This window comes from Adelges cooleyi, unplaced genomic scaffold (genome assembly GCF_023614345.1).
Source record: "Adelges cooleyi isolate 19-005CV unplaced genomic scaffold, UGA_ACOO_1.1 ACOO_flye_CR_arks_rails_tigmint_CR_PRNA_9, whole genome shotgun sequence".
NCBI classification, from domain to species: Eukaryota; Metazoa; Arthropoda; class Insecta; order Hemiptera; family Adelgidae; genus Adelges; species Adelges cooleyi.
Genome location: NW_026096579.1, coordinates 12,614,264 through 13,108,795, shown reverse-complemented (window position 1 = coordinate 13,108,795; position 494,532 = coordinate 12,614,264). Strand labels below are relative to the sequence as shown.

General features: G+C 32.2%; 17 protein-coding genes and 1 long non-coding RNA gene across 55 annotated transcripts; 11 read left to right on the top strand and 7 right to left on the bottom strand.

The window, feature by feature from the left end:
• Window positions 1-7,718: 7,718 nt before the first annotated feature.
• On the top strand, window positions 7,719-35,380 carry LOC126846601 (tropomyosin Per a 7.0102). Of its 15 annotated transcripts, XM_050586233.1 has the most exons (10): window positions 7,719-7,859; window positions 8,044-8,307; window positions 23,039-23,172; window positions 24,997-25,114; window positions 28,902-28,972; window positions 29,392-29,467; window positions 30,328-30,390; window positions 31,594-31,663; window positions 32,504-32,582; window positions 33,950-34,383. In XM_050586233.1, exons 2-10 carry the CDS (start codon window positions 8,068-8,070, stop codon window positions 33,951-33,953), a joined length of 855 nt encoding a protein of 284 aa, XP_050442190.1. In that variant the 5' UTR covers window positions 7,719-7,859; window positions 8,044-8,067; the 3' UTR covers window positions 33,954-34,383. The 15 variants fall into 15 exon arrangements, with proteins under 15 accessions (XP_050442190.1, XP_050442192.1, XP_050442187.1 ...); XM_050586235.1 differs by lacking the exons at window positions 24,997-25,114; window positions 28,902-28,972; window positions 30,328-30,390; window positions 32,504-32,582; window positions 33,950-34,383 and adding exons at window positions 25,345-25,462; window positions 28,507-28,577; window positions 29,960-30,022; window positions 34,970-35,380; XM_050586230.1 differs by lacking the exons at window positions 24,997-25,114; window positions 28,902-28,972; window positions 30,328-30,390; window positions 32,504-32,582 and adding exons at window positions 25,345-25,462; window positions 28,507-28,577; window positions 29,960-30,022.
• Window positions 35,381-37,010: 1,630 nt separating this feature from the next.
• On the bottom strand, window positions 37,011-44,116 carry LOC126846600 (protein regulator of cytokinesis 1-like). 6 transcript variants are annotated; one of them, XM_050586222.1, is made up of 14 exons: window positions 43,964-44,116; window positions 43,659-43,880; window positions 42,192-42,357; window positions 42,028-42,126; window positions 41,764-41,907; window positions 41,567-41,686; window positions 41,340-41,492; window positions 41,073-41,237; window positions 40,784-41,007; window positions 40,575-40,722; window positions 39,788-39,946; window positions 39,588-39,716; window positions 38,960-39,130; window positions 37,011-37,909 (listed from the first exon to the last, which is right to left on the bottom strand). In XM_050586222.1, the coding sequence occupies exons 2-14, from the start codon at window positions 43,697-43,699 to the stop codon at window positions 37,667-37,669; spliced, it is 1,962 nt and encodes a 653-aa protein (XP_050442179.1). In that variant the 5' UTR covers window positions 43,700-43,880; window positions 43,964-44,116; the 3' UTR covers window positions 37,011-37,666. The 6 variants fall into 6 exon arrangements, with proteins under 6 accessions (XP_050442179.1, XP_050442180.1, XP_050442177.1 ...); XM_050586223.1 differs by having other exon boundaries at window positions 43,659-43,796; XM_050586220.1 differs by lacking the exon at window positions 43,964-44,116 and having other exon boundaries at window positions 43,659-43,946.
• Window positions 44,117-44,248: 132 nt separating this feature from the next.
• Window positions 44,249-44,867, top strand: LOC126846603 (uncharacterized). The gene is made up of 3 exons (XR_007686908.1): window positions 44,249-44,421; window positions 44,556-44,691; window positions 44,771-44,867. It is a non-coding gene; the product is annotated as an uncharacterized LOC126846603 (long non-coding RNA).
• A 1,915-nt stretch (window positions 44,868-46,782) lies between these two features.
• On the bottom strand, window positions 46,783-50,833 carry LOC126846284 (protein regulator of cytokinesis 1-like). The gene is given in 14 exon segments (XM_050585574.1): window positions 46,783-46,914; window positions 47,582-47,633; window positions 47,635-47,720; window positions 47,797-47,934; window positions 48,006-48,164; window positions 48,587-48,734; window positions 48,796-49,019; window positions 49,085-49,249; window positions 49,352-49,504; window positions 49,579-49,698; window positions 49,776-49,919; window positions 50,040-50,138; window positions 50,204-50,369; window positions 50,793-50,833. Coding segments are annotated over 14 exon segments (1,827 nt in total).
• Window positions 50,834-54,615: 3,782 nt separating this feature from the next.
• Window positions 54,616-61,184, top strand: LOC126847222 (tropomyosin-1). 3 transcript variants are annotated; one of them, XR_007687002.1, is made up of 11 exons: window positions 54,616-54,757; window positions 58,577-58,716; window positions 58,787-58,912; window positions 58,988-59,121; window positions 59,196-59,313; window positions 59,394-59,464; window positions 59,550-59,625; window positions 59,690-59,752; window positions 59,860-59,929; window positions 60,185-60,455; window positions 60,987-61,184. XR_007687002.1 is itself a non-coding variant. In XM_050587366.1 (10 exons), the coding sequence occupies exons 2-10, from the start codon at window positions 58,603-58,605 to the stop codon at window positions 61,067-61,069; spliced, it is 855 nt and encodes a 284-aa protein (XP_050443323.1). In that variant the 5' UTR covers window positions 54,616-54,757; window positions 58,577-58,602; the 3' UTR covers window positions 61,070-61,184. The 3 variants fall into 3 exon arrangements, 1 of the variants encoding a protein (XP_050443323.1); XR_007687003.1 differs by having other exon boundaries at window positions 54,625-54,757; window positions 58,581-58,716; XM_050587366.1 differs by lacking the exon at window positions 60,185-60,455.
• A 2,647-nt stretch (window positions 61,185-63,831) lies between these two features.
• On the top strand, window positions 63,832-71,276 carry LOC126846773 (synaptotagmin-4). The gene is made up of 9 exons (XM_050586562.1): window positions 63,832-63,986; window positions 67,274-67,527; window positions 67,592-67,701; window positions 68,844-68,963; window positions 69,037-69,253; window positions 69,342-69,500; window positions 70,126-70,252; window positions 70,365-70,558; window positions 70,857-71,276. Exons 1-9 carry the CDS (start codon window positions 63,911-63,913, stop codon window positions 70,977-70,979), a joined length of 1,380 nt encoding a protein of 459 aa, XP_050442519.1. The 5' UTR covers window positions 63,832-63,910; the 3' UTR covers window positions 70,980-71,276.
• A 3,659-nt stretch (window positions 71,277-74,935) lies between these two features.
• Window positions 74,936-84,803, top strand: LOC126846510 (neuroendocrine convertase 1-like). The gene is made up of 14 exons (XM_050585984.1): window positions 74,936-75,035; window positions 76,037-76,216; window positions 78,575-78,673; window positions 79,496-79,648; window positions 80,336-80,485; window positions 81,206-81,374; window positions 81,613-81,785; window positions 82,581-82,790; window positions 83,007-83,107; window positions 83,322-83,543; window positions 83,656-83,819; window positions 83,924-84,057; window positions 84,120-84,245; window positions 84,322-84,803. Exons 2-14 carry the CDS (start codon window positions 76,046-76,048, stop codon window positions 84,349-84,351), a joined length of 1,902 nt encoding a protein of 633 aa, XP_050441941.1. The 5' UTR covers window positions 74,936-75,035; window positions 76,037-76,045; the 3' UTR covers window positions 84,352-84,803.
• A 657-nt stretch (window positions 84,804-85,460) lies between these two features.
• LOC126846575 (neuroendocrine convertase 1-like) lies at window positions 85,461-103,449 on the top strand. 2 transcript variants are annotated; one of them, XM_050586166.1, is made up of 14 exons: window positions 85,461-85,532; window positions 88,744-88,877; window positions 88,967-89,083; window positions 89,144-89,248; window positions 94,009-94,125; window positions 95,595-95,744; window positions 95,956-96,121; window positions 97,170-97,342; window positions 98,589-98,801; window positions 101,136-101,236; window positions 101,367-101,585; window positions 102,673-102,833; window positions 102,889-103,022; window positions 103,294-103,449. In XM_050586166.1, exons 2-14 carry the CDS (start codon window positions 88,764-88,766, stop codon window positions 103,387-103,389), a joined length of 1,866 nt encoding a protein of 621 aa, XP_050442123.1. In that variant the 5' UTR covers window positions 85,461-85,532; window positions 88,744-88,763; the 3' UTR covers window positions 103,390-103,449. The 2 variants fall into 2 exon arrangements, with proteins under 2 accessions (XP_050442123.1, XP_050442124.1); XM_050586167.1 differs by lacking the exon at window positions 98,589-98,801.
• A 5,913-nt stretch (window positions 103,450-109,362) lies between these two features.
• LOC126846875 (ankyrin repeat and death domain-containing protein 1A-like) lies at window positions 109,363-153,935 on the top strand. 3 transcript variants are annotated; one of them, XM_050586714.1, is made up of 14 exons: window positions 109,363-109,456; window positions 126,414-126,546; window positions 127,212-127,315; window positions 133,501-133,599; window positions 134,246-134,344; window positions 138,325-138,528; window positions 142,977-143,174; window positions 145,833-145,931; window positions 146,410-146,508; window positions 146,637-146,735; window positions 147,245-147,340; window positions 147,418-147,634; window positions 149,112-149,240; window positions 152,781-153,935. In XM_050586714.1, exons 2-14 carry the CDS (start codon window positions 126,441-126,443, stop codon window positions 152,858-152,860), a joined length of 1,629 nt encoding a protein of 542 aa, XP_050442671.1. In that variant the 5' UTR covers window positions 109,363-109,456; window positions 126,414-126,440; the 3' UTR covers window positions 152,861-153,935. The 3 variants fall into 3 exon arrangements, with proteins under 3 accessions (XP_050442671.1, XP_050442668.1, XP_050442672.1); XM_050586711.1 differs by having other exon boundaries at window positions 109,392-109,762; XM_050586715.1 differs by lacking the exons at window positions 133,501-133,599; window positions 134,246-134,344 and having other exon boundaries at window positions 109,392-109,762.
• Window positions 153,936-155,852: 1,917 nt separating this feature from the next.
• LOC126846881 (uncharacterized) lies at window positions 155,853-159,810 on the top strand. 5 transcript variants are annotated; one of them, XM_050586727.1, is made up of 8 exons: window positions 155,853-156,002; window positions 156,346-156,390; window positions 157,937-158,061; window positions 158,130-158,228; window positions 158,360-158,506; window positions 158,789-158,946; window positions 159,018-159,154; window positions 159,227-159,810. In XM_050586727.1, exons 2-6 carry the CDS (start codon window positions 156,387-156,389, stop codon window positions 158,888-158,890), a joined length of 477 nt encoding a protein of 158 aa, XP_050442684.1. In that variant the 5' UTR covers window positions 155,853-156,002; window positions 156,346-156,386; the 3' UTR covers window positions 158,891-158,946; window positions 159,018-159,154; window positions 159,227-159,810. The 5 variants fall into 5 exon arrangements, with proteins under 5 accessions (XP_050442684.1, XP_050442682.1, XP_050442685.1 ...); XM_050586725.1 differs by having other exon boundaries at window positions 155,853-156,169; XM_050586728.1 differs by having other exon boundaries at window positions 155,853-156,190; window positions 159,018-159,113.
• Window positions 159,811-161,118: 1,308 nt separating this feature from the next.
• On the top strand, window positions 161,119-162,807 carry LOC126846879 (GPI mannosyltransferase 2). Its single transcript, XM_050586721.1, has 2 exons — window positions 161,119-161,259; window positions 161,337-162,807. Exons 1-2 carry the CDS (start codon window positions 161,239-161,241, stop codon window positions 162,651-162,653), a joined length of 1,338 nt encoding a protein of 445 aa, XP_050442678.1. The 5' UTR covers window positions 161,119-161,238; the 3' UTR covers window positions 162,654-162,807.
• A 2,300-nt stretch (window positions 162,808-165,107) lies between these two features.
• LOC126846871 (semaphorin-2A) lies at window positions 165,108-413,061 on the bottom strand. 3 transcript variants are annotated; one of them, XM_050586705.1, is made up of 18 exons: window positions 412,705-413,061; window positions 372,647-372,737; window positions 342,891-342,939; window positions 307,898-307,934; window positions 289,753-289,851; window positions 220,303-220,390; window positions 201,200-201,251; window positions 180,323-180,382; window positions 172,608-172,715; window positions 172,253-172,523; window positions 168,785-169,015; window positions 168,449-168,685; window positions 168,163-168,339; window positions 167,969-168,093; window positions 166,820-166,971; window positions 166,547-166,738; window positions 166,208-166,454; window positions 165,108-166,145 (listed from the first exon to the last, which is right to left on the bottom strand). In XM_050586705.1, exons 5-18 carry the CDS (start codon window positions 289,835-289,837, stop codon window positions 166,062-166,064), a joined length of 2,109 nt encoding a protein of 702 aa, XP_050442662.1. In that variant the 5' UTR covers window positions 289,838-289,851; window positions 307,898-307,934; window positions 342,891-342,939; window positions 372,647-372,737; window positions 412,705-413,061; the 3' UTR covers window positions 165,108-166,061. The 3 variants fall into 3 exon arrangements, with proteins under 3 accessions (XP_050442662.1, XP_050442663.1, XP_050442661.1); XM_050586706.1 differs by lacking the exon at window positions 307,898-307,934; XM_050586704.1 differs by lacking the exons at window positions 289,753-289,851; window positions 307,898-307,934; window positions 342,891-342,939; window positions 372,647-372,737; window positions 412,705-413,061 and adding an exon at window positions 255,031-255,552.
• Window positions 413,062-414,513: 1,452 nt separating this feature from the next.
• LOC126846876 (uncharacterized) lies at window positions 414,514-417,579 on the bottom strand. 2 transcript variants are annotated; one of them, XM_050586717.1, is made up of 3 exons: window positions 417,258-417,579; window positions 415,736-415,916; window positions 414,514-415,636 (listed from the first exon to the last, which is right to left on the bottom strand). In XM_050586717.1, the coding sequence occupies exons 1-3, from the start codon at window positions 417,339-417,341 to the stop codon at window positions 414,561-414,563; spliced, it is 1,341 nt and encodes a 446-aa protein (XP_050442674.1). In that variant the 5' UTR covers window positions 417,342-417,579; the 3' UTR covers window positions 414,514-414,560. The 2 variants fall into 2 exon arrangements, with proteins under 2 accessions (XP_050442674.1, XP_050442673.1); XM_050586716.1 differs by having other exon boundaries at window positions 414,514-415,916.
• Window positions 417,580-418,267: 688 nt separating this feature from the next.
• Window positions 418,268-421,136, bottom strand: LOC126846874 (uncharacterized). Of its 2 annotated transcripts, XM_050586710.1 has the most exons (3): window positions 421,004-421,136; window positions 418,861-419,917; window positions 418,268-418,772 (listed from the first exon to the last, which is right to left on the bottom strand). In XM_050586710.1, the coding sequence occupies exons 1-3, from the start codon at window positions 421,088-421,090 to the stop codon at window positions 418,675-418,677; spliced, it is 1,242 nt and encodes a 413-aa protein (XP_050442667.1). In that variant the 5' UTR covers window positions 421,091-421,136; the 3' UTR covers window positions 418,268-418,674. The 2 variants fall into 2 exon arrangements, with proteins under 2 accessions (XP_050442667.1, XP_050442666.1); XM_050586709.1 differs by having other exon boundaries at window positions 418,268-419,917.
• Window positions 421,137-421,840: 704 nt separating this feature from the next.
• Window positions 421,841-435,753, bottom strand: LOC126846869 (myogenesis-regulating glycosidase). Of its 3 annotated transcripts, XM_050586699.1 has the most exons (13): window positions 435,476-435,753; window positions 427,625-427,777; window positions 426,990-427,111; window positions 424,853-425,003; window positions 424,649-424,786; window positions 424,251-424,564; window positions 423,929-424,145; window positions 423,561-423,831; window positions 423,306-423,496; window positions 423,060-423,228; window positions 422,679-422,990; window positions 422,404-422,612; window positions 421,841-422,305 (listed from the first exon to the last, which is right to left on the bottom strand). In XM_050586699.1, exons 1-13 carry the CDS (start codon window positions 435,620-435,622, stop codon window positions 421,988-421,990), a joined length of 2,712 nt encoding a protein of 903 aa, XP_050442656.1. In that variant the 5' UTR covers window positions 435,623-435,753; the 3' UTR covers window positions 421,841-421,987. The 3 variants fall into 3 exon arrangements, with proteins under 3 accessions (XP_050442656.1, XP_050442657.1, XP_050442658.1); XM_050586700.1 differs by lacking the exon at window positions 427,625-427,777; XM_050586701.1 differs by lacking the exons at window positions 421,841-422,305; window positions 422,404-422,612; window positions 422,679-422,990; ... (7 more) ...; window positions 426,990-427,111; window positions 427,625-427,777 and adding an exon at window positions 430,699-433,408.
• A 1,706-nt stretch (window positions 435,754-437,459) lies between these two features.
• LOC126846868 (zinc finger SWIM domain-containing protein 8 homolog) lies at window positions 437,460-451,364 on the bottom strand. Of its 4 annotated transcripts, XM_050586696.1 has the most exons (25): window positions 450,408-451,364; window positions 448,322-448,737; window positions 448,068-448,241; window positions 447,851-447,987; window positions 447,578-447,773; window positions 446,860-447,096; window positions 446,659-446,788; window positions 446,463-446,593; window positions 446,225-446,373; window positions 446,013-446,149; window positions 444,163-444,656; window positions 443,925-444,095; window positions 443,548-443,864; window positions 443,270-443,475; window positions 443,049-443,193; window positions 442,490-442,976; window positions 442,103-442,231; window positions 441,710-442,030; window positions 440,478-440,591; window positions 440,223-440,406; window positions 439,983-440,148; window positions 439,769-439,918; window positions 438,366-438,416; window positions 438,188-438,282; window positions 437,460-438,115 (listed from the first exon to the last, which is right to left on the bottom strand). In XM_050586696.1, exons 1-24 carry the CDS (start codon window positions 450,556-450,558, stop codon window positions 438,222-438,224), a joined length of 4,854 nt encoding a protein of 1,617 aa, XP_050442653.1. In that variant the 5' UTR covers window positions 450,559-451,364; the 3' UTR covers window positions 437,460-438,115; window positions 438,188-438,221. The 4 variants fall into 4 exon arrangements, with proteins under 4 accessions (XP_050442653.1, XP_050442652.1, XP_050442655.1 ...); XM_050586695.1 differs by having other exon boundaries at window positions 437,460-438,282; XM_050586698.1 differs by lacking the exon at window positions 438,366-438,416 and having other exon boundaries at window positions 450,408-451,362.
• On the top strand, window positions 451,117-454,404 carry LOC126846878 (translation initiation factor eIF-2B subunit gamma). The gene is made up of 8 exons (XM_050586720.1): window positions 451,117-451,742; window positions 451,815-451,969; window positions 452,506-452,674; window positions 453,122-453,317; window positions 453,403-453,691; window positions 453,765-453,991; window positions 454,056-454,159; window positions 454,224-454,404. The coding sequence occupies exons 1-8, from the start codon at window positions 451,583-451,585 to the stop codon at window positions 454,274-454,276; spliced, it is 1,353 nt and encodes a 450-aa protein (XP_050442677.1). The 5' UTR covers window positions 451,117-451,582; the 3' UTR covers window positions 454,277-454,404.
• Window positions 454,405-457,609: 3,205 nt separating this feature from the next.
• LOC126846870 (uncharacterized) lies at window positions 457,610-493,357 on the top strand. The gene is made up of 6 exons (XM_050586702.1): window positions 457,610-458,166; window positions 480,625-480,766; window positions 482,960-484,147; window positions 486,335-486,433; window positions 486,505-487,245; window positions 492,004-493,357. The coding sequence occupies exons 2-6, from the start codon at window positions 480,653-480,655 to the stop codon at window positions 492,250-492,252; spliced, it is 2,391 nt and encodes a 796-aa protein (XP_050442659.1). The 5' UTR covers window positions 457,610-458,166; window positions 480,625-480,652; the 3' UTR covers window positions 492,253-493,357.
• The last annotated feature ends 1,175 nt before the right edge of the window (window positions 493,358-494,532 follow it).

The following is a 494,532-nucleotide window of genomic DNA, read 5'->3' as shown; positions in this document are numbered from 1 at the left end:
ATTTCCAAGTGTAACTATATGTAAATGTAAATAAACGAGTTTGATAGATTTTTAGCATTTGTTAAACGTTAAATAATGTTACACAAAAAAAATGTTACCTATGGACCAAGATCTATAAATAAGAGTTCTGATAGTGAAATATTTACCTATTCTTATTATAATTAAATTTGTTAATAATTTATCATCACACAACCATGTGTGATTCTATTGATTGGTAGTAAATTATATTATGATGACTATAATTTTTTTATCTGATGTATTGTCAATATTGTGTGTGGCCCATGTAATATTATCTTATCTGTGATCTATCTTCCATTATTTATAATAATTTTGTATTTTTTTTTTTTTTATCTAGTATTTAAAACTTATGTTGTATATACTATATACTTATAAAGAAGCATAATATTGTTATTGATTTTTTTTTTTAATAATAATATATGTCTTATATGTATAGGAAAATAATTAATTAATATTCTGTAAATATAATAGTGGCTCAAAACTTACTGTATTCATGATATATTATAATATTTATTTCATTTCATTTATAGTCATTAGGCTACGAAATCATAAAAATATTTATAATAATATGGTATATTAGTATTATGTAATTTAATTTTTAATGTACAGATAAATTATGAGATCCATTTTGTAAATTTATTTTTATGTTCATTATATACCTACATAATATACATGTTATTATAATAGAAAAACTTCTTTTTAATTATTTGTCTTTCTTATTTATTTTACGTTTTAATGCCTGGTGTTAAAAGTATTGCTAAAGGGTAGAGACATTTTGTGTTATGCAATTACGATGCTCAGAATGTTGTTAAATTATTGTTTAATTTCCACCAAGCATAGAAGCTGTTTGTACCATCGGTCATCGAATTACTTCTCTGGTATAAACATTTATTGATACTATTTATCTTGTCTTATGTTGTTAAATTAAAGTCAGGTACATAATATATTTTATTTATTTATTCGCTAAATTTTACATGCTGCCAAACCAGATATTTTATAAAATTTTAAGGTTTATAGTATTTATTAATTATTTTTCCATTAATAAGTTTTTGGTTGAACTACAATGTTAAATACCTCCTATTTAGAAGAATATTTATAGTTTATTTTTTGTTGAGAATCATTAGTGATATTATTCACAAAAATGCCCACTGATGCATAATTTCCGTGAATTTAAATTTCGGATTATGCTTGAACAATAAATTGTTATGCTTGGCTATATTATTTATTATAACATGATTCAATTTTACTAAATACTAAAATCTAAAGAAACAAGTTTTTTTTTTCATTTTAATAGTTTAAGTTGGTAAATTATAAAATTAACAGCTATCAAACCTGTCTTATCGAAGATTGACAGATAGAATAACACAAAATTGCTAAACACTTGATTTGCAGAAATGATTTCTTATTTACTGTAAAAATCCATAAATATAAGAATTTTAAACATTTTACATTTTTTACAAAAGTACCAACAGAAAACCCGTTTTTTAAAGGTGGTATTATTAATAATATTCTCTGGAGTTTTTCTATACCAGACATGGCACCTAGTCCTTAAGGCTTAGAACTATTTGATTTTATTGTTAAATAAAACATCCCAATCGCTGATGAATAAAAAAACAATTAACTATTTTAATAAGGGTACTTATTATAATATAAATAAACACTATACAAGTGTATACAATTTTGCAAAGAATAAAGATATCAAATTATTTACATAATATATCAAGGTCTATAACATCTGGCGTGAAAATAATTTTTTACAGATATTTTTTTCTAAAATTACCATTTACGAAATACAAAAATAGACTGTGACCCATATAAACATATGAGTAAAACTGTGATATGTGTTCTCGCAACATAATCATTTAAAGTCTTACTTAATAGTTAATTTTAAATTTTATAATAGGTTTTGTTTACTCGTACAGTTTTATACGTAAATATTAGGTTTTTAAGGATTCAGTGACATCATATTAATAATCCACAAATGTTTTTTCTTTCTACGTTTTCTGATTTTTATTTCTTAAAGCGCAAATATATCAACTTTTAGGTATTTATATGAAATAATAATAATATATACCGATTCGTTGAACGACCATAACCAGTTAATTCGAATTTTAGCAAAAAATAAATTTTAACTGATAGCTATCCTCTTCCATCTCCTTTTTGACTGTCCTTCCCTATATTCCGAAAGAATTTATTTTTTTAATTTCCTTGCCTCGCATGGCATCTCTAATCCTAACCCAGTTCTCATCCTTAATTCCCGTGTTGTTCCTGTAACTAATGCCACGATATCCTTCATCCTGAGCTCTGGTTATTCTATATAGTTTTATTTATTTTTAACTTAACTATACTTCTTGTATTTTATATTACATTGTTTGTACATTTCTTTATGTACACGTCACCTATTGTAACGTTTTTCTAATTTGGTTATATAATATTTTGTAATTGTTGAGCCATCATATTTTTTTTAATAAAGGCTATTTATAAAAAAAAAAACTGATAGCTATAGATCTGATTGAATAATGAAGGATTATCGTTAAATATTGCAAGAGCTTCATTAAACCTAGTTCATTAACAAAAACCTTTTTGTATATTTTACAATACCTAAAGTTTCGGTACTAATTTTGAAGTCCACAAACTGTACAACTTTCAGAATCATGGACTCCGATCAGAGTAGGCAAGGGTGGCATGCCCCTCCTGGATGGATGCGAGTATGTATAAGAATAATCACTAATTATTTGATAACGACTTGAGCAAAAGTTTGATAATTCTTAATTCACTATATGATTGCCCCTCCAGCCTCATCCCTGGAAACTATACAATGGACGCCCTTGATTGTAAATATTAAATTCTTTAAATTTAATAAATTATAAAAGATGTTTTTACTTTTTACTCTAAAATTACTCAAGAGTTTATAAACCCCCATCTGCATGACAATTTTTTTTACATACAAATGCATTGGTGGATAATTGGAACGCTTGTTTTAATACCTTCGAAGCTAAAATTTCAACTAATTTGTTATGAGAAAGGAATAGCCTTATTCTTAATATGATAAATATTTAAAAAAAAAAAATGGAAATTTGCTTCCTCCCTCCCCTCCACTTGTTTAAATCAGAACGGTGACTGACAGGGTATCTGCCCGAACATGGACTGTTGTCCGACCAGGACATGTATAGATTGGCTTGCAGTTGGATATCGGCCTGTAATAATGCTACTTTTTGGGTCTGGCCGGCAGAATTTTTAACCCCGCCTTTTCAAAACTTGAAATTGTGTCACTGCAAAGTGCAAATATAACCTTTAGTAGTGCAATAGTTAAATTTTTAAAAGACCCAGGCATACGTAATATTAACTAAAAGTGACTTCTAAAGCAATGTCTTGTACTTCGTATGTGCTTGTTTTCAAACAATAAGATAATAAAACACAACAAATATATATTTTAAGTCAAGACATGAAAATCGGATTGGATTGATTAAAGAACAATATGTAGAAAAAGAGTATTAGGCAAAATAATCAAACTACAGAGATCTCATTTCTAGAGAATTTTACGAACTGCCAATCTATTGGAAATGTAGGTAAGTATATCAAAATCGGATTACTTTAAAATAGAGATGTTTTATCTTGGATATCAATTAATAATGTTAATTCTTTTCGATTCGAAGACTTATTGAGTCAAATGTTTGCTTTCTTTATTTTTTAGTTTAATTATTTATTACTAATATTGTATTTTGTCTCTAGAGCATACTTTAGCATAAACTTTAAGGATTGATAATGAATCCTTGTTTGTTTATCGAATTAAAATGCCTATATTATAAGTAACTGACGAAGTATAACGACATTATTACCCCAAATAGTCACAAAAATGTAGCTATACACAAATCATAACATTTTAATTTTAATTATCTTGATTCATTCGCATTGATTTGATTATCAATATTCACTCTAGTCGTATTTCATCGTTTAATAACGTCCCTACATTCTGTAGTTCATAAAAATAGAGAAAATTATTAAATTTACCGAACGCCGCCCATGAGCACATTTCTGACATACATTGCGTGTAACGATTATAAGTCGTATGTAATGTCTTAATCATACAATTGTCACGGTTTGTCACTTGTCAGTAGACCCGATCGAATGTTGTGTCAACTCGTCTCGCCGTCGCCGGACGTAGCAAATAACCTTCTTTTATGAGGATTATTTTTCATGTAAATTCGTTCTCACAATAGAAAAAAAATGCAAGTACAACAATAAATATATATATATATATATATATATATTTATATATTTAGGTCTTATACGCCGAGAAAGAGGATGGACGACGTGAATTATTAGTTGCCTACCTGTCGCTCCAGTTGCCAGCTTATGAGAATCCAAAACAGCCGGTGATAGTTGTCCGCGGCGCAACACAAAACCAATAAGAATATTTTGTGCAATTTTGTAACCATAAAAGGTATCAAACACGACAACACAAGTACGGTGACTCACGTTTACAGTAGCCTTCGTAATAATATATTATTATTATATTATATACTATACATACGTATATACGCGCGCATGATCTCTGTTGGTTATTATTGTCAATACGCGCGCAAGCATGTTAATATGTTATATCGGATTTGACGTCAAAAACCCTAACGAACACACACATGAACGTACACGAAGGACGATTGTGTTCTGGAGGGACTGTAGAATACTTCTTAAACTCTCTCTGTGTGTATGTATTTATTATAATGACAAAACAAAGAAAAAAAATGTTTCATAATTAAGCGAACCCGGACAGTTTAGTGTAATAATTGGGTGAGCTAATGGGGATCCGCCGAAATGTCGTTTGAACTGTTTAAATAATAGGTACCTACCGCATAAGGCTTAAACAATAACAACGCCACTTTAGGGCATGGGTTTACCGCACGTCCATGGCCAATGTAGCGAGTTTATTTTGCCAATGCAAGTGTGACAATCGATCGGCTGCGCATAATGTCTTATGAAAGATATAATATTTCCCTGTAATACCGAGGCGCACGAAAATTACATAATTATCTGAATTTTGCCAATAGGCAATAACTATCGCTAAATGAAAGAGCATAGATTTACCATATTAAAATTACATATTACTTAATAACTTCTTTAGACTTTAATAGATAGTACTTAGTAGAGACTGCACGGGCCGGATACAGACAATAATAATCCAGGCCAAACTGGCCTCAATAAAATTAAGTAGGACTAGCCTGGATTTTTAAAAATTAAATTGTTTTTTTATACAAATCGGATCAGGTAATTTTAAACAAGTTCACGGGCTAGAACGTATAAAGAAAACTTTCCTAGGCCAGACCTGACATAAGAAAAAACAAAATTTTGACCAATTAGGGGTTCATATTTTTAGGCCCGAGGACGTGTCCACACAGTTATAAATTATTATATCATTTTAACATGTAAAGTATAATATTTAAACTATTTATACAATTTTAATTATATTAATCGCTCGTCAATTTCACACAATTTGTCTTTCAATTTTTAACATTTTTCAAATATAAAGAGGACACCACTCCGTCCATTTAAAAAAAAGAGTAAAAGTATAGGCTATTTTCGCAAAAACTCAATTTAGAGCTTGAATATATAGTATAATATAGTATATAATATAATATAGTATAATATAGTATATAATATAATATAGTATATATATATATATATATATTATATAGTGTATATACTTATTAATATAGTAATGAAGATTCTTTATCGATTGTCATTTTTTTATCAGATTAACGCAGTCATTTCTATAGGATAAATTACAATTTTTTTTCTATCAAAACTGCTTTGCGAGATACAAACTTATTAGGACAATACTCACAGAAAAAATTACAACATTTTGACAAAACATAAAATAGAACATTATCTGTGTTTAATAAGCAAATGGAAAAAAGAAAAAAATCAATCTTTACAAATTAATATCTTGGATTGTGTTAAATTTAAAAAAAATAAAAATCGCTATGACGTAGGTAAAGTTCTTCTCAGTGTACTGAACAAATTTGTAATACTACTACAAGTAAAACACAACAAACCTTGTCCTCCGCACAACAAGTTTTGCGGCCAAAATACAGGTCCAGCTTTTACACATCAGCCATATTAGTGTTATAACTTGTAAACGTTTGATGGAATAATATTTTACTATTTTATTCGTGGCTTTAATTCGGTTCACAATAACTCAAATGGATTTCCTCGTATCGACTTTTCGTTTTTTTTGGAAAATTCTTTATTGACCACAAACGACCGCATAATAATACGTTAAAAAAATATCCTTAGGTATAATAACGCTTACGTAAACGAAACGCTCCACAGCGTGTAACGATATGATAGTAAAAAAAAAACAAATAACCATAAAACTATATTGAAAGAATAAAACAGTATTATAAAAATATTAAGTTTATATGCCCGATTCCCAGTAGTTATGCGTACTTAAAAAAACTTTATTTTCTTAAATCATGCGTTTCTAAGCTGTACTAGGTATACAAATCGCGGAGATGGGTAGGACGTAGGTACGTGACGAGCGTTGGGGTCATAATAATAATAATAATGGTTCATTCTTATTATTATAAGTATTTTTTACTAACCCACTAATACTGCAGTTAGCTACGAGTAATATTATATTTTACGTGAGCCTCATTTTTTTAACAGTAGAACAATGATAAATTAAATTAACGTAGTTTAAGCAAACAACCTATACATTTTAGGTATTCGTCTGTGCGTACCTCTAAAGAGATAGTGTTGTAATTGTGACTTAACCAGTGGTTAATTTAATTCTAGTATTTATTATATAATTTGGAGTATTGTTTATGGGAAGTCTTACGAGCTACTAGTATAGGTCAGACTAAAGAGAAGCATTCGTATCTTGAAAAAATTTAATTTATAATATTTGTTAATTGAAGAACTTATAATGTATTTGTTGTTGTGGAAGAAAATCAATATCTTCTTCGTGCTTATTAGGTAGCACTCTTTCATAAAGAATTTATAGCATTGTTAGAAATAGGGAGGGCGGGGCTTGATAAGCCTGTTGAGCCATAGAGTATTACTCTATGTGTTAAGCTCCTCAAAAAAATATTGTAAATGTGAATTGGATAGTTTTATACATATTATTAAAATAAAAAAGTAATTGTAAAACAACATCTCCTGTCTGCGTTCCGTCTGTAACAATAATTCATGACACTATCAGCATCGGTGATATTGTTAGGCCTAATTTTAATTGTTTTTCACACGCTAATTATTATTTTCAAAATTATTATTATTCCATAATATTAAAAATTAGTTTACGAGGAGTAACGTAGTTCTGATTCATTATTAACTCAGAAGTCAAAAATTAAATCCATATATAAGGTGTCATTATTAATTTAAATTGTCAGCAAAAATAAAAAAGCATAAACCGAGATATTAGCTAATGTGATTGCCCAGAATATTGATTGATGCAGTACAAATGCGAGACGTGCCATAATCATAGAATATTAGAATATGTGGAAGACGCTTAAATAGTCATTATCACACTGTACGATATTATGTCATCCGACATCCAGGACTGGAAAGTATATCGTTTGAGGCGGTTTTGGGACGTCCCAAAAATAGACAGTAGTTTAGACGGCAGTCCCTCTCCCCATACCCCCCAGTGGGCTAAGGCCAAAAGAAAGCTGATCGTCTTCACGCGGTCATCCCCACCCCGCGCTCGACGATCGCGCTCGCGTCGAGGACCCGCTCAACCATCGGTCCGGTTTGATTCACTAGTCGACAAGTTCAGTGCTAACGCGTGTGCTTACGGGTGTTAAGTGATCGTAGTATTCGATTTTCATTTTTCTCGTGAATAGGTAAGAGTATAATTTGATTACTAATTGAAACAGTAGTACATTAATTATATACAATAATAACAAAAATAGTATTATACTATCAAATAACAAACATAATACGTTATTTGTGGTTTATATTGTTTTTTAAGTAGAAATATCTTACATATAAACTTAACGAATTTTGTATTTACAACAATTATTGCAGCCGGTAAGAAAAAAACCATCCAAAATGGACGCTATCAAGAAGAAGATGCAGGCAATGAAGCTGGAGAAGGACAACGCTATGGACAGGGCCCTGTTGTGCGAACAACAAGCCCGTGATGCCAACTTGAGGGCCGAAAAAGCCGAAGAGGAGGCCAGGGCCCTGCAAAAGAAGATTCAAACCATCGAGAACGAACTCGATCAGACCCAAGAGCAGCTGATGCAAGTCAGTGCTAAGCTCGAGGAGAAAGACAAAGCTCTGCAAAACGTAAGTGAATTTTTCGTTTATTCTAACTGATCGGAAACATTGTCTCAAGGTAGACGTCTTGAGATTTATCCGCATAACTCGCATACGACGATATCGTCCTCAGACATAATTGTCGTATAATAGCCACTCGTGAGTCGATACTATGTACAATACATATTTTCTTATAATCCTACAGAATTATATACAAGGCTGTAATTCGACTGAATCTTCGGGGTAGTTTTTAAAATTTTGATGAGTAAGAAATAAAGTACAGCATAAATGTACGCTAAATTCGCCTATATGGCGTTATATATAATAATATGAAGCTATTATTAAAAAATAGTTATTGACACAAAATATATCCGAGGGAGGGGTTTTTACTACCAAACCTCTCTCAAATATGAAATTAATAACATTTTTGTGCAGTCTGACGAATACTATACAAATCATTATTAAACACGCTGATTAAGATTTTAAATAAAAGTATTATACTCAATAACATATGTATTATCTAATATCCCCGCTTTAACATGACTCACACAATCATTATTCAACATCGCTTGTTTCATGAGGTCATATTTTGTCTAATGCATTTTTGACCATTTAAATTCGGTTATTTTTTTCCGTATATATTGCAGTTTTGACAATCATAAAACCGCTGAACAAAACCGCTTATTCTTTATATATTATATTATTTGTATATATATTTGTATATATATTCACCCACTCGACAGAATTATAGTTTTTTTACATTTTAATAATCGTAATCGTCTTTTGAAAATAAATCAGTGTTGGGATAAATATCATAATTGTATAAACTCCTGTGTATTTAGTACAGTATTTCACTGTACGCTGTTAAGTAATGTAATATAGACTATAGTAGGTTTATAATGCCGCAACGACGGCGACAACCGTATGACATATTATTATTATACTGGTTTCGGCTTCCATTGTCGCATACCAACCAAATTTTGTAAATAAAACCCGTCAGTATGCGTTTTTATCGAATACCGTCATCGGTCATCGTACAGCCATAAAAAAATATTAGTTTTCCATTTCCTCCTTGTTCAAGCTCACACGTTTCTTGCGGGCTTACCTAAGCGTACATTCCTTACTTATCAGTTTTAACCTTGGATATCCCAATAATAGGTGCCCTATCTGCCTGTAAAATATGAAACAATAATGTTTTGCTTTTTTGTCACGTTCTCGTGTAACATATTTTTACAATTTTCCCTTTCAAAGGCACTATCCGAATCGGCATTCGTGTAATAATAATTGGTAATACTATAATGCCTACACCAGTACCAGCTTTTTGAAAATCATACTCATATGCATATAACATGCAAAGGCCCAGTCGCGTTTATCATAATTATATGTATTAAATTACATATTTTGTGACAATTTATGGCTTTACATAAATAATAAAGACATTTGGTTCACCGTCGTGTGGGGGTTTAAACGAAACATTATGGCAAGTACCATTTGTGGGTAAATATTATATTTAGAATTTTCTGGTGGGACGATTATACGGCGAATGTTGGACGCCAGCCACGTATATCGTTTTTCGGAGTGTTGAGAATGTTTCTACTATGTTTATAACCCAATTTTCCGAAAATAATGGCCCTAAACAACAGATCATGTAAATAAAAATACAAAAATGAACTAATGTTGATAACTCTCATAAGTCAATAAAATTTCATGTTTTCGCAAATTACCTTTCAGTAAAAATGTTCAAAACAAATTTAGAACATTTCTTAGTATTATTTTGAAATACTGCTTTATTTTTTTTTTTATCAAAAAATTAAAAAAAACTCCTAAAGGTATTGTTAAAAAGTACAACGTGGATGACCTAAAACAGCGTCACATGCTTTTTTGCAATTAAATTCTAGAAAAAAATGAAATTTACATTTTTACACAATTTTGAGGTAATCTAAACATCCGCTCCAGTTACTCCGTTTCGCTCATTTATTAACATAGGATTTTATATAGTACCGATATTAATTATGATATAATTAGGTATAAAATATTCGGTAAGTAAGTTGTTTAATTGAGTTGTCCAACGAAGCATGTACATTTCCATTCCTATTAAAAATACATTCATTTAAAATTTGGAAAATCTCTAATATTAACAGATATACAAGTCACAGACAATGTAGTATAAAAATCAGAGAGAGAATTCAATTTTGCTTAAACATTTTGCATTGGTACGTCATCTGGAGCTGCATTGATCATGCTTGAGCTGCTTGTTAATTTTTTTGATTGAGGGACATTACTACACGTTGCGAATTTTCCTATCGAAAAAAATGTATTAAATATTTCAGTGAGATAAATAGCTTTACCGTTCACTGTCTGATGAAATTTAGTCAGTATGTTTCCATTCGGGCTAGCCAGGCGGTGTGCAAAGACAAGCATGCTGCGTTCCGGGCAAATTCTAAAATTAGAGAGCCCTCCTCGCGGATCGAGAATAGATCACCGTCCAAGTATATGTTACACGGTCACCAACCGCCTCGTGTGCCAAATACGGACTTGCGGCGATGATTTTGCGTATGCATACACTGTGTGTAACTTAATACCCTCTCGAAGGCACATTATCATTGTCAAGTGTACAATATAATAAGTAATAGCATACCTAATACAGTTTCTCAGGTCCACGTTGTACCGCTACCTGGTCGTTTTACTAATAAAAATAAAATAATAATAATAAAACGTCCGTGTGAAACCCAATATACTCGTGTTTTTGTGTTTAGGTATAAAAGTGTTTTTAAGTTATTAATTTCCAGGGTTCGAAAATGAAACAAACCTACTTAAGCTACGTTTCTACATTTGTTAGACTACAAGCACCGTCGTTACTAAATTACGGTCGGTCATTAAGACTTAATTATACTTGTAATGTATACGTAGACGGTTACTTTATTCAGACCATTTACTTATATACTTTACTAGAATACCTACTTTTTACACAACGTTATAGTAAAAATTAATAACTAGTTTTAGTAATATTTATTACAAAATATAAATATTAACTTTTTTTTAACGATCACCATTGCACAGATTATTTTCCCATAAAACGCCAATTATCATAAATACATCTATAAAATCTGCATCATCAAGATTTCTTTTTTAGTAAGTTACAATTTCATTAAACCCTGTTCTTATTACATTTTTATTGGACGGAAGAACAAATCCACAAACACAACTAATAATTATATTATTCATCGAATCCGATAACTCGCAATGGCACACTTTTTAAAATTACTTTATGAAAATTTAAGACAAAAATAAGTAGTAGAATACTATAACAGAAAGAGTCATAAATTAACGTAGAATAACCTCCTCCTCCCTTGGACAAAAAACCATGCTCTGCTTAATATTATTATTTTGTTTTTGGGGAGAGGGGTTTGTTTGAAATAAAAAAATTGAGCACAGGTGCGTTAATGTGTTTGTACAAGTGAATAAAATATGTAGATATTTAAAAAAAAAATAATGCCATTCGAATAAAATACTTTATTAGCGAGTTTCATTTTGGTTTAAATTTATCCGTAAACAAAATCACACCACTTTATTTTATCAATTCAGAGAAAATTAAAAATATTACTTATGTGTACGTTTTTCCGTGACACTTGTTTAGATTATATTTTTATAAAATAGCTTTTTTTAATTTTATGGCGTTGGATATACTGTATTTGTATCTTATATTATTATTATTAAAGTGTTAGTGAAAATAGTGACATACTTAATACTTATTATATTGCCTTGTTACTCATTTTATTTGCACGAACAACCATAACTTGTTTTTACCTAAAAAGGCTTGTTAGTTGTTCCCAGTGATGTAAACAAAAGTTAAAACGTACTTTAAAATACAAATACAGTTTAAAATTGTATAACTTAATTATTGTTTTTAAAATAAAAACACAACTACTGTCTTACAATTGACATTTTTTTCCTAATGAAGGGATTAAAATCAGAAGGGCATTAATGATTGAAAAAATAATTTCAGGAGAACAAAATGAAATTATATATTCAATTTTTCATTACTTCATTTATAGAAATAATCCAATGAACTAGAAAGAGTTATAGATCTCTTTCAAAAATAGAAGAAAATCAATTTTTAAACAGTAAAAAAAATTTCTACCGTATAACCCAAACTTAATTTAGAAAAATAAGTCACCTGTACACTTGCACTCTGTTGGTTTTCGTTAGTCGTTACTTACTTTGATGTAATAATATCCAAAAATTAAAAAAAGTCATGACATTTTTAACAGATCTATTCAATTTTAAAAAAGAAACTATGCTACGAATAAAAATAAAATAACTAAGCGAACGTAGTTTTTACCCAGTTACGAAAAAAGACAAATGTGTATGGCATCATATATTTAGCAAATTCTCTGAGTAGAAACAACTATATCGGTGACTTGTATTGATCTTGTTCAGTGTTCTTCTGTCATTGTCTTCCGGAAATCGCACCAAGTATAGTATTCTTCTTCGTCTCCTTCGCCTTCATCCCAACTTTAAGATCAGCCAATCTTGTTCTAAACTTCCGCCAGACACGATCTCCCACGTCGTCCTCATATATTTCTCAACCTCGCCCAATTACTTCTTTTTCGGCTACCTCTTTCCTTCTATGTGTATTTTAGTTACCATTCATACTGCTTCGGATTTCTCTCTCCTCATTACATGCCCAAACCGTCTCAGTCTATTTTCTCTCATTTTGTTCGTTGTTGAAGCCACGCCTATGCTACCTCTTATGTTCCTTATCTAAGTTCTTAGTTCCTTGTCCTATCTTCTCTCGTCAATTCACTCATCTACCTAAGCATTTTCATCTCCGCTATATTCATTTTCTGTTCTATTTTCCTGTCTACCACCCAACACTCCGAACCATACACCATAGTCGGTCTCACCACACTCTTGTAGAACTTCCTTTAAATCTCATTAAAATTATTATTTTTCTTGTCATATAAGACACCTGACGCTTCTCTCCATTTGATCTAACCACACTTAATTCTAGTGCTACTCTCCGTTCCTTAAGCCTATTGTTAACTATGTATAGTATTATTAATATAATTTGTCATAAGCTATGTGAGTTCATATTTTATTAACAGATTACATAGTAATATTATTTTAGCTTTGAGTTTTTCCATTGGTATAATAAAGTAAAGATAAATAGACAACATAAAGTAAAATTAAACAACAATTTGTTTTATTCTAGTTGTGTATTGTCACATATTTATAAACACCATTGCCAAACATCAGTCACCTATATTTATTTTTATAGTACATCATCAACAAGAACCCTATTACCAAAGACGTATATACTTTTAGAATTATATTATTATACTATTCTTAGTGAGCAATTTGTGGGAGCGTAAACGTAAATTTGAGTGAATTGAACAAATGCATTAAATAAATATGCCCCTGATATGTCAATGTGATGCAGCACATTATACTAGTATGCCTATTTATTGCTGATATAAATAAAAAGTTTACCATTTGGTTACGCTATTGATGTAAAAATATTTATTATTATTACTAATATTTATATAGTACTAGCTGCTCAGACTTGTAAAACCTTCGACTCAATTGATCTGGAGATCCTAATTTTTATTAGATGTTATTCTAGATATTTTTACCCCTAAGTTTTAGATAATTGTTTTAATAGTATTTTTATGATATTGGTGTTAGTACATTTAGAGGAACTTTTTTTTATTGTATAGGTATCTATACAATTAATGTAGGTATGTAAGACAAAAATTAAATGTATTAAAGGAGAATAACCGAATGAAAATTACGCTATGTGACAATCTCGCTTGTTTTAAGAAATGTTAACAATTTTTGTTTAACGAAGAAACTAATTTAAATGTTAAACCATGTACAACCAGTTAACATTGTCAATTGATATAGCGTATTATAGCTTTGTTATAGCTAGTAAATCTCTACGGGTGTTCAACTATTTGACACATTTAACCAAATTTAAAAAAAAATAATTAATAAAGTTTGACAATATAATTATGACTCATACTATAAACTACAAAAATAAAGATAAGATTTGATATCGCATTAATGCCGTACCTAGGTATTCACCTTAGTGATATGCATAGGTGTAGCGTAAGATAAAATATGATCAAGATACTGTAGTCGATATATAACTCAATATCCTAACCACAGAACAGTGGGTGGCAAAGCCCCCAACAGATTCTACCCCAGGTGCATTTATAAATGTATAATACAGTACATTATATTATCCAAAATCTAAAGAAAAATAAACAGATTAGGTTCACTTTCAATAAAAAAATTAATGTTACAAAAATAAATCAACTTCTTATAAATAAAGAATAAATTCATTAATAAATACTATAGGTGTTAATAATTACACCGTACATAAATTATAAATAACTACATTTTAAAAATCTTAACAATAAACACTAAGTTTAGTAAGAATGGAGTCGTCACTTTAATTGGTTACAATTATTTTTTTATTATATTTTGATACCTTTATTTTTTTATTGTTGAAGAATAGACTTAAATATTTGATAATATATTAGATTATTTTGATAAGTAGGTTTTATAAAATGAAATTGGTATTCGAAATAATACAATATAATCAATAGTCTAAGTATTGTTTTAATGAGTTATGAGACTTAGTCATTTAAAATGAGGTACTAATATTATTGATTATGCGTCTATGACGTTTATTATCTAGTCAAGATAGTTCATGGTAAATATTCATAAGTCGATGTCACGACAAAGGTCATCTTAAACATATGACATGAAATCATATAAGAAAAACATAAATAATATTTTTCAAATTATTATTACACTATCTATGCACGAATGGATTGTTAACTAATTTAAAATGTTTTTTTATGTTCTTTCGAGAAATGTATTATAAATTCGTATAATCAATGGTTCAACGTAATTAACTCCTGTAGGTTGCATCCTTTTACAGTTGTGAAATGTATTCACTATTTGTGTACGTACGAATTTATTGGTCATTCGGTAGTTTTTCATATTTCTATGGCTCCTTCAATTATTATGTGGTGCAGTTCTTTCCCATGGACCATAATGTAAAACATTTCTTAACGCATTTTCTTTGTTGCAACTTATATTTTTTTCTTCCCCGACGCGATCTTGGTGAGAACTTCTTCATTTTTCTATCTGACCATCTGATTTTCTCCACGTGTCCCCATCATTTTAATACAAATTTCGGGTACATTCGATTATAAAAATATCAATTTTTCGATTTTGATATAATGGTACCATTCAAACATTGATTAAGTACAAATTTGTATTTAATCAATGAATCAATAGAACATTGAGATTTATATTGTTGATGTTCATTTGGTAAAAAAAAGGTACAGCCAAGCGGTTTTAAGACGGTTGACACATCACGCATATATTTATACGCGCGAACTTACTTTATTTTTTATCTGAAAAAAATTTCATACATTGATAAATTAACTACTACTAACTACAATTATTCCCACGTTCCTTTCATATATTTTATTCTATGGATATATTATAAATATTGGTTATAGTTTAGCCTTTAGGTACATAATATTGTCTATTGATGATGTATTACATAACCTTGATCAACGTTATGTTTTTTTAACTAGGCTTTCTATGACAATACCTATTAATATAATAATTATTAACAAATCATATTTCATAATTAATTTTGTAAAATAGTCACAAACCCTCGTACAAGTGCGGCCGTGGTCTGACTACTGGCTTACCTATCTAATTTATAATGACAATGACACATTGACACTTTATCAGAACCGGAAAGGTCTGTGAGCACATTTATACAAATAATAATTGCATTGCCCAAGTGCTGAAGGTGTACAGTTAGTTGGTAATAATATTTTCTTCCGTGTTGTTTATAAAATAGTTCTATTTGTTTTTATGGATTTGTTTATTAATTTACGAAAGATAATTTATTGAATTATAAAAAGTTTTTTTTTCAGTTATTATTGTAACAAATAATAAACAACAATATTATTATACTTGCTGTTTGTTCTACATTAAATTACTTTTGCTCAATACTACATACTATACATATTTTAATCATCCAAGCTAACAAATATAAAAACTCGTAAATGTTGTATTACATTATATTGTATTTATCTTTGTTTTTGTGTTAGATTACTATCATTATTTTATTATGTACTAGGTAGATATTACATTATAAAGGTTATGAATGACTATTCATCATTTTATGTTAGAGTGATGCAATTAAACAATATGGTATTAAATATTTTATTTTTGCATTTAACCAATGTTATAAGTTGCTTTTTGACCGCTAAAATACTCCAATGAAGTTATCGCATAATAATTAGATTGTAATTTGATAGTATTACGTTTCTATTCTGAATTAGCGCTTGCTAATATAGTATTAGGTGTTTGTATAATGTATAATCTAGTACGTTGTCAAAGCCTTAGATATATTGTTTATTAATTAACCTTTTTTGTCAACGCGCCAATAATAATATAATAATAATATTATATTGGTCGAACGTCATGGTTCAGTGCCAACAACGTGACGTTGCTTTACATCGGTCTATTTGCACGCGAAATATTATCATGATCACATGCCGTTGCGCATAATAAGCATACTGCTTTTTGTATTAAATTTCATTCAAAACGATAACAACGATTTCTATGTTAGTCGCTAACTAATCGGGTTTATGATAATGCGATTACTTTGTACACAAATACATATTACAACAGTCAACACTATTGTTTTCCTGACCGAGGCCTGACTACAGCTGCAGCTGTCGAGTGCGACTTTAATTTTTATAGTAGTCCTAAGTAAAAAACACAGTTGTTCTTATCAATTACGGGATTCAATAGTACTACGGCGGCGACGGCGTTAACGAATTGGAGAGAGGGAAAAAGACGGACGGAGATCAACAGGCCAGACGGCACCAGTCGTCTTGGTACGTTTTTTGAATAGTAGCCAGCAAAACGACACGGAACCGAAGCGGCGCGTACACCATACGCACAGCGTTTACTGCGGCCACCGGCACTAGGCCGTCGACCGTGTGAGAGCGCTGCTGTTCCTGTATTGTATTGCGGTTACCATGGACCGCGGACGAGGCCGGCGGACTGCCGGGACCGACCGGCGCCCTAGGGCCCGGGGCCGGCGGCCGCCGGTAGACCAACAACAGCCGCTACCCCAAAGGATTGTAATAGGAGCGGAAACAACGACCACGACTGCGGGCCCCGGCCTGTACAGGCCACCTGCAGACAGAACCAGGCTGCTTCTTCCCACGCCCAAGTGCGAGAGGACCGATGGCGACGGTGTCGAAGACGGAGCTGGCGACGAGACTGAACTGCTGGCCAAACTGCGGTGTCCAAGCGAGAGTGCCGAGGTGATAGCCGAACGCGAGAAAAGACGTCGGAAACGATGTCCCGACTATCCTGGGCTGGCGCTGTCCAGCTCTGTATTCAGCACCGAGACGGGCATGAAGTTTAGCATCATCAGGAACGAGCTGCACAACGTGCTCAAGCCGCAGCTGCGACGGGTAAGTCGACGGACGGAGCGGCATGTCGGCTATTTGTAGCGCAACACAGCTGACTGCGCCGGATGATTGTTCCGTAGGTGGGAGATGGAAACGCACAACGTGGAACCGCGGGTTCTCAACACCACCAATCCAGGCTGTATGGTCTGTTTCTCCTCGGCCATTTTCTTTATGAGATAACTCCTAAGCTATCGTATGTTTCTCGGAATTTTCTACAATTATTCATTTCGGTTCCTAGGGTATTTTTGACAAATTGTTATAAGAATTTTGATAACCACTGGCCCATCATACAGTCAACACGTATAATTAAACTCTAGGCGTGGTGCCAACCATACATGTATTGTAGATACTAGATTCCACTGCTGCATTCCGGATTGTATGCGGGGTTGACTGCGTTTAGTTGCACAGTCATCAACATTCATAATAATTTTCGGCAATACAGAGGTCATTATACCACCGAGTGTTGAATAATTGTAAATCATTCATACTCCCTTTATAATTCAAATAGTTTTCAATATGCTTGTTTGTCCCCGCCTAAAGCCACACGTCATATGGTTTAGTAAACCTACCTTTAATGTTTTTAAGTAGTTAGGTGTCCGGGGTAAAATTAACTTTTCAGAGTATTTTATATTATAAAACTTCAATAAAGTCTCTAGGGGCGAGACGGGGTTTGTTAAAAATGATTTGCGTTAAAAATTTAAATTATAACTCGATATAACTAACAACTAGGGTTACTTATAATAAACAATATAGTAAAGTGTGTATAAGGTATCACTTGGGGTACTAGAGAAGTATAGGACCCGAATATACTGGGATATATCCGTTGTTCTTCTCCATCCTAAAAGTTCTGATTTCTAATTATTGTCATTTTAAATTTTGTTTATCCAGTTCGTAGGGTAAGAATTGAAATACAGTGTTGACTGCATGCAAGAACTAAGAACGTGTTTGCTTAATTATGATGCGTAAAAATATAATTTTATAGTTACTAGTTGCAATTTAATGAGTTCGAGGCGTATTATAATAATACAGATCATTTTACTGATAGATTATGTTTAATGTACTGTTAATTGAGGTTACATTTACGCTTAATTTTGTTTTATGAGGTCCGGAACGCAGAACGATAATTGAAACGGTTAAAAAAACATTTAGTTGATACTTGAGAATTGTTTAATGTGTGTTACATAGGGGTTGTGCTAACTAAACAACTGGATATAACAATTATTCATTAAAATTATATTACCTAATAAATATTGTTAAAACTCAGCTCTCAAATGTTTAAATTAATACAGATAAATCAATGAATTAAATTTATAGATACTCAAATACATTGTTTTATTCGTTTGCTTCTCTGGCGAGGAATTTATTACAAAAGCATATTTGATACATTCCATTACGATACAATACGCTGGTATCTATGATTGGCGATAATTGATTTTGCCTTTTAATTAGTTTCGTTGTACGATTATCATGAAACGACCTAACGTATTCAATACTTATTTCCAACAAAATCTGATGTACTATAATATTATACATAGGTATAGATTACCGTTGTACCCAATTGCCTCGTAAAGTCCTTTGCTGATAACAGACTTGATACTTGAGATTTAAATTATTATTAATTTTATGGTGTTTCGTTCGAGTCATTTCTATACTTGTGAATTGTGACTTTCATGTTCATAATATATCATTTGCCCAAAGGCTGCCGTTAGTCGTTGTTGTATTGGACGATCGTGTAACCCTTACCAAATATGGTATGATGCATGAACCATGTACCTATGTATAAGACAATGACTTGCGAAATATCGCCATTCGCCGCCAATACTGACCTAATGCGTGATATTTTGGGGGCGAAGTGTAATTATAAATATAGTGTAGCGGTGTTTTGATTGTTTGAGTATTGCCGTCTATGGACTGGACTCTTGTCACCATTCACCCTGTAGAGGGGAGGAGGAGAAGGAGGAATCGCGCACGGACGCGTGACGCATACACGGGGCGCGCGCACCATCGGCGTGTTCGTGCGTAAAACCAGTTTAATGCCGGCGTGGATGTAACCAATGAATTTGTTATTATTATTATTATTATTTGCCGTGTGCCGCCGGTCAACGCCAAATACGAACAAAATTACCGCGCTCTCGTCGCTCCTCCTTCGACAGGTCGCGAAAACCGGCAACGTCGCCCGCAAGGCCGCCTCCGACCCTCGCCCCTCACTGCCGGCTATCACCTCCTCCTCCTCCTCTTCTTCCTCCTCCGCGCCACTTTAATGTATGTTTCTGTCGGCTGAGCGTATGTATGTGCGAGTATGACCCGTCGGCGGCGTACAAGTATAATATAATATTATGTATTATATAGGTATTGTATTCGCCCGTAGTCCGAACCACCGTCCTCGGTCCTAGCCGGTTGATTACAGAACGCTCGGTTCGGTGTTTCGTGTTATAGTGACTAGTGTGTGTGTGCAGTGTGGTGTATGTGTGGCTTCCACGAAACATTGTGCGATCTGTAAACGTTTTTAGGTGCTCTTGAGCTGATACCAAGTGTGTTTTTTTCCAATTCTCTCCCCGTTACCAGGTAGAGCTCAAGTCGAAAATCCTCGAGGGTGCGGTTTGCGTTTGTTAGTTACCGTTCGTTCCGCGTATCCTCTTGCCTAAGTGTTAACTCATAATATTATTTACAATAATCATGACTACCATACAACAAGGGTCGTTGTTGGACGTGTTGAAGAAAAAAATGCGTCAAACCAAGGAAGAGATGGAGAGGTATAAGGAGGAGTGTGAGGACTTCCATAAAAAACTCCAAATGGAGGTCATGAGGCGCGAAGAAGTACGTCTTGCTTATTCTTATAGTAACTTAATATTATAATATCATTTTCTATGTTAGGTATAAGTATTTTAAACAAAAGTTTGTGTATTCTTAAACTTACCTGCCTTCGGTTCCAAGCGATAATGACTATCGTTGAGAACCTAACTAGGCCATCACTATCCAAACTGGGTACCTTTAATAGCTATTGATTCTTTCTATAGCAGTTTATTAAAAACAAAAAATTGATTTTATGTAATTTATTGAAATAATTTTATATTGTTAAATTGGGTTTCTGATAAAAATAACAGTATACACATTTGAGTATGACGATGTACTTGAACTTCGTATTTTCTATATACGTTTAGTAACAATATTATAGTATGATCTATAGTCTAATAAGAAACTTAGGAACTATAGTTTTACTATATGTAACATGAAAGTTAAATGAAATCATATTTGGCAAATAAAGCATATTATGTGTTAATCAGTAATCAAAATGAATGTTAAATTAAGTTGAAGCCATATATTTAACTTGGCATATAATATAAATAACTGATATTTAATACTGATACTTTTTTTAACTTAAATATTTTTTGACATCCTTAAAATGCTAGAGTTTTAGTAAATAAACCTTTTTTGACATCCTTAAAATGCTAGAGTTTTAGTAAATAAACCTTTTTTGACATCCTTAAAATGCTAGAGTTTTAGTAAATAAACCTTTTTTGACATCCTTAAAATGCTAGAGTTTTAGTAAATAAACCTGTTAAGTAATAATAGTTCCGTGTTTGAAATTGTGTATCTATATAATTTATAATTCATTTTATTAACAATTTGACATTTAGATTTAGTACATTTACTTAATTTTATCTGATGAGATAACATTACTGAATGAACTGTACCTTATGATCCAAGTAACATAATTTTTATTTCTTCCATTTCAAATCTTTGGAAACTCTACATTGGGGTCAATGTCCTATTCTATGTTTATTATAAATATAGTAATTTAAAAGGTTTTTAATATTATCAAATGTATGTTTATGAAAAAATAAGCTGTCATCATATTATACGGGTCATAGATATTTATATAAACATATTTCTTGGTAATGACTTAAAATGCATAAAATGTAGATTATTTTTTGCTGCGTATTAATTTAAAATAATTTAATAGTTTTTGTAGTATATACTTGGAAATGTAGCACTGTTAAACATTATTCCCTTCCATCACCAACAAGTTAAATTACATTTAGAAAAGTGAACTAATTCATAGTACTACTGTATACTGGGTAGTTTTTAATTATATAATTTGTTTACCCATGCCTCAATCGGTTATACTCTTATTATGATAAATACCAAAATTTAATTACCTACAAGTTGTAAAGCTATTAGTCTAGAATAGACTAGCATAGTATTTTTTTTTATAAATTTATTACAATTATAATTTCGAAATACGAGTTATTAAAGTGCTTTGTAAAAGTTCTCTAGATTTCCTTCTCTAGTTGTACCAAAGGCCATATCCAACATATTGTTTTAATTACTGTTCCTGTAGAATAGCGTCAAACTTAAATTTAATTTTGAGTGGAAGGGTTTTTTTTTTGAGCGTTAAGTTAAAATAAAAAACAATTTTGTTTTAATTTATTGTATTTTAGAAGGAATTGGTCTAGTGCAGGGATCTAGGATTATTTTATGGATCTATGATTATTTTCGTACCTTATAACTTATTTTGGTGCGACACCAAAAAACAAAATAAATTCCAATTTAAAAACAATTGTTCATCATTATTCTAGTACCAAATTATTACCAAATAATGATTTAAATCAAACAATTAAAATAACAAAATGATAAACTTAACTGATTTTTGGAATGAATATGTTCATAATGGTTAATAAGTTAAATATTATTATATTAATTATAGTTGTTGTTTTCAATTATTTACCATCTGTTGATCTGTTGTAAAAAAAGTATAGCTGTAATTCAATATTTTACTTCATAAACTTTTAAATATGGTGTCTAAATATGGTGTCAAATCTGTATTTTGGGTTTATCATGAATAAAAATAATAAAGTGAATACCTTAATATAGGAGTGGGATTGTTTAATGGCTCTGGAGCACAGTGAATTAAAATTAAACCAATCATGCAAGGTTGTAAATAGGTTGGTTAGGCACGATAAAATATTTTGTTACCCAACAATGGCTCTCCATGTGTCAAGTATAAAATATCTGCTCTTTATCCAGGAAGTTACGGCCTAGGTTGGGTTTCCTGTCAATCTGTTTTTACATATAAAATAAAAATATGTACATATACCATGATCCTATAAACTTGCAGTAAAATATTTAAAAAAACAATTTGAATTGTACAATTATACCTAATAGAGTAATTAAAATAGTATAATATTACACATTAAATTTATACTAATAATTTAATTTTTTATATATTTCAGGCTGAAAGTGAAGTGGCTGCACTTAATAGACGTATCCAATTGCTCGAAGAAGACCTAGAAAGGTCTGAAGAGCGCTTGGCCACGGCCACTGCAAAGTTGGCCGAGGCATCTCAAGCGGCTGACGAATCTGAGCGGTAAGTCTTTTTAGACATTTTGTCAGCGGTTTCACAATTTCAGGTTCTTTGACAGCAATTTATTTATATAAAAAAATCATTAATGAAAAACAATGTTCAAAACCTATAAAGAATTTTTCATAGAATTTGATTTGGTGGGTTAATGGATATAATTACAGTTGGGCAATAGAATTTGATATAATCATCTACTAAAGTACCGTCACGTCGTATTTAATCTATAATACTTGAAAGAGTATCAGGGGTGCAATTTGGCTTAAAAAAGTCAGGCGCCTTAATCACCAAACAAATTACAAAGCGCCTATCCCATGTAACTTAATATAAAAAAAAGTAAAACATTATGGGGGTGTTAAGCACACCCAAGCCCCTTCAAATTGCACCTATTGTAAGTGAGTTGAATTTATATTTAATTTATTAACGTTGTGTTGTATGTACCTAGTATAACCTTTAATAATGTTTTTATAAGACCAAATGATAAATGTCATAAAACTAATTATTTATTATTATTCTAAGGGCGTCATTTCAATTTTCTTTAAAGAGACAAAAATGAAAGCTTAAACATTTTTAAACAATTTTTTTTTTAGTATGTGAAGTATCAATTGATCTTAGGATTATTGTTAGATTGGGTGACATAAATTTACGAATCAATAATTACTCCATTCTATAACAAGAAAATAAATACTATCAATTAGTAAATAAAAATATGAAGACAACAACAAAATCTCAAATCCTTCAAATGACGCCCTATTTTAAATTTTGAAATGTTTTGTGTGTTCAAATTTTTGTACTTGTGTTTGATAGTTTTTGGCAAATAACACAAAGACAAATTAAAACATAGTTCAGTTTGTATTGAGATTTTGATAAACTAATTATAAAAAGTTATCTAATTATATACAATAGTTTTATTAAATTTCAAATTATTAGAATATAAATGCGAATGGAAAAAATAATTTATAATGTGAGAATAAAACAGTTAACCCCCTTCCTTGCAAATATAAAAACAAAATAGTTTTATCATAGTGGTAATTTTATTAAAAGAACACTACACATCATTTTTTGTGCAAACAAGGGTTAGCGTTCCTTAAACATCTTCAAACATATTTATTATATAAACTTGATACTTAAGGCCTTCTCGAAGTTTTTTCTAATAAATTATAATATTTGAGTAAGAAATGAGCAGTTTTATTCTAAATGTAAATCTACCCAAAATTAAAGTTTTGAGACTGTAGATTTTGACATGTACATATGTTATAAGAAAATCAGTTTTCGAACATTGAATTTTAAACATTTTTAAAGTTGTCAAAATGGTTTTATTAAAAATGACTGTGCCTAAATATTGTATACAATATGTACGTTGACTTCAAAACTGCTCAGTTCTTAAGGAAAGTGCATCTCCTTAAACATATTTTACCCACAAATAAAAGGGTTACAAATTTGGAAGAAATTAATTTTATACTCCTAATATTAAAAATTGTTAATAAACTCCACAAAAGCTTCATAAGCAATAAGTTTTCGTTTTTAAAAAATTGCCAAATTTATTTATATATTTACAAAAAATGTATATTTTTTTTAATATTCAGAATCAATGAGGGGGAACTGTTTGTCACTTAACTATTTCCCCTCAATTTAAATACATTTGGAAAGTATACTTTTCAATATAAGAAAATAAAATATGTTAGAACATAAGTATGTACTAACCTTATTTGGCTCTTAGACAGTTCTAAGATAGTTAATTATTATTAACTATTTAGTTTTGCATGCTTATCCATTTAATAATAACCTGTGTTTGTGCATCTCTTTGATGTTTTGAAATTTATAAATTAAAAGGATTCGTAAAGCTTTGGAGAACCGAACAAATATGGAAGATGATCGAGTAGCCATACTTGAAGCTCAATTGGCACAAGCTAAACTCATCGCCGAAGAGGCTGACAAAAAATATGAGGAGGTAAAATAACAGCTTTAGTGTGGGTTTTATTTACTAAAAACCAAAACTTCTTACTCCTTTTTGTTCCTAATAAATACAAACACGACGTGACTTTGTACGGTATAATATAGGTAAATCACAATAATAAAAAAGGTAATAGGTTAGGCACACAATCATGTGGTACTGGTTATAAATAAATGTTGTGAATGCATAATTCGATGAATAGGGAGTAACATTTGGGATTTATACAGTGCTCGTAAGGTGTTGGAGAACCGCAGTTTGGCTGATGAAGAACGTATGGATGCATTGGAAAACCAACTTAAAGAAGCTCGTTTCTTGGCTGAAGAAGCCGATAAGAAATATGATGAGGTGAACGATAGTGTGTTACTAACACTGTTGATGAATCGTTATCTCACTTGAAAATAATTTTAACTAACTAAAAAATGTTGTTCTAACTAAATACTACCTGGTTTGAATATTTAATAAATTAACTATTGGAAATCTATGAATGAATGAATAAGTTACTGAATGGAAAATAACTTCAAAATGTTTAAAGAAAAAAAATGTTTACATTGGTTGTTACATAAGATGAGCTTGATAGTTGCCATCATTGAGCTAATGATATTAGGTGTAATAATTTATTAATGTTGAGTCCAAGTAATTGTTGATGTATTGTTAAATCTAAAATATATTAATACATTTATATTTTATATTACAGTTTTTTTTTAAATTGTTTTTATCTATAATTTGTAAGAGTTATTATAAGCATTACTAACTTGTTAACTACACTCCTCTTTAATAAATCTGTAATTCAAACAAAATTTATTTTAGATTTACGTATTGTATTTCATAAAAAAAATATCAAAATATTCAATGTGAATTTGTACATGCAAATATTAAAATCTAAAAATCTTTATTAATAAAATATATTATAAGGTACATGTGTAATTACTGATAAATGCAAAAAATTGTAATTGACTTATGACGTTTATGTAGTTGTGTTTTAAATAATATATAAATATTTTAATCAATGTTTTATTAAAAAAAAAAAAAATGTATTGGCCATCATCTTACTTTATAAAATTGGGAAAACTTGTAGGGTAATAAGATGGCATACTTAATGTTTTATTTATATACATTTTATTATATTTGTGTCAAAATAAATCAGTATTTTTTTTTGCAATATTTTGAATATTCATTTATGTGGTAATTTAATGCAATGTGTATAAAGAATACTATTTGTCATTATTAATACTCAAAATAAATGAGTAGTCTTTAGCTCAGTTAGTTCATCACTAACTTTGGTTTAGTTTACAGAGTGAACTTAAAAATACATTAATGTCTTTGAACTCAAATTTCTCATGATTTTATTTTATTTTTACAGCAATGCCATAGTTAATTTTTTAAACACATTCTAACACACCTTATTGGTATTAAAAATCAGCATAATATCAGCAACGTAGCTAATTATACACGTTTTTTTTTTATGTGAGTGCATTTTAAATTACATACTTACTAAAAATTTGAATTATTAAACATAAATTAAATTTTATTAATTTTAAAATTCAGTATTAGAAATATTATAAAAATATATATTGGAATAAATAAATAAATAAATAAATAAATCATAATATAACAAGAAGACATAACAATGAGATTCACTAATATAATAACGTCAGGAAATAGTATGAACTTTACACCAAATTATTAATGTTGGGCATTTAAAAGTTATGTAATGTTTATGCTATATAATTGTTTTGAACATAATTATTGTTATTTAAAACTTAGAATTAAAACAAAGGCTTTCAGAATAATAGAACGGTTCAATTACTAATATTTAATGCTTTTCTTCTATTAAATATGGTATAGGAATTCTTTATTTGAATTTTTAACAAATAAATCATAGTTTGAATTGCATTACCTTGTTATACTGTTTGTTAGAAATACAAAAATAGTCGGAAAAATAAAAAGTAGTATGTAAAAAAATATAACTAATTAGTATTTAGCAGAATTTTTTTTAATTGGTAAAAATTATTAAAATTTGAGTAATAGTTGTTAAATGAGTTATTTTAATGTTTTTATTACTGTGAATGCACCTATAGCGTACTAGGTCAAATTATTAAAGCTTAAAAATATAATGATATGGATAAAAAAAAAAATAATGAAATTGTGTAAGAAGTACAAAAAGGTACAATTTTTTTTTATATATATTTATATGTTTATTAATTTATTAAATATATATTAATATATATGTATATATATTTGCAGTATATATACATATATACATGGTGTTATTTTAATAAAATACAACTTATCTGCATAATTATTTTGATTGTCTGGAAAATCTACTGCTGACAACTACTGAACAAAGAATATATTACAAGATACCATCGTGCCTAAAAATTTGAATATAAAAAATGTTTTATATTTTTCTTCTTCAAACATGTATTAAAAAAATATTTTTGATTAAAGCATTGCAGTTGATCATCACTTGTAGTTTTTTTGATGTTGATTTTTATATTTTTTATTTTATAGTTGTTATATTAAATGATAGTACGTCACACGAGTACCTTTCCGTACAATATTAAAAAGCACCAACTATTTTTCAAATAAGTTATATATTTAATTTTGAGCATAAATTGCTTTACTTAATTTGATTTTTTTATCATACTTGAGTTGACATATTAAAATTGTTCCTTATACTTGTAATTTATATCATAATAATTATCCTAAGAGGTAAAATTAACATGACTCATTAATGTATATCTATAAAAAAAAAGTACTCATGGTTAATGAAGTTCATTGAATGTGTAACTTAAATAAAATAAAATTACACATATTTTTTATGAGTAACCAAAGCTTATAGTTTTAATTAAATGCAATTATATTATAATACTTGGCAAGTTCACTGTTACCATAAATCTATAATATTACGTGTGCACAGGAATTTTGTTTAGGTTCTGAAATCTTAAATTTACCCCAACCCTTCAAATGTGCCCCATCAAATGTATTATTTTCATTCGTGTTTTATTGATTGTAGTTTATTTTTTGCAAAACTTAAATTTTGTTTTAAACTTGTATAATATCAGTTAGCTGATTGGGTTAAAAGCGTGTTCAAGCACACAAGGAACACCTTGTGTCTTTGTTTATAAAGAAATAATAATGATTATAAACTATGTTAAGTTGTATTTAGTATTAAGATAAACAATATACTTGGATTCAATATTTAGATTTTATTATAATACTAACCAGTAACCCGTGTTGAAGTGTTCTGTTTTTATAATTCCTTTAATTGAGTTCTAACATTACCTTTACTCTTTATGATGATTATCTAATTAGTTTTAGATATTGTATCCGTTGTTATTGTAAATACTTTTATACCTAATGAAAGTTTGGAAATTTATTGCGATTAGGTAGCGCGTAAACTGGCCATGGTTGAAGCCGATCTGGAAAGAGCTGAAGAACGTGCTGAATCTGGCGAATCGTAAGCACGGCAAAGAAATTAATAAAATATACAGGAAAAACTTGGATAATTTTTACGATTGCGATTCTTATTGCTTAAGATTGAACGCTTAGATATTTTGTTGCGCGTTTTATTTTCTGGGCTTATTTACTAGATTTTTTTGTTTTGATAATTTTATTTATTGGCTCTCAATACCATTTTTTTTTTTTTTTTTTTAATTGTGTTTGTATGTTTTTCATTTCCTACACTTCCATTATACATTATCCTAACCTAGATTTGATTTTTATTAACATATATGCTTTGCATGCAATTTGTTTCTATTGTTCGTTTTGATTGTCTCATTAGGTTGGCCGTAAATTAGTCATGATGGAACAAGACTTGGAAAGGGCTGAAGAAAGAGCTGAACACAGTGATGCGTGAGTATTAAGTCATAAAAACTAAATATAAGAATTATCAGAAATCACTTAAGTGAATATAATTTTTACTTATGTGCTTGTATAATTAGATGATCATTATGATAAGTAAGTAATCTATGTGTGAATTTGCTTATTAGTTTGAAAAGTGTGTAGTAATTGATTAGCTTATTATCGCAATCAAAAATAATTACCAATATTTCCTTTAATTAAAAAATAAAATTGTAAAACACTCTTCTAAATTGTTTTATTGAATTCAATTTTAAGAGTCGAATGGCCATTTTTACCAGTGTAGCTAAAAAATTAAGTGTTTTAACAACGCTATAATTAATGACTAAACTCTCTTAAATGACAACCTGGTAAAAATGGTGATAACAATATTTTTGAAAATGTATTTACTAATATTTTACTTGGTGTTGTAGAAAAATTGTTGAACTAGAAGAAGAACTGCGTGTTGTTGGCAACAACTTAAAATCCCTAGAAGTTTCTGAGGAAAAGGTAAACGTATACAATTTGAACCTAATAATTCAGTTACTTAATTTTAAGTTTACAGAAACAAAATATAAAGTAATCACATAGTTTTTTATGACAATAAACATTTTTTGTATGCAATTTTATCTAAAAATATTTTATAGTTATAAAAGTATACATAGATATACATACACAATATATATATACACATATATACATACACAATATATATATACACATATATACGTATATGTATGTATACATATTTTCATTATATCTTGCCCGCAATTAGTATACAAATTTAATATATAATAATTTTTATAATAAAAATTAGTATGTATCTAGGATTTTTAGATAATCAATATAGACTATTTGTATCTATTAAATCTCTTTGTACATTTAGAACATAAAATAATTATTTATATAATATATTAGGGCATAGCAATTATTTTTTTAATTAAAAATCGCATTTTATAATAATAAAAAGAAACAAATATTTTAACTTATGGTTTTGGACAGGCTAACCAACGTGAAGAAGAATATAAGAACCAAATTAAGACTTTAACCAACCGTTTGAAGGAGGTATTAAAACAAACAAAAAAATATAGCATTTTGTGGTTGCATAATTTTTAAAAACACATTTCATAACCTAAGCACAAAAATAGTCTACTAAAAAATGTGTGATTTTGTTTTTTTTAACACTCACTATAAAAAAATACTTAACTACATCCCACATCACTCTCAAGTGAAGTCGAATGACTTGAGTTTTTGATACTATTGTAACTGTTTTTTTATTTTTGTGACTAACTTTTGTTTTTTGTGTTTTTTTGTATTGTCTACTGATTGTACACGCTTAACTCACGCTACACATGGCACGTGTAAAATAGGCCACACAAAGGGAAGAAACATTTGAGGAACAAGTAAAAGGTCTCAGTGCACAACTCAAAGAGGTAAAAAGGACCTTAACAGATATTGTCATTAATATTAAAAAAAATTTTTAGTAGTTTAAAAACAGAACAGATTTATAATTAAGTTAATTACAAATGTATTATTCCGGTAATTTTTTTAAATTTAAAACTGCATCAACACACATTTATGAAAATACATCAGAATTATGATAGTATATTATTTATTCATTAAATAAATAATTTGTTCCTTACATGGTAACACATTTCTATTTGTTTGACAATTATAAAAAATAAGCACAGTGGGGTCAGAGCATACTGAGGTCTATGAAGTCACACTAAAATAAAAAGATGCTTTGATGTGAATCTGTTGATGGTATAAATATTACATTTTGGTAAAAATCATTGTGTAAAATGATGTGCTTAAAAATGTATTTTTAGTATTGGGGTGGATATGATTAGGCCGTTAGGGTTGATTGTCTAATTGTTTTATAATTTACAATAATTTGTTGTCCTTGTTACTCATATGTCTTAATCAACTATTTAATGAAAGTAGTTTTCTGATACCCATGGTAAATTCATTCATACACAGCAACTTAAATTAATACAGCCAGTGTAGTTTCTCTTTTTATTTTGGTTTTTTCACTCTAGATCAACCTTTAGACTAATTTTCAGACCTTAGACAAACCTACACTCGAAAAAGTGAAATTAAGACAACATTTTCAAGGGGAAAAAGTTTTAATTATTTTTAGGGGTTTTAACATAGATCAATATTACTATATCTTGAAAGTATTCTGTACAAATTTGGAACTATTTCGATTATTTTTAAAAAGTTATAGTATGCTGTAATTTTAAGTTGAAAAATATGTAGATATTTATATTAAGTAGAAGGTAAATTTAAAATGTTGACTCAATAAAGTATCTTTTAGGTACGATTTCTGATTTATAGATTCTCTGCCTAATGAAATCGGTTAAGAGGCTTAGCATATCATGCTAAGCTTAGAATATCATGGGTCCTGGCACTAAAGTTAACATGTAAAAACACATAATTGTAAAAACAATACCTTCTCAGTTTCACATCAAAGTTAAAATTCTTAAATTTTTTTTTTTTTTTTGTTAACAATATTGCTATAAATTTGCATGTTTTTTTTAGTTGCGTGAAGTTTAGTTTAATTAACAAAATATATAACTACTTAATTATATTTAGCATTTAATAACAAGTTTAAGCACACAATTTCTTAATTATAGGCTGAAGCTCGTGCTGAATTTGCTGAACGGTCTGTACAGAAATTGCAAAAAGAAGTCGACAGGCTCGAAGGTAAGTTTTATATTTTACTAGAACATAACCATGACTATGTTTTAGGATTGATAAAATTTAATGAAAAATTAACAATATCTAAATTTAAAAAAAAAAAAGACAATTATTTGTTGAAAAACAAATGTAGTAATTACTTTATTTAATTTCAAGATTACACATTGATCCTCGGTCATAATACGTTATTGGCAATAATTTTGGCCCCGGTTGCTAAAAATTGTTTCATTTTAGTTTGTCTACACAATATTTATATACCAACTAGGTTAAACCGTAAGGCTACTTCCTGTTGTGTTAAACTAACTAATGTATTTAATAATATTCAAAAATATTTGTATGTAGTATGTCTTAAGGTTTCTGAAGATATATCATAGACTACTTTTCAATCCTTATCAATGAATATTAAATACAATTAGAAATATTTGTGTTAGTCTTTTAGAAAATATTAAAGCTGGTGGGTAAATTTAAATTTACATATCGGTATTTATGCATCTAGAATGCGTTGCTGTGTTAACATTGTACAGATGTCCTAATGGTGTTGTTTATTGACAACAGATTGTTAATAACCCAATAACAATAAAAATAATTTGAAGATTTTGTGTCCTTAATCTATAATTACCATTGATGTTTATGAACATTGAGAGCAAACTAATAATAATATCCTAAATGTACTCGTATTGTTTTCAATTAAACATGGCTTGTTTGCACAGTAGTTATTTTTTTTATCAAGTAGTTGATTTATTAGATATTGTTTTATTTTTTGTTTTGTTTGTTTGAGCATGTTAGCTAATATTTTGTTTTTATGTGTGATGCGTGTCTGCGTTTTTGACGGATCCAACACGACAGATGACCTTACTGGAGAGAAAGAAAAAAACAAGCATCTACAGGAAGAAATGGAAGCCACCCTGCACGACATCCAAAACATGTAAAATAACATACCTTCCTTCATTTCCCCCCTCGTCCTTCTTAGTGAATTTCCTATTCCTCATTAAAATTTGTTTTATTTATTAATTACAATTAAAATTTGTTATTATTCATTTTATAACATTCCCTCCCCCTACACTCAAATACTAACTACGTTATTTGCACAGGTTCGACTACACATTTTATATTTTTATAATGCACTTATACTTTTCATTGAACTAACATCCTATCATTCTTTTATTTTATACTTCATTTTTTTAGGCTTTAATCAAATTTTATACTTTTTATAAGTGGAATCAATCAAGGAAATAAAGGAATTTAGTTAAACTTCTTTACTATATTATATGCCTTGATGTTTCTTAATTATTTATAAGCATTTTACTTTAAGTCTTAAATTAAATTAATTGTATGTCTATATGGGCTAAACATTTTTCTATAATAAAAACTAAAAGGACATATCTCTTCCATATTATAACTTTATTTTTTTTCTTTATTTTGTTTACTACATTAGTTGAATAATAATAAATAATAACACCTATTAGATTCTTATTGGGACACCTATATATTAAATAGTAAACAGCTATAATTTTGTAGTAATAAAGTATTAAGTATCAGAATTTGGTTTAGGCGAGAATAAAATACTTTTAGAATAGACTAACACAATTAGTGAGCAATCGACATAATGACAAAATAAAATATTTATTTAGTATTAATTAATACAACTTTTTTGTTAAATAACTACTTTTATCAAAGTTTTGGTTATATTAGCACCACTGCTTTGTCAACGATTTAACTCAAATAATGTTAAGCATTTAATTTGTGATTTATTTAATAAATTTATATTATAATTTTTTTTTTATTTATAAAAAAAATATTATTACAAATAAAAAAAGGTTTTTCTATCTTTTTACTATTTAAAATTATGATACCAAAAAAACCTCTTTTCAAATTTAAATTCTATAAATAGAAGTTGTGGTGCACTTTTTGTTTAAGCATTGATAAGTACGTGAATATTCTAATTTTCTACTAAAAACTTATCAGAATATTCTTAAATAATTATTCATTAGTAAAACAAAAGAAAATTTGAAAATGTTAACTGTAAACCAAATTTTTCATAAGTTAATTTAAATAAGTAAAAAATTAAATAATACTAAATTAATACATTTAATAATTGGTCGAATATTAACACATTTCCATTAAATATCATTTGGATTATATATTGTATTATCTTATTTATCCTTTGCATTGGTTCAGGCTTTATTCACTTCTCATCAATACTATCCTTTCTTACTTATTTTATGTATTATTTTCTTCACACGTGCAGAGATGGTTAGGCATTACTGATTCCATAACCAATTTGCTTTTCAGATGAGTTGGTCGCCGAAAAGGAGAGATACAGGGACATTGGAGACAGTTTGGACCTTGCGTTTGTCGACTTGTATGGCATCTAAACACAAACACCACACATTTACACATAATATACATACATCATCCTTTTACACATACGCATAGTTTCCATCCGTTTTCTGTCTCGTATCTCCGACCACACTCCCTCACTACATTCCCTTAAAAAAAATATAAAAGACAAAAACAAAAATACAGCTACTACTAACACCGTCCACAAATAATAAACTACTCGACACAAAACTCATAACTTTAGCTAGTTATTATTTTTTTTTTTTTGTGAATTGTATAGCTTACGATTTATTTTTTTATTTTGGCTTTGTTTTACGCTTGTAGACAAGTAAATCGCTACAGTGACCTAAAATTATATAAAAAAAAGTAGTACAGGTTTCAGTCATTTTTTAGAATAAAAAAAAAAATTAATAATATTGTAAAATGTATTTAAGTAATTTATATAAATTGTTTTCACTAGACATATGTGTCTGTTTGAGTATAGCTAATATATTCAAAAAAAGATAATTTTATTTTGCTTTAATAATAATATTATTTTTTATAAGACATTTAAATGATACATAAATTAACTATACCCTAACAAAAATGTAATGTCTATTTGATGATGTATTGTGATTTATTTAATGCATTGTTATCGTTATTAGTCAAATAACCTTCATACAATTTTTTTTTTAAATAGCAAAAACATTTTTTATCATACATTGCTGTACTTGTACGTTTTTTTTTTATTGTACAGACAATTTTGCATTAACACTAGATGGTAATCACCGATATAAAATAACTTATATTATGAATTATTATTACTACTATATTTTTTTTTACATATATTTATTGTCATCCCAAGTGCTATATATTATATTTTACCAATAAAGTAATGTAAAAGAAAAAAAGAAATCATATTCTTATTCACCAGCAAATTAAAGAAACATAAATTATGTGTTTTCTGAATTTTCGGTTTGTTTTGTTTTCCAGACGAATTGGTTCACGAGAAAGAGAAATACAAATACATTTGTGACGATCTTGACCAAACGTTCTCTGAACTCGTTGACTAATGTGTTAAAAATTGACCACAACAATTTTATTATTATATTAAATGACAAAATCCAAGATCAACCATTTTTGTTTTTGTTGTGTTTTGCACTGTTTTATCAGCTTGTTTATTATTTGTATTCAGCCTATTATCTATTATTATTATTATTATATTATTATTGCCGAATGATTATTTTTTTTATTGAAAAAAGTAGATTTCAGCACAATGCATCTAAAGTTTTTCTTGTCATGTAAATATTTAACTATGTTGTTATAACAAACAAACTGATTCAGTTGTTTTGTTGGAGCTACAAGGAATATACTCAAATACATAATATACTGTCTAAAACACCACCGAATGCGTTTTTTATGTTTTATTTTGAACTTGTTTTAGTATATTTTTGCATGGTTTCACCTTCGTATTTTTCCCTTTTAATGTCCTTCCACGCTGTCTATTTTAAAAGTATAAATAAATTAAAATGCAGTAGGGTTCATTGTCTTTAAAACATCATTGACCAGAATTTTTTTTTTATAAATATTGATTTTTCTCAAATCATTCAAAAGTAAATATTCATAATATTCATGTTTAGTAGAATTTTGATAAAAATGATCGAAATTTAAACATTCTATGAGGTGCTATCCATTTTTTGTAAAGTATGGTTTTTGTTAAAAAATACAAAGAAAATCCAGTCGAATGTTACTGTCGACTTTTTAGTCCAATTTAAATACATAAGTTGCACATTAGGACTATTTGCAATAATGGGCTTCAATAAAATAATGTCTACAGAAAAAAAATAGTTGCGTTTAGTAAAAACCAATGTTGTAAATGAGTCTATACAAATTGTACAGGATAGCAATTAAATAATACTATGAAATATCTAGTTTCCACGTATATTATCATTAATATTGAAATGATTAATTAAGATAAAAAATGATAAATTACGATTGGTGTAAAAAACAGGTAATGTGAAGCACTATTAATATATTTGTATTTATTAAGGTAATGTTACTTGTTCTACTTTGCATAATAAAAACAAAAATTCTAGAACACTAAAACACATACTGCCTAACGAAAACGATCGTGTCTCGATTTTGACTTATCGCCATCATCTAATAGTGGACATATGGATATCTCCCACGAAAACTGCCGCAGTCTTGGCGTCTAAAGATATTAAGAATAAATTATTTTTATAATGTCTAATAACATAGAAAACATATACATTTGAATGTTTATTTTATTCACCCTAAAATATGTTAAAGCTCACTTTTACTAACACCGATTCGACCTTCTTCGTTGGGAGCAGTTGCGCACTCCTTATAATATAACACTTCCAGATTAATTTAGTAGGCCCCCTTGTGTTTGTTATTGTTTAGTGTTGTTGCCTTTGTTATAAGAATGAGGTATATTTTAAAATTCCTGATATATTGATTATTAAATAACCATATTAAAAATAATAGTGATATGTTTACTAATATTTTTTTTTAACATGTTTTAGAGAAACTTGACACTGCTAAACAGGAATATCGCGTGATTGCTGACCAAATTGGTCAAACTTATGATTTGGCTGCATATTAACCATAACACAAAAGAAAAAAATACAATCGTCGCTTAAAATAAAACTCAACAAAATAAAGTCGATTTTGTATTTTTCTACTGCTTACTGCTAAACATTTTTTTTTCTTCTACTCAAAATATTTATTCATTTGAGCTTGTAACACTAATAAATTACATTAATTATGATATTGAAGCACAAAAATGGGGTGTAATACTTTAAATTAGTGATCATCTTTAAACAATTTAAAAACCTGTTTTGAATATTTAGATGTGTAAATGTTTGATATTCCAACACTTTCAAATATGCACATTGTATGAAGTATACAAATAACATAAGTACACATAAATTAGCATATTAAATATAATTTTATGATGAAGGTTGTTATTGATTAATATTGTATTTAATACAGTCCACCAATTGGTATAATATAACAACTAATTCTCTTTTTTATTTTAAAACTCAGTATAATCTTAATATATAAATATAATATAAAATCAGGTGATAATCTTATATACAGTTTACTAACATTTTACATGTTATGATTATAAAAATATTAATAATACTGTTAAGTTTTTTTTATTAATTTTAATAAATACTACAACTTTAAATAATTAAGATACATTTCATAAAAAAAAAAAATTAAAAATAAACATATTATAGTTACAGTAAAACCTAAAAAAAAATTATTGCGTATTTGAGTGCTTTGAATTTTTGTTACTCGAAAAACAAAATCTGACACGAGACAACATATTATATTTTTATAAAAATAAGTATTATTAGTGAAATGTCCAATATTAAACTTACAAGATGTATTTATAATAAAAACAATTAAACAATAAATTCACAATAGAACAAAATACAAAGAATGGTTGATGGAACATTAGTGATAAGTCTCATGATATAAAATTTTATCAATATACACATTTAACAACCTACGTTATTATGCAGAAATCAAATACACAAAAAAGAACAACCTTAACGAAATCATATTGATAAAAAATTAAAAATACATACAAAAACCCTGGTAATTTGTTAAAACCGAAACTAAAGAACAGATGGTTATATGAAATATAAAAGAAATAAGTTAAAATATAATCGGTAATTTGTTATTTATAGTTCGAGTAAGCTTGGTAACTGTACGAGGATTGACAGCTCTCCCAGGAGTCGTTCGTAATGGAGTTTTTGGCGTGGATGGTAGTGGTAATTTTGATCCTTTTACAGGAGTTTTCGCAAATGGTTTTCGAGGAGTATATCGGGCGTTTGACTCTTTCAGGATATGCTTTGAAGTCGGACTTAACAACATTTGTTTTGGGTTTTCAAGGTGTTCCTAAAATTATTTTTAAGCTCAAAATTCAAATCTCTCATATTTGTATAGAAAAGATTATGCATAAATGTTAATTATTAAATAGCAAATTCAAAAATGCATTGTCATAATAAATGAAGGGCAAGGGGGAAGAATGGTATTTGTCATGTTCATCAGTTTTGAGTTAAGGAAATTATTGCTTGCAGTCTGCTTTTTTTCACGTTTTGGATTAATAAACCAGACAAAAATTCAACTACTTAATATGGTCTGATTTTAATTCTTTAAAGACAAAGAGTTATTTTTGCAACTTGACTAGGTTATGTAAGAAACAGAATGTTGATTTTTTGCTTCTTTTATGTAAAAAATTGGGTTTTAGTATTGAACAAATCATAAATTTAATTTACTATAAAAAACTGAAATTTTTAAATAAAAATCGGCTTCCTAGATAACATAGTAAAGTAGCCAAAGAACTCTAATCTTTTAACAGAATTGAAATTGCACCATCCTTCTATGTAGTCGACATTTTGTTTGGCTCGAAACTTAGACAAATTAACCGATAAATTAATTGACACATCAAAATGTATTAAAACCTCATTTTTTCTTAAATATTGCCTATACAAAACTCCTTAAAAACAGATCGCATACAATCCTCTAATGGTACCACTCAATGGTACATTAGCACTATTACTGCTTTCGAAATCCATTCAGACAAAAAAAAAAGGTTACTGTGGGACAAACTTGGCGCCTGAAAAACGGTCAACACAGATTTGTACACATAAACTAACTTTGTTTTTGTTCTCCTGAAAAATTGTCATTAATGGATTACTATCATTCTTTCCTGGTGCCCTTCATATTCTTTGATAAATAATAATAAATAATATATCATGCAAATTGTTTTAATTAAGTTAATCTAGGATAAAAATAATAAAACAATTGGCAAAACAGGTTTTACATAAACTAAAAATTAATTAAATTTGAATAATAAAAAAAAATGAATAAATAAAAAAAAGCGATAGTGAAAAATTCACACCAAAAGAAGTGATGTGGAACGCATTGATCTCACGTAAATCAAACCTGAAAGGTCGCATAGGATTCTACAGACACATTTTCATCATTGGATCCTCGCTGAAATGTCATACACGGTTGGTTTGTAGTTAAATTAATATCATTTAACTTGGTCGAGTTTAATGGTACCAGTGTAGCAACATTTGTGTTTTTAGAAAACAACTCCCTTCTGGGTGTTATCTAAACAATAACAATAAACAAAACAAAAAAGATTAGTGACAATTAAATTAAATGTATCAATCAAAAGTATACTTACACTAGGCAGAACCTCGTTTATTTGACTTAGTTCAGATAATTATATATTTCAAAATATTCAAGTGTCAGTGTAAAATACTTTCAAATAATCTCTTTGGCACTTATTAGACAAATGCTGATAGACAACCATTTATTATTAGTTTAGATAATATATATACAATTTTCAAAGGTCTGATAAACGAGGTCTAACCAATGAAGTATAATTATTCTTAATATATTATTATTATATAAAATAAAAAATAAATAACATAGGAAGTGTACATAATAATTATACGGATAGTGTACAATGAAGATATTAAGGTTAAAATTATATGCAAGTCAGAAATAAAATAGTCATTAGTAAGTTTAATGTGCTCTTGGGGTCAATATCTTATTTTGTTACCACGGCTTTATGGTCCACGCCGATTTTACGGACCTTAGATGCGTGGCTTCCAGATGTTGTGACTATCTTTCTTTTGTTGTTAGCCAAAGCTTGTGGCGTTTGAACTTTATTGAACATTTGAGTTTTAGGCTGCAATATAAGATTAAATATTTTTTTGAATTATTATAAGTTTTTATAATGAAAAATTATTTAACTGATACCTTTGTATACTGTGGTGTTTTTTTAGTGTTTTTCATTTCAACCCACTGTGTTTCAATTATGTCCAACAGTCTTTTGTCTTTATACAAGAAATTACAACCATTTTTCTGTTCATAAAACTGTATTAAGCCACGAAGTTGTTTGTCCACTTTTGGCAATTCCTATAAATTTAATTTTACCATTAAAACATTATACTGGTCACCAGTTATAATGTAAATTGCTCTTAAGTTCATTTTTTATATTATACAACTAACTTAATGCCCTAATACATCTTCATCACATTGTTCATTTTCTGTTCTAATATCTTATAACGTTTAGAACTTTATAATATGACATAGCTCACAGCTGTTTTAAAAAAGTTAAACCAACTAATATAATTTTACCATAGAATGTTGTTGTCCATTCTTCCCATTTACTTATTTTTTTAAAGTAATGATATTAACGATGTTATTTTTATTAACATCGTTCTATTATATATTATTATCAAACATATATTTATGAATTAATTGTTAGTTTTAAATTGTATTTGATATTAATTTTAGACTTTATACATCTAAATAGTTTGTATTATATGTAGAAAAAACTGTTAAAATGTTGTTGTTAAACATAGTAAAAAAAAAAAAATCAATAAAATATTTAAAAAACCTTTAACCACAAAAAAAATAAACTCTTCATGATGACAGCATTTCTAGTAAAATACGCTTTTACACTTAAGTGTATTATTTTGTGTGGTTAAGTTTAATTTACTAAAGTAATTAAATAAAGTATTTCAACATTTAAAAATATTACTTTTTGAATAAGCTTTCGTTCTTTTTCTTCTTTTAATAGTTGGCCACCTCTATTTTGCCACAAGCGAGCGGGGTCGTTAGCTTGTTCTTGCATCATGACCATTTTAGTCCATAATTTATCTCGTTCTTCGATTAAGTAATAAATCTCTCTGTAAAGAAAAGTTATGTTTACAATATTTTCCAATTAGCAAAATTGATTTTTTTATTCACTTGTTATCATTATAAAATTTCTTAGCTGCTTCTACTTCCAAATCTAATAAGTCCATAACATCTTCATTGTATTCAGGGCTATAATATATTTGGCATTCTTTCCTTTGATGCTCACCATAATGACATTTATCCCATAAGTCATTAAGTTCAGAACGAAGATTTTCAATAAATTGTTTGATGTTTTCTTTTTTGAGCGTCTCACATCTCTCAACTTCAGCTTTTAACTAGGAAAAAAAATTATTTGTCAAATGTTTATTATACATATATTTTTTTTTCTCTATAAATTTACCTCTTGTATTACTCTCTTGCCGAAACCTTTTTTGTTACTGACAAATTGTTCTCTGTAGGTTACATCAATTTGTAGCCTATCCCACAAAGAACTTAGTTTTGTACGTAATTCCATAGACACACATTTTTGATTTTCTGTCTGTTCTTCGAGACGTTTTATTAATTTCTAGAAAGAAAACATAATATATATATATATTAATCTTGTGTACAAAATTATTTTGGGTCCGAGATTTCGCATAAATGTTACATTAACTTAATTAATGTTTACCTGAAGTTCATCTAAATTTGACTTAGATAATATAAACTGGCTCGGATTACCCAAAACCAATTTATCAAAACTCAGTATTGCCGTTTCTTCTAACGATTCCATTAATGATTCTACAATAGCTTTATGCTCCACAAAGATATCTCGACGTTTAATCTTTAAAACATAAGAGTACAAGTACATCAATATAAATAAGTGTCGTGTTGTTTTACCTTACACATTTACTTTACCTGTGTATTTTTCAAATCTACCAAATGATGTTTAATAGTATCTAATTGTGTTGCAGAGGGCATACTTTTAATGCCCGCAAATTTTGGTTGCTCGCCCAATACGTTGCATACTTTTATTTCCTATTTAATATGTAGTTTGGATTATATTTTATTGGATAATAAAAATAAAAATTGTAGATCAAGAAAAATGTATTTACTTCATCTTGAAGTCTTTTTAACTCTTTCATACGTTCTTCTTTTATTTTTCTACATCCCTTCAATGCTTTATCAATATTTATTTGAACATCAATCAAGGGTGTAGCATCATTATGATCATCAATAGGAATGCTCATCTGAAGTTCCTATGGGTATATGAATAAATTATTTATTAATTATAATGACTAAAGCTCAGTTGCAAAAATAGAAATAAAATACATAAAATATAAGACTTAAAATGTTTAATCCATTTTTAAAAATCTTACCTTTTCCAAAATATCTTTTTCGACCAATAAATCTTCAATTTCTTTTATAATATTTTGTTTGTCCTTGTTAGATTCTAAAACTACATCGTCAAAGAAAGCCTAAAAGACAAAATAATAATGTTTCAGCATGACATATGTTACAGTAAGTTATGTATTTAATTTACGGTAATATGGTTCATCAAGTGTTCATGTATTTGGTTTATTCCATTCGTTTTTTCTTCAGAATAAGCACCATAAATGATGTCCAAATTTTTCTTCACTTTCATGATCTCATTCTGTGAATATGTATGAAGCTCATCCAGAATTATTTGAATTTTGTTAGAATCTGGACTAAACATTAAACAATACAATTATTTGAATAAATGATTGAAACTATTAAAGATAATTTTATTTTCATCAAACATAGATATACTAAACAATACAATTATTTGAATAAATGATTGAAACTATTAAAGATAATTTTATTATCATCAAACATAGATATACTAAACGAATCTAGGATAAAAAATGTCAAATGTAAATATTGTAGGACCCCTAGCGTAACAATAATAAACAAATGTCAGTCAAACTAACAGAATACCCATTATTTAAAATGGTATAGGTAGTTTTTAAGCACCCTTAATATTAATAGTATCAATTGTGTGAAAATGCCTCTTTAATCTAATAATTGAAAAATGCCTTTGAACGATGTACCAAAGTCCATTATTCAGAGAACTTCCTCCTATTTGTCACTTTAAGAGCCCTCGGGAGGAATTTGGATTTTAAGGGTCAGAGTACAGACATCTTCAAGTGTCAGTCTGTTTTGAAATGTTTGTGTAAATTCATTAATAAACGATATAATTCATAACTCAGTTCAGTGTTCTATTTATTTACTTTATTAAAACTACCCATATTCAACTTTGGCACATATTCGGTATTCTTATTTTAAGTTTGTCAATATTTGTGTTTATGGTTTCATTTTAATTAATTGTGGTAGTATTTAATTTGGAATAAAATACACTATACCGGGTTCCTTTTTTAAGCCATTTTGGGCGAGAAATCCGTGGCACCCCTCGTTCAAAACTTATAGCTATTGATCATAGAAAATTATCAATGTGAAAGATGCCTGCTCCATAATCCAGTAGTAGCGAATCAACTGTCAGCTGCAAGCTATTATAGTATGCCCACTACTTTAGGGATTCCCTACGCCTACCAAATTTAGGAGCCGATTCTAGTCTCAAACCTTCAGAGGAAAAAATTGCTTATCAAAAAGGAAAAAAAAAGCTAACATGATACTGCAGTGCAAACAGACACCCACCTAACGAGTAACGATTCTAAACCAATACTTCCCATCCACCCTTTAAAATAAAAAATTAGAAAGTAGATATAAATTAGTAAAGACAGAAAATAATTTGTTGTGATAAAAAAATCATTATTATATAGTGTTATTAAGCAAAAGGGTGTGTTTTTCAACCTGCAAGGGTTTATCGCACAACAATACTTTATAGTTCAAGTAGCTATAACTTTTGAACTAGGAAGAGGAATCCGTAGATTTAATGAGAAGTTCTTAACTCAAACTAAACATACTATTATTTTTCAACAGAAATAATCGAATAATATATTATTATAGCATAACGAATGTAAGAACTTACTCATCTTTCAACAATGGCGATCCAAACATCATAGACGACATTTTGATTTGTAAAATAACACACGAAATACGAGAAAATCAAAGCCAATAATTCACATTTCACAATACACAAACCAGTAGAAAATGAACGGTGTTCTAACTAAACGATGTACAGTTCAAATTAATATTTTAAACGGAACGGAATATTTAAAACAATATTATGCCATTACATTTAAAATCGAAACTGGAAATACACACGCACATACACACCAACAAAATATTATAAATAACAAATAATGATGTATAAACTATAAACTGAAAACTCACGTCTCCATTGGTGGTGGCGAAATGTCGGTTTTTTATTGTAACGGTTTTTGGTTCAAACGAGTAACAACAAAGGTGTTAGCGTATCACCGTTGAGCGACGTTGCCATTTTCACCTCATTTTCAATTATTAGTGAAACTAATCATATTCTAAAAAATACACATTAATGTAAACTAATAAAAATTTTGCTTATTGACCAACGCTATTTTTTCTGTTTGTTTGATTTAATAAAATTATATCGATTTATATATGGTTTTTTTTTTTACAGCTGTTACTTCCTAGTGTTAATAATATTTAGTTCTCAAACTAACAGAGCGCGCTAGCAGCAGCACTGCAAGCGCGCCGCCAAAATCCACTTTTAAAAATCCTAAAAAAAAATGTTGAACAATTTCTTTCGAATTTTAAACATCTATCGTCTAGACTTTAACTTATTAGAACAATGTAACTCCTATCCATAATCAGTAAGTAAACTGTAGATTGTTAATTGAATAATAATAAAATACAATAACTATGACATTATTACTTAGTAGTTAGTAGTACAATTATAAAATGTCTTTGTTATGATCGACATAGTAAGATTATGTGATCATTATAGACTAAGTATATTGTGAGATTGGCCAACTCTTACAAAATGTTCCAGCTACAATAATTGTTGTTACTTGTTGGAGGTCAGTTTTACAGCTTTTGGTGATCAGATGCCCATTCCAATACAGATTTTCAAAGTAGTAATTGTAATAATTGTATTTTATAAAACATTTTATGCCTATCGAGTATCAAATTTGACAATTTATCAATTTTTTTCTCGTATAGCCAACTGAGACAGCCCATTGAGGGGAAAAGAGAAAGTAACCCCACCTCCTTTAGTTTCGCCCCGGATTCTTACAATGCGATCCATACATACTGATACTCTACAGCCATTAAGTGTATAAAAAATAAATTGTTCATTAGGTAATATTAGTTATTACTTATTATGTTAATGGTTGAGGCCTGAGTGTGGTTACTTAGTACATAATATATATCATATTATTATACTGTATATGAAGGATCTACTAGAGGTTGCTTTTATTTATATCATAATTAAAGTAAATTATTATACGCGAATGGCGAATTGTATATATTGTTTTGTTTTTCATATTTATATACAATGGCGAGGTACTCATTAATAGACATGACCTACTTGATAACAGTAGAAAAATAAAAACATATTTAATTTTATAGATTACAATGAGTAAAATAATAAGAAAATGTTAAACATTTTATTTCTGGATTATTGCGATTATTTTGTGTATTTATTTTAGGTGTAGTTAAGTTATATTTCGACAAGTTGCCTAATAAATTTATTTTTTACTTTCCGTCGCTTAGTTTTAGTATTCGCATTTACGTATTTATTTCATACAAGATTTAATATAGCTATTAAATGTTATTACGGTTTTATTAATTAAGTATTTATTAATACAACTTTTTTTTTTAATAACTACTTTTATTAAGTTTTAGATATATTGGCACCATTACTTTTTCAACGATTTAATTCCAAGTACTTTTAAGCATTTAATTATTGATTTAAAATATGTTTTATTCCTTATAATTTTTTTATGGTAAACTTAACATTTTTTTTTTTTATTTATAAAAATTTTTATGTCCTTCCACACTGTCTATTAACTATTTTAAAAGTATAAATATACTCAAATGCAGTAGAGGTTCATCGTCTTTAAAAAATCATTGACCAGAAATTTTTTTTATAAATATTGATTTTTCTCAAATTATTCAAAAGTAAATATTCATAATGCTCATTGCTCATGTTTAGTAAAATTTAGAATTTTGATAAAAATGATCAAAATTTAAACATTTTATAAGGCGCTATCCATGTTTTGTAAAGTATGGTTTTTGTTATAAAATACAAAGATACTCCAGTCAAATGTTACGGATTATTTACTTTTGAAAGATTTGAGGAAAATCAATATTTATAAAAAAAAATTACTGGTCAATGATGTTTTAAAAACAATGAACTCTTACTGCATTTGAATTTATTTATAATTAAAAATATATATTTAATATATAGTCTACAGAAAAAAATAGTAACTAGTTGTGTTTAGTAAAAACCAATATAGTAAGTGAATTTATAAAAATTGTACAGGATAGTAATTAAATAATATTATGAAATATCTAGTATCTATGTATATTATTGTACTATACGTAAATTATTATTGAAATGATTAATTAAGAAAAAAATTGATAAAGTATAATTGGTGTAAACAACTGGTACTGTGAAGCACTATTGGTAACCGCTGTTAAAATATTAACATATTTGTATTTATGTAGTATTACTTTTTCTTCATCGCATGGGTTTTGTAGGAAAAAATACCAAATTAAAAATAAATATTATAGTTACAGTATAACTTAAAAAAATGTTATTATGTTTTGGAGTGATTTGATTTTTTGTTAGACGAAAAACAAAAATTATGACATGAGACAACAAATTATATTTTTATAAAAAAGTGTTATTAGTAAAATATCCAGTATAAAACTTACAAGTTGTATTTATAATAAAAATAATTACACAATAGAACAAAATTCAAAGAATAGTTGATGGAACATTAGTAATAAGTCTCATAGTATAAAACTTTAAAAAAATTAACAATATTCACATTTAACAACCTACGTTATTATGCAGAAATCAAATACACAAAAAAGAACAACCTTAACGAAATCATATTGATAAAAAATACATACAAAAACCCTGGTAATTTGTTAAAACCGAAACTAAAGAACAGATGGTTATATGAAATATAAAAGAAATAAGTTAAAATATAATCGGTAATTTGTTATTTATAGTTCGAGTAAGCTTGGTTGGTTCGCAGAATGGGTTTTCGAGGAGTATATCGGGCGTTTGACTCTTTCAGGATATGCTTTGAAGTCGGACTTAACAACATTTGTTTTGGGTTTTCAAGGTGTTCCTAAAATTATTTTTAAGCTCAAAATTCAAATCTCTCATATTTGTATAGAAAAGATTATGCATAAATGTTAATTATTAAATAGCAAATTCAAAAATGCATTGTCATAATAAATGAAGGGCAAGGGGGAAGAATGGTATTTGTCATGTTCATCAGTTTTGAGTTAAGGAAATTATTGCTTGCAGTCTGCTTTTTTTCACGTTTTGGATTAATAAACCAGACAAAAATTCAACTACTTAATATGGTCTGATTTTAATTCTTTAAAGACAAAGAGTTATTTTTGCAACTTGACTAGGTTATGTAAGAAACAGAATGTTGAGTTTTTACTTACGAACTAAAATGTTTTAATAAAAATCGGCTTCCTAGATAACATAGTAAAGTAGCCAAAGAACTCGAATCTTTTTACAGAATTGAAATTGGACCATCCTTCTATGTAGTCGACATTTTGTCTGGCTTTTAGATCTAAAATAAACCAAAATGGTTTTTACTCTTAGAAAAAATGATTTAAACTAAAAATAATAATTGACACATCAAAATTTATTAAAACCTCTTTTTTCTTCTCAAATATTGCCTATACAAAACTCCTTAAAAACAGATTGCATGCAATTATCTTAAGGGTACCGCTCAATGGAACATCAGCACTATTACTAAATATTTAAATAAATCAAACCTGAAAGGTCGCATAGGATTCTACAGACACATTTTCATCACTGCATCCTCGCTGAAATGTCATTTAAATTGGTCGAATTGAATGGGACCAATAAGGCGATGTTTGTGTTTATAGGAAACAACTCCCTTCTGGGTGATATCTAAACAACAACAACAAACAAAGCCAAATAGATACATGACAATTAAATTAAATTTATAAATCAAAAGTATACTTACATTAGGCAGAACAGCTTTATGGTCCACACTCATTTTACGGACTTTACAAGCTTGGCTTCCAGGTGTTATGACTAACTTTCTTTTGTTGTTAGCCAAAGCTTGTGGCGTTTGAACTTTCTTTAACAATTGAGTTTTAGACTGTAATTTATGAATAAATATTTTTTTGAATTATTATAAGTTTTAATAATGAAAAATTATTTAACTGATACCTTTGTACACTGTGATGGTTTTTTATTGTTTTTCATTTCATCCCACTGTGTTTCAATTATGTCCAACAGTCTTTTGTCTTTATACAAGAAATTACAACCATTTTTTTGTTCATAAGACTGTACTAAGCCACGAAGTTGTTTGTCCACTTTTGGCAATTCCTATAAATTTAATTTTACCATTTTATTTATTCGTATGAATTAACTTATACTGGTCACCAGTTATAATATAAATTGCTCTTAAATTCATTTTTTATATTATACAACTAACTTATTTCCCTAATACATATTTATGAACTAATTGTTAGTTTTAAATTGTATTTGATATTAATTTTAGACTTTATACATCTAAATAGTTTGTATTATATGTAGAAAAAACTGTTAAAATGTTGTTGTTAAACATAGTAAAAAAAAAAAAATCAATAAAATATTTAAAAAACCTTTAACCACAAAAAAAATAAACTCTTCATGATGACAGCATTTCTAGTAAAATACGCTTTTACACTTAAGTGTATTATTTTGTGTGGTTAAGTTTAATTTACTAAAGTAATTAAATAAAGTATTTCAACATTTAAAAATATTACTTTTTGAATAAGCTTTCGTTCTTTTTCTTCTTTTAATAGTTGGCCACCTCTATTTTGCCACAAGCGAGCGGGGTCGTTAGCTTGTTCTTGCACCATGACCATTTTAGTCCATAATTTATCTCGTTCTTCGATTAAGTAATAAATCTCTCTGTAAAGAAAAGTTATGTTTACAATATTTTCCAATTAGCAAAATTGATTTTTTTATTCACTTGTTATCATTATAAAATTTCTTAGCTGCTTCTACTTCCAAATCTAATAAGTCCATAACATCTTCATTGTATTCAGGGCTATAATATATTTGGCATTCTTTCCTTTGATGCTCACCATAATGACATTTATCCCATAAGTCATTAAGTTCAGAACGAAGATTTTCAATAAATTGTTTGATGTTTTCTTTTTTGAGCGTCTCACATCTCTCAACTTCAGCTTTTAACTAGGAAAAAAAATTATTTGTCAAATGTTTATTATACATATATTTTTTTTTCTCTATAAATTTACCTCTTGTATTACTCTCTTGCCGAAACCTTTTTTGTTACTGACAAATTGTTCTCTGTAGGTTACATCAATTTGTAGCCTATCCCACAAAGAACTTAGTTTTGTACGTAATTCCATAGACACACATTTTTGATTTTCTGTCTGTTCTTCGAGACGTTTTATTAATTTCTAGAAAGAAAACATAATATATATATATATTAATCTTGTGTACAAAATTATTTTGGGCCCGAGATTTCGCATAAATGTTACATTAACTTAATTAATGTTTACCTGAAGTTCATCTAAATTTGACTTAGATAATATAAACTGGCTCGGATTACCCAAAACCAATTTATCAAAACTCAGTATTGCCGTTTCTTCTAACGATTCCATTAATGATTCTACAATAGCTTTATGCTCCACAAAGATATCTCGACGTTTAATCTTTAAAACATAAGAGTACAAGTACATCAATATAAATAAGTGTCGTGTTGTTTTACCTTACACATTTACTTTACCTGTGTATTTTTCAAATCTACCAAATGATGTTTAATAGTATCTAATTGTGTTGCAGAGGGCATACTTTTAATGCCCGCAAATTTTGGTTGCTCGCCCAATACGTTGCATACTTTTATTTCCTATTTAATATGTAGTTTGGATTATATTTTATTGGATAATAAAAATAAAAATTGTAGATCAAGAAAAATGTATTTACTTCATCTTGAAGTCTTTTTAACTCTTTCATACGTTCTTCTTTTATTTTTCTACATCCCTTCAATGCTTTATCAATATTTATTTGAACATCAATCAAGGGTGTAGCATCATTATGATCATCAATAGGAATGCTCATCTGAAGTTCCTATGGGTATATGAATAAATTATTTATTAATTATAATGACTAAAGCTCAGTTGCAAAAATAGAAATAAAATACATAAAATATAAGACTTAAAATGTTTAATCCATTTTTAAAAATCTTACCTTTTCCAAAATATCTTTTTCGACCAATAAATCTTCAATTTCTTTTATAATATTTTGTTTGTCCTTGTTAGATTCTAAAACTACATCGTCAAAGAAAGCCTAATACACAAAATAATAATGTTTCAGCATGACATATGTTACAGTAAGTTATGTATTTAATTTACGGTAATGTGGTTCATTAAGTGTTCATGTATTTGGTTTATTCCATTCGTTTTTTCTTCAGAATAAGCACCATAAATGATGTCCAAATTTTTCTTCACTTTCATGATCTCATTCTGAGAATATGTATGAAGCTCATCCAGAATTATTTGAATTTTGTTAGAATCAGGACTAAACATTAAACAATACAATTATTTGAATAAATTATTGAAACAATTAAAGATAATTTTATTATCATCAAACATAGATATACTAAACGAATCTAGGATGTAAAATGTAAATATTTTAGAGCCCCTAACGTAACAATAATAAACAAATGTTAGTCAAATTAACAGAATACCCATCATTAAAAATTGTATAGGTCGTTTTTAAGCACCCTTAATATTAAAAGTATCAATTGTGCGAAAATGCCTCTTAATATATTATTATAGCCTAACGAATGTAAAAAAAGGTACATAGCAAAGTAATTCTAGTTTCTTTTGACAAAAATATGTAAGTCATGATTTATTTACAATGATTATCAATATTAGGTGTAACCAAAGACAAATAGAAGTGTAGTTTTTAGGTGCATATTTAATATTTATTGCAACTTACTCATCGTTCATTAATATCGATTGAAACATCATAGACGACATTTTGATTAGTAAAATTTCTCACAAAATACGAGAAAATGAAAGCCACTAATTCACATTTCACAATAAACAAATCAGTAAAAAATGAACGGTATTCTAACTAAGCGATGTACAGTTCAAATTAATATTTTAAACGGAATATTTAAAACAATATTATGCCATAACGGTTTAAATCGAAACTAAAAACACACATGCACAAACATGGCTTAAATATAAAAGGGTATTGCATATCCCCACTTTATTTTATATTATAAATTCACAAAATAAGGTTTGTTATGGTGTGCTATTTACTAACTCAGTATTGTCAGTGCCGGCAAGCTGTGAGACAAAATATGGGAATTTGAACTCCACAAAAGTTAAGAATAAAAGAGGTGTGGCAATTATTTTTCCCAGTAATTATTTTTACTAAAATATTTCTTTCCTACTAAAATGAAATACATAATATACCTAAGCTGTTGAAGATAAGAATACCCTTCATATGGCATACCTATTTATTAAGGCGTTCGGTATAGGGGATATTTTTCATATCACAATATATATTACTAATTAATAACTAAAACTGTATGGTAAATATATTATTTAATAGCACAGTAATAAAATATCTTTGTTGTGATCGAAATAGTAAGATTATGTGATCATTATAGACTAAAATTAATGGTTTGACACTGACTAATATATATATATATATTATAGTTTTGAACTAAGATTTTTTGATAAATAACTTACATGTATATGGACCCCTTGGTGTGGACTAAAACTTCGTTACTTTGAATTTAAAGCTTGTCATTTTCTTCTCTGTTATTAGATAGATATTTACTACATCAGGTATTACATCATTGGGGCGTTAAGTAAGGCATATTGTGAGATTGGCCATTTCTAACAAAATGTTCCAGCTACAATAATTGTTGTTACTTGTTGGAGGTCAGTTTTACAACTTTTGGTGATTAGATGCCCATTCCAATACAAATTTTTAAAGTAGTAATTGTAATAATAGTATTTTATAAAACATTTTATGCCTATCGAGTATCAAATTTGACAATTTATCAATTTTTTTCTCGTATAGCCAACTGAGACAGCCAGTTGAGGGGAAAAGAGAAAGTAACCCCACCTCCTTTAGTTTCACCCCGGATTCTTACAATGCGATCCATACACAAGGGCGTATTTATGTGGGTGGTAAGGGGGCTCCAGCCTCCCGAAATTGGTTTGTCTGTCTAGGATGTGAATTGTAGAAATTTAATATGACTTTGTATGAAGTATCTACTAAAGGTTGCTTTTATTTATATCATAATTAAAGTAAATTATTATACGCGAATGGCGAATTTTAAATTATGTTTTGTTATTCATATTTATATACAAAGGCAAGATACTCATTAATAGACATGACCTACTTGATAACAGTAGAAAAATAAAAACATATTTAATTTTATAGATTACAATGAGTAAAATAATAAGAAAATATTAAACATTTTATTCCTGGATTATTGCCATTATTCTGTGTATTTATTTTAGCTGTAAGTTGGATTTCGGCAAGTTGCCTAAAATGTATTTTTTACTTTCCGTCGCTTAGTTTTAGTATTCGCATTTACGTATTTATTTCATGCAAGATTTCATAATAGCTATTAAATATTATTACGATTTTATTTTATTAAAAATTTAGCCAATGAGCAATTTCAACTTAGAATTGCATTAACATAGCCCTATGGTTTTATGTATAATGGTCATCTAAGATGAATTAATTTTTAGTAAAAAATAGTTGAAACTTTTTACCAGGAACAATTTGCTTATAAAGTACATTGAAAGTATTATTGTACTTGGATCTTAACATAGCCAACACTGAGTCGACAAGGCTTTAAAGATTTTAATATTTTCGTTATTAATAGGCCTTAGTAATTTTGTTTAGTGTAATTTACACTAAATTTAATAATTGACTTAGTATATAATATATAATTTACGTATAATCACAATTTAAATATACATTGTTTATTTTGCAGTTTTAACACTGTGAAGTGTGAATCTAGGTATAGGTTTTAACCTATACAAAATAGACGTTAATATTATAGTTTTTTTCACAGTTATCTTAACAGTTTTTATACAAAAATACTTGGTGTAATGTTAGAAGAATAGGAACAGCAGCCAAAAATATTAGTAATATGAGGGTCAAGCATGATAAAACATATGTATACAACCGAATATGTTTGCATGGGCTTGTAAATATATACTGTTACCCATTAATGTTACACTTTTTGAGTGAAATAAAATCTTAAATATTGAAGATCAACAAATTGGCTAGCCAAATTAATATTAAACAATTTTATAATATATTTCAACAAATTCCGTTGTGTTACTTTAAATTTTTTGCTCTACATGAATTTTATCGATTTCGTATAGAGCAATAAGGAATGACGCCTTATATTAGGTATTTATAATACGATTTGCCTACTTTGCAAACGAAAACATAGTGAATACTAAATTATTTTGAATAAATTGCCACTCAAAACTTCTAAATATTCATTATGCACACCGAACTACATTTCGTAGTTCCATTAACATGACAAAACAAATAATGTTTCGATGACATTTTGGAAAACAGATTTTAAATTATCGTAAAATTGTTTTTGAATCCCACCTTTTAAATTTTTTTAATGTTGAATTTTACATCACTAAAATTCTACTGGTTTTAACTAAATTTACCTAGTAATAAAATAAAAATGGAGATAGTAGGATCCCTAGAAAACTTTACACAAATTCCAGCCTCTTCTTAGAAATTCATTATTTTCCACAGGTTTGATTTTTACAACTCATAAAACTGAATATTATTGATATTTTTTATCTAAAAAATTAGCTCTAGAAATAACAGTGGATAATTAGTCAGTATTAATGGTAGATAATCAAGTAGAGGCGGATAGGATATATTTTTATCACCGAGAAAATTGGTATAATATTAAAAGAGAATCAAAGCTACTTTAAAGTGCACGGGACCTACTCATGGGAGGGTTTGCTATTCATCCATTTTTAAACCCACACAAAATGTATTCGTTTTTATTATTTTTATTATGCACATTTAGTACACTTTTCAAATTTTAAATCAAACCATAAAATTAGATACTTTTTGAAGCTTAGAAAATGTAACCAATATTAAAATAAAATTTATAAAAAGTGTAAAGCCTGTATTTATAAAATTTGTTAATACAAACATGCGGTTTTATGAATATTATGTCAAATACCCAATAATAATTCATCGATTATTATTTTGGCGATTGTGATTTTAGATTTATCTTTATCTTTAAAATTTTATGGGGAAATGTTTTAAAACTATTATATAGTAATAGGTAATACAATTAAGCCCTTGTGTTTTTTTTATGTGTCGAGTAGCGAACACTGTATAGTATATAAATGTAGGAAAAACCAATCGAGAAAAGGGCCTACAGGGATTTGCCCGGTTTACCGGTAGGCTTATCCACCTATCAAAATGCTCGTAAAAAAGAGAATAATAAAATGCCACAGTTGAGTAGTTTAATCTGACAGAGATTTTCTTTAATGTAAAATGAATAATTATACCTCAATAACTGTGCTATAGCGTATTTGTACTTTTTGGGAAATTGAAAACAATTGTATAAAAGCATTTTGAAATACCCAAACGCAAAAATTTAACCCTGTAATTTTCTCCGTTTATATCCCAGTTAATGTAGCTATATAAAGCTTACTGGTCACACAGATCACTTTACTAACGGTCTCTCCTGGCTCGTCTTCGCACTCCTACTCCCTTTAACCCCACTCTTATTTGACGAATTCAATGGTGGGATGCACGTGAGAGTGAAGAAGGGACATAGTACGGATTTGGAATCACGCATATAGAACAACAACAGTCCAGGATCAGCTGCCCACCGACGTCAGTGGTACCGTCCAGATTTGGTTTATTTTTCGGAGGTAACTTCAAACAATTTTTTATTTTCTACCACTAACTTTCAAATAATTTTTTTATTTTATTAACGACTGAATTGATTAACACAAATCGATAATCTTGAATTTGCCTATTTCAATAATACATTGTATAGAATTAGATCATTATAACCTTAGACAACTATGTTAAAATATATATGTATGATTGAGGTACTCACGAATTTTTAATTGGATAATACTTTTTATATTTAGATCCGTTTCAGGGTAAAATAGTTTTAAGTACTTACCTGCCATTTTTCATATATCTGTTGGCATAACACAATGTAAGATAATTATAAAATAAGTTTAGATTTAGAACGACAAATTTGGGACCAATAACGAGTGGTTAGTTATGTTTTTCTGTAATAACTTGTAGTGAACCGGGATTGCAATTTTACAATTTTTATTTTATTTTAAAAATCACAAGAGTGTCAACTTGATCTTCTATATTAACGTCCTACAGTGAAGGATACATAATATTATTTAACTTGATGATTTAGTTTTGTTCGGTTGCAAATTACTGCATATATTTTCTGACTCTTTTATTGTAGAGTTTCGAACTTATCGAAAGCAATACGGTTAATTTTGTCGTAAGGCGTGGGCTAGCATCCAGCGCAAAAGATATTTATTATGACTAAATCTATATTTAAGATTTGGCGATGACACATATTATAATGATATTTTTGTTCAGCACACAGAACCTAATTACTACACCGTTGACCCCTGTTTACGCAATAATTTAGTATGACTTTTGACAAAAGCGTAGCATGAGGGTTAAATTTGTTTACTTCGTACCTAGGGGTTTTTTTTTTTTAATTTAATACTGTAGTTACAGTTTACCAATAGTCCTATGTGTATTTTTTTGTTTAGTATTGTGTTATTGATTGGCGTGTTTTTTGTTTCCTAATGCGATTATTGCAATGGCCAACTGGCGTTTGAAAAGGTTTTGTAATTAAAATCGAAAAAAGTATATAATTAGCAAGTCAAATTTTGACGAGTGAGGGCGGTGAGGTGCGCAGTAGGAATTTGGGTCGGCTTAGCACATACCATACCACTACGGTGGCGCGTGACTATTTTTAAACGTCCGCTGCGTGGTGCCGCGCAGTGGTATCGGTTTACCCACTGTAAATGGCGGCACCAGACTGCTTTATTTTTTTATTTTATACTTGAACATTAGCAACTTTGCTATTTTTGTCTGATTCCACGAGAGCTTGTTTTTTCTAGACGGATAATTACTAATAAATAATAAGGGAGAAAGCATGTTTATTTATAATTTGTAAACAATTTTTTAAATTTTAATTTTATACAAATACACATTTTTAAATCGATTATAAATATTAAAATACCTTTTTAATAATTAGTAGTATACAACATTATTATATACAAATTGTATGTACCTGTAGTAGTTGTATAATACAAGTATACAACCGATCAACGTTTCAAATTAATTTTAGGTACCTACGTTCTATTTAAATATATTTGAACAAATGTATATTAGGACAAACTTAATAACCAAATCATTTAATAACAAGTTATTAACGCCAAACAATCAAGGAAAACTATAATTATTTAACTATTATTTTTAAAGTACCTTATGAAAATAATAATAATTAATACTAATGCAGCATAAATGAACAACTAGGTACCTATCTAAAAATGATACTCCTTTCGGGTTATTTTTCAAATTAAAAAGGTTAGGGTTGTTCTAAGATTGGGGAAGAGGTGACGTAACGTTATGGAGTATCACTCTTTGTAAAAAAATATTTTATAATGGCTTTCGAATCATTTAAAATAGAAATGAAAATATATTATGCATCCATAGTTTATTGACCGTGGCACTAATTTACGATATTTGATCTCAATTTATTATTGTTATTTGTTTAAAAAATTTTTAAGTTTAAATTAAAAAGTAATTGTATATTTTTATACTTGTGAACTGTTTGTAGTAAAACTGTGGAAGGCTTATAATTGTATAGATATTATTTAAAAATTACTATTATTCCGATTTATACGCAGAAAATAATACATAGTTGGTCTAATTATAATTATGGTTACATAACTACATATAGGGCCATATATTTGAGCCATCTAAGTTGTTAGTTAAAGCAACTATGCATTTAGTTGCCCTAACTATTTAGTTGGTTATTCCAACTAGAAATGTATGTATTAACCATAATTTTAGTTGGACTAACAATATATTTTTCTGTATTATATATTTTTTTAAATAACTGAATTTTTTACAACAGTACAATATTTGGTAAATTAAAAGTAATTTATTGCCGAGACTTAGTGAAGATTTGAGGGGGCGGCTTTGAGAAGATGTATCCTTTCTAATATACAAATAGTCTATAAAAAAAGTTGAAATAGTTAATGCAGCTCAAAATCCATTTGATTATTTTACACGTTGAATATTAATAATTAAAGAAGAACATGCAGGTCTTAAAAATGGGGATGAATAGCGTCATGTACAAGACCATATTATTATAATATTATACACCTAGCAATCATTTTCTTTTTTCCAACTAGAAAACACTTAATAGTTAATACCTATTATAATGACAATAAATCTTAATATTGTATCGCGTTATAAACTCAAATTAATATAATTAATTCCTCAATCAATTGTTTTTATGTCCCTATTTATAATACACTACTGTAATACACTACAGTATTGTCTTTGGGCGTCTATTTACAAGTAAATAAATAAAAATAATTAATATACTAAAACATATTTTTATAGACGTAAACTAGTGCAAACATGTGTATAAGAATTTTATTATAATTTGTCTAGTTCTATTAATACGCTATTTTTTAAAATAACTTGACCTACAAACGGTTTTGTATCGTTAGTTAAGAAAAAACAGTTTTACAAATTTCATTAGCGTGTTAACGTTACAAGTACATAGTCTCTAACTAGAATGGATTTTTAGATTGATAACATTACATGTTATACATGCATTTGAATAATTAAAATATAAACATATTATATAGAAAGAATACAATAAAACACATTAGTTAAAAAAAAATATATATTTATGTGTAATACAATTATATCCTATAACGTCACGTATTGAATAACCGTTTTTAATCATGAATTTGTATTTAATTAGTTATATAGAAACATTTTTATTAAAAGCGTTTTCGTTTTAAATCAAAATTAGTCTATGACAGCATTTGACTATTTCGTGTTATTTTTTTTTTTGAACATACATTATAGTTTAAATTAAATTACTGTTAACTGTAAATGTACGTAGCCGTATTGTTAGGATTTTAAATTAATTATTTTACACAACATTATACGACCTAAGTTTTTTATAAGATCGCCTGGAAAAACTGTGCCATAAATAAAGATTAACAAAATGTATCAAATTATAAATAATTAAATATAATATTTATTTGTATTATGGACAATGAACATTAAAAAAATATTTTTTTAGTTAGTCATTTACTTGTTAAAATACAGTAATTAATGATAGAATGGAATAATTTATTTTATAAAAAGTCAACAAAAAATGTAGTGTAAAATAATTTTTTTTTATATCTACATAATAATATCCATTTGCAAGGACTTACTAAACACACTAAAATAGATACACACGTAAATCGTACATTTAGTTTAATTTTTAACGAAATAAGTAGAGCTTGTACAAGGTGACAACATCTGTTTCGTAATGTCACGGGAATTAATACTTTGACTACCAAGTGCGACGCTTTTTATCACTGTTCAAAACATTTTGATACTAATTTTAATCTAACAGTTACAAAACATTATAAATAAACCTACAAATCAACAAATAAACCGTTTAGTTAGATAGAAAGAACAAACATCCAAGATGGACGCGATTAAGAAGAAGATGCAGGCCATGAAAATGGAGAAGGATAGCGCCATGGACAAAGCCGACACTTGTGAAGGCCAGGCCAAGGACGCAAACCTTCGTGCAGATAAAGTATTAAATTTTTAATGGAAAATTACTGAATATAAGTGTTAGTATTATAATTAGAAAATTTTATACTTAGGTTAACGAAGATGTGAGAGAATGTCAGAAGAAATTGACTCAGGTAGAAAGCGATTTGGATACCAATAAAAACAAGTTGGAAGAAGCTATTAAGAATTTAGAAGAAAGAGAGAAATCGTTGACTGCTGTAAGTTAATTCGCAGTAGTTATTGTTAGGTTAGTTAAAATACACACAATTTGCTATAAATAATTATTTTTAAAGGCCGAAAGCGAGGTTGCTGCCTTAAACAGAAAAGTTCAAATGATTGAAGAGGACCTCGAAAGATCCGAAGAAAGGTCTCAAGCTGCTGCCTCAAAATTGGCTGAAGCTTCTCAGGCGGCAGATGAGTCTCAACGGTATTTTTTTAATAGAACTATATAAATGATATAAGCGATGTATGGAAGATCTATAATAATGTAATTGTTTCCAGTATGTGCAAAGTATTGGAAAACCGTAGCCAACAAGATGAGGAACGTATGGATCAACTGACTAACCAATTGAAGGAAGCAAGACTTTTGGCTGAAGATGCTGACGGAAAATCCGACGAGGTAAAACTTATCTAGCACCTATATGACACCTATAATAACCGAATGTTTTTTTTTTTAACAAAATCGCTTATAAATTAAAGGTTTCAAGAAAACTGGCCTTTGTTGAAGATGAACTGGAGGTTGCTGAAGACCGAGTAAAATCTGGAGATTCGTGAGTAAATTTTGATTACATGTGTATAATACTCATTAATTAGGTTGAATGGTCCAATTGATTTAATATGAATGTCATATTTTAGAAAAATCATGGAATTGGAGGAAGAATTGAAAGTTGTAGGAAACAGTTTGAAATCATTGGAGGTTTCAGAAGAAAAGGTTATAAGCAATAGAAAAAAGTAATTATTTTTGAATTGCCTACTAATCAAGTATATTTATATAGGCCAATCAAAGAGTGGAAGAATATAAGCGACAAATCAAACAATTGACTGTCAAATTGAAGGAGGTAATTACACTTTTTTATTAATGTTGTTATTGTAACGAAAAAAAAATGATATTAATTCAAATTTCATTAGGTATAAATATACATTTTACATATATGGTTTTTTTTAGGCCGAAGCTCGTGCTGAGTTTGCTGAAAAGACAGTCAAGAAATTGCAAAAAGAAGTTGACAGACTTGAAGGTCAGTTAAATAGTTTAATTAAAGACCTCTTAATCTATATAATATTAATAATTATCCAAAATGATTTGAAAAGGATATTTTAAATATTTTATTTTTCGCGGTTAACTTCAATTATAATTTTGGTTTTTGAAATTTAAAATTATATTAGTGGTACATTTTGCTATTGCTTTTTTATTTTGCAACAACTATCAATGCTTCTTTGTTACGTCGATTATGTAGTTTTGTATGTTTGTACACTGATGTGTTGTTTTTCAGATGATCTTATCAAAGAGAAAGAAAAGTCCAAAGACATCACAGATGACTTGGATTCTACATTTGCTGAACTCACTGGCTACTAATCTAATAGGATTTGTCTAACATTATTTTTTTATTAATTTATAATTATATTATAACTAAAACAAACGTAGTTCTTTATAAAAAAAATGCTTTTTTAAATTAATTTTTATTATTTTATTTTGCTTCTTTTTGTTTTATTGCGATTTGTCTTCTGGTTGTTGCTGTACAATTTGCTTCTATAATATAACAGGTATAATACTAGTTTAATATTATTGAAGACATTTAAATTTAATAAAATAAGTAGATTCCGATATAAATTAAATTTTTATTAAATAAATTAACAACACAATTGTTGTTAATTGAATCAAATGTTGTCAAAATGAATTGTTTGCAATTCATTTTGAGAATTTGTATTCTGTTAACTAATTTATCAAAGTAAGTTTGTGTTTCAATGTTCGTAATAAATATAACTTACATTAATTACAAAGTTTTAATGATAAATGTGCGTAAAAGGATATTTTTATTTGACAATAACTAATAATATATGATTGGCGGAATTGTATTATATTTAATTATTATTATTACTATAAAGAACATTTAACTACATTTATATACATAGGTATATCATTGTTTTTGTTCTTATACATCAATATTTTTTGTTTTATTAACAATTTCGCCAAGCTTATTACATTTTTTTGAAAATATGTTTGATATGATGTCAAGATATGACAAGTTTTAGAAAAGTTTGATATTATTTTAATGGATATGTACCGTTTTACAGATGAACTCGGCCTCAACAAAGACAGATACAAGTCTTTGGCTGATGAGATGGATTCCACATTCGCTGAATTGGCTGGATACTAATCCGGTTTTGTCAAGAAGGTTTACGTTTGAAATACATTACTACCACAAAGATTTTATCAAATATAATATTACCATCGTCGAATTTATTAATAAACCAAAAGATATTACAATAATACATGTATTGTTAGATTATTTATTGTTTAATAAAATGCATAAACTTATATATCATAGCATGATCACATTAACCAATTAACCCCAAATTAAACATATTACATTTATTATAGTCTTATTATTAGTAAATAATGTACATTTTGTTAGTTTTAAATCATAAGGAAGCTTTCTACCTAAACAATATATATATATATATATATATATATATATATATATATATATATATTTTATTTTTTAATCCTTAAATTCACAAGTTGGGAGCTGCATAGACTTTCAGATTCACGTGTACGTATTGAATATGTATGCATTATAATTATGTCTAAATATAATAATTATTTTAGGTTATTTTTATTAGGTTTATTTATCTATATCTATAATATTATTTAGATGTGTATGATTTATGTATAATTTATAAAGAACTCTCTTGAAATGTGCTTTATAGCTGTTGTTATAGTTAAATGAGAAAAATGATTTGAATTATTCGGAGAATATAATGACAGTGATACCTTTGTGTGAATGACACTAAAGCACATCAATGTCTCACATTCGTGTTAATTTATAATGAAAACGAGTTAAACTAGTCATATCTATATAAAAATACTAATACAAATACAAATTGTATTGTTGTATTTTAATAATCAATAGACGTAATTTGCAGTGTTTGTTAATTTGTTTCGTTAAATTATTGTTACTTACATGTTATTATAATGTTTTTACTAAACATAGGATTTTTTGTTTAATTAATTTTGCGTGAATAAACTTACCTATGTTTCACATGGCTGTTGACAATACATACATATTACACACACATACACAACTGTTCAAGTGTAATGTATTCAATTTCTTTTTCATACCATTTGTATAATACAAATATTTTATTTGATTCTACTTTTTGTTTCTTTATAAATTGCTATTAATTCTAAATAGTGCACGATTGTCTTTTAATATTAGAAGATAATGGAGGTAATTAATTTATACAGACGATTAATTTTAATTTGTAATTGTAACGTGCTGCCTGAAATATCATTTGTTTTAATAATATAAACAAATATATTCTAACGCAGTACTGCTTGCTATTTAAATAGTTTAAAAAATGTATTTACAGAACATAGAAGTACGTCAATTAGAATTTAAAAGAAACTGGCGGACTATGAAAAAAAAATCAGCCAAGTACCTGCCTCGCCTGACCTTACACTACCCTCCATAAAATTTTGTTTAACTATAAATTATAAATCTAAAAAATTATCATTATAGGTTGAAATGGAGTTTCTTGGTAATATTTAACTATGGGCAACGGTGGTTGGCTATCAAACAGAATAGGCATTATTTAAAATAAGTATCTGAAATACTCTTCAGTATGTTATTGTATTTGTGTCTCAAAATACTTTTGTTTAAAATAAATAAAACTAAATTTATTTCAAATTACCTTACATCATAATAAAAACAATGTCATAATAATGTTTTTAAAACTTTCTTAACATTTAAAAAACATGTTGTGTATAATATTCTTATTTTAACCGTCTAACGTTGGTTTTTTTAAAATATTGCGAGCTATTTCATTTTTGTGTAGATTGATCTCGTATTGACCATAGTAAAATATATATTCAAGTTATTTCATTGACGTTGTTGCCCGAAAGTGCTTACCTTAAATGGACGTATAGAACTGTGAAAAATATAACCGTACTATTATAATTTCTACTAACATTAAAATCGATGAAATTATCAATTATTATAAAGCTATATATACAAGATGAAAAAAAAATGTTACAATACGATTGTTGTAAATTTGTTGTCTTATAAAGGGGATTGGGACTATTTTTTTACTACAACGATTTATAAAGTGGCGTGCTAAAATCTTGTTTTTATATTCTAGCAGCTTCTTATAAAATAAAAGCAGAGCTTACCGACTAAAGCGGTCTGAGAATACTATTTTAAAATCACATGCTACCATGTTAACATGGCGTGTTTCTTAATTCGCTACGAAATGCAAATAGAATAGCTTTTGTCCTCTGAACAAATACAGCAACTCCCCGAAGAATGTAATAATATCTACGTTACGGTTGGGCGACAATAGGACGAGTCTATATTTGTTTTGAAAGACAACCATTAATCAACCAGTAAAACCGCGCAACTAGACCTACATTTTAAGGAGTGCTAAAAACTATGTATACCTGATTAATCAAAATTCTTATCTTCAATTTTCAAACTATAAGATATAATATAAAATATTTGAAAACAAAAATATTCTAAAATAACAAATTTCAACTGAGTATGAACATTATTAAAATTTTATGCGTACAAATCAAGGAATGGGGCTCGAATTTTTGGGAGTGCTAATTTTGAGTCTGGGGGTAAAATTTAATAGAAACAAAACTTGTTTTTCGAATTATAATTATTCATATAATAATAATAGTTGTATTCGTTTTATCACATTTTTAAACATCTACCTCGATCTAGTCCGACACTGTCGTGCCTTGTTTGTGTTATCCGAAATACCGTCTGGCCACGTTTCCAGCGTTTACGTTTAACAAGTGTGTTTAAGGTTGAGCGTGTGACGCGCTTGCCCGTTTTCCACGGGTGGTGGCCGCCACGCCGGCCGGGTGAGGATCATTCATTTTATTGAACGCACCCCCACCCGCCGCACGCCATTGTATTGTGTACATCTCTTGGCGTAGTTGTTTGGTAGCTTTTCAGCGCACCATACACGCCTTGTCGCCGTACCCGTCCGCTATGCCTGCTACGGGTTTTGTTAACCCAGGCCTTGAGCTGCCCGTGGCTAAGAAAACCGAGTTCGACGCGTTAACAAGTAAGTGCCAAATGGTCGTCTCGATTCAGATTAAAAACGACATACCTAACATATTATAATTACATTGAGATAACGTTATAATATCATAACAAGAATATTAATACACCTGAAAAACCATATTACCTCTCGATTACCGTCTTCCCTTTAATACGAATGTACGCGTATGTTCGATGCATAATATTATACTTATCGTGTTGACGTCAAATATATGGTTTTGTACTTTCCGACTTTCAAAAGTATTATGATAAATAGACAATTAATAACCGAGACAGTTACCTTAATACAATAACGCACAAAAAATAATATTATAACAATAATGTGAGAACTAATCTTTTTCTATGTCAAGTAGCTTATTTAGTTTGGTTTTATATGCATTTATCACTGATTATATTATTTTCTTTTGGAAACTTGCGCCTGTATAGGAAAAAATAAGTAAATAATAAATAAATATATATAATATATTATATACAGACTACAGTGGTGTATTAGTAAATAAATTCGTGAATAAATGCCCTTTTTTAAACTATAATTACTAAAAAAAATGTGCTTGTTCCGCTCGAATTTCAAAATGTTCTCCTTCATTTAACTTAAAAAATACTTTTTACAGTATGCTTTCAATATAGTCCACATTTTAAATTTATTTAATATCCTAAAAAAAAAAAATTTTAATTTTTCTTTTTTTAAATTAATAATGTTATTTATTTTGTGCACGAACTTGTGTTTACTTTTATGTTAATCAATAGGTGTACCTAATTTAATCAATTAAAGAAAGTAAACAAAAAAAAATGTTTGATGCACATCAACTTCAGGTACCGTTTAATATTTTTTAAAATAAATAACAATATTCCACAACTGATAAATCCATATACTAGCCAATATTATTTGTTGTCTAACTGTTTAAAAATTGTTGATAATTTTTCAGTCATATTCATATTTTTATTCTAGGCTAAGTTAGATGAGTAAAATTCATTTTTTATGAATTAGGCAGGATTTATATTTAACTGAAATTATTTTCATTAATTACTTACATAGTGATTTTAAATAAAAATATAATCTTACCTATATTATAACTTTTAATATAAGATTACATATATTATAATAATATATATGTTATAGTGTGCTAATAGAGTTTTAAACAAATAGAATAACTTGCAGATTTAACGAACACAGCCTCGCGAAGTATGATCTAAAAAGGAAGTCTATAATCAACCATTTGTCGATAAATAGAGTATTACTGATAACGTTTGACCTTATTGCACTTTAATAGTTGTTTTCATGGATTACAAATGTTGTGTTAGTATAAAAATGTATACTGTTATTTTTATAAGTAGGTTAACTATAAAATAATATTTTGAACAAAGCTATCCGACGCGGGTAGAAGAACATTTTTGCTTTCAAAAATTCAATCTATAATTTAGATAATAATCGTATCTTGGTCGTTGTTGGTTCTAAACGATCAGTAGAAAAAACTTTCGGTCTCCCGTTGAGATTTTATTACCATTACTAGTGTATTAGATGGATTTTCATTTAAAGGAAATTCATGTAGGTCGTTAGTTCAAATGGGAGTGCTAAAAATTCACAATCTACCCCATTGATACTTTTCATGGTTTTATATTATAACATGTCCAAAAGTTATTGGTTATTAATCGACAATGTATTTTAAGATAAAAATATGATTACACAGTATCTATTTCTTTTAATAAATTAATGAATATTACACTATATTGCCAGCATAGTTGGCGTTGAAGCATTATTTAGATAGGCAGTGTAGTTGTTAATAATTAATCGCAAGATGTGACAAAAAATAAAAAACATATTGTACAAACAATACTTTTTTAGCTCATCATTAGCGTTTAAATTAAATTAACCACCAATTGGGTATACTATTTAAAAGTAGTATCTTCTTAGTGTTACAAACTTTTTTTTTGTATTGTCTAAAGGCTTCGTCTTGTCGCTTCAACCAATCTTCTCTGTTATCTGCTAGTCTTTTCTTGTCTTTATAACTTGCTAGAGTTATAAACAAACTATTAAAATGTTTAATAATTTTCTATTTATTGGCAATATAATGAATAGGTTTTCTGAATAAATGCTGTAGGAAAAATTATATTAAAATGCGAGTTATTTCATAAAAATGTGTAATAATTATATTTTCTTATTTTTATTGTAACGCGCTGATGTAATTAAAATTATGGTCAAATTTAGCTCTTGGCCCTATTTATTATCATTTTAAACTGTTAAAAAAAACGGTTTTATTTTAATTTTAACCGATTGATGTTATTAAAGTACTGAAAGCGTATCGGTGTATGTGTTTTGAAAATGTATAGCTAATCTCTTTTTTATAACTTTTTCAACTTTTTTAGCTTTTACAATCAAAATTTAATTTCTAAATGTATTTTTCACGTTAAGAACTACCCGAAAAAATTATTTTAGAACAAAAAAAAAATCATGCATTTTAGAGTTATCACTCACAATTTAATATTGATACTTTATTGTATGAAATTGTATTTTAATTAAATATATTTTCATATTTATCTTTTGTAGTTGAGTTACTTAATTTATACTGCCTGTACCGTTCAAATAGGTTTTAAAACAATTAAAAATAATAATAAAACATGAAAATGTATTAACTAGTTTATCTTGCTGTTTAAGATCTCCTTTAATATTCAATGACAAATGTTAACGGCATAATACAATTATTAAGCAAAATTACTCAAATACTTGGGGAAATTATACATTTCCACTGTTAAAATAGTTTTATATGTTGTGTGCCTGATTAGTTTAAAATATTTTATTTATGACCAAAATGATAGTAAAAACCAGTTTAAGACATTATGTTGTTGTCGTTGTGTACTTAACATACATATTAATGCCTATTATTATAATATACACGGCACATAGCAATTTTAAAATATAAGTATTTTCCAAAACGTTTCGATGATGTTCGGTAGAAAATATTATAAATATAATAGTTGTTTGAAAAATTATGTTTAAGAAATAATGTCATCAACAAATTATTATTCAAAATAATTAAAAATATATATTTGCTATATACATGTATATAATATATTAAAATGTATATAAATATACACGTTAAAATACCCAATAAATGAAAACGTGAAAGGAAAGGCTCTTGCCGGCATCACAAATTAACATAGCTTTAGGTATTGATTTTCAAGGAATAATGTCCAAATCAAATGTACATATGAACAAAATTTAAATATATATATATATATATATACATATTAGTCAAGTCGTTAATCGTTATACATTTTCAAATTTGTTTTTAGATTATGGAAGTATCGCGTTTATAAGTGCATGTGCGGCTACATTTTTCGCCATCATATTGTTTGCTTGTCACGTGTGCGCCAAAAAGAAGTTACTATGGTTTAGAAGTAAAAGTAAATTGCCGACAGCTGCATCGGAACCGCATTTGGCTTTTTATCATCGGAAGCCAACTACAGCTGTAAAGGCTGTTAAAAATACATCTGGATCGCATTATCTGAAGAAAAGTCCAAGTCCGACAGGCAGTAAAACCCCTGTTGTACGGTTTATTTCTGAAATAGTATTTACAAAGGTGTTAATTTTTTATTTACATTATTTTCCAGGGCGATGGAAGCGTTAGTCCCGCGGGATCAGAAAAAACTTCAAAACATTCCCCAACCATAAGTCCTACTTGTGAACAAAAACCCGTGCAACCTCCAACACATGCTTTATCGTAAGTTGACTAGTTTATTACTTAATATACTTCTGTTGATTAGTATTGAGTATCTAAATCGAAGTAAATCAATTGTATTAGCAATGGAATTGGTTGATGTTTAACCGACCAGTTGTAAATATTATTCATATATTATAACTGTTTCACAATTTTTATAATAATAATCACATAAAATAAACATAATAATATAATAATTAACAGGATAAAAATAATATGGAACAATGAAACTTATATACTCAACAAGTTAAAATAATAATCTCTGTAATTCCCGACCAAATGATGCTAATTGATCAAATATTTCATTTTTAAAAATAAATTAAATTAAATCATCTTCTATATATAAGGACATCAATGGTTCAAGATGCTCTTGACTACCTAAGTTTTGTTTAAGAATGTTTAGTTTTGAAACGCACATTCTGTAGCTATTATTTCTTCATTAAATTCCCGATATACAGATATACATCTTCTTGGGGTAGAAAAGCTAGAGTATTGCTCTGCAAACGGTTTCAATTCAACAAGTAATGTTTTCCGATCTACTCTAGCCAATATAGTTTTTTACGTAGCAAGTTAGATAGAAATTCTTCTAATGAAAGTGAAGCTATTGTTTTATATTTTGAAGGACCCAACCAAGCAATGTCCATTAACAACTTGTTTTTCTAAGGCCAATTATTAACGAGTTATCGTTGTGTTTAGCCTTGGTGATCGTGACCAACGCTTATCTCATTTTTTCCAAGTATTTATATTAATTGTATTGTTTGATTTTGATCAAGAGAACGAAAATGTATTAACTATAGGCCATAGGGGTAAAACCTAAGTTTTATTATATCACGTCAACAATATTTCAGTATTAACATTATAATAACATTATTTAAAATTATTTCAGGAATTTCCTTTTTTTTCTTCTTTTTTTTTTACCAAAATAAATTGAACAATAATTAATATAATTTTTTCTATTGGCGTGGTCCCGCGGGGACCCTATTTTAAGAATAAATAGGGCAAAAATCTCAGGGTCCCCGGGTATCCGGGGGGGCCATACAAACACTGGCTACAAAGATTTAAATACCACGAATGTCAATTAATAAAAGCTCATACTATTGTTAATTGTTTACTGTTCACTAAAGTAATGTTTTCTATTTTTATAGAGTTGTTCATGAAAATGAAATAGACAACAAGTTATCGTCAAAAAACATTAATTCTCAGAATACAGAAACAGGGCTAAATGACGGGACTGGTAAAATGGGCGTGCTGTTTTTCAAATTACGGTTGGTGTATATTATTTGTAATCAATCAAACATCGACATTATTATTAAATCATAATAATGTTATTATTTACAGGTACAAGAAAGATAAAAAAGTTCTTCTAGTTAATATAAACAAATGCATGGACTTACAACCAAAAGATAAAAATACTGGTACGAGCGATCCTTACGTGAAGTTGCAATTGTTGCCCGATAAAGAACATAAAGTCAAGACTCGGGTGCTAAGAAAAACAAGAAATCCAGTATACGACGAGGACTTTACATTTTTCGGAATACAAACTAATAAACTCCAAGTAATTTCTAATTATAATACATATATACAATCATACAAAAATATTTACACACACACACAAATATTTATACATGCATTTATTTTTCCAGTCTTTGACATTGCACTTTGCCGTTCTCAGTTTTGATCGTTACTCCAGGGACAGTTTAATAGGCGAAGTATTTTTCACTCTAAACGAAAAAGGTGTGCTCGACTCAATTGAAAAAGAACAAGTATCCTTTCAAAAAGACATTGTTCTTCGCAGTATCAAAGTATGTGATATGTGTATGCGTTTATAGAAATAAATGATATTCATTAAAGAGTCACTTATAATCCATATCTAAAGCAATTACGTTGTAGGTATAAGTCGATATTTTGACACAAAACAAAATTAATCGAAGTAGCTAAGATCATTTTTCTAATGATTCCTATTTTAAAGTGTTTAAATCATCTTTGGCTGGAGAGTTAAATGATTCTTTGGTCTTCACACTAAGGACATGAATTTTTTTAACAAACCTAATTTTTTTTAATGTTATATGAAATGATTGTCTTACGACATAAATTTAATTAAAAAAAACATTTAAAAAATATCAATTCGATATGTATAATTGTTAACTATATTATTAAAACCATGTATTCAAATTCTATAGATCATGTAAGCATTACTGCTTCCACCAAACCTTACTATCGATCTCGATTAACTGTTATTTATATTCTTGATGGTCTGTACAAGTTTTTCTATATATACCTATATATAGAATTATATTTTGAATATGAATTTATAATGAAAAGTTAAATAACCATAGCTTTTAAATAATAAATATTCCATTTTTTAGTTATGAATTATGTTTACAATATTTTAGACTGTCTTTTAATAATAAATAATTTGTTTTTTAGCAAACACAAATTGCAAATCGTGGAGAGTTATTGGTGTCTTTGTGTTGGCAACCCGCAACAAGACGAGTTACGGTAGTCGTTCTAAAAGCTAGAAATTTGCCAAAAATGGATTTAACCGGATTAGCTGGTAAGTTTTTTTTTTCATTTATCTTGTTGATTATACAGGTTAAATATGGTTTATAATATTTATAGAATTAGTCTTTATACAAATACTTGTAAAAATATGTTGTATTTTTTAGATCCATTTGTAAAAATTAACTTCTTGGTGGATGGCACGCGTATTTCTAAAAAGAGAACACATATGAAAAAACGCACTTTAAATCCAGTTTACAATGAGTCGTTTGTATTTGATTTACCAACATCAGTGGTTGATTTGCAAAATGTGTGCATAGAGTTTTGCGTTTTCGATCATGACAGAGTTACTAAAAATGAAGTAAGTCACAAATCTAAAGTATATATATGAATCATATAAATCAAATGGAAGAAACCAAATTATTTTGAAGCTACTATCAAAGTTCTCCAGCGATTTCGATCTATAAAATCCTGAGTCATTGCCGTTTCATTTCATTTTTCTACATCCTTTGCACTCGTCCTACCTTCCTAGTAGGAGACTTTTATATGGCTTACTGTGTCTATTAAATGTCAAAATTATATGGACGATGAAATAGTTAATTGAGATTCATAATAATTGTATCTGTTGTAGTATCTAATTTTTGTTTTTATGTATTTAGATCATCGGGAGAGTGTTAATGGGACATCCAGATAACCCATGTGCAACGGCAGAACGTCACTGGAAAGAAGTGATGAATGCTCCACGAAGACAAATTGCTGACTGGCATAAATTAGTCGTTTGAGATTTGAGTTGAAAAGATATCAAAATAACAATACCACACCGGGTCATCTCAAATTCTTCTTATATTTTTGGTTTAAAAATCCCATTTTTTTATTTACATACTACTAAACTCGAAGTGCTTAAAAACAGCGTTCGAATCATAACGTTATATAATCCAAACTCTGTTTATAGCCATATCTTCCATAGTACTCTGTATGCTATGCACACTAAAAAAAAAATGTCCATTGTACACCTACTATAGAAAAACATACAATACATTCCTATATTGTTTATTAAAGCTTATGGTCACTACTTTTTACATTGTCACATGACATACTATTTCATATTACTGTTATCATAATATTGAGCTATACGTAAAGCACATAAACATGACATTATTATTTCGTTTAGTGTGACATCCTATTGACTTCATCGTAACTCTTAAAAACAGGGTGTGAAAACTAAAGCTATATAAGTAGAAAATTGGTAAAATTTGGCGGAGTAAATATAAGTAAATATCTAACCTAAGGCTCCTTATTATACCACTATACCTATACGAGTTTTGTGTTTTCTTAATTTGATAATTATGCTTTATGTTAATAAATACATATTTTCATGTATGAAAATAAAAACACAGAGTTATTATAAAACTCAAATTTAAAAATATTGATTACCGGTGTACCGATTCAGATAGCATCCTACAAGAGACAAAAGTTATAAAATAATAAACGCACAAATTATAATTGTTTTTCCAATTTTATCAAGCATTATACTTAACTAACTTAACTTAACTACTTAAAACAATTTTAACTATATAATGTCTCTTTAAAGTTCTGAAAATTAAACATTTGATGTACGTTAATTAAAAATAATATATTATACAAATTTATAAATGAAAAATAGTAAACAATTATTAATTAAATCTATTTTCTTGTCAATAATGTAATGCTATATAAAAAAAATGTAATTTATATGGTAGTATTATGTTTACCATTAAGGAATCAGAAGCATTTGTATAATATTTGATACCAAATGTGTATGTGTATTATGTAAAATACAATATATATTTTTTCCAGAGATATATTAAAATTATTAGTTTTGTAGAATTTATAATGGATTTAAAAAATAATAATTTAAAAAAAAATTGCCTATTTAATATTAATTGAGGGTCAAGTTGGGGTAATTGGGGTAATTTTAAACAAACGAGGCATATGTAATTGACATTTTTTGTATAGAAAGAATAAATAGTGTTCCTTTTTTATTTAGTGATGTGATATATTAACATCTTATAGTAAATAGTATGGTGTTGAAATTGAAAAATATTGATTAATTTATTTAAAAAAATGCATTTACATTTTCCCCATTCGTTTACAATTCCCCACTTGACCATATTCTTAAACCATATAACTTTGTTAATTAATGTCTTGAGTTTTTAAACATAACATTCTTAAAGTTGTATGCCTTTTATTTTTTGTAGAATAGGTAAATAATCTAAATTATTATTATGGAAAATAGTTTATTAACATAGTTAGTGATATTTTAATACAAACGTATAACTATATTATAAAAAAAATATATAACTATAGTATACAACGTATTTGATAAATTAAATAGGTACCAATATAAGTCTGTGGTGTTTGGATAAAAGGTCTTAAGTCCCAAAGTTGCAAAATGGGGTTAAATATATTATAAGGGATGAATTGTTTTTTTTTCTCATGTAAAATATTGTAGTCAACTAGTTATACATTTTATGTTTATTGTAAAAGTTATTTAAATATAATTTTTTTCCTCAAGTTTTATTCAAAGTCGAAATTAATTTTACTACAAATAGTTATTTTGAATATAAGACGTTTTATCAGAGCACCACAGAATATTAAACCTTGAATATACCAGATTATACCAGAATATTATACCTTGAATATATTAGTACAGAATTGTACTAATATATTCAAGTATACTAGTATCTTTATGTAGTACATGATATAGTTATAACATTCAATTATGTCTATATTTTATTTAATATTCAAACAATTTACATGAAACGTTATATTATGATGTTACGTTAATTTTACCGTACAATTCTGAATTTATAATTTACTTTCAATACTTCGATGGCTAAGAGTCCAAAAACTGTAAGTCCCAAATACTTAATTTTATAGAAAAGTAGTTTAAAGTTTTTCTAGTTTTTGACAAAAATAACAAGTCCGAACTATTTATATTTGTCCACTTAATATTTAGGTCACGATAAAATAATTATTGTAAGCCCCATTAATTTAGGATTTTTAATTTGTAAAACCAATCTTGCGCTATAAACACAACAACTTAAGTATCAAAGAGCCATGTTAGCAGTGGTATTTGAAATGTAATATTCGGTCCAATTGTAAAGAGGACTCAGATTAACCCAATAGACTAATAAAATGATTTTAAGAAAAATTGGACTTACAGCTATTGGCCTCTTAGCCATCAAGTCTATTCTTAACAAAAAAAAAATATTACAAAAATGTAGATTGATAAACATTTGTTTAGAGTTAATTTTTGTTTTAATGCACGCTATTCAATACATACCAAATTATATTGATAAACTAAAGGGTAATACTTTTTTGAGAACTACATGTCATGGAATGTAAATCAAACATTAGCTTCTTTAATTCTATTCCATTTTATATTAATGAAATAAAAAAATATATATTGTGGCTTACGTTGAAATAAGCGTATCCTTGCTGTTAAACATCTTATTTAATAATAATTAGTTCGATGAGATGACTTGTGTTGTATCTATTGAAAATACTACTTTATTACAGCAATTTAAAATTCGACGAACACTAAATTTTACTTAAACTACTACTTATGCACAAAGTCCTATAGTTCAATTCATATAATAGTGAAAATTATTTAGGGACCATGCTACTAATTGTATTCTTTAAAAATAAATATATTAGACATTAGTTGTTATAAGTAGTTGTTATTATTTAACCATAACGTGTATATATTGTAAACTATGTAGACTATAATTAATTTTGTTGCTAAATAGTGATTAATAATATCTCGGTAGTAGTCCAAATGATAATTAGAAATACATAGTTTTTATAGGTTTGCTACGCTCAAATAGTATGTAAATATTTTTCTTTTTTTTTCTCATCCCTATAAGCTTTTCAGTAGTAGTAAAATTTGTGTGAAAAAAATAAATCTAATGTGAATTTATAAAACATATGTAAGTATAAAAGGTTTCAAAATAATTTGCAATTATTTCATTTTAATAATTACAAATTATAAGGATTTGTGATATTTTACACTTTCTTGCTGAAATAAAGCTAAAATAAAAAATCCACATTATTTTTACGTTAAATAAAACTAAACTCTTACACAAATTATAAAACTAAGATTTCGAAACTAATATTGAAATAAAGAAACTAAATTTGTATAGTTATAATTGTTATACAATTATTTTTGAATTGGATAAACATGTATAATGTACTAGAAAAAGTAAAATAAAAACAGCTAGTGTTTATTAATTATAAAGGTCATTGCCGAAAAAAACTATAAGTTTTAAAGAAAGTCTAAAACCAGATTAAAAATTAGATTAGCATCCTACTTTAGTGAGTTGTATTGGCTTTGTTACAAAATAGGCAATTTTTTTTGTACGGTGTAAATGTTATCGACTGATTGTGGAGCTTTTCTAAACACAATCAATCAAACGTTTATAATTAACATCAGGTAATTATGTTATTTTACCAAAGTAAAACAGCACAGGATGACATTCAGACTATGAGAACAGATGTGTTTAATAAATTTAATGTACTTTAAACACGACACCAATTCATCACAATGATACAGAGCGAACTGAATAATAATAATGTAACGCAAGTGTATATTTTAATGATAATATACATAATACATTGAAAAAAAAACTATCAAAAAAATAAACAACTCGTTTATTTATATATATCTATATACATATATAAGACAGTATAACACTATAAACTTTTATACACTTACGATCCAAACCATAAGAGTAATTAATGTGCTGTGTTATATCAAAATAGTGTTTACTATTAAAGATTAAATTTTATATATTTTAGTAAGTATGAATAATATTTATTTACTTCGTTTAATTATAAGTGTACATAGTTAATATATTATGCACATGAAATGTTACTACTACAACTACTACAGAGAGGACTGACATGGTGTAGAGGAAATGGTTGAAACACTTTGAAATTTTAATTTTGAATTAAATATAAATATATCTAATAAAAAAAAAATATTTTACTTAGATAAACATTAAAGCGTTTTACATTTAATTGAAAAAAAGTAACACATAATGTATAGCTATTCCAACTAGTACCCCACTAGATCTCACGGTGCTTGATATCTATGGCATGGCACCACAATATGTTTCATGTATGAAACCATATTATAAAATTGGTTTTTTAAAGTTGTTATAAAATGTCCAAAATCGATGAAAATTCTACATATTTTATGGAGTATATCCCAAATGTGTAAAGAGTATGGTTAATTGTAAAGCTTCAAATTCAAAGTACGACTACCACTTTTCCTTCTGAGGACTTAAAACGTAGGTAAAATTAGTGAATTTCTTAAACATTTGTTCTAGACTTACCAAATCGTATATAAAATCCTAGTTATTAAATTATTAACTTATTTTTTTTTGAGCTTAATACTCGTTTAGACATAAAAGTCTGGCGTGTGATGTATGAAGTTCTAAACTCTCAGTTGTGTAGTAACTCTGCGGAGACCCGCAAAGGTTAAACTATCGTTAGATAGTACATTACTTATATACATTACTATTATTACTATACACTTACATTGTGCACGAGAGCAACCTTAGAGGAATTGTACTAATTCTAAGGGACGATAATGATAGACAGGGTAATTTTATTTTCGGATAGATAACACATTTTAACTATTACCTTTTTTATAATGTATTATATTTTTCTACTGTTGACGATCGCTGTGATGTTTCTTTTAAATAATAGCATTAAAAAGACTGGGAGAAAGAAACACTAGTTTTTTTAAAATGAAAATATAAAAAATGTCAAATGTCTTGTTTTTTATTTACAGTTTCCAAGCATGGAATTGAAATGGCAACTTATTTTGCTGGAAGTAATTATACATTTATTTTTTTATGTCAATTCGGATGGTGTTAAGCATTGTAACCAAAAATGGATTGTACACGTACCTTATGGAGAAATATTAGCAAAAGAAATTGCAAAAAAATATGACTTGGATTATGTCGGACCGGTAACATTGTATTTAATTAAAGCCTAGAAGATAATATTGATTGCAATGCTTATTAATCGTTGATTAAATATTTTACCGAGTTGACGACTTTGAAAATCTAAAAGTATAAAATATATTATATTGTGTACGATTGCTAATCAATTTATGTGCTACTTACTCAAAAGCCATTCTAGAAATATTGTGGAATGATACAAAAAAACATAATGTACATGAGTTTGTACGTTTATCAATAATAATAAAATCGTATTTTGTTGTCTAATGTCTTCTGCACTTAGTTAATTTAACAATAAATTACTTAGAAAATGTTGATAAAATTTAAAAAAAAATAGTTGAACACAGATTTTTGAACGGGTAAACTATGTGGTATACATTTTAAACTAGTTACTCAAAAAGTCTCGCAGTATAGAATACTCGTTTATTTTTCTTTTCAATTTCCCACTAACATAAAAGAAATTGTTTTTAAAATTATCACAACAGTGCATTGATAATGGAATTTAACTTCTATGTAGTTATTTAAACAATACGAATTTTTCAAGAGATTTTATTATTTGTGCACCGGCTTGATTATATCGGTTTAATGTACAACTAACGACAACCAAACGATAATAGATTTTTTTTATTTAGAGTATTATCATTGCGTATATATTGTAGTGCAATATATACTCAATGGTATTATTTAGCTATTTTATGCATCATTACTGTTCTTCCGGTCCCGTGCGCGCGAAACGGTGCATTTATATATACATATATATATATATATATATATATATATATATTTTTTTTTGTTTACGCCAACGCCAAGTAGTTTTTTTGCGAGTGTATAAAAAATACCGGTCGGTAATAATTCTGGTTGGTAGTTGAATTTAATCGGGAATGCATAAATCCACTGGCGCAAAGGTGTCTAAAAAACAAATGAAAAGCCGAACTTTTTTTTTATTTCAAGGCTGTGGGAACGCGGTCGATGAGCGTTTGTCGTTACGCGGGCGCCGGAACGTCCAGCGGAAGCGCGCGCAAGTGGCCTTGTGACCTCGACCCCGGATGAGGACGCCAGTACTAGGGTCCCATGTTGCACCCTCGCGGCTCCGCGGCCCGGTATCGAGGTCAACGGTCCTCGTTGCGGCACGTTGGCGTCCCGCAGCGTGCCGCCGCCATTTCCTTTTAACCAAACGAGCTTTGGCCACCAGGAGCCCAGGCGAATTTCACATGAGTTTTCCACGCGCGCATTTCCCGAACAACCCTTGTGAGCTTTTCCCCCGCACCGGATTTAACCCTGGTGACCGGATTCCGAAGTGCAAACCCTGAGAACCCCAAATTTGACTTTAAAGCCGACTCTAGTTACCCAGGTCGTTATTATATTTTATAGTGGCACTATATCATAAATTAAAACTTATGAAAAAGAAAAAAAAAAGTGCTATATATTTTATTAGAACGGTAAACAATAACCGAGCATTGTAGTCAATTACAGTTAAATATGTATAATATACGATATTTTTGGATTTATTCTCAAAATCGACAAAGTACGTTGGGTCTTAAATAAAGTGTTACATAATATGATGTTGATAGATTAAGAATATACAATATGTAACGATTGTCGGTAAACATGTTTTTTTTGTAAAATATACATCGATTTTATTACTTATAAATTATAATTTATTTATTTCTAACGGACAAAACAAGTCACAAAGCGGTTCGTCAGAGTATTATATTCGTTGTTATCGGATAATAAGTGATGTGAACTATTGTAGATTATCCGCAAAAACCTTTGAGAACAGTTTAGCGAAAAGAACATATCGTTTACCAAATGTATTTTGAACAACAAAGTAGATATAACCTAATGGGTTTCTAATCATAATCTAAAATCTATTGATTTTAATACACGCGTAGGTTACACACACGTTGGTGGCTAGGTACGAAACGCAAATGATTTTTATGTTCAAAACGATTTTAAACATTTGTATTAATCAGTTCCAGTTTCTTCTTATAATATAGTACATTTATATACACTATATAATATATTATGTATTAATACGGCTATGGAACCTAACCCTCGTAGTGTGAATTAGCATTCTTTATTAAAAAAACTTCCTCCCTTCTGTGAGGTCAATGACAGTAAGGAGGGAATTGGGATTGTTTCCACCCATGCTCCCTTTTGTATACATACAATTGATGTTAGTATTATTTCTATTTGGCACCCTAATATTCCTCTACAAAAAAAATGATCGTTTGTGGTAACGCTAAACTGGATACTATATCTCATCCGATACTTATTATTATACTTACCTAGAATGTTAACTAGGTATTTGTATAAAATGTACCTAATATTATGTTAGGTGGCTTATATATTTGTTTGACTTACAGGTTCTTTACCAGGATCGTCAATATTATTTCCAAAAACGAGATTTATCTTCAAACGAACAACATGAAAATATAATTGATTTATTAAGAAATGAGGAACACGTATGACTAAAAGTTTATTAGATAATGATTGTAATAATTTAGGGTACTTATAATTAATGTATTAATGCGTGTATAACCCGTAGCAATTAAAACTTTTCTTGTAATTGACATTTTTAATTTAAGAAATCTTAAATGAATTTGTATATTTATGAAACAGGAAAACATTTTAACTTAAAACTTTTGAAACCCCTCTGTAGTAATGCTCGTTACAATATTTTGGTGTGCTGTTTATGACGTGATACAAAACGAAAATATGCGAAAACCGTTTGATTTCTTATGATCTAATAATGTAACAGGAAGAACTTAAAATTGTTTACTTTATATAAATATTATATAGATGAGTGGCTTAACAAATTAAGTGGTGAATTTTGAAAATTAAGTAGTGACTCATATATTTTAAACAATATTTAAATTTGACTATAAAATGATTTGTTCATAAATAAATACATATTTAAATGCTTTGCGGAGAGTTCGTTGGTACGCACAGATTAAAATGTTTACCTAGTAATGTTTTAGTCTATATTGGACTCGTTCGTCAGTTGATTCGAATGGTTTATTTATAGAGTATGAGTTATAATTGGGTTATAAGTATATTTTTTATTATTCTAGATAATAAATATAATAATTATTATTATTAAAGTTAAATAAATAATTCACATTTAATTATTATTTTAAATGATGTACAATTATGTATATAAACTTTAAATTTACCATTATTATTTTTAATTCACTTCTATCTTTAACCAACCTAAACAATATAAGAAATAATCGACCATTTTATTATAAAATCTGTATTTTCATTTTTACCATTACTTTATTTAGCTCACAACAGTAAAGCAAGAATGTGTGAAGGTTAGAGCATACCGCGGTACTATAGACACATCTTACTACGGTAGGCCTCAGTCAGTGATGCGAGGGAAGAGTTCCTATGTAAATGCATTTAATGATAAATATTGGAAAAGTTTGTGGTATTTTGTAAGTAAATGCATATGTTTTAATTTAAATGTTTATATGCGAATTATTAGTGTACTTTCAGTTCGTACAAAGCTAGCAAGTTAAGTTCAATTGACTATAACTTTGTGTTTGATCTAAATTTCCTTATTAAGTTTTTATGATTTTTTATTACATTCTCAGTTAAACGAGATAACATGTGAATTGTCATTGCATTCGAATTCAAAATATTCAAATTAATTCTTAATTGATACAGCTAAAAAAAAAATACTAGCAAAAAATAATGATTTTTGTGAAAATTATATTAGTGTGGTTCCAACCCTACTTATAAAAATTTGGTATCAGAACCAGCCACAATTCAAATTCAGTTACATATCTCATACCCAGCAATGTGATACATTTTCCAAAAATCATTAAATTTAATGAGGCAATTTTCATAACCCTCCGGTTTTATTAAAAAAAACCATCGTCACATTAAATGTTAAAATGCCCCAAGACCTATAAATTATTTTTTATTATGAAAATTTAATATTAAAGTTTAAAAGATTTTTTGAACAAAAAAAAAATTTTTTGCGGATTTTGTAATTACTGAAATTAATTTCGTATATTACACTTTATTTTTAAAACAAAAGTTAATTTATATAAAATATACATTTTTACATCTCGCAGCAAGCTTAATTTTCCCATTATTATATTAACTGCAAATTTCAGCAAGATTATCGTACTAGTGATAATCAATCCGTGAGGGACATGAATATAGTACCAGTTTATTATGAGCTAGAAATCACTGGAGCCGGTGTTAATATTGCCGTACCGGATGATGGCTTACAGTACTGGCATCCAGATATATTACCAGCCTTCGTAAGTATAACACACTCACACACACACACACACATATATATAATAATAGATAATTTTTACGATTATTTACAGTACTATAGTATCTATTATAATAGTTAATTACAAATTCTCGTAGAAACATATTTAAACAATACATACTTAGTTGTTTGAACTATAATGTTTACAATTTAAAGTTTAAGGATAGGTTAGAGTTAAAAGATGAATTTATTAGTTTTGTTATCTTTGAAATTTCTTTAGAGCAAATTAAAATATTTATGAGTTAAATGTTTCTATACAGATCGTCGTTTGACGAACGTTTTAGAAGTGTGTTAAGGAGCCTTTAATTTGTTCCAGTTAGAAACAAAACATTTTGTTCCTAAGTATTTATTAAAAGTCAGAAAGTCCGTTTAAAGTACTACAATACGAATTTTATAACCCAAAAATCTCCATTTTAAAAAATTAACTTTTCTATTTTTTTCTCTTAAATTTATTTCTTTAAGTAAATCTGAAAAGGAAATTTTTTTGTTTAGGATTTGAAGTTTTATACAAAAAAACATAATGGTATGACCGATAAAGTCACTACTTTTCGCAAAATTGAGGAAGGAAGTCAGAATAGCCCAAAATAGTTTTTAAGTTTGCAATTAATTAATTTTTAAAATTGTTATAAAATGAGTTAAATAAAGAAATTGTTTAAAAGTGTTCATAAATATATTTTGTACGTAAAACAATTTTTGTTTTCAGAATCCTGATATAAGTTTTAATTTTATAAATAATGACAAGGATATTGCACCGACGAAAAACAGTTATGGAGAATGGCGATCTCATGGTACAAGGTGCGTTGGAGAAATTGCAATGCAGCCTAACAATGACGAATGTGGTGTTGGGACAGCTTTTGGTGCTAGTGTTGGAGGTAAATATTAGGCTACAATTTTCACAGTTTGATTTGAAAATATGTACATATAAGCCAAATAATGTCCTAACTATCCTTGCTTAAAATAGCGAGTATATACTTTTTGTTTCTTACAAAATCAATAACAGATAAATACACGTAAATATATATTATATGTATGTAGCTCAGTATAAAAACTTTTAAGTGATAACTAGATATAACCAAGATAATTTAATTAAAAACATTTTTTTCGTTTAAGGAATCAAATTTCTAGATGATCAGCCAACAGATGTAAGAGAAAGTAACGCTCTAAAACACCGTTATGATATCGTAGACATTTACAGTAATTCTTGGGGACCCTCTGATAATGGCTATTTTATGGAACATATAAGCGATTTTGCAAAAGAGTCACTTTCTTTAGGCATACACCAAGTAAGAAAATTATCAAATTATATTAAAGTAGTTGATATTGATTCAGTCATAAAACTAAACAAAAAAAACCTTATTAAATTACTAACACCTTTTCAGCTTCGCATCAAAACTAAAAAATAATATCGAAATAAATAACGTTTTTGATATTTATGAATTTCTTCATATTTATTATTCTCCATTATTCAAACCAAATAAAATTAGGTTTAGTTACTTGGGTATATAGAATTTTAATTACATGTATTAACAATTTTACCATGTTATTATATGCTTATGCATACCCAGCCGTTTCTATATTTCCTTAGATAATTCTTTATAGTATTTGTACCTCAGTTCGATCGGTACTTAAAAAAAATGACGAATTTATCCAAGGTTTGTGGGTAACTTTTATTTGTAAATATATTTTTATTTCTTTATTTGGCAGTCAACTGTTTAAATTACATTAACGCATGGTTCAAAAGTTTTCAGTAATCTCCTCTCATAACAGTATAATATTCTAATGTGTTTTGTGGAATGCCAATTTATTAAAATGGTATAACAGTATGTTTCATTGTAAGTAATAAATATGTATAAGCAAATAAATAAATATTTACCATAGAATAACTTTAAGTTTCTTATTCATAGATGTAATGATAATTGTTGTAAATGACTAACTAACAAAATTATATGGGTACTGCTAAGAAATAAATATCAATGTAAACATAATTTAAAATATGGACGTCACAAAAATTGTTTTAAATTGATTTAACTTTGGTTATAAATTAGATGAGAGATAAAATGTGTTTTATGGTTTGACAGGGTCGTGAAGGAAAAGGTTGTATTTATGTTTTTGCCGCTGGTAATGGGAAGCCAGATGGAGATAATTGTGCGGCTGACGGTTATGTAAACTCTTTGTATACAATAGTCATTGCGAGCGCTGATGATGGTGGTAGGGTTACACATTACTCAGAAAGATGTCCAGCTATAACGGCCACGGCTTATAGTGGTTCAGGACTGACACAAAATGTGGTATGTGCTGATTTTTCTTTAAGTTATAAAAATTAATAAAATACAAATACAAAGACCTCTAATCTATAAGTATAGAAATATATATATTTATTATTTAAATATTACCTAATAACTGAAAATAAAATCTTAATGAGTTTTCAGGGCTTAAAAATGTGAAGCGAAATACCTAGTTAATGGGGTTTTCAATTTGATTTGTTTTTTTAAAAACGTAATTAGGTTACCACTGATGTAGGAGGTGGCTGTACATTAAAACATACAGGAACTTCGGCAGCGGCACCCTTAGTATCTGGAATTATAGCGCTGGCTTTATCTGCAAAGTAAGTTCATAATCAGATTTTGAGGTAAAAACTAGTCAAATAAAATATTAATCATACACTTCACTATGCGAGAGTCCTTGGTGGGCGCTGATGATGGTAACAATGTGGTGGAGGGTATTTTAAATATTTTTCTGAAGTATAAATTCCATCCGTTTTTTGTTTGGGTTTTATCTAGGTTAAAGTAGTTATTTTTTAAAATGTTTTTGTTTCATAGTCCATCGTTGACGTATAGAGATGTAAAACACTTACTTGCATGGACATCCCAAATAGCACCGTTAGAAAACAACTACGGTTGGATTAGAAATGCAGCTGGATTTTACTACTCTTTAGATTTTGGTTTTGGTTTAGTGAATGCTTATCAGTTGGTCAAACAAGCTAAGAACTGGGTGAACGTGCCAAAGATGGCGTCGTGTGCTCTACGTATACCTACTGTCAGGTAGGTATATTCTAGTGACCCAATCACATTGGATAACACAATCAAATTTGAGAAATTATTTTGTTCAAATTATTCATAAAAATGTATTCATATAATGAATTTATATGTTTAGAAACTTGGTTGTAGAAAGATCTAAAGCCGCTCGTATTCGTGTAAATTCGGAAGGCTGTAGTGGTTTGCCAGGTGAAATAAATTATTTAGAGGAAGTACAACTAGTGTTATCTATGGTCTATCCGAAAAGAGGAGACATTCAAATATCCATGAAATCACCACAAGGTAATCAGAATGAAATCTTTAGTGTTTGTTTGAACACGAGTATCTATGTAGATTTTTCTATTATATTTAATATGTCTCAACGGTTTCTAACTAATTATGTCTAGGCACCGAAATTCATATTCTAGAGCCCCGCCCAAAAGATACTAACCCTACAGGTTTAAGAAGATGGTCTATAAATATACTTGCTCTCTGGGGAGAATCTCCAAAGGGAAATTTTACCATTGATGTTTTTGATCAGGTGAATAAGTTAATATTTATTATTTTTTTTAGTTGTTTGTAATTTGTTATAATTTTTAATAGACCGGTAAAAAGTCAAACAAAGGAAAAATTTTAGAGATGAATTTAGTTATGTATGGAACTAAAGAAGCACCCCAAGTTTATTCTAAGGGTTATCGTCCATATGATGCTTTCACGTTATTAAAACGCGTTAGTATTTTTCTAAAAGGTCAAATATGTAATTTAATTATAACTAATTATTGTTAAAATGCATTTTTGTTTATAGGATAATAAGTCGAGGTTTCCTGATGTCTGAACTAAAATGTTTAACCTGATGAGTCATCATTGATGACGATACAGATACTTAGAACACTTTAGGCATAAATTCTAAATGTTAAATAGTTGATCAGTTGAATAAATCAAACATAATCTTAAGATACCTTGAAGTATGAAAAATATTTAAAAAAAAATCAACTGCACGAAAAAATTACTTCTCAAAATGAAACAAATTACAGACTACAGTGCAATAAAATTATATTTTGAAATTGAGCAATAATTATAACCCGTGTGTACTATGATTAACTTGTTAATAATAAAATAATGTAATCCTGTATCAATATTAGGTCGTAAAATCGAAAGTTTATTGATAATTGAGTATTATAATTTAATATAATATATTAATCATTATTGTAATATTTTAAAGGTTTATTGGCGTCACATAACATTAATATGTCTTAAAAATGTGTAGTACGTTATTGTTTAAAGTGTTTCAACATTAATATTTTATTTTATGTATGATCGATATGGTCATGACACTTCTTGTTATTTCACACGATTTTATTTGGTAGATTTTACTTTTGAAATGTCAATATATATAATATATATATATACATATTTTTTTGTGATATTAAATAACATAATACTTACTTATTAAACAGTAATTAATATTCTAATTCCTTAGTTATTTATTTATACTGCCACATTGGTTTTACCCACTCCCAAACAAAGTTGCTTTCAAAAAAGCAAAGTTGGGAGGGGATTAAAAACAAACGTGATAAATTGAGATCACAATATATAAAAACACTACGAAAAAAAAATTAAATTTCTTATTTTAATCCTATATGACATATTGGGTGGTTCACCCTGTGTATGCGAAACATTTCAACTTAACTACTTCAGTTGCAATTACCGTATTGTTTATGCATATTATTAACTAACGAATGCACAATTCGACCATTTGTTGTGTTTGGCGTATTGGGCTATACCTATATATGTTGTTAATAAAAAATTAAATAATTGTTTTCATACCTTATATTAGAAAAAACGGTTGCAGTAATTTAGCGTTAGTAATTAACGTACACCTAAGTAAATATGAGCTGACAGGAGTCATGACGATTATGTGATAGCTTGCTATATTCACCAGTAGTCTGGTCGAGAAACAATTCATTCTGATGGTTAACACTGCGTTAATGGATTTTTATACCGTCTCTCATACAGGTAATACACGAATTACATCTATTAAACTAGTAATCTAGTAAACTATTTAAATAATTTCTAATTAGATAAGGCTCTTTCGAGTAATAATTATTTCAAGTATTATAAAAGTTTTTTTTGGAAAATTTTAAACTGAATCTCGCTATCAATTTTTGGTATAACGTCATATTTTTAAATTTCACGTAAAGCTTATCGATAATATTGTGAATATATAGTAATGTATAGTATACCTACACATGAATGCAATTGAAATAATAATCAATTTTTTTTTTTAATAAGCGCCAAATATTACCTTAAATAATTTAGATTCTAAATCGGAGGTGGACTAAAAAACATGACAGGCCTAATAAACCAAAAACATAACAAAACGATTACAAACACGTTTATTACATTCATATGTAATAATTATTCCTGTTAATATTAATCAACCGTTCCAAATATAATCGTTCTAAATTGTTATTTAAGCCTACCACGAATAATATAAAATGAAATAGGTTAAACATTATTTATTAAATAGATAATAGTGTGTAATAGCTAATATTTTATTATTTTTGTATTTAAAATTTTCACGACAAAATGAAAAGTAACTTATTTATTTGTAAGTAGTAAAAAATAATTAATTCGAAAATGTCCAGCACATTCTTCGCTCTAACCGCATTTTTCGTGTATTAAATGTTTCAAAATTAGGAAGAAACGTTTGTTACTGCTCCTCGCATTTATTTTTTACATTAAGTTTCAACCAGGCTGGGTACCGGATTATTCCATTCCGACCTTTGTGGAACAATACATTTTTTAACATAGTTCCGGATTACTTAATTGGAGCAATATATTGTTTGGGATTACTCTATTCCGACCTTGCCGGAACAGTACATTTTTAATGTCGTTGGCTATATGTTAACTTTATTAGTAGGGTTAAGATGTTAATACAAACGTAAACAATAGAGTAAAAGCTATTCCGTATTAATCCATTTAGGGAGTAACACTGAAATACTGTTCCGGAATGCTCCATTAAAAAAAATTGTTCCGATTCCCAGGTTTGAAGCTATATTTAAATTTCAATATTAATTTTTATATTTATAGTATAAAGACTTGTGATCAACTACTCAATCCTACGTTTGACCTTTTGTGTTGTGTATCAACCAAAATTTAATATTTTAAAAATTATGTTTATCGATTAACGTAAAATTGTATAATTTATAAACGTTATTTTAATTCATTAGACCTTAATTTTTGTTGAGATATTTTTTATTTATTAAAAAATAAATAAAAAATATTATGTTTTAAAATATTAAAAATATTATATTGGGAAGTTAACTTCTTATAAAAATAAATTTTTAGCGTTCATTTCAATAAATAATACTACTTGAGAATTTTTTTTACGTTTGAGTGTTAAGTTTTTAATTCGAATACTTCTATTTTTGTCATGGAAATATATTTCAAAACTTTCCGGAGCACGCTTTTTAAAGACCGAACCAAAGATTTAAAAAAAAAGCAGAGCAAATAAACAAATAGCCCTATAAAAATACACTAAGGTGCCAAAACTTTTTACTTGGGGTAAACTTTTGTTAGGACATTGACAGGGTTTAAGCTTAGAAGGTTGAATCTATAAATAAATCATGGACCTATACTTTTTGTTAAACATTTAGTGAAGGAAACCTTGTTATTTTATTTATACTTTTTATCGGCGTGTGAGTTCAATTTTGAAATATTATATACGACTCTTTCTTTTTAAATCAACTTAGGTATAAATAAATAACTAATAAAGATTAATAATTAAAATTAAATAAAAAGTAGAAAAAAAAGCTGACACTGTTTTTTTTTTTTTTTTTGTGAAAAATTAATTTAGCATCAAATATTGCTGTAATGTTTCATTGTTTTGACCAATATTGAAGTAGTATTTAAGATGTATGCTTAAAAGACATAAAATATAATATAATATAATACTCTTTCATTTGCGAATATTTTACGGTAAATGTATTCTTATATTTTATTAATTTATTATACTGTTGTTCGAAATACCCAACTAGGGTCCTAGTTATATCATCAAGTTACCTATATTTTTCAACTTAAACGTTAAACATACAGAAAATGTATTGAATTTTAATTATATTTTTTTATTGTTAAAAATACAATTTAGAAAATATCCATTATTATTTAGGCAAGGATGAAATGCGTCACGATTTACTATAAGTCCAAAGGGTTGTATTGGTTATGGGTGAATCGGTTCATTCTATTGAAACAGGATTACAGTAGGAGTTTGCCTTATTATACATATGCCATAGAATGTATATATGTCTGTGGGATTTAATATTTGCTTGACTTGCCAATATGCAAATATTATAGGATTTGGGACGAGATAAATTATTTGTTTATACTTCATAAAATATAATAACATACACACGGTGCAGGATTTTAAGGTTCAAGTTTATTATAAAATATCAAAAATATCTTTATTAATAATCCATGACTGAAAATGTACAAACTTAGCACTTGAAACTAGGTACGTTATTAAAACTAGAAATGTTTAAGCAACTCAAATGTATGTTTTGTTTAATTACACCATGTTCATCATACTTTCAAAAGTCTTTAAACTCATAGAGAATTATATTTTCATCAAGTCACGACATATTTTTTAATAGATACAGCTAATAAAAATCCAGAACTACATATATCAATAAAAACAGTGTCATGCCAATATTGTGCTTAAAATCGTATTTTTAGTAAAGGGTGGATACGATTAGGGTGATGATGGTTTATTTATAATAATTTGTTGCTATTGTTTCTATTATATTATTGTAATTAACAACTTAATAAAATTATTTTTCATATAACTGTTAATTCACTCTCATATAGTAACCTGGATATTTACTAAGTCTAAATATATTTTCTCCTTTTACATACTATTATTCTCTTTTATAAATTTAGTTTGACCTATAAAATTTAAAAAAATGCCTTGATATGATCTATTTTAAAACAAATTTTTTGAACGAACAGTTCAAAAAGTGAATTCAGTAAGTATGAATTTGTTATTAATATTATTTTTGAAAGTGACTTTAATATACTATGATAACAGATTTAACAAATTTTGAAAATTACATTCTTATGCTATTTGTATAAGATGAACAATATTATTTTAGTTGAAGAGTAAAATAAAAACTTAACCGTAACCTTAAACATGTGGACCTTGGCCCTACTTATACTTATATGATTTTAGCTAATTGAAGTTTTTCAAGAATGAAGACATTTTTTAGAATGAAAGTTTCTTTTCTTTTTTTGTGTTTGTTTGGATACGCCCAATTTATTGTTGGCAATTTTTTAATTGCACCAAATGAATTATTAACTTTACATGTAAGTATAAATTGTACTTGCTGTATACTGTGTTTGCTGTATTTAACTTTAGTAAAAATTAAAACTTGTTTTCAATTGTTTATTGTTAGCATCACGGTGGCCACGATGTAAATTATTACACGAACACGTGGTATTTCTATTCCCCGGAGAATACTGAAAAAATAATAGAATCCATTTCAATTCAAGGGTTTACAAATCTCGAACAGGCATGTAACTAATGAAAATGTAATTACTTTTTCAGTGTATGAAATATTTATTTCAAATAGGTCGAAGGCGTGCCTAATGTTTATAAAGTACGAAAGGCTGATCATCCAGAAAATAATGACCATCATAGTAATGACATTACTAGAACTCTAGAAGATTACAAACAGGTAATTTTATCTTAAACATAAAATATGATTTTTCAAACCAACTCAAACTAAAACCAACAAATAAAGTTTATATAAGTAATAGCCTGAGTTGCTGAACCTAAAAAAATGATTTTGCTATTTACTTTTGCCAAATGTCACATTGTGCCTGCCTTTTTTTTTTACTTCCTCATTAGATTCTTTAAAAAAACTGTTTTTATTTCGTTGATATTATATTTTACACGTACGTGTCGCATAATTAATTTACAAGCCAAATTTTTGGTCAATAATAGTTGTTTTATTTTAAACATATTAATCTTCGTTACGTTCGCCGACTTTAGTATATTATTGCTTTCGTATCACTTACATATATGTCGTACTTGCTGAAGAAACTAAGAAATACGGTCAATTTAAGTGAATTTTACAAATCACACTCCATTATTGTATACTATCGATTATCGGCAATTGATTAAACTCTGGTCTCGGAAACTTGTGTAATTTATGGCATCTGAACATTGTGTGACCGACTGATTAGTCTTAATCTCAATTAAATCAGTAATTAATTTATTGAGTTAGTAGTAATTAAACTTCACAGAAAATGTCTTTTTCTCAAGAGATGATTAATCAAACCATTATTATACTCTTTTATTCATCAACAGAATATATAAATACAATTTTGATTTTGTCAGCTTCAATTTGTCATATATTATAGTTTAAACTTATATAGGTACGTTTCTTCACTCAGCCGGAGCTATACCCTTAAAGTTCACGAAGTCATCCGTTTCGACACTATTTTGGTGGAATATGTATACATAGGCGCTAAAAGCACCCTCTTCGTCATTTTGTATTGACGTCACACTTTGATAACGACAATGATATTATAAGATTAAAATCTTTTCTTTCTTTTTTTCGCAGCAAAATGTAAAAAATGAACTACCACGCAAAAACATCATCTCCTACAATGCATCAATTTTTAAAATATATTTCCATACCAATAAACTTTACAACCTTACTCAACGATACATCAAATGGGAAAATCATTACACAGTTTAATGAACAAAACTAATTCGTTGTCTCCGAAAAGCGTAACTTTTACTCGAGAAGCTATAATAGATTATACAGCCTTTTAAGGTTTTGCTTAGGATGCCTCAAATACAATGCTAAACATTTATTCGCAATTATATTTATACAATAATAAATAAATTTCCTGTTACGTCGATAACTGCATGACCAACAATAATATGGTAATACAGCTTAACGATATTTTGTAGGCTTTCTCTTGGATTTATCTTGTCATCAAATTTATAGAAGCGTTTAAATTAATGTTGATAATTATACTTACTGCCATTGTTTTGTACAAATGAAGCTAGAACACTATTAACATTGAACCGTATATTACTTTGAGACGGGGGGAGTAGAGTTTAAGACCGTACCCTCAATATTTTTTAACTCTGTACCGTTTGTGATGTTATAAAAACACGTGAATACCAATTGATTTACTTCTTATGCACAAGAAAACTGAAGTAAAATGTATGTACATTATACATTATAATATTACATGTGATAGATAGAGTCCATTAAGACCTGGCTATGCTGGGAATCATGAACGGTAAAAAAATCTTACCAGATAAATTCACTGTAAGTAGAGGGAATGGTTGATAACTAGCCTAACCTAACCTTAGGAAAAAGAAACGTATAATGAAAAAGGAGAAATCATGCATTATTAACAAGGTATTGACCATAGACTCGAAATATATGCTGATGAAAGTTGTAGAACATTTTTTTTAATCTATTTTTATTGACGCATTTCAATAGTAGAAGTATTATTTGTATATCTACATAATTATTAAGTAGACTTTTAACAATAGACTTTCTGCTGCAGATCAATGTAAAGTAGACATTATAATATATACTTACTGTCACGAACCCTTCTATTTGTAGACGTCTTGACCTTGAACCCTTTGTTATACTCATGCTCCTCATGCTCATGTTGTACTCCTATTATTTTTTATATATTTACAAGGAATGTTGACAAATATGGAAGTTACGACGATTCCTGGAAACTTAAGGAATCATTGATTTTCTTGACTTTTGACAACATTTCATATTTTAGGCGATGTTATCATTAGTTATATCTAGTTATAGGTAGTTATTTTTTTTTAATTAATTTTTTTTAAATGATTATCAAGCCTCGACTACAGGGTCCTTGGTGTACAGTATATGGTATATAATATAATATAATAGGAAAATTAAAAATACACAATAGTTTTAATTAGAGAGAATAAATTAGATTTTTTAAGAAATTGTATGGTGTTTCGTTCTGTTTGAATGTTAGAGTGAAGTGCTGCCTGGAGATGATCTGGGGTGTTGAATTCCGTTCGGAGGTCTTCATATTTCTTCTAAACCTGAATTCCAAAAAATACGCCGAAAAAATTAAAGAAAGAATAGTTTTACTTTACTTTTTGATAGGAGTTAATATTATTTTCTTGAAAAAAAAGATGTAAACTTTAAAAAATGTTTATTAAGTTTAAAGGCCAATACCTTCTCTGCTACGTATCGAAGTAAAAAAAAATAAAAGTTTAATAATGATAGTTCTAATAACAAAATGCTTATATTTGATTTCGCTATCATTTTCTGTTGTTGTTAGGAAGTGATAGAAAGTACTAGGCAATGATACATATCCTTACTGTCAACATATCCGTTAATATTTATGTACAAATATGTACATAAATATTAAACATATATATATGTATCTTTAACTTTCAAAATGGTCTAATGATTTTGACGAAATGTAGATAATATTCTGTTTAGAGAACTATAAAAAAAAGTTCAATTTTACAACAGTGTTATATTATATTTTAATTAAGTAAGTTTAAATTTGAAAATTAGTAGTAAATAAACTTTGAAAAAGCTTTATGTTGCTTTTCTAACTGAACAACTCTGGGTCTTTTGGTACTAATAATATAGAAGCTAATATAATTAAATGGAACATGTTAATAATTGTATGCAAAAACTTCTGGTAGTGCCTAGTAGTTGAGTTGTCCACAGTTGTGTCATTACGATTCATAATTGTAATTTTCTCTTGATAAAATGTTTAACACAACTCACTATTGAATGAATATTAAAGGTACTGTAAATCATGTTTATTGTTTCACGAATAATAAGATCAGGTGTTTAGACAATAGCGCGTAGAAAGAATGGATATTTAATTAAAATAATACTACCCTTTTGTGTAAACATTAAATAGATAAAAATAAAACAATAAAAGTAAGTCGAGGTAAATTGTTTATTGTTGTGGACAAAACCTCCTTAATGTTATTAAAGTCTAAATCATTTATATTACAATAATTTTTTTTTTATGAATTTACAATGTAGATCTTATGTAAATTAAAGATTTATAAAGTACAGTAATATGCTTATCTGTAGATTGTAATATTTAAACTTTTACGAGATATTGACATTAAAAAAAAAAAAACTTATAGGTGTTTTTTCTTTAATGGTTTTTTAATAAACGTAAAAAATATCTACTCTTGTAATAATAATGAATCCCTATACAAATGCGTGATTTATTACACCGGCAAACTTTTCCATTTCTATTTATATGAAAAACGCCTTGGCACAATATAAACAATAGAAATTATATCCCCTATGTTTATGGTTTTTCACAGGATTGTACAATAACGTAATGTCACCGTGGGAATAATTATAAACTCGGCTATTTAAATGGGGAATTTGAGGGTATCTTCTTTTGTGTTGTTTAAAGTACTCGAAGTAATTGCAATCTCGCTTGGCATCTTTTGCGCATAAAAAGAAAAACTAACTCCCAGAAGATATCCAACGCCCATACGGATAGAATATCCCTATTTTGGTATCGTACTTAAACAGTGCACTTACATTGGCATAACGAATAAAGTGTAATTACGCTGTGCCGGTTTTTGTTATGCAAATTTTGATATTACTAAAAGTTAATCAAGAGTGGGTGATGCATTTATTATAACAGGCTATTTATTAGAAATGTATAAAAAAACCAACTTATAACAAATTAACATTTTATTATTTGTATGATACGCGTTTTACCAGCTGTATAATTATTTTTAAAGTGATTCGTTTCAGAGGACGTTATACTAACTATTTATTTATTTATGGGTTCGGTATTTTTCGCTAAATTAGTTAAAGCTAAAACTATTTATTAGTACAGTAATTATGATTCTTAATTGCCACTTAATGTTTTTTCTTACGCCCCCACAGCGTCCGCTAATACCATTTTTCGCTATTTCTTAACCAAACCACGTCGAAGCTACGTCGAATGCGTTTTATTCAGCCCAAAATAATTTTAAAACAAAAATTACTATTATGAAATGAAAAGATGGTGACGCTGTGGAGCAAATTTCGTATTATCTTATTATTATATTTTGCATTTGACTTGATGTTTAATTATCATAAAATACATTATTTACTTTTTCAAAACTAAAATCATTTTTCTAAGAAATATTTTCTAAAAGCGGTTGTGAATATTTCATAGTAGGCGTTTAAACATCTTCTTAACCACAAATTGTACATTTTCTCTTATTGTCTAATTGCGTCCACGTGTAAATTTATTAGCATAACTAATTATACTTTGTATCAGGAGCTTAACCTAAGGTCCACATTAATGTTTGGGATGATTGATTGTGAATGTTATTATCAGTCCGTCGTTTCAATAACATAGTACGGTCAACAAAACTTTTTTTTTTGTTTTTAATAAATATGATCAGCTGGCTTAGCTAAACGGACAAAACTTTCAGGTGATTTGGGTCAAACAAGGATTTACGAGAAATCTGCACAAAAGAGGACCTATAGATGCCCATAGCAGATACGAGCGATATTTTAACGATGAACTTTGGAGTTTGCAGTGGTATGAGGTAAATTTAATGATGATATTGTGTACAGATGAATACACATGACGATAAATCGTCCGTTAATGTTCGGTGCTTTTTGAATTTTATATTTTCCACTGATAAAAAATAGGGTTTATGAATAATTATCCAAGACATAACTTTTAATGTTAATTTTATAATTTGTTTCGTGCTCGGCAATAGAATGTTTTACTCTTTTGCATACACTTCAGTGTAAAACAAATTAAAAAGTAAAAGCGTTTCGTTAATGTATACAAGATATTATTCGTTAAGGGAAATTAACATTAACGATATTTATTTTTTGAAAACGATAATTTGAAAATAATGAATTCAATTACCCAAACATTTAACAAACTTTTTTCAAATAAATATGAAATTATAATCAACTATTCAAAACACTATAGTGTATTTTATAAATACGAATGTAATAAAAATGGTATACATTTAAAATAATTGTATGGAATATAATTTTTATGCTATTTGTTTTAAACTATTAATGCACAATTTTTGTTTTGTTTTGCTGCAGATCCATCAATTAGTTTTAACCACATGACAGGTCTCTTTACATATACCTCTTTTATATATTTCCAAAGACCGGTGATCGGTGACTCCATTATGTAAATGTGATGTTAGATGTATTTCAATTCTTGTTTGTATTTTTTTTTTAAATATCTAAATTTGATATTATATTATAACTATACTTGAGTCGACCTATAGAATTTGATAATCTCATTTATTCTTTATTAATATCTTTAGGTATAGTTTAGTTAACCATGAAAACCGTTTTTTGATAAAATAAAATAAATTTCGGAAAGACTAAATAATCGATACATTTTGCATACAAAAATAATTGAGAAACATGACCTAATTTATATTCTCAGAAATCTTGATCTTATTAAAAAATACTTTTAACCGGAATTGAGGTATGCGAGGGATCCCTACGAGGGATATTTTAATTAATTACGCAACAGCAGATATATTATTATGTTTCGATAACTGACTTTATACATTTATATTATGTTAGTTTAATACATAACTCGATTTTTTAAGGAAAAGATTAATGAGTTTTTCTTTAAATATAATGAAGGTTCAGACTGAAAAGGTTAAGAATAATAGGGTATTTATACATTTAGGGTTTAATGAAAATACAATATTAAAAAAAAAGTTTATCTTTTCAACTGTTAAGTAGCTGATATTATTTTTAATCAGTACGAATTTTTTTTATTGCGCAATATATATTTTTTACTTGTTATGTTTTTGAGAGAAGTCGTTAAAAGTAGTCGGTGAAGAAGTATTGTGTAAGAATATATATTATATTTCAATAATAACTTACACTATTTTTTTAATTATTGTCAACTTGCTAGTAATTAGTATACATCCAAGTACATAAAAATAATATAATAAGCGCGTGACTTTTATAGGTATGCATTTAAGTTAAAAATATTGTAAAACGGTATAATTCTATTATGTTTTAGCAAGATTACCGTAGTGATAACGACTCGCCACGGTTAAACATGAACCTAGTACCTGTGTACAATGAACTTAAGTACACGGGCAAAGGAGTTCGGGTTGCAGTTATTGATGATGGATTGGAGCACACTCACGATGATATTAAAGATAATTACGTTTGTATAAAATACCATTTTTATATAATATGTAGTATATTAATATTTTTCAAATTTGAAACATAAACTTTAATTTTATTCAATTTATCGCATTGTTAATAATTAGTTTATACATTCTTCGGGCGATTAGAACGCTCTAATATATTATATTGATACTGTTCACTTAAATCATAAGCTCATGTTCAAACTACAAGCAAAATCATTATTTCAGGATAAAGACATTAGCATTAATTTGAATTGGAACAAAACAGACCCAATGCCCAGGTATGGTGAATTTTTGGAAAACAACCATGGGACGAGGTGTGCCGGAGAAATAGCGATGGCTGCAAATAACAACAAGTGTGGAGTTGGGGTAGCTTACAACGCAAAAGTAGGCGGTTAGTCAGTTTTCATAGATGTTATAGTTTTAAGTAGAATTTTTATTTATTCAACATTAATCGGTTGTATCGTTGTCTGAAATTCTGGTGCGCCTTAAGGAGAGCGCACTTCTTCCCGCTATTATTTAATTTATTCGTGAATGATGTTAAAGTTATTTTTTATGATTGATTGGTTTTGTCTTTCTTAGGTGACTTAAAATGATTTAAAATTGTACCTTTTCTCAATGACTGTCTAAAGTTGCAATGTAACGTGTTTAGTTTTATTAACTGGTTTGGACTTCAATGTCAAAAAAAAGTTTTTCCATACATTTTCGCATAAAAGAAATCATTGTTAAAATTTAATTATAGCATCGGCCATTCGTTCATTTAACTGTTCGTATTGTTAAGGACCTCGGGATTTTATTTTCTTCCGACCTTTCGTTTAGTTGGTATATTAACGTTATACGTAATAAAGCCTCTAAAGTGTTGGGGGTTGTTTGAAGAAACTCATTAGGTTTTAATGATCCAATAGTTTTCAGAACGCTGTATTCTTGTCTAGTTAGGTCGATTTTAGAATTTGGTTGTGTAGTCTGTAGTCCCCTGTCCCACACAATTTCAGTCGATAATTCAGAAGTCAAAAATAAGTTACGCACGATTAAAATGTTGTGTGAAATTTCATCTTCCATCAATAGTTGACAAAAGGAGTGCGTGCGATGCTACATTTATTTATACATTGGCAAATGTACTCATAAACTCTTCAGATTTGCATAGTAAACTTAATTTTGCTGTACTAAGCTATAACAGAAGATATAATAAATTTAAATTTACTATTCCCCAACATTCCTACAACTATGGTTATACTTTAATCCCTACTTAGTCTAATGCGGGTAATTAGTAGTCTAGTTGAATTTGATTTATTCCATGGTATTTTTAAATATTTTTTACTATATACTGTTATTGTAATTATTGTTTTCTGTTATTCTATTTTGGGGTAATTATCATTATAACGATTAACGTGAGTAGTTAAAAAAATATCTACAATCACTTTTAGTTAATTATTGAATTATAGGAATCGTATTGCTTGACGGTAAGACCAATGACGAGTTGGAAGCAAGAGCTTTAATACATGCCTTGAAATTGGTTCATATTTATAATGGATCTTGGGGACCGAAAGACAACGGCATGTTAGTTGATGGACCGGGTCCTATAGGACAATTGGCATTTCACATTGGAGCTACTATGGTAATCATTTTTAGAGCCTAGAGATTGTAAATTTTACTATAAAATATGAATATTATACAAGATCAAAAAAATGTATACCTTGTACGGTTGATACTGGTAACAATTTAACAGACAGGGAGACGACAAATGATTCTAAATAAATCTACTGATAATACAAGAGTAACATATAAATATATATTCAAGGCAGGCCGAAAAAAGCGTGGTTGTTATTATAAATAGAAAGATAAAAATTGATTAATTAAAATATAGAGAATAAACGAAACAAGGAGAAAAAGGATTTGAACTGGTCGGGGTTCGGGGCCCTAATTGTATGGGATTAACATGTATGTAAATATTTTGTTAACAAAAAATATCCGCGAGGATTTCAAAATATTATTGATTTAAGTCATGAAAAAAGACAGTTAGTAGGGTAAAATTTGAGTAATATTTACCCAAAAGAATACGGTTATTTTTCCATCTCTAATCACTATTATTTATATAGATAAATATATACCATAGTTACAAATGCGCCACAGCATTTTTTGTCAGATTTTTGTAAGCTGATATATGTGTATTTCAAGCGCCGGAAACAAATATGTGAGGTATGGCAATAGCGTTATTAACGTTATAATAGCTCAATAAAAAATATGAAAAATTAAATAAACGCAGAAGGAAAAGTTATTTTGGTCCACTCTACTAAAAGCTTGTTTTGTTTGAAGTTCTCGAGTGAATTTTATTTATACAGTCACTTTGCAGATTTCAACGACAATCTGTCATCATATTATGAGTATCTCATTTACCATGATATCGGCCCTCTATGTTCGGTCTTTATGTTCTATTGAAATCGGTCATCTTGTTCTTCACTATACCTAGTGTGGCCAAGATTTTCAGGGAAATGGTACTTGATACTTATGAGTTATGAGGATGTCCACTATTGAAGTATTGAAATATCACCTTGGAAGTATTATTTTAATTCCTTTTTTTTATTGATTAACTGTACTATTAAGTAGTTATAATAAATAATTGATGAGACTAAGAGAAAAATAGATGGGATAATTGAGAGGATAGAAGAAAAAAATTAGATGTGGTACAATACATTGGGAGTTCAATTAATTTAGGTGAAAAGGAAAAAGAGAAAAAATCTCTGTAAAATATTATCAAATACTATCAAATATTTGTTTAGTCATGCAGATGTCCGAGCGAATTCAGGTGCGCTGCTTATGATATAAGGTATTTAAGTGAGCCATTTTTTAAATTTTTTGTTTAGGGCCGAGGTGGTAAAGGCGCAATATATGTATTTGCATCTGGAAATGGTCGTTTGTTGTATGACAATTGTGCTGCAGACGGTTATGTGGGAAGTATTTACTCGTTGGTTATCGGTAGTGCTACGCATGAAGGCAAAGCTCCTTTGTACGCCGAACGATGTGCGGCTGTTATAGCGACTGCATATTCCGGCGGTCTTATCGATGACATCAAAGTTGTAAGTACATGTAAACGATTTTAGATTTAATCATCTAACGAATTGTACAAACACAAAGTAGGTATTAGATATGGTTGAAATATTGTACGAAGTAAGTGTATACGTTTGAGTTCAATTTGTTTTTTTGCAATCGTAAACCTAATATTTGTACTACATTTTGATTATATTTGAATAATACCAACATTTTTGTGTTGTATAGTGAAAGAAAGTAAGATGCTAAACTCCATAATACATATAATATTTTACAAGTAAATTTTTAGGGTGGTACGAAAGTAGGTCGAGTAGTGAAACGGATAACAAATATTTAACACCTCTCGTCACGCGTAAATATTACTGATATAATATTAATGATAAATAAACTGGTTTCGGTCCGGACCAAAAAGTTCAGTAAGATATTTTTTAAATGTTAAAAATGAATAAAGCTTAAAATAATATAGAAGTTAATCTACTAGGGAGGACGCTACACCACGTATCTATTAAGGAATAGAGTATAGGCAATTTTTCGCAAAATCTTAATTTAGAGCTTAAACTAGCACAGATACTTATAGAAGAAAAAATTATATTTGGACTAAAAAATATCCTAAATAACTAATATTGTTTTATGTAGGCACTATTTGTCATACATTTTTTTTAAAATATGTTTCCTACAAAACATATGTTATTTAAGTTTCTACGTTTATTATAATTACTCTATCGACTTTGTAATACTTGAAATTCGGAATTCCTATTTTGCTTCAAAAGTTGTTCAGTTTACTATGGCGTCCTTTAAATGGTTTCTGAGAAAAACCGCGAATATTTAAAAAAAAAATTAGCGCTTGACCCTTAATTTATCTTTTGGTATTTAATATTTCTAAAGGTTAATTATGTAATCAATTATGGTTCACTAATTAAATTACACAACAACTATACTACAAAAGAAAGCACATCTATAGGTTATTAACACAATTATTTTGTTTTAAAAAAATGTATTAAAACCTTGTTGATTATAGTTTGGGTCTTTCAGATTTCCAATTAGAAAATTAGTGTAACACAATGTACAAATGCGTTAAGTCTCAATTCAGCTAATTAAATTATGGAAAATGTGTACAACTATTTAATTAATTTTTTAATTAACATTATATAACAACATAATATATTTCGCCTCTAATGTATTTTTAAGCAACACATATTATATTAGTGTTTTAAAACTATTCATTTTTGTAAATAAACTATTTTTAATATTATGCCGTCATAAAATTAAGTTCTCCAACGTTATTGAAATTTGAGTCACGTAGGAAATAATCCCTGTGCTACATATACATAAAAATTAATGTTGTATTTAATGAGCAAAAGGGCTACAGTTAAATGTATATAGTATATTTTTTTCTATCTATTTTCTCGATTAGAAATGTTGTTGTATTAATAGGAGTTTGATTGCTTCCGTGGCAAGCAGATTTTTTAGTTGTACTCGCCAAATAATATTTCTATCAAATAAACAGCCTATGTTTAATATTAAAAACAAACAGAAAAGTATTGTTTTTAAAATACTTGTTTTTTTGTTACATCATTAAGTAGTACGGTTGTAGGAAATGTCGATTTTAATCAAGCAGAGTGGCGTTTACTTGAAATCCATTAAAAAAATAAATCTATTGTTTATTAAGTGATGTACATTTTTAGATATATGTAGTATGTGTGTATAGTTTACCTACTAGTTTAAGAAAAAATACAGTTTTTTTAATCGATTTAGTAAATATTTTTAAATATATATTTATGAACATAATATGTGCTATAGATATTAGATGTACACAATATTTTGAATCATGATAAAAGACCTGCATTGCACCAGGCCACCATATAAGTATAGAATACCTTTACTATACGAGTATAAATGTTCCACTAAGCCCAACTCGTAAAGGGCGATGAGTACACTTGCTATTATCGTTTTAAAATAAATTCAGTTTACCTTCCTGCATCGATGAACGACAATAGGGAAGACGATCAATATCATATTATATTATGTAACGCTATAAAACCTCTTGCTTCAAAATATAAAGTATTCTGTATTCTGTAGTTATACGATATGCTCTTTACAAAAATGGTTATAAAATATCTTACCATATTACTCTGTAATATCGGTCGTGTTAAGGTGTAAGTTTTTACGATTGACATAAGAGAAATAATTTTGTTGAATTTAATATTAATATTTATTTGTAGCTTCTGCTTTGTCAAATTTCATGCTCAAGGTCTAAATAGATAGTCATAATTAGCCGTAGGTACAAGATAAAGCATATTACCTAATGATGTACGATGATCATCGTTTTACTAATATACTAACTAGCAGAATAAACTATATAGGTTACATCAGATATCAATAATACTTGTACTACAAGGCATACCGGGACCTCGGCTGCAGCCCCATTAGCATCTGGAATAGTGGCCTTAGCACTGGAAGCCAAGTACGTTTATCTTTACTATTTCTATTTCTAGAAAAAAATAATTGGCCATCAAAATATATTTATATTTTTGTTTTACTAAAATGAATAACGTGTATGACTTGGTAATATTTTTTTTTGCCGGTCAGTATAGCGAAGAGTTGACCTGGAGAGACGTTCATCATTTGTTAGTAAGGAACTGTGAAATTGAACCTTTGTCAAAAAATGAAGGTTGGAAAGTTAACGCAGCAGGCTTCCATTTTAATCCTCAATTCGGATTTGGTCTAATAAACGCTTATAGCCTAGTGAAAGAGGCAATGTCTTGGAAAAATGTACCAGAAAAGACCATATGCGCAGTTGAATTTTTGATTCAGTAAGTTGAAATTTGTTTTAAAATAAACGGTTGACATTAGACTTAGGTACAACTGTTGTTGTGTAGCGTTAATTAATAACAGGGTAATGCATTTAGCGTTATGTGTTTAAGCTACATATTAATATGTATAAGCAACCTGTGTCTTTAAGGACTTTTGTATAATATATTTTGTAAGATAATCTTTATGGAAGATAAACTCGTTTATATTCGTGTTTTAATAAGTTATCTTGAATATAGTTTAAACAAAATTAAGCCTATTCTATTGTCTACACAGTTGAATCTAAAGCAGCGGTTTTAGTTGACATTTAAGCGTTTCGTATAGACTTAGTAATAAATTAAAACTTATTCACTGAGCTAAACTGTAGGTTAGTTCGCAAAACCGTTTAAGATGTAAATAGAATTCCAAACTGTATAGATTATCTGACAGCTATTACGTGTTCGTGTAAATACGAATCGATAAGCGAACGTTTAATTTTGTTCGAGCAATCAGTTAATAACCCACAGCTGGTTAAAAGTTTTTCCATTAACAAATCCCACCACTTGCTCGGTATACCTTTATATATAGTGGTTTATTTTAAGCACTGTCTATGAGCTTACATCAAAGGAAAATGGTTTTAATTATCTCATATTACACAAAAAACTTAAAAGTAAGGCTTTGAAAATGTATACTATTGCCAGGAATATTAAAACTAAACTAAAACGATGAAAAAAGACTAGATTTTAATGTTTATGTTTAAATTGTTTATATTTAAAATCTTATAATAAATATATTCTTCCCGTAAAGAACAGTTTCAATAAAGATCATTTAATACAGATTGTTAGTTTAATACATAATTATAATATTTATACAAATCTGACGTCAGTTTAAAAATTAGTGTTAAAATTATTATAACACAACGTCTATAAAATAACGTCCAAGAAACACCTAAAGTCTAGTTGGCGACGAACAAAATACTTTCAGTTAAAAGCCCGAAATAATGATTTCAATAAAATTGTACTCTAATCACGTTAAGATTAAAGACACACGTCTTTGTGAACAAGTAACAGCAATTTTTTTGGTATGATAATATGTTAAAACTGTTTTTAGTGATAACTTCGACAACTTCGGTGGAGGTAAAAGCTTTGTTAAGTCAACAAAATCAGATGGTTGTAACGGAAACGTCAAATATTTGGAACACGTTCAATTGAGTATTAGTATTCAGTACCCAATTCGTGGGCTGATTGAAGTGGATCTAATGTCACCAAACGGTAAGTGATGCTATTAATTTTCGTTTATATATGCGTATAACGCCTGCATGCGCAGGAACACTGTGCAAAATGATGGAATCCCGGCCTTTGGACGTGTCGAATGAGGGGTTTATCGAGTGGAAAATCAAATCCTTGCAATTTTGGGGTGAAAACCCATTGGGCGAATGGACAGTGTTTGTTAAAGACGAGGTAAAATTAATGGAAATTAAAATAGCGTGGGTGGAAGAAAATAATTGATTTAAATTAGAAAAGTGTGACCGTATAATATAATTAATTATTATTATAAAGCCTAGAAAAAAGCAATTTATGACATTTAAAAAAATATATATTATTATACAAACGCTGTGTGTATTACAGACATTATACATTTTCTTCAGTTCAAATTTTTCTATAAAAATCAAATGAGTATTATTTTTTTCTTTTTAAATTTATTTGGAAAAAAATCAATTACTATTTTTAGATTCCTTTCGAAGGTCTCAAGTTAGTTGGACAAGTTGAAAAAGTCACACTGATTTTGCATGGAACACTGGACTACCCTTATAATGTGAATAAGTAAACCATTTTGATAAAAATGTATACTTGTTGTAGTAAAACTAAAAATAACATGAAATAATAAATAAACAGATAATATTGGCATAAACATTATTGATATTTTTTTTATTGTATTGTTATATTAGTGAGTTCGTTGATTGCACGTGAAAGTCAAAGTTCTTCGCCTTTTTTTAAATTATTACTGAACTTTAGGTTTTTAATTATCAGCCCATTGCAATAGATTCTAAACTATTTTAGTAGTATATTGCTAACGTTACACGTATAATATCGTTTACAAGTATGGAAGGAATCATATTATAAAGACAGTTTTTCAGCCGAGTCTGCAACCACGAAAGATCATTTTCATGTCTCGTTGAAGTACCGAATAAATTTGGAGTAGTGGTGGAATTATAGATAATGATATAGTAAATTAACGAGCGGTAACAAGCTAGTATAATAAAACGTCAAGTTTCTGGCTAAAATTGTAGTGTTTATTGCTGGCTTAAAACAATTCATAGAGAAATTGGGCTCTTAAACTGTTTTGAATTTATTATTTAGTTCTAATTTGAACGTTGAACGTACAACATATCTCTTATCTCAAATCAGATAACAGCGTACCAGATTAACATTCGAAATAGATCCGAAATGGTCATTCCGATAATTGTCTTTCGTCGTCGCTTCGTAGTTTTTGTTACATTGCGGCGCGTAGCAGCGTAACGCTTTTTTGGTAACACTTTGTTTCGGTTATTTACCGGCTAAATCTCACCCTTATCTCCTACCCCCTATTCCACCCCTATCTCCCGTCCCCAACCCTTTCGCTTTTTTCTTTACGCCTTTTTCGTTACGCTCTTTTGGTAACGCTTTTATGGTAACGCTTTAATGGTAACGCTTTTTTCGGATATTTGCCAGGGTTATGTGCCAGAGCTAAGACATGAAAATGTCAATATAGCATTGTTAGTATTTTGTAATTATTGGACTTCGCTAAAAGGGCGGAAATGCGTGGTCGGATATATAACGCATACCATATATATTACCTACTTAAAATTAAAAAATAATATTCACTGTTCAGTCAGTTTTAAGTTTTGTTTAATTTATGTCTATACATAAGCATATATTAACACTACGCATATTAAAAAGTTATTACACACGGTTTAGTTTGCCTTTTTTTTATGTAATTTTAAAATTTAAAACTAATTAACAAATATTCTGTTGAACCTGCATTTTGACATCAAATATTTATGACCTTTAAAATTTAATATAAAATGAAAAAGGTATTAATTATTTAGACCTACAGTAAAAATGGCTGATCGTAGAAACCCGACTGAGTATAAAAAAAAAATATTGTTAAAATTAGCCCATAGCTTTTAGGTAAGCCCGAAGCCTTGGAATATTTACTAACTAGTTTTATTTACTATTAATGACTTTAATACTAAATATATTTGAACATTATATCATATTTAGACTTTTGTATTAATCGATACATTTAGTGAACGATTTCGAGGTAATATTTACTGAAAAATAGTACAAAGTTTAGGTTAAAATCTGAGACGTTTTATAGTTATTCGAAAATGATATATTAGGTTTTATTACTTTCTTTGCTTAATTAATTGACTAATGATAATTATATAAAGAAATATTAAATCGTTTGAAAGTCAGTTTTTCAAAAACTAACCGTTCACCTAGATCATCAATATTGGAAAAGCTATTAAGTAAGGGAATTTATATTGTGGCTAAATGGCGCGCAAAGGTAAACATAATTATATTATACAACACCACCTCTCGTACAAGTTTAATTAACTTTGCCTATCAGACAACGTTTTCCATATTCATATTTACCGCATGCGAAGTATCCGTTTATATTATATTACCATAGGTATACGCAAGTAAATATATATTATATAACAAAGTAAACTTGGTTATAAATAACCTAACCTAACCGAGATATTAAGTATTTTTTGTTATATTCTTAGTAAAATTGATTATGTGCTCCGTTCTGAAATTTCAACCTTCGGCTTTTGCCGGATTGTGTTATTTTACTTGTTATTCGAAGAAGTCAGCAGCAGACAATTTCAAAGGATTTCGATTTCTTGACATCGTTTGTAATACGATAAAAGCACATAAGTAAAGCTTTTAAATAATATACATAAGTTATAATTTTGCCTCATTAGTTTTTGTCACATCATTAAATCAACAGATAAACAATATAAAAAAGTTTTATTTAGGTTTAGGTATTTGTATTTTGTGTTCCTTTGTAACAATTATTATTAACTAGGTACATTACAATAATCAGTCTTCAATTTGTATTGTATACGTTTTTGAAGAAACTTTTTATTGTTATGTATGAATTAAATTGCGCTTGCGTTGTTTGCACAATATATTAATTTCGCAAGAATGATAGATACGTGGATTTTGTTGCCTCTATATTGGTTTTAATTAACAGGTTTATCGTTGTGAATTAAAATTTTAATGCAAGTTTAGTGTATTGCCGGAACGTGGACATATTATTATCATGTGTGCTATTGTTGAACAAGATTAACATTACAATATTGTCGTATCATCAATTACAAACGTGTCACCTCCGACCGGTTACGTTAACTAATTTTACACATTAATAACTAAATAGGACTCACTTAATATATTTTGTTTATGGGTTGTAGAACAATAGCGAGAAATGACAAATTGTACGGGAGCGATTAATTAAAATGAAAAATATTTCAGCTTGGTGCAGAAAATAATATGTTTGTTTCATCTTCAAATTGCGTTTACAGTTTTATAAATCTGACGGGTTAGCTTTATGGTTATTGTTGTTTTATGACTATAACGCGTTATAATAATACTTTGAACACAGAACATTGAACTCGGGTTCCATTTTATTAACCAATTTAATAAGGTGTCTATGACTATGATAAAACATATCATTACATTTTTGGTTCGATTTTAGCCACCATTTTTATCGACTTTGCTATATTTCAATTTAAAGATTACTAAAGTACGAGAAAGAACGGTTTGAAATATAACTATTTTAAAATATGTTGCACACAATGGTTCGTCAGAATTGTTATTATTTTTATTATTGTCTACTGTCTAGTTCGATAATTATTGTAAGAATGAAGTCATATGCGACCTGCACTTTTAACAATAAACAACAATGTAATACTAATACTAATCTTAACCATCTTTGTTAATAAAAAAAAAGTTATAGTCGTAGTTTTATTACGTATTGCATACGTGTCAAATGTAAGCTTAATAAAATTTAAAAGATAAAAGTATAACATTGTTAGAACATACATACATGTACTACGTTTACATGTGTAGTTAAAATCAGTTCAACTTAATCTGAATTAGTCAGCTATAAAATTTAAAAACCACGAAAAAACTTCTTAAATGAGTTTACTATAATTTATTTCAAATAATTCTGATCAGTTGACATTAATTCACATTTGAAATTCTGATTAAGACTAACTCCGAGAGTTAGAAATGCATTAAACGGATAAAAGAGTTAGGATGTAATAAAATATAGGTAAAATCTATCAATTTTTACATTTTTTATTAAATATAAAAAATATGAATTAGACAAATGCGAATTATTCTAATTCAATTTTACCCGGGCGTGTAAACATACTAACTAAATTGTTTTGTTTTATTATTAATATTATTATTATTGTGGTTTTTTATTCAGTTAAGGCTTCAACGCAACTACTAAACTGTTTCTATACACGAACACTGAATACATACATCTCATCCATATAAATTACATATACATTTTTGAACCTATAAAGAAAAATATAAAAAGGAAATGCGAGGTAGTTTTATAGTTTCCTTGAGACTATTTACCTGGAATAGTGTTTATTACAATAACAGAATTTTTACGAATTCCAGTGCCTTTATAAATTCAAATACATTTTCACACGTTGGTAGGAAAGTGGAAATTTGTTGCTATCACTATTGTCAAAATACTTACATTTTAGCGTCGGCGAAAAACTGAGAATGTATATTACTTTGACAGTCGTGTGATTTTTATGTGTCTGCAATCTGCATACACAATACACAACAGTCTAGAAGTCTAGAGGATTTTACACATATTATGAATAAATACGATTGTGTTACATGAACAGATAATATCATGCGCCAAAGGTGTTATAAAAACTGAAAAAAAGTCGACTTTTTTTAAAAAAAAGACCTAAGGAAAAATCCTTAATAATGTACAAATTTTACAAACTTGAACTTTGGCATGATTGTTTAACTTTATAATAAATAATAGATAAGTTGTCGGTTATTACTTTTAGACTAGTGGGTATTCAGTTCTAGTGGTAATCTAAGGGAGTGGACACATTTTTTAAAAACCTAAAAATTAGATGCTTATTTATACGCCACTTTGCCACTTGTTTATTAATATGCCTCTATTTAATAATAGCTTAAAAAAACGCCTATTTGTCGTAACGCCAATGATAGGGATCCTGATAATTTTTAATAAAAAATCTGCCATGAAGTATAATTAAAATAATAATGCCATGAAGTGAGTGAACACTATAGAAGAGTAGGCTATCTGGCTATGTACAAATGTTTTTTTTCTAGTGAAAAATAAAATAAAGAACTCTATACCTATATGTAGTGCCCGTTCCGCTATTTTAATGGGCAATTGGAGTGACTGTAGACATTACTACACTTTCTAGAAGAAAGTGGTAAACTTTAACAACTTATGCTTTTGTGAAGTACTATCCGAGTGTATAGAGGTTCGCAGTATGTGACCATTGAAATGGCTGCGGTAACGCCGTCAAATGGTTTTTACTAGTAAAACATCCCACTCTTTTTAAATCGAAAAATGGTTTCATTTAACTCTTTAGATACACGCGGTAAAATCGTCTTACGGATATTGTACTATGTTACACTATATAACACTATAGTATGATAATTATTGGGTAATAAAAAACATTAAAAATGGTGCTGAATAAAAGTCGCTCTCTATAACATACCATGCCCCGGATATTGATAAAAATAAACACGGGAACATACTTACCAGTGACAAGTATCTTTTTGTGGGAAAAGTTATCGCACAAAAATGCGGCGGCCATCGTCTTAAATCTACACCACTATAATGTTAACAATTACATAATGCTAAATAAATTTTACAAAATGGCTGTCACATTTTTGTTTACAATGAAAGTTACCCTTCTGCTAGCGTCTATTCTGTGATCGTACCCTCGACGCGAAGTCGAGAATATATTTATAATTCGTTCTTGTAGTTGTTACCTAAAGGAGAATAACACTTAAAGTTGCATAATTTATGAATACCGTGTTTTCAACGTCACGCCGAAAAAAAAGGCGGTAACGTATGGCCTATAAATTCCGAAATAGAATTATATGCGCTATATATACATGTATAGCTATATTTTTTCCCCCTTTTTACCCACATAATCCCGGACGTTTGATTTCCTCTCTCTCTCTCGGTTAGTATAAACGTTGGGAAACCCGTGTGTTCTCTCCGTGGCAGGATATTGCGATTGACGTCGTTTTACGTGCGGCTTTCCAACAAAATACCAACAACGCATTCCGGCCGGCGGTGAGACTAAACACACCGAGAGCTGCACGACCCGTATACAATAACACAGCAGCACGGCTATAGACCGAGGCGTTCGGTGGCTTTGAGTTTACCCGGGTGCAATAAAAACACGGGTTTTGCCTTTCCAATTAAAAGGAGCCTGAGCCAACTAAAATAGCCGTAATCTCTTTGGCCGGCCTTAGCAGCAACACATTCATTTTTACACGGTCGGGCCTGCTCTGCTGATCGGGTCGCAGGTTCTTCGAGATGGCTATTGTTTTTCACGTACACATTTGTCTCGTCCAAATGCGGAAACGACGAACCCTTGCCCTTACTCTCCCCTTATTTCTGGCTCTTTTTCGCCCCACGGCCGTTATCGCCGCCGTCCACCGCGTGTCGCACCGAATAGAGTTCGCTGATAGTACGGCCGCGCGTACACGGTCTACCCCGTCGTTCAGTCAGACACGGTACCGCAGTCGTCGGGCAACAAATATCCGTCGCCAGTCATCACCGCTTTCACGGGTCGTCGTTACGCGAAAAAACAAACAAACGGGTACGTACTTAACATATGCCGTATGTGTTTGATTAAAAAAATACAATATAATATTTGAAAAAAAAAATACCCCGCGTTACGACCAATATATATCCACGGAACTGCCGTTCGTGACCGATCGGTTGTGTCCGACCGTGTGTATGCCGTCCGGTGTCGTCTTCGAACGGTGGTTTTCATATTATATTGTATTAATATTGACATAAAAAAAAAATTAAAAAATATATTCATGTCGGCCCGCCGGTAAAAGGTGCCTTTTCGCGTGTCCGCCAAGAGACGAGGCGGTCTGAAATATTAAAAAAAGCGTCCGTAAGTTTGTTTCCGTCGATAAGCTATTTGTAATATCTAATATTAAATATATGTAAACCTTTTTTTTTTTTGATAATGTATGTACTACCGTGTCGTGTACCTACATAATATATGAATACCTAACAAGGCAAACACAGGTATTTAACGTATGCGTGGTTATTGTTATTATCGTGTATTATTATTATTATTATAGTTGACCCGGGACAACGTCGATACAGGTATAGGTTAATTATTATATTGAAAAGGGTATGACACGAAGTTATTGGAATTTTTCGACAGCCCAAGAATATCTACTGTTCCGACGGTGTTAAAATGAAATACTAATAATAATAATACGGTAACAAGTGAACTTTTATCTTAAATCAATAAAAAAGCTTATCACAAAGAGAAAAAAAAAGGTAGGTATTTGCGTGAAGATAAATTATAAATTATAAATCGGATGCGAAACGAAATACACCAAATTGACAAAATACACAAAAGTTCTCGAAGAACCTTTTGTAATAATTCGCCTAATGGATTTAAATATTACAGAAGAGCGATTAAGCGGTAATAACAATCAAATCAATTAATTGAACGCCGATAATAATAAATTGATGCCGATTGTGTACTAACCGTACCGTACCGAGTGCGATGGTTATAAGTATAATATATAATTTATTTATTTTATTATCAAACACTGTATAAAGCATCGGTTTTGAGGACATTTCTTTCATCTCGGTTTTTCGAGACTTGTGATTTTTTTCAATTGATCTAATGTTATGAGCACCAAAAACCGTCATCGGTTATTCTCGAACCCACAAAATATGTAATGACCCGTAATCTGCTCATTATGTCTAATGATAATTATTAGATGTGCGGTACGCACGGCTACATCGGGGAAACATTCTAAAAAGAAACATCATGCTATGTAAATACATAATATCGAGACCTTTTCACTTGTCAATTCGAGTTTAAAACATATACAACATAACAGAAATATTTGTTTTATACTGCCCAAATAGAGTATCATTTTATAATTATTAACCGTTAAGATAATTAAGTTTTTATTGGCGGTAACGAGAAGGGTCTTTAGTCTCACAATGACAGTAATTGATAAAACAACTTTCGATAGGTATTATGACGACGTTTATTCACCAATAGTTTGAGTATACTAAAACTTTGTGTTATAACTGTATAAAATGTAAATAAATTTAAATGTAATATTCGTTTAAATTCAAAAGAAGCATTGGAAGTATTAATGTTATTCAATATAATGGTTTAGTGTTACATTATAATATTGAAAAAACCAGACCATTTCTGCTTTTGTACATCCCAGGTATAAACTTCTATGTGATCAAAACAGTTTTCTGACAATGTGCCTACTTTGATTGATGGCTTATTTTTGTATTTAACAACAATATTTTTGTTGAGATATTATATATTACGATTTAATCATAATAAACCAAAACAATTTATTTTAATTAAGTACAAATATTTTTCTTAAAAAAAATGTATGCTCAGAAAAATACTGCTTAGTATTGATTTATAATGGGAAAATGAATTATTTAGTTTCAATAAGACAAATATTACTGTTGATAAATATCTCATGCAGTGACGTTGTCAAACTTTAATAACTATTTACTATTAAGTATCTTCTGGGAATTAACATACTACTAGCATGTACTACTTTGAAAGTTTTAACGTCCTAGCATAGATTAAATGTATATACACACATATATATATATATATATATATATATATATATAATATATATTTGGTCTATGGTCTTAGTTTAACATACTTTTTACTAAATGACCTAATTTACCAAGTTTGTTTAGCTTTGAGCTAAGCTATAAAATTATATTGAATGACGTAGTATTATAAACAATGTACAGCAAATATTTTACAGTAATTATATGATGTATACTAACTTATATAATAAAGGTTGAAGAAAAAAAAACTTATTTGTTTATCACCTTATTCTTCATGTGGCATCAGAAGTTTTCTTGGATGATTTGATCACTTTCAAGTTTATTCATGCCTATAAACAAGTGATCTCTCCAATTACAATGAGATATTTTAAATTATTTTTAACCTGGATTTTGTTGTCTCAATAATTTATACGTTTTTCTATTTTTTTTTTGTACAATTTTGGGAGTTCTACTAGCTGAATTTTATTATTATTTTACTATAAAAGGTCAAATCAAGTTAAGCTAGATTTGTCAGAAAAATGAGATTCTCGTAACTTTTATTTCATATAATTTTGGTCTGGATGGATTAGGTCTTGCACACAAATTAAAACCTTATTGATTCAAAATGAAAATTAGATTGTCATTAAAAAAAAAAAAAAATCTTAACGATTTAAGTACACAATAATCATAATAGCAGTTAAAATATTGGATTTTTAACAATTTTAAGAAAGAAAAAAAAAAACCGAAAAAATTTCCATTTTTTCTTTTTTTTTTTTATCTACATTGAAGTTATTGACATTTATGGCACCGAAGAATTTTTGTTTCACCACAATTCTTCTATAATTTATTATTGTTATTTGTACTTTCATTTTATCTTAAAAATGTACTATCAATTAATCTGGAAGTAATAATACGGTTTATTTATTTTGTAAATTAACTGTAAATATTGTTTAGCCTTTGTTTCAATATTTTTATACGTTTTCGATTTCTCTTAAATTTAATTTACATATTAAAAGATATTTTGTAGATTTGTTTTTACTTGAACGCTTTATGAAAAAAATTTAAATATTAGCTCATTTTGGTGTAGAATAATTTGATATGCCATTGTTATATTCTTGAACTTGAATTGTTAATTAGTTTATTAATTAAAAATTAAAATTAAATATACTTACATTTTATACAGACTTAGCATAAAATGCACATTATATATTATAAAGTATTATTATTTCCGTTTATTTATTTATTTTTTATTGATTATTAGTTGTTTATAATAATTAAATTTCATACTTACGCCTTTAAAAAAAATTATTATAATTGAGACGCCTAGTTTCAAAACCAGATAAAAGCAATTTTTGAAACAAATAACAAATAATTTCTTCAGATTTCAAAACCAACCCAAATTTTTCCTAAAACAGTTTGAGTTAGTTATAACTTATAAATTGTAATGTTTATTTAATATTCAATAATAGTTACATACCATATAATACAGTGTGGCCAATTAAAAAACAAATACGCTTTCGAAATTTTTTTTTAGTCGGTTTTGAAACTAGACGCCTCATTATTAATAATAATAATGTTTGTATGTCGAACGGCACTTTATGTAGGCAATTATTCAACCGTTATGTATACAAAATTTCAATGATTGCATATCTTTACAAAAAAAAAATGTTCTTGCAAACGAAACTTTTTATTATTGGAAAAACATTATTGCAAAAAATAATTGCGACACGCTCGAAAAGTATTGTAATAGTTATATTACATAATAAAATATGAAAATATAAATGACGCACTTAAAAGCAAACAGACAATTTTAATTAAACCAAACGCATCAGTTCAATAAAAGATACGTCATTTGGATGACGTTAATCGTTGTTACCTAATCAAACATGATTCCGTTTGTATACAGACTTGCACAAACAAAATATATCGTTTACCTATTCAAAACCTAATTAGTTTTCTCTTTACACATTTATAATAGCTAGTAAACGCATTGTACGTATTTAATAATGATATATACTTTTTTAAATTCAAATAGCATTTGTTGATTAATTAAATTACATTTATATACAATACAGCTAATCCCAATACTGAATACACGTTTTTCTATATTTTTTTTTTTGGGGGGGGGGCGTATTTCATAATTATAGTATTTAAAATTTCGCTCTATGATAGTCGGCAATTTGTATAGTGGATTTTTAGTTATGTTTAGTAAGAAAAAACTTGCTGATTTTAATTGTAAACGACAATATTTTTAAAAGTATCTTTAACGAGGTCTTTCATAACGAGTGAGTTATTAATGTACATTTTTATTATATCAAGAAATTAGTGTTTTAGACTTTTATTTTCAAAATTGAATAATAACGCTTGCGATGGAAGAAGTTGTATTATATCAATAATTCTGGGTTCGACATTTTGACGTCTCTAAAAGAAAATCTTACTAAATATTTTACTCTACGGCGGTGTTTACTTCCGGACTTTCAGACCTTTTGACAAGTTTATAAAAAACAACAGCAAATTCTTGATTATATTAGTATTTGAGTTTGACATTTTCGTTTATTTTATCACATTAAAATTATTTAAAAGTCATAACCGTTTGATGTAGATACTGAGGTATATTAACAACACATAATAATCGAAAAGTTCTATGGGATTTAAACGAGTATAACTTGATTTAGAGACAAGCGCGAGGTAAATACAATTAAAGCCTGTATTACTTTTTATGTAATATAACTTAGTATAGTTAACTTACAAAAGTTTAGTTTTATACAAACAAATTATTTGTATTATAGTTAACAATTAATTATTTATGTATTATACAAATAATAATTTCATTGACAAAAATTTCATTGAAAAATAATTTGATTAAAAAAATACATCATCAAACCAATGATTTCTTAACTTCGAATCAAAACTATAGAACAATTAATTTCTCTGGAAACATTGGTACTTTATTATTTATACATTTTTATTGAAGAAAGTGACTTTTAATGTTCATTGGTGAGAGAACAACAGAAATAAAACCAGAAATGCTTCTTTAAAAACTAGAGCACGTCCCGAAAAGTTATTATATGCCTCATACAAAAGCAAAATTATATTTGCTCAGGTCTTTCCGTGGAAAAACTTTTTCCGCCGGTGGAAAAACCTTAGAATTTATCATCGACAATAAACATTTGTTTTGTTTAATACCTGGGGAAGAGCACTAACCTTGAAGTTGATTTTTCCATTACTCTAAGTTTGTAGCACCGCAGCAGATGACATATAATGTGTGAAATTGTGGGCGAACATAAAAAAAAAACATATAAATCGTGGGAGAATGACAAATTTAGGATTTTCCAGAAGTCTAAATATAGTGGGTGAAGCACTCGTATTTTATAACGCATTGTGACTAAATTGAAATTTAAGGGATTTTAAAAATGATCTCAGTCAGAAATGAAGAAACCGACGAATTTATAGTAACAAATCTCTGTTATTTGTCTTTGTCTAGTATTCTTTTCTACTAACTGTAATCTATTTTATCTACACGTGTATATTTAATTTTTACTGTCAAAATATAACGTGTAGTATGTGTAATACAACTTGGCTATTTAAAATATATTTGGTATGCTTTATAGTTTATTTTTGCACTAAACATGTATACTGTAGTGTTATTATTAATCTATAAAAAATGCATTTGGCAAGAGCTCATGTTTTGGAAACAAAAACTTGTATTATTTTACTTTAAATAATATTGACTAAAATTTAAACTATTATTATAAAACCAAGATCATACTATATAATATATTAATACAATTATTATAGTATACACGTTTTATTATAGTTTGACAATTATTAACACTGGGTTTGCTTATGGTTCCTCTAAATCAAATAAACTACAGGTATATACTATATTTGTCTTAGTACCGAGGCTTAAATACTCTCCGTTTTTATTACCGAAATTGCAACCTTGTTAAGCACAGTAGTCGAATATATTTCCGTGGAACTGTTATGCCAAAGTGTCTAAGTCTGCGGGTACGTTAACTAAGTCCTATGAAGTTATATTGTCCATTTTCATAGCATAAACTATAAATTTGCTTGAATGGCAAATGAGGATATACCAGACATTGAGTAATGACATCAAATGAAGGTAGTGCCAACGGATTTTTCGGATAAACAAAGTAATTTGTTTTTCAAAAAATAAAAGAAGAACTTATTTTTTTAGTGTTTATCAATTCAATTAAGTAATATTAATAAACTATTGTACGTTTAATATTAAATATTTGTATTTTAATACTAGTTATAATGATGTTAATGAATTGTGTAGATATATTCAATATTATGTTTTAAGCCACTACGGTAGATGGCGTTGAACTAGAAGCCTATTAACGGATAAATTTTATTTTCGACCTAATTTTTCTCGACGAAATTAAATTGTTAGGTACTTATCTTAGGTATGTAATTACGTTAATGTAGTTTTTTAAATAATTTATCAGCATCATATAAAATTTTAATTTTCCATTAATTATCTTTTACTACGTTTTCCCGCGTAGTTAGAATAGGTTTAATTTTTAAAAGATATAAATAGTTAATTTAGTTTAGGAAAACATCCAATTTATTTTGGTAATTAGGATGATACCACTTGTGGTGGTTTAAAAAATATTTATTATATTATACAAAATACATTTAAGAAAGTCATAATCTTTAGTTCGGCTTCCCTGTTAAATCGGTTTATTCTAGGAATCTTCAATCTAATCATGTAAACGTAGGTATGTTGTATGTTATGCAGTTCAAATTAAAAAATATGTCTATTGGTTATGGTTTAATCGTTTCAAAAAAAAAACTAGGACAGTGGTGACGGCTATACGGGTCTTGTTTTCTAAAAACTATTATTTTTGTAAGCAATAAAATTGCTTTCAAGGAAACGTTTCCAAGAAAGACTGTAGATAGTGAAGAAAACTGTTTTTAGTTGGTAAAATAAGATAATTATTACTATAAAGACATTTTAGAGTTAGTTAAATGCTATTTCATTGTTTTCTCAATAAATAATATGTTCCAACTTTCATTACAGAATGTCGGAATGTTTTACAATAATAATTAGTTTATTTATGCTACCTACAGTATTATATAATGTTAGTCCAAAAACTACATTAAAAAGGGATGTATGAAAAAAATGTCTATCCCTTCCGAGAAAAGTGTTACCTAATGATATTTGACTGACTTACGCTCGTTGTTCGGTTAGATTATATCATATAATTAAAAAAAAAATGAAATTTCTTTGACCTTTTTCGTTTTTGAGCATATCTAATAATGTTTACAATTAATATAACATGATTAAAAGGGTGTTTTACTTGATTTTGATAGAAAACGCATAAGATTTTATGACTTTTGGCCTTGTAAAGTATTTTTTTAACGATATCTGGCCTATAGAATATTATGCACTATTTAGAGCATCTATATATATATATATATATATATATATATATATATATATATATATATATATGACAAAAATCAATACAATACTGGGTTCAGACACAAAATATTTTTAAAAAATCACACAAATACAAAACCAATACTTTGAATAATTTCTTCCACGTCGAAGTTAAACAAATTAATCGCGGAAGGAAATGTATTTAAAATTCACTTTACGAACAACGTAGCCATAGTGAATTAATTTGTTATAAAAGTTTCACCGGATTATTCGAAATAATTTTACAATCGAGAACTCGGATGGGGTTTGTTGGGACTCTTATTAATACAAATATTATAATTTATCGATTAATCTCGATTTTAAATGAAAGACATTTTTCGCGGACCGTCTTGGCGATTATTAGTAAAAAAAACCTATCGTCCCGTGCGGCTTGTTTCCACAACTTAGCCATTGTTTCGGTGTGTCGTCCACCCTGTATCAAACCTTGTCGACTTCACGTCGAAGCTAGAAAAAAAACATTATTTTAATTCCTATCAAGTATAAAATGTACTTCACCGCTCTTTGAACTGGATGAGATTTGAAAATCGCTCCTAAAAAAATGGAATAGGTAGGTGAAATATTAAAAGATTCAATTTTACTTAAAAATTCTCTAAGTCATTTAAAAATGTGTATTTTTACCGCGTTTTCGAGAGGATTTTATAACACTTATTGTACACAAAATACGAGTAAGGACTTGACTGCGTGGGATACGTTTTACTCTGCAACAATCACATTTAGATGCCCTAAATGACATTTACCATAATATTAACGTTACATTCGGCCACAACAAGACTGTTAAAACTCACTTAATGCAATAGGCAAATACGCCTATTTTCTATACATACACCTAATGAAGTAGGATGAATTTTTAGAGGGAATATTATACAAATTTTGTTAATAAAAATAAAAGTAAAAAAAAAAAAATGTAGCAACATTTTTAATAAAATAAAAATGTCTTTCTTTTAGATCATGGTTTTAATCAAATGCTGAATTTATTGAAAAAAAGGAAATGACGTCCGCTCCGGTTTCATAGTAGGCGTTTTTGCCCCAAAAACATCATAAACTGAGTAGCTGTCTTAACAAGAAAAATAATGAAAACGTTGTCGAGATGCTGTGATAGTTTAATAAAAGAAACATTGGTATTAAATTTGAATTCCGGATATTCCAAACTGTTTATTAGAACTTTTTTTTAACCTAGACTAAGTAATAAATCTACTGTTACAAAACATGTATCTTTACATCAAGGTCTTCAAAAGGGTTTTTAGAGTAATTTTTTGTTGGAGCCCTACAAATAGGTTTTTAATAAATATATTAAAAATACTTAAATTTAAAATTGTAAGAAAAAACTTGATTTCCTTTTTTTTTTTAATGTCGCAACATTACTTTTTGTTTCATCAGCGATGGGATTTGAATATAAATCTCAACAAATTAGAGTAATTTTTTATTATTCTTTTGAACCTGTTTGCTATGATCCAACATAAAGCTCAAAATAGCGAAACGTCAGCTAACTAATGACAACATGAATGGATCCGAAATTGATCAAACTAATTTATTATTTGAATCACAAATTGCAGAAAACTGACAAGCTTATTAAATAAAAATGTTCAGGAGATATAAATAACTGTCTTAGCAAGTCAGGAAAGAAATTTGTTTTAAAATTACTTTATTATCCACCCTATTTCAAAAAAAAAAAAAATCCTCTCCATATTTTTCAAAAATTAATATGAGGTGCCATGTTAATTGCAAAAAATCTCCCCCTTTCTATATTTGACCATATTGACCGCATTTAAAATTTTCGAGATCACAATAACAAAAGATACTTTTTTTAAAATTAAAGTTCAATTTATATTTTTTAAATTATGTGTCTAGAACTAATAAATCTTATTTATAACAAAATTCTAATCTTTAACTACACTGAACATTTTAGTGCAGAAGTGGGACATGTACTGGACTTGTTTCACTTCTGCACAGAACATTTACTTCAGTGGCTGATATTTCCATTACAGTCTGTTGGACTAGCCACGTTTTTACGCAGGACATGTAATTAAGGTAGAGAAATAAAAATGCGGTGATTATTCAATTTCGTCAGAAATTGGCCATACCCTTTCTGCAGCTGGTGATCCATTTTACTTAATAAACAATCTTTTTAAATGTTTTTTACGTTCTTTATTTGTATCTCGACTAGTTACGGGTATTGGGTGGATTTTATTTGGCGTTTTGGGAATTACATGTGATGAGATGCACGTGTGCCTAACGTTGACCATTATAGTTTAAGAGGGAGTGGGAGAGAGGGTTAGATATATATAATATATATGTGCTTTCCCTCGACGCCGTCAAGTTGACGGTATCCCATACAAAGAAACCAACAGTCGCTGAGCATAGAACTGTCACCTTCGACTCCCACAGGATTTAGCTATATATTTTCGTTGAAAACATACTTATATAATACAGAATATCGATGTACTTCTTTAAAATAACGTGAAACAGCCGTACGAAAATAATATTCATAGATAATACTTATGCAAATCGAGATTTGTCGACTGTTGTTTCATTCTCTTTTCTTTATTGATTTTTATTCTCCAACGTTTTAGAGCAGTTTTGTTTTAATGAAATTATTTTATTTTATTGTATTAATTAAGGGTTCCAGTATCTTTATAAAGGCCCAAATTATACTGCGATACAATTAAGATAATAATACTTTGGTATAATTATTAAGAACACTCTTATATTCCACATAAAGGTTTGGCGTATTTTTGTTGTTTGTTATTAAAATACATTGAAAAAAAACTAAAAACACGCACTCTTTTTTTTCCATATTTCTTTCGGTCAAATCAATTATGTAATATGTTAACTATTTTTTATTTCGTATGGCATGTCATTCAGTTGAATATTATGACTTTTATACTTTCTATAGTCTATAGTCAAACCATGTTAAGTTCAATATGATGTAACTTTTTTTAGGAAAAGCATAGTTCTAACTGTATTATTTCATTTTCAATACCCGGCGACAACCAATTTAACTCGCCAATTTATAACTCGAAATCATTTGTTTTAATAGGTACCCTTTTAGTTTACTGTTACTATTTTATGGAATAAAAAATTTGGCAAGTGTTATTGTTATTGGGTACTTGTGAATTAATGTTGTTTTATTTTTTGGCGGGTAAGTGGGCTTTGTTAATACCGCACTCACACAATATGCTGGTTGGCAGGTCTTTTGGAAACAAGTGGGTTACAAATATTTCACTTGAGTGACACATTATTATAGTACGACTTACTTAACTTTTGCTTTATGGCTTTTCGATTTCATATATAATAATAAAATAAACGCGTGTGCTTTTATAAAAACATTGGCTTGAATATTTTAATTGTCAAAATATAATATTATATTATACAATAGAATACGTTATTATAAACAAACCTACTATAAATCGATATTATATCCGGTCTGGAAAATCAATAATTTTCAACTAGATAATAATATAAAGCACCGCGGTTACTTTTCTTTTGAATTCCAAACCTAGCATCTATGGTCGCGTTACAGCAGCCCCCGACCTACGTCAGCTCGTCCAACGGACCGTAAGCGTTGAGGGTATTTGTGAGACCCTTGGAAGAGAAGGTGTACGACGTAGTGCGATGGGCCGGGTATGCGATCCGGTTCGAAGAAGCTACCGGCCCGTACACAAAACGAACAAGCGGAAAAACTTGAACTTTTCGCGGTGGACACGATGCACATCCGCAGTCCATTAGCCAATTGTAAGTTCACATAGTTGTCGGGGTCCGACCGGTGTTTGGCCGGTGGATTTATAAATTTGTACGCCACTGTGAAGCAGCAACATTTTGTAAGAAAATTTTCCACCTTTGACGATAAGTGTTTTTTCGTTGTGAACGTATCGTAGGTAACAAAAAAATACACCATTGATTTTACGTTATATTATCATTATTAAACAATAAAAAAACGTATAGTTGTTTGTTTAATTTTTAGTACTGTTGAGCTTATTGAAATAAAGTAGGTCACATTTGAGTTGTCCGTTGGTTCAAAATGCTAAAAGACTATCATATATGTAAACGTAGCATGTCGACGTAAACACATGTCGACGAGTAGTCAAAAGTCATTTTAATTCAATTATCGCAAATTAATTTATAATTAGTCAAAAGCAAACGGATATAATAAGGCCTGCCTGACATATCTCGTTTGTTAGTTGACAGCAGAATCAATTATTGCTAAGCACGTTGTTCCTCGTAATTCAACTCAAGTATTGTTTTCGCTTGTCAGTTACAAATGAAAGCTATATTTAGTTGTGGAATTAAGAACACGAAAAAGTCATTATTGAACGAATGCAAAACGACGGAACAAAATCATACTATAGACGATGAAAAAATCGAAAAAACTAACGTCTAACTTTCAATGAAAACACAGTTTATGACGAGGAATTTAGAGGCACTTTAAACGGGACATTAAACCTTAATGGTCAGCAAACAATACGAGAAAATAGTATCGTCATGTGTTATGATATAGCGATGATGACTCAATAAAAAAAAAATACTTTAACGAGGGTAATTTCAAAGTAATATAATACACATATTGTGAGTGTACAATATAATGTATAAAAGGAGTATTATTTAAAACATAGGCTTGACGATTGACATTATTCTTAATTGAACAAACAAATTGGGTTAAAATTTGAAGTGCTCGATTATAATTAATATAATACTGTTGCACGATAGCACGTCGTCTGATTTAGAATAGTGGACCGGAACCCTGACCGTTCAAGTCTGGTTTTTTTGATGTACCAAATTTTAGTTTGACCTACATTTACATGTTTTACCAGCCATAACTCAATTTTTCTTCGGTTAGCTATTACACCGGGCTTCATCCGGTCAAACATTTATTATGTATAACCATGCTAAAAACCTATTTAATTTTTGACAAACAAAGGATAGCTTTTTATAGCAGAGCCACATGTATGTACCACAATTACATGCGGTAACGTTCATACGACATCAAAATAGAACCCCTGGGAGCTGGGTTACTGTGTTCTACTCAAAATGGATCATTCAAAATGTTTAACTTAGTGTTATTTTATCAGAAGCTATTGAAGCTTGAGCCTTCATGATATTTTACTGTACAAAGGGCAACCCCGAACTATGACTTCAGTCCGATACGGCACCGAACGGACAGGACACAAATTTAGCTATAAATATAAATTAGGAGGATGACTCAATTATATTTTTTTAACATAATTGTATTATACGATAAAGCTTATGATACTTTTTATTGTATCATATCAATTAATATTCCCTGGACACCTGGCTAGACATTGACAAGCGAGGCTAGAGGCGGAAAAACTTGCAGTTTGTATTATTAATGAGATATTTAATAAGTAGTTCATCTAACTATGTATAAAATAAATTGGTTTTATTAGTTCCAATCGTTATTTCATGACTGCGTTTACTTTTTGTTAAATCTTGAACTTATGTATCACATTTATAAGTTTGCTCATTTTTATCTTTAGCTGACGGATAAAAATTTGATTTGGCGACTTAGGATTACCGCGGACTGTCAACTTATCGCTGACTGAACAATTTTGAGCTTCGGGTAAGGAAGGTACCTGTGTCTTTTTTCTAGACAGTCGCCTGCTTACACGATTCAGAAATTACCCAGTTCGTATATAATGATCAAAATACGATTACAGCTGCTGCCGCATGTGTTCAAAATGCAGTCTATAGAAATAATAATATAATGTTATATTGTAGATAGAACTCGCACTTAAAAATCAACTAATGACTTATGTAGTATCATTAATGTAACTTTGTATTACCTATACTTCTAAAGCAAGGCTTGAAACTATAATACAGCATAGTCTATATAAATTATTAACTGAAATAATTAACATAGTTAAAATCTAAAGTAATTAAAACAAAAGTTGAAACATAAAACACAAAAATATAATTGTATATTCAATTATGTAATCATTTTTTTTTACAATATAATGCAAGGGAGATATAATATATTAATAAGTGTTAGACGGCAATATATACCTCTATTTAATAAGTTATATTAATATGTTTACTGACACATTTTATTATTTTGGCTAAATAGAACTGAATAAATATCTGAAATTAAATATATATAACAAACCTAAACCGTATAATGTTTTGATTATAACCCATGCGTCTTTAGGTATTTGCATTATCTTTTGTGACTGTTAATATCATATATTATACATGTAATTATTTGTACTAGTCTTCTCTTTGATCTACTTACAGGTTTTCCATCCCCATTCATTTAAGTACTTCAGACTTCAAAATGGCTTAACTCAGATTTTTTAAAGTATCATCATAACATTTTCCACCCACGTAAGCAAGTATTTTACATTTACTGATATTTTCATCATCGCCTCTTATATTTGTATCAATCAGCACTTATTTGAAAATTTTATAAATTCACTGTACTTAACAAAGAGGTATCTTTAATTATTACATATTATTCAATAAGTTAAAAATGAATCGTTTTATTATTGTTTATAGTATACATTTTATGTTTCAAACCCGTTTTGTTGATATTCATTTGTTTATCTGTACAAAAGATTATGATAAATTACTTACAACCACAGCATTTTGTTAAAAGGCTGCGTCTTCATCGATTGTGTATGTTATTTCATTGTTATTTTATTTATAACCCGAAACTTTCAATGCTTACCTTCGTTAATTAAAAGAGGAATAAAGAAAATAATAATCATCGCATGTTGTTGAAATTCCCAGACGATCGATCCGGGAAAGAACATCTGACGTGGATTAACTTTGAAATACGACACTGATTTGTTGTTTCTCGGATGACCTGCTTACTATATTATTCAAAATATGAAACACTATCATAGTATAACCCAGTTTAAAATTACAATTCAAGTTTAAAATATAATTAATTGTAATTTAGACCTTGAACATTATTATACGTCAGTGGTGCTGATCAACATGTCCATGTATTGCGATCGCAACGTAACACTGTAGGGTTGGGTGGGTGTATAGATCATGGTAAAAGCTGGGTACCATAGTCTTATAAATAAAAAATAAAAATAATTTTTAATATTATACTCCCAAATAGTTTTTACGTTGTCCAGACTCGTGTAAGTATATATGAAACGTGAAAAATAACTTATGCAATCACTATTAAAATATAAACCACTGAATTCAGTGGTGGTTTTTAGTATATATTTTGACTGAGGCGGCAAAATATAAATTACAACCGTATTAACAAACAGGCCTACATTGTTTTAGCAGTCCACTTTTATCATGACCGTTCCAACGTCGAAATGGTGTTTCTAAAGGTTTCATAGTAAAATTATTGTATTTAAGGAGATCGGAAAGCGCCAAATTTTATACAAATAAAGATTAAAACAAAAAGTCACTTTTTGAAGCGTCTACTGTTACTAGATACATTTTTGGCAAATATTGCCCATCTTTTGCCTTTAAATCATTTTAATTATCTTTAAATATTTTGTGTTAAATTAAAACACTTGGCATTACAAAAATATACAGAAAACAGTACCATCAGCTAGCTGATAACTAGTGACACCTACAGCTTGTTATAACGATAACATGTGTTTCTTTATCTATTATCTAAATTAGTATCCTTTTCGCATTTCCACGGTGTAAAGAAGATGTCTTCTTATATTATATATATATATATATATATATATCGTAAATTAAAAAGTGTAAGTAATAGAATATTAATAAAATTGACTAATCGACGTACACGCGTTGCTCTTTAGTTCAACGTCACTCAATGTTTGCGGAAATCAGTAGATAAAATATTACCTATACTCACTTATTGCGTTAAGTTTTGGACGCGTACAAAGTGTCTCGGTTGTATTTTTTTTCCACCTCATATACCGTACAAATCGATTTACAACTCTTTATAAAAAATTGTTATTTTTCGCGATAAATACAATTATTTGTGAAATCGAAAATACACACTGACTAAAATCATGTTGCTTGTAATAACAAATATTTGCTTTTTTTTTTTGTTGAGAAATCCAACCGCAAGTGTACAATACATTAATCTCGTTCGGTTTAACCACAACAGAGTTTATAAAATGCAAATCAATATTTTAATTACAAGCTTATAATACGTTATGCGCTAAGCTGATTTCAGGCAGTCAACTCCCTGCATCAGTCATCGCGAAATAATATTTGGGACCGCCACACTAATATGTTTTATTATGCGAACTTTTAAATTAGCATATAATGCAACAAAAAGTGATTTTGATTTTCGATATTTAGTCGTAAAAAAATTCTTCTCAGAAATGTTTAGCTTTGGTGCGAAACTGAGAAGGTATTTTGTCTGGAGCTTTTATATTAATTTAACTAACGGCGGAGTCAGCAAGCAGAGTTATAGAAGTTTAAACTAATTTATTTGTGGACCTTTTTTATATATCATTTTTTGTTTTACTTCCGTTGCATACTTTTAGATTTGTATGCGGGTTTTTTTAGAAAACTTTAGATTAACTTTAAAACTTAATTTTTAATTTTTTTATACAAATCAATGTTTATTTTATGAAAAATATGCACAAGAAGGTTCTTTCTAATTATTGTTTAAGATTAAAAAAAAAACTGTGGTTTTAGACTAGTGCGTGTACCGCGTACGGCTTAAATTTACATTTTTTTTTCAAGCCAAAAAATATATAAATACTAATAGTTATAATCATTATACAATAGTTAAATTTAAATTCACATTAAAAATAACTGGTTTAAACAGTCGATTATAGAGAAATATGTAAACTGTAGTGGGCACACGTTCCGCATCATTGGTGTTGAGGCACAATAATCACACTGCAGTAAATGGGTTAAAAAAAAAAATGAAAACTATTTTTATAAATGCGACTTAAGCGTTGAACTAATACTGTTCGGGTACCTTGAGTGTAAATAATATTCTAAAATTGGCCAACAGCCAGTTAACTGGAAAGTGGTATGAATTTATTGCGATGCTTTCCTATTTGAATAGTCCTTACATTTTATCGAAGTTTATTTAATAGCGATTATACATATGCGTTGAAAATATACCTTTATAGTCAAAGGGAGCCACACACGCTAATTCTTAAACGACTTTTTACAGTAGTTGTAAAGTTTTTAATTTATGGAAACATGACGTATAAAAGAATATTATACACTGTACGATTTGATTTATCAACGCAATAACCGACGTTTTGTTGTCACCCCTTTTTTCTGTTTAAATTATTTTAATAAAAACTTATTAAATTACAGTATAAAAAAACAGACAATGTACGTCAAATAAGTTTTTTTTTCAGTGTCACAAAACTTTAAAATTATATTTTAACGCTAAGATAGTCTGATAAATAAAAAACTATAAACTACCCATAAAGGTTCCTCATTACTGTTCCTATTTGGTTAAGGGTGTATTTAAATATTTAATTATTTCACTATAACAACCACATGGGTTGCTTAAGTTATTTCTAGATTTATAGATATTAATATGTAATATATTGTACGCTTAATGATGTTTAATATTTATTTCTAGGGCAAGTCCAGGTAATGCTGGTAAACGATGCTTAGAGTAGACGACTGTGTTGTATTAAGAAGAGTGTCTATGGGCGGCGGAGAAGAAAATCCCGAACCACCGACCGAAGCCGGAAATCGACGCGCTAGCAGCGGTTAGTGCGTTAACTTAATTAATAATTGAGAAGATTAGAAAACCTCGAGGGATATGAGTTTAATTTTAACAAAATTAAGTGCAAAATCTTTTTTGCAGTCATTTATAGTGGTATTTGTATGAAGACAATTTTGGCTATTCAGTCAGCAAGCAACAGTGATTGAAATAATCATATTTATTATAAATACGCAATAGCCTCCATACAATGACTATCATTATTTATCATAAATGTATGTAATTTTTTTTACACAGAATACAGATTGTGCTACACATATTTAAGCATAACAAGGGAGAACTGGGTTGGGGAAAGTTAGACTTTTTAAAATCGCCTTCAGAATTTCGGTAAAAAAAAATAATTTCTTGGAGGTTAGGCCTAGTGGGTTGCTAATATTTTTTGAGATAGTGAAGAAGTAAAAAACGATTTAAACTTCCCTAACTCTAGTGCACACAATGCAAATTCGAGCGTTAAAACTGCCTTTAGTAGATATAAAAATACCTGGTGGCATATACCAAATAATATTATAATCTTTCAAAAAGTTAAAGACCTTTCTTTTAATTGTGTTTTCCAAGGACTGCATAATTAGAAAAGAGTGTAATAATAATTATGCAATCGCGTCGACTATTTACAACAATAATAATATTTGCTTGATTAATTTTGATTTTTAGCGTTGAAAAACGAGTTACTACTGCACGAGGCAGTTATAAAAAATGACCCGGAAGCAGTAAAAAAAGTAATCAAAGAGCCTCTAGATGTGAATTCTCGAAACAATGTAAGTACCGCATTTCAAACATTTTGTTGACATAAAAAATATAATTAAACTAAACTACATTTTTTTTTTACAAAGTCATGTTTTATTTTTATTTTCTACGCGGTAGATTTTTTTTTTTGTAATGAATAAAGCACTTTTTTACTATTTATATGCTTAAAAGTTTCACTATTCAATATTTGTTTAATGTTTTTGCCGAGACAGATATCGTCATTTGTTTTTTACCTACTGATGTATAACCTTAAATAATTAGATAAACGTTATACTAATCTAGTCAATAGAAAAACTAAATGTTTTCATAATGTTTGCAGAACGTTTTTAAACATTTCAAACATTCTAGAGTAAAGCAAATAAGAGCTTCATCAGAGATACGATGTTATTATTTCTTATAAAAATGTTTTAGGTAAGTTTGAACGAAAATAGGAAATAGAATAACACGGGAAAAACATTTCCATACATTTTCCCTAGATATACTCAAATGTATATTGTTTTTGATGTAGTTCTGACACCGGTCTTATCCGAAAACAACTTATATTAAGAAAACAATAAAATAGACAAATGACCAACTCGACAACAGTTTTTGTTGTTTTACAATCAACGAGTTTTCATATACATTCTAAAACTGAATACAATGGTCGGTGTATTATATGAGTTATGGAATTCTTGTAAGTTGTTACACACAAAATGATAAATACGGGTAAAATAAGGAAAACAACCGAATAGGCTTATTGTACGGACGTCTAAGTAATTTTTAAAAATTTTAATGTTTGATAATTCATCATGACATAACATCAAAATATAATTTAAATGTCCTGGCTAAGCTAACCCCAATCTTTATTAAAGATCCAAATTCAACAAAACAAATTTGATGAAATTATGGATATTTGTTTAGTATTGTTAATATTTATCACCTTTAAATTCAAGCTTCCTTCACATGTTTTTTTAAAAACATTGTTATTGAAATTATAAGTCTTGGCATTAAAGTAGAACATGACGTTTACATATGGTTAAAGAAGATAAAGTAACTCCGCAAGTTAGACACGTAGGAGGTTGTTCTTTATTCATTAAATAACAGCGCGTAAGCCTTGTATATCCAATTTTCAGCCGGTTTAAAAGGGATTCTTGTTTTCTTTTTTAGTGTGACTTTTTGGGGCGATGGGAGAATTGAATTTTTTATTCAATTGGGTTTAGTGCTTTGTATGTGTAAATTAGATTGCAAGTTTAGAGATACTTTATGTTACATGAATTTTAATCTTACGGCGTGATACAAAATACATATTATTATCAGGTGAGGACACAGATTTTATTTTCCGGAGATTCATAAATATTTGGAACAAGCGTAATATGTTTTATATACGGTATATAGTTCCACTTTGACTTAAGTGCAAAATATTATAATACTGCGCTGTTCTATCATTGTTAAATAATTTTTATTTCATTTTAATGGGCAAAAGTGTTTTTGAATCTTTTATTATGGAATAATAGCTAGAATAAGATAAATTATATAGGACTCAAAAACAGTAATTTTTCTTTGGCTAATGTTTTTCAAAATACCTTTAGTTTTGTTTTTCCGTCTATACATTAATATAAGACAATTGGTAATTGTACAAATTGACGATTGTATACTAACAAATCGTTTGGTATTTGAGTTGGTTGGCTTAAATGTGTACAGACTGTGTTTTTTCACAGGATCATTTCTCAAAATGATTGCAGAGTGTATACTACTTTATAGTAGTATAGTTAGGGTAATTTCAAGGGTCGTCAAATGCTATGAGTTATGTAATTATGAAGTAAATTTCCAAAGAAAAATATATTTCTTACTACTTAGGGTCGGTAAAAACAAAGTACGGTATTGTAATACCTACATATAAATAAATGCCTATTATTAATATTAATTTTTTTGTAGCAACATTTTGATTTTTCAACTTGTGCGTTTATGCTTTCTTCGCGTGACACTGCTCATCATTTTTCTTATATTTTCAATACTTACATAACATCATGGATTATAATCACAAGTCTTTATAATCAATGATAACATTCTGAAAAAGAGGCTTTTTACTATTTGATATCCTTTTTCCCCTCTTTTGCTCAGAAAATATATTTTTTCTTTTAAAAGTCAATTACTTTTTTGTTATATACATTTCAAATTATCGTTATAACAATGATTGTATTAAATAGTATATAGTAACGCTTATTGAGTTACTGACATTAAAGATTAGTAATTTCTAAAATTAAAAGTATAGAACAAAATAATCTAACTGTATTGATTTCATTGTACTGGCAATATTAATATAAAAAACAAGGATTTGCGCCCGAATGATTTATTCGGGTTATGGTTAAAAAAATTGTGTTGATAAATAAAAAATTATTAATTAAAATATATATTTTTAAATCGAGTGCATATAACTATATGACATACTATTAATATACGCAATGTTAAATAAATGTATGTACCTAAGAAAAGTAAAAAAGAACAAAAAATAAATCAATTATTAATAATATTATTATTATTATTATAATTGTGTGATTCAATACAGAGAAAAATAAGAAAGGTGGAATATTAGTTTAATTTTATAATGTTTGCAATTTTTAACGAGATATTATTTAATTTTTACGATAATACACTTTTACTGACGTTGTACAAATGGTAGGCAAAAAGTTTTAACTTTATTTTCTACGGTTCATTGCAAATAGCTATGAAATATGATGTAGTTATAGACCAAGTTTCATTATCATACATTATTTTTTCGGTTAATTGGGAACTCATTTGCTGGCTTTTAGCAAATACGGGACAACCCATTTTCTAGATCATTTATTTTTCGGTATATCCGACATAATACTCTGGTGAACAAACTTTCCGGATATTTATGTGCGGAAATGAAGCAAGTTTTTCTCGTGGTTATTGTTATTTACAAAAATGCCGTTTATTTCTGTTCTAATAACATCATAGCTGAATAGTTTCTATTGTATTCCAAAACATGTTAATCAAAAAAAAAAAAATAAAAGCGGGGTGAAACTTGACAGAAAGTAAGGTGTTATCCGGTTAAATGATTTACGACGATAAAATCTGTAAGTCTAGTCATAATAAATTAAAAACGTGTATATTTTATTGATCCAACGTGTGCGGCATACAATTTATTCGCGCCATGCTATAGCTTGTCGCGTTTAGAATATTACAGCGCAAAAACATTAAACGGTTGGTTGGTTCTGTTGTACATGATTCAACATACATTAACAAAACATTAACTTTGTCCAACCTAAATAAATTATGTCATTGATTTATTATTACAATTTCAGCAAGATCAATACATATGATTGTAGTTGTTAAATTATTGATGACTCAGACGTTCTAACACGGAACACATAAATATTCAGTAGGTAATTATTTACGCATAGTATTTTCTTTTCTTATAAAAATAAAACACACATTTTCATTAATACGATTTTCATTTTTCATTAGTATTACATGATATATCCGTATTTGAATGCGGGCTGCTAGATAGGAAATTGAACTATCAACAATCTAGTGCGTACTAGATTATTCCCTTTGTACATTCAGTTTAGCATTTGATTTAGATTGAATTAAATTAGCATTGTGCATTCAGATTAACAATGAAATAATTTATAAAAAATGCATATTTTTTTCAACATAAAAATAAAAGTATCTTACTAGTCGTATCATTAACGTATAATGGTTGTTTTTATTATGTTTTGGTATTATAATTTAAATATGGCATCGTCATACGTGTATTAAAGAGGAGGTAAATATGAAAAAAATGTTTACCCATATTTACCCCTCTTGAATGCACGTTAACTGCACCCCTTCATCTTTAACAATAGGTTGGCAGAATATTATTGCATCATAAAAATATTATTAGGTAGGTATAATATAACGAGAGAGAGCATACTTATGTAAATATCGCTCTCTATGCACATGTCAGAGGACTTAATCAAAATGACTATGAATACAGCCAAATTAGGTTTACATTATGTTTTGACAAAATAAAAATATTAATAACAAATGCTTTATAAATTTAATAGTTATTATATTATTAATAATACATGAATTATTTTAAATCCATCAAAGATGTTTAAATACTTTCCATGAAACAGTTAGAAAATATTATTATGTCTACTTCTGAATTGTTTTGTAAAATAATTCTTATATTTTGTAGTCGATTAATAATTAAATTACTACAAGTACTATAGTAGGTATACTTACTGGTTATATTAAACCATAGATCAATTTAATTTTGTATTTCACTGCGAAAAATGTGTCTTATATTTTCCGCTCTGTATCTGGGCTTGTTTGGATAATGCGTAAATACGGCCCTTGGTGTTTACTCTAGTTCATGCTACACGTTACCAATATGAATTCCTTATATTTTTCTTCCATTTTGGTTATATTGATTCGTGTTTATTCTTGAAATTTCACGCACGACTTCATTACTTGATTTTTTTTTAAACTAATATAAAGACTTCTTTTATTCGATTTGTACGAGGTACGATACAGATTTAGTTACTCAATTTCCGGTTATATTATTTCCTGTTTTTATTGAAACATTTGCATTCGTTATTAACGATGCCTTAATAGCAATTGATTGACTTAAAAAAAATACAAATTAGTACTAAGGGTAAGTAAGTAATTAAGTTATAATAGTTCATTACTGTTTAGATAACGTGCAGTACCATTATAAAATACATTTTAAACACATAGTTTTTATCAAAATAAACATAATCTTAAAAACGTTATTATATTTAAATATCAACATAATTTGTTGTTACTTGTCATACCTTATTTTTATATTATATTAACTAAATAAAGAGCTATTTGAATAAACAGTAGTGTTAAACAAAATAGAAAGTTTCACCGTTGTTTGAAATATGTACATTATATGTATTATGAATATTTTCAATGTATTACTTTTATCGTCATTAATGAGTTATACTTACAGTATACAAGTTATAAGCAATGAATAACTATACTACTTATAACACACAAATAATACATGTATTTACCTAAAAATTAATTAATCAAAAAGTCCTTTATAGAACCGTAATCATAATATATTTTTAAATTGTTGTATTTTATTTCCCTAGACATTCAAAACCCACACAAAAAAAAACGGTGTTTACAGCCTTTTTTTTTGTAGCAGTAAATTTTCAATTACATTTAAAATGTCTAAACATGTATCTCTCAGAATTGTCTTGCCTTAAACTAATTAAATCACACAAGATAAAAGTCTGCGTTGTAGACAAATTACAAAATGAAAAAACACATTCCGCACATTTAATGTCTCAACAAAAGACTTTTCGGCGTATAACTATTTAAATTCTCCAGGCTGCATCTTATTTTTATAATCAAATGTAGCGGAAGATAAGGCGGCTTTTATTTTAAGATAAGAAAATAAGTTTTAATTTCAGTCTGGTAAACCCATTTTGCCATTTTATCAGAAATCCTCTTAAAAAAAAATTAGTTTTTTTTTAAAGAAATAAGCAAAAATAAAGTAGATTTGGTTTTATGTAAGAAAAAAAAGTACCTAATATTTATTTTATTCTTTTTTTAAAAAATTTTTATTTTTTACCGTATTTAGCATAATGTTTTAATTGTAAAATCGTTTATTAATAATATTGTATACAATCGTATTTACCATTTAAATAAATAAAAACAAAGGAGTGATTTATACTTCAGTTATAATTGTAATTCTTTAATAATGAAAATATTTTCTTTCAAATACAATAAACCAGCAAGTAAAAGCTGCTATCAATTATTTCACAAATCATTGATAATAATTGCTTTTAAAATCAATAACGCGAGTCTTTAATGTATATTTAATCAAGTTAATGTACTGTATCAAATATATTCTGTAAAATGATTCCTTTGTTAAGGTACTTGAATATTTGATTTGCATTTCAAATAATATCAAATAATTTCCCAAAATAACAGATTATGTTTTTCTTTTATAATAGATAAACTGTTATGGAAGTCATTAAATGAAAGAAAATATAATAATAGTATTAAAAATTCAAAGTTCTGATTTTTTTTTTACCAATTATGTTTGTACTATTTTTACTGTGTACAATTTATAAGTATTTAACAAAAACGTAAAATCAAAATTATTTTATTGTATTCTCAAACTATTATAATTAAAATGTGTTATTAGGTAACAATTTATTTTTATTTTTAGTATGGCAGAGCTCCCATTCATTGGGCGTCTTCCAGAGGAAATATTGAAATCATGGAAATGCTTATCAACGCCAGTTGTGATATCGAAGCTAAAGACAAAGTAATATTATTTTATAATTATGTTACAACATAAATTACTCAAAAACATTGTATATAGTTTTTAGTAAAAATAATAATTATGTGTATTTTTCACGCCAATAATACTATAAAATAACAAGTAGTATAGGTAATGAAAATGTCTGTCTGAAGTGCAGAAAATATCTTCTCAGATATTATTGTAAGGATTTATTTTTTTGAAATAACCACTAATATATGTTTTGCATTGCTTTTATGTCCCTTGAGCTTTTGACAACAACCACTGTCAATTTTATTTTACCTTTTTTGAATATATTATTACAACGGTATCTTTCTAGACTTTACAAACGAATAAAAAACACTTACAGAAATATTTCTTTTCGTTTACATGGTTATGAAAATGTACCCATGTAGCGGATTACAATTGTATTTTTATAAACAGCTTACAAATTCATCTTGAAATAATATTACCATTGAGCCAGAACTGAAATAGTTTATTATTAAACAATTATTGATTACACGATTTGGTATTGTTCTAATATTAGGTGGTAAAAAAAAAATGATTTGAGCCGCAATTAAATTAAATCAGCACTGAGATTTTTGTTGTCTTTTACATGGAAAAATCACTCCTACCATATATTTATTTCAATTGATTCTTGAACATTTTTCAGTACGGTATGCGACCTATCTTGATGGCAGCGTGGCATGGTCATACAGATGCAGTGCAGATGTTAATCAAATATGGTGCTAGTGTTAATACAATAAATAAAGTGAGTGTAAAGTATTATGTTGTAATAAAAAGATAAAAAAGATTAGTAGATTAGGACAAGAGTAATAGAATCAAAATCTTTTAATATTAATAAATTAACTAGGTGGTGTGGACTAGTAGTTAATATATTTTTTGTGTTTTATGTTAAAAACGTCTAGAAACTTTTAAATACTGTGAAAACGATAGTATTTCAATATAAAACTGAACTGACATTTATGTGGCCTGTTGAGTTAACGTACTTTGCAAATTTAAATGTATCTCAAAATTGTAGTTTTTGAAACGCAATTCATAATTATTAATTATAGCTTACTTCTATTTTGTCTTTAAATATTCAAATGCAATATTTTTTATTAAAAATGTGTGTAATAAAATAAAATAAACTACAAATCATTTAATTATTTTGGATAAAATACCTTAAACAGTCCATCTGTAATCTGTTTACAATTATCAGTGCAAAACTTATTTTGGCCTACTTATTGCAATATTATTATTATTATTGACAACAATGACATCAAACAGTATTTTTCTACAAACAAAAATTTGTATTGAACTCACGTCATGAATTTTACTTAATATCCTGTTTATTTTTTTATAGTGAAAACATTAAATAACTGTATCGTAAATAGAGTTTTAAATGATAAACAATTTAAAAATATTTGCGTATGATTTATTGGTTAGGTATACCAAACATAAATTCCAGCACAACTGTAATAACTATTGTTCAGTGGAATGTAATTTTTTTTATATTAACAACACCATACGATTTTTTTTTAAATTCAATTAAAAATAATTATTGTTAACGATATTTCTAAAAAAAATACATTTTACCCTATGTTTTTTTTAGCACTAACTCGCTATGTGTAGTTGTTATTTTAATGAATGCGGTTCTTTAAAATGATATCGTACAGATTAAGCCATGATAAAAGTGTAATTTGTTAGTGAAATACATTATGTTATGTGCAGTCATTTGTGAATGTCGCTTTTGACAAATAGATTTATCATCGAAACGAAACTAACCAAACGTTATCGGCCATCAAAATCGTACCAAACGTGAAAAAAATCACCCGTTTGAAAAAGGAATTTTTGCTATTAGTATTATTATTATTTTTTTTTTTTAAAGTTAATAATATTCAACTAATACGGATTTTGCTATATGTACGCACGTACGTGTCTGTGTGAACAATAACGACAATGCTTTTTAGCGAGTAAACTATAATAAAGTAGAGTGTACATAAATATTGTTCGCGTCATCTCAAAATAAGCTCAGGCTGTTGATAAAGAGCTCGTAAAGCTTAGGTTTTTTAGTAGTAGATATATATATATATATTGTACATATGGATTTAGTTTTTATCTTTAGCGCAACTAACTATAAGCAACGTACCGCGTGGCAACATTTTACTATATAAATAAATAAAAATATATATGTTTATAAAAGACTTGTGTGAGAATAAGTGGCATTATCGATCACCGTTATTAAATTGTTCGATAGATTGTAATTATTATTACATTAAGTACTAGTCGACAACTTGTATATAATAAACCTATACAAAAACTTGCAAAATTGGAATTATGAGGTAAGACTATTCAGATAACCTTTCTATAGTAGGTACAATTTTTACACGAGGATAAAAGGAAAACCTTAGCAATAGCAATAAATCAAATCAAGTATTTTTTTAGATAAAGTTAACCGGTCAATAGGTTGTAGCTTCACTAACCAAGGTATCAACGTGATTTAGAATGCAAAAATGAAGCGCATTATTTAAAAAAATACTTTGAGCAGACAAATAAGAAACTCACTAATAAGAACAACTTAGAAGTGATGTCAGGAGTTTTTAAAAAAAAAAGTGGTTGGCAACATAAAAACATGTCATAATGAGACAGAAATTATTAAGATGTCGTTAGTCGTTACCCGGCACTACCGTCGAAGAAAAAACGAAATTTTGAAGTGTGAAAAATGTCATGGTAAGCCATTGAAAGTTGAAGAAGATTGTTGTAAGTTAGTGGATAGACAGAATAATAGATATAAATCAAGCTCATAAATGGAGAAAACTATAGAAATACAAATAATGGAGCCAACAATGAAAACCAACAAAAACATTCCTGATTTCAAAATGTAAATAATAATATACGACACTTTTAGTTAAGTATTTATTAATTATAAGTTTTATAATAAATCTGAAGTGGAATAACTTAGAAACAAGCATAATTAATATTTAAAAAAAAAAATAGTTTTATAAATTAATTTATTCGTAATGAATATAAATAAATTACGTTTAGTCAAAGTTTTCTATAAGAATGTACATTGTGGTGAAAAATAATACGACTCTATCTGATAAAGAAAAAATACATGTATGTAATTTATAGAACCGTGCCATGTAAAATAGCACTTATTTTACACACTAAATGCATAATAGTAAATTATGATAAGTATATTTATAAAATATTGAACATTCAAAAGTGTGTTCAGTTTGGCACTTACATCATTTTATCAAAACTGGTATAAAGTTTGGTGCTTTATGCACACGTTGACGTCTTTACTCGCTATATGATAATGGTTTATTTGGTTGCCACGTGTATTGATGTATTGGATCGTTAGTCTTAGATATCATTAAGAGTGTATAGTTAAAAAAATATGTTGAATTGAAACTATTTATTAAAGTGAATATTATATTCTTTGAAATTTCCCTGTAATATATCAAACTATGCACATTTTAATACTAATGTGCTAAAAAAAAATCGTCATTTTGTACATGCATTTTTAACATTTTTTTTTTTTAGAGGTCATCGATTTAATATTATAACACACTGTTAAGTGGGATAACGTGCACAAGATTTATTAGTACCAATATGGAAATCGGGTAAACGAGTTTATTAAGAGTTGAGCATAAATATTTACTTGATACAAACACTCCAGTTAATGCGTGTACCGTCTTTATCATCTAAACCTACATAAGACGTATCGATTCATATTGGTTCATTACACTGTAAACTCGGGTAAACATACCAAGAAATAAACGCTCTCGATAATAGGGGTTCGACGGTAACGCAACTAATCTTCGAATTAACGGTCCGGCGATTTCTGAAATAAAACCTCACAATACGCCATATTATAGTCTGTCGCTATCACAGATACTGATAAATTTAACTGTGATATATGTATATTGAATATTGCGTTTTATGTTTTAATTTGCTTCTTGAAGCACAGTGAGGGAATGTATAAATTTGATTGAAGTACAATTTAATAATCTGGAACAACACAGTTCAATGAATACCATGTACTATTATTATAATCAACGCAAATCGAAGGTTGATGCTAACATAGTTTGCATGTGAATAGCTTTATAAACCCACGACGAACGCCTTAATATTATCAAATTAACTTAACGACATATTAACACTGGCGAAGAGTCAACTATTTCAGCCACTAAGCATAAAGTAATCTGTCATACCGTTGTAAAACGGTAAAATAGATGAATCAAAGTCGCCATTTTCCTAATAACAATGTCCTTGTACCTTAATATAAGTAGTTTGGAGACTCCGTCGCGTCGGTGGCATAGTTGTCGAAAATTCAGAAGTAAAGGCCAAACCTCGTACATTGTTTTACAAAGCCATGAAAACCAAAGTTGTTCAGTATTTATGTGTTTCAACTCAATGGCTTATTGAGTAAAAAATTACCAAATTTGTTTCCTACTTTCATCGTTGTATTTTAAACAGTAGTTTTTTTCTATCCCAAAACGTTTGTAATAAAACAAAAAAGTGTCATTGTCAGAATAATATAAAATAGATAAGGAAATAGGTGTAAAATTAGTAATACAAAAATATATACTTTAAAAAGCGTTGTTTAAGTATAGAAAACGGAGTGTACATAGGAATTGGATATTTTTCTGACTAGCCAATATCATATTTTATCATAAAACCAATGTAAAACGAGTGTCGTTATAATACAGATAAATAATAACGTAATTTTTTAAATATTTTCAGAAACATTATACACTGTTAATGTGTGCGGCTAGAAACAACCGATTGTCTGTCGTGAACTATTTGTTGGACAACATCGAAGACGTTGGCTTAGACGCATTTGATACGGATCATCAAACAGCGCTTCACCATGCTGCCATATCTGGTCACACCCATGTGGTGCGAAGATTAGTACACGCAGGGGCGAATACGAGTACCACGAATAAAGTAAGGAATCTCTAATTGAACTTTTTTTTTGTTCTCTAAAATAAACTATACAATGGTGGCTTAAAAAAAAACAATACTCCAGAAAACATTCCCAAAAGCGTTTCGATGTTACACCAGAACGTACATTTATTATCCATTAACGCATAACGTTTACGTTGTAAGTTCGAGTTTCAAGTTATTATCAGTAAGTAAAAGAAAGCCAGTACAGTGGGGACTAGTAGGTCACAGGTTTACAGGAATTATTATAACTAAAAGTGATAAAATCACTTTTAAGTAAACGCTTTGATGTTATTATGTGGATAGTAGGTTCAAACCAGTACAGTCCAAACCAAGCACATCGTAGTAAGAAAGTGTTAGACGTAAATCAGCAGTAGTAGTAAGTGAGTATAAGTAAGGGAGGTCCAGTGTTTGCAGATAAAAATAAAAATATCGATAAAATCTTTACAGCTAATGGAAAATTATGTGCTTAAAATTAATTTTTAGTTTTAGGGTTGATCGTTTGTCCATAAAAATGTATTATCATAGTTACCCTTAGATCATAAATAAAAAAATTATGAAAATCGTTTTCGGATACCTGTTGAATGTTGAATCACTCACGCATAGAAACCGACTACAGTTTAAATGTAATTTTCCTCTATTTTTTTTTTGTTTTTTCCTCAATTAAAAAAACAATGACTACAGATGTTTGAGAGGATTGTATACGTTATAGTCCCATGCTAGATCTACTTTCGGTCTAATTTAAAACCATAAAACTTCACCTAAAAAAGCGAAATTAAGAAAAAGGTTTAGAAGTTGTCGTGGGTACTGACACAATTAAAACATCATTGTAAATACAATATCTTCTCAGCTACGAATCGGGGCCAATATATTTCTATATAATATAATAAATTCAGTGGCTATGCCTAGAGTACTTTATATCCAATTTCAATATAATATATAATCTCTCAGTCATTAAATCAACTATATCTACCTACGATGTGATAATAATGAAAAATAATGTTTTGTACTGAGAATGATGATTTTAATATTATCACACGAATTCGAGTACTTTACGGTTCGTGCGTAAGTCATTCTGGATGGACACGTAAATGGTATCTGATAAAAAGTAATGGCTGCAGGCACGCATACTACCGGATGATCTATTTTATGTTAAAGACACGACGAGACTTTCGCGGAAAAAAATACAATTTTATAGTTTTTCTTAAAACATTTTATTAAAACACCGTGCAATATTAAATATATTACCATTTAATATTAAAAAATTAGCAAATATTTACCTTTATTAATATTTTCCAGAGCGCCATCAACTTTTGAAACTAACGTAAATATTTTATTAACTTTTTAAAAGAAGAATAATTTGCTGAACATTTTGAATGATCAATAATCCGTTTTCGTTAATAATTTAAAATTAATCAGAGTTTAAAATATAGGACGGGAAATGGTGTGTGGTTAACTAATGCAAAAAGATAAATTTAATACTAATTGATTCTGTATTGAAAAAAAAACCCCGACTTATACTTTAAAAGTAATTATTCAAAACTGACTATCGATCATTTAAAATGTTCATCAAATTATTTTTATTTCAAAAAAATAATTAAATATATACGTTTCCACTTAAGTTTCAAAAGCTGATAGCGCTCTGGATAACTCTAAAACAGGCAAATATTTGGTAGTTTTATATGTAATGTTAAAAAAAAAACATAACAAATTATTTTTTCAAAAAGAAGAACTTCAAAATTGTAATCATTTTTTTAGAAAATAGATTACCATACATTAAATTACCCTGTATGTATAGTTAATATATGTGAAAAATAAAGAGCTAAAAGGAAATACAAATGTTTAACCTTCATAATAATAATAAATAAAACACGATAATGTACAGTCGAGTCGCAATTCATAAAAAACTCGATTACTTGAAGCCCATGCCCTAAATTTAGTTTCACTATAATCATTACAGGTATTCCGTATTTTGTGGGTTCGAATTGTTTTACCCCCCAAAGTGTGCCATTCTTGTCATTTAAATTTAATTACATTAAGAAAGTTAAAGCAAAGCGCATTCGGAAAAAAAAAACATTTTAATTTCATTAACAACAATTGCTGAGATAAAATTAATTTAACGAGCGGTAGACAATGTGGATGGGAATAAAAATAAAACATTTCAAAATAGTTTAGTATACTTGTAAGTAGTACACTATAAGTTAGTACACTTATCATCTATCCGGGGGATTAAGACATTTAAAAAAAAGTACACATAACATTTAAAAAGCTAAACAATTAATGCATGTTAATTTAAAGATACTATTGAGAATGTTAAGAAAATAATATATGGAGGTAGGTGAAAAATAGAAACATGGTGTTGTTTTTAAATAGATAATTTGTAAATGTATAATCAAGTGATTTCAACTCAATGATAAAACAATTCTTTTTTAATGAGAAAATCTTGGAAGTAAACAAAATAAAGAAAGAGTCAAAATTTTAAAATATTTGAAGTATATTCAAATATTAAGGTTAATGAAAAACATAAACCATTTAATTCCTTAAGAAATCAACTGGAAATACTGTGTAATCTCATTGATTAAACATCATTTTTTAATTAATAATAAATTAACTATTGAAAAATTCATGAAATAACTTGAAGGTGATTTTTGGTTTCTTAGACTTTGAGTTTATATTTATATTGTCTGTACTTATAATACTGGTTGTATATATTTTTGTTATGATAAGAAAAAAAACAACTTTGTAAAAAACTTCAAGTACAAAATATCATGTTAGTCAATCGCGTTTAATAGCGGTACATATGCACTACAATATAATATAGTCTCTAAATTCTCAACTCATTTAACAGGAATAAAGGTTGTGTTTCTAAAGTATATTTATTTCATGACCAAAGGGCAAAGGGGATTGACATATGGGCATTAAATACAAGCCAACGACTGAGTGGAGAGTAATATGACCCCGGCCTCGGTGAATAATGACTGACACCGTCTCTGGTCACTAATCACGTAACAACCAACAGCAGACTAATTATAAAGCTGCTAACGGAAAACGCCTACTCCATCAAATTTACAAGAAAAGGAAAACAACGGCGTTATAAAATTATTAGTTTTATTAGTGTTTTCGCTGTGGTAATGTGAAACTTACATTCAGTTTATCAGATTAGATTACATTGTGATTTGTGAATAGTTCTATTTTTTAAACTGTCTAAAGTCTTTTGTATTTAATCGACCGGTAGGTTTGAACTATAGATTTCAACTAACAGCTTGGAATACAATGTCCTAAATTGAATGACTATTAATCATTGCAAAATGTTTAGACCTGTGTCCTACCCCGTCTAAACTTACTTGAATGGTAGGTATTATGCACAACGTACGATTTGTTTTTACTCGACTAAACACAAAAAGGTTGGTTGTTTTTTTGTCAACTTAATCAAATTTTTACTTCTCCAAGGCTAATTTATTTGTCGTAATAAACTTAACTTATATTTTTCTGAATTAATTCGATGAATAAGAAACACAATATTCTATGAATATTCCGTTTTCATCATGGTAATCAGTAAAACTCAATGCAAACTAAACAGTCATGTTTAAAAACTCTTAAACATTACTCTAAAATGTTTTAACATATTTTAATTATTTTTTTTGCTTAACGTTTAAATATCCTTATTAAAGAGCTCGTTATACTAACAATGTCAAGACAAGCAACTTGAGTTATAACATCAAAAATTAATAGGCATGTTAGGTAGTCCTTAATTTTTAATAAATAATTATAAGGGTTAATTAATTTGATGTCATTAACAGTAACATAATACCTATATAATCATTTTGGTTTAAACATGTTTTATATAGTGTTAAAACTTGTGAAAAGTATACTAAAATTAATATACAACATTTTTATGTCATTTGATGTATTACTTATTGTTATTATTAATGCAAAAATATTGTCAAAACTTTATTGTTTTCAATTGTTTTTTTTTATAACTATTATACTATAATCTATATTCACATTTTTTTAATATATACCCTCTAAAAGGAAGCCCAAGTTCACATAACGTCATACCATCATGTTAAAATATTGCATTGTAATAGTATATTGTAAATGGCTTGGAGTTACATTATAAACTTTACAATTTACTAAAACAAAATTCCACTATCCATCATTTGCACAACTATGAGACATAATATTTTGTCATTTTTAGAGAATATAACATAGGGAAAAGTGTTGTAAATACAGCTGTTTAATGTTTTCATAAAATACTTTATTACTTATATTAAACGTGTAATATTATGAGTTTAATCACAAGCCCTGCGGCGTTACTGAATAATTATTAAGTTGTACGCACACAGCTGTTTCCCTAAATAACTTTAGCATTCCCAAAACGTGAATTCCTCTGGAAGAGGTACTTGAAGTTTAAAGTTTGAATTTATATTTAAATTGTCTTTAATTTACAGCAAGGAAGAACACCACTTCATTCGGCATGTGAAAAGGGTCATGTGGATGTCGTGGACTTTTTACTTGGTCACGGTGCTGATATGTTAGCTAGAGATGAGGAGCAAAACAGTCCGTTACACGTAGCTGTAGAAAACAAGCAAACCCACGTAGTCCAAATGTTATTAGAAGCAGGCAACCCTACGAATCTAGAAAATAGTGTAAGTATTCAAACGGTATTAAAACACCAATAATTGTTGTATGATTGGAAAAGTTTATTTTCAACAAAATGTTCACTCTTGAACATTTGCACTTTAATTACAAATACATTTAATTTAATTAAAAGCTGAACGTCAGTGACTCAAATATAAATGAAAATAAGACAATGGTAATTTAATGATATTTAACAAAATTAACTTAACCTCACCTCATATATAACTTAAAATATTTATATTTCATGTAAATTAAACATTGTCGTTATATTTTCAAAAGTATTTACTGAATATATTTAAATACGATGAAATAAAACAAAAAAATAATTCTGAAATAAAATCATCTGAAACGTGACTAGGTTTCATATCTCGTGTGAGCCGCTATATTATTATTGTTAGATTTGAATATTTAAATACTACCGAGAAAGGGACAAAAAGTGATGACTAAAAGGGTTAGTTGTAAACTATTCTGTCGTTTGTTTGAAATGAGTTATTGTATTGTTCAACGCTCTTTGACGTTCAACAACAATTTTCTCTATATTGTTCAAGTTTGTTGATTAAATAAAGTCTATCAAAAAACAATACAGCCAAAAGAACAATACAAAAATATTAAATTAAAAAAGTAATTAATTGATTTTAACGAGTCGTTGTAAGAAAAACAAAACGTTTATTATCATAATACAGTAGTTTATTGATATATCGATCTCTACTGTCTAAAGTGTATCACTATATTGTCCCTTTGTTATATCTAATATAGCTTTTTTTAACTATGTAGGAGCCATTATGTATTTAATTGGTGGTCTTTATAATTAATATAATAATTAGCATATAATAACTATTCAACATAAATGTTTCTAATTTTTTTGTTTTTTCCTTGTGTATTTGTGTTCATCTACTATTTATTTTTAATTAAACTGTCAAACTGTCATTTATTCTAAAATCTAGATCTTGTTTTTGTTATTAATGTAAAATAATATTCAAGAACATTGATAAAATCATAGGCACTAGTAAACAACATTATACCTATTTATTATCATTCGCCGACTAATGAGTTTAGACACGCTATTTAAAGTTTATGTGCCCAACTATAATGTAAACATGTTAATGAATAAATGTATTTAGATATTGTAGAAACAAAATACAAGTAATTAACTGAAAACAGAAAGTGGTTTTGAAAGATATTATACAAACATTTCTACATAAAGTATTTACCATAGTGCTAAATGAGGATAAATGCAAAACTACAATTATCTTTTAAACTCATGTTGGCCTACATTTTAGTTTTAATTCAAATTTACTACACAAACCAAAGTACTAATCAAAAATATATTGAGTTTTAACAAAATAAAATTCGGTGGTGTTAGAGAAAAACGGGTCAAGTCATAAAATTGTGATTTTTGGGTTGTGTACCAAACTTGTTATGGACTTTATTAAAACTTGTTAAAAAAAATTGTTTTTTGTTAAAAATACTGCAGATAATTCTATGGTAATTAAAACCATAAATTGTTTATGGTCAAAAATCAAGTTAATCACTAATAAACCATACTAGTTTGGCCAACCGCCAATTGGAAAATAAATAAATTATTCCATTTTGTCCTAACATCACAGAAGGACGGCTTATATAACTTAATATCTATTATTTTAAGGATACCACCATGATTAATAGTTGCTTAGGTAATAAAGGATGTTTTGTTGAATTCATGACAATTATTTTGCCGCTAAGTCGAAAGCGATTAAATTATTTAATTTTGGGCCTATCTGCTGATAATTAAAATAATATAAACTTAACATATTAAGCAAATACCATAATAAGAATTTGAAATTATTATCCTCTGAATTTATTTTTAAGAGTATTTTACATACGTTATCAAAAGTCAAGCATACAGTAAACAAATGCTATGGACATTTTAGCTTGTGGCAGGTAATATTTCACGATTTTTTTTGTGACACAAAATCAGTGTACTGACTGATTTATTATATTGACGTAGTATTTTCAAAGAGTTTTTTTTAAAAATTTGTGCTAAAAATTATTATACATGTACCTTTTAGCGATAATATTTCAATAGCATTGTACCACTTTACAACTAGTATTATGACACAAGTACCAAATAATTGAATATTGACAATGGTTGGCTACAGTTACCAGTATTACTTACTAAAAACTTGTTTTATGTACCATGTTACCGTACCAAAAGCTTCTTCGAATAACTTTCTCTGTATACCATTTAAGAATTAATAAAAATCATTATCACGGAAATATTGCTTTATTATTGTTTTTTCATTTAATTCAAGTAAATTAATTAACTGAAAATATGAACACAGACACAATGACGATTAACTAAAAAAAAAGGTTTAGTTTACACATTTGTTTTTTTTTTCTTTATTAATATATACACAATCTGTACCGTATCTTCTTTATTATAAAAACTTTATTAAACCGAGTTGGTAGATTTGGCTATTTTAAAAAAAATACTTGATTAATTATATCACTTGATTACATCCAGGGTTAAATCGCTTAATGTATGCACATACAAATTAACTGATAATAAGCGCAAAGCAAATAACAAATATTATGGCTGTATAAATAAATTACATATTATAATGCGAGTTCAAGGATTATTTTCCAGCTTGATAATCGTGCTTTATATATTATTTATGTTTATTTAGAAAGGTCTGACTGCTCTCCACATAGCCAGTAGCCACGGATGCCGAGGGATAGTCGAAATGCTTTTAGCAACAGACTGTGATACCGACCGACAAAGCAAAGTAAAATACTGTCATTACTTACAATCAATTTTGAATTTGCTAGTGGCGCGCGTATAGAGATATAGGCACGTCGGTTGACACTCCTTTTACAAATAAATAGTGTTTTGGGTATTTCGAGGTATAATTTAAAGGGCCAAAGGACGGTCTTTTGAGAATAATATTCACCACTTCATCTCAAATGTCAACATACCACAGTGCGACATTGGATTTAGCACAATAAGGTGCAAGGGTTCGATTCTTGTATACTACAAGCATACATTGTCCCCTCATTCCCGTACACAAGCCCTGCTAATTTGTAGGGATAACACCATAAGTCAGATCGTTATCCTAAAAGTGTGTTTAAAATATTCATGGGTATGGGAGTGTTAATAGATAAAAATCATGTAAATAAAAACATTAGTGTGTGCCACCGAAAACCATACTTGTTAGAATTATGCCTTAAAAAAATAATTAAAAAATAATGTTTAAATTTTGACAGAACGGAAATACACCTTTACACATGGCTTGTTTGTCAAATAATGTAGTGATCGCCGAAATACTCATTAATAAAGGAGCCAATCTTAACGCACTAAATACGGTAAAACTATGTATTATATGTCATATATATGTTCCATATGTTATATTTTTATTAATGTTCAATTATATAATATGTACATGACATCTTGATAATTTCTAATAATGTTTATTTTTAATAATATTTTACAGAGATTACAGTCACCAATACATATCGCAGCGGAACAAGGGTACTCAGAAATTTGTAAATTATTATTAAGTGCTGGAGCAAACATCGAACAAAGAGAACAAGTAAAATATAATTTCTCATTTAAATCACGATTTAACCTATATTGAATATATAAAAAAAAACATATTAATAATATACTTAAATAAAAATGTAAAATAAAAATAAATATTAATAAAACATCTAAAACAATAGGGGTTTCCTAAAACTACATTAACATTAGTTGAATCTGTTCTGATTTGTATAATATAAATAACACATTCGATTTTCAAAAAATGTTAGTTCATCTAATTTTAGTATAGTACAAACATATATGCTCCCATAAGTAAGCATAATAAAGTACTTCAATATGCATTATAAACGTACACACAATTTTGACTAATCAATTTAAAAACCGTTAATTTTTCGTTTTTTTTGTTTGTTTGTTATTATTACATTAAACATTAATTTTACAACCTATGTTTTACCATCATAGTTTTGTTTTATAATAAATAAATAGTAAATCTGTAAATATAAATATGACTGCACGTTAGTAGATATAGCATACATAATAAATTGATGTTTTGAAATTCAGGGTGGGAAAACGCCACTGTACATAGCAGCTAGAGGAAGTTTCACCGCCATAGTAGACATGATAATAAAGACAGCTCGTCTGGAGTATACGCCAAAGGTGAAAAATTGTAAAACCTAATAAATTACAGACAGTCGTGTTTATATTGTAAGGACGGATTTGTATTTTTCTATTAGAAAGGAACCGTACCGAAAACGCCTGAAGAACGAAGAAAGTGGAAATGCAATCCTGATTTAGACGTTTCAATAACACTACAGGAGACTGATGAAAATTTGGACATGATTTTACAAAAGTTGGCACACAAACAACTGAGTCCCGGGGAATGGAAAAAACTGGCTCATTTGTGGGCGTTTACCGACGAACAAATCAAAGCCATAGAACATCAGTATACAGGTACATTAGTAAATGATTTAATGGCATTCAATGTGTTAATTACAGCCAATATTTAAATAACAATATTATATTTGAAGAAACACAAAATATAATTTAAATTACCTAACTTGTACCCAATTTTAATAAATATTATACCTAATAGTTTTGATTTACTAAACAATTATATTGAGATTTCGATTCTGGTTTATTAGATATAAAACTTAATGGCATTAACGAGGACTTATGATTAGGTTTAAAATATTCATACATAGCATGTTGTATGATAGAGATTATGTTATGTTATTTTTAGTTTACTTTATTTTTTATAAAGTTTAAACTATATCCGAATGTATAAAAAAGTGATTCGACGGAGAAGAACAAAAATATTCAAACAAATTTGACTGTTTTGAAGTCCATTTCGTGGGTTTATAATGGTTTTTTCATGTCACAAGATTTGCTGACGTTTCCCTTTTTTTATTATGTATTTTTCAATCATATTTCGGGTAGATTCCGTGTTATGTATTTGAGTATTCACCCAACAAATAACCTTCCAATCCCAAACAAAATACACGGATGCGATTTTTTTTTTTTTTTAAACAAAATTACCAAACTGTTTCACTGAGTGAAAATGAAACGTAAAAAAATATTATAAAATCCTTATTTTTTTCACCAATATGAATATGGAATTTCTATAGCTGCTTAAATAATAAAGAAATATACGTTATACATGATTATTATTATTAAAAAATTAATGAATGGATATTGTTTTTAAAAAAATAACAGAAGATAAAAAAATAATAGTTTTAAAACAAATTACTAAATAAGAATTAAAAATTTAGTTAAAGTTTATAATGTTGTATGAACATCATTAAAATACATTCTATAATTAAATTCTTTACAATTATTTCAGACTTCAGTCATAATAATATCGTTTATTTTCATACTGTTTTCTTCTGTGTAGACTTTCTTGTTTTTTAAATCTATGATCTATGTTTTACACTTTTAAATTACCTAAGTTTTTAATTATAATAAAAAATGACAGTAGTGTGTTATTTATCTTTTAGTAATATTAACAGCTATATAACTTTTTTACAAATATACAGTTAGTTCTAGAATGACTGATACCGCCTACAATATTCATATAGTTTTGATGAAAAACAAATATTGAAAACGCTTTTATTTTTAAGAAGTGATATATAAATGAATTTCCCCATGTTGTATAATTTGTAATTTTTACATTATTTTTGATACATATTTACTTGTAGTAAAACGAATGAGTTTGATTGACTTTTGATTGATTGTAAATAGTATAAACTATATTCATAAAAATAACAAGGTACATAATATAATAGCTTTATAAAAAGATATATTTTGGACAGTTGACAACTGATCTATTAGCTTTTATTAAAACTCTAAAATGTTAATTGGTCGATATTTTATATTATAATATACTTTTTAATAAAATATAACATACGTGATATATTATTATTATTTACAGGTCCTTCTAGTTACAAGCAACATGGTTACAGGATGTTAAGAATTTGGGTAGACAGTTTAGGTTCTGATCTTGATCCAATCGACGAGCTAATTGATAGTCTTAACACTATTGAAAAAAAAACTCTAGCCGGTAAATATATTTTGTATTCTTAAAAATATGATTAGGTTAATTTTATTTAAAAATTAACTCATTTTTATACGTACAGCAGTACATACTAACCTACCATTTTACCCATATTAAAAGCCTTATTTAAATATATGTTATGCCTGAGGTAACAAATGTTAAAACACAACCAATTCAAATTTCCATAATTTTAAAACTCTTAAGTGATTAGCATAATAACTAGACTGTATCCGAAAAAAAAAGTTTTTTTCTTATAGGTCTGTATGTAAATGTAATATAAAATAAAATATTATATTATAATAATATATTGTATTATTAATTTAATATATTAATGCTAGAAAATTCAATTAAAAAAAAAATTTTTAATAAATTTGAATTGTCGAACGAATCCATTAAAACAATCGGTTATGATTTTTCTCAATATTTCATATGTATAATACAATTTTTGAATTTGATTTAAAGAGCCGAATTTAATAATTAAGCAACAGTGTTATCAGCATTTTAATCTAATTATTTACTTAATTTGCATTAAGTTTTAGTGAAAGCGGATTAACGACTGCTAACCAATGCCGTGTGTGAACCTAAAATAGGGGTTTAAACAATTAAATTTGAATATAAAAACTATGATTTTTTCTAATTGTGTGGTTTTTGTAGTAATTATAAAAAATCACAACGTTTCATCTATTATAATATGTATTGACGTTGTTTAAAACGCACTGCTTGTATCGTTTAAACCTTATCATTTCTAATTCCGTACTATATAAAAAGTAAGCGTTATCTTCTCTGATCTGACATTGCAAACAAACTTAACACACAAAAAACTGGTAGTAGTAGCACTAACAGCAAATGATTATTTACCTACCACGTTGGTAAATACGATTACTGCACTAAATAAACAATTTGAATTCCAATGGGACATGCTTCAAAATATTACCAAGAAATCCATCAAGTGAAAATAACTTCTGAATACTCTAAACATTTCAGTGGGTTAGCAAATACACTTGCTGCACTTGGCAGTTCTGAATTAATATTTGAAAATATATTCATATTTCACTACATTGTTCATGCCTGCAATAACTTATCGCAATCTTATCGGTTTATTTGATATTAAAGAACGGAATAATTAATATAACCAGAAACACCTTCAAATTCAATTACCAAACAGGTAAAAATACTGGAGCTGCACATAAACACACAGCCTCCCTTCAACTTCTTAATAATTTACACAAGACGTTTCAGAAGACTGAAGCTGTTTGTCTTTGTCTAATTAGATTAAGAATTGAGGTTACTTAGTACTTCACCTGAATTCCCCAAATGTTTTTATAAATATTTTTACTTCTTGTATGCATATTCTCTTTGGTATGTATTTATAAGCGCGTTGAATGTCTAAATACAAATGCCCTTAGGCGATAAAAAAGAAAATTGTTTTTAAAAAATACTAAAAATAGAATACAAAACATTTACCTAATTTTGTAGCTAAAAAAAATATTAAACCAATAATTTTGAAGACGTGTCATTTTTTAACATATTAAGTTAATTTCTACTTAAAACTAACTGCAGTACAGGATTAAATAATTTACTGTTTTCGAATTAAATTGATGTAATATTTATGACTTTGACAGACCCTTGGGCAACGCTCGGGTATGAATTTTAATAATTTAGTTCACATAAATAATAACGTAGGTTATAAAATATTTACACATGGTTAGCTACAGTTAGGAATACGGAATAAAATTAAAAAATGAATTAATATATTTATTTATTTACTTGATTTAGTATACTATATATTTTGTTCATGTCGCAAATCATAGACCATGTACAGATAAAAGATATAATTTTTATTAAAACTAAATATAGTTTATCATTTTATTATAGTTTCATATCTCTTATGGTTGGATATTAAATTAATATTGAGTAAATTTAATTTGTTGAGTGTCTCTTACGTTCTAATAAATTCAATGTGGATGGCTAATGGAGTGTTCATTGGTTAATTGTATTAAATTTAATACTCAACACTTCTCGAAGGGAATACTGTTGTCAGTTGAATACATTATAATTAGCTGTGCATAACCGTTAATACGATAACGTTTCATAGACCAAACTGACAATTATGACATGTAAGTAAAATTAATAGCCTCTTAATAACTAAAGTCTATTATGTGATTATTTTTATTAATTTCAAGGACGCAGATTCCAAAATTTATATGTAAAACCTGCCAACTTTTTTTTTGCTAACTTCCCTATTTTGTTTGTAATACTAGTTTTAAAAAATCAGAAAAACATTTAAAATTAGCAGTACACACTGTTAGTGTTAGTGTATTATTGTTAATAACCTAATAACTTAATTTTTATGTTTTTTAATTACTTAAATAAAAACATAATGAATATTTATATAAAAAAGCGGACATTGTTCATAGTATAGGTATTAGGTAGTATTGTTTTTTTTTTTTTGAGTCTATGACCAATTTCATTACCGTCAAAATAGAACGGTTTAGTTTTTATAATATTATTATCATAAAGTAAATAAATAAATGTAGCCAAAATAATTGCGAATAGACGCTCTGATAGTGTAATAAAAAAAACCTATTACCAATAAAGTTTCCTCATTATTGTACTAGTAACTAGTAATGTACACAATATGTGTACTACAAGCTTTTAAGGCCTCAGTTGCAGAAGATTTAAAAATGATTAAAGCTATATGCTTTGTATATGGTATAGCTTTGTTATATTATAAATAATTTATTATTATACACGTGAAGTTTAATTATAAATTGGTTTAATTTTTTAAGCACATTATTGTTACAAACTATTATATTATATTATATAATAGTATTATACTTTCAATTAAGAACTAAATTATAATTATGGATTTGGGTTTGATTACTCTTAAGTATAAGTAATTTAAATGCTAATAAAAGAAAACAGTTTTTGTCTTTGGAAAAGTTTTCTTTTTCTTAAGAGTAGGTATAGAACCCGGTCTGGACATTATTTAAATGACAATTTAAATACCTAATTATTTAAGACACATTAATAATCTAAAAAAAAACCTTAAGTAATTAATAAAATTGTATTCTTATTCAAACGTATATCTAAATAATTATTTCAAATAATTGTTTTATTTGGGAGAATTTAAATAAAAAATAAAAAATAATTTAATTAAAATTTATACTACAAAATTATATTAAATTTTTTCATTAAATGTCCAAGGCCATAATACTTCAAGTCATGTCATTAAATTACAAATTAATCTCATATAGACTGTAAGATTTAGGTGTACAAATTTAGGTACTATATTAATTGGGATTTTTACTTATTCCTATACAGCATGTATAATATAAAATATAAATGTATTTCTAAGAAAATAAAAATATTTCTACAATACACTGCGAGTTTTAAAGAAATATTATAAGAAATAATTTATAAGGTATTATGTTATTATGTCTATATTTTTTTAAGACCACTAAAATAACTTGATTAATTAATAAAGATATTATATTATTATAACATTTATGTAATAATAATAGGTATGTTTTTTTTTTAATTCAGATGCGATTTGCAAGAAGCTAATAAGACAAAAAGAGAAAAATGGAACAAAACCTGACGTCAAAACTTGTGTAGTTTCATAAACGTATAGTGAAGATAATACCTGCCGATTGTTTAACGTCCAAGTACACTTTTACTGTACTGGTTTTTAACCGGACTTTGTAAATTGTATTATCATAAATAATGTGTCAAAATATTCTTAAAAATTATTTTTAAAACTGTAAAATTGTTGTGGATTACCCAATAATTATGTCTTCAAAGTACATGTTATCATATCAAGTTTTAATTTATAATGACTATGATTATTATATTATATTCCATTTGGTTTGTTTATTATAACTTGTATTAATAGTTACCTGTGGTCATTGTTTATGAAACATGATACATTTAATTTCCACCTAAACCGGTTTTCAAGACGCGTATATTGCTCAACATTTAAATTTATTAAGTTTTTATTCTTAGATTAATAATAACCCATTTGTGGTACTTAATATTTGTATCATGTTTTTACCATTAAAATCAAAACAAGCTTGTTCTCGTAGAAACCATATCCCTTGAATACAAAATGCACTATATAGTATTTGCCCGTTATGTTCCCCTATAAAACCATAAAAGCTCTAAGCTAAATTTACATTCAAAATCAATCACAAAAGTTACATACGATTATTACATTTTTGTAAAAAAATAACAAGGTCCAACAAATAAGTAAAATTTTCCTTTTCGTTGCAACTTTTAAGATTTCTCAGCAAGTTTTTTTCACTGCTAACTCCATATTTGTTTACAATTTAAGTAGGTGTACTTGTAAACATAAGCAAATGTATAGTATTGTTATTATTATTAGGTACTTCTAAGTAATCGAAATCCACAATTTTGAAAATACCTGCATGCCATGTGTCCTATTTTCTTTTTGTTTCATGGTTTGCTAACTTAATTTACAGCTCCATGCAAACAGTTTGTTGTAGTCTCAAAGGTGCTATACATTCAAACCTATTCCGTCCTTTATTCTAGCTACCTCTCAGTCCCTTGGCTACTATAAAAACTTTTGAAGCCAGTAAAATATAGCACAATATTTCTATTAGTAATTTTATCTTCGTGAATAAATTACCAGCCAAATCGTTTTTTGATATGCTATTCATCTTGAGCAGCTTATCCCAATTTTTGTACTCTTATTTTATTATTACATATTTTTTTTTTGTTAACTAAAAAATACATTTAATTAATTTTTAGAAGATGTACTAGGTTAAAAAAAACTACTATATACTAGGTACGATGTACTAGGCTAATATAATTATTAAAAAAATAGTTTTATTTGTAATGTTTTAAGTGTTGTTCATGAATTACTATATATATTTATTAACTTATAATTTTTAGATTCAAAGATGAGCTAAATGTATTTTATTGTGTACCTATTGTAATTTTTTTCTCCAATAAAACTGACGGTGTTGATTGTCTAGATGATATTACTTTACATTAAAAATAATTTGCTTTTACATTTTGATTTAAAAATTATTTAATTGTTTAATAGATTTAGCAAGGCGTTATTATTTATCAAATGTACAACATTTTGTATAATAACTTAGTAGGAAATAGGTGGAATTTTTGAGTTCGTTTATTAAATTATTTTTCGATTTTCAGAAGGTAGGTTGCAATATAATTAATAATGCAGTTTTACAAGGAATGACTGCCAAGAACTCAGGCTTCGGAGAGCCATTTATAGATAAATATATAATGAAATAAAAATGGGACTTACCGAGAAATTAATCTAAGATAGGATGGAGGATGGTTTATAAATAATGGACAGGTTAGGTCAAAATGAAATATATTAGTATAGTTTGTTCCGTTTACTTATTACAAATCTACTATTATATTATTATAATTTATAATTATAATATAATATTAAATATATTATGTATATGACATACATAAGTATATTAGTAAATGCTTCGGTATGTTAATTTAGCGTGATCATTATTTATTCTATATGCTTACTATAAAATTATTTATTAAAATGATCTCCAAACGTAAAACCAATATTTAGTGAACCTAGTATAATTGAAATTTATAATAGGGTTTCTACAAATACCGACTTAATGATTCTTATACGGAAGCTGTCTTGATAAATTTTAATTTTAACGCTTACACAAATTTACCTTATTACGCTATTTGTTAAAATTAAAAAAGAACATAAAATTCCTTATTTCATCCTTTTTTAGCCTGATGCATTGGCTACTTAAACAAATTATTTGGTAATTAGGGATTTTTTAATTATGGAGTTAAAAAGAACATTAACGTGATCTCTCTAAAATGGACTTTTAAGTTCACTAAATATTATAATACTAGGTTATATTAAAAGTGAATTATTAGATTTTATAGTTGATATATTATCATCCTTAAAATTATGAAGGAATTTAATACATTCAGATAAACATCAGTTATTGGGGGGTAAATCTTATAAAAAAAACCTAAAATTAGTATGTTAGAAACTGTTCTAGTATGTTCATTTTCATAATTATGTGTTTATTAAGACTCTTGGCACAGAGTTGTATTTTCTTTGGCTTTTAAAATATAAGAAATAGATATTATGGCTTCTAGAGTCATAATAAAATGTAATTAATTAAAAATTAATAGGGTCGCGGTGAAAACCCGTTTTAAATATTTAGATGTCAAGTGTTTTGATATTCAAACACTTTAAATATGCACATTGTATGAGGTACACAAATATAATATATGTACATGTCATATATTAAAGATTATAAAAGCTAGAAATGTATATGAAAGGAAACTAAATTTACAATATCAAATTGAGTCAGTTCACAAATTTCCCATACAATCTAAATTAATTAAATTAGCATATTTAATACATTTTTATGATGAAAGTTAACGATAAATATTGTATTTAATACATTCCACCAATTTATTTAATATAACAACTAGGTACTTCTCTTTTTTATTTTAAAACTCAGTATAATCTTAATATATAAATATTAATTTATTGATATGATTAGATAAATCTTATCTGTGGTCGAACCGGCGACGGTGAGCGTTATCACATTGTCGTATTTTACCTTCCTTATATTTAACTAAGTAATAAGTATAGTTTATAGTTTATAATAATTAATACACAGAAATAGAATAATGGCTTTTACATTATTATTTATTATTTATAATATTCTGTTGGTGTGTTTGTGCGTCTGTATATTCAGTTTCGATTCAAACCGCATTGGTGTAAGGTGTATTTTGTTTTTGTGCAATGTGAATAATAAATTAATAATAACGAGAAAATCACTCGTGGCTTACTACAAACTTATGAACAGAAACATAGTTGTAATTTCTTGTACAAAGACGAAAGACTGTTGGACAAAATTGAAACACAGTGGGACGATTTTCTCGTAGTTTGTGTGAAATTTCAGTTGGTTTGTGTAAAATTTCTGTCATAAATTTGTAGAATAACAAAATACGAGAAAATCAAAGACAATAATTATTATTGTTTTCGATTTTCTCGTAGTTTGTGTTAAATTTCTGTCATTTAAATTTGTCGAGTTTAATGGTGCGACATTTGTGTTTTTAGAAAACAAGTCCCTTCTGGCTGACGATCGCCTTTGTTGAAAAATGAGTAAGTTCCACATTCGTTATGCTATAATAATATATTAGGTATTCAATTATTTCTGTTGAAAAATAATAGTATGTTTAATTTGAGTTAAGAACTTCTTATCAAAAAAAATCATTACCTCGAAGCCCAGCTCCTTTTTTTTTTATGCAATTGTTTGTACTACCATTCTATAGTGTTCTTAACACTGATTACGAATCTGAAGTTAAAAATCTACAGATTTCTCTACCTTGTTAAAAGGTTATAGCTACTTGAACTAAAAAGTATTGTTGTGCGATAAACTCTTGCAGGTTGAAAAACACAGCCGTTTGCTTAATAACACAATATAATAATTATTTGATCACAATAAATTATTTTATGTGTCTATTTCTAATTTATGTCTACATTCTCATTATTTTATTTTAAAGAGTGGGTGGGAAGTATTGGTTCAGATTTGTTAGGTTGGTGACCACTTGCACAGCAGTATCATGTAAGCTTTTTTATTCCTTTTAGATAAGCTATTTTTTCCTCTGAAGGTTTAGGACTGGAATCGGCTCCTAAATTTAGTTGGCTTAGGGAATCCATAAAGTAGTGGGCATATTGTAGTAGCTTGCAGCTGACAGTCGACTCGCTACTACTGGATTATGGAGCAGGCATCGTGCGCAATGATAATTTTCAAAGATTGAGTAGCTATAAGGTTTGAACCAGAGGCGCCAGAGGATTCCTTGCCCAAAATGACCTTAAAAAAACGTACCCGGTAAAGTGTACTTAATTCTACCACATTCTTTTATAACTTTCTACATTTCCCTTTGTATCGTTCAATATGGTAAAAATAGCCACAGAAATATCCAATTTTATTTATTGTTATATTTTAATATTGAGGGCCTTCACTGATTTATCAATAATAAAAATAATGTGTAGATTGCTGGCAGCTAATAAGATAACCGATTACAGACATTTTATTACAATTATAATGTATATATACACACACAAATATTGACAAACTTTAAATAGGAATACCGAATATGTGCCAAAGTCAGATATGGGTAGTTTTAATAAAGTAATTAAAATGAACACTGAACTGAGTTATGAATTATATGTTCTATTAATAAATTCACACAAATATTTCAAAACAGGCTGACACGAAGATGTCTGTACTCTGACCATTTAAATCCAACTTTTCAAGAGCTGCTCCCGAGGGCTCTTATATAGGCAAATAGGAGGAAGTTCTCTGGATAATGGACTTTGGTGCATCATTCGGAGGCATTTTTCAATAATTATTACCTTAAAGAGGCATTTTCGCACAATTGATTTTATTAATATTATAGAGTGCCTAAAAACTACCTATACAATTTAAAATGATGGGTTTTTTGTTAATTTGACTGACATTTGATTATTATTGTTACGCTAGGGGTCCTACAATATTTACATTTGACATTTTTTATCCTAGATTCGTTCAGTATACTTATATTTAATGATAATAAAATTATCTTTGACCGTATCGATAATTTATTCAAATAATTGTATTGTTTAATGTTTAGTCCTGATTCTAACAAATTTCAAATAATTCTAGATGAGCTTCACATGAATTCAAAAAACGAGATCAAGAAAGTGAAGAAAAATTTGGACATCATTTGTGGTATTTCATCTGAAGAGAAAAAAAAACAAATACATGAACACTTGATAAACCATATAACCGTAAATTAAATACATAACATACTGTAACATACAAACTCAAGCTAAAACATTATTATTTTACCTTTTAGGCTTTCATTGATGATATAGTTTTAGAATCTAACAAAGATAAACAAAATATTATCAAAAAAATTGAAGATTTATTGGTTGAAAAAGATATTTTGGAAAAGGTATAATTTTAAAAATGGATTAAACATTTTAAATCAGGGCAGCCTATATATATTTTGTGTACTTCATTTCTATTGTTGCAATTGAGCATTAGTCATTATAATTAATGAATAATTTATTCATATACCCATAGGAACTTCAGATGAGCATTCTTGTTGATGATCATAATAATGATGCCACGCCCTTGATTGATGTTCAAATAAATATTGCTAAAGCGTTGAAGGGATGTAGAAAAATCAAAGAAGAATGTATGAAAGAATTAAAAAGACTTCAAGATAATGTAAATAAATTTTTCTTGATCTACAGTTTTTATTTTTATCATCATACATTTTTTTTAAATTTATGATTTCTTTTTTTCATCACAACTTTTTTAAAACAGCCGTGAGCCATATCATTTATTAAGTTCTAAATGTTATAAGATATTAGAACAGAAAATGACCAATCTGGTGAAGATGTATTAGGTCAATAAGTTAGTTGTATATTATAAAAAATGATTTAAAGAGCAATTTACATTATTACTGGTGACCAATATAAAGTTTTAATAGTAAAATTAAATTAATAGGGATTGAAAAATGTGGACAAACAACTTGTGGCTAACTACAAACTTATAAACAGAAAAATAGTTGTCATTTCTTTTACAAAGACGAAAAACTGTTGGACATAATTGAATCACAGTGGGACGAAATGAAAAACAATACAAAATCTCCACTGAATATAAAGGTATCAGTTAAATCATTTTTCGTTATTAAAACTTATAATAATTCAAAAAAATATTTATTTTTAAATTACAGCCTAAAACTCAAGTTTTAAATAAAGTTCAATTTACACAAGCTGTTGCTAACAACAAAAGGAACATAGCCACAATATCTGGAAACCACGCATTTAAGGTCCGTAAATGAGCATGGACCATGAAGCAGCTCTGCCTAGTGTAAGTATACTTGTGATTAATTAAATTTAATTGTCACTTATCTATTTCGTTTTATTTGTTGTTGTTGTTCAGATAACACCCAGAAGGGACTTGTTTTCTGAAAACACAAATGTCGCTGTATTGGTACCATCATATTCTACAAATTTATGACAGACATTTTACACAAACCAACTGAAATTTCACACAAACTACGAGAAAATCATCCCACTGTGTTTCAATTTTATCCAACGGTCTTTCGTGTTTGTACAAGAAATGATAACCATTTTTTTGTTCATAAGATTGTACTAAGCTACAAGTGATTTTCTCGTATTTTGTGAAATATTCACATTGCACAATAAACAAAATACACCTTATACCAGTACGCTTTGAATCGAAACTGGAAATACACACGGGCAAACTCATTTTTAATAAATAATCAGGGTTTTTGTATAAATTTTTTATTTTTTTGTCAATATGATTTCGTTAAAATTGTTTTTTTGTATTTGATTTCTGGATACTAACGTAGCTTGTTTAATGTGTATATTAATAACTTTTTTAAAGTTTTATGTTATGAGACTTATCACTAATGTTCAATCAACTATTCTTTGTATTTAAGTATATTGTGAATCTAATGTTTGTTTTTTATTATAAATACAAATTGTAAGTTTAATATTGGACATTTCACTATTAATATTTTTTTTATAAAAATACTAGCTGCCTGTGTACCCGGCTTTGCTCGGGTCAAAAAATATAATTGTAACAAAGTACTTACAAATTACCTATACACCTATGTATATTTTTTATTTGCTTAAGTTGTATGATAACTTAAAATAGATTTAAAAAATGAAGGCATCATTCATATGAGTATTATATTAAATGTGGAATTTAGGTAAAATAACCAAAACAATATTTAATTAATATTACTTTTACTTTTTTTACTCTGGGTAGGTATTTATTTAAAAACACTATTACAAAATTATGATTCTAAAATATATGTGTGGTATATAATCGTTAAATGCTTGCAAACTTAGTCTCAAGTGATGCGATAATGAACGAACAGCATTTCATTTATCTATATATATATATATATAGATAATTTGTTGTATCATGTTTTAATTTTGTTTTTCGCGTAACAAAAAATCAAACTACTCAAATACATAATAACATTTTTTTAGGTTATACTGTAACTATATTTATTTTTGATTTGGTTTTCTTTTCTATGAAATGTATACTAATTATTAAAAGTGGTACTATTAATTAATATTAATACAAATAACTAAACAGTATTATTAATATTTATATATTAAGATTATTCTGAGTTTTAAAATAATAAAGAGAAGTAGTTGTTGTATTACACCAATTGGAGGAATGTATTAAATACAATATTAATCATTGACCATCATAAAATTATATTAAATATGCTAATTTAAATAATTTGGGTAATTTGTGAATTGACTCAATTTGATATTGTAAATTTAGTTTTCATTTAAGTTTCTAGCTTTTATAACATGTATATATTTGTATACTTCATACAATGTGCATATTTTAAGTGTTGGTGTATCAAAACACTTGACATCTAAATATTTAAAACGGTTTTTAAAACTGTTTAAAGATGATCACTAATTTCAAGTAAAAAACCCCATTTTCGTGCTCCAATATCATAATTAATGTAATTTATTAATGTTACAAGCTCAAGTGAAGAAACATTTTGAGTAGAAGAAAACAACTCTTTAGCAATAAGCAGTAGAAAAATACAAATTCGACTTTTGTTTGTGTGATTTTTATTTTAAGCCACGATTGTATTATTTCTTTTGTGTTATGGTTAATAATATGCAGCCAAATCATAAGATTGACCAATAATTTGTTCAGCAATCACGCGATATTCCTGTTTAGCTGTCAAGTTTCTCTAAAAACATGTTAAAAAAAAGTGTTATCATAAAGATAACAAATAAAAACTAATATGTTATCACTTATCAGTAATTAGATATGTTGTTCAAAAATCAAAATAACGTTGCTTATAAGTGTTAAAATTAATATCTTTCGAGTATTGTGTTCTACGTTGTTGATGAAATAACATATAATATAACACAGCACGTTAGTATGAAATGGAAATGCGCAAAAAAAAGGTAGTAGCGAAATTATTTACTTATCATGACGTGTTGCTTGAGTTTATCTAGTTCAGTTTTTTTTCTTCTAATTTTAGGGCGATCGACTCGATTCAGAAATTTGCCGGAACACTATTTGGCGCTTAGCAACATATAGTCGCCTAACAGTGGTGCTGCTGCAGTATATTTTTAACATTCTCATTGCAGATCACAACGCTGAAGGCGTATTTATATCGCCTATATTAAGGCATGAAGATACTACAGCTGTTGGTTGTGTGATTACCCATTTACTGGGTGGTTTTCTCCGCTGGGACGCTCAGTATTTTTTACATATATTCAAATATGGCTATACTTATGAAAACACATTGGCGTTTTTTCCATTTTACCCGTACACGGTCCGATTATTAACATCTTACGTTCCTGGTAATTCTGTTACAGTCTTCCTTGTTGCAGGTGTTGTCCTGAACAATATTATATTTATCGTCACTGCTGTCATTCTATTTGATTTGACATTGAGCATGCACAGAAATGCAGTATTTGCCTATAATTCAGCAGTATTATTTTGTTTAAATCCAGCAAGCATTTTTTTCTCGGCCCCTTATTCGGAATCGTTATTTGCATTTGCCACATTTCATGGGATGTACAGTATTTTAAACGATCAAATCTGCAGAGCGTCAATGTTTTTTGGCATTTCTGCCATGACTAGATCGAACGGTATTCTTAACGTCGGTTTCTTTCTTTACATAATGATCCATTCTGCTGTAAAAAAAAATAAGATAATGCTAAAAGGATTTTTAGGTCTTTGTTTTGTCTTGCTTTGTTTTTCGTTTTTTCAAATATATTCGTACTATAAATACTGCATTTCACAGGAACCCATACAGGATATTGATGTAATCGAATTTGCCAATAAAAATAATCTCCTGATGCCAAATAACCAGACAATGTTATCGTGGTGTGGCAACCGCTTGGCGTATTCATATGTTCAAGATAAATATTGGAATGTCGGTTTTTTGCGATACTTCCAAATTAAGCAAATTCCTAATTTTATTCTAGCTTCTCCTTGCATATTTGTAATACTCAATTTTGGATTTAAATACTTCTTAAACAATGTTCATGCCTTGATAAACTTAGGTAAAGGCAAACCGGAATTTCCTTATATAGTACATGCGGTATTCTTGACAATATTTTGTTTGTTTTTTATACATGTTCAAGTCACCACTAGGATGTTAGCGTCGTCTAGTCCTGTTTTATATTGGGCGAGTGCATATTATTTCAAATTTCCCATTTTTTTAAAACGAAAACTCGCCTTTAGTTGTATATTTAATGATAAAAACTCGAGCTTTATTTTTTTGTACTTTATTTCATATTTTCTTTTTGGTACTATTCTTTTTGTTAATTTTTTACCATTTACATAAAAAAACATTTATTTAATAATATATATATTAATTTGGTTCTCTGTTATAAATTACATTTACATATTGTTGTTACTATAAATTAATTTGATCTCGATAAAATTATAATTATATGTATTTTTATAATATTTTAATAAATGATATTTTAAATGTTTTATATTTTAATAGTTCTTGAAAATAACCAGTTAATATTCTTAAGGCTCCTACAAGTATGGGTACGCAACATTTATAACTTAAAAATAAGATTAACTAATAAATTACTGTACCATAAAATTATAGTTTCAAGTAAGAAAATCTTACTGAAGGTAACTTTTTTATAACTAAAAATACTGTTTTAAACATGTACAAAAAATGAATTTAGACAAACATTTTTTTAACTTAGATAGTTTAAAAATTTATCGTTTAAAATGTATTTTAAATCACTTCTTTATTCAAAAAATATTTAATCAAGGTCCAAGTCGAGCAGTCTGACCTAGCTTAGGGTTTGACCTAGCTGTATATTTATATACAGACTGCATAATATTTAAAATTATAAACATTTAAAAAATGTGATTTAAAATAATACATAAGGAATAAAAAAATGTACTCATAAAAAATAAATATTTAGTTTGATAAAATAATTTGAAACAAAATAGTAAATAACTGTGTTATAAATAATCAAAATAGAGAATTGATTATATTAAAAATAATTTTTAATTAATCTAATCTTGTAAATAGTTATAAGAATAATGTCCAAATCTCATTTCTTAAGGTAAAATGTATTGAAAAATTGTAATTGATGTTTTATTGATCATCTCCAAACTCCAATAAGAGGTAACAAAACGACGTTTTTTTTAACTTTAAAGTTTTGATTCCTAAAAGTATCTTCTGGTTCTTTATTATTTGCAATTTAATGATGATAGATGTCGGTTTAACAATTTCAAATGTATTTGAATACAACAAAAATGATTAAAAAACAATTGCGTTATTCTTCAATTTAAAGATAGCTTAGGGCCTTAAACTCATTGTGAACAGTCTTTCTTCAAAACAACATTATTATTTTTTAGTACATTGTTTATGGTATTCTAAGCTTATAATAATTAATGTATTTTTTTACGAGTGGTGCTGTACAGTGTATAATTTCTATCAAGTTTAGTTTTAAAAGTAGACTTTATTGTTACTTATTCTTGCTAAGAGATGGCGCTATGTGTAATGCATTGCAAAATATTAAGGATTGCTTAGAACAGGGCTCTAGTAATATTTTACTTAAATTTAGTTTCAATCTTAATAATTTAATAATAGTATGTGAAGATATAAGATGTGTACGTATTATGTACTCATGTATAAAAAGGTCTGCTTTGTACTGAGCTGAAATAAAATTGATTGAATATCCAATGCAATTATGTATTGTCTAAATATCTTAACCATATAAGGTATTCATTTTAAAGTGAATGAATACATTAACATTAGTATAATTCAAATAAATTTGAAAAAAATTAAGACATTGCAAAATGCAACATTATAACTTTAAACAAAAAATTGTCTACATATATTCTACCAAACAGAAAACTAACACATTAAGATATAAATGTTCTTTCTTACAAGTATCTTCTTTCTGTATAATTGGTGTAACCACCCGCAATATAAAAATATCTAATCCAAAAATGTCGCAAGGTTAATTTGGAAATTTATTTTTTATAACATGTTCCAGTGTTTATAATCAGATGGCAATGATAATCTTCTTTATTCTTTAACGGTATTATGTAAAGAAAAATACTTTTTGTACAATTTTTTTATTCACTACTTTTTCCTTCATCATTTTATTCAATTGCTTTTTCATACCTTAAATAGATAAAATATAAATTGAAGTTTTTTTTATAAATTTTGCAAGTACACTGCACAAAAATTCTTGATTGACCGTAAATGGAAGTATTCAAGATTAATCGAAGATACACGAACATATTTTTTTTTTAGTGAGGGATAATTTTAAAATATTTTGGACTGACCTAGTGCAAATGTGTAGTTTTGCTTAGGGTTATCTTTTTAAAAATTTTCACACAAACGTACTGTATTAGTTAATAATATAATAGGACAAAAATAAATAAATAAATAATAACCATTAATTTTTCTGAAAAAAAATATTATTGATTCTTACTAAATATTTTTTGTTTACAAAAACAAAAAATTCTAATTAGTCTTACATACACATTAAAAATAATTATATTCAATACAATATTCTTATCAATACTAAAAAAAAAATGTACAACAATGAATTATTCTTATCATTACTTATAAAATATTTTTAACAAGTATATTTAAACAATTTCTATTTACATATAATAGAAAATTTCATTGTTTCTAAAAATGATCGTGAATTATACATGAATGTATAATGTTAATAAATCTATATTATAATAAAACACATATTTTTTTTTTTTTTGGATGGAATTTGAAGAAAATTAGTGATATACGACAAAACTAATAGGTAAAGTTTAAGTACAAGTTAACGAGATGAAAAAAGTTTTTTTATGAGATGTAAATATTGAAAACAAAAAATTCAATACATATTATATGATAAGCAATTTTTTTTTTCATTGGTATTTTTATTTTTACAATATAAATTTGATGTAGGATGCCTATGCTTTCTAAGACTTGAACTATAATTTAGGCACAAAGGGAAAACTTATTTAAATATAATTTATTTAATTTATATAAATGATAAATATACCTACTTGTTTAAGTGATCGGTCACAATAATTTGAACATACTATTCACTAGGTAGGTACTTATAGAAAATACATAAGTAGGTAGTTGTTGATTGTATTACGCTAAAAATGGATGTCGAGAAACCTAGTATTATTGTCGATATCAATAATTAATAATAATAATAAAGGTACATTTAATTTAATAATAATCAATAAATACAATAATGTTTTTAATAGGTCTACGCGCTAAATTTGAGTGAAAAATCTTCGCGACAGTGTATTGCTATAATATAAAGCACCATAAACTGTTTAATAATAATAGCCACACGTTAAAAATGAAATAATAAAACGGGAAGAGATTATGCCCAAATCGGTGTCCCGTTCGAACGGACAGAGCACAAATATTTTATAACGTATATTATTTCATTAAAATAAAAATAGTAATAAATTAACAACTACATTATCACAGAAGATAGTAGATAAAATATGTTTATATCGTTAAAAAGTTTCGATCGCCGTCTGTCGATTCCCGAAGCTTAGGCAGTCTGTATGTATTTCTAATAATTATTAACATTAAAAGAGTACAATCATAATATTATTATGTCCTATCTATATAGCCTACAAATAGGTAAAACGTTGAAAAACCGTATTTTAAGAAACTACCCAGACGACGTCATACTGTTTTTTTGTTGGAGGTATTGGGAGATGGTAAGATGACGGTGGATGCTTACAACGTTGGGCTTGAGTTTAATTCGTTTGAAATGAGACCTTGGGAGATGCCCGTTTCGTTTTGCCTCGAGCTACTGCATTGCTACACAACGAAGACACAACACGATTAGATAATTTCATTTCAAATAGTTCAAGTCAACTTACAGCTTGTTTTTTCTCCCATGATTTCATGGCGCTCTTGTATTTCTGGAATTCATGGCACCAGTCCGAGTACACCCGGTGGTAGTCCAGGGACCGAGCTGGAGGCGAACATCGGTGGGCGTCTACGGTCAAGTTGAACGTGCACAACAGCGCACCGGCCAGCTGACAGTCATAACGACCACCGTCTTCTTCGGATGCACCCACGATGACCATACCGCCTTCGACGGTCGCAATGTATTTTTCAACGCGACTATAAAGCCAACAAATGACAAAAATTATCAACTACAGAGTGACAAAAAAGTGACGATAATTGCGGCGATAATATCAATAGTATAACAGTACCTGAACGACACCATGTAGCGACCCTTTTCTTTGCTGTGATGATACCAGGTGACGGGGTACACCTTGAGCACTTGGGGCATTTTGACGAAACAGCTAAGATGCACGCTTTGCCCGAACGTCACCGTCAGCCTCTTGTTGACCACGGAGCTTTCGCACACGCTACGCGACGAGTTGGTCACGTCTTGAAGGAGTCTACAAGGACAAGGGCGCGGAACCGGTTGAGTAAAGTTTACAAAAACAAATTGCACGGATGTCTTAGAGTGTAATAGTTACCCGGGTTGATAGGGTTTGCAGGTCTTAGTCTGTTTATCCCAGCCGCAGTAAGGGTCGTGAACGCATCGCAGACAGCTGTCGTACCGGTGTGTACACATGGACAAGTAGATCTGCCTGACGCTTTCGTCGGACGCCACGTACAAGGCTTTGTGCTGTAAACAAATAAATGCATTTTATATTATATCCCAACGAAATCAACTAAAACAAATAACAAGAAAGCGTCGTTTGGTTGGTTTTGGGATCTGCCGGACGTTCGAAATCGTAGAGGACAAACTGACTGCCGATTTTGGGGTCTTACGGACGTGCGATAATGTAATTTGATTTCTGACCCTTCTCTGTCGCCAATGCGGAATACATAATTTAACTGCATTCACGAAGAGAAGCAATGCTGCGGATCAGCTTTGTTCGTCGAACGGTGCCCGAAACCGGGAAACCCGATCAGAGATTACCACCACTTGACCGAGGGTCTTATGTACGAGAAAACAATAATCATATTTCCTATTACAAATAGGCTATGAGCCCAAGTACATTTATTTATATATATATCATATTTGTATGTATCAGACAAGAGAAAATGGATTCGGCGGCGGTGGTTTTGGGCGTCGAGTGTCATTCGCAGGTAACGGCAGCAGGACAATAGATACCACTTGGCAAAGGCGCGCGAAACCGATGAGTCACGACGTTGTTTGCAGGCTTGTTAACGGGGGATTACTAATCGGTCTTGTACATCATTAAAAGCTGGTAAGACCGATTTTTTCCACCCTCGTTACCGCTAACTACAACACCAACGGTCAGCGGTGCGCTAACAACCTTATAGAGACGAATGCTTTCTGACAGATCGTCAAAGTGAATGTTTGGCCAATCTTTAGCAGCACAAGAAAGACGACAAATTCGTCAGAACGATTGAGCCACATAATATCGTCGATATCGTTTGATGGATTCGGATTACAGACTTTTAAATTACAATAATTCGTTATCCTTGTCTCTGGTTCCAAAATCACGATTGGGCGTCGCGCATCAACGCCTCCGAGGGTAAAAATATTATTACATTACCGTCCCCTATTAAATTGGTATACAACAATACCAGGAGCGTCGAGGGCGATGTAGTCGACGAAAATATTGTATACCTCTTACAATGGACGTACGAACCTTTTTTGATATTTCCATGGCTGTGATGGGTAGTCCAGGCATGATGTCGAAGATGTCGAGGAGAGCCGATCCCGGTATTCCTTCGTCGTTGTACCACTGCACCACTTTGTACACGCGGCCTTCGTCTAAAAACACAATTCATATAAGTAAAAGCGGATGATACAAAATACACATTTACACTGGATGATGCTTACTGGTAGCGGCGTAGTAGACGGTGTAGTGCAAATGGTTACCGAAAACCACGTAGTCCAGGACGTCAACCACGAGCCGGGTGAAGAACAAGTCACGCATGTAGAATACAGGCTGATTGTCTTGGTGAGCTACGGCTTCGTCCATGAGCGGATGGCCACGGATGAAATTCAAAACTGAATCTAAATAATAAACAATAATATGATCGTTCAATCGAAATTCTCAGACCAACTTTGAGTGAATAATAACATATCCATAATAAAAAAAAAGGATTGGCTATGTGCTTGTTACCCGGTAGAGTCTCGGTGTCGTTGACGCACTGTCCGGGTCTCGGTTCGGGTACTTTGGTGGTCAATACCGGTAGCCATGCCGATGTCGAGCTGGCCTGCTCCTTGAAACGACCAGTGAACGCGTGTTCGACGTCTTCCAGACGGAACGTACAAATAGCAGAGCCCATCAAACCCGTGGTGGAAGTAGTGAACACGCCGTAGAAGAGAGAATCGTCGCCCGGCACCTTGTAAATGCTTTCTGTGCGACAACATAATTACAAAAGCGTTAGAACCATAAACTATTATGTGTTGGTGTTAAGGGATATTTGTTAACAAAATAAAAAATAAAAATACTCACGAATCTCGTTGAAGTAGAACGGATACTCGCCGGGAATGGAGCAGTTCAGTCTGGCCTTGAGGTAAGTGGCCCAGTTGTGGTTGAGGATGTTCTTGCCGCCCGTGTCTTTCTTGCACACTCTAGCTACCCGAGAAAATATACTCTTGCCACAGTTGATGTACTCGACGGCGGTCTCGCGGAAGAAGAAAAACACATATTGGCCTATCTCGTATGAACCCACAAAGTCCGGTTCTGTAAATAAACAATTACACTACTTTAGCGGCGAAAATACAAATTTCAACTCTCGTTCAAACATAAACAATTTGTTGTAAATATAGATTTTTCTAAATCGCAACGTGTCAGTATCGAGTGGGTTCGACGGCAAAGAGCTAATTGAGTTTTGACTAATTCGGCGGGTCGATTGGCGAATATTAAAAAATATCATCTGGGGTGACTTTCGAGGGGTTAAAGTTAGCTTGTGTGTGTGTGTCCACCGCTAGGTGTTTTCGAGGGTATTTCGTACTACACCCATGCGCACATATACATGCATGCAATATTATACAGACGGGTTTTGCGACAGCTGGGGTGGTCTTTGATACAGTCACTTCGTTTATGCTCGGCCGAGCGTGTGACAGTTTTTTTTCTCTCCTTCTCTCTCGTAAAGGGTGAGCCCGCGTTATCTTCGGGAAGTCAAAAAATATGAATCACCGACGAATGTTCTTCGAGTCGGGGGAGGGGTGGGGGACGGTCGCAAAACATACGAGACTTTGTGTAGAACCTGTCTGCCCGAAAAGCCCTGGGATTCACGTTTTTAACCACCCGTATGTACACACACTGTATACATACATAACGATATTATATTAATTGTTTTTATCATCGTTATCAGCTACAATACCGGCAAATTGCGCACTTGCCAGGCTACTGCAATGACACGGGCGATTTTAATCGCAAACTCCGTCGCCGCTATATTGCCTACACAATAATAATAACAGTAGGTACATGTGTATTGAAGCGGTTCACCGGGTGTAAGCGATTCGTCGGTTCATCTCGACACAAAAGCGGGTCCTTTGAACTTGCCAACTACTACTATAGTGTTGCTGACAAATTACTATATGGATGGTGTCTCGCAAACGATTACCGACACACGTAAAACGGATTTGCATAATTCTCGCACAGCCGCTGTAATCCTGTACTCCGCCATATTGTCGGTTAGCTGTTTTTTTGCCCGAGGTGTTTTTTAATTTTTTTTAATAATCATCAACACCGTATGCACGTCGGTATAACAGTGCACGTAAACCGGGTTGTGTACATAATATCAACACGGTTCTTGCTACTTGGACCCTTATACGCGGTGTTTGCCTACTCGGGGCTGAGTATGATATTATTATATACTGCGATATAATAGACAATCACGGGAAAACGACGCGACGGCGGAAAGGGTGACGTCGGTTCTTCTGACGGGGTTCGCCAACGAAATATATATATATATATATATAATATCGGTTCGTCATCTCCATTGTGTTACGTTTTGAAGAATACCATAGAGAATAATGTTTGCCGCTATTAGTTTGATTTGTGTGTGCAATCGATCGTGGCGGGATTCGAGATTTCGATTTAAAAGTTTGCTAACCAAAACGCCAAAATATGTCCGCATATAGACGGAATAACATAGTAAAGAAGTTGGTCGGTTTTTCTTTTGAATTTGAAAAAAAAAATCCGTCAACAATAACGACAAACAATATAAAAAGTTTTCCCCGTAGTAGTAATCCAAAGATTGGAGTAGTTTATTTTCCATCTCGACGCTGTCGGTTTGTTCGAAATGTGACATTTTTCTTCGCGTACAAACAATATTTATAGTTTTAATGTTTTTTAAACACACTTTTCGATTTCAAAAAACTATTTCCACCGTTCCGAGAACCTGTAGTGAAGAAAGTATTTTGTGAAAATCTGAGCGTTAGCAAACGAACGATTTGCAATATGTTATGTTGTGAGCCTTTTTCCGATTTCGTTAATAATTGTCAGTTAATAGTTGTGCACTTTTAATACTATATTTATTTTCTCAGTAGGGGTAAAAAAAAAAAAAGCTTGAAATCTGTAGTAGAATAAATGGCGATCCCTTTATTTATTGGCGTCCGGTGTATTTTTTCTGCATTAAACTATAAGGTCATTTAATTTAAACGTCGTCTTAACGGAACGTAAGTAAAGAATCTCCTTTAAAAAATATAGTTGTTGACATTTGAAAAGGGGGAGTTGCCAGCTCGAATAAAAGAATAATTCGGATATGTATTTTTGCTCGACTTTAAATTCATTTTATGTTCTATGCGAATATCTTGGAGGATTAATTTGAAGTCGTTTCACTTCAGTCTTTACCCTCGTCTAAACGCTTTTATAACCCCCGTACCGTAGTAGTTTTGAATTAAGTTTGGCCCGAAGTAAACTGATAGTGTATTTAATCCCGAGTTGATACATTTTTAATAAGTTTAAGTACCCTTTAAATCCCGCACAACCGCTATTGTTATTGGACGATTACCGTAATTGCCGCATCGTGGAAATCTTCTTTTGTACAGCAGGTCTAAAGACTTCCATTATCACGTTTATGGGCAATTCGAAAACCTGTGCCAAATTTACAAGGTTCTTAACTAGAATTAAACGTATTGTAGAATGGAAATAAAAAGGCGAATTCCTATGCAAAAAGTCGCAATCAAGTCTTAAAAAGTCAAAATTTGGCACTAATTTTTTTTTAATAGCACCTGAAACATTTTCGGTTTACCAGTTTTGTGTAGAGAATAAATAAAACACAACAACACATTTGTGAGTAAATACTAAATAGCAACTACGGTGTATCGTAATATTATGTTTAAAAATTTAACCCAGAATAAAAAATTCACCGTAACAGCTATATTCGGAGTCCTGTAGACTCCTTAAGACGAAAAACGGAAGTGAATTTTCCCCGTATATCCCCGTGCGGTGGCTGTTTGTGTGTACGGAAGACTTAGACCTGTACGGAAGTTGTGTACAGACACAGTGGCCACCGCCGCCGTTTAAGACCGTCGAATTAACAAAATACAAGAATGACGGGAAGACGGTCGCGGTGGGGGAGAACATCCCGTAGGAATCTAACCGAAGCGCCAGCGGAGATCTCTCTGCACGGCAATTTATCACCAGCCTCGCACTGTCACGTCCCGTCAGTTATCCGACAACGACGGATTATACACATGCTGAGGCCACGGGCCCGCATTACATATATGCGGCAGTGTAGTTCTTAAGACGTTTCCAACTTTTTCCGAAAACCTCCCCCCGAGGCGAATCCGGAGCCGCGCGTTTTTATCCTTTGGTACGTGTTTGCGTTTCGAAATTACACGAGCCAGCGCCAAAAGATTTGCATTTAAAAGCAGAAAAAAAAATGTTATCAAGTCATCGCTTAAAAAAGCGGGACACAAAGATTGTGAACCGAATCTTAACGGTCGCACGGACGAACTATGTACTTACTGTCGAGCCAGTTGGAATCGTATTTCAAGGTGCGCTTGAAATTGAATTCTTTGCGTCCCGTTGTCTGGTTGAACATGTCCGTTCGGAAAATGACAGTGTCGGCCTTTGTGAACTCTGCGTTGGTGCCACTGTACAGAGCCGGTAGATTGCCCGGATTGCCCTTTTCCACCCAAATGGCCGTGGAGTTGTCGAGCGGATCGTACGGGCACTTGGCCGTGCCTATACCCACGCCGGGCACGTACTCGTGTCTCGGCAGATGCGTCAGATTCGACTGCAACGATAAATTGCAAAAATATAAGAAAAAAAAATAAAGCCAATGTTCAATTAGTCATATAACATTGTACGGTGAACTCACGTAGACCACGTAGTCTTTGGGGTTGTGTGCGTTCGTGCCACACACGTATATCCGACTGCCGTCGCCCATGGGCTGGATGACTCGAATGTGATTGCGGCAATCAAAATTCTGTAAAAAAAAAAAAAAGAAAGTACAAAACATTAAAATGTATAATATTACGATTGATGGTTCTTTTTTTTTTTGCATTTTCCGGGGATCGCTTTGATCCGAGACGACAAATGACGGCGGCGAGGTTTGATTAAATTATTTTCAAGCAATCTTAAATGTGTATAACAAACCAAAAGGAAAGTTGAAGTTTCACGAGCCGTGACGGCGGCATACCGACACGGACAAGGCGAAAGGAAGAAGACAAATGGAAAACGGCATGTCGTCGTCGTCGCTGGTCCTCTTATACGAATATGGATTAGGGTAGCTCTGCGTCTCGCGACCACTCTATGCGATTGGGGTCCAGACTACATAATTACTTTGCAACTTTGCTGCTTCTTTTTATTACCATCTTTAGTAACCCCCTAAAATGTACACGCTTTCAAACAACTAATCCAGCTTTGTGTCCAAGACATAGTACAGAATTATAAGTCGTTTTCAAAACAGAGAATATAATTTTGGTAATTCCTCAGGTTAACCTTCAATACAGATATACGAATTGAAAAAACTACCATATTTTTATTAGAAGTTTTAACATTAAAAATATATATGTTTAACGATATACAAATGTGTTAAATACATGTTAGTTTCGTACAAATTATCCAAAAAAGAGTAAATGTAACTAATGTAATAAACGTCTGCTAACATGTAATTATTTCATGTTTTAGATTGAGTAGGTGGTAAAATAATACAATTATGTATTTTACAATTACTGACCAAATGAATAATAGGTGAAATAGCTTTCAATTATTGTTATTGAACAGTAAGTGTTCTTTTTCAGACCTTATAGTGAGTAGTTTTTTAATAAAAAAAAAAGAAATACATAGAATTATAGACAAATGTACATTAGCGCGGTGACTGATTAAAAATGTCCACATCATTTGCGCCAATAATGAATGTGACACCGCGCTATGACAATGCAAATAAGTCTAACGTCTTCATCTCTCAAAAAAGTTGTAATCAGCTAATGGACGTTGCTTTGACCTGTTCACGCGTTGTTTCCATTTGGAAAACTCATTTATTTTTCTATCCTTATTTTTCATTAGCACAAGTCGATATCGTCGACACGAGAAGTGAGTAACTAAACGGTTTCTCACGTTCTAGAACGATCGTTTTTCAATTTGACTACCTGTAAATTTACTTGAAGAGAAATCATGATTTATCACGCTCAAATGCATTTTGTTTATACATATTATTTATAAATTGTACTGTTAATTATTGCGGTAGAATTCAATAATATTAAATAGTGATATGGTTTTTATTACTTCAACTAAATTTGGCGTGCTGCTATAACTATATAATTATTAATTTTTGATAGACTGCTAGAGTGCTAATGGCTTCAAATAAGGAAATAAATAATTATAATTTTATTTTATTTATGATTTCTTTGGCCAGGTTAAAAAGTGTTCTAAATAATGTTGTTTAACGATTTATACAACAATTTTCGTTTAGTGGTATTGTAATTAATTTTTGTAAGAATATTTATCTTGCACTCTATTGCCCATTTGGATGTAAATTTATTATTTTCAATAATTAAAAAACATAAATTATAAAACAATGGTTGTAGTGTGAATGTCGGATGTAAAATGTACACCTTTTTTTTTCTTATGTGAAATTATAATATGAATTCGGTATATGAACGCCGAACGAGTTACGATCGAACGCAAAATTAGCGAATATGCGAATATTTAGCTTAACTTCTATTATTATATTGAATAATTATTATTATTAACGTGCGAGTGGTGTTTGCAAACTTCCATTGAATTCAATCGGTCGGTCTGGCGAATAATTCCGAGCGGATGTTTTGCGTTGTTGAACCCGGCATCGGTCGGGTGGTAGTAATAACATTATCGGTAAGTCGTTTTTTTAATAACCTCACTCACATGCATTCATATTTCATACATTACACACTGTAATGCGATCTTCCGATCCCGTTTCGCCCGATAACCGCACACGGCTTGCCGATGGAAATATATAGTGTATAATAATATATTTGCCGGCTAAAACGGAAAATTTCAATAACGTGCCGGCCTCGGGTACGACTGCCGGGAAATAATATTATAATAATAATGATATATATACGACCTCGGCGGCCAATCGTAAATAATGATAATAACAACTGGGAAAATGATTATCGTTTATCTCCAAAGGCACGACCGACCTTTATAGCGTTACGCATACCGTCCGTCCGACCATACAGCTAAATATTGTAATATTTCCTGCAACGTGGTGGTGTACGATCGCTTTTTGAACGGTAGGCAGGGTGTAAAAGGGGTAGTAAAGGTGATTTGTGAATGGCAGACCTCGGGGGTAGCGTATTGGCCATTACAATCGGAAATCGTATTCAAAACGTTTTGCGTCGGTCCGGTGACAAACCGCCTTGACCGCCACCGCAAATCTTTATTTATAACCTCCCCATCCCCCCCCTGGGGAACCGTAACAGTAATTATTATTATTATTTTACAAAATCTGTCGACCGGGATCAGGGCAATGCGCAGGGCAGGCTATATGGCCGACCATTAAAAACAACGCCACCCGCTAATGCTGACAGCAAAGTGTCGACTGTACACGTTTAAAAATGCATAACAATTGTATACAGTGTGTCCCGGAATGATACTGGTTCGGCAAAAACATACTTTAAATGGTTTTAATAAATTTGTTTTTTTCTACTAAGAATAAACTTTAACCGGTGCTTATAAAAAGAAACAGCCGTTTTCAATTGTAAATATATTCAATTTTAACGAATAACTAATAATGTTTTTAACAATAATATTGTAAACACCGCATAAGTCGCTATGAAACATACTGTATAATGTATAATATGTACCATCCACGTGCGATGGTGCTAGTTTTGAAACTTTATACTTATGGGTTTTTAATGCCGCTAAAAGGCAATAATGAAATAATTATTGTGTGAAAATACCAAAGCCATTTTCTGTATCGTTAAATATTTTACGTTGGTCATTTTAGTATAAGCATATTATATTAATATCTAATTGTACAGTTAGCTACTTGTAAGTAATAACAAAATTTGATTTTGGCGTAGAATTATAAATGGCGGTTGCTTCACGATTCGATATTTATTATAGCTAATATAGTTACTAATTTTCTGCAGAATACTTAAAGAGTACAGGGAAAAAAGTCACTATTTTTAATCTGACAAAAACATGTTAAAAAATAAAGAACAGTTTCGTTTCGTATCAAAACATATTATTTTATAACAACAAAATGGCCATTTTTAAAAAGCGAGCCTACTTTTTTTCATTCATTCATTATAACGAGCGTCCATAAGTACCTCCGAGTTATAATTTCCAGTTGTAAGCAACATGTATTTTTCTACCATAATTGATGCGCCACAAAAACACGTCTTATTTGTTCTGTGTAAAGTTTAAAATATAATAACAACAGAAACGCGTTTTTTTTGCAGTTGTAAGTTAATTATGTTCGAGTAATATAGTGCGAATTCTCGGAATTTTGATTCACAACTATGCGACGGTAAACAAACTGAACTTGTCAGCTCCATGCTAAATGTAAGTGGAATCTATAAAATTATGTTTGTATAAAGTGGAGTCGCACAAGACGAATGTTAACGTCGCCGCGTTGAAATATTCAATAAACAAAATTGGTGTGTACTCGGTTTCCTTTTCGAATCGATTTTGGGAAAATATGCAATTTGAAACAAAAGAGTAAAACCTCTTTAATTCAATCGGCATGGCGGTCGCCTCTTTTGTTGTCAAAACCGAACAAAAGATTGCCAGTGGTCTTTTGAAAGTTCGATTTACAATGAACAATCGTTAGGAGAGAGAACCAATTAACGCGTGTGACTATTTTTTTTTTTCGTAATGGTCATTAAGTTGGAAAATGTCGGAACTAATCGGAAAAAGAGTAATAGCGTTGAGTACTGAATTCCTCCATGGATCAATAGACACTAGAGACACTAGAGTTGAGTCAATAGATTTTGGAAAAACCAATATCCTTTAACTGTTGTAGATTCTTATATAAAATAACGAACGTTGTGTTAAACGCTTTTGTCGGTCGCTTAACAAATTTTAAAATCAAGCCTGGTTTTTAGACATCTTCCCCAATGAAAGTGACAAAATAACTTTGAAGAAAACATTGGTAAAAATTCATAGTTGGCGTAAAAAACATTTAATATCGACAAAAACCGTTATAAAGACAAAATGGCATTACACTTGAATTACATTTTAAGTGATTTATAGTATTTTTTTAATAAAAAAAAATGTTATTATTAATAGTAGATATTTATTCAATCTAAATAAAACTACGCTCAGTAATGTAAGACTTCACATTATTTGACATGTTTTATGGAAAGTGTACATATATATGTTGGGTAAAAAGTTACGGAAAGTCTAAACATTATACATAATATACTAAGAATACAATAAAAAAAACACATCTTTGAAAAATGAATATATTTTATCTGAGCTTCACGTCAGAGTTAAGAAGATAAACAATACAATTCGATTAAGATATATTATGATTGCATGGTAAGACAAAATTGATTGGTAAATATTTGAATTTACACAGCAGGCGTTGCCTTTTAATCCCGTCAGGCCGAATCGTCTTCATTCATTAGTCGGACAAGCAGAAAATGGCAAACGATTGAGTTTACTCAACTATAATAATTTTACATTTTCAATTGGTTACCTATAGTACAGTCGATGCTATACATAGTGACTATTGTTATATTTAGTATTAGGAATTTATGTAGAAAACGACAATATGTACTATACCTACTATTATTCCCATCCAGCCCGTCGGAATAGTTGTTTATATTCAGATTATTTGTCAACTATTCGAACCATCCGTCATTTTCACAACCTGATTTTCACTTAATTTTTCACAACCGTACCGTCTGCCGCTTGGAACGGGTGAACATTTTTTTCGCACCCTGTCACGGATTGTTTGTGAAATTATTTGACGACGGCAAACGTTTTATTATAAACGTCCTCGCTTAACTGCTAGACACACATAAAAGGACGACGGCAATAGAAAGGAAAAATTGGGTTCGTGCTTGTTACGGTGTCAGACAGTCGTTCCGGGTAAATTATCCGACTTCGGGTACTAAAGGAAAGCACACGAACACACGTTGACATAAGCCGCCATGCCTACCTTGCACAAAAATGATAAAGAAAGAAACGAACAAACGAATAGGCATTGCCATTGCGGCAAATTATTATTTGTACTACTATTTAAAACTAATATCCAAACGATTATTGTACGCGGTGAATTCCTTTTGGGCAGACATAAATTGTCGTCCCTAAGTGAGAATTAATGTTGGACTTGCGGTCGTTCAGAACGAAATGGCGGACACATAAAAAAAGTTAATAGCCATATATAGCGTGGACGTTTCGCAGTTGTAATTCGTTTTATGTGGTCGCTGATTGCTTGCTGTCCCGGTTTCTGGACACATTTTGCGCTTCAAAAAAAACTAACGACAAAACACTATCCTTCTCCACCGAGTCTTATATAGAATCCCGTTAAAAATAATAAAAAAATATAACAATAATAATAATTGCACCCCCTTCGACCGTTTATTGTGGTTTTATTTCTATTCCCAGTTGACAATACGTTTGGGTGTACATATATAGCTATACATACAGCGTGTAGCATATAAATAGGTGCTCAAAAATATGTAAATGTTAATAAACGTCGACGGGTGAAATTCTATCAAGAATATTATCTAATTGCCCAAGAAACTACTTGGAAAAGTATATGGATACTAGTGTGTACACACCTTGGCAAGGCGTTTCGCGCGCAGTAAAATGCCGGCGTTATAACTTTCGTATTAACCTTAAGTACAACGTGGCCGCCGCACAAACTTTACCAATTTTCCAACTTGCCGCTGATCGTACAATTTTATTGGTCGTTTCCATTATGTTAGATCCGAGTTCCGTCTTAAACTCACTGATACTTTTAGCAGTGGCAATAATACTTTTTATTTATTTTTCAAATTACCACGATACAAACTACAATACACCGTGCCGACTGTGGGGATGTATGGTTGTTTAAAGTACGCTAAAACGATACCGGAACCGCAAAAAATTACCCCGATGACTTTCCAAAGTAAATAGAGAGCTTGTGAAAACATTCGGCACCCTCGGCTCGTGATACATAATAAACAATGACATAAAGACAACGGTCCCCTACGTCGAACGGGCAAACATATTTTCAATAAGTATTCGAACAGCGATTTTAAATCACTATTTCGTGGATTGAGAAGAACATTATTCAATATTGAAAATTCCACCGTGTTTAAGACATACTTTTATGCGACAATCGACATCTATAAGACCACCAACTGTAAGCGCGTTACGATATTTTTTGCCTTGGGCTTTATATCGAGAAATATACGGCGATTTTACATGTAAATTATAAATAACACAATAAAAACCCGAACAAAAAAGTATTGATATAGAGACAAAATCGACGGGGTACGATCGCTTTCATATATTACTTACTACGGACCGAAACTTCCACGAGTTCCAACCGGATAGTGGCCGCAGTAATTTGCATAGCAATAGGTACAACCCCATGCAACAACATTGTTCTGTACTTGACGGGCAAAAGCCCCTTTGGCCTAACTTTTGCATCCCTCTAACGTTATTTTATTATTCAGAGAGTTTCGGAAAGTGTGTGATTTGCGCTCGTCCTTCGTCAATAATAATAATACTCTACTGCCTCCACTGACGGCCCTAACCGTTTCGCGTTCGACTTGTGTGTGTGCGTTTAACCCCTCGAGGGCGTCCGGGTATTGTTCTCCGAGTCCAAATTAAAATGCTAATTGCTTTCGACGGCCAGTGCCAATATGGCCGCCTCGTACGTCTTTCTTCTTCTCTAGTACAGACTTAATTCGATCACCGACTGTGTTCCTAGAGAAGCGCGGTCGCGGAGTTAAGAATTTAATAAACCGCAAGAACCCCAAAATTGAATTATCGACATCCGCCGTGAACTTGGACGTCGGATTTCGGTAATGGATTTCGCGTAGAGCGCTAAAAGTTATTTTAGAAATTAAACCGAGGCCTAGTACTTATAATCATTATTGTAATATACACGAGCAACCCACAGCAGACACGTACGCGTAACCTCCAAAAGGATCTAACCAGGAGCTTTGTTTTTCGTTACACGGTTTGCTTGTCCATGCATGGGCTTTTTTATTATTATTATTATTTTTTTTTTGTTTCACACATTTACGTTTGCAGCAAACTCCTTTGTACCGCGTCTAGCCAGAGATATTTATTACTCTTTGTCTCTGCGCGTGGATTTCCAACGTACACATACACGGAAACGAAAAATAATTCCGTCTTTTCCTTGGTTTTCTATTGTTATTGTAAACATATTGCTCCCACTCTTGTCGACCGTGTTATACCGTGGAAAAAATAACCGCAGGAGGAAAGGACCAAGAACAAAGCTTCGGGTCGTGCACGGCCTACACTCGTTTTGCCCGAACTATTTACTTCACACCACAGCGCATATAAAAGCCGTATTGTTATTGTTGTTACTTGGAGATTAAAATACAATTATTATTGTTAAAACTAGTCTATATTTACCTCAGATTTGCCTCTTGACGTACAGCCTATGACGTTCGACGGTTCCAGATTAATCGAATCCTGAAACAAAAACAAACACAATTGTTAGCGTATACTGTACTTGACGACATATTATTATTATTACTATTTTGTGTACAATAAAAATAACGTCGCGATATTAGTTTTAATTTGTAAGTATATCAATAGTTTTACCCTTATTCCCTAAAATGCGTTTTTAAGGAAAAATGTGTAAGGCAACACTTCATACACTACATGTCAATTTGTATACATTATTCATCGCCTTTAACATTGGGAATAATCCTTTCCATATCTATTAATTCCTCGCTTGTTTTTTTAGTTATGTGTTGTAGATAATCTTTTTGCGTTTCTACTTAAATGTGATATTTTCTGCCCCTCGTTAGCCAAGAATATACAAACCAAACCATAACTTTAGTAGGGGTTTGTTCTGGAGTTGTATACATATATTTGTTTTTTTACACACCGCATCGGGTTTTATCTTAGATTATTAAAAAGCTCTTTTCTCAGACGCCTTACCGTATGCACTCCTTCCTCCTCTACCACCGTCCACGACCGATCCATGTCATGTATGTATTTACCTCGTCTTTGGCAAATGTGTCGCAATATATTATTGCTTTTGTCGTAGTTTGTTGTATTTTTTTCACCGCCAATCTCACATATTTTTCTTCCGTCGTTCATTCTTTTTTCTTTCAATCATTCTCTCTCTCTCTCTCTTTCTATCCCTTACCCATCACGAGTGGTGCACTCGAACCGAACGAATAGAAATTTGAATATTTGAATAGATTTACTCTATTACGCTCGCGTCGTCGAGTCATGTTTTTCTCGTTTGACGACCAACATTATTCGTTTTTTCGAACGCGGGGCCTAACAAATGTTATTTGAAATCTTATCCGTGTGAGCTTTATCGAAGGAAAATTTCTCATCGCAAAACGGCCGTCGCTCCACAAACGACATCCGTGATCCCGGTACGCGTTTTTCTGTACACACCATCATCGTGTGTATCATATAATATGTACACTATTGTATACTACACAAGGCGCACAACAGTTGCTAAATCGCACATATATTTTTCATTCGACGAGGAATACATTTTTAATAGAAAATAAAGATATACATGTTATATATGGTCCTGACGGCATGTGCGTTCGGACAAGAAAACCCGAGTAATACAAACGGTCGGTGTTGTGATGATTAATCACTTTTGCAAAACCGATTCGCGCGTAAGACGCCCGTCTTATGAACTAGCCATTGCAAAAAAAAAACAAAATTAGGTCGAGTAGATAGTTTACTCGTGGGTTAAATGCACGCTTGACCCGCCACCGTACGTTAACACGCAGCTGTGAAACACACACGAGCCTAAAGGTGGCCAATAACCCGCGTGATAATTGAAAATGGTCAAAATCCCGCAAAGCCCCCTTCCCTTTACTAATCCTCGCCTCTTATCCGGGGTCCTAGTACTCTGCCTGTCCTATATTACTCCAGAAACGGGCCCGCAAAATCCCGCAGGTCCCGTCACGTTTTTCTCGGGGGGTCTCGGGGGCCCCCGTACGCGACTTATGTTTTTCCAGTCAGACGGATCTTCTGATTAAATTTATTCGGTGTACCGTTGGCGGCGGCAGGCAGTAATCAAATCGGTTGAATAAATATTTGGGTCGAAAAGGGTATAGGTATATGCTCATAAAATTACACTAGGCTGGGATGCATGCACACACACAGTGCTGTCGACAAGACAGAGGCAAACAAAAACCTATAATAATAATAATATCATAATACTATATAATATAATATTATATATATATACATATATTACGATGAAAAAAAATAAGCGGCCTAGTGTTTGTCCATTGGCATGGCAACCAAAGATAAGCACGAGGATTATGTTTACTTAGATATAGTATTAGCTTTCGGGGGGTGGCGAAGGGAAGAGGGGGGAGGGGGTAAAACGTCAGGGAACGCATGATAGATTTGGCCGGGCATCTCTCTGGAGAAGTTACCGCAGTGGCGTTTACGAATACCGGGCACGTCGAATTGTTTGGAATTACATTTTTACACATCCGGCCAAAATGATGAATTTGCCCGAATCGACCCGAGGAGTAGAAATCCACTCGGACTGCGAAATATGATAAAAATCTACCCCCCCCCCTCCCCCCTATGCTGCTCGTTGTCACTCAAAATGGAAACGTCCAGCCTAATTTACTTACATTCGCTAAGCAAAACACCGCCATGAGTGCTGGCTCAAGTTCGAGTTGCTGTCGAGTTTCTTATAGTATGTGCTTTGACGAACGCGTCTCTTACAGGGTTGATGGATACAAGTTAAAATCAATGCGTTGTTCTGGTAATTTTCAAGCAAGAACTATACAATATTCATGTTATTGGCGGCGAGAATAACATCAAAAGCGTTTGTTTTATTATGGTGCATTTGTTTGCGTTTTAGATGTTTAAATAATGGAATTAAATAAAAAACTGACAAGAAACAGTAGGTAGCGTGGAAAATCAATAGCAATATCTTTTGCCCTCCGCCGCCGACGGCTGCCACGTATGTGGTAACAAAAATATAAATAAATAACCGGTGGCCGTGTGGATAAGCGCAATGGGCATCAACCGAACGTTATTAAATATTTTTATTGTTATTATTCACACCGTTTCGGCGAGCACACGTTTTGTATTAGTCACAGTTGGTAAACCGACTTTCAATATTTCTTCCCCTTTTTGCCACGATCATTGATGTGTGTCTACCGGGGCGTGACTACACAACATGAGTCGTTTTGTAGTCGTCATTGCCGTCGCCCGTGTACTTACACCGAACGCTTGGATACTTGATTCGTTTTTTAAGGGAGACAAGTGAATAATATATTTTTCGATTCACGGGAAGGGAAATTGAAAAAAAAAACACTGTTAGGCCGTGTTATGTCAAATCGACCACGGTTTTTGTAGTCATACATGTATGTAGCATATTTTCTTGTAAAAAACCTAAGAATATGATGTTTAAAATGACAACTGATTAATCGCGGGCCTTAGTTTCCCAAAAACTATAATAAGACAAAAAATTAGTGCGAAAATGTGTACCTTTAATTGGTACACAGAAAATATCAATTTGGTAGTTAAATAATATTATGAACAATAATATTTTCCAACTAATTAGCTTTGCAATTGCGGGATTATATTATACAACAAAAAATTACCAAATATTGTTTCGACCACGGTTCTAAACGACAGAAAAAAACCATGAAAGTCAAAATTTGACGTACACGTAATTATAGTTTAGTGTGTGTACAAAACAGGATTGAAACTTGCAGTGTATATTTTTGACAGTGCGAGTCAGAGAAAAGTTTATCCGGAGCTTACTAATTTAAGTCTGGAGTTTGACATTTTTGGACGTTTTAATAGAGACTGCAATACAATACAACGAATCTCAGTTAGAAAAAAATGACATAAACATCTCATTAATAGTTTGTAGAAAAGAATCTTATTGTCATATGATTTATGGCTTAGAATAATTATTTTATTTATAATTACTACTACCTAATTAAAAATGTTTTCGTTTAGTCAAACATATAATTATTTGTAAAATATTTGCAAAATCCAAAAACACTATGAGTGCTAATACACTAGGTCGTATTAATTAAAAGTTTGTATGTTTAAGCTAATAGAAATTAATTATTGATGTTTTGATTGTACATGGAATTATGAGAAAACCCGACTATACCCCTGTAAATCCTTGGAAATTCTAACCCCTTTCGGTCTAGGGTTATAAGGAAGCACTGACCAGCAAAGTCGTTCTGTGAGGTCGACCCGTACACGAATAAACGATAATAATTATTAGAAAATCAACAGCATTTATTTTAGACATAAAAGTATAATTTTAAACAGCTTGGTAAACGTACTTATTGTTTTATAACAGAATTTATAAATAGGGAGATATATACTGACGAATCTTTAATAATTTAATTGCTAATAGTTATTAATACCGGTTGATAGGACGTTTAATTATACATTTTCATAATTATCCAACAGTCACATTATTAAATCCCACAAAGCTATACAACAAACAAATCAAATGTCTTCTTTTTATAATTCGGTTAACTTGACAAGCCGTTGACTGTCTTGTTATTGTTACCAGAGTTGGGCATTTTTTATTCGAATAATCCCATTTCATTCGACCAAATCTAAGATGATTTCTCGGAATAATTTTCTTATTCTACCAAATCCAAAATGATTTATGCGAATACATTATTCGAATAAAAATATTATTTAAATAACTATTTAGATAAAAAATGATCTAAATAATGTCCAACTCTGATTATTACACGTGGCTCACAATCGTTTTGTGTGTTCTGTGTAAAGAAAAAAATGTACAAGACTTTAAAAAACCGATCGAATGGTGCTTATGACGTTCGTGAGAGCATGCAGACGTTTTTTAGAAAAATAATTATTAATAATAATATGTATATGAACACGTCATACAATATAATATAGCTCGGCGTAGACGGCCGAGAATGCGTTTGAGTTCTTCTATTTAAAACCCGTCAAAATGAACGCGCCGGAGGAATTCAAATAAACATATTATGCAAATCGGCGTCGACATGAATTAATAATAAAAATGTTTTATATATATCAGGAAACCCTTGTAATTTGTCTTTTATACTGCTTTCGGTGTTCTTGTAGGAATAGTCAATAGTTGAGAACCGTGGACATGTACATGTAATATTATAATGTACTACTATTTACCGGCGTACAGCCGTAGTCGTTTACTTTTTTAATATTGTATTACAACGATTATAATAATAACAGTATAATTGCGCCGATTTGCACAGGGTAACGCGTCCACGGGGAGGGTGAAGCGTTTGGGTTTAATAATTAAATTTCCGACCAGGTACACCGTATGATGGTCGGTCGGAACACGGGACTCTCCGGCTGTCCGTATACGAACAATGTGTTCACCGGTTGTCCAATAGTAATAATTATAAATGCAACGGACCCGGGTTTACCGTAACGCCTAGGCCCTTCCGAAAGGGGATGAAATAATTAACGGTTAACCGGATTTGGCCGGTTTGCACACCGATCAACGTCGACGAATGCAAAACAAAATAAAAGTAACATATTATTATAGTCTACATTGAAACATACAGTTTTATACATCATGCTGTATATTCTAAATATATATATGTATCCAAGTTCTAAAAACGTCACACTCGAGCCGTTATTTTAGCCTATCGGAAATATCATAAATCTCATTTGTGTAGGCGCTGTTTTTTTTTTTTTTTTACCATTGCAATACACCGTCAGCTACTTTAAATAACGACACAGTCTCTCGGATAGCCGCATACAAGAAGCGTGTATGTATAAGGAAAATATAAATAAATCGAACGATTGTGTAGCGCTGGTTGTGTTGTTCGTCGTAAATATCCTAAGTCGACCCGATGCACTGCACAGTATATAATAATAATAATAATACAGTAGTTGTTGTGCGCGTTTGTCGGAAATAATAGTACAATAACATTATGGATAGTAGTAACGTTTGAATGCGAACCAGAAATTCTGCCCTGCCAAGGGTGTCCGGAACCTTTGTTTTTATAAGTTCTATTTACACAGGAATCGCACGGTGTAGATTATTGTCAAAACTGCACGATTAAGTCCAGAAATACAGCGACAGACGATCCTATGTGGACGATGCAAGCTATAAAGACTTTGGACGAGGCGATTGGCAAAATATGTCGCTCAGTTGACGACTTCGAACGTGTTAATTGTTATTAACCGGCCGTATATCAAAAAGGGGGTCGCGACCGCCGGTTTTCTAATCTGCGACCCGGGGGGGGTAGAGGGAAAAAATAGCAATATAAATAAAAGCCACAGTCTTATTTCCTCTCTTTTCGCCCTACGACTTACCCGCGCGTACCGCGTTTGAGTTGTTATTTATTTTTTTTTCTCTTATATTTATGGCCCGTTCCGCCGACTCTTTATTACATACATTAATTTTGGAGCAGCGAGAATACCCGACCTATTATACTACCTACTAGTATACTCCTCGGTGGCTACTATAAAAATGTACGTTGAAAAATGAAAATCGCTGTGGTGGTGGCGGCGGCGGCGGCGACGACGGGCGAAAACCTCGGTGTCGTTCTCATTACACGGTTTTTGAATTATGCACCACAAAGTTTACCTAATCCCTTGCGAGTGTAAAACATCACGGCACTCGTCGGCATACCGGAGGGGTGGGGGGGGGGGTGGTGCGGCGTTTTTGCCAAGACGTTGTGCTCGGGATCGAATTTGTTTGCTGTCTGCTAAACAAAAACAAACGATAACGGCCGTAAGGACTTCGCCAAACGCATACAAACGGCCGTGTAATTATTTAGAATATCATAAACACCGTTTTGCCGGTGGTCCGCCGCGCGGTAGGTGCATCATCATTTCCCGGGTTAAAACTTTCCCCCCTCCCACTTTATACAACTCACGCTGCCTATACGAATGTTGTAATGTCGCCGGTGAAAAAATCCGGTCGGTCACGTTTTCGCCGTGTGTCAAATTTATATTAATAAAAATATAGCGCCAAACCGCAAACAAAGTGTTATTTTGTTTCGGAAACTTTTTAAGCAAATCCACCTTGGAAAAAAGTTTTGCCTATTGAACTAGCTATATTGGTTAACACGCCCTCCCGGAAGTTTGCAAATAAGAAGAACCCAGCCTTTATATTATTATAATTTTTATCATTTTCAAACTTACTATTACATATTATTATATTTTTTGTCGTTGTAGAGATTTAAAAAATATATTGTTACTGATGTACGCGTTTCTGTCTGCGTTGGACTCGACGAAAAGTTTTCCACCTTTATTCCGGCGCTCGCCAGGTGTGAAAAAGGGAGGGGACAACCCGAAGGGGGGGGGCGGACACAGTTAAAAGGACATAGGTCTAAAGGTCGTTCACACCATACGGCGCGCGCTGCACAAATTTCTCACGGGAAACTTTAAGTTACTTTTACTTAATTCATTTTTTTTTTTTGGAAAAACTTTCGGTCGCGAGATAATTGTTTACAACTACACCGCGTGTCGTCCAGTAACACTAAGAGGTGTGTACACATTTACACGTGATCGACCCAACGAAATCCTACCCGTGTACCTTATTTGAAGGTCGAAGGGTAAACTCGATCAATGGCAACAACTAGAATGGGTCGTTGTGAAAAACTATGTTTTGGAATGAACCAAACTTTTGAGTTAATGGTTTTTGTTCGACGGTCGATATTTTATAAGAAAAACCATCAAAGTGATACCCAATCGTGTCCCACTAAGATTTGATGTGTTGCTTCAGTTTCATTTAACGAAATGTCTGTGTACGAGTGTTTATAATAGTGAACGGGTCTTCATTTGAGTTAAGATCACATCACTGATATACAGGATTCGTTGTGGGTGAAATGACTGTGTAGGCGACGACGACGGAGACAACAGCAGCTGTTAACAGTTATGCGTGCTAGCCGACTAACCATAGGACAGGTCCGTGATTTACACAAACGATATCATAGCTATAAACGATGTCGAGTAGCAATCGCAAGGCTATTTTGGACTTGGCAACTAGAAACTACGTTAGTAGCGGAGGATTGGTGTGAATTATAAAACGCAGGGTTTCAAAGCATGTGGAAACGGGATGTAGTAATACGGAAGAGAAAAAAAACCTAAAAGTGATTTCAATTCAAACGGGCCTATCGAGGCTACGCTGAGTTTAATCATATCGGCTTTCCGTTACACACACAAACACACGCGTTCGTGGAAAGAAATCCAAGTGGTTGCCCGGAAAGGGGTTGATTTACCGTCGTTTTCGGGGGGAGCATGTATTTCTTTTTTTTTTTTTATCGAATTCCCCTTAGAGCACACCCGCCGCCACCAGGTGGGTCCAATTTGAAAGCCGGCCAAAAGCGGACGATGCCAACCCAGGATTCCCTTGTCGTCCGATACATTAATTGTATACCTCGCCGGAGGAATTAGATTCGATGATTAAACACATTCGCGCCAAGCTATAAGAGACCGACCGGCACGAGACTTCACCGGCCCCAGACGACAAAGAAGGGGCTACAGAGCACAGAGGGCGGCCAAGCAGCAGAAACAATCGGATTACCCGTGAAACTTTTTTAAACTCTCCTGTACATGTACGTATAATAATTATTATACACGTGTAAATATATGCAACGCGAAACGAACAAATTTATTATTCAAGTTGCACGCCTCGGAGAAGGGTTCGTTAACGAGTTGCGATTCATAATAATTTTAAGTTAATAAGCCGACCATCCGATGAACCGTGTAAAACTACAGCGGTAATTTCGGCGAAACTACCACCATCCCCCACCCTTTCATAGTGAGAACTGGAAAATTATTGACCTCATTAGAATTCTGCAGGAGAAATATTAGTGCCGGCGCACAAAGCAAAAAAATTCCTACAGCGTTCATCTTTTTTTTTATTTTTAAATTAATATCATTAGTTTTTCATATATAAAAAAAAAAAGAGGAGGGACCCAAACTGTTCATCCAGTTGCAAACTGGTGCAAAATATATAGGTACGAGCCCATAATAATATAATTGTCGCGTTGATTCGACTGTATTAGTTTGTTAGCCGTTTAATGGATTTTCATGCGGTCGTTTTGATATTTTCTTTTCGAATTATTACTTACAATCGGTACGTTTTGACTGAATGTTGGGCTGTTAAAAAGGTATCAACAATATTTTAGTACACTCCTGACCCGTATCTAACCCTCATTTGTCTTGTACCGCGTGCACGTAAATTCCCAAAAAGTTCCGGTAACTCCGCTCCATTGCCGTGGTTAACCGTTCACACACACCTTTTTTTCGGTCGCCTATGTAATTAATACATTCTGTGATACCGACTTCATTAGCCGTTAGCTCGTTTACTGTGTCAGCCTATACATATAGGTAAGTAATTACCCGCGAATACGCGAATAAATCACCATGATCGGCCATCGGCCGGTCGCATTATGTTTTTGTTTTATAATATGTTATCATTCAAATCAAACGAGCGGACGACAAATAATTTATATTTAAATTAAACAAACACCGTCCACGCCGAAACCAATAATTATATATCATTAAAGCTTAAGGCTAGCCTTATGAATACACAAAGCTAAGGGGAACACGTTTTATTACAGCCGGGAAACGAGATAGGATCGGACGGCGTGTGAACCGTCAGGTATTTTCAAGTAAAAATTTAAATAATGACTTAATTTGGTCGGCCACATTTGGCCGAATGTACATACATAATGTTATACGAACCGCCTCTTGTCCGTCGGTCGTTACGCCGGGGTTGATTTCGACGGGGGCGGGATACGACTCTATATTATGTTGGGACTGAGAAATGTCGAATGAATATAATATTATTTTATTTTTTATTCGAAAACTAACAAGGGGTAGATGGTTGTGATTAAATTCCCACCTTCCTCCCCTTGCCGAAAAAAAAGCCCCGGCTAAGTATTATCAGTATTTTATAATATAATAGTATTACTTTAGTTGGGCCGCCGGTTAATAAATAAGTGTTTGCTAATGAACGAAAACGAGATTTGCGCTTCTGGAATACGGCCAAAACGGTTATTATCGTAAAAAGGACTAATAAAACCGAGTGAGTTTGTATTGTATATAACACCGTTACACGAGTTACCGGAGGCGGCAGTAGGGAGGCTATAGATACCGTTTATATTTTTAATCTCGAAACAGCGCCGCAGTACAACTTTTGGCAGTAAATTGAAATCAACATAATCGAGATTCGCAAATAATGTTTATGAGGGTTTATTTTTTTAGTTTTAATTTTTTTTTAGTTCACAACCCGAGTTGTTTATAACCAAAATCCGAGTACCTACGGTAAAAAAAAAAAGGAAAAAGTTAACTTTTATCACGAGAACAAGTGTTTTAAAACCGCTAATTTATGTACTCATTACATTTTACCGCTGCTTACAACCACTTCAATTACACGGTGCGGCACTGTACAAGCGTAACGGTACGTCTAGGGAAATATACTACCAAAGTGGTTAGGAAAAACTGTATTATTTCTGTCCCTGTTTCTAAACAACAAAAAAGGCATGTTGGGTGAACAGTTGTACACCGTGTGCACCCTTAGAGTAGACATACGCACCGGTAAAAATTATTCCGTTTAACGTCCATACAAAAGAAATGTATGCAGTTGTTGCGGATATCCTTCCGCTGTGGGACACGCCAATGAATTATTCTGATACGGCACAAAAGTACAACCTCAATAACATGTAAATCGCGTCGTCCACAGTGTCTTTTAGGTCGAGAGTAAAGCGATGCGGGGCGACGGATGGGAAACCACGGTACAAAGGCCGTGGTTGACAATGTTTTATTCAAAAGATGACGTTGACAAAAATCGTGCCTACAAAATAACGGCAGTGTCGCCGACGCGGTACGGCTTAATTTCGGTATAATATATGTATTTATTAGTTTTCTTTTTTGACCACACCCCGGAAAATACAACGTGAATACATTAGGTCGGAATTAAAGGGGGTGCAAGAAAAATGTGTGTTTGGACAACGACAAAAAACGGTATAGTTTAACAACACTGTACGTAGCCCATTTATATTATACTAGGTGAATTAGGAAGATTAGGAATATTGGTGCGACGTCCCAATTTACATACTATACACAGCTTGTCAGTTTGAAAAAATCGTTCTACAATTGTAAGTTTTGTTTATTATATGCTTATGCAGCGGTCGCAATATCCATTTAGAGTCTGTGATCGGTTTGATAGTATAGTAAAAATAAATGTATAGTTATTTTTCGACGAACAGTTAACAGTGTTAGTCTGGTTAAACAACATCCGGTGTTTTTATTAATTTACTTTGTATACAACATTATAACAGCTGTACCGTGGGTTTAGTTGGTCGGAAGTTTTTTTTCTTACAGTCTGTATTGGGTGGCACGTAGAATTTTGGATACAAATTTAATTATGTATAAATATTGTCCGATAGAAAACTCCGGTAATGACGTTGGCGAGAATTCACAAAAATTAACGCGCCTCGACGATTTTTCGAAATTATTGATGTAGCACAACAACAACGAGGTAAGCCTAACGTAGTGTAATCAACGAACGTTCTTCGTTTTGCCTTACTGGCTGTTTGACGTGCAAATAAACCACCATCACCGCCCCGTCGTCGTCGTCATCAACAGTAAAAAGGAGTGGAAGAAACAACACACACAAACACACACACACACTGACACTTTGAACAAACCTTTTAAAAGGTAACGCGAAAAAAAAAATATCCTGAGGGTTATGTTTGGCAATCCGGGACGTTGTTTTCGCGCGTGACTACCTTGATTTCCCAAGCGATGCGCGGCTGTTTGAGTATACCGTACACTTGTACAAATTTATATATATTTAACTTGGTGTGCACAGTCACCGAGGTAAGCAAAGCAAGAGAGCTACTGATCCGACCGTGAACGGATAATGAACTGGAATGTAATAAAATGGCGACAATAATGTGTACATTGTGCGTACACACACAACAGTGTTCTTCAGCCACCGTAACAATACTGAAATCACTTTTATCTCACATTATTTATAAGTTTGTTTAACTAACCTTTAGAGAGCCATGCATCGTTGCCGCGATGGCGTCATAATAATAATTGTCACCTTTAAATTTTATTTATCGCTTCAAAAAAATAGCATTTATTTCGGTTTAATAATATGAGCTGATTTCAAGTTTATTTGTACGTCATTAATACAATCTAATTTCTAAGTATGTAATTTTCGAAGGGCTATTGCAGTTTTCAAAGTCTTAGGTTTGTTTTTTGTTAAAAATAAAACTTAAAAATATTAATAAATATTTTGTTCGAAACTTTGATGAAATTATAAATAGTATTCCTAAGTTATTTTAGCTCGATAGAACAGATGAATATATTATAATATAGTTAGTAGTAACAGCTAAATTATATTATAGTTTGAAAAAAAAATGTAATTAATTTTGTTCTATAGATATTCGCAAAACCCATTAGTAAGTTTTCCTTTAAAATTGTCTGTGTCAAATTATTATTGGACGATAACCTATCTATCTATTTAGTTATATAATATTGTTAAATCAATTATCTTCCCTAGTGAGTGCAAGCCTCCAAACTATATTGACAAAGCCATTACAAATTGTATACGCTCAACGTCGGTGAACAATTTAAGAGTAAAATTCTGGTAGTAGTACGGACAAAAAATGATAAATATCAATGGTGTAAAAGAGTTTGGCGAGCTATTGTCGTAGGTAGATAATAATATTGCATAATACATAAGTATATAAAAAATGTGATAAAACGAGAACTATTCGTATAATGTGTTTATAAGAAGAAATAATGATCGGACAGGAGAAAAAAGATAAAAATATTATTAGCAAGTGGAAATTTTGCCGATAATATATCGTTATTTTACACACCCTCACACATAAATGGATATTCAAAATCCGTTTTCCCTAGCAAGCTGCACTTTTTCGTATACGATATTCGTGCTAACTGGACGAAACGTCGGCTTAAGCATCGACCCCTCGAATAAAAAAAAAATAAATATAATATACATTATATACACAGCGTACACCTAAAATTTGTGGGGGGGAGATTGCGGGATGTACATCGGTTTAATAAGCTATTCGTTTAATTTACGGCCGCTCTACATATATATATATATATATATATAATATTAGGTGGATTTTTTTCATAGTAAGGATTGGAGAGAGGGGAGGCGGTATGCAATGTGTGCCCGTGCAAAGGCAGTAAAATATTCGGAGTCGCTGCCGAGTAGGGTAGGTACACGGTTCTTCCTAAGCAGAAAAAGGGGCTATACGACAATAATAATTACAATAAAAGCTTCGGGACGTTTATTTATCGTGCGGATTTCATGCCAATAAAATTGTATTTACTCTATTGAATATCGGCGGGGGAAGGCGAGCAAATATTAGTTGACCTCCCTCCCCCCTTGGGCTCGCCATCGTAGTCGGTGTATTAGTGTCGTTACCATTTGCCGGACGCTGCGGTTATTACTGTTGCCGTTTATTGGGTTGTCGGTTAATGATTTTTGCGGTTGTTTAATGTTATTCCGTTTAGGGGGGGTTGCAGCTTTAAACGAAAATCCAAGTGATTCATTCAATTAGACGTTGCACATTACACTATACAGAACACACGTGGCTCTTTCGTCGTTTCTTTATAGCATCGACCATTAGCACATAGATAGACTTAGAATATGAGTATATTGATTAACCAATGGAAAACGGAATAAGAAATTGTAGGTGCGCAATAATTGTACAGTGGACAATGAATAAGTGGATAGAAGCGGCATATCCGGTTGTATGTAAGGATAAAAAAATATCACGACAGCACGCGAATGATAAATCTATTATACATCAACGGTAAATAAAATTAGATTAGAGGAATAAAGATTTGAGGTAACCGTGGTGATAGCAGTGTAACGAAATAGTTGAGGTCTGACTGATGGAGCGGATCATTTGTAGCGAAAACGTGCAGTACACGCTGGATAATTATAAGTTAGACTTGAAAGTTTTAAATATTAAATTCTATAAGGTAATCACGGTGTACGACGATAAAATATTATGTTTTTCCAAAAATATTTCTACGTCACTGTGATTATTTGGAAATGTAAACAATTTTGTATAAAACAGGAATGAAGTATATTTTAAGTATTTAATGGTGTACAAAATTAGAAACGGAAAGTATAAACCGTACGCCGAGTAGCAGTGGAGAATACGTCGTTAATGTGTGCAATTAATTTTAACGGCAGCATACCGTTTGGTGCGATAAACGGGCGTTACAATAACGATAGTAGTAGTAATTAGATATAAAAAACACGCCTAAAAACGTAAACGCCAATCTGTTTTTTAATACAATTAAATATTTTAACTGTTGAACTTTGCGAGACCAGTAAATCACTTGCGAGCAACAAAGTCCGAAGAGAGCTTAATTATAACGTCACAACGGCGCCACAGTAAGTAATGCGAGCAACGGATGTAATATGGTTAACAACGACGTCACAGACAAAAAAAAAATGGGAAAACGGGGCAAAGTAAACTCATAAATATGTAAAAAGTAAGTTGTACTTCCCAGCGAGTAAACCGATTATGATGTTCTGACAAATTAACAAAGTTTTTCCGTGGATTATTAAATTAACATATTTATAACAAGTGTACACGTCTACTCTAATACGATTTAATAAGTGGACCGTGGCCCAGACGATTCGGCCAAAAACCCATGGCCCCACAGCAAATGTGGTAGGAATACAGCCACTAGTTAGGACTCTGCCAGTAAGTCACGTGCGGACAAGGGAAGAAACATCTGTCTATATATGTACACGATACACGTCCAGGAATAATATATACGTGCTCGGCGAGCGTTTAAAAGGAAAAAAAATATCGTTTTCGGGGTAGAAGAAATAATTAATCGCGTTATCTCGGGCGCGAAACCGAATCACCAGGGCCCCAAATCGAAAGCGTGGCGGGCTCGCGATCTGAGGTTATTTCTGAGCTAATGGAGCACGTATATAGTTGCTGTCGGTCACCGTTGATAAATTATTATTACCGCCGTAACGGTATGAAGCGAACCAAAGATATTTTCTTCCTTTGCCCGTATGGCGCGCTCGCAATAATAGGGGGCGGAATCAATCATATCATTATTGTATAATAATGTACGTGTGCGTTTATTCGCAACCCAGATGCAGTGTGTGTGTGTGTGAGTATAGATATACATATGTAGACTTTGTATCGGAGCGACGCCGGCGGGAATTCCAATAAACGAGCGCCGAAGATCGTACCCGAGCGGCCAATTTTTACTGAGTGCCCCCCCCTCCACGATCATGGTCATAATATTTGCAATAATAGCGAGAGGGACGGGCGGAGGCATAGCGCTGGTAAAAGAGCAATAAACGTTCTTCATAAGGTCCCGACTAATTTAATATGAAGTCCGCAGTACTGCGGAAGGTCTGCCGGGCAATGTGCGTCGTATTAATAACGAGAAGGGGGGGTTCTCTTAAAGATTTCGATAACATCGGTCGAATAAATCGGCCCGTTTAATAGCTGGCTAAGGCTAGACGAGAAAGGAAGTCTTTCCCTTATCAGTATGCGAATCTCTTTTTCTGCCGGCGCCGTCCGGCCAACGTTTCCCGCCCCGTGCAGACCAATAAAACCAACCGACATCCATATCGAATCGATGTATACACTTTACGATTTGAGCTTTATACGTCACCATCGCTACTTTTGCGCTGGTAGTGATCTACATTTCTGAGAGCCAAGAGCCGCCTACTATAGCGAAAAACATCATTTATAATAATTATTTATAACAAGTCTGACTCGTTTGGCCCATTAAACTAAACGCCCGCTACTATGATTGTTCGTCATATCTGAGGGGAAGATGGTGAGAGAGGCTCGACAAACGTTTTCTAAAATAGCCCAAAAGTACATAATATCGTGTTCTCTACCCTATAAGATACGAGAAAAAATAACAATTGTTACCGAAGTTAACCAGTGACAAAACATATAATTATATGGTTGTTTTTTTTTTTTAATCTATTTTATCGAGTAAATGATCTTAATAAAATATTTGTTTTTCTTATATAAGTCATTTTTAAGTCACATATCATATACCACATTAACTCAAATTATAGGTATAATAGTTTAATGCATAATGAAATGTTAACTATAATATTACCCATATTATGATTTTTGGGATTTTTTACTCATCAACAACATTTCAAACTAAAGTACCTGTATGAATGTTACCGTGATAGATATACAAGATAAATATAACCACAGACCGTAATAAATAACGAAGGAAATCTGTTACTTTTATTTTTATTTCCGTTTGAAAATTTACATCCGGCGAAACTAATTTGCAACAAGTCTGTTTCCTTTTTGATACTTTTTCCAGTTTTTTTTTTTAACTTACATATATATTTTCATTTTCTCAGCCGCAGCTCATTTCCTGACATTGCGGTTCATTTGGCTTTTGACTGTTACAAAGAGAAATATAGTCGGAACGCAAAACCACACTCCGTCTCTCTTTTTATGAGTAAAAAGGATAGTAATAACAATACAACGAAACCGTACATATACAATCAAGAATTTAATAAGTTAATAGTAGAACCTACACAAAAAAAAATGTTGACGTACAACGCGATTTCACATAAGCATTGCCGAATTCAAAAGCTTTTTTGAAAAAAATTTGCCAATGCAAATAGTTTCTTTTTTTTTTTAATCTAGAAAAAATCTGAGAGTTAGTCAATGGTGATTTAATTTTGAAGAGAAAACATTCCCTCTTTTTTGTTTCATATCCTTTTTTCTCTTTAATTTTTCAACGGTGCAATATCACAGCCTGCGCACGACTAAAGGCCGATTCGTTGCATTGCGGCAGTGCAAGCACAAGTGTATCATTAAGAGGAATTGTCCCGGGGATCACTAATGAACTCTTTATGGACACCCTCGAGTTTAAAATGCACACGTACCAGAGATAAGGTGTAGCACTGCGGGGCGATTTTCGCTTGACGGAAACAGTAGACTACTCTATTGCATTGTAGCTTTGAAAATTGGTTAAATTTATTTACTCACGTTCCACGCGGCGTGTAGTGTTTTTCACACTTGTTAAGTTTCTGAGTTATAATATAAAAACAAATAAAAAATGTACAACCATTGTTGTAATAAAAGAACATCAAAAACTAACCGTGTAATTTTGAATTATTGTTAATGACACGGGTTTATTGCAGCTACAACAGAGTCGTGCAAGTTTTCTAAATAAAGTTTGGTGAAGCGATTTTAAATTATAAATTTTTGAGGTAGAAAAATGTAACTAAAAATATTACACTGTTCTGCAAGAACGTACATAAACGATAAATTTATATTTTATATTTGTTGGTAAAAATATCTTTAAACCGTTTCAAGTAATCGTAGTTTGGTGGTGAAATTTTGCCTATAAACTATGTAGTTCCAATCGATAAGTAATATAATTTATGAATTCAAATACAATATATATATATGATTGACAAGATGTTATATAGTAAGTCTTACACACACCCCAGAGTTTACGCACAGCAAGTCGTTTATCTCGAGTATGTACTTATATAGTTAAGACGACGGTTGTTGAACTAACTAATATAGAGCGATTGTGTGCGGTGAAAACCGACCGGATAAGCAGACCGAGCGGTGTATAACAGTAGCTCGTCATACTTGGAGTAAAACGTGTGTAACTTTAGCAAAAACTTAAGTTTTGCCGTTAAACGCATGCAAATGGATGTCTATGTGTGTATGTGTGTGTTCGTGACACGAACAGAGTTTTGCCCGTGGCAATTCTGACGCCTTCTGATGCCACGGGTAGGTATAGTACTCGCTATTAAAATTCGTGTACTTGGTCTAACTTCGTTATGGAAATCGGCCAATCGCAATTTTCGTCGTTCACGCGGCGCGCCGGCAGCGAAATTCACCAAATATTCAATTTACAGCGAGCGGAATACAGAAAGCCGGCGGCGGCGACCGAACATAATAATATGTACTCCTCGAACAATATATAATATATATATTTTTATTTTATTATGTAAATGTGTCGGTTTATTCCGTTTTTGGATTTGGAGTAATTTTAGAAAAATGGCAATAACAGTATACAGTATACACGATCCATAATACAGCGTCCTTGTCGGCGAAAGCAATTGTTTTGCTATTATGATTTAACACCACGTTAGGTTATTGAATAATATTATTTTCCTGCCCGCGTTATCGCGTTAATTATTTAAAAAATTCGAATGTGACACACTGACGGTAACACCATCGCGTCGCTTCATTACAAAAACGACATACACCCCGACATGGCAAACAAATAAACGCCATATATGAATAACATAACAATAAAAGCTTTTGCAAAAACGACCAGCCGTTGTTTGTACAAAGGCCATGCCTATAGCGGAGTGCATTTAACGTTGAATATTATAATAATACACCACGTCACCACCACCACCACCGCCGTATAGAACGCGATGAAAATACAAAAACCCCATATAAAAAAAAAACACAAAAATACAATACAATTCTAATGGAGTACGTGCAACAAGTGCATAAACGTTTTCAAGTGAATTATTCTTTAGTTGAGAACTATTTTTGTATTTTACCAATTTTTTCCCCAGAACGGACAGGGTGTATTTTGATAAGACTCAAAACGAACAATAATCAAATATTATAATTTCGCGGCAAACATTACCGTTTCAATTTAATACAAGGGCAAATATTCCAACAAAATTTAATAAATCAATATCGACTAGAATACCTATTATAATACCCACTAGTTATTCGATGAGTACTTATATACTATTATGCGCTTAACAAAATAATATTTTGTTTTAACGTTAACAAATGTGTACTTAATAATGTAACGTGTACACAGCATATTAAAATGTATTGGAAACGTCGCTTTTTAACGGTATAGTTCAATTCAGCCTCATTTTTGTTTCTGTTATTTTTATAATATTTCAAATATTAAAACTACGCCATTTAGGATAAAAAGAAAATATCATCGACGAGGCCAACAATGATCTATAATGGAAATGAATGTTGGACATTGAATAATTGAGCTAAAAATTAAACTAAAATAAGAACCTTAAGATGGATATGTGAAGTAACTAGATAGGTAATTAAATAGGATAAGAATAGAGTTTATAAGAGGTATTTGACACTGAGGTTGTCTGCCAAAGTTAAAATTAGAGTAGATATAGCAAAAGTGACGGATAGAGAAACGTGGAGACTGGAGAGAAGGGAATAGGAGGCATCTTTTTTCAGTAGTACAGGATAAAGCGAATAATGAGAAAAATATTATAATATATTAAAAAAAAATAACAGTGTATAGTTTATCTCTACATACAAAATACTTGAAATTAATTCTTTATAGATTGGGAAACGGTTGGTAGTGATTCGTGAATCGTTTTCTCGCAACTGTTTCTTTTTTTAAAATTATAAATTCAGAAAAAAATGAAAATTAACAACCGGTCACCAAGTAGAACATCGGTCTTATATGACATTGTTACCCTTGTTATTGTTATACTCGACGACAGTGCAAAACCGTTTCACACGGTTTTCTTTTTCTGTTGCTGCCAGAAATCCTTGCTACGTGTATTAAGCAACGGTAGATTTTAACACCGGACTTACTCGAGTGCACACATATTGTGTATTATGTCGGCTGAAACTATGGAAAGTTTTAGAGGTAACCAACAGGCAACAATATTATATACGACCGTGAAAGGGGTCGCGGCTACAACGGGGTAAACCCCGTTACGGAGACTTTGGCGGACCTAACTTTTTATGGTGCCACGCGAGCTGACCCACCCCGAACATATTATAAAGGAGAGGAGGGCACATAGTTTGGCGGCAGTGGGGCCGTTACGTATATCACCGGGGATACCTCTCCTGACACCCGTTAGACGGGAGAAGGTTTAAATGTTTAAGAACGCGCGTATTGGCCGTTTTATGGATTTTCGGTAACACGCCGCCAACCTTACACATACACTCAAACCGTTATGCGAACCGATGACCGTGTAATATAATAATTCTTCAAAGGGTTGGCCGCATAAAATATAAAATATATAGGTATCCCTTTACCCATCAGAGTATCAGCGCAACCGTATTACTATAATAATAATTATTATTTTAATTACGATTTATAGCGCTACTATTACAGGTACAGGTGTATCATAATAATATAACACTTGGGGGATATTAATTTGTAACAGCAAAAGGGTATATCTATAGAATATGACAACGCTTCGGTTTTGTGCACTCGGTGACACTGCGCGTGTGAATTTAATTGAATAAAAGTTCAACGGGGGAAAAAAATGACCCGAAAAAAAATGAGTTTTTACTTTTATCATTCTTTTTTTTATTTTTAATATAATACACGAAACGCATACATATACGCGTATTCTATTATATTAATAACGATAAATGGCACAGCGTTTGAAATTTATTACCTCCGCCAAACCCTCCTGTGGAACGGGAACGTAAATTCAAAAATTTTCATTCTCTCCCGCTTTGCATCCGTTCCGCACTACTATAGTGATTTATGCTTAGCAATTACATGCGGTCAAAGGCGGCTCACCGGGCCAGAGAATGCAATTAGGTTGCACCGTTGATGTATGGCCAAAGCGAGAATTTTGAAGATTTTAATTTGCTGCAATTGCTGCTGCTTTGCCGGTGTGTAAATGAGAGCGCGGCCGTTAATTTTCGATGTTCTTTCAGCTCCAAATTAGTAACCGAGCGCCGCTCTGCCCTTATATTCGGATTCCATTGCCACCCTCTCAGTCGTCGGATCCCCTTTTTACTCGACTGGAGTTTGTTTTTTTTTTCCCCCGAAAAGTTATTAGCCTTAATAACTCTTTGAAAAACCCTTCAGGTAAATAAATAATTTCCTAAAACAATTCTCAGTAGAAATTAAGGAGAATTGTTGAAACAAAAGCGGATATTTAGATTCTCGTTTATAATTTTTAATTTAAAAACTAATTATTTTGTATGTTGGTTCGTGGCGTATAATAAATATAATTTTCGGAAACGCTTAACGATCAAATATTTTACCTGGATCATTGTATCACATGCCAAATAATGATTGTGCTTAATTTTTATAAATACTGGAGAATTATAAAATATGTTTCTCAAAAGTTGTTTAAAATAAAAAAATGGCATTATATTTTATTAGTTTATTATAAAACTTAACTTTGTATGTATAGACTATAGACAAACATAAATTCAATAATAAAAACTAAGCATTAAAAATGCATAGTTAACTGGATAAATACTTAAGTTATCGCTTTTTGCCGAATATTGAAAACTATCGTCGTGTACTTACTTTGCAACTGGAGTGGCTGATGTTGCTTAGATTCAATCTGTATACGTGATCCCTGAAACAAAACCAACAGACCTTATTAATTGATGAATGAACGCTTTTGGGCGGAACGTACACCGTCAAAAGTGATTAGCGCTGTAATAGACAAGGGACTGTCACTACTTAGGCAAAACTTTTTGGCCTTGCAGGCGAAGGGTCTGTCACCAAGTTCATTGCACCGTCTTCGGAGTAAGTTAATTGGACGGGACGATAGAATAGCTTCAAAATGTATGCGAAACTCACAGAAGTGAATACAATGGGTCGCATGTAGGCTGTATCGAGCAAGCAGTAATCGGAATCCTAGTTCAACTCATGCAATATATTAAGTGAATCATATTGGAATGCTGTAGTATGTATAATATGATGTATGTATAAGTGGTTGAAAGTATTCGAGAACTCGAATAATCAAACTTTCGAGTGGCGTATCTTCAGTTGCATAATTGTATAACACATAAATGAATAGAATTGCATAATTAAAAATAATAATTGATCAATACGATATTAATTTATAGACAGAAAAACGTGTAAGGGTAGTTTTTGTAAAAATAAAGCAAAAATGTGTTTTATAATGTGACAGCACAAGCTATCAGAGGGGTGACTTGAGCCGATCATCAAATGCGATTTTCAGTTTTTGTACATAATTATATTACATTAAATAAAATTATTATTTTATAATCAGCAAAGTTCCCAGATACTTTTTTTCAATTTTATTATCTACTATAAATAATTTGCTAAAAGAGAGATTTTAAGCGTCTGCGTAGATATTTTATATAGCCCAGGCATGTTTCCAAAACTGTAACTTACATTATTAAAAACACAGTTAAAAGCTAACCTCGCTAGAACTAGAAATACGAGATCAGCTGTAAATAATAAAGCGAATAAAACAATATTGATTAGAAATTGTTTTTTGCGTTTTACTTTAGTATTTCACCGTTTAATGGCGGCAAATGTATTTCGAACAAAAATCATGTCAGAAACTGCGACCACACATTGTGAGGTCCACTAGATAAATAAAGGGTGAAAGCAATCTAGTATAGTGTGTATTATGACTCTCAACAGTGCTTCAGCCGTTATCACACCGTGTACGCTATTACGCTAGAAAACGCGTTATTTTTTTTTTTTACTAAGTGTTTTGAATTCAAACACCCAGACACAAACACAATGGCGTTGTAGAGAAGAAAAAAAAACGTCGACTTAGACTCACACATACACTTCCACTTGATCGAGTCGTGTGACCTATCTAGACACGCTTAACACGTTTTATGCAATTCCGAAAAAGAATAATACCGCATTTTCAACCGAGTTATTTACCGTGTGTTTTAAACGGATTTTTTTTCTTTGCAGACTTTTTTCCCGACTGATGGAGCTGTAACGTCGCCGTATGCTTTTGCCGGAGATCGATAACGACCCCCAAAACGCCATTACTAACATACGGTCCTCCGTGGTTTGTACAATTATTATTATTTAATTACGCGTTTTCCAAACACACTTGGTCGTTTGGTCTTACACAACGGGAACAGTTTTGGCGCGTGTGTGTGTGTGAAAATTGACGAGGAATTTTTCTCGGTTCGACAATTCGGCGGGAGGGGGAGGGTGATACCACGAGACCGGCGGAAATGGGGCATTTTAAAAGCGGCCTTTTGTAGTAGACACAAAACGTCATAACGACACGACTTATAAATCAGCCGCAGACCCTATACGTAGTATAGCCGCTCTCCTTAGTGGTGAGAAACCGAACCGGGGGTCGACCGAGGGGTACAATAATATGGCAATACCGGATAAGTCGAGAAGACGACGGCGGAGACGGAAAGACGCGGAGGGCGACTGTTTAATTTCACGGTTCGACTGGCAAACTCTGTGCCACTGTGTGTGTGTGTGTGTGTGTGAGGCTGGTTGTTAAGTCTGCAGAACAAACGCACCGCCAATGATGTAGCTACGATCTGCCCTGGGTCGGGGATAGCGGTTACGGTATATATATATATAAGTATATATATTTAGGTCTATGACAAGATACCTTTATTCTCGGTCGACGACGGCCAAAGAGAAACTTTAGGATACAAACTTGCCACCATTGAACGCGTTCGACGAGTATCGCATTAATTAAATATAAATAACAAACCTAAGTGTGTCGTCAAACACACTTAGTGCGTTTATCGATAGTTATAATACACTCAAAAGCGTCCCCTCATTACATTCCTCGAGCGTAAGAATAATATATCTAATTCGTTCAAATACATCTAAATACTGTCGTAAACCGAAACCAAGTTAATGCTGTCTCGTTTTTGTACGTTAAGTTCAGTTGTGGGTCCATGCACTCAGATCTGTGGGTCTATTGTGCGCATAAATATAGTTAAAATCTATACGCAATGCGGTAGTCTAACTTACAATTATTAGTCATGCCGCACAAAGCAAATTGTAAATGTTTTATTACCAAATAAACTTTTTATTAAATTAAATAGTTAGATTCATTTTATTTTGGATCTAAATTCTGTAATAATTAGTTTGTACATAGGTACTATGTATATACTATGTTTGTAGGTCTGTAGTCTAGTATGTAGATTATATGTATGTTGTTCGTAAATTAATTTTTTTTGTACTGGTTTAATTGTTTTTTATTAAGGTTAAAAACTTGTATTATATTTTAAATATCTTGACTGTAAAAAGAATAAAAATCTTTTGCCTACCTAGAAAACAAACGAATGTATAAATGCAAATGGTATTGTAACAAAACATTATTTCTAGTTTTTAAACGCGAAACACCTTTAAGATGTGGTTTTTTCGGTCAAGATCAGATATTTTCCCTCAGATAAGTCATAAGTGAATTACGCTGTAATAAAAGGGTAAAAATAGGGGCAAATCTACATATTGTTATATAAAATATACATAATTTTATGTTGCTCTAGTTAATTGTTAGTACTTTTTATCAGAACGGTGAAATGGTTCTGTTTAAATTTCAGGATATACTGCCGTCAAGGAAGTAAACAAAGTCATAATAAAAAGCAACATAAAACCTCCCGTTTACAATAAAAAGTACTGTCAAGATAGTTCAACTGCTAGTTTGTATACGGCCTATAAAACAAATTAAAATTGTGTCTGTGTACAGTGTATGTGACATTGAACATAGAACCCTATTGTCAGACGGTAACCCCTGTAAGAGTTATGAGAGAAGATAAAAAGATTATTTTAAATAAAAGCCATTCAATATATTAAACGATTTGGAAATCACATATTATTGATATTGAACAAATACACGCTTAAAGGAAAATGACAGTAAATTGCAGAAGTCAGTGCTATTAAATAAAAAAATGGTTAGTGAAATGTTTGCATCGAGGAAAGATTTTAATCTAACCTACTGAGTGCAAGATCCTATAACAAAACTATAACTATATTAAGTGTGTGATTATAATTACATATTTTAAGTGTTAAAAAAAAAATGCAATTATAATATACTGTATGTTAGATTTTCTTAAAATAAAAAAAAATACTTTGTATAATTAAAAGTATTAAAAAAAACACAACAACAATTAAAACATGGCATTTCTTTTGTTCCAGTTGTGTCGTTTTCCTATTGTATTTTTGTGTAATGTGGTTTAACATAATATGTTGAAATCTTAATATCGACGTAAGTATGTTCCACTTAATGCGAGTTCAACACGATAAAGTTGTGCCTAGTATGGCGAGGGCGCGTTTTTGTAATTCTATTTAAACTCTATGTAGATCTTAAGGGGTTGTTGCAGCACTAATGTAAAGCTTGACGGAATCTTTTGTACGAGATTATCTCGCGACACATTAGTTACATAACAACAGTGAGGGCGCCGTTCGTTTATGAATGCTACCGTGAATAAATTTAATTTGCGCGACCCATTCAATAATAATTCAGAGTAGGCGATAAGGCGCAAGTAGCAAAAGGGAGAAAGCGCGGCATTAACGAATGCTTGAGCGCATTATTTTTGTCGACTTTAACCGGAACTGACAATATTTTTTTGTGAGCAGACTCGGGCATAGTGTTTTTTAGTAGCACACTTGAACTCCTCCGACGGATGTTGTTATTATCATCATCATCATCGACTGCGTTTATTCGGTTCGTCGCCACGCCGAGAAGATACGTACTTGCCCGTCTTTTAGTAATATATTTCGAAAACTTATCGCTTGTATTTAATGAACGGGACACGCGATAATGTCATTGTTTTGAGCGATACACTCTTGTCGGTAATCAATGAACCCAACAACAGGTGACGACGGCCGGCCAGAACTCTTACCGTGGCCACATTGAAATCATATAATATTTTATAACGCGGAGAAGAGCCGAAATAGTAGTACTTTGCGGGCACTTAACGTCATCACGTTTGCTTAATACGCCGGCTGCGAGCATTTCCGTGTAATACCTGATGCGTTTTCGGGCGGAAAGCCACCAATGTAATCAGATTTGTCTGGGCCAAGTATAAGCCGTGGAACCGCGCGTTCGCGTTAGCTACTGCTGCCGCCAGAGTAATATCTAAAAACGAGTATTACGTGTGTGTGTGTGTGGGGGGGGGGGGGGGGGGTGAGGTGACGGTAGTGGGCACTAAGCGCATTTTCGCAAAAGTAAGTACCCACGCGACTTTAATGCCCCGGGGAACCGAATACGCCGTCGGGTTACATTTCACGTAGGTATACCTAATCGGAATGTAGGTATACCATTCGAGTTTTGTATCGAAGCCACCGTTAATATTATTATTATTTTCGATTAATTCTTAGAAGATACTGCGAATTGTACTGCGGAAGAAGAGAATAGAGATATTTTATCCCTGCGAATACAATATAATATGCCCGTCTCCGTTGACCGTTGAATAATAAATGACAGTGGCAAATATCGCACGGCACCGGATGGTACCGTTTTTTTTTGTGCTAACGGTCGACCACAAGTGTGTTTTAGGAAAAACCAAGGAAAACCGAACCTGACGTTATTAATATTCAGTGAACTCTACGCCGACGATCGCGTAAAAAGGGTATGGGGGAAAAAAAGGCATGCACGAAAGTCCCAAAGGGATTACGATACGTCGCCACATGAACGCATTATTCCGCTTATTTTCCTATCCAATCTTCCTATTATCCGTGACAATTTTTTAGTGTCTCTGAATGCGCGACAGTCCGTTATAAATATTTCAATATGCTCGGGCGTTTTCAGACGTGGTATATGTTTACCGGAAAAAAAAAACTATTTTTGCGAAGAACAGTAGACAATCGCTCGAATTTGTCGAGCTATTAATAGCTGATGAGACTCTGAGCGAGATATTCAAGTAGGAGTAGCGCGAATGGGTAGGCCGGGTGGAGTGTACATTTCCTGCTTAGCCAGAGAGTCTTAACTGTAATCATTGTTGTTATATACTGTGTTATCCATAGCCGTTGAGCCGATTAAACGCAATCAGGTTAAAAGGAGCAACTAGCGTTAGACGGAAGAGGCAAGGCGGTTAATTTGTGGTGAACATCATACCGTGCGGACGGCGGGGAGAGATGGGTTACGGCCGAATACATAACCAACCACGCCTTGTTCTATTCTCTAACAAACACCGTTAAACAAATAAAGGACATAAATTCCGAATGATTTACACGGTAAACGCCTTTTGCCGATACTTACCGGGCAACGCATAATCGACACCGGCCATTTCCTGAAGGGTTCTATTACCATCATCGTCAAGGCGTACTGCACTATACGCCATCTAAGTATACATATCAATCGGCCATAGACTACCACCGTCGCCGCCGGCCTTTATTATACATAGTAGCATGCCGATATAAGAATATTATAATTTCTAATGGCGGGACGGTAATAAAATAAGACGCAGCGCGTGAGAGAAATATACAATATCGCGTGTTCGATCGCATTAATTCTGTAAAGGTACATGGTATATATTTTAGTGGCAAGACTCACCAATGCGTCAAACTTTATTATAATAATATCTCCAAGCGCAATACAAAAACAACTATATGGTATGGTACAAGAACAACCTTTGTCGAACACGCGTAATTGTTTTAACCGTTGCGATAAAAGACACTTCGCCGACAGCTGCAGTCAGATATCGTTTTATGAAAATGTAATTGCTTGGTGTATAGTCATTAAAACTAAAATGATTATACACCACAGAGACGATCGCGGGTTGTGTGCTCAGTTCTAGACGATTGAGTGTTTACACAGGCCGACAAACTCTCAATTATCTGAAACGCTGAACACGAGAATTTCGCTCAAAAGTTAGCGCAAACAATTCGAATTGTGATTCGACAAACCCACTGTTGGAATTCGCTACCTGACAATTATTGTTGTTGTGTTTTAAAAGCCAACCTTACATCTATCTAAACATGCGAATTGTTTGTAAAGGATCGACAGTTTGTTCGCGTTTCCTATTTCGCGATTATAACGATCGGCGTTATAGGCTTAAGAAAAATACTTTGCTCGGGCGGACATCTTATAGTCCTCGTTCGCCGAGAGAATAGCAGTGCGCAGAAACGGAAACGCATTACAATCGCATGCGCCTGCGCAGTCAGGAGTAACGCATTCATGTACACCGTCGTATTTCTATGCCATCCGAGCATTGTCAGGCTGCAAACGGAGTTTTAAGTTTCACTTAGCCGGCATCAAAGCGACATTCATTCCTTGGGGGATCGACGAAAAAGTTTTCTATATAATTATTTTAATCGCCATTTTATAATTAGAAAAATCCGGTCCTGCGGGACCGTGAACGGATACAGAAGAATTAAATACTCGAAATCACCGTCAATTCTATGGCGTTTTCCAATTAAAACCGTAGGACAATCTAAAACGCATTTGGCCAACTTTTATAATTAACAAGTGTTTTTATTTAATTTATTTTGCTACTCGAAAACATGTTACAGACGTTTACGTCTGGTAATTTTTTGTTTTACTAACGGAACTTTAGAAACGTCCAAAGCTACAAAAAAACATTATATATAATATAATATATACCTATATTAAATACACAACACCTAATTCTTCATGTTGACTTTTATTCATTTTATTAAAAAACTTTATCCGGTCAAAAACAAACTTTTAAATTTAAATAAAGTTTTTTTTTTTAATTATCCGACTTTCTTTCACGTCTCGCCCACTCTTCCTTACACGCTTTTAAAATTAATGGTCCCAAGCGTGTACGCCGCCGCCGGTACCATTGTACAAAGTGGTAATGATTTATACGGTAGGTAAGGTCGATAAAAATCTAAGTGAAAATTCTTAAAAAAAGTTCCAGACATATTTTATGCGCGTGAGTCGCAGAAGGAGCACGACAAAAAGTGAACAATTAAGACCCACTCGTTATCTGATTTCATGGAAATAATAACAAAGTGAATCCGAACGAAATGTCGTAATAAGTTGAAGACGGCTAGCCGTGTCGTTGTGTAACACCTTATTAATATACAAGAACAGCTAATACTTAAGCTCAAGGGTACAAATACAAACGTTTTAAATGTTATTTATTTACACGTTGACGAATGCGTTCAGAGAACACATCAATTTTTTCTCAAGGAAATCGTTGGCAATCCATCCGCGTACTGCGACCGACTGCGTGCACGACAATATAGTTTCGGTACATTTACCAACCACGTCGACCCCATTTCGGTCTTAGTCATTATTCGGACGAATAAAAAAAAAAAAGAACAAACGGTAAAACCAGAAGGTCGGCGGGAGTGTTTTGAATAAAAATAAAATAAACCCTGAAAAATAGCAAACGGGACCCCGTCGGCACTGGCTTGTAGTAGTATTTTTTCGCCGTGAATAATGTTGTCCGGGTACATCTGCTGAATGTTAAACAGCCGTCGCGCATCATATGAAAATACACAAAACGTTATTTGTATTTATATACATCTAATTTATATATATTTTTTTTCCGCGTAAAATTATATTATTTTGTTCCAACTGTTCTTCTGGTTTTGTCGATGTTGTCGATCGGACAATAGAAGAGAAGGGCGGGCAAAAAAAAGAGAGGAAATTAACTCTCTCTTATCCGTCCCTCTGCTGCTTTGTTTTTTATGTTCGGGAAATTTAACACTACAGTCGATTTTCACGACCGATAACGATGGGGGTCGAGGCTCGATTTCCAATGTATATATGTTATATACCACCACCAAAAATACTATCAGTCCGCCAATACCGATGTAACCCTATACAACGGCGCGCAAAGTAGTATATTTTTTAGTAATTGCGTGACTGCTGTGGCAATAATAATAATAACAACAATGATTATGATTATACCCGGACTGTACTTTTTTTGGTGGTATCATTTTACCCTGTGCATACCCCCACCCCCTCTTGCCCTTAATATCATCCCGTTACCCGCTGTCGTTGGAAAAACATTCCCAAACAAATAATAATTATAATTATTACCGACGCACTACCGACCCGTAATAGCCGGTATTATATACATATATATTTATAAATTGTTGCGGAACACGAAACGCTATGTTGGCCATAACACTGGTAACAATATTTTGCACTCAAAACGCACACATATCCGTCGTTTGGGTCGAGCCCATAGACCGGCTATTTTTGCCGGTCATTATTTTGATTTGTTTTAATGGCTTTTGGAAAACCGACACAGAGCAACATCGGCTCGTTTAAATCACTATGACCACCAACCAATTCGGATCAAAGGACGCGACGACACGATTGTATATTTTAGCCGATGATGTATTTTTTATTTTTTTATTAACAATCGCCGCTAATAATAATTTATACATTATGATGTTGGTCAGAGTCATAGCCTTTGTCGTTACCCTTACGGTAACAGCTGTGATATCACTCGAATAATTAGAGAATTAAATGCTCAAGTGGGCCTTTTTGTTTCAATTATCGTAAGTTTCTAAATTGCATATTATTTTCTTTCCCGGAATAACCGCCGAGTCGCACCGTTAAAACGTATCTCTGTTTCGAATTTCGGCTTTAGTCTCAGTCAAACGGCCCGGAAGCGTTGTTAATCGAATTCAATTCTCCAATTCTCCCCCGTTGAAGCGTTTCTTGGCGAAATTAATAGTATCAAATATATGCACAGGGTGGTATTATAGAAATCGTGCATTAATTTTGAATTTTTAACTTACTCGAGATTAATTTACATTTTTAGTAAAATATTTGCCCAGTATTTTACCAAGACCGTTGTGGTTGAAAGTTTGTAAAAACACATTATGGGTCTCCAAAAGAAAATAGCGCGTTAGGCGAATTACGCGCTCAAGTATTTCCAGTTGATTTTAAACGGGAGATAACGATTCTTTGAAAATCACAATTAAGATTGTCCGGGGTATCGTTCTTGAGGATTTCTCTGTTTTTGGTAGCTAATGTTGAATTTAGCAGACATTCGCTTTTTAGTCTGTGACGTTAAGTAGCGCTAATTGCACCGGAAAGTTGTGATGGATAGAGTTTTTACTTTTTACCATTCTCGGTGGATTTAAAAACTCTTTTGTCTCTAGAAAATTCAACTGTAACAACAACCTGTCAGGTCGAGACTCGAAAAAAAAGTTTCACGGAGCGATACAAAGTAATTTTTTTCCCCGCTATTGCTAAGTATTTAATAGGTAGACGGCTTATACCGACAAACTATCAACGGCACACATCGTCGTCTGATTAATAGTTCATACAAAGGTAAAACAGGGTTAGGTGGCGTTCACATAAGAAAACCGTTGGGCAAAGAAGAACTCTGCGTGAATATAAATTACCCAAAACGTTTTTACCAGCGAAACTTGGCCCGTTGTAGTCGAGATGGAAGAAGCCTGTCAAAACTTATGTGTACCACGAGTAACGATCAGTACTTGTACCTATTCTACTTAAGTATTTTAGTAAATGAGAGAACAAAGTGTAAGCAATAATTAGAAAATAAGAATTTTATTAAAAAAACAAAACATTGTAGATATTAAAAAATGTGATGAAGAATGTGTGTAATCAAATATATTTTGTAACATTATATTTTTAATTAATTTGTTAACAAAAAGAGTGTGTAATATATAATATAATCAGGAACTTTCGTTACTTCATACACAGTTTGTCATTATTGAGTTTAAAAATGCACATTGAATTGTTTGCAAACAGTATTGGACGAGTCGTGAAAAAAAAAGTAATTTCGAAAATGTTCAGATGAAATCAAAATTTATTGCGTTTGCATTGAACGGTATTTTTGACGAACACGGTACATTTGTTTTGGCGGGTACTGTGAAGATTTATGAGCGACTCGAAATCTGTAGCGCGGGCAATATTTCAAAGGAGTTTGAGAGTCAAAAGTAAAAAGTAAGTAATAAAATCGAAGAAGTTGTTAAAAAAGACGTTGGCAAAAGTTTAGCCCCGAGTCCCGTGTATGCCGTGGATAAATTTGATATCAATATAATAAAGCTGGCCACGAAGAGAAAAAAAGTAAGAACTCACTCTCCGACGTTTTACCCTTCGGTCGCCAATTACACCGTGGGTTCTTCATTTTTTTTCTTTTCCCTCTTGAGTGCGTTATGTGCTTTTGACGCTTTGACAGCAGAGGAGACGGACAAGCGGCAGAGTCGGCCTCGCACGGAAACCGTTTTCGGACGTGTATCGACTTAACGAACACAGTACACGGCGGGCATGTCGTACAATACATATATATATATATATATATATATATAGGTATACATAACGGTCCTAAACACAAATATACTTTGCGATCCGGTCACGAACATTAAAAATTACCTCACACCTCCCAGCGCCACACCATCGCAGCCCAAAGGACTCGGTGGAGTTTTAATGTGTAGTGTCAAAAATGTGTAAGGCTCGAGGTTGATGGGCGTAGTTCCAGTATTATTTCACTTGGCCAAACACGGAATCAAAAATAGAAAAAAAAAAGTTAATCATAGACATACCATCAACAAAGAACAAAGGCTTGTTCCATCGACAGAACATAATATAATGGTCGCCAGAATGTGTTATTTGAACCGATTTTAGCCGCTAGAGATTTGTCACACACTCAATGACGACTGTTAGCTTTGTACTGTTAACGCGTGTCAACTCAGGCTCGCCGGTTTAGTCGTGACTTACATACATAGTTGAGGAGTTGTTATGGCAGATGTTGGTCACAAACTTCACTATTAGTGCACGGTATTCCTTTGAGAAAGATGTACGTCTACGCATACACTAATATATATATACCAGTTCAATTGTTTAAACGATAATTGTAGCTTAATATATCGTATTTGCTATGTCTGTTTTTCTAATACGTTCTGATAACAACGACGGCACTATACCACAGCTCTTGTCTTGGCATGGCTCAAAATTAAGTGGCAAACTATTTGGGACAAGTTACCCAATTGGTTGTGTTAGTCAGTGCACCTATTTCGAAGTCAGTAGGTACTATTGTAGTACATTATTAATAAAGTAACTAACAATTAATAGAACCATGGTGAGTATTGATTTTTTTTGTCAAAAAAAAAATTATTAATTAAAAATGGTTATGTTGCCAACAGTTACAAATTACCAAACTCTTAAATAAATCTACTACCAACATAATATTTTCCTCGGACTAATTATTATCATTTGTCGGCTAATACCGGAATATCTAATAACTGTGAGACAGAATAATAAAACATTTTGAATTTCCATAATTTAATTATCTGAGAAATTATTATAAAACTGGTAATTTAGTTACAAATATTAACATTTTTAATTCGTTTTCATAAAGACTTAAGAGTTAATTTAAAAAGCTTAAAAACTGTTTTAGTGTAAAAAAAGAAAAAATATTATTGTAAAATGTATACCTAACGGTTTATTTTATCGAAGCTTAAAATATATCATATACTATCATTTCAAACTATGGCATCTACTCAGGTAAAACGCTAAAGAAAACTTTATAAAAGCTTCATAATCGGCTAGTAGTTGCTCGGTCTGTGTTAATAATTATCGCATTAGATTATCCACTGGCGTTATTTAAAACAACGTCCGCTAAAGTTTTCACTTCATAAACACGAGTGTACTAACATTCAAAATTAATTATAATCCACTGCAGAACTTAAGATAATAATATACTATTAAAACAATTTGCCTAACTTTTATATAAAACTATAGGGCTTGCGATAGCTCGAAAAGTTTCCATGACACCGTCAGTACCACAGACGTCAGCCAAATATTCAAATCAGTATGCTCGGATGATAATTGCTAACACCATAAACCTAGTAAACTATTTTAAAACTAAGCTCAACATTTCAGTCGGCCCTTTTCACTTCACAACGGGCAACTGTTAAAAGTACTGTTTTGATTGTACCGTATTACCACTATGTAGCTTTGACCAACATTACCCGCAAAACCATGTGTGTAATACATGCATATTTTTTTCTCCTTTATCTACGAAAAACCTTATTTGTTTTGTAATACTTCTGTGCGATGTCTACGACAGCGTGTCTAAGTATGTTTTCGACATAACCAGTTATATGGCTCTGTAGTCGTTCAGTCATAACGCACACTATACTAATACAAAATCTAAACGCGCTCTAGCACTGCCACGAACATTCGCATTCTTTTGGGATATATGCTGTAATCGAATCACTGAGTTTTCTTCTAGAACACTGGACGTGTGCCCGGAATCGTTAAGACTTTAAATCTCTTGGCTAGGTACCCCGACCCTCCCCGTCTACCACTACCGCGGTGCAAGTCCGTACACGCTGCGGAAAATCTCCGCGCTGTTTTTGACCTTCTCTTCTTACAGAGCACGTATGTATGCGCTCTGGTCTAAGACCCGTTGCTGGCCCGCGTTAATCAATCCTGTATACCGCAGTACTGCCACCATTTCACTGCTGCCTCTCGAGTGCCTGCCAATTTTCCGACTAATACCCGATGCGCGATTGGATTGGAAATATCAAGCTTTGTTCGCCAAAAAACATCACCAGTGTTACTCTAAATGATTTACAGCATTACAGTGTACCGGATAACTGAACGCTTTGAATAGGTACACGGATCTACCGTTTAATGATCATGAATAAATTTCAGTACCACGATTTTGTTACATTTGTTTAATATCGTGTACGGGGAAATTGCGACACAGATCAAAAGACAAAATACCAATATTGTTGTCTTTCCACGTATCTGCCTATCCGGTAAAAATCGTGAACAAAGAAACAATGGTTAGACAACGCTATAAAATAGCGCAACGCTAAAGAGATTGCTGGCTATCCGCGGTATAATAGTCGAAAGACGGACAAAGTATACACAAAAATATGTCTCAAAATGTACATTTCTAGAACAAAAGTATATTATGTTAGTTAAGCGTGCAATAATGTAATAAAGTTTTATACCCAAATTATAATATGTAATTGAGCAGCATAATATAGTGCAACGGTTGCTAATGAATAAACTAGTTTTTGAGTCTAAAATGGCCAATCTCACTTTTTGTAACATTTGACAAATGAGCTTTTAAACTTTTATTTTTTATGAGGCTCTGTATTTTTTTTTTTTAGACCTGCATAAGTTATTTAATTTTTGCTTCTAGAGTGTCATTTTTTTACAGTATATAAAGTACGTTTTAGTTTTATGTGTGGTGAATTATAACTAGTTTATACCAAAAAATGTATATTGGCCCTTTTAGACCCAAGGGACAGTCATTATTATTAGACTATTACTTATTTAATAGACTAATAAGTATTAAAACTTCACTAATACAATCATTAAGTTTTGATTAACACCTCTTTTGTATTCTGGTTGCACCGTTTAAGACGGTTTAACGGCTAAAATTTGGTATGAATTAACACAATATGTATACTATAGTGTAACCGTTTTATATTCAAGAAACTATTTAATCGCTCGTCGAGTTTTGATTAAAATACTTAATCTTGGTTAACAATTGCCGGTATGTCGAATTAAACGGATTAAAGTAATAACTCGATATTTAATTGTATACAGTCTCTCGTTTCCATACTGTGCGCGTCGTCCCTGTGGTGTTTAACTTTATCGAGCGGTAAAATTACTCTCAAGTAAACTAATGTATACATTTCCGCTAGAATGTTAAATAATATTATGCTAAATAACTACTACTAAATAACTCCGCTTTAAATACTACTCTAATTAACCTATATTTAATGTACAATTTTTATCAGAAGCGTTAATATCGAATAGGTGTATGACGAAAAGCAAGATTATTAAAGAGTGTTTCAATCAGGTAATTTTTTAAAACATTTTTACTTCCATCCCTTTACAATACTGATTAGTGTTAACCCAAAGCAATTCCATTTGAAATGTTTTAAATCGTATTATTACATTATACAACTGTCGAGCGGTCGTGAACATTAATAATAATATTTGGCCGCGATAAAGGGATCGTTAATACGAAAAAGACTGTGCGCAGTGTTTATAACAATCGCTCCTCTTTTTGTTTTCGGCTAAGATAAACAATGTGTTTCCTCTTTATATACATTGTTCGGTTTGTGTTACATTGCTTCTTTCTCTGTACGCCGAACATGGCGATACCACCGTATTGTTTAAGTGGGTTGTCGTATGAAGGCACGAAATAAAGAAACAAGTGTACCATTTTATAACCCTAAAACAATAGTTATATGCGCGCAGAAGAAATATATAGAGACAGAGCAGCGGTAGAAAACTTTTCCGGTTATCTCCTCACTACCACCACATCCTCCTCGTCCACCACCCCTACGACAACGGTTTTCTCCCTATACACTAACCCTCGGCCAAAAACGTGCGGATTGATACGAAAAAAAAAGTAGGGTCCGTTTCCGAAGAGTCAACTCGGTAAGCAATATAAGAGTAAGTATACACACACACATACTGGCGAGTGTATAGCAGGAAAATAAATCTGCGGCCAGGAACCGGACCTTCCGTTTCCGGGCGGACGACCAAAACGCATATGGCAGAGAAGAAGGACGACCTCGAGGGGGGGGGGGAGGAGCTGCTGTGGGCGAAAGGATTTATGAAAAAATAAAAGTTTTTAACGGAACAACTTTTATCGGCAATCGCGTACTTGGTTTTACGGCTTTTATATTATGTGCGTATGAGAACGACAACAGAGCTGACGGATAACGTCCCCTGAGTACGATGTCTTGTCTTTCTGCTCATTTCCAGGCAGCGTCCGGGTTGACTGATTTTTGGCGTCGCCCCAAACACCGCCGTTCTATCATTATGCTTTTCTGTGTGAAACCAAGGATAACACTTTTGGCATTATCTCGAGTCGCGGACAACGACAATGGACTTCAACAACAATTATTATACTTACACAGCGTGTACGCCGCGGGGCGGTTTTGCCCACAACGTATAATAGGTATAATCTTAGCAGGGCAAAACACAAAAATACATAATATATAATATTATTATAAAAGACGTTTGAGAAACGTCTCGGCGGTTTCTCGTTCGACTCGATGCGTTTACCGACAAACAGTGCTCCTCCGGTAATAGGATGGACTGTATTTTGGACTCCTGTAATTTCCTTTATCGCGTATTATACCCTATTATAACAGTATTATTATTATTATTATTATTATTATTATTATCATAATCTTAATCGCGCCAACCGTTTCGGTCGCAGTCGGCGTGCGTACCTTTTTATCCCCCCGTTCAAAGGCGGAGGCGGAAGGCTTAAGACAAAGAGCCCAGGGACGAGAGCGGCGGGTCGTGGCATAAACCAAGACATAAAAAAAACTGGGCGCGTTCGGTCGCGGAATGGCCGTTAATATTATCTGAAACGCCACTAAAATTCGAGACATTAAAAGAAAACCAATGAAACCCACCAACGGACTGTGCGGACCTTTTCTCCACTCACTTTAGACAAACGCGTGCACCCCATAAAAATATAATATATAATACCATCACAAAGCAATGGAGTTTACATAAAAAGCGCGCTTAAAAGGTTCGACGGCGATCGTTTGACTTTTATCATTACGCCGACGACCGTCAATCGTAAAAATATTATTTACTACTATATGGCGCACGATGAATTATTGTACTCGGTGTACAGTTTATTATGTGCCGTTTGTATATGTATAAATACATTGTAAATATATATGAGTTGTATTTTACCGGCCAAAAGCTAAGCCCGGACGATGGTACAAACATAATAATATACCTAAACTCGAAGTAGAACTGACATAACGTTCAAACGGGGGAAAAAAATAATACTATTATTATGTACTATTTTTATTTTAATTCGACGGGTTTGTATCGTACAAAGGAAATTGAAAACTGTGTTTTTCCCCTTTGATTTTCGATCCGTACGCAAATGTTTTTCAGTCCTAACATAACATAATATATATTATTATTATAACGCGGCCGGTAACCGATTTCGATCAAGTTTTGCCGTTTTAACGTCACAGCGCCGGGCTCGTGTAATTTAGTCACGCGATCACAGACCAGATGTAAAAAACGTCGGCCCGGTCGGTTTTTATGCACCTATTTCGCCGAGAAAATTACAAACGAAACAAATCCAAACTGAGTAGTCAATTTCCTATTATATTATTTATACACTACTGCACTGTATATATTTTTTTTTGCGTTGGAAAATCAATGTGCCCGTTCGGTTTATCGCAATTTGTAGGCGCCCACGGTAAACGCTATAACAATAAAAAACAGTTAATTTTTTTTTCGAATATTCGAATCGTATACAATATTGTGCATCGCAAAGCGTTTCAATGATTTATCAGGCAAACGGTGGAATGTTATGCGCGGGGATTAAGCATGAACAAACTCATCGAATTCGACAAAAAAAAAAGGGTGAGTGACGCGCATTTTCATATAGGTATATTTTAAAATAGTACATTTAATATTATATTTCTGTTGTTCTATCCGCTAAACAATACATAACATGCATCGTCAAATAACAGCTGGTTTTCAAAAACATCTAGACTGTTTAGCATTAAAATTACTAAGAACAAGATAATTTTATGTGGTAGTTGTTGGTGCTAGTGGCATACAACTAGAAAAATCGGTAGAGAATGGCATTTTTTTTTTACTCAAATAACCTGTAAATCACTTTATTGTTGTTGTATATACATACAAAACAAAAGAGAGGTCGTTGATCGCATGACGTTTCCTCACATAAATAGACATATCGTCTTAATCTATCCCAAAGCTAATACATTTTAATTGCGCCACTGGGTATCATAATTTGAAAATCCCAACTCGACGACTACTAAGCATACACATCCATACATAATGCACACACGCGGTCGTTATCGATTTCTTTTTGGTAATGAGATGCTTTGAGAGAGGTTTTTTTTTATCGCACCGCTTTACCGACGACACAAAAAAATACTACTGTCGCATATACACATTGTTTGAAATGCTAATAGCGCATTTAGCCTTTGGCGACCTTTCCGTGTTGACATTTTTATTGCGCGCCGGGGCAGCGTTTTTGCCGACCCTATACGTTAAGTAAAGCAAACGGTTATTCATTTTTTCTTTCCCTTTCTTTCTTTACCGTTTCTATAGCCAAACACAGCACATAGGGTGTCTAGGCCCTACCGTATAAAAAAAACATTGGAGCGGTATTACAAATTAAGTTTATGTTTTTAAAAACTTACACGATCAGATGATTTTATTTAATAATTTCCTTTCATTTATGTATAATATATATATTTCTATATAATACGTCCATCTCTTCAGAACCCCTGAACAGATCAAGCTGAAATTGTTAGCACTTATTCGTCAACTAGGACGACCCCGCAGAACGAACAGCTACATAGTAATATATATATAAATGTAATTGCGTTGTTTTGAAAAATGATTGTAAGGTGAGATGATTACCACCGTTTTGCAGTACACGCGAATTTTTGTAAATGAACTGAGTCAAATTATTTTGTTTCTACCTAAATAAAGTTATTCATACAATGTATGATATTATTATACATAGCTTTTAAATTGATATCAAACTTTGTTAACTTAAACGTTTTAGCCAATAACAAATGTTGTTGGTAGTATTATGATAAAATTAAATCGAAGTTTTGAGGTAAAAATTAATAATTTATCTATTGCAACCAGGAAGCGGCTAGTGAGTAAACACTCCCGAATTGTCTTACACAGTACGCTTTGCGAAAGACAACAGATGTCCTTACCGTACGTTATTGCGTTTCTTCGTTTGTACATTATAGCCGCTATAACATTATCTCATTCTCTGACGCTTTCTTGGCGACATACACACGAGCACAAGGGTAGAATAATATTTCAGTTTCCTTAGGGGGACGTCACGTATCGTTAAGCAAACGCACCGAGACTTGTGTAATTCGCCGGGCTCGCGTTCCGGATGCCAATGTACCGGCGGTCCTAAGGGGAATTCGGATTATTGAAATTCACGTTAAAAGCACACAGGCAGGTACTTATATGTAGGAAAAATAATAATATAATATGAAAAAAGAAACCGAAAAAGATTATGTTACCAGCCGGGTACGCGATACACGCGCGTTCGTGGCTGCATGCGCGGATACTTCAACTTGTATATTTGGTCGAATAAGCTGTATGCTCGAACAATATAATGCCGGCGTTGTTCAAAGGCCGCGTCGAGTTAAATCCGTTTGGCAATATAAAAACATCAAAGGCGAAAATCATCGACGATAAAATATTTCTTTCAGAGTACCTACCGCACGCAGAACGCCCGTCAGAGTCAATGCGATATAATATTTTATAATATTATTTTAGATATAAATCATACTTTTTTATTCGACGGTTAGGGGTGCCGTGAAAATTGCGTTGTTCGCGCATGAAATATTGATGATTCGGTAAAACAAACCGACTGTTGACACAACAATTATTACCGTAGTATGCTTTATATATTGTGAAAAAGGCGTTTTCAAAACACACACGACTCGATCTGAATATGTAACACGTTTAGTAGAAAACCGTTGTGTTTGCACTTTCGCCTTGTAATTCTGATTTCTGGCAAGATGTACACATGGGGTGCCTAACTAAAGGTTAGCTCGCAATCAGTGATGTGCCAAAAAAACTCAATAATAAGCTGACTTGACGACCGTAATTCACTTTGGCCGAGTCAGGCGGTTCAGGCCGGCTCCAAACATGTTGAACTCGTTGTTACACCTAGGTGCAGCGGTCATGGGAGGGTTCTGAGAATGACAAATGTATAACTTACATGGCACCGACGTATAGTGTGTCACGACTTTCGTCCAAGTGAAAAGTCCTGTAGTACATTCGGCCGCAGGATAACTCTCGTACGTGATCTGTAACAGACAAACAAACGACCTGTAAATTTATGTTCACAACGATAACAGTAGAAACAAAAAAAAACATTATTAAATAATAGTCTTTTTTTTTTTTTTTACATGGTTTTGCCGTTGCACTCATTGATACACTATTAGAAGTGTTTAAATTTGTTTCTAAAAATTTGCAGACCGTGACCGTTGATACTCACTCGGCATGTAAATATTAACCATGACGTCACATGTCTCAAAATGCAATCGGTGTGACTGCAGATTCAAGCATGAATTCGTATAACAATACCATAGATTAGATAAAAAGAAATTATCTTATCTGTGATAATATAGTCAGTTATCATTTAAATATATAATCTATAATATGATAATATAGTCTGTACAATAATATTGTAAAATATCTAAGCAATAATTTTTATCAATTTATGAGACTACACTGATATCTTTGCGAGTGCCTAATCGGTATTTTTAAAAATGTCAGCCTTTGTTTTCGGCCGAGTGAGCAACCGGTTTTCATAAATAGTCTGTACCCAAACCTTTTCCAGCGACCAAATCAATCCAACCTATGCGATTATATACAGACTAAAACGTAATTGCAATGTAACATCTAAGAACCGAATTAAACGGTCGAAATCCGAGTGGATTTAAGTGTAGTGTTATTACATTACATGAGAAACGTGTAATGCGGCGTTTTAATGTTTTCTTTGCAAGACACCACGGGCGATTTCGAGGAATTAAAGCGGCACTTTATAAACTTTCTTCCGGCAATCCGCCGGGGATTAGCGTGCAATTGTTTTTTTTTTTTATACAAGTCACATCGCAGTGTGCAGTACGAGTACCTGTGTTATTGTATACTGTAGCCGAAGACATTTTGTGGTGCACGACAGAGTTTTCGAAAAGGAGCTACTCTCGGTGTACTTGCGGGTATACGAAACTGTATGCGTTTCCATACCTTCGAGACCCCATCGAAAGTTTAAAATTTAGTGTGCGCAAAGCGGGCGCGCGGTCTTTAGTAGTTTAAAACAAAATGGTGACTATTGAGCCGAGTTGTTGCAGTTAAGGTCGGATAAAAAACGACACCGCGAGAATGTTTCACGTGTACTTTGCCCGGTCGGGGCGGTTCGAGAATTGGGTAGCTCGATTAATTTATGATTGAGAAGTTCCGCCCGGTGTTTTTGCCCCCACGCCATGTAAATTAGTGCACCGAACGCGTCTGAATATATTACCGGCACCGTCGTTTGATCGGGGGGAGGGGGGATTTTGTATAGAGGTCCCCGGGGTGCAGTAACGCCTTCAATTATTATGTGCATGTGTGTGTGTTCTCGGCACAGTCGGGGAGACCCGCAAAAGTTTTATAACTTGGCGGGCACACACACCCACGAGGTAAGCTTCTAGCGCGCTTATGTCGTCAACTTAAAAAAAAAAACAACACATATTGGTACTTACGGGGGAAAGGCAAGAAAAAAAAAATTGTACACACAAAATACAAACAATAACAATTTATCATAACGCGCACCTCGTTATTTGCAGTATTATATTGCGGCCGCGGTAGAGTATCGAGAGGGCGAAATCTTATTCTTTTTTCCCCATTCGGAAAGATGGGTGGCTCTCTCTCTGGCAACGGCACAGTTTTCATTTTTTTTTGCTCGTAAAAAAGAGTTTGCTCGACCGATCGAATTAAAAACAAACAGAGTTTGTGGCACTCGTGGCACTGCTATTAAATAGTTAATTTATCGTTATTTTATTTTTATCACTCATTATTATTATTATTTTTTTGCTGTTGCTATTATAATGTCGTTAAGCGTAACCCTACCACCTACCGTGAACTGTATATTGCACAACACACTAACGGCCTCTAGGAATTGCCAGTCAAATGACATTACGGCCAAGTGTAATAGTTATAATTTAGATTTTGATTGACCGAATAATATATGGACTCGAGTCAGGCGAAGGGTTGACAGCGATTATAAGGGGCAAGTACGTACACGTTATCGTTTGTTTTAAAAAATTACTTAAAATTATCCGTTCGGCGTGTAAATGTATAGTCGACATTATACCGTTTGTTAGGGTTTTATATAAATCCTGTTTTAAAGCAGTTCATTGCTAAACGCATTAGGAACCATAATTAGCTGACGACCACACGGTCGATATCGACGATTGGCTATAGCGGTTGATTTTAGTTAATTTTTAACTTGACCCAAAACTTACCCCTATTCAGAATGGTCGTCTTTGAAAAATTAATTAGGTTCATCGTGTTAGTTCTTAATAATTCGTTTGTTCGGAAACGCGACAGAGAAAATGTATAGAACTCTATGGGAGAGGGAGGGAGAGGGAACTCGATAATATTTTTCAAATAATATCTATTACAACGAAGTTCAACGAAAACGCCAGTAGAGGCCGAGTAGAGTGTATGTAGGCGTAGACGGCTTATGTTAAAGAGTGTATTATATTTTATCGTTTGCTTGGAATATATCGTTATGTACACATATTGACAACGTCAATTGAATGACCCAACCGTAACGGGTAGGCGCACTTCAGACGCCACGTGATTAATATTGAAAAACGACCGAAGGCGTTTATATAAAAGTCTCATAAACAGTTTAAGTCGCCGCGAAAAGACAGTTGCGCCTGGAGTGCTTTGCCTATATTATATATTTTATTGTAGCGCCAGAGCATTGTAATGTATATGCACATGGACCGTGACGTGTTGTGCTTGGCTATGTGTAAAAAGTCATCCATAATAAGAACGTATTCCCCACTTGGATAGGCTCAATATTTCGGGTGCCGTCTAATTTACATGTCTCCCTTGGAACAACTTTTATTATAATTTTTTTTTCTCATACATCTTACTATCCGACCGCGGTCGTTAAAGTAGGGGACGCGCGACAACAGCTATCAAACGTGTTATCCTGGAAATATTTCACTGTGAATTTTTTTATTTTCTGTTCGCCAAAGTTTTAAATCGTCCAGCCCGTGTCGTACTGTGTTAGTGCGAAAAGAACACAACACAGTGTGACATTGGTGAGGTAATTTCAAAGCCTCAAAGGGGGTCGGGACTCGCAGGAAACCGACAAATGTCGCACGTTTTCTATAGGGGCATTTTTTCCTATTATATTTTTTACGTTATGATTTTCAACTGTGCTGATGAACTTCCTTTTGCTCCTGTGTTATGTTTACACACACGGGTGACCGAAAATCGTTGCGTTCAATCAAAACCCAGTAGTAATAGTCGCCGGGGCAGACGACCCAACACTGTGTTGACACAATGTGAACGGGGGACGAAAAATATCTGACAGAACGAATCAATACTTGTATGTACATAGCACATAGCTACGTAGTTATCTCTCATATATTATATTGAATAATGAAAACTGCGGTGGCGTGGAAGGGCTGGGTTTTAAAACGCGTCCGGAACTAAGGGGGACGTTTTTTTTTTTTGACAACGTGGAATCGTTACAGCGTGATCGTCAAAGAAGGGGCGAACAAGAAAAGACGGGAGAATAAAAAAGGCCAAAGCGAATAAAAGTTTTCTTTCGGCGGAGGACGTGACTTACGTCTCGAGATAACTCAAAAACCGACTGAACGTTATCCGTCGACACCGCAAAAGAACTCACGCTTAATAGTCGGTGGCCGCTATGTATTATTATTGTATTACCCCCCCCCCACAAGTCCTATTTCAGTAGTGCCTGCGGTCCCTTATAGTGATAGACTTGATAGACTTGAACAATCCAATAACCTCAACGCGTTAATCTGACTGGTCCCAAATTGGTCGCCAATGATGTTATCGCCGTCACTTCACAGAATTCGGCAAAAGTGTCAGTTAAGCCGTTAGACATTAGACGAATACCGCTTGGAAGTGCACGCGAGAACATCTAGGTTACCGGTTAAGAGAACAATGTTGTCTGTAGTTAAATTTTGTTAAATGCGCTAATCTAGGTGAAATAAAACAATTCATAAGGCTTTGTGAAAATTTCTATAAAAAAAAAAATAGTAGGCATAGTATTCAGATTACAGCTAATAACGGTATTCTTGAACAAAAGACTTGGTTATGAAAGAGATATGGACCATATCAGACAAGTGAAATTAATTTTCAAAAGGTTCCTTGACTCTAGGGAACCGTAGAAAGTATTGAGCTACGGTTCCCTGGACATTTTTTTTTCTAATCTCGGGAAGAGAGTAAGTTGGCATTCCATCAGTGTATGTGTGTTCGTCTGTGCAATCCCCATGTCCGTCGATCAGCCTATGTGGATTTTCCCCTGAAGTTATACCAGTTTGTCTGTTCGTTTGTCTAGATGAACTGATTCAATTTTGGTGGCGATTGGATGGTTTTGAGGCTGAGGTAATATAGTGGCAAGGATTTTGACAGAGGGTTTTTTTTTTACAAAAACCGTATAATTCCTAAGTATAATATAATTTACCCGAGATAAAGCTCAGTCGAATGTGGTATGCATGGCGGCACCACCATGGCGCGTAAAGTAAGTTATAGCGGAAAAAAATTAGTTATTTTTTTCTCCATACAAAAACGCCAACTTTGCCGGTTCGTTGACGGCTTTGTGAAATCATTTTCTAGTGGCGGCTGAACTTTTTCCCAGACGCGTATCTGCGGTACATCGAACAAAAAAATGGGTGTTTTTTTTCCGTCTCACGCGTGTGTAGAGCGCTGAGACTTTTTACAACATACACATATCGCGCAAAGTCTGAGGGAAAAAAATAATTACCCTTTTATACTTGGCCAACAATAATCTAGCGGCCGGTAACCGAGACAAGGAGTGAATGGACACGAATGAATATCTTGACTAAGTAGTCACGTTTTTTTTGGCGCATCGTGGGCCGTTTGTTATGGCACAACCGCTATCGTTACAACTACAATTACCGCGAAAGGAGCTTATAGAGTTCATAACATAATAATATACAAACCCCGGTATTACACAAAGAAAAGCTTTTTTGACGGTTTACACGTGTAGACGATCATAACATAAAACACTGCTTTGAATTGAATATTCAAATTTTCACTACTTTAGATTTAGACGCACTTCTTAATCAGCTCAAAGTACAGAATGGAAATAATTTAAACATATCATAGCTGGGACTTGGCATTGGCCAGGTTTATAACATAAATCATCATAAAATACAAAAATGTCATTGGAATAAATTCTGGGTGTAGAACCCTACTATACAAGAAATACAAATATTAAGGGTGAATTTACATAATAAATTATTTTAGCCCGGTTGAGACCAATTTGATATAATCACTAAATTTGTGTTTCTACTTAAAACACAATAATTAAGAGTTTGTTATGAAAATAGATTTTTCATATTTTTGGGAATTTTCATATTTCTTAAAACCCTGTTAGTTTTTTGTTTAAATGAGCGAAAACATTTTTTTTTTACCTTTAGGTTCTAATAAAATTATGTCCAACCATTTTTTTAAATTTAGTTGCCGATTAATTTCGTTAAAGTTAGGCATATTCGAGTTTTTTAAGGTGTTAAAAAAATGACGGGGGTTCCTAAGTTAAAAATAAAGATCACCCTAATATGTAGTTATCATTTTTCAAAACCTAACCAGTGTACATTTGTCGAATAAACGGCGCGGCATCGAATTTCTTTGACAGGCTGCGGCGACATCGGACAAGAGGGAAAATGAATACTTATGGCTATAGGTGTGCCGCCGGTATAAATTGAGATAAATTTGCGGGGCATCCACAGGTGCTTTGGATTCCTAATGAGCCCTGGAAATACAAAAGCATTTTCTCGGCGATCTCGGAGAGAGAAAAGATACTGCATGTGGTTGTTTATCGAGGGTACACCGGTAAGACATAAATCTTTATTTACGATCCCCGTATCACCGGCTCCCGCGTTCTGCCCTTCTTACTTAGGAAACGTAGCCGCCGCCACCGCCTACTTTGGATCCACCTCGCGTGTTATTCATAACCCGATTCACGTGCCTTTCCGCCAAGGGTGAAAATACAATATATATATAGTACAATTGTAGTTATACTATTTTCATTTGGCGAAATTACAATTTCATATGTGTATAAGAGATAAACAGAGACGGGGAGTCACTGAAAAATTCGCCAACTATGTCGAGCGTGGCACGCTGCAATAAAGGCTGTGCATGAGCCGGAAAAATGCTCACTTGTACTCTCTTGCGAGCCGATTGAACCCTACCCACTCTTCTTGTACATACGGATGCCATTACGCTTCAAAAGCCGCCTAGCATTTTCTTAAATCCTGTGTGATACGGACAGATGAAGATTCCGGACCATCTGCCGTTATTTATTGATAATATATATTTTAGATATTTTCTATCCCTTTTAACTAAACTTTTGTACGAAAAAAAAATATTAACAAAAAAAAAACCGTTAGATACAGATCAGGTATAGTTTTGCAATAACGAGAGAAGAAAAATTAATCTTTCCATGTACTGCGTATCATGTCAACGAGAAACCATAAGACCTTGTTCGTATTTAATTACAATCAGTATGGGAAAAAAAATATGTTTATGCAATACGTCGTCACTTTGAATTAACTACAAGGTATATTGCGACATTCTAATCATGGAGAACTAACAAAACGTTATTGGAAAACTTAAGTGAAATACTTAAGTAATCGGTACCTTATAAACTATATAATTGTACGTTTGGTTGTACGGCCACACATTTGGTTTAATCACTGAAACAAAATTATGTAATCAATGTCTTCCATGTGGGCATTGAGAATTAAAACGTAATTAAATAATATTATCATTATACTATGCTGTGAAAATGGTTATTTATACAAAGCCGTTGTTTTAATTTCGTGGCATTTTTTTGTTTTAAGTTAAAACATCTAAACAATGCGAAAAAGAAACTAGAACTGCGGTTCGAAACTTCAAATGCATAACTAAATAGACGTATAAGATATGAGTATGTATACTGGTCATGCGGTAGACGACGGGTCATAGGGGGAGGGAGGGGGTGATTCTCAGAAGAACCATTACCGGAAGTATGTATCTATGTTAGTTTGAACTTGGTAAAACTGCGCAAAGAAGTGCAGAAATAATGGCGTTCGATGAGGGAGAATTTGAGTAACGAACATAATAAATACAAACAAGTATAAATACGATGTAGTCAATGTTTATAGAAATAAAAGTGTATAAATGGTTTTAACGGACACGAGGCGTATTTGAGAAACTGTACGTCATACACAATAACAGTTTATATTAACAGAGGGCGAGAGCAGGAAATGATAACGTCTTAGAGGGCGTTATTGTATTTACTTGGCGGCAACGTATAGTATATGCGCGGGCGTGTGCGGATCTGTGTGTTTGTCAAAAGTGAGGGTTAATAAGAAGCCGGTCTGATGTTTGTTCGAATAAAACGCAACACTGGGCTAGCGGGAAAAGTTTAACAAAACCGTGCGGACATCAAAGGGGAGCTACATAAACGCGGTAGTCGCATAGCAGCAAAAGCCGAAAGCGAAGAGGGACCGTTGGGAGAGCGTAGGGAGAGGGGGGCACAACAGGGAAAGGAAAACATAAGACATGATGGTTTTTATATTATATGTTTTCGGCAAACTACTCACGTCCGGCGGCCGTGTCCGAGTTTAATTGTTTCCAATACGCCTTACGGACACTATGGGAGGGATGTCATATTATTGTCCCACACAACCTCTCTCTGTTCATAATATTAACACAAAATATAATATACAGTTATAAAGTGTGGTACATGCGGTGACAATACAGTGACATCTCCGATAAGATGGTTTTCGTCGAGTTTAGCCAAGTGCTCAGTCGGTCTTTATCGTATGAGACACGTGTTCCGAGTAAATGTTTTTTTTAATATAGTCGAACGATAAATAAAAAACGCATTCCAAAGTTGTTAGGGTTTAATTACATTAACGCTCGATCAGGAGTTGTGTTTGGGTTGGTTATAGTAAAACACCAATATAATAACTGTTATACTCTACTCTCGAGTCACACTCTACATTTAAATGATTTACTAGACAACGTTATACCTACTATAATAAAGCACACCATTTGGTAGAGCTAAAATAATAGCGTGGCAATGCATCATGATAATTCCAATTGATTTTTATGACCAATTTGAGGGGTATCAAAACAGCCTATTAAAAAAGAACGCTATAAGCACACATAGAGTATAGTGGATTTATTCAAACATAGGTACATCATTAAATATGATACATATTTTTTTAATAGCGTATATATTATGAGTAAAATATCAATTAGCTTAACGATGTTCAAAGGGTGTTTTTACATTAGATGGGATAAGGGTATGGGGAAATAGTCCCTTTAAAACGCGAGCAGGCGAAACGCCCATATTATATAGGGTGAGTCATTAACTATGAAACAGTACACACAAACATAGTATGTAAACCAGCTAAATTATTATATAATTGGGATGTTTTATTAAACTAGACCATATACGTCGATAATTTTTATTTTTTAAGTGAAAACTGTGGTTATTTACAGTTATTTAAAAAATAAGCGGCCAAAAAGTGTACCTACATAATATATTTAAAACTGTATACAAGTTTACGGATATGCAGAAACGAAATTTACCCCCGAGTCGGTGTGATGGAGACAAAAAATTGTTATAGTAAATTCCAAAAGGTCAATAGTTATGCTACAATAATAAATGTACATATAGCTGTTATATGTATGCACTGAAGTTTATCGTATGGTTGAGCCTATATAGGTTTACGCCATAGGTACGGCCTATCAGCTATGGTAAATAAATTATCGTCATACGTACAAAAATGAATTCGGGTACTTTTGATGTGGCGCACAAAGAAAGAGCACTAGGATCCGAGTAAATTACATTATTGAAATTATTAAAATTGGTAAAATTATTTTTTTGAACCCGTCACAGACATAATAAAACCTACTCGAAATCATCTGGCTTCTTCTTACCTACACTCCGGTCACTTTAAGAAGATACCCGCGCAAAAACTGAAACGAACCACAAAGCGACCCGAGTATACCCAATTTGTTTTAATCCTAGTAATTTTCTCCTTTTGATAATGTATCCTAATAGTTGGCAATCGCTGGTGCCCAAATTGTGCGAAAATTGCCCAATCCAAGCGGTCTATTGGGAAGTAATAAGTATTATTGTTGTACCTACCATTGTGTCGCGCCGTCGCGTCGTAGAGGCCCGTAAATCACAAAATGGGTTTCGACAACCATGTAATGTACTTATATAGATATATATTATAAAACGTATTGCGCTTAGTTCGATACGTCTACCCGAAAGCTATATCATATACGTATGGTGGTGGGGGGGGGGGGTAGTATCGATAGGGCGTTTTAATCCGTATTAGATTGCCATCGCAGAATATGTGTGTGTGTGTTTTTTTTTGTTTCTATTCACACTTGTGACCCTATTTAGTCGTATAGGCCTCGTGCACGGGTTTACCGCACTGCTTTTGCCCCCCCCCCCAAGACGGAGCAGCGCCGTTAGATCAAAGGCAGAGATACCTGAACAGCGTTTTTTTTTTTTTTTGAGGGGAATGTCGTTCCCGACCGAGATAATCTGGTTTTATCGAACAACACCCGTCGTGAGCAAATTTCCTATGCCAGTGTGAAATTTATAGCTTCTCACGGGAGTTTGAGGCGACGGCTTTGCAATATTACAAAGCGTAACACAAGGGAATACACCAGGGAAACAAACCAATAAGACAAAACGGAATAAAAATGTCGCGGTCGAGTATACAAGTCAATACAATATACATAATACAATAATAAACATCATCCCGGGTGAAGTGCATAGTAGTATATTATATTAACTATCCGCATGTTGTACTATGCTGTGAACGAAAAATATCCAAGATTGAAAAATATATAATGTTCTGGGTGTCGAAAAAACGTTGAATATCGCGTTACGCGTTTGGCCCGAGGTGGAAAATGGACGTGTGTAATGTGCGCGAATATGTGCCGTGGGTTGTGTAGGTAGTGTGCAAAAAGGCTCGTCAAGAAGTTTCTTTTGGTTCTCTCTTTTTCTCTTTTTTTTTTCTTTTGTCGACTACTGATCTTCTTTTACTCGAGAAGTACAAAAAAATCGCGCGACCTTTGATCGCGGACGTGTATAACGCGCAAAGCAATTTACCCGTAATAGACCTGACCTTTTACACACCAAAGTGTAATATACATAATATTATATATATATATATGACGACACTATATTCGGCCGAGAGAATATTATAAAGGAAATGTTTTAAACGAGCCGGCAAAAGATCCAACGGTCCAAGTGTTTTGGGACGGTTTTAAATTGCTCCGGGCACTCACCAAAAGGCTCGGTTTTTTTTTTTCGTTAAACTTTTATTGACAGCGAATAAGCGTGTGCGTTATTCGACTATTCGCGATGGCCGATAAACGATGGGATTTTTTTTTTGTTCTATAAAAACAGCTTAAGAAATATTATCACTTGTGCCGTTTCGAGAAAAAAAAACCGTCGCGACGCGACTAAATTAAAAGTAATACGATTATTTCTGAGCTATTTTTTTAATTTACAAGGAGCGCATACACCGTTTAATAGGGTTTTTTTTTTAAATTTATATATTGCAATTAAAAAGATGAATTAAACGATGAACTTCCAGCTGGTTAAAAATGGCCTGGCGATAAACGTGGTGTCGGCCGAGGGGTAGTTTTTTCTCGGTCGTGTGTCATTGTTTGAGGATTATTTACACCGACCGCGGTAGATTTTTTTTTTAATTAACGTTCAAATTAAACTTTGCCCAGCTCCGACCGGTTTCCGGTTTAGTGCCCACTCCACTTCCTCGAACGGTAATAATATATTATGCGATTGGCTTCCACTAATATACGGTGTAAAAAAAAAAAAAAAACACAATTATTCCCCAGCATATTCCCTCAAGTATATTCTACCGCACTTCATAAATTGCAGCAACCGACCACCTAATAACTACAGTAACGTAGATCATTGCGGGACGCTAATATATATATTTATATAATTAAAATTGTATGTTTATACAAGATGCATTAAAACAGTCTGAACGAATAACCCAAAGTTGATGGATTTACTTGAGTAATACAGTTATGAATCACACATAATAAGATTGTATACATAAAGAGACTCGGGACACTTTATTAACCAAAAATAGTGTACCATAAGCACATTGTCTACGAACCCACGATCAGTTATTGGACTTCGCCGGCGGCGACCACTCAGACCGTATCATGTGCGTTAATCCTGTAAGCCAAGCAAGCGGGAAAAAAAATTGATATCGTTAACCATAAAAGGAAAAGTAATGTAATTTAAAGAAAGTATAATCGTTATGACCCAAACCAAACGAGGGACGAACGATGTAGCTTATAGACGAGGACAACGATTAAAAACAACCGGCGGTCATATAATATGTTTTACAATTATTTTTATATCTCGCTAATTGCGCCCACCGTGGGGTTCCTATTTAATATGCTATTCGGCTCACGGACGTTACATTATAAATTAAACGGCGGCTCGTTATCTCATAAAAATGACATTAAACAACGTTTCCTTAGTCATCGGATGGGTAAAATTATTTTCTGAAGGTGTAACGCACCATTAAACATATTAATTAAAAAGATAGAAGAATGATCGGCGAAGTTGATCATGGAAAAAATGAAAACAAAGTCAAAAGAGACATAGAATATATGTATTGTGCGGAAAAGTGTAATGGCGTTGAAGGATTGAAGTAATCAGCAGGCCCCGGACACTGATAAGTGATAACAAATAACACAGTTATGATGCTTATCATACAAAAACGCGGCTACCACTATATTGTTTTGTCTATACATTATTATTATTTGTTGTGTATAGATACAACATAGTAAAATAGTAAATAGTCCGTCACAATATGGTCACGTCACTCTATTGTTTATATTGAAAGTGACCCTTCTATGCTTTCGCCTACTCTGTGTCACCGGTTGTAAAGAATAAGGAGGAAAAAGATAAGATGTACGCGTATGAAAAACGAGTAATGTTATTAACGTCGTCGGATGATTAAGTGTGTATGACTGTAGTTTTTTTTGTGTGTTGATTAGAGACAGCTGCGATAAAGTTCGACGATAGTCTATTATATGAGAATTCAGGCAGTATTGGAATAACTTGGACCTTAGTTGGGTACGGTTGTGTGGTACGAAACCTCATAGATGAGCGCGGTTCAATGTATTGACGCTTAGGTACCATTTTGTCATATACGGGCTGACACGCACTATTTGGATCAATCGCCGGACAAATATAGGATAATAGAGTGGTGGCGTTGAAAAAACATCCCGAGACCGTAGGCGTTCCGGCCGCGGGGCTTCCTTAATAGGCTCCATAAATCGCGGGTCGGGCCGCATGCGAAGACCAAAGAGAGATTCTCTCGCCTGTGCTGTGTTCCGTTCGCCGCCGACACCCCTTCCGCCTATTCCGATTAAATCTCGGCCGTTTTTATGGCTTCCGCTCATGAGACGTCGTATGGCCAATCTACCGGTTTGTTCCGGCAGCCGTTAAGAGGGTTGGCTTGTTTTCCAATAACACCGTAGGCGCTACAGATGAGAAAAAGGAAGAAGACGCTGCGCCCGTGTGAAGGGGCATTTTCAATAATAACTCTTATCGAAATTCCGAAAATCCGTTCGGTCGTGACAACGTTGTGTGTGTGTGTGTGTGTACTTATATACTTCAGAGGGATTTGGTGTCGCAGCTATAAACCCCATAAACAAAGTTCAAACGATTTTAAACCCGTTAACGCGTGGCACTTAATAACATTACACGACGAGTGTCGTTATATGATCAAGACGACGTATTGTCCGTTTCGTGGATCCGTTATTTACTTATCTTGTAAGTCGTAACGTAATACGATAGCGTTAAACGCATATGAATAATAATACAAACGCATTTTCGGTTAGTTCAAACAAGTATGTTAATTCGAGACGGCCTCTGAACCGAGTAGGCCGGTCTACCGCTAAAGAAAAAACAAAATACAGACGTTAATACAGTAGTGTATTATAATTGAAAAGAGAAAAATAATTTTAAAAAACTAACATGACTTAGCCGAATGGCAAAAAATACAAAACAATGTGTCATTACCGAGAGAAAAGCTTTTTGGTGTTTTCTTCGGGCTCTCTTAATAGAATTACGAACGATTTTCTTTTTATAGTCGGCGAATAAAAGATTTTGGAAAACGTTATAAAACAGTACCGAACGGCTGCCATAGGTAGTATATTTATGTGTACTCTCCGATCAAATGCTGTGCAAAACGAATTTATTTATTCCGTTTTCAGATCATAAGTGTTTTTTGTTTTTCTTTTAGATTATCTACAATTTCCGGTAAAAATCATAATTCATCTCTTACTACGCCACAATTCCCGGTAGAGCTTTCGAATGCCACGTTATGCGCCAAAGGGAATCTGCTGCTCGACAGAGGTACAATACTCTCTTAGCGTTGTATTTGTATCAAACGCCCTTATAATGATATAATAATAAAACGGGAGTTCAAATGTATAAAACGCCGTGTTTGCTGCACAGACGCCGCGTTTTTATGGTAATGGAACTTTCCGGTAACCCACGGCGGCGAATGAGGTGTTACGCGAACAAGCAGTGGGGCAAAAGGGCGGTTAAGTCGGATAGCCTCTCTCCGTTTTACGACCGAGCTGGGAAAAGTAGACGTATTTCTTCGAGTTCGCCACCTCCCCGGCAGCAGCATATAGTGGCGGTGTCGGCGATCGACAAGAGGATTCGTTTTGGAAATTTCAGATGGGAAAAGTTTCCGGATAGCGCGTTGTAATTACAGAGAGAAAGGCCCGGGGAGACCGGAGCGCGGTGGGGCCAGCGGGGTGGAACCAGTTAACTCCCCGCACAGTCAGAAAACATAAGGTCCCTCGTTTCCCACCCCGTCTTGTTTAACCTTCTTCAAGCATATACACATGTATACACACACACCGGCTATAAAATCTCAAACAACATTACATAGCGTTTTGGACGACCGGCAATTAATTGGCAACACTTCGACCGACCAGACAACCATCGCCGCGTGTAATTTTCTAATTTAAAGTTTTAGGTAAAAAAAAAAAAATGCATGTAATCATATGTGTACAAAACTACTGCACGCGCGGTCTACCTAACACCGCTTTTATACTTTGGAGTTTGGCCAACGGATCATATAACAGTTTATTACAAATAGTATTTTTTTTAACTTTATATTTGGGCATATATTATAACTATTGACAGATATTTAATGCATTTATACGTTTAATCATCGGTTTTTTTTTTAATGTAGTTGTTAATACTTCTTTCACATGGCCACGGTTGGCAATTTTTAAGTATTAGAAATATACATCCAGTTGAATCCCTAAACCCCACCCTTCCTTACGATTATTAGGCCCAATTGATAACGGTTATCTTTATGAAAAATCCGTGACTTGGTATTTTTCGAATCTTATTCTAAGGGTTGCGTTCACCCTCTCTCGGTTAGTGTTTTAACTTTAAAACGTTATAAGCGCATTTTAATTGTCTCGCCGTTTAATTGCTATGCCGCGTTATTTATGGCGACTAATAAGCTATAAAAATAATAACAGTTGATAATTGCCTTAAGAAAATTAAGCACATTAATGACATCTGTTCAACCCTTTTTCCAAAACAAAGACGGCAAACCGTCCGGCGCACATTGATCGTGAGATTCCGTTTTAAGCCAACTCTTTAATTAAATATCTGACGGTATATGTGTCAATTGTAATTAATACATACCTACATTACAGACTAATTAATTAGTTCACTATGAAAGATTAAAGCTTAGTAAATTCGTCGAATAATATAGTTTATTTTTGTTAGTATTTAAAAGGTCCTTAATAAAATGTATGACTACTATTCTGGGCTTTGTCACTTTATGCGACGATATGAACAATAGGTTCCATTTGGACGTCACGTTAAAATTACATTAAGAAATTAAAACGTCCTTATGACTGTATGCAAAATTATTACATTTAACAATACAATGTGTAACATATAATTATATTAAATTAAATATGTTCTGAGCAGGATCCTCGTGCGGCCAAATTTAGTAGATTATTTTGACATTTTCAAGAGGGTAAGAGGGTGCATTATATAGTTGAATGGATTTACCATATAAGAGTTTGTAGCAATGTTTTCCCCCTTCAAATTAACCTACTTGAATATTGTCGTTAAACATACTTGAACTATTGTAAACATACAAAACGTAGTATAGAGTTGCGGGACGAAAACATATTTTATTTTCAAAATTATAATAATATATTATACAGGTACTACGGTCTTGGAGTGCCTCCTCATAAATAGCGTATTTCTTACTGAAACGAGTATTTATTATTTTTTTTTTAAACAAAATTTGTATACAATTATTATCATTATTTATGTCATAATAATATTTCCGTCCAACGGAGTATAATATATTTGTATAACGACAACGATTCTTGTTTATGGCGAGTGGCGAAAAGGAAAAAACCCCATATCTGTGTGGTTTTACTTCCCTCTCTATGGGCCTAAACCCTATTCATTGACCCTCTTGGTGAGCGACAGTACGAGGTGCGGGGCAAAGGATTAGCGTGCTGCCACCGTCAACGGTCGCCCTTAAAGAGCTTTGTCTCGATGAAACGTCATTAACGCCGCGACATGGAAATAATCCACCCGAGCAAAATAGCTGGTAAGTTTTAAACTCTGGCACGCTTTCCAGTGTATTCTACTTGAATATACAATATTCGAATACTAAGTATTCAATAATTGAGTAATAATATAAACGCTATCGTGGACGGTCGAAATAAAATAATCAAGCAAAAATATTGCTGTGACTGTGTTGGTAACTATAATAATGAAATACTACGATTAATGGCATGGTATAAAGTTTATACTAACATTAACGAACAGGAAATAATCCATCGAGTTTGTTAATTGTACACACAATTCACAGTCGTATCCGCTTATTTAGTAGTAATAATAATAGAGAGAAAACTCTTGAACCGTATTTGCTTTAATGTACATTCTCTTTGAACTCCTTTAGCTAAGATTGACACACGAACGCGAGTTCCAATAGTTTTTCTTCTGGCTTAAGACAAGAAGTTTGCCTATGCACTTAGTACATAAATACTTCCACTACAGACCATCGTCACGATGGCTATTAGAATTTCAGGGCCTTTCAGCGAGTATTTACACACACTGCACTGTGCCCGTTTGCAAACAACAGCTAATACCTTCGATTTCATCGAGGTAACGCCATTGTACATACATAACATGTATGTATATATACCTAACATTATATTATTGTGTTAATAAAGGTGATCATTTGTATAATGATGCTTCGGTATGAAGGCGGGCGCCGTTTTATTGATCACAGCGAAATAAACCATAATAAAATATATCCCCTTTTTGCATTTCGTTCAAAACCGTTTAGCACTTGAAAACAAAATATGAAAATGTGTTTACCAAATTGTGTCTCACGAGCCTAAAGTAGAACAATTTTTCTGTTTTTGCATACACAATTTCTTAAAAGCTCTTCAATTAAGCATGTCGAGTAAAAATTGTAAAGCGTTCAATATAATATTTTGTAATCAGTTAAAAAGGTTCAACTCTGTTCTATGTAAACAAATCCAACGCCGTCCGGCGATGAATCTGTTGTTACTGTTATTATTATGGCGATCAACGCAATACAGTAGAATGTATACTATATACCTACTATATGGACCTTCTGGCATTATACACATAAAGTACACACACACACTCAGAAGAGTGTATATTATGTATTTATATACCGTTCTAAATCTCTTAGCGAATGTCGCCTAAGTATAATATGTGTACGGGTACACAGCTGCGACTCGAGCTCGTTCGCATTCACAACCGAGCAATTATAATTATTACTATTACTATAAGTTGCAAACGTTTAGTATTCTCTCTCGGATGTTCTCGCAGTACATATAAATCTACTTTGCTCATGGCCAGAAGGAAATCGGCGGGAAATAATTATTATTGTTATCAAAACACACTTCTGGAATATAACAGATAAAAGCCTCCTTCTCGAGATACTGAACCCCTGTCGCCCGGACAAAGAAAAACGGAGCGGATTTAAATCGAAATCGATTAAAAATAAGACGGCAGTTCGTCTGCTGCGAATAAACGACGACCGTCGATTCCAGAGCGAACCTATTTACACTTGAAATTTGATTCTAGCGCCACGATAACGCGGGCGTTAAGGTTGACGGGTACTCGTTTATAATCGAACGATTCGCAAGCAAAGAAAAGAAAAATGGTGATAAATTACAACTTTTCGTACATAATCGTTTGAAGCTAAAATAAAAAACAATTTCAGGGCAAAAAGATACACACCGTAGTAGGCACTCGGCGAGTCCAGCAGTTCCAAAACTGGCATTGTTTTTGTGTTTTCACGACAATCTTGCTAGGCGGTGTGCAACGCATTATTATATGGTGCAATTTTTTTTTTATATAAATATATATGATAAATGCGGTACAATACAAAACGTGTCTCCGACCACAGGACAGGTGTGTACAGAGTGATTTTCAAGGGGAAAGCGGGGAGAACGTCCAAGCGTCGGTGACAATCGGTCGCCTAAACGCACAGGGCGGAGGGGTGGAACGAATACACGTGTTAACGTCTCTCTCGGGTTACACTTTACAAGTGACTTGACAAATTGCCGGCACCGTGACACGACCACCGATAACGCTTCCCCGACCTGGTTGATCTATGTACATATACATTGCATTCCTTGTGTATTATTATTATTGTACCTACCGTATTACGGTGCTTCTGTATTATTACATAAGACACGCATATAATAATATATATTATAGCACACAACGGTTTCCATTCGACCCGACCGAGTAAATCAAAACCGGCGACGTATACCCGAAATTGCCTACCTATAATATTTGTATTATTACTATTGTTCTATAAATGCCATAACGATACATATTCCCCGCCGTTATTTCGTTATGGAATTATTTTCAAAAATAATCCCCGCATCGCCAGGGTTAGACATCAGCTGCCTAATATTTCTTGCCTTATACAATATCTCAACCATACGCTTAAGTTATTATATTATTATGTATTTTAGTATGCCCTTTCCAATAATTCCCGTGCTTGGCGCACGCATCAGGTCGCTTTTTCGTTCTTATATATTATTATTTATACATAATATTGCGTTTGTTTTATTGCTATTCGTATATAATATCATTCATTATCATGATAAACCTTTTACGTTGAGCGTCATCAGGCGTGTACGCTACGCTCTGTTCGCGACTCGGTAAACAATTATAATAATTAAGTTCTCGCTTTATTATTGGGTACTTAGGGACTTAGGCGACGGCACCCGGCCGTTGTGTAATATTTGTTCGAGGATTTAAACGCAACACATTCGATCTACCGTCGCCTCGGCCGCAACACAATGTGAACATAACAACGAGGATGCTTCTGATAATATTGTTTACCGTTTTATGTAAATCTTAGTGGTGCCGGCCGCCGTCGAACGCACATAATGAACGGGGACGCGAAGTTAATATAAAAAGTTACATAGTAAATGACAAAAAAGGGACGCGATGGATGGTAAATAAACATTTAAAAAGAGCTGCACGCCAAGAGCAAAAAAAAAACCCCCCTATCATTATCTGCCGCCGCTCGCTAAATATAATCGCCAATAAACTTTTCCCGCGACCGATTCCAATCTGTTGACTTCTGCTCGGGTCTTATATTATATTGAAAAATCCTCCAAACGCCAGATGTCGTCGTCGACGGCCGAAATGAAAATATTTGTCTTGCCCCACCGCCAGTATTCTCCTCCCCCCAGTTTAATTAAATCAAATACCATATATATAATATACAGAGTGTGTGTGTGCAGAGCTTAGGCGTCCCTTCCGCGTTAGGGCGCTCTTGCGACACGGAGATCATAAAATATTTTCGACAACGAATTACCATCTCTCTGTCTCTCTCTCTTGAAAATCATTAGCTCTATTTGTTGTTATATTATAATATTCTACAACAGCGATACCGAACGATTGGCGAACAGAAATAAAACACCCTAAATTTGGCGGACTGACAAACAATATAGTCGAGGGTGTAAACTCAAGCTGAATTGGTTTTGTGCTTAACCCTGTACCAAAATCGTCCTACGTTTCGCGATTGGTAAATTACAGACAATCCGTAAACGCCGTCGCTGTTGTTTGTAGCGGAATCGATTTAAGTCCTAGCCGGGGAAAAAAAATTGACCAGACCAATAACTGCGAAACGGGATCGGCGCTATATATTTTTGAGGAATATTATCGAAAACGCTATATATATATATATATATATATATATATATATACATAAACTCTACGATTGGGTGGCGGCGAAGAAGACCGCGGGGTGACAGAATCGAATTAACTCTCCAAATAGGTTTTCTGAATTTGTAAATAACGGCGGCGGCGGAGGGCGTCCAATCTCGACACACGAAAGGATTTTGAGGGGAAAGACGAGTGTCGGGGGGGGGGAGGGGAAGGGAAAGGGAAACCCGAGGGTACTGTTCGTAATTGGAGGAGTCAAGATCGAGAGCGAGCGGTACTGTAGTGTGTGTTGTCGGAAATACTCGCTGCCCTGTGGAACACCGTGGTGGCGATAAAAATGAGAAAAAAGCCTTTCAAAGTGACAAAAAAGTAATCAAATTTTGTAAATAAAAGCGCCCACAGCGGCGCAGATAAAACCTGCCGCGCCGGGCAGGAGAATACCTCCTCCTCGCGTTTGATTTTCTTTTGTGCCGGTCGTTCGCAGGAAAATCCGGTAAAAAGTATGTATACTTTTTTAAGTAAAAAAAAAAACACAATGAAATATTATAAATTGGTAGGCCTTTACCCCTTGGTGGACTATCGATTCCGGCCGTATCCCCGGCTCTTTAGCGACGGATATCATATTATTATTATCGTTGTTGCTGTTTGGGGCCAAAGACAAAAATACACGCTAGCAAGTCTTTGCTATTGCCGATCCACCGTCGTGTTAATATTGTTATGAAAAATCATTTATCACCGTCGAGTCGTACCCAAAAGGCCCAAACCGACAGTGCATGAAATCCGTTTTACTCGCAGCGTTATCGGAGATCACATCAAATAGTCGCCTCGTTCGTCTGCTCTACATCGCTTCTATTGTACAATATATAAATCTGAGTTTGCCAGTGCGTTGGAGCGCATTAAAACGTGTTACAATACATTATTACGTTAAACACATGGGCCGGAAAACGTCTCGAGTAGAACACAACGATCCGTATAACCTCCGTATGTGCTCGAAAAACAGCCAGACACGAGAATTGAAAGCCGGTAGTCATTGGCTTTAGTTGGTAGAGTTAAAAAAGTATAATTTGTTAGAGACTCGACCGCTGTAAAAAATGCCATAACGGCGGTATTGAGACGATACACATAGGACGGGGTATAATAAATTGTTATCAAATACCATCAAATTGGTATAAAACAAAATGGCCATGCACACATATCATGCTGATTTATACATCTGCAGGTGGGATTATTTCCAGGAGCTCTTCTGTACAGATGGTTTTCGTAGATGGTTATACTGTTATATAGCCCCCACAGTCGCCGATATAAAGAAACGGTGGAATACCTCGATACCTGGATACTTTTATGTGATAATTTGGAATGCACGGGGTCGTGTGCACCGAACCGAGTATTTGGGGATCGTTGGAAATGTGGTCTTATACTACAGTGTTGTGTATACGATTCTTTTGAACCGCAGTAACCATACCGGTGTAGCTGAACCTACGCCGTCGTGTACGAGGACCAACAAAAAAAAAGAAATAATGCCGACTTAAAAGCCATAGAAAAAAGGCTAGACGATTCGCCGGGTCGACGTCTATGTCGGGCGAAGGCAATTAGTGTATTAGCACAAAATAAAAGGACCCGCGTCACATAATAAACCGTATAATATACTTTTATAGTCACTGTAATAATTACCGACCTTACTATACACAATATTGATATTATAGTATGTACACGCACAAGCAAATAAGTCGGAAAACACGCCATTTTTTTTTTTAATAATAATTATTACAATTATTACCCGAGTATCGTATTATTGCGTGTTCACCCGGCCCCCTCCTTTTTTTTCTGTCAATATATAGTACAGTCTGCAAAAAAACAATGAAAAATATACAAGTACATTTATTATGTACCGCATGTACACGGTGTGTGTGTAAAAATTGCACCGTTTACACACCGCATAAAGGTGGTAAAAGGTCTCGTACAATCGATATCATATTATTATATAAACACATACACTACACGTGTGTCCGAAGTCGTAAGCGTTGACAAATTGTATGCGATATCTATTTGGGCGGAACAAAACAAATTGTTTAAGTTAGTAAATTACTCATACCGATAAATTGCTTTGACGCAAAATCCAAAATACCTACCTTAAAATAATCATTTAACTCCGTCGCTAAAAATCCTCGGTTGTAACCGACTGACCTGTTTATTTTTTTCTTCTTGTTGTATTATGAAAAAATAAGTTAAACCGTCTGTGTATAGGGACGGACAGTCGGTTGTCCCGTGCATTATCATAATGACTCCTGAGAAAGGAGTTTCCTGTGTTCCATTTTTCTTTTTTTGTATTATTTTCTCTATTTTTTCCCTCCGCGCGCCGGGTGACATTGTCGAGACGGCCGATTTGTCAAATTTAAGGCCGACGTCTCAGGGTTAAAGCCTCTCCTCTCTTTCTTTTTTATCCCATTCCTCCTGCGGGGTTGTATTTTATTTTTATTTTTATTTTTTTAACGCGCGTTTTTCACAATTTCCACTACTCCGAAATGACCCGGGCAAACACCACCGGCTCCCCCGCAACCACGACGGGGGACTTCATCAAAATATATTGCCGTCATTACTCAGCCGTCTTTCCGAATTTTCCGCTCTCCGATTCCGTCTGATGGATTCGCACCGTTATGACTATAATGTGACTATATACTCACACACACACACACACACAGAAACATTCCGCCACATCAGGACTTTTATCCCCCCCTCTCTCTCTCTCTTTCCCACCCGCCCCTGGAAAATCGAACCTCGTACGAAACAGAGTCGTGGAGACTTATACGGCGACAATCTCGACAAAACATTCGTTTGCCACTGATCGACGGCCGCCAGCAATTGTTTTATTACTTTTATTATATTTGATTTTCGTCGATCCAACGTATCGCGATTAGGAGGGCGCAGAGCTGCCAAATGTAACGCCATTTGTTGGCCGGAAAACAAACGGCCGCGTATTATACTTACGACTGCAATATTAAAGAGTCCCCATATCGGGGTACTACTGTAATGGAAGCACCACGACACCCTCGGCGGCGTTGGGCTGCACACCAGATGAAACTAACTAAGGGGTCGAGGTCTAAATACAGAGTGACTTTAAGACGGTTACGTTGGTATAATATGGTGCGGTACCTCGTAAACGGCACCGGAAGACAAACCTCGGTTGTGTGTATCCGATTGTGTGAAATATGGCGTTGCCATAGTGCGTTGTTTTAGGCAAAGTGTGAATTATCTCGCGACGACAATGGAGAACAAGGTTTCTCGTCATCGGCCCCGGAGTCTCATTAATACTGATTAATTTCATAAGCCCTCCAAGACAGAGATACGGCAAAGTTTCCCAAAAACCCTTACACGGGTTCGCCTGGGAAAGTCCCCCCAGGGAACGCGCGGAATCGTAACGAATTCCATACCGGCAACTTTATCCGCCAGCTTCTTCGCTTTCGGTTACAATGACCGACCGGCCGACAATGATCTCCGTAAACGACCCGCACTCCTCGTCTTAACTGATCTCCCAATCGCCACGAGGATATTCTGTTGTCGACGGTCGTCTTCGAGTTATCGTCGGTTAACTATATTACACCATCGAAGGGCGGAAAGGGATAGTATATAAAGACGATGCGCCTTTTCCCGTCGAGGCCGAAATAATACGCTTATGGACGCTTTTTCCAGAAAATACATATATAACTCTTATTAAAGTTGGCAGGGTGGGCTGTTTGAATATTGTGTAATTGATAATAACATATCCAACTGGATTTTATGATCAATTTTTAATATGGCATCATGAGAACGTGATGTGTGCGCCAGAGAATCCCCTGCGTGAGGTAAAATAGCTTTTGGACTGCTGGCTATACTAAATCTTAGAAACTAATGATAGCATAATATCAAGTTTCTGCGCGCCAGAAAACATTTTTTTTTTCAGATAACAGACGTGTCTCTGTCGTCAATACGCCCAGGATTCTGAAACTAACAAATGAATAGTATAAACAATGTATTACGGACAGATAGATGTCTTGTGCGCTACGCTTCTTTTAGACGTTAATCGTAACGTATACATACTGATAAACAATATGGCTCTCTGTTAAAGACGAGCGAACGAGCAAAGGTATGTCCCTCGGGGAGCCCAGTTCTAGGAGGGCTGCTATACATATACCTACCGCGATACAAATTACTCCCAGACGTGCTCTCAGTTTTATTTGCTGACTATACTACTCTAGTTCCTCTGAGGCGCCATTATTTTAGTACACGCACAAACTGTAACGCATCTTTTTCTTTCAAACCTCCTGCACGGGGCACAAGACCTGTACAGTCTGTAAACCGAACTGTAAATAAATAATATTTTACTATAGCCAAAAGTTAATTCAGTTCGAGATAATTTGTATTCTTTTACTGTGATCCGAGCCTCGAAAGTTCGCTTGTTTTGTTAATGATAGTTACCCATAGAATCCTATGATATATCATTACAATATTAACCATCCACCATTTTATGTAATATCAATAGCGTAAGCTATATTATTATACACTGGCTGTTGTCCTAGCAAAAAGGCAATTGCTACATTACCTAGTGGTGTCATACTATGAAAAGAATAGTGGGGATAAAACAGTCTACAGGCAGCATAGCAACAGTGGATCAAACAACATCGTTACCAGCATGCATCACAGCCCTGAAGATGGAAAATTAAAGCCAATATGTAAATATAGGTGCAACTGAAAATATTAAAAATTATTTGTCAAATAAACCTATTTGAATGGAATGGGTATTATTTTTTTTTTTCACAGCTAAGAACGTTGTTATTCTTCACCAATTAAAATGACATCGGCTTACAGAGGGCAAATTTTGCACACTTAGCCGATGTAAACGAAAACCCTCATCTTTCTCCGATGATGCGACCTCCTACAGTACGAGAGGGGCAAAGGGGGGGGGGCCCGAATAGAGTACACAACCCAGGGGCCAGGTCGTTAACAGCCACCCAATCCATCAACTTCTCCACCCCCGGCCGACCGTTTGCTTGACCAGCCGAGTATAATAACGGGCGGCAATTAATTAAAATTCTCAACCCAAGGGTCGCCGCAACCGCCGCCGCTTTGTTTTCACGATGACACCGCCAAAGTTTACCCCCCCGGCCTCCCCTAAAACCGTCGCCGAATATTGTTTTGTTGTAGAGCTTTGCGAGTGCTGTCGTCAACGATGCCGGTGGATTTTTCACCCTTCATGCCCACGTGAATAATAGTATTATTTATATCGCGCGGGATTTTTAAAATTTTGTTTTTTTGTTGTTTTTTGATCATTCAATATGTACTCGGTCTCGAGCCATGTCAGAATAACAGACGGAGAAACCCCAGAGGCGAGTGATGGACGGTTACATCGTTGAAAACACGATCCCCATTGATGGTATTGCAGTTGTATAAATTACATAGAACACATATATTAACATACATCCACACGTGTACATGCTCATCACCGTAAATATGTATCTATATAAATACATATAGCTGTTAGTGTAAATATGCACGGACCCGTTTATGATAAAAAAAATAATAATAATTTTGAGGGAGAACAAAAATGTTATATATTTATTTTGAACACGCGCTAGTTAGAGAACTAACGAAGCTATTGAAAAATACATGTAACCGTAATGATTAATGATAATGAAATTATATAATAAAAAAAAATTAACTTATTGGAGTAGGAACTACAATGGTTTAATGTAGAAATACATTTGAAATTGTGATACAAGCGAACACAATTCAGCGTTGATATCCAGGTCGATGATCATCCATAAGGAAATATTATTCTTTAAATAATTCATGAAAATATAACAATTAACGCATTTGTGCGCGTTAAGCTAAAATAGTAACAGATTTTGTTTCATAAACAATGTAGGTCACAAAGCAACAACGAAGAGGCCAGTAAACTTACTCTTTTTTTATGCAGAACAAAAGACTACCCTAGCATAAAAGAGTGCACTTAAAAAATTACATGTTTCTATATATTTTGCTTTTTCCGAGTAAATACATTTTTTACATCATGCCGTCCATATCAGGTAAGTGAGGGGTAAACGAAACGACGCCCAAGCGAGTCAGCGTCATTTCCATTTTTTTTAAGTTTACCGTACTGTCTGTGTCCCGGTTTATTAATGTTAGGTCAAAGTGATGGGTATCCGCGTCAGTCGGGCGGCAGACGGCTTTTTAAAAGAAATGAGATTTAAATTATTAATAAAAAAAAAAAAAGAAACTAAAGTAAAAAGAGGGGGAAAATACAAGACCAACACGAGACGAGCGGAGGTAGCTTTACCCTCACGCAAAACCCCACGAGACCTTTCAAGGAGCAGCCGCAACATGCCCTCCTTCACGTCTCCCCGCCTTGGCCAGAGATCCTTTATACGAATTAAGATGGAAGACGAGTGCGGTCGCATTTTACTAACACAAAAAATTACATGCATGCGTATTTATTTTATACCCTAGAATTCTTCACGTGTCGTTCCAGAAGTACAGAATAGAGATTGTGCTGCGTCACAAACATAAGACTTGAGTAAACCGCGGTAATAATCTAATTTTTCAATCAACGACAGCATACTCAGATCATAAACTAATTTTTAAGTGTTTCACAAAAAGAGGAAACGGAATAAAAGAAAAAAAAAATTGGTGTTGGACAGAAAATCAAGTTGTCTGGGCGGTTCCCCACGTATACCGGTATACCGTCAACGACAATAATAATAATAATGTAATAAGATTATAATAGTGGTGTGTGGCGCACGGTCGACAGAGAGCAGACAATGGTACACTCTGACCGTCGATACTCGGGTGGGTTTTGTTAATTGAGCGAAGAAAAAAATATGATGTAAAAAAAATATATTTTATATATATACTAAAAACCGTCCTCGTTCATTGTTACGGGGGGACCTTGTTACACACGACGGGTGTTATTCGCTGCCGACGGCCACGCCGGTTTCATGATGTCTTAATTAGAAACCTGTCTACTCTCTTGAGCAGGTATATAAAATAGGTATAATAGGTATACACAGCATTATGCACACAGACACACCCGGCCACAGACGTCCTATAATAATAGGTTCCAAAGTCGTGTGCGTCGGCCATTTTGATTTTGGTCATAGCATTTGTGCTCAACCACCGCCATCGTTCCTCCAATACCTACCTACCTGTGCCCGTATACCCATGTACTGTACACTGTAATAATACTTTTTCTTTCTCTCCGTCCAAAGACCAAAGTAAAGCGTTGGTTCCACTCGAAACGGAGAGATTTATATCATTGGATTTGCATACCAGCAGTTAGCCCGTCGATACATCAGAGCGAGAGAGTGGGACGGAGGGGTGAGTGAGAAAGAGAGAGACCTAAGGAGAAAAAAAAACGATCTATTCGACCCGAAAGGCTATGCGGCGGCAGCGATTTACGACTTGGAAGGATACGGCGGAGGCAAAACTTCTGGCGGACCCCCAAGGGTAACGCGCGATAAAATCCCTTTCCATTGACACACAAGCGGTAGAAAGTTTCTGGAGATCCAAACGGAAAAAAACAACAAAACACATACCACCTTTGTGTACGTTGTGTTTGGACGGAATGGCTATACATTTTAGCTACGGTGTAATTGACGGTGTGGTAGGTACGCCGACGGTGAACGGGCAGGCCATTGTACCGCACACGATCGTTCTACAGTACAGGTATATATAATATAAACGCATACGCACACATTGTATTATTTCCCATCGGGTGGGGATAAATAAAACCTCGACAAAGAGCTGGTATAACCGGCAAAATTAAAAAAAAAAATCAGGTACATTTATTCTGGACCAGAGTGTCGGAAGAAACGCACACGGTAATGATTCAATTAATGTACAGAGCGACCGAACACTTTTAACGTGGCAAGTTAAATTAAGATATTATTATGTTAACAACAACAGCTGTTATCCGAATCAACATTAGTGTTGAGTGCTAGAAAAATTACTTAGTCAATACATTACAACTACGCAAGAGTTAAAATGATAATTAATGAACGTTATAATATTCGTATAATCGCCAATGCGGTAGAAACAAATTGAAACTAATATTAATGGACTTTATCGTTAGCCGTAATCCCGGTAGGCTTAAGACGTATTTTTTATGGTCCAAGTTGCCCATTCGGCATGTTTTTATTTAGATATACGTTTGACAAAACGTAAAGACAGAGAATGCACTGCTGGTGCAAAAATGTAACTATATAAAAAATGTATTACAACACACTCAAGACCAGTCTACAGTAGAATCCACTAACGTTGGCTGGCCAAAAAATCGTGTGCACCACTGTAAGTACATGACGGGCGAATCAATTGGCGGCCATAGACCGACAATTTCATTAACAGGGATTTGAATGGTCGTTTGGAATTCCGGTCAGGTACCCGGTCGGTCGGTGATTGCTCTAATTACGGTCGGCGAAACGTCAACCGGCACTGTCCTCGAAACGATAATTGCCTCCTGGTTCGATTGTGTTAGGTTAGGGGGGGCCGGATCTCATCCCCACGCAAATTCCTTTTGGACTTAACGGTCGCCGTTACCGGCCGGAAAAGAGCAAATCGGCACGAGGAAGCGCATTTACTATTCCACGTGCAGCGTTCGGCGACTGCCGCCGCGTTTCCTGCACAGTCTACCAGAAACTTGCACACACCCCTTCAACCAGGGTATCTCTTACACGGAGGGGGTGGGGGGGGGTTCAGAGTCTGATGCATTTAATACATATATACTACTATTTCATCTTTATCACATTATTTTACATAACAAAAACGTTTGTTCGCTATTGATCGTGTGATCTATGAATACGTCATGTCTTGGACTTAGAAAAGAGCCATCGTTCGTTATGATATTATGTATATGAAAAATACGGACCCAGGGAGTCGACGGGAAAAAAAAATTCCAGAACGGCTATCGCAGAACCGGTTTGGCGTTTGTCCAGCAGGTTTGTTGTGTACAGCTGCTGCTGCTGCAACGCACACAGGTCGGTCGGACTCTTGACATATCTTTCGGTCGAGTGTATTTAATCGGTCCGAGATTGTTTGTTTATTATTTATTATTATATATTCCGGACTATGGGCGTGTATTGTTTTTGTAACTCTCGACGCAATTCTTTGTCCGGGCCCGTAGAACAAACGAATTATAATAATATTATTGGCGTGTATTGTTATGGAGTCTTGTCTAATAACGTCGGCACCCCTTTGTATATGATTTTACACAGTGTCAAAAGCACGGCGCTATATTATTTACTTATGGTAAAACGCGAAAATAACGATGCACGTTGTCGAGGGCAGATGATTATGATGATGATGATGAGGATGTTATACTATCTATGCCCGCGGTGGGCGTACGAGGTGAATACATCGTCTTAACTCGGTGTGTCTGTGCGTGTACTGTATATAGATACCTGTTGGCCCCTTGCGGTCGGCCAACTGCGCAGGGGTTCCACCAATGCTCTATTCACGTGACGTACTGTAATAATTAAAACGTATATTGTACCAAGCAACAACAGCTATAATACTACATGTCGTCTAGAGAGGATCTGGTGGCGGCAAAGCAGGTTTCTTTTTGTCGTCCCGCCTCAATTAAAAACTTGTAGTATGTTTATTTCAATAACCTCCCATTTAATTATCACGTTAAGGATAGCCTCCACACTAGGCGTTTATCACGATTTAAGATAATTTAAGATCTTACATCGTGGCGTTTATTAAGGCGCATCGTATACAACTACAATTATATGTAAACTCGCATATATTAGCATAGCAAAAAGACATAAGGCTGAATTATGTTTGAACACGGACATCACTATCCGAACAACCCTAGTGGTAATTGATATTTTTTAGAATACAGAAATAAATAAATGTTAATTAAATCGTATTGTAATTATGAAACGTTTTTAAATTGTAAACTACATGGAATTTATTCAAATCGTGATTTAATCAGCGAGAAATTGACTGTGCGATAATATTATAGTAAACGAGTTTTTTTATGCCAAATGTGTTTAGTTTGCATAATTATTGAATTAATATTAATACTATTATTATTATTCGCTACTACCATTGAAATGTATTCAAACACCAGTTATTGAACAACAAAAACGTTGAGTGTTATCCGTGTGTCAATTTCCTTAACTAATACCGAGATCTATGATAATGACCGTCGAATTGATAACCTAGCTACGATCTTAATATAATTTTAATTTTTAGTTAAAAAGGTATACATTTTCAGTAGGTACAAATAGTTGTATCTATTTTATATATACAGTAATAATAAAACAAACCCGAAACGTAGCGGATGCGTTTAGTAGTAATATAACAGCCAAAAACATGCGTTTCAAGCCGGAAACGGTGTAAATATGGCGTCGTCGGTTTTGTTATATATGTGTATTAAAATATAATAGCAATAATGTAATGGAGGTGATGGTAGAAGGGACGAAATGTTAGCCAGAAACGGTGGTGTTCGGTGTTAAACAGATGTTACACGCGAGAATCCATCAATGCAAGACTTGGGGTAGTATATATAAAGTAATATTTGTATATTGTACAGTCAAAAACCAAACCATAGGTATTCAAAAGTCACACACACACACCCACATAATGTACAGACATAAAACTATATAATATCTATAATAGTGTATATAAATACATTATGGTGATTTTAGCCGTCGCCTACAACTGTGTGTTTATTATAATTAATGGGATACATTATTAATACACTCTGCGCATTGTCGTCATCGTGTAAGCGCGTTAACACAAAAGACCAAACGTTCACCTATTATACGACACACGAAGCTTATTATTTCAACGATCCCGACAATTATTAATTGGCCGGAATTTTTGAATATCGTTATTTTAATAGTGTACTGCCATGCAGATGACAGAGTTTTGATATAACATATACATACACACATAATAATTGAACTACAGGCCGTCGACGAATGGATGCGATTCGCTCGTTAAATATATTAAAATAAATATGTGTATATTTTTGTCTTTATTTTAATAATATATTATTAATTTAAAATTAATTCAATAAGAGCTGATATGATGGCATTTAACAGACCGCACTTAAACGCCAAACACCCGGACACACCGATTTAGGTAGGTACTCTGATTCAGCTTGTGGAAAAATAATACTCGTTTGATGATTTTAATAATACCATTGTTGTTATGTGTTCAACAAAGCCGTGTAGAGTTCCCGATAATTAACAAGCATACAAACACAGTTTTACATGATTATTTTTAAAGAGTCAAGATATATTATGATACTAATATACAATAGCTAATAAACAAATGATATAATAATAATAAACTCATAATGCCCCTCTATTATTGCGCACGCATTCGAGTAATTATTATTATAATTACTATTATTAATTATAAGTATTTCCATTAAACGCAAATATTAAATTATACATTTGTAAAATTTAAATTACAAAATATCTACGAAGAAAATTTGATAAAATTAGGTATTCCGGAAACACAAAAGACGTACTTAGACGGTGCAATTAAAATTTCAAGACATAATATTATAATATTTACATTTTAATTATTTTACTTTATTCAAAGAAAACAAGTTATTCTACTTCTTCTCCCCTCTCGCTTAATTCTGTTGCCATAATATCCGTATTAAATGTTGGGCGTATTTGTATACAAATACATTTTTTTTTCGAATATTGACTGGAAAATAATTATAATAATATGTCGTTAAGATACAATTACATCGGAATAATGCTAAACTCCGTTTATATTCACTCCATCCGCTTCCAATAGTAACACACCCCCACTTTAGTTTGTTTTACATAACAAGGTATAATATATTAACATATTATTTTATAATGTAATATAGTTTTTAAATGTATTAAACATACATTTCTGTGAAAATAAGTATTAGCCAACCGAATACGTATAATTATAAAAATGTCCAAAACGAAGTTAGTAAAATAAGCATTTGCAAGAACCGAAAGCCGAAAAATCCTATTAACGATAAACAAAATTGTTTAATTTTGTTTTAAACACGATTAAAACCGCTGTATTAAATGAAACATTAAAAAACATAACGATATTGGCAACAATTTTCGGTTTGATAGCCTGGTGGAGATTTAATTATTAGCCAAGTGTAATAATTTAAAGCTGAATTAGGTACACCGTTTTCCGGTACAATTAAAACTTTTATACTATTATTGTTATTAAAATAATAATAATAATGAAATAGAATCGTTTTTTCTATGGAATTCTATAAAACTAACTGAATATCATTAAGTATAATTTAATTTGGCGCACGGAGGACGGACGACGATAATTAGGCCGAAATCAGCGGTCCGATATTTAATTATAGTGACTACCCCCAACCGTGACGCTACACAGAGGGTTGAAATCCGGAGAAATGTATAATATTGAAACTTAAGCCCCCGCGGGGGCACCGCGGAAACACACAGCAACGTACAATATATATATTTTGCTAAAAAGCCAACCCTGCATCTGTAAAACAATACCGAAACCAGTGATAATAATATATTATACGATACTAAGTAATATCATTAGTATATAGCAAAATTTATACATTTTGTTTTTTACAAACATTAATAACTTATAAGCCACGTAGTCATGCGATTTTCAATACGTACATAATAATATTGGGATGTGTTAAATGTACCGTTAAGTGTAAACTTAGGCCAACTATAAAAAAATGTAAGCGTTTTACAAAATATAATCACCGACAGAGTATAATACAACAACGGTCTAAATAATACAAGTGTGGGCGACCCTCAGAGTTAAACGCGCCAAGAATAAGACGATGCCGGTGTTCATTATGTGTGTATGTGTTGTGTATAATATATTATTAGTATATATGTGTTGTTCTCATCTTGGTCGGCGTAGCACCAATTACCATAAACACACACAACCGTTGACAAGGCATACGGCGACTCAAGTCTTGCTATGTGTAAATCTCATAATGTAAATTATAAATGCGTTTTCCTTGTTTGCAAAGCAATCGCCAAACGTTTTCACTAGAAAGCCAGAAACCGTTTAGAGACGAGCAAAAACAGACACCGCTCAGTTTAACAAAATTATTGAGGTTTTTTCATGATAATTTGAAATACAAATTGACTTTTCAACACTGAATTATTATTAAAAAAAAATAGCCTTTATATTACAGATGAATGTTTCAAGAAATAGATTTTCCAAAAACTGTTTATACTTTATACTGAGTACTGTACAGAACATGCGTATGAGACCGCAGCATACCATAAGATAAGCCGGTAATTTTTCATTTAGCTTCGATGCTTGGCCGAGAGATATTTGAAGATAATTTTATTGGAAAACACAAGCTTAACTACTACTAACTTTCCGGAAGAGAATAATATAATATAGTATTATTACAACCCTTTAACGAAAGAATGCAAATACCTCAGCCCCTCTGTCCGTCTTTGCCGTGTACAATGCTGCAGCAGCATTGCTATTTTATTTTATTTTGTCGAGCAAAAAATTCTATACGTTTCTTGAAAGGAAACGCGATACGATCAACAAACATGCCACACAAATATTATATTATATTATAAGCAGTATTTTAAATTATTATTGTATATTATTTATAATGCGGGTAGAAATATAAAAAAAACACTAATTTAAACGGAGTACATTTTATCGCGCGGATTAAAAAATTAATAACACAAAAAAAAAACGTAATATCCATTTGAGGTATTTTTTTTAATTTAAAATTAAAAAAAAAAATCTGTAAACGAATGCACAACAACTGGCACTAAGCCATCGAGACTACACGATAATTAGAAAATAAAATAAAAATACATATTTTTAATGCGTTCAAGCGAAATTTTGGTTTTTTGATAAAGCCTGAACGATAATACGGTATTGACGCCGTATATACTATATACTATCAACAATGGAGCTGTCTTTTATTTTATTTTTTTCATTTCCTCTACAGGGTCAAGGAAGACGACTTAAATTCTATTTCGACAGACAAAAACCTAGGCATATACGCATGCACAATAAAGTGGTCGGCGATTGAATTAAATTATTTTGTGTCCGTATTGTGTGTGAAACGCTCGTCCGACCAGTTCTAATGAAGCCGTTCGGCATAATGAATGCCGCATTTACACAACACCTTGCCACGGTCGAGGACCCTCTTCTACAATCTACTATATAATATAATAGTGATTTTTTTTTTCCAATGCGTCTTGTTCGCAGGTTTAAATTGCAAGCACAATGAAAACCGACGCCGCTGTCGAATGGGGTAGGTACGCCCCTCGTTTTGTACGTCCAATGCTCTTAAACAGGGGAAACATGTATATTTTCGCATTTTGTCTCCGCTATCCCGCTGACAAGCGATTAACGAGTCACTAACAGCCAAACAAGCACGCGTGTTCTCAAGGCATTCTATCGGCGCGTTCCTACAAGCATAAGCAAGTATGTACGGCGGTGAGTACAATAATAAAAGGCGTCACGTCGCTAAAAAGAATTCCAACATACCGAGATACTATAGAACGTGTATAATATTATAGTGTCCGTATCGTTAAAGAATTATAAAACATATTTTTCAGCTGTAAAAAAAAAAATGGGTTGTCGAGTCAGCTTAAAATGAATGTGCAGAATGCCAGTGGGACCTTAACACCGCTGTTGCACAGTAAGAAACTGACCAAAACAATTACTGTAAGAATCATAGCAAATGATTTGGATATAACCGGGTTTATCATACCGATAAGTAATTCTCGCAGTCAGACGGCGGATTGCAACTTGGCATTTTTTATAATAATTTTGTATTTTATGATAATTTTTATCGGCTTTAATAACAACTAATGACAGTTATACTATTTTCTGTATTTATTGAAAACTGTGGTTGAGAAAAACTAAGAAGCCTTTCATGCGATCATAAAGTACCTAAAATTGATAATAAAGGACAATAAATTTTCAATTCGACTATTATGATTTTGGAAAATGTTTATTAGATGTAATTCACAAAGTTTCAATTAAAAACTGTAATAAAATGAACCCGTATGTGAGTCGAGTTTGGTGTCTTTACAGACATATTTTTTGGTTAAAATAAAATAATTTCTAAGACAATATTATTTGTTTTGGATTTTTCGAAACGTCCCAGCGGGGGGTACACCGTAAACGAGTAGTTTCACGAGGATTATGTCTTTTATTATTTGTCAACGTACACCTGTAGCTCCAAGGACAAAGACATGCGACGTTCGAAGGCTTCTACGACCCCTCTAGGACAATATTGGAGTGTAGGTACACAAAAAAAAAACGCTTGTCCTTCATGATCATGTACCTACAGACAGAGCAATGTTGCATTGTTGTACCCAAAATGAAATATTATTGTCGACTTACTTTTGTGATGCCTGATGTGCCTGGGACGGACACAGCACGGCTGTTCGAAGTAAGCGGCGAAGAAGTTATCCACGACGGATTCCCGTTCGTCGGCCAGTTCTTCGGCCACCGCGGCCGTTAACAGCCACAGACACAGGCAGACGCACGCCGACAGCCTGACGGCCGTCATCGTGCACCTTTTGCGCATAGCTGTATGCAGTAAGCAAGGTATACACTTATGGTCCGAAATCCGAGTGTAATATATTATCTGGAATTGGCGACCAGAAAAAAAAAAACTACCGCTCAAACCTCCACCGAGCTGGGTAAACGCGACCGCATCGTTTGTTCGTCCGCAAAAAACAAACCCACGGTTTTACCACGGCGAAAACACAGAATTTTGGTGATAACAAAAAAATAATAATCAGAAAATCACACAAGACCACGTTCACACGACCACACACAAAACCAAGACGAAGACAACGGACAAGTACTGTCGGACGGGCAACAGCGCGACACAGCGTAACTGGACGCCGAATGGTCGAGGGTCGACAAGGTACTCCGGAGCCGGGTGCCGGCACGAGGTACGGTCGGCCACGATCGGCAGCCGTCGTGGTTTCTTCGGTCCGCCTATCGTGCCACACGCCGGCCGTCGCTACAGAGTGTCGTGACACCGTCGTCGTCGGTTTTACCTAACATGCCTATTTTCTCCTTAGCGCTATTCTACTTACGAGGATGGGTAGGTAATGTACGGCTCAACAATAATACAAGCCTACTTGAAAAAAACAATTTACTAATGAGGGATAGAGCCAGGATAGGTCTGACGCCTAAAGGGCTCCCAAAAAAAAATGTGTATATTTTACACAATTTTACGTATTATATAGCGCGGAAAAGAAAAAAAATAGGTTAGGTAAAGATTGGCGAGGAGGCATTCCAAAGAGGAACAACATCAGTGATAACTGATAAAGAATAGACAAATTAAAAAATGTAGAATAGTCGGTCATAGTATCGCAGTCTAATTGTTTGTTTGTTTTCACTGTAAGGTTATTAAATTTATATTAATAAATAGGTAGCAATAATAAGTGGGGGAAAATAAAATAATTTGTATTTTTAAATATACTTAATTTATGTATATTATTGTGAATTGCTGTAATATAGAAGTTAACAATTTTGTTGTCGCTATATTTTCAAGAATCAAGTATATGAAACCATACTTCGATATATCGTTGTAAGTAAATTTATTATATCAGACAGTAATTATTTTTGTTCCAGGTCATTATATTAATTGCTACGGATGTATGTCGTTGTATGTTGGGTGAACGGTTATTTCCAAGAAACAAGCGGAATTACACTACACATAAATGAAAATGGATGTTTGAATTTATTAAATTTTTTACTTAATTTGGGAGTGGCGCTTATAACAAGAAAGTTTGATCAAATAATAGTCTGAAATGGCTTGAAAATGCTTAAAAAAGAGAAAATAAGAATGATCAAAGTTTTCAAAACAAGAGTATGCAGACAAAAGACCTTGTGAGTAGATATGATGAATAATGGAGATATGGAGATGTACGGGCTGTGGAGTGTATTGGGTAATGCAAGGAAGCAGCAACGGGTGAAAATAAAAGAGCTAAAGGAGAGACCAACCGCCAATGCCACTTGTATGGAATAAGAAGAAGAAAAAATGTATTTTAATAAGTTTTAACAAACAATATAATATTATTATAAACACAACGACTTGCATTGACCTGGCTAAACGGGCTATTCAAAAGAGTAATAGATCAATCATTAATTGTTAAAAGGAACTATACTGGTATAAATGTATGTGTGTTGTACAATATAAATAGAAGTTTTTCAAAAGATAAAATTAAGGTAGGCTGTGTCGCCTACACAGCCGTGGGTATTTGGGCGTGACGACGTCTGCCCGCCACAATACTACAATTAGAAATGTTTTCCTAAATGTATCAAAGTATAGGGTTTATCGTGACACTGGACACATTTAAAAATTAAGTGTATCTTAAAAGGGCTATAATTGTTGTAAGCCGCTTCAGTATTATTTAAGTTACAAACTAAATGGCTAGATAGCTCTGCGGTCAAAATGTAAATCTTCTATTATTTCACTCACTAAATTTATTGAAAGCACTAAATGAATGGTGGTGGCAATAAACTAAGTCTTTGAGTTGCCTTGATGTAGAAATATTAAATATATAACTTTTAGTTTACCAAAAACGACTATTCATAATTTTGTGATGCTAAATTTTCGTGTATGTATAAGACTGCGGCAAGTAAGACGTTGACACATCAAAAGACATGTTAACATCATGTACTGTTTGAGTATAATATTTTGAAACAAAGTTGATGAAAAGAGCACAAAATATTCAAAGAATTCGCGACAGCCAAATATTTAAGCGAAGGTTTTGAGAAGTAAACTTCTGATCTTAAGGTACTTTTCAGAAATACCTAACGTATAGCTTAAATCAAATAGTTCTATTAGCGATGGAAGTTATTCTTTGTACATAGTGCCTTTTGGGTTATAAGAGAAATTAAAATAAAAAAGAACTCCGAATGAAGTAATAGTTATATTGTTTTAACTTTGATGTAGAGCTGAGAAGCTATTGTTTTAAAGAAATTGTATCAAAACCTTCTTGTTTTTGTTCAAATTCTCTGTATCCAAAAAATCTATAGCTATACATTCCTCTCTTTTAATTATAACATACACAAATTTCTATTTAGCATAGCAATTATTCTAATATAGATTTTTGGCAATATATATACATTTATATTTAATATTAGTTTGGAAAACTGTCGATGAAAGTTTTATGATTTGAATAAATGGACAATTAGTTAATTATAATGTACATACTAAGATCAGCACCCTACCACTATGTTATACTGAAAGCAGCCTTATACATATGTATCGTGGATTTGTAACAATAACAATTTTTGAATGAAAGACCTAATGTTTATTACTTCCTCTCAGATATTTACACTAAATCCGTTTTATGACTGTCGAAAAAAGTATCTCTACGTATATCACAATAGCTTTGAATGCCTATAGCCCTCCGCCTCGCGGGCGCCCAATATGTTTGAGGAGGGAGTTTTGCGACTTTATTTTATTTTACTTTGGCCAGCCTCCATTGTCGAAAGGTTCTCTAACTAATTTATTAACTATATGGCAATTTCTAACAAAACTTTTTTGCTAGTATTTTGTACAATGGGAATTTTTTTGTAAAGGGCATTTATTTTTCTTGCCGTGTAAGTTCTATTACCCATTCATTCGCATGATCCATATAATATAAACACACTGCACGCCAATAATACTATTAAAAGTATCTAGGACCAGTAGGTTCAAATAAAACTTACTCTATGCATGTAATAACTAATAAGTTAAAATTTATATTTTTCATTTTACTTTTAAACAATTACGTGTGCTGAACTTTTGGTATTGTTGTAAAATAAGGTAATTTGATTTTGTTTGTTATTTCCAGTTTTGTTGGCGTGTATATTATGAAAAACATCACGAATCAAGAATTTGATTATAAATACAAAAAATTGCAGGCATCCATAAATATAACAGTATGTTTGAACTGAGTTTGTAAAAGACAAAATTCATTTCAAAACCCGGTGTCGTTGTAACTGAATTACCGGCGAATAAGTACGGATCAATGAGATCAATGAAACTGTCTACATACATGTATGGTTTTATTTTGTTAAATATAATATTACCCGACCAAAGTTTAAAACTAAAATTAAAAAAATGTATTTTACTAACATATTGATGTTAATATTATTTTGATAAAAATTATACCCTAAAGCTAATACGAGTTAACCCAAAAAATAAGTCGCCATGATTGAATTAAAATCTTTTCACCAAAAATTACCTATATTTTAAATAACCACGGACGGGGCTATGTTATATAAATAATAAGTACCTATTGTAAGTAGGTATATTAAAAAAAAATCATCTACCTAATATTGAAATTATTCGAGTAAACAATATTGCATAGCGAGTATTGTCTGCCGAGGTAGGATTAAGTTTTGAATTACAAACATTATCACAAACAAATACCGGAGAACGCTCTTAAGATCAACTCCCCGCGTATACAGACAGAATGAATACGCGGTCTATTCGTGTATTTATTGTCTAAGACGGTGATAGTAATAATAATAGTATATGTTCCTTGTTCGAGTGGAGGACAACACAACGTTTAATAAACAATAATTGGGCCGTGCAAGAACAATACATTAACCGTGGCTCGCGCTAATAATTCACATATAACACATTGCCCGACGACCGGCGGTGACGGATCAGCCCAGCATTAAAACTTCACCTACCTCGTGCAATAATTCAAACTTCCAATGTAGTAGACCGTATGTGATAATTATCGCGACTATCCGCGGTCGTTCCCGCGGGATACCGCAAATTCCCCGCGTACCCGATGTACCGGTGCGTCCCCTTTTCTCCCGCCCGATCAAAAGTTCACGGGTCAGCCTCACCCCCCTCCAGATTTCTGGTGCAGGTCACCCATTAATCTTTCAGAAATAACCGTGTCACGCACACGCTTGGTATTGTATTTGCGCCATGGCGGCCGATCATAAGTCCCGGAAACTAGCGTACCTACACACATATTATTATGTTGTTATAATATATAAATCACGGTCAAATAAATTTGGCTGCGAGCGATTTGTTTATTTACCACTTAACCCGAGTACAATAAAAAAAAATATTAATCGTATAAATTAACAGAAGCCTCCGCCCCCCCCCTCCACCGATAAAAACGGTCGGACAGGTGGAGTGGTCCAAGGAGGATGTGGGTCGGACATTACAACAGCTGTAAGTGGAATTCGCTGACCACACTCGGAACGAAAAAATTCACGATCCGGAACTTTCGTTACATTAACGCAGCACTCGCACAAATATATATATATATATATATATATATATATATATATATGGGTACGTCCAACCTAAACGGCAAACCGTATAATAATATACGGTTCACCCGAACATTCCACACTGTGTAATACAATAAAATAATAATTGTAAAACAATTCTATGCAATAGTATATTGCCTTTTATTCCTGTGTACCTACTGAACAACATATGTATAATTCATGTACTGTAGTTAACCCTCCGATAATCACCTGATTTTTGGTCACACTTAAAAAAAAAAAATTACTGATCTACAACCATCCGCCTAACGACGGTTAAGAAAATATTTCATAATTGAAGTAATTTCAAAATTGATTAAAATTAAAATTCAATACATACTGTACATAGAAAAATCCTTTGCTATACAAACATGAAAATTCGTTATTTCCTTGATCAAACATTCAAAAAGTCTCTAGGATAATTTCCTGGAATTAATTACTAATCCGTCCGACGTTTGTTCTAAGCAAATTTTTATTTAAAAAACCCTATTCCCAAAACTCCATTTTTAATAATAAACTATATTTTGTTTGTATGTAATAATTGTACTAATGTAATTAGCACAAATGTTATTGTTTTTTGTTATCTATATATTATATCACATTTTCGATACTCCTATAAATTACTTTTTTTTATTTTCTAAATAAACGGAAAACACAAAATTATATTTGACTGAATGGGTTGAAAAAAACGTTAATTGTCCAAAGGCGGTCAAAACAAAATAACAGAAATCAACTGACGACTTGTCCTAAACTTTTTTATTTGTTTTTGTTTTGTGTTCAGAATTACTTTGCAACAACGTCGTTTGTCTTAAAAGTATAAAATATTCGACTTAAGGTGACATTTGTGGTGTATAATGTAATGTACAATTATTACCGATAAAAGTGTGTGAGACAAACGCGGCAGTTTAAACCAATTATTTTAATGTCGTTCGGTGTAGTTCGCTTTTACGAAGAAGTACTTTACATTGTGACTTTAATACACGCCATCGACGGCAGCGACGGCAATTGACTATAAGTATTTTGTAATAAAAATAGAACCTTTTTTTTGTCCTTTTAGAATTTGTAAGTATTGGTACAAGTCCAAAAAATAAAAAAAAGGAGAACAAGGAATGAAAGTAAGAAACATTCCTTCTTTCGGATCGGATTCCTGTATTCGAGCCAAATATAATTCCACGGAAATCATAAATACCGAAACCTTAAATAATTGCAAGTTATTCCTCCCCTTCCAATCTGGCATCTATAATATCATAGGTAAGTACGCCCTTTAGGTATTTCGAAAAAACTAAACAAATATTGGCATATTTTACAGAGAAACTGTTGGGTAAAAAAAACCCCTATCCGCTGCCATTTGACGGCAACAAGAACGCGTTATTATAATAACTATTTTTTATTTTAAGATCCCAACCGAGATGTTATAGTTTTGATTAATGCGGGCAATATAAGACGACGTGCGAGTCGTGAGTAACACGTGTGACGCCAGCCAGACATTGGCAGATGCGAGTAACACGAACAAGACGGACTAGCTTAATGATATTAGTAAACCGCAAACAGTAGAGAGTGGCAATACAATTAATTATGTAGCCGTTCTAGGGAGAGTCCTAAGTCAAGAGCCAAGTAACACGAGAGACCACAGTGGAGAAAATTAACGTTACTCGCTATACATATTATAATATTATTACCGCGTTTTTTATTGCAAAAAAAAAATTCAAAATTCAGATTCGGAGTGCGAGAGTCAATTTGCGCCTCGTCAATGAACGAACGTGAAGCACCGTGAATATTTAATCAGTCTGCGGCAGCCCACGAACACGCAAACGGGTCATCAGATAATATATTATGGAAAATGCAAGAGCAACGTCCCGGGAAGAACAAAGGCCCGTGTACCGGTCGAACCTCGGCCCAGACAGCTTGGAGTACCCGACATGTCTATAAAGTGGTTCATAATGACGTCGGCTGAACTGACTTTGATACACTAGTAAAACGAAACCGTCACGTTTTGTCACAAGCTGACCTACATCGACAAAACCAAAACCTATCGTTTCGTACCGCCATTTTTGACGAGTCATTTACCATCATGATAGCACACTGTAAGCTTACAAAATCCATGTACCTGTGATTGTGGCTTTTTTTGCCCCTCTCCTCGTCACTGGGACTTTTTAATCGACTGCACTTGGCATATTATGCCTACATGTATATATTATATTGTGTTCAAACACTTTGGACGATAATGTAAAACACTCGGCTACGCGGTTTGTTGTATTGTTACACTATACATATTATATAGGCGTTTGCAACATACCGCCGACGAAACGGTCAAGTAGGCGTCGCGTTGACCTCGGTAAAAGCTTCTTGGTACTCAAAATTTGCGTTTATTTCTTCTTTCTTTTCCTACAGACGGAAACCGTTGTAACAATCGAGTAATTGGCAATAGTAGCACCAGCCGTTTATGCACCCTCTGACGTACAAGCTGATACACCGCAAATGCGAAAAAATTACCCTATCGTATTAGTATGGATTAAATCTTTAGTAAAAAATGTGCTAATATATAGTAGGAATAATTGAAATTCTTCTCTTTGAAACCACGCCGTTGTATTGTGGCAAGTTATTTGTCAAGTATTCAGGATTTGTACGCAGTATAGCTTAGACCGAATAATTTCAATGCTAATTTGCCAAATATTATTTAAACTTGGGATGGGCACTGGACACTAGACGCTAATGAAGTATGGAAAAACTATATTCTTAAAAATCTTCACCCGTTCACACTGTGGTCTTACGTGGTAGACAACTCACCTGAAACAAAACAAGATATCACTTAATTAGAGAAACAATTATTATTGTAAAACAAAAATACTAATGGTCGATAATGTGAATTTTTTTAAAGAACAACTACAATATTATAGTGTGTTTCAGAGCGGGCGGCAACGGTAAGACGTGACAAATTTGTCCGTATTTGTTGGGTCGTTTCAAACTTGGCAAGCACATTACTTAATTTCCAGCAGCAGATAGAGCGTCGTGGCGTATTACAAGTCGGACGGTTAAGTCCATTGTGTAAGCTCGGCGGGCTTATGCGTTGCGGAGTTGCGTACAGACGACAAGTGACCATAATAATACCATGCATGCAATATGCATGAGTTTATCGTCGTGGATGATGTTAAATGGAGGGTAAAAGATGCGGTGTCGGACCATTATGTGTATTCGCCGCACCGAAAAGTGCACGGGGCGCGCTTAAGTACTGTGCACGGCACTCCGAAGACGTCGTCCGAGCAAAACTTATTTCACCCGCGTCCGAGGCTCTTTAAATCTGCCGGCCAAAACTTCCGGTAAAGGCCGCGAGGAGATTTCAATTTCAAATTCGCGACGGACCCGAAAAAAAGTCACCTGAAAAATATTGTTCTCCCCCAGCACTTTATTTCAGTAGCCGTCTAATCCTTTCCCGGCTACAAAGTTTGTTCAGGGTTTCTTTTCTTTGCTCCGTCCGCCATCGAAATATTCCATTTACTGCTGCGTGGTCGTATGCTATATTATATATATATATATGTACATTGCACATATGTGTGTGTGTGTGCGGATTATACGGCCAACGGAAATCCCTCGAACGAAATGAAGAACTCAAAAGTTGAACCACGCTACCAACGGTCGGCGGGTAAAAAGAAAATAATACACCGCTTTCGTTATTTTCATTTTTGCGGGACAGTTTTTTTTTTTCCAGTCGATATTACTTCTACTGTATATAAAGTATAGAAACCTGCGCTTTGCGCCTGAAATGGATAATCCGATTTTTTTGGCAGAACAAACAGAAACACCGTCTATCATATTTATAACTTAAAATGCGTTTCCACTGACGACCCGTCCCGAAAGAAACCGCCTCAAGATGGCAGCGTTGGGCCTTCAACACGGTTGTTATGATGAAATGTCAAGTTCTTACGGTACATAATATTTTCAAACCTGCTCGTTAAAAGTTTTTGGACGCGCGATAAGTTTTTTGAGATCGTTAAGGTGTAAAGAAATATTGTTAACGCGCATTTTTAAGATCTCCAGGTGTTATATACTTATAATTACAATAATAAAATAAATGTGATCATGTTTTTCCTGTATTAACACGTTGTACATTCTATGCAGCTACATAGCTATAGTGTCTTTGTTGTTTAAACAATTATTCATTAACCGTTATCACAACACATTTTGTTGCTCAGCATTGTTTCTTTGCTTAAGAGAATTTTCAGTGTCTAACCTGGCTGCGATTCGTCAAATGCATAACGTGACATGTGTGTAAACTAAACGTTAACATTATGTTTTTAATATGAAAAATATATGAAAAATAATGCGTCAAATGTGTATACTAAACAATGACTTTTGGTTTTGACGTAAAGAAATTTACTTCCTTCTATATTTTATGCTTTGCTTTTATTTTGTCGAGTTAAAATCTTGGCGGTACAAATCTGTTTTGGCTCGAGAACAACGTGTTAAATATATAAATATGTGCACACAAACGAATCAAAAGAAACCGTCGACGGTGCAAAAATACAACAAACATGATATTATACTTTCTTGAAATTCATTACTGCACGGATGCAAAAAGTTAATACAAAATACTACACGAAGGTATAAAACATATTTTCATCATTAGTCATTATGTTTTTTTTTTTTTGTGTGTATTTAGTTTAAAACTGTCAATTTAAATTTTTAAGTAACTCTACTAATTGTATTTTATTTACAGCTGTTATTTATTTCTCTTACTAACTTTATTACTCAATCATTTTTTTGTTTAGTTAAATTTGTTGACGTATCTCATACAGTAAAACAAATAAGTTTTTTTTAAAACATTTTAAAAGTACAAACAAGACGTATGCCGTACGGTATTAATTTTAAGATTTGGTTTAAACATTTACAAATATAAGTACACCAGAAAGATCATACTTTTTTAGTTCAAGCTTACCGTCGTTTGTTGTCCAACTTGTCCTTTTTGTCTGTCGACAATGTCTACTTAGAAGATAAATCCCAACAAAATACTCGCGTGGAAAACAAAGAAATAATTTGGTCAGTTTTGTCGATTCAGCGAAGTCAAAATGTTGTATTATTGCCCGAGTTGATGACACGGTTTTTGTATTGTACACAAGCAGGGAAAAGAAGAGGCGGGAAAGAAGTAAAACCTAAAAAAATATAATCCTCTGGGATGGTTGGGGTTTTATTAGTAACAATATTACTAATTGTATCTTCTGTAACAACTATGACTCGAGTAAGGATATTATATTTGGGTTGTACTTCGGTTAATCAAAATATGTTATTTGTTAAATTGCATAGCGAATAATAACCCTAGCTTGAGGACGCTGAAAGCAATCGCGTACAAGACTGTAATTTCTAGATTAGGTTTACTATTATTACTTGGCTATAGGCAATATAGGCTCGCATATTGTACTAAAAATATGGCAATTACGGAGAAAACTACATCCATTATAGATGAGTTCATATACAATAAAAAAACAGAAAAAAATGTACTTCTGTATTAAGTAATCACAGAATTGCTTATCGACCATCTTAATTGAATTTCCACTATTTCACTGACACGTGGAAGGGCGTTAGTAGATTCCATACAATATAGTAATATAATATGTCTGAACAGGAAACGTGAATAGAATACACATTACCGAAATGGTATAATATTGTAAACTGTTGGAAAACAAACAGTACATTTTGACGTTTATACAATATTTCACTTTGTGTAACATTTGCACGCATATGACGTGTATTATGTACTAATATGTGATGTGACATTTTATGTCGAAAAAAATTCTTTAACCAATAAACAGGATTGCGGTACAAACGTTTTTCTTGCTTAATAATTTAATACCCTTTGCGCGTTTACATATTTAACACCGACGTGTGGTATTTTATTTACTACGGATTATTTGATGCAATGACTTTTCTCTTGCCGTCGGGTGTGCACATGTTATTATTACTACCTGATTCAACATACAAGGTGATTCACTAACTATGAGCACTGTCAATATCAAGACACTAGACTCTTTTTAACTATTCTTTTTTTTCCGTTGCACATAATTATTAGTTAGTTCCAAAATTGATATATTTTCAACTATAGTAATTACCCCCATCTCTTATGTGTTAAAACCCTTTGGACTCACCCTGTATGTGCGCGTGGGATTACAGTTTTATGTGGACCTTGTGTTTTGTATAGTTTAAAGAACAAAACCGCAGTGTCGGCTAGCGGCTACTTAAATGCGACCGGGTTGTTTTACTGTTATTATTATTTGTATTCGTCCCTTGGACATATAAAAGTCGACGTGTTGTCGGTTTAAATTCGACAATACTTAAGCCAACCCAAGCTACCGGGCAAGCACACCGGCGTATAAATAATAATAATAATATTATACTGTTTTCCGCAACAGTAATTTTTACTATGGTGTATCGTTTTCCCGGTCAGATGATAGTAATAAACTCGGTAAGGGTTTATGTCCGGCGTCGTGTCTATTGTTAGCTGTCATATATAGTAAATTCGTTCAATCGACGGGTACACCCGTGCACACATATTATATAGGCCCGGTGGTCTGGAGGATCGGGAACGGTGGGAATAAAGATAAGGTGGGAAGGTGGGGGGGAGGGAGACAAGGAGCAGGAAAAAAAAGAGCTTAACGAAATTTAATTTAGAGCTCCGCGTGCGCCCCATACGTTCAATACGCGCGGCCCGTGCGTGGTTCAATTATTTCGGTTCGTTAAGACTGCCTTCGGGTTTCGCAAATCCTAAGAAGAGATTTTTCCTCTCCTAATGACTTTTCTCGATAACAAAAAGATAATGTTTATACATGTATATATCAGAGAGGAAAATATAATGTGATTTCGTTCCGACCGTCGACCGCAAAATATTTCAGTTTTGTAACTTTGGCGACCGATTACAAAAATTATTTTTTAAACGTATATAATAATATAATATTTTTGTTAATATTACTATTTTACCAGACGTACTCACCGTCCGCCGATGGGTCGAAATCGTTCCGAGGAATTCGATTGATTTTGACATTCTCCCCCACCCCCTTCCAGCGATCGTCGTTGAGCTCGGTAGTTATTTACATTTTGCATAATACGGGTTTTCTCGTGGAATTTTTGATCGTAACGTGTACTTGGAAACGTCAGATTGGGTAATATGCCAGCGGACGTATCGAACTCTAATGAAATGTACTTGTCCAAAGATTATAAGCTAAAGAGCTAACCCAAACAATATAATACACACAAAAATGTTTTTATTTTATGTTGTACGTGTTTACCCATATATACATATATATATATATATATATATATATATATATATACACACACACACTCGGTTATTACTTTTCAAACGTGGCACTCGACCTCAAACCGTTATTGATCGCTTTTTAATTTTTAGTGCACCATAAAGTATAAAATATGGTGTGTGCCGCTCAGTTGGCAATAACTTTTGTGGTATTTGTAGATCGAACGATTCAACTACACAAGGGTTTTTTTTTTTATCAAATTACATCAAAGGTCATTCGAGTGTTGAACCGCCATTTTAATATAAAACACATCACTGGCGTGGATCAGGAGAAGAGGCTTGGGATACTAAAAACCTTTAGACTTAAAATTAGTGCTTTTAAAAATACCTAGATTTATTTTATAGTTAGAGATTTGTCGAAATAAAAATAAATACAGTGCTAAAAATGTAATTTTTAAGGTTTTAGAATCCCAAGCATTCCCAGCTGACCAAAAGCGATCAGAGCAAAAATGCACGGGGTAAGATACTCAGAAATCAAAATCACATCCAGCGTCTTGAACTTTAAACGTTGTTAGCAGGCCAGTCATACGGTAGACCGTCCTCGAGAAATGCATATATACATATTACAGTGTTTGTTCTTAAGCGAATCGACCACGACTCTTTAACGGGACCGCGTATGGACTCAAAGACTAATGCCTTTTTTTTTTTAGCGGATTGCTATTGGCTCCAAAGACGAATTACACGGTGCGCTATGAAAAATCCCAATGGACGGACGCGGCAGTGCTCATTTGTTGCAAATAAATAATCGTCGGCACCGGAATCACGTATATATATGGAACCGGAGGAGGATATCCACAGGGGCCCTAACGACCGTCCGGGGGAATGAGGAGAGAGACGAGGTGGTGTTTGAGTTTATTGGATTTTGTAAACACGTGATACAACACAACAATATTAGATTTGGCCCGTAACCCAAACGAGGTGTACTTTATCTTTGCGCTGTTGTTTATCATTGCCGCCGCGGTAAACTATACATGTACAACCTGCTAACCGTAAGTCAATGAATAAAAAACGAGTACGAATTCATCTTACCCCTCACGCTTCCGGTCCGGGTAATTACACATATTTGAAAAAGTCAAACGCGGGATTGGCATTCGAGCACGCACCTGGTTTACGGCCCACAATTATCATCGTTGCTGGAAAAAAACGCTATATTTTTCCGGCGGGGACAGAATTCAATTGCGGCGTAAAAAAACCTTTTTTTTTTTACTTTTGATCAATCCAAGATACGTGACCGCTATTTATTGTTCGACACGCGAAAACAAATTCTCGCAAACCACTCCGGAGTGTCCCCCAAAGGGTTTCCGGTCGGGATACAACAAGGGATATATTTTATTCTTCCGGCGTGGAGTTAAATGTAAAACGGGCACCGTCGATCGGAACACGAACAACCGTAAATCCCTACAAAAGTGGAAAAGTGTGTTAATCACTCCAGCGCACTCTACATCGTTCTAGAATGGCAATACTATGTGGAACATCTCATAAAAATAAAATAGGATTCGATTAAAAATAAACACAACTGTTTATTGATGAAGTTTAGCTTTAATAGTGGTTCATAGTTGGTTGTGGAAAATTCCTATAATTATTTGAGATTATTATAATGCATACATATTTTAATTTCTATCCTATAGTTGATAATATTATAATGTCATACTACATGAAATATTATTACACTAATTGAGGGGGGAGAGCCATCTGGTATTTCCCAGAATCTTAATTTATAGCTAAATATATTGTGTGTATCTATTATAGAACAATAATGAGGAAGATTAGTAGTTAACTTTTAACATTCAAATATGAATGTGGTATTTAACAGTTTTTAAAAATAAAACCGGTTTTTAACATTTTTTTTTGAAATCTTTTGTTGCAATATTTTTAACTAAAAAAATGACTTAAGAGACTTAACGTGTAACAACCAGAGTTTAGGGCACCTGCGCCGTTTTCAATTGATGATTTCCTATCCAACGCATGTCAATGAGGCTAATAACAATTGAAATATATCGTTATTAAATGGATTGAGAATGGTTTGCATAAAAGATAAAAGTTGAATTCAAATAAAATTTTTATAATACGGCGCCCAGTATAGACAATTTAGCTACTCGACGGAATTGTGGCACCGCGCTGTTACAGCACAAGTGAGTTTATCCACTTACTTTAACACGTCTTGTTATTACTCTTTATTACTCTTGTATTCTAATGGAATTGGACTACTATTTGTTATTGGAAAACATTTTTGACGTTTTGCAACATGTTACCATTTACGTTGTTGTTCAGTTTAGAGCAAATCACTCATTTGAGGGACGCATGGATACACACAATACTTTACCAAAGAAATTTTAATAAATTAACAAAACCATACTCGAAAAATATCTTGATTTCTAAAAAAATTGCAAGAAATTTCCTATTATTATTGTTGTGTTATTATAATATTGTAATAACGATAACTCATTAAAAATGTATCTTAATTATTTAACAGTTCAAGTTTACAAAATAATTACAGTTATTTTTCTATATTAATATCAATTTATTAATGCTCCCCTCGATAGTTCTTGAGATGCTCCTGACCTCTCCCCGTGTTTTATTTAAAGTTCCTATTCACACATCAATAGAAATCCAACTCCTTTTCATATTCTTATTCATTCCACATCTTATAGACAGTGTGACCTTTGTCCATACAGCACTAATTGTAAGTTTTTTATTTATTGTTATCTCTATGTTATATCTTATGTCTAGATTTATTTGTTTTATCTTACGTTTAAATGTATTATTATATTAGCTATTGAACTTATTAACAGCCGATTGGCATTTAAACTAAAATAAATAAATATTTATTTGTACAATTATTTAATTTTTTTGTTTATTCGATTAATATGAAACGTATGTTATTATTTGTTTTTGTTCGTTTCAATTTCTTACAGCCAACAGGTCTACTGATAGTTTTCTTTATCTATTTAAAAATATATTTAAATAATAGTGATGCTTTATTTTTATTTATTTATTTTTTAACAAATACTTAAGTTTTTCGTGTTTCTATATCGCTGTTATTCTTGTAATAAATCAATAATCGTATTATTGTTTGCTTTGCTATAAAATGCACTTGTTGAATGCGAAATGCTTTTTGACAAATTGATTATTTTAATATTTAAAACGAGTGTAACTGTGTTGGGAGTTGTAAAAGCACGTCTCACTGCTGTAATGGATGTGCACGGGGGAAAAAATCGCACCCCCGTGGAATAGAGTAGTAACGTTATGGCAGTGAAAAACAAATTCCATTTAAACTGACAATCGGATAGCTGTTGAAGTAATGTTTTTTTCTTCTCTCCAGCCTACGGTTAAAGAGCTTACATTTTTTTTTATTATGTATAAATCGATATGCTTGTATCAGTTTTTCAGTGCTGCTTATATGGATCTTTTCGATTACACTTGTACATACATACAAGCAATAAGCATAACTCTGGCGACTGTCGTTTGCACTGCAATTGACAGGGAATTATGCACCGCGAAGTTTGAAGACAAAATTATTTTAGAGGAAAAGCCATAATATCGTTATTATTAATTTTATGTAGTTCAGTAACAGACAGCAGTCGTGTACCTACCGAGTATATGAAAAATAAAACGTATCCAACTGTGGGATGTGAAACAGATGTTTAATAGAAACAAACATATTATATAAAATACACATTTGTTTTGATTGCCGATTTCCAATAATGTTAAATGTATAGCAGTAAAGTTTACTGTATCGTCGTCGTTTGCATATTGCCTGTCAAAAACGATTATCCGTTCGGATATTAGAAAAAAGTGTTTGCGCACACGGCCAGGAGTAGTTTACATAATGCGTTATTAATATTATAAAGTTTCTTCAACAACGATTTGATATCATAACCAATCTTTTCGTCGCTGAGAGGTTTTCTAAACGATTTTTTTTTTATAAATACATTATAACGACGCTATAAAATATTATAAGGGCGACGGCAATGTATATAAATGAAATCACTATATATTTACCAGGGACGCTCTTTAACGTGAAATTCAAAAAACAAATAAGAATTTGATGAGTTGGTTTAATTACCGGCGTGTTTAATCGCCGCCACGGAAATTATTACCGCGATTTAACCATTAATATAGTTTGCTCTCGTCAGCTCTTGATGGGTAAATATAATTCCATTAGCTAGGCCTTTGAGAACTTTTAATGTAATATCAATAGGCCATCAACTTGACGGCAAAATCAAACGTTTACAGCCAAAACAATTTATCCTAAAATAACGAGTCACAACTCAATGAAATGGTTATAAAGAGTAGGCAATTTTTGAAACCTGTTTATGTTTTGCATAAAATAAGTCATATGACGTCGAGTTTTTAAACTTTGGAAACATTTTAAACAAAATCAAATCAAATTTGATAACGTTATTATTTCTAAAGGTTACAGAAAAAGTAGCTAGGTGTAAATCCACAAGGAACACATTTAATATTTATGAGAATTATGTAGACGACATAATATACTCATACTTAAAAATTACTAGATGAACCAAAGTTATTGTTTTTCTGGATATGATACATTCTATAATACACAAACATCTATGTTCTGTGTGATTTTTATAATATGTATTAGATATTTTTTGTTATATTTGTATGTATTTTTTTAATTGTTTGTACTGTTTATTAAAATACCTTTATTTTATGTGTCTTAAATTATTACTATTTAATATGTTATTTGTGTGTGTTTTTAAATTGTACTTGTAACAATAACGTCTATAGGTGTTATACTATGTTACTATAATACTGGACTAGGGTAGGGGATGCTATACCTCCTCCAAGTGGTCTCCTCTGTCACCCGTGACTTTAGTGTGTTTCGGAGTTTTTTCCAAAGTGACCAAAAACTGCAAACCTTACACGATGAACACACGAAACGAAATGGCATCAAACCAGACGTCTCCTCGGACCTCTTTGGCTATTTCGGCAAAAAACAAATATTGGACTTATCGTATACTGCAGTAGGTAGGTATATAAATCGTTTTTAGGTAATTTTTTACCGCAAACGTTTACTTTTTCCAAAGGTAAAATATTTATCAGTTAAACGCGCGGTGGTGTAAGTGGTTTTTGGTGTTGATTAAAAACAAAAACAAAAAAAGTGTCGACCTAGTCCGACGAACCGGTATGGATATTTTTTTTCGGCTATTAAAAAAAAAAAAGGTCCGATATTATTTTCTCGAATCGTTTTATTGGGTGTAAACACTGGAAAGGATGACTGATAAACGTTCGATAAATTACGTTTAATGGTGTGAAATTAGTGGAGCGGTCGGATTTCCGTACGGTCCATTTACCTTCTTCGGGTTTCCTCTCCTCGCCGTCCACTTTCCGCAAAGCGTATGCCAATTTTGCGCGCGTTTATTACTATTATTTTATTTATGAACGAGGCACAAAAGCAAGCAAGCCGCCGCCATGCCATGATCATTACCCCGCCGCGGTTCATGATATTATATGCATAATATTAGCGCTGTGAACGATTCGTGTATACCGCACCACCTCACCACAACACGTGGTCCTGTTGCATTTTTATTTTTGAAACGCATTTTTTTAAATTGATTTGTAGACTTTCAAAGGAAGTTGAAAAAATACACAACAGCACACGCGCGCGTGTTATACTTGGTCCAAAACGGTTGCACGATTAATTTTTTTTGTTTATTTTACCAAAAAAAACCGGCTGTGATACAAGTAGTGTATTTAGTGGACTGTAATGTTCTGTAAAAATAACGATGCCTTTGATAACTTTGCTATAGTTGAAACGTGAAACGTTGGTACAACAAAAGTTTTCCGTTAGTCCTGTTGGCTAATAATCCTTGTAAATATGAAAAGACAAAACAAACACTTTTATCTAAACCTAGCCGGTCGGTTGTCATCAAACCGGTGACGATTAGTAAACTTAGGCTGTAAACCTTTTTACAAAAATCAACAACTATTATTAATTATTGTAAGTAGATATGTAACATTTCGTACAGACGACTATTTTAGAATAATTCACGGCCATAAAATATGGCATAAAGTCTTAGCATTTATAAAATGTTTTAACAGCCAATAACACTATTGACAGCCATTGACGCCAAAAGAACATAGATTTTAATAGCTGCAATAACCCGAGAGAAGGGGTATCCGAATGCAGAACACGAAAACTATTACATCGAACCAAGGGTCGAGGTCCAACACTGTTTTCGCGGTAAGTACTCCAAAAAAGTTTTTCACGTATCCGATTAGCCGAAGGCGCTGGTCTAGAATAAGAAGAATTAAAGTAGATGGCAAACGGATTTGGCACGACTTCGTGCCAGGCCGGCACGAGTAGTTTTTCTCACTGGGATCGAATTAAACGAGCCCAGGTCCGATAAAGACATTAGCTCGAGTGCTGGCAAACAGCGCCGTTGCGAATCCGATTAGAACACAAGAAAAACACTTAATAACGCGATAGGAAATTAGTCGGCGATTGCTGCTACACCGTTCAAGAGGACAATTACGTTAAAAGGAAAAAGTTAGGTGCGAGGGTGTGAATAATGCCACACGGTACCGAAAGGGGGGGGGGCATGTAAAACAAAATCGACTAATCCTCGTGTTGAAGTTTAAACTGAATTCGCTACGTCTTACCCCGAACTACCGTATAGTAGTGATGCATGTGCCAGCTCAGCGTTTGTTAAATACTTATTTGAATTTCAATCTGCGACGGGTTCCTCTTATTGAGCCTCTTAAAATCAATTTGTGATATGCTTGCATGTGGTTATAGTTCCACTCGCACGAACTTTCATATTTGTTTTGTAAATATATTATAATATAATAATAGACGGCAGAAGCCTTAAAAATATAGCACCGTTCCACCTTTGGCGTGGAAATCGAGGGCGATCGGCCGTTTAGATAAAATCTTTTCCTTTATAGCGCGACACGCCGTTGTGAGGCTTCGATAATGACCCGAGGGCGAACCTGGGGGGAAAGTCTCATAGTAGTGGTAATGAATACGGAATAGGAGGAGCCCCATTGGTATGGCGTCAATAATTGTCAAAAGAAAAACGGATATTTAGGTTTTTCAAAGCTCCCGCCGTTGTTTCCCACGAGTTAATATATATTAATAAAATTCCTGTAAAAATTCACTGACGCGAAAAACGACAACAATATATTTTCATAGTTGATTTAACTGAATAAATTGGTTCTTCCGCCGAATTTTTTTGTTCAGTTGACTCGACTTAATAGTTGCTAAAACCGAAAATCACCAGCAGCCTCAAGTTCAGTGTTATTTTGTTTCTAAATAAAAAAAAATGTATGTATAAAAATTAAAGCTCCGAAAGTTTTTAAGTCGATTTTCAGGAAACCCCTACTGAAATTATGACACGAGTAGCACAATATCATCGAAATATATTTAGCTATAATAGTTTTACATAAAAAAAAAAGTGTATAAACACTTTTAGTTACCACGAGACGTTGGTAGTTTATTTTATGAAAAAGTGAAAACTGGAATCAAATGTGCGACGGTCTAACCGAACCAACTACTTATATACATAGTGTTGAAAATGGTCATAATGTGTTGTACGTTCAGATATTAGAATGAGTAGGGTTTAACTCTGGTTTGGAGGTTTTCTTAGCTATATATGTAAAATATAAATAGGTCGTAGGTCACTGATGATAATTTTCTCGCAAAAGCAGAGCTGACAGAAGCTAATTTGTCAGAATTAATAATAATTCATCCCTTGGAATTCTACGTCGGCCGTAAATTGTAAAAAAAAACACACAGCAGAATTAGCGTTTTATTTGAACAGAGAAAAATATTTATAACAAAAAAAAAAAAAAAGGTGATCCGATTATAGTAAGTTGCATTATTTATGGTTATGATCTTTGATCCCCTGTGGGTATCACGGTTCGCACTTTTGTCGCTGTAAATTCATGTTAACAAATATTTATAGGACTCTGACAAAACATATTAGTATTTTGTTACTTAATAATTGAAATGAAAATTAAAATAATGTCAACTAATTGTAAACGTGTTATTAATGTTATTACAAGCTGTAACTTTTTGGTAATTGAAGTTATTCCCTTCATTCATTCCTGTATTCGTTTCAGAGTCAAGTTAGATCTAGTTTCTTAAGTAGCTGAAAATGCTGCTAACAGAATATATTTAAAAGTGGGTATGTGCCTTTTTTCCAATTAAATTATTTCATTCAAATGTTTACACCGAGTATTTTTTAATAATTACTATTAGAACTGAAAATGATTTGTATTGTACTTCATAAGTTACTTAAACTAAACGTCTTCTATGGGCGAACTCTTTGTTTTAGCTTCGATGCGTAGCTAGGAAAGTGTTGTTTAACAATTTTTATTTTTTATTTTTGTATCTAGACCCATGATTTATTATCTAAACAACTGAACCGACTTTTACATGTAGCAAGTCTTATAAATCAGAAATTGTACCTGAAAGGAATTGGGCCGAACATTTGAAAAGTGTACAAAATGTACATACTTTCCAACTTGAAACTACGGCGTGCTATTATTTTTTATTTTACAAATAATCGAATTGGCTTCTTTATGTATATAGAAAATTCTTTAGGTACACTACTATCAAAGCGCCATGCCAAACAAAAAATTTTTTAAAAAACCTTGCCCTTAGAAGCTTTGGAGAATTTTTATTTATTTCTCCTACATGTATATATATTGTCATCTAGAGATTCACTTTAAAACGTTTATCTGAAACTTCAAATCACTGATAATATTTTGATCCATATTATTTAAACACAATCTACCGTTCACACTAAAAAAAAGTATGAACACGGCAACAATACACTATTGTTTCATAATCAATAAACAATATTTATAATGTTCATCCAAATGGTTTCAGGCAGTCATTCATATTTCATTCGTATTGTCATAGGGTAGCTACGGCAACGAGTCGATAATAATTAAAAATTATCAACGACCGTTCCACAAGCGAAGACATTATCTGAGAATAGCTTCAAACAAATTTACCATTATAAGGTATGTCTAAACGACTTGTGTACACAATTCAGACGGAAAACGAAAACAAACAGAAATAATTGATTATGTGTACACATATTATAATATGAAAACACATACAAATTTACTTTTATTTGTAATTATAACTATGACCTATAAGAATGTTGACAAGTTACATAGGAAATCGAAAGCCAATTTCTATGAAATATCATATATAACATTTTTAAAGTTACAATTACTTATTTTTGGGATTTGGATACCAATAACAGTTCAGTTATTGGCCGTGTTCTCATGAAAAATGTATCTAGCGTCTCCGTAAACGCAACCATTTAGGTGAGATCTTTATAGATATACCGTGTGAAGTCTATTCATCCTCTTACTTTTTTTTTCTTCTCCTGCTCCCTCGACGGGAGGAAAACTCGAAAACAATGAGAAATACCAATCGTCTAAATGGATATAGTTTCTATAAGCCTGAAAATAAATATTTTATCTACTCTAAAAAGTGACATTATTTTATATTTTCTGTTACTAATACATTTTCAATCTATTACTTCGGATAAAAGCACAGTGAAGAACACGTTAGTTGGAATAGCACTTCATAGGTAACAAGCCTATCCGGAGAAATTACTGTTTTAAAGGTAGTTTGCAGTTGCTGAGGTAATTTTTGGCGGGTATTTCTGAAACTAACAAGTCATGTCGTTGAAATCAAATAACAGATTTTAATATACAGGCGGTAAAATAATGAATATGCATATTGGTATATTATGGGATAAAAAAGAAGTTAAATACTATTATGAAAAAAGTGTAACACGAATGTTCGGTTGCCTGTTGTGAAGTAGTTAATATGCTCATTATAGTTGTATTTTTATAGGGAAATTTGAGGCTAAAAAATTACACGAAAATACTCGTTTTATTATAAAATATCGACAATCCTCGAGTGGATTTCGCGTTGAGGTAGGTACTGCTTCCCAAAGACCCGACCCAAGTGATTTCAGGTCCTTTTTTATGCATATCCTGCGGCGACAGCGGCCAACGATGCGGTACATTCAAAACCGAACGGATGTTCGTCCCCCAAACGATAATAATTGCCACAAATAGCCCGAGGGTGCCGACTCGGGAGCATCGTACAATGTTGATGTTTGTACATAAGGCGAATGATTACGCACTTATTTGGGGTAAGGAAGTATAGAGGGGTAAGAAAACGGTTGTGTTTTTTTCCTGGAAATGCAAAGGGAAAATAGGAAATCGACATCGAACGCTAAGGGGAACGTCGCGACGGACATAAGTATACTATTTAATGCGTTATAGTCGGTCGTGTGCGCGTGTTAGGCCAATTGTACAATGCACAAGCTCATATACCTACTTTTAAAAGTCTGCTATTAAAATATGTATGACTAAATTACACGCTGCCGGACTAGAACTCGGTTGTTAGAATATATATTATGCGAAGCGCACCCGGGATAACGACAGGTTTATGTGGATAACTGTACAAGAAAATAAAAATAGTCATAAGTCGCAGCGTTTGCGTGTGAATTCAACGATGATGCCTTTGTAACGGCAAGAATTACCGCTAAACCGGGAAGTATAAAAACTAGGAATAACGATATTAATGAAAATATTAAGTTTAAATATGGCGCTGAGATTGCGGTGGATGACGACTGAGAACCATCAAAAGTCACTGTATTAAAGCTGAAAGGCCAACTCGTTTGACACACGGCAGGGTAGCATTGCCTTCTTAATAGCACATGCTCGCTCACACATATACGGGATAAATACAAAAAAAGCGTATGGTGTAATATAATATGTATATATTATGTACTCGACCCACTTATTCTTTTGCACGTGTGCTGTGACTCGGCTGAGCTTATACGCGAATAAGTTATTATAATGGAACTATACGATACGGAGGTGGAAAAAACCCAAGCGCCTTTTCAAACAGTTTAAACTGCATAAGTGGTGTCATATTCGCGCCAGTTCACTTTCAATTTGCATATTATTCAACGGGGATTGAAATAAAAATTTAATATTCCGAAACGAGTAATTTTTTTCTTTTTTTTTCAGAATACCGAGCCTATTGAAACGCACGGCGGCGTGAAAGTAGTAGCTGGGAAGTATATACAGAAGTGCCGCCAAAGAGAGGAGTTCAGGTGAAATTAAAATTAATACCGTTCACCGGAAACGAAGGAGTTCATTTCACGATTTCATGCACCGACACAAGTCATAATATAATATATAACTTGTAAACAGCGCGAGAAGAACGAAAAAGTTTTGTTTCGGATATTTTTCATAATAATGTATATTATTATACCGCTTCTTAGCATCTCGCTGTATATCTTATACACACAGTGACGGATATTGTAGTATTTCCAAAGTTTTTTTTTTTTTATACAGTATACCTAACCTTTTTCTACCGCGGTAACGCGTCTGCTGGGAATACAGAGAGGGGTTGAATCAAAACCGAAGACCCCTTTTTACCGTATATTACCTATATATATATATATATATATCGATTAACACATCCGCGTAGTCGCATTTGCCAAAAAAAAAAACAGAGTTATTATTGCTATATTGTACCATAATTTACTACCAAAGTAAAAATAAAACTATACGACTGGGATGGATTTTTTTCATTTGCCTTTGTCTTTGCGTCACCGCCGCCAGAACGCAATAACGGTTTGCGGTACTATTGTTCAGGCTACCGTTTAAGAGTTATGGATGCCGAAAACAGTGCTTTAGCCAAACACTGATACGGACATGACCGGGCAACGTGGAGGCCCAGGGGTTGTGGAAGCAAGTTGCACTGGGCAGAGGGATGGGTTTTCTCGAATTTCACGGGTCGTTTGCATTGTCGCCGGCACGAACCCCGTGCTGGCTTGATGAACGCAATTAAAATCGAATTAAACGTTCTCTGACCGTACCGCGACCGCCTTGTTTCTTTATTCTTTTTAATAAAACAAATTAATAACAATTATGACCGCAATGTATTTTTGCAGCTCATAATGTGGGTACGTTATTGTTATCAGGTCGAGTACTATGCGAGCACATGCCACGTCATAGTATAATAATTATTATTGTACTTGTTGGCATTTCGGATTACTCTCAAGCTAACGACGACGACAGCGGAGACCGGAAGCGTAGCGCGGTCTCGTTTGGCAAAATCTACATACCGTTTGTACTACTTGAAAAGGAACATTCCACCTAGCCCGAATTTTGCTAAGTGAACATTATAATGTTTTCATATAGTTAGGCAAATTTCTAGTTTCCATATAGGGTGAAATCATAATGTACATATGTATATATATATATACATTTAATACTGTTTTACCGTACATTTTTTTGTTATTCCAACGGCTCACCGTTTTTAAACGATAGTAGATTATTCAAATAAGAAATCCCCAGAATTTTAGATCCCTAGCTCAACTCTAAGTACTTTAAGAATTTTTTTTTGCATTTTATTACCATTTTTCATTAAACAAAATGTTAACTTAAGTAGTAAACAAAAATTTATCAGTTTGAAAAAAAGGTTTTGAAGCTAAAATATGACATTAGCAAATATTTCTATTTCATGATAATTATAAAAAAGTATTTTTTAGACATACCTATTAATAAATATTATGTAATATACATACAATAAACGTGGACAACTGTATGCTTAAAAAATTAGGGTTACACAAACAAAATAGAAGTAAAATAAATGTTTCTCAAAAATGATCACCACAAACATCAACTTATCCAGTTTTATAGTTTTCATTGTTCAAGAATAAAATCATTTGAGCATAGCTGTATACATCTTTATTGGTTTTATAAAACGTTAATGGACTACTGTGAGTGATCCTAACAAGGGTTATAGAACCAATAAAGTTTTATACAACCAATGGCTTTAGAAGATTTTTTAATAAGATGTGCATCATTAAATTGAACGCATAAATCTCCAGCGTCATCTAATAAACGTAAAATGGCCGATTATTGTTTTTTTAAGTGAAGAGGATAAAAGTATATAATATACAAATTAATTAAATAAAATCGGAAAAAATATTATTAGCTTTAATAATTTTAACTTTGTAATCTATACTTCACTATACTTCATAAATATTTTATATTAATTTATTATGTATTATTAAATATAATTCGAATTTAAAACATCTACATATAGTGATGAAGAGACAATGATTTTAAAATAAATTTAACTTTGATTCGACTACTCGGAACAGAAAACTTACTCAATTTAATAAATCGAGTGTTGCTTCTATCAAGGAATATTTGCAGAACTGTTATATTCCAAAGTTCTTCCAAAAATTAATCTCGTTGAATGGGTCTAAGAAAAGTTATGATTATCAAAAGTTGTATTACAACTTACGCCATAGATAACTTCTCGTCTTGCAATATTAGCCAGATAGAAATAAGTCGACCTTTGTACTACATTATTATTACACGCTAAGCAACATTAATATTAAAACAAAGGTAACAATAATTATTATAGCATTTTTTTCTTGAGAAGAAAAATATAATGTTAATATTTGAATAACCTTTTTTTGTATTACAATTTACTATGATTTTTACATTTATAAAATATCCACGTTTATTGTAATACTCGTTCTTATCTTGTTAACTAACGTGAATTTTTTTAAGAAAATTGGTAGTTATAAAATTAAAAAAATAAAACAAGAAAAAAAACATTCTCCCCCCAGCGCACTTTTTTTACGCCCACTTGCGTGCAGAATTCCCACGCGGTTCGACCATACCTTACACTGCATACTTATACTTCAGATATGAAACAAAAATAATTGAACTTCTTACAACTACTAATACGGCTTTGTGTGTGTGTGTGTGCTTTATACGTACGGTGTAATTTATACTCTGGCATAAGGCCGATACGTCACGCGTTATGCTTTAATACTTACATTAAGCCATACAATAATGGCATTATAGAGTAACATGTATTTTCCACCACGAATTTAAATAATATCTTAATCGGTTCTTTTTCACGTGTATCGCAATTACATGTGACGGAAGTAAAAGCTCACGTTATATGTAATTTATGGATATTTTACCGCAATAAACGCTGCAAATTGAACGCACTAGGTATAATAATTAATTATGCACGTTTTTGTTTTTAACACCAAACGGTGGCGATGACATCATAAACAATTACTATTATCCCAGACTATTGGGCTTAATCAAAGTAATACAGGACTAGGAGGAATTAATAGAAATTAAAAGAAAAATTAGAAGAACAGAATATGAAAATAGGTTAAGTAGGTCTAAAATAGAATGTTTGGTGTTAAAATTTGGAAATGAAAAAGATTTAGAATGAGACAAAAAACGTGTAAATGCTTGAAGAACAAATTGAACCGGTATATATGGTGGTGAAACGTGATACGTTTTCAACAAAAGGTTTAAACAATACAATTCTATGAATCAGCACAGACAGGCTACCTACCTGTTTACAGATGTCTCAAGTGCTTTTCAGTTCTTGATAAGATAAAAGTTAATGAAAACTTGTGCTAAAAAATATTTCACAATAAGTAATAGGAAATGCTTCGAACTCTTTGGGGCTTCTTGTATTTGACTAAAGTTCTGCTCTGCGGTCCGAGCTACTAACGAAGTGACCAATTCCAAAGACGTTCAAGGCAAACGCACTAGCTTACGGCGTTGAAGGGCCATTTATAATTTGGTCGGTCCCAGAATTTCCTTTGTGAGGAATAGCGCAGTGCGGATAACGTTTTTCAAGCCATATTCAACCCCTTAGATGTTTGAGATAAAATAGAAACATGAAGGGACCGATAAGGTCACTTTGCAATACTTTGAACGGTACACCGAGAAACGTTTCTTTGATAAATCAAACCATTGACTCTTGAGTAAGGCAGGAGATTAATCGATAAACGGGCGCATGTTTATTTTTTACCAAGAGCCAATAACAATACTGTCATGATTTTTTAAACATCGCTTCAGTGAACGGTTGATTTGATTATTTAAAGTTATATCAAACGTTAAGTCGTTCGTTGTTATATTGGCACAGGTTTGTTTGTCGAAATCGAAAACAATGAGAAATGACAATCGAAATGTCTCGAGTTCAGATAGAAGGCTACTGTTGTTTCGACCATAAAAGATTTTCTCACTAAAACAGACTATTAAAACAAATGACGGAGAAACGTAGAGATTGCTTAGATATTCACGGTAATAATAAATGTTAGAATATAAAACAAAAAATGAAAATTAAGGAATGTTTCAATAACGGAATGTTTGTTCTGAAATTGGCTTTAAGCCAATATATACTTTATTATATGCATTTTTTTTATAGTTTTTATAACATCACAATTTATTATATCTTCAGATTTATTTTTTAAAGAATTTTGTACTTTTCCTTTGCATACCGATCGTCGTGACCGTTCAACCGACGGTATGGGGGTATATCTATTTTGGAAACGATAGCTAACGTTATATTTTATTAGGGGTAGCGGAATTCTTCCCATATCGTTGCGTGCCCTGAACACACGGCGATAGTCAGCGGCGTTCGTCGGAATTTCAGAAACAAAATACATGTACAAAAGTGACTATGCGTGGACGGAGAGAGTGGGCGAAAAAAGTCCAAGTACACGAGTATGGAGAAAATGACCCTTATAATAACAATAACGCGGACCGAGAATGTCCAAGGGTGACCGGCGGGCCGTGTACGGATATACGTACTCCGTCTCTTGGCCGTCGTGTGTTCTTTGACAGGGTGAAATTATTGCGGGGAGGCGTATCCCCGGGGGTCGGGCCGCCCCTGGCTCCCGGGTAGTAGTCCGATATCGAACAGGGCAAATGCCTGGCCGTCACAAAATACCGCGTTTGGCCTTTTTGCCTGCCATATAACATAATACCGTGTGCGATCATCGGGGGCGCACTAAACGTCAACCGGCAATAAATCCGAAAACGACGACAAGATAAACGCATTAGCAATACAAAGTGGCCGGGTCCCGAGTCCAGGAAATTAACAAGGAACAAACCGGCCCTCCACCAGAAGCGGGCGGTGCAGATAAATACATTTCCGGCATAGGTTACTCGCGGGATTCCCAGAGTTTTACGGCCAATACGTTACACGACACACACAACAATATATAATATGCGATAATGCACTCTGCGGCAAAATTTGTCCGCCGGCCATATACATTCGTGCCCACGTATTATGTTATAAAACAACATAAATATATATTATTAATCTCTAGCAAGCTCCTTCACCCCTCCCCTCGTTGCATACATCCTAATAGACATGTTTTTCGATAGAAACAAATATTTTATACCCTACTCAGCTTCACATACAACCGAATAGACCATTTAATTTGAACAAATTATCGCGCATTATTAGTCAGCATGGATCATCAAGTTTTTCGACATTAACTACCATGTTATCAAAGTTTTCTTTATTTAATACTCCAAAAAATCAAGTAAACCCAGTTCATTTTTTTTCACATTGTGAGGTTTTTCGCGCAAAAGTAATATCTTTCAGTGCCCCAGTGAACCAAGTCCTTAGCTCAATGCCGAAAAATGGCAACATGTACATACTGCACTGTACCACAGAGTAGATTATGCGAAAAACAATTTAGGAGCCAGTTACTGGAAATCTGCCGTGTTGGACTTAGTTCACTTGTGCTCTGAGCTCTCAATAATTTATGTTACCTGGTCGGGTTTTAAAAATTTTAAATATTTAAAAATTAGTTTTGGCAATAGATTTAATTTATCAAAATTGTAATACAAATTTTAGACAACTTTATGACAATACTATTGGTATTGAATAGGTGATATATTATATGAATTGTATTGGAAATATACTATTCAATGAAAATCTAAAGTTTATAAAATGTTATTGGACAAATATTTGCTCTTAATCATTTGAAAGTATTTAAAAAATATTTTCATTTGTTATAAAAAGCTTTAAAAGTACTTATATATATATATATAGATATATATATACATAATGTTGTGTCTAGTATTCATGGGCAAAAAGTATAATTGCGTTATAATATAATACAATAGTAGTTCAGTGTACGTTATAGATAATATTTGTCTCGATCAAACGTTGGCATTTGTTTTTCCATTGATATTCTGCTTAAGTACACGCGGTTGTGAATTTCATATTTATGTGATTTTGAGCGCTTAGTAGTTAGTACACCCAGCGGCATTTGCTCGGTTATTGCATTACAGTAAATCACTGCGGTTTCCTTCCGGCACGGTGTGACGACTCTTCGCGTGTGCCTTACTGAAGAGCACACGAGTCTTTGAGTGGTAACCCAAGAGATCAGTTTACAACAAAGCGGATAACATACGTTTACCGTATACCCACAACGTTAAACGTATCATGTTATTTGCGTAGGCAAAACTTAGATAAAAATAATAAAAATACAGTACCGACAATACGGTAATAGCCTCTTATATCCGTATATTGATTTTTTAAATACATACTTTATAGGGCACGCTATAGCTATAAAAAAAAACATTATGTCGTGATCGTTTAAGTGAGCGAAAAGAAAAAATTTACATATATATATATATATTATGGCCCCAGCGCAAAAGTAAAACGAGAAACCCGTATTACTCCAAGAAAGGGATAAAAGGAAAAATATACAAAGATAAAAGATTAAACGCCGGCAGCTTGTATGTTGGATTTCAACGGTCACGGGGATCAATAATTATATTATATTATCATAAGAAACTGTTATGCGATACTGGTGTACAAAATTCATATTGTGATGGTGGACGAATTCCACCCATAAAAATGATAACCACTCGTTTCGACCCAGGTCTCGTGCGGCTCTTAGACAGATACAAATAATAGCTCTACGATAAATCATTTCGATGCCAAGGACTGTTGTATAAACTTTATATGTAGTTTAAAATTACAAAGGCGTTTATTACTAGGCCTTTGGTAGGGCTGGAGGCCTCTATATCGCCATCGTTTGCCACCGCACCGCCGTTCATCAAGTTCCCCGGGCACGTACCGGCGCCGCGTCGAACAAGGGGCTCGACACGTATTTACCTTGAAAATGGCCGAGACGGCTTCATGATTTGTTTGAGAGGGAGACATGCAAAAACATTCCAAAAGGACTACGGCCGCGTCTTATTTGTTCAAGGAAATCCAGTAACGGGCGACCTGTATTATAGCTGTTCTCATTGTGCTCGGGGTATCCCTTAAATATTTTCTTTTGAAACCGCTAGGGGATATCAATCCAGAATGCCTAAACGTCAGCTCGAAAAGTCTTCACATCCCACGCACTGTGCAAGTGTCTCATAGCTGTCTCGCTGACCGTCTCCCCGGTCGAGGAGTAACGGAATTGAATTATTCAAAAAAAAAAAAAATCCCTAGAACGCTAAAGCGACATGGCATACGCCAAGGGGTTTGAAGTCGGTATTTATTTTGACTTTGATATTGAACTGCACCACAGGACTTGCGTGTGACGTGCCCCGCGTACCTTTGACAATGTCGGATGACGTTTTAATTGCACACCCTGTGGTGCAGCTGAACGAAGAGTTCTCACGAGGGTCATCCGGCGTCGTTTATATTAGTTTTAAACGGATTTTGGAATCGTTTCACGAACGCAAACAATCGCGGCAGACGTACTCGAGCCCGTCGCCCCGATGACGTTTAACGTGGCGCCGTCCAAAGGCAAACACGCGTTTCCGGGTAACGTCCATATATAGTATTATTGTCTTCTATCTGTGTGTACATACTTACTTTGGGCACGTTAACTTCGAAATGAGAGATGCGTCGCATCGTGATCGACATTCGAATCGTACACACGTTGCCGAGTGATCGTCAGCGGACAAAGTGCAGGCCAAGGGTTTATACATTTATATATTTTTACCCTTTCCGGTTGATGGAGCAAGACAGACGGAAGCAATGCTCGAGGGTAGTGATGCGAGCGGTTGGTTTTGAACATAAACCCAATCGGTCTGGAATACTAAGCAGACCGGGACGGGCATTAAAACCCTAGGGGCGTCGTAAACATTTTTTGGGTTCCTTGGACGACAACTCGATGACCGTTTGGCAGTAAAAATGGTAAGAAGACAGCCGCCGGTGAACGGAAAGACAATAGTGAAATGTCAAACAAAAATACACCCGAAGAGAAATGTGCACCTTTGGCATGCCATTTATAGATGGCAGAAAATAATTGTATTTCCTTAAATATCTATACCTACAAAATCACGGTGATGTCGACTAAACAACGTAGATAAAACCCCAAATAAATAAATTATCGTTCTAAATAGTACTGGAAACGTCGCATCGTACTAAAAGTGTGATTTTTATTAACATAACTGTGGTAACCGTATTAGTTATAGTTATTATCATGTAAGTAATATGATAAATATTTTATCTTAATTAGGATAACTAGTTCTGAATACGATTTGTTTGTCTTTCAATTTCTCTAAAGTTGAGCGAGATGTCCTGTTTATTGTTATTATATTTTTTCAGTTTATACTAAACAACTAAATAACAAAAAAATGATATAAGTTTTAACATTAAACATTTGAGGTTTTTTTAAGTATAAAATAAATGCGTTTTAGTTCTTGTTACTACATAATACAGCTGTTGTTAACACGTAAGGTACATTTATTTTACTTTATCACTCCATTAAAAATTTTAATAATACGGAAACTTAAGAAATACCGAATTCGTTAAAACAAAAAAAAAGGCTGTAACAAAAATATGATGTACCTACTCTAATAGATTAAGTACGGATTATGATCAGATAATTATTTCATCCATACTCTACAGAAAACATTTCTTTAAAGCCCGAGTGCCCGTACATTTTTTCTTTAAAAGACACGTGTTACAAGAACAACACCTCGTAGATTCTTACATATATGTATTTTCTATTTGCTATAATAAAAGTGTCGCATATATTTTACCACTCAATAAAATCCTGAACCTAATTCGAACGTCAAATAATTTCCTCACGATTTCGAGTGGGACTTGCCCATTTGAGTTCTTTAGACATTTAATGGACGTTTCATGTCTTGTATATTACGGTAAAAAGCGTTTGAACTACGTGTGCGCAAAAAATGAATCGCTTTTGTGGAATTATACCGAGTAAAATTGCGATGCTTGTACAATTTGCATAGGTCGTATCATTTCACTCACGTATATTCGGACCGACCGATATGATATTTAAGAAGCCAAAAGTCATTGAGTACACGGTATACAAAGAGAGGAAGAGGAAAAAATCGCAATGCGACTGTTAGGTTCGGACCCGCCAATTTTTATGGGACTTTTAAAAGTACACATAAACGTGTACAATATGTACGTTTACAAACCATTTCGTATTTCTTATGTGGGAACGAAAAAACCAAACGGGGAGTGGGGGAAGGGAAGTGCTACTCAAGATGTAATCGTAAAATATAGTATACGCGTGTGTATAAAGTTGTGCACAACAATTTATTCAAAACTGCTCTATCCGTGTGGCCACATACATACATATATATATATATATATATGTATAGAAATAGACATTACACTGCACACACAGCGCAACGGCTCATACAAGGTGGCGAGCACGCATTATTCAAATTGCCAGTCAGATCACACGATAACCTTTTCTAAGTATCATGGCAAAACAATGCCAAAGCTTTTTATACGGCATAACGCTTCGCCCTCGCATCTGATTCCTCCTCTATTCATTCCTATACACGTTGTCCCTCTCTATTGCCCAAAGACACGTGACTTTCTTGCACGAATTTATCGTCTTGCTCGCTATAATATAGTGACTATATTATGATAGCAACTTTGGCCACAGATGTCCCACGTGCACGATTGCATGGGGAAAATGCCCTGCTTCCGACCTAATTCTACTCAAACGGTACCCGAGCGAATTTAAGAAAAAAATGGTTTATTTCTCTGAAATCAAGCCACATATTATTATAATGTAGTTTTCAAAGTTGTATGTTAATATTTGTTGAGTAAAAATAACGATGAAAAGGTGTACTACTTCACCTTTGACGTCGTTACATCAAGTCAATTGAACTGTAATGATTGTGAAATTTCCTAGTAATAGTAAGTTGTAAATACCTTTTTTATTTAGTAAATCATTAACACTATAAGACACACTACTCACGGACACTTGATACTACTGGTATTTTAGCTGTTACTCAAAAACTGAAATAAAAGTATTAAAAATGCTTAATAGCTAAGACCCTTATATTTTTATGTTTGTATTGAATATTATAAAACAAAAACTGATCTTCCCGATTGCAGTCATACACACAGTACACAACAATATTGGCTATCAAGAGGCTTTTGTCAAATAATTTCAATACATTTACAAATTAGCGTCTGTGGTAAAATGCAATCTCATCGAACAATCGTAACACATCTAAGTCTATCACGGCCACCCGTCAAAGAAGTTATATACTGTGATGCCAGCTGATTGTAACTACCTCGCATCTGAAGCGTAAAGCATATACCCAAGTTTTTGGTTGCTTTGCATATGAACAAGGGAGATGTTAGTTTTACCCTCAAGAGTTTTAGACGCCTTCGTCTCCGATCGATTTGCTGAACAAAGAAAACGTCACCCCTCTTTCAGCGAAAATTGCATGCCCCTTTGCCGTTCATCCGATTACTCAGTGGCAAGGTACGTATAGTGTTTTCAAAATAGTACTTACATCATCTATATAAGTATGTCGTACAACCCTAGCGTCTTGTCCGTCAAAATTTACTTAGAAACTCCGTGGCAGATTTTTCGCATAATGAAATAATCAAATTTTTGTAATCCTAGCTATAGGTCATTTCGTATATAGTGTTGCTTACGTTTGACTACAAAGGAAGCATTTTTGAAATTTCCCAAATTCCTCAAAATCATTCAACGTACCAACTCTTACTCACAATAACTAGTGTAATCTTATAAAACTACACTGCTGTGTCAAATGTTGTAATCTAAAATAATGATAGTCAGTCTGTGTATTTAGTACCTAGCCATTTTACAGTGTATTAACGTACCTGAGCGTAGTAGATCAAAAGACAATTTGATTGCCATCAAAGAAATATATATATATATATATATTGTTTCGACTTCGAAAAAAATAAAAAGAACCTTCTTAAGTTTCCAACAGTATTAAACTCGAATTTAAATAAACGACTTTATTCCGTCGGAAATGATCTCAGACCAAAATGTTAATATAAACTACTAGGTATAGCTAACTTTTTTATTTATTTTTTTTTTGTACCCAAGAACAAAAGTCGAAAGTAATACGAAAATTATGAACAGACATTTTAGAATAAGTTGTATTTGTAAAATATTTCGCCGGAAACTTGAATTTATTTTTACAGTTTGCCCGATACATTGTCGGCAATGACGTTTTAATATTATACTTATTTTACGCACCATTTGTGTGGAAATAAACTTTTAATGACAAGCTGTTGGTCGGAGTCGGTAAATTACCATAATATTACATAAGCTTAAACCGGGAAATCGGATAGCGTTAGTACCTTCAATTTTGTTGTTTGTAGTGCTATGGTTTTTTTTTTCTGCTAACTAGAATATTTTTAATAAAATCAAAATATTTACCTGGTGGCAGTTCTTCGATGGTAATGCAATGTGTTCCGCCCAATAAGGCGAGCACTGCAAAAACATAAAGCCTTTGCAGATCCATTGATGACAGACAACCTGTAAAAAATAATTAACAACATTATTGCTATAATGAAATAAATATTATGATATTAGAATGTATTATTATTATTATTATTATTATTATTATTATTATAATTTACTGAAAAACAAGTTTTCTTCATAGCCTAGATATCAAACCGTACAATTGCGAGGTTCTATTAATAATATGTATAATAAGAATAATTAGAATTCAGAAAACGTTTAATTATACAACAGGTATAGGACAAAGAAGCCTTTTGAGTTGCTTATTAAGCGGCAGTAGACAGGCCTGTTTCTGGAATGAAATTAGTCGGTAAAAAATGGAAACTAGACGTTGAACTACAAGGACAAAGTTTAAACAACAGTCAGCAGTCGAAATCATTTCAAACTATTGTCGACAAAATCGTGCACACAAAACATACATTAGATGAACTTTATTACCCAATGACGTTATTTATAAAGGATTATAAATAACAAGAAGGAGAAGTAAAACGCATTTTAAGATGCATCTCCTTCCGGCATATTGTCTTTTATTTTTGTGCTTTTTACAGCAAACAGCAGTCGTTGATCGGTGCGCGCTGTAGCCGTAATGTGGTCATAATAACGATTATAATAACAAGGGTTGGAATTTATAAATATAGATATATGTATATATATATATATACTATATACTATATACAAATATATCTATACTTGGCGTGTGTATACATCGCGGTATGTTTTAATATAACCGACGGTCGTCGGGAAATTTAAAATATGCAAAGTGGTGTTTTGTCCTGAAATTATTCTGAGGGTTCCATTGCAATAATAATCTCGCATAAGCCCTTACAGAGCTCCTTTACCATACCACTCGCGGTTAAACACCTAAAATTAATTATTTTCCGTACATCATGTGTCTTTTATCGTTATCGCTGTATCTTTTAATTTATTTGACGCGTTAAAGCTCGCGCTTTAAAATTGTTGTCTTCATTACCGTTGACGATTATAATAAAATGGTCCGTGATTAGTTTAATATTGTTATGAATAAATTGCGTTAACCGGTGACGTGATTTGAGTAGAATGTGCTACAGAAATCAGCAGCTCTGTTGGCAGATGCGAAGAACGTGGTCATATTTACATACTGCCATACGGTAATAAGCAAATTTCGAGGGCTATAATATTGACATGTTCAATGTTCATTATTTATGCATCTTCCAGGTCAATACCAAATAGTCCGTAGCACGTTATAACACGGCATAATATACCTACGGCCTTTACCGCACATTCGGATTGAATATTAATTCAGCCAGTGCATTTTGTCTTTTGATCTAATTACCTATCCACCGAGACAAGTAGAATCCCCCCATTCATTTCTACTTATCAATCATCCTACGCTCTATATAATATTATGGGCTGTTATCGTTCATAAATATGGCCGATGATCCATCATTATGACAGAAAAGCGCTTCGACTATATCCAACCAACTTGCCAATGGTATCGCAAAATTGTTTGGAACCGCGACATTGAGGGGGTTATCCGTTATTCAAAAAACAAAAAAACCAGTTGCGGGCCTACATGGCTTTTGGTTTACTTAAAAAAAATGTAATCGAGAAATAAACACAACAATTCGAAAGCGGCAAAGCAAGACCTTCGTCTCGTGACTAACCTATTGACGTTCAGGTTACAATCGTCATTATGCTCAACGCCTCGCCGCCGACAATTTATTTTGTATATTATTATACTTGTGTTTACGGGTCAAGAGCTTCAAGGCCTTTTTTTTTCACCTATCCAAACCGTGTGGCTTTTGCGAGTAATTTCTTCATGATTCGTGACTTTTCACTTGACGGCGCGGTTTCGAAAACCTATGCCACGCGATGAGCCGATGTCACTATAATATGACTGCACTTACCACCCAAGCAGAAATGTCACGATGGCGTTCTTAACCTTTAAAATGTCTAAGTGCTGACCTTTGCGTGTCAACCGACCGCGTCGTCAAAATTTACTGTCAATGGCGACCCAATGAGTTATGATATTTTGCACGTAACGCTTTTAGAGGTGAGAAAAATAAATAAACTTTTATACCTACTTGTCAAGTGGGTTAAACAGATTATGGCTTTATTTTTTTTTAACATTTGTAAAGTTTTTAATTTTATATAATACTAAACAAATGGCACAATTAATAATCAACAGTTGTATTATAATATACAAAGCCAGACTAAACCGAATTTTTTTAAATAAATCAATTATATTTTGTTCGGCAACATAATTAAACTTACAAAAAAAAAATTAATAGTCAAAAAAAATATTATGTCCCACTTTTACAAATTATTTCTGCAATTCATTGATTTTCTTAAATTAAAATTTTTCATTTAATTAAAAATCTGATGTATTTGTTGTATATTTAGTGTCTTTTAACTTTGAAAAATTATATATAAATGCGTTTTCATTAAATTATTTTCTAATTTATTGTATTTTAATTATTAAATATAATTTAAAAACACAAAGCGTAAGGGGTATCTATTAAACTTTATTATTTCATTAAAAATATTCTTGGACATGTTTTATGAACAATAGTCGTGTTATGTATATATATATTTTTTTTTTATTAAGGTCTTGAAAAATATTTGGGGTCGAGAGTTCTATTATTACATTATTTATTCTTTACGGTGTATAATTAGTAGTTAGTTTAACAGTACAGACATTTTTAATTATAATAATTAAAACAATTAACAAATGGTGATATTCTATAAGAATATTCAAACAAAATGTTTGTTCAAATAACCATCCTCCATTGAATATGGTTATTTTAGTACAATTTTAAGCCTAAGAGACTTTCTATTAAGCTTTGTCCGTTGTTCTTATTAAAACTTTAGGCAGAATAAAACAAAAATTCTCTATTCTATGGCGAAAATTATAATGTATGGGAAATGTTTTTGAAATTCATCTATTTTATTATTTTACAATACCAGCAAGAGTTAATCGAATAACGATGTAATAATATTTAAATTCAAATCATAATAAATACGATGAGAATCACGTGTAAATAATTGTTTTTATAAATATAACATATAATATTACATTTACATATATTTATAAATAAACTTAATACTAAAATTCAAACATACAATTCGAAATATTATGGACTTCTCGTGTAATTTTATCCATTATATAAATGTACATGTGTATGCGAAAAACAGTGCTTGATGTTATTATACGCATTTTAAGGGGTATAATTATATTTTTCCAGACGATGTTGACTGTTATGGTTAGTGGCTGTTATCAGTGTTGTTCCAACCCATTAACAAGCCGGTCAACAACCGGCCAGGGATTAAACGCGGGTCCACGTGTGTTGACATTATTACTATATTATTATTGTGTAAAACACGAAGGGGGGAAGGGGAATCTATACTAGTTGTCGGGCAATACAAGGTACAAGGCATGTAATGGAGATAACAGCTACCCCCGAATACTTTTTTAATATTCTTTCTTCGGATCGTGTGCGATAAACGGATCCGGGTTGGTTTGCATAAATTATGTTCTCGCCCGATGCCTATCTATATGTATATAGATACGGTTGGTTTTTAAATTCACCTTCTCTTCATAATCCTCTCCCCTTTATTATTATTATTATTATTGCGGTACACTTGCAGACCTGTTAGTGGCGTTGGGATGTCGAGCGGAACGCAGGCCGATAAAGTACTCGGGCATTCGGTGGTCATATAGCACTATATTATTACTATGGTCGTTCGTTGTTATTTGATACGGTCGAGAGTGGTGCAATATGGGGTATAAGTTTCTAGCCAACTCGGGTCCGAAATTCTGGAAAAACTAATTAACGGGAATGGCATGCGGTCTGTTTTAAGGAGTTTTGTATAGGAAATATTAAAGAAAAAAAAGGTTTTATTAAATTTCGACCATGTCAATTAAATAACCGGTTAATTTGTATAAGGATCATTTTTAGTTTAAATAATTTTTCTACGAGTAAAAGCCATTTCGGTTTATTTTAGATCAAAAAGCTAGACAAAACTAGAACGGTTAATCAGAAATAGGTACACGGAAACTTAGGATATTAAGTACACATTAAGTAGGTTACAAAATATTATTGTCTTATTTTATTTATTGGTCGTTAGCAAGATTAATACGAATTCAACTAAAGTACTTTTCAATTGAAGCCAATGCGTTTTGACTTGACAGACAGCTACTTTTGTAGTAATTTGATCTGTCTGTGCATGTATATTGAATTTTTACAATTTATGAATATACGATGTGGTGCAGAGTAGTATTATCAACTAGAGTAAGAAGAATAAAATTATATAATATACATACACATTAAACATGAATTTACATGAGTGCGTGAAAGCACACGGTGCAAGTCTTTAAAGTTGAACATACTTTCGAAACGCATTGTATTATTTATAGTGTACAAAAGACAATACAGTTTTCAAGAGAAGTATGAAAATATTCAAATATATTCATCGTAGGACGAAACTTAGTAATTATTATGAAGCAAACTGAAATATATTACAGAATTATTTCAACAACGAAGCATAACTTGAATCGCAACTTGTATAAAAATAATAATAAGATGTCGTCAAACAAGAACTGCAAATAAACAATGAATAAATTCTGTCTTTTGATTCAGTTGGCTGAATCTTAATTTTTTTTCTTGGAATTTCGAAAACACTTAAAACAAAAAGTTTATATTGTATAATATTAAAAAAAAAAACTAAAATAAGTAAGTACAAACATTGTAAGTCATTTAGTAACATACTATATCAGCTGTACCTCGAATATATTATATAGTTTATCTCAATTTTTTGAAGTATTGATAAACAACCTTTAAAGTCATGTTTTTCATAGGATTTGAGTGATATACATAGTTTTTACATTTCTATGTAACGTTTTTCATTTTTTGTTTGTTTTTAGACCTAACAACACAAGTAACAATTATCATATTTTTTTTTAATTAAAAAATATTAGCTATATAATTATAATAAGAAATTTCATTTTTATGAATTTGTAATTACTTTTATTTTTTATACTTAGATACGCATTGTTTGTCCTCGAGCCAAATGTTTTAACCTCATAAACTAAAACTGAAAACACTTTCCGCCCTTTGAGCGAAAATGAAATAAGTTTTTTAAACCTTATAATACTTAATAGAAGTTACAAAACCGGAAAAAGTTACGATACTTAAACATTTTTTAATTTTTTACGGTAGACTTAATATACCTTAACATATTTAACCGATGCTTTATAATTTTTGATGTACGCGCTGTCAGTTTTAGAGAAACGTCCGTGATAGTTTTTTTCTTTTAGTATATTGTGTTGACAATTTTAGTGGAAATTGGCAAAATAATGTGTCGAGTACAATATTATTGTGTATTGTTTAGTGTAGCAGACGAGGGTTAAGAGCAATACGGTGTCGCGTGACCTACATTACTTATAAACGTTACACTACACAGCGGATACGTTAAACAACCATTAAGAACTGTTGAAGTTTGTAGTGAAATCGTCAGTTTTTATTTAATTTGTCAAAATCGTACCGAAATACCCGACCAGTGATACCTGTGCATTACGGCCATGGCGTGTTGGGTTGTCGTTTACACGCAATAGTAGTTTAACCGCATAATACACTTTGCGAAAATATAGCTTTCCCATAATACTGTCGAATGGATTTGTTGTCCAAAAAGTGTTTGGGAAAATAAGTTTACGGCCTAAAAAAAAATGCATACTTATCTAAAATGTTTAATAAAATAAGTCATTGTATTTTATGTATCAATTCCTAAATAAATATATCACTTTATTTCCACATACCAAACCGCCGCACAGGCCATATTGAATTTATATTTTAATTCTAACATTTAGCGAAATAAAAAAATTATAATTTAAAAGTAAATGAAATACGCACTATATCGGATGAAATATAAAGAAAATACATACATTTAAGAAAAGACAGTACAGCGGGGACGGGGGGACATAGTGGGGACGGAGCATATTAGGGCGGGGAGGCCACAGGTTTTCAAAAACTATTAAAACTGATAGTGATAAATTGAATTTTAAATAAACGCTTCGATTCGAATCTGTAGATGGTAGAAATAAAATAAATCGATAAAATCTCTACTCTCCACCCTTCTTCCCATCCTAAACTTAAAACTTTGAAAATGATTATCCAAAACTGGATATCGACCAGTCTAAATGTTCGGCAAATTAATTTTAATTTAACAAGTTAATCAAATATACACGTTACCATTTAAAAACTTAAGGTCATACGGTTTTAATATATTTGGTGTGGGGTTATATTTTTAAAAGTATAAAAAAAAAATAATTGAAAAAAGTCTAATAATATATTCCAAGTTATTGACTGGGCCAATAGCTTAAAAAACGCAACCAGCATTTTTCTAAAACTATTTCATAGGGAAACATTATGGCAGCTAACAAATATTATTAACTATACGAGACGCTTATTTGCATGTAAAAAAAAAATCACTAACAAATTTCTCTGCATCAAAAATAAAAAAATCTTTTTGTATGGAATTAGTAAAACTATAGCTTAATATATTTTGTGAATAAAAAAATACCGTTCAAAAGTAAAATATGAATTGCAAATAAAAATAAATACGAAAACAAATAACCTGATGTTTAAGCAGTAACAGAAATTTAACTTTGATAACCGAATGGTAAATTGGTGGTATTTTCCAATTCTACACTTGTCGCTTGTTGTAGGCTTTGAAGTAGTAGCATCGGGAAAGGCGTGCCGCGTGACGAGAATTAAAAAAAAGTTTATAAAAATTTTAAAGAATGAAAACTTGAAATTACGTGTGTCGAATTCAAAAGTCGCGCGCGTCGCTTTTTTATTTATCTTATTTGGTTGTTTTCTCAGAGTAAATAATAAAAAAATATATATAAGAATCTTCGGGACTAGAATTGCATAAAAAATTCATCGAACGCAATAATTATTCGAGGGAAGTATTTAATCAACGGCCGGGGTATTTTCATTAGTCAACTGCCATCACTGCAGTTTTAATTATCCGGGCTTTCCGGTTCGGCCATTTTTTTTTTTGTCCACTCAATCCCTTTTTATACCGCGACCACCCTCCGTGGAAAATAATTTGATATCAACGACAACCCTCCGAAAGAAAATTCGTCGGTACACTTCAAAGGAAAATATATTCATTAACCGTTTCGGCGTCAAAGGGTATACCCGGTGGTGCAGGACGTGGTTACTTATAGAGTAACCATAATATACCTGTATAAAACGTACAAAAACCGGATGTGCTTTCTGCCGTCGATACCGCCAACGGTTGCCGATGATAGAACCCTATACCTCATGCACAAAAGAGTCCGTTTTCAATAACGATTCGCCGCGTGCCATGCTTTTAAACCTCCCTCTATAGCATATGATGTGCGGTCCATCAAGGCTAAAACAGAAGCTCGTGCACCCGGGGTAGCTGTCGGTAAACGAACCGACAACCGCGAAATCCGAAACCACCCGTCGTTGCCGCAGGATTTGATGTCCGCTCGTCTCCCTGAGAAACATTATACGCCCGAGAAACTACGGGTTATCGAAGCGATGACCACCGGGCAAAATATGGCCGAAGACGGGAAATTCAATGATATTATACTAATTGATTATTGTACACTGAGAGCGCAAAGGAAATTCGAAGATCGCCGAGGAACAGTGTTACCTATAAGATTGTACTAGGTATCGTTGAAATAACTTTGCGTGTGACGTTCAGAAAGTGTAAATCGGCCGTCTAATCACGCTAGACAACCAACAACAGTTGTCTAGCAGATTCGAGTAGACAGAAAATTAGCACAACGCCGTGGAATGCCTGTGAAATGGGATATTTATCTTGTCACTATATATACACTATTATACTCAACGTCAGATCAGAACGTCGGCATATCCAATGGAATGTCGAAAACAATGTCAGAGTAATACGGACGCATTTCTCATAATATGCCACTCCGAAATGACAAAAGACCGATCGGTTATAAGTTAAGGGTTACAGATCAAAATGTCTGCCCTTCAACCGTCAAACTGTGAAAAGCACTAAGCGGCATATAAAAACATAAAACCTATTTCTTTACTTTCTCAACGATGGCCGCTGTTTGTTTTGGCGATTAAAAAAAAATGAAGATTAAGAAGGCTCCGACTTCTTTGAACTAAGGCATGACTGTTGGAAATGCATTAACGGCTAACAAAAAGCGGCGACGGTCGGGTCAGATTAAATATTTCGGTAAGTACTCGAGTAGTCGGTAATGGTAGGTATTTTTTATTTTTTTTTTCGCCACTGTGGTTCTAATTTTCAATAATGTCCTCCATTGCGAAGAAAGTAATTTAAACTCTTCATAATGCATTTTCCGGTCAACGGTGTAATTACTTAAGCCGTCAAACAGCAACGGCAGAAGTGCGGGCGGTTTTAAAAGGGTTGTTTTGTTTACTAAAACAAGACTGTGTCCGACCTAACGGCACTACCCTCAACAGTACGCTCGCGCCCACTAGACGGATAAAGTAAAAGAAAACAATATATTATGATGTATCGGCGTTACTAAATAAACGGCATGATGGACACAGAGTTTCTTAGAAAATGTTGAGCGCAAACATCAACAATGACTCGGGACTCTCATATTTAATTCAATTTTTCAAACGCAATTTAATTTATTAACACTTAGCAGCCTAGGGAGTCGGTGTTAACGCCGAGTGAACAAATATAGTAGTTATTAAGGATAATAGTTCTGTACTTAAATCAGTACAATAATTATTATTACAATAACAGTCGACATACGCGAGTCATTTATTCGATTAAATGATATACGCGTTTATGATCGTTCAAAATAATTAATTACATACATACAACTTTGCATACCGACGTTACCACATTGTTACTAAAGACAATATTAATTATTGCATAAATTCCATTCACTCCATACAAACGATCACACTGAAATGCCATGATCATTAAATTGTGGAATTATGTACGTTGTACATATTATACAATATATAATAATAAGGTAGATGCATGTTCAGGGATAACAATGTATCCGATAGATATCCCTCACCGGAGAATGCCCTCCAGAAAATGTAATAGTGTAGTTATTAGTAAGCGGTTTCAGGGTTATGGAATGAACCATTGGAAATATTTTTATAACACTTGGGTGATATTTTTAAAACATTTAATATCCTGCCAAAATATGATATTAAAAATATTAACAAAATGTTTGAGATGTTTTATTTAGCAATTAGTTTAGGATCATGGTTTAATAAAAATTAAAATATGATTTTAATTTTGAGTAGAAGTTGTCAAAATTCATAACTAATATTGAAACATCAAATGATTTTAAAATGTTAACCAAAAAAAAACCTCCATCTACACAAATAACATTTTTAATGGGTTTTAAATCGAAGCAGCTGAATCCATAGAAATATTAATTTAAATGAAATGATCACATAGTTTTAATTCATTTTTAATTTTTTCGGAAACTTTGTCAATAACAATTTGTTTCTACATTTAAGGACAACAAACAAAAGGAAGAAATATGCATAACGATATTAAATGAAGATGTAACAGGATAATATAAATAATTCGAATAGATTAAAATAATGTAAAAAAACTTTACTAATTCGCTTATCTCCTATTTTAATATTGTTCAAACGGTTTTTTGGCTAAACACATTTTGAGTTTTCTGCCGTTTTTATGATAAGAACAATGAAGTATAATGAACACGGTGAAGTGATTGTAAACATTTCTGGCGTATTATACAAGTTTGCACGTTGATCCCACTCCACGGACGGCGTTTTGTTTTCACTTGACTTGCTTCTGACGGATTGGATCCGACAAACGGCTGTATGAGTTTGTTGAATATATCAGCAGCTATTGCTTTGATTGTGAATATTTTGGATTGATATTCGTTTTAAAACAATACCTGTGATTCGAAAACAACAAGCACGCGTACACGGTTGAAAAGCGGCCGCTTATTATATTGTATTTGGAGCACTTGACGTGTGGTCTCGCACGTTGCATTCATCCGAGAGTGCTCTCCGGAGGACATGGAAATCCCACCGAGGATTAAGTCGAAGCGTAGGACCAAAAACAATATGTAATGACTTCACTGTTGTCCTAAAACGGCGTGTGCGCCCTTTCGTTGTTATTATTAGCCGGGTAGAGTATTTATCAGAGACACTCAAAAGCACACACAACGCAACAGCGGTGTGCGGTAGCCGTGTCGAATGATTATTATTACTATTGGACCAAATCCTTTTCCATTAAGAAACTAAAACACACATTCGTGATTAGACACGGACGACGGCAGCTGCCGCAACGGTTGAAAACCGCCCTTAGCAGCCCCCACCCTCTACCCATATAATGTGCCCCAATGCTGCGCCTATTTACGTTTTGCAGTAATGTTTACCAAAACGGATACTTTGCAACTTCGCTATATATGTTATACTAAAATTGTATACGATTTCATAGAATATCAATCCCTGAAATGTACACTAGTGTTTGTTTCGGCCGGTCGACAAACAATTATTATCGAGTCCGAGAACGGTTCAACCGAGTACAGCACAATCCGCATAGAGTAGACACATTTTGTTGTTGTATGTTCAAGAGATAGAATATAATATGCAAATATAAGCTTCGCCGACCGACCATATTATACTACCGACGCAATATTATTATTGTATTCTAAAAATTAATTAAATTAATTTCATTCCATAGAAGCACCTATGTATGAAAAATACCATTATTAAATATATACTTTCAAAAATCCGTTTGCATTGGAAAACCCTTTCATTCCGACGGGGTGTTTTTCTTTTTGTATTCCTACGGTATCCCCTAGAGATTGAGCTAATTTAAAGTGTGAGGCCAGGACAATACAAGTCCATTACTTTATTATTTCCAGTGTAAGCAACTGTCTCTAGGGACGTAACGTATTCCCTTGTGTTTTCTTTCTGTTCGTTTTGGTATGGCAGTCGAGTAGACATTTCTTTCACTTAGAATCGTCATATCGCACAGCTGCTGAGTGCACGAGTTTTTATTTTAAAGTTAAAATTGCTATTTTCTAATTATAATTATTTAAGGAACCGTAATATTTCAAACTTACTCGAATACAAAATAAAACGATAATGATATTATTTTAAAAGTTTGTCGGATGGAAATTTTCAATGATTTCAAATGAAAAATATGTTCAGCAATAAAGTGTACTAAACTTCACTGAAATGTGAAACATAAATATAAAAATATACTAACACGAGGAAAAATATAAAATTTTTATGAAATTTTAAATAAGCGAAACTGGTAAAATGCTATAACTTTTTTTTTAGATCAACGTTTTACTGCGTTTTAAAATTCTATGTCGCATTTTTAAACTGATATTAGCGCTTCAAATTTTAGTTACACATATAAACAATTAGTATATTTTTTCACGTTATTATTAGTCGTGAGAGCTAATAAAAAAAAATAAACTTATACGGATATTTTACACCATAATGAAAAATTGTGTAGATCGCAGCTTGTATTAAAACCTAACCTAACATAGTGTAGTTTTTCTGTTCGTGCAATTTGTAAACGTACAAGAATACTCGTGTATGCGTTCTCAAAAATATAAATTCATGTTACACAGAAAAATGTGTTTCACGGGAATGAATATACGGAAGACCTTACTATAGCTGGGAGCTGTTGATTTTAAAGCCATGCAAATTTATTACTAGGAATAATAAAATATAAATGCATTTTAAGTGAAGCGTGTACATATGCAGAACGGAAGCTTTACTTGGTTGTATCACAACATCCGGGGGGAAAGAAAAATGTATTTACCTAGAAAATGTATAAAAAATATCATTTATTAGATGTGCTATATGCGAATTCGAAAAAACTCCACTGTCGGATTGCACAATTATTAAATAAATACATTTTAATCTTAAAAACTCGGCGAAATATAAAAGAGAGAGAAATACAAAATTTATTATATGTTTATGTGCAGAAAAGTCCTCTGCCATATGGCTCGAATAATTAAATCCAGAATGGTAAATCAGTATAGAACGTTTCATCAGTTATATGGATTGTTTTAACGAAAACAAGAGAAACACAAATAACGTTTCGAGATCATACAAACGTTACCTATATTGAATATCTGTGTAAAAGTATAAACTTTTTAAAATTTCACAGAAGAGACACAAATTGAAAACTGTATGAAATATTAAAGGTATACATTTAAAAATAGGCACTTTATATGTTTAGTTAACTATTGCGTGCAGGTATAACTTACAACATTGTATTAAGCTTTGTTTAAAACAATAACATTTATGCCATGTTTTAAACTACAGATGTATCCTTGGAAAATATTTCCTTTTTGCACAACAAAACAGTAAAGAGTGTCTCGTATACATTTTCTATAATTGCCCGTGTCTACTTTTTCAAATGTTAACTTGTTTTTTGGTTTCTTTCGAACAATTTTTTCTTAGGCTTTGAGTTGGCGCCTGGCATTTAAAATGTTAATACACTACTATATGGCAAAGGCATTGTCAAACCGACGTACCACCATGACTCATGACATTGTCACTATAGGCCACCGCAACCGCCGACAGCGAACGCATTAAAACAATATAATAATGCAATAAAATTAGGTTTTTGGACGTGACTGCTTGGTGTCGTTAAAGTGAACTTGAGTGACGTTTTGTAGCCGAGACGATAATAAAACGACAATAAAAACCGCGTGCGTTCGGGGCACTACTTTGACTTTGGACGTTTTTGGATTGCGATTAAAATCGGTTCGACATGTGCCTTCTCTTGCTGCTCCATCCCCACCGCGGCCAAGTGTATCAGGGGGTGAATTATGACGGGAAGGACAGTCATTAAAAAAAAAGCACCGTGGGCGGAGACCGAACGGAAAATATTTACATGAATATCAAATCCGCAATAAAAAAAAACGAGACAAGAACAAGAAGAAGTATAGCCGTTCTCGTGTCGTACAAGAGGTTTGAAAGAGAAAAGTATGTGTTTGTGTTCCGGCATTTCGTGTCGCATTTTTTATGACTCCGGTCAGGGGGTAGTTCCGATATGGGGGGGGGGGAATCGTATATTATATGTTTTTATTTTCTCTAAATAAAGCTCGGCCATGATTCACACACGCTCGCTCAGACGTTTAGTATACAGCTAGATGTACATAAAGCAGCCCTCGTAGCAGCCAATAAGTACACACACAGCACATATATAACACACACATACACAGCCAAAATAGTATAGTGAGTGTACAAGGGGAGAAAAATAGTCGACGCCATAATATTATATACGCCACTCTATTTGGCAAAATCGAACCGTACATGTTATGCATATAACGTGTGTGTGTGCTGTGTGTACCGACCGACACTGTATATATATATATATAATATTAGCTCTAGCTATATTATTGGTTTCACACATCGAGAGGACTACAATAATAATATACGGATCTAGAGAATATATACGGTTCGGATAATTGTTTTTTTTTTCTTTTTGTTCTATTGCCGGTTGCAAGATTTTCCTACCTCTCGATGGCGACTTCCGTCTGCCAGCGCCGTGCACGGGGCGCGGATCAAAGCTTTACGTTAGACAATAGTACGTCTTCTTACTGCCGGTAATCTTGTTTTTGAAGTTTTTGCCGGCGACGCGAAACGAAAATAATTCAAAACAACCGGCGAACACTCGCTGAATCAACATTCGACTTGGAATTACCGGCTCGCGTTGCATTTGTAATGCAAAAACCTAACGAATCGTGACAATCCGAGTAAATGGACAGATCGGTGTATAGCAACTAAATCTCACGGAGAGAACGAATCTCGCATAAATTACACTCGCGGAGTTGCAGTTCTCCGGCAAAAGTAAATAAACAAAGCTGATTATATAAATATATTTAAAAAAAAGTAATAATAATAATTAAAGCTTAATGAAGTTTGTTCGGATGTCGTTTTTGTATAATTTTAAACGAATTCAATCAGAAAGGCTAAGTATAAGAGTAGTTTCGATTAAAGGGAAAAAAACGATGACCGTTATTGTTTTTCGAACACGCGCGCCTCTGTATAATATGTTAATGCAAAAATAATTCGGTTTTCTGTTATTCGCTTAATGGCGTTTTTTTGTCAAGATTAGAGAAAAATAAACACGTCCAGGCACTCCTATCGCATAAAAAGAAACCCCCGTTAAGAGAGACTTTTAATTATTTTTTATTCAAATAATTACACTCACAAATTACCAACCGATCTCATAACCAGATACACCTACATCAACATAAGTAATTATTCAAATTACAACCCCGAGTCTTAAATATTAATTTATGGAGTGTTCAAGTTTCAAAAACAAATTTAGAAATAAAGTTTTTTTAATAAACTTTCATAAATTCAAATCAGTCATTTGCGACACAAGTTAAGTCACAATTTTTGAAGAAATGAAATTATGGCGGATTCCATCAAGACTCAAACATCGTTGAAAGCTCATAGCTGTGTACCACTTATGTGTTGCCCGTGAAGTTTTTACTTGTATAAAAAATTTTTATTAATGATTTATGTTCTCTCTCAAACGACTGATGCATTTGTATTTAACAAACTATCGACCTACGAAAAGACCATCACTTGAAATTATTTTTATGGAAATCACATAAAGCGTAAGAAGTTAAAAACATTGTGTGTGTATAATCTATTACTCAAATCATGGCAGCAGATAATATATTTATAACCGTAATAAAATGGAAATGCGTGTAAAAGTACTGTACTTAAAATATACTCAAGTACGTCATATAAAGTCGAATGCACTATAATAATGTTAGTGTTCTTTGGAATCGTTCCAAAAACTTAATGTTATACGCAGATTTGGAGTCCGATTCAAAACCAAAAACGTTTATTGTTCTTTAAAGATCATAATATAGCTAAGGTTTTATTGCAACATCCATGTAGGCCGTTTATTATTACTTTCGAACGTCAATGAAGGAATTTTCAATTGATTACTGATTTTCAATAGTGGTTAAAATTGCAATAATAATTCACTATTGATAAGTAGAGTACATTGTACGACCATGGAGAGACTTAAAAAAAACTTGGTGCGCGCTCATAATATAGAAGACGCTTATAACGCGACGTTTAATACACATCCAAAGGCTGTACTGAATGCTCGGGCAACAGATAAGGATATAATGATGTATAAGGGATGATTTATAAAGTGAGCGACCCGGTGGACGGAGTAAAAGGCGGACGAATAAATAAAAAATAAAAAATACCTCTTCTCCATTAGATAAATCCGAGTTTGTTATTGGTTTATAATTCATGGTACCTACGCATACGATGAGCACTTACCGCACCAATAAATGAATATAAATCACAGCAGTTAAGTGTTAGGATGAATGTGGTGTGTGTATGTGAAGCTCTTCAATTCGACGGTTTTACGACGGTGCACGTTGCATTATAGCTTAGAAATATTTTCACCGATAGGTCCTCTCCGCCGGGTAACCTTACCCTTTTTTCAATAGGGTACGCATGTGTAAGCATGTGAGTGAAGGTGCAAATTTCCATCGCACATATATATTAATACTTACATTTTGCGATCCCTCGACCGGCGATAGTAGTTATATATATTTATTATACTGCGACGACGGAGATACTTATCTCAAGTACTATAATATACGCGCCAACATAGCTAAAAGATAAAAGATTTTTTTTAACAAGAAAATCTTTTTGTTTTTTTGTGAATTGCAGATCTGTATAGAAATATATATGTCTAACGTTTAAAAAAACAACCTTATTAGATAGTCAAGTTAATCGGTAAACGGCAATAATTATCTGAGAACATACGATAATAAAAGCAGACCCGAGTCTAACCATAATAAAAAAACAGTGTTTAAAATTCAACTATTAAATTAAAATGATGGTGTGTATACACACAGAAAGTATAAAAACATATTTATGTTTTTAATATATTTTATTACAATGATTAAAATTTGTCTGTGACCTAAAATATGTTTGAAATATTTTTGAAATAGCTACTATACATAATTTATACTCTGATGTCTAGGAACGTGTCTGTACTTATTAAATATGCATTTGCAATAGTTTTTGCATTTCCAACCACAGTTTTATATTTTTTTTAATCTTGTAAATTTTTTTAACACACTTTGGTAAGTATTATTTTATTAAAATACCTATTCCTCTAATAGTGTTTTCGATGCAGTAGTCATTGCATAAAATATTACTTTGCTACAGCAATTAGAATAATATGGTACCTATATAAAATCATTATTCATGGAACCTATGTCAAACTAATAAACCATATATTATACATTACAATATACCAATGTAGTTATCTATTATTATTTACATATTATTTGTAAACTACACAATATATAGACATTATATAATATTATGTCCAGCGTATATGATTAACCCTACGCTATTCGGTTCAATCAATCAAAAAGGGGCAAATGTAATTTACAGAAGCAGATATTGAGCTTTATTAAACATTTGGGAAATTCAAAACGTTTTATTAGTATACTCAAATATAGGAAAACCACGATACAACTAATGTATACAGTGTATAATAATATACTATGAGCAAAAGTAAAACAAAATTAACTGAAAACTACTCTGTGGGTAACTGTGGGTAACTGTGCTGGTCAATATGTACAATGTCTGGTCAGAGCATTATTTTTTAATAAATCTAATTTATCACATTATACGAGTCACTGCCTTTGAACCCGTTAGAAATTCAGAGTTCCAAATGGAATTTGTTATTCTTTAAAGCGTATAGTACTATAATATAACTTCATTAGGATTTCTGTTTTTACCAAGAAACATGTAATTTAATTAATAGTAGTAGTTTGCTTTTCCATACAAGTCTCAAGTCTCCAGAATTGTTTTTTAATTAATCATGTTGTTTCTTCGTGTTGCTAATACCATTATTTCCTTTCAACTGTCTTGGAAAGTCTTGTTGATGTTTCTACAATTTGTACATGGCGAAATCGTTAAAAGTATTAGTTACCAACCAATTAAAATCCAATCACACATTTCTCAGACAGCTTGACGACTTGGTTATTTTAATTAACAGTTCACTCTATATTATTGTTTAGCCGGTAGAATTCATCGTGAAATGTTATAAAAAGTTTATTAATAACTTTTTGGACTAGTCATAACTAAAATACATATATCGTGTTTGTTAAACTGACGTGTGAGCAAATATGTTTTTGTTTTGATAAGTTTAGGTTTCATAAGTTCATTACTTTACCATAGACGAATAAATACATTAGTATTCATTACAATTCACACGAGTTAATTCAAGTTGTTTAATTAAACTAAAACATATCTAAAATTTCAAAAAAATTAATTTATAAAGAAACCTTTTAATGTAGCGGTATTTTAAATAAATGATTTATATATATAGTAAAACAAATAAAAAACAAAAATGACGTGTCACCCATTAAAATAGTGCGATGGATTTAATTCGATTTATTTATGAAATTTGTATATAACTCAACAGTTGTGTATGTCATAAAAGAATAATTGTTTGCGATAGATTTTAAACAAAACATTTAAATCTGAGATATTTTTTTTTTTTAGCTATTGATTTTCTAGTCAATCGTTAAAGGTTCCAATGGCTTTTTAATTGCACTTTAAAACCACAATGAAATGATTGTTGACTCCGTGAACATTTATTTATTCTTGTATACTTTCCAGCCAAAAAGGGTACCCTCTTACTCTCACTGGTTCTCTAACGGTTTCAAACACCGATAATGCCGGCAACTAATTTATTGGTCGTTTAACGAAGGTTACAAAGATAGAGAGAGTGCTTGCGAGAATATATTTACAGGACTAAACCAACCCCACCGACGTGTATACCGTATAATTTATGCCCCTCACGAATTACAAGTAAATTCCACTGTACAACAATGATAATGATTATGATGATGATAGTGATAAATGATAATATTATAAGAAATACATAATAACAATGTCAATAGTTTTTATGAGCCTTATTGCAGTCGTTATATTAATGACACCGCGTGACGTGTAACAATTAATTATTATTTATCTTGTAGTTATCTTTTCGCTTAATAACTTACCGTCTCAGTCGGCCAAGTAGTAACAGCGTTGAATCACCTGAAACCAAAACCAAAAAACTCATGAAATTACAATATTTCATGAAGTTTTTAGAAAAAAAGTAATTATATGGATAATGTTGATCTTTGAAAACTGTTTGTCAATGTATTATTATATTCCAATTTTGCAATTTTTATTCAGTAGTATTTTACTTATTTATTCAAAAATGACCGCATATCAATTCACAATATGCATTATGTATGAATATATTCTCTTATATACTTATCTAAAACAGTAATAGGTTTATAATAGCAATATCGTAAATACATTTTTTTACAATATTATATTGATTTGACTCAAATAGTTGGGAGAAGAAGAAAACGTTTTTGTTTTACCTAGTCAAATAGTTTTGTGTAATAAAAAACTATTATATTGTTTTTATTTTGTTTCTAATATTGCTAGAAGTACAAAGTTGTTATACCAAAGTACCCGTATCGCATGCTAGTTGTAAAATAGAAGATCTCCTTCTGCTTATCACCCCTCTCCAGTGTGATCAGTTAATCATATAGTTTTCTTTTTCATTAATGTACTACAAGTACTAATCCCTACTAAAACTTGGTAGGTTTGTTTTATTCTTTACTATTATACTATATAATATGGGTGATTCATAAGATAATTGCAATTTTGGATCTTATTTTTAGCATTTTTTTTTTTGTTATTTTACAATATTCTAAAATAGGAAAAACTTAAGTGTCTCCTGAAAGATGACACTACAAATTTGCAATTATTTTAAGAGAAAATTAGTGCCTTATCCTTAATGAATCACCCTGTACATAATGAATAAAATATTATAATTAATAAATATTTTATGCGTGTAAATTGTTGCTGATGTAAAATGTTACTAAAAAGTGTTCTCAAGAGCCCACTAATAGTTTTTTAGACTTGAATTAGAAAATTTTTTAGTTGAGATATTATTTTCGCCTCAGTCTTAAATGTCATTTTTTTTCTTGACACAAAGTGTTTGACACGTAGAAATGTTATATTAGATAATTTTATGAGTCGAATACTCAAGTTTAGTCGTATGCGTTGAGTGAAGCTTATACCAAAAGCGTTGGGGTTTCTGTAAAGTTTATAAAATATTTTGGTTACGCGCTTGACACTAGTTCGTTGGAACAGGAAGTGTATTGTATTAGTGACGTTTTCCTCGTCAAATCACAGATAACTGTGCATTGAAATTAATCCATGCTTATAGACTGTGCGACGCTTATGGCCGCAACAAATAAAGCAGTTTGGTGTACAGACAAAGTTCTCCTCCGTTTACTGTAGAAAATTTGGTGATTTTACAACAATTGCCAATATGTTACTATCCTTAATATTAACAGATGGGTAGCGCGTCCTCTTAATGACCTGTACTATTATCTAAGTAGGTCCAACGATAATATTACCTATCAACGTGTAATTGGATGGTAAAAAGCTGCTCCAGTGCTATATTATGTTGATTAAGCGAAACGGCGTGAGTGCATGCACACGAGAAATAAAAACGTTGCAAATACAAAGGCAAAGCGATCGTTCAAATAGAAATAAAAAGAGAACTCTGTTTTCACGCCCGTTACACAAACACTGGCGCATATGTTTGTCACGGCTACCCCTGTTGGAAACAAGTTCAGGTGAAAGGGCGTTCGAGACGAGTAAAAAACCAATCAGCCATGATGTTTATTCAAACGAACATTTTCTATACCGTACTCCTGGAGCCCAAACCCGTGGGTCGTACTAGGATTTTGTATTGTTTTTTTTTTCCTTATTCTGAATTCCGATACACATACACGCAGGCAAAAGGAGTAGTGCTAGGGAAATAATTTATAAGACACATCGTTGTGACAACTCGGTAATTGACTCTACCCTTTGTCTGTACGTCGGTTCCTGGGACACTATATGTTTACACGGTTCAACGGTTTAACGAAATGTGTTCAAAAATCGAAAGGCGAATAATTGAACGAGCCAGCAAACTGTTGCGGCACAACGCATCAGTAATAAAAAAAAAAACGTATAGAGAATAGCTTTCTTTTTGTCAATCTCGCAACGTACCGTTTTCCTCGTACTTGTTAAACTTGTATATTATAGGTATAAGGATTAAAAACGTTCAGTCAACTCGGTATCTAAAAATAAAAATCATTTAAATCATTTTCCCCTTTGACTAACGGACATTGGGGATCATGAATAATAATATCTTATGATAAACTGATTTACTGTCTTTTATCAATCATCTCTTATCGACTGACTCTACTTGTTTTTAGATTTGATAAATGACCATTTCCTCCACTTATCCTTCCCTACCTTCACTTACACTTACTTATTTTATTTTTAAATAATGTCACCATCAATACTATCGTCACGACGCCACGCCAATTTTGGATTGGCCCTCAGCTAAAAAACCATGTTCAAGTCAAAATTTACTTAAATAAATGTGAATGAAACATAGCCCGTTTTATAGTCCAAACGGATGGAGTAGACTCTCTATAATGATAGATGTACAAAACACACTAAACGGATATATGGTTATTTATAGGATTCCATATTTGTAATTAACCGATCTGTACATCAACTTGGGCCAGCCAGCGTACATTGATGAATGTTCAAATATCTCTCAATCCATCACCGATTGTCCGTCGATGTTTCTATAATATTATTATCATATGCTATGGAAATAGGTTTTCGATTCAACACGAAAATCAGACGAAATAAATGTGTCAAATAATGTGTGTGTTTACGTCGCTATAAATAATTATAATGTATAAGCTTCCGACAAGTGAAATATTTGTTTGGTTATTTTTATTAAACGACGCTAATTTGTTTGAACTAGGTATAGTTATCATAGAAAAACAAATAGCATCGTACTTACGGCTTAACTACTTTTTCCACATATTTGTGTTGTATTGTAAAACTTAGTTAGAGCATTCGATTCTACAAAAAATACGTATGAAAAAAAGGTTTAGTGATTGTTAATAATCATTCACGCTCAGCGTTTTTTAAGCAGTTGTTTGACGTATCATCATTCTTTAATGATGACATTTTATGTAAATAGAAGAAAATTGCCAACGCTGATCTACACGTGTTGGGACTCGCACGCATGGTACAGGGGCCGATTATATTATTATGATATTATTCATCATGAGCGGCACATGTTTTTATGACACGAACTTTACATATAGCAGTGTTTATAAGTTGGGAAAACTATGAAGGATTGCCAGTTTGTATTAGGTAGACCCCTATTATTAATGATGGTAATATCGACACCGGCGCAAGAAGTGCTAGTCATATTGTGTTTACATTTTATAACTCTTCTTTGAGCGATGGACTGCATACTTTTTGTGTAGTTTAATGCACCTTTTTTTATGTAGTTAAGTTCTGTATAATGTATATATAGTTTTCAAACATAAATTAAACCAACGGTTTATATAATATATTGTGCGAAAAGCGTACAGTGATAGTAGCATGATCTTCTTATTAGAATTTAAGTATAACTTTGAACTTTATGAAATATATTCAAGCGATTTGATTTGTTTTATGCATGTCAATGGTCGTTAAAATCCATAGCAGGCATTTAATGAGATAAAATATATCTTCTAAGGCCAAGTTTTTTCTCTCTCTAAAGTTGCATTTATTATAAGCGTTTTAAAGATTAAGCTCGAGTAAATTGATTTGAAAGAATGCACTTAGAATTGGGTGAAATCACTTATAATATGCGTTCACGAGTAGCTGCTATGCCATAATATTAATATAATAACATACTTCTCTTCTCTTCTCATTGTCCCATGTTGACCTATAAAAATGTCTCGCCTATTAAGGGCCAAAGTAACCGACCTCTGTTTACAGAAAGCCCAGCCCTGAAATGCATTATTGTCGTATCCTAGTTCACAGCTGTTAACATACAAAATAGGAGAAAAACGATTCGTTGTGGCTCCTCGTCAACTCAAAGTGTATGTATGTCTTCCTTTTAGCAAAGCTCACACGAGTTCGTAAAGCTTCTTATAAGTGATATGTATGCTATTTCCCGTTTAATATTATCAATTGGTCTAGAATAAGAAGTAATAGTAGTAAGTATTACATTTACTCGCCACAAGTTTAATTCAGTGGTGCGCAACTTATAATATAATTAAAGCAAACGTATTGAATAATTAAATGTCAACAGAAAATTGTACCGAGGAAACGGCGCAATATTGGTAGTACCGGAAACCTAAGATGATACACATAATTTAATTTAGGTTGGGCTTTATGTAAAGTAGTATATTGACTCGTTGAGCATACCTCACCGCAGTGTTGAAGTAAAATGTAATTAATCCGACAAAAAGGGATCTTCTTTTTGAGTCGCGTTCCTAAGTAAATTTAAAATTAATTACTATCTCTGTCAATGTTTAATTTACATTATAATTTTATAAACTTGTAGACATGACGCAGCGCTAGCCGCTTTGGTAATTTCCGAAATCGGAAAAGTTTAAGTACTAGTGCGATGGGGGAAGGGAGGGCGGTAAGTGTAAATTATTACCGCGCTCGTTTTCTTTTTGGACGCGGTTCACATCAATTTTCAACTCGGCCAAAAGTACCTGAGAGCTAATGAATATATTAAAACGCTGCGATTCGTTTGGGCGGTTAAACTTGGGCAATTAGGTATTACGTGCTACTTTTGTAGCAACTTAAAAACATGCACATATTATTTTGGCGTTTTCGATATCGAGAGAGACTCGTTTAATAGAACACTCAACGGCGCCGGCTATAGATTCTGACCTAATTAACTAGGTAATTCCACGTGTTCGAACGTGCTTTGAGCTCAAGTGACTTGTAACACGCGAACAAATCGGTAACAATGGGTTTTGTTTTAAATTAGTTTTTTATCGCCAAACGGCAGCAGTTTTAGAAACTGCCATAAGAGTAGTTCATGAGCGCGCACAAGCGAGAAGCGTTCACATAAGGCGGGCTTTCCAATTCCCTTCGGCTCGACTGAAAAATTGTACTTTGAAAATCCGTCTTGACCCTTTAGGTCAATCTCGCTTTTTGTATTTTTCGGAAAATAAGCTTTAACGTTTTTATTTTCCATTAGGCTTTATGTTAATTTTCTACCAAACTCTTCATAAGTATTTTCATTTTTTTGGCCTCAAAGAGTGTCATTTTTATCAAAGTATATAAATAGGATGTTGATGTGAAACAAAAATATAATTCTAATATTTCCAGAATATGCTTACTAAATTCAAGTAAAAATATTTTTAAACTATCCTAACTGAAATATTGTAGACACATTTCAATGACGATATTATTCAAAATGTTTTTATAAATATTTCCAAAATAATCCACCAAAGTTAATTTTTAAACTTTTTTAAACATTATTTATCTTAACTATCACACAAATATTTTGTAAAAAATATAATAATTTAAATATTTTTAAAAATATCAATGTTCCGATTTGCTATTTGGGTACGTATTATTTTTAGAAATGTACAAAATATACACTTTTAATTTGTTTTATGAGCCTTGGGGCTATCGGTCTACACAGCTGTTGATTAGGACGTTGATTTCCTTAGTCTGACCACGAGATCGGAAACGCTATGACCAACAGGTTAATTTTTGCATTTTTTTACATTTGTTTTTAATAGTAAACAATACATTTTTAGATGGTCGAGAATTCAAGGCTAAGCTTTACTTAATTCGTTTATGCTCAAAATTGACGTTGGCCCTTTTGCACAGAAATATTTGTATTTTCAACAAATAAGGTTAGGCGGTTTTTTTGTTTTTTTTTTTACCACTGCTTTGTCACTCTACCTTAGAAGTAGACAAGAAAAAAATGAAAATAATAACATCAAATTACGTGTTAGGTATTTTCCTGTCGGTCCGGCTACCGCCATACTTTTCGAGGTAAACTTTTTCCATTTCTTTTGCGACGAAATTAAATAAAAGTTTCGGTTCTTCTTTGGCCTTTTTTTTTTTTTGCACACACACGTCACACAAACGCCTTCCCTGGGTACACAGAAGGAGAGAAGAGAACGTTTCCGAAACGAAGAAAGCCATTGCATTACAAATGGGCTCTTCTCGATTATTACATACAATAATAATAATATAAAAATCCACTTTGTACCGTTATTGTTTTTATTTATTTTTTCGCACTTTTCTCCACATTGCCATCGTCATATGTGTATGCAAACCGAACAAAGCTAATGATTTTTCTACACCGGTAAGTAAATCGAATCGCTCGACGTAGCCGAGAGTACGTGTATTTTTTTTATTATATTATCTTATTGTGTTCTGTACCGTAACTGAGTCTCGTCGAGTTAAGTTCATGTTTTGTCGCTTCGAAAACCCATATACCCGTTTCTTTTTTTTATAAGTTCACCACTTCAGTGAAATATGCTATTTATGCATATTGTTAGAAAATAAATATTGAATTTCTCGGGTAATACCGTTCGCCTAGCAAAATAATAACAATAATAATGTCACCGGCGTACGAACGCTGTATATTATATTGTTTTGCTGTTCGTAAATCATTAGTAATATAATATTTAAAATAAAAAATATGTGTATTATATTATTTGACACAACGTTAACGCAAAATTATTATAACACGTTTCGCTTGTCGTCGATTTTTTTTCGGCTTTTATTTTCCCGCTAAAATGCTTTTGATACGTGCTGCTACGGTGTTATAATAATAATAATAATAATATATTATAACTACCCGCAGTCGCCGGCTTATGAACTTTCTGCTACCGCGCAACGACTTAATTTTCATATTTATCGGTTTTTAAAAAAAAAAAAAAAAAACTTTTTCGCACCTAGAGTTCAATAAAAAACGGTTAGGCACACCACCCGCCATTTTGGTAAATCATAGTTGCATTGTTCGCTGATATTTAGACACAATATTCCACGTCAGTTGACGGCACCAATTAGATACAATCCATTGCAATGGGAATCTTGCATAAGAACCGTAACACTTCCCAGGTTTGTCTTATAACGCATAACATCATAATTATCGGATAATAAGCGTGGAGACCCATCAAAATCCGTTGATGAAAATGTTGTAGGTAACACTTACCGGATTGTGGTTCTTAGCACGTGGACCGAACGTTCAATTGCGGAGAGAAAAAAAATACAAAGGACCCTCGAACCTAAAAGAATACACAATCACGGCGGTGGAAAATTCGTTTAGGGGAGCGATTCCTTTTGTCTGGCTCTTACATATAAACACACACTCGCACAAACTTCGGTCTCTAATAACAGTGTTGTCGCGCTAACACGTTTGAATATGACGCCGCGCGGGGACCTCATACACAATAATATCAAATTTGGAATAATATAGGGGTATTCGCGGACGGGGTGGGGTTATTGGGGTTAGCCGGGGAGGTCACAGCCCCCGGGGGAATGAGTCCCCTGGGTAGTGGCGGTGGTCGTGGCCGTGGACCGCCGGCTCTCGTATACTGTTGACTGAGATAATGGAATGTTCGTGTTAAATCGCCACGACCAGTCCGGGGGGCTGTGGCGAGGGCAGGGTTTATGGTGGTGGTGGTGATAACCGTGGAGGCAAGCACACGTGGGTCACACGAGTTTCATACAAATATTCCCATACGTGTATCGATCAGAACGTTATAATATCAAATATATATATATATAATATATAACATTATACACATAAGTACACTGTACAAACAACGGGTCACGGTGACGTTTGATTGACTGAACCGGTCGATTGCAACGCCGAGCCGGAGGCTACGAGACGGCCGTGCACCCCTACGCGCAGTACAATAGTTTTGGATAAATATATTACATTAAATGTAGAGATTCTTTTTTTTTTTTTGTGTATTCCACTTAACTGCCGTGTAAACCCGCGTATACTACCGAGCCATAGCAATGCAAAGGATTAAACACTATTAAAATGGGGAGGGGGGGGCGAGACGCAATGTCTACGCACATATTGCAGCCACGATAACAGTGACAGGAGAGGCATAGGAAAAGAGTGGGAGTGGGAGAGAGATAAAGGGAAACAAGAACCGGGAGAGAGGAAATGCTTTTGCAGACAGGACCAAGTTAATCCAGATTAATAGATTTTAATGCAACCCTCGTGGTGTGTGTGTGTGTGATGTGTTATTATGATCATACGGTACGTCGCCCTCGCGCTTATACCTCGTCATATTGTGCTCTCGATAACGGATAGGATTTAAATAGGGGTTCATACAAGTGGATGTTTTTTTTTTTACACATTTATGTAGTAAAAAAAAATTTTCAGTCAAAACCCGTAGAATTTATAATATAATAAAATATCGAAATTGTATTTTTTTATATCAAGCAAACTCGTACAAAAAAAAAAAAAAAATTTCAGTGAGGCGATTTGATACGGAAATTAACTTTGTAACAGCACAGTATAATAGCTCTTCCGCGAACGAAAAAAATATCGTTAATTTACGAGAAAAGGGTGTGCACATAAACTGGGTGTCATCGCAATAATAACATATGTATAGGTAGAGCATGTTTTATAAACTATAATTTATTAATGCGCAAAGGTCTATTGATTTTCGTTTGCAATCCAACGCTATTTAGGTCAAACGTTTGATAATAATATCGATGATATTAGAATGATGGTTTAGAATCAACTGTACGACAGATGTATAGAGTTTTACTTTATTGATGCCGCTTTCACAAAACAAAGGCTTAAATGACAATTCAGTTCAGTAAAAATAACTCGACGTTGTAATTTCATATTGAAATTATAATACCAATATAATTATTTACATACCAGCGAACATTAACTTCGTTTATAATATATTATCATATATCTAGATAACTTTAAGATATTCAATATTATTCATTATTATTTATTATTACTGTGGTCTGTGCTTTTTATTTCAATAGTTGTCTTTTATAAAAAAAATTCAAAATAATATTATATCTTCGCGTCGAAGCTAAAATAGAGTAATATAAAAACGCACAAATAGTTTCCAAGACGGTTAGGCATAATGAAAACACCTTACCCTTTGGCATTTATAAATTATTAACTGGTTATAAGAACCACCAGACAACTTCACTGCACAAAGTGTGTTTGTTCAGAAACTCAACTTATCCACTCCAACTTGCAATTTGTCTTATCATTATGTTTCTTTTAGTCTATGGCATGGCGTCTTGATGAAGTACTTATACACAGGCATACATCATTAGAGATTTTCTTTGTACAAGTCTTCTTTCGACAAGTCAACACAGTATTTCAGCGTTGGGTAATATTTTTCGGTTTTGGTTCCTTTTAATAAATAGACATGCATACAACAAATATATTGGATTTGCGATTGCAATTAAATCTAGACTATATGTCATACTGTGCGTTAATACACATAACGTCGTTCTTTCCGGTTAGAGGCTGAGCGTAAACCCTTCAGTAATATATTGACATCTATTGATTCGAATCGGGTCGGGATAAAAAAATCTAACACCCGAGGGGCCCAATACAATTATTATTGGTCGCTTGCGTCGTTTTTTCTACTAATAGACAAAGTGTGACCCTCCGACGGTGTATGTATGATTGTCAAGTGGCTACACTCATATAATTCTCGCTGGAGGAGCATGCTTTAGATCAGAGATATATTATAATATATATATAATATATTATGTTTGCACAATATTGGTTGTATAGAAAAACAAAAACAACGCGCAATACTTAAATCAACATCCCGGCTCATCACCGTTTGACGAAGGGGTTGGGATATCGATTTAGCCGAAAGCCACTCTCCTGGGACTTAACGTACACGTCGATTACGATTGTCACTTATATATGATCTCAGAAGAGTTATACTCTTTTCACGACCCCTCGGGATAAAAAAATTATTCATTCAGTAGGCACGCTTAAGTTCACAAATCAAAAAAATGTATATTTATTTCGTTTAACTCGTTGTTAAAATAGATTATATCCAATTTTCGATAAGTCAAACGCGATAGTGATTTAAACGGGAAAATAAATACACAATATTGGTATTGTTCATAAGTTTGGAATCTGTTTTTTTTTAAATCTTAAGAATATTTTGTAACTTGGTGCAAATTAATTACTAAGAATTTGTAAGCGTCAATATGCAACAAAAGACTTACTAAAGTTATAGCGATTGTGTATTTTTTAATTATCGACTAAATAATGTTTTATCGTTGAAATTAAAAATAACGTTAAAGGTCAAAATTCATGATGCGCAATTTTTCGTAGAATATACATATGTTTTATAATGTTTAAGAATTGATAAATGCCACTCGACCTTATAATGTTGGTGTTAAAATATATAATTTTACTCTTTTCAAACATTTAATATAATACTTCTAAATTAAAATAACAATTAGATAATATCATCTTATCTATCGGACAAAACTGGAATGGACTTGGTAAATCAGCGATCATTTTTAAAAGATTTAATAAGGAGAGCACCAAATGAGCGTTTATTTTTATTTTAACTAGAGAGCTTTGGTAACGAGTAACGCTTTCATGCGGTGAAAAGCTCGCCTAAAGGGTGAACTTGCACTGATAGAGCGCAGCAGCGCTGGGTCCATAAACTATCTACATTGACGCCCTCGTGAGAGCGCCAAAAGTACCACTTGAAAATTTGAAACTCTGAATTCATTTCGATTTTTTCACCAATTTATTTGAACGATAGTTGTAATCACTTTTTAATTTGTTTAACTATATCATACAACTTTATCATGATTGACTACATTAGATAAACATCCTTGCGATGGTTATACTCAGGAAAAAACAGTTGAAGGGGTCAGTGGATTAAAAAGGTTAACTGACAATTTCAAAACTGTTTAGGAGGCAACATTTTAGTCAATATATGTATTCAAATGCCAGGAACTTTTTTAACTTTTAAGCTCAACGCACATTCAACTGTTTAATATTTTGCTAAACCGTGTAATATATCCTAACACTTTCATTCGCCCCTTCAGTTACAATATAGTTAAACACAGTTTTGGGCCTACATCAATAATTGCTGTACTGTAGAATACTATGCGCCATGCTCTATTATAGTATGTGTTGTAAAAGATGCGAGTACACGTCCTGGTTCTCTTATGGGACGGCAACGGTGGCGGCTTACGCATACCCACGCGGCTTGTTATTTTTACTTAAATAATACACATCGAATATTGATGGTGCCCAAAGGTTGGGGTACAGCAAGCGCGATATGAATAATTTATATACAAGCACAGGTCGAGCATAAAAACGGCTCTCTGCCGCCAGTCGATTCCATGTCTTATTCAACGGCGGGAAAACATAATCCTTGCATTCTTGTGGCAACCGCGTTTGCATCCTGACCGACCGGCAATACGTCCAAATCACAAGTCATATTGTTTGCTCGCATTTTTACTAAAGGCGGTGACACTTACAATACTGTCTGAGTCTGTTTTATACATTTTTTTTTTGCGTTTCCCTTGCACTCTTGTACTCCCCATTCGATCATGTCACTAGCACCGGCACACAACCGGTAAATCATTGCACTACAGAGTTTTCCGCGGGTCGTATATCGAAATAGCGGATGTCACCGTCGTCGTCGCGCGTTGTCAGCTTTTTGAACTTATTGTTTTTTCCCCGTTTTGAAATTTCCAAATTTATTACCTTGCCTGACGCCGAGTCGGTAAGGATTATGTTTTTCCATTACCCGCGTATCCAACGCAGCATCTTATCAAATTTCTTAACACTTTAAACGTTCGCAATCGACACGCCGACGTTGATTTGTTGTGTATTCGCCTTTTGTAAATATGCAAATAATTCGTCGGTTATAATATTCTAAGATATATATATGTGTACAAAAAATTATTGATCAAGTTGGATAGTTTACATAATATCGAGTAACGCGCGTTTTAGTGCAAATATGAAAAAAAAAATACTTACTGAAAATAATTAAACGAGCACCTTAACAAGAAAAGAGAGCTTACCGCAATGCCTACCGAGGGCGTTTGAGCTTAGACACTCAAAGTAATTAAAAATCAGAAAAGACCGATCCTGGTATATACTTATATATTTTGACGAAAGTGCTAAACTCTCGGCGGGAAACTTGGGATACAATTACACAATCGCGTGGGATTTGCAAAGTTCACGCAAAGAAATTGATTAAGTTCTCCGTCTCGTATTGGAAGGCCCTTATTTTATTTACAAATACTTTGATCGGAGTTTTCAGTAGCACCCGATGAGTTGTTGAAAGTCATAAAAAATGTACTCGGCCCAAAACTCTTACGAGATAATTACTAGCCAGAATTCCTTCAAGTTTCCACGTAGGGAAAACATCAATATTTTTACCAAAGCTGCTTCTGTACACTACTTAAAGGCAAATAACGTTCACGTCGTTTCATCGACAGTACATCTTAGTGTCGAGTTAAAAATATAGTAACCAACCGTACAATGCTTTTTGAAATTGTTGTGCACGTTTAATGCATTTGCGCAAATGTCGTAGCTATTCTGTGTAGTCAGTTTGATAAGTTAAAACGAAATGGATTATCAAACCATTTGTCCAAACGAACAACCTTCGAGCAACAAAGTAGGTAATGCTGTTTCGCATAGAATCGATAATAGTAATAATAATGGTATAAAAAAAACGACGACCAGATAAAACTATTAGAAAATAAACGCATTACAAGGAATTAAAGTTAAAGAAGAACTTGCGAGACCTGGTGATGTTTTAGACTTGAATGTACGTCCATTTCCGAAAAGTAGAAAGTAGAAAACAAATTTCTTTTCTTTATAAGCTATTAGCAAAATAGAGTAGTTCATTGCACGTCGTTATTAATGTGTTTGTTCTGCGTTAACGACTTATTGCCGGGACGCGTCTACCGTACAATGTATTACCCCGAGAAAAGGATTAAAAACTTTTAGCGGTTTTCCGAACAAGTTTTCACGCGTTTTCGCATTATCAATGATCACGACAAGTGAACAGATAAGTGAGCTTATGTAGTATATATAGCTGTAGGGAACTTGAATAAAATAATAATTAAAATATTATGATTTCTAGCTATCAGTTTAGTTATAAGATGTATCTATTTTACCAGTGCTCAAAACGTTATACAGTAACTATATACCAATGTAAGTATACTTTATTGATGCAAGATTTTATTTACCTATTATAAGCCCTTTCTAATATTTCAATAGCTTCTTCAAACATGTTTTGAGTTGTATACACAAATTTAATTAATGTGACTTATGTTGAAATCGTGTAAAAGCGATTAACACAAAACATTCTTATAGATTTGTTTAACTCCAAGTATTCAATCAAAATTCCTTCTATTTTTTTTCGACTACTTATTATCTCAAACTTCGGATTCCTAGATACATTTTTACATAGAATTTTGACCATCATTTTCCCTATGACTCTGGATCAGTATGATAATTGTATTATGTATACTAACTAATAGATACTTACCACGACGGCATGAGAGAATTAGAAGTCAACGACACGATTTTAAATATTTAAACACAATTTTTTTTATCGGCGGCATTTTAAATGTTTATATTTAAATATAAATATTTTTTTAAACATGTATCACACCTAATGGACTCGTAGAATAATTAAATCAATACTAGGTAAATCTCGTGTTTATTTTTTCCATTTCACGCGCAGCGATCGCTGTGTAAATTAATAAGTGTACTTGCTTTTTTTTTTCTTCCTTATTTGATATACATATAGAACAAATTACACGCAAGAACTGCATTTAGAGTACAAGCGTTATATTCGGTTTTTTTTTTTTTTTAATATAGTTAAAGGGAACAACGCAAAAAATACCAACTCGTTTTTCCCCTTTGAACGGGCCGCAGTGTGAACTATAAGAACGTTCTAAAAAATCAGGACTTATTGTTTGGGGCGCATTGTACAAATATTACACTTTTTTTTTTTTTGTGTTTCGCACAATACTCGCGTTTAACACACACACACACGCTCGATAGCTTGCTCACGTTTAAGGGTGGAAAGTGCGACTAAATACGTTAGGGTGTCGCCTGTATGTGTGTGTATAAATTAATACTGCACAATTACACGGGTTGGCATTTTCTTTGCCTTTATTGCGTTAAACGACCAATAACATCAGAGAGTGCTGCTCGTTGCCCGACACACGGCCCACCACCACCGCAGTCGTTTAATTAAACCAACATCCGTCGCGTATAACGACTTTTATAGTTTATATTGTTATTATGATATTATTAAAATTTAATATAAAACGGCGTACGTGCTTTGCGGCCAAAAAGTGCGTACCTATAATATTATATTATGTTGTTTCTGCGCGCAAACATAACGCGAATGGCGCCCATTAATTAATTAAGAGGATATTGGGAAAATGTTTGTAGCTTTTTTATTCCCCCCGGTCCGAAGGATAATATGGATAAAAGTTTTTTCACGGATTCAAGCCGTTCCGATCAATCTCTATAAATCACCACACTAATCGACCATCGAGAAAAGTCTCCAAACGATCGCTCAGGTGCAAACCCGTTAGATATAGTGTTACCGGGGGAATCGAAAAGTTCCCACTTAATTATATATCTACACACGCGCTCACCTCTAAGTATATACACCTCTACGCGGTTCTATAAATCGTTATACACATTAACGTCACGGTACACACAACGTCAACGAATAGCGCGAATGGTGTACACATAATAACATAATACAATATATATATCATAGGGACTAATTAATGAACAGATTATGCAGCTATACTATTTTGTGCGCGAGTTTTGGCCTTAGCCGATTATTATCCGATCTCGCCGAACGGTCCAATCTAGTTTTTCTGAGAGTCGTATTTATTATTAGTTACTATAATGGCATATTATAAACGTGCAACTGTTATGTATAAGTATATGCAAAAACGCACTGATTAACTATGATCGCCGAAGTAGAGTTGGAAAACACGAATAAATAACATAATATTGGCTGCCCTTCGCCCGACAAAATAATATCATAAGCCCAAAAGGATTACTAGAAAATGAATACGAATAAAAATGTGAGTTTTAATTTTTATGCAAAATTCTATACATATACTATATTATTATAATACCTGAAATAATAAATAAACGAGCATTTGCAGCGAGCAAAACCTTGCAGATTACAATTATTGATCTAGAACAACAGAGATATGCATATTATTGTTATTGTTATTGGGCGATTTCAACTGACTATTGGGGTTATAAGTGTATTCTTTTTTTTTTTTTGTAAATATGCTTTCATACTGTGCTCATCATAATAATATGATATCATGTCAATCGAATGACTAAAATTGTAAAATATGAAATCGTAAAATAAAAATGTATTGCATATATTTTGAGTATATAAAATAATTGTTTAATAAAACATAATTATAATACGTTTGTTCTATTATTGTATTGTAGTCATCCGTTTCTCCTCCGTTGGCTGGCGATAATGCGCAACCAACCCTATTCGCTGGTCTATTATCTGATACACAAGAATACAATTATAACGGCATGGCTATACGTGCGATGTACTTTAAAATGATTACCATTGTTATTCGCAGTGACCGTAGGTAATAAGTCGTACAACTGTTGTTTGTATATATTATATTATGTTATATGTGCGGTGTTCGCGCAGAGGGTTCGCAGCAATCGGACCGTGTGCACAGTCAATATATGATATTATTATTTGTATGAATAATGCTATATATATTTACAGAGGGATGGAAACCATTAATAATTTTGAATTTCCCGGTAGTGTGTGCATGTATATAAATCACGAATATTATCATCAACGAAATAATAAAATGCAACAAGAGAAAATATAGACAAACAATAGTGTATATTATAACAATGCGATGATGTAGTACCTACAGGGTAAATAATTGGCGAAAAATGTTGATAAAAAATTTCATGTAGTACCTGACTGAAACATTAATGAGATATTGCCGGACAACAACTTTTACAAGATAACAAGTACTAATTATTAACTACGTTCAGGCCATATTACCCACATAGTTATTTGAAGATGATTTTGGGGCCAACTGCAATACTACTCCACCAATTTAAAATCAAAGATCAAATGGAAATTCTTTACTCCTTGCATGCCAAAATATGTCTTTAGAACCTACACTGGACAGGAGGTTCTTTTCAGATCCTATTAATTGAAAAATATGTTCATATGTGGCAAAGGAAACCTATAATATTATTACATAGTTGTAAATAATTAAAGTAAAAATAAAAAATTAATTAAAATCTGTTTATAGCACTTTTTGTTAATTCCGAACAATATTTGTGTACGACCTAGAAAGTGTGCTAGTGTGCTAATGGGTGAATCACTTAAGTCGAATCGACTTAAGGATAAATAATGGAATACAAAATAAATAATATTACTTATTAATTAATCCCGTCTCTGGAATCCTGTGCAGTGCTGTAGACATGATAGGATGTCGGTTGCAGGAACATAACAAAAGAGACAAAATAATTACATTTGATCAAAGGTTTAAATTTTGCAGTAAGATTAACAACCGGCATACAGTTAGATCTTTCCACGAAGACAATATTATCATGTGACATTAGCGAGCATTCGTTTGGTGAACCAATCTCTCTTTGATTGACAAGTCCAAAGTAGGGAGGCAAGTTCAAAATGATCACGCATAGAGTTTATAGACGTCAAATTTAAGCCGATCAAAGTTGCAGCCTAATGAGTAACGTGTGGATACTGAAGACCTGATAAGTGAACAAATTTACACAACAAGAGGACTCCTCCATCTTTGTAGACAAACTATAAAAATGATCTTAACTTTTTTAACGATGACAGATTCCAAAAAATAACCGCCGGCATTTATTGAGAGAGAGCACACATTGTTTGACTCAATTAGTTCAATAATTATTCGATCTTAAAAATTAAGACATCCTATAAAAATATAACCACGTTGGTTAGGCACGCTGAGTAGCCAAAAACACATAATAGGCGTCGACCGTACTAAAATATAATCTTAATAATACTATTATTATTACCAGTATCGTTCATCATTGTAATAAAGTGGCAAGTGCTGCTGAGTTGACGCAGACTCATAATAATATTACTGCTGTTGCCAGTGTTTATTATTATTGCTGTTGGCCAGACGGTGCCACAACTATGCCACAACGTCACGACAAATTATTATACAATAGATTGGTTTACTGAAATAAGTCAATGATAACTGTCACGCCGTCTAAATTTATATTTCAAAAATCTGAACCTGTCCAACATGATATTATAATTATTGAAATAGATCACAGAACGTTCAGGGCATCGAGTGGATCGTTTCACACGGTGGTAATTTTTGCAATTTTGATACGAAGAGCATCTTTGTGCACGGTCATGTCATCAAACTATCTCCAGCAATTATAATATATCAGAACAAACCATAAGTCTGTAGCGGAAAGGCCGTTAATTTAAAATAACTGCTACGGGCGTCTTTAATTGCCGTATCGTTGTCGCCGCCTCGACGGATTCGCTACACCGACTGCAGAGATATCCCGACAACATTAGGTTTAATAAAACAATTAATTTAAGTCTGCGTTGCTTTCGAGTTTTATCTAATTATGTAAATTTATTACATGGGCTCGGAGATATTGCTCAAGTCGTATTGTCGGTACACCCGCCGTTAGGATATGGAAACAAAAACAAAAATATCCTTAAGGAACCAGGGCGAGGGAAAAAATAATTTTACATAATCTGTTCACTCTAGAAAATATATTTTATAACAATAAATAAGAATAAAAAAAAACGCTCTTTCGTTTACTGTCGGAGGTAACAAATAAAATAAAAAAAACATTTCGAATCTCCGAGCTTTGTTTATATTATAATAAACGGCATTCCGTTAAATGACATTTTTTATTTGTAAAAAAAAATAAAACGTATGCACACTTATTGTATTATCAATGAAATCCCGGCTAAATGTTTGACAGGGGTAAGATTTGTTCGGTGAAAGTGTTTGTAATACGGTTATGATAACTGTCGCGCGCCTTACCGCTCTTTAATGGATTGGTGTAGGTACGTTAGAGGTTGGTCTGGATCGTTTTATATAAAGACGTCTCGAGAAAAACAATAAAGCGAAATGCTTTCACGGTAGACGGCGGTTTATATACGGTTATATAATATAATATACTCACACCGAGTGAGTCTTGTATAACAGTCTCTAGATAAATTGCTCTGCTAACCTTTTACATTATTAATTTTCAACTAGTAAACATACCCATCTGTCATAGTTCTTATGTCAGCAAACCCATTTTTACCCTCTTGGTCGAGGTGTAACTTTTAACACACTACTGTAACTTTTAACTATGTGATTTGCTAGTATACTATGCACTCATATTTCAATTAACGTGTAAAAACAAAGAAATACTTTATTTACAATTTTACAGAAACGACGTTTCATATATACAATACAGGTACAACAGAATTCTAAATCGTCGGCTTCCAATATTTACACACTCTGCGATAAAGCCTATTAGCTGTCTCTTGATGTACAAACTCAGTTTCTACATAAAAACGCACTTATACTGCCAGTGAATTAATTAGCGGGGCGTAGAACGGAAAATGGACCAACCTTAATTTGTCAGGAAAATATTACAAACAGTGACGATGAGATAGAGATGTGGATGACTCGGATTTGGGTTTCGCATGAAACACTCGTGTACACAAGCAGTTCATTGAGAGTGTGCGTTTCAATGACTTGGAGCCCCTCGAGCTGACTAATGGATGGAAATGGACGTGTACGTTAAAGCGTATACGCGTTACATACTTACATCTCCGACCGGGGTTGCGTTATTTGGGCAAAAGTTAAAACGTTTTACCGTAATTTCCGCCTTGACGATGAACTGTGTCGTCGTCGCCTTGGTCTTTATACACATTAAGTTTTCGCTATATTCTATCAGCATATTACAGTCACCGACTTTTAATTGCGGCAACATGTACAGTAATATGATATCGCAGTACCCATTAGCGTTTTCAAATCATAAAAATCGCATTGGCCCATAATGAATGCGTTCGTCGTTTTTCAGAGTTCCGCAATCGCACGGCACTCAAAAACCACAATATTATGTACTCAAAAGATAAAAATCTAAAGTAACGTGTTTTATATTTTATCGTTTTATTCAAATGGTATTTTGAAAAAAACCGAAAATATGATTCTAGGAGAATACCAGTTAATATAATATAAATATAAACAACCATTTACTTATTAAATGATAACGTTTATTGTATTACCGGCATTTCTGCTAGATATTTGTTACCTATTATAAACTTTAGTATGACCAGAATGGCAAAAATAAAATATTTCCATTTAATCGTTAATATTAAATACGATAAAAACAATGGAAATTTGTGTAAAAAAAAAAATGTATGCAAAAATACTTTTTATAGAAAAACAAGTTATATACAATGTATATTATATTATTGTATCCAAGATGGGCATTGACACAAAATCTCGATGCATCTATAAATAACAATGCATTGTACACCTATAAGGTTACATCTTGGTACAACAATATTTATTTATAAAATACATTTACAATGCGTTACAGTATCGCATATACTATGGTCATAATATCGACATTTTCGGTTGGTCGTTTTTTCCCTCAAACATCAAGTATTTGAAAGACTTGAATACTAATTATTGGTACTCATTGACCTTAAAAACAACAGCCAGCGTCAATCCTAAAGTCTCAGCACTTGGGAAATATACCGGTTACCAGATACCGAGCCCAGGCGTGCAAATTTTCTAATATTTATCACCGTTCTCTCTGATAGTATATAGAATATACAAACAATAAAGTATTATTCTACACGTATTCCCGATGAGGATTGCCAATGTGCATACACACACACACACACATGCACACTGACATTTGCACTTGCACGCTATAGCGCGATAAATCTTCACCCTCGGCTAAACACCTATAGGAAAACAAAAACGGTTTGTGAAAAAAACTACCCCCTCTACCCGCCGGTCACAAGAGTCGTACATTTTTATTGTCTTACATCCGGTTTTTTCTCCGACCGAATTGCGTCATAAATATTTTTAAAATAGCCGCCATTATGTTTTCATGGTGCTACTCCGCCACCACAGCATTACTACTTTAGCAGATCTTAATGTGTACATTCATATATATATATATATATATAAATATAAAGCTCAAAGCTATAGAGCCAAAAGTGTGTTTTATTCGTTATCCTTTGCGGTTTTCCGGGTAAAAAAATAAAAAAAAACTATGCATGTACTATGTTTACTGGCAATTTTCCATGCTTTCTTTGAATTTTTTTCCACGATATTATGTTTTTGATCGGCTGTTTGTTTTATTCGCACTGGTACAGCCGCATGCTATTCGCTGTATAATAGTACACGCAATTACCACCGAGTCTACCGTGTTCAACCTGCAGTGTCCCTCGGGTTCGGTATTATCTGAAAGGTGAGCCGGCCCCAGGGACCCGGCAATTAAATCCGGCGGATGGAATAAATTAAAAACGCCAAACAATAAAAAAAAATCCCACTCTAATATAAATAGAACGCATTTTTTTTTATTTGGATATAAATTCAACTCAGTTCGTAGGTAGGTACAAATTATATGTTTGTAAAAACCTTTATCCAATAATATAATTCGCAATAATTGTTTACTCTATGTTTTAAATCGAAAGAAATAAAAAACCAATATTTATTACTTAACAATTCAAGTACCCAGAATAGTCCATACCTAAGTATTTTCGAACAGTAAATTTTGTTTTAGTCTCAATTACCATGTTTTATTGTTTTTATATACAATTAAAACCTACATAGAGTATTTTCTGAAATTGCATAAATAAATTAAAAAAATCAGCCCAGTTGTTTAAGTGGAAAATAGGAACATAACATCTAAGCACATTACATTGAAGAGTACATCCGACAACTGGGAGTTAACAAAATTGTTTGTCAAATGTCATTTTGAAATAATAGTTTAATAACAGTAGCCGATTAAATTCAAACTTATACTTTAAAAGCTTTAACTGATATTTATTAGATTGTCAAACAGTTATAACTTATAACTGATGATAACTTAAATCTGACCTATGCATAAACTATTGATACTAATATTTTAATCTAAACATTAGGTCGTTTTTGATATTTTTTTGTAACATGGCTCCCAAGTGGTGGTACTGTATCCGTTTGTTGGCTACTGTCTATTTATATTTTATACATAGTCGGATGGTAAACATGATTTTCATTAAAATACCGTTGTGGCGGATCAACGGTGATGAACGATACACTAATAATGACAATAATGATGGATTTCCGGGTGGAAAAAAAAATGTCATATTGACATTTTGTCGGGGCCAAAGGGCCAGTGCTATTGATACTAAAGCGCAAAGGGATCACGGAGAATTAATAACCCACTGTGGAAATTAATTTCACTCTACAATTCCCCCTCTTTTGGTCGCGACAGCCGCTGTGTCTAAAACACTGGGGGAGTGGATATTACAGTTTTTCGTGCGATTCGCGAGGGTTAAGTTTTCCGTGATTGTTACAATATTTAGTTTTTTGATTACAATTGGAAAACCGCAATAATTACAAGAAACAGCAGAAAATAAACACAGAACATTCAAGAGTGGAACATTGCTAAGACGAAAATATTTTAACGCTGATAATTAATATCACTCATATTAATATTATTGACAAAATGTGGCTAAGCTAATAACATGATGGTAAGCGTTGTTAGGTGAGGTGAGGCTTGAGAGGTTCAGACCCTTCAAAATTGTTCGTTGTCTTACAGAACTTGGGTACGAAAAATCTCGCTTGCACAATAGTTGCTGATATTTTTCGGTAGCCTTAGGGAGTTTTTAAGAATATGAACTTTACAGGCCCGCCTATTTAACGACGCCTATGAACATATGAATATACATATATATTATATATAATATGGGCTAATTGTGAATTTTGGTAAATTCAAATAACAGTAACTATTAGGTACACAGTTTCAATAACCCTAATTGTGTTCAAATTTGCAGCAGTCTGCATAGTATATTATTTATTTTACGTTATTAATTGTTAATACACTTTTAAAATAGCAAAATAATTATATAGAATATCCATTAAATAAAAATCGTATTTTTATCATGCTGTATTATTATATTCTTTCACAACAACACATACCTAGTTACTATACAAATTAATTTTTTAAAAAGCCGTACGATCCGTTTATTAGATTTCTGTTTATTGTGAACAGGAAAATTTAGGAGAAAAATAATTTAAAAAATTGCCATGTTTTTAGTTGGAAGTTTTACACCTGGACGTATAAAAATGACCGTAATAAACTTGTACTCGCGACTGACGAGTTTCTACGAAGTAATGTAATTTTATGTAAATAATAATGTAACGGTCTACTTATAAAACTTAAAGTTGTTTAATGTATTTAGTTATATTTCGTTCTAAGAACTCAATTTTATTTTAAATAAAACAACTTTATAAACTTTTATAGAAGAATATGTATATACTTTTCTTTTATAAAAGATTATTATTTCAGTTTTTTTATTATAAATAAGAATGAAGAAGAAACAATTCGTTTAACTCGAGCTTATTTCATTCACTTGATTTTTTTTTTAACTCTATTTTGATTTTCATAAAAACAGTCCAATAACAATCTACAAGGATTTATAATTTTCAACATAATAACTCATTTTGAAATACAAATATTATTGTGTAGCTTGGGTAATTGGTAGATAGTATATTCTATCAAATTTTTTTATAATGGTCTATTGAATTTTTTCAAATATGCACTTATAAGAAATGTTCCTATACACACTAGTACCACCTAATAAAATGTAGGTACATAAAGGTATGTAACAAGTGTATTATTATAAATTCATAACATTATGATATTGGCGAGAAGGTCTAATTCTAAACAAATACAACAAGTACAATTTATTAGAAGCAAACGTTATTTTTAATTTGGTTCTCTAATATTAAAAAATAAAATTATTAAAAACTTTTATTAAAATTGACGACTATTTATATAAATTGTACCCCATTTGTTAATAACTACCTAAACTATTAGTAATGATTCGAAAATTCCATTTAGAGCAGAAAATATAAGTAAAAAAAAAATACAGTTTTTTTAGGTGTTTCTAAAGATCATAAAAACGTTACAATATAAGTCGTTTCTGCGATATAATCGGTTCATTTCAATTAACATGTTACCTAGCCGGCCCATGTTAGGGGGTCGACGATGATTCTTGAATAGCCCTGTAGGCTAGATGAGATAACAAAATTGGGTTGTTGTCTAATATTAACATAGATACTGTACTTATTGCTCATATGTATTATATAATTTAGAAAAATCATTTATAATATTCAGATTAACGCTGTACATTTTAAAACCGTGTTATATTTTATAGTGCAAGATAAGGTATTACAGTATGTATTATTCGGAGCGTTTAAAAATAAATGAATAGGCCGAAGAAACAAAGACCCTAGGTGTTAATTCGATCGTTTGCCGAGCACAAAACAGGGTCTTAAAAAAAACCCCCAGTCTTTCTATTATGAACCGGAGGGAAAAAAATGAATTTTTCACCCTCCGACAGTTTTGTCAAACAAAATCTTGAAAAGGGGTTTGCGGTGCGCATTGTATGGTCACGGGGAATAATCTTGATCGTTGTCGTACTTAGGCGAGTGAAAAGCGCGTGCCGAAACCAAACTTCAAACGATTCGCCTTGTCAAAAACAGGCGTGTCTATACCGTGTATACTCGAATATTATTCAAAGTGTTTTTTTCTTATTCCTTTAACGCGTGCAAATATTTTGGACCAGCTAACGAAAGATATTATAATAACATAATATATCTAATTGGTGCTTGTAACGGACGACCCAAAAAATCACATGAATCACTATTAGTGCTTGCAAAACTCCAAGTCGCAGTGCCCCTTGGACCTATTTGCGCGGGTAAAACACCGAAGTCGAAACGAAACTGTCTACCGAGTATTGCACGTTATTTGCCGGGTCGAAATTTGCTTATAGTTTTCTATGCGTAAGCCTAAGCACATTACAAATCCGTTCGGGTGACGATTTCTTTTTTTTCCCACAATGGATATTACCCCATTCACGGCATCCCTTTGCTACCCTCGGGCGAAGGTTCCAAATCCGAAGGGTGGACGCTGAAAACTTTAGACTAAAAGCTTTGTGTGTATGTATAGGATTGTTCAGGGTTAACCCGGGTTCGGTAATTTATAAACGATCCACGTCTGGTCGGCGGCGGCGGCGGCGGCACATTACAATTGTTGTCGATTGTTTGGTGTTATTGTTTACAATGAGAAAATCTCTGTATATAAAATATAAGTGTATGGTAATCAGCTTTGCTGTAGCCTGTTAACGATAGGAAAACCACATTTACGAGGGTTATCTTTTTACACTCATTTATAATATAAATATGTATCCTATGATTCATCACCTACCCAAGTTGTTTAGCACGTCATGCAGTTTTTACCGAAGTCGAAATAAAAATATCGTGGTTTGAACATAATAATATTCTGTCTATATAAAACTTACTACGGTAAAAACGTTGCGAACGTTCTGGTCTGGTAAGTTATTTAAAAAGGAAGCGAATTCAATAAACTCAATTGTATACACCACAATGTTCGGCCTCCGCAGTTGTCCATTTTTTATACTTTATATATCTTAAGTACAAATATAATACTGCGTTACTATATAACATAATATCTTTAATATTTTACTCTGTCGTTTTCATTTCGAGTTACATTAAAGATTAAAAGGGAAAACTCGAAAAGGCAAACACGTACTCGTGGGCTGCAAGCAGACTAAATAATGTATACCTACACGACCAAACGCTGGAAAATAAAAAATATGTGAATTATATATCACATCGGTTTTAGATAAAACAATTTGTTTAAAAACGAGTTTCCCTCATGTATATTTTTATAACCCAGTACGTAGAAGTGACTAGGTAGGTACGACACGTGTACCTATATCGAATTTTCGAAAATAATAATTAAACGCTAAGTTCGTACAAGTCTAAAAATAGAGCTATATATATTTTTTTTAATATATGTAATACCTCTTGGAGTTCGCGGTAGTTACAAAATGTACGCGGTGTGCACAAGTCACATACCTGTGGGGAATGAATACGCAGTGGAAGTCATTCCTAACGTTATATTATATTTCGCCGAAACGTTTTCCGGAACGGAATGCAATAACACATCTATAGGCGACACGACCCATTCCCCACCCCCTCCCCGAAAACATAATAATATTACAATAACTCACGGTCTGCGGGCTGCCAAAATATGTTGTATAGGTATAAGTATTCAACGCAGAAAATATATGTTATGCCGTAATGAGGTGCAGCTGTCAGCGGCCATTTGACGACATCGGCGCGGGTTCTAATTTACACAACCCACAGCCAACGCGGATATGATATTATGTAAAGACAACACCGTGTATTTTGACTGAGCGCAAAACACAACAGGATTCGTATGGTAAAAAAAAAAAAAAGTTACAACTCGAGTCCTAACGAACCGAGCGGGGTAGTCCGGCCGTTAGGGATGGCGGACGGGGAGAAATGTGTCGATAGGCTTTGTGTTGTTCACGTCAGAAGAAAAGGAAGGGCAAAAAAAAAACAACAAACGAATCTCTTTTTTTTCTTCCCGGATTTTATGTATATGTAGGCTCTCTCGTTCAAAGCACTCGATGCGTCGTCGCTTGTGTAAGCTTATAAAGGGCCAAGGGATTATTTAAAATAAGGTATTATCGAAGTTTTTCCCGTGTGAGTGGGCGAGACGCGAGGAAATTAATTTATTTATTCATTGTCGTAAAAACAAGGCATAAGGAAAATAACCGGGGTGAACATTATGTATACATTTTGAATACTTAATAAAAAAACATTAAAAAAAAACAATATTTGTTCAATAAATCCGTGCGCTTCTTTCCGGTTTTCGCGACCATCTTGCATGCAATATTTATGCGCCATCACAAGACGAAAACGAGAAAAAGAAAATATCCACGACTACGCGGTACTGCCTTTGCTCCTTCAACAGCTACGCTACATAATATTATAGTGATGAAAAACACCATTATTTTCCAACCGGAGTACAAAATATAAACTACCGCCTCGGACTTATCTGTAATTTAATGTTAAATGTTAAGTGCAAACTGAACCGACCGCTTTCGCAATAAAGTATACTATGGTATAAGCCGAACTATAGTAACCAGGACCACATTTGAAGTAATCCATAGTAGAAAACTCCATTCAATTCCGCAGTAGCCTCACGCAAGTATGGAAAACAAATACAATTTAGTAATTATTATTTTTTTTTTTTTTGTAGCTTACCTGCATGCATAATTTGTAGAGAAATGTTAGGTTAGTGAAAATTTGAACGTTTCTGGTTTTAATCTATAATTTGTACAAACGGTATCTACTTAAAACTAACCAATGTTTTTTAATACAATATTAAATGTCATAAAATCATTTTTAAGTACGTTTGGATTTGTTATAAAGTCGTTAAAGCCTGCACAGTCTATATAGAAACTGTGTAGAAAAAAACAATTTTTAAATAAAAAACTAAATAGTTAATTAATTAAAAAGTCCAGATAAACCTATTTAATAAAATACTGGTAGTTCTTGATGTACTTTTTAAGTTAATTTTAATTACACATTCATAAATAAAATCTTATTCAGATAGATATAAAAAAAAACTATTTATGTAGCCACAATATTATAATGATAGCGGGTTGTCTTTCAAGAAATGCAAGTTATATGTTATTGTTAGTTTAATTACATTGTGAACTAGTAGCTGGAGTTGACTGCCAGAGTTATAAGGAAAACGTCCTTGAGTTAAAAACTTCAGGTCTCAACTTTTTCAATCCTCATTCGACGTACCAGATACTATTGATGTAAGCCTATACGAGTTAATGATAGTAAAATTTGTGATTTATGTTGTTTTGAACGCCAGTCACAAGTTGTAATTATACTTGAGTGTTAAAAAATATAAAAATAGTTCAATACTAAACCAACCTGCAACGGAGCTGTTAATTTTTTTTTTATAAAACCGGACTTTATAAATTTCAAACATATACTTACAGACACTAAATAGACTCTAAACAGACAAATACTCTATTTTTTTCTCTCGGCAAGTTTATTATACGTGGAAATGGTCCAGAGGAAAAAAACTAAGTCTCTTTTGAAATTATAACCAATAATTACGTTACGTAGCGACATTTGGAAACTATTTCAGTAGCGCGTTTTACCGTTAGTGGAAGATATATAGCTTTTCAATTTACTCGGAGTTTGACAGTCGTTATCGTTTTTCAACTTATTATAATTTCATTGTGCGGCGGCAAATGACAGCTTAATATACTTACGTCCCTGAGTGTTTTCTCTGTCGATTGTCGGAGGATTTTATTTTTTCAATTTTCTACAAATCCCCCAACGTCAAAAATATAAGAGTATATAATATTGTCTACAGTCGAACGCAAAACAATTATTTACCTCAGTTAACCGTTATATACACTAAACGCCGCCATTGTTATTACTTTTTTACAGCTCGAATAAGTGTAGACTAACCTTATGGCAATCGGTGGTTAGAAAATATTATAACACGCGTCATTTGTAATCAAGAAGATTAGCAATCTGATGATGGTACACATCAAACGTGTGTAGGTAGTTCCACTAAACCTCATTTCAATTATATTCTAAGACTTATATTATTATAATATTGGATCATGGGCTTAGACACAAAAGGTTCTATATGTGAAAACGATATCTTCTCAGAGAAGTATTTTGAATGTGATTTGTCTACATAAAAAAACATTTACAATTTTCTAATAGCATGTGTTTAAATTCCGCCTAGAGGTGATCAGAAGATAATATGTAGTATAGATATTAAACTATACAGATGTATAGTTTATACAAATAGTACCTACTGATGTATGCTCGTTATTTATAAAAAAAAATCCATTATGCGTAATGCAAAATTTGATTTTTCAAATTTCCGACAGCGATACCATTTATTTAACGAAAATTTAGAAGTCCAAATGTTCGATTTATATATATAAAAAAAAGGCAATTGCATTCACACCACGATTTCTTTAGAAACTCATAAAACATTATCTGCAACACATTACGTCACGCCGATGGCCTATCAACAAAGCGTGTACTCGAAGGTACGTGATGTGTACCTATATCAGATGAATGGATTCGATGGCAGAGTCTAAAATTTATTAGTAAGTCTGATACTCGTTCGTTTGCCCTCTAACCGATGTAGGTACATTTTGTTTCCCCGAAATAAACATTATGGGTTCGAACGATAAGCCAAAAGCGCGTAAAGAATTTCCAAAGAAATTGACCAAGGTGGATTTATAAATCCACCGTGATAACGATCCACTACATTTAGGTTTTGTATACGTCTCGATCGCTCACTTTAAAAATATAAAAACCCAGTATTAATCAAAAACTCGATCATTTTATTATTGTAATATCCAAGGAGATTCCAAAAGTATTAGGGATCCATCCAAACCGGCTTTTTTGTCTATAAACTTCACATACATACATTTTCATTATGGTGTCCTTTTCATGTAAAACTTTTTTTTTTTCATCATCTCTCATTTCCCAGAGGAGATCATAATCGCGAGGGCCGGTTAATGGTTCCTGTAGGATGTATAATAATATAATATCGAGGTCATCAGCCCTCGAGATACGTGAAACCTATTACACTGGCGACAGATAGGTAAAAAAAAAAAGGGAAAAACCACATGGATTTAAAAGAATATATTCTGTAAAAATATAAGTAGAACGCGATCATCATTATCATTTTTCAAAATATTAACCACACTGTGTCAAAATGTTTACCCCCATTTACTAGGGGTTTTTTTTTTTAGTACACATTCAGATTGGCTTTTTTTAAAGCATTACAGCTTTATATAAAATCTTATTTGTCGAATATGCGGCTTAGTTAAAACAAAAAATACATTTTATAACCAGTATATTCACGAAATATAATTGATCAAAAAAACAATATACCATATAGGTTAATGAAACCGTTTAATATTATTTTATTAATTGTGTTCTATTGTAATTGTGTAACTCTAAAATAAAATCCACAAAGAGGAATAAAACCTTCTTAAAAACAATATAAGTGTCCAAAAGGCATATATTATGTTGGCAGTTTAGCTAGTAGATATTTTTGGGCGGAGGAGTAGTTATAAATTATAATTATATTTTATTTTCCTGTCAATTTTATGTCTTTCAGGTGTAAGCTAACGAAAACGCACAACCGCATGATAACTAGTTATTTAAACACCAATATTCCTTTATATGCTAACAACTCCTTGATGTGTAATCGCATGAACTGAATCCGTGTACAAATTGAATCAAGGATTATAATAAATTACAAGTGATTTTAACGTCAACATGTTTATTTATCGCATTTATAATAAGCTTAAAACAATATAATAAATCGATTCCAATGTGACAATATATTTTTAAAAAATTGTAAAATATTAAACAGAAATGATTTGAATAAGCTACAGCTGCACTTACTATTAAAGTGGGTTGATTTGTGTTCGAAACGTGATAAATTTAAAAGCTCTGGTGTTAATATTTTTTTCTGGGAATTTTCGTTGTTCGGCTATGGTTCTATCAAATCCTTTTGTGCTCGCTTTACACGTGACTTTCGCTTACCTATTATAAATGATCAGTATAGGCAGTAGTCGGGTCTCATTAACATTTTTATTTGCGAAAAATGCCACCAACGGCCTTTCACAACTCTACCGTTGAGAACATCTGCCGGTGATATTAAAATATCGCTCTCACACGCACACAATAATCGTAATACCACGAATATGGTGGTTTGGTTCTACGTGTTGGAAGTGCTGATTAAAAAAAAAAAAAAAATAGAAAGAAAGAAAGAAAATAATAATAATGGTAGAGACCTTTTCAAAAATTTGTCTCACGTTTTTCATAGTGGCGGCGGAGTGAACAGAATCGTCGGTCGTTTTAATTATTATTCGCCGTCCTTACGTCACCCCTCGACAAACTCCTCAGGCCTTGTCCTGTGTCCTGTCCTGTTCCTACACATACGCATGACCTCTGACGCTTTTGTATAATGGTTCTCTTGGTTTTTTTTTTAAACACTTTTTTTCACCGAGAGTGTTCTACCCCTTTTTCACGCTATCGCTATCGTCGCGCGGGTATACAAACTTGGTTTTTTTTTTTGCGTCTTCGCCCTTACTTATACTTCCTTCGAGAAGTATAACCCCTCTCTCGTTTACGGCTGCAGTGTCACTAATTGCCCACGAGTGTCTTTTGTCGCAGCCGGAGTATGCGTTTGTGTTCTTGACGCCTTCGCCAACTGACGCTAAAACCATCAACGAAACACTTCTTCCTTTTGAAATATTAAATTATTAATAATATGTCCTTTAATGATTCACACCTACGAAACGTTCAGTGCGCTTCGCATCGTCCCTTGCGATTTTGTCAACTGCACTACCGCCCGATTACACTCTACACTACCCTCGTGCATCGATTATACAATTTTGCAAGTCATTTTGCAACACATTTTTTTTTTTGTATTATTGTGTGTGTGACATTCAAAACAGCCCTACCCGCTAGTAACTTCGATAATCGAGATGAAATATGATACTTAAATGCCAAGTCACGGTGTTCGAGATCAGAAGTCATTAAATATTTAATAATACCACCAGTCTCGCGATAGCTACGATGCCACAGAATTTATAATACCAATTAATAACAAACAAAATCATCATGCTAAATATCTTTATCGTCCGGATACAAGTCGGTTTTTTTGTTGGTTTTCTTAAGAATATAGGAAAATTCAAATATATATATAAATATTTCAATAGTATTCGTAACGTTAATAATTAATTTACATTAATTTGTATTCATGCTTATATTGCTTTGTGGTAATAACTGAAGTAACATAATTCAATACAGGTTGAACACTGTACTTGTACTGAATCATGCCATAAGTTCAACACGGCGAAGACTCTGTTTATCATTACCATGTTTCGTTCGCTATTATACTATTATAAATAGCTGTCCAATGATTTACAAAAACGAATTGATATACATTTAAAGGTAGTTTTAAAAGAAAAGTTATTCCTCTCCTCTGAATATATTTTCTTCTGGTGAAATTGTCCGCGCACTATACCACACTATAGAAGGGCTGATTTATTTTTTAATAACAATTGAACCGATTATTGCAAAAAAAGAGCTTCGTCCATTATTTTTTTAAATTGGTACTTACAACTAGGGTTATTGGTTTATTAATAATTGCTATTAAATAAATAGTGGACAAAAATTTTAATAATAAAGAATCAAATAATTAAAAAGTTCGAAAGAAATTAAATTAATTTTCCTAATAAATGTACTTCGCACTAATTATTCGTTCTTGGAAGGCTTACATTACGGAAAATAACCTTATTAAATACTACTTAAAACAATTTAATCAGGAGTTATTGTAGAGTCATAAATATTCTTCTATAAGCCACCATAGATGCCAATAAGTAATTTCCTTATTATGCTCACTACACTATTTATTCGCTGTATATGTAAAAACAAATATAACTATTTGATGCGAAACTGAAAAGATATTGATTTTATAATATTTTAATGCGTTTTTTTGTATGTATTGAGTTCATATTTTCATTCTTAGCGGAACAACGTTTATAGTTTACAAAATATACAGCACTGCATAGGTTCATATCTAACCAATGTAATTATTATAAAGTAAACGTATAGTAAACGTTGTCTTCGACAACAAAATATATACATAGCTTTACCACAGACTTTATAAAATATAGTTTTCATATAGCCTGTGGCTGGTTGATGATATTACGGTCGATTATACAAAATAGCACATAGTATATTATGTGTTAGATAATTAAAAAAGTTTAATTACTCATGTTCTGATCTGTTGGCAAATGCAGGTATGAGGTGCTATCTACGATCACGTCACACAAAGCTAATTTTCTTAATGAATTGTTGCCAAGGAAAACCATTCTTCCGAGAATTTTCATAGCATTCGGTAAAAAAGCCACATAAATTACTGTAAAACACTTTTATTTATTTTTCGTTACTGTATGTCGTTGTTGGATTAGAGTTACTTTTTCTTTAACGGAAAAGCACGAAGCCCGGCATAATAAAAAAAAGGAAGGAAGAAAAAACATTTGTGTATTTTCTTACTATACAGACGATCCCACAGGTCTAAAGTAAGTTTAACGAAAAATCCTCCGGAATTTAACTTGGACGTTTATTTTGAATTTATGTTTCAGACATTAAGTACATCCGGCATAATTTGTTACCCAACAAAAAAAAACCGTAAACTATACTGTAGGTAATTTTAAATATTTTCAACATATACTTGTCAAAAATGATTGTAAATCATGAACACAATATTTCATAACAGTGTGATACATTTTATTACTTTAAATTTAAAAGATATGAATAATATATGTTTTATTGTTATAGTTTTCGATGAATTATTAGAGAAATCCTGAAAAGTACATAGTATATCAATTTTTTTTTTGAACTCATACATATGTATTTATATGTAGTTATTCTGAAGCGTATAATGCACGTTGTGAATCGTTGTAGACACTCAGTCTAAGAGGAATGGGAGTAACAATTAAATTGGGATTCTGCTCATTATACTAACATTTTCTAAACATGCACACCGTAAATAATAAGAAAATAATTCTACTTAATTGTATCGTGTATTGATTAATGCAAAACTCACGTCTCTATCGACCTTTCGTCGCTAATACGTTTTGAGATAATTAATGAATCGGTTTTGCGAACGAAGAAGTCAAAACAAATTAAAATTAAACTTAACTTTAACCGTGGTGCTTCCATTGGTCGCGAGTCATCGGGGTCACGAGTTTTTCCACACAAGAGAGATTTTTCAAAAGTCGTTATCCGCTCATCATGTGTCTAATTATACACTGGCACAAAAAAAAATATGCTATATTTTATGCTGTGTTGTTCACATGTCGCCGCTAAAGTGTCAAGTGCGCTACTGTTGCAAAAAAAAACTGCCTTGTACCTGCTATAGGATGAGCTGTACCGTGTACTTCAAGAGCATCGGATCTTTTTTTTTAAACAATTTTTAGATAAAATATAAATTACATTTTTTATCACAAAAATCGCTAAAAACTAATATTACATTTCAAAAATACGTCCGCGTTCAAGAGGATCATTTAAAATTAATTGCAATTCGTGCCATAAAATACATTTTTTTGCTTTTTTGTTTTTGTCAGTTCTATAGAACGAGCAGCCCGTTTATATGGTATGTAGTAGTCCATCAGGTTTGAGTTGTATTTTTATGTACGCAGAGATATTATCGGATCAATCCACATTGAACTTGTCGCTAAGATAGTATTTAACATTTTTAAAAATGTATAAACCATTCGTATCGATACTAGTTTAAGAGAAGCAAAAAATGATAAAAATTTACTATTTAAAATTACGACCAAATACCAACACAACAAAATGTTATTAAAGCAGATTCCAAGTGCTCGTAAAAGAAATAAGAACATGATTTGAACGTTTTATGTAAATCGTTTCATAAGTTAATTAAATAATGTTTATCTTGTAAAAGATTAATTAAATGAGTTACCATTGAAATAAAGTCAGTTAAGAAAAAAATCAGTCGAATTTTTGAAAAATGTTATGCTTTAGGCTTCCTAAAAATTCTTCATTTAATTATTTTTAAAGAGATCAAAGCTAAGATAAGCATCCCGAGAAATTAGGGCTTATCGTTTTTTGGTCGTCTGCATAACTATTTTGAATACATTCTACACTAAGTAAATGAATAGGGCTTTTTACTAATTAAGACTAATGCAACAAGATGTTGGGGGCAAGAGCGGGGTGTTCGTGTTTGTTTTGTTGTGAAATATTCGGCACAAAGTTTTTGCCAAACACTATAGTAGTGTATATAAACGTTACCTAATTTAAGACACTGTGATTCTCTAACATCAATGTGCTATGTGTGCACGCACAGGATCACGACAATATATCATTCACTGTATGTGCTTCCTCTATACACTTCGGTCGTTCGCGCCGCTCGCAAAACGTTCATATTTATGGTCGGTTTCATAAAATCGCTCTGGGTTTAGAATTGGGAGGGGAGGGCGCAAAGCAAAAACTTTTTCCCATTACACAAAACGAGGCTTTAAGTTTCATTCTGCGGCCATGTCCTTCGTGTTATTTATTGAGTCCGGCATACCGCTGTTCCAATTAAGGTGGATTAAACAGCCGACAATGCGTACAATGATTTTTTTCTAACGCCAGAAGTTTTCAAAATTGCCTTTTTTCGCGTTATCCACCCGGGCAACGCAAGTACGCCGCAAAACGTTGAGTAAAATTTGCGGGAAAAAAAATATTCAATCGCTTAGACAAAGTATATGGAAAAGGCCCTAGATAAAAAAAACATCATACCCAAAGGTTTGCAAGTACTTTTTGGACAGTCTAGATGCGCAGTGTTCATCCAAAAACAAACAATACTTTATTGCTTTTTAAAACACATTTGGACGAATGAAGATGAAAATGGGAAAAATAAATAAATACAAAACCGGAATAAAACATAAACCGCGACCATTCTTCAGCCGGGCACAATTCCAGTATATACACTAGTAGTGCATTAGTGCATGTTTACTTTTACCTTGAAATATATGCACATAGATTACGGATTACGGCAACTCTGTCTTGCTGTCTTGCGTAAAAGAAGTATATTCTAATGTTAAAAGATAAGTTTCGATGGAATAATATATTGGTGTATATAAGTACATAATATTGATACATTGTTTTTTTTCGAAAATAATGAAAAATGATGTAGTATAGCGGTTTAAAAATAAAAATATAACAAAATAATGATTATAATAATAAAACACAAGCTAATTTTAAGTCAAAACCCTCTCAATTATACATATTTTTTATTTTACTATGATTAAGATGAATTACTCCCAATTTATTTGTAGTTTGTAATGTAGAAGACATTTGTTATTGGTATTATTTTATTTCTCTTACCTTAAAACTGGATATTTTCTTCTTTTTAGCAAGAAAGGTCTTGACGTATCTGAAACATTAAAGTTCTTTAAAATAACAATCGTAATATCCGTACATTTAAAATTAAACATCAGTTAGATAAAAATAAGTCATGACAGTATTTCTCGAAGAAATATTAGTTATTTCCAAAAGTAATTTTCTTTTACTAAGAAAATCTTTTAGTAAAATAACTAAAGAAATGTTCTTAAAACGTACTTTAGAGAAAAAATGAATTCGTATGTAATCTTTTTGAACTTGCATATAATAATTACTAAAACTCAAAAAAAAAAAAACATTTATTAAAATTAAATTACTGAGAAATATAACTATGTATTTTGATCATTGAATTTTTTATTAAAAATATGCAAGAATTATATTCAAGTTTATACAAATTATAAGCCGAAGTAAAAATTATACACATACAAATCTTACTTTTTGTTCTAATTAATATGAGACAAATATTTGATTTCTACTAATGTACTTTTAATTTAATTTGTAACCATTTTTAAAATTGGATAAAATTATATTTATCGACAAGTGTCAACATAGTAGTTTTTTATATTTGTTACTTTATTTAAATGATGGAGTCATATTTGAAACGCGCTTTAACATTTAACAAAAAAGGAGCTCAAGTGCGTTGTTAGTTCTTGTCTAACAACATTTTTCTTCTAAACATTGGCTTATATTAGGTAACTTTATTGTTTTATTTTATAGAATCTAATCAGTTCAATATGGTGGGTTTTTGTTATGATAGTAATATAATATCAACAAGCGCTTCTATTCGCATATTATATTAAAGGTTTTTTTTTTAACATTTGATTTCCGAGATTTGTAAATAAAAAGAATAAAAACGTTTAATCTTTCTTTTTTTTCGATAAAAAGAAAAAAGGAAAATCGCTTAGCGACCTTTATAGCAACGATTTTTGGTTTCTTTTTAGCTTTTCCCGGAAAAAACGAATTAAACTTTAATAAAAAGAAAAAGAAACTCCCAAGGGTGGGTAAGTCCGAAAACAAGACGTTTTCCGCACAATAAAATACATATATATATATATAGAATATAATATGGTATATTTAGGGTGGACGACGGCGAGGATAAAAGTAAGGAAACCGCTGTGGCTGCCAAACTCACTACGGTCGCCCCACAAATAGACGTGGGGCGACGGGCGACGCCATCATTAGATGTCCAAAACTCACATAAAACCTCAAGTATACATTAAATATAAAAATATATATTAATAATAATAAACTCGCGAGTACACGAAATTACTATGGTGAAATAAAAAAGGAAAATATTTAATACGGTTCTCTTTGCCATTCGTTTTTACACCTCTCTGGCGCGAGAAGCATATTATTAAATTTTATACCAATATAATAATATTTTAACGTTGTAAAATGTAAAGATCGAGCCCTTGCCCGAAAAGTATATTATATTATTTTTTAAAGCCTATATAAGACCTTGGCATGCACCATAAAAATATTTCCATGATTAGCGCTGTCGTTAAAAGCCCTAAATAACTTACAGTTAAGTTAATAATTTTACATAACTACGTCAAGTTATTAGTTAAAACGTATTGGTTTTTAAGTAACAAAAAATTAACTGAATGTTAGACATTGGGAACAAATCTACATTATCGGACGCCCTTTTTTTTTCTTGAAACCTAAGTATTTTAATGTTTTAAACCCGATGGTGCAAAAAAAAAGTTGCAGAAATCATTAGTTTTTGGGTTATACGACTTAAAAGTTTATTAATTTTAATGGTATTATGTTAAATACCTAAGAATTGCCATCTACACTTAATGTGTCTAGATGGCGTGATGGGTTATACCATGGCCCCCGACCAAGAGGTTGCGGGTTAGAATTTGTAATTTTTTATACAGGGTGGTTCATCTGATATAAAACAATCATTTACTCGGAAAATATGGGTTTTTTAAAAATTAATTTTTTTGTATACTTGTAGGTATATACGTATTTTACTATATTTTTCAATACCTTTAAAACTTAATATTGAATATTTGTATCTTCATCCCATATACAAAATAACATAATAAACACAGATTTTTTTTCTCCAAATGAAAACTTAAGTTTTTAGCTCCATAGATATGTAGACCGAAGAAAAAAATTTAAAAATATTTCAGCGTTAAAATTTTTAATTTTCATCAATCCGATCGACTTTGTAAATATACTACATTTCCTCCTATTTCTTAAGTTGTTCAAAAAAACAGCAACCGTCGTTACTCGGCTAAATTGCAGTTTCAACTGCAATACATTATAATTATGTTAAATAAACTCAAACATTTTTAAAATAATGCTTTTAAAGTAGTACATTCAAATTGTTTTAGTATTGGTGACTGAGATCTGAAAATTTAGTAATAGATAAATTTTTTAGCTGTCTAAAATATTTCTATGCTCCGAAAAACATTTTAATAATCAAAACAATCTAGTTACAATTTATAACAATACCACATCATTATCATTTTTCCCCTTATTTTTATTTTTTTAAAAATTATAAAAAATGACCCTCACGATTTTAAAGTCCACGAGAGATATTCTCGATATAATTGATTTGGAAGAAATAACAAAGAAATAGTCCGCATTAAAAAAAACGCCGTATTAAAGTTTAACTTATGATGGTTTTTTTACTTGTACTATCTAAATTTGTTTGTATTAATTCTGTGGCTTGGAGCAAGAAGGGCCAATGTCAATTTAGTGCATAAACGAGTTAGTCCGCTAATTGCAAAAATTGAATCATTCTTTATATACTGTAAAAAAATCACACTCTGAGGCCAAAAAATGAATTACTCATAAAGAGTTTGATAACAAAAATTAACATAGAGCCTAATGGAAAATAAAAACTTCAAAGCTCATTTTCCGAAAGTTGCAAAAAGTGACATTGGCCCTACTTGCTCCAAGCCACAGAATTAATTAAGTCAAAAAAATTATTATTTTCAACAATTATTAATTCCCATTAATTTTAGTAAAAAAGTTGTTACTTGTGATGTAAAATATCATAAAATATTTACGAAAGTACCCAAATATTTTAGTCGGCAGTTCAAATTTTAAAGTCGGCATCTTCATTTTGACACCCCCCCCCCTTGCATATTTCTTAGCACCGGACCTGCCTACATCGCATACATATCAGTATTGTATTGTTTAATAGGCGGACAGTATAACCGCGCACACCGACATTACCAAATGGCGCCCACCGCACGTCGATGACGTCGCCACATGGCATTTTTATTGATGATATTATTTGCTTCTTTTTTTTTTATGCCAACTCACCGACGCCACGCGTTTTTTACCACCATCCGTAAAGGGTCATTACCGGGGCACGCGTCTGTTTGTTTTTTATTGTTATTATTTTTTTACGCCATGCCCCCGATTAACCGCAATAATAATAATAATAATTGTTGCAAGGCGCGAATACTGTGTTGTACACGGTGACGAGACGCTAAAAGTACTGTTAAAGTCTGGAACAATCCAATTATTATTACTCTTTCAAACTTTGAAAACTCCACGATTATTACCGTCAAAACGAAGCCATGTGTTGTCCAATTATTATGGAATAGGGTCGTGAAACCAATGGAAAACATCTGCATCGTTATTACGGCGCAATACAAAACAATCGTATATACATAGTTATTAAGCGCATATGTTTTTGTGTATTATAATAATAAATATTATATTTATCGGCTTATAAACCGTTTCTTGTATTGTTATAAGATAATGTCTTCGATCACAGTGCGCTTTAAAATAATAATCGTTATTACAATATGATAGTATCATTTATTTTCAATGAATATAATATGTTTTGCTTATGACACTAATCCTGCGCAGATATCTTAATGTCTTATCGAATGTAAACGAATAGTGTTTTCATACTCAACGAGAGTCTTTACAAATAGTACAAATAGTAATCCCTTATTGGCATTATTGGCGTTATTGGCGTCTTAAAATGTGCCCATTAAAAAGACCAATTGGCGAGAATCATTAAACGACGAAGCAGATCATATTCTACCTGGACATTCGACGTCGGTGAGATTGGAACGTCCCGCAAGTTTCTTACCGGGATGTCCGAGTACTTCCTTAGTTCCACCCAGTGCTATTAGAAAATTCGGAAAGTTAAGGGGGTTGCAAAGAGGTATTTCCTTTTTCTTTGTCTATCTAACGCACAGTTTAGGAATTTTTTTTTTTTTTTGTTCCAGCGTACCGATAGTCTGAATACAGATTTGAATTCCTCAGAATCTCTTCTACAGGACCATTCCCCCTACCCTCTTTTTATGTTTTTTTTTTTACTTTGAATTGTCTGGTATTCAATATAAAAACAAAAATGTAAACGAAGAATTCTACTTAAACAAAAAAACAAATGAAAAAAGCCTTAACTCATATACTGCGCATTAAATAAACTAAAACAGGAAATACCGCTTTCCAATTATCCCCTACAAAAGGCAAATTTGTTTTTTGAAATTTCAGTATGTATACTTAATTCTAATATATCCTAAAAATGTGTTATACACATAGAAAACGTTATTTAAATTATTAGAAGAAATTATGGCTACTCTCCTGAGTACAAACAACCAACGCTGTATAGCACTGTACACTTGTAAAAAATAAACACTTTACATAGTTTTTTAAGTTGCCAAAGGTCGACCGTTGATACTTGTTGGTATACCAGAGTCATGCGTCTCCTGTAACATCAAGCTTTTCGTCATTTAAGGTACATTTAGTTTTTATTTCCAGTAAACCAGAACAGATGAATTGCTTCAAGGCACACAAATAATCATTCATTTGGGTCAAGTTGTTTTTAAGAAAGTGTTCCTCAAAGCCCCCCGAAAACGCATGGAAAACGGTCTCAGCTTCACCCCACTTAAATGGAAAGCTTAAATTTAATTTTATCTAATTTCTCTAAGAGTTAAAATCTAAAACTTAAGAGAATCGTTATTATTATTATTACTACTATTGGTACTATATGCTATATACATAGACACATAGTCGGTAATGGCCCAACCGATTTCGTCACTGTGAAAATGGAAAAATAGAATTACTTGGAGATTTTATTTAATTCAAAAGTTGTATTTACGAGTTAAAAAACAACACTAAATTTGGTTTTTTATGAGACCTTATCGTTATAGAGGCAAAAAAAAACTGTATTATTCTATGTGTGCCAACAATTTAGCCTATAATAAACAAATAGTGCGTAGTTAAAAAAGATATAAATTTTTAGTTTACTATAAACATAACAATTTACGATACCGTGATGCTCTTCCTGGTAAATCGATAACCTTTTTTGTGGAACACACATTTTCAATAGAAACTTTTCAAAATAAAACAAATAAATAAACACATTATCCTCCTTCGTCCGCAATCTGGGGTAAATAGCACACTTTCTTGTTAAGTAATGGGAAAGAACATAACATTTTTGTTTAAAAATTATTACAATGCGAGTATTTACTTAATAATGACGATCAACAGTAAATAGATGATAAAATTTCTTTGCGACAGTAAAACGAGACCAGCTTCATAAAAATGTAATAAAATATCAATTTTCAACTTTAACGCATAGAAATAAAATCACATTAGCGAAGCGTCAGAAACCATTAAGAGGTCATTTTTCGTTCACAAGTAAACTGAGCTCGAAATTGATGAAAACACTTAAACAAATTACATTGATAGTTATTAAATCTCTCTCCGAAAAATTTCGATCACTTCTTTAGAAAAAAAAAACATTAAACGAGTTTTATAACTTATAGCAAATCCCAATCGATGGCCGAGACACAAGAATATTGCTCTTTTTTTTCTTCTTAGTAAAGGCAACATACTAGAGCAATGAGACATAAAACCCAAGGTTCTAAATTCCTGTCATAAACCTAACCGAAGTAGTTAAACCTCACTTCTCCCTACATATAGTCGAAACCTGCCTACCTGAGCTTTGTCTAACAATCGTCTTTATCCGTGACACTTCCGACAAGTCTATAATGAATACAAAAATATGTTATATTTATTAAAATAATAATACTATGCGTATAAATTATTGTACTTTAATAAAAATAAAAACAAATTGCAAAGTTAATCGGGTAACCTTGATGCCAAGACGTTAAACCGATTGTTGTGGGTAAAAGATAGGTACACACCGGCAGACTTCTCTCGACTTGTGTCACTCTTTGCTCCTGCCGGTAACCACGAACAAATGAGGTGGCAGAGCCGGTGGAAAGAATATCCCAATTGCGGCGGTAGACGTCTGCTGATGGCGCTTTATATACCTACCTCTATACATGTATAGTTTATTTAGCATCGTCGGTCTGTGTTTCGCGGACGTGTATCCATTCTGTTTCTGTCTCTTGTTTGCCCGCTCGTTTTAAATAATTAATGGACCTTGGCACGCCAACACCAAAACCTCTCTCTCCCCTTTTTACCTTTTCCAAATGCACCTTACCGCCCCGTTACTCTATCTCTCTCACACTCTCTCTCTCTGACACACACACTCGCATAATATACACTTCACCCCCTTCCAACGGCGGGGGCTGTAGCGGCGGCTGCTTGTCAAGTATAATTAAACATTACAGCTTTTGCAAAAGCAGTTCCGACAACTCCCGGCGACGACGAAAACCGCGATTTGTTAGCAGCGTCTTCCCCCGCCGTTCCGTCTTCGTCGGTCCTTCTCCTTTTGACGCCACCACAATAATTTACTCGGATAGCCAGTTTAAAATTTCCCAGCCCATCAATTAAAACAACATCCCGCCTCCCCGGGGACCGCATTTATTCGTCTCGGGCGACGACGGATTGTTCACAGATAGGCAGGTACTCCACATACGAGTATTAGCTCCAACACCGAGCTCAAGTAGTGTAATTATTACACTCAAGAAGTTTCTGGTTTGTCATTACACAAACACGTGAACGCCACATTGCCCAGTAGGTGTTTAATTAAACCCTCTCTATTTGTGTTGTAATAATTATTATTTTTTTGTCCAAGTATAGGTTCTGATGTAGCTAGGAAAATAAAATCCATAACAAAAAATATCGATATGTTATTTTGCTGATCGAATGTAGACAGAACAGACGCCGGAGATTGTTTTGTGTTTAATTAATAATAACAAATTTAAATAAGAACAATTATTAGTTGTCTTTAACAATTCCAATTTTATGTACAGCAAGTATACAAAAATTATTGTAATAAGTTATTTCAAGCTATATTCGTGTAAGTTAGTGAGTGTCAAATAGATTTCACTCTAAGCCATAACAAAAAAAAAAAACATTTAAAAATACAAAATCTCCAAAAGTTTGTTCATAACTTTTCGTGATATCCTGTCTAAATGTAAATTTTTCCGTGCAATAAAAATGCGCTGTTCTCAAATGAATAACAAACTGATTTAATCCAAAAATGTGTATGAAAACTAAATCTCACAGTTCACGTTTACTCAAATCCATATTAAAGTGATAGATAAGAACTACAATTAAATGACTTATTGATGTCACATATTGTAGCAATTTCAATTGTTTTTTTCTTATGTTGTTTGAATGTGTTTTAAAATCACATGTATTAATTGATTTTATTGATGTAAAAATAAATTTGGTTTTGTTGTTAAATACACACGTTGCGTTGCCATATAACATAAAAACCTGAATCATAGTGATATTCATTATTAATTTAAAGGACTTTATTTACTCCGGCCAAGTATAATACATAGTTTTGTAAATTAAATTTTCTACGGAAATATAAGTTTAATAAACTGAGTAAAGGTTTCAGTATTATTTTAATTGCCATCATTTATTTATTTACTCATTAAATAATTAATAGTTAAATAAGTTTGAATGGGCTATGTGTAACACATACTTGTACCGTATGAAAACTTGAAAAGTGGTTTATTCAGGCTTATAGTTGTTATCGGTGCATAATATAATATGTAAAATAGGGCCTTAATGCGATGACTACTTAAAAAAATATTGAATTTGATTTGTTAAGATTTTCTAAAATCATTCTTTAAAGATATATACAATAAACGTGTCAAATGTGAGAACTGGATGTTTAAAAGTTGCAACTGTCGTTCGGGTCATGCTGTATACATGAGGTATAGCAACTGTATTGTTTATCCAAATTTTTTGTTTTTGACCGCAAATATTAATGTAAATATATCTTATGTTTGTAAAAATAAATAAATAAAAACGTTATAAAAATAGGATTCACCGTAAAACAATCAATACGCGCAGTTAAATTGAAATCTAGATTCGCAAAGGCTAAGAGAACATATATTATGTAAATGTTTTGGACAGGAGAACAAAATATACAAAATTCACAAGGTGGATCATAATAAAACCCACAGGACTTCTACTACACATTTATTCCGGGAACAAAAGGAGCGAAGGGATAAGAAATGTTTTCTCGTTTTGTTTAAGCGGTCCGTCACGTCCGACCGCCGCCGGAATTGAATTTGTAAGGTTAGTTGCCGTTAAGTTTTTGAAGAAAAAGAAAGAAAAAAGTCGGGGACGTGGCTAGAGGGAATAAAATAGCTCAGTCCGAGTAATATCCCGCCTAAACCATTTAACTGCAGCAAAGAAAGAAGCCCCGGGCCCATTGTCGTCGTCTTTGGGCAGCTAAGTCGATCGATTAAAATATACCGAGTTCCTTCGAGATGAAACCAACCGGCCCGGGCTATCCCCTAAATTCTCCGTCCACTTAACTCGGCCGCCTTCTACATCATGTACAATATGTACTAGGTATAGCCCTGGTTAATAATATTTTAATGAACAAAATCCTCTCAACCCAAACATTGTGTAACATTATTTCTAGTTACTATATATTGTAGGTACGTTGTATAAGATTATTGTTGTACGAGACATCGACTTCCGGTTTTCAGCGTGCCTTTATTTTTACATCCGTCCTATATATACTTGCCCTCTGGCCATTGTGTATAGAGATGTACTATTCCTCGTAAACGGTTTCATTTAAGGCGTATACGGATCGTGCTTTATTGGTATTTGTAACCGTACGTCGAATCAGACCCATTAAAACCAATATTAATTGTACTTGTATTACGTCTCATCGTTATCACTTTAGAAGAACCGAGATCTTACGTTCACAACAACACACAACGTCAATAACATTGGCGGAGATGTGGGCGGCGGGGCTTGACCGGATCAGGTCACATGGATTGTAGCTGTTATCAAACGCAGCAAAACGGATCGTTGGGCTTTATCCCTTTTGTACGCGTATCATGTCAAAATTCGTTTAGTTGCCGTTCTTCGTTTCAAGTGATTCACAAAACCCACATGGCCGTTTAATGAAATAAAGGTCGTCGTGTACTGGACGGTAAACGTGAAATAATAATATAATATAATATAATCAACGCGATTACTTTCAAACGTCGTCGCATTGCCGTTATTTAATATCTCTAATGGATGACGACGTTTAAAAACAAATAAACACAATGGGTCGGCGGGGCAAATGCGTTCAAACATGCCAAGTCCTTTGGCTCAATAAACATTGTCGTCGCCACGAGTAGTAAGCTGAAAGCCGGCGCACGAAAGCAGCTCTCGTTATTTATTAACAATCATTAATCAGAATAAAAGTTAAAATTTAAAATTAAAAAAAAATCCAACTCTCGAATAAGTACGGTACACAGTTGCATTTTCATTATTGACCAAAGCTAGAATTCTTTTACCCCGAACATATTATATTATAATTAGGATTAAAATATACTAAACGGAGTTTGTTCAAATCGAAATTAATTTACATAAATAATTTGTTTGTACACGCCAACAACGTAGTGGCTCTATCATGTCTTACATTACCTTCGTTTTATTCTCGGAATAAATTTATTATTACTCAAGCGTCGTCTTTGACAAGCTAATACATTTTTTAATGTCATTACTATTCACTTTGACGTTGCGTGGTTTAAACTTTGCCCTATCAATGCGACGGGGGCAGAAGAGTCATCTTTAATTAATCTCTACACCGATAACGTCGAAAATCGGCCAATAAAACACGCAGCTACAAGCGAGAGTACATTATGAACTAAAGTATAATTCCGAGGCGAACACTAATCGCCTTTCATTCATAAAATGTGTTCTCAGTTTTATTGTTCTTTTTGATAGACTGGCATTTTCAAAAACCTACTTAACGTTATCTTCTATTTGTAAAATCATGTAATACAGTACGTCTCATCAAACTAAGGCCGTAACGCTGTTGTGTAATGTCATCATAATCATTATAAAAGGTCTTAACAGTTGAGGCTAAAATCCTACCCCCATGGGGGGTGAGAATTGCGTATAAATTAAATTTGTGACTATTTACATAGGTGTACACCAGATAAATATTCCTTATAAATTTCTTGTCGAAATCAAAAATAAAACTTAATACATTTACTTGTAGGTGCAGCACTGTCGTTAAAAGCCTTAAAATTAGAGACACTCTTTTTTTCATCGAGGAGAAAAAACCTGAAAATTGACTGTTTACCTACATTATTTTTGCACTCGATCTTATGCAAACTTTTACTGCTGTTGATCGCTGAAAGCGATTCATCAGGTTTCAATGAATTTGATGAATTTATTCGTAAAACCGTACTGTTGTTCAGTTGTTGGTGACTTGTAGATATCGCAATAGATTTAATCGTTCAAGTGTTCCATAATAATTAATGGTGCTATCAGCTATAGTGGCCTCGAGACGATAAAGAAGGAGGTACATTCGAACCGCCAGTATTTTAATTTCTAACAAATTAAAATAAAATTATATCTCTTACGATATCGATGTACTAAAACAGCAATTATTGTGATTAGTATTTTACCTCATGCAAATCGTACCTAATCGGTATCACCGCGAGTACATAGATAACGGTCCATGTGTTTCTAGTTTTTCGGCGACAAACGATATCCACGACATGCAGAACGTCCAATGATCTGTTTAGTTGAAAATCACCAAGATGAACGCAGCCAACCATGCGAAACCAACAGATAAATCTATGTTCATCCATAAAGGGAGAGAAAACATTATTCAAATTTTAGAAAAATTACCCAAAACTAAACATGATTTAGCATAATTTGTCGTTGACGTTCCATTGGCTTATGTAAATTCAAACATTTATTGTTTTTTAATCGTGAACTATTATAAAAATACGATTATGACTAATAATTATGTACTTAAATAGACAGGGATGGTTCAAATAGTGGTCAATGGTGTATACGCAGAAGAATATGAGGAGAACATAAAATTATTAGTGCAATCATTTTGCAGGTGTTTTTGCTTAATGCAATTAGATGATAATAGTTGGAGTATAGCGAGTGATATGCTTTTTGTAACAACAGCTAACACTGACCAGTATTTTGTAAGTGGATTAATAGACACTATTAACTATAACGGAGTTGTTGATTGTAATTGTGTTTCGATTTGATTTCAGGAAACGCGCAACACAATAGAAATGTGTATAGGTAGATTGAAATTGTCTATAACAGGTTGTTCGAGGTAAAAAGTGACAGCCGTGTGTTTGTTTTTTGAAACAACAGAGATTTACATAAGAGGCGATGTGTATCGAGAGCTTATATTTTATTTCAAATCGACCGAGTGGTGAAATAAAGCAAGAATAAATAAATAATGGCGAAGGGGCGTCTTGTAAGGGTTAAACCGACTCGGTGTAGCTTTATACAAACACAATACGAGACGGGAGACTTTGTCAAAGTTGGCGTTCGTTTAAACGTTAAAAACAAAAGTAAATCGAACGCAGTTGGCAAGCCATCAAAACCAGGTGCCTAGGTATATATGTATATTATTATATGGAACGAAAAACGTTACAATCATTACTAATATTATGTCGTTTAAGAAAAGGTTACAATATTATAATAATATGTACGGTATGGTCGAACAAAATATAATATAATATATACACATAAGAACTTTATAACGGCGTTTCTTTGATATTATATCCGCCTTGTGGTTTATAAGTACACTACGGTACTACTATTATTGTATAATAAATTCAATTTACATCTATTCAACGCGAACAATAACTGATAATTACTAATATTATAGCTTGCGTTTGACACGGATTACAATATGTCAGAACGCGCGTCTTAAAGACATCGTCTTTTGTGCGGTTCGAGTCTAATAATTAAACTCTGCACAACAAAGCCTTTGGCGATGAACGGCCGAGTCGAACCAAATCAGAGTCGAACAGCTTGTTTTGACGGTTCGCGCTCTTAGACGAGAGTCGAGACACCCAAATTAATACCTACGTGGATATTCAATTCAGACGAGACAAGACTTTACATAATCGGACTTGATGCTAATGTGGAATCCCTGGCATGTACTTAGAGCAAGTACACGAGCGGCCGATCGAATGTCTTAGCACGCAGCTAAGCATACCGCGTTACTACAGTTTTGATTGTACACCTACGCGATGCCTGTAAAATATAATGTTTAACGTTAACGCATGTGTGCTCAGACTACATACAGTTCAAGAATAAAATACCATGCGATAATCTTGCGTATAACGTACACATATACTAACAAACCCCTTAAATCAACGAAAACATATATTTTGTAAGGGGATTGATTTAATTTCCAAAACCCGTTCGATTTGATAATACAAATTTCAATTACACTTTTGGAATCACATCTTCGCTTTCATATACGTGTGCTATCATATAAAATAGTAAAAAAATAATGAAATGTAAATTTTATTAGATACACTTTTCTAGTTTATAAGTTTCCTCGTAGTGGACTATTGGAAGAAACGTCAATAAAAAAATAAAGTAAAAATGTCAACTGTCAAGTTATTTATATTTTGAGGTTTAAAAATTCACTTCCATTCCCCCGGGAGAATTGACAGCACATAAAAATATCACCGCGACTTCTGCTTTTAATAACAATAATATTTGTATTTTATTAGCTTTTCGACAATAGCACGAGTATTCTGCTTTTGCATTTAATATCTGTTTGTACATAAAACTAAGTACTTCGATCTCGAGGCAGAGTGAATAGGTATAGGCTTTACAATAATGTATTATATTTTTGTAAATATACCCGTATACAATATTTCTTTAATCTATCGGCGAATGCTCTATACAACTGAATGTCGATGCTTTAGAATGTCAACAATTATTTCTACGATTTCAACAACAACCTAGAAGATTGTTCAGAAATGTTACAGCAATAAAATATTTTTAACAACAGCTGTAATATTACAACAACGACGTTTGATAGTTTTTATTACATTATTTCATATTATATTTATTGGCTTGGTTATTAGCCTAAGGTAAAAACAGTACAATAACTATGAACGATTTTGAAATGAAATGAAAATTCATAAATAGAATACTAGCTCATTATTATATTATATACTGACTAAGTTGTCATTTTGAGTATAAAAAAAGTAAAAAAAAAATACAGGAGTGATTCATTACAGCGACATTCAATTAGAACAGCGCTTAAAAAAATGAAATAAAGTGTTTTTTTAATTGCTCATTTGTGCGACATTCTAAACTTTTATTCGATTAACACGGGTTATCTTGCCAAACGTAATTACATATAATTGGATTTTTTTGTTAAAATACCTGATTCAAGTCAACAGACGTTTTGTAAACGAAATAGAGGGATATTTGAAGACTAGCACTATTGGTACCATATACAGTGTAACGACATTAAGAAGGCGCAACGTTAAATTGGTTTGATACGGTACACCGACCGTCTAAAAAAACATAAGAAAGTTGTGATTCAATTTTTCCGTTTGTTCGCAAACGCATATATTGGTTGTTGTCGAAAGCAAACAATCGGTGTGGCAATATAGTGTTTCTTTTTTTTTTGTGTTGTTCTTTTGACAAAACCAATCGAGTAAATATTTGGAAATCGCGCGGAGCGCGTTCCCGTTTACGGCATTTTAACAGTCCCTCGGGAGGGTAAAAAATAAATAATAAATAGTTTTTTAGCGACTGAATAATAGCTATATCTACACATGTATTGACTTTGCAGTGAAAATCAAAAGTCGGCCGGCAAGCGTAGACGGCGCTTTATCGAATACAGAAAATCCATCCTTGTGTATTCTTCCTGGGATTTGATAGGCGGCACCCACACGGTGTTGGCATACAAAACCACCATACAAGGCCGTCGAGAAAACACAATTTGACATGTCAAATAAACGACAATATAATGTAATATATTATAGAAATCGCTTTTGACGAGTAACATTGTTTTATAGAACCGGCCCACGTTATGTAAGCTTACTTCAAGACACTAATATTAAGAGGACGCTACACACCCGTAATGTATCCGCGAAAAATGGGGAAAAGTATGCCAGGGCGGTATTATAACAGTAACTGTACAACAATGGTTAGAAAAGGACTTTAGCTATGTCGTATAGCGTAACTTAAACACAGCCAAAGTTAGGGATACTTGGGATACTGAAAACTTAAAATTAGCGCTTTTCAAAATACTTAAATATATTTTTCAGTGAGAGATTTGTTGAAACCCAAGCCCAGATCTCTGGCAATGCTTCGAAGGTGTCCGTTTCGCTTTCCGAGTAGTCCAGCCCGTGTGTTGGTCGACCAAGTCAGGCACTATGATAAACGTACACAATCCGATAGGTTAACGCAACACATGTTACCAACCTGATGTAACGGACCCTAACTTATGTGATACGTGTTTCGCGGCCAAAATTAAATGTCTATCCATATGGTAAAACACCACCGTACATGAGACCGGAATCGAGTGATTTCATTCACAACGAGTTCGGAAACAATTTCCCACCGTGGTATCCGGTGCCGGTTTTACCGTTTCAGAACACGTCTCACCGGCAAATCGAATCAAAATACCGACGTTCACAGTTTCTCTTTCTTCCTCCTCCTCCTCCTCTCCGTTTCAACCGCTATACTGCACCAAATCATTTTTTTTCTTCTACCCCCCCCCCAACCTTGGAGTGTCTTCACCCCGGGTTTTCCTTAACCCGGCACCGTGGTTTTTCTCCTATCACAGTTTTATCGCACTGCTCGCGATGCCTTTGCGCAGAAATCTTCCGGCCGTTCGTTCCACACAATCTGTCGGCGGCGCCCGCCGCTCCACTCGGCCTGCTGCACCACCGCGTTCACCCGGAAAATCCCTGGCATCCATTCAAAAACACATAAACGGCCAAAGTTACGCCGCCTCCAGAGTTTATCTTTTAATTGTTTTTCACAGCTTGCCGACGACGGCGGTGTGGGCATAAAAAAAAAATATATATAAATAAATACAACCGTTTCGAAAACGGCGGAGGAAAAAGCAAAGATAGAAAGAAAACCGAGAAAATTTATACACATTTTTTTTTTCTGGTCTTTGTCGAAAAATTATGATGTCTGTACGCCAGCACCAGTGCCAGCAAAGATACATTTTAAGAGCTCCGATTTCTATAAAATCTTTAGTGTTAATGTTAATAGTATTTTAACTATAAAATCAGTAGATAAGACGATGTAACAACTGAAGCGGTTTGACTAAATTAAAAATGATAAACGTAATACATTACAGGCATTTTTTTAAAGACCGTAAAATATAAAAAATGATGTTATTATTGTAAAGGAAAAGACGACTTTGTTAAAATGCGATCGGCGTTGTTCGAATATGATTGGTTTAAAGCGAAGTAAGTTTTGATAATCTACGACAGAGTTTTTAATAAAACTTAAATATACCGTCGCATTGGTATGAAAGTTTTGATGAGATAAGAGTTTGATACTATTAGAATCTGACATCTGGGACGAATTCGGTCGGATGTCAGATATGCCTGCATTAAAAGCAGTTTAAATATTATAGTGTGATAAGGAAGCCGTAAAGATGAATTATTGTAGAGCCTATGGGACCAAACTGTAATGTACAATGATAATTTTTAAATAATAATCGTAAACTGAATCTGTCTCAAATACTTCCTTAGAACCGACAGTTTTTTTTTATTGATATAAATCATTGATAAACATTACATTATTTAATGTTTTGATTATTTTCCCCATTAGGCATGCTTGTGGTGGGGTAAATGAGTTACAACACAAATAGATTTTTTAAAAAAAATTAGATATAAATAGTTTGGATAATTCTGACTTGGCCATTAACGCAAAACATTTGAATTACTGGTTTTCAATATATTAGTACACGGTGTATAAAAAAAATCTAATGACACATTGTCTAACTAGGAATACTTCATACTTCAGTATAGTCTAGATTGCTGACAATTTGGGGCCGTGGGGAGCTTTGTTTTATATATATGTATATATAGTGTAGACCAAAGGGGGGTTTCCAGTAATAATGTTTTTTTTCTAGGGCCGATCTAGGGGAAAACGATAAGGCAACCGACGACGTTAACAGCTTTATTCGAATTCCACCCGGTCAGGCGTACATAAATATTATTATTGACGGAACCCCTTACTTATTATCCCCGTGCGAGTCGCAGTAGTCGTTGGGAGGAAATAATATATATATTTAAACGGACGCGTTGAAATGAAAAATTCTGAACGACCTATTACAACACCGGTATAGCTGCGACACTCCCTATCTATAAGGTATTCTCTTCGGGCAAAGAAAAATACTCTACAGCTGTACACGGGCATATTTATTGGTCGCACGTGGTGTACGTTTTACGGCGGATTAGCCGCATCGCAGCGGCCTCGACGAATGTACCGTATGCGGCGAGAATAATACTGACGAAGATGCGAGCATACGGAAAATCCTCATGCACTTAGGTGTTATATTATATTATTATAATATACAACGATAATAATATCGAATATCGCGTGTAGTGCGAGCAAGAACTCATAACGGCGCGCCGAGTACACGCTGTGCGATTGCGAATCCTGACGTCCACAGCAACAAAACGCTCATTTAATATTCATTGAAAAACACACATACACACACTGTGCGTTTGACGATTTGTTCGGATATTATATTTGAAATATTATCGCCGTACCAGGATCAAAACATAATATTACACGGGGCAGACCAATATGTGGTGGGGCAACAACAAGATGCGAGAAAATTAGCCGAGTGTAAAATGATTTTGGACACGTGACGGCACCCCAAAATTACACAAGACAATAAAAAACAGGGTAACTTCGGGCGATCCGGTCTCGTTTCCCGATAATAGCGTTTTGTATTATTATTGCGCCTACGGTTAACGCGAAACGCTCCGGAGGTATTAATTTAATCGCCTTATTACCGAATGCAAAATCGATAGTCTTAAGCCGTTTAAGACGACGCTACTTAGGTACGTGGAAATAATTAAGCACCGTTCTGACCGCGCATTCCCGCGGTCGAGTTCTTCTCTCCCAGGAATTCGGGTCCGAATCCTTGGTGTATAAAATACACGCCGCCTTTGGAGAAGATTAATGGCGACTAAAAAGCGTTTCGTTGCAACCGTCGTTGTACGGTTATGCCGACAATCAAATGCGATGCAGGCAGCCTTTATTTACACAATACAAGTTCGACACACCGTGTTTAATAATTAGCAATACACACATGCAGCTCAAGTCAATCGCTAACCCAAAATATTGACACATAAATAATAATACCCAGTACGATCAAATACACACGATGACAGAATGTCACATACATACTCAGACAGCAGAATTTGTGCAATACTACCCGGATATTTATCAGCATCCCTTGGTCCATTAAAAGTACATAGAAATCCACCTTTTTTTTTTAATACTCTTTGTTAGTAATTATGAATACTTGTCCTATAAGTAGATATTATCATTGATTTTATTATACACAGATGATCCAGCACTTTGGCATCGTGTGTGGTAGCGGTTGATACAAATCCAAGAGATAGGCATTTTAAGATAAGCGTGAATTTGTACCATATTTCGGTAAGAATATAATTAATAAACAACAAAAATCTAGGTTCCTGAATGTTTCGTCGATTTTAAGTAGTGTTAACCATTTGACTGAGGAAAAAATATAACCTGACAACTAACGAAAATAAACTTCTTTGAAAAATTAAATAACAATAAAAGCATTAACGTTTTTCATTACGTGTATTGGTTCATACTTGGAACGAAAAACTTGTTGTTTCGCATTACGTAAATATTATAAGTACCTACTAGAAGAATACACGATACATTTTTTGGAAGAAAAATATTTTTCTATCATGCACCTATTCAGTAAAAGAAATAACAAACAATGAATTGCTGTAATACGAATTTCTGGGAAAAGTTGTTATGCTTGAAATTTAAGCATTCGTAAAGTACGTGCAATTCGTACTACAAATTCAAGCCCTCAAACTACCTAAGTTTTGTATACACCGAGAAAAAAAATGACCTAAAAAAAAAATCATGGCGTGAACTCATAGTCATAACGTACAGCGGGGTAAAGTTTTAAGGACCTTCTGAAAATGTTGCCGGTGTTTAAAACTTTTAAGTGGTTCTGAAACAGTTTGTGATCTAGTTACTTATAGTGTGCATCCGGAGCTTATTTGAAATAATGTCTAAATTACAACGATGACAGTTTTTACTAATATATTCAAGCAAAATCGATAGATTCATATGGACGCTTTAATTAATCGATAATTATTAACAAAGTGAACATTGACAGCTGATACGCATAAATTCAAAATTAACCGAATGATACAAAATATTGTTTGGTTCATATTGTCATTTGTTGTCGAATCATAGGTAAATGCGGCCAATTATTATAATATCATACACGTGTGTACTTTATACTTGCACACGAGTCATACAGTAACATTTTAATGTAACGATTTAATTTTACATAATGCCAAAATGGATGCGGGCAACCGTACATTTTAATAATATTATAATGCGTGGGAGAGATAATTAAAAAATTGTTCTACCGAACTAATTGTTGTACACCAAATTTGTCGAGGTAGGTCGCTAATGCAGTAACTATAATGTATGCATAAATGAAACAAGTGTAAATTGTATGGCTGTAATAAACAGTCTGCTTTGAACACGAACTGCGCGATACCATTAACAGAACCATATAATTAACAAAACAAGGGCCCGGGTATTTTTACTCCACTTTTATGACAAATTAAAAACTTGACTATTATCAATAGTATCACAATTAAAAGTAATTTGAATAAACACTCAATTTTTTGTAAAATCGATTAAACCGACACAAAAAAAAAATAGTAAAACAAATTTAATTAAAATTTCCCTTAAATAAAAAAAAAACAGCACAGTGGGGTCGAGCATTGTGAGGATGGAGTATATTGGGCTTGGGAAGGTTACAGGTTACTTCGGGAATTATTATAACCGAAAGCGATTAAATTACTTTCAAATCTGAAGGTGGTAGAAAAATGAATTATCAATAAAAGCATTGTCGAGGCAATAATGTTTGTGAGATGGTAATTTTAGTTTCAGGGTGAGATTCGATTAGGGATGATCATTTGTCTATAATAATTTGTTATACATCATAATTAACAATGAAAATAACTGTTTTTAAACACATGTTGATCTCCACAAAGCAATCTAATGTTGAATACGGCTAAAGTATCAGTTTTGTTTTTTTTTCTATTAATAAAAAAAATGGTTTGACTACAGATTTTTGATAAAACTGTATAGGTATGTTATAAGTTATAACTCTACCATAGGTTTACATTAGATCTATTATCTAATTTTCAGACCTAAAACTACACTTAAAAAAGTGAAACATAGAAAAAAAAATCCACTTTTTAACGGGGAAAGAGTTTATGACATATTTTTGGTTTGACAAATAAATTTGTAGCAATTTCTACCTTTTTTTTTTTGTAAAGTGTTAAAAAGTCTCCATGAAATCTTGTCAAATTGATTACAATGATTACCTATACAAATTTCCCATACAAATTATTGCCTTGCCTTAATTAATATTTTATAATTGGTGCTGTCATTTTAAACACACCAAAGAAAATATCATAATTAATGTTCCCTTGTTTGATCGTGAATAAATGTTAAATATCAAGCTATATACTCATGATGAAATAATTATTACTTAAACAAAAACAAACAAATTACAGCAATAGGTTGTGCTTTAATAAGCAATATAATATTTCCAGTGTAAATAAACTTCTAGTTAAAAAACACCAATTATATAGATTATAATATTATTAAATTATGTTATCATAAATATATTATAAAATATATACCATAGAAACGTTTTAATTAATCGTTATATGGATTTATTATGTAATACCCATTTTCGGTTTTCAGAGTCTATGTATATTTTTAAATACGCAATTCGTCATCCCGAGAACATTAAAAACTCATTAGGTTAAAATCAAAAAATCGTTTTGAAACATTTGGTATTAAAAAAAAAAAATCCAAACAAAACTAAAATTAATTAAAGTCCAAACAACTTTCGAAAACACCGAACTTTATATTGTGTCTCTTATGAAAATAAATTACTCGGTTTTAATTATTAAACGTATTTTTTGTGCTATTAAAACAATGTTTCAACGTTGTTTGTGATGTTCCCGAGTGTTATTTTTCTTCTCCTTCGTCTTATTAATAAATATAAAGAAACAAAAGCCATGGTTCATGAAGTCCCCTTGGCGCAAACACCTAAAAGCAATCTCAGTACTTATCGTTAATCCCTTTTAAGAGGGTAAAAAAAAAATCAAAAGACTCATAAAATGTAGAGTAAATTTCCATGTACCTAGTTATACGTCTTGTTTATGACCGGTCATAGTGCTGATAGGATTTTTTAATGTTTTGAGAAGCGTAAGGGAGAATTGCGTTATTAAATTAGTACAGTATACGAATTTTTCTTCTTATCTCTTTGCTTAATCCATTTAGTACCACGCCCTAACTCATAGCATGTACATAAATATAAATATATATATATATAATGTATAAAGTTATACCTGCTGGGTCGTACTTTGAGGGGGGTCGTTAATTTCAACGCATTAGAAATGAAACGGATAAGAGGGAGACGATGTTTTTGGACGCTGAAAAATAACAGTTACCGCAACCTGGGGCGGGTATTGTTCTTAAAAGGCTATTTCGCACACTCGGTAACCGATTATATTCGCCACCATAATAACAATATAGTACGTTTAAAATAATATATTGTGTACACTATAATAATAATATAAAATGCGGTTTTGGAATAACGCCCGCCCCCGGAATGGTGGTTTTCCTTAGTCCTATTTTTTCCATACAATATAATATGTATGTATTTATATACCTGTCTTACAGCAGCTATATGTAGTACCTATCCCGCTTCACACACACATACACCTTAGTTGCCGTAAGTATTTCATGGAGTTAACGGCGCAAAGGTGGTGGAAGCAAAAAAAAACCCCGTAAATATGGCCGCTATCAATATAAGACCCCCGTAAAGGGTGTTTTGTCGGGTGTAACGCGAATAATTCCTCTTCTCGTCACCCCCCCCCCCCTCCCCCAACTCTAACCCTCCCCTCTGATGCCAACACCGGGCCTATGGTCATACGCGGTCTCCCGCGTACGACGTACATAAATCTCGAGACTAAGTGTTACCTGCGCGAGACCTAGATTTTTTTTGATTTTTTCATTTATAGGGGAATGTTTAAGATTTTTTTTTTCGGTCCAATAAAACTTGCCTCGGCCGCGACGGTGCAAGGGGCTTTTACGGTAAAAGTAATATATTATTGTTGTTTTGTCATGCGCCGTTGGTATTGAGGGTGAGATAAGATAAGTGGACTCCGGGCGGTTACAATCAAATTACACTCACACATACAGGATGCTCGATTCGTTAGAGAAACGTGACTCGAATGTTGCTATTGACTATATAACGACGCTTCGGTCGAGTCTTTATTGGTAGAATATTATGTGAAATAGTTCATCGATATTATAGATATATACATAGTTATTGCACTGCAATTAGAGGATGTAATGCAATTGGAGGTGGCAACCCCGTACACGTTCCATACCTAATTCTATATTGATGTATATCTCTGTTGAAACGTATTAATTATGATTTGTATATATATATATATATATATATATATATATATATATATATATATATATATATATATATATATATATATATATAAATTTAGATATAGACATAGACATTACAAATTAGATATAAATATATTGTGTATAATATATATTTTAGTATGTTAGTATTTGCTATTTGGCCGTTTATCTCCTAAGAACACACAATTTGGCTAATAATTTTACAATTATTCTAATATACCAAAGCATGTTTAGTTATAGAATTTGTGTATAGGGCAAAATTATATATGCATTTCAATTTCCACCAATCAGTAATAATAATCATTATTATTGAAAATACAGCATTGACGTCTATTGACATACCATATACCAGTATATATATATCAAAATCCTTTAGGCGCTATACTATAACTGTTAGCGGCAATCATATAGTAGCTAATTAAAGTGTGTTATGTACGAGCAAACTCGTGTTTTGGGGAAAACTAATATATAAAATATTATAATACAGCTATATTTTGCGAATGTGTTTTCACGTAACGCGCAGCAATCGCCAAGAACGAAGAAAAACTAATTATTTTAAACAAAGCCGTTCTAATATAATATATGGTTCTATACAAATGTATGTAAAACAACGTTTTAAAGCTCAGTAAGATGTTTTGTATACAAAATTCGTATACGTTCAACGTTAACTTCTTCCTTAACCAATTGTGTACGGCGTAAACTTTAAAACCACGTGAGAAGATAGCTTTCACATCATTCGTTACATTATCCTGTTGGTTTACAGCTCATGAACTTATTGTCTACAACATGTGCGTCTAATCGGTATCGACGTAAACAACATTTCACATTTACAAGGCATATATTTTTATTAGGCACAATATCACACATTATGAACACATTACAAACTAAACAAGGAATCTTAAGTGTCTTATCTATTCGACCGTTAATTCGCAAGTACAATTATACATACAGTCCATACATTTCTTATGAACGCTACGAAATTAGCACCGGGCTCTTTGCGGTACTATATAATATTTTATCCATCTCTTGCCTTCCTTTTCTTTTTTTTCACCGAGTCCATTACCCTATCAGACAGAACAATAGTTACGAAAAGACTATACCGAGCGAAATCGTTTTAATATATTTTTTAATCGCTTTGTGCGCAAGAAGTTTATAGTGTTCAAGAATAATAATTGCATAATACTGTACTTTACGACAGCGACGCGTGATAACAATAATAATAATGACTGTAATAATAATAATAACGATAATAATAATAATAACGGCACCCCGGATTATAATAGTGTGTCAGTATAGTTGTTAAAGGTATTGTTGCATAATCGTACGACTAAAATCGCATAATTGTATAGATTTCGCATTAATTCCAGACACGGCCGCTTCGGCACATACACCCTCATATTATGCTCTCAGAAGGAAGACACAAAAAAGTACATACAATATAATACCTCTAATATTTATATACCTTTACAATAGGTGTGGTATTAAAAGGCAAAAGCAACGTAAACAAATTCAGTTCTTCTAATGTTTGCGTTGGACAATCGTGAATATTCCAAACTAAAGACTATTATTCGCCAGTTAAGTTTGTTCATAGTTCATTTTGCACCAATTAATTGGCATATTCATGTAATGATTTCGAATAACTCAACTAATATACTTCAACTGCGATAGTTTAGACAAATTCAAACGGGCAAACTACATTATACTATGTATAGTGTATGAGCCTATGCCATATTTTACGAGCCCTTGGGGATAATTTCCAACTTACTGCTTTTGAAGCGAACTATATACCTAGTATGGAGATCACAATGACACATGTTGTGTCGACATTGCTGCAAAACGACGGTTGGCTGCGAAAATCGCGTGTAACCCGCAGATAAAACGAATTTGTAGTTTTTTTGTTGAATTTTTATATGCGTGATAAACATACGTTTTGCTCGGCGAAGAGTCGTTGTGAAACGCACAGTATAGTTATAGAAAAGTTACCCCACTACGGTCATAAAACACTAATAATAATTGTATTTGTCTGCATAAAAAAGAAAAAAATGGACGCCAGAAATATAATTTCGTGGTAGAAATATATCATTAGCTTAAACTTTAACAATTAAAATATTTCTGTCATCTAAAACAATAACCGCCGCATGGACATATCGTTTTGTGTTAACAATATTCAGCAAAAACGTACAAAATAATTATTAAACTCTGATAGTCTTATTTTTTAGTCATATAAATCTAAATTAGCAAATAATTTCTACCAAAACGACCGCAAAGACGGAAAATGTTAAAAAAATGTCTTTAACAAATATTTCTCCAGCAATTGTTTTCTAAAAACAGTAACTGCAACAATAATAATAAAAAAATAAGAATTAATGTTCAACGAATCTATGTTTTTCAATTCTATTATTTGTATTCAATAATTATTTGTATTTTTTTTTTATAATCAAAAAGGATCCTAAACTAATTGGACACTAGTCCGGTTTTAGCTTGTCAGCAACGTCGCGTCGCTAGCACTTAGATAATTATCTGTTTTTTTAATTTGAACGTCATAATTCTACTAAAGCTGCCATATAACTTCCATTTTTTACTGATTGAATCTCTTTACTTTTTTTTAAATAATATAAAACTGTAATCTCTCCTAATTGCGTAAACACAAAGTTTAACCTAATCGATTTTCTGTTAATATATTTTATTGTTTTTTTTTTTTTTTTAAATAATTTTATTGTCGTCTGCATTATAAATTACGGTCACTATAGTAATTAGCCCTGTTTCTTAAAACATCATATTTTAGGCGACGATTTCTCACACAAAAATCGCGAAAACACAAAAATTATATTATTATTTTCTCTTTGTGTTATTGATATTATTGTGTATTGACCGTATAACATAAAATTATTTACTTTGTTTAAAGTATTTTAATATATTATAAGAAATAATAAACATTTTTTGTTAAACTAAATAAATGAATTACACGATGACGAATATATAAACAAAAAACTATTTGATTTATTGCAGCTTATTAGCATATTATTATTCCAAGTACCTAACAATCCAGTGATAAAGTAAGCGTTGTATTATCTAATACAATTTTTTTCCCGATCAATTTATATAAACTTCGATGTTCTTCGCAAAATTTGTTCAAAGCAATCAATCCGAATTGGCTTTTATATTTAATTAACAAGGAAAGTCACAGACAAAACAATTTAGTAATTGTTCGCGTTATAGAAACAACGTGGAAACTCTGCCATAGTTGATTACGGCTTTACACTTTTCCATAAGTCACATCGTAGACTGTAGTATGATGCTTTAACGCTGAATTCCCATTAAATTAATAAAACTAAAGTTCAATCGCAATTCACTTTACTCGGATTTGAACAGCGTGTTATTGATGAAATATGAAAATGTTTCTACAGGTACCTAATAAAAACCATTTCATAGAGTATTTGTGGAAAAGGTACTTTTCAATGCCTTTGCTTACTTTGTTTAACTTGAAAGTAAAACAAGCGCGCGTGTGTGTGGATTGTTTTATTAAAGCAAAATGTTATTAAATTTGAAGAAGTTAAACAAAATTTAAGACGTGTATTATTAATAATACTGTAAAGTGTTATTTTCTAACAATAATCGAAACTAATTCGGAATTTGTTATAACAACATATTTTATACAATACAGTAACAATTATTATTTTTAGAGGTTCACAAAGCACAAATAGAATTTTTTTTTTGTGAACTTATTGTGAAGTATGTCGTACACGAGATAAATCGGATATTATTTAAATACAAAAGGAACATTATATTATGACAAGATCAAAGTATACTGGTTACAATATTACTAATAATGTTATTTTCGTTTACCCTGAGAAAACATCAAATTAACGATCTCGCAAAATATATTTTGAACGAAAAGCGTTTCAAATAAAACTCGTTGCCTTTAAAGTCTAAGTTATATAAATACCATCAACGAACGTTATGGTTTTTTTTTTTATAGAATAACTTATTTCTTTTGCGTTTCGTAGCCTATATATTTAGTCGGCCACTCTATAAGCGGTTTCGTTGATGTCAAAGTGAAACTGCATGTTTGGACATAAGCCAAGGGACGTTTTAGGTTTTGGAACTACATTTCAACGGGTAAATTTAATATATTATGGCCCTCGTTGGTAAATCTATTAGTTTTGCACTTGAGGGTATCCATTATTTTATGACAACAATACAAGTTATGGTCAAAAGGATATTCACAATCATGGCTGTAGTTTTGGCAAAGTCGCTTTCGACTTAAACAATATTGAAAATAAAACTATCAGACAATAGAAATAAATACATGTAATAAATGTACTGTAATTCAACTAATTAATGTATAAAAGTTGATATAAGTGTTTATTAAACTACTATAAAAGCCATATTGTCTGTTTGTTTATGATACGTATGATATTTTACTACCTCCTATGTACTTATTCTACTATACTATAGTCGTTGTAAATAATCAGTAACCACTGAAGTTTCCCCAAAAAATGTTGGGGCTACATTCTACTATTTTATGATAATACAAGTATTACTGTTAACCTTAAAATAACCAACAATGAATGCTGGGTGTTTTCGGTGGTAACTTTTAATATAAGATAACGTGTTTTTGTTTATAATTATAAACGTTAAGTTGATAATTACATTATACATTAAATTGTAATTAAAATAATTATTATTATTATACACTGTACAAATCATCATTTGTATACAGTTTTATATCAATAAATCTATATTTTAATTTTATACAAAAAAAAATAAGTATCATAACATATTATAGCCAGCAAACTCCTAACTACCAATATTCAGAACTGCAGTTCTGTTCTGTTCTAAATTCCAGTTCCTGATTTTATCTAAATTATCCACAACGTGAATTTATTCTGCAATTTGGTCGGTTTGTTGGACATTTTTATTGTTGCGACCAGCTAACAGATAACAATTGAATAGTGTAGTAAATTATCGCGCTACCGTTAGATAACTCCTTCGAAAAAATAATATTAAAAGTTTTCAATTTTGATGCCAAGATTTCATATTCACACATAATTTCGAGAAAAAAAATGACGCGACAAAGGGGAAAAAAAGTAGGTAAAAACGTGAATAAAAGAGATTTTGAGAGATATGACTGAGCATGGTTTATTGGATTGGCCGGCATAAGAAACTTTAAGAGAGAGAGAGAGAGAGAAAGAAAGATAGCTTTTCTGCAGGGTCATCCATCACTGGAGAACTGGGGGACTACATTCCACATCCACATCATTCATACATATATATATATATATATATTTATGTATATAAATATAAATTCCTGTCTTCCCTGACGGAAAATCTGCGAGCGAGGGGGAAGGGGAGGCGAAATATAAAACTCGCATAGGCAAGGATATTATGTGTTTGTCCATTGCAGAGAACAAATTAAACTTGCAGAAAACACCGTTCGCAATGTTCATTAGCGGCTAATGTATTTCCAATTGTTAACAAAGTTATACTGCGAAAATCTAGTCTGGTTACTCCGGTACAAACAACTGAGCTGCATCATGTGAATTTACTCCTGTCTTTGGACATTTTAGTCATCTGTCCATTAAAGTTTATCGGCCGACGGCTTTTAAGTTTCGATGAAATTTCCAAGTCTCCAAATCTCATCAAATATTCGTCATGGTAATTCAATTGTGGCATATCGGGGACAGAGACATAAAAAAATCATTCCACATTAGCATCAAAAGGGGGATCACTACCGTTGCAAATGGTACTCTTTCCCCTTCCCCGGATTTTATAGTTTATTTAAATTTCCACAATGCCATTATACAAGCGTATGCATGAGTGTGTAAAGACTTTCGTTTTTTTATGTACAAAGTAAAAAACGTTTTATTACCAAAACTTATTATTAAAATAAAACGAAAATTGAACGGACGAATAATTATTACCAAGATATCTCGATAACATATTACAATTATTAAATACTTATATTACAAACGAATGAAGATAATATATTATAAATCAATATCCATGCATACATTGACCTCGAATAAATCACCCGTATAGTCCGGAAAGCATTTAAACTCGACTTCCGTTTGAACTGATATACCGCGCCGGCAATAAATATTAAAATAATATAATACCGTTGATAATTGGAAAATCGATTAGAATTTATTAAAAATTTTATCAAAGCGCAAATGAAAATATTTTATTGTGTTTGAGCATAATATTAGTTATATGAATAAAAAATAAAATAAAATGTTCGTTGAAAAAATGTAATATTGTTATTTACAATAATTAATATTATGATGTGTTCCAACTGGAGAAAACTGCCAAATTTTACACTAAACAACGCTGATTTTCTATAGATGTTTTGAAATCTTCCATATATTCATTTTATATAAATAAAATACACACATGTGTATAATATGTTTATATATACCATATGAACCGCTAAATACAGAAAGGGCATGTGGCCACATTTTAAACTTAATAAATTATTTTTCTGAAAATATTTAATTATACATTTCATGTTATTAAATAATAGTGCATTAGACAACATATACTTATTTTCACTAAATTACTGTACATTTTCTTTAAATAATTTAAAAAACATGTATATTATGCCTAATGCTATATTATTTAATAACATGAAATTTGTAATTACATTTTTTCAGAAATATTAAGGTTTTTGTCTCGAAAATTTAAAATCTGGACATATACCCTTTCTGTATTCAGCGATTCCTGTATAAAATGTTATACATAGGTACTTGAATCAGTGTTTTTAAACGGTCCATCCGAGATTTCATGTATTTGTTTTTGATTTAAATTAACGCCAATTGATATTGGTCGCGTATAAGCCGTTTAGTTTCACAAGATTTAAAAAACAAATTTTTCCTACCTCTATTCAAAACCCGTATTTTAAGTGATTTAACAAATTAATGTTTGTCGATGAGTCAAATAGGAAAACAATTGCTTTATCCAGATAACGTTAATGGGTTATACAAATCAGAGAAATAACGATTTTGAGTAAAAATTAACGCGAACATGGGACGGTAAAAAAAAACATTAGCTACTGGGACTTGAAAAAAAAGTATGCTGTAATAAAAAAAAATCTCGGCAACTCGTTTTTTACCCTCGGTCGAAATTATTTGTCTTGCGGCCGGGAAATCCCGTACTTATCTCGACGGCCGAGCTTAAATGTAACATCCAACACGTTAAAGTACATTTTTATTGTGCGGTATGTAATAAGCCACGTAGGTACACACGCTATATATAAATGTTTACTACGGGTGTTTCTAATTCTCGAAAACGACTAAGAGTGCTGCCCCGACAGGTCGACCGGGTCCCACTTGCTATATAATACTAGCTTTTGCGAGAATCTCCACGAGGGTAATGTGACACGGATCAATGGGACGTTACAACGCCAAAAAAAAAAAAAAACAATAATAATAATAAAAAGACTTAAACGATTTAACGAAATAAGCGGCAACTCGAATATGTACGGCACGATATGCGCCTGTGAAACGACAAAGGTCCTTTGGTATATATAAATATATATATATATGCAGTACATATATATAGACAAGAGAGATAGAGAAACGAAAATATGTCTTAAACGATAGAATTCCACGTGTCAAATGGCGTTGCACAGAATAATAAAAAAAAGCTATGCGATACCTAATTCGTTTTGTTCGGCGTCACACGCATGTCAGTTGTGTACCGAACTAAAACTAAATTGTGTTTCGGTGCAAATATATTTTTTACTATATTACAGTTAAGGGCTAAAGCCTTTCGGATTTTGTAAGTATTTTGTTATCCGTTTACCATGATATCAGATACATTGTATAATGCCATCAAAGACTCACCTGATTACAGATCTCTTCCGGTTGTTTCGTGCACGAAACGGACAAATATGATGAAACTCATAAGTTCATCGTGCACACCCAGACGGACAACCTGCAAAAAAAAAAATATAAAAATAATAGTAATAACGATAAAAAAAATTAGTAAGGGTTTGTTATTATTTTCGAAACGTATTTCAATTTTTTTTTTTTTGAACATAAACTAATAATAATGTAAAAGTGGGGGTTATATATATTTTTTTTTTTAAGAACGGTTTTTTTAAAAAGTTTCTCGAAGTTTAACTGTTTTGTTATACGACAACTAGTAAACTGGCAAAAAAAAAGCGTTGTTAAGTTTTCTCATGAATTTCATAAGCGCGCGTACAAAATTACATAAAAAACCAAACTAAATGAAGCGAATATAAAAAAAAAAAATCACAGTAGCGCAAAGAGTCAAAAACGGATAAAAAATGGTTATTGTTCACTGTGTGCCGGCCTCGAAGTGCAAATAATACACGGTCAAATAGTTCAACGGTACCGTGGCCGTATTTCCACCTCAATGGGTTTTTTTATTCTCGTTTCCAGATCCGATACGGTGTCGGTGGATCAAAATTTTATAGACGGCGACTTTTCTTAAAGGCTCAAGAGTAAAGGGGGGTGGAGAGGGGGGTTGGAAAGCTTCATACCGCTAGGGCCATGCTTTTGCATTTCGACTCGACAATAATAGCATTGAATAATATAATTGTGCACGCGACCGTGACACTACGTTGAAAATAATATAATTGGCATCTGTGCGCAAATGTAACTTGCCTAAAAAATATGTGCGACAAAATCAAACGCCCGTCTACTAAAGCCAAGTCAAAATATTTTCCAAAAAAACTAATAACCAAGGACTTGTTTGAAACGCCCTAACTGCTTTGGTACATTGAAAACATATTTTTTCCAGGAGACCTAATGCCCTAACCATCCGGCTCGGTCAGTTTATATTTGTATTCAATTAATTTAACAGGATAATCAAAGCTTAAAAATCAATACAATTTTTAGAGAAAATATAAGTTATATTGGGTACGCTTTACGGAAGGCCGTTGAAAAGTTTAAATATTTTTTTACATGCAAAATCAAATATAATCGTTTTTTTTTTTATTACCTCCAGTTGTAGTAAAAATTTATTTTATTTGGTTCTCATTGGCATTTATACTCGGTCTGCACTGATGTGTGAAAACGTGGAAACTATATTACTTATTTTTAAGATACTTATTATAAAGCGAAAAAAAACTATGGCGGTCTCAATGTAAAATGTACTTTGTGTTTCCATTATTCATAAAAATAATTTATTCGATCGCTCGAATAAGTTCATAAAGTTTTAGCAGTTCGAGGAAATGAGAGAGAAAAAAGGAAGAAAATCACGGTACATCAACTTTAAAAGGGTTCCCGCAGTACACGTTCGGCATATTAAAATATTCGGTTGCATATAAATGTGTATTATCAATATGGATGCACATATACCTTCATAGTATTATACATACTGCATACATTATATTACATACAAATGGATAAACTTTTTATCAAAGCGAAAAAGGCTCATGTGATGGGAATATGACTTCTATGAAGATATGTGCTTACAAATAAATCTGGTTAATATGTAAAACTATTGGTTAATTTCTATATATATTTATTTTTACCCGATCTTAGTTTCAGCGTTGCAAAAAATTACATTTGATTTTTTTTCAAAATACCCATAATATTTATAGTACATTTTGTGTATACAATTTTGAATCAACCTAAGTCGAAGCAACCATAGGTAGACAGCATTTTTTTTATTCATAGAAACCCGCAATGGTCATAATTGTAAGATGGATAACGTATTAAAAATGCATGGTGGACATAACAATAATTACTATAATAGTTAAATCACAATGCAATCGTTCAGTTTGGTTGAACACATATTTTTATAACACAATCTTTGTAATTATGATCAGCTGTTAGTTTGTATAAAACCACCAAACAGCAAACTATATATTAGTTCTGTGTACAGCGCTTAGGCTATTTATCTGAATTACATAATATAGCAACAAACGACTTGTGATTACATGTAGGTATACCGTACTGCGCGATACCTACTTCAGATAGCGAAATGAATAAATCAGAATTTAAGAAGATTTTTCACCGCAATCTACTACCAAAATATTGCAAATGGGAGAGACTCCGAAAATACATACATAGGTATATAATATAAACGGTAGAATGAGTAACAGTCGTTTTTCCGCACAGATAAAAAGCTATACGCTCCCCTTCCGCTTCCTACGGTAATCCGTTAAACCGTCCGAAAGTTCATTATCGATTCAAAAAAAAAAAAACCCAAACGAGGGCCGAAGGTGCATTAAAAAAAAAATCTCTGCAGGGTGACGGATAAAATGATATAGTGAGCTTATACCGACGGTGGCTTGAACGCGGCAATGTATAGCTATTATAGTCTGAGCGTCACGGCAGGGGGGGGCTTATACCGAGAAGGGCTGCAGTTTGAAAAAAGAAACTTGTGGTCGACAACACCGAGACAAGATAACTCGGAGACTGTGTGGGGAATCTATATAATATATTTATATATAGGAGGAAATGTAGATGAAACATTGAAGTCGAGTGGTTTTAATAATAATAATAATAATAAGTGAAAATAAAATAGTACATGTCATCGAATCATCCATCATATTTTAACACCAGGGTAAAGTGCAAAAGGCTAAGATGGCAAAAACAAAAATGATAAACTACTAGCGAGTGAGTGGCAGAGGAGAGAAGAAGGAGACCGGACCATTATACCGCTTTTTATTATACATGTATTTATTAGTATATATTATACATGTATTTATTATGTACACTACTGCGACATAGTATAGTGGCGGTATACTGCAGTTTTACCGGTTGATTACGGGTCGCGGTCCTCCCCTTGGCCGTGCAATCAATGCGTTTGCCCTCGGCCTATCACCGCGGTGCAGTTCATTAACCCGCAACTCCGGACCAAAACTGCACGTAGGTTTTTGTTTTATTTTAATTAATAAGTCTATCCGATCAAACCGATCTGCTTGCACTTGAGCGCCATAATTTTTCGCCACATTGTTGTGTTAGCCCGAGTTCGGCCCGACGCTTAATATATTGTAATCAAGTTTGCTCGTACAAATTGCCCACGTCAAACCCATTGTGCGCGCTCCAGTGGAAAACAAATACCGACGACAAAATATAAATCCATTGGGAAGAGAGGTTAAAATATAAAAAAAAAAACATCAAGGCATACACGCGGTTATCACATATATATACTAATTGCCCGTACTCGGCAAGTGAAACGTTATTTACATTAAGAATTATTTTTCGACGCCATAATTTTCTGCGACGGCCTCCCCCCTCCCCCCCCCCAATCCCTGTTTGGAGCATAATATAAAACCGCGAACAAGTTGTGTGTGAAAACGATTTGATTGCAAAGTTAGTAGCTATTTCGGGGGGAAGCGGCAAAAGTGTATTCGCCTCGGTATGGCCGAACTTTTTCATGATTTATGACCCCATCGGTTTTCTCTCGGTGAACGCGGAGGGCAAAACGGATTACCAATGTCAAATAGGGTTTACGGATGGCCGCACCAATACGGTTGACCTTCCCCCGTGTGTTATATTATGCGTGATAAATAAATTCGTGCGCGTTATTAAATTCATTGCAACTAACAGATTTCGTTTGAAATATTTTCTGTAATTGGACTATGCGACAGCCGATTACACGGTTGCACTCCGTTATGATATTTCCATAAACTACCCATCAGTTCAAACTAAACTGGCACTCAATTTCCAACGGCGTTTACCGATAGTTTACCAACGGGGTAAAAAGTACGCTGCCACTGTGACTCCAATACAAAACGTTTGTATCCGCTTTACTTAGCAGCGGTTAGTGGTGGTTACTGATCACACTATTAGAGTCTACAATTTATTATAATCAATACGGTGTATCGCGTATGGAAAAAGTATTGGACTTAAATGACAGACCCGAACAAACGAAAAACTATTTACATGATTTCCGAGTACTGACAAATATGGATTTTCGGTTTTAGTATACAAAGTTATTATAAAAACGATTTAAAATAAGTTACATGTGCGCGTAATGCTGCTTGCTATATTATCTCTGTTGTTGAATATAACACAGATTGCAAATTTCTGAAATTTCACTATATTGTGCTTACATGTGCATTATAAGTCATCGCTGTCAAACACTACAACAGCTATTCGAGTTAACATAGCGAGCTTCCAAGAAGAGCTCCTTCAGCAAATAATACACATTTTTTCGGTATAAAACCATTTATTAGCCAGCATACGTTGTGACGTACAATATATGACAGTATGCGACGTGTTCAAAATTTCTTAAGCGTTAATAAACATTGTTGGAAAATTATTAAAATTACTTAACTTACAAGTTAAAATCGTACTCAATCATACTCAATTAATACTAAAAAAAAAAAAGAAATAAAATAATACCAGTAATATAATATGTTATATTGTCACTATAGCAAGCGTATCGAAGGATATGAGAAGAGCTAAGCTTTTGCAGGTTTTACAGCTTTGAATAAAAATCGAATAGTATTTGTATAGCTACTAATGCACTTGAAAAATAATTAATTGATTATAATATTTTTTTTAAAAAGGGACAAAGACAAGAATCCAGAGGCAAAGCTAACCCTTATAAATAAAACGCGTATTGCCGCTGGCGTTATTTTTGTTTTAAGATTACTTTTTAAAGTATTAATGACGCACATTCAATCGTTAATTAACTTAAACGGTATTTTACAATTCTTCAACGGTGAATATTGTACATTCCTCAAAACTAAGTTTCGTACAAGTTTAAAACTAAATCCGGCCGGGAAACGATAATCGGTATTAACGTTAATTCGATTTACTTGGTACATTAATAACTGTTGCCGAGCAAATGGGTCGCATAACGAAAATCCAGTTAGCTGCACAATATGTACCGACATTACATAAAATACATAATATATACTATATGAATATTTACAGTGGTATGTGTACAACAACGTTATATTATTTATGTGCTCTCAAATATAATATATTATGCATGACGCGCAATACCTGTAACGATGATAACTTGCGGAAAGACAGAAACTTTTTCAGAGTATATTACAAATTTACCCCAAAGTCGAATTCGCCAAAGGCTTTTATGATTAATTTCACTCTGTACAGACCACAGCGTGCGAGGTTCAAAGGTTGGGTAAACCGCAAGCTTTGCTAAAGTCGAATGAAGTGTCAACGATGTGCCGGCACAATATTGTATAGTATAACATGATGGATAGACATCTCTGGCGTTGTGGTCACGGCCATACCACCGCCGTTCACTTGTAGGTATATTAAGTGTTAAAAGCATCGCAGGGTAGTACACCGACAATCGATACTGAAACGATTGTCATAATATGCAGACTACGTTTTGTCCAATATTCGTTTGAGATGTACTACCATCCGGTTTGGTTTAGCTGCGTTGTTTTATTTTTACTTCCGTCTTGCTACACGGCTTCATTGACGTGTAGCAAGATTAAACGGAGCATAACAAGTGGGTGCAATAACGCAAAAGTTTTACTCATACAATATATTGGGTAAATCTATTCAAACGACTTGTGAGTAATTGTTATTGCAGAAAATCGGCCTCGCACGCAGCTAAAAAACTAAATCACAAAGCTCTTATGACATTGTTTATAAAATCAATGTTTATGTGCTTCAAAAAGAATTTTTTTATCATTGTACAAGTTCAATTAGTTTTAAAAGACTTGATTTGTAATGTTATTTTATTATTGATATTACCAACCCTACCAAAATTATAAATTATACTTTTTAATATACCGAGTATATGCCATTATTCGCTACAAATATAGATAATATAATAGATCATTGTTTGATCGACTATAGATTTGGTAGATATATTATAGGTAACATGGTATTTCAATTACACTGTTTATTTTAATAATATACATATATTCAATAAATATTGCAAAAATTGTAATATTAATTAATGGAGAAACGTACAGTTATTTTTAATGTAATTGATACAAAAAAGCAAGTCTTTGCAATTTGTCCATAATAACATTATCAATAAATTTCGTACCCTAAAATGAGTGTAGTAGGTATATTATAGTTTTAAAGTACGCCTTTTGTGAAAATAATTTTTAAGTATACGCATATAATAATTCAAATAATATTTATCATTGTAATTGGACCAAAACGGCGCATGGTTAATATTACTGTTAACAACAGCTATAAAATTATATAATGTTGTTTACCGATAAAAAAAAACTAGTATTGCAAGCTTTCTACGAATTAAAATTTATGTGCCCCGAACGAAAACAAAGGAGTTTCGTTTTAATTCAAGTAATAATTTAGTTTGTTATAATACGGGCGTGATGGGAATAAAAATAAAAGTCAAAGGGCAGACAGTATACAGTAGGTAGTTGGTATGCAAATAGTGCTTTGGAATAAATTCGTTAAAGTCTGTTTGTTAGCTTTTATGTCCATATAAATATGCATACGAGTTCACAGAAACGACAGAACACATACAATACTGTATCCTTTTAGTCTGATTCACTCAAACTGGGACATATTTACAAGATACGATTAACGTTTTCCACTCAGCCCGATATTTAAATTAGCTAGAAATTACAAAACCTTTTACGTACTCTCTAAAATGTCGAATAATGTAATGTATGTAAATTGAAATAAACAAATCAATTTCTCTTTTTCCAAAATTCGTTTGGTTTTACTACACGTGTATAATTCCGTTTAAATTTGATCATATTTTTATTGATCGAAAATGATTCGTCGTTACACAATGTTTAACTCAATTTTTTACACCGTAAATCCGAGTATGATATTTTTTTATCCGAGCTTATGAATTAATTTCGTTACCTATATAATGTGAAATACCTTAGTTTTTAAAACTAATTATTGTAATTGAAAATCCATTTAATGACTGATAAATTAATTTACAACACAAATTATACACATTTTATTTTCTAAATAACTATCAAGCTTGTATCAATATATTGCAACACATTTAAAGATGTCTTATACAATTGCCAACGTATCAGTGATAAATTACATTCATGTTATTTCTTGGAATACGTTTTCAATAAAAACACAACCGGGTACTACTACTACTATAATATTTTAATTAAACTTGCCAACAATAAAAAAATATCTAAAAGTAAAAGTATATTTAAAACCTCTCTCCAATGCAATAAGACATTTATAAGTATTTTTTTTTTAATTATTTGGTTCATAACGTTGTATTAATTAAAATTGATAGTGAAAATTATTTCTTTTTTTTTATTGTTAAAACTTAATTAATGAGAATTCTTAACAACGTTCCCATTTCATTTGGTACCTCTGTTTTTTCTTTATTTCTTTAATACTAAAGAAAATACTTTTGAAAACAAAAAACAAAACTTACACATTTCTCTTTACTCGCCAAGTAATAATTTATAGATGCCAATTTACGTTGGCAATAAAAGTGAAATAATGTGTCTTACCCTTATCTATTGGAAAAAACATATGTTCAAAATCTGAAAACTGTTATATCCCGGTTTCGGGAATAAATAAGTTGACACTTACTATGACTCTTAACCCACCAAAGTACCAATCACATATGATTCTGAATGAAAATGGTGCTACACAAGTAATTTGGTCCGCAGGAAAAAAAGTTATCGTGTCTACTGACACAAAAAAAAAACACACATCATTTAAAAATCTATACCTTCTCAGCTCTGCATTGAAGCTAATAAGCTTGATTTAGATGAAAAGTTTCACTGATATTTCAAAAATGCTACTTACAAAATAAGCTGAATAGTTTTTAAAACACTATAAAATACTGTCGAGCGCAGGTAACAGTTTATATTTAAGAATCAAAATCTCCTTAACGGTTGTTCCTCTTTAAATGCCCATTGTGTAAGATCATATACTTTCATGTTTACAGTGTTTTAGTGAAATAATTCGTCCTTTGTAACCTTAAGCATGAAAGTTATTTTCGCATTTTATAACTAAATTTTTTTTTTTTCTAATAATTGAGTGAATATAACTATAAATGTATACATATGTAGTTGACCTAAGCTGACTGTCACTTTTAAGATTATTCTGTATAAAAAATTGATGAATTGAAAATTATGATGCCACGCGCTGGGCGAAGTTAAGCGAACCTCTATTTTAGGACTCACTGTATGCAGCGCTATTATTATGTATAAATAGCGCCACTGGACATCACCTTCCGTGACGTCGTCCTGTTAACTATGCATCTTTGTCTTTATTGTTTTTTTGTTATTATAGATTGTAAATGACTTATTTTAAATTAAAAAAATATATATATTGCTATAAAAAAACTGATGTAATACAAGATTGTTCTTATTGTTCACGTTCGCCTTCATCCAAACTGTTTCTCACACTGGTACAACACAATAATGTTTTATGTACATATTATTATAAAACGACATACAGCTAGATAACAGAATGTTTTATTTTTTTTATTTGAAAATTCAATTTTCTGTCTACATAAAGAGAGCGAGAGAGAGAAAAGTGTTTGTAAAAGCGTTTTTCAACATTTTTCTGAGCTTGTTCAAAACACTTAAATATACCTCAATCCGGCATTTCGCGAATGTACTTGACTTGCATGTCGGAAATAATAGATATTTTTTCCGTCGTGCCGACCGAACCGCCACCACAACAAGGCGGGGTGACGGCAGGGGTCGTAACACGAAATCATTTTCAGCTGCCGTATGGTCGGATTGACATAACAATTCACCGCGTTGTCCTTTTTTTTCTTTATTTTTTTTTTTTTTTTTTTGTATCCCGAGGCTGACGGTTTTCCGGTGTTTTACCGGCGGTCGGAGGAACGAATACGACCTTTTTTTTCTTTCCGTTTTTTCGTGTATATTTATTATACACTATCCGTTGTACTTTCCGTTCGGAGTTTGGACAATAATAAATATCCGAATAATTGGTATACGTACACAGACACGGGGACGGTGCTCGCACAATGTGCACGTAAACATATGTAACGGGGGGCGAAATAGAGTGAACGGCTGAATCGAAACGGGGGCCGGAGCGGGGGAGGTGTTTAGCGAACGTGACTTTTTGCTTAACACGCGTCCCCTGCGATCCGGGCGTCTGCGGCTGGGTTGGCGGCACACAATAGCAACATAATTTACGATCGTCCCGAAGGTGCCAACTGAGAGCTGCTATATGCACTTCCTCTTGCCTCCAGTCCGCAAGCCCCCAAAACGCTTAAACTTGTGCGAGCGCATTGTGTTGTGCGTATGACCCGCGGCGGCATATCGCAAATCGCAAAACTCGGTGCTAGTCGGTTTTCTCTATATCTTCTTTTGTATATTGCCCGCCGCCACACTACTCTCGCTCTGTCGGTTTGTGTGCATATTATTATACAAAGATTGCATAATGCGATTACGGGCACTCGAACGAGGCGCGGTAACACCTTAAAAAATTGCATACCACTCAGACGGTACGCCGACATCGAGTGGGTCATTTTTTCTGGTTTTTTTTTTCAAACGATAAACTGTAGCGCGTCAAGTCGCCCAGACTTGCAGCACCACTTGCTCCTGATCGGTACCGGGTTGGAAATTACAAAATTAAACTGTGTACTCGTCCGAAGGGGGATATGGCGAAGTGTGATAAACTTAGAACAGGCTCTTGCTTATGCAGCTGTCGATAGTTAAAGTATTATTAAAGTACCTAATAAAAAAAAACAGCATTCGTACATCACTTCACTACAAATACCCATCTTAAATATGCACGCTTGCCATTTTGTTTTTAACGATAGCTTATCTCATTACTATAAAATAAATATTTTTACTAAAAATCAAAAAGATATAATTCGATTTCCAATACATACTATGTTAATGGTTTCAACCGTATTTGATAAAACGAAGTAGTACAATTTTGTTTTTCATTAGTAAATTTTATTAGTTTTATTTTTATTTCATTCAATTACATTTATTTTTTTAATTAATATATTTTATAAACATTCAGTGAACTTTTACTTGAATGCTATGATGATTTAATTCAAAACAAAATCAAAATTATTTATATTGTACTGAATTGGAAAATACACAACTTAATAATTGAACATGTAAAAAAAAATTGAGAGCGTAATTCAATTAACACCGTGGAAACGAAAAATATATTATTATTATAATTTTTTTAATCCCTTTTTATTTACTGATGGATATTTTATTGAAAGGTAAAAAATGCTCGCGAATTATTATTCGAAGTGTCGATTAAGCAAACTTCAACAAAAAAAATACTATTCAACCGGGACGAGGGAACAAAATTTATACATATATAGTGTACCTGTGCCTATCTCATGTTTTACTTCACATCTGCGAGTTGTGTGGATGAGTAGATATTAAACGGGAGGTCGTTAACAAAAGCTATCTGTTATTGTCACCTACCAGATCAGTTTAATAACACCGACATACACAACCCTTTCATTAAAACACATAGTAATTAGAGAGTAACCGAACAAAGGTGTACCTACACTATACAAAGTGATTTCATTCCGGTATTTCCATTGTCTTTGAACATTTATTTACATTACAAACATAAGTAAATATTATTAATATGAAAAATAGTAAGACGGGTAGCTCGTAGTAGCTAATAATCAATACCGTAATATATGTATATATGTATATCATATACATGTACAGAAAAACCCTCCTTCTATACAAATAATAAAGACCTGAAGAATCGGGTTATGAAAAGATCTCGCGAGTTGATTACTTTTGCATGATCATAGCACGTAAATCGAAAAGTTAATTTAACACATAAATCTGAACGTAGGTATATAGAGAATATTAGAAGAAGACGCGCTTACATTGACAAAGGCACCCTGCACTGAACCCTGCATGTAATTTTACACCGTAGCTGTGAAATGGATTTTTCTACATAATACCTTTCGAATGGATGGCACACCTCTTTCGAGTTTTTGATCCTAGTAATATTTATTCCATAAATAAAAAAAAAATGTTAACAACTACACAGTAAAACTATATTTTCCGTAAAAGAGCATTGCAATGAAAATATTACCGAGTATATTATCTTTTTTGACGCCTGTGAAAGGATTTTCTCGGATAATTTATTATTTCTAGTAAAAGGATTTCTGGAAGATTATATTAAATTAAAAAAAAAAATCCTACAAAAATACCCGAGGCAGTGGTAATGTATGATATTATGTACTACTAAATACAAATTAAAATATGTTCGTAAAGTTTTCAAAACCACATTTTCTCCGAGCATTATATTTTCAACTAATTTTAGAACATATACAATCCAAGTTGGGAACTTCAAAAAATAACAGTCAAAATATGAACAACCTTCGTCGACTAGCATTAAACGCTACCGGGCCACTTATTGAGTATAAAACTAGTCCAATACTATATCATAGTTAATATTTTTTAATCGGGTAAACTCAAAAAAGTCAACATATACGATTATAAACACATTTTTTGTCAATACAATACTTTATATTTAATAATTTTTAATTTTTTTTTGAAAATAATTTAATCACTTAAAGTTATGATAATTTCCCAAGCAGTTTGATCTCCCCGCCCCTAACCAGCTCCAACCACATTTTTTGGCTTCTGTATTTAATTGCTTATTCTTGTATTAGATATTATCATCATTGAAAATGTATTTAATTTAAATTGTTGAAACAACTTTCTATACGAAATTTAAAAAATTAATAAGTTAATAAAGCTCGCAATATTGTTCGGCCATTTCTTCCGATTAATTTATTTTTTCGGGCGGTAATATAAAATATTGGTGTACGTATAAGCTTTAGGCAGTGTAATATATAGGAGCGCACAGTAGTGGAAATCTGAGAAACATCCTCTTTAATTTGAAAAAGTTTCGTTAATTAAGACATCAGCCATCGCATCCATCAGCGTGGCGGTAAATAATAAATACACCTTGGCGCGTATAAAGTTTCACTCACTGGCCGTTATTCATTTTTTTTTTTTTTTGGGACGGTGTACATTTTTTTACTTGTTTATTTTCATACCTCTGCGCCTAGCCTGTGTGTGTTTTTAAGTATAATATTAATTTATTGTCCGGAGTCGGTAGAGCAGGGGCAACTGTTATAATGGCCAGAAAGTCTACTCGCGGTCCCCCGGGCGACAGGTAGGTGGGGGGGGGGGCAGCCGATTCGCATTGTCCCGTCAATGTCAAGGAGAAAATATAACGCATCCAGGGTAGACCGGCTCGAAAAATTGCCTTGTTTTTCACTAGGAGAAACTGCTCTCCGGGGACGTGTACAAAAGAAGACCTGAGCGCGGGACGTCAGCGTAATTTCAAGAACTTTTTCACCTCGACTTCCGCCCGGCCGGTCGCGTCTCCGGGGTGCACTTTCTCTACCTCCCCGCCGGCGCCGTTTGCCCGTGTACGCTGGCTCGTCGCGTCCAGGTACCATGTCCGAGAGCAATTCATTTCCAAAAACGCCCCTTTGCCGTCATATCTTTTCTCCACCCTCCCCGCAATCCGGTCGGACAAAATGATATTATAACTCTAAGACCGTATATATATATATATATATATATATATATACAACAACAACAATGGTAATAATAATAATAACCGAGTTAACGATCGACGGTCGTTTTTCTTTTCTTCCGCGCACACTTTGGCGGCACCCAAAACAACGGCCCTACGGTCGTTTCCTTTTTCCGGTCAAAAATAACATCAAAGTACACAGAATTGCCGCCGGAAACGGTACACTAATTTCGTATTATTTTATTTAATTAGTATCGGTTGTTGCGTGCCGCGACAAATACAATAATAATAACCGACGACGCAATTAATTAGCTAGGAAAAGAACAAAACGAATTACTCGGTTGATATCGGCTCGTTGTTTATAGTGTGCCTCGTATATACACATTCACGGTGAAAGAAACCCCATTAAGTAAGTAAAAAGTAATTAAAAACGGGGCGTCCACTCGAACTGGCAAAACGAACAAAGTAACGTAGACAGTAAACATTGAAATCAACGCGATGACCCGAGGGAAAGATAAGGAGACATATTGCACAGTTCGCAGTGAGCACCAGCTGTAATTTAGAAGTAGCTAAGTCATACTTAACAGTTAACCACGTGCAATAACATCTATGCCGACACCCCGAAATAAACTGATTATCGTTTACTACTTTGTTAATTTGTTATTTTTGCCATTTCACGCGGAAAAGTCAATCTCATCAGTGCACACACCACCTTCTTACCGTACATTATGTTTAACTCGTCAGCCTGCCAGCCCACGTCCGCATCACGTCGGCCCGCCGTTACCCACGCACATTTCAATACAGTTCCAATTTGTTTTTGCCCGAACTATGGTGAATTAGAGTAGGTATACACACTCTTTCTTCGATCGTGCAACCTCGTTTAACTGGGTACCAACAAGCCTCTGTAATCATCCGACACGTACGCCTTTGCGCCGTTAACCCCCGCCAAGGTACTACCTACTCGAACTGGAAACAATGAAGTAATAGGATACGGAATTCGCTGCTTGGATTCGACGATGGCAAGATGAAATTACTTTTCAACGACTAGACCTTATGTTGCCCCTCCTTCACCTCCTATACATCCGAAGAAATGTATATTGTATAGCTTATTAATACATTTTCCGCGCTAGTAAAAAAAAAAAAATATCCAAAAATGCACATTACGCTAGAACAGCGGTCCGCACATTTTTTTGAAAGGATTATATGGTAAAACATTGTTCTTTCCGAGCTTTGGGGTAGCTTGAAACCAGTTGATTAAAAAATCTCCTATTACTACTACAGTCGTCTAACGAACGCTTATGTAATAATAACAATATTGTAATCATATTTTCTCACATTGTACAATTCTAGACTGCCGACTTGTCTCGCCTATAACTATAGTCAATTTTGACGAACATTTGTCCCGGGAAAATTCGGTTGTACCAACAATCGAGTGGCCAAAGCACAAAAGACCGCGTTTATTTCACATCGCCAATTCTATGTGTTTGGGGTGTATGCTCAAAGGTGCCGTTTACAAGAGACATTTTTTACGGTAGTTGAACATCGATGGCGTGGCGGAGGACCGTAAAATGTGCATATAAAACGCGAATTTGTTTAATGTACGTTGAGGATGTATTCAATATTTTACGTTGTACCGACACGCTGTTTTCGGCGTATCATCATCCCCAAGGGGGTGTAATTTGAGTTCTTTTAAACTAAACGTTTATCCATTTTTTTTTATTCCGCCACTCGGTTTACCTGCGGTAGGTACGACGTGAAATTCCAAAAACCAATGCAATATTTTTAATTAAAATTAGATGTCAGCGTTGTACACAATGCCTACAAAAACAAAGTTAAAATAATCAATTACAAACCGTGTCTCCATTTTAAATGTTGACTTGCTGATGCGGTGTGTTAATAATTTGAAGCAATACTAAATGACAACTGGTATGGCGGTAACGAAACGAATAAAATTCGTTTTATATAACAGAGTTGAGTAAATGTTAAGTGAACATTTTATTTTACCCAAAAACTAATTATTTTATGGAAAAACTTTTGTTGTAAAATATGTCTTACATGATTAAGAATACTTATTTAAAGTTGTCAACTATGCTATTTTTATATGGTAACTACCGTAAGTTAAATTGAAACACCTTATTTTTATAATGTATTATTAAAAAACCCAATCCACAAAAACGATTTACTTATAGCAAATAAGTATTTCGACAACTAAGTTGCCATCATCAGTGCCGATCGTCGACAATGAGTCAATGTCGAAACTAATACTTGGTTTCATAGAATTCAATTTGTACTTGAATTTATTATCCCATATTGTGACAACAATATAAGACACAGCAAGTTTTGTTTTCAAACAAGTCTGTTATTGCGGTGTTAGGGAGACGTGAACTTTACTTGGGAGTTTATGGGGACATTTTAATGGTTAATACGGTATAGATAGGTCGGACGGAATCATCTGAAAATTGTATTTTAATCGTTTTTAGCCCGGTCGTTTATCATATTATTATCACCGAAGGGTGCAGAGAGACACAAATAATTGAAATTGGCCTCGGACGATTTTGCCTGTCGCTCAGCCCTAGATCGAATTTTCGGTTTTTATTTGCGTTCCAAAAAAATCTGCACACGCTTTGGTATTTCATAATGGATTTTCTTCTTTCTTTCTCTCTCGCGCCCGCAAAATTGCAGTTTACTTATTCCATTATTTTCTGAACCCACCACCCTATTTCCTTGTTCGGCACCAGACATACCATATTGTTTTCTCATATCTATACACATATAATATATATATATATATTTATTTATATTTGCCATTCCACGGTCGTCCACGGAGTTTCCTCCACCAAACCCGGTGCCGGGCACAAATGATAAATGACAGAGTTCATAATATCGAACAAGACTTCATTTCACGGTCCGCGGCTTTTCCCCTACGCTCTTTTTTCCCCTCTTCGTCACAGCTATAACGCCCCCGCCCGCTCCTCTACCCAGGCAAATTTGTCACAAAACGATTAGGAAAACGACGGTTCGCAAAAATTGTTTAACCGCAATATATATTATTATACCAACCACCTTATGGGCACATGTAAAAATATAATGAGTACGGTATTATTTTTGTTTTCCTCCCGGGATCCGCGACGGTGGGATATTATGATTAATTTCTTTACCCTCTGCACCCCTTTTTCCGGCACCGTGTCCTCGTCCCAACCACGGGAAACCCGCGTTCACTTACCTCGCGGTTTGTATTTTTGACCGTTAATATTCGTCTTGGCATTGTGCTCGGCCGCCTAATGGATATGCGAGCTCGTCCTAATGGACAACGCCGGCGGTGGCTGACAACGCTAGGTAGCTGTGCTTTATGGTAATTTCACCGGGGTTTGCTCATTGTGTGTGCCGTGATAATAATATTTATAATTGCGTTAAAGAAAGAAAAAAAACGCGTTTAGTTTTATTACAAATTTCGGTTTTTTCGGGGTAATCATCAAAATAAATGGGACAAAAAAAAAGTAGTGGACTAAAAAAAACAAAAAAATGCAGGTAAAAACCAACGAATTTTTAAATGAATTTCAGTCGCTTTATTGTTAATTAAATGCGGTTCTTGGTATAACAATACACAGTTTACCGTGTGATTTATCAATTAATATTAATACTGGAAAATGACACGTTTAATAATTTATCTATGCGATTATTGTTATTTTCTATCGCTCTGGACGTCCACATGCTATAGACATTTTTTTTTTTTTTTTGACGCTAAATGACGATGTAACAGAGCAACAAATTCGTAGGGATTATATTTTCTAAGGGGTTATTGTTAAATGATTAATTAAACGCATAATTAATATTCAACCAATGGGTCCCGTCGGCCATTGTTCAAAACTAATGATCGCGTTATTACGATACACATCTGTTGATATTTTAATTACTCGTTACGATTACTTTTTGTTGTGGTAAATGGTAATTTATATAAATCGAATTTGATTGACAAGGTATTATGAAACCTTAACAGCGTCGTAGAGGAGGAGTTTTAAAGAGCCAGCCTGAAATAATTGTTGAAATATCTTCTAACATCTAACTAATTGCATATTATTATAATAGTTGACAAACCCTAAACATATGTTTAGAACAAATTATTAATTGTACTTTAGTTATTTTTAATTTATTTAGTTGGTTAATTTTATTAACTAATTAATTTTAATTTATGGGTTAGGCCACTTTCGCACTCATAGCCTCGAATATTACAAGTGATGCAAAATACATCAATGTATAGTATTTCACAATACATATATATAACAATTATACTAATAGTTGATTTAATGAGTTAGCTGATCAATTCGTTCTTTGAAGACTGTTTCACAAACTTAACGACCAAGCTAAAAAATATTTAACAATTTTTAATTTTCTGATCGATATCAAGTCATTTTAACATTAGTCGATACATTTTGGTACACACTAATTCTAATTATAGTGTGAATCAGCAAAATCATACATGGTCATAATATTTACATTCAAACTGTTGACAAGATTTATAGGCTCTGGTTATTAGTAGCTGAACGAACAACATCGAACCTAGCACGCAAGGCAACCCTGAAGACCAAAGATGAAAGGCTTCCGAAACGTTAGCAAAGTCAATATGTAAATAATGGTTTACCTATCCGAAAATACACGAAAAAAGACTCGTTAATTGTTTTTCCAATTATAAAAACACATTACCTAATTCGATTATTTCAGAAGCTTATTTTTCTGAGAACAAAACGTTTCCTTACATAAATATTATTTCATCCGATAAAGATAATATTTGAAAATGTTCAAAATACTTGCGTTTAAGCTTATTGTTTATCGCCCATACAAAATGCTTGTAGATGCAATTTAATCATTTTCGCGAACTCATCATTTTGCGCGGATTAACAGAATGACTATTAGATATATATAAATATTTTTTAATAGACAGATACTCAATAATCGAAGTACTAAAAAAAAAAAATGTTGATACTTACAGTTAAATTAATTTTCCTTATATCAATAATATATACTCAATACTGTCTAAATCACAATTGTCAGAAATGTTTATATTGTGGTTTCGGAATCAGCAATTTATACTTGACAAGTCATAAACATCATAACTTTGTATTTTCCAATTTATTAAAAATTATAATACTGATTCAGCCGTGTCTCTTCAGAATGTGTGACATGAATTACCTGTAAACAAAACACAAATACACATTTATTATACAGGCATTATAATAAATGAAGTATAAAATTAAAGGCAAGTTTTATAAAAACCGCTTAATTCTGTGAAAATCTATTTTGTTAACACATAATGGTATTATATATTTATATTATGTACATTTGAATATAAAATATTTCAAGACGATTAACTCGACTCGACTTTGGTATTTTAATGAAAATAACATACCCTTGGCGTTTTATCGTCTTATTACATACATTTTTATTACAAGAGTTCAAAACTACAAAATGAAAAAAAGAGATAAAGTACCTTTTGCTCTCTCTCTCTCTCAGAGAAGCTAAAAGCCACCGGACCCTTTCGTTATCAGATGGCTTCCGAAAAAGGAAATTTTGGGGTTGACGTTTTAGTAAATGAGATCCCCAAGGTATACCTTCTCAACGTTATATACATTTAGTCAGTTATTTTTATTTCCTATCCCTTATCGAATATTAGAATATATTGGCTTAATCCCTAGAGTGACCTATAGATATTGTTTATATCGTCGAGTACTTGTATACTGTTTTCTGAATGCTATTTACTTGCAAAGGACCTGTATACTATCTGGCATGGTATTTTATTTGAATTATTCGCTCGTTTTTGGCGAACAATCATCTTAAACTAACGTTTATTGTTCAAAAAATATGTGAAATTAATAATTGTATTATATATAAAAAATAGTCAGGGATTTATTTTGTGGGACACTAGTTCGTACTATATATATATTAAAAAACAGTCGACTTTTTGTGTGTCCATCTAAAATATTAGATAATATTAAACGAACAATTCGGGTTCACGTGCCTCTGATGCCCTCCCCTTTTGGGTACGGTACGGCGTTAATATATTTTAATGATTAATTGTTTGAATATTGTATATTTATGAATAATTGATGCACAAAACTTAAAGTACAGTATATTAGAGAGTTTCAATAAAATAACATATTGGACGATACTTGAACTTAACCACGAGAATTGTTTTAAATGTAGAAATGCTATAAATATCAAAGTAGTTTTGTAGTTTTGTTAAAATATTGTATACATATTTTATAATAACACAAGATGATTTTTGTTGTTAAAACAAAATGATACATAAACAAACTCGACAATATTAAATAGTTGGTAGGAAAATAGATAATTCAGATAGAAAAAATGATAATCAGTACTAACCGTACCTTATGATGATATTTAAGAACCCCATATTTACTCTATTATTTACACTACCAACGTGTATGAGTGTGGTGGAGTACCAGTAGGTGCTGAGTAAAGTGTCTACGGTTTAATTTCATTTGAATTGACAGGCGACAAAGGAAATACAATGTAAACAAAACGGTTTCAAGCACATGCTATTATATAGTAACATAGACCAGAGAGTTTCGTCAACATATACTAGTATTATGCACGTGTTGGTCGTGCAATAGGGTTGTTTGCTAACCTTGCTGAGCAAACATATTTCTAATGATAAACGCGTTCATACATTATATTTTACTTGGATAATTATGTGTTCCATTTACTCGTGCTAAGTAACTAATAAAACGCCGTTAAAACCAATAATCTCAACACGTCAAGTTTGGATAACTTGAGATTCGTTCAAGGCACTTGAAAAATGTACATGTTATTTTAATCATGCTACATTTAATTTGTATAAGACATAAATAAGTGGTGAATTTAATGGTCAATTAAAAATACAGTATAATGCATTAGAATTGTACGTTAGTAATTAAAAAACAAACTCCAAACGTATCTTAATATCGATAGGCTTGTTCAAATAAAAACATAGTGAAACATAACTCAAAACATCAATTATGTGTTGCTAACTAATATTCTAAATATTCATCACAGTTACATGCAGTCGTTTACTGACATTAACTCATTGTGAATTAAATAATCGCTTACATTTGAATTTAAATGCACTTCACTTTTAATATTGAAGCAGGTCGTGGAAGCGAATTATGATTTATATGATTTGTATTAACCCAATGGTCAACAAAAACGTTTTTAATAGCACCTAAAGATGGGATTAATTAATCGTGTGATAAATTTATTCGCATTAAGTTAATGTGCATTAACTATTGCATGCAAACGCGGTAAACTTGAATTAACTCTTACTCGTGCATCAGCACGGTTACTTAATGTGAATTAACGACTGCATGTAAACATGGTAAATTAATGCCTACGTTTACGCGCGTGGCTTAAACCAATTACGTTGGTTTTCAGTAGTATTTAACTGGCAGATAACAATATTTAAACATTTGGATTAAGACTTACTCCAAGAATTAAAAAAAAAAACATGTTAATGATCAATACTGTCATAACCCAATTAGATTATAGTATAACATAAGATATCTTAATTCAGTTTATAAATATATTCTTTAAATAATTAATTTATATATTTTTAAGACTTAATATAAACTGAAATGTAAAATTGAATTAGCTGAATGCGCGTTACAAAATTTAGTTTCACTTGTGTATGTAAACATTTACTAAATACAATGTAAAACTTCACGACATTAACTTTTACTGCATTTACCGTCGTTAATATGTTCGCATTCAACCAATTCATTTTAACACTTAAGTTTATACGCAAGTATTAAAAATGTATAAATAAATTATAAAAAAAAATATCCTATGGTATATAATAATTTAATTCGGTTGTGATAGTATTAATTATTTACATGTATTTTTTTTAATTCTCGGAGTCAGTCTTAATCCTAATTTCAAACGGGAACTAACTAATTCCAATACATTTTTAAGTAAACTGAATTATCGTTATGCCATTGATGAGTTAATGTTTAAGTTGAATTAATTTTTAACGCTTTCTTGGACTTTGATTTACACAAGACGAGATTGAATAAGACTGCGAGCCTTACTCACTAATTTTAGTTTTATTAATACATTCATATTATTTAATATGGGGAAATGGGTGTATTGCCCTATGTTATTTGTGCGTTATGTTCGTGTGGGACTCGCCCCTATTCATCGGAAACAAACCGCAAACAAGACTTTTTTGACAAACAAAACAATAATTGTGTCATAATATTTCTTTTATAACGTTCGATAAAGTCATTCAGCGTCTTATACCACGCGACCACGCAGCGACTCGTCCGAATGCACACTTTTAGGTGTTGGAAGGATAAAGGATGTATAATAATAATAAACGCCAATTGTAGGGGAAGGGGAATGATGAAAATACTTACCGCGTTTATATGGTTTAGGAGACCGGATGCGTTCTTTTCCGAGCTCGTTTCAGTTGTTCGCACCGCGTTTATATAAAAGGTCAAGCCGTCAAAAGAAGAAAAAAGGATATAGGGTGGAAAAATGAACAGGAACTACGGCACTTTAAATCCTAACAAATACGAATAAGCGATAGACTGAGAAAGTGAGGGAGAGACACACACACACACGCCGACTTATATTGCCTTTTTTCTTCGCCACTACCTCCGACACGGATTTCGCATGCATACACTTATCATAAAGAGCCGCGTGTAATGTATTCAAAAGAAAAGAAAGAGTGAATTTCGGAGTTTTTTAACTTTTATTTTTCCTTTATTAAAACCGCATATCCAGCACGGCTACATTTATGTTTTTTAACCGACTTAAAAGGTATTTTTTTCCCACCTATTGTTTAATCCTTTCTATAAGCCTCCTTATTATGCTTAGTACTTACTACTTTATAAACCGTACCAATACGTTCACGACTTACAGTCTTAAATAGCTCAGTCATGAAACATTAACTTTTCACATTGATTTCGTTATAATTTTTCTGTACAGCTATAACTGAAAAACCCTCTATTTAATAAAGCAAAAAAAAAACATATAATAAATATGCATAGATGTGTATACATTAAGCTATACATTTGAGTGCTTTATATAATACGAATACCTAAAGATAGGATAAACAAAAAAAGAAATTGTACTTATAATAAGAACTGTATCAAAAAAAAAAAATTAACGTTTGTTTGTAATACTAAGGGTACTATGTACTATCGTCCTATCCAATTAGTATTGCTTATTTGATTGTATATTGTAAATAAACGAAACAAGTGGGTTGTCTGTAATTTATGGCATAATAATGTTTTGAAATTTAAAAAAAAATCTAGCTGTAATACTATATTAAAAGGAACTTTAGAATTGAATTTAAACATGATAGATGACTTTGGTGCGATGAAAATTTCGAAGACAAAAAAGTCGTTTGAATAAAAGCCGGGTTCGATAGATTGATATTTGATAGATCGGTATATAAGGTGTGTGGCGTGAAAAAAGGGTGAATGAAATATAAGAATGAAGGCTGTGGCGTTACACTGTACAAACAAAATCATATTAACGTTAGTATAATGTTTTAAAAAATATTCCGCTTTTTAACATACAAATTTTCAAACAATATACACTGTGGTTTGGTAAAGTTGATGAACTAGAAACAGTAAAGGTGTTAACCGGATAAAACAACTAAATAATATGTATGTATGTTAACAACGGAATATGAGTAAACAAATATAAAAAGAGCATTACAGACGTTCGATAGTGTAATTGTACTGAACCAGACAAACGAAAATAATGCAATCCTACTGGGAAAAAGTTCCAATGGCAATGGTGTCCTGAACGGGTGATTATGCAAAATTGGCACGTGGGAAATAACTCGAAAAACTCAAGTGCATGTAGAAACCGATGCGGTGGTTTTTCGCCTTTAGGCCGGCATTTAACGTGGAAAAGTAGCAAAGGAGACAGCAGCAGTGGGTTCAAAAAGCGAACGTCATGACATTCGATCCCGCAAGGCCCCTCGGGCATTTACTGTAAAGGATAAAAAGTGTATACACACAACGTGGTGGCGTTCGGTGGAGAATAATATTGTGTATAAAAGTTCACCGGCGGTCGTGTGTCGTAAATCATCAAGTATCGTGACTAAATAGACATTTACGACAGTGTGAAGCCCGAAAACGGTGCAGGAAAATGCGGTGGCGGTAAAATATCGTTGGCGAGATAATGGGAAATGTTTTGACACTCAAGGTGCGCGAGAGATGATAAATCTGAGTTGAAATTCGTGACAGGTAAAATTTGTACGAACCATGTTGACTCTCTCGCAGAAAAGGAAAAAACGAGCACCCGATTATTTTTTTAAATTAATAAAACAAAGTTCGTTTATCAACGCATAAAACAAAATTCATAATGTTGTGTACCTATTCGATATTTATTATATTCAATAGGTACGTCAACCGGCAACGATCGGATTGGTGATAACCACACAACGTTCCTGACAAATTAAATTGTTTACCCAATGAACATGTCAAATAAAATAGACACGATGATGTGATGATAATAATAACATAAATGACAGTAGCACGCTTCGTCGGATCCAAACAAATTGCATAGTACAGATGTTATAATTGAAATCTAAACAACGCTAGCCGATCAAGTCTAATAACTGGTATTGATTGATTTAGGATTTACCACTGACATTGGGTTGGCGTGATTTCAATAATGAAGTCGAGGTATTTTTTTACTGACTTTTATTGACAGGCTAATTACAAAATATAAGCTAGTTATTCAATACGGGCTTAACTTGTCAAGTTTGTTCGTACCAATTCATCGATGAAATAAAGCTGTCAATGACTGACAGTATAAAATATAATACGCGCATTTCAATTACAATTTCAATCCCACAAAAACAAAATGTCTTGAAACTGTATATAAGTAGGTACTACAGCGGACACGACGATTTAAGTTCTACTGGATGTAATAATATCAATAAAAACAAAATCAAAAAAAAAATTATTTATTTGAGAAAACCACATGTAATGAATATCTTACAAAATGATAGGTACACCATATTTACCGTTGTACCTAATATTTTCAATATTTTATTGCTGTACTCAGCCAATTATGGCGTTTATCTATCTTAAATAAACAAATAAAATACAAATAATTAACACACGAAGCTACTGCGGCACAATCATTAATATTATAGTACAAATATATTATGTTTTATACATACAATGTTATTAATGTTCGCGTTTTATTTAGTGTAAACGACAATATTCCTTGGAGAACTCTGTTGACCTTCTTAAGGGGAATACCACGAGCATTGTGGACGTATTCTTTGCTCGGAAATAAAAACACTCAATTCAATAAGGTACTTAAACGTATCTTTTCGGCGACGGTTTTCTTATTTTCATCGTTATATTTGCTAAATCCCTGACGAATACCGAGTCTTATCTGTATAATTCAGGCCAACGGCAACTAGAATTGCCAAATCCTCCAAAAGTTATCGTTTATCAAAAAGCACACCGAATTGATGCTGGGCGTGTATTTATTTCGATAAACTTCGGCCAAAAACAACAGGAAAAAAAAAGGAATTATTCACAAATTCGAAAGCGTTTTTCACAGAGCCGTTGTTTTGTTTTGCATGAAATCCCATCGGCGCGGCTTAACGCGGATTATTTTTTTTTACCCATAAAAAAAAATGTCCTAACGATAATTATTGCTGCACTTTCCGGTAAAGCCACGCTGCGATTTCGTCTCGTCGCTTTTATGTTTTTAGTTAAATAATATTACATACACTTTTATAATATGTAGCTGTTTTTCCATGCATGTAGAACAGGGCTATTTCGCCGCAGCAGGAGGGACAGCTATAAATTAACGAGGATTTCGCTGGGCTCGTTCCCATTCAATTTTCTAAAACACAACGCCCTCCCCCCGTTAGTGTCAGTGTTTCTCTTTTGTTTTATTATTATTATTTCGGTATTTTTTTTTTTTTTGTTCGCGTTATTATATCCGGTGACCTTTTTTCTGCATGAAATATTAGCACTGTGCCGCTCTCCAAACCGCCCAATTTAAACTGTACCGCGACAGGCATGTTCTATGATCGATTTTCAAGCATCGTTGCATGGACTCGTGACAGATTAACGCATCATCAAAATAGTCGAATGGGTTACGAACGCTGCCCTATCACGGGGCAAACCACTTCCCTAGGTTGTATTCATTTTCATTTTAACACATTTATATTATTCATCAAGTGCTTAAATGGGGTGGATCCGACTTTCTGATGGATTCGAACACTTCAACGAATTTTGAACTCTTCTAGAGTTATAACTATAGAACTAATTTTGTGTCTAGTCTTATCCTACATCTTCTACGTCTTATCATATACATTTGAGACTGATAATGTGTTATAATAATATTTCAATGGCTACAGTGCATATTACATACAATGACGTTTTCATCTTCTCGTTATTGTTGAAGTGTATAATCAATTAAATACATTAGCAATGGAAAATAACAAATTTTACATTTAATTTTTGTATATGGCGTATAAATTAATAATTACTATTTATGTACAATAATAAATCATAATATGGATTAAAATCAAAACGGCCGGTAGTCACTAAAACATTTGATAGTAAGCTTTAAAGACGAATTCACCCTAGATATTATGACAGTTTTATCGGTACATGTATAAAAACTACTTAGCGGGGAACTACATTTAACATGATTTAACCATCTGCCCGATGCTCATTGTTAGAATACTGAGTAACCGTTAAGCGCCATAAAAAAAGAATTGCGCTTGAACAGCGGGCGATTTAAATCTGTATAAACAGTTCACTGCCGGTGTGTATTTAAGCATCTGTTCGTCAGTGTGAAACGTGAGGGGTAATTTTTCCCTTTTGATGCGACGAAATCTTATACTGTAGGGCAACAAGCTAAAAGACGGGACAATGAAAGAGCCGATTTTTCGTTCTTAAAACGTTTTTGGCTCTTAGAAAAGTAAGCCCCCGCGGAATCTACATGCAAACAGCGCATTTATACTTGGACAGTAGTTGTTTAACTAAAAAAGAAACGGTAATGCGCTATTTAACATTCCAGCAGTGAAATCTGGATAATATATTTCTCGTCGTTACTAAGTAGAAACTATTCATTCTCATGAAAATGCTGAAGTTTTACTCGCAGTGAAAATATTTCAAAGGTCCTTAACGTCATACGAACCAAATAATGTACTGTGTCGCGCGGTATAAATTCATACTATTTTATCTTTAATATATAGTTGTAACTTGCAACTCATTTCAAGTGTACAAAACACAAAACTAACCCAAAATAGAACAAAGAAAAGTCTTAACTCTATAACTATTTGTATGAGTGAAATTTACCTAAACATAATTTTAAGGACGTGACCGTAAAAGTTATATAATCTTCGAGTAATTAACAGCGCTGATATGTATATAAAAAAAAAAGTTATTTAACAATAAAAGATACACTATATTGTCTACAGTAATATTTTCTTTCAACGTTAGAAAAAACATTGAGTGTAGTGCATTACTCGAATGATGTCCGTAAACTGAGAATCAAAACGACATTTTACGATCACACTTTAACTGGAAAAAGATGAGACAAAAATAAAATAGGTGCGAGTCCGCCTGCAAGTAGCAAATCGCTCGTTTTCCATTTTGGAATTGTGAGAGAGGCATTTTATTTTCGGCGACGGTCGAAAAGTTGTAAAAATAAAAATAAAACAAAACAGAGGTCTACACAATTTTCTTTTAGACTTTCCTTTAAACAAAGGGTGAGTTTTATCACTTTCAATAAATTCATTCCTATTTCATTCTTTGTTGGATTTCATGTGACAACGGCACCTTTTGTAACGGAGACTTCTCTCGTCGTGAATTTTTTTTTTGGCTCCTGTTTTTATCTGTTTTATGGTAGTATAACTTTTGCAAAATGACCCGCCCATGTAATTTTGCCGAACCCCCCGGGATCAAAAAAAAAAAAGAGAGTTACCGAGACCAAATCCTAAAATTAGTATTAAAAAAATACTCTAAGCTGATTATCGATACAGCGGCGAAGTATTTATTATTTTTCATCAGGCCGTTCTATTTAAAAGGGGTTTCGACCCTTCGAGGTGTGAAGTATACTGACTGAATCCCTTCGGTTGGATTACTGTGTCCACTAATACCAAATCGTTTCATTTTTAAGCCCTGGACTCGCACAGTACAAATTTCATAATTGAAAACTAGTCATCATACATCATTATTGGACGGACATATTACTGTCGTTGATACAATTACTTTGATTTGCCCAAATATAAAATTACTAAAAACCAGACGTGCAATTAAATTTCATCAGCGGTATGCGATGAGAAACATAAACCGTTTATCATCAAATATTTAGGATTCGTTATTTGGAAATATGTATTTTAACACCAACGAGGATTGTATGACATCAATAAAAGAAAATACAGATTATGCCGTATAAAATATTTGAATAGATTTTAAAAAGCGCCAACCACCACACTCGGGCCATCGCATTTCTTACATACAAAAAAACCAAACACAAACAAACAAAATAATTGTCAAGTAATCATACAATTTATTTGGGTTGGTCTACCCTTTTCAATTGTGCGTCGTGACATGTAAATTAGGTCACCGAATACAAACGACGCGGACATTTCAACTGAACAAGCGACGAGCTGTGCTTTTAAAAACAATAGACACCTTCTTTTTAATATATATTTTTTTTTAAGAGTCCTACAACTGTATATCCCGGGACGTTTTGTACTAACAACAAATGTGCGCATTTTTGTCAGTCGACAATCTCAGCGATCGATAAAACTTTTTATGGCGTCGTGCCAAACGGTTTGCTGAGGTAATTTCATAAAAAAAAAACCCCAAAATCAAACGAGGGGTTGAAGATTTTGTCATATCTTTTGTCACAAATATACTTTTATTCGTTTTTTCCAGAACTTGTAACACGTTCAATGTTTAACTTACACAAATATAAACGCAAATTGTAACTTCAATAATATCAAAAACGACTTAACAGCATTAACTGGTGAATTGAATGAGTCGTTTACACGCAAAAACATTATAATTTGTAATTTGAATACTTAACTTTTTCTCATAATTTTAGCGAAACAACCAACGGTATTATTTCAATATCTAGGTACAACAGCTATTGATGCTGAATAATAAATGCGGTTTTCGGAAAGCGTTTAACTCAGTTTGAAGAATCCACAGCATCAACGGTGATTATACATTTTGACTTGTCATTATTTCTGTTTGACGCTCGACAAGGACAAATCAAATTACACAAAGCTTATAAAGGCCAAGTAAATGACTCGACGACGAATTATTATCTTTGTTGCCTTCTCGCCATACAGCAAGCCGCGGCAAGGTCGGGTTCTATGTATGGGATTTCTGCCGTATCTTTTGAAGACCACTAAGTCTTACGGGACCTCAACCCCGCAGCACTCGGCTATACACGAAGACGCGCATAATCACATTAAAATATAATCTAAAATATACACCAATGTTATTATAGATACATAAACGTACATATACGCGCAACACATCCACGCTCGAGTGCTCTTATATTATGTAGCGCGGGATATTAATTTGGCCGATGAATGTTCGCATATCTGTGCGTTGAAATGATTATAACGGGTTCGGAGTAATTCATAAACTTTCTGGCCCATTTTATATGCTAACGAATTCATTATGTTAATGAAGTTTACAAAGTACGGCGCGCGTTTCCTTTTAAACTGCCACCGCCGTTGCGGCCGAGGTACCCAGACACACATATTCAATCTTATTGCTAGAATATAGCAGTTGAAAAAGTTTTCGGCACATCCTAATCGACATAGCTCGGTCGTTGCCATTCCCGTTTGGCGGTTTTCGTGTTTTCCAATATCAACACCAACAGCCGGAAACACACGCCGGGGGTATGAAGAAACAAGTGTCCGTGTATGTATGTGCAGAGGTCTATATCCGCATTATAGGTAATGTCCTGCTGTAGGCAAACGTTTTATACACGACGGTAGCCGGAACGATTTAATTAATGCCCACATACCCGTCCACAATGTACGGTACGCGTATACAGACTGCGTACGTGGCCTGCAAAGCGAATATATTTATAAAGGGTGTCGAGGAGGAAAAGGGCGAGTCTAGTGCAAAACCAACAGTTCATTAGTTTGGGGAAACGTGGCGGCATCGGCCGCCACCGCGACTGTACAGTATGTGACTGGCCTGTGGTTAATCCGGCGCAACATTAAATATATATATATATATATATATATACGTATTAGACAAATGATTGCAAAATACACACGGTTTTCTCTCTAGCAACGTTCATTAAGTGTATATTGTTTGTACTACTTCTTTGGGGTTTCGACATTAAGCGCAGTAGACTATCCAAAGCAATAAAAAGGGTTTTGAAAAAAATTCAGTTCCTGTGTAAATGTTTTTAGATCTCGTCGATTCCTTTAAGACTAAATCGAACCATCAGCAGAGTTGGGCATTATTTATACAATTTTTTATCAAAATAATGATTTAAATCATTTTTTCGAATGACCGACGAATAATTTTTTTATTCAAATATTTATAATTAAATTTTAAAAAAACTGTAATTAAATGATTTATTCCTAGTTTTTTTAAATATTTTATTTTTCTTAGTCTAGTTATTTTATTGTTGACATAATTAAAAAAAACTTAATTGCAATTATCTTCATAAAAAATGTTTGAATAAAACAGTTTTTGGAATAAAAACAATTATTCGAATAAATCATCTTAAATAGTATCACAGGGGAAGTCATGTGGAAAACTTTTCCCCCTCAATGGTTCTGTATTTTTAAAAAAAAAAGGATCAAATAAATTAGATATTATTCGTTATTCAAATAAAAAATGCCTAATTATGCCCATCGGTAGTAGCAACAACAAGAACAGTGTTACACAATTAAATGAAACTATTATTATAACTAAAATACAATTACAAATGTAAAGAACTAACTATAAGGGAACTTGAATTCAAGCTATAATTTCAATACGAATACATAATACTTAATTAGGATGGCTCTTATTTAGCTTTTTTATGAATTTTGGTTAGTCCACCCTTTAAAATAGTTCCAAATAAATAAAAAATCTCCATTTGATTAACATGGGGGTTTTATCGACTTTTCTTTATAAATATGTAGCACAAGTAATAAAAAACATTTAATATGTTATGTAACAAATAACAATGGCAGAATTATGGCGATTATTATTTTGGCGATTATTATTAAATTTGAAACGAGGATTTATATTGCTTACAAAAATTCATAACGTATAAAACACACCTATAGTTCTTTGTTCACGTCTTATGTTACAGTGTTCCAAAACAAGCTTAAACGGGGTTTTGGCGGATTTGAATTACATCTAGGTTAAAAAAACAAGTTTAAAATCCTAAACGGTACCATTCTTACATTCTTCGTTCTCTGGAATTACTCACTTTGGTGTTTTACTCAAAAACAAATTCCTAGTACTGAATTTTATACCATTTGTTTCGAACGACTAAAACGCGTACACTGTTTAAATACTGTTTTAGTGAGTATAATACACGTACTGTTGCTTTTTCTATGTGTTTGATTTCTTCTCATACAATACATTCTTACATACATATATTATATGTATAAGGCCACAAAGTTTACGCAGAAATGCAGTAATTAAAAAGGAGAATAGTCGTTTCCCCAAACACAAGGTGTATAAATCGTTTATATGGTCCCTTATTAGAAATTTGAAAATATGACTAAACATTGTTTTTACTTTTTACCATAGTTATTCACTCGACTATGTTTTATATAAATGAACTTTTAAATAATTTCATTCAAGTTATTATCTGGGATTTCCTAAGGTTGATTATAAAGTATGTTTTTATTTCTGCCGTGTTATTTTGTTTTTCTATATTTGAGCGTAAAAAATATTACCCAGAATCTACAACATCAAAGGTTGATTTACTATAAAACACAAAATATAATAAACATGTGCTCGACATTTTTTAAGAAAATGAGTGTCGTTAAATGAAATAATTAATTGTGCTTTGAAAATATTTTCGTTTTTGTACAAAAAGGTAAGTTATAAAATTTAAATAATTCACGAGATATATTTAATTTCTAACAGTTTTTATAGAACAAAGTGCAGCACTGAAATATATAAACGTTCAATATAGCATATTTAATCAGTTAAATAAAACTGCTTTGTTGAATTTACTAGTACTTTTTAAATAATATTACTTTCTATCCAGTGCACTCTTTGTTCGATTACAATATATAAAAGTGTATAGTGTATTTTTATTGAATTCTATACGAGCGCGCTGCATCGCAATTGCATACTTGACAATATTGCTAACCAATTTTGGATATATCATAATATAATATATCATTCTAAGATACTTATGTAAAATCGTGGGAGCAGTATTCAATATCAAACGGGTTCACGGTCCAGCTTTCTACTAAAAGATGAAATGAGATTAAAACAAAATACCTAGTGGTATAACATCGTTTAGGAGATACCTTCGCTTAAAGTATAAATACATATTATCAGATTAACGCTCAGAGTTATTGTCTACAAATTGAACCTAAATATTTGTTTGAACTTTATTCCAAGCGAAACCGAAAACATCACAAATACACATATTATTTACTAACACAATAATCGAATTAGGGATCTAAGCTACATTTCCATAGTAATTTTGGTATCACCACAAATCTTGGCTGTCAGCTTATGTTTCAAAAGTTCTTGTATCCCTCCTGTTTTCGCCGCTCTTGATCTCTAAAGTTTCAACTTCGCCGTACGACGCAAGGCATAATTTAATACGGTCATTTTCACAACAACTTTTTGGATATTACAGCTTTTAGAATGATTATATTTCTAAACACATAATTTATTATTCGAATCCGCACATAGAAAACTTGTTTTCAGTATAATATTATTAACTCCTACATATGTGTAGTGTAGTTAATTTAATAATTACTTCAATACCATTTATATATATTAGCGTACAATTAAAACATTAATAACAGTGTTACTTATTAGTAATTACTAATTAGAAGAGTCAAATAAATGTAATTTATTTATTTTATATACGAATATAATTTATAATTTTTAAAAAAAAATCTGCAAAGTTAGTTAATTAAGTATATTTGTAACTTATGATAATTTATAAGTTTTTAAAAGTTTTGATTACTGGAACTTCGATAATTAAATTTTTATAAATATAACTAGTCGTATAGTAAACATATTAGTTAAATTTAATTCAATCTTTCATTTCCAATTTTTTTTTAATCCGTTTTTACATAGAAAACGTTCTTCTGATCAAAACAAAAATAAGAAATATGTAAATGGCTAAGACACGGCTTGTTTTAATAATAAAAGACAATTCAAAATTATGTACTCAAGCGTGTATTTATTCATTTAAACTGAGTAAAGAATAAAAAAATACGCTAAACAATTCAGAAAATACCAAATATCATAAACCATTATTCATATTTAATAATAATTTTACTATTCTGCAAAATTCAGACTCCGTTAACTACTCAGACAGAGCTAGTATCAGCTGTAATATGTCAATAACTGTTTTATTTTTTATCGGTGGCGCATCCGGTCCTCATATGAAACTCTTCACCAACACATATGCATTTTTAGTTGTACACATATTCGAGTGGAGTTTCGGATTTATACACTTCAGTACCGAGTAGTTAAGTACTTTTAGTAACTTGCAACATTCTTCCAATAAAATGCTTTGTAAAAAATCGATAACCCGATTCGTCGTTGACGGGCAATCTCATATTTAACCAACGCTATTTTTAATAATTAAAAAAAAAACAAAACCTTCAAGTAGTCTACCCTTTGTACAAATTATTCAACAATAGCATGTCCGTCTGATTAAACAGCTTCTAATGCCCAGTGAATAAATAAATGACATAACTTTCAATTAGCATTTCCGAGCACATTTTCTGACCTTATATACTCGAAGTTGATAAATTGTATTTCGATGGTTAATCATGACTTCATAAGCGTATTACAAAATAGGTTAGGTTAGGCTAGATTAGGTTTAATTTACAATTTAAAATCTATTCTGAACTCTAGCTCGCAAGATGATCAAATATTGGCTAAGATAAAAATACATTTTGTTTTCTCATTCTTAGAGAGATAAAAAATAATCTAGGAGTAAAATGAAATAGTTTACTTTTAGCGCCGGTGTAGTAAACAGAAAAAGAACGTATAATGAGCCATAATTTAACTGCATCAAATTAAGCCGGTCGAGGACAAACACCGTGAACAGGCAGTAAGATAAAAATAATAAAGCCGTTAGTGTTTTTATTTTAGCAATTTAGGCCAATACAAAGTTTGTGTGCGAGGGCATCAAAGGCCATTAAACAGCGTGTTAGTAGGCAAGAAGGGCCGGGGCATGAGTCTATGTAAGTCTTAGTGGCAAAGCGGAAAAACGCATTAAAAGTAAACTCCATTGAAAATTTACCCACACCGCTTACCCCCTCTACTCTCTAGCCCCTTTCACGTCCTGTCTCCTTCTTTTCTTTATCTGTTGACGCTTCTTCCCGGTAAAGTTTGCATGCTACGGAAGATAGTGTTTACACACATTAACTTTCCCGAGGAACAGCGTGAGAAACCCTCACATTACCAAGCCGTCAATCAGTTTCTATTCACTGCACCGTGCATCTGGTGGAGATCATGAAAAGCTCCGTGTATGAATTATGCTTTAAGCAGAGCAAACTTTATTGTCATCGAAAAGCTTTAATTATTGAGAGTTTACTTAAATTATTGAAAGTCCAACGGACACCAAATTCTGCTTAAACTGAAAATGTTTTTCAACTCGGCGAATCGCACTAAGTTTCTAAATTTACGGACAAACTTATTTGTTGAAACAATTTTGAGAAATCTTTTAGTATTCTTAACTCTATTACCTAAGTGTTAAATAACATTACAAACAATTCTTATCACGATTGGGATATCACTGTTAACGGATGTTTCGTTATTCAAAAGGATGTGCACTATTATTGTAATACATGTGTTTTTAATCGAGGAGCATTTAGTTATTTAATATAATTATATGTATTTTAGTAATTATCATACAGTCTTTATTTTTATTCGTTAAGAACACCACACACAGAACATCGAAACAAAAATAGAGATCCACATTTCAGTTAAACGATGAAAGAAAATAAGCTAAATAAAGGTTATGAAATGAGAAATACAAGTGAAATTTATCTATATGAAGTTGATTCTATAAACGTACGTGAAGTAAATGCGGTATTTATTTTACTCATTTGGGAAAAAAACAATTTACCCTTTGTACTACAATTTACAATTACATTGTTTTTAATTAAGCTAAATTAACCGGAGTTTCCTTCAATTGCTTAAAAGGGCCGTCTTTAGTTAAAACGAAGGGTAAACCAAAACGATTAACAAAAAAAAATTATAGTGTTTTTGCCCCATTCGACGTGACATTTAAGTACCGGTAAAGCCATTATTTTCAGTGGTCAACCACGGACAGGGCGTGGTAAATATATATACCCTATATATATATACAATATTTTTTGCTGTTTTCCTTTTATGACTGTGAGGTTGTTTTGAGTACCCTTGTAATCCGTTAAGCTCCATAAATCCGGGTGCAATTAACGGGATGAACACCGTGTGTGCTCAGGGTTCGCCCACCCCTCTGTCCTATAGTCATGCCCCTGGGAACAGGAGACACTCATTACATATTCTAAACTGGTCTGTTCGTCCCGAGGTGATTGAATTAATTGTTAAAATGATGCCCTTTCAAAACGACCTACAACGGCCTACGTACCTGATCCGTTTTATAATAGATTTTCAAAACTGGTTAATGCGTCCGGGTATGCAGGAATCGCCTCTGATACATCTAGGTTGACTTTTTACAAATATCAAAATATTATACGATTTTCTTTATCCCTTAAAATTTAATCTCACTACGTTATTTATAAGGTTGATAACTTATCGTTGTAAAAACTTATCACTGCATCGCCTGCGCTTGAAAAGCTGAGATGAATATAGAATGCAGAATGTTAACAAAGCGAATGAGCACAAGTAAACATTTTTAACAACTTATACATTTCATCGTGTATAGCCTTACCTATCCTGTTATTAAAATTACAATTTGTTTAAGATGTTAAATAATTTTTACAAATATAATACATTTCCTGATCCGATAAGCCCATTCTAAATGTTCAGAAGATTATTCTTCGCTTCAAATTTATAACAACAATTATTAACAAAACGTTCAGGCGTAGACTGTTGTGGTAGTGGTAGGATTATTTTTCAAAGTATCTACAACATCACTGGTACAAGCATAATTCGTATTGCTTTAATGCGTTAAAGTTTTTTAAAAGATTAGACAGATTAGGTCTAAATCAGATAGATTTAGACAGACTCATAATAAAATCCGTGTCATTTACCTTTGTGTGTATACATTTATGGCTGGCAGGATTACTAAACTCGTATTCTCCTTACTGCTTTAATGTTTTATATATTGCGCTTTGTAAACAAGACCCATGACATATTATTATGTAAATAAATATTTTAAATTTTGCGCTGCCAGAAAGAGATAAATCAAGATGACTACAAGAATTAACTACCTGTACCTGACCATAACGCAACATACATAAAGGATAGTTGAGCAGTACAAAAAATATATCTTTGAACGAGAGTAAGATGAGAAAGATACTAACGCGTGCGGAGGGGAAACCCAGCTTTAATAAAATAAAAAATACAATTTTATGTTGCAATAAATTCACTATGACTCAGCTGAAATTTCTGCAAGTATTATATAATTTTTTATAAAGCAATAGTTTGATTTTTTTTTTTTGGTTCGATTAGATACGCGAATAGTGAACGTGCCTTTAGATTTGATACGATCGAAAAAATCCGTTTAAAACGATAGAAATTGAAAGCCGAGTTTGACATTTTTTACATCTTAATCACTTTTTACGGATCGGACAGTCGACGCACGTAGCTTATTAAAGCGTATTTGTATTTCTCGAGAAATAAGCAATTTTGCGTTGACGTTTAGACATTTTAATATTGATGCGAAAAAGATTTAAATTATGTTATTTTCAGAAAATAAGTGGCTATTCATAGTTGGCCTACAATGTTTAACGTGTAAAACATTAATTTCTCTGAAAATAATTACTGTTTTGTAGTTTTTATTTTTTGAGAAATTTTAATTAATGTTAATTTACAGTACTAAACAATATTGAAATGTTCATATTTTATGGTAAACTCTAGAATTTTATCAGGCGTTGAAATTGTAACTTTTTAAAATAAGAATAATTTCTCTGAACGTCTCGACTGGGCTGTAACCAATTTTGAATAACTACTTTTAAAGTTTAAAAATTAAGGGCGTGAGGCGGAGAGCGGGTGAGTTAGGTATAAATAATAAAAAAAACTAATTATCTTTTATTAATCGAGTTAAAAAATAATATTATTCACGAATAAAAAAAGTTTACGTTATTTATTAAATTTTAATATCTTATTTAAATTTTGTCCATCTTTGTATATAACACGCACTAATTTTGCCAATAAAAAAAGCTATATAAATTAACGATAAATTTTAAATTACCAGAATTTATGAGAAATATTTTAATAAAATACGAATTCGCCGTAAGTATACTATTATCATTGGACATGTAAATGAGATGTGTATATTATTTATAATAATAATTATCATGATTGGTGATCCAAGTCCTAGGACGTTATGTATTTTATTTCGATATCGTCTGGACACCAGATTAACATTATATTTCACGCTACAATTGTTATAATCGCACGCTCGGTTTTAGGACTTAAAAAAACCATTCAGACGAAAGGGTACAAAAAAAATTGCTCGGCGAAATGCAAGGAGTAAGCCGATCGAAGGACAATCGGCGGTGGCGATTCAAAACGCTGAACAAACTTAATTGAGACATAATGTAAGACGATATCGAAGAAAAAGGTGGGACAACGTAAAACGGTTTGATTCCCGGTAGGTGGGAGGGCGGGGAGGGCCGTACAAGAATGTCGACAAACTGGTTTCCTCTTCTCCCGCCGGAGTGGTGGTCGTTGCCACCGTTGTTGCCGCCCGTTCAATGGTGCAATCGTACCTACCTATTTCCAAGCCAAGGTCCTCCACAGCCGCACGTCTTATAGTGCTGACGGAAAAATCCAATTAGAGACGGAGCTCCCATTATTGTGTGCGACCGGTAAATTATTATTATTATTATTACACACAAGCCGAACACCGGCGGTATTTGTGTGAACAGCACCTATGAGTTAACATTGATGTCTTCATCAGCTCGTTCCACCGACGATGACGCACACCATAACATGACCATGCCGGCGCTCTTTGTGTTTTTTTCTACGCTTGTATACATGTATTTCCGACAGCTATTCTTATTTTTATTTGTCAGACGACTTGGTCGAAAATGTACTCGTCGGATAACGGCTACGGCATTTGTTTTAGATTAAACAGACGTTATAGATACGTAGACGCCTTAGTTTAAAACCGCAACAACTCATAAAAATATGAGCTTTTATTCATTTTGAAAAATGTATTGTTAAATTTCGACAATACAGTTCAAACTGCGCTTCAAATTTGGTTTTTCTATCTCAAAAACCTACAGCACTTATAAAAAAACATATTTTTTCTTATTTATTATTGGAATTGTCACTGTTTTGAATTGAGGCGTCGAATTATAACGTTCAGCATAATTTTCTAACGCGCTCTTTATTATTATTATTATTATTATTACTAATGTTATTGTAAAATTCTGTATTGTTTAATTTTGTTTAAAACTTATTAACGCTAGTTTGTAACAATTGAAGTTTGTACATTTAGCCTAACAGTACAGTTAAGGCATAATTATTCAAGAATATAACAATAACAGAGGGTAGTCCATTTACATAAATGATTAAATCAAAAGAGGTGACATACAGTGTAAACAAAGATAGCCGGTATCTACTCACTTGCCATTACTCTTATATTACATTTTACTAAGTACTTAGGCGATCATAAACCTGAAAGTTGACACATAATGTGTACGATATAATTAGCCAAGAAATGCGGAAATTTGTTTTATATTTTGTATACTTAAATCCACCAAAACTCTCCCATTACCTATGGCGTTTCTAATTATTAACTTTTTAATTTCTTATAACTACAATTATAAAAATTGATTACCTATCAAAATGTTTATAACTTATAATAATCATAATAATAATATTTTTTTATAACTGTGATATTATCTTGCCTAAGCTACTAATGAACCAAAATTAAAAAGGTGTTAACAATGGTGTTTATATGTTAAATAAACACCATTTATGTATAAATATAAACACTAACTTATGATAAGAAGCAAATTTATTGAAACCGCAGATGTAGAACGATTCTTAGTTTGAACTTAGTAGTGGATTCCTCTTATTCGAAAAACAAACGATTTGAACCTCACCAACGGTTATAAGCTCAGTTAGCTTATCACATTATTATTAATGTGAAGCTTAAATGCATTGTACAGTTTTAAATGGTAAATAGACTACATAAGTATGCTCATTTTTATTGTTACATTTGTAGTGAACTTTACAATATTAAATAATAAATACATTCAAAATAAATGTATTTTATTTTAAGGTATAGAAGTTAGATGATATTTGACGTAAGCTGATCTACGAGATATTTTAAGTATACCAACTAAGTTAAGGACTAATGAAGAATAATTTTTTATGCGTGATACAATATTTTTTTATTTTAATATTTAATAAAAAAATTCTTCTGGAAAACAAACTTTTTTTGGTAAGAAAGCTCTAAGTATTAATTATGGAGACTAAAAAATAAATGATTGAACTGTTATAAAACTATTGAAGTACCAAACTATATTTATATAAAAACTTTAAAATATAAAAATATCTCAAATGTAATTCAAAAATTGATAATCGGCCTTTTAGCATCTCTAAAAAAACAAAATAAAGTGAAGTATACATCCTGCGGAAAGTAACTTTACAACTTGATTGGTATAAAAATGTATTGTTTCATTGTGTAAAACAATGTAAAGAAATATTATTATTACTACACTAAAGTATTATTTATTATCATTTAGTACACCAGAATAAGAATAAAAGATAACGTTTGAATGTTTACTTTTAAATGAAAGTAAAAACGTTTTGAAGCGTAAAAATATATACTTAAACTTTAGAGTTGTTACTCGATAGTGGTTTAAGCTATCCATCATGGGGAAAACATTGACAAACCAACGTCGAAAAGGAAACTTATTTTCAGAGAGTGTTAATTAACAGTTTTTCCGACTTCAAACTGTTTCAGCTCGTCATTTGAGTCAGCTGGAGGCAATTAAACTATCATAACGTTCATGGCGACTTAAACGCCTCAGCTGATCTTGAAGTTTACTTGATGATTTTCACACTAATACAACGAGTATGATTTATGAACTGACAAGCTGTTGGAGAATAAGTTATATAGTAATAAGCAATAATAATTGTAAACGTATTTATATACTATACATTTAAATTAAATAAATTAGTTAGAAAAATTCAACTTTGACGACAGTAGATATTATTGGAGTGACATATGATCTTCTTTTATCGATTAGACATTTTTGCAGGGTGATACTTTAATGTGTCAAAACTCTACAATTCATCAATTAGAAGCATAAAAGTAATAAAAATTGTTTATTATAATATTTTATAGCACAACAAAATACTTGTATTTTAAAAATACAATTTTATATAAATTAGTTATTATTTAATATTATTATTAAATTTTTAAATTTTATACTTTGCTGTCAAGTGTAATAAATTTTTTCAAGTTATTGTATACATTTCAAAGTTGAATTGTTCACGTCAATAAAACTTAAAATCATAAGTATATGAAAACGTGTAATTCTATACCGTTTAGTTACCCTAATACCCTAATTTCTAAAATGTACCTACACAAGGTTTGTATATATCAAAATAATACTGTATAAGTTGGTACAGTGCACAATTATTGTTTCTAAAAAAATCTAAAATTATGATGATTTTGCTAACGTTTCGCACCGACCGCCGTTAATGATACCTAAAATTACAAAATAAATAAACAGGCGTGATTGCTAGATAATAACGCGCATGAAAATTGCCCCAGACTTGGAAAATTAAGTTATTTACTGTATTAATTTTTGATTACAAGTTAAAATAAAATCTCTCACGACAGGAGCAAAGATAGTAAAATGTCGTAATCTAGCAATGATGCCCGTTTATATTTTAGTTATGTATAAAATGTCCACAATTTTACCCGAAGTGGTCCAAGTTTATAAAGACCATAATAATGTCCCAACATCCTACCGGTAATCTCTAAAAGTAAATAAATAAACAAACGAACGGCTCGACGACAAAGGCCGTCTACGCCTAACCGGTGACCGGTACCGGTCATCGGTGCTGTGTTTGACCAACTGTATTGTGCCATTATACACTATAGAGGATCGTAATGGGACGTACCTGTAAGTTAAGCGCCGGACGGCTATTTCCTGGATGCGGTCGAAGACGGTATTCCTTGGGTAGTCCTTTCCGGTTAAAGGTGCATAAGACCGTCGCGCCAAAACAATAATATTACGACAAAGGCGGCATTAGTATTTATAATACACGACAAACGAACGAGATCGGTAATTTACAGTATTAATGACGTAAAGTCAACACGACCACACCGAACGATTCAGGGTGGGGGGTACCCAAAATAGGCGGTTTTTTTTTATTTTTGTTTAAGTACGAACGCCAACGAGAAAATATTATATTACAATACTATCCACTCGGCGATAGACGACGACAGCTGACCGGCGGAAACAACCGTGTGGTGCACGCGGCGGCGACGAGCAAGCTGAAGTCGTGTACACATCTGCGGCGTTGCTGTAGTGTATACATGTTGGCCAGGCAACCGCCAACAACGCCGCATAGGCTGGTGCACGAACCCGATCTGTATAGCATCGCCTTCTATCATAATATTGTTGTTATAGTACATAATAATAATAATAACAATGTTATTAAGTTAATTACCCTATAATAGTAACAATACACAACATGTCCTATACTATATCACTATTACCGTCAGTGTATTGGACAACAATATTGTTGAACAACATATTTTGTAATATTACAGTATACCTATTCCTTATAACGTATTGTAAAACAATTTCATTATTTTCACGTGTAAGTCCTTAAGATACTTCATCTCTGATACCTCTCTCATTTCTTTGCGATTTTTATTTTTATTTTAAACGCAAAAATGAGACGTCTAGTTTAGAAACCGGCTAAAAGTCATTTTGGAAACGTGTTTTTTCTTAAGTGGCCACACTGTATAGTGTATTACATGATGTGTAAAACTACTATTGAATATCAATGTCTATAGATTATAACTAACTCAAACTGTGTTGGGAGAATCTTGGTTGGTTTTAAAATCGGCCATCTGAAGACATTTTTATGGTTTGAAAATATTTTCAAAAATGGCTTTTAGCTGGTTTTGAACATAGACTGCTCGTTTGTCAGACGTGAAAATAGTGGGAAGGGGCTTGTTGGCTTTCCATTAATATTATACATTTTTATTGAAATACTATTGCAACTTTGCAACTGTGACAATAAAAATAAAATAATTTTCTTACGTTATTAGCTGTCGTCCTAAATTGTTCCACATGGTTTTCTATATTGCTCATTGTAGTTTTTTTGTAAATGCACAGCACGTGCCTTTTTATGTATTTCACATAAAAAATTTACTGAAATTACTATTCTATTCTTCATCAATTCAAGGCATTTTCTCAATTTTAACCTGATCATTTTTTTTATCATCATTTCCTAATACTATTTATGCTACTAAATCCACATCCACATTCATAGTTTTAATTTGTAAAACATAACGCCGGTTCCAAAAAATTGGCCTTCTGAGATAAAAAAAATGTTACTAGCCTTTTTTAACGCAAAACAGTTAATGTCTAACCCGTTCTAAACTAGTAATACTCTTTTCTGATTTTACCTGCTACAGTACGTGGCTCGTTAACATTATCTCAAAGGCTCGTAAACCATCAGAGCTAGTATTTTCCCTAATTTAATTTTTTTTAGTTGTCAAAATAAAAATCTAACACTTAGCTCCATTGTATAATTCGTAATATAATTATTTTTATAACTATAAATGGATGCATATACAACGTTGGCAACATATTATAATATGTTTACATGTTATAATATTATTATTACACACATAGCAAATAATCTATAGTATTAAATTAAATTACAAATTTATATTTTCTTAAATTTAATTAAAAAGTGATTTATTTAGATTCTAAGATACACATAATCAACCTACCTATTTAGAAGACAAATTTATCAATCCAATCCACTTTTTCACTTGAACTAAATGAGTTCACTATCTTAAAATTAAAATTAGTTATTGCACCCATAAAATAATAATTATACAGCTTAAGCACAGTGGAATTGTATAATAAAGTTTGTTCATTTACTATAAAAATATTTTGTATCACATTACTTTCTATATAACGATATAAAGGTTCAAAAGGTATATGGTACTTCTTCAAAATATTTTCAAACTTATTTTTAACACTAGTTAAAAATTGATGAAATTTTGCCATGTTTATATCATCTTCTCTAAAAGTCAGATGAAAAATTATTCTTTGATAAAATTCGTCATCTTCCAAATTCATAATACGTAAAGTAATTAATAATGAACTTACAATATTTTTCAGATAATTATCAATATATTGTTTAGTTTTATTCGGATTTTCACTTGACCAATGTATAAATTTTGGCGACCACCTGTTTTCCTGGTAATTTAAAATGTGTCTCATAACGCAGTAAATTATGGTAATAGATACAGTGTCTTTGATGCCTTCAAAATACTGCGATGCCAAAAAAATGTCATGTTTCCAAATCAGATTAACGTTATTAAATATATTGCCCAGTGTGTAATTTAAAGGCTGCCAGTTAATATGACGGAAATACCTTAATCTTGGTATTAAACGTGCATGTAGATAGTCTTTAGCCCAAAAGATGTCAAAGATATTAAATTGATTTTCGTATCTATAAAGTCTTAACAATATGTTGTCTGTGCCTACCACTAATTCTGCTTCCATTAGCAATATGGTTGTCTCATTTAGTAGTAAATGTTTTATTGATGAGACCGGAGCGGTCACTACGTTTTTAACGTTTATGTATTTATTTTCAATACAAATATTTACAAACGATCCGATTATGTAATTCACATTTTGATCATTGCATAATTCATCAAGTTTCATAATGTTCTGATTGATGGCAGTCAACTTAATAAACACTATCCATAACCAATTAGCAGCGACCACCTTTCCAATGTAAAGTACAGACAACATTCTGCTCGCGGATTTTGCAAACAGCTTGATAGTGTGTTGATAGTCTAAAAAATGTTCATCATCATTAAAAGTCCCATTATTGTTTTCAGAGTTTGCCAATTTAAGATACGACAACATTTTGTAAACCACGTAAGCGTACGTACACTTTAAGGCCTGTATTTTTCTGTTAAATTTTTTATTTATTGATGCGTTCTGGCAACCTAATAATAGTTGTTCTTGTTCAACTTTTAAAAAACGTATTTCATTTAATTCCTTTGTTTTAATCAAATTTATCATATGTATTAACTCTGGTTCGTGAATCATTTTTTGCTGATCAGTGTTATGCTGCGAATATTTAATGGAAAGTGTCTTATTAACCAAGATTCATGTTTGCATAAAATATTGTAAGTCAATAACATATTTTGTTCAACTAAATAAAATGGTTAAGAACTAAACCGTTAAATTAAATATGCAGGGAAAACTTAGCACAAAAATCATAACAAAAAATATACGACTTTTAGTTGTTATTTGAGTATTTTTTTTTTACAAGATGGATTGACTTGTTTTCTAAAATGAGTATGTCAAACAATGAAATGTTTAGAACTCCAGATCCCAAAATTAAGAATTTAATAAAAAAAAAACCAGTGGGCAATAACTACACCTCCTTTTATGGTTAAAACTCAACTAAAATAAATGGATATTAATTGGAAACACGAACAAATTAAGTACCTAAAATTTTGATTTTAGTAGAAATTCAGAACTTGTTAACTTTTACAATCAGATCAAATCTTAAAAGAACTTTTACCTATTCTTTACGTTAGTAACTATCTAAAAAAATGTATTTTAAATTAAAAAATTCATACATTGTAGGGTTAACCCTCCGGTGGGCGCGCTTTTTTTATTATCATAAGAAAACAATGAGATAACAGCACTCAGTGCTGCCACGCGCTCGCCGAAGGATTAAATGATAAACAATGTTTTATTGTATTTGATTCACTCATCTGCTAAAATCTATAATAAATTATAATTCTAAATTAATTTGGCCTGCTGACTTTCAGAAGCAAAATATAATGATCTGTGTATACAATACAAGTTTAACATACTCAACAAATAAATATTAGAAATAAATGAAATATTAAGGTCAAAATTTTGATTATTTAACTTTATAATAATATGTTTAAAATATAGTGCAAGAGTTTACCATCAGAACATAAGCATTTACAAGAATCAATACATAATAGAATTTAATTAAAATTAAAATATAACAAACAATGGCAAAGAATGGTATAGACTAAAGAGTATTATAGACAGACAATTTGCGTCTGATACACTCAATATCGAAACAATTCCGGAATCAACTGTAATTTTAATATGAAAAAAAATGTAGAATATTTATGATGTTACAGAGCATAAATCAAAAATCTATCTACCTTAAATATCATCAATTTGGTTTGGGTCAGTTAGGCTTTGAAATATTAGAATATTATTCTAAAATGTTTAATATAATTCGACAAAATTAAATTGTTTATAGGTTAAGCTTTTCTGGTACCATGCGCATCATATATACCAATTACCAAAGAGTTAGGAGTAGGATAGGTTAGGTTATATAGTCATATAATTATTATAGATTTACTATTTATATTTTGAGTAATAACTGTAATTATTGATGTAAACATTTGTATTTACCTTGGAGGCTTTTATTCCCACGTCATACAGCAAACTTAGATACAATAATAAAGTACTAATGCATAAATTACAAAACCAGTTCATTATTACAACTAACAAAAAGTCGTTCAAATGTGTAAATTATAATTTTAAAAAACATATATTTTCTAATTCACCTGAACAGCATATTTATAAGACACTAGTAAAACATAGGTATTTGTACTCACTATGACGATTATTTGTACAAGCCAAAGGTAAATAAGTTCTTCAGGTGTTTATTCTCTACTACCATATTTTTTTAACAATCATTTTTAAAAATCATATACAATACAATATAGTTTAATATTTTATACAGAAAGAATCGATTCCATACATTAGACAAGTTGTATTACACTACTGTTAAAATAATAATTAAATATTACTTTGAAAACGTTCAAAATTAGTAAGAATAAATAAATAAATATTTTATTGTTATTGTTATTGAAATAACTTTAAAAAAAGCTTCAATCAGAATCTATGATCAGAAAAAGTATTAAATAATTGTATATAAACCAAAATATTATTGGTCTTAAATGTCTTAATACTGGTGTTACTACACCTGTAGGTCTGTATTAAAAAAAAAATTAAGCAAATTTGAATCTCAACTATGTTTTGGAAAGTTGAAAATATCATAATAGTCAGGATGTTTTTTTCGTTTTTGAAGAGAAGTATAAACTTTTTCAACTTTTGGGTGTATAAAATACCAGTGGTGTACTATTTTGTGATTTGTTATCTATAAGCCTACCTATTATATGAAGAAGCTGACACAGCGTTCTATCTATACTGAATTTATTTAACGGTTCATAAGACTTTATGAAAAAATGTTCGATCATAAATCGTTCCACAGTTTGATAACTATATGTTATGATTTAATTAAATCCAGATTACTACAACATAAAAAATCATAATTACTCTATGTTTAATACAATTATTTCTACTAAAAGATTGAATAATTTAGTAACATTTACAATATTAGTTTTGAAGACGTTAGGCTCATTTTTTTTTTAAATTTAAGAAAAATCTCTGTCATAATTATTTAGTTCACTTTTTTTGAAGTATTCGTAAATTGAGAAATTTACAGGAGACATAAACAAACGAATAATAGTATAGTAATTATTTAATAGTAGAGGCCACAAGTGCAGATCATATTTACTTGTTTTCAATATGTGGATATGCTTTAAATTCACATTCATGCTCATTAAAGAAGCTATATTTTTTAACCCTAGAGCTTTCGAATACTCTTTGAAATAAGTATAAAGTCTTTTGAAAGTAAACTGTTTAAATTGCTTTTCTGTTTTGTTATTTGTTGATCTTAGGTGTTCATCTATATCTAAAAAAAATTTATCTTTTTCCATTTTTAAAAATCGACTGATATCACTTAATACACCTCGTGGACTTTCTAAAAATTCATCAAGTAGTTGTGTATATATGATCTCTTTTGACCCCCGTATGTAAATCCACTTAAAAAAAGCTCTATAAATTGTGTGATATGGCCATCTGTTTTTAATATAAAACAAACTGTGTTTTAAAATACAATAAGCCGTTATAGATAAAAGCGATTTTTTTAAAAACTCAAAGTACTTACGTATAACAAAGTAATCGGTTTTCCACGTTTTGCCGATGTTTCCTATGCAAACACTTAATGCAGCTACGTAATACGAATATTGGCTAGATCGTAATATGTCATACCAAGGAAAATGTCTACGCGAAGGTACAATATTAAAGGGAATATTTTTTGAATTGTCATGTCTTGTCCAAAAAAACGTATAAATATTAAATTGTACATTATATCTATAAATTTTAACCAAACCATCCGAAGATTCATACAATAATTCCATTAACAGATTTCTAATATATTTTTCTGAATTCTTTGATGTGAATTGTACTTCCATTAGTTCGATTGGTTCTAAAATGTTATGATCCATACAATGCTTTGAATGATCGTGAATAGAAATTTCAAGTTTTTCATCGCAAAATTCATCAACAGTCATTTGTCTTACATTCACTGCGTTCAGTTTTATTGAAAAGATCCACAACCAATCAGGAGCGACAATTTTACCAGTGTACAATACTGATAGCATTTTTTGCACATTTTCAGTGAATAATTCAATGATATTTTGATGTTTTATTGGATGTTTATTTTCTCTATTCAATTTCTTTAGAACTTCAAGATCCTCATTATACTCCTCGGGCATCTCTGTCCTAAAAATGGCATGTGCATATAATTTGTCTAGATTTATACATCTCGTTTTGTCAGCAAACGTGACACGTTTTGCTTTATTATTATTTTTTGATTGTATAATTTTCATTTCCTCAACTTCCTCTGTAATGTTATTGCTTACTGAATTTTCCAAGAGCATTACATCATCCGACATCTTCGATTTGCTTAGACTTTTGAGGTGATACAACATGTATTTCACTATCAAACTGTAGGTGCACAACAAACATTCAATTTTTGTTTGAAATTTTACAATTACTTCGTCTTTTTCGTCATAACAATCAATATTAAATATCTTATTCAAATCGGACTCCGTGAAAATTACTTGAACATCGCCCATTGTTTTGATTTCGTTTATTGTATTGACAAATAATTTATAGCGATCAAGTTCACTATCGTCTAAAAATAGTTTAGTGTTGTTTTCCTAAAAACAAAATTTCATTAACATTTATCAGTCAATCAAACAAACATAAACCGATTAAGGATCGTATCGAGAAGTAATACAGGGGGGGGGGTAAACATTTTGAATGTCCATTTCTTTCCCTCGATAATTTTTCAAGTTTCAAATTTGACACGACACAATATGTACGTCAAAAACGACTGAACAATAACTCGACATTGCTTTAAAGTTAAACGGTTCCTCTCGGCAGGAGAGAACTATTCTCTTTTTTTATAAATATAAAATTAAGTAAAATTCACCACGTCTGTGCAGGTGAAACAGAAAACAATAAATGTTAAGTTAATAAAATATGTTAAAAAATTATTATTTATTTCTAGCATTATAAATATTGTTATTTCATTTTTCTGACTAATCCTAAACTAAAATTTGAATTTATCAGTAGTATAATTTATTTACCAAGCCAAAACTATGCTAAAATTAGTAGTTATACGTTTTACAGTAATATTTTTTAAACTACGACATAAGAATACTAAACGAGTTTTTCTTTTTTTTTTTTGGTACAGCTTTAGTGGACAAATTGTAAAATGAAATAATGTAACATTAAACATATCTTTAAATCTCAACACATTTTTGTGTTTAGTGAAAACCCATAATCAATAATTTATTATTAATTTAATTAAATTGTAAAAGTAAAACATATTACGATTTTAGACTGCAACCATTTCCGGAATATGGTTTGCAAGATGTATACATATGGTACATCTGTATATTCTGTAGCAGCATAAGCAACTCATAAGAATTTTTTTACGGTGCCTTAAGAAATTCAATTAAGAACAAGCCAAACTCAACGATGACTCCATTTTGTTTTCTTCTAACTTTAAAATATTTGATATACTTTAATCTAACAATGTTCTTTAGGTATAAATTAAAATAGCTTTATTTAAGTCATTTACTTCTCTTGAACCGTAACTTATAAGTTATAACCAATTATATTCAGATACATACTCTATGATTTAAGACTTCGCACCCTTGTGCTAAGAAATCATAAGAAATAATATGTAAGTAATACTTTAAAATTTAAGTTAATAAAAAATAATGCCAAAATCATACCTGTAAATTGTCATTAGAACATTCTAAATTACAAAAACTAGTGATTTGCAAGTATAAAACAAGAAAATAAAATTTGATATTACACATTCTGTCGTAAGACACTTAAAATTTAAAAAATAACAAGGAACTTCAAGTAACTGATCTTCAAATACAACTTGACAACTCCCATGAAACTTCGTATGGTTCACAACTGTTTATCTACATCATGTTTTATGTAAGAATAAATAATTTGTCCATTGTGAACAAAATATTTTATTACTTTTATTTATTTGGTAAATAACCATAGCAAACAATGCAAACATATCACATAATATACATGATATTTTTCATACAAGTATAAAATGTTGTGTATGCATGTGCGGCAGTTGTGGTGTATTCTTTTTAAAAAACAATCGCCATTTAAATTTGCAGATGCATTTAAACAAACAAATAAAATGAAAAACCAGTGAGGTATTATCAATGAGGATAAGTAATGTATACAGTGTGTTCGGTATATAACATGGGATAATTTAGTCTAAATAAATAATGACATAATTTCCTTTTATAACGACTACTGTTAAAATAATAAATTCAATAATTAATAATTAAATAAATTGCCCTTTCCTTACAACAGATAAACAAATATTAAATTAATTTAATCATTTAACTTGTTAGTTTTCTTTAAAGTTTCAAATTTTGAAACTTTTTTAACAATATTCATAGAATATCCATCGACTTATAAATAAAATAACAAATTCATGATTATCAAACTAGAATTATCTTTGTTAAACCAATATTGACTACTAATAATGATGATGATGATAATAATAATGATAATTGATCGTTTTTTTATCCAATTTTGCACATATTTTTAACATTGCATTAGTTTAAATTGTTATTTTTTATTATCTTAAATAAATTATGTTTTTAAAACATGTACTACCGTAAAGTTATAAATAACATAAAATACAAACTAAAAATTATTGTATGTTACTAAACAGTTCACTAAAATCTAGTATTATTGGGCATTTTTACAAAATATGCAATTTTTTCTAGAGGTATTTTATAGTTATGTATCCATCGTGAACCTTTTCTCAAACTACCCTCGATTCCATCTTTCCATACTCCAGCTGGTAGATAAACTTCACGCTCTGTAGCACCTGGTCTTAGTATTGGTGCTACGATTACTTCTTCGCCTACCGAGAATTCGTCTTTTACAATATAACAAGTCGTATCAGAAGGGTCTAGCATCCACAAAGGCCTTATCAGTGGTATGGCAGTTTCTAGTGCTTCTTGAACATATCTTTTTAATAGAGGATTTATCTAAAATACAAAAACATAATGATAAGTTTCGCATCTATAATAATATGCCTCTTAAATTTAATACAGTATAAAAAAAAAGTCCTAGAAGTAATACTCACTATTTGTTGGCGGAGAGACGTCAAGTTTTTAGTTAATTGGAGCACTTGTGGGTCACAGTCACTAGGTAATCTTGCATATCGTATTACAGGCAGAAACGTCGCCAATTGCATCCATCTCATTACCAACTCACGGCTTGCGTTTACGTTTTGCCCGCTATGTCTACATTCTTTCAACGATTGGGTTTCCAAGATTTCTATTGGCGGATTGTCTGATGAAAATACAATAGCATTTACATAGTTAATACGATTTCAATGTAAGCGCTTCGTTTACCTACCCGGCGATATAAGACCGTGCAGCGAAACGTTTTCAACTTGAAAATCTCCGCCAACTGGTCCGGGAAGCAAGAACGGATAGCCCACGATTCCGTACGTGAGCATTGTCGGTATGATCACTTGAAGAGAGTCCCAAGTAGAGGCCAAAGAAAGCAATGAAACGAAAATCGGCGCAGGTGGTCGGCTTATTGCTGAAGACACGCCAAAGACGTTGACGCTGTCCGACACGTATTGAGAGAATAATGATTTGTAATAGTCGGGATTGGTCAAATTTTCGGCGAACAAGTAGTGACGCGGCAAGTCGTAAGCAGACCCTGTAATCACCGAGTGAAAAAGATAAATTACATTATTTACCTGGCATGGTTTTGTAGAGGCGTTTGTACCCATATCCAAATAAAATGCGTCGAACTGATACTTCTGGACGAGGTCTTTGAGTTGCTGTTGCAACCACGGGCCGCACTTCTTATTCGTTATGTCTAACATCCCGGCACTGTGAACTGACTTATACCTCGTCAAAGCCGGTACGTTCCGTTCGTTTCCAACTTGCATCACCTGCGAGTACATCAATATTTGTTTATCATAGACGATCTCTTTTGAATAGAACTGTTATTCAAATTCGAAACACTTACTAGGATTCCCTCTTTGACGGCTGTGGCAAAATTTCTAGATTCTGTACTTATGAACGGCTGTATCGTGACGACTATGCGGAATCCTCTCCTGTGAATAATGTTTATCGTTTCTTTCATCGTGGGAAATCTTTTCTGATCCAAAGAAAAATCGCCCATTTCCTCTTGCCAAAACTCGTTTAACAGCACATGGCCTGCCAAAGGACCACGGTAAAACATAACTAAATTGCTTATACGAAAATGAATAAAACAATTTACCTTGCTTGATGAAGCCTAAGGCTATTATGTCCTCGGTGTAATTGACCATGGTCGATTCGTTCAGCAATTCCTTGGTGGTAGGCGCCAGCTGCCATACGGGTTCAGTCAACAAAGAGTTAATTATTTCAGCATCCGAAGCTTTCAAACCGTCCCACAACATTTTCTCTGAAAGCGCCGAGTGCAACGTCTTCATGTTCCTAGCTGAGCATATCGTGTAATTCAGGCTGGGAGAGCTGTCCATCTTCCTGTAAGCGAAATCGTCGTGGCTGGCCTGACATAAAAATACGGCGATAATATGAACTATAATAATTTTGAAATAAAACGATTTTGTCGTAGCATTAATTTTCAATAAATATTTTATTGTTAACCTTGAGACACAGTCTACTTTCGCGGCCGGCATTAACGGACACATGCAGTGGTGTGTCAGGGTGCACATTGATGGCTACTCCTTTGGAGTTGATAAAATATCTTCCGAGGACATTACCCCAACGGCGTTTGCCTACATGTCCGGTTATAAACGGAGACATTTCAATCCTGCCTAGCTGCACAGGCCACGCCATTCCCAATGTTCGTCCGCCTCCATACCTATAACGCTTATTATATCTTTACAAAATACAAACTATCGAAAAATTCAAGATTTTCTACAGCCAAGTACTATGTGGGGATGGCGTGCTACATTATTCGACTAACCAATGTCCGTATTGTTCTCCGTCATCGAAACAATCTACGGGACTGTGTTTGTCCGTCAAGCTGAACCACTCTACCGTGTAACAGTTCAACCCGTCGGGCCTTTCCTCGTGGGACAAATATAATCTGGCTTTTTGCATCCACTCGAAACACTGCACGTTGGGTGGTTTACTGTGTTCGGGCAAGCAATCGAACACCTTCTCCTTTTCGGCGAGCTCCAATCCCAAATGACCAAAAGCTATCTCGTGCCCGTCGACGCTGAACAAACGCAGGTAACGGTCCACCTTGTTGAATCTCGTGTACTTGAAATACGCCCTCTGTCGGTATTTCGTCGAACACACAATTACCGCATTGCAGACTGTCTATAATATTCAAAATTACAAAACAACTCCACCACTCACTTGCAACACGTGTCGGTCGTAATATACGTGCGCGAACTTCAATAAACAAACGATGGTGACGAACAAAAAAATAATGAACGCCCTCAATTTATAGTCGGATTGTAATTGCTTGTCCTTGGAGATTTTTTGAATATTCAACTGCGAACAATATCATAATATGCTGTCGACGAAACTGTTTTACGATTTTGATTTTCAATTTCATACCATTAGTTTTTCTCTCAGCAAGCTCGATATGGAATTCATGCTAGTCATGGAATTAACTGATATCGCGTCCCTGTCGTCCAGCGTTCCGTACTTATCCGAATCTGTTTGCGAAGCCATTGATGATTTTCGGACAGTCTGAATAATTGGCGACCTAAAAAACATTTTAATATAATAGGTATGTTTAATACACTAAACTTTGTTGTATAGTTAGACGTATGGCAACCACCGGTCTCTCCGAGATTTGAAAAACAAATTTCTCAGAGAACCATAGCTTCCAAACAAATGCATAAGGATAATGCCCATAATGCTGTACAAAATAAATCATACATATTTGAATATGTAATTTTAAAAAAATATATTTGAATATCTAGCAAGAAATTTAAATAAAATTGTATAATATCGTACTACATTAGTTAAGTAACTTTATGAGATAAATATTTCATATCACTAATAGTAAAATAAAAATTAATTTATAAGTTTGTATTTTATATAATATGTTAAAAACATTAATTAAGAACACTGATTTTATTTTTCTCCTAATTGGTATTAATTACTTATTAAATAGTTTTAAAAATAATCAAAATTTTATATTTGAGGAATATTACATTAAATATTATGTTAGTTTCATTTGAAACACTGCATTTTTTAACACAACCATATTAGTTAAATTAAATTTATAGCAAAAATATCAGTTTTAATTGTAAAATTATTGTTTTCTACGTCATGTTCTAAACATTTAGACTCGTCGAGTATGAAACCTAAAACTTAATAAATCTAAACTTTTTCCATTAGTTTTCTTATCATATGTTGAACATTTATTTAAGCATTTTAATTTAATTTAAAATATTAATTATAGTAGCGACACGTGCAAATTATTATTGCAACCATGAACAAACTTAAATAAAAATAAATTGTACCTACTCTTATTATAAAAGGTATTTTAAGTCTAAGATTATTTAAGCTCGGTTAAACAATTTGGGCATCGCTATATTCGAAAAACAATTATTAATACTTGAAGCGAAACATGGGAAAGCCATTAAACTACACCGAAAGAACCTGCAGGGACTTCCAACGGTGCAGTGATAGTTATAGCAATATTTCATACTGGTCTATTATAGTTAATATTGATATTTCTTATAAATAAAAAGTAATAAATTCTATCATTTTTAGTTTCGATTTAGACCTTTAGCCATTGGTTTATGTTTATTAAAATATTATAGTTTTTTGTACACTATAACATTGCTAACACTGAAAAGATATCTTCTGATAAAAATCTCAATTTATTAAAAAGCTTACTTAGTTTATGTTTAAAAGTGGTCACACATTTTTTATGTTCAGTTTTGTCTCATTAAAAATAAAAACATATAGACTTTTCAAGTGTCTCCATATAAACCATAAGTTTAAAAAATAACCAAAGCGCTGAATCAATATTTTTGTACTATTTTTAAAAACACTTGTTTGACTCACACATGTAATACAAATGTATAGAACGAAATTAACAACTTTATTTTTTAATTTATTTAAAAAAACCCCTAAAAACGGGTTTTACGTAAATCATACCAGAATTGTTTATTAGCTACAAGATAGGTTGACTTATAAAATACATTTTTTTAAATTTTTAATTAAAAAACTTATTTGTCTATTAGTTTGCATAGTAATATTCCATAATTCCTAGCGATCAATAAACCCCACTCCAACCAACATCCATCCCTTAAAATAATTGATTTTAATTATTTTTTACCACTCATTATTTTTCATGAAAAATATAATCGTTTACTTTAAAAAAATACAAATTCAAAATTAATTTAAAGTTTGTATTTCAAATTAAAACATTAATGTAGTAGAATACGGCTTTTACATCTCGCCGGATTGGCATTAATTGGTTGTTAACTTACTAAAGGAAAATCAAACCTAAGGAATAGTGTTTTTTAGAATTACATAGTTGACTTTTATTCTATCCGTTTCAACCATAGTTAAAATGCTACATTTTACTAATTTAAATTTTATTTGAAGTAAATTACCACTATTGCAGTTTTACACAGTATTAAAAAAAAAGTAATTTTAAGAAAGTTAAGATGTTTATACCTAAATTTAAAGAAATTTATTATCGTATTGCAAACTGAATTTATTAACTTACACAGTTTTTTGATGGTTGTGACCGACTCCGTGAGACCTATGGTTAATGACCACATCTTCCAAAATATCACTAAATGTATCGCTTGAGTCATATCCGTCCAACTTCACTCTTTCTGGCGTTAGCTAACATACGCAGATTATTAATCAAACATTGTAATAGCTAACAATTATGTACGTACCTATATTAAAACTTACAATATATTTATTTTTTTTAAAAAATAATAGGTGTACACACGTTACACAAACCAATATCACAAAAAAAACCATAATATAATACATATTATGTATACATAACGCTAAAAAATAGACATTTTTTTGTTAAATTTAAATCATTAGATTTGTTTGGACTAATTCAATGTCTCTATTATAATGAATGTTACCGTATACTTAGGAGTTATTTTAGAGAACTATATTTATAAGACATCATATTTTGGTTTCATAAATTATTATCTAAAATAAATTAGATCAAATATCAAAGTACTTGAGACATATTGCATTATTAATATAGCTATATAGGTAACTTTAATGTAGTCGATTCATCCCGTATGCCTTTCCATGAGAACAAATACTTCGTTGTTTACCCATTTACTAGAAGAAAGGGATCTAAAGACCATCCGGAATATATTAATTTCTTACTTGAGGATCATATTCGTCTGGTTCTCCGTTGAAATCGCCGATGCACCAACTGTGGTCAGACAGATCGCCAGAAGATTCGCTGGAACCTATGCGAAATGGAGTAGACATTGTGAAAGTGTAGTACACTGCCAAGAAATGAATGATTAATCCGTCCTAAGAGAGCACATGACTGGATTATATCAAAACGTCGTTTATAAATTGTCGTCAATTGAACGCGTGTCCTCGTAAAGGCTACGTTCACCACAAATGTTTAAATGTTTAATGTAATGCCTAAATCCTAATCCAGAACATATAACACCACACAGTCCATTTTAGTAATTGTATGACTAATCAAACATCATATAACTAAATCTTCGAAGCCAAACCCCCGAAAGTTCCACATTAATTTATCATTTGCTTAGATTTGAAGTAAGTATCAGACATGTATAACTTATTTAATAAGACAAAAATGTACGGGCACTTTTAAATTTTTACCAGCAGTAATAAAAGTAATTTGTTGTACACGAAAAACATTTCTACGCTTTTTGTACGTCTCTTGTACATTATAAAATATCACTAAAAAGTTTTTATATATATTTTCCTTGCTCGGTTAGGTTTACAACATACAATGGATAATTTCATTTGACTGTAATACGTTTTTGACGTACTTTGTTCTTTTACCTTTAATGTTATTATTTCAGTTTTTTGACATTCACAAATACTTGGCGATTTTTCACTTAGTACGTCACTTCTTATTATAATAAAAGTAGTATTGTAATATTAAGTGACGTACTGAGTATTTTAATATGTATTTGAAAAATCGTTTCCCCGCATTTCACGAAACTCAGCCTTTGTATGTAAATAAGGGAAGAATGCAACCGATGATATAAATGTTAATATTCTGTACTTTTAAAATATATTCAAATGTAAAAACTATTGATTTTGATACAAATAAAATAAAAAAATAGGGCAAAGTTGGAAGTTAAGTTCATATTGTTAGAGGTTTAGTATTGCTGGGTATTAATAACACAGAAATTGAGTCGATACAAACTAATAGTAAAAAGGTTTTAAGCTTACACAACAAAAATTATTAATATCAGAAATTACTACAATTTGTATGAAATAATTTAGTTTCGTTGCAACTGAAGAAAGTATTTTAAGTATAATCCTGTATTACAATTGAATCGAAGAACATCATGTAGATAGATAATTATTCCCTTATAACGCTCCTTTTTTTCAACATAGTAGTAAATCCAGTAATTCTAGTAAAATTGTTTTATCAGTCGTTACAACCGCAATGCCTATAAGTATATTTAATCTAAAATTGTTTAACTAAGTGTCTCAGATATTTTAATTTATAATAAAACAAATACTCTTAGCTCAACATAAATATTTTTCATTTTGTTTAGTTATTATTGACAAAAAAATATTTTATCTATTTTTATAATCATGATGAGTACACTTCATAATGATAATGTATATTGTGAAGTATACGATTCTCGTTGAGTGATATTCATTTTAGTTTCGACTTTTTTACGAAATTATTCTGTTTTAATTTGGTATATTTTTTGTTATGACTGTCTTTATAAACCTATTACTATTTTCTAATTGTAAGTTTATTTTATTTTTTCCATAAATAAAATTGTTTTTAATGTAAATAAACATTTTTGTATAAATACAACCTTTTTATTATTGTTATACATGTTATTAAATAGAAGTTTTGTTGAAAAGATCAATGAATATCTCAAAAACTGTTACGACTGTTAAGTCTTTACTGTTGTTAACAACGTAATATGTTTTTAAATTTGTTTTTTCAATGCAATTTCCGTTTTGTTGGAAATAACCTGAACTATAACTTGTGAAATGTATAATAGTTAAACAAATTAAAAATCTTCATCGTAAAATGTTATTTGCTTTATAAAAATATCAGTTACACATTATATTTTGATAAACTCTAAATATTAGTCAAGATCCGTGATGTTAAACATCCCAACAATCTGTTCTCTCATCTTTACATCAACACCACAGGGGTTGTTTGGGCTGGCGTCCAAAAGGATCGAAAACCGACCGAGTAACGTTATGGGAATTTTGTTCAAACAAAAAATCTGAATACAAGATTTTGGCTGCTCGTCAAATAGAAGTAAAGGCAACGCCCACTATAACTCACCAAGTTATGGTAGCAAGGATCGTTCTCTATCGATACACATTGACGGTGACCATTAAATCTATACAAGGAAACATAAATTAATTATACAGATCAAACAATTATTTCGATATGTCGCCAAAGAGTGGCCTAGTGCAGCATTACGTTTACTGGGCGACCTAACTTAACCGTATAGGTAGTCAGAAGGAGTAGCCTAACTCTTTTCCAGCATAAATCCCTGTTTTTTTTCGGTAGTCCATTTTGGAAAATTTTACAGGATGGCAAAAAAACAGAAGTTTCAAGTTTTCTCTAACATGTCAATTTATACAATACTATTATCATTATATTCTAGTATAATATTTATATGGTATTCTAAACTTCCGCTCAAGAAAAATGGGATTTATCCCGTTTTGAAAATTCAGACCTTATAAGAAAAGTCTTATGTAAGAGGTAAGTTATAATAAGGAAATTCGAAACTGACCGTCTTTTTAGTCAAAACACATCATTTTTTGTCCGCTGTACAGTAATCCGATAAGTAATCTGAAAACCGATTTGAATAAAGTATATTACCTAACTTGGCATTCTGTTTTTCACTTTGTCTATTTAGTCACAACAAGTATGTAGGCGCAGGGTTATCTGCCATACAAATTATACGTTACAGTATTTAATACATTTGTTTAATTTTTATAATCGATTTGTTGATACTATTATTCGGATCACAGGCATCTTAAAAGTTTTAAATATAATGTTAAATATTTTTCACTCATTATTTTTCCTTCCACCAACTATACCATCAAAAAACCGGTACTCCTCCTAGTCTTCGACATTCTCAACAAACATTATTCACATAAAAATGTCATAAAATCCTATATCGAACACTGAAAAAAAAAGTAAATGTTATTTTAAAAAGAATAAAAAACACAAAACAAAAGTTATTACAGTATTTTTACTATAAACGCAATTTATAAATTATTTGTTTTGATTCTATTAAAAAAACACACTCCCAAAAATATAATTAAATAGTAACTGTCTACGAAAAATTAAAAAAAAAAATTATTCAACAAACATAAAGATAACAATGTAAACACTACGCACGAAGACTCTTATATGTCTTAAAACTAAATATGGCGTATATATATTATTTTACACAGGCTTATTCATTATAGTAGGTATAATGTGTGAAAGCTATTAAATTCCCTTAATAAACACCGTTTCAACTTTATTTTTCAACTTTGATATAACCGACTTCAATAGCTTCCTTTCCATGTTCTACATCATTTTCACCCATTGGCCATAAGTATCTTTTAATTTTTATTCCCATTAAACAATCCAGCCATTATACCCCACGGCACGCTGTTTTTTGTTTTATTGATCTTGTCGTCTTCTTTCGACTCTTCTTTAAGTTCTACTTCGTTTTGCATCTTTTGATTTTTATTCCCATTAAACAATCCCGCCATTTTACCCCATGGCACGCTGTGTTTTGTTCTATTGATTTTGTTGTCTTCTTTTGACTCTTCTTTAAGTTCTACTTCGTTTTGTATCTTTTTATTTTCATTGAAAATCCCCCCCATTGTACCCCATGGTACGTCGTTTTTAGTTCCATCTTTAAATCTTACTTTTTTTTGTATCTTTTGATTTTCGTTTCCATTGATCGATCCCGGCATTCTATCCAATGACAAGCCGTTATTTGTTTCATTGGTCTCGTTGTCTTCTTTTGACTCTTTTTTAATTTCTATATTATTTTGTGGTATTGGTTTATTTATTCCTGACTTATTGTTTATTGGCACATCGTGTCCATATTTTTCAGTTTTTAAGTTTTCTTTCTTGTAATTTTCATTTATTGCATTATTTAATTTACTGTGATTTTCCTTTTCATTTGATGAGTTGTTTTTGTTTGTCCCCGAAAGATCATTGCGTTCTTCTTGGCTTATTCCGATTTTATTTGAATATTTTTCATGTTTCTTAGACTGTAAATCTGAGATGAACATGATTTTTGAAACTTTTTTTGGTTGATAAGCACCTTTAGGTTTGTTTTTTTCTATACTTTCAAAATTGGTTTTGTTTAAACTCGTACTCTCTTTTAGATTTAAGACATTCTTATTATCAGTTTTGTTTGTTGCTTCACCTAATACATTTATTATAGGTTTTACGTCTTCTCTTTTTTCGTATGTAACCGGAAAATTGCTTAATTCTTTTCTTTTTTTTTCACCAGATATTGTAATATGATTAAAAGGTGTTTTATTTAAGTACAACTGATTTTCACGAAGTTTACCGAATTGGTCCAACCAATTTTCAGATTTACTCGTAATAAAAAAATTTAACATTCTGAACTTAATTGGTGCTATTGATTTTTTTATTGACTCAATGTAATAATTGAACTTATTTATTCCTAACCTTTCGTTTGGTAGATACTGAAGATTTATTAACTTTACCCCAAACAACGAGGGGGTTTTGAACTTTGTCCAATTTTGTGGGTTCACAGTTGCACCCATCGAAATCAAATTATAAAACACTTTATTTTGGGCATCTTTTATATATTTGTCTAACGACTTTGTATCTAAATGTTTTTTATTTTTTAAATCACTAATTAGACTCTTAAAATACTCATTACCATGCATATCAAGAAAATCTACAGCTTCCTCTATCGAATTTAATAGTAATCGCAAATATTTCCTTGATATTTTCTTTTGGTCTTCTGAAAGTGGTTCTTTCGTTTTGTACGTATTTCTCGAGTAACTCAGCAAATGTGTCCAAACGCAGTCGTACAAAGCAGTTGTCATCATGCGTTTTAGTAATCCATAATAATAACCCAACTGAAAATGAGAACTGTGACTTTCTTGATGTGGGATAAATTGTGAGTAGTATAGTTTCACGTTATATTCGTCCCGGATAGTAGTCATTTCTGGCAACTCCGGAATAATCATATTGGCGTTCCCTTTAAGTTGAGTTAGAAAAATATTGCTTGTACTAAAGTGACCTGAAAAGTCATAACATTTATTTGAACTTTGATCTTCTAAAAGTTTTACATCCACTAATAATTTTACAACATTCCGACTAAAATATTGATCTTGGCCAAGTATCTCTTTTGGCATTTCAAAAAATTGCATGTAGCCATGTCTATTGCACATTTCAACAAAATTCGACATTTGTTCTAAAGAGGTCTTATCTCTAAAAAGTTCGATCAAAGGGATCGATTGATAATCGATGGCGCTCAATTTCATATAAACGTTCCACAACCAATTGGCTGCAACGGCCCTACCTATGTATAGCATAGACAACATTCGAGAAATGTAGTTTTTTAAATTTCTTACCAACACCTTTGCTTTAATTATATTCACGTCTTCAGAGTCGTTTACAATTCCCATTGCATCTTTTCTGCCAGCCGTTGACTTGTCAATCAAAGATTTCAAATCGATCAAAGATTTGTGAATGATATAACCATAAACGCATTTCAGTGATTGGATTTTTATGTTCAGCTTATTTTTCAAATCGTCCGTATCTAATATTTGTCTGTTTTTAGATAGATAAACTAATTCCCCGTCCGTAAATTCAATTGATGCGCTTTCTGATGTTTTTAAACTGTTTAAAAATTGCAAAAACAAAATATCATAGTTCGTCTTTGGAGGTCCTTCAACGTTCATTATTTCATCTGATGTTCGTTTCTAAAAATTAAAAATAGTAAATTCAGGTCGTTTGAAGACACATTTTGCTGATATTAATACAAATATTTGAACCGTTTTACAGTTTTTAATTAAACAAAATTCAACACAATAATTTTCTTAGTAGCAGCACGATTTGTCATGACGAGGACGATAATTGTATTTAATGTCATCTAATAGATAAATAATCTATTCTGTTTAATCCTAATTAAAATCATATTTATTCAATACAATACTTCATATATTGAACTAATAGAAAAGAAATTCATTTGTTTATCGTTTGTGTTGTAACTTGTACCTATGGACTCTTATCGAAGTGTTTTCTTGTGAGTGATGAAAGGTAAACCGTTCAGACTTCAGTCTTGCTGACCTTTGATCATCCCGAAGCCACTATAAGCCATCATGTCTCATCCCCATTATGCTTACTTTTTATAAACGGTAAAAACAGTTGTTTCTTACAATTTCGCTAAACATAACTAAATTAATAGACTGTTAAACCAGCAAAACTGCTGGGCCATATAACTACCCCCAAAAACGAACTAAAGAAAAGGTTTCCACCCCTCCTAGGAGTAAAGCAAAAAGCTGTCACGCATTTACAGCTAATTACAAATCTATATACCTACTACATTTTGCAATAACACAAGCAAGGCGTTCCCCGAAAATTAGGCAACTAATTATAATATATTATCCTATGAAAAGAGAAATTTTGAAATTTTGTTTTTTTCCTAATGATTACTCCAGTTATAGACACTACTCTTTCATAACAGAGAGTAAAATTATGATCCCTTTTTCCGAGGTCGGTTAATATTAATTTCGACCTAAATCTATTTATACGAATTTTAAAGACTCCCGACCTAAAATTATTTTTACTAAATAAAATAATTTCAACCTAAATTGATGTTTTGGCGTTTTCATCGAAATCAACTTTGCCAACAAAGGTCCCTTTCTGCTTTCCACATCACATATTTTAATTAGTAAATCCTCGTGGAAACCCTATACATTATACCTATATACAATGTGAAAATGCAAAACTTTTATTTCAAATTGAATTGATAGGTAATTTATGTTAAGAATATATAGTAAAATACTGTTATACAACATATTACTTTGGAACATAACTTGGAAAATATTTTAATATTTTTGTTTTCGCGGCCAGTTTTTTTGTTGAAATGTAATTTTTTTAAGAAATAGTTTTTTTACAGGACACAAAGATTACCGTTTTTTTTTTCAATTGCAAAAATTACAACATTTATGGTTAAAAAATCAATAAAAGTTACTAGTACTACGGCTTTGGAAATTGAAGATCCACACAAATTGTAAGACATCATCAAAAAAAAAAAAATCATATTAAATTCTCGTCGGATTCTCGTTTCACAAACCGTAATCGTTTACTACCGACAAATACGACCGTTTATAGTCCATTTTGTCTTCATCCGACTCTTCTTTAAGATCTACTACGTTTTGTATCGGTAAACTACCGACAAAAAATGGCTTAAAACCGCGATCTGCTCAACTAATATTATTCATCAATTTACAAAAAAATGTTGACCTATAATATTGTATTAATAAATAATTTTCTGTTCAATCATTGACGCAGTTAAAAGTTTAACAAAATTTGTAAGTATTTAGAATTTTTAATTTAATACAAAAAAGATTCAAAATTAATTAATAGTTAATAATTTTATTTACCTAATCAATAAAAATGTTTAAATTACTAAAACTATGAGGTTATACTATCAAAAAATAATGTGATACTGTGAAGTTAGACCAAACTGAAAAAATACGGTGAACAAAAATACATATAAATTATTAATTAATTATAAATATTTGAAAATCAGACGTAGGTACTTTTCCAAAACTTCTAACCATCTTGAATAAGTATAAATTATAATCCAGTTGAGTGAAAATAAATATCTGACCATAGAACCAAACAAGATTCTATTAACATAATTAAATGACGAACGTTATTAAAGTCCTTGCTCCTTAATTATAACTTTATTATAGGTAAACACAAGACGAATCGTTGTATGAGAACTAAGCAATAAGTTTTCCTAAATTTAATATTTGTACCTCTTCTATTAATGCTACAGGTTCGTCTTGCACGGCCTTCCTTTTTCCTTTGAAACAAGCTCCGAAAGAACATTTGTTTGCAGAACTTGAAATACTTGCCGTGCAAACTATAAGAATTAGTGTAACGAAACATTTTAACCGTACCATTATTTAGCCAATCTGCAAATACAACGTATAAACTAATTATGAACAGTTAAATTTCAGCGAGCACTTGCGAATTTTAAAATGAAATTATTAGGCTCGGATCTATTATGTCAACAGAATGCATAACGCACAACCGATTGACAACAGAGGTTTTTAAAATAACCCTTTATGTTTGACGATAATATGTAAATTATAAAACAAAATAATGAAGGTTATTATGACTATTTAATAACACTTGTAACGAAAGTTCTAGTACACATGGGTACCATATTTTTCAGGTCGTTACTCGGTTTTGTAGTCTAGTAAATTTAATTTTCGGTAACTTATTCAAATTGAAATAAGCTCATAGGTATATTGATTTTAGCTGAATATTTTAGTTAAGTGCGTTTTATATTCGCGGGTCGTTGACCGAACAAAGGAGTCATCAAGTTGACAAAAAAATGTACGCATTTAAATTAAAATAAGAATGCTAAAAATTATCGAACAATAGAGGTATTGATTTACCGAAAACTTTTTTTAGCATCTGTATTCTGTAGGCCAATTTTTTTTTTATTTGACAAACAATTTTCAGTAATTGTATTCCTATTGAACAAACTGCCTGCATCAATATTTTTAACTTGTATAAAGCATTTTAAAAATAACTATAACTTTGTTACTAAACACAACTCGGCAGGGCTGACGCCAACGTACAGCCCTCGGAATTCAGACATGTTGTATTCTTCATTTTTAATACACATATGCATGGGTAACATCGTTTTAAAAATTATATTACATATTAAAAACAGCTAGGAGCTAGCGGGTTGAGACATATTAAGGACAGATCATTATTGGGAATAAGGAGGTTTAGGAATTATTATAACAGAAAATAATAAAACCATTTTTAAACAAACGCTTATTTGTAATACATATTTCACTGTATAGAGGAAAAAGAGTAATGAAAATAATCTTTCAAGTAATTGAATTATTATTTTTTATAAATTCAAGCGTTTCAAAATAAGTGAAAAAATAATTCAATTCTTAGTTATTTGCCTATATTACGACATAAGGCTAATCTCTTTTTATTCTTGTTATAATTATTTCATTACGTACAATTTATTGATTCTTTTTAGGTATTTATAAAAAATAAAAAGCATACAAAATACAAGTATTTTTGTGAGTTATATAAATTGAAAAAAAACCAGTTGATTATATTAAAATTGGTTCTATAGTATAAAACATTATAATAACATATATAAATGATAATTAATATTAGATACCATTAGTGTTTTATTTTGGTTCGAGTCAATTAATTATTACAATATTTAAGAAGAAATATATAATATAATTTATGTGTAATTTAAGATAATACCCTATGTTAATTTAAATATATTAAATGATAAATAGACAATTATTAGTCTTCAAGTACTAAAGTGAGCACAATAAAGTGAGCGAGCCAACAATGCTTATAAAAATTTAATGTACATAAACAATGAATCAAATTCCTATGCAGATTAAATTTAATTAATTATTATTTTTATTTTGTGATTGTTTATTATGAATACGTTTTCTTTACGTTCATTGTATAATATGCTACAGTCACTGTAATCTTTTGATCGAAGGTGAAAGTACAAGTTTATCATACTAATTTGAAACCGATATACAATAAACAATCATTTGAAGCATTAAGTAATAAATACAAATTATGCATATATATATTCCCTCAAAAATTTGTTTAACCTACACACAATAACACAGTAAATTATGTATAACTCACAAACACACACACACAATTTTATCTATAAAATATAATGTTATGTACTAATACTAAAAAGACTTACACTAGTAGCAAATATTTTTATTATATATATATATATATATATGTAATATTTATAAATACATACATTTTTTTTTGTGACAAAATTGACTACAGTAACGACAATAAAAAAAAAAATTACATAATTTGCTATGTTGATATCGCCATCAATAGAAATTAAAATAGCCTAGAGATCTTGATAAAAGGATAATTGTAAGTAGTCCAGCATTGGGGGAGGAATGAGAGATAGGGAAGGCTTCTGAGTTTACAAATAATGTCACCTAAGTCTTATTATTTTTTTTTTTATAAAAATATCATTTTATAAGTCTTAAAGGCATAAGCTAGTCTAAGATGTAAATAATACTTGTACGTGTAGAGTACATTAAAAAAACAGTCTTATTTTAATATTTAGCTTATATTTTTAAAGTGAAACAGACTTGAATGCGCAAACAAAGAAAATAAGAAAACACAAAAATTAATATTAAAAATAAACGAAAAAAAAAACTAATAGTAAAAAGTAAAAAGAAAAATGTGAGCAAACATACAATTATAACTCACAATAAATTTACTAAAATTAAAAAAAAAATTAGCTAATCTCTTTTTTTTTTTGCGAACATGTTATCATATAGGTTAAGTCAAAACGCAATGTAGAAAATCATAGAAGATATTCAATTGTATAAATTCTGTGTAATTGTTTAGACATACTAAAATAAAAAAAAAAATAAAAAAATAATAATAATCAATTGCTGTATGTTATGTAAAGGGCAGTACGCAACCCTCTGAAAACATGACTACATCAGGACACCAACGTCATGTAGTTGGCAGCACGTTATTTATCATTGCCCATAATTCCTTTTTGCACGATTTGGATCTAAAAAAAGTATTTATACATATAATTAAGGGATGTTCCTTAAGATGACGTCATAAAGCCAATTTTCCAACGTTAAAACATACCTAAGCAGAACGTGTTTTACTCGCTGCATGACGATTGTTGAGCAAAAATACCTGTAACAAAAACGAAACATGACAAGATTTTGGAGACAATGTCAAATCGTTTTTTTTTTTATAAACCTAATGTGTAGCTTAATAATTAATAACATTTAAAATTACTTATTTAAAATAGCTATAACTTTTTTTAAATTGTTATTTTCAAAATCGGGTATGACATTGTCTCTCCAAAATGTCGTTATCTTTCAATTTCATTATAGGTGGTTTTGCTCTAAAACATTCATGAACTCGGTAAAACATATTCTGTGTAGCTATGTTTTGTATAGAGACGAATTTCAGAAATATCCATGTCACTAGTTTTTAGCCGACGTTTCGCACTCAGCAGAGTCCATCTTAAGGTCTGCGATAGACTCTGATAAAAGTCCGAAACATCAACTTTAGTTACTAGTGACATGGATATTTCTGAAATTCATACACATGATACTTAAATCCATGAAAGTTTCAACACTTAATAACTAAGTTTAGATGAAAAGAATATTTAAAATTGCTGACAAAGATGATGCTGTGATAGTCTGAAAAATAAACTAACTACAAAAAAAGAGTTCTAATTACTAAACTAATAATTATACATTACAGTTTAAACTTAAAATTATGGTTTTGTAAAAAAAATTGCCTATTTCTCTTGTTAAGAAAATAATTATTTAGGTCAAATTAATTAATCTTATTTATTTTACACGTGTCATTTTAATGTCACGGCAGAATATGATATTTTAATATAACATACAAATGCAAATAAATACTTCACTAAAACCTCGTATTTCAAATTTACTTAAATTTTCAAATCAAAAACTTGTAATCAATAAATAAAATAACTCAAAGGTGTAAACTAATTAACAAAACAATTTTTCTATATTTCTATTTCTAAATAATAAAGAAATTATTAAAGAAAAATAAAGTGAAAAAATGGTATCAAACTCACAAAAAATAATGTATGTCACAGTATTTGTTTTTCCTGTAAAATTTGATAAAATTGACTTACGAGGTTTTTGCTAAGTAGGCCATTGATACAAAACTTCACACATATTTTATAATTCAAATTTTCTGTTACTTATGTTATCCTCTTGTTCCACTTTTTTAATGGTGAACACACACTCATCCAACTTACCTTGATGATATTTTTAACAATGTTGTTTAACAAAATACATTGCTATGTGTAATTAATAAACCAAATCAATTTTTTTTTTTTAGGCTTGGCAACTTACGTATTAACTTTTTTGTTGGTTTGGTTTGGGTTGGGTTTGCTTAGTAGGAGTAGAAACGAATGAGGTGGGGTTATGGCATGGGCCATTTAACTGAATCGAAATCAAATGAACTTCAGTTTTAAAACTAAAACCAGAAACATGACTTACCTCCTAACAGATTGCAGCCAGTCCTTAAACATGGCAGTACCTTCTGATGTCATTGCAAATGCCCCATATGCAGAGTACAATATGCTTACATAATCTTCATAATCCGATGATGAAAGTTGATATAATTTCTGATGAAGAAGTTGAATATACCTAAATAATTAATAATAATTACACATTTTTATTTTAGCTGTGGAAAAAATTATTATATTCTAACATAGTATGACATTTCTCGACCAAAGGACTTAACGACGGACACATGGTCGGACTGGGATTATAATGTGCCATGTATAAAACTGCTTCCATTGCGACATCATGAAGTATAAACGGGTTTACTACACTATTAGTAACGGCCATACAAAATTGTTGAGTATAATTTACACCTGCGGGAAATGAAAATAATTTATACTTAGTTCTATAGAAATCAAGATAAAAAAAAAAATTAAAAAATGATTACCTAATTTTTTGGATAACCTTAACAACCATTGTATATCATCTCTAAATGGGGGATTTCTAGAATATTTTGCTTGATTTGGTTCATGAACACGTCTGGCTAAACTATCCAAAGCCAACATCCCAACACGATACGCTGATGTCAGATGCTGAATTTGTGCGTAATTTGAAGATTGCCGATGATTTCCCTAAGAAAAATAAATTACAAAAATATATAATTTATTAGTATTATAAGTATAAAATACAATAATATTCATACCTGTGCTTGCTGTGGGGGACTCCTCACTTGAGTGCCATTTTGATTTAGTGATTGAACAAAATACTGGGGTGGTGGTCCTTGATGAGACTGGTTCTGAGTGTTGCTATTTTGAAACTGCACAAGAATTTACAAATAAAAAACAAATATCAAAATTTTGATTTATAATTTTTTTTTTTCAATACACAAAAGGTAATTGCAGAAATTTATACGAGCTTATTACAATTAAACAAACAATATAAAAATTGCCTATAAATGTCTATAATATTTAGAAATACATCTCCCAGTAAAATTTTAGTTAAATCAACATAATTTTATTTTTATGTGGATTATCATTTAAACTATACTTTAACATACATATCAAACAATAATATTATAATAAAATGGAGCTTTTATGGGGATGGAAAATCTAGTCTTATTACTTTTTCACTTATGAATCGCCTTATCACTAGATTCAACGCTCAGTCAAGCAGTTCTATTTGGCGAGCACAAAACCATCTAATGAAAAGAAGTGCCCATCACAATATCAGCAATTGAATGACCACTCTCCCCTTAAGCAATTTGACAAAAAACCATTTCATTATATTTGATAATATATTATCAAATAAACAAAATATAAAAATAAACTAACTAATAATCAGTGTTATGGAAAAGAACACAAAAATACCATGTTAAGACAATAAAAGAAAAAAATAGGCATATAATCTTTTAAAATTGCATAAGAATAATTCTTAAAGAAGATGGTGCTGCGATTTAAGACACTAATTTATCTTTATACTCATTGAGGTGCCCCTAATGTGGGGTTTCCTCTTCATGTTAATTATTTTTCATGTGTATATATTATTGTATATAGTTTATAAAAAATACTCATTGTAAATAATTTACAGATTGTATGTTTTTTTTTCAATAAAAAGTCAATAAATTAAAAAAAGAATAATTCTTATAAAAGTGTCAAGTTTAAGAAACTATTTTTTTTTTACCAAAACAATGTCAAGAATTAATTAACTATAAAAATAACTGCATCCAAATATTTTTTTAAGACAATATTGAATTACATTTTTAAAATTAGTCAACAAATTGAGTTGGACAATTTTACTACTAGGAAACTGTTAAATAATTGTATTAACTTAAAAAATTTAATTATAAACTTTAACTTAGATATTTATACAGCTAGAATTATAAAATTATTTAATAGCTAATATATAAATTATTATTTTTAATAACATTGTAATTACCTGCACGTAAGGTGAATAATATTGTGAAAACTGGGTTGAAGTAGGCAAACTTGGAAACGGATACAACATGACTGTATTAGATTGCTGAGAATTAGATGGCGGTTGAGTTTGTGTTACTGATTGATTGGTGAAATATGGAACTGATGACAGATACATATGAGGCGGAGCAGTTTGAGGCGGTGCCAATAGTTGGTGAGCATATAGAGGTTGTTGTTGTTGTGACTGATCTATTTGATAATTGGCTTGATATACAAACGGACAGTTGTACTCTTCTCTTGGATCCACTTGTACTAAATAGTTATCTTCATCTGAATTGGAATGCTATAACAAAACGAGTCATTAAAATACATTATTGTTAATGTGTTTAAAAAAATGTAATACTAGACAACATACTCGTATGTATAAATCAAACCAATGTTTCGCTACACTAAACAAAACTTCAGGAAATACTCCACCATTTTTAGCTGACATTTCCACATAAAGTAAAGCAATTTCCATCATATGTTCGTTCTGCTCTTTACACTAAAAAATGTAATATACTTTAAATTTTAATGTAATATTTATTAAACATATTTTGTTTATTTGGTTTGCAATTTAATACTGAGCTTTAGTAGAAAACTCGTGTGATAGACGACAATGTATTTAAATTATAAAATACAAAGTGTCTCTCTGCATCAGTCAACTAGCTAATTACTGCATTTCGGTAAAATACCACTGTCTTAAAGATAATATATCGATACTAAAGTAGATTATAATTGGTATAAACTTTATATCAAATACCTGTAATATGGCTCTAGTTATTTCATTTAAATTCAGAGCTGCAGAATGTCTTAAACAAGATAAAGATAATTGAGCAGCTGCCTCAACAGTGACTCGCTCATGACTTCTAGACATTCTGTCTGCAATGTTTGCTACTTCAGCCGGTGTTAAGTGCCCTTCCCATGTAGCAAGCAAGAATAGAGTGGCTGGAGCACCAATTTCCATTGCATGATCACCGATCCACGTAACTTGAGATGAGTAATTACGGCTTCGCCAATTAGGCGAAACACGATTAAGAAGTCCCAACGAATATAACGATAATTGAAAAGCACACATGTGTAAAGCACGATGTGGCTGAGAGGATAAAGGCGGTTGTGTGAATACAGTTGTTTGAACAGGTCCACCAACTTTGCTCAAAATTATTTTTCCTAATTCAAATAGAAAGTGTGCGTTTGCTTCTGATGCTTGATTTGGTTGATTTGGATAAATACGTTTACCGCTTTTGTATCTGAAATCAAATTTCGGTAATGCGTATTTTAATATAAAAAGCCAAACTGATTGGTATGAAAAAATATTTTACCTATCTTTACGACTAGATGATAAGCCAGTGCTATTACTACTACTACTACTCGATGGAGTAGGCGGTGCAGAATTCAAATTCATACTGGCTAAATTTGTGTCAAGCTCTCCTGGTACTCCAGTAGCAGTTGGGTTGTAGTTTGGAACTAAAGCATAAGAAAGTTTTAAAAAACATTTTTACAACCAATTTTTCTAATTCTAAATGATATTGAGTCAACATACATTGAGGATAAACTAAATTGCTGCTCGCAATATTTTTCATGGCCATTATTGGAATAGTCCTGGAGTCCCTTATTTGATACCAGCATGCGTCCATAGCAGATTTCATAAATGGATGTACTTCTCTGTCTAATAACTTATCCATAGCAAATGCTAAACGTGTTGGATTGTTTTTGTAACGTATTATAATATTCAGCGCTAGTTCACCTCTAAAGTAACAACAATGAAGTTTATAACTCAATTGTCAATAATATACTTTTTTGATATGCATTGCAACATACCTTTGTCTTCTAATTCCTTCGCAAAGAAGAGGATTTTCTGCTTCGCTGATGTTGGCTTTCATTCCTAAAACTGCAACAGCAGCTTCAAACCCCAGTGATTCATCAGTTTTTCCAGGAGAAGGTGATTGGTAGAGTACCAAGCAATCAAAAATAAATGTTGCTAAATTCAATGGCAACAAGGAATCACCGCGAGTTTTATACTGGCCTTCTCGCAAAAGTATTGCCCGCTCTCTGAGAATTTTTGTTTCTGGCTTATCAAATGGCAACATACGTTTGAGGTGGTTTAATATTTCAGCTTCTTGATGAGCCATTTTTACCTAAGTGTATTAAAAAAATTAGGTTGTACTAAGTGTACTAAAATAAAGTTGTAAACATACTTCCAATGGTTTTGTACTTGCTGGCAACCTTGGCATTTCTAATCCGTAAAGACCAATTTTGAATGCGTGTAAATAATATTCTTTCCTTTCAGCCAAAACAGAACACAAGAAATAACATTTTTGTAAAATTTCCGAAGCTAATATAGACAGTTGATGGCATACGGGATTGATCTAATAAAAATAAATAAATTATAACTTAAATAACGAATTTGATTAGACCTCTAGTTTCAAAACATACTTTTCTTCTTTTTCCTTTAATTATAGGTGGCGGAACGTCGATAATAAAATCAGGTGGATTTTTTAGAAATTTATCAACGAGTTCCACACCAAGTACACATGCTTCTTTGGTATGACCATAAGCATATAAACCTTCAGCTCTGGCAAACATTGTTTCCCATTCTGAATCTAATTTTATCAACGGTGTAGTAGCAGTCATAGATTTAGATGTAGACGGCTGGTAAATATCAGGAGCATTCACTTCTTGGGCTATTTTTATACTGTCTGAAGAAGTAGATGGCAGTTTTTTCGGATTACAATAGTAAAGATAATGACAGTCATCACCATCTTGCGGTGGAGGTGTAGTTTGAGAAGAAGTAGACTTCTGCACAGCTAACCGATCACCTTCATCACTACTTTGGCTTTCGGATGATGAGCTTAATGGCTTTGCTACCTGCTGAGGTGAACTAGGTTGGGTGGTGCTAGTAGACGAGGAACTTGTAGATGGAATTGATGCTAAATTATGAAACAGAAATACATGTAATGTAAAGGATTGTTGTATATATATTATATATAAATAAAGAACAGAAAAAGTGTATAGGGGCAAGTAGGGGTACTGGTAAAAAGGTCTCATCTTACTAAAACATTATAATTATAGGTACTACTGTACTGCGCTAGTGTGATAACTACTTATTGTAAAAAACCGAAACATTCATACATAATAAATTTAATAAAACAGATGAATCTTACTGTTAAAATATTCATTAAATTATTCTTAATTTAAAAATGTAATATTAAATATGTATAATGTTACCATTTATTTCAAAAGTTGATTAAGGTCTACAAAATAATAAAAAAGATAAAAATATTTTCAAAAGGGAAAACTACAAATTTGCAATTATTTTAGAGTAAACTAGTGTAGGGCATTAAAAGAACCAGCCGGTATTATAATCATGTCTTCATCTTTATTTCATATTTCTTTTTATTTATTTACAATCAGCTCCTACACCAATAATTGATCTGTAGAATTTAATTAGTAAAATTTTTATTTTTATTTTAATAATTAATTTTCGAATCGTACCATCAAGTTTAAAAGCCGTAAACTCTAACCTTCACAAATATTATTTGTCCTATGGCCATTTGATAATATTGTAAAAATGAACTGTGTCTGGAGGAAATAATGGAGGTGTTCGATGATACTGGACTGTAATTTTTTCTTTATTTGAGTGGTTAGGTCTATACATTCCATTGAAAATTCTGTAAGATTAAAATAGAGAAGTCTTCGGGGCCAGTAGGTACTACATTTTTAAATGTTTCATACCATCTATTTCATAGGCAATTTTAAATTTATCCTTCCTTCTTGGGTTTAAGAATTTTGACAAACATAATATCACTGTTGTTTGTTATTTCAGTCTAACATTATTATATAACCCGATAGCTAGAGATGCTGTAATAATGGTATTAATAATAAAACAAATTATTATACAATAATATGATACTACATATCGTAGCACTTAATAATCTTAACTAGGTTTTTTACTATTTTATTATTATTGTTTGAAATAATTTACTAAGACACAAAAAATTATTGAAGCTTGAGTGGGGTATTACATTTACATTATTTACATGACTTGTGGTTACTCCCACTTGGATGTCTTGACTAGTTTGCCAACGTTTCAGAACACTTGCACGTTCCATCTTCAGGGCTGTGGTTCGATGTTGCTCGCACCGCGCTTTCCTGCAGACAAACAGGAGTGCGCGGTGCGAGCAACGTTGGCAAACTAGTCAAGACATCCAAGTGGGAGTAACCTTAAGTCATGTTTATAGTGTAAATTACTAGGAGACCTTTTTTCCTACAATAATTTATAATACCTAGGCTTTGGCTTGTTGAAGGTTCACTCGCAGGAAATGGTTCGGGGATACTAGCACTTGCATTTCCACCCTCAGGTTGTGTTCGAGACATACTTCTTGACATGTGTACCCAATAAACATTTGTCATTTGTCTATGTCTAAAACAAGTTTACATATTTATATAATAACACAAACTATATCTATAATAATGTTTACTATTAACTAAAGCTTACTCGTTATTTGGCATATGTACATTGCAAAGCATATGCATATTATTAGATCTACGATAGTCAGTTCGACTGGTTCGGTTTCCGTAATGCAAGTGTCGGTTATTTTTTAAATCCAAAAAACATTCGTCTAATGATATTTGACCAGAATTTCCCTATAACAAGTATGAAATAATGAGTTTTTAATTTATATAACTGAAATTCATATCTTTTTTTTGTCATATTATTATACAACACTTCTTACTCTTGATGATGCGCTACATTCATTCCAGTTTCCATATTCTCCCATAAAATGAATAGTAGCTCCTTGATTATTAATATGTGAACAACAACCACCATTATTATCACAACAACAAGTTGTACCGTATGTTATACCTAAACGAAACAAAAATATTTACAAAAGTAATGATTATATTTTTATAAAGTTGTTATAAAATTACCAGGTAATGGATAATCATCCCAATCTAAATCACAAGCTTCACTAGCCGGTTTAAAGCCAACAAAAATTTCCATATCTTGGCGGAAATGGTTTAATGCTTTGCTATTAGAAGTATTTCTATGTTTTACAACCTAAGCGATTAAAAAATAAGATATTATTAAATGAATACAAACAAAATTCAGTGTTTCATTCAATCACTTACCCTCGAAAAAATTTTCCCTTGCCAATCTTGAAATTTTTGTTTTAATGCCACTCTGTGATCAGGCGAAATACTAGGGTTTAATGCAGCAAGACGCCAAAGTGTAACCATTTCATCACAGAGCAGAGCACATGCATGAGAAGCTGTATTGGTGTTACCAGCAGGTCCAGTGTGTTTACTTACTCCACTGGGCCCACTTCCATGTAACGCAACTCTTGTATTAAACCACCAAATCATAATCTATGAAAATAATAGATATAATAATAACATACAATTGTTTTTCATCAGATTATTGAATAATAGAAATTTCTTAGAAGTTATAAACCTAAACTACAATAATCCCTAATAATTTAAATATTGTTTTTAATAAAAAAAAAAGTTAGAATGTGCTATTTTATATAAAATTGAAAAATAAAAATATTTCAGAAACAATGTCATATCCGATTTTGAAAATGGTAACGTAAAATAAAATTATTATTATTTTTTAAAAGTTAAAAATGTGATTTTAAATGTTAAATATTAGGTTTCTCGAAAAAAGGATACGACATTGTCTCCAAAATATTGTTATCTTTCGTTTTTGTAATTAGTATTTTTACTGTAAAATCATCATGGAGCAAGTAAAATGCATTCTGTGTATGTACTTTTCAACACTAGAAAATTGGGTGCATAACGTCCTCTTAATTTATCAACAAATTATTAAATTTATCGTTTTATATCTTACTTGATCACATGCAACTGCTTCCTCTGTTAGAACTTCTAAGAGATGCATTGCATTCTCATCATTCCTCCGGAACATTTCTCTAACAATTGATACAAGATTCCATAAGCCTTCTGGTTCACGGCCCCGTAAAGGCCGTAATAAATTTGACCACTCTGCCGTCGCTGGTGGTACAGATTGTGATAAAATGTTAACATCACTACAAAAATAATTATAACCGATTATTAAAATTTCCTTCTACAAACATTAAAAAATATACATAAATATGATACATACCTAATTACTAAAGGTGAAGGAACACAAAATTTGATCAAACTTTTCTTAATGTTATTGTGTAATGTTTTTTCATCTAAAAACCAAGAGGTTTGTTCGTTTATAGATGCACCTGCAGTAGGATCAGGTGCTCCGCTCGTCTAAACCAACAAATAATAATTGTAATAATAAGCAATTTAAACTGAAACACAATTAATATAACTAATAGTTGAAAACATACTGAATTAATAACTGTTGGTTGTGAAGACAATAATGAATCTAGCAATCGTTGTGCAGCGGGTAATATTTGCTGAGGTAATTCACTTATTAGGTATTGCGCAAATTTTTGCAACTGGTCGCGTTCTAAACGAGACAGACTTTCACTAACAGGTGCTCTTAATAATACCTGATCAGGCTAAATTAAAACAAAAATTTAAATCATTATTATTAACTAAATTTAACTTAAAAAAAGACGACGGAATTTAAATAACTTACACAATAAATTCTATGCAAACACACTGCAACAACATGACAACACCAGTAGGACATAGGCTCACATGTACAATTACATGATGTGATTTTTTTTCGGTCAAACGTTATAGCCACATTAAAAATACTACGACCTCCATGATTAACATTAGCACTTAAATGGAACCCAATCTGTACACAGTCTTTAACAGTACTTGAAGAGTATAAATTTTGGCCTCGTATGAACTCATCAGAATTTGAGTTTGCCAAACATGAATATAACCGAATGTCATCTTCACTGTCAGGAAAGCTCCAAAATGCTATGCGTAACTGTAATTCTTCAGGTACAGGAGGATATTCTTGTTCTACTAATTCATATGGTACAAATAGTGCGATACATTGAGCAGCTAATTCAACTAATTGTTTAATTTCGGGTTTTGGTTCTGAAAATGAAATAAGATACATATTATTTTTAGGTATGTATTTCTTGTGATTTATGATATCAAATTATAATTTATTTTTCAAAGCATTTTCAAAAACATGTACTAATTCATTATTTGTTAGCAAATTATTAAAGATAGAAACATTACTAATTATAGTATAAATTGCAGTACAAGTTATATAATATTGATTTATTAAAAATTGTATTAAATAAAACTCAATTATTCAAAAATAGGATTCAAATATAGGTATTGTAAAAATGACAACTTATGAGTAATATGTATTTACATACACCTTAAAAGCATTACCACATTTTTAGTTTCAAAACACACCACAAATTAACTTCTCCAAAAGTATAGTTTTAGAATAGAGCTTGGTTAAGTTGGCAAAATAAGTTAAACTAAAAAATTTACTACAAATTATACAAAAACATATAATAAATCTAAAAATAAACATTTTGGTTCTTATTAAATGTTATAATAGGATTATAAATTATTTTTCTAATGATACTTTTTATATAGACTATTTCAAAAATAATTAAAGCCGGTTTTCTTTAATAATACCATGTAATGTATAGCATTTTTTTTTTAACATTTATGATTTCTAGTTTTTTTCTGATAAATAAATATAACATTATACAGAGCATATAGATTTAAAAATTTGGTTTATTATAATGGTTATATTAAAAAAAACATAATACAAAATGCCTTCTACAATACCATGTTTTAAAGCACTACAACAATTAGAAATTTGATATATTTAGAATTTAAAAATTCATGCACCAAACAAAATTTTATTCTTTTTGAAAAGAAAAAAACAGAATGGTAAAAAGTTTAAAATTGAATATGTGATGCAAACAATTTTTATTGGTAAATACAATGGGGTATCCATTGGCCTTAAAGACTAATCGTTATAATTATATTTATTATAATACAAAAGTATAGTAAAAAGGTCAGTCATTAGTCTCATTTCCTAAAACCCATAACAACATATTAAGTCCAAAATCTCCTAATTAATTCTACATTTTCTAAGTCTTTTTTTTAAATATTGCTAACCTCCGATATTATTACCACATTTAGATTTACTTCTAAGAAAACCTTTTCATAATTTAATATATCAGGTATAAAAGTAGACAAGTGTCAATTACACTTAATTATTCTGATAACATTACTCATAATATATCATAATATATATATATATATATATATATATATATATATGATAATCCAATGCAAAACATATCCGATTTAATCTTAATAATAAATCAATTATGTTATTAGAGTTGTGAAATGCATATGAAAACAATTTTTAATGAATGTTAAAAATATGTAAAAACATCTCTGGTAAGCCAAGGCAACATTATAACAGCTATAATGTTCAAATTACTATAAATTAATCTTAACATTCTTCAATTTGTAATGTATAATTATTTAACACTGCCTTATACTATAATACAATTTACCTATGTCAGATAATGTATCTACCTGATAAAAAAAATCAATAGTAGAAGTACCAAGTAAAACATAAAAGGTCACATTGTTGAAATTCAAGTTTTACAAGATCACAACACATTAATTTTCATAAATAGATATAAAATAAAAGGTCAAAGTCTCAAATGTGCTTAGGTATAAAGTTCATGAGAAATTCAAATAAAAAAATATTTTTTTCTTACCTCTTTCAGTGTTCTGTTCCATCTTTCTCCATCCTCTCCAATTGATACATGCTGATTCCGGCTCGCTACTCCACGTACACAGTGAATCCTCTTCAAAACGTTCTGAATCTTCAAATGAATACCGGTCATTTTCATGCCAGATAGCTAACATGTTCTCGTCGATGAGCGGTCGTCCATCGACGTGGACGTTACCGGAACGTCTTGGTAGAACTTGGTGCGCCAGTTTTGACGGGTAAAGTTTAATTGTTGGTTACGAAGAAATAAAGATACCACTATCTTACTGACTTCAGCTAGTGTATCTTATGGCCCCGCAACAGGAACAACCTTGAACCCTTTGCTTCGAGGTTTTTGACCTCAATCACCCTGCAATAATCATGACGGCTATGAATACACTGAATAACGAGGGGGCTCGCGAGCTGGGACCACAGTAGTTTTTCTACCAGGTCTACATGCAGAAACTATCAAGAACACTGAGGATGCATATTTGTTCGTTTGGTGTTTTATTGTTTAGAAAAAGAGAAAAACTAAACAATAACATTAATAATTATGTTATCCGATAATCGATGGAGATTGGTGAAGGAACTGGTAGGGCTTTCTCTCTTCCCTCTTCCCTGACTATTCCATTGTTCCAAAAAGGTGCAACTGCGTACGGTGTTCCCAGTGTACGGTATTTTTAATATCAAACAATTCCCGCGGCGTCCCACCGATCCAACGCGATGAACACTTATCCTTTACCGTGTTCGACCAAAGTGTTTTACCATAAAACTACCCAATCGTCCGTTTTCCGTACAAGCAGCGACGTGTCCCTACAAAGTCCATGGCCAGTAAGACAATAAATTAAACACAGAAAACGGGTACAACGTCAGGAGTAGTACATCAGCCAATGTCCGTTATTTGACAGTATTGACTACTGGACAGTGGACGTTCGTCGTTCAGTAATAATTAGTATTCCCTTTCCTCCTGTCTATAGTAACACACACGCACACAATACGACTGCTGGAACTTCTCGTCAGCTGCTGGAAAACTCAAAACATTGATAACGTCATATCACGTGTGCACACGTTATGCGGCATTAAGCATATTATTATTTGTTATTTCTTTTTTTAATTAAAGAGCTATCTCAATTATTACGGTTTACCGTTTTGTGACCATCGGATTTGATATTTAAAGCCTCGATGCAGAACTGGTTGGAATTTCAAGCTGTGGTGATGGCTGCCGGCAAAGGCTCTCGGATACCCGAGATGACCGCTACAAAGCCAAAATGTTTACTGCCGGTGGGCAACAAACCGATGATCTACTATCCACTGAAACTATTAGAAAATGCTGGATTCAAAGGTCAGTGATTCGATAATTTATTTGGTAATCTTATGTTTATGAGATTTTTACAACGTGTTGCCTTATTTATAGAAACTAAAATAATTGTACCGGACAATTATGCTAGTGATATACAAGAAGAAATTGATCGTCTGGGCTTTGAAATGAATTTAAGTTTTGTTCCAATTCCATCAGACGAGGATTGGGGAACAGCAGATTCGCTTCGGCACATTGCTGATTATATTACAGTAAGTAATTACAAAATGTAATGACAAAATAAATGTCAACAATTATTAATCTAGACATTTAGTCTAGAATCCGAGGAATAAATTTACAACATACTAATTTCATGCAGATAACGTATAGTTTTTTGTAAAAACTAATTAAATTCTTAAAACGGGTTCACCAGTGGCAAAAGGTCTTATGTAATCACAAATAAAATATTCAGAAATAGCAAAAACTCAAATTTTTTCACTACTCACTAATACAACTTTTAATTTTAGAATCGAAAATTAAAAAGGACATACCATATTTTGAAACTTGAAATTTATATACAAGAATAAATCACCAGTGAACAGCAATAAAATAGCAAAATATCTATTTCGGCTGAAAGTGGACGTACGACCTTTTACAACTAGTGGACTCAAATGATTTGATCAAAACCAGCAACTTACATGGCGACATGCAGTACAAGTTGTAAATACAAACCATTAAGTTGATAGCTCCTTCTGATTCTAGATTAAATGTTTATAGCTAGTAGTACATAAATGTATACATATTTTAGACAGACATTATTGTTTTGAGCTGTGACCTTATTACCAATGCTGATTTACATCAAGTACTTGATGTGTATAGGAAACACAACGCTTCATTAGTGTCTTTATACTTTTCACCAACACAAGATGAAAAATGTGATTTTGTCATACCCGGGCCAAAGTCTAAAAATAAAATTGGTAAATATTTATTTACATTTTTTTTTGTAATATATATATATATATATATATATTAACTAATAGACTATGAACTTAAAGCCTTATAAACTTCAGCTAAAATATGCAATTGATACAAATAAGTGGAATTAATTGGGTAGCTCAATGATAGAGTAATCGACCGGCAAATGAAAGATTAGCTCTTTCAAATTGTTATTATTAGTTACTATGTCTTTCGCGTCTTTAACACTACTTATGTGTTAAATATTACACTTTACATGTTACATTGACAATTCACAAAATATTCTAAATCATTTTCAAATTAGTTTACTTAATTAAATCATTCTTTATATCTTACATGTATTGTTTAAAAATATTTTTAAATCTTTGTATATTTTAGCAGTTTTTTTAAATAAAATGATTAAAAAAAAATTCTCATTTACTAATGATTTTTTTGTTTTATTCTTACAGAAAAAGATATTATAGGATACGACTCTAAGACATCTAGGCTCCTTTTAATGGCATCAGCTTCAGATTTTGAAGAAACTATGCCGTTGAGCAGTGCTTTACTAAACAAATGTTCGAACCTAAGTTTGTGCTCCAAACTATTAGATGCTCACTTGTATGTTATGAAACGATGGCTGGTATATTACCTTGTTAAAGACAAGTAAGTGGTACTAGAGGTTAGAAGTATTAATAAAAATACTTATTTTGCCATTAAATACAATTGCAATTTATTTTACTATTTTTAGGAACATGTCAACTTTAAAAGGAGAACTACTTCCATTTGTAGTAAAAAAACAGCTTTCCAAACATAGTGTTAATAAAAATCTTGATGAAATGCACCTAGTTGATGACATAAAACCTGATATATTTTCAATGTCTAGAGAATCAGACATTGAGTACAATATTCGATCTATGTCTTCATTTGGAGACTCAGCCGATTCTGGTGAAATAATTAAGTGCTATGCATGTGTGTTAGATTCTTATGTTGGCATACGAGCCAATATTTTACATGATTATTGTAAAATCAATAAAATTGTATGTGCAAAATTCATGAAAGCAAAAAAAGTTTGTATGCTATTTATATAAATTGATTATTTTTCATTTATAGATTAACAAATTAAACATCGATTCAGGCGATGAAAAAGACAAAATATCTCCTGAAGCTGAAATACTATCCAATCAACTAGATAGAGATACTTGTTTTGTTGGTCCTAATACTAAAATAATGGAAAAGACGTCAATTAAAAATTCTAGCATTGGCTCACGATGTACAATTAACCCAAAGACTAGAATAACTGATTGTATATTAATGAATGGAGTAATTATTGAGGAAAGGTTAGTAGTATTGATGCTATGAAACATCTAACATGTTTTAACTAATTAACATACCTACTTGTAGGTGTGTGCTACAAAATTGCATAGTTTGTCATGACGCTACGATTAGTGCTGGATGCGAACTTAAAGACTGTTTAATAAGTGGTAACTTCAAAGTTCCTTCAGGAGGTAAATAATAATAATATTATATAATACAATTTTTCAGTTTTTATTCATGTTGTTTATTTTTTAGGAAAACATTATAATGAAGTACTGACAGCTATGGACAGATTAATGGAAATATAAATATTTTTTTTATTCAAGATTACAATATGTAGTAGTTTTATTGTCTTTGTTAATGTTTTATCATACAATCATTATCCATTAGTTTGCTATTTGAATTAATAATAAAACAATTTTCTATGGAAATGAAATTCTGTTTGTTTATAGTTTTAGTATTATATTATATTATCAACAGAATTCTATAAAACAAATTTATAGGGGTCCAAAAAGTTAGAAAATCTTTAATTATCATTATTATGAATTATTTGTCAATATAAAACAAGATTGAACTTAACGTTAATCCAAATTATTTTACATAATAAATGTAGGCATTATTTTCATAATATACTATACTAGTATATGTAAAACAATGATTTCTCATTAAGCTTATAAAAGTAATATTTAATATATTTAAACCTGTTTTACACCTTACTATTATAATGATGATTGTAAAGGTTGTATAAAAATATATAAATTAAATTAAAAATACATTTATATTTATGATTAAATTAAACTATTGACTTATTGAAATACCATTAAAATGTATGAAATTATAATATTATATTAACAAATATAATTAAATTTATAATATTGATATTGATTTGCTTTCTTTTCTAGTTTCCTCAACTATTCCTGTTTTTACTCCAAAATACTTACAGTTGAAACAAATATTCGTTTCATGGCTGAACAGTTTGTTCTTGATTGCCTACATAATACCATCATATTATCTCATTTCGTTTCTTTGACTATTCCTCCTTTTGTATTCTACAATAAAATATATTCTCCTTTTTCTTAAGTCATTAAAAATAATACAAAGTTTTATATTTTGTGTTATTTATACATTTCTAGTGGAATAGACTGCAAAATCGTTGTTAGAGGATACAAACTAATTAATACAAATATTCGCCATGAAATTTGCACAGTTTAATCTGCTTGGTAATTTCAGATAAATGTGACTATTTTTAATTCTGCGACCCCATCGATTTCTGGGGTCGTATTCGCCTCACCTTGACCACGAGGGGTTAACTTAATAAAACAATATCATTTGTGTTTTACGAAATTTGTGAATTATTGTTCTTACGATGATTCTGAGCAACCCTATATTATATTATTTTTTACGCGACATCTTCACTATGTATTCCAAAACAAATCAAATGGCCACAAGGTATTTGACGTTGTATTTATTATTTTAGACATTAAACTATAACACAAAACACTAAATAGCGTTTAAAATGGAAAACGTCCAACTCGGGAAAGGATGAAAATCTAAGATCAGATAATAAAAGTTGTATGGCTTCCATGGAAACGGACACTGGCCCAAAAAAAACTATTGCTGAATCTACAGCGATTTCTGAAGATCTTTTAAATTCCTCATTGGAAGATAGATTGGAACAATCTCCACAGTCCAGGGTGATAGAGCATTCGAAAAACAAAGAACATCATAACATCAGCTCGGTACACAATAGGCTATATACTACTAAGTACAATGCACCGGTAGAATCTCAAAATGACCGCACTAGTATTCACCAAACGCCAGAAAAACGAGAAACGCAATTTGTAGATGTGCAACGAGCACATAATCGTCATTGACTGTTGAAGTGATTGACGAAGATTCTCAATGTTCTTCGGTCTACGATGCTTGAATATAAAATAACTCCAGACGCCAATTTACCTCAACTAAAACAAAAAAAGTTAAGATACGAAAAAGCCTGTTAAAAGTTACAGCTGATTGGTCACAACCGGAACTGAAACTGAAAATTATTTTTATGTTTTTTCTAATAAAATTATTATATAGTATTTTTAACTTTGGGTTATTTAAAGAAATTTTAACTAATTATACGCAGATACAAGTTAAAACGACTTTAGTATTTTTTAACGATAATAATCAATAAATACTTGTACAATAAAAATGCAAGGCGTGCGTTCAACTTGGAACAACGAGAAAGATTTTTGGATTATTGACCTTGGCTGCTTTGTATTTGCGATACATTTTTTCTCTCTTTGACAATAACTTTTAAACTTTTTTAAAAAGTGGATATAGGTTACCCTATTAACACTATACTTGAAAATGTATTAATTTTTTAGTAAATTTCTTGAACAATTTTTAAGCTCTGTAACTTAATTGTTGTAACTCATTTAACTTGCGCAACTTATACTAGAGCGAATCTTCTAAACTTGGATTTTTTCGTCAAAAGTTATTTAAATATTGTAATGTTAAATCGAAGGTAAAAATAAGTTCAGCTTTAAAAATAGGGTTATAACTTATTCCAAAAAGGGTTGTATTTAAATTCGAATAATCAAATAGTAGGTACTAATATTCAAATTTGATGATACGATAATAGTTTCAAAGTTATGTAGCCATTTACCTATTCTAAAAGTTTACTTTTGACTACCTATTGTAATTAAACGCTAGAGTATTAAAAAAATTAAAACTCGTGATTTTTCGCGTTGTATAAGTTAATAAATACTTTTACAATAGTAATTATTACTACAATAGCAATGTGGTGGGGGTAGGAAATACTAATTAGTAAACTATTGTGAGAAATACGTAAGTAATGCAATTTTTTTTTGTTCTGCTAACTACAATAATATTATATATAATTATAATAGTAATAATAGTATTATAAACAATTTTTTTTAATCAGTTTTTTCCTATACCAACCTTGGTATATAATTATTTCTCGAATGTCATAATTATTATTATAATAATGTACCTATTCTATAATTTTGCATTTTTTTCCTAAAAATGTCCTCCGAGTATTTAGATGTCTATTACGACCTGGAGATATTGTAAAGCAACCTGCAGCCATCGTTAAATACAATTCAAAGTTCGATATACTCAAATTCCAGTTATGATAATATTTAATATTAATATTATTATAAAAAGAATATTTGTTTCGTTGGATGAGGTTATGTAGTTATGACAAAAAACCCTCAATTAATAATCTCGTTTTTTATATTTACTGACAAACCCGTTACTATATTAATACAAATTACAACCTGTGGAAATAACAATCAATTGTAAGACCCACATGTTTTTATTAAAGAACAAGTTCATATTAACAACCAAGTTTATGCTACATGCTACAATATTATTTTGTAAGTAGATGTTAATTGGCTAGTAGCTACTGAATTTCTGGCTAAGAATTACTGGTAATTTTTTACAGCAGGAATAAAATAAATATGCTGCTGGCTGGCGTACAATAATTTTTACAATACCGTATCGCTCTCGTTTTCTTATCACAGCGTTGATTCGGTCGGCTGCACTGCGAGCACAAAAACAGTGTTGCCAATGGACAACCCTACCACCAGCTGAGCGGGTGTGTTTGTGTGTGAATGCTAGTCTGTGAAAGAACAGTGGTGTGTGTGTGTGTGTGCGTGCACAAAACTTCTGCACATTTACGATACAACTACTAGTTGTACCACTACTACTGTCGCTGCTGTTGTAATCATACGGGCAGCGCGACGTCGACGATATTGTGTGTGTTATCAGCGAGCACACACACATACAGTGCAAAGTTCTCTTTAGTGTCGTGCTTTACAGGGATTTATTTTTGTGTATAAACAGCGCGCGTGAATTGTATTTTAAATATTTTTTTTTCTATATAGTTAATTTTTCTTGTTTCTTTTATCGTTGTAGTAATAATTATTTGTCGTCGACCTAACTAGTGCGTTGATCAGTGTCCGAGTGCGGGCTTTGTCGTGATTTTATTTATAATATTGCATCAGTGTACATTTTCTATCTTTTTTTTTTTTTTATAATAATGTTTGTGGTTAACGATAACGAGTGGTCCGGTTGCGATCCGGCTGCGTTACCGTCAGACTAAGTGGAAAACTGTAGGAAATTCGTCACAAATGACACCAAGGCAAATAACGTGGATAAAACCGCCGAACCTTGGATTGGTGCGAATAAGGTACAACCTGCATGATACATAATTAATAATTATAATGACATACACGGTAGCTGTGTATTAAAATATAATATAATGTTATGGTTTTGTTATCGTGGCGATTTTTCTTGGAAAACGCACTAATGGCCATGAAAAAAAAACTGTATGCAATTGGTTCACGGTAGCCACCGTCAGTTTTCCGAGCTGATTCCGTTGATTGTTTTTTTTCGTCAATAAGTGAAAGCAACGATAACGATAACATTATCGCGGCCTGAGTGTAGTACCTTTAAAAATATATCATGCACTGTGGACGGGCGATAATGACTGAGGTCCGATCCAAATAAGTATCGCAATATTTCTTTCGACAACAATGCACGTCGTGATTAGACACTACCGAATAATGATAATAATTACTTTTTCGCGCACCGTTATATTATAATAATGTGATTATTATTTACTGTAATGCACACGTGCCTGCCGTATTATAATGTGGTGGTCTGTGGATCTGTAATCGGGCCAAGGATACCCAACGATCTGGATCTGTAATCCATAGTACAATAATATGCATAATGATACAAACTGAATACTAGGGATCCGATAAAGCAGAAACGGAGAGTTTAAACTCTCCTGGCGCATTAATAAAACCCCGGCGGGTGATAAGCGACTGCTAATCGTCCACAAGAGAAAAAAAACAATTGCTCTTTTTTTATAGATAAGAAACCGTCGGTACCTAATCGGTTTTCTTTCATTCGACAACAATAGTTATTATACAGGGCCTGGAAGAACGCGGTATGACGTTTTTAAAAATCAATAAATCACATATTAGTTTTAAGCGAAATTTAATTTTAGTATTTTCCAGTTATTTTGTCACAAGTCGAGTAGTCATAATTTGAAAAAAAATAATTAAGTAAGGATTTTGCAGACAAAACTCCTTCACCCAAATAAGTATAAAACAGTTGGTGTTCGAAAACTGAACTAAAAATTAATTTTTTCTAATCTATTTATCAAATTCTTGGTGTAAGTAATGGCTAAACTTTGGCAACTCTTTAATTATAAAAATTATTAAGCCTTGTGCTTGTAGGTAATAACTATTCGATTTTTAGAAACTTAAAAATTATTGTAGATAGTTTTCCCATCAGAAAATCCCATTTCTAGTACAATCTATGAACACTTGACCTAGTCTTTATTGTCTGAAAAGCTTTTCTCACGTTATTTCTCACGTCGTTGGTCACCCGAGTCTATACATACAAATACGAGTATTATAGCTTGTTATACCTAAAGTCATCACATTTTTCTTTTTGACATTATTTTGACGGATTTAAAAAAACGTGTAGATACTATTTGTGTCAAGGAGTGTCTTTTTCGGTTAACGTAAATTCATTTTATGACTTCTAATTAGATGCAGGTTTAACAAAAGACAATGTTGTAATTTACAGAAAATTGGAATATCTAGTTGTGGTTTAATCGAACTAAGTAACAAAAAAACCAAGTACAGGATAATCGCAACACTGTCGTTTTAACGGTGCAGTCAGATCAGCAAGATATAATAAATACATTTAACTCCGTCACGTTTTGTAGGTGTTCATTTTGCGTGTACAACAAATCGTTACTAAAACAATCAAATTGTGCGCACACACGCTGCATGTATTATTTCTTTTATTCGAGACCAGATTATTTACCTTAAGAAGACCTTCTTGAAGAGATCAGTCAAGATGCAGAGATGATTTCTACCAGTATTCTAAACCATGCTAACAACAAACACTTGTTTATTTTTTTATTGTTACCAATGACCGCTATTGCAAAACTATATCTTAATTGACATGTGGAAAGTGCATGAAAGTGATCTACATGATGTAGCTATACCTAGATTTTTTTTAAAAGTTGACCTTAAAAAAATGGAGAATTTGCGTCACGAGCTTGTAGCACCTTTATTCCCATATTAAATGTATGCATGTATACCATTGTAATAAAAATAATTGAATCAAATAGGTACAGCCCGATTGTCCGTGTGTACGTATGGTACAACATTAATAAATAGTCGAATATATCTACTTTTTTTCGTTAAAATATAATAAAACTTTGTGTAATGTTACTACGAAGGTCACGCCATTATTATCTGTTTCCGGCTGCACTTGGGCGTGACTCATTGAACCGTTGTAAATATCAAATCGTTATTTTAAACTAGAGCTTCTCTGTTGCTGGTACGGCATTGCCTAGTGTTTTATAGCTAAGCATACTTGTTGATGGACAAATATTTTTGTTTTTAAGTCTCGAAATCTGCGTTATCAAATGTGTTTCAGTATGCTAAGTTTGAATACGACTGTTTGTATTTTACTGAAATATATTTTTTAAAAATGTTATCATTGCCGGAAGCAAATTTTCGTGAGCTGATAAACATTAACGCGGGTAGGTACTGAAAGGTCAAAGAAAAAATGTTTATCTTTTAATGACATTATATCGAAACGAATAGTTGAAAACTAATTTTATTTCTGTATTTTTAAACTCTTGAACTTGCCATTTTAATGTGTGGCGTATGGTAAACGCTTAACATTCGAATTATTCACTTAAGTGTACCGTATTTTTCTGAAAAATTTGCGTTCTTCGCTTCTTCTTGTTGTCATTAATAATCCTTAGATTGGTTTGTCTTAGCTCTCCATGTCTCCCTGTTGTAGTTAATTATTTTAGGTCCTTCTATTTTTCCCTATTCGTGTCCTTCATCAAAGTTATATAATTATTTAATGTTAAAATGCACCTGTAATATAAAAAACGTAGGGATTATCGATACATTTTTTTATGAATAACAATAAGTGATAAATATGTTAACTAAAACTTTAAATTATATTCTTTAGTCCTACGATATTACAAGCTAATTTATCTTGTCCTTTGATGAAGATCGTGCCAAAATATTTGCATGTATTTTTTTTTTTTCGCACCACTGACAAACTGTTTTTAATCGTGACATCATAATTTAAGTAATTATAAATTTAGGAATAAAATTTCAAGGTACATTTATGGCGTTCTGTTCATTCGTATCTTTATATATTTTTAATGCAAAATTTGAATAATACGTATTGTGAATGTATCAAGAAATAATAATCCAAGCTAACAATTTGTTAGTTATCATTTGTCATTTTATCATACTAGATAACTGTGCATTTATTTAATTTATTTTCAACTCTATTTCAAAGACAGTTCAATAAGAACTTAATTGCGCCGTTCTTGTTACTTGCATATGTGATATGTCATCGTTAAATACATTGATAGGAAGGGTCATGACTCGTGGTGGCTAACGGCATACGATATCAAATGGATTTTGAATGATATATAATTAGAACACGGATACGATATACAACAGCAGCAGGCAAGACTTAAATAGATACTATTTAAATTGTGGTATTTGTCTTGTAAAAAAAATAATTATTGAACAATCAAAGCTATATTAGATAAGTAAAGAAATTAATATTTAAACCGCATAGTGTATTATTTTTATGCTTAAGGTTTAAATAATAATTTATTTACTATTTTATATATATTATATAACCATAAGTTGCTAAATTTTTTTCTATATTAGACAGGCAATTTTAATGTTAAGATGTATATAGCACCACATTTTTATTAGTCATTACGCATTATAATATGTGTATATAAATTTAAAATCGTATCACGTCCTGCGCGTTTTGTGATGGAAAAATGATCCAATATTATATCATAGGATAGTTAACATTTTACCTTGACGCTTTGTTAAACAAAAATAATGAATAGAGTGTACTTTGTTGTGTGTGGCTCTTTTTTCCTGTCCTCCGAGTCCTTTTTTTATTATTGTTAGAAAGAGAAAGTTCAAATGACCGGCACGTCTAGTAAATTTATTTTTAAATTAGAAGTAAAGTGTATTTCTCTCTTTCCGTTTCTCGTTATGATGGATTTGTCGGACTTGCCATTGTAGAGCGCAGCGTGCACGAAGCAGTGTTGCAGTTAGATATACATATTTTTTTTATAGGTATCCGATTTTTTTTATCCAAATTGGAACGTACGCAATTATTGTTGTTCGTATTATTAGATTTTTCACACGTGAACAACAATAAAGTATAATATTAATGTCTTGACCCAAATGATGTGTAACGTCACATTTCAATTGTTTTTACTCGCATTAACTGACATTTAAAACCCTGTGCACTTCTAATGGTCGACAGTATTTTTTGAGAGCCGAACAATATTATTTTATGTCCATCGTGGCCGACTTAGTTTTATTGCCCGTTATCATTTGTTATTATTATTACATTCGCTACTTTCGGACTTGTAAGAACTCATTGTATCACTTGTATCCGTATCACTACCGAATTGTTTGTGGCAAATCTACTTTTTATTTCCTACCGCTGAAGGCGAAAAGTTACAATGAGTATAATATTTTTTTAACCGTAAAAAGTACATACGTAACCTTACAGCAGTAGTTGAAAATCAACTGATACAGCCCATAGTAATCACTCAAAAAGCCCAACACTAATCGTCATGAATCATTAGAATTTTTATGTACAAAAGTAATGATAATTAGTTAAAAATTCGATTGTATTTTTTTTTTTTTTTTTGCTGCCTTTCTACGAGCTTTGGCTGCTAAAACGTTAATCATGTAATTAGTCGTACTTTCTCGTGTAGTATGCTCCTGGCTGTAGTCTAATTGTCCATCAATACTATTGTAGTATAGATTTCATTATAATTCGTTTGCCGTGGCCGGTTCATCAACATTTATTAAACCGTATAATCAAAACTAAGTGTTCGCATATATCTCCCGGGTTTGGACCCGTATCTGTTTTGGACACAATTGGAGAGATCTTTTGTGTGTATACCGACTACAACGATCGTCATATTATGATTTAATCAATTTTAATTTTAACTGTGAACTATTAAAAGTACTGTTGCTTTCTGCTAATATCTTCGTCGTTGATAACTCTACTGTTATCACGGAACGATGAACTCGGACAGATTGCCAACCGCTGATGACCTTCTGACGACGTCGTCGCACTTTCTCTACTATCGTCTTCGGTTTTTTTTTCGTGGCTTCTGATCTATTCTTTTTCCGATGTTCGCCATCAAACAATCATTATACGAATAATAACCGATGGGAGTCTACAAAAAGCCCACTGAACGATTAGAAATCGCGGATGTAATCGGTTGGAAAATCAAACGTTTTACTTGTACTGAGTGTGTACAAGTGAAAAACGATAGAAGTAAAGAATGAAAAAATATATATTATTTTTTTAAATTAGGGTATACTTCGTTTTTTAATTTCTGAAAGAAAATATTTTTCATTTCTCTAAAAAGTTTTAACCCCTTAGAAAGGATTATGATTCACCATATTCATTTCTCTATGCATTTTGTGTTAATTGTCATAGCCTAAAAATAAGACTTAAGCATTGTGTAACGACCAAATTGGTCAACATTTCTGAAATTCACACGTTTGTATATTAGTAACACTTGTAAGGTTTCGTACTTTAAAATATTTTAAATTATTTTTTCCTACATGTATTTATTTAGTTTCATCTAACTGTATGTGTTCTAATTACAGTAATTATGTAATATTAGTTGAAGTATCGTTTAACGGATGTTTTCAGATTATTTTGATGCCGATACGTCATAGCGTATATACTATCAAGTGGTCATTACTTGTTTATAACTTTAGCGTGACTCATTTGATGCTTATGTTCACTATTTTTTTTTATCAAATTAGTTTTTTTATACACAATTAAAATCGTTCGTTGACTTCACATAACCGGAAGTAAAAGATTTTTTTCCAGATTTATCATAAACTCAATTGTTAGGCTTCCTGGTGTGATTTAGGTATTCTGATAAACAGTAAATTTGAAGTGAATAATGACGGTCTATAATTATACACTTCTTTTGGGTTTACTACCTTAAAAGTTTAAAGACTTTTAAACTTTAAGAATTTTTAAGCTAAAGCTTATAATATCGAAGCGATGATGTGCAAAGCTCGATCTCCGAACCTATGATTTGATTAAACTGTAATTTAAATTAGAGCTGAGTTAATATTACAAATTTATTCCCCAACCCCTTTTCTTTCTATTCCTTCCTCTATATATCCTCCCCGCCAGAGATCACAGAAGTTTTTGTTTTGCCCCCCAGGCTAAGAACGTTACCACTTTAAAATAAAACCACTAAATGATCTAAAGCATAACAGATACAAATTTGAAAAAATGATTTACACTGAGCAGATATTTTTGGTTAGTTCTATTTTATTGGTGCGATCGATGAACGCTTCTACTTATTAGTCTCGATACTCTGTCCACTTGACAAGGGGTAAATCGAAAATGTTAACTCCACACCGTTAATCGTCATTGACATTACATCACATCATTTTTTTTTTGTATTGTATTTTTTTCGCTAGATTCGCCATTTGCTTGCACAATACCATATAGTTTCCACGGATTTTGATACGGTGTAGTTCATCAAATACTCGTGGTCAATGACATTGGGCACACACTGTGTAGTATCCACTATTTCCACAAGCACGACGAATCCACTGTTATGTTATCGTCATTACTATTTATACTGTGCGACAATATCAAACATCTTTATTTTGCAAATATTTTTTTCTGGAAATTTTTTTTTACTTGACTATTTTATGTGTTTTAAAATCGGAGACGCTGGTTTCTAGTAATGTTGCCCAGCTGTTGGTGCGTTGACAGTGAAAACTGGCCACGCTCATACGCCAGCTGGTATTTTATTCTCTTCGTAATTACGACTTATTGTTGTGTATGTGGTGAGAAAACACATTATTCTAATCTAGAAATAACTTGAGCAACATTTGTGGTTATACATAGTAAGAATAAATAATCAAATATTTAAAAAAAAAAACCTTAACCACAAAAAATAGTACAATTAAGCGTACATGCGTATCTCGGTAGCAATGCTATCATCATCACATAGGCATGTTTTACTATTATCATCAAATATATTATTTTAATATTTTATATATTGGATGTCATTAATTAACAAAATATTATGGCAGCGTTGGGCCTTGAAGGCCTGTCAAGCTACACAGAAAAAAAATATAGTTGGTCCGACTAAAATTATAGTTGATATAGGAACATAATACATTTTTAGTTGGAATAACTAAATAAATAGTTGGCCCAACTAATTGTACAGTTGCTTTAACTAAAAATTTAGTTGGACCAACTATGTATATTTTCCATGATGATAACGATGATGATGACAATGAAAATAAACAGCGTTAAAACTATTACAAACTTAGTTTTGTCAAGTTATGCGTTAACCGTTTAACAACAAGACCTTCAAAAATAGTTAATGTTCAAACTCGACACTGCTGGGCGAAAACATTCCTTACACAACTATGATTCAACCGATGGATTGAATGCGTGAAGTAAGTAAAATCGGTCATAGCACCTGGAATTTGCGAAACGCTTGTAAAATGCGACATAAAATCATAACACATACAGCGTTAATATAACGATTTCCACAGAGAATTGTTGAAAAATACACTGTTGTATATTTGTATGTAATAAAAGTAGCATGAATGTGTCGATGTTCTGTTTACACAAATATTGGAACAATGCCGCCCAAAAATAAAAAACATTCTTCCCGACCAATAATTATATGCTTTCTTTTTTTGTAATTTTAAAAAATATATACCAATTACCACCTGCTTTATGAGTATAAATCAGTTGACTTCATGGTAATTATATGCACCTTGGGTGTTCAAATAATTTAGTATTAGTCTTGTTGTATTCAGATAGGGGAAACTCGATTTATTAAATAGTACTACAAGGTGTAATTTAAATTCAAAACATAACGGCAAAGAGTACTTAATCGACTAGAAAATGTAACTCGTGTGTTTGGCTTTATATTGTTTCATCCGACCGCCCCCACACTTATGTGTGCTCTGGACATTACAATATGTGTTGGCACTCTTCGTTATAGGCAAATGTCTTATTCTCGAATTTATGTCAAAATCGTGTACTTATCGTACAGCGGCGGCCTATATTGTTTCTTTCCATCCAATACACTACACAATACTACACCAACAGCAACTGTGTTTGGCATTTTCATTATGTATAAGAAGAGATCTGCACCAGAGGGCATGCGCTAAAATTAAAAACGGTACATACTGCATACACGATTTAGGCTATCCAACTCGAATAACCATGTCGTTTAAATATAATAACACCATCTGACAAGGCTCGCATTGTGTCCACACAATGTTTTTCTCTGTGTATTATAGATACAATAATGTATTATTTATTTTTTAATTATTATAGCCTATCACAATAAAACATTATCATGTAAAAATCCACGGTCAGTTACCATCATTCACCGCCACCAGTACACGGACACACAAGAGGTTAACGGCCGGCAATATGTGTGCAATGTGTGCTTGCATCCTCCTACTATATTCGATGTTGAAGATCCGGACAACCGTGACAAATAGTCTTTTACCACGGTCGGACCTTATATTCACCCAAAACGCCGTGATCATAATATTTTCCATTGGTTTTCATATAATAGTATATTAATAATAATAATAACAATAATAAGCAATACATGCGAGCGGACGAGATTCAATCATATAGAGATAATTTTACACTATTCATTTTTTTTTTTGCTCGTTTTTTACACACCAACAATGGACAACCGCTTTTTAATACATAATTCATATCGGTTACGTGCGGCCCTGGCGGCGGCGACCGCCGGAACAAATGCTTTCTCGGGATACGACGACGTGGTTAAATGCATTTGGACCGCAGATGGAGAACTTACATCACGCCCTCCCTCTTATAGGTCTCCTCCAAATTATTTGTATAAGTATTTGCCCTTCTCCAATACTCAATACTTAGGTTTGGCGTGACGAATGACTGACGACTCGGATATCACAGTAATGTTTGTTGTGTTTGCACTATGTACATGATAGATACTTACCCCCATGTATAACAACCCCAGCGACTATATATTTTGTTGCTCTATATGGTTACGTGTATTTAGGATGAATTATTATAACAAAATAACTTAATAACACATTTTCACTGTAAAATTGTTTACAAAATTAAGATAAAATATAACAATATGAGCAAGTGCCATTTTCTTATTAGTTTTGAGTAGGAATACCATGATATTTTTATTTTTATCAGATAACACGTATTAACGTATTTTTAGCATAGGTTAATTATATTACGTTCGTGTATGAATGCTTAGAAGGGGGCATTTATTTAATTTAATTATATGCAATTAATATTATCCGACACAACGCTACGGGTTAATTACCCAGGTGGGACCGTTAAAAAAAGCGATGTTGTTTTTTCCATTTTTAGCGATGTTGATGTGGTTTTACAGACAGCTGAGTTGAGTGCTATCAAGGTAGTTAATCAAACGTTGATCATTTTAAACATATTCTCAAACAAAATCCCGTACAACTATTTTATTATAGGTCAACTTTATAGCAACACGTATCCTCAGAAAGCTTACAACATGGGATAAGATGTATTTACGATTATATCACGCGGAATGTCGATGAATTATGCAAACAGATTACGCAACACTTCATAGTTTATCAGCCGACACTTTTTAATAACTCGTAGAAAATGTACTGTACTTAAATAACACATCATTAAGCATTTCTAAAAAAGTAAGTTAAGTATATTATTTTGATTTGTTTGCGTGCCGCGTGCGGCATAGGATAGACGTTATGATTTATATTTTTTTATGTTGGTTACTAGTTTTTAATTTGCAATTATGATATCGCGCTAAAAAAAATATAATATGTATATATTGTTAACCATATAACCGCCTCATGTTTGGGAACGTAAAATATTTTTTAGTCGTTGTTATATAGTGTAATCTGAAACGGACTGTCCGTTGAAAGCTAGAGGAGTCTAGATGACCGAATTATCCAATTGGTTAAACGCCTGTAGGCATAAAAAAAAAAAAAAAAAATGTGTCATTGGACGACGAACTGTGAAAAGTACATTTGTGACATTACATCATTTCTGAGGCGTATTATTTTTAAATTACCGTGACCATGATTTGTAGTTGTCCAACGTAGTTAACATGTGCAGTGCAAGTAACAACGACAATATTATATACATATAAATGGATTTAATAATATAAATTTGTATTTAATAAATAATTATATTTATAATATATTATAAATACTTTGTCAAGTATACTGTATAGCGGATTTAGAGCTTATCAGAGCTGAGAAATGGTGTATTTTCTTTTTTGGTCGATAACCGTTTCCAAACGACGGGGTTTGTTTTGATTTCCATAGTACTTACTGTTGACCATTTTTTCCAGTAGGTATAGAACACTTGTGTGCCGCAGTGAACTTGTTGTAACTGATATGGATAAAATTTTATTCGTAAATGACTTTCAGAATTTGTAAGTAGAATACATTATATTTTTGGAGACGATAATATCAATAGCGTTTGCCAATTCTACTCTTTGACAGTTATGAATAAGTTTTAAATATGTTTGCGACTCGAAATAAGATTTATCAAAAACGCTCAAAGATTGTTTTATTAATTAACGTCGAGTACAACGTGAGGATTAACATTTAAACTCATGGCTTCGAAATTTCCGTAAGCGAAAATATGCTTACAAACCTGCAGTCAGCGGCTTCTAGACATTCGCACAATTAAAACAATACATAATAAGTTAACAGCACACAAAATATTAATCGGCGTGATTACGTATGATTTTATTTTTATTTTAGCTGGACATTATTATATAATTAGTTTAAACATACTATAACAAATTTAAAAACTATACATGACAAACAACCGTGGCGATTGTCTAGAAATACTTGATCCAAAACTCGGTTTTGTAAAGGTCTAGTGATCACAACCTGAAGAATTTTAGCGTTAGCATTCTTCTTGTTATTTAATCTTCTACTGCCGTACTCGATTATGATTTTTACGCCTATTGTTGGTAAACGGAGTTGGGAAATCGTTAACTTTTACTATAAATTATAATACATTATTCAAAGTACTCACATCTATGGGTAAGAACTAAGAAAAAGCCTACGCAAAACAATACGTCGACTCTGATTTATATTCGACCGTATTTATCTATGAATATAATATGTGAGATGCTTGAATGTGCGTAATACATATTTATACATTATACACTAAGATAATAATAATTTTTACCCGTCGTTTTCATCTTTTAGTGCGATATTGTTAACCTTGTTCTTTGATGAACCGTGTTTCCCGGAGCAACGGAACCGGTGTATACCAGTACCCGTGTTGTATATACGTATAACGCACAGTGTGATCAAAGAAGGCGATTTTTTTTCTCTGCGTTCGGAAATAAAAACCACTGATGAGGTTTTTATTGAGAATAATACTGTGCACGGTGTACGTGTGGCCAACAAGCAACTCCTCCATGAAGGGGTAGTGCGTTGTGTGTCTGTATGACATGTTTCGAAACAATGCAATAATCGTGGACAGTCTTCGGCGACACACTTGTCTGTTCAACATCTGTGAGTACCCATGTGGCTAATGTCTCTTATGATCTTCCGTCTTATTTTGTGAGAAAAAAAATATATTACGTATAAAAAAAGAATAATAATAATTACCATTATACATGCTCTGTATATAACATGTTTTTTTTTAAGAACTAATTAACAATTAAGAGGAACGAGAGTAAAAAAAACAATCTCGCATATGCTATATATACTTCACAGCCGTGTTGAAATCATGTTAATTGTATATAATAAATTATTTTTAGAGCGTGGTGCATTTGAGAAACGACGAATTTATAATATTTACACCAATAGAAGATTATATCTTTTTCGTAGTTTTCCTATATTTGGCTCGATCGTTTATCTCGGCCTAAATCGCATCGCCACCGCCCAAATCACCTACAGCGCATTTTTTTCAATAGCACTGACGAAATTATATATAATAGTCGTTATCCAATCGGCTGTAGCAGCATGTGTGTGCATTTTTCTTTATTTAACGAAATTGATTCATTCCGTCATCATATTAACCACAAGCCGATAATATACGGTTCCGAATTTTCATCGTTGAACGGATCCTGTTGAGGAGAATTTCATCAGAATACACACAATAATAAATAATAATATTATATATTTTTGTAATAAAATACTATTTGAAGAGCGATCGCGGACAACGAAATTGACCGTGCGACGTTTGATCGAAGGAATCAACCGATATATCATTATTATAATCATAACTGTAAACATTCGTTCATTGTATAATGTACATATCCTGCACGTTATAACAGAGAAATAACTGTAAACGAATTCAAATGATATTTTACAGTATTCGCTTTGTCTGCGAGTGTAACAATATGCTATATTATACATTGGCAATAAGCAAAGGCGTGTCTACTGAATACTGATAATCGCGAAGTGTTAATTTCGAAAATTGATGACTTCAATCGGTAGTAATATCAGGGCCTGAACACTGGTAAAAATGAATACGGGAAAGATTCAAAGATATACTTAAATACATCGTCAGATGATTTCTTGACGACTTCGCTTTCGTATTTGCCATGCTCGCAAATAATTAATACACAAAAAATCGAAATTAATTTTTGTTTATAACATAAAAAAAAGGATTGACAATAGAAACGTACATGGGACACTTCTATAATCTATGAATAACGCACAAAAACGGCCTCTGTTTTAATAGTTATAGATTCAGTGATCACTGATAAGACATCGTCTATCCATGGTTCTATTTTCTATAAAATAAAGTATATAACAAACACGTTGACAAAAACGTGACATTTTTTTCATACTCCATAGTCAATAGAAGTATACAAATTTAATACTTAATTTGCATTTTCTGAGACTTTTCACTCAAAAAATATCGTTGATACGAAGGTATTGTATAAGCTGATACGAAAGAATTGTCCCGATGACTTTCTACATTCAACCGAAATCGGCCTTATAAATTGCATCGACGTTTCTAAGCTCTGTCTTAAAACATTAGTCCACATGGATTAAAATATATATTTATTAACATTTGTTATGTGATGATGTTCAAATTATTAGAATGTCAGTGACGTGGTGCAAGACTGTTATTATGAATCGAAACATTGCCGGCCACTGGCTTATGTCAAAAGTCAACTGCGCACCGCCCTATGTAAATATTAATATATTTATGATTTACATAATAACATTCATTATTTATGTGCGGTGTACCGTTGACAAAAAGCGTTACCGAATATGTATGTCGACATGGGAAAAGCTGCTTGAGTTACTGATCTTAGCATTAGTTAGCTAATTGTTTTGTAGGATATTTGAATTCGTAGCCTTTGATGTATAGTGGGTGGGTCCTAAAACCCAAACAACAATTTTATTAATGAATTTTATTTTTAGACAAAATAAAAGAAGCTAGAATTTCAACATTTAATTGCGTTATTTTAAATGGCTATTTGCTCTAGTATAAAACATTTGTATTTTATTATTATGCGATTAAATAATAAATAGCTTTAGTATTTTTTTAGTCCTAAAATGATGAGCAAGTATTAAAAATTATAATTGAGTAGGTATTACATAGGAATTATTAAAAGTAACTTAAGTTTATTACCTTTATTTATTTAAGACAAATGCAATCAGTAAATAATAGTTAATTAATATTGAATACTCTAAAAGCACGTGTACTTATGCTGTTATACCCGTTTATATATTCCGTTTTACTCGTAGACAGTGTATTTTGTAGACATCAGTGAACAGACCTTGTGTCCTTCGACTGCAGATTAACGCGTACAATAAAGGCCGCTCCAGCTATTATAAGGTAGCTAATAGCTATAGGCTATATTGTGTGGTTGCTACAAAAAAAACTAAATCGGTCAATCTAGATGTTGAAATTCTGGTACCCAATAGAAAGATATTATGTATGTTTGAGCTCGTCAGTGATTTAGCCACTGGGACAAGCGGTTTCCCTAGTTTCTAACGCCGTCACCGCAAACACCATAGAAAGCCTCGGATAATATGCAAAGCCATAGGGAGACAAAAAATAAAGGTTTTTCTTGTTATAACACGCTCTCATTGGCATAGTTCTGCGGTTGCGGTCTCTGCCCCTACCTTCGATTTCCTTGCCTAGAAACACAACGTGAATCGTTGTTTTTTATCATCTCATTTGTGCCTACAAAATAATACAATATTATGAATCTATTTAGTGTAGTGTCTGAAATAAAACGTATTAGAACCAAATGAACAGGGACGAGATTTCATTATTTTCCATGTTTTTAGATAAATTCAATTTAAATGTATGTATTTGTATATTGCAAAAAATTTCGAGGAAAATATATGAGTGTACTGATTATTTACTATCAATACAACGGTGTGATACTGACAACTGGTGGTTTATTTACTTAGGTGTACGAATGTGTAATTTATATATAAAATATAAATGAATTATGAACGTGTTGTACTCCCGACACGATTTCAATATCTCTCTCTACGTTATAAAAATATATATCTCAGTACTAATCTCATCGAAAACCGGTTATGCTAAACGATAAGAAAAAAATTTTTAAGTATTCTAAACTGTGGATTTCGGATGTTTTTTTGCATCGATCTTTTGTATAGATCCACGTGGCGCCGCCTGATCTACAGGTCATCTATTTTGTATTCGCAGTGTCATAACATAAATGAACAATTTAACGTTTGATTCTAACAAATTTTTACAGTCAGTCATTTTAATAGAAAAATGTTGTAGCATGTTTCATTTCTTCTTTATTTTAGAACTGTGTTTTTGCCATGGCCGATGCTTTAGATTAACTGTTGCCAAAAGGACAAGGTCGAATGAAACTTAAAGTTAATAAATTTACACGCATGGGACATGCCGTTAAAAAAGTTATTCCATTTAGATCCAGAGCCACAATGCCGATGTCAATAATCAAGAATGGTTTTCAATATTAGTTTTATAGAATTTGTAGTATGATAAAATTTTTTTTTTTCTGGTGAACTACTGTTGGTAGTTTCAATAATGTTGTTGGAGAATACTTTGCTATGACGTTTATTTACCCAGGCCGGGCTGGACAGTTTTTTCTTTCAATATTTACATACATTCGTATGTATGAACACAATGAAGTACTTATGCGTATGGATTTGTATTAATTTTTTGTGACCATATTTTAATTTGTAACGCTTTTTTCTCCAAATAAGCAACAATACGTGTCGAGGTGAGGACAGCCAGTATTTACTTTGCAACGGGCAGTGAGTAGCAATTAAACCTCTCGAATTAAGTTTAATATTCACTGCGCTAACACAATAGTAGTAAATTAGTATTAACTACATACGTTTTTTTGTTAACAGTATGTCTTTAACATAAAAACATATAATATGCGTTCTGTCTTACCTACATTGGCTTATTGTGTATAATTATTCGGAAATTTTGTTGGTTATTATAACTTGTAACTGCATCGACATTTTTAAGAATAAATTATAGTAATTAGATCAATAATAAGTTGTCTATAAAACGCGGGTTGTTTGCCCATTTCTATAAGCTCATTTTCAATATTTCTGTTTTCTAACGCCGTGTATCGATTAATGTTATTCTTGTATAATGATATGCACATGTCAGTTGTTATCGTACAACTGGCGTTATTGAACCCTAATATGTTTTATATTGCGTTAGTTAGTTCCATTAAATGTAATAACTTAGGTGGCCTTATCTAAATTCGCAATAATTCGTGCTCGGTTATTATTTGTGTGTAGTATTTCAACTGCCTATATGTACATCAAGCGGTTGTATCGTTAGATATACTTTGGTCTAAACGATTGGTAACGCTATGAACTTTTAGTACCAGGAACCGATTGACTCAACTGACAGAGTCAGCGACATGTTGGGTTTACGGAACGCACGCAAACTATACATTGTGCTTTAATAAATCAGCAAACTATGAAGCGCAACTCTGGTAAAAAAACATATTAAGTTTCGAGCACAATTGATAAACATAAAAATTGTTGACATAAAAGCGTGTCTGGTTGTAATGAATCCAACTTTTAACTACTTTTATAATTCTGAATTTTTTTTTTTTTTGTAATTTAATAAGAAAAATTGTGAAAAACGTTTTTGTTGTAAATTTCAATTGTACACGTGGGACGGATTTAAAATTAACTAACGAATAAGTTTTCACCAATATTTTTTTTTTTATTTAAAAAAACCTTCTCCGTTATACCGTGTGTTCCGGCGGACCGCAAATCTAAATAGAATTCACCGACGTCCCGTCACGGTAGTCCGACCATCCGGTCACTACGCACATGACGTATACAGTTTTTTTATGTTATACATATTACTATTATTATACTTGTGTGTAGCCTTTAACGCGTTTCGAGTGCACAGGAAACATACGCGTAATCGAATTCCTGTCGTTATTTTTTTTTTTGCAGGATGGGCCTTCCGCATGGTGTTCAATACCCTATGTAAAGGACACTAACATTATGATAATAATAATAATTATATTATCACAATTCTGTTGCATTGTCGTTGCCGATGAAACACACATTGCCTTTTGGGATTGACATACAAATATAATAACGGATCCGTTACACACTATAGTAATCAATTGGTTCAAGCACACTATTCTGTTTATAAATTATATCGTGCAGCAGCTAAAGTCTTCGGCTCCGAACATGCACTTAATCGGCTTTCAAATCCGTGACTAGGATTTCACTCTTTTAATGATAATGACAATAATAATTATTGTTATCGCCGTTCTTTTAATTTACTCGAATAATGAATTTTCGTGTAGTCCATAGAAAAGGATGGTCGTTGTCCGGTGTTATTATTTTTTTGATTTGGTAATTTTACCACGTAACCCGACTCATAGGTTTTACGATGGAGTGTACACTGTATACATATACAAACGCAACGGAAGTACAGACGGAACATTATCGATTCACTAGCGGAAGGGCGTTGCATTTAAGAGGATAATGTAAACATTTTTAGTGCATGTTTTAAACCCTTGACAGTTTGACTTGTGTAACGGTTATAAAAAAAGACTCTTAAAAAGTATACTATAAATAATAAATATGTTTGAGATCTATTTTACCACAGACAGCAAACAAACGGACTAAGGCGAACACAATATTTGTAATTTAAGTGTTTTGGAAAAAAACCGAAATTTCTGATATTATCATTAGATTATATTAAATACAAAGATTAAATAAATAAAGGGATACTAATAGGCCTGAGTAAAAATTGAATATCACACTAACTTTTTTAGACAATTGTTTGTTAAATGTCGCTTATGCAATCCGGATATTTTATTTATGTCCTGTAGTCAATACACAATTGACCATTGCCGTAATAGACTTTACTGACAAACTTTCATTTTTTTTTTACTTAAAATAATGCGACTTTCTCTCCGTACACCTATCACGTGTTCGCGTTTCCAAAAAGTATACGAATATCGAAGATGGTCAGCCGGCTCGCTTGACCTTTGCAACTGGCTTGTGATGCGCACGTACGGCGAAGGAAACGGTAAGAAGCGTAAACATAATTTTCAATAATCTCCTAGTTTGCTCCTCGCCTACTGTATCAAATAGTTCATATAAAACGGACGCGTTATGCTCTTTTAATTCGCTTTCTACTCGTGTGCGGGTAATTGTGTTTTCATCCGACGTTATTTCTTTCTCTCTCTTCGATATGTTGTAGGAAAACACATTACAATGTACTCATCTCGGATACACGCGCGTTTTTCGATTACATCTTGTGTTTTATCATTTTGCTGGAGAACTAACGTGTAATTTTCGTAAACAATACCGGCAGTAACAAGTTATCGCGTCGTACATCTCGTTACAATGTGGGTATGGTGCATAGATAACAGTGGTTTTTGTTGTCGTTGTACATTTGGTTAGTAGCCCGAGTTACAATTAAAACATTTCCCGGTTTACCGCGTAAAAAAAGAAATGAAATTCTTGACAAACTAAACGATTAAGTGTACTAAATGAAATTTTCCTCAATATAATAGACCTTCCGTGAAATGAGTAACGGCGGTCGAAATACTAGTACATATTTTCTATCTTATGTTATCTATGGTATTACGATTGTAAAAATTGTATTGAACTGAAAGTGTTTCCCATGTATAACGGGATCCCATTGAATTATTTACTTGGCCATCGCTATTCGGCCTGCCTTGACTGTCACCAAGACCATCTTCTCTTACCTAGTTAGCGAGCACGCATTCCAGCAGCATTCCATCGTCGATGTAACATACAGGCACCTATCGTGTTTTGCTGAAGCGTTTTACTCTAGTGATGCATAGCGCTGCATTGAGTTAAGATATGTGACCAGATATTTTTTTTTAAAGCGGGACAGGTATCACAAACCTTCCAATAGGCTGTCGGCTGAGAAAGCAGTGATGGGGAGATAGGATAAGAAGGAAGATCCTATGGGGTTACTGACGAGGAAAACCCAAGAACATAAAATACCTACAATAAAATCATAGAAATAATTATATACGATGTTGAAAATGTTTGCGTTTAATGAAAATATAAAAATATTGAGTATAGGGGAAAAATCCAAAATAGCGATTTTAGTGTCATAAAATTCGTTTTGACGTAGGTACTATGTTTTTCTTAGGTCAACAACCCTGCTCCATTCGTCAACTGTATCCAAATACGATGAAAGGCAGTACATTTTACCATGCCGACTCGACTTAAAAGTTTAGCGGGACACATAATATAAAATCGGTAGTGTCCCGTTCAAGTCAGGACGTCTGGTCACTCTAAGTCTATTTATATATATATATTTATGGGTAAAGACTTGTCGGAACGTATGACTAGTAGCAAAGCAATATCGTGTTGTTAAAAAATTATGTAAAAAGCACTGTCAAACTTGGCGTCGTTCAGGATTGATCCAGAAACACTATATGGCGGGGGAAAATGTTATGCCCATTTATGTATATTGAGTATACCTTTCGACATTGACCGAGTCTCATTGGCGTGAAATGCACCTCAAACGCCTTTGTACGAATGCATATTTAAACGTGTATTTACTCCCACGTGGTTATGTTATTATTGTTATGCGTTTGGTGCAAGGTTTTCCATCGTTTATTTATGTATCGTGTGTTTATTTATGAACAGTGTAATCCGTAACACAGTACATGTTTGCCGTATTGCTGTGTTTATTTGATATTTTACGTAATCGGCCTTAGTCATACGACCGCGGATTGTGAATTAAACTGTCAAATATTTATGGTGGATTCATAATGCTATATTATAATATTAACTACGTGTAATAATTCATAAGGAAAGGACAACAGTGACGCAACGGAAAACGCGTAAATTATGTACGCGCAATTTCATTATAATTGGTTGCCCGCTCGGGTCAGATTTCAACGTTTGCAAAATAGTTTTGACGGTATCCGTTGATACATATTTTTTTATTGAAATTTGCTCCTTTCCCTATAGACAGTCAATGACCATGTATGCGGTACCACTGGCGTGTTAACCTTGGTCGATTCTATAAAAATACATAATTCTATTAGAGGGTAATCCACTTTGATCCCATCATTCACAGACATTTGAAAGCCAAAGCTTCTCTTAGTCGTATAATTATTTTTCAAGTCATTCCAAGTACATTAATATATATATATATATATATTCGTCGTAATGTTGATTTTAACATTTTTTTTTATAATTTACACCGATTAAAATTAATACGTGGCGGAAGATTTCAAATGATTAATCATTTTAAAACTTGAAATATTTGAACAGTGACAAGCAAAACTATTTAGTCAATCGTTCAAACTTCGTCCGTTATTTTTGCACGTGGTGATTTTTGGCAACGATTTTTTGTCATTATCTTTGATCCAACAGCTTTGATCGGAGCGGGACATCAGTCGTAGGCTTATTTGGCCATACGCCTGTAGGCTGTATGTAATGTTTGAACAATATTATTATTAAAAAAAATAGAAAAGCAAAAAAAAATGTGACACGAGGCTGTCCCTTGTCCTTGGCGTGGCTTATGCGACGTTGCCTATTTCCCATCACACGGACCGAAACCGATTAATAATTTCAAACGTTCTGTGAGATTTCCTTTATGTTGTTCGCTCGATTAAATTATTTAAAAAACCCACAAATATCTCCCTTTGATTTTTGCAAGCACTATATAACGTAGTTTGTTTATCATAAGACGGTCAAACATTATATTTTGTCCGGCTACCGACTGGAAGGTTTTTTTATTTTTTGTTCCTATAGATCTCGCATTAAATAAATCCATTAATTTAAAAGCTGGGCGTCGACGTGTCCAACCACGGCCAATTACGTTCAATTTGCCGGCATTGAATTCTCTCTAGCCTCGGTTGCCGCCCCACCGTCGCATTCCAACCCTACCCTAAATCTATATAGAAAGCTAATAGGCATTTTCCGATTTATTCCATCGTTTTTGCTTTTTGGCAATCCTTCCTGTACGATGTTATAATGTTTAACACTACAAAAGCAAAACTAGGGTCCATCTATTTTTATTATTTCATTAAAAAAAACAGTTTTTCTTTCTAGAACGCACCGTGAGCCTGCGAGCAGTCGTGTCCCACTTATGATTAAACGGTCACGCGTGAACATACCGTCAATTCCTGTTCACGTACATGCATATTTATATATTATATATAGTATTAAAATACTGTAACATACAGTAATACATTTGTCGGGTTTATAGTATTTGTAATTTCATATGGTATTGTATAATCATTATTCATTATTAATCACAAGTCTCAACTCAATCGGCTTGTCTGACTGGATTTTTTTTTTTTAATATGAAACTCATAAAAATCATCTTGGTGTAAAAATTTGCATATCTTGATATAATACATACATACTTTCATGTTTCTGGTTTCATTGTAAATTGTAACTTGTAGTTGCACAATATGTTTCAATATACTAAATTTAACCGCGCTCGTCTAAAATATTTTGACAGAATGTATTTTTTTAGAGATAAAATCTACAAATAATTTCGATACGCTTTTTTTATACTATCGTTTGCTAAAACGATCTGGGTCATACACCCTCCCCCCTCCCCGCTGGTGTCTCATGTAGATGTTATAATATGTCTACACTTAGTCGCGGATTTTTGTTCTCATGATCTGAAAACTAGTCTGAATATTATTTAAATACATATATATATGTATTTTTTATTAAAATGTATATGTAGAGGTATATATATTACATTATAATGTTATATTCGGTATGGTTAAACTCGGCGTCTCGTTTTTATATTTGAAATGCGGCCGTCGCTTTACGTTTCCTGCGTCTTCATCGAATATTTATAGGTTAAGATAATATGCAACTTTCACGGCCGCTGTCGTTTTTTTCGGGGGTCTCCGTCTAAATACCGGTTTTTTTCATTATTTTTTTTTATTATGTTAACTATAGACATTATGTTATAGGTGCTATAGAACGGAGTAGGGCGCAAACGGCCGTAATAAAATGTGGGCACGCATATTGTGTGTATTGCGAAACCAGTTAATTAAATTGTATTTATGACGCTTTTCCGGAGAAGGCCGAAAGATAGCCTCGGAAAATTCTTTTAACCCGTCATGGAACCATAATAAATATATTATTGTGTATAATGTAAAACTGTGATTCGGAGCACAACTCGAATTGGGTCGGTACGATGTATATTATGTGTGCGTGTGCGCTTCACCTAGCGGTGTTCTCGAAATCATTCTGCACCGCGAAATTTGCAGACGGGTTTACTGTAAGCCCATTATGTGCATTGTTATTGCTACCATTATATTGTTATGAGCACCGGAACAAGTGGTGTAAAACGCGCACCGTTGTGTTGTTGGCGGCGCAGACTCTAATACCCGCCGAGGGATCGTCGTCTGACTCTTCAGAGTTTCGTATAAAAAAAAATATTTATATATAAAAATAAAATATAAAAAAAATAGGAGAAAAAATACTCTTGGTGTCGATACGCGATTGGTTCTGGTCCATGTGAATACACGCGCAGACGACGGCGGCTAATAACGCGTGAAATACTGAAAACCGGAGTTTGTTGTACCGAAGAGCAGCGGGCGGCGATGGCGGTGTAGTTGAACGAGCCATAACGCAATGTATATTTTTGTTATTACAATTTAAAAATAATACTGAAAGGTGCACGACCGGCAATTAATGTCATCGATAGTCCAAAAAAATTGGCTACTAGGCGGTCGTTCGCAAGAGACGACCGAATTTCAAGTATGTTCCTGCACTTGATCTAAGCTTCTTAAGTTAACCGGCGCGTGATGCAAAACTATTGTGTACTTAGAACCGCCAATGCATTAGCCACAGCGGTACATGATTTACGTTTGAAAACTAACAAAGTAACACAAATATATTATTATGTAAAATGCTTGTGCCAAAAATTCTATAGTTTCACAGGACGTGCAATTAACGACTGCGTACTTTGTATAGGGTTTCACATAAATATAAGTGTGTATACGTCTTCCAAGTGAAACGCAATGCTATAACGTATTGTTTTTTTTGTTTATTTCTAGACTTTGAGGGGCCTCGAGCCCCCGTGGGATGGACTGCCGTGGCGACGAGCTCATCCAACACAATAACCGAGCGTCCGCCGTACAAGCCGTGCCCTTTCAATACCTCATCAACGAACAAGCAAAGTCTATCCTCGCTCTACAGGTCGGTGTAATGCATATTATTTTTTTGTCGTTTCCTCTAGTGTTGGTTTAGACGATGCATTACACATTGCGTGTTATGTAATCAGTAATAATTATCAACTCATTCGTTGCCACTGTTAGATTGCATTGAAGGTCTGAGAATGTGTTTATTACATCTCTTATCATCCATTATTCTTATTACAGTTTGCGTGAATGTGTATATGTATATACATAAATTATGTATTATAATGACCTATTCGACCGATATTTAACATGTGATCTAACTCACATAGCCTTAATTAAGTGTTTTAAATAAAAATTTCGTCACTCGTATGTGTTGATTGAACTTAATAGTTTTATAATTCACACATGTCTCTCTTGCTTGATATATTTTACACAAAAGTAGTTTATTACTTTACAAGTTAGATAATTTGTATTACCTTACACACAAGTGTTACGATTGTGTATGATAACACAAGGCTCAGAACCATAAAATTATGTTGGCGAGAAAAAATACTTTTAACAAACTGTGTTAAAATATTTTTAAAACAATTTTTTTTTTTTATAATAATTACACAGTATATCGAAACATAACAATATACGTCACATTATGTGAAATAAAAGTAGGTACTACTCAAGTACACGAATGCAAGTTTATCTAGAAAACGTATTATAATCACCAGTATAAATATGTACACATCACAGGTATTTATCTAAATATGAATTCTAACTTTTACTAAACTTTAGTATTTTTCATAGAAATTATAATTTTTATTTCTTACTTAGCGTTTTTTTTTAAATAATCAATTAATTCGTAGAATATGATAATTTCACTTTTTGGAGAAAATCACAGAATAACACTCCAGAAATGTTTGTACTAAAATAATTTAAGAGAAATAAATTTACTGAATAATGATGTCTAAAAAAAAAATATCAATAATGGCTATGCAAAAATAATATAATTTTGATACAACTAATTAGTTAATGGTCTTTGGACACGATAAGAAGAAGAAGTTAATGGTCTTACAATATTGTAAGTAGTTATTATATCATGTACAAGTTTTGTAAACTATATGTGACAAAACTAATTAAGTTAGTATTATGAATAAAAATTAATATAACTATAAAATATAGAAACTAAATATTAAACAACCCATTAATATGATTTATTAATATATGTACCTTAAAATACCATAAACCATTTACAGTTTGTATTTTTAAAGTGCAAAATACTTTCTAAAACAGTATTTTACTGTCGTACAGTCTATACAAATAAACTATCGTCACTATAAATCAACTAAACATTATAATGTAAAAGTAACGATAGCATAATTGAATACTAATGGATTATAGTGAAAATAGCAGTCAACATTTAAATTGGTTCTAAATAAAATATTTACAACATTGCTATCGTATACTCTAAGAGAATTATTTTTGTACTCAAGAGTTTATTTAAATATTTTATTATTTTTAGATTTTAATCCAAAAACCTGCGCCTAAAAGATTAATAAAAAAAAGGTCCACCATTTCTAGGGGTAAATTTAATAGTTTCTTACTCTAAATTAGTTAATTAGTTGAGCTGTATCCGAGAAATAGGTACTACAAAAAAGTAAGCTTATTTTAACCATTGTTCGGAAAGTTATAGCCGTGTCTTTAGTGTATGTGTAAATGGAAACAAACAACTATTATTATTTCTCTTGAGATTATGCGATCATAAAAATTGAAAAACTACTTTGTAATAATTAGAGTTAGATAAAAGTATAATAGATATTTTCGGTCGTTTTAATTAAAGTTTTTATTCTAGTGTTAGTATTAGTTGTGTCTGCGCTATAAGGTGGTACATGAAATTTCCTATAGTTCATATCAGCTTATATTATACAGGAAATAAGTGTATTTAAATACTCATGAGTTATATATATTTATATAGAAAGTACAATGTGTATAATTATACAAAGGTAAAATTACCTCACTTGGGATTCATATTCTGATATTCATATACAACTAAGCCCATAAATTGATTTTAAAATTATGTAAATTGTTAAGCGTGTTTCGATTGTTATTATAGGAATATATAATATTGAATAATTAATGTGTAGCCTAAAATGCCAATGCTAAATACCTCTTTTCAATTGTCATATTATTTGACGATCTTATGAAAAATAGAATAAAACTTTTACTTAATAAGGGATTATAAATTTTCGGTTATGTTTTTCAGGAATTGCAGAATGAGGTCGGTGCGTTGTTGGAGTTTAGGGACCTTGTCATGGACACGTTCCCGCACTTGCGCCAAAAACAGCTATCCAGTCCTGAACCAAGTTCTGGATCGCAGGGCGTCGGTTCCGGGGAGAGCCGGTGGGAGCCCGGGGTGCGTGTTCGGCGGAAGTTGGGATCGGCGTCTTCACAGTCTTCGGGTTGGATTGCGGGAGGAGGACTGTCGACGGCGCCTCGGAGTAGAAGCAACAGTCACGGAAAGGGACCGAAGAGCGGCGAACCGGCCACTACCACGTCGGTGGGCACCGTGCAGGACAGTGGTTTCTGTACGGAGAGCAAGGACAGCAGTTCGACTAGTTCGAGGAAAAACAAAGACGAGGACGAACTATGGAGTCTGCTGGAGGTGATCCAGGACAAGGGCACTAAGTTGAAGCTGGAGGTTGAGTTCCTGCAAAACAGGTTGAGCAAGTCTTCCAGTAAAAACGACCTCCGGCAGAGACGATGCAAGAGCTTGGAGGACCTCGGCCACGAACAGCAGACGACTCCGGCGTTCGTGGACGATTACAACGTGTTCCGCGCTCACGTGACCAACTTGAAACAGGAGCGCGATTCGCTGTTGGATAGAGTTACCGAAATGGAGGCGGAGAGTTTGTCAAATGCAGCGCAAATCCACCGGCTTCTCGCCGAGCTCAAGGCTGTGGTGTGTGAGAATAAAGAACTCGAAGAAAGACTGTGTGGTGGTGGCAAACAGTCAAAACTCGTGAGAAATTCTAGTCATAACGGTTTCGCCCCTGTCCAGCCCGAATCCACTGACCCAAGCTCATCGGGCACTCGGGAAGCCTACTACACCCTTAGCCAACATTCGGCCAACCTATCGTCCATCGAGTTGTGCAAGCAATGTTCGTATGAGACGGACGACCGTTCCAGACAACTGGTGGAAATGGTCCGACCTTCGGACCCGATATCCAGGAATCTAGACGGCCGGGGTACGCCCATACAGGAAGCCGGGAGCTCTCCGACTTTCGCCAAACGGCTGGGAATTCTAGACGGCATTGTTAGCAGCCCCGGAGATGTACTCAACAGATCGGCTGGTGGCACGCCATTGCCGAAACAAACTCTGGCTACCATTTTGAAAACGTTCAACCCCATTGAGCTGCAGCGACATCTCATCACTGTATCTTATGAAAATAAAGTAAGTCGGTTATATATTTTTAGCTTCGATGCGGAGCTTAGAAGGTATTGTTTATCTCCTGAGCCACTGAACCGATTTCATCATGTAACGGTTTATAGATCGACGAATCGTCCCTAAAAGATACTTTATTAGGCCAACAGTTTAAAAAGTTTACTTCTTACCCTTTGAAATCGAAAAAAAAACCCAAAAAGTCTTTTTCCAAATATGTATGGGATAATCTTTAGAATTGTACTATCGATTTACAGTAAAAATCCAAGAAAATATCATTAACCCTTTCCTCCAGAAGGGTAGGAACTTTCCTTTAATATCGCTATTTACTTAGTATATTTAGTAATACTAAATAACTGAATAATGACTTACTCGTTTTAACTTTAATAAGCTTAATAACCTAACTTTAATTAAAAATATCTTGTTTAGTATTATTAACTTGATATATTGAGATTGTGTTTTCACTATTAAAGCTTATCTAATACTACCAAAATTCGCTATTCAGAAATCTCAAGCTTATTTTTTTATGCTATTTCGTCTGATAAAATACAATAAATAATGGTAATGGTAGTATCAAATCGATAAATAAACTAATTTATTTGTTTTTTCAAAAGTCATAAATCAAGTGATGACACACTACCCTCTAATGCATACCTCTTTTTTTACTCGTGGTACGTATGGAATAAACTAAAAGCTTTTAATATAGTAGCCATATAGTAATGGTAATAGTAATTACTTCACAATTGTGTAACATGTAGTGAAGATGACTGCATTCGAAAGTTAAAAGACTGTTCGGTAACATAAAACAATCGCCCACCGGTTTTAAATAGCCCCTTTAGAATTACAAATAATACTACGGATATCCTACGAATTTTCATTTTTGAACCCACATTGACATATTTACATTTAAGTTCATCACAAGTTGACCATATGCGTTTACTGAGTGGCGAGTGCCCACACGATTTTAATTTATTATACCAATCCTATGTATTGTATGTGCAAGGGTCTTCATTGTTTCGCCTTTATTTCTTTAGTTTTTGTAGGCGGGCCATATTGCTGTTTTAATATTTTATCTTTAAACACACCGAATGATTATGCACTTTTCAAGGATATAGTCGCTGTGTATGTTTATAAAACCGTATGTACCTACCGGCTGTGTGATGTTTTAGAAAATAACATATGCGTGACCAATATCAGCTATTAACATTATTGTATTATTCAATACGGTTAAAGTACATTAAGATCATTTTCATTTTGTGGTTATTTAATCAGAGTTGATACTTTATATGGCGATTTCTACTCGCAGTTATCCGTGAATGCATCTCGATTGTGTAAATGTGACGAGACTGTATCGTGGCGTTATTAAATACACCGGACCCGAACTAAACATCATAGATGTGCACTTATTTTTATTTGGAATCCGAGCCAATTAGAAACACAATCATGGTCATCTGGGACACGGTGTTGGGGATTCGCTGGCCTGTAATAATAATTATTTACGAGTGACCTCAGCGCGCGATATCTTGTTTTTTCGTAATTCGATTATTTCATGTTACTCACACATCTTCGGGCAAGGTGGAGACGCAACAACGCCCTTCTGCTAGGATTAACACTTGACGTAAACAAATAGAAAATAATACATGTAGCTATAACGCTTTACGGTTAATAATTGTAATCAGGTCCGGGTTCTCTAACCATCGGCGAATTATATTTATGGGGCTTCAACGACATTGGCTATTGTAGGTTTCGCGATGACGTATACGGTTGATCATGATCTGATCTGCTGGTAAAATTAAACTTGCTGCATTTATCTTCAAGGTAACACATTAGGATCTCTTGAATAACCGAATAAGTATAGCGGCGTGTACTATCAACGATATTTTTCTAGGTACCATCCACTTAATTCAACATCACAGCTCTGTTGGGTTAGGTTAGATTCTTCAATATCTATTATATCGTTAATGTTAACAACATTTATCTCCAACTTCCCCCGCCCTCACATACACCTCCATATTATGTATTTTAACGTCAAACAACTGTCCCAATAATAACTTCTTCACACTTCCATTGAACTGAATCGTTTTAAAATTAAGTCAGTGGTGCAAAGATATATACATTTTTTAAATTAAATATTATTGGATATTATAATCCACTTTATTGAACGAATTTTAACTGTGATATTTTAACTGTTTCTTGCAGAATTTAATGCGTCAAATCGAATCCCTTAGCAAATCCAAAGATGATTTTTCTATCGAATTGCACAAAAGCAAAGAGGATAATGAAGAACTGAAATTCCAAGTGAGTAGAGTATTTACGTTAGCTCGTAAGTTAAATTCTACGCCATTTTTTCTTTATTTATTTTTTATTAGTTGGAAGAAAAGAGAATAGAACTCGAAGGTACCATGGCCCGAGTGCGGCTGCTGCAGCTGCACCAAGAACAGCAGCAGCACTCGTCTCCTCGGAACACCGTCGTCCAATCGTCTTCGCCGTCCAATAACATCAGTACCACCATGACCAACGGTACCACGGCCGCCGCCGCCGCAAACGCCGCGCACAAGAGTCAGTGGTTGGATTTGGTGCCGTCGAACCCGATACTACCTCAATTGGCGCTGCCCGCCACCCCTCCGATGCACCAGAACCATCATCAACAGAATCACCATGCACAGACCATCAACAACCACCATCAGCAACACCAAGAGGAGAACAATAGCAGCACCGAATCGGCGCACCAGGCGCGCAGCAAACAGCCCAGCAAAATACCGGTAAAGGCGTTCTCCGCTCCCCGTCCGCCGTCTTCGTACCGTGAGCCCCGCGACCCTTACCCGTCGTGGAACAAGTGCAAGTCGGACCAGTCGTTACCCCGTAACTGGGATTCCATTAAAACGCCTAACGGACGGTCGACGGGTGACATGCACCAGACGTCCATCGGCAGCGGCAAGTACCACCGCCGACAGGATTCCTTGCAGGACAGCAGAAGGGGCCGACGGGATTCTAGTGGCGGCGGAGGCGGCGGCGGCAATGGTTTGGCCCGCACGAAATCTCAACAGCGGTCAAACTCTGTAAAAGATAAAGTCACCACTGTCGGGTCTCAGGCGGCCGACGATACCAAGGTACGGCCCAGCAAGAGGTTCGCCAACATACTTAACAGTTGGATACGGAAATCCTAAATCATACGTGGAAGGCTTTTATATCATGTGTCTTGACGACATTTACACGCACATTATAAATAGAAAAAAAAAATATATATATTTATACATATATTATGCCACACTACCACACCATCACCCAAAAAAAAAATATATATATTTATTTACAAAAATAAAAATTACCAAACAAATTAGCTTTTCAACGTTCGCTTGTTTGCTTCTTTGGAGTATAAAAGTATAAAATGTCCCCAAAACACACACGCAACGCGACTCAAGTCGACCGAAACCCGTAAGTCTGATATCATTTGTATTGTTTATAAAAATGTTAATTTAATCAAAGTTTCAAAACTTAATAATATTTACCTTCTTTCCCTTTATTGTAGAGTTATGGCTTGTTGCATGATACTCCTCAACCCCTGAACTTACTTTCTAAAATACCTAAAAAATATTTACAACCAAAAACATTCGTCGCTTGACTTTAAATAATAATAATTTACTCGATAAAAAATTTGTTACGCATTTTTCAAAACTTTAGCGTTATTGTCGGTAACATTTTTCCTGATTTTGGTTTTATTGTGTTTTTCATTGTACGCCTGACCTTGTGTGGGCTGCAGTATTTTTTAGATCACCAAGCTTTTCAAATTTTAATTTTTTTGTTGTCCACGTCCGGCGTTAGTCTAATCTCGCTGAAAATGATCATGATGCGCCACGGTCCGTTACATCTATCTATCTAAACGTCTGGTTAGCGATAAACGAAGGGAGAGCTTCAAGGCCCCTCGTCGTCACATCCGAGCTGTATAATTATAATTTATTTGTTCTGTTTCGTTATAATAATTATTATTGTTATTTTGAATGTCGAATCAAGGTCGAAGCCAGAACCCACACGTATGTATACAACACCACATAATACAACGACCACAGCGTCTGCATATTATTTTTGTTTTTTATTTATTTTTTACACAATGTATCTAATTCATCGTTGTTCCCCGCCCCCTCGCCCTACGTAATTGTCACCTACAGCGTTTCGGCTCATCATCATCATCATCTCAATGTGTATACACATCACACCGTATCACACACAGACATCACACACGCACACAATCATAATATATTTTATGAAGCTTTGTATTCAGTTCAAACCGCTTTTGTATATATTATTATATTATAAATACTTGCATGGTCTATCGATTGCCTCTCGTCGATTAATTGTGTTGCTTTTTTTTTTTATATAAGTATTGTATTTTATCTCGACGCGGGTCACGGATCTTTCGCTCTTCGCGTTATCTCTGGATTTTTTTTTTCAGCGCTTATCTCAGTTTTCTTAATTAAGCTCCGCATACAGTCTAACGCACCGCGGTGTGTGTGTGTGTGTGCTAAAAGTATCGAATAATAGTTAGCAAAACAAACGCGCATTGTATTGTTTTCTTCCGGCTAAAACCAACGTTTCTGTACAGTCTGTGGCGGCCATCTGGCGAAAACTGTGATATAATCATTTTGTCGATGAGAAAAAGTCGTTTTCGATTTTCTTTAATTATTATCGTCCTCGTTGTGATAATGATGATGGACTCGGGAGGAGAGGAAACATAGGTCATGGTAACGCCACCGTCGGTTTTATACTTGCTGTCGTTCTTTATTGTTAAATTTTTGTTCACTTTTTCCGGACCGATCGACCGGAAATCAAAACTGTCGCTTTCGTACAACCGCAAATACTACTATTGTTATTACTATACTGTACAATATACTTTTAACCGTTTTACTTATTGAACTCATCAACGTTATTTTACCCGTAATAGCCGTCGTCGACCGGCCGGGGCGGGCTTTAGAAACTATTTTTTTTTTGTTATAAAACGTAATGCGATGGTTTTATTACTGACGGGCTGCCGTATAAGCATAATGACATTTTGTGAGCTGGTCCGGATAAACCCGTATTGGTTCGGGAAAGCACCGAGCGAAAGCTGCAATCGAAGATTATATTGTAAAACCGATTTAAATGTACCGAGTTATTATTATATTTTCTAACCGGTAAATCGTAAATGGTTTGCCGTACGAGTTGGTCGGCAGACTTGTGTAATAATATCGGGGAAAACATAACTCATCGACAAGCTTAAGAATTAATCAGAGGGTTGAAAAAACAAGCATCAACTTTTGTATAATGTTTTTTGTTTGACATATATAAAACCAAGTTTAATGCTTTATGTAGTGCTTAATCGAAGGTTTTTTTTAATTAAGCAAAATGCCGTACTCTAAAAGTGTATGTATGAATTTAGGGGTAAAAAGTATGGATTCCAATAGAAAATTCTTCGATCAAAGACTAGTTTTTCATTGCTAGAATATGCTGTATACATTTCATTGAAACCCGTCAAAGTTGTTCGAAAGAAGTGTTTTAAAGTACCCCTAACCCCTTGAGTCACCTAAGATAACTGCGGGAGTTGTCGGTGGACGAGCAACCGTGGGACAACGGCACTGACGGCTGTTCGTTTTAGTTCCAAATTGTCCATAGACTTAAGCGCTGGCCGAGGCTGCGTAACGCCTGTATAAGATCTGTGGGTTTCCCAACAGCGTGGTTTCGTCATTTTGCGGAATGTAAAAATTGATTTTTCCCGCATACACATTTTTCGTCGCACTAGCTGTCACGCGAAAACCCGTACATGCATGCCACACGAGTATTGTCCGCCGAGTACATTGTGTTAGACACCTTGTCGCCGGCTTGTGCGGTAGATTTCACCGTGACGTTGTCGTTCGTACACCTCTGTCGTCAATCTAACCCGAGAAAAAGACGAGATCGGTGCGATTTTCGGACAACGCGAAGACACGCGGGAGGTTATCATAACACAAAATAGATTGACATAATAATGATAAAAACATGTTTCGAATTTTCACCGATTAGTACAGGCAGGCCGCTTTCGGATTGCGAAACCCTCGTGTTTAACAGACCATATTATATTATTATATATTATTATTATTATTATTATTATTATTATTATATTGTTGTTAAAGCACACGCACGGTCGCTCGCGCACAATGCCCGTAGAGTGTAACGTGTGTGCGTATAATATATTTTTATTAACCTTGCAGTAGTAGTTGTTGTATATTGTTGTTGTACAGCAGCTCTCTGATGGACGATGTTACGGCGACGGATACTGTGGACATTGTGAAATCGCTGTTTTTCCCCAATTATTTTCAACGATTCTACTTTGATTTCGATCGTCCGTTTTCTGGATTAACGTTTTTTTTCGTTTAAAAAGGTTGTTTATTTTACTATATTTTCGAACTACATTGCCGCCCCCTGTTGGTACCTACCTTCTGTTTGACTATATTTTTCTAATTATTTGGGGCGGGGGTTTACCGGGAGTGACGTTTTATGAATGACACCGACCGGTACAGGATTTGTGACGAATAGACGACTTAAAAAAAAATATATATATATAATATTATATTATAGTAATAATTTTATCCGACCGTGTTCTGCTTGTATAATAAACCGGTAATTGATAACGGTAAACCTCTTCGCGTTGTCGGATTCAACGCGATAATGGAATATCGATTTACGATCCTAACGTTTTTTTTCCAGTCACAAATGTCCGTTCAAGATTTCAGCACCGTTAGTTTTACAAAAAAAATGGGCGAAAGTTTGAAAGCAAATTTTTTTGTATTCTATAAATAGAAGAACCGGGCAAAAAAAACTGGCAGGTCAACTGCTTTTAATTAAAACGATTAAGGCAAAAGAATAGTCTTGATTTCTCTTTAACACCCCCCTCCCTTCGGAAGGGGCCCTTCTCTAACTGAAATATTGAGAAAATTCGATAAAAACAAAACGCATCCTTTTCATATCATTCAATATACCTAACTAATGATATTTTGAGCTAAAATAATCGTAATTTAATTATTCGTTAATAGCTTATATTCGTTATGAGCTTTTCTTTGATCGAAATTAGAAATAATCACATCTCTTGTGGATATGTTGAGTTTGAAAAAAATACGGGGTGTACTTTTTGAAAGATACAAGAAGCTATTTTTTTTTATTGTAGGTAACCTACCTGTTGTAATCTAACTAGGATTACATGAATTCATTTTTTTGATGGCCGTGGCGCAAAACATAATATTATATTTACTTATATAGTTTTTTATTTCGGGCACCAGACATTCGGTTTTCGTCCATAGGTGGGTAGATGGTTTCATTAACGTTGCTAAGCACTGCAAACTATACTTGTCTGCTACTATACTGCACTGGTACATAAGTAATTAAATTGAATTACACTGGTAATCGAGAAACGATAACGATCTTAACCGTAACCGCATGCGCTCAACACCCGTGACTGCCCCTATAACTTTCTACGCACACTGATTGTATTTAATAATAATTCTTATTACATATTGCCCTAACACCGCAGTCATTATGCATGTAACAACCTAAATTATCATACAGCACGGTTGTTTTTCTGATGTATTTTTTTCAGATACGTCGTTAACGGTAGCGCCGAAGTCTTTTACTCTTCAACAACCAAAGCTGCTTTAACTTAATATACAAAAAAATATGTTATTGTTGTTTGGTAACGTGTAGCGTTATTTAAAATGGAAACGTTATGATGTTGTAAATGAGCCTTTGGTCAAAAAATGGCATGGACTTCTGCGCTACTGCTTGTTGCCAATAACGAAATTGACCGTAACGATGATGATAATTAATATTGTTTTGCTATTTGTTTTTGTTTTTCGATAACGCAGAAAAAAAATCAACCGCTGTTCAGACGTCGCAACCTGATCCGACAGAACAGGATACTGGAGAAGACGCCTGTCCTGTTGCCGGCCCTGGACGAGGTCCAAGAGCCGCCAGAATCGTTGACCGACAACGGCAGCGTCGAGTTCTTCGACAGTATCGAGAGCAGCCTGGCCACCAGCGCCAGCTCTAGAAGACAACAGCCGCTGGACTGTGATTCCATCGATCTGTCCCAGCCCGACTCGTCGGTCACCTGATCCGATCGACCGACCGCCCGCCCGCCCGCCGTGCCACTTAATTTTGATAAATTATAATTTGATGTAAAAATAATATGACGACGATTGCCATAGCGCTAGCCGGATAAACTTTGTTTCCCTTATGAAAAAAAAAAAAGAATATGTTTGCCATATCTTTGTTGTCTCGCTCATGTTCTCTCCCCTCATACACCCATCATATTATATTTGTTTCCTCAATATTATTCGTTTATCAAGGTGCTCATCCACGGTGTTTAATCGAGGTTCTACTTGTTTGTTTTTTTTTTATACATTTTATTTTCATTGAACGATACATTATTGTATTAATTACTAATTTACTACTACATATTTATAAATATACTTGGATACGACACATTCCACATGAATTTTGATTTCATTGTAATTTTTTCTCTATTTAAATTTAGACTGATTATTGTTTAGTAAGCGCATACAATTAATAATGATAATAATATTATTTTTTATATACGATTAATTGTGATTCGTTGCTCGTCCTTATCTTTCCAATTGCGTTCCGTTTTTCATTTTTTTAATTTTTCATACGATTGTTTGCAATTTCAAATTCGTTGGTTTGTCTCGGTACACAAACTTTAAACGATTTTTGAACAAATAAATAATTTCCGGGGGGGGGGGGTGTGAACGTGATTATATATATTATTATATAAATATATTTATATTATTCAAATTAGATATAAATTTATTTTTCACTCTGAACAACGTTGTTTGTGTAACCTGAGAATGAAAATGAAAACAAAGCTCACTGATTACTAATTTTTATAACGTTTAAGTGTCACATTTTATTTTTTAAGATATTATATTATGTATTATTATTATTGCATTAAGATGATAAATTATTATTATTGTAATTTTTGTAACCATAGAACATTATTTTTTAAGAAAAAAAAACATTTATGTAATACATTATATTATTGTTATTTGTACCTATATTTATATATCTATATATGTTATTAACGTCGTAAATGTTTGTGTAGCGTTATTTAATAGTACATATTTTTTGTGTGAATTGCAAATATATACGTTAATATCTATATAAATATACATACGTGTATATAAATTACATGATTATATAGTATATAATAATTATGTACTATATATAATAATTGAAGAACTATACAATAAACTCGTGATCTTAGTCAATAGTGTTGATGTATATTATTTATTTTTTGTACTTCAGTAGTAATAGTATTGTGTCCATAGTCATTTTGTATCTTGCAGGACTTAAACAATAGAAGCTCTTAGTAGATGCATATCTGTTTAGAAACTTGTGCTCACAAAAGATATAGGGTTAATCTGACAAATGGCAATGGACAAACTGTAATAAGATTCGGGTTTCGTTGCCAAACCCAAACGATAAATATCTAGCCCAGGGTGTATTTTTTTGTTTGTATTTAAAAGCTTCCTGGAATCGACTAATGGCTTAACTTATGTGGTCTGAGAAAATAATATTTCAGGTACGACCGCGAGGTCATTTTTAACCGCTGTCCGTGGTGTAAATTGTTATCGACACGGTTTGTAAATTCATAATATTAACCGTGTAGGTAAATATAATGGAGACTATGTGTTTTCATTTGACGTTAGTGCGTTTTTAACTTGGTCGAGATTCTTGGTAATGCCTATTAACTCAACACGCACGAAAATGGTTTAATAACCACACATTTGTTTTGTAGCCGTGTTACAATGATATCCATTATTATGATTATTATAATAAAACACTGACTCGACAATTGTTGTTTTTGTAGTTTATACATAAAGCCGTTTGCGGTTAACGGCTTGTTGTATGTAATTATTTTCTAATTTTTATCCTCTGTATTATACCTATTATGATTAGGTATTTTATAAAACACAAGATGGTTTATTTGTCATCGTCTTAACATTCGGAATTTTTGTAGAAGCTTTAAGGACGAGTCTCATGTGTTTTAGTCTACACTTCCTTTATACGTCTTAGTCCCTCAGATAATATTTCTATACTTAGCTTGGATGCTCAGATTCGAGAAGGTATTGTTTTTACACTGAAGTGTTTTATTTATTATATCTAGACCCACGATATTTTTTAATAGCTGCACCGATTTCTTCTTGTAGTAAGTAAAGCAATAGATCATCAAAAACCGTATAAAAATTTTCCTTAAAAAAATGGAGAAGCTTTTAGCTTCGATGCTCCGCCTAAGAATTCCAATAATTTGTGAACTTTTTTACATCCGAAACCGAAAAAAAATAACCGGTTTTTTAACTTTAACTTGTATTATA

What these genes read in the sequence shown, in the direction of transcription:
- LOC126846601 (XM_050586227.1), top strand. Translation starts at nt 17,364, where the DNA reads ATGGACCGCGGACGAGGCCGGCGGACTGCCGGGACCGACCGGCGCCCT. An exon ending in GCGGCTGACGAATCTGAGCG is followed by an intron (nt 23,173 to 25,344) that starts GTAAGTCTTTTT and finishes GGATTTATACAG; the next exon opens with TGCTCGTAAGGTGTTGGAGA. An exon ending in CCGATAAGAAATATGATGAG is followed by an intron (nt 25,463 to 28,506) that starts GTGAACGATAGT and finishes TATTGCGATTAG; the next exon opens with GTAGCGCGTAAACTGGCCAT.
- LOC126846876 (XM_050586716.1), bottom strand. Translation starts at nt 417,341, where the DNA reads ATGAACTGGTTTTGTAATTTATGCATTAGTACTTTATTATTGTATCTA. An exon ending in TGGGAATAAAAGCCTCCAAG is followed by an intron (nt 415,917 to 417,257) that starts GTAAATACAAAT and finishes AAATATTCGCAG; the next exon opens with CATAACACTGATCAGCAAAA.
- LOC126846875 (XM_050586714.1), top strand. Translation starts at nt 126,441, where the DNA reads ATGCTTAGAGTAGACGACTGTGTTGTATTAAGAAGAGTGTCTATGGGC. An exon ending in ATGTGAATTCTCGAAACAAT is followed by an intron (nt 127,316 to 133,500) that starts GTAAGTACCGCA and finishes TTTTATTTTTAG; the next exon opens with TATGGCAGAGCTCCCATTCA. An exon ending in TGAAAAAAAAACTCTAGCCG is followed by an intron (nt 149,241 to 152,780) that starts GTAAATATATTT and finishes TTTTTAATTCAG; the next exon opens with ATGCGATTTGCAAGAAGCTA.
- LOC126846870 (XM_050586702.1), top strand. Translation starts at nt 480,653, where the DNA reads ATGGACTGCCGTGGCGACGAGCTCATCCAACACAATAACCGAGCGTCC. An exon ending in CTGTATCTTATGAAAATAAA is followed by an intron (nt 484,148 to 486,334) that starts GTAAGTCGGTTA and finishes TGTTTCTTGCAG; the next exon opens with AATTTAATGCGTCAAATCGA. An exon ending in AGGCGGCCGACGATACCAAG is followed by an intron (nt 487,246 to 492,003) that starts GTACGGCCCAGC and finishes TCGATAACGCAG; the next exon opens with AAAAAAAATCAACCGCTGTT.
- LOC126846773 (XM_050586562.1), top strand. Translation starts at nt 63,911, where the DNA reads ATGCCTGCTACGGGTTTTGTTAACCCAGGCCTTGAGCTGCCCGTGGCT. An exon ending in TACAAACTAATAAACTCCAA is followed by an intron (nt 69,254 to 69,341) that starts GTAATTTCTAAT and finishes TTATTTTTCCAG; the next exon opens with TCTTTGACATTGCACTTTGC. An exon ending in TTGTTCTTCGCAGTATCAAA is followed by an intron (nt 69,501 to 70,125) that starts GTATGTGATATG and finishes TTTGTTTTTTAG; the next exon opens with CAAACACAAATTGCAAATCG.
- LOC126846869 (XM_050586699.1), bottom strand. Translation starts at nt 435,622, where the DNA reads ATGGTACGGTTAAAATGTTTCGTTACACTAATTCTTATAGTTTGCACG. An exon ending in AAAGTAGACTGTGTCTCAAG is followed by an intron (nt 423,832 to 423,928) that starts GTTAACAATAAA and finishes TTTTTATGTCAG; the next exon opens with GCCAGCCACGACGATTTCGC. An exon ending in CCGTCAAAGAGGGAATCCTA is followed by an intron (nt 423,229 to 423,305) that starts GTAAGTGTTTCG and finishes ATGTACTCGCAG; the next exon opens with GTGATGCAAGTTGGAAACGA.
- LOC126846874 (XM_050586709.1), bottom strand. Translation starts at nt 421,090, where the DNA reads ATGTGTAATATCAAATTTTATTTTCTTGTTTTATACTTGCAAATCACT. An exon ending in GTTCTAATGACAATTTACAG is followed by an intron (nt 419,918 to 421,003) that starts GTATGATTTTGG and finishes TTTTGTTTTTAG; the next exon opens with GAAAACAACACTAAACTATT.
- LOC126847222 (XM_050587366.1), top strand. Translation starts at nt 58,603, where the DNA reads ATGGACGCGATTAAGAAGAAGATGCAGGCCATGAAAATGGAGAAGGAT. An exon ending in CTGACGGAAAATCCGACGAG is followed by an intron (nt 59,314 to 59,393) that starts GTAAAACTTATC and finishes TATAAATTAAAG; the next exon opens with GTTTCAAGAAAACTGGCCTT. An exon ending in TGACTGTCAAATTGAAGGAG is followed by an intron (nt 59,753 to 59,859) that starts GTAATTACACTT and finishes GGTTTTTTTTAG; the next exon opens with GCCGAAGCTCGTGCTGAGTT.
- LOC126846600 (XM_050586222.1), bottom strand. Translation starts at nt 43,699, where the DNA reads ATGTCGTCTATGATGTTTGGATCGCCATTGTTGAAAGATGA. An exon ending in AAACACCACAGTATACAAAG is followed by an intron (nt 39,717 to 39,787) that starts GTATCAGTTAAA and finishes CTTATATTGCAG; the next exon opens with CCTAAAACTCAAATGTTCAA. An exon ending in GCGTGGACCATAAAGCCGTG is followed by an intron (nt 39,131 to 39,587) that starts GTAACAAAATAA and finishes GTTATTGTTTAG; the next exon opens with ATAACACCCAGAAGGGAGTT.
- LOC126846510 (XM_050585984.1), top strand. Translation starts at nt 76,046, where the DNA reads ATGGAATTGAAATGGCAACTTATTTTGCTGGAAGTAATTATACATTTA. An exon ending in CAGATATATTACCAGCCTTC is followed by an intron (nt 80,486 to 81,205) that starts GTAAGTATAACA and finishes TTTTGTTTTCAG; the next exon opens with AATCCTGATATAAGTTTTAA. An exon ending in CAGGACTGACACAAAATGTG is followed by an intron (nt 82,791 to 83,006) that starts GTATGTGCTGAT and finishes AAACGTAATTAG; the next exon opens with GTTACCACTGATGTAGGAGG.
- LOC126846878 (XM_050586720.1), top strand. Translation starts at nt 451,583, where the DNA reads ATGCAGAACTGGTTGGAATTTCAAGCTGTGGTGATGGCTGCCGGCAAA. An exon ending in ACATTGCTGATTATATTACA is followed by an intron (nt 451,970 to 452,505) that starts GTAAGTAATTAC and finishes TACATATTTTAG; the next exon opens with ACAGACATTATTGTTTTGAG. An exon ending in GGAGTAATTATTGAGGAAAG is followed by an intron (nt 453,992 to 454,055) that starts GTTAGTAGTATT and finishes ACCTACTTGTAG; the next exon opens with GTGTGTGCTACAAAATTGCA.
- LOC126846868 (XM_050586695.1), bottom strand. Translation starts at nt 450,558, where the DNA reads ATGTTAGCTATCTGGCATGAAAATGACCGGTATTCATTTGAAGATTCA. An exon ending in TTCAACAAGCCAAAGCCTAG is followed by an intron (nt 444,657 to 446,012) that starts GTATTATAAATT and finishes TTCATAATTTAG; the next exon opens with CATCAATTCCATCTACAAGT. An exon ending in GTCGAGAAATGTCATACTAT is followed by an intron (nt 439,919 to 439,982) that starts GTTAGAATATAA and finishes TTAATTATTTAG; the next exon opens with GTATATTCAACTTCTTCATC.
- LOC126846879 (XM_050586721.1), top strand. Translation starts at nt 161,239, where the DNA reads ATGGAAATGCGCAAAAAAAAG. An exon ending in TGGAAATGCGCAAAAAAAAG is followed by an intron (nt 161,260 to 161,336) that starts GTAGTAGCGAAA and finishes TTCTAATTTTAG; the next exon opens with GGCGATCGACTCGATTCAGA.
- LOC126846575 (XM_050586166.1), top strand. Translation starts at nt 88,764, where the DNA reads ATGAAGACATTTTTTAGAATGAAAGTTTCTTTTCTTTTTTTGTGTTTG. An exon ending in GGATCTAATGTCACCAAACG is followed by an intron (nt 102,834 to 102,888) that starts GTAAGTGATGCT and finishes CTGCATGCGCAG; the next exon opens with GAACACTGTGCAAAATGATG. An exon ending in CAGTGTTTGTTAAAGACGAG is followed by an intron (nt 103,023 to 103,293) that starts GTAAAATTAATG and finishes TACTATTTTTAG; the next exon opens with ATTCCTTTCGAAGGTCTCAA.
- LOC126846881 (XM_050586727.1), top strand. An exon ending in ACTTGATAAACCATATAACC is followed by an intron (nt 158,062 to 158,129) that starts GTAAATTAAATA and finishes TTTACCTTTTAG; the next exon opens with GCTTTCATTGATGATATAGT. An exon ending in AAAAAGATATTTTGGAAAAG is followed by an intron (nt 158,229 to 158,359) that starts GTATAATTTTAA and finishes ATATACCCATAG; the next exon opens with GAACTTCAGATGAGCATTCT.
- LOC126846871 (XM_050586704.1), bottom strand. Translation starts at nt 255,217, where the DNA reads ATGCGCAAAAGGTGCACGATGACGGCCGTCAGGCTGTCGGCGTGCGTC. An exon ending in GTTCTACTTCAACGAGATTC is followed by an intron (nt 168,686 to 168,784) that starts GTGAGTATTTTT and finishes GTTGTCGCACAG; the next exon opens with AAAGCATTTACAAGGTGCCG. An exon ending in CATGGGAGAAAAAACAAGCT is followed by an intron (nt 166,146 to 166,207) that starts GTAAGTTGACTT and finishes TTCGTTGTGTAG; the next exon opens with CAATGCAGTAGCTCGAGGCA.